Below are 571,732 nucleotides of genomic sequence, written 5' to 3' on the forward strand. Positions count from 1 at the left end.
GAGCCAGGGGCTCTCAGCCCCACCTTCACATTGCGGTCACCTGGGGAACTTTAAAAAAAAACATATTCCCCGGGCTCACTCCCAGTGAGTCTGAGTCTGATATAATGAACTTGGATTTCCTCTTAGGCATAGGAATTCCTAAAAGCTTCCAGGTGAGATTCCAAGGTATAACCAACATTGGAAAGCATTGCTTTGGGGCTTTGATGTAAGCCTCCTCCACTTATTCCCAAAGCATAAGATACACTTCGATGTAATGCCCTTAGGCAGCCTCTCAGATCATTTGATTTTTTTTTTTTTTTTTCCTATTTGGGGCCAACAAGAAGTTGTAGAGCATCAACCATATTCCCGGTACAGTGTTAGACACGGAGTACAGACAGCACCGTGCCTGCCCTTGAGTAGCTTGGTGTCTGGGTGACAGTACCATGGAGAAATGACAGGCTTGAAAGGGCTCTGGAAGCAGGGGGAAAAGGAATCTCAACCACATTGGGGACTGGGCGAGAAAGGAGGGGGATTGTTGTGTCACATCAAAACTCTAGCTTGAAAAAATGAGAAGCAGTGGCCTGGCAGAAATGTGGAAGGAAGATGAGTGGCTCACATAAGCTGGAGAAGCATGAGCAAATGCGTGGAGGTGTGAAACATCAAGGGGAGGGGGAGGAACGATACGAAGAAGGGGATTACCTACAGCCAGGTATATGTGACAGGGTAAAGGGCAGGAGCGGAAGCCAGGTAGCAAGTGCCTTAAAGCCCTGTGGAGACCCCTGACCTTCACGTTGCAGGCACTGGGGAGCCATGGCAGGCTGTAGGTTACAAGGCAACCTTTATTCTGTGCGTAAGAATTCAGGGTGCAGCTGCAGTTGAGCGCTGGGGGGTGGGGGGATGCAGCAACCAGAGAAGGAAGAGGCTTTGTTTGGCAATTTTCTCCCAAGCAACTTTATTTCATTCCCTTCCATCATGTAGAAACTCAGAAGTTATCCGGAGAACATCACTGCCATGGTAACGGTAAGAGAAACAAACAATGCACACATTGTATAAAATTGTCCATAAAGGCTGTTTATTTTTCATACCATTATTTTAATAGGTGGGGATGGCAGTGATGGGATGGAGAACAGCAGGCCGTAATGGTGCCGCTAACGTTGCCTTTTCTCCAAATGACTCAAAATGCTCGCAGACATTCAGACATTGGCACTTAGATCATGTCTCCAGCTGGGAACTCCCGCTGGTTTAGAGTCTCGCTGCTGGGAAGCATCACCTGTTCCCGGATCCGAAAGGCGGTGTGGTCAAATGGTTATAAACTTGAACCGGAGGTCAGACCGTCCTAGGTTGGAGTCTGGTTCGCCGCACTTCCTGCCTGGTGGCTGCTGGGCAAATTTCCTCACCCCTCTGAGCCTCTGTTACTCATCTGCAAAGTGGAGATTCATTCATTCATTCAATAAGACTCATTGAAAACCCCTCTATGTGCTTTGTGCTGAAAAAGATGCTTGCGTTCATGGAGTTTAGAGTCTAGTGGGAGAACATAAGATCATACATCTATAAACACATCAGTAAATAAGAAAGATCATCTTAGGTAGTGATACTTGCTAAGGAGAATTTATTTTTTTTTTTTTATTTTTTTTTTTATTTTTTTTTTTATTTTTTTTTTTATTTTTTATTTATTTTTTTTTTTTTTGCTAAGGAGAATTTAAAACTGGGGAAGTGGTCCCTGAGGAGGTGCCATTCTGGCTGGCCACAGAAGGATGAGAAAGGGCCAGCTGTGGCTAACAGGAGGAAGAGCGTCCCAGGCAGAGGGACAGCCAGGGCCAAAGCCTGAGAGACCCATCTGGATTAGGAATGTTGGCAGCTGGGGCTTCTAGAAGGAACGCGAAGTTAGAGAGGAAGAGAGGCTGGATCTGGGGGGCCCTGGAAGGCTAGGTAGGAGTTTGGGTTATAACCCAACCTCCTGGGTTGGCTGTATGCATTAAATGAGATATCAAATGATAAACTCTAAGCAGCTACTTTAAAACCTCAGCTGTGATTCTCACCAGGAGAGCTGCCGTAGAATCTAGCATCTCTCGGGTGTGGAAGCTGATAACCACCATTAAGAAAAATAAAATCACAGGCCCAAGATGGAGTCACTTAGGCCAAGTCACTGGGCTTAATACCTTACCCAACTGCAGGTGGCACCTCCCCTAGAAATGTAGTCAGGAACTTTCTGGGCAGTCCATGGAAGGAATCTGTCACTGTGGCTCTCTTATCTCACCCACAGGAAAATGAGGTCTGTAGGATAACACCCCCTGGAGATTCCCCCTCAGGGAAAGTGTCCTTGGCCAGAACAATCCTTTCTTTTCTTTCGCTAATGACTTGCTCACCACACCCTCTTTCCCATAAAAACCTATTTTATAAGACTCCTCTGAGCTCCTTTCTATTCCTCAGATGGGATGCTGCCCAATTCGAGAAATGCTTACTAAAGCCAATTAAATCTTCAAATTTATTCGATTGAAGGTTGTTGGTTTGTTTTTTTGTTTTTTAACACTGCAGAATGGACGAATTTCAAGACTGGGAAGGTGTGAGGGATCATTTTTGGTAATTATTTTCCTTTTTCATGTGGGTGAAGTAAAGATCAGAGAAGACAAGGGACATATAGACATCACACAGAAGTTTAGTGGGGCGGCCTACTGGTTCTCCAGCTCCCACCCACTGTTCCTTGGGCCCCTGAACTCAAGCCCACCCGTGATCTCCAAAGGAAATTTCTTGGCCTCTGTTCCTGCTGCAGCGGGGTGGTGCTTCTTTCTGGAGAACAGCATGGGGTAATGGAAAGGCTCAGAGGGGCTTAGACATTAGTCTCCTCTCCCACCGTCCTCTGACTTCCTGGGGACAAACACTGGGTTTGGGGTAGGTCACTGGGAAGAAGAGCAGGATGCCTGGTGGCAGGGACCTTTTCTGTACAGCCTATCGAAGGAAGGCAAAGGGCTAGAGGACATGTCTGCCGTTAAACAGAATGGTGCCACCTTGGCTCATTTTGAGTGAGGTGAGTCACATGGAAAATGGGTTAGATTGGCTGAGTCCCTGAAGGACTTAGGAGTTTTACTTCTTCTTTATCCTTAACCCCAGCTGGACTTTCTGCTGGCTCTAGACATACCTAAAGACACTTAATAAATCCTACTAGAAAGAATTGTTTGTGGCATTTGGGCTGTGTTTCTCCCTTATAGTCTGTGTGCTACAGGCTAAGTACTCCCTTTTATTGAGCATCTACTGCAGGATGGCACTCAGTTCAACACTGACCCTGCATCCTCTCTCTTATCATTACAAAAACCCTAGGAAGTCATCACGGATATCCCTCACTTCAAACAGACAAGAAAACTGAGGTTTGAAGGTGATAGCTCTTGAGGAGGAAACTCAGGCATGTCTGACACCAAATAAACCTGCTGATTCCCAAGGACCCAAATGCTCCTCAGGTCACCAAACATGAAAGTCTTAGAAGAGTCCATAGGCATGTGCCTCTTTGCAGAATTAGGCTGTTCTTCAAGGTCTGAAAAATGTATGTGTTACAGTTTATAATGCCAACAGAGTATATAAATATACACAGTATCTTTAATTGATTTTTTCCCCTCACCTTTGAGGCCCAAAAGCATAAACCCAGGGAAGTCTCCCGGCTGGGTTTGCAGGAACTTGACTGTGGGGTCTTATCAGATCCTATATGTTTGTCGCTCTCTTTTAGCCTCCTTCACGTTTCCAGAGTACACTGGTTTTCCTTCTCATCTGGCCAGACAAGCCTCTAGAGAATGCAAATCCATTTTGCAGGCTCACTTTGTATTCTGTAAACTTTCAGTTTGAAATAAAGGCATTGTCTCCCTGTCGAATCTCTGCTGTGCACAGGCATTTTTCTCAAGAGCCAGGGCAGGTGGTATAGACAGATCAAGCATTTCCAAGGAAACCCAAGAGACATAATTGCTTCTTTCTAGGTAGTGTGGACACACTGGATGAGGGTGGCTGCATCACAGCTGATCATTCCCTTGTTAGCATCTGGCCAGAGCGATGTAATGGCCGCATCGCCCCGCACAGGGCTGTGTGGGCTTGTGGGACGTTAGGAAGATGGGGTTGAGGACACCAGATGAGATGCTGGTTGGATGCTCTGCCTGCCTTTCAAAGACTCAGGATGGATTTGTCTCCTGGGCTGCACTATTGCTGTTTTGTGGTTTCAAACTCTCTCCCTCTCTTTCAAGATGTTTTTTTGGTTTAGGGTTTTTTGTTGTTGTTGTTGTTTTGTTTTGTTTTACATTTCATTTTCACTCCAAGACAGAAGTTATATATCCCCAGCAAAGACCCCCCTAACAGCCGGTGTTCCTGGAGGTGAACCGTTGTGCTGGGTTTAGGTAGAGCAGGAGTGTGGATAAAAATTGAGACCCCCAAAATTATATTTAATGGAGAGAGTCAAGACTGAGTATACACTTCCTGGCAATCTCAAAATCAAGCCCCGGTGACCCGTGATCTGTGTGGACAGAGAAATGGCATCACAAAAGCATCCTGCCAACGCCGACCATTTATTGCAGCAACCCTGTTTCGACCTCGGACACTGTGCTTTCTGTGCCCTCGGCGTAGAGCAGGTTCTTCCCCAGATTTTAATCTGGTACCTCCTCCTTACCAATTACTTCTCTGATTTAAATGCCTCTCATCTGGGAGGCCATCCCCCATTGCTCAAAAAAGAACTTGCCTGCTTCACTTTCAAATCATGCCATTCTTCTTCCTTATAGAATCTAGAGCTCTCTTACATTCTTAGTTATTAAAGGATTTACTGTCCATCTCTCACCTATACCAGGTAAGCTCTGGGTAGCTTCATCTTGTAAACTGATGCATCTTTGGTGCCTAGAACAGTGCTTGGCACATAGTAGATGTTCAAAAACATATTTTTGATAGGATGGGTGGATGAGTGGTTGGACGGATGGATAGAGAGTTTACTGTATGTTTTAGGTACTATCCTAAGAGCTTTCTAATAATTATCTCATTTAATCTAAGTCACAGGTTTTCATTGAAACAGTCTCAGAGAAGTTAAGTCAGTTGTTCAATATCACACAGCTATTAGCAGGAGAGAAACAATTCAAATTCAGATCTGTCAGCTTTCAAAGCCTGCTTTAACCACTGTGCTATACTGCCTCCCCTGGCATGGAACTTCAATCCCAGAAAGGATTTGGCACTCATGTTTCCAGAGAGCAAAGGGTGGAGACTTCTGCACCCATAGCATCTAGTAAGAGTTTGGCTAGTGTACCTAGAGTTTGGCAACTAGTACCTAGTAGCTACTCAATAAATAGTAGATGCTCAATCAGTATTTGTAGACAGATGGATGAGGGAGTGCCGTGGGTGAATGGTTGGATGGATGGATGGATGGATGGATGGATGGATGGATGGATGGATGGATAGGTGGATAGGTAGATGGGTAGATATGGAAACAGAGTCCCAGAGAGGTTGATGACTCACCTAGGATAAGTCAGCAGAGCTTGGATCAAAATCAAAGACTCCTAACCCACTACTCTCTCACAACACCAAATTTTTGAGAATGAAGCTGAGTGTTTTCCTTACAGTCTAAACTGGGCTCGATGCTTTAGTTCTTTGGCTCATGGGAACTTTTTTCTAGCCCTATGAAATAAGTGTTATTGTATCCCCTCATGTCACAGGGATATTATTATCCACTTGTGTCAATCAGCCCACACAGTAAGTGTTACTCTTATCTTTTCACTTTAGAAGAGAAAAATAAGGCTCAGAGGGTAAATAACTTGCCCTTCTTACCCAGAAGAAAGAGGTGAGGACAGGATCTAGTCCTTTGTCTCCTGACCAATTTTCACTGTGTAAGAGATGACTTATTAAAGTGGCAACATGTAAACACAGTTGTGGGTACACATCTCTGCACAGAAGCTAGGATTCTCCCCCTGGGCAGTCATGGGTAGCAGGGAGTTCACCTTGACACCAGAATTGAAGCCACAAGTGTCCTGTGGTAACAGAGCACAAGCCTGGACAAAAGGTAGACCAAGTGTACGATTTTTTAGCAAGTCACTATCCCCTTGAGCCTCAGGCTTTTCATCTGTAATGTGAGTATCAAAAATGCAACAGGGGAGAGTTTTCATTATCCAGAATGTTATTTCCATCATAGTATTTCTTCTTGGTGGGGGGGTTGGGGGCGGAGGGCAAAGAGAAAGTCTTTAAAAAAAGAAAGATTTCCTTCCATTATCATCTCAGATTGCAAGACCTATGTCTTATTCTCTCAGGACTTTGTGCAGAGCAGTGTAAATCACCTGGCAAACAGAATGAGTAATTCCTGTGTTATTCAATGGGTTAATAATTTAACGGTAGCACTTCTTCCATATAACATACCCACATGCAAGTGATGACCTTTTAGATGCCCAATGCCTTTACCAAAAAAGGTGACCTGATGATGGACTTTTTAGTCATTGTGGCCTGCTCTGGCAACCAGGGGGATGTCAAAGCACCAGGGAACATCTACCCAATCACATCATGGAGACAGCCATCAAATTCCTGAGAGAGGATGGGTTCTGGCTCTAGACTCAGACCCACTCTTGAATCTACCTTGTTCCATCGCTTCCTGGCCAAGTGACCTCAGCTAGGTTGTAACCTTCTCTAGAACTCAGGTGCTTATCTGGCAAATGGAGTCAATCGTGTCTCCTTGTGAAGGATTATTATGAAATTGAAACGAGCAACTATGCACTGTGTGGTAGAGCACCTGGCAAACAGGAGATGCTTATAAATGCCGGTTTCCTTGCCTCCAAGTATGGAGCTGGCCTCTCTTTGTTTTTCTCTCACTCACTCTCTCCCTTTCTGTTTTCCTCAGTTTCTTTGCTTGTTTATGTTTCCATTCAACAAGTATTGCTGTATGCTTCCTGCACACCAGTACTGTGCAGACCCTAAGTGTATGGTGATGGCCGAGATAGGCAAGGCCACTCCTTACAGAGCTTTCAGCCTAATACAGCACAGCAATGGGAGGCCTCCTCTTCCCCAAGGGAGAAACCAACTTTTATGCACCCCCAGTCTCAGCCTCCCTCTTTATAAAAACCACCGGTAAATGCCAAGAATGGAAACTTCTTGCAGTGAAGGATCTGGTTTTAGTGGGGACTCTCCACCAAACCTGATGCAGATCTGGATCTGGAGTGAGTACCTTGTAAAAAGCACTGAATGAGCGAGTGATTGGGAAAGCTTTGTGTGGGGATGGGGTCTTTTGATCCCCTAGGCCAGAGTCCTCCCTCTCCCTCTAGTCCTCCCCCACCCTGTGCTCACCTCCCCCACCCATTCTTTATAGGGACTCCCAGCTCCACCACTCAGCTAGAGACATATTCCTCCCGCTGCTGCCTGCAACCTTCTCTCCATCTGCTCCCTCTGCCTGCTCAGGCTGCAGTGTGGAGATAGTGTGGCTAGGTGGAGTAGGGGGAGGGCGAGGGAGGGCTTCTAAATTGGGGTGAGAGGCCTGGGAAGCTGGCAGGTCTGCAAAGGTAGCCCACACAGTCGGTCTGAGCCTCTGGGAGTGCCTACAAGCCTGTCCCCCATCTAGCCCTTGGCCAGTGCCTGTCCCCAAGCATCTGTCTGTCTCCCCCATCTACTGTCCTCCACCACTTCCATTTGTGGAGAAAGACAAGATGCTGGAAATCAGGGCTAGGCAAGAGCAGAGCATGGAGGGTGGGCCTTGAACTCCAGCTCAGGTGGGGGAAGGGCGCATATACAGCAGCGAGAAGGGGCTGAGCTCAGAGGAAGCCTTGGCCAGCTCTGGCGCCCCGTTGACAAAGGGGATGTGAAGGATGGAACTCGGCTGAGAACACAGATACATTTTAATTTCTAGGTCCTGGTTGAGCTTCACAGGGATAGGACCCCCACCCCCACCCCCGCCCCACGTATTGGACGCACAATTCCATGGCCATTTGTATTGTTCTAGGGAGACTGACAGCTCTCACCAGATCCCCCAGAGTTGGAGACTTTCTAGGTTACGGGATTCACTTTGGAAACACGGGAGGCTGGCCGCCCGGAGGGCTGGTTGGGGCCCAGAGGGGCCTGGGAGGGCTGCCATGCAGCTGAGGGAACTGGGGCCGGGATCCCTCCCGGAGGCCGAGCGATGGAAAGCTCTAGGCTGCTCGCAGGCCGAAGGCTGCGCTGGGTTTGGAGGCCTCCCTGTCGCCGTCTGGAAAATGGTCAGGGCGCTCTCCGGCCTCGCCCGGCCGCGCAGGGCTGCCGCGAGCATCCTCCGGGAGGAAACGCGCGGCCCACGGGACGCCAGGGGAATCGGCGTTAAACTTCGCGGGGCGGGCGAGGAGGCTGGCCCCGGGGTGCGGCGGCCCTCTCCCCGCCGCCCGCCCCCCTCCCTCGCCGCACTCGCGCGGCACAGGCTCGGCCCCAGCCCCCTCCCTCCTCCCGCGCGCTCCCCGCCCGCCGCCCGCTCGCCGGCTCCTCCTCACTCGCCCGCCCGCGCCCGGCGCAGCTCGGCCAGAGCGACCGCGGGGTGAGCGCGCGTCCGCCCGGGGGCTCCGGCTGCCCGGCCCCGGCCCCCGCCCCGCGCCCCCGCCGCGCCCGCGCCGCGCCCGCCGCCTCCCCCCGCCCCGGCCCCCGGCCCCCGCGGCCGCCCCCCGCAGCCACCATGCCCGCGGCCCGGCCGCCCGCCGCGGGACTCGGCGGGACCTCGCTGCTCCTCGCCCTGCTCCTGGGGAGCCCCGCGGCAGCTCTGGCGGCAGGTAAGCGCCCCGAGGGGCGGGGCGGGGGAGGGGGCAAAGTTGCGGCGAGTCCGGGCGGCGGGGGTCGCGGAGCAGCCGCGGAGGGAGAGCGGGGCAGCCGCCCCAACCCGGGGCGGGGAACCGCGTCCCCTCGGCCCGGGCTGGTGGAAGTGTGGAGGCGGGGATGCGCCTGAAGGACTCCGGTGCTTCCCTGCTTCTGCGGCGGGCTCCCTCTCGGGCTGACTCCCCTTTGCAGCCCCGGAGAATCTCCTTGGAGTGGGGTCGCCTCCAAACCTCAGATGCCCGGAGCTCTCTGCAACCGCACCCGGGGCTGGGTGCCAGATAACTGTCACCCTCTCGGGGAGAGGACGAGAAGGGGGCCAGCTGACCCGCCCGGCAACTGAGGACTAGATTCCAACTGTGCGTCTTGGGGGTGGGGGGTGGGGGCCTCAAAGTGCCGCGCCCTCCTACTCTAGGACCACTTGCCTCGTTTTGGTTTAGGCTGCCCCGAGGGACCGGGTCCCTGGACCGATCCCAACCAAGGGTCTGGATGCCGAACTTGGGTGTGGCATTCGCCTGGAGGCCGGTGGAGGGGCCTTAGGATTCTCCGAACTTGGCGGGGGAGGGAGAGGGGTCAGGTCACAGTTGGCAACCTGAGCGGACACTCTCCCCCACCACCACCAACGCCGCCGCCACCACCACCACTCTCGACAATCTAATGTCTCTAACACTATTAGGAATTGAGGAGGTGGAGGGTGCTAGTTTCACCCACCACGTGCTTGCGGAGGATGGTTGCTCCTCCTTCCCAGACCGGGAGCCGCACCCTCTTCTCCACCCCGCTGAGGTCCCCCAGGAAAAGTTGTGTGTTGGGGGGTTGGGCGCTTCACTCACCCAGAGCTAACCCCAAGAGTTTTGAAGGCTTAATCAGTTCACTCGGAGACCCCAAAGTGGAGGGAAGCGTCGGTAGACCACCCGACCTCCCCTTGTGGAAAGGTCCAACTCCCGCTCTCAGAAACGCGCTCCTCACGTGGGAAATAAGCAGGCAGTTGCAGGGTCTGCCCAGGCTGAAGACAGTCGGAGGGCGCACACCCTCCCCATCTGGAACCTCGTCTCTTGTTTGGACCGTCTTGACCGGGGTGCAGGCGCTGCCCTTTCTCCCCGGGGAGTTCTGGACACCTGGCGCGCGCACCTGCTTTCAGCACCAAAGGCCGCGGACAGCTCTCGGCTCCGTGGGCCCTAGCTCCGGGTCCCCGTCCCTGCGACTCTTCCCCACGGCCTGGAGTGCCCTCCTCAGCATAAATCAGGCATTTTATGCCCCACTCCCTTCTCCTTAAATGTGGAGCCCCGGAGTGCAGAGCGAAGGAAATAATTCATCACCTTTTGTTTAACAAAGCATATAATTAAAGAACCCCCCTTTTATGAAGCAATAATATTCACTATTTACACCAGGTCTGGACAATTTCTCTGGGAAAGATGGGGGAAGAGAATTAGTTTAAATAAATCGTTTCCACCACAGCATGCCCTTTCTTAATTAGCTGTCTTTCCAACAATGGTTTGGTGGCCTTGAACAGGGTCCACATCTCCCTCCCTCATCCCCCTTTTGAATCTGTGTTGTGACTAACACGAAAGAACCCAAAGCTACCGAGTGTCTTGCTGGCTTTTCTAAAGTGAGTCTACCTTTGAGGACCACACTCTCCAATACACCACCCTCCAGGGGAAAAAAAAATGTCTTAATGGCACATATTGAATTGTCATCTGAGACAAGGATTTCATATCCTGCTTCCTTCACTGGCCTCAAACACAAAATGTGTGTGTGTTAATTTTTAAGACATTTCATATTATTTTTCCAACTGTTCAACACAACAGCTAGCCAGCATATATTTTTAATTAACTTCAGGTCACTGCCAAATTAAAGTCAACTGATGTACTACTTCAGAAGGCTCATTAATAACCGTGTGCTTCTGACTCCAAGACTCTGAGTGGTAAGGAAGGAGTAGCCAATAGCACTGCCAATTCTGATGGTGCATTTGGAAACCATTGACCTCTCACAATAAATTCTATTTTTAACCTGGAGCCCCACTTCCACTAAAGTCAGGAGAGCTGTACATCGAATACAGGGTTGCAAGCTAGTCCTGTTTGCCTGTGCAGTGAGGGGATTTGTAAATACTTGAAAGGGACTTGTTGCTACATTCTTATGCAGGTCACGTGATTCTCTGGGCCATTTTGCTGTAAGGCATGAATAAGTATAAAGTATAACTTGTTTTTGAAGAGGCTTCTTATTGTCAAAGATATGCACATGGGGAATAATTGTAGCTACGTGCTATGACTACAGAGCCTGAGTGTCATTTCTTTTCTTTTTCTCTTGAATTAATAAAGCAAATTCAATATTGCTCAATAAGACTCAAATTTGCTGCCTCCTCTAGTCCCTAATGTGCGTTGTTGTTAAATTCACTTAACAACTATTTTCATTATGGATTGCCGTTCTTTTCCAAGGAGTTTTGGCTGCTCCTGCCAGGGGCCACCTTGTCTAAACTTGAGGAATTCTTGTGTTCACAAGAAGAATTGGTTAGTCATTAGGAAAATACTGTTACGTTCCTTCCTCCCTCTTCCAAGGCAAAGGGATATTTCCTGATCAGAGTAGCTTGTTTTGTGTTTTTTGCTCACAAATACATTCGTTCCTGCAATTCAAAAAGCTATTCAAAAGGACTCAATCTACTGGTCCCCCTGTTTGGTCCTCTGGTGTGCTGCAGACCTCCACTAGGGGCGCTCAAAGCTGTAATTGGTGACAGGGCAGAGGGGCCGAAGTCTGACCTTTGTAACCAGCAGGTGTGTGCAGAGCCAAAGGTCAGCAGAGAGGAGTTCTAAAGACGGCCTCACCTCCACCTCTACCCCCGCCCCTTTCTGCTTCCTACAACTGATTCCTATTTCTCAGAGAAGTTACTGATGACACTTGACATGCAGTGAAAAAGAGGAAGGAAAAGATGATAAGACAGGAGAATGCTCCACAGAAGGCAGCCTCAGAATACAGAGTCCAGCTGCCCTTTTTTATGCCAGTCTGTGGTTTCCCTTATGGAGCCAAACTGCAAAACACCAAAGAGGCCATGGCAAGGCTGTTCTGGGGAGTTTGAGCTGGGTGCTGGTATTAGATTTATAGGGTTCTGGAAAAGAAATATTGTGGCTTTGAAAACCTGGGTCCAGGTCCAGCTCTACTGGTTATGAGTGTGTGACCTTCAGCAGAATTCTCTTCTCTGAGCATCCATTTTACCATCTGTGTAATGGGGGTGGGGGGGGGGCAAGGCGGTCCCAGTCTGGAAGGATGCTTGCAATGATTACATAATACTTCCTTGTAAAGCACCTGGCTCAAAGTAGATGCTCAAATAATGTTCCTCCGTTTTCTTCCCTGCTTTCCAAAATGCAAGTTGCCCCTCTTATTAAGCACCAAGAGAGCGAATCCCTGAAGTTGGTGTGAAGCAGATGTTGGCATAAATATCTGGACAATTTAGGTCAAAGTAGGAGGGGTGGAGGTGAGATAGTGTGTAGTCCCAGGTACCTATATGTTACCTGTGGCAGGTGAGAATTTTTCTTTGCCTGGTGCAGGCGCCCTTCCTTCCAAAAGGAAGGAAGCAGAGTCCATGGTACCAGAGATGTAGGATGGCAGTGTAATGGTTGGAAAGGAGATATAAGGAGAGAATCTTCTGGAGAAGACATTTACTCATTCATTCATTTAACATTTACTGAGCACTTTCTATGCATGCAGCAAGGTAGGGTGCAGGCACCCACGTGGGACACAGGAGACACGGAGTCGTATGATGAGGTCCCTGCCCTAGGAGTGGCAGCCTAGCAAGGGAGATCAGAAGTAAATCACTAGCATCCATGCCCTGTGATCCTTGCTTCAGGAGGCGGCTATCAGAGTGCTGTGGGCTCTTACAGGTGGGTGTGGTTCATTCTCTCCAGAGAGTCGATGAAGCCTTCCCTGAGTGGATAGCTTAGGGACTGGCCCTGCAAGAATGTGACAGGGACCAGCAGCCTGAGGAGGGGTTTCTACAGCGGGGTAGTGAAGATTCTGAAGCAGGCTTCCTTTTCGGAGCACATCACACATGGGTGGAATTAGAGAGAGGGAAACAGGAGTGAGTGGGAGGGGCAGGCAGGTGGGCACCCAGCCTGACAGGGGAAAGAAATCATCAGACATGCCCATCCTCCCCACTCTCCCCTGCACTTCCTGGGCTCAGCAGCTGGCAGATGAAGGCTGGAACAAAGGCCTGTGAGGCGCCGTGTACGCTGTTGTCCACTAGAGGTTGTGATGACACCAAAGGAATCCTCTCTGAAGACAGCCAGTCCCAGTTGCTGAGTACCAAAGGCAGCCACAGTGCTGGGTAAAGGCTGCCTCACTGGATTTGCATATTTGCATAATTCTCTGGTTCTTTAGTAGCAGCCTTTTGGCGTTGGTGAAGAGGGGGGCGGGGGTCCCGGAGAGAACAGACCGATTCTCGATTCTCGTGGACCTGCCTGATGTAATTTACTACAACACGACTGAGACTGTGTCTCAACAATGAAAACAGCATTCATGGAGAGTTGATTTTGTTCCAAGCCCTGTGGTAAGTGGTTTGTCTGGATTCGTTCAGAGAATGCTCACAATGGCCCCAATAGATGCGGTTATCATCCCCACATTAGAGATTGGAAAAGTGGAGGCACAGAGAGGTCAAGCAGTGTGTCGAGAGTCACAAAGCCGAGATGTGGTTGCAATCAGGAATCAATTTTTTTTTTAATGCCGCACGTCACAGTTGCCTCTTCTCTGCATTCCCCAAGCTCATGTGCAGATTTTGCTGATATGTGACAGGAGCTGATAAATATTTGTCAGAGGCATGCTGGATGTGTACCCTCTGCCCACCACTGTTCCTGGCACATAGTAAGCTCTCACGGAAAACTGGTCGAATAAGTGAGTCATAAATTGAAACAGGTTACAATGTATGTGTGGGTGATTTCGTTCATAATTGTCGTATCTAACTATTACTGAATACTCGTTAGGCACTTGCATAGGTTATTTGATTTAATCTCTACAATTTCTCTCTATTTTATGGATGAGGAAACCAAGGCTTCGAGGGGCTGTTAGTTCAAAAAGCTCAAGGTCGTCAAGCAGATGACCTAAGATTTGAATCCAGATAGTCTGACGCTGAGCATGGGAGCTTGAGTGCTGGGCACAGCACCTTCCGAGGTGGGTCCTGCTGTATTTCCCAATGAAATGTGTGCACAACTTTATCATTAGTACGCGGTCAGGCTGGGTGGGTCTAAACCCTGGCTCACCAAACTCTAAAACCTGGCAGGACAGAGACTCAAATCAACAAGGATTTTTCCCCAAGCCCTTAATATCACTGAAAGAAAGAGAGAAAAAGAAAGAAAAATAGAAAACAAAACAAAACAAGAAAAAGAGAGCATAGGGATTATTCTTCCCAGCGAAGACCACAAAGAGTGAGCAGTGTGGCTGGTTTGTTGGCTGGCTTTGAAATTCTGACTGTTTCTAATTTCACTTATTCCCAGGCCACCCAACCATTAACGAAGAATGTAAAAGTGTAGAAAATTGGTCTCTGTAATCTCCTAAGGTCAGGAACCTAAGCTCAATCATCTCCTAGCTATGAGCCTCAGTTTTCTCATCTGTAAAATGGATCACAGTAACCACAGCCACATACACAAAGCTGTCCTCACAGGGCTGGGATGAGACATGGGAGTTAAGATGCTTTATGCATACCAGAAAATCAAGCTTCAGGGAGATGGGTGCCGGCATGGAAGACTCAAGACCCTAGGCACTCCCATGCATTTCTTCTTGGGCTTGTTACGAAAGAATGGCAAAATATAGCACGCTTTATGCCATTTAGTGTGGGTCGACTCTGTGCCAGAGAACTGTCCATGTATTTACCCTATGTATTCACTCATGTGATCCTTACCCAACCTTATCAGGTGATGTCACTAAGCAGATATTACAAATGAGGAAACTGAGTCTTGGAAAGGTATTGGCACTTGCTAAGGTGTTATAAGCAATGCATGATTTGGCCAGAATTCAAACCTAGGACTATTTGATTCCAAAGCCCAGGTTTGTTCTAGATGCTAGGATATGAGGTACCACATAACAATGACCAAATGAAGAGCAGACACAAGCCCAGAAATTAGGGCGGTTTGACTAGACTCTGGGATAGGAAATATTTCCTCCTCTAGTGGCAAATGTCAGGTGTCTCAAGTCAGCTCACAAAGAGGAGAAACAGTTCTTCCCAACCTTCAATACTCCCCCTGATGGCTCCTGGGTGCAACATCCTTCTTGCCACGCAGTTCCTTCAAACTGGACAGTCATTTTAGGAATTTGTATAGTTGAAGATTAAATGTCCAGGTGGCTGATTTGAGCAGCCTGACCTTGAGCTATGCACTTAGTGCTCTGGACCATTTTGGCCTGACTGACCGATCCTGTCTCCCTTGCAAGATCGTTATGAATAGTCCGAGTGGGTAGATATGTGTAGCCCATAGCAAGCACTCAATAAAAAGTTACCATTATTGCTACCAATAGTCACCTGGTGAACTTCTATTCACCCTTCAAAACCCAGTAATTAATTGTCTTTTTCTGTGAGAATTTCCTTTGGCTGTCTCCGCTCTGCGCTACTTACAAATCATACTCTGCCCCCCCCCATCACATTTTATCCCTCAATATAGGTAACTCATGTACTGTAATGCATGAGTTACCACTTCACACGCCTCCCTCTAAACTGTCAACCAAAGCTTACTCATCCATATGTCTCTTAGCTGGTATCTAACCCAGTGTAGGGCTCACCATGTTCGTAAAACTATGCTAAATTACCTTTCATCTTCATATCAGTTGTGGGGAGGCAGCATCAGTCCAAAGATCTGAATTTGATGCCTCTTTCTTTTATGTCCGTGTGCTCTTATGCTCAATTCAGCAGCACATATATGTCTGTGTGCTCTTGGGCAGCCTCTCGGAGACTTGGTTCCGTATCTGAAAGCTGGAAATAACAAGACTGTCCTACCCTCAAGGAATTGCTAGGAGGAAAATTAGTGAGCTAATAAATGTGAAATCACCAACGAATTCTACAGAACGAAAGATGAGAGAGAGGAATGAGATGAGGAGGGAGAGAGAGACACTTTGTGAAAAACAACAGCAACCTTTGTGTAAACACACAGCCGCAGGGCGGGCCACTCAGCACTTCCCTGCCGGAGCCATGTCTCTTTCCAAAGGGCATAGTGACTGTAATTATTTACCCTGTGGCTTAGCTCACTTTAAAATCGAAATTTTCTAGGCACGACACTGGGTGTTATAGAATCTGCCTTCTCTTGGATCCGCTACAGCTGCAGAAACCAGCAAAGTTACTAAAAACCCATGCTTAGAGTTGTTTTCTGTTAGCTGCATGACCCTGGACGAGCAGCTTGGTCGCTCCAAGCCATCAGTGGGCCTCATGTGGGGGTCATAGTCTATGAGCTGTCCATTTCCCAGAGGTGATGTGTTGAAGGGGGGCTTGGTATTGACATGCTCTGCAGAAAAACTTAGCAAGGTACCCTTCCTGGAGTCCGTCATATTAATCAGATCTTCGCAGTTTTGGATGGACTCTCGGCCTGCCTCAATCCGTTCCCTGATAATTTCATTTTACTGAGGAAAGAAACCCAAAGAAAGGACTTATTCACTCAAAGTCTCATTGCAAGTGAGTGGCAGAGCCAGGACTAGCACCTCTGACTCCTGTTTTCTGACTTCCTTTCTAAAGGGACTTTATCCTTCTCCTAACAGTGGAATCCTTGCTCTTCTCAGTGTATGTTCTGAGATCCATGGAAAGCCTTAAGACATCTGTCTCCATCGAACCAATGGTATCCATTACCCAAATTGGATATTTACATTGTGTGGCCATCCATGGCAGAGTGACTGCATAAAAAGAGCGTTAGCAGAAACTGAAGTCAAGCTGGAGCTCCCTCCCGTGCTGACTTGGCACCTGAATCTTTGAAACACTAGCAGACCAGCTCACACCTGGGAATGGTGCCATCCAAGCAGATGGCCTGAGTCAAGCAAGCAAGAATCAACCATGGAGGCTCAGGGAGGTGCAGGTCCCAGGCCAGGTGCCCCCTCCGTGCTTCTCTGCTCTCACCATAGATTGTAGAGAGTGGCTCATTGAGAAACCCAGTGAGGGCGTGCAGTGTAGAGAGCCAGGGAAGCGTTGCTTGAGGCATGGATGATGGAGTCAGGCTCAGCCTTGGGCCAGTAGCTGGATGCCAGGGATTATCCGAAGGCTGGAAGTCAGAGCAAGGTGGGTGGATACAGTCTGGAGCTTGGGACAAGTCCTACAGGGCAGAGGGGTGGGTATGAGCCAGTGGGTGATGGTTTCCTTGTCTGGTCTCACCCATTCTCAGTTTGAGGGTAGGCATGTGCCAAGGCTTAGTGTCATAAATTAGTGAGTTGGGATACCAAAATGGAGCATTGACTCAGGACTAAGAGCCCAGCAAGTAAAGAGCACAGACTCTGGAGTGACAGATAATGGCTCCAGCCTGTGTGATCTTAGACAAGTCACTTAACTCAGATGATTAGGATAGCAAGAGTGATACAATGATGGCAATGATTTGTTGAATCTTAGCTGATTCTCCGATTCTCAGATCAGTCTGGCTTCCAAGAGAGGAACTAGTATTTCTTTTGGCTTTATAGAGCAAAGCGCCATTCGGGATAGATCAAGAATAAGAAGGTACCCCAAATATTGGGCCAAGGATGCTCCAGGGATGGGCTTCTTCCCTCCATTTCTCTCTTCCATGGCATCTGCTTCTCCCTACATCAGTTACTTCTGGCTCTTTCAATCTCTCTCTCTCTCTCTCTCTCTCTCTCGTCTGCCTCCTTCTGCTCACTCACCAGTGAGCTCCCTCATCATCTCTACTTAAACATGGGCTGTCATGGCTTCTCTTGGCTCAAACTCTACATGTTCACCATCTAATACCATAGCCACTAGCCAGCCACATGTGGCTATTTACTTTTAAACGTGAATTAATTAAAATTAATTTAAAATGGAGTTAGAGTTCCTCAGTCCCACTAGCACATTTCAAGTACTCAGTAACCATGTGTGGCTAGTGGCTACCATGTTGGACAACACAGAGAACATTCCCATCTCAGTAGAAAGTTCTATTGGACAGTACTGCTCTAGGTCATGGCAGTCCAGACATAGCCCCTAACATTCAGCTTCTTCATGTTTCCCAGCTCAGATTCCTGAGGAATATGGCTTGTCCTGCTGGGCAAGAGGTTGGCTGTTCATGTTTAATCCAATTATCTGTGTCTGGTGTGGTCAGCTTGCCGGGGGGCATAACACAGGGCTAGTCAGGTCTCTACTTGGGGTAGAGCAATCACCACTAGTAACATTTCACATTCTTGCTTTGCTGACCTCAGTAGTTGCTTTCTCAACCCTTTCAATTGCCATGATGTGGCTCTGGAACTCTTTTGATCCATATTCATCCAGCTGTAGCCTCATTGATAAACTATCTAAGAGCTGGGGAAGATCATTGTGTCTGCTGCCTCGTCTCCCTTCCTCACTGGACAATAAGGCCCTTGGGGTCTGGAGTTGTCTCTTACCACTTCTCTATTCTCAGCCATTTGTTGGAAAGAAAGGAGGAAGGAAGGAAGGAAGGAAGGAAGGAAGGAAGGAAGGAAGGAAGGAAGGAAGGAAGGAAGGAGAAAGAAAGAAGAAAGAAAGAAAGAAAGAAAGAAAGAAAGAAAGAAAGAAAGAAAGAAAGAAAGAAAGAAAGAAAGAAAGAAAGAAAGAAAGAAAGAAAGAAAGAAGAAAGAAAGAAAGAAAGAAAGAAAGAAAGAAAGAAAGAAAGAAAGAAAGAAAGAAAGAAATTAATTCTTTGGCTATGAATGACCCCAGTTTGGGAGTCACAGGACACAAAAACATTTGCAGAAAAGTGCCTGGGTGGCTCAGTCCATTGAGCTTCTGACTCTTGATTTCAGCTTAGGTCATGATCTCAGGGTTGTAGGATTAAGCCCTGCCTCAGGTTCCATACTCAGCGGGGAGTCTGCTGGAAATTTTCTCTCTCTCCCTCTGCCCCTTCCCCCGCTGGTGCACTCTAAGTAAAAAATAAATAATCTTTAAAAAATTGCAGAAAACGCACAATCTTCCCCTCATTTGGGCCAGCTTAGGGAAAGATCATTTGAGGTGGGCGTTTGTGGGAGGGCATGTCCTCATGAACTGGTGTATTTGGGCATTTCAAGGGGTCCATTTCCTGCAAATCAATCTAGGGTGGAAAGTAAAGAGAAGCTTCAACATGGGGCCCCAGGAGCCCTTCCCTTCCTCACAGAAAGGTTCACCTGGAATGCGAGCAATGCACTTAGGAGCAATTGTGGAGGTTAGTGGGAAAACAAAATGTGCTTTTTTTTTTTTTTTCAAACGTGGTTCTCTGCATGGTTTTAGTAATGCTGCTATTATGTAATGTTGTGATTTCCTCAGAGCTTTAATATTATGGAAACAGAGGGAGAAGGTGTTTAAAAGAATGTACTCAGAGTATACATTCTGAAAGTGGTGGACTCAGCACTGGCATAGAATGGAGACAGGCCTGGATGTGGACCCCAACCCTGGAGTTTCTGTGTTGTGTGTTGCTGGAGGAAGGGGTTTGATCAACTCAGCTCCAGTTTCCATCTGCAAAAGGAGAATGTAATGCTTCCTGTGCCTCTCCCATAGAGTGAATTGTGAGATTGCAATTCCTATGTCAACTCCCTGCCCCTCTCTAGCAGTGTAGGTGAATGGTCCCCCGCCCTTGAAGGTAAGCAGTGCACAATCTATACAGCTATACCTGGCAGCCTGGGATGTGGAAGTGCACCATTAAACTGTAAAGCAATGAGCAAAAAGAAATGGACAAAGCTCCTCTGACTCCTCGTACCTGCAGACTTCTGATCAGACCTCTACCTCTGTACCACCTCGAAGGCAAGTTTACCAAGTTGTAAAGCTAATTTGGGTCCAACCACCTTGGAAATTAATGCAAAATATGTGGAATCAGTCCTAGTTTTCCAGGGCTTCAGGAAGGGAAATTTACCTAATTTATGGCATAAATAAAAAATGATGTGCTGGGGCTCATTTGCATGCATTTACTTCAGTCCGGGTTAAAAGCAACACTTTGTTGTTGTTTCTAAAGAAAGCCTCAGACCACTCTTGTTAATTCAAATGTGTAAGCTTGGGACACCTGGGTGGCTCAGAGGTTTAACGCCTGCCTTCGGCCCAGGGAATGATCCTGGAGTCCCGGGATTGAGTCCCACTTCGGGCTCCCTGCGTGGAGCCTGCTTCTCCCTCTGCCTGTGTCTCTGCCTTTCTCTCTGTGTCTCTCATTAACCAATAAATAAAATCTTAAAAAAAAAAGTGTAAGCTTAGGCAAAGTGCTGAACTTTCTGGGCCTCAGTTTCTTCAGCTGCGAAATGACAATGATCAATGGACCCACATCACAGGAAGTAGTGAGAACTCATGAGTTGACCCTGTAAAACACATAGAATAGTGGCTGGTACCTAGTAGACATTCAATACTTAGAGTAACATATATAATATTAGACAATATTGATGGTATCAATATCATCATTATCATATACGTATTCAACATATATCACATCCTATGACTGATGTCACAGAAGAATCAGAAGGACGCGGTCTCACTGTGTACCCTCCCGGAGTTATTACAAGCCCAGGACCTGGACTCGTGGTAAAGCAGAGCAGGTGTCAATCATGGGATGCATCCACAAATGGATTACCATCACTATCAGACACTTCCCCACAGATGCAAGAGTTTGAAAACCTTTCTCCCCTCTTCTAGACAATGAGGTCTTCCAAAGCAAGGGATGCATCACATTTCCCTCTCAATCAGCAGTCCATCTCCCAGAAAACAGAAGATCAATAAATGCAGAGGCTGGAATGAATGAATCCTGAAGTGTAATCCTTCTTAATTAATGTGTGGGAAGTGCTTATTATTAGTATGCATGCTAACACATGGTTGTCCTCCTCCCAGACTAAGAACACCTTGTGCCTATGTCACCAACATGTAGCTCAGAATGTGGTGCATTGAGCAGTCAGCAGGTGCTCACTGGGCATATGGCAGTAGCCAAGAGCTCAGAAGTTAGGACCACAGAAGCCTGAGTCTGGATCCCAGCTTTGTCACTTAATGAGCCATATAACCCTCAGCAAGTTGTTTGTGCTTAACGGAAACAGTATAGGAGGAAAAATAACTGTACCTTTTTCATCTAGTTGGTATAAGACAAAAATAGGGAATGTTCCATCAATAGATTAGCACTTTGCCCGACAGAAATTGGATACTCAGGGAGTACCTGCATGGCTCAGTCCATTAAGCATCTGCCTTTGGCTCAGGTTGGGCTCTTAGGGTCTTGGGACCAAGTCCTTCGTGGGGCTTCCCGCTCAGTAGAGAGTCTGCTTCTCCCTCTTCCTCTGTCTCTCCACTCGTGCCTTCTCTCTCTCTCTCAAATAAATAAATAAATAAATAAATAAATAAATAAATAAAATCTCTTTTAAAAAAAGAAATTGAAGGGGCACCTTGGTAACTCAGTGGTTGAGCATTTGCCTTTGGCTCAGATTGTGATCCCAGGGTCCTGGGATCAAGTCCCATATCAGGTTCCCCACAGGGAGCCTGCTTCTCCTTCTGCCTATGTCTCAGCCTCTCTCTGTGTGTCTCTCATGAATAAATAAATAAATAAATAAATAAATAAATAAATAAATATTTTTTTAAAAAGAAATTAGATACTCAGTATATATACTACTATGAGTAAGTGAGTGAGCAACTATTCCCCAGAGTCTTGAGAAAGAGAGACTTGGTGTGTCATTCCTAGCTGGAACAGAATTTGCAACTGAACAAACCCTAGAGATAGGATGTTCTGTAGGAATTCAGATAGGAGTGTTGCTGTTAGAGCAGCTACATCTAGCCTCTGCTTCCCAATGTAAGGTATTTTGTTATCTTGGTTAATAAAATTGAGGTTCTAAGAAGGGAAGGGTCTGGGGATCCCTGGGTGGCACAGCGGTTTGGTGCCTGCCTTTGGCCCAGGGCACGATCCTGGAGACCCGGGATCGAATCCCACGTCGGGCTCCCGGTACATGGAGCCTGCTTCTCCCTCTGCCTGTGTCTCTGCCTCTCTCTCTCTCTCTCTATGTGACTATCATAAATAAATAAAAAATTAAAAAAAAAAAAGAAGGGAAGGGTCTGGATGGGTGAACCCATTACTCACTGGCTGGTGTTTAATGACCAAGGTTCATCTCAGATCAGCCACAAAACTCCAGACAAAGAACCAGTGGGCATAGCCTGGTCCTCCCTGGCAAGTCCTCTTGCCATCAGGGGCCTCCAGAAGGCAATGTCTGGGTCTTATCTGTCTTGTCTCTCCACTATGTCTCCCTGTTTCTAAAGAAAGTAGATCCCTAGAAAGACTGAGAAGAAAACGAATTCCCATAATGCACTAGAATCCCTGCCATGGCTTCATTTATAGAATCTTGCTTAATTACTAGCAGAGTCTTCGAGGGTGACTATTATAGCCATTTGATTATAGATAAGGAAGCTGGGGCTCAGATGGCTAAGCACTGGTATATTAGGATTCCTTCATTCATTCAAGATCTATTCTCTTTTCCTTCAAGACCTTCCACTCGTTAGCAAGCACTTGGTAGGCACTAGAGATGCAGAAGTAAATAAGGCATAACCTTGCCCTCGGAGAACCTAACATGCAATCATTCTGCCAATTCAGGTATGACTCAGATCTGCAAGTTCTTTTCTCTCTCTTCTCCTCTCTCTCTCTCATGTAGGCCCGTGACTTCTAGGCAGAAAGCAGCTCTCTCTGAGGGACCAGGGCTGGGAAAGGTGCATTCCCAGGGTCACTAGTCCTGGTTGGTATCTACATATTGTGAAGTGGTTTGGTTGTACCCAATCATCTCTAGAAAAAAAACAAAAAAAATTTTAGGTGAGACTCTTTCATGGGCCAAGTAGATATATCACTTTAAGAGAACCTTCTTTAACTATCCCAGACTTCTTAGGAACAGAGGCCAGAACTCCAGGAAAACCTACTGAGAGCAATGTTACTAACTTCACTTATGGCAACAATATGTTGGCTCTTTGTTCTCTTGCACACGTGGGAAAATACATTTTGAGCAGAATTGCCAATACATAGCAGAGCGTGTGTATGTGCATAAATAATATACCCATTATTTCCTTAATGCATAAACTTGGACAATCAATTAATGAGTTTTGGCCGAAAACAAATTAATTCCTTCAGGTCCTGGGATAGCTTTATTCTGAGTAGTAATAAAAATAGTAATTTATTCTCTGCATGTGGCGGAGGATACCCGTTATGGGATTAGGTTGCTGCAAACAATTTTGAGGGGCTAGCGATATAGAAGATTAGTCCTATTTTTCAGATGAAGGAATTGAGGGTCAGAGAGACTCCATGATGGAATGATTCCTTGGCCTTCATGTTTCCTGACATTGGTGTTTTTGAAGAATACAGACCCCATTATTTTATAGAATGGCCCTAATTGGGGCACATACACTTTGAATTCTTAACAAAATGGCACCATGTAGTTCATTTTAGTCTGTAACTTGCCTTTCTCCTTCTTGGGCCTCTTTCCTGTGATTGGAACAAGACCCCAAATTCCCCCAAGTCAAGCTATCTTCACTGGCTCCCTAGTCTTAGTTTTGCTTATACCCCTGTTTCTCCCACTAGTCTGTGGGCAATTTGGGGCCTGATTCACTGATTCAGCCACAAACAGCAAATATTTAATGTGTGTACTATACAACGCCAACCCTCAATGAACTTATATTCTCTATGATCTTTCATTTATTCACCAATTCAGCATGTTTGTTCATTCATTTATTCAGTGAATATGCATTAATAGTTCATTGCTGGGCTGCATTGCCTACATGCTGATCATTCAATGTTTACATCATGGGGTAAAATGATGGTCCACCTTGCAATGAGGGAGAAGGGGTTTGGTGTGTTAATCTGTGATAGTACACAAGATGGAGAGTTTCCAGGGAACATCAGACATTCTCAGGGGCACTGTGTACTTGAAGAGGATAAAAAGACACCCAAGGACTCTGAGAGCTTCTGTGACCTCCAAGAGCATGAGCTGAGTGGCAGTCCCTCACACTACCCATGGGGCCCCAGCTAGGGCCAGGCATCCCAGTCTGACTTAATACAACCCCTTGGCCTGGACCAGCAGAAAGACCACCCAACCCAGAGTCAGAGATCTGTGATCTGGAACTGACACAGCTGCCAAAGATGTACTGTGTGACCTTGAGCCCATCTCTGTCCCTCTCTGGGCTCAGTTTCTCCATCTTTAAATTTAGTGAGGAGGGCTTTATCAGTATTTTCCAAAATGTGACTTGAAAGGCCATGGGGAGCTTTTAAAAACCAGATACTCTGGCTATCCCCTCCCTACTGCCTAGGAAGCTCCACATGTTGTCTCTTCCAGAGGTTTCTGAGGCATCAGTTACTGTGCCTGAATTATTCGACCTCTAAGCCATGACCCTTTATGATTCCTTTGTTCATAATGATTATGCTTACCATTTATAAGCCAGTCACATGCTAAGCCTCTTCCTCATATTCCCTCATATGAGCCACAGAACAGTCCAGCTCCATAAAGTCTGATGATCCCCATTTCACAGCAGGAGCCACTGAGGCTTGGAGAGATTGAGTGACTTGCTTAAGATCACACAGCTGGCAAGACCCAGAGCTGGGATTCACATCCGTGTCTGAGTGACTGGGAAAGAATATGCTGCCTCCCTGTAGTATGGATGGTGGTGGGAGTCTACTTCTAGCCCACCGTGTTCTCTCTCCCAGACAGTCCTGGTCTCCTGGTTCCTCTTGCCTTTGGAAACCTAGTTAACTCTTTTAATGAGCCAAATAAGTGCACCCTATGTGTGATCAATCACATTCAACTTCCCATGATCCAGGCCCGAACTTGCCAGGCACTGGGACAGCCTCCCTGACATGAATTATTGCTACCACCAGGCCTCTTTTCTACTTCTGCACCTGTTGGGGACAGGCTGAGTCAGGGATGCCTTAGCTAGCACTCAGGATGCAACCTTCGGGCTTCTCCTTGGATGACTAGCCAGGGTTTCAGGCATTTGAAGAACTACCAGAAAGCTATTGTGGCCAGAGTATCAAGGTCAGGGAAGGAAGTAGGGCGAAATGAAGTGAAGAGGTGGGTGGGCCAGATCCTGTAGGGCAGGGGGGCTGCTGGGAGGTGTTCAGGGAGGTTATTCTCTTGCCCTCAGAAGCTCATTGTAAGCAGGGGAGTGGCTTGTTCTGGTTTGATAAAGCTTCTACGAAGTGAAGAGGGTTAGTGAGGAGGCCTTTGCAGACAGGATTTGAAAGAATAATCCCACCCCCTCACTCCTCATCATGAGACAGGTTCGCCTGTCCCCAGCTTCCCAGCTAAAGTTCATTGAGTTCATTTCTGCCAGCCCACCGCTACTGGCACCATCTCTCTCCAACCACAGTGGAAGGGAGGCCAATGCTCTGAGCCTGCTCAGAAGTCCACAGGGCTCCCAACCCTTGACCTTTCGACTGTGTTTAAAACCTCGACTCATCCACAGACTTGCCCCCTTGAACCTGGCCTGGTGCTTTGAAAGGCTCTCACTGTCCTTCCCATGGTGGCTGGAACATAGAAAAAGCAGCAGAGAGGGGAAGAAAAGAATATAAATTCGGACAAAGATGATTAAATCCACATCTCCCCTCCTCCCAAACCCTGATCAGACTGTACAAAAGGATCTCATATATATTATCACTGGCTCTCAGTTGAATGTAGGCCTGACATTGCTGGGTAAATTAAACGCCATTTATAATATAGCTTAACTATAAAAATGTGCTCGGGGCAGAAATTAGACATACCAGGCCTTTTCTAGCAAAAGACATTTTTACAAATGCATGAGCACCTGAACCAATTTGGAGGCCCTGTCATTTTGATTTAGAGCCAGGGAAGTGGGGCTGATCCCTAAAGAGGAGAAACAATTATCCGGGTGAGAGAAGATTTTAGAATTCTTTTTCTTATCACTAACCTGCTTTGGACTCAGAAGCATCAAGTAGAGAAGAGGGTTGACTTGTGAGTGAAAGCTAGGACCCTTGTACACCTGCTTAACCCACAAATCCCATATGATTCCCACACGCTCTCTTTCCAGGGAGCCTTCCCTGCCCCTCTCTGGGATTAGGAACATCTCACTGGAGCACTCATATCCATTTTGTTTCGGTTAGCTATTGCTGCGTGACAAACCATCCCCAAAACATAGTAGCTTCAAATAACAACCTTCTGTTTATTATGTGATTCTGCAGTTCTACTGGGCTCAGCTTGGTGATTCTTCTGGTCCATGTGGTGTGGGACAGAGTCACAGTAACAGGGCAGCTTGACTGGGCTGGAAATGCCAAGAGGGTCAGCTGCACATCTAGCGGCTTGAGCTGCTTACCACCTGAGCATCTCAGTTTCCTCTCATGTGGCCTCCACGTGTGGCTGGGGCTTCTTTCAACATGGCAGTGGGATTCTAAGAGGGGAAGAAAAGAGCAAGGGCAAAAGCTGAAGATCTCTTAAGGAACATCTTTAAAAGTTGTGTGTTGCATTCTGTCGGTCAAAACAAGTCACGAGGCCAGCTCAGATTCAAAGGGAGGGGAAATAACCCCACTCTGGATGTGAGTGGTAGAGACTTGGCAGCCATCTTTAATCTACCTCTCTCATAGTTACTCCTTTTTTTAAAAAAAAAGATTTTATTTATTTATTCATAAGAGACACAAGGAGAGAGGCAGAGACATAGGCAGAGGGAGAAGCAGGCTTCCTCCAGGGAGCCCAATGTGGGACTCAATCCCAGGACCCTGGGATCGCACCCTGAGCCAAAGGCAGACGCTCAACCACAGAGCCACCCAGGTGCCCCTCATAGTTTTCCTATGGAATTCCTATATGGAATTTACTGTGCTGTTACCTTGTGCTTGGCAGTTGCTCTGCGAGGTACTTGCCACTTTATACTCGGTTGTTGGTTTTTGTCTATGTCTCCTTGTACAGCGGGATGCTTGTCTAATTCATTTCAGTTACAAAGGAGGTGCTATTGCTATTAATTCCTGTTTGATAGAAAGGCCACAGTTCTGGGTGTTCATTTTCAGTGTGGTCACTCTTCACCTAGGAGATTATTGTGAAATATTGCAGTATCCTAAGGACTAATATTATATTCCTTTATAGCAGTGGTTATAATGATGACTAATAGTAATAACTATTAACAATAGTATAATTCTTACTGCTGTAGTAGTAATAACTATAATACTGCCTTGCACTTAAGTGGCATTTAGCCATTTAAAAAGCATTTTTATTTCCATTACCTTACTACCCTGTCCAACAACCTTGTAAAATTCCCCAAGAGGACTCTTGCTATAATCCATAGTTTATAAACGAGGATACTGACCCTGAGGAGGGATGAAAAACTTATCATTCATTGATCATAATGGGTATAGCTTTGCAAGGACCTACTAAGTGCTGGGTACTTTGTACCAATAGTTTAATTTCCTTCTCAAAGAAATAGCACGAGGTAGATAGTATTATTGCCACCATTTTACAGATAAGGTAACTGAGGCTGAGAGAGGTAAAGCCCTTCATTTGTCAGTTTTAGGACTGGGGTACTCTTCTAGGTCAATCCAGCTCCTGAATTAACAGCTCTTTCCTCAATGCTACACAGACTTTTATCTAGGTTGCCATTTCTAAATTACTCTGAGCTGAGAAAACAGATAACATTTGTGTAAAACTGTGCAAGATCAGAGTGCGACTCTTCCATGAATAACTCCCACCAGCTTTAGAGCTGACTTTTGGCAGCATTTTTGACCTTGAAAGATTTCATTCTTTACCTCCTCATAGTTCTTGGTAGCTTCTGCATAGCCAGAGTGACCATGAAATAAATTTCCAGAAAAGTGAGTCACCCTATGTATAAAGTTACATGAGGTCAGAGTATCTGGGTGGCTCAGTCAGTTCTGCGTCCAACTCTTGTTTTCTGCTCAGGTCATGATGTTGAGGTCGTGGGATTGAGCCTCGTGTTAGGCTCCACACTCAGTGGGGAATCTGCTTGGGATTCTCTCCCTCAGCTCCTTTCCCTCAAATAAATAAATAATATCTTTAAAAAAAATAAAGTTACATGAGGTCACTAAATCCAGTTCTCCCAGGGATTAAGTCATGTTGAAGTTGTCAATTAAGCACTTAATGGGAGCAAATAAATATATGTTTATATTTTTTAGCATCTCTGATAAAACTCATCCACTGGTATTTCTGGAGGACACGCTATACATCAAGTACTAAAAGGTGGGACATTGCAGCATTAAGCGTGCTGACTTTAAATACGGCCACGTGGGTTCAAACCTCATCCCTGCCACATGTCAGCTATACAATCTTCGGCAAGTTATTTAACTTTTCTGTGCCTCTGTTCTCTCATCTTTAAAAGGGTTTAATAATAGTACCTATCTCACAGGATCATAGAGAGGATTAAGTGGGCTCATATATGTATTGTGTAGTCAGACTTGTACATATGCTCATCTTTGAATCAATCACTGGAGCTAGCATGATGTAGGAACTGAGTGGCTGGCTGGTTCTGGGCTCCCCTAACACATGGGTTAAGGTCAGGTATGGTGGTTTCCTGAAGGAAAATCCTAATGCTATCACCAAGAGAAAAGCCACAGGGAAGTCTAATATGTGGAAGAACAAAGGGCTTCTTTTTTTTTCTACCATGTCTCAACTGATGGTTTAATGACTCAGGAAGGGACTGAGGATGTGCTAAAGTAAGATAATGTGAGTGTGAGGACACCTGAGTGGCTCAGTTGGTTAAGCGTCTGCCTTCGGTCAGGTCATGATTCCAGGGTCCTGGGATTGAGCCCTGCATCCAGCTCCCTTCTCAGCAGGGAGTCTCCTTCTCCCTCTCCCTCTACAGCTCCCCCTGCTTGTGCTTGCTCTCTCTCTATGTCAAATAAATAAATAATATTTTTAAAAAGTTAACGTGAGTGTGAATTAAGCAGATACAGTTCTCAGCTATGGCTACAAAGTAGTTGTAGCACAGACCCAGCACTGCCATTCACTTGTCTGCCTTCTTTAGGAGATAGCAAGGGAAGTGTGCAGGAAACAAGACCGAGACCTATTAGTTTAGTGGCAAGCTGTCATCAGTTGTGAAACTCTTTCCTATAAATATGTACTGTGCCTGAGAAACAGGCATCTGCCGGGTCTCTCCACAAGGCAAACATTTAAGCAACAACCTCCTGTTTGATGAGAGCAAAGAAAATGTGCCACCAGCTAAGTTCCTTCCTTTCTCTGACCTTCAGTGTTTTCACCTATAAGATGAACAATGTTGTCCTAGAGGGTCTCTTGGGACTCTTTCAGTCCTTGTGCTCAAGGTTTTGTGACTAAATTTAAATGATTTTAATAACAGCTTGAAAGTGAGGAGTCAGGGCACATCCACTACCTCACTGAGGTAGGAACTGCTACTGAATCAGTAACTTTATCTATCTCTTTTTCCATCCATCCACCTATCCATCCATCCATCCATCCATCCATCCATCCATCCATCTCTCCATCCACTTGGTCACCTATCTATCCATCTATCCACCCTCCACCCTCCTATCCATCCCTGTCCATCAGTCCATGCATTTATCCATCCATCCATCTATCCACCTGTTCATCTATCCTTATACATATCTGTCCATCCATCCGTCCATCCATACATCTGTCTATACATATATGCACATTCTTTCATCTATCCATCAACCTGTCCATTCATCAGCTCATCCTATGTAAGGCTACTTTAAGACTTTGGTTTGCCCTAAGCAACCTTATTTTGGAGTCCCAAACTCACATCATATCATACAAATTAAATGCATTTTTTTTTTTTTTTAAAGTTTTTTTTTTTAATTTTTATTTATTTATGATAGTCACAGAGAGAGAGAGAGGCAGAGACATAGGCAGAGGGAGAAGCAGGCTCCATGCACCGGGAGCCTGACGCGGGATTCGATCCCGGGTCTCCAGGATCGCGCCCTGGGCCAAAGGCAGGCGCCAAACCGCTGCGCCACCCAGGGATCCCCTAAATGCATTTTTATTGATGCATTTTAAAGGAAATATGAAAGTCAGCTTTTGGAATTATTTTGTTACTATGGTAACGCTCTCAATTTACATTTATCTGTAATTTCTTGACAAATCATCAAGAATACTCAGAAATTCTTGTGAAATGAGATTCTAACCCATCAACTCTTTTCAAACATAATGGAACTTTTATGAACACTAAATTTCAGAAATACTGAGGTTGACATGATGGTAGGTTATGGAGCCCATTTAATTTAAGCCTTTATTAATTCTGCTTGCACAGTTTTCTTTTTCTATTTTGGAGCTAATATATTGTTTTTAGCTCTCAGACATTTTCATGGGCTCTTAAAAAGCTTGTCGGCCTCAGGCCCTAATGGGTAAAATAGTCCTATTTCCTGAGTCCTTTACCACCTTTCCTGCAGGTCTTGGCTCCTCGTCAAATAAAAGAAGGGAAATCATGTAAATGAATTTTGGTCAACCCAAGCTAATGCAATGCTTGAAGGAAACAACATGAAATAGCAGAATCACACCAGAGATTTCTTCACGTCCACCCTCAACACCTTTAGGCATTCCTGTCCTAAATAGAAACAATAATTCTGGACAGATGAGAAGAAAGATAAAGGCAATTTCAAGCACTCGTCATAAATTGTAATGAGTACCTACTCTAGTAGGGTGCATTTTGATTACTTTTTGAAATGTGAAATGGCAGATTTATCTCCTGTGATCACATCGGGAACATTTTTTCTTCCTATAAAAAGAGGTTTCAAGAAATGCTGAAAGGTTTAGGATAATGAAGGCAAATTGCTCTTACAACAGCAGGGAATTGTGAACAGTTTGTGTGTCTTTGAACATGGGGGGGAAAATGAGAGAATTCCCCAAGGGAAAAAAACCCTAATTTATCACCAAAAAATCCATGTGAGAACAGTATGGCTTGATGCCTAAAGAATACATATGAACCAGAACCCTTGGTGAATACCCTAGTCCATCTCTCTTACTTAAAGATGAAGTATGTACGATTCAGAGAAGAGAGATAACTTATCCAAGATCACAAACCCGGTTCGTGGCAAAGCTGAGAGCTTGATGATTTTCTTCTATCATATTGTGTCATGCTTTCCTGCAAGAGTGGGAAATGGGTAAAGAAAAAAGGTACTCTTCTTACAACTTTTTTTCTTTATTTGATATTATTGAACATTTGGGAGGTGTGCAGAGAAAGTTAATTATTCTCTCCCCATCCCACCGCATCCACAAAGCCTGTATTAACAGCCAATGCGAATCTTTTCTTCCCTTTGTTACAATTTTGAAAAGCAATTTTCTCTTTATGTTTTATATGCTTCTTGAGTCTCTGTGATGTTCAGACTTTCCACTGCATTCAATTTTGTTCAATTCCCTGGAGCTCTTTGGGTCAAATTCTTCCAGGAATAATTACCATGCTGGAGATCATCGTGCTATGTGCACCCATGTTGGGTGTCTCTTAAGTACCAGGGGCTGTGCTGGTTGTTGATGAAAAGGAATTATCTAGGACAGACTCCCTGCCCCCCCCCAAGAGATTCAGAGGCTGATGGGGAATCTGGATGCTTAAGACAATTTTGACAAATAGTGAGGTGTCCTGTGATAGGAATAAGCCAAAGAAATCCAGGGATGCATTTGACCTGCACCAGGACTTAAGGAAGGCTTCCTGGAGGAAGTGATTCCTGATCTGAGTCCCAAATGATGAATAAAACTTAGCAAAGTAAAGATAGGAGACAGAAGGGCATTGCAGGCTCAGAAAAAAACAAGCTGAGAGGTTGGAGGCAAGAATTTTGGGGCTAAAAGCAACCTTAGAAACAACTAGCTCATACTGCCAAAATTCCTATTTCACAGAGGCAGAAATCAAGGCCTTTTTGAGGCTATGGTGCTATTTTGCAGGCTAGCTCATTCTGTCATTCTTCTTGGCCTTTACAGAAGCCAATGGTATTGTCTAAGATGATGATCTTGCAGATCTTTGTTATATGTAATGCATCCTGAAACAAAGGAGCTATGGATCATACATGCCTATGAATCTCTACCTCCAGCCCTGGATTCAGAAAGCCTTGCCTTTGCACTCACTAATTGGCAGGATTGGACTATGCACCAACTGTCTGTGATCCATAACTACTGTTTCATCTTGGCCAAGATGATTCTAATGATACTTAGAATCTGCATGTGAAGCGACCATCAGGCAATGCAATAGATTTTCAGAAAAGTCCCAAGGCATTATAAGATAGGGTGCTCCTGGTGGAATAGGAAATAGGATACAATTGTTAAGAGGTTGTACTCAGGATCTTTACCTACTTCATTTGTATCCCAGCTCTACCATTTACAAGTTTTGCAGCCTGACCAAATGACTGCATCTCTGTCTCTTTGCCTGTAAAATGGGGATAGGAATAGTTCCCACCTGGAGTGACTTTGTGTGGGGACAAATGCATGTAAGATCTTGATCAAATGCTTGGCCCATCCTGAGTGCCCAAGAAATGGTAGCTGTTTGTGTTATTTTATTTTAATCCAAACCAAGTTCCAGAATTGTTTAGGGCCAGCTATTTCCACTGACACATTCTTTTTAATAAAGGTTTGTGCTGGGCATAAAGCAAGAGGGAGATGTTCTATGCTGCAGAGAGCCTCAGATGTCCTGCAAAGCCTCCCAGGCGCGATCAGGAATGACTCAGTGTGGGGAGTTATTTTGGTTCACCCTTTGTCTGCTCTGCTCTGGTTGTTCAGATAACTGGACTTTGCCTGACTTTGCAAGACCAGCCAGACTGAGCTCATCGAAGTGCCACCTCAAACTCTCAAGCGATCTCTGATACGCCTCTGCTATGAGAGAACTATCCCTCATTGATAAAGCAGGGAGGGATGAAAAAGTGTTATAAAAGTCCACAAGTATTTGGAATTATACAGTGATTGAAAAGCCCAGCTTTGAGAATCAGAGCAAGCCTAGTTCCAGTTTCAGCCCAGCCCCTACTTAGTGCTGTGACCTTGGTCTTACAGCATCTATCTCTGAACCTAAGCTCACTCATTTCTAAAATGGAAATAGTCATACCCACCTTAATTGGGTCATTGTGAAGATTAAACAGGATTGTGATATACCCAGTGTTTGGTTTTGCGCTTGGGATGTAGAAAACACTCAGTAAATTCTAGCAATTTTATGATATTGTATTTAACCTTTTATGTAAAAAAAAAAAAAAAAGATCTGAATATTGTCTATATATGCCATGCCCCTGAATGGATGCTGGAGATACAGTTGGGAGCAATAGATGGTATGGTCTCTGTCCTCTGTCCTCATGAAGTTCAGCCTTTCAAAGGAGAAAGACAAATTAAAAGCATATTTCATATGTATTTATACATAGGTATGTAATTATTATTTATTATATATGTTATTGTATAATATATGCATACATGTATTATGTATTATATATATGTATTTACATATGTATATATAATTACAAGTAGAGATAATAATTCTGTGAAGGCATCAACCAGGGTGCTGGGATCAGGGAATCAGATGGTCAGTGAGAGAAAACCTCTTTAACAAAGTGACCTTTCAGCTAAGATAGATGAGTAGGGGTTTGTCAGGCTAGGGGCAAAGGAAACAGCGTGTGCAAAGGCCCTGAGGCAAAAATGAGCTTGTCCTGTTTGAGTTAGAATCAAGCCACAGTGACTGAGACATGGTAAGTAAGAGTAAGCATGGTCAGAAATGAAAAGAGAGAAGTAGCCAGGATGTGAAACACACAGGGCCTTGCAGTAAGTGTTTGGAGGCAATCTGAGAACAACAGGAGGGAATCCACTGAGAGATGTTAAGCAAAGAAGAGAGTGAGTTTCTTTTTTTAAATCTCACTTTGGCTACTGGGTGGAGAATGAACCGTCAGGGAAGACCAGCTGGGAAGCTATTTTAGTCAACCAGGGACAGGTTCAAGGTCTATTTTGAAATTAAAGTCAATAGATGTGTTGATGAATAAAGGAGAGAAAACAGAATTAAGGATGTCTCCAGGATTACTGCTTGAGTAACTGGCTGAATCAGGTGGTACCATTTACTGAGATGGGGAAGATTTTGGAGACTGAATTGAGATTAGCTCTAGGGCTCTTGTCACACTAACATTGAATGGAATATATCCATCAGCAGCAACACAGTGTCCCTAGCATGTGGATGCATCTTCTATACTGATATATTTAGATGGGTGCGTAAAGATAGCTGTAGGTATAGAGACACTTCTTCCCACACATCGACTCAAGCTCTTTCTATTACATCCTCTCATTTATTCCCTTCAAAGCACTTATGACAAACAGAATTATCTTGTTTATTTCTTTCTATAGAAGTACCATCTATCTCTTCAACTAGAATGTAAGGTTGGTGAGGGTGGGACATTTGATTCTCTTGTTTGTTATTGGTTGCCAGTGCCTACTGCTGGGTCTGGCACATAGTAGGTGCTCCATACACTCCTGTTGAAACTGTAAGTATGTATGTGAACATGGCGATGTATGCATTTTTTTAAGTAAGCTCTATGCCCAATGTGAAACTCAAACTCATGAACCCAAATCAAGAGTGGCATGCTCTACCGGACTAAACCAGCCAGGCGCCCCGCCCCGGTGATGTGTACATTTAACTTCTATGGCTTGCCAAAGGGTCCCATTTCATATCACTTACATGGCCAAATGGATTCTCAATAGGTTCTCTCTATAGGTTGAAGAGAGCCTGAGGCTGGTCTTACTAGGCAAGCTGCACATGGCTGCATATGCTGTCCTCCTTCCCAGGACGACAGCACTATAGTTCTGGTGAGGAGAGAACCAGGAGGTGTCCTGATGTAGGGACAAATGAATGTCATGAGCTTTCTGTTATGGAAATGGGGTGGTTGGTGGCCTTCCAGGAAGACTTGACAATGTCAATTGACTGCAGGAAGAGTTAATAACTACTCCCAGCCCAGCCAACTGGGCTCAGTTGCTAAGCAACTGCCTCCCCAGAGTTATATAATATGTAAGAGAAACACTTTTTTTTTTTTTCAAATGGAACACAGGCTTTCCAGGGGGACAGGGGCTTTTCACTTGATGTTTCTGATCTGCAGTTGACTTGGGTGAGTGAAACATGAGCAGAAACTTGAGGTATCTTTCAAGCCACCCTGACCAAAGAGAATGGCTTCATCCAAAAAGGAATGAATTTGGAGAGAGGGATCAAAAGGTGATCTGTGCGGTTCTTTACTCACATGGAATTCCTGGGAAACTCTGGCACAGACCAGTCTGCCTCTGGATTCTCCTGAGGGTGTTGGTGGCATCAGATCTCGCTGAAGATTTGACCAAACTTAGAGGTGGATTTGGCTAAAAGGAAGAAGCTACTGGTCTACCTGGGATTTCATTAGTTCATGGAATTATCCATATCTTTGGTCTTTAAGACTACAATTATGGGTCAAATAAATGAATAAATGACATTTTCAAGAATCAAAATGCAGTTTTAGAGAAGCAGAGGGGTTCAGAGGTGAATCACAAGCTTTGAAGCCAGCAGAACTTAGTTCAAGTCTGGGCTCCAGATTACTTACTCACTCTGAGCCTCAGTTTTCTCATCTATAAAATGGAGGTGATAACGATGATAATAATAAAACCAGTCCTAAGTGCTTTGCAAGGCTGTGGCCAAGATCGAATGAGATCATATATATGAAAGTGCTCCAGGAAGCCCATGAATTATGCTAAGTCTGTAACTTAGCTTCAGAGGGTTCCACTGGAAGGTCATGGCATGGATGCTAATGGCAGGAGCGCATGTATGCAGAAATGATGGAGGGAAAAAATGAAATAAAATCAAGAAGGGATCACAAGGTGAGAGCAACTCATCATGAAGGTGTAACTGAATTTGCATGATAAGACTGTCTGATTTGCCTGATGGGCAAATCAGGAAATGGTTTCTGGAAACTTCCCACTCAATGCCTTGAATGCAATGCTTCTCAACTACTCAAGGAACTGAGGAAACTTTAAAATGAGGAGATGCCAAGACTCTACTCCAGACCAGTGGAGCCAGAATCCATGCTGGTGGATTATGAAACATTTATTTTTTAACTTTCCAGATGACTCCATAGAATATTTATGGAGTTCTTTACTACATGCCAGGCACCATACTAAGGATTTTGCATTTAGTATCTCAATTCATCTTCACAAGAATCCTGTGAGATGAATACAATCACCTCCACTTTATAAATGAAGAAAAAGGCACAGAGAAGCTAAGTAACTTGTCCAAGGCCACACAGATACTAGCAGAATGGGACCTCAGTTCTAGCTCCAAAATCCTACTCTTAACTATCCCAACAGATAGCTTCCCCAGACACATTGAAGATGTGATTTAAAGCATAATAATTCCATTTACTCACACATTTTCAGAATCTTATTATGGTGTAAAGCAAGACTTAACCTTTGCAGGCTCTGTTAGTTATTCATAATATTAGTCAATCACTGAGACAGACATATCAAAATGTAATTGTGGCTTAACCAAGGTGGAAGTCAGTTTCTCTGCCAGAGTGGATAGTCCAAAGCTAACAAGCCAGATATGGAACCACTGGGGACCCCAGGCTGCTTCTAACTCATTGCCCTGACATTCTCAATATGTGGCTTCCTTCACATCACCCAAGGTGGCTGTTCCAGCTCCAGGCATCTTACCCACCTTGCAGCCAATGAGAATGGATAAAAGAGAGTGGCAGGTGCTTCTTTCTGAGGGCATTCTTGGGGAGTCATGTCTATCATCTCCCATCGGCCAGAACACAGCCACGTGGCCACAATCGACTGCAAGAAAGGTTGAGAATTGTAGTATGTCCTAAGTCTCCAGCCAAAACATGGGGATTTTATTATGAAAGGAAAGAAAATAGAAAATCCCTTGGGGGCAATCTGCCATCTCAGCTTCCCAGGTTCTAGGGGAGTTATTTACATGAAGGTTGGGAGACAAGGGGGTGATCAGAAAGTTACTAGAATGTTTCACAAGTCTAAACTACCAAGGACGACACGTTAGAGGTTGTCAGCTCTGGATAGGCCTTAAAATAAAGCTTGTCTGACCATTGGGAAAATGAGAAGATTGGTTTTTCGAGAATAGAAAATGTTGGCCCAACTCACTGGCACATTAGCAATGGAGAAAATCAACCCATAACCAATCACCAACCAACCTTTGGCACCAATGACTGTGATACAAAAATGAAGACTCAGGGGTACCCAGGTGGCCCAGAAGGTTGGGTGTCTGATTCTTGGTTTTGGCTCAGGTAGTGATCTCAGGGTTGTGGGATCGAGCCCTACCTACATCAGGCTCTGCACTCAGCAGGGAGTCTGGTTGAGATTCTCTCTCCTCTCCCCCAGCCCCTCCCACTCATGCTCTCTCTCTGTCTCTGTCTCTCTCTCTTTCTCAAATACATAAATAAATAAATCTTTTTTAAAAACTGAAGACACAGAACCTGCTCCCAGCTCTCAAGTTCCCTGGCGCCTGGTGCTGAGTGGAGACAGTGCATAGCCCCTGACATCCAACTAGTGTTCTCCTTCTGGGCTAATCTCAAGCCAGCTCTCTCTAGAACAGACAGCCTGGGAAGGAGGGGGATGTCTGGGAAGGGATTTAACTCGTGTCTATTCATCCGAGAGGAAACCCACAGTTGGATGACGTTGGGAGCCACTTTATACAAAATGATAACTTAAGGGAAAGGCAAAAGCAATCTCTTTAATTACATTGGTTTGATTCGTCTACCTGATGCTTTTGGGGAGAGGTTAATTTAATTGATGCTTTCATATGTGCAGTCTCATTTCCTCTGGTTGTTTCCAAAACATATTTATGCGGCAAAATTTAAGCAAAGAGAGGTACATCCAAGGGCCCGAGGCAAGGATTAATTCCAAACTGTCAGTCCAGCTTTTTAGCAGTTTGGTGAATTCCCTTTTGCTAATTTGTTCTCTCAGCAAATGGATGGAGCTCTCTTTTAGCATGCCAAGTTTGGAAGCTATTGTAGCTTCAGCCCACGGGTCTTTAGACTTAACTGAACCAACAAAGAGAAGGCAGGCGAGCTAGCATCTCTAGGACATTTCTTATGGCCTGTTGAACCTGCCCCTTTCCCTATGTTCCCACTTGACATCTATGCTTAACCCCGAGCCACGTCCCAACCCAGCCCTTAATGTGGATGGACTCCTTGAAATCCCACAACAGCCCTGTGAGCTTGGGACTGGTGTTACTTTTCCCATTTTATAGATGGGGAACTGAGTCTCTGCAGTTAAGTTACTTAGCAAGATTGGTTAGCAAAAATAACCCCTAGCACCTATAGGAAGTGGTAGCCTGAGACTGGAACACGGTAGGCCCCCAAAACTTACTGACTCCCCCTCCTTCCTTCTCCCTGCCTCAAACCTCCTCCTCCTAAAGTATGTATTTCCTTTAAACTCCTTTATTCTAGTATTAAAATTTGGATATGTGTGTGTTTGTATGTGTGCGTGTGTGTGTGTGTGTTTATGTGGATCTGATCCATCCTTTCAATAATGTGTTTTGAGCTCTATGAGCCAGGCATGGTGGTTGGTGCTGGACGCACAGCCTCTACCTTTCTAGGGCTCACTGCCTAATGGGAGGGAAGGGTCCTCCCTCTTCTTCCACCCTATCATAGGTCAGTGGTCAGGGCTTGTGCTGTCCCTATCGGCCACTGCCTTCCCAGGGTCACCTTCCTTGGCCAGAATCTCACTGTGCCTGGATCACTTCCATGTTCTGTTTTAGAAGGGGTGGAGGGAGATGAGGAAGGCAGTATGGTGTCTTGGGTACAGCACAGCCTTTGGGCTCCATTCATATGACTCTGAAAGCCAGCATGGCTCTGGACTTCCGGGTGCCCTCAGCCTCCCCAGCCTCCAGCCAGTTGCTGGATTTGTCTTTCCTTTTTTTTTTTTTTTTTTTTTATTATTTTTTTTTTTTGTTTTTTTGGATTTGTCTTTCTAAAGGACCTCTCTGATCATCTCTGTCCTGTGATTAAACAGATTCTGTGCTCCTGTCAAAGCACAGCCTTCCCAGCTTCCATCCTGCTGCCTAAGGAACACATCTTAGCTCATGTTTACGACGTCTCTCTGTTTGAACCAAATTGGGCGGCTCAGCGTCTCCCAAACACACTCCCTACGTCCCAGCCTTTATTCAAGCTGCACTCGGCCCAGCTTACCTGCCCCAGTCAAGATCCCACCCAGAATCTGAGCCCAATCCAAATGCTGCCAAACCTCCTCTGGTCCCAGCAGATAGATGCAGAGCTCTCCTTGAGGCCCATGGCTCCTTGCGCCTTTTTTTATACCTTCTCTGGGTTTCACTCCCTGACAGGCCTGTCTTTTCACCCTGATGACCTGGAAGCTCTTCCAGAGATGAGAGTGTGTTTTCTTCAGCCATGAGCCCAAGCCCCTGGCAGAGTGCCTGACACACAGTAGGCACTTAATACAAGTCAGCACAATGTCTCTGGAGGTGGCAATGGAGCATAAACGCTCAGGCTTTGGCCCTGATTGCCTGTATTTAAAGCCCATTCCACCAGCATTTGTGACAGCTACCTTAATGTCTGTTTCTTCATCTCAAAAATGGGGATAAGATAACAGTATCTGTCTGCCCCACAGGATTGTTGACAACAGTTAAGTGAGATAATGCATCCAAGGCATTTCCACAGGCAAGGCCCAGAGGAGGAGCTCAACAAATGGTTCTTAGTGTTTTTTTTTCTTTTCCTTCTCCTTCTTCTGCTTCTTCTCCCTCTCCTTCTTCTTCTCCTCTCCCTCCTCCTCCTTCTTTTTCTCCTCCTCCTCCTCCTCCTCTTTCTTCCTCATAAGCTGAGAAGCCCAATCTTCTATCTTCCCTCATACCTGTGTCTATATCCACACATATCCCTTGAAACAAATGGTTAAATTTCTGATTCGTGTACAAGCAGAATCTATTGCTAGGTGATCCCATGAAGGGAATGGAAAGGTCACTCCCCCAACTTCCTTAGCCAATATGGTACAGCTGAACAGGCACAGAGGTCCTCATAGGTTTCCATAAATTCACAATGGCACATTCTTTAATAGACAGTGAAGGAGGCATGGGCTGTCTCAGGAATGTTCCTAACCTTTGAGATTGATGGATGAGAAAGCTGCCCAGCCTCCTCCCCAAAACTCCCTCGAGGCCACTGTCAGACACACAATCCTGAGCCAGAGGGACAAGGAGGTGACAGGGGTTAACTCTGATATTCTTCTGCCAGTAAACAATTCATCAATTTTATGTCTTACTTTTTTCTGATGAGGTTAGTGGTGGAGGAGAGGGAGAGTTTAATGATGGTGTGGGCGGAAGGGCAGATCTGCTCTTCAATCACAGCCACACAAAAATAGAGCAGACCTTTAGACAAATGATCAGCCCCTGGATGATTTAGAATATTCTCCAGTAACTGTGTTATGAAGCCTGCATGCAACACATCATTAATCATCATTAATTAACATTTAATAGAAATAATAAAAAAAGAACCCTGAGATACAATAATTTTCCTTAATTGTAATACTTATACGGCACTATGTAATTCTCAAGTTTGTAGCAAAGTTTCTTTTATGTACCACTTTTGTGTTTCTATCCCAAATAGCAGAGGACAGATGGATCACCACAGTTCACCCTAGCAGAGCAATTCCTAGAGGTATCCTGGTCAGAAGCAGCTTAGCATCGAAACTGCCTGCAACTTAGGGCCACTGCCCTTGTGACTGATTGGTTTATGAATAGTCAAGGTGTCAGTGTCTTGATCATCCCTCTAGGATCTACAACACTGTAAGGGTACATAAGCATTCTCCCACAGACATCTGCTGAAGGAGTAAATGAAGCTGGCCGTCACAACTTGCTCTCTCTCATCTCCCTACTGCGCATCTTTGCCTGGAATGCCCTTTTCCATCATGCATCTTCAGCTGTGTGGCCTTTCCTTCCATCTCTGAGAAGCCTTCCCAGGAAGTTTCCAGATCCAGTTAGGTGAGACCTTATGCCCTCTCAGCTTCAGATGTTTCCTTTCGTGAATAGCAGCAATGATGAATGTTGTGTTTGATGACTTTTATGTCCATCCTTCCTACCAGTCCCCAAGCTCCTTGAGGTGAGGGCTGTTTCTCATTCTTCTCTTTGCCAAGCAGTAGACATATAGAAAGTGTTGGTACGGCCTCTTGCATGGATGAGTCAAATCACTTATTTTTGTCCTCTATCACATTTCTTCCCTCTCTGGGACTAGTTACCCTAAGTAAAACAAGGATATAATAATCACAGGAACACTTACTAAACACATATTATATGCCAGGAAGCACTTTACCATTTAAACCTTACAGCAACACTAGGATATAGATACTTTATGATCCCCATGCTATGACAGGAAAATGAGTTTCAGAGAGGTATGAGAACTTGACCAGGGTCCCGCAGCTAGCCAGGATTAGAACGTAGGTATGTTTCACTCAAGAGCTCAGGACCAGGACCCTCATGGCATCCTGCTTGCCCTGCCCTCAAATGAGGGCCAGACTAAGCTATCTTGAAGTTCCCTGCATGATGTAGACTCAAGAGCTGAAGAGGAATAGGAGTGAAGAGAGAGAAAGCGTAAAATGATATTTCAACTTCTCTTTCTATTTGGCAAGAAGGGTGTTACTGCCAGGCTTTGAATGGAGAAAAAAATTCCAAGGTGCCTCCCCAAATATTCCAAATGTTAAGACATCTTAATTCTAGAACCCACTCTGCAAATCCTCATATACTCACACCCTCTGTGGCCTTGGGGACATATTTTCAGCCCTATTTCTCATTGCTTTTCCATCTGCTGCATAAAGATTTGATTAGATAAAGTTGTTCAACACATATGTATTGAGTACTTGCTATGTACATGCACTGGACTCACAGCAGGACACAATACAGACATGGTCCCTCTTGGCACCTTTAATCTGCATGTGGAGTCAACTGTGATATACATGATTACACACATTATCATTAGCTACCACTGTGACAAGAACACGGAGCCAGAAAGAACCAGACAGAGGACTCTAAAATCTTTTTTTTTATTATTTAAAGATGTTTGTTTATTTATTTACTTGAGAGAGAGAAAGCGTGTGCATGTGCACACCAGTGAGGAGAGGGGCAGAGAGAGAGAATCTCAAGTAGACTCCCCACTGACTGAGGAACCTGATGTGGAACTGGATCTCACAATCCTGAGATCATGACCTAAGCCAAAGGCAGTTGCTTAACTGACTGAGCCACCCAGGCACCCCCAGAGGACTCTAAATTCTATTCTAAGCATTTTACATGAACTAACTAAATTAACACATCATAGTAAGTTATGAAGTAGATGCTATTAATACCATCCCCATTGTACATATGGGGAAACTGAGGCTCTCAGAAGTTAAGGAATTTACCCAAGGTCACACAGCTGCTAAGTGACATAACCTAAACCCAGGCAGTCTGGCTCCAGAGACTATGTTATCAACCACTTGGGTGTATTGCTTTGAGGGCATCTAAAACAGGCATCTGATTCAGTCTGGGAGTTGGGAAAGGCTTCCTTGGGGAACTGTGTTTCTGCTGAGAGTAAAAGATGTGAAGCAATTTAGTAGATAGAGAGCGTGCAAAGAGTGTTCTGTCAGAGGGAACAGTATATGAGAAGGCTTCAGGCAGAATGAGACTCAAGTATGCCAGAGACAGGAGCAGAGATGCGCTCTAATAAGCTGTGGTTTCCAGGGCCCTACCTTCTGGATCCACTTTCTGGGCCTTCTGATGGTTTTCTCAAGAAGCTTCACAGAAATCTGTGCTGTGGTTCTGTGCACTGCCCCTGCCCAGCTCCAAACCCCCCTTTCTGATGAAAGACCCCACTTCAAATCGGTAAAACACATGACAACCACTGGACTTGCCAAGAGGAAAAACCCGTGTCCTATAACCAAGAGATAGCTGAGAATCACCAGACTTGATTCCCTTGCACCCTTGTTTCTCTCCTCATTATGCTTTTCACTGATATAATTAGCAAAGCAATCTTAATATCAGGTCTAAAGAGAGTTGTAACTCCATTTATTTGGTGGATTTCAGTGCCTCTCCTACTCAAGGGTGTTAATGGCTATCTTTCACACATGCTACCCACTTCAACACTACCTACCACTGCTTATCTGGCATTCAGGGCCCTTTTGAGTCTGGCTGCTCTTTGTCCTTAAAGATCATCTTCAATGATTTCCATTCACCAGAATGGTCTTCTTGTTGCTGGTAAATAGGCACCAGTTGTTACTTGTGGGGAATTTCTCCCCTGAGATGTATCCCTTACTCCTCTACTCCCTTTTTAAGATTGAACTCCCACTTGGCTTTCTTCCTGAAGTCCTCCCTGATTGCTTATCCCACAGAAACACTGCCTCAATTCACTCTCGCACTCTTTCTAACTACACCCTGTCTGTAATTCTTCTTTCCCAAAACCACTGTTTCTCAAAGTGTGAGTCCTGGATCATCTACATCTGAATAACCTGGGGGCACCTATTAAAAATGTGGTTTCTGGTTCCACACCCTAGTCTCTCTGCACCAGAACCTGTGGAGGCTGGGTGGGGTGGGCTGGAATTTTAACAACTCTTCTAAACCAATCACACTGATGTTTAAGAACCATTGCTCTAACCAAATAGCTTTCTTCTTGAATTAATTTTAATTCTCTGGAGAGTCCTTTCAGAAATCAATTTAGCAGAATCTTGTCCTCCTCAAGAGAATGAATCAAGCTTTCTTTATTTTCAAGCATTTGTCAGTGACTGGTTAGTATTCTCTGGAATGATTTGAGGCTCCAGCCTCTCTTCTCCACCCCCACAGACACTACCCTTTCCAGACCACTGTCTGCATTCACAGGGATTATTATCCCAGAACTTTCAAACTCCTCAGGCCTCCAGTTTATGCTTCTGTAATGCATCCTGTGCCATCCTGCTGAAGTGTCTTCCCCCCAAAAAAGCCTGTAATGTGTCACTCTTCTGTGATCTCTCCTATAGAATGAGTTCTCTAACCCTCCCTTACACAAATATGACCCCTCAGAGCTTGGGCATAGGATTAATTTCCAGCTTTATTCCCACCACCACTCCAACCAATGTTCTTCCACATAAGTCTTGGCAAATGCTCTTACTATTATCTGGAATAGCTCTGCCCACATAGAAAACTACTCTTCACCCTTCAGAACCCAACCCAAAGTGTTCCTCCTCTGAGAAAATCTCCAGAACCACTTTATTTTCCCTCAATTCTTACCCCAAGACAGAGATTGTAGCTCTTTTCTCTGGAGTCCAGCATAGCATGTAGTTTTTAAAACATTTAGTTGACTGGTCTCTGTATGCCAGATAATTTGTGCCCTTTACATGCATTATCATGCCTAACTTTCCAAAAATCCTATATAGTAGGTACCATGTTATCTCTCATTTTGAAAATGAGGAAACTAAAACTCAGGTAAAGTCACTTGTCCAAAATTACACAACCAATAAGATGTATCGAGATGCAGAGCTATAGCTATTTGACTAACAGTAAGCTGCCACCAATAACATGCAAAAACTCAAAAACCCAGAAAAGACAGGCTGACCATTGTCTATGTCAAGACATTGAGATGGTCCAGCCATCCATACTGTATATTGCATTGTCTACATGGGTAAATGAGAATAATCAGAGTATTCTAGGAAATAGAGAACAGCATCCATTTGAGGTCCTGTCACATAAACTAGAAAAATTCATTTTAAGCTAAGCTATCAAAGAAAGGTGGAAGAACCCAGAGAAACCAAGCCATCTCTTTGCAAACAGAAAATTGAAAATGGCATTGAAGCATTGGACTTAAAACTAATCTTCTATGCCTTATGAACCCACAGTAATTTATTTTGAAAGCTCCAGGGACAATTTAATCCTAGGAAGAATCTCTGGAATAATCCAGCATTTTTTGAATCCTGAAAACCCTTCTTAATGCATCTAAAATTTTGTTTACATCAAAAAGCATAAATTTCAATATTAGTTGTATGAGGAGTTGGCATTTAGGGTCAGTCTTGCTGAAGATAGATGGTGGAGCAGGTATTTTCTCTTATGGCATCCTTTTCCTATTGTTTTTACAAATTATTTGCATCTTATAATTGTTATGAATAATGGGGAAGCGGAGGCAATGCAGTGCTCTATTCCTCTTTTTATGACACCTCAAAACTTGGTAACCATCCTGGGGCAAAATGCTGTAGAATTATTTTAAACTTTGTAGTCAGACCTAAAATCTTGGTTCTACCAATTATTAACTTCATTACCATAGGCAATATGCTTAATCTTCATAACCCTTCAATTTCTTCATCACAGTGAAATTGATATTTATCTCACAAAGTTGTTATTAAGATCAGATGAAATGTGCAGGGAAGGAACATAACATGTAATAGGTCCTCAGTAAATGGTAATCATCATATTAACATTTAATATATATGTAAATATGAGTGGATTTAAATCTTCCAAGAACTAAGAAAATCTTAGTTTTCTTTGTTTGCTCTGTTTATTCTCTTGTTCCTCTTTTCTAGCATTCTTTTGAATTACCTTAATTGTTTTATAATTATATTTTATTTTTTGGTATTTTAGCAGTATGTCATTGCTTTTGTTTTTACTTTTCTAGAGGTTATGACATAGAACCTTACTTTTCATTAGAATTAACATTGTACCATATCATGTAAAATTTAGCCGGCTTTCAGCTATTGGCCATTGCACTGACCCCTTCAAACACCATCTTTGATGCTCTAGTTGTCATGTGTATTGCATCACATACACTATAATCTCACAAGACAGTTTTATAATATTTGTTTTAAATGATCATATATACCTTTTAAAATTAAGAGATAAAGTTAGTTTTTATATTTACTTAAATATTGGCTATTTCCAGTACTCTTATTTTCTTCCTGAAAAAAAGTTTCTTCCTTTTCTTTAGTTCATCTTATATCAATTCCCTTCAGCCTGAAGAACTTCCTTTAGTTCTACAGGGTAATGAATCTTCATAGTTTACTTTTATCTGAAAATACGTATATTTCACCTTTATTTTTATCTATTTATTTTTTTTGAGAAAGACTGAGAGGAGGAGTAGAGGGATGGAGAGAGAGAGAGAGAGAGAGAGAGAATCTTAAAAAGACTCCAGGCCCAGCACAGAGCCTGACACAGGGCTTGATCTCACCACCCTGAGATCATGACCTGAGCCGAAATTAAGAGCTGGACAGTTAACCAACTGAGCCACCCAGACGGCCTTATTTCACCTTTATTCTTGAAGGATATTTTAGCTGGATATAGAATTCTATTTTTAACAGTTTTTTTCTCTTTTAGCACTTTTATAATATTAGTCCATTGACTTCTGACCTCCATAATTTATGATGAGAAATCCACAAAATTCCAAATTATCATAACCCTGTAGAGAATCTGTTTATTTTCTTTGGATACTTTCAAATTATTCTCTTTCTCTTTGATTTTTAGTAGATTGATTATGATGTGTCTTAACATAATTCTCTTCATATTTATACTATTTGGAGTTTGCTGAGCTCCTTGAATCTGTCAATGTATGTGCTTCATTTGAGACATTTTTAGCCATATATTTCAATATATTTTCTACCTTTATTCTCTTTCCTCTCCACTTCTGTGACTCCAGTTACATGTATATTACACTTTCTGATATCCCATGAATCACTAAACTCTTTTTCCTTCCTCTTACTCAGATTGCATAATTTCTGTTAGTCTACAAGTTTAACTCTTTCCTCTGTCATCTCCATTTTGCTTAGCTCACTTGGTGAACTTTTTTAAAAGATTTACTTATTTGTTTTAGGGGGAACAGGTGGAGGGAAAGAATCTCAAGCAGATTCCCTGCTGGGTGTGGAGCCAATGTGGGGCTTCATCTGATATCATGACCTGGGCTGAAATCAAGAATTGGACATTCTACTGACTAAGCCACCCAGGCACCCCCAGTGAATTTTTTAAAGAAATTTTAAGTTTTATTTAAGTAAACTCTACACCCAATATGGGGATAGAACTCATGACTACAAGATCAAGAATCGCATGCTCCTCTGACTGAGGCAGCCAGGTGCCTCATTCAGTGAATTTTTAATTTTAGATATGTTTTCTATTCTAGAATTTCTATTTTTTATAGTTCCTATTTCTTTACTGCTACCTCTTTTCATTTATTGAGACTATATTTTCTTTTAGTTCATTGAACTTAGTTACAGCAGCTGCCTTAAAATCCATGTCCCTTACCTTCAACATTGAAGTCATCTTGTGTTGAGTCTAAGTTGATTGTCTTTTTTTTTTTCTGAGCTTGTGTCAAATTTTCCTGATTTTTTTTTTGTATGTCAAGGTATTTGAGGCTATATCCTGGATGCTGTTACATTGTGGAAACTTTGGATTTTGTTATCTTCCTCTGAAGAATATTGATGTTTTTGTTTTAGTTGGTAATTGATTTGGTTGGACTCAAACTAAACTATATTTTATACAAAAATTCAAATCTCAGTTCAATTCTGTCTTTTACTGAACTATTTATTGTCATATGTGTGAAGTTCCTATCATATGTGTGTAACTCAGAGATCAGACAAATATTTTGGCAGTTAATAATTTGAAACTCCTATCTCTTTCCCTTCAGGGATTTTCCCTTATTTTTTAGCTATGATAGCCCCAAACATTGTCTTCTGGTTCTTCAGGCCAGAAAGACTATGAGTTTCTCTTGGAATTTTGGCTTCCCTAAGCAGCACTGACTTCAGCCTGATCTAAAGCTAAAAACCACAAAAACAAATAGTTCATCCCACGCCATTACCTTCTTCCAAATTTTGACTGTTTTACAAAGTCTACCTATTTTTGTTCACCTTCCAGTGCCCTCAGAGTTAAGAGCTATTATCTATAGGAGAGCCAGAGCCATCCATCATCATCATATTATTACATTCTTGAAGGGTTTATAGTTTTTGATCTCTGAAGAAACATTCTTGGCATCTGAGTCTGGTTTTACAAGATTTAAAGAAGAGTACTGTGCATCAGGCATGGTAACAGGTTTTGTGTGCATGTGAGAGAGAGGGAAAGAGATATATTTATAACTCACAATCTTTGAGATTGGTACTTTTGTCTCTATTTAAAGATGAGTAAAACCACCTACGCTGGAAATTTGGGTGAACTGAATCCTAACCTGATCCAGGGAAGGACTGAGTGGGTTTCTGAAAGGATGCCTGGGCATTCTTTACTATAATCACTTTGTCAGTGAAGGCCAAATAAACATCCCACGTGTGCAGCAATGGTCCAGGTAACTGAAATGATTATCGGTCGTGCTTGTTGGGAGGATGGGAGTTGAGGTGTTCACTTCCTCAATTGACCAAATTATTGCTTCACTTTGAATTGCCTTGTCTGTGAACTATCCCAGAGGATGCTCCATATAGAGAAGTCGCATCTTAGATCCATCATTGAGACACTAAAATCAGCTCATAAGGTAAAAATCACATAGCAAAGAATCATTGTAGAGAACCACACACCTTCTATCAGTCCAGTATGGGCCAGATTTTAACCCAGTCTTGCAACAGATTGTCATTTCTTCATTTGGTAAAATAGTTAATATATTAGTTAGGACAAGTAATGCTAGCAGCTATAATAAGCCCCAAATCACAATGATCTAGAGCAGTAAAATTTCTATCTTATTCCTAAGATGTCCATCACAGACATTCCCATTCACCAGGCAACCTTCCTCGTGGCTATCAAGCATGTAAATTCCTTCTCTCTGAAGACCCTACTGAGAGCTCTGGGGCTTAGGGTTCTTTGATGGGCACTCAGCATCCATGTGGAAGATAGGTAAAGAGCAAATATGGAGGATCACATGGGGAATTTTCATGTACTGGGCCTGGAAGCAGCATAGTCATGGGCAGAACTGAGTCCATGCACCTCACCAGCAAGGCTGGGATATGTAGTCTAGCTTTGTGCCCAGGAGGAAAAGGAAATGAGTTATAGTGAAGACCAAGAAGACTCCACCACACTTGTCTTACACCATGATCTACATCCCCTCAGTGGAGGAAGATGTACCCACTTTGAGGCATATGAGAAGACCCAGACTAAGTGAAGAAGCAGTAAATACATGTGGCCTATTGCTTAGTAGATAACCATCTGGTAGAATGTTAAGCCAAATCCCCAAATTATTTAACTTTCTTTTTTCTCTTATCTGAGCTTGTGCAGTGAATGCATGTAACTTAAATGTGCATCTGATGGGACTCAGCTAGGTACCTCTTATCCATTCTGCTGCACAGGGCCTGTGGGGTAAAGGATGCTTGAGTAGATGTTTACAGAATAAAGAAGTGGATGGAAGAGGATCAGGAAGGAAGGGAGGAAGGAGGAAGGAAGGTCAGTGGTAATATACAACTTAGGAAGCTGCGGGTTACCACATGCCTGTGTTAGCAAAAGATACCATTTGTCCATGAACCAAGGTGACAAAGTGGAGGGTAACATGGTCTCACCACCTGGACAGCCACTCAGGAAATATCAACCATTAAATTTCCCCTGCCCTGCACCCCAGTGCACACCCCACATCTTCCCCTTTGGTTCTCATCTGAGATCTATCAGGCCAACTTCTGCTTGAGTAAAGATAAAGCAACAATAGAAGAAAAGAAACATTCCTGTGAACTAATCCAAAGCTTTAATCACTTCTCCCTGTTTCCTTGTGTCCCCTGGAGAAAAGGAGGGAGGGCTCCCATTCAGAGAGCTCGTTTTCCTGAGTGGGTTCCGATAAAGGACAGAACATTAGGTTTTTCTTCTTCTAAGGGAACATGGCGCTGCTTTTAGAATTCATTGGGACATTTTGGAACACAAACAACAGCGGAAGGCACTCATGTGGTGATAATTTAATGTAATTCCAATGTCAGCAATGCACCATGATGGTCTAGTCAGCTTGCCTGGAGGCGGTTGCTTTTGTGCCTCGCCTGAGAGAGTGGGTGCGCGTGCACTTCAGACATCAGCCAAGCACCCTCGTGCACAGTTCCTCTCTTTCCACCCCTGTTTTCACAGTGGTTTTCTGATTCCACTCCAAAGGACTCTTGGGGACAAAAGACATTGGAAATTTTTCTCAATTCCTAATCAGAAGGGAGAGTCTGTAAGCCCATATGCATTTTGGGGCTTGGCCTGGATTATTTTTTAAGTTAATTATTCCAAAACTTAACATGGATAATTTTTGCATGAAAGTCCCAAGTTTGGACATCTCTGGAAAAATCAGAAAAGTTGACAACGCAGGACTCACATTTCTACACCCTTAGCAGTTGGTGGGGGTGGAGTAGCAGAGCAGGTTCCCTAGTCTGACCTGGGTTCCCTGGCACACCATGGCCCCACCTGGTCCACTTCACTCATTTCCAGTTTCTGCGTATTTCTGGCATTGATCTCACCAATCCTGCCCATAAGCCTTAGTCCCCAGGTCCTGGCCTCCCCATAGACTTACCTGGGTTTCTCCATTTCTTATAGAAGAGAACCACAGAGTCCAACCAGATCTGAACTGTTGTCTTGGAAATTTCCATCCCACAAATGCAAGGACTAGTTCAAGATTTGTTTTTCATTCAAGACGTTTTGCTACCATCAACTTGCAACCCTGCTAAAACATTTAGTTGATGGAGTCTGTTGGAATGAGATTGGGCTCTAAGTGGCATTGGCCAAACTCAACCATTTCACTGAAGAACAGTGCCATCTGGAAACAAGGCTGTGGGCAAGGATGGAACCCCACCCCCTCCCGTCCTAGATCCTGGGCCCAGAGGATAAAGTCTGAAGGAATGAAGACCCGGTCTGCCTACCTGGCGATACCACGGTATGGGCCACATGAATTTCATTGTACATGGGCTGGAGCTGCAACCATACTTCTATAGAGCTTTAGGCTAAAAAATAAAAAATAAAAAATAAATAATACCATATAAGTGATTTGGTCCAGAGGTTTTTCTATCAGGATCTGATGGAAACTGGAAAAGTGGATGGTAAGCCCAGGGGGCGTTTTGAGCTTCCCATCGCATTCATCAAATATTTATCAAAAGTTATTTTGTGACAGGCAGAAAATGGTGAGCAAAAGCAGGCAGCATCCATGCACTCACAAAGGAAGTCAGCCAGAAGCAAGAGAAGGGCACGGGTTCATGCTCTTGTGTACCAGAGATCCCAGCCTGGAGGTCATGGCTGGGAAGGACTTCCCAGTGAAATGACAAAATCTGAGGGGCAAACCAAATTGACGGGGTGAAGGGGTGCAGTTGGAGCATGTCAGAGAAAAAGGATAGCAGGATCAAGAGCCCTGGGACACAAGGGCACATGAGTATCACACAGAATTAGAAGCAGGTCAGTGGGCTGAGATAAAACGGGGGAATGGGAAGGTTTCTGACCATGCAGGAACCTTTAGATCATAGCATGAGGCCTGGTCTTTATCCTAAGAAAAGTGTAAAAGTAGGGACACCTGGGTGGCTCAGTGGTTGAGTGTCCGCCTTTGGCTCAGGTCATGATCCTGGGGTCGTGGGATTGAGTCCCGCATCGGGTTCCCCGCAGGGAGCCTGCTTCTCCTTCCTCCTATGTCTCTGCCTCTTTCTCTCTCTCTCTCTCTCTCTCTTTCTCTGTGTCTCTCATGAATAGATAAATAAATCTTTAAAGAAAAGAAAAATGTAAAAGTTTTATAGCCCTGTGGAGTCAGCCCCATACTGTGCAAGGCACAGAGACAGTGCAGGGGCTATGGAATAATGGCCTCTACCCACATTTTGCTTCAGTTGTGGTTCCAGTTGTGCTCACTGCAATATTACCAACGTTGACACCGTAAGAGACAGTAATGACTGTGGGGCTCAATGACCGACTAGAGCACTGAAAGAATGCTCGATTGAATTAAGAAAGAGGCTTTGGAGGAAGCTTTATTTAAAACCAAGCTGTGCATCCTTGGGAAGTTCACTTCACCTCTCTGAGCCTGGTTTCTTCATCTGAAAAACAGAAGCAGTGATAGTGCCTGCCTCACAGAGATGTTCTGAGGATTAAACATGCTGATGGTGTGTGTGAAGCGCTTAGTACAGGGCCTGGCACATGAAAAAGAACCAATAAATGTTAGCTATTCTTAGCTATTCCCATCTAAATCTGTATTCCCAGACAGGCTGCAGAACTTTGGATTCAAGGTTATGAATTCCCTGGTGGAAAAAAAGAGGGGGATAAAAACAAAGTTCTGGAGAGCAAGAGCTGTGCAAAGCAGGAGTATCCTGTGAGGTATTCTATGTGGGAATTCGCTGGCTGGGGGTCAGGTGGAACTTCTGGAAGGAAGCCACCTCCCCCAGAGGAAAGATGTGAACAGGCAACAGTACCTTGTTTTCAGCAAGCCTCGGCAAAGACACTTGGAACCAGTCAGACCAGATTTGGAGGGAAAGGAGAGACAGGGATAGGCAGCATGCATTAGACAGTGACCCAAAAAGGAGAGAAAACGGAGAACATAGAATCAGGTTTGGAGGACAGACAGGATGTCAGGGAGGGACATTAAAAATCAAGCTTTTAACAACAATGAGCAAGATCATGTGGCTGGAGGTCATGAGCCTGGGTCCTGGATCCGGTTCTCTTCTTTTCTCTTGCTGTGTGCCCTTTGGCCAGTCATTTCTCTTTTGGAATCTCAGTTGGAGGAGGAGGTGTGTTTGTTTGGATTTTTTTTAAGGTTTTATTTATTTATTTAAGAGACAGAAAGAGCAAGCACAAGTTAGGGGGAATGACAGAGGCAGAAGGAGAAGCAGGCTCCCTGCTGAGCAAGGAGCCCAATGTCTGGCTCCATCCCAGGACCCTGAGACCATGACCCGAAGGCAGAGGTTTAACTGACTGAGCCACTCAGGTGCCCCGAGGAAGGGTTTTTTTTAAAGTAGGTCACCTACAAGTTTATTTTGTTGGGTTTTTCTGGATCTAGCCATCTAGACAGGACTAGTTCCAACAATCTAGACAGATGTGTTGACCTCGGTGTCCCAGGAATGGATACAGAGTTGGGGTATAATGCAAATAGTGGCTGAGGGCCCGTGATTATACAGTAGAAGGATGTGGGCTTGAATCTTGGCACTGTCACTTGCTGGTTTTGTGGCTTTCCTATCTGAGCCTTGGTTTCCTCAACTGTAAAACAGTTCATCAACTCTAAGATGGCATTGACTATAAGATACTTGACGTTTTATGGGCCGCAAGGCCAGAAAAAAATGCCACCAATAAGACTGCCATACCGTACATCCAGGGTTCAGAAAAGGCAGCTCGGGATCCCTGGGTGGCTCAGCGGTTTGGCACCTGCCTTTGGCCCAGGGCGCGATCCTGGAGACCAGGGATCAAATCCCACGTCGGGCTCCCGGTGCATGGAGCCTGCTTCTCCCTCTGCCTACATCTCTGCCTCTCTCTCTCTCTCTGTGACTATCATAAATAAATAAAAATTTAAAAAAAAAAAAGAAAAGGCAGCTCATTTCAGAGAGTTGAAACAAATCTAGGGGCACCCAGTGGGATCAGCTGGTAGAGTGGTGTGATTGACCCATGTTGGGTATAGAGATTACTTAAAAATAAAATCTTTAAAATGTATCTAAATGTAAATCAACCTGTGCATGAGAATCAGTGAAACTGGCATATAACTAGTGCCTAGTGTATAAGTAGTGCTTAATGTATTAATTAGGTGCTAAATAAGAGTTTATTGAACTAAAGACATGGTTATCAGGAGATACATACTTTTTAAAGGAGGAGAGTAAAGTGGTTCAAGAAAGATGTTTCTCAGAACTGAACTTCTATCAATTTTTACACAGGAGGTACTTGGCTAGGAGGGAGAACTGAATTATGTATGTGTAAATATCTGTCATACTTTTTAAAATTTATTTTTAAAACTTATAATGTTAAATGAGGTCATTGTACGGTTTGCTTTTGGCCTAAGGTACAGTTTTGCATTCTCACGGTGACACCCTGGTTTTCTTTTCCCTTGCTGGGGGATCTCTCTTCATGAACCCCACCTGCCATCTTGGAATGGCAAACCAAAATGGCATAGGCAGTTCTTAGTGTTCTCAAAAGAGTACTGGCCCTTAATAAAAGGAGATGAAAGAAAGGAAGAGAAAAAGAGACTCAATCCAAAAGAATCTTTGAGAGAAAGGCTTTGAGAGACTGGGAGGAGGAAAAAGGGGAGCCAAAAAGAAACCCCATATGAATGAGACCATATAATGTTTGTCCTTCTCCGATTGACTTATTTCACTCAGTATAATACCCTCCAGTTCCATCCACCTCGAAGCAAATGGTGGGTATTTGTCGTTTCTAATGGCTGAGTAATATTCCATTGTATACATAGACCATAAAGAAGTAAATGAATGAATAAAAAGAATCCCTCAGGCTTTTATTTCTCAGCCTGAAAGTTGTGTGCCAGCAGCTTCTATTGGGCTTTGGATCAAATTTTCAATTCCAATGCCTTGTCAGGGATCATTTCAAATGCGTTCACCTCTGGGAAGCAGGGCCATTCGGTGAGCAGGGATCTGAGGAGAGGTGGAGGGCATCTTGTCTGATTAGCTGGGCCTTATCTGTGGAGCCGAGTGAACGGTCTAATGCGATAAGCGAGCTTTGCGAGGCACTGAACCATCCCGACTTCTCCCTGACAGAGGCAAAGCCGAGGTCCCAGCTGCTCCTTATCAAGTGACAGGAACACTTGGTGAAGCCACGGAAATTGGATTTGAGTGATTCCCATCCTCCTTCCTCCCCACCCCAACCTAGAGCATTCTGATCATCCAGCCCGTTAAAGGGACAGCTCTGGTTGGGAACAATGCCCAGAGAGGAGGAGACAAAGACCTGGGGAGAGCTGGGGCCTTGCCAGGGACGCATGATCGGTGGGTCAGTGGGTTGGTGGAGACACTGGAAATGGACCCAGTTCCTTCGGCTATGTCAGTCTTTCCACCAAAGAATTTTGTCTTTAAGATTTTTCCAGGGAAATCGCTCTACCACTGAGGGTACAGCTGAGCCATCCCCAAGGTGGTGGATGTTTACTTTATGGTCCTCAGGCATGATCCAGCAGGTAGTGGCATTGTCCTTCATGCAAATAAAACCAACTTGACCATAGTATTAATAACAACTGTGACTCAGGTCATGATCCTGGGGTCCTGGGATAGAGTCCCTAATCAGGGTCCCTGCAGGGAGACCTCTTCTCCCTCTGCCTATGTCTCTGTGTCTCTCTTGAATAAATAAATAAAGTCTTTTTTTAAAAATTCATACAACACCCCATGGGGTAGTCCCCATTACAGTTGGCTTAGAGAGGGAAAGCCATTTGCTCAAGGCCACACAGCCAGCAGGTATGTGCTCATGTGTGGCCTGCACCCTACGTGTCTGGTGTCAGAGCCAGAGCTCTTTTTCCTTTTTTTTTTTTTTTTTTTTATTCAGAGCCAGAGCTCTTAACCACTGAGATTGCCTGCCTGCCTAGAGAGGTAAATGGGCAGAACAGGGATTTGAATCCAGTACTCCTGATTCTTAGTCCATTACTCTTCTAACTAATGATGATAATATGATAATAGTAACTCAATAATTATTATCCCATTTACTCTCCTCAACAGCCCAATTAACTGGTATGATGACCCACACTCACCCAGGGTCACACTGCTAGAAAGTAGCAGATCTTGGACTGGAAACCTCCTCCTCCTTCCATTCCCAGACACCACAGTGATATTTCAAAATCCAACCTGATTATGCCAGCCCACTGCTCACAACCCCCTGTCGTTAATACCAAACCCACACTCGCCCTGGGGACTTACAAGACAAGCATGGCCCAGTCCATCTGCATTGCTGACAGCCTTCGGTCACTCTTTGCTTGGGCCACACTGGCCTTCTTGCCACTCCTCCCACCACAGGACCTTTGCACCTGTTCTTCCCTCCTCCCTGAACATCCTGTTTGTGTACCCCATTTCTGCCTTTTGACCTTGCTAACTTCTACTTCTCCTGTAGATCTCAGTTTAAACGTCACTTCCACAAAGAGCTTTCCTCTCTCTTCCTCTGGGGTAACCATCCATTTGTCATCCCACATTAATTAGGTGATTATTTAACTATATAGTTAGTTATATCCCCATTCACGTAATTCTTCTCTGAGTGGCCATGGGCCAGTCTTTTTCCTGGTCTGGGCCTCACTCTCCTAATCTGTAGAATGGATGACAAGACTCCAGGGCTCATCCAAAATGGGCTTCCGGGGCCCAAAGTGGACCTAGCAAATACAAGGCAGTCTTCGTGCTTCAATGGGAATTCTCATTCCTAAGGGATTTGCACTTAGTCCTGCCATGGAAAAGCTTCTAAAATCCCCTTGCCACCTCCTGTGATGGAAAGCAATGTGCCTGGCTTAACTTGTAAGAGGTGAATTGAATCTGAATTTGGAAGGCATTCTAAAGCTGGTGCTGACAAGAAATGAACACAGTCCTTTGCTCCTTCTACAAACATTTCCTGGAGACCATTCCCTGTCCAGCCAGCCTCCTGGGTGCTGGGGAACAGAGGCAAATTAGACACGCTCCCTGCCTCTTATGAATGTACAGCTGAGTAGGGAAGCAGACACTTCAGGTAGACAGAAGGAGAAATCACGTCTCCCATTTACCGAGGGCATGTTATGTTTCAGGCCAGTGCTAGGCTTTTTATAAACGACATCTCTTCTCTTTTCTTCCTTTTCCTTTCTTTTCTTTTTTTTTTTAATTCATGAGAGACACAGAGAGAGAGGCAGAGACATAGACAGAGAGAGAAGAAGGCTCCCTCAGGGAGCCCAATGTGGGACTCAATCCCAGGACCCGGCATCACACCCTAAGCCAGACGCAGATGCTCAACCACTGAACCACCCAGGTGCCCCTATAAATGATATTTCATTATCCCTATTTAATCCCAGCCAAAGCTCCCTGAAGTGCTGGTAATCTCCCCATTTCACAGAAGCAGCATTTGAGGCAAGAGAGGTGAAGTGTCCCCACGAAGAGCAGTGGTGTTTGCTTGCAAAGACTTCCCCCTGGCCACAGCCAGAAATCTCCCCACCCTTGAGGGAGGCGGCATGCTGTAATATTGGAAAGTCCTGGGTTGAGCCCTGACTTTGACACCTATTAACACATGACATCTCTCAACCTCTATCCCCTGAGATGTCAGAGTAAGGATGGCATCACCTCCCTCACAGGGTGGTTTTCACATTTAAGTGAAACAAATCTTGTGAATATTCCCAGTTTCTTTCCATAGAAGATGCAGAAAAAAATATTATACATGTTCCTCACTCCTAGCAAACATCAGTAGGAAAGCAGGTGGGATGGGAATACTCCCGCAATGGGAACATAAACAAGATCGATGGAGCCCTATGTGCCTTTTTGACAAAATCTGTTCTATATCTGGACTGTTTGGAAGAATTAAGAAAATTAGAACTTGTCATCGAGTAAACGACTTGTTACTTTATTTTCCATATGGACTGTTGTCTCAGATGCTGAGAACCTTCCTTATGTGAATCTATCGTCTGAGCCCAGGGAACCTACGTAAGCCAGTAAATTTGCTACTTTCTAAAGACATTTTTCTTAATCTCATGCCATGAGGAAAAGCAATAAAAACAACCAAGCGGAAGCCCAGGGAGGACTCATGAAAGCTTCTGGCTATATGAGCAGGGCACACTTGGCTTCAGCAACAAAGAGGGACACACAGTACCCGGTGACAGCAATTATAACAATAAAAAGAACAGTGTCTGCCTACCAGGGCATCAGGTGGGTGAGGAGACAGCTGGGGCAGGGGGAGTGATAACCAGTGAACTTTGATAGTGGAATTAACCCTCACTGGAAGTGGAAAGCTCGTGGACACTGGAGTCTGACAGCTCTAGTTAGAACGCTGGGTGCACCACCTTCTTGCTGTGGGACCATGGGCAAGTGGCTCCACCTTTCTGGGCCACAGATGCCATATCTCCAGAAAGGAAATTGTCATACATTTAGTCATTCATCCAACAAATAGTTACTGAGTACCTGCTATGTAGCAGGCACTGTTTTAGGCTCTCAGGCTGTAGTAGTGAATGCGATTGATAAACTCTTGCCAGTGGAGCCAAAACTTGCATAGAGTAGTAAGTCGGAAACAGTAATAATGTTGAACTTGCCACTGACCCTATCCTCCTTAATCTTCCCACATCCCTTTGAGGCTGACAGAGCAGCTATTGTGTCCTCACTGTACAGATGAGGAGACTGAAGGCCTGAGAGCACACCCAGCATCAGCTCACAGGCCTCCTGGCTCTTCCCACTCTACCACCTGCCTTGGGTGAACCAGATCTTATTGCCAGGTGATATCAGGGAACAGAAATGACACAGGCTTCTTCTTCAGTCTAGAATTCAATCCTATGATGCCACCATTTTCAGCATCTGCAGGATCTGTCATAGCAGTTCCCATGTAGTGCCATAATCTTCTGCCTATCGTTAGGTTGTGAGCTTTTCCAGGGCAGAGGCCTTATATCCCAAGGGCTTAGCATGGAGTCTAGCACCAGGTAAGTGCTCAGGGAATGCATGCTGAATAAAAGAATGGATGAATTAGGAAAGGGGGAAGAGAGGGAGAGAGAGAGAAGAAGAGAGGGAGGAGGAAAGAAGAGGGTTAGGGAAAGGAAATGTCTGGCTTATACAATAAATGCAAGATGGATGGGTGAATAGAGTGGGTGGATGGATGGCTGAATGGATGGATGGATGGTAGATGGATGGATGATTGGTTAGATGGGTAGATAAATGGATGGATGGATGACTGGATGAATAGATGGGTAAGTGGGTAGATGGGTGGATGGTACATGGATGGATAAATTAATGGATGATGGGCGAATGGAGATGGATGAATGAATGGATGGATGGACAGACAGATGGACCAGTGGGTGGATGGATAGATAGATGGCTGGATGAATGGGTGGATGGTTGAACGGACAGATGAATATATGGGTGGTTGGATGCATGGATGGATAGATGAAGGAATGGATGAGTGGGTGGTGGGTGGATGGATGGATGGTTGGTTAGATAAAAGAAGAAAGGAGAGAGGAAAAATGAAAGGAGTATGTTGGAGAGGAACAGGCAAACGTCCTTTGGAAGAGTCAATAAATGTTGAACAAATAAAGAATGAAATGCAACTTAAATCCCTTTTTCACTCCCACAGCTTACCCCTGCCCTCCCCACAGCCTTCAAAGCCTGATTAAATCTTGCCTCTGCTCTCTGTTCCAACCCACAGGGACTGGTATGTCTTTCTAACCTTTCAGAGTTCCCATTGTCTACTTGCCAATTAGCATCTTGGTTACAAACTCTCACTTCCCCCGATTGAAAATGACCATCGCACTCACCAGCATGGGGCAGTGTGGTAAAATCACAACTCTGTAGAAAGACTGGCTGCAGGGATTTTGGCTCTTCCACTTCCTAAACAAGCACAAGTTACTCCAACTCCTGGAGGCTCTGCTGCCCCATGTGTGAAACAGAGACACTTCCATTGCCTCATAGAGGTGTTAGTTAGACTCCCTATGAGAAAGTGTGCAAGGAGCTTCGTGCAGGGGCCCAGTGCATAGCAAGCATTCCCACAGAGTGGTTGCTACCATTATGATTGTTGTAGTTTGACCTGAGAATGTCTGTTCCACCACCCAGCATGGTGAGGCTGTAGAGACAACCACCATTTCTCCTCCCCCAGAACACACACACGTGCATGTGTGCACACACACACACACACACGCGCGCGCGCGCATGCCTGGCATAGGACCAGGTATCCAGAATGCTTCTTGGTTAGATGCCTGCTTGGACCCCAGTCCAGAGAACCTCCTTTCTAAACCTGTATGTTCGGCAAAATTTTATTTGTTAACAACCTTACCCAGGCCAACTTTTCAGAAATCTGTTTTCAATTTTTAATTTTCTGGGTTCATTGAAGAAACCAGAAAAGGATGAAGTATCCGTGTTGGTGTCTGTTCTCAACAAGCCTGTAGGGCCACTGATCCTCTTGGGTTATCTGTACATGAGGATAGTGCTTCCCAGAGCCTAAGCCCAGGACTCCCTCCATAACCGGTAGGACTCGGTTAAAAATGAATATTCCTAGGATCCAGCTTAGACTTATTAAATCAGAAACTCTTAGGCTTAGGGCCTGGGAGTCTGCATGTTAACCACTTCCTTAGATGATTCTAGTGCACACTTAGGTAACCACTACCATGTGCAGCTTGCCTTGCAACAAACCTACCGTGTAATGCTGGCCAGGTGGGGGGCGGGGGCAGTTTGAGAGCTTCTAACCCAACTTCCTCACTTACTCCTTCCTCTGGAAGGAGTCTTTGCTGGCTCTACAAGGGGAAGAAGGAAACTGGTATTTATAGAGTCCTTGCTGTGTACCAGACACTTGGCATAGGATCAGAGAGGGTAAGTGATATATGCAAGGTCACATAGAGGGGCAGTGACAGGCCTGGGACACAAACCAAAGGCTCCAGTCTCATTGCCCTTCTGGCTTTTCTCCATTGTACCATTTGTCTCTTCTGGAAGGAGTCCTTGCTGGCTCTACAAGACAGTTAGCTTTTATGGAGCTCTTACTGTATACCAGGCACTTGACATAGGACCCCTCCCCCCAGCAATTCTAAGGGCTAGGTATCAGCATGCCCATTATTTTAGTGAAATAAGGTGGAATCATATTTGCTGAGAAACAATACCTGCTGGTATATAAAACAAATCTTATTATTAGAGGGGGAAATTGGGGGTAACTCTTTCATCATACATGTGATGAAAATAATTTTAAAATGGCTTAATGTGAGAAGTGTATCTTTTTCATTCATGTAAACAATACACTATGTGCTAGAACCCAGCAAGGAACCCTAATAACACTGGCCATGGCACGTTGTTGCTGCTAGATTTTTGTCCATAGCAATGGTTCTCAACGGAGCATGATTCTGTGCTCCCAGGTAACATCTGGCAACATCTAGAGACGTTTTGGGTTGTCACAACTAGAAGCTACCGCTGGCGTCCAGTAGGTAGAGGCCAAGGATGCTGCTAACCATCCCATAATGCACAGGGCATCCTGTCATCCCAAAGAATTGTCTGTCCTAAAATGTCAATAGTGCTGAGATTGAGAAATTTTTGATCTGTGGGAGGCGAAGCACGGACTTTTGTTGGGATGTCATCTGTAGCCATCTCCACCACTAGAAGGCAGCGTAAGTGCTGATTCTGGCAGCTTGCCCCGCCCCACACCCAGCCTTGACAGCCATGTGACTCTTCCTTTGGATGTTCCAACTGCCATCCACAAAACGGGTACATCAGGGTGGTGTGAAATGGGTAAGTAGGGAGAAAGAGAAGAGATTATACCTGAATGATGATGTCTCCTGTCAAGATCAAGCACTGCTAAAATGTGAGATTTCAACTTTAGCTTCCAAAGTTCATGATATTTCCAGTGCTGCATCCAGCCTTAGAAATGAAAGCTCCACGAACCAAGATTTTGCAACATAAGCCATTAACTTCCGTTGGCATCAAACACAATCTGTTTTTAATTATGTTGTAGAGTGAATCGGGTTTCCCAGATTTATTTTTGAGTATAACCCGTGACACAGAGTATCTGTTCCTCTGCCTCCCCTTTAGGTGGGACAAAATATCACTTAGGAATCAAAAATGCTGCTTTTATGGGCAGCCTGAGTTTGAATCTGCCCCTGCTGGTTATTAGCTATGTGACCTTGGGGAAATCCCTTCTTTTCTCGGGGACTCTTATGTGTTCACCTGTAACATGGGAATAATAATAGATCCTACTTGAAAAGATTGAATTTTAACTCAAATAATGCAAGTAAAGTGCTCAGTGTAGTGTCTGGTACGCAGACAATACTCAATACATGTTGACAGTAATAATTATTAATATTGTCATCATTGTCATCATAATCAAGGCCCCAGGATAGGGAGAAAAATGGGAAATTGAGAGTCTGGGGAATATTCAGCATTTATAAAGCAAAGCTGGTACAGTTGGGGTCTGATAATTCATAACTTACTAAATCTGACCTGCCATTTCTGCTTTTAATGAAAATATATTCAGTATTGGAATTAATTACTGTTAAAGTGGACTTCTTATTAAGCGTCGAGGGGTCAATGGCAGACTCAGTGGGCTATCATTGAGTAAAATGTCTCAAGGAAGAAAAAAAAGGATCTGAATTTAATGCATCATCCTGAATCCAACTGGAAAATCCCTAATAACACTGGCTGCCATTGACAATTAATCTAAGGAGGCTGTAAATTGTAAGAAAGCTTTGGAGGCAGAAACTAAGGAGGGAATGGAAATGAGGAAGAATTCAGTTTATCCCAGCTCTATCAGGTGTTTCTAAATCAGCGGTTCTGTAACTAGGGAGGAGTCAAGGAGGTGACCCCCCCAATGCGGGGGGGAAGGTCACTCTATAGAGCAGGAGAATTGGACTTCGAATCAGGATGGCTGGTCCTGGCCCAGCCTCTGTTCTCTGTAACCAGGTGTGGTGGCAGAGAGGGACAAAAATAGGTAAAATCAGAGAGGCAGTTAGAAACAGATCATCTAGTGCCTTTAAAGCCATGACAAAGAGGTTGGGTTACTTCTGAGCAAAATGGGAGGTCTCTGTTGAGTTTAGAGAAGGGAGGGATTTAATATGATGGCCCAACACTCACACTAGAGAACAGACCAAGGCAGTTACTGCAGTCATCTGGATAAAAGTGTATAGAGGGGATCCCTGGGTGGCGCAGTGGTTTGGCGCCTGCCTTTGGCCCAGGGCGTGATCCTGGAGACCCAGGATCGAATCCCACATCGGGCTCCCGGTGCATGGAGCCTGCTTCTCCCTCTGCCTGTGTCTCTGCCTCTCTCTCTCTCTCTCTATCTGTCATAAATAAATAAAATATTTTTAAAAAGTGTATAGAGGCTTGACGTAGGGTGATGGCAGTGTGATGGGGAGATTGTGTCGATATAAGGTATGTTTAGAAGGTCAAGTTGGCAATATGTGCCTGTGGATTGGATGTGCAGAGTAAGTGCAAATGGAGACACCCAAGGATGTCATCCCCTAGTAGATGGATGTCAATACTTGTATCAGTTAGCTCTTCCCATGATGATAATGCTGCATAACAGATCACTTTCAACCCATGGAATTAGAACCAAGAAGGCATGAGTCTGTAGTCATTTGCAAATCAGCTGGGCTCAAGTGAAGAAATCTGCTTTAGATCTGCCATTAGCTATTATTACAAAAGTTCTACAACAAACAAATTTTACTGTGGAATCTGAAAAAAAATTTAAAAACCCAAATTCCAAAAAATAATTAAGCTACTCTGAGCAAATGGACAAATCAATGGTTTGAAGAATTTGTGGCAGTATGATCCTAAAGCCACTTGAAAAGATTTGTCCCAGTCGTCCCACAACTCAGAGCATTGAGAAAGAGGAGTATGCTCCAATTTATCCCAGGCCCAAGCAATTTCAGTTTTCTGATTAGCTTTGTGCACCTAGCAGGAACTTTGTCAGGCAGATAGCTTGTCATGCCAAACACAGGACAAGCCTGTCACTGGTCAGGAAGCTGACTCAGTCAGAGAGATTGGCTTGCCTCCCCCTAATCGATGCCATCCACATAACACTAAGAATCACAACTGCCACCAAGCCATGCCTGCTCCTCCATTACTGGTTTTGAGCAGCAGGATCACTCAACCTGTCAGAAGCCATTAGACTGTGGGGCTGGCTGATTTTGAGAAGGAGAGTAGGGGGTCTATTCAAGGACAAGATGAGCACATAGGAGGGAAAATAGACAGTGGCCCTGGCCCAGCATCCAGGGCTAAAGAATTAGATGGCTCCATGAACCAACAAGACAATGTTTTGAGCTTTGTGGGGTAATGCATCATGTCTTCTATGGCAAAAGAGGGATTGGGGATATGCTTGAGGTAAATTGTTGCCATCCCAAATAGCCATTTGCCATGTAGACAGGAAATAACTAAATAGGACTCAGGTGGAAACCTTAAGCAGGATGCATTTAGGAGCAAACACAGCCGACTGTAGCTGTCTGGAAGGTGAAGGAAGGACTTTGGAAAGAAAGAATGCCTTCTAATCCACACAGTGGCAAACCCTCACTTGGCTAGCACGCCTCAGCTCCTGACTCCCACCATGCGACAGACCTGGTCCTCTCTCTCCACCGCGTCTGCTGGCTTGGTGAACCATGCTGCCATATGTGTGCTTGAGCAAGACAAACACTTGGAAATCATCCATTCTTCCTTGCTTTCCCTCACTCCCTTTATCCAATTCTCTCCAAGTCGTATTAATTTTGCCTCCTAAATATTTCTCGGAGTAGCTCACTCCTCCCCCATCCCCAGTTCCATCAGCTTAGTCTCAGCCACCATCAGCCTTCACGTGGCCAACTGCAACAGTCCCCTTGCCGGCCCCCTGGCTTCTAGCTCTGCCTCCCTGCAATCATCTTTTCAACACATGGATCTGCCAACGCCACCTCCCTGCTTGAAGACCCTTCTGCTGGCTCCCCATGGATTTCAGAATAAAGACCAAAATTATGAATATGATCCACTGTTCCCAGCATGATTGGGTCCCTGCCCACCTCTCACCACTGCACAAGCTGTTAATCTGCCCAAAAGTTTCTTCCCTGCAACTTCCACCAAAATCACCCATTCTTCCCATCCCAACTCAAGCATCAGCTCTACAAAGCAGCTGTCCTTCGCCCACAGCCTCCAAAGCACCAGAGACCAGAAACCTAAATATACCCAGAGAATCATATCCCTTTCTTTCAGACTCCTTAACCCAGCTAGTAACTGTGCCTTCAGCTCTCTGTGATGATTCGTTTAAAGCCTGTCTCCCTGGGCTGACCTGCAGGTGAGTTTCTGAACACCCAGCCCACCCCTGTCCTCCCTAGGCTTCCTCTATTGTGGTTGCATTCCTCACCTTCCTTGCAGCTTGGAATGGCCATGTGACACTGTCCGGCCAATAAGATGAAGGCAGAAGGTGCTATGGACACTTTCTGGGAAAGATGGTCAAAAGACGGCAGGGTTGACATGGATGTGCCTCTTCCCTTTGTTCCTCCCTGGAATACCAAGGCATGAAGAATAGTGTGGTAGACCTCTTTCAACCATGAAGAGATAAAATCACGCCACACAGAGATGGCAGAGCAGAAGGAGGAGGAGCTGACACCTTTATCGCCACTGTTGCACGGCCGGGTCATCCCCGGTCCACTTACCACTGACACCTTATGGCCACTGGGTTGGGGTTTCACGTTACTGGCAGCTGCTGAGTTAACTGGTACAATTCTATAGGACTTGTATCTTTTTCCATAAGATTCTCACAAGGCAAGTTTCAGAAGGACATGGACAGTGTCTATTTTTGCTCCACACACATCTTCAGCATGTTGCCTGGCACAGGGTATATGTTCAGTGAACATCCTTTGAATGAGTGGATGGAGAGACCACTGTCTTTAGAGTCCCCAGGCTCTGACTCCTATTCTGTTGATGAGCCCTGAGTGTCCACTTAACCTCTCTGAGCCCCAATTTCCTCAAATGTAAAATCAGGCCAATAACATCAACAGTAGCAGGTTATTCTGAGGGTCTAATGAGGTAAGGTATAGAGAGCGCCAGATCTTGACTGGGAGCTTAGTAAGAGGTAGCTGTTGGCATCATGATTATGAGTGATTGGCTCTGTCGCCTTCAGCTGCCACTCTGAGCGCATGTACTAAGCCCTACAAGAGGCTCTCACGGGTGAAGATCTGCCTCTGCCCTCCAGGATTTAGCAGCTCAGCTGCTGAGAAAAGATTTGCACCAATGCATGGCGAACTTGCAGAGCCTCTCAGCAAAAAATGTGCTCACAGCCACAGGAGGAGCACAGACCCCAGACTTAGCAGCAGTGGCGAACAGGGAAAAAAAGCACACGCACTGATGAAGTTGTCCATGGGAACAGTGCAGGGATAGAAAGCCTTGCTTCCTCTCCATTAGCTTAGTTACTGAGCACTTATCCATGCCCCGCCACGGAGCTCAGTGCCAGGCTAAGACAGGAGCCGTCCAACAGAGGTGCCCAAGTGATTACAGGAAGCTTCTTGCCTGCCTGAACAATGGACTAACTGAGCAAATGCATGAACAAATGAACTTCTGAAGAGAAACGAATGAGCTAGAAAATAAATAATGTAGATGTCCCCAAGGAAATAGCAGTGCTTTGAAGAATGAGTCTGGAAAGATGGAGGGCCAGGCTGCAGGCATGTGAACCCAATCAGAGCGGGGGACATGAGGTCGGGAGAGAAGGTGAAGGAAGATGGGAGTGGAGTCCGTGGGGGCACCCAGTGTCCTGTATGTGCTGGCCAGTCCACGGTGTGTCACTCCACTCATTTGTATTGAAAGTCAAGTAGATGCCAGCATGGTGCTGGGCAGTGGGCACCCAAAGGACAGGAAGACAAGACCCTCCCCCTCCCCAAATTCTCTCCTTCCCAGTCCTGCTGCCTTCCCCAGGCCCACCATGAGGGCAGTGGAGATGATTGTGGATTTGATATTTATGACCACTGCCGCTGGTGGGGGCCCAGCACGGTGCTTTCCAAACTCCTCCTTCGCCACTCAAGAATGCTGTGAGTTTGGGACCATCACAGGGAAGTAAGTGAGGTTCACAGAGGTGAAGCCACAGCCACAGCTGGTGGAAGCACCAGAACGGGGACCTGACTCTGTCTGAAGCCGAAGTCTATCCTCTTCATCACTGTGCTCACCTGCTGAGGCTTTTATTCTAAGTCAGTCCAGTTCAAGTTCAAGTTGCTTATAAGGAAGCCCTTGGGGGTGATGGAGAGGTCCACTCGCTTAGCAGCAGTGATGGCTTCATGAGTGTCTGTTTGACGAAACTTACTGAACTGCACCCTAAATATGTGGGTATTGTTTGTCAGTTATACCTCAAGAAAGCTCTTTTTCATAAAGCGATGGAAATAATTAATGTGCATAATAACAATCACCCAGGCTGTTTCTTAGAAGGTGGAGGTTGTTGGACTCCACCCACTGCCCGCAGGGGTTTTGAATTCAGTGGGTCTGTAATTTAACAAACATGCTCCCAGTGATCCTGACTCGGCTGCCCCCTTCACGTGACCAGCGTCCTTCACCCCGGCTGCACCTCTGTATCACTCGGGGGAACTTTTAGAAAACACCAAGGCCTGGGTCATCTCACTCTTGATCAGGTGAGACAGGGTCTCTGGGATGGAGAACAGGAAGGCCCACAAGTGATTCCAATGTGAAGCCAGAGCCGAGAACCACTGAGCTAGGAAGCCCTTTTGTGGATGCCAGCCTGGGGGTGTACAAAGCCAGGTGCCAGGTGATGCTAAATGCCAGGAAAGGCAAGTCAGGCCCTGCATATGTTCTGGAAGAAGACAAAAGCCAAAACACTCTTGCTGGATTAAGCCCCATCTCTCTGCCCTGGAATTGTTCTTAATGCGCACAGCATCAGGGAGCGCAGTCCCTGACAAGTCCTGCACAAAGCCTCCGATGGCCGGAAAAACTTGGGTGGTGTTAAGAGCGAGGCTGAGACATGGCCCTGGCATTGGCATCCCCAGAGCAGGAAGTCTCCAGCTCCAGCCAACAGGCTGCAGGGCCACAGATGACTGAGATATAAAGAACCCCACATTTCATAGAATCCACAGTCAGAGCTGGTGGGGCCGTGAGAAGAGTCTCATCAACCCCCTGCTTACAGTGGGGAAAAACACTGAGGGAGGAGAGGCCATTCCTTGATCTTAAAAGTATGAGAATCAGAAAGGGGTTTCTCCTCCATGCAACCTACCCTGATTGTACCAGCTCGCATGTGCCCTGGGACAGGTCGTTCATTCATTCAACAAGTATTTAATGAGCACCGACTCTGTGCCAGGACAGGGCTGAGTGCTGGGATTGTGTGGTTGAGCAAGAGAGGCAAGATATCTCTGTGTCATACAAGAAACCCCTTATGTTCTAATGGTATAAACCAGACGATAAACCCGAAACACACAGCTAGGGGGGACAGAAAATGTGGCTGGAACAAAGTCTTGGAAGAAGGTCCTTCAGGGAAATGCAGTGGAGTCTGACCACCAGTGACCGGTGACCCGAGTAGCCAGATGAGGCTTCAGTAAAGGGAGGGAGGGAGTCTGGCAAGAACTAGAGAGAATGTTCCAAGGGATGGGAGCCAAGAACCCAAAGGTCCTAAGGAGGGGACCAGTTTGAGGTATTCTAGGAAGCAAAAAAAAAAAAGGTCAATGCAGGAAGGGGAAGCAAGCAATGGAGAGCATGGTTGTCGATGAGGCCAGCCAGGGGAAGTAGAGGCCAGTGGCCCACAGGCCAGCCTGGGAGCTATTTTTATCCTCAGCACCCTGGGAGAGCCGGACAGCACTTCTGCCACAAGAGACCCCTCTGTCTGCCCAGCTGGCATTGTCCAGCGGGGGTTGGCATGAGAGGGCATGATTTCCACTCCGCGGGAGAACGGCCCTAGGAGTAAACATGATGCCCCAGTTGATTCTCTTGCTCCCTCGGTGCTGCCTTGGGGCTGATGGCTCAGGGTTGAGGCTCAGGAGCCAGGCTGTCCAACACCCGCCCTGCCTGCATCCCACTCAGCACCTAGTGGTGACAGGAACCATTCTGTGCCTGTCCCCTGGGCCTACGATGCAGAAGCCCCCACCCAGCCCCCTGGGGCTACGCAAGTGGCCACTGGTCAAAATGCATCTCAACCCAGCGTTGGGCCTTAGCTGTCACTTGAGCAGAGGCTGGGGAGTTGGAAGATGCTGGTGAGCCACTGCGGTGTCCTGTGATATGGGGGCACACACATATGTACAGAGGGGGGCCCTTGAAAAGCACTCCACGAGGCATTGGGACAGACCTGGCTTTGAATTCCAGCTTTGTCACTCTGAGCAGTGACTTAGCCTCTCTGAGCCTCCATTTCCGTAGCTATAAAATGGGCTCACAGTGCCTTTCCCCGCCTCGTGGGGTGGATGAGGAGACAAAAGTGAAGGCGTAGTACAGTGCCTGGCACCGTGTGAGTGCTCATTTGGTCAGAATGCCCGACATCCTCATAAATTCAATTGGGCAAGGCTCCAGGAAAATTCTTCCTCTGTCTGTAAAAGGAAGTGGTCATAGGAGCTGAGTTCTGAGGTCTTCCTTGCCCTAAAAGTCATTAAGTCTCAGACACACACACGTGTGTATGCCAGGAGAGCAGACTCTGGGCACAGGGAAGACATGAATTCAAATCTCAGCCTTACCTGCCTTGGCTGTGGCTCTTGTATGAGCTACTTACTGAGCCTCAGTCTCCTCCTCTGTAAAATGGGGAGGACTGCGTCTGAGAGTGGTCTGGGGCTGGGAGGAACCCTGCGGGTTAGCGCCCCACACGGGGGTTCAGGAAGGCTGTGCCAATGTCCACCGGGAGACCCTCTCCCCTCCTCCCACACGCAGCACCCCTCGTGTGCTCGGCCACACTCTGCCATGGGTTAAACTGAGATGGGAGCAGGAACACAAATTTTCCATTCAAAACCCACAGACCATTTTTGTTCAGTAATAGATTTAAACAAGCTTTTCTCTCACAGCGATCTTCCCTAATCTCCAATTGTTCCCTTTTTAGAGATGCAGTGTCCTTTTGCATCACTTGGAGAATACCAATTAGATATTGTCTGAAACCTCCCCTTGTCTCGTCAGGGGCGCTTTGCTCTTTCTTCAGCAAAGGCCTCTTCTGGGAGCTGCTTCATCCTGTCATGTGTCGGCTCATTTCTCCCCAGCACATCCTTGCCCATGGAAGGTGGATGCCAGGCCTGGTCCCCAAGTCCAGATGGAATCCTTCACATTGGAGGTGGAAAGAGTCATAATAATGATGATGATAATGATAATAATAATAATAAAGAGGACTGTCATGCACTAGTGGCACTCGGTGTGTAGGGCCCCTTGCCTCCCAGCACTACCATGCTCTGCCCATTTTACATATGGGAAATCTGAGGCTCAGAGCAGTGAAGCACTCCGACCAGTGTCACACAGCTTTCCCCCAGCCCCTGATTCTCCAAACACAGGGTGAATGTGCCACATCAGACACCTGTTCCTCATTCCACAGGTATTCACTGAGCATTTAGTAGGGACAAGTCTCTGACCTAAACACGGGGTACGGATGACAAGTAAACCCAGAGCTAAGCAAGGGGATTTCCAATTGTGTCCACTGCTGTACAAGGAGTGTAATTGTGAGTGTCGGGGCCCGGAGGTAAATGTGCTTCTTTACAGAGGTGGCTGGGGGCCCCTCTTCGAGGGCGACATTTGAGCTGACATCTGGGCAGGGTGGAGGGATATGAGAGAAGAAGTTTCCAGGAAGGAAGACCAGGCTTGGGAATGCAGACATGCACGCAGGAGGCATAAGGTGGGCAGCTGGGAGGAGCCAGTCCACACCGGGCTCTCAGGCCAGTGTAGAAGTTTGATCACATTCTCCGTGCAATGGGAAGAGGCTGTGAGTCCACCATTTGACACCTTAGGGACCCCACTGACCACTTAGGGAGACCGGAGTGCCAGGACCCAAGGGCAGGAGCAGGGAAGCCCTTCCTGGAGCATCAGGCTGGTTCCCTTCTGCAGCTTGGGAAGAAAGACAGGTTGGCCAGAGTGGGAGTGCTCCCCGGGGAGCGGGGAGGAGGAGATGGGATAGGAGCAGAGGGGCCAAGTCGCCCCCATGAGACATTGGCATTCTCAATGCCACGAGAAACTGGAAGGGGTCCATTTGGACACTGGTCTGTCCAGGCACTGGAGAGCAGAGCCCCCCAGGTGCTGGTTCGCCAGAAGTGAGAGAAGCCATGCCGTGGCATAACCTCAAGGAGGAGGGACAGCTGGGGTGGGTGGTGCTCCGCGCAAGGTTGCCTGAGGTCAGGAATAGCTGTGGGGAGACTGGAGAGTCTGTTCTCCTCGGGCCTCCCTCCTCTTCTCTCTCCCCTCCTCTGGCCCCAGCGAGGTTCAAACTCAAGACACGTTACATGGGAAGCAGGACTTACCGGAAGACAGCGCAGCGCTGGGAGCTGAGTGTAGAGCGGCCTAGCAGTGGGGGGTGGGGCTTATCAATCACCCCCTCCTAGGGGCACCTGCTGGCTCAGTCAGTAGAGCGTGTGACCCATGCTCTCAGGGTTGTGAGTTCAAGCCCCATGTTGAGGGTAGAGATTACTTTTCTAAAAAGTCTTTAGAGGATCCCTGGGTGGCTCAGTGGTTGAGCGCCTGCCTTCGGCCCAGAGCATGATCCTGGAGTCCCATCAGGCTCCCTGCATGGGGCCTGCTTCTCTCTCTGCCTGTGTCTCTGCCTCTCTCTTTGTATGTGTCTCTCGTGAATAAATAAATAAAATCTTTTTAAAAAAATCATTAAAAAAATCACCCTCTACTACACTGAGTCCCAGATCCACCACTTATTGGCTGGGTGACCTGTGCAAATGAACTAACCTCTCTGAGCCTCAGTTTACTCTTCTATAAATAGGAGTAAAACACCATTTATCTGTTTTCCCATTAGAGAGTTTTCTTTTTAAAGTTGTATTTATTTATTCATGAGAGACACACAGAGAGGCAGAGACACAGGCAGAGGGAGAAGCAGGCTCCCTGTTGGGAATCCTAATGCAGGACTCGATCCCAGGACCCTGAGATCATGACTGAGCCGAAGTCAGATGCTTAGCCGACTGAGCTGACTGAGCCACCCCGGCGCCCCTGTAGGTTTAGCTTCTGCTTTCCAAAGTGGGACTGCCATTTTACATCCTACCACATGCATCTGAGAGCTCTTGGCTCTCCCCATCCCTGCTGACACTTGCTGCTGCCTGTCATCTTAATTTTAAGAGCCATTCTAATAGGTATGTCATTGTGATTTCAAATTGCGTTTCCCTAATGACTAATGTGGTGAGCATCATGCCCTGGGCTTATTTGCCATTTATATACTTCTCGATGTTGCAATGCCTGTTCAAATATTTTGCTCACTTTGGGGGTTTGCTTATCTTACTACTACTGAGTCTGTGAGGTTTTCTTAAAGATTTATTTATTTTAAAGAATGAGAGAGAGAGAGAGAGCGTGAGGAGTGGGGGAGGGAGAGGGAAAGAACCCTAAGCAGATTCTGTGCTGAGCATGAAACCTGACTCGGGGCTCGATCTCACGACCCTGAACCGAAACCAAGAAATGGACACTTAACCGACTGAGCCACCCAGGCACCCCATGACTATTGAGTTTTGAGAATTATTTCTACGTTCAGGGTACGATTCTTTATCAGATCAGAGATTTGCAAATAGTTTCTCCCCATCTGTGGCTTGTCTTCCTTTTCTTAACACTGTCTCTCAAAGAGCAGACGTTCTTGATTTTAATGAGGTTCAATTTAAGCAAATTTTCCTTTTACGGGTATTTTTGTTCCTCATAGGGTGTTAGGATCATTCAGCGCCTGGTAAGCACTTAATAAATGGCAGATGCTGCTGTTATTACCATGCAGGGAAAATGTAGCAGTGAGTGAGGTCTGGGGGCCCAGTGCCTCAGCACCCCATGCAGCCCAGCTAAGCTGGCTTCCACTCTCTGGGCCTCAGTTTCCTTGTGTGTGGGGTGGGGGGCTTACATGGCTAAGTGATGTTGGGGTGCCCTTTATCCTGGACAGGTCAGAGCTGGGAATGCAGAGGCTCCCTTCCAAGGACCAGAACCCGTGCGTCCCTCTTGAACCAAGCATCCTGCAAGTGGTCTCCAATCCTCCGGAAGGGTGGCAGGGGGGACCCTCTCACCCCAGAGTTCCTAGTTGCTTCCCAGAACTGCTCAGAAGCTGAGATTCTTCAGGTGAAGAAAGCAGGGCTCAGAGAGACGTGGTTGAGAAGTGGCCAAGCCGGAATTTGCACCCAGGTCTGTGTGACCCCAAAGCCCAGGCTCCCTTCGCTCCAATCAGGCGGGACCCTGGACGAGGGGAATAACAGAGCAGGCAGGAGAAGGGAGCTTCGCCAAAGAAATGTTCCATCTGAAAGGCACAGTGCATTCCCTCCCAAGCAGCTGTGAGCAAAAAATAGAGTGGGTTGGAATTAGCAGACCTTTTTTTTCCCCCTTCTCTTTTAATTTATAGCTCGTTAGTTGACATGCTCATTGGGAGAACGTCTTGCTCTCTGGTTTGGCAAAGTCAATGACAAAGTACTGACAGCCCAGAACAACCCTCTTCCTCCGTGTCAGCTCGTGACTGGGGTTGGGAGCTCATCAGTGTCCCTGGGCATCTCAGCAATAGCGGCCCTCATGCAGACGTCCCCCGGGCTCCAGAACGTGGGGAAACCCCACTGTTGGCTTGATGTCTGTGACAGTCCTGTTTCTGCTGTTCATTTCCCCAAACATTTAGTAAACCACTCTCATCCTCCAAGCACTGGAGAAATAACAGCAACTAGAGCCCAGTTCTAGTTGTCCTCGGGCTGGAGAGGCGACAGTCACATACACAAAGAATTCTAGGACAGTGTGATCTCTGCAGCAGCAGAGAGTAGGGGCATTCTGAGTCTGGGTTGGGGCATCAGGGTCGGCTGTGTGGAGAAAGTGATATTTAAACTGGGTTTTAAAGGATAAGTAGGAGATCAACTGGGTAGAGGTACCACCAGTGCCTGATACTTGGGGGTGTTCAATAAATGTCCCCATCCTATTCGATTTCCCAAAGGTTTCTTAGATGTTGCCCTTATGTGCTTTGCCAGATTATAAACTCACTAGGGGCAGGGATCACGTCTTTGCTTTCTCTACTCTTGCCTAAAGCAGCAGATGCAAAACCAGACACACAGAGCAGAATTTCTCAGCCTTGGCAATGTTGGCATTTTGGGTTGGATCATTCTTTGGGGCAAGAGGGTGGGAGTGAGGGCATATCCTGTGTGTTGTAAGATATTTAATAGCATCCTTACCCCTCTACCACTAGGTGCTGAGAGCACTTCTCCTCTTCCTCCCTGCAAGTCATGACAAACAAACAAAAAGTCTCCAGACCTTGCCAAATGTTCCCTGTGATTTTGTGAGGCAAATCACACTTGGTTGAGAACCACCATCATAGACTATCCATATACTCATTCATTTATTCATTACATTTTTCATTCATGCATTCAGCAAGCTTTAAGGAATACTTACCACAGGCAGGGCAATTTGGTAGGCATTAGTAACATAAGGATGTGTGAGACACAGCCATGCCCACTGCCCTCAGAGAGTTGCCAGGCCAGAGAGGAAAAGAGGCAAACCAATGAGCTATGATTGCGGAGTACAGACACTGGGGTAGTGTGGGCGGGGCAAGGGGGTTGCAGTGAACAGGTGTATGGATTCCAGGAAGGCTTCCTGGAAGAGGTAATACCTGTACTGACTATTACAGATAAATAGAAATTAGCCGGGGTAAATGGGAGAAGGCATTCTAAACCAACAAAATGGCTTGGGCAAAGTCCTTGAGGATGAGCAAATCTGGCCCTTTGATGGGAGGACCGCAGCTCTACACAGCTGGAGCACAGATCTCCGGGATGGCCATCGGAGTGGAATAGAAAGCCTTCATCCTTAAAGGCCATGTAGGAGCCATTGGAAGATTTGAAGCAGAGAAAGAAGGGTCATGATCAGAGTAAGCAAGAGGAAAGCTCTCTGGCTGCAAGGTAACAGAGAGGTTCCCGCAAATGGCATGAGTTCTTGGCTTGGGCCATGTTCTCATAACTTCAGAGCTGCCTCCTGGCCCCAATCCCGCCGTGGTCAGTCCTCCACACCCCCTTCCCAGAGGAGACGCTGGATTTCATGCCAGCGCCTGACCACCACCACCCATGGCTTAGTCTCCATCTCATCCTGGCCATCCTCCACAAAGGCCTCCTTCCTGTCCAGTGGATTCTCGGGTTGACAGGTGGGAAAGCATTTGATCTACCTGTCACTGAGCCCCTGATTGGGTCTCATTGAGTTTGAAGATAGATGGGGTGGCGGCTTGGGGTTGTGGGGACAATGTATGGCTCATCTCCTGTGAACTGCCAACCCATTAAGTCTCCAAAGTTGAACGGAGGGACCGACCCTCTAATTGCTTGAGAACTGTGGTGTTATTGAAATTTCCTCTTGCCTGAATGATGTATGATCTCCTGGGTGAGGCTCGGGCATCTCCCACGGCTCTCCAAAACATTTTTTATTTTTTAATACGATTTATTTACATATTTGGTTGATCTGTCTGGGAAGGGAATTTATTAAATATTGGGGACAGGAACAGGGGTGGGAGGTGGTCAAACCTTTGGAGCCCGTGGGCTTGACCAATTCCAGTTGTCGCATTTATGTCAAAAGGTCCCTTGGAAAAGGTGGTTATAAACTAAACTGCCCATTCCCAGTCTGGGGTTCCCAGATCCTAATGGTCCTTGAAAGGAGGTATCAGGGAGGACCTGAGAGATAGGGTAAGGGTTTCAGAAACCTTAATGGGGATTCTATGCTTAACAAAACTGAGGCTGAATCCACTAGCTAATAGATCAGGCTTTTCCCCCTTAATATTCATCAGTACTGCCAGTAGGATGACATTCTAACTTTCACCTCAGGCTCAGCCTGGCATGGCCACTACCGACCTTCCCAGACCTCCCTTCACCACTTCCCTTCCTATTCCTCCTTCGCTCCCCTCTGACCATGCAAAAACCCGTGCACACCAATCCCCCATCACACCTGTCCCCATAGGTGCCAATCCTCCATCATGCCTGTCCCCTTACACACCAGTCCCTCATCATGCCTGTCCCCATACTCATCAATCCCCCATCACATCTATCCCCATACACACCTGTCCCCCATCACACCAGTCCCCCATCACACCAGTCCCATACATGCCAGTGTCCCCCATCACCTTTATTCCCATACAGATCAATCTTTCTCACATCCAGGCCCCAGTGAAGACCCTTCTCTTCCCCTTCTTCTTCTCCCTCACTCAGTTCCCAGCTCACCTTCTCACCCCCCTCCCAGAAGCTGCCATGGATGGCCCAGGTTATCCCTAACCTGTACTCCCAGGGACCCTCTAGGTAGCAGGGTCTTGAGTCACCAGGCCTGGGTTCAAATCTCTGCTCAGCCACTTATGGTATGACTTCCCTTCCCTGAGCCTTAGTCTCCCCATGTGTCAAGCAAGAATAAGGAAGTTCCTACCTCTTAGGATTATTGTGAGGCTACAACACAGCCATCATTGTAAAAGCTCTCAGCATTGGCCCACCTCCGAGATAGTCCAAGTAATGTTAGCCACCACTTCATCATCTCCATATCTGCTTCCCCTGATAGGCCAGGGACCGGGTCTTTTGTCCCTTACTCTCAGACTCTGGTACAATGCGTCACCAGTAGGAGTCTCCTAATAATATTTGCACAGAGTCCAAAAACATCAGAGCAGGAGCCGGAGCCACTGACCAGTTGGGTGAACCCAGGCAGGTCCTTTCGATTCTCTCTGCCTCTGTGTCCTCACTTGTAAAATGGTTATCACGTCGGTACAGTCCTTGTAGGCTAGTTCATAATAGCTGATAATAGTTAACTTGTGTTTGGCACAAAGCAAACACTACTTAAGTGTTACTCTTATTATTTGATTCATAAAACCAGGGAACTGAATGATATATTAATTCTCCACAGCAGTGTGGAAGACAAAACACATTTCAGAGTTCAGTCTCGGGGGAGGGCTATTCATGATGAATCGGCTGTGGCCAGTGAGGTAGTCCCATCTGCCCCCACCCCACCCGCTCCTGGGCCTCTAAGCTGGTGACTGCGGGAAATAACGATTTGGAATTTTTTTTTTTTAATCAGCAGAGTGCGGGCGCAATATTTCACACGCCAGCTGTTTAAGTATACACCTAGTTACAGCTGACTGCCTTGGATGATTGGTTGAGGGGGCTGAGTTCCCGTTTGTCCCCAATCAATCTGGAAACTGAAAAGCAGCCAGAATATTCATTTTCCACCCTCAGGCCTACAGCCTGGGATTATTCTTGATGGAGGAGCTGCCGAGCCCAAGTGAGTGGGAGGAGGCAGGAGAGCTGGGGTCCTTCTGTCATCCTCATGGTGGTGGATGCACAGAGGTGGGGCTTGAACAGATTCTGTCCCCTTTATCAATAGCAGTGGCCAGAGGGCCCCGGTCAGAGAGGCAGGGGGTGGCTCTGGGCCCTATGCTGTGGATGTAGAGGTTGTATCCTTGACACAGTGTAGCCCAAAGTGACCAGTAAGCACTGAGGCTGGTGTATCATAAGTGCCTACCATGAACTCCCACCTGGCAAAGCACTCAAGAGAGGAAACATAGAAGGGACTGTAAATGCTAAAAACACCCATTCCAGGGGCACCTGGGTGGCTCAGGTGGTTAAGTGTCTGCCTTTAGCTCAGGTCATGATCTTAGAGTCCTAGGACTGAGCCCTGCTTGGGGCTCTGTGCTCCATTGGGGATCTGCTTCTCCCTCTCCCTCTGCTCGTTCCTCCTCCTTCCCCCCTTTTCTCTCTCTCTCTCTCTCTCTCTCTCTCTCTCTCTCTCTCACTATGTCTCAAATAAATAAATAAATAATCTCTAAAAAAAAAAGGGAGGGGGATCCCTGGGTGGCTCAGCGGTTTAGCACCTGCCTTTGGCCCAGGGCGCGATCCTGGAGTACCGGGATTGAGTCCCACGTCGGGCTCCCGGCATGGAACCTGCTTCTCCCTCCTCCTGTGTCTCTGCCTCTCTCTCTCTATGTCTATCATAAATAAATAAATAAATCTTAAAAAAAAAAAAAACAAAAAAAAACAACAGGGGCACCTGGGTGGCTCAGCAGTTGAGCGTCTGCCTTTGGCTCCTGGGATGGAGTCCCACATCGGGCTCCCCGACAGGGAGCCTGCTTCTCCCTCTGCCTATGTCTCTGCCTTTCTCTGTATGTCTCTCATGAATGAATAAATAGAATCTTTTTTTTAAGCTTTTATTTTTATTCATGACAGACAGAGAGAGAGGCAGAAAGAGAGGGAGAGAAGCCGGCTCCATGCAGGGAGCCCGATGTCTTCAGGATCACACCCCAGGCCGAAGGCGGCACCAAACTGCTGGGCCACCAGGGCTGCCTGGATAAATAGAATCTTAAAAAAAAAAAATCTTTAAAAAAATGAAACACCAATTCCATCTGGAAGGAGCAAAAAGTTGGAGAACTGTGTTTATAAAGATGACCCCATGACAAGATGGCATTCATTCAATCACCCCTCTATTTACTTCAAACTGTGGATTAGCACCTACACCAAGCCAGGCATGGTCCTGAGAATCCGCAGAGGCCAAAGAAGAATAAAACGCAGGTCTTGCTTCCTGATGCAACAGCATGAGAGGCAAGCTCAAGACAGTGCATAAACAACAAGAATAATAATAATAGCAAATACAGTAATACCGACGGTTTGTTGGGCACTGACATTGAGCCAGGGCTTCTCACATATCATTTCATGTAATTCTCAACAGTAGCTCAGTGAGATAGGTCCTATTTTTGTCCTCGGTTTGCAGATGGCCAGCCTGAAGCTCTGAGAGGGGTTAGTTGCTTGGCTGAAGCCCATGCATTCAGGAAGGAATCAAGAGTCAAACCCAGGCAGGGTTGCTAACCACTAGGAAACCCTGTCTCTCAAAATGACTAGACACTTGCTGGGTGAGAACTACAGAAAGTGCCCCAGGATTTCTCAAGCCAGAGTCCCCAGGGCCCCCATCCCCAGCACACACTTGAGCATCTTGCACACAGTAGGTGGTCCACCGCTGTGCACTGATTGGGTGACCAGCAAGTCCATTCGGAGTCTTTCTGAGCACCGTCAGGCCAGCTTCTGCAGCCTTGTTTCTTGCACCTTGTTCACAAATCATCATTGTATCCATCAAGTCCCTGGAGAGGGACTGCCGTGATCCTCATTTTGTAGGAGGAAACAGGCTCGTGAGCAGAGGGGTTCAGACTTGAACCCAAGCCCCCAGGACTCTGAAGCTTCAGTTCCTTCTTTGGGCCTTAGAGCTGCCCCCCCCCCACCACCAGGAAACTGATTCAACAAGATACCCAGACCCCAAATCCTTTCAGCCCCACAAGCAGCCTCTTCTTCAAATCCAAAGGACAATTTTCCCTCCCCAGTGCCTTACTCACATGGAACCACCAAAATGTTCTGACTCTAAGCCACTGGGTTCCTCAAACCTCTCTTTTCACTTTCTGTGCTCCCTGGAAAAATGCATCCCAAACCCGCTGGTGTGACGTTGGGTTGTTCCATGAAGACCCAAGCAGAAAGCCATTTGTTTCGATGTCAAGGTATTTCTTTTTTTTTTTTTTTTTCCCAATCTTTGACAACTCCCCACCTAGTCTCCTGGAGCTCCATCCACTGGGAATGAGAATAGTACCTGCCTTACTTGATTGTTGGGAGAACCGAGATGGTAAAGCATTTAAAGCATCTGGCCCTCCGCTGGAGGACAGACAATGGATACTTTACTCAATGTGAAAACACTTTGCTTGGAGCAAATTAAATGATAATTTATATGCTGCCACTTACTGTGCTGCTACTGTGTCATGGCACTGGGTTAGGTATCCCATATGCATCATTCATTCGACATTCATTGAGCACTTACTATGTTCCAGGCACTGCCCTAGACACTAGACACTTGAAATTCACCCGTGAATGAAAATTCCAGACCACAAATTCTTGCCTTCATGGAAATTGGAGGTGGTCAGGGAAGGTCCCATGGAGCTGGTGATGTTTGATGCCCTTGTCACCAATTCCCTGGCATAAATGACTTTGCTAGATTCAGAGAGGGGAAAGAGATCTGGGGCAGGTGGTCACATGCCCCTGTAAGGGAGCCAGTCGTGTAGACACTTTATTTTTTTTTAAAGATCTTATGTATTTACTTGAGGGGGGGTGCAGAGAGAGAGGGAGAGAATCTCAGGCAGACTCCCCACTCAGTGGGAAGCCTAATGCAGGACTAGATCTCAGGACCCCAAGATCATGATTTGAGGCAAAAATCAATAGTTGGACACTTAACCGACTGAGCCTCCCAGGCACCCCTCATGTGGACACTTTAGAGGAAAGCATCCAGGCCTGTTCGTTCATTCATTTTATCCCCCACGGGATATGTGGGTATTATCTGCATTTGAGAGATGTTGAGGCTGACCTTCAGAGAGGCTGAGGTCACATGTGAGGATCACAGAGCCAGCGGGGAATATCCCTGGCTCATTGAACGTCCAGGCAAAATATAAGACCTTGTTATGGTCCAAAGGTTGGTGCCTCATACGATAAAGAGAAGGGGACTCTTCACCCTCCCGTTGCCACCCCAGCCTGTTTCCAGCCTCCCTCCCCCATCAGCTCTGCCTCCAGGAACCTAGCACAGACGATGTCACGGGCACCTGGCTCTGCCTTTGCCCTCCAAGGGGCCCTACACTGGCTGGAGGAGAGGAAAAGGAAAGCATCACCTTCTTGTTCTGGGCTTGACTCCTGTGTCTTGGAAAGCGCGTCTCAGAACATCTGCTCAACTGAGCCCTGGCATATTAAACAGCCGCTGAAAATGCATTGTTGCCTCCTTCAATACATAGCAATTACATGGCGTGTTTTGCTCATTAGCAAGAAATTGACACAGAGGCAATCCTGCTTTTTAAATTACCACTAATCTCACTGCACCTGTTTGGAAAGACGGCAGGAGGAGGAAAAAAAAAAGGTTAGTAATAACCATTTCATGATATTTTAAAAACAAACACTTCTAGAACTCCCTTAAAATAGCTTTTTGGGCTTTCGGGCTCCCATCTTATTTGAGGAGGAACCCCTCTGCCTCCTGCCACAGACTGGCATTACTCTCTGTCGACGTCACAGGCTCGAATGCTATGTGTCTTGACACGGGAGGCACGGAGGCTGAGCCTGGCATCCCTGAGGTTATTAAAAGCGAGATGCCGTGATTAATCGTGTGTTAAGGGATTCGGTGCACACTGATGACAACCATCATACATACCTAAGAGGCTCACGGAAAACTGACTTCTTTGTGGGGGTTGGGGGGAAATGAGGGCTGCAGATGCCTTCATAGATGTCACCAGGGCTCAGAGAGGGGGAGTCACTTGCCCCAATCAGCCAGATAGGGTATCCTGTCCTTTTAGGGGATGAGAAGAGGGATGAGAAGAAGCCACTTGGAAGGTTTTGCACAAAGGCTTGACCCTGTCATGGTGGTGGTTTAGGTTTTATAAGGCTCCCTGGCTGGTGCATGGAGAACAGATTATATGGAAACAGAGCAACTGCAAGAAGAGGGGAGGCCCCTGAAGTTCATCAAAGGACTTGGTCCGATCAACCCATCAAGCCCTGCAGAGAGGAAAAATCATCGGAATGGCCCATTACAAGTGCATGTGTGTTGAAGCTCTGAGCCTTGCCTTGTGAAGAGCCCTGATGAGGAATCATGGTGACCTTCGATGCAGATGAACTTGACTTCTGAGCACTTTGTTGGTGTTAAGTTCTGGCCACAGGGGGCTGAGGGATGCAGAAAGCCAAGTCCCAAAATTCAAGGCACTTGCAGAGGAGAGGAAAACTTGCTCTAGGCATAGGCAGATTGCCAAGTGAGCTCTAGAATACACTCTAAAGGGGACATCTGGGAAATACTGGAGGAGGTGGTGGCTGAGCTGAGCCTTCCAAGGATGGGTGGGATTTTGGCAGAACAAGTTGCACTGTGGACCTGCCAGGTCTTGGAGGAGGAATCTTGAGGAAGGAGGTTGAACTTCAATTTGCCTCTTCAGTAGCTGGAGCAGAGGGTACACTGATTGTAGAAGTTGGCACTTTCGATTCTTCCCTCTTTTGTTGGTTTTTCTTCCTGAGTGTGCCTAATGTGAGCCAGGAGCTGTGCCAGGCACCAGGAAAGCAATGATGAACAAGACAGCCCTGGCCCCTCTTGGAGCCCACGGACTGGTGGGATTCTAGTGCTCTAGAGCTCGGGTGCAGCTCTGTTATGGAGAAGAGAAAAAACTTAAATACCACCACGGTGGGGGCCTGCTCCTTCCAGCCCTGGGGAGCCATGGCCAGTCTCCAGCAATGAAATAACAGGTTGAACCAGAGGAGAGATGATCCTTTGGGCAGCATGATTGGAATGAATTTGAAGAGGCGGCTTTGCATCCCAAAGGAGACATGCAGGTTGCACCCCGACTGGTCAGCCCTGCCCCAGTGTGGCGGTGGATGGAGGATGGAGCGTCAGGGGAGGGAGAACAGGCTGCAGGTCTGGGAAGGGATGAAGGGTTTCCATGGCAACCTTTGCTAGCCCGCAGACAAGGTAGCTCTGCAAATTCCCCAGGCACCATTCCCACAGACCTTGAAGCCTAACGTTAGAAAGGCTGAGATGCTATAGGATCGGAAGAGGGGGAGTAAGAGGCTAGCTAGAGGCAAAGCTGTGTTGCTGGAACCAGGGTGCGGGTTCCCAGGCAGCCCTTGAAATACCCCGTCCTGGCTTCCTGCAGGATCCTCCTGCCTCCTCCAAGCAGGGATGCTCCCAAGGCCATCCTTCCCCTCTGGGTGGCATCCTACACCTGGGTGGGGGCTCAGGCTGACTGAGGAATGGGCTGCTGGTACCTCCTTTCAGGGTCCTCCCCATGACTGGCAATACTGTTGGCTGAGCTCCCTACACAAGGGCAGGCCCCGGGGAGGCAGGTGAATGCCAGCAGTTGCTATTTTCCATTGACATTATTAAAGAATGCTGGCCTGGTTGCCAGGACACCAGGTCCTCCTTCCAGACCAGCCACTGGCTGGCATGTGACCTTGGGAGAGTCACTTCCCTTCTTTATGGGCCACATGGGGACATGGCTCCTTTCCCACGCGCTGCTAATTCTTTACTCTGATTATTGTTATTTTGTTACTGCTAGCATTATTATTCCCATTATTGTTGTTATTAGTATTCTTATTATAACCCCAATACCATTGATCCCTGCTCCAAAGGGCAAAGATAATGAGTACTACAAATATTCCATTTAGTCGAGGACATGAAATACTTTTACCAAAGCTGACGATGAGCTACCCTTTTACCTTCCCTGCTCAAGACGTAGTTAGATGAAAATTATTCATGGAAATTACATACTGTATTACACATACATCAAGACAGGATTGCTCGAGGGTGTCGAGACTTCTTAGGGCACAGTCATCCCTTAAGTGTTCATTTCCCTAAGTCTTAATAATTTTTTTTACTGGAGTTAAATTTGCCAACATATAGCATAACACCCAGTGCTCATCCCACCAAGTGCCCCCCTCAGTGCCCATCATCCAGTCACCCCAACCCCCCGCCCACTTCTCCCTCCACTACCCCTCGTTCATTCCCCAGAGTTAGGTGTCTCTCATGTTTTGTCACCCTCACTGATCTTTTCACTCATTTTCTCTCCTTTCCCTTTATTCCCTTTCACTAATTTTTATATTCCCCAAATGAATGAGACCGTATAATGTTTGTCCTTTTCCGGTTAAGTCTTAATAATTGACCAAAGAATCTCCTATCTCGGTTGCCATACCAGGTCTGTGTTCTGCACCTGTTTCTGCCCAAAGGACCCAAAAATTCTCTTGCAAATCAGATCCTTCTAATCCAGGTGTCCTCCTCCTGTAGAAAAGCACACATGCTCACTGGAGCCAGGTTTAGCTCCCTGCTGTAACCCTAAACCTAACCCAACAACCCAACTGGGGTGTTTGGCACACAGCAAACACTCCCATTTGCAGGAAGGAAGAAAGAGGGAGGGGTGAGGGTCACGTTGCCTTCCGGGCCCAGCACCTACCTGCCAGTCATTAATCTGGACAAGTTTCAGGTAGAAGCAGAACCTTTTACATCTCTCTTGCAGAAAGACCAGTTCCCCCCACCTCACTCTGGCTCCAGTCTTTCCCTTCCCTTTTACTCACCAAAGGGAGACAAAAATATTCCAGAAAGTGAGAGCATCCAACAAAGTTTCAAATCTGGTAATGCTCTCCCTCACAACAGAGCCAATTAATCCCACAACGTTTCTCCCGGGGTTGTTGCCGTTAATTGAATTAAATGAGATAATATTTGTTGAGTACTTAGCACCGTGCCTGGAAATGTTGATTGCACGGAATTGAATCTGTAATGGGTAGTGACTGTTAGCATTATTGTTGCTGCTCTTAATTAGGATTATTAATAACCGGGATCCCTGGGTGGCACAGCAGTTTGGCGCCTGCCTTTGGCCCAGGGCGCGATCCTGGAAACCCGGGATCGAATCCCACGTCGGGCTCCCGGTGCATGGAGCCTGCTTCTCCCTCTGCCTATGTCTCTGCCTCTCTCTCTCTCTGTGTGTGTGTGTGTGACTATCATAAAAAATAAAAAAAATAATAAAATTCAGGTTATTTTTTTAAAAGGATTATTAATAACCCCCTCCATTAGCACAGCACTTTGGAACTTCCAACCCATTTTCCCATGCGTTTCTTCATGACACCATCTGGGTCTCAATTTTTCCGTCAGACAAATGGGGGTGGTAATGGGCACCACCTGTAATTGTTACAAGGCCATTCGCACAGCACCATGTGCCGTGGTGCTTCCCAGACTCCGGAGGGCTTTGTGAACATCAACAGTGTGCTGGGTTATGTGGTTAGAGTGGAAAGGCGAGGATCTCTCTGTCATATCTGCAGGAAGGGCCCAGAGGCTCATGCCACACTGTAAAATGACTTCCTGGCTGTATGCTTTTCACATAGACCCGGCGTGCACGAGACACATGTGTATGAGGGGCATTTGTGGACAAGTGCAGAATGGCCCCCACCATGTTATTAGTGGACTAGCAAAGAGCACAGAATCTGTGTTCAAGTCTGAGCTCTGCAACTTCCTCAAACAAACCACCACTTCCCTCTCCTGGGTCAATGCAATAATCTGCCTGCTTTACAAATTCATGTGTACCTGGAACCTCAGATTGTGACTTCTTCTGGAAATAGGGACTTTGGAGAGGTGATTGGTTAAGATGAGGTCATAGTGGATGAGGGTGGGCCCTAAAGACAAGTCCCCATAGGAAGGATGGGAAGATCCAGAAGACACACCCAAGGAGGAACATCCTGTGGCAACGGAGCAGAGACCAAAGCCTCACAGCTGCAAGCCAAGGAATGCCAAGGTTTGCCAGGCACTATCAGAAGCCTCAGAGGCAAGGGAGGATCTCCCCTGGAGTCTATGCTTCAGAAGGAGCATAACCCTGCTGGTGCCTTGATTTTGGATTTCTGGCCTCCAGAACTGCAGGAGAATAAATTTCTTATTCTAAACCACTCAGTGCATGGTAATCTGTTACAGCAGCCACAGGAAACCACCCTGTCTAGGCTTTGATCCCCGTAAAATGGGGACAATATAGTACAGATCTCACCGATGATTAGGAGGGCTCAGTGGGATGATTCACACAGAGCTCCCAGAACAGGGCCAGGCACACATATGGCCTCTGGAGCAGCATGCCTAGGTGCGTGACTTTGATCAAGAGGACCAGAGCTCTGTCTGCACTTCCGTCCCAGAGCACCAGCCTGGACAGAGGGTTCCCTACGCATTCATAGGATTGCAGTAAACGAACAAAGCCAAGCTACAATAGCTGTACGGAGGCTCTGGTGGTATCAGGTGATGTCACTATGCTACGTCCCTAAGCCACCATGTCGTCCTCTGTAAAATGGGGTTGGTGACATTCCCACCTCCTAGAATCAAGCTGAGGATTAGCTGAGGAAGCACAATGGCTTGTATCCACATATTTAATAAATGAGAACGACACTTAGTATTTAGGTCGCTGTCATTTTCTCTTTTTCACAGTTGAGAAAGTAAAGCACAGAGAGGTAAAACAACTCACCCAATATTACACAGCCACCAGGCACCTGATCAGGGACCTCAATGTGGGACAGGTCTGACTCTGGCTCATGCATCTCAGGTCTCTTCTAGAGAAGCAACTTGCCTCCTGATTCTACCAAGGAGATGGGATAGTGGGAGCCAGGGTTGGGATTTTCAGAGTTGAAAACCAAAGGCTCAGCTCATGTTGCAGGAAATGACAACCCCGTTTTACTCCGTTGATGAGCACATGCAGAAGAATCTGGTTTTGAGGTGGAGTGTGCTGCATGTTTGCAAAGAGCCCGGAGGCAGAAACTGGCTGTGCAGAGCTGCCCCCGCCAGGTAGCCTGCAAGCCCCCATCAGTGCCTTACCCTTCTTCCTTAGCTCTGTGTCCCCAGAGGCTATCCCAGGGCTGGGGAAGATCTTCTGGGTGGGCAGGTAGTTGTTGGCAGTCAGGACCAGTCACTGGGAGTCAGGCATCACTGATTTGTAAGTTTGGGGTGGGGGCGGGGGTGGGGAGAGGCTTGGAGTCAGTTCTGTAATCAAATCCCATCTCTGCCTCTTTTACCTGTTAGACCTTGAGCCCACACCCGTCGTCTTCCCAAGACTCCGTTTCCCCCACTGTGAAGTGAGGCTATGACAACTGCTGATTTATCTCAGGGCTCCTGGGTAGATCCTTGCTAAGGCAGCAAAGTGCCTGCAGGAAGTCGGTGCCTCCTGAAGAGGGGCTGTCATTACAGGCACTGCTCAGTGGTGGTGGTGGCATGGAAAGCCTCAACCCAGGGCCAGGGAGACGTGTAGCCCACAGCAATCATGGGCATCTGTCTCCAAATGCACATTCAGACCGTGCCCTGTTCTTGCAGCCGCTTGTGCCCATGGTGGCAATTGGGGATGTGCTGTCCATCTCCCTGTTTCTCTCCCTGGATGCCTTTAGTGTCCTGAGATCACCCATCAAAGCCCACTGGAGCAGATCACTCTGGGGATGGTCTGCAGACCAGCGACAGCAACAGCCCTTGGGAACTAGTTAGAAATGCAGGATCTTGGACCCCATCCCAGACCTACTGAATCAGAATCAGCATTTTAGCAAAATCCCCGGATGACTCATGGACACACTGGAGTTTAAGAAGCACTGGGTGGAGAATAAAAATGAGAAAAGGACCCTGGAAAGGGCTTAACTAGTATTTTAGTGAGGTATGCACCAATTTTTGGTTTTGCATCTGAAGCTTGTGCTCTTCCTTAAATGCTTGAAATATCTTGTGGCAGAGCCATTCTACACCCCAGATATCTGATGGCCTATAGACAACGTTCTCATAATTCACAGAGTGATATCAATAATAGCAGCAAATGGTCTTGGAACCCGAACTCTATGCCCCAGCACTGTACTGAGAGGATAGGGAGGATTTAATCCTCACACCTGTGCAGAGGGGTGGTTCTTTTCATCTGCCCCCATTCCCCAGATTTGGAATCCAAGCTCACATGGCTGGCCTGGATCACATGGCTGGCTGTAATTTACAGCAAGTAAATTATAAGCCAGGGTTTGAAGCAGGTCCTCCTACACCGCAGCCTCTCTTTGACCACCAAGGGGCCCAGCCTTCTCTACCAGGGGGGACATCTCCAGGGTCACACATGGTTCAGTATCTAGTCCCCGGCAAAACACATTTGCTCACAGACCTCTCATCTATCTTGCTGTTGTGACCAATGCAATTGGTGTTGTCTGTTTCCAGTTTTTGTTTGTTTGTTTTTACTGTCCCCAGATCTTTCTAGGCTGTCCCTCCCACCTTCCCCTTGCAATGCCCTCTCTCAACCAACCAACCTCTTCATGGATTTGCATAAAAATGACGCCTGAGTGGCGTGCTCGGTCAAGTATCCAACTCATGACTCTTGATTTCAGCTCAGGTCATGATATCAGGATCATGAGATCGAGCCCCATGCCAGGCTCCTCACTCAGCGAGGAGTCTGCTTGAGATTCTTTCTCTCCCTCTGCCCTGCCTCCTACTTTCTCTCTCTCAAATAAAGAAATAAAATCTTTTTTAAAAATGGCAGTGAAGGGTGCCTGGATGGCTTAGTCAGTTAAGCATCTGACTCTTTTTTTTAAAAAAGATTTTATTTATTTATTCATGAGAAACACAGAGACATAGGCAAAGAGAGAAGCAGACTCCCCACAGGGAGCCCGATGTGGGACTCGATCCCAGGACCCCAGGATCACGACCTGAGCCAAAGGCAGATGTTCAACCACTGAGCCACCCAGGGGACCCAGCATCCAACTCCTGATTACAGCTCAGGTCATGATTTCAGGGTTGTGAGATTGAGCCCCCTGTGGGGTCTATGCTGGCACTGGAGCTTGCTTAAGATTCTCTCCCTCCCCCCCTGCCTCGCCCTTCTCCCTACTCCCTCTCAAATTAACTAATTAATTAAAATATAAAATGGCAGTAGAGTCCTTGACTTCTCCATTTCTGAATCCACAGTGACTGGTTCATTGCTTGTACATGATAGGAAATATTTGTTGAATTTAAGTTATTTATTTAGCTGAATTATTATTTGGTTCATAATCATTAGTTCCTTATGACTTCGTAGAACCATGCAGTTGAATTTGGTTCATTGCATGCATTCTCAATGAAGGCAATATTGCCCCCAAGGGGACAAAAATTGGTTCTTGGATTCCTGTGTATGTGTAAAGTGCAGATCTACATATAGTACCCAGAGAGATATATATAATCTTTCTGCAGGATTAAATTTTTACAAGAAAATTATATAATAAAGAGGCTGCTAGGATACGTGATAAGGAAACTTGAAAATGTTTATTCAAAGTTATAATTTGAAAGATCTGGACCGCAAAATACAAATGGACAGAGTAGATAAATTAAAAACCCAGCAACATGAACCACTAGGTGGAAAGTTTACGGGGAATGTTCATCCTTCATGGAGGTCAAGTAAATGCACCTGAAAGTATCCTGGAGGGACCACATTACACTGACTAAATTAGCTTAAAACACTTAAACCAATAACACTGGATGCTGGCAAGGTTACTGTAACATTGGTAAGCTCGGATGTTTTGTAATTGGTAAGACCCCTTAGGAAAGCAATATGGCAATTCTGTTCAGCGAGAGTTATAAAAATCTTCATGCCCTTTGACCAGAGAATTTCATTCCAGGGAATTTGTGCTTGGGAGTGGATTTGATCATAGCAGAAGTTAATGCATAAGGATGCTCATTGGCTATAGCTAGGAATTGAAAAAAAAAAAAAAAGGAAGAGGAGAAAGAAGGAGGGAGAGAGGGAGGGAGGATGAGAAGGAAAGGATATGTCCAATAAAACCAACACATGTGATGAAGCACCTAACGGTGCTGAGCACACAATGAACACTCCAAAGACAGTGGCATCTCCATTAATCCCCCTCCCAGCTGGTAGTAGATAGGAAGAATTGAGCATCGGAACTATCTGGGGGGTTTGGGGGGAGGTGAGGGGCTTTGTGAAGAAGGGTTAGAGGTAGGGGCCATATTGCAGAAAGTCTGGAATGTGAGCCCAGCAATAAGACAGTAGGCAGCTACCAGGTCAGGAGGACATCATACAGGGCTCTTTGTCAGTGGGCAGGTGTCTCCAGCCATGTATTTGTGAGCTGTCTCCTGTCCTTAAGTCTATTACCCAGGAGTCCCAGCTCATTTCCAGTGAGAAAGCTAGCGCTTCTGGTTCCCACAGTGAACTTGCCCTTGGTCGAGAGGCTTCCTATGAAGCCAGCCTGGGGTGCACTGTGCAGATCAGTTCTAAAAAGCACTTAAGAATTTTCTTCTACTGCCTGTTTCCCCCTGACTGAGGGATGTGAAGGCATGTAAGGCGCTCTTCACCTAAGGCTCAGTCTTCTGCATTTACACACTTGCCCTTTGCTCCCCTCTGAGCCTGATTAATGCTTTGGGAAGTCTGTGTTCATCTCCTGCAGCTTTCCCACCTACAGGGGATTTAGTGGCCGGAAGAGAAATGAGAATCCCCTCTGATGAGTAAATGTCAGACCGTCTAAGATCTCAAAGTCCAAGAGGTACCCCAAACAAAGAAAATGGCGAAACACCAACCTCCCATTCCCCAGTAGAAGGAAGAGAAGGACTTCCTGTGGGTTTTGTAAGCCTGGGATGAGATGCAGCATTTGAGGTCAGCCTGAGAAATCCACGTTTGACCCTCAAGAATAACTTTTGCCAACATAGTGGGGATTAGGGCTGCTTCTGTCTTTTCTAGGTAAACACAACCCATCTGGGCTCACGGTTGCTGAGAAAAGAGTCCTGGGATTGACTGTTACTTCCCTGTTCACCAGTCACCAGCACAAAGGACCCAGCCAGAGCCAGTTAGGAGAGGGTGACCCATGGCAGGAGGACCCTTGCTGTATTCATTCACTGCAGGGGCAGGACCATGCTGGACACAGGGACCCAGAGAGAGCAAAACAGATAGGATCCCCGCTCAGTCCAGGGGGACAGACAAATAGAAACCTTGCAATTTAAAAAACATTGTAAAATTACGTCTGTGAGATCTGTGGGTTGTAAGAGCATGCAAGAGGGTTGTGAGCTCCTCTGGGAGATCCAGGAAAAGACCCAGGCAAAGCTGAGGTCTGGAGGAGGATTAGTGGGGATGAGGGGGAGCAGAGGAGCCAGAAAGAGCAAGATTTCCATGTGCAAACGCCTACCGTCTTAGTTATCCTTCTCTTGTCCTCCCAGTGCACAAAGCAAGACAGGAAGATAAATGAGCCAAGATAAAAATGGGGAGGAGGAAAAGCACCTAGGTAGAGACAAAGGGAACCATTGGAGACACTAGATGAAGAGTGGGAAGCAGATAAGCGTGTGGGGTATTGAGGGGTGGAAGGGACACATGAAAGAATGAACTAAGGCATATGGGGATGAGGACATTAGCCAACAAGTGAATAAACCCAGTGGATAAGAGGCCACCTGAGGGAGGAAGAAGCCAAAACATGAATGAAAAGTAGGTCTCTCCATTCCAGCATTTACCCCATGGCCAAAATGGTCAAAGGACTAGTTCTGAGTGAACAGAATGTAGAAAATGTGGAAGAGGTGCTCAGGGCTGGCTCTGTGCCATGAGACTGAAGGCTCAGGCTTGTCTGCACACTAGGATCCCCTGGGGACTTTAGAAACACACATGTTGGGTGCCAGCCCAGAGATGCTGATGTAGTGGGGTATGGCCTGAGCACTGCCAGGACTGGGAGCCACGGCCACAAGGCACTGGTTCTCATAGTCTGGTCCCTCGACCAGCAACAACAGCATCAGCTGGGATTTTGCTGGAAATGCGGAATCTTGGCTCCTTCCCAGATTGCTGAATCAGATACCCTGGGTGGGGCCTAGCAGTCTGTATCTTAAGAAATCCTCCCAGATGACTCTGATGCTGAGTCAAGTCTGAGACTCATTGCAGTGGAAGGAGTTTGTCACTGGCTGAGAGCCCTTCAAGGGGAAACATGCTCCTATGCCACAGGGAAGGTTCTGGTTAAATGCAAAGAAGGACAGAGTCCAGACTCCTTAGCATGATTATCCAGGCCCCAACCGTTTAGTCCAGGGGTTCCCAATGAGGATGCGGAAGGGATATATGCAAAGTCCAGAGATGTTTTTGGTTGTCACCACCTGGGTCGGGTTGTTACCAGAATCTAGCAGGTAGAGGCCTGAGACGCTGCTCAGCATCCTCCAATGCACGGGACAGCCTCCACCAGGAAGAAGTGGCAACAGTGCCCAGATTGAGAAGCCCTGACCTGAGTGAATGCACCTAGTGAGCAGCACCCAGTATGAAACTCTTTCTTCCTGGTCTCATTCCTGTAAATTCATAGACAATGGACCCAGAAGGAACTCGCCAAAATCCGTTCAGCTCTCTCACTTTCCAGGAGAGGAAGCAAGCCAGAAAACAAGTGATTTCCCAGAGTCTCACAGCACTCCTACTTCCCATCCAGTAATTCATCCCATAAATATTTATTGGGAAGCTCCTATGTGCAAGGGACTATATTGGCACAAAAGATATAAAGGTGGACTGGATACAGATGGATCCTGCCCTCACGGAGCTCACCATAAACAGGGACATCAGGAAAATGATAAAGACTTTCTTAATTAAGTTGGCTAGAGAAAGCCCTTCTGAGGAGGCAATGTTTATGCTCCACCTGAAGCCTGCAGAGGGGCATTCACCGGGCGAGGGAACAGACAGTACAGAGCATCCCCTGGCCTGCTTACTCCAGACCTCGAGGAGACTGGCTTTTCCCTGCAGTCGGCTGTCTGCAGCTCACGGATCTGGAGACAGTTGCTGGAACTGGGAAGAGAACAGGCATTTAACTCAAGGCAGCGTTCAGAGTCTTATAGAAGCCCCCGGGAGTTTATCACATCTAAGACCCTGATAGCATCTGTATTAGAAACGAGAATCCGACCAGACTGCTCGTGAAAGATTAGCTTTAGTTCTTTCAGGAGAATAAATGGCTTATACCAACTCTGGCTGCCTTTATCAGCATGCTCCTGCCAGCCAGCCGCCCTCTCCCCCCCATCACGATGGCCATGCGAGGACTCCCGGAATGAGTCTGTCATTTCCAATTCAGCCAAGCTAAAAAGTCTTTTGTGAGCATCCACTCTGCCCAAGTCTGGGTGGAGAGCTAAATAGGAGGGGGACCGGGAGAGAAGGCATCACCTTTACCTTGAAATACACACAGGCTCATAAGAGAGAAGATGCTTATATATCCATTCATATCCAGATGCTGCCCAAGGGTGTCCCCCGATGCCAGGCACTGAGGATGGGGAGAGGGAAGCCCCAGGTCCTAATTCACATGGCGTGTGTCCCACAGGACAGTGTGAAAAGTGAGCAGGAATCAGGGTGTCAAAAAAAAAAAGGAAGCAGGGAGTCATTGACTCAGCCCAAGAACCCCAAAAAGCCTTCCTGGTAGAGATGCCACCTGAACTGGGAGCTGAAGAGAAGCAGTTAGCAATTAACCAGGTGAAGAAGGGGGCAAAGCACCAGCATGAACCAGAGCAGATAGTGCAGCACGTTTCATGGAAAGAAAAGAGGCATGGGATGGGGTTAAGACCTGTGTGCAAGTTGTCTCATTTACACGACAACAGCCTTCTGAAGTAGGCACTACTGTATATCTAATTTCTTTCTTTTTTTTAAGATTTTATTCATTTATTCATGAGAGACAGAGAGAGAGACAGAGACAGAGACACAGGCAGAAGGAGAAGCTGGCTCCATGCAGGGAGCCCAATGTGAGACTCGATCCTGGGACTCCGGGATCACGCCGTGGGCCGAAGGCAGGCACTAAACCGCTGAGCCACCCAGGGATCCCCCCTTTTTTTTCTATTTTTAAATGAGGAAATTCAGGCACATAAACATTGTATACAGCTAGTAGATTGCAGAACTGAATCCAAACCCAGGCAGTCTGACTGTGGGACCCGTGTTCCTAACCGCTATGGCTATACTACAGCTATTGGGAAAATTATATGTGATTCTGTGTAATTGGGTGATTGGATTCTAAAGGTTCTGGGGTCGGAAGGAGAGTGAGGGAGCCAAGGCCATACTTGCAGGCCTGGACTGAACTGAAGGAGCTTGTCCACAACGTTTGAAGCAGTCAGCCCAGATTCTGAAGGTTGAGTCTGAAGCATTTTAAGCAGAGGAGTAGTATGGCCATATTTAAATTTTATTTTATTTTTTAAATATTTTGTTTCTTTATTTGACAGAGGCAGAGAGCACAAGCAGGGGAAGTGGCAGGCAGAGGGAGAGGGAAAAGCAGGGAACCTGATGCAATGTGGGGCTTGATCCCAGGACCCTGGGATCGTGACCTGAGCCAAAGGCAGACACTTAACTGACTGAACCACCCTGGCGCCCCAGCCATATTTGAATTTTAGAATAACCGCCATGGAAGGAGGATCATAATCATCTGGACAAGAGATGTGGGCACCTTGGGCCAGTGGGCATGAGCTGGTGGGGATGGAGAAAGCAGTGAAGTCAAGGAAGCAAACTTGTGATTGACTACACATGGAGGGGGAAGACACAGAACACTTTCCAGATTTCTGGCTTGAGATTAGGACCACGGTGGCTGAAGTGAGAAGAAAGTGGTATTTTTGCTCCAAACGCGAGAAAGAAAAGAGCTTTGGGTTAAGGTTAGGTTTAGAATATGAGGATGAAATGAGCTGGCACCAGGAGAGGCAAGATAATGATTGTTGGTGTCTCCCTCTATCCTTGACAATCTTGAACAGAATTAGGGCCAAAAATCCTATTCTACAGTAATGATGTTCAAAATAGAGTTTTACCTTGAAAGGCAATCTGAGGAGCAGGTCAAGATGAGGAGCCCATGGGGGGTCACAGCAGCAAGACGACCCTGCTCAAACTAGCTTTCCTTCTTGGCTGGCAAATCAAGAGCTATGGAGATGCCTCAGGTCTCCGCCCGCATGAAATTTTCAATGGAATGCAGAAGACATACGTGAATCAAGTGGTTAGAGACCATACACATAGAAGGCGGGTAGCATGTGCCTGCTAAGCATAGGGCATCAGGTGCTGCAGAAATACAAAGTTAACCAAAATAAGGCCTCTCCTTTCAAAGAATTATAATAGAGATGGTGGGACCCACACATAAAACAAGGATAAAATGTCCCCCCCCAAAAGTGGTTCGGACAGAACGGGCCCAGGTGTTCCAGAGAAGTCAGCTTGGACTAGGGTAATTGGGGCTGGCTTCAAGGAAAAGGTGGTATTGATTGAGGAAGAACAAGGGCTTCAATCATGTGAGCCTTCTGGGGTGGGCCAGAGCGAGCCTTAATAATCCCAGAGTCCGATGGAGATAAGACTGGAGATGGAGGGTCCTGAAAAACTAGTGAAACCCTTTGGATTTTCTCTTGTCTCCACAGGGAAAGGAGCTGGGTGGTAGGAGGAGAAAAGAGAAAGTCCAGGGATAGTAACCTGGTAGTCAGGGCTAGAAAGGAGGACAAATAAAATTTTTTTAAAAAGGGATCCACAATCCTTCTGAGGGAGAAGGGAACCCTGTGTGGTAGAGAGAACACTCAGCCATGCACACGCTCATGACAAGCTGTAGAAACACGTAGGGGAAGGAAGGAAGACATTAACCCAGATGAGGCAAAGGAGCCAGGATGCAGGATACAAATTCATTCATTCGTTTCTTCAAGTATTTATTTCGCTTGAGTACATGCCCATCTCAGAGCTGCTGGTACTAGATTCGTAAAACCAGATTATGGTTCCCACTCTCAGGCATCTTTCCTAGGGGAAAAGACAGATGTTGAACAAGTAATTAGAGCATGAGGAGCTCAGGGAGCATGTAATGGGGACTGACCTAGTCCAGAATGCTACAGAGGTGATGTTTAAGCAAAGAGCCCAAAATCTGAGTGAGAAAGGGTAGCCAGCAGAGACAAGGAAGACCACCATGTGAACAGTTTGATAGAGGGATGCTGAAAGGCCAAGATGTGAAACCCAAATTATTTACCATGAGAAAGTTCAGTCCCTAAAGAGAGGCCAGTAGGCATCACTAGGACCCCAAAGCAATCAAAAGGAAAATGGAATGGTTTGAACACCAGACCGAGAACTTTGGTTCCTCTTAAGTCCACAAAATGACTAATCTTGTACTTCAGAGCTTCCACACCCACCTACCCTTCTTCTCATGGTCTTCTTCCCCTGCTTGACTGAGTACCTTTCAGTTTCAAATCTAATACCACCTCCCCCAGGAAGCCTCCCACAGTACCCAGCCCTGGTTCCCTTTAAACTCCTATGGCAAGGAATCTTGATACCACTCAGCTGCCCCGAGGTCTACTGGTGCCAGATGCCACAGTAGCCCTCCCCTTGGTCTCATTCTCACAGCCACCCAGGAAACTTGTCATTTCCAGGATACCATAATTGCTGCAGAGCTCACCAGCTTGGATTCCAAGTCCAGCTCCATCTGCTTACTGTGTAACTGGGGCAGGTGCCTTCTCCTCCCTGCCCCATTGTTGTTATGTATAACACAAGGCTGGGAGTACTAGCGTATGAGGGTTCATGGAGACGTGCTTGTCAACCACTTAGCACGGTGCCTATTCCTCCAACGTCTCCACATCATCCGATAAGGAACCAAGACTTGGGTAAGTGAAATAAGGCATCCAAAGTCAGGTTGTGACGAAGTGGCAGGCCCTGGATTTGAAATTGTGTCTCTCTGACTCCAGAAGGCACATTCTCCCCGTCTTGCCACAGGCCTTTGTTGATGACCTTCTGCCTCCTTAATCCACATGTTTAAGGAACACAGGTACATGCTCAGCTCTGAACAAATGTTACTTCACGTATTCTTCCCAACGACCGAGATAAACCGTTTCCCCTTTCTGCAGTGACCTGCGTGATAAATCTGATCTTCCTCCCAAAACTAGTCCTTGCTCAGCATTTCCCATCTCAGGAAAGCCTGCTATCCACCTGGTTGCTGAGGCACAAGTCCAGGCATCATCCTTGCCCTTTGTTCTCTTTCAATCCCTCCCCCTTCCATTTCCAATCCAGGCCCAAGATCTCTAGACCTCAAGCAGATCTATCCAGAATCTTATCTTTCTGTCTCCACTGTTATCCAAGCCTCACCATCTCTCACCTGCATTGGTCTTTTTGCTTTCACTCCGGCCCCTCTCCAAGCTCCAGCCACAAAGGAGAGTGATCTTGGCAAATCTAGCTCTGTTATCTCCTTCCTGTTTTTAAGACCCCCCCCCCTCCACTGCTCTTGAGATACCTCTAACCCCACCACCAAGGGTCAGCTCTGATGACCTTTGGCCATTTCTCAAATCAAAGATTCCAGTCACAAAATTTACTGTTAGCAACCTAAACTCAAGGTCATTCCAATTCTGGATTCTTGGCAGACTCTGCATTTGCTAGGGCAAGCGCTGCAGGGGAGGTGTTAATATTTGGTGACTTTGAGGGCACAGAGGTGGACAACAGGGCACAGGATTTGTCAGGGCTCCTCCCAGGGGTCAGGAAGAGCAAATATCTTGGCGTTAGGCTCCTGAGTATGTGCCCTGATCTTGCCACCTTCCACCTATGGGACCTTGGGCAAGTCACTTAACCTCTCTGAACTTTAGTTCCATTTACTAAATGAATACAAATGAAGAAGATGAATGAGATAAGCCGTACAACCACTGGGATTTAACTCCAAAATGGGGCATTAGATGAAACCATGTGAAATTGTTAACGTTTTACCTTTTTTTCCCCCTTTTCACTACTAAAATGATAATATTGGGACGCCTGGGTGGCTCAGTGGTTGAGCATCTGCCTTTGGTTCAGGTCGTGATCCTGGGGTCCCGGGATTGAGTCCCACATCAGGTTTCCCGCAGGAAGCCTATTTCCCCCTCTGCCTATGTCTCTGCTGATCTCTCTGTGTCTCTCATGAATAAATAAATAAAATCTTTTTAAAAAAATAAAACTATAATTTCATATATTCATACTTCAAACCAGAGGTCAGAAAACTTTTTCTGTAAAGGGCCAAATGGTAAATATTTTAGACTTTGCTGGCCATTCAGTCTCTGAGACAAGTATTGAACACTGCCATTGCAGCATAAAAGCAGCCATAGACTGCATGTAAAGGAGAAAATGATGGTGTACCAATAAAACTTTATTTACAATAACAGATGGTGGACCGGGCCAGATTGGGCTCGTGGGCTATAGTTTGGCAACCTTTGCTTTCAACCCATGGATTTTCCTTTGTCAAGAGCTTTTGGTGTAGGATTTTAATGGAATACCTTAGCAGAGGGTCTAGTGAGTAGCAAATGCAGTTTCATTTCCTTTCTAGTGTCCTTTCCCAAGAAAGGCAATTTAGAGAGAACCAACATGTGCATTTCCTACAGGATGTGGAGCATTTGTATTACACAAATGTATTTTAGGGTTGGGGAAAATACACAGGGCCACACATCACTGAGCACTCCTTCACCTAGCCCCTGCTCTTAATGACATCATGGACAGTACTCCTATGGAAACTCCTAACAGAGGAGCTAAGGATGGTATCCTTAGGGGAGTTTTAAACCTGCACTCTGTGACCTCTCTAGTTGACCCAAGTGGCCTTGGTATAGGCTCCTTCCCCTTCCAGTCCCCTGGAAAAGTCCTCTGAACCTGACACAAATTCAGATCTGCTTTGGAACAGAACCTCATGCACGCAAGTTCTGAGCTGGGAAGGAAATGAATGCTTCCCTCAAAATTAGGCCAAGTAATACCCGTTTTCTCTAGGGGGAAATTATTTAAATAGCATCAAAATCAATTTCCGTGCCATTAAATATTCTGGTCTGTGTTTTAATTGAGACGATTACATATTCCCCAAAAAGAGAAGAGCTATTTGAAGAATCGTGTCTTTTCTCTCTCCCCTCACTGGAACTGACAAGGAAAGCACCTCTGAGAGCTGCACACCACCAGTTAGCCTGCCTTCTTTCCTATTCATCTTCTTTAGCACTAACCTGCTTTATTATTTTTCTTTAAGAAATAAAAATGGAGCTCTGAGAGGCACCCAGGGTGCTGGGAACTCTGAGTTCTTCAAATAGAATAAACCAGGTCATTCTGTCTTCCCTTCCTTAAGGGATTTGGTTTATGTTTGGTTCCAAATGGTAGACGCCCCAGTAGCTGGCAGGTATGTTTGGTCAAGGGGGAGAGGGGGATGAGGGCCATCCCCAAGCTTTACTGCTCCCAGACCCTCCCACCATTCAGTAAACATTTCAGATGTGACTTCTATGCTCCAGGCACTCACTCCAGCTCCTGAAAGAACTCCCTCTCCAGTGGAAGAGATGTGCCTAAAAACAAGTCACTGGGGCACCTGAGTGGCTCAGTTGGTTAAGTGTTTGACTCTTGATTTCGGCTTAGGTCAGGATCTCAGAGTCATGGGATCAAGCCCCACATTAGGCTCCTCCCTCAGCAGAAAGTCTGCTGGAGATTCTCTCTCCCTCTCCCTCTGCCTACCCACCCCCACTCAAATAAATACATAAATCTTAAAAAAAAAAAAAGGTAAGTCACTAAAATGCAACATACCAAGAGCAAGAAACCAGGGTCCTAGTAAGTGCTCCCATAGTTCTCCTCCTGGCTGCATGCAGCTGTGCCATTCTTTATTTCATGTCTGTCTTTCTTTCTAGACTTTCAGCTCCAAGAGGTCAGAGACCAAGTCAATCCTGCTTCCACTGTGTCCTCAATACCTTGAGTGGAAGGCACAGGATAGGGGCTCAATTAAATGGGGATGAATAAAGGAAAGAGGGCAAGGTGCTGAAGGAGAAGAGAGGAAAGGGTGCCTTTCTCTTCTGAAGAGTTGTATAGAAGGCTCTACAGAGGGCTAAGGTCAGGGCCAAGACATTTGAGAATGACTAGAGGTTGCCAGATGGCCAAGAAGAGAGCCAGTATTTCCAACAGAGGGAATTGTGTGTACAGTTATAACCATATAATTAAATCAAGAGCTAACAGGTACTGAGTGTTGACTATTCTAGGCTCTTTACATATGTCTGCTCATTGAATTCGTACAACTACCCTAGAGGTGGTGCTCTTATACCCATTTCACAGGTAAAGAGGCTAAGGTCACGGTGACTAACTCTTGAAGCTCACACTGCCAGGAAATGGCACAAATATGATTCAGTGATTCAGTGACTCCAGGCTTGGTTGTAACTACTGTGCTTTATCACCTGCCCTTCTAAAATATGGGCCTTAGAGAATGTCAAGGAGTTTGAAATGGCTATAGAGCAAATGCTGGAAGCTAGGACATGAGGCTAACCATCATGGCTTCAAGAACCTTTCCATGGAGAGCCTTGAATGCCAGGCCAAAGATTTTGTACTTCCATGTACAGCTCACTGTTTGCCAGACTGGAATTCTGTGGAAGCCTATTTCATAAGACATAAATAAATGAGATGTGGATGAACAGAATAGCAGAAAGGGAATAATGTGCAGATGATTTGGGAAACGTGGTTTCAACCCAGCTGGGTACATTGTCTCTTTGCTGTAGGACGTGTCAGAGCCTTTACTAGGAAGGTAGGCATTGTAATTGTCCAAGAGGAGGAAATATCTCCAAATTTATTTTTTGTGGCCCATCTCTCAATAGCCCCCAATATAGTGAATTTGGTGATTGCCAGCATAGATGATGGAGATCCATGGAGAGGTTTTAAGGCAAGACATGGAATGGTCAGATTAAAGGGAGTATCACCAGGACTGCAAGGAGGGTGGTCAGAAAGAGTAAGAGGTGCAGTTAGATTTGGAGGCACTGGTGAATTTGAGACACTTCCAGCCATGAAGTACGTGAAGGCCATCATGAGGGCTGGTATGCATCTGGCCCACTGGCATCAAAGAGACACTTCTACTCACAGTGGGTCCAGTGGGGAAGAAACTGAATTCACCCACATGGCATTATCCAAACAAAGCCATGTTGCTTCTGTATAGAACAATGGGTTGGCTTTTCAGGGTAATTTAATAGCTGTGGCATATCGCCCAGATCATCAATTAAATTCCAATCCAATTTCCTTCCAAAGCATTCTCTGCCTTGGGAGTTCCTTTTTAACATGGAGCAAATCTGGCTGATGAGGCGGGAAGATGGATCGGCCAAAATGCACAATGACTTTCAGAGGGCCAGCCTCTCAGATCTTGTCTCGCCTTCCAAAGGAGGTCACCCAGCATTAACAGAAAATTAGACAGAATTAGATCATAAGACAGTTTTAAAGTGATAGGAGGAATCCTGTTTAGTGGGATCCCTCCACCCCCGTCCTACCTAAGAGGAAACTGAGACTCAGCAGGGAGGGGTGGCCTGGCCAAGATCATGCCACGAATAAATTAGCTTCCTAAACGGGTCTTCCAGCATTTCCTTTGTCATCTTGACAGTTCACCTCTAGAGGGATACAGCACCTTCATCTGGTCATATAACTCCTTGTTCCAACAACTCTCTAGAAGCATCCCAGTAAATTTAGAATAAAATCCAGGTAGGATAGAGGCAGGTACATCGGTCAGGGTTTCTCCACCTCGGCGGTACTGACATTTAGGCTGGGTGGGTCTTTGTGGTGGAGGCAGTCTTATGCATTTTGGGTACTGAGTGGGATCCCTAGCCTCTACCCACTAGATACTAGTAGCACCCCTTCCCTACCCCAGGCTTGACCGCCAAAAATGTTTCCAGGCATTGCTGAATGTCCCCTGGGGGGCAAACCCCCCCCCCAGTTATGTACCCCTGGTCTAGGGAGAATCTGAAAGAGCAGGTGTGTTTGACGGAAGGCTCAGGAACCAATGCCAGCTACTGTCCTTGCTGGCAATGAGATCTTTGACATGATTGCCTCAGTATTCTCCTCTCTAAAATGGGAAGAAGAGTAGTTTTCATTTCTCTTCCATAAGTTTGTTCTAGGATCAAATAGAGCAATAGATGTGACTGTGCTGTGTACATGCAAAAGTGCTGTAAAAATATTACATGATTAACTATAATGCAGTTCAGTGCAGCTTTATTAGCATAATGACACGGTGGTGATGACATTGTGGGATGTCATCTTCTCCATGCTCAGAGCTCCCAAAAGCAGTGGTTCTCAAACATCAGTGGTCACGTAACTCACCAGGGGTACTTGGTAAAAGCACAGACTCCTTAGTCTGGGATGAAGCCCAGGAATTCATTTTAAAAATCAGTCCAGAAGATTCTGCTGTGAGTAGTCTTTTGAGAAACACTAGTCTGGGGGAAGGCAATAGCCAAGGGTTTCTAGATCAGGAACCTAAATACATGCAAAAACCTAGAGCGTGGAGAGGTCATTGCAGGGCCAGCATTGGAACCCTGGCATCCTAGCTTGGAGGTCTGAACATCCATTGCATTTCCTGTGTCCCTTTTCCCTTTGAAAAGCTGAGGTTAACCCCAACCTCCGATCCACCAGCCCCTGCCACTGACTGTATTTTTCATCCACTACTTACACGGCGTGACTGCCTCCCAAATGTATTTTGATGCTAACATCGCCCAGTCTCTGATCAAAAATTATGGTAAAACATTGTCTTGTCATAAGGCTAATAAAGCATGTTATCCTGCCTGTCACAGAAGCTGCCTTACAGATGCTGTTTGCTATCCGCCAGGGCCCTGCATTAATCTCCCTTCCACTTGCTACAAGGAATAGAGTCTGCCGTGGGAAGATCAATATTGTATTATCTCGCCCACCAGTGTCGTTTCAGCTGTGGCCAATGAGTTGTCATTGCCCTGTTAGAAGCCTAGAGCATGAAGGGAGAGGACCAGGAAAAGAGGGAAGAGAAGCCATCCGAGAAGGAAAAGAATGTTCTCAGGAGGAAGAGCCCTGGGGGAAGGTGTCAGAGGGCCAAGAACACAAGATGTGGTTAAAGACACTTGCCCCAGAGTCAGGCAGACCTCAGCATAGGCTAAACCTGCTTTCAAAAGCTTTGGAATAATCACTTCATTTTTTTGAATCTCAGTTTATTTATCCATAAAATGGACACAAACATGGCACTTGACACAGAGGGATGAAATCAGATGATGCACAGTGGAGGGCTGACCCCAATACCTGGCGCGATATGTGTGCCAGATGCACATCTGAGGGTCAGGGAGGGATGCACTAGAAGCAGTGATGGAAGACATAGCAAAGACATGGTAGCAAAGATGTAAGAGGGCCAGTTTGCAGAATGGAAGCTGTGGATGTCTCCAGTGCCCTGCAGAGTGAAAGTGTGGCATCAGACTTCATGGAGATTTAAATTCTGGACCCAATGTCATCTTGGGATCATTCCTTCAACTCTTCTTTACCCAAGTGGGGCTCAAGATGGCGCATTGGGCATGCATTGCCTGCTGCTTATAAAACTTGGGTGGCTCTCATGGGAAAGGGCCTCACTGGGGTCTCCTGAACGCTTGCAGCTCCTCCCCATGTGGACTGTCTACCCCCACCCACCTTCCTGCCCCTTTCCATGGGCAAGCGACTTTGAATTACAGCCCAGCCCCCTGGATTCATTTCATGCTTAGTTAAAGGAGACTGATCCCCATCCAAGGATGTAATGAAGTGTCCACTGATGATCCGGATACCAAAATGAGGATGAAACGTGACCGGTCGACCCTTGGAAAATGGAAATTGATATTGGAATATTGTCTGATTGCCCTCTTTGGATATTCGCTTGGTTCAGGTTTTTGTACAAACCCTTCATTTGGTGCTTAGCACGTGTCTTTATTCCCAAGTCCTTGGAGGGTAGGAACAACAGAACAGCAGTAAAAATAGTCATTATTATTAGTATTTATATAAACAACATTAGGTCTCTGCCAGTCTGCTAGCTACTGCATTGTAGGAAAGCAGCTGGACAGATTTATCATCAAAATTGGAAGATTTGTACTCAAACTCTGGCAGTGTCTACTAAAGATGAACATGCCATGCTGTGTAGCCGGCACTCTATTGGGAATATACCCAAAAGAAGTAGGTATACGTGTGCACCAAGAAATAAATAAAAATAAAAATAATCCATGTAATAAAGTGTTTGCAGTTGTACTATTCACAATAGCCCCAAACTGGAAGCAGGTCAAATGGCCATAATCAGTAGAACGGGAAAATTGTGGTATAGTCGTAACATAGAATACTTTGCAGCAATAAAAAAGGGAATGAGCCATCACTGCATGGATCAGCACAGATAAATCTCACAAATATAAAGAGCGAGAAAGAAGCCAGATGCAAAAGAGAACATGCTGCGTAATTATCCAGTGAATTCATAAGCAGCCAAAAGGAATCCTCAAACGATAGAAAGCAATATAAAGATCTCCTTGAGGGGTGTGTGACCAGAAGATGGAGAGGATGTGCTGGCAGTGTTTTGCTGACTGATCTGGTTGCTTATTATATGGCTGTGTCCAGTTTGTGAACGTTCATCAAGCTGTACACTTACGATTGAGTGGACCTTTCCATCCGTGTATTATACTCCAATAAAAGCTTATGAGATATTATTAAAAGGTGTGTTTGGGACCAAGAGGCTCTAAGTATGGTCTCCGTGACATCCCCCCACTTTGGAGGTTGCACACAAGAAGCCTGAGTTCTGTTATCACTTGGCCAGACTGCATCTGGTTCTCTTATGCCAAGTATAAATCTCAGCCTCCCCAAGCAGAGAGGTAAAGGACAAGTCTCAGGGCACCGCTTGCCCCAATCCCACAGGCTCAGACAGGCACAGGTGCCTGGGAGATAAAGGTAGGGGGTCTGGAGTTCTTCCCCCACTTCCATTGCCACCCACTCTGAGAACAGGGACTGGTGTTGCCAATGTATTTTATATCTGCTTCTACGTTGCTTAGCACAGTGCCTGGCCCCTCACGGGTTCTCAGGGAGTATTTGTTGAATGACTGTAGGACAGCATGGATGAATCAATGAATTGCTATTGAGAAAATTAAGATCACATATTGGGGCGCCTGAGTGGTACAGTTGGTTGAATGTCCAACTCTTGGTTTTGGCTCAGGTCACCATCTCAGGGTCGTGAGATTGAGCCCCGCGTCGGGCTCCGCACTCAGCGAGGAGTCTGCTTAAAGGTTCTCTCTCTCTCTCCTCTCTCTGTCCTTTCCCCACAGAAAATAACTAAATAAATAAATAAAATCTTTAAAAAAAATCACGTATTTAGAATGTGCTGAATGATATGTAGGATGCAGTAAAGCGGGATGATAAGGGCCTTGTATATCAGACAGGTGGGGGTTTGAATCCCAGTTCCACCACTGTCTTCCAGTCTGTTCCTGGGTGAATGGATTTCCTCCTCTGAGCCTCTGTTTTTCTCAACTGCAAAATGGGAAAACAGTCCCTGTATCCTGGAGTCATTCTGAGGCTTAAATGAGCCGGTGCATGGAACCACTTAGCACATCGTAGGCTTCGAAAGGGTAGCTGTTGTTGTCATTATGTAAAACTTACTAGTGACATTGTGAGTGAAGCCGAGGTTCTGGCTTGTAAGGGAGATGGCTGTCTTTCCTTCTTCATCTCTCTGCGTCTCTTTCTCTGCATCTCAAGCCCCACGTGTGCAGAGCCAACCTTGGCAGCATTGGCTGCTGATGAATCAAAGGACATCCTTCCCCCCACTCCAGTGAGATGGCCCAGTGCCAATGTGTGCAGGCAGGGTGCCTGCAAAGGGGGCCAGGTGGGCGCTGGGACACTGAGGCGCTCTGTGTAGTCTCTGCTGGGCCAGGGGACTGATAATGGCCACTCTGAGGACCGCCAAATCCGCCCCCTCCGGCACTTCCCCCAAGCCCCACACCCACCACCTGCCCACCAGGCGGGCCAGGGAGTGAAGGGATGCTCTGTGCACTTCCTCGGCCTCAGGCCCACACACACCCGAGGCATTGTTCTTGTTGGCTATACGAGCTCGTTAGGCTCTGGGCAGAGGCTGGCTGAACTCCAAGAGGCAGACATCAAGGACCAGGAGTTAAAGAATGGAGGGGCCTGAGGCTTGTCATTCAGTGGTGCCAAGCTGCTCCCCGGGATGCACTGAACTCATCTGCCTGGTGAGAATCTTGACCTGTAGAGGCTGAGGGTAGAGACGATGTGTTGTGCATCCTTGTAGTCTCCCAACACAGCACGTGCCCAATACATGATGGGATGAGATGGGATGGGGTGGGGTAGATGGGATGGGTGATATGGGATAGGATAGGATGGGATGAGTGGAATAGAATGGAACAGTTTCTCCTATTTGGCACCCAAGTCCCCCCTTGAAGCTGGCCCAGAAGGTAGCAGGTGTACACCTGGCATGGAGGAAATCACCTGAGAGAGTGGCGAAGAAGTGGGGATAAGCAGAAACCATTTCTTCCCCCAAACCCTAGAATTCTCAGCCATGGCCCCAAAAGATAAATAATCCCTTAGAATCACATGTCCATGGGACATCAGATCTGGAAGGGATATCTTGCCCATCTTGTCCTGTGATTTACACATTATGTTCCACTGCCAACTCCACCAGCCACTAGTTGTGTTACTTTGAGCAAGAGACCAAATTTTTGGGGGTCTGAGTGTTCTCATCTGTAAAATGTGGATAATAATATGACCCACTCCCAGGGCTGTTGAGAGGAGTAAATGTAAAAGCGTTTAGTACAGGAGCTGGCTTGCAGCAGGCACTTAGCCACCATCAGTCCCCAACATCACCACTACCACCATCATCATCCTCGTCAAAGGTGGCTCAGGAAAGGAGATGCCTCAGAGGGCAGCTCTCAGACCCCTTCCTCCATCCCAATTCAATCCATATGGCCCCATTTGTGGTTGATTGGGGGGTTCGGTGCTCCCTAAGACCACCACCAGGTTCAATAATTTGCTGGAAGGACTCACAGAACTCAGAAAAGCCGTCAAACCCAGAGGTCTGGTCTATTACAGTGAAAGGATCCAAACTAAAATCAGCAAAGAGAAGAAGCCTAGAGAGCAGAGTCTGGGAGAGGCCAGGCATACATCCTCAGTTGTCCTCTCCCAGTGGACATCCCTGTGTCCTCTCCCGGCGGACAGCCCGGACTTTCAGCATGAGGTACTGTGTATCATCCACAGAGTATGGTCAACCAAGAGAGCTCACCCGAGCTTTGGTGTCCAGGGTGCCCACTGGGGGTTGATCACACAGGCATGACTGACCACCCATGTGGCTAACGTTAATCTCCAGGTCCCCTAGAGGTCAAACTGATGCCAAGCCCAAGGTTGCCACCCATAAATCATGCTGTTAGCATAGAGTATCAGGAGGGGCCCAATGCCTCCACGTAAATAAAGACCCTCCTATCAGGCAGGATTATTCCAAGGGTTTTGAGGTTCCCTCCCAGGCATGGGGGCAAGCACCAAACCTTTCTTTAAAATGTGCAGGGTGTGGACAATCCCAAACTGCTGAGTGAATCCTTTACTGCACAAGTAGAGATTGTCATTCCACTGAAGCTTTTGTTTCAAGAAATTATTCTACTATGCAGCAGATAAAACTGAGGCTCAGAGATGAAAACACACTTTGACCAAAGTGCATAGAGAGAGTCACTGAAGAATCCTGACCTTCCTGATCAGACCCTTCCCCTTTGAACCTCGGGCCATACCCATCTCTAAAACAGGTATGTTAAGCCAGCTCCCTTACCTTTGGGATCTGCCTTTGATAAAGTTATTCTCTTATTTTTCTCTACAATCCAGTCCTCAGGAGGAGCATCTGGCTCTCTGTTACCCATGGGGCATGGTTGGGGGTCCTCCTTTATCTCTGGGGATCTCACAGCTGAAGCAGATCCTGTGCTAGTTTGTTCCTGGGCAGCACTCAGCATTCACTCCAGGCTAGGATTCGGGGGCCAGCCAGACTAAACATACAGCCTGTTTCCCGCCTCACTGGGACATGGGTTTGGAGGTCAGACAGCCCTAGTTCAAATCCTGGCTTTGCCACTCACCAGCACTTCCCCATCCTTACAATGAAGATAAAAATAGACACTTCTCAGGAAAAGAAAATTTTCAATGATGCAGGTGAAGCCACGAGCATGTTTTATTTGGCTCCAGCAAATAAAGCCACTGTTGTCCAGGTTCTGTCTGAAGAGAGGACCACCCTCACCTCTTAAAAGAAACCAAGTGAGCCTCAAGGTTGTAAAAGTGCTTTAAGCATCTCAGAACTTGGTCATACACACAACTCCTCCCCTCCACTCCCCAGTTTTTGTCTCTTTAAGGTTGACCAGGCAAAGATCACTGCCCTCATTTTACAAAGCCAGAAACCAAGGCTTTGAGAGATGGAATTTGCTCAAGGCCACATAGCAATTTGATGTCAACACCAGTTCCCAAGACCAGGTGTACCAGTCTTCCCACCTTCTCCACCTCCAAGCATGTCCCCATAAGCATCCCAGGATGCCAGTCTGCTCTGCTCTTTATTCTTGTCTGGGAATCTGAGCAAACAGGTGAAAAGACGTTGTAAACTTACTCATGATGTCTTTTAAACTCACTTGAGGACCATCTGGATTCATCCCCCAGTATTATATGTGTCTATGCGAGTAGATAGGTAATTGACTCTAGATAGATTTCCCACCATGGGGTTCCTATCTGAGTGGGCTCGTGCCTCTGTCTCCCAGCCCTCGTCCCAGTGACTCACTGATTTTCTGGTACGCAAAGAAATTGCAAGTAAATCACGCCACATATCTCTCCCCCTCCCGACTACCATCAGTGAGAAATCAGAAAGTCGCACCATGAGACATGAATGGAGTTTGGTGGGTGGGGGACGGAGGTGGGAAGGGAGACAAGTGTTTAAATGCTAATCAGTTGGCACTGCCGTCAGCCACAGTTAATCGGATTGTTAAAGGTACAAAGGCAGGATGGCACCCCTGTGCCAACTGCTATCCGGGCTCATTCACAGAGAAGAGGGACGTACCGCCCAGCCACTGCTCTGATGAGAGGCAACTGGACATAAAAGAATTTTCAAGGCTTTCTGAACCCAACACGAGTTACAAAGGAGGCCCATTCATGGGGAAGAAGCCAGCTCACAGAGGACAATTATAGATAATTAGTCTCGTAGCCGAGACACTGAAAGAGTGTTCTTTCCTATATAAGCTGGCCCTTTTAACACCCCTGCAAGTCCCTTGCAGTCCCCAGGTTTGGGCAGCAGACTTGGTGTGTCAGCTGTCGGTGCAGTTTGGTGGGCCCTCCTGAGTGATGCACACATTGCTCCGACATCTCCTCCATCCATACGACCGTGGCATCGTGGGCAGAGCCAGAAAAAAAAAGACAGCAACAAGTAAACTCACCATGTGGGCTTCTGTTCCCCCCCCACCCCCCGTTGTTGGAGCAAACTATGGGATTTATAGGGATGGGCTGTCCTCAGGCTCTCTGCTTGCACCGTGATGGAATCGTGTTTTGCAATTAGAACACCTAGGTGTGTACATTCACCTAGAACATCTCTCCAGACATATCATAAGCCAAGTATATTTATCGAGGATTAAGTTTAGCATAGATTCAGTTTTATGATAGCCAGTAATGTAGTCTACTAATCTACAGTCCCTCTTAAAGAGGTGGACTTCTTGGGGCACCTGGATGGTTCAGTTGGTGAAGCGTCTGCCTTCGGCTCAGGTCATGATCCTAGGGTCTTGAGATTGAGCTCTGCATCAGGATCCTTGCTCAGTGGGGAGACTGCTTCTCCCTCCCCCTCTCTCCCTGCTGCTCCCCCTGCTTGTGCTTGCTCTCTCTCTCCCTCTCAAATATATAAATAAAATCTATTTTTAAAAAAAGAGGTGAACTTCTCTAACAGAGTCTGCTCTCAACCAATACTGCAGGCATATCCATGGTTCATTAGAGAGATATTTGTGAGGGGCCTAGTGGGTATCAGATCCATGGCCATGGGATAGGTCCTAGGCAGGCAGTGATGAGCAAGGCAGAAGCGACCACTCTCCTCAAGAAACTTACTTCTAGCAGAGAAGATAAGAAAGAAGCCAGCCAAGTATGATAGTGTGATTAACACTGTGGCTGACCTCTTTCGTAGTGTTATGAATCAAGGGAAGAAGAATAAATGCAAGGAGGACCCACTGGGCCCTGGATAGGGGGTGGTTTAGAAAGATCCCCATGGGTGCTACGGATCGAATGGGCTGCAGTTGCAAACGAAAGTCCAGGAGAATACCAAGGTTTTAATAACCACAGCTTTGGGAATAAAGGTTATCTAAAAATGTCATTTTAAGATACAACTTGCCATCTTTACTTCTCTCATGGTGCTCGGACTGAGGTTCTTTGGTGCATTGTAAAAATGAAAAACTGAGCTCATCCAAGTCCCCCACTCAACCCTGGTGCCTGATTGCTGGTGGGATCTGGCCAGCCTTGGACATTTCCTGACAACACAGTGCCCCCATAAATAATCACCTTTGGTGACTTTTTTTCAGAGTGATGGATGTCTGAGCCTGATGAAGACAGTTGCTAGATCTTGGTTAGGTTGATCCCATATTGAGGGGATTCTCCTGCCTCCTTTCCCACAGAGGGGGAGCTGCCTAGGGGAGAATCCAGTAGGGTTTTGCTTTGGGGACTCAGTTTCCCTTCCTGCCACCATCTGCTGGGAGTCTCGGGCTTTTCCTATGCCCTCATAATGGAAGGGTTGAGTCACAAATGGTCAGTCAATGACGCCAGCCTCCTCCCTCTTTTCGGCCACCCATTTCTCTGCCAGTTAACTCACATCCAGATGGAAGGAGGACAGAATAGACATCTTTCCATGTTCATCTTGAGGAGAAAATTGGGTAACAAGGAAGGAGCTAAAGACAGCTGATCCATAAGAAGGCTGAGGACTGGACCATAGTAGCCTTCACCAGGATAGAGCCTGAGCACTTGGTCTTCTGATAGTAATGTCTGCACCTTGCTCCCCACCACCCATACAAGCCACCTCCAGAATTCTGGAATTTCTGGATTTGAAGGAAATTTCATTAGCTCCTAAGCACTTGCTAAATGCACCCAAGGCATCCTTTCTCTTGTCCCTCCTCTCAATATTCATTGGCTGCCAAATGGGCACTATAGGAAACCAAAGATTAAGGATGCTTTGCCAAAAAAAAAAAAAAAAGGATGCTTTACCTGTCCCAACTTTGTTACTGCTGCCTAAGTGTGGACCATTTCGTGGAGACAGACAAGGAATAAGGAAACACATCATCAGTAGTTCTGTTTGTGGTAAGCACTCTGAGGAAAGTGAGACAGAGAGTGATGAGACGGAGGTGTCTTGAAGAAGATGATCTGAGACCTGAATGACCAGAGGCAGCCAGCCAAACAAAGATAACACACAAGAAAATTTGAGGCAGTGGGAACAGCACATGCAAAGGCCCTGAGAAACAGGATGAATTTGGAAGGTTAAGGAATAGGAAAAAAAAAAAAAAAGTATGTGTGGTCATACTATAGTTTGAGGGGAAGGAATGGTAACAGGTGATTTTGGAGAAAGGGTTCCAAGGCCAGAATCCAAAAGGCTTTGTAGCTCATTGAAGGGAGTTTTAATATTATTCTCAGCATGGTGGGAAGCTATTGATGGATTTTGGAGATTTCATGATCTGATTTTTATGCCTTAAAAGTACTACCCATCCACCCCAAATGATTTTCTAACAACTTAAAACACAAAATCTGATCATTTAGGGGGTGCCTGGGTTGCTCAGTCAGTTAAGAGTCTGATTCTTGGTTTCTGCTCAGGTCATGATCTCAGGGTCCTGAGATCAAGCCCCAAGTCGGACGCCTCGCTCAGCACAGAGTCTGCTTGTGATTCTCTGCCTCCCCCTCTCCCTCTGTCACTCCCTCTGCTTGCTCACTCTCTCTCTCTCCCTCTCTCTCTCTCTGTCTCAAATAAATAAATAAACAACATGTTTTTTAAAAATCTGGTAATTTGCTCCTTTCCAAGGGCTCATCTAGTACAAATCCTGATTGAGGACTGAGTTTTGGAGATGTGACAGGAAATCTGCTGTGGCTGATGGCCTACCTATATAGGATGATTCCAATCTGTTTTATCAAAGGTGGAGAACCACCAGGGACCATCTGATCTAACTGCAAAAGCAGTACACCCTAGAGGGGCAAATGTGCTAGGTCCAGCTTACCTGTGCTTAACCTGAGTAAAATAAACAAGACAGTGAGACCCATTAGAAGGTTCTCCTGAGAGGCTCCTAGTGGCTCAGTCAGTTAAGGGTCTGACCTCAGCTCGGGTCATGATCCTGAATCGTGGGATCGAGCCCCGCATCAGGCTCCCTGCTCAGCGGAAAATCTGCTTCTCCCTCTCCCTCTGCTGCTCCCCTTACTTGTGCTCTCTCTCTCTTTCTCTGTGTCAAATAAATAAATAAAACCTTTAAAAAAGGAAAAAACAGTTCTCCTGAGACTCTGGACTTTAATTAGTCAGCAGGAGGAGGAGGGGAGGAGGCATGGTCACTCACCTCCTCAATTTTCTCCTCTGATTTTAACCAACTGGCAAATAGACACAAAGAGCCAAATGGGATCAGCTTAATTACTGGTGAATCTGGGCTGCAGACCACAGCTGGACATCTATACTCTGTCCTCCCCAAGTGACTTTGACTTGGGGTTCCCAGGCAGCAGTAGACAAGTAAAGAAGTCTGGAGAGACTCCTGTGGAAGTTCAAGAGCAGTTAGAAACCCTGAGAAAAGCCGGAGCTTATTCTCTGCCTCCTCTGAACCTGGTGTGACAAACGTCAGGGAGTTCATCATTATTATTAACTATTATTGCTAATTATTATTGCAATAAAAATAGCATACACTTTGCAAATTAATCACACTGTGTAAAATGACGTGCAATAAAATGTGATTGTCCCTGCAGTCCCAAGCCCCAGTCCTGCTCTGAAAAGGCAGTCCCATTACCTTGTTCAAATCCATCCCTCCCACTCACACGAGACCGACTGTATCCGCTATTCTCCCTAGATTTTTTTCCCACTTGATACTGAATTGTGTTGGCACACAGCTCTGCCATTCTTTTTGTTATTTTTCAGTTACATGGTTTTTGAACAGGTAATATTTTATTTGTGTAGACACACATGCATACACCTATATATGTATATGTACCTACACACATATATGCATAGGTATGGATCTGTGAAAAGATATATAATGAAAATTCTCCTTCCCACCCTTAGACCTCATCCTATTTCCAACACCCCACGTCCCCTATAACCAGCATAATTTGATTCCTGGGCCTCCTCTCAAAGTTTCTTTACGCACACAGTAGGAAAGGCAGACGCATAAAGCCTTATTTTCTCTCACCGTTTTTACACAACAGGCAGCAAACTCTACACACATTGCTTTTTAATACAACAGAAACTGGCCACCTCTCCTCTTCGGACCACAGAGAGCTTCCGCACTCTTTTCTTACCCCTGCATAGCACTCTGTCTGGATGTTCCCTGATGAATTTAACCCCTGCTGGTGGATATTTGATTTGCCTTCGAGTCTTTTTTTTTTTTAATTGGAGTTCAGTTTGCCAACATATAGCATAACACCCAGTGCTCATCCCGCCAAGTTCCCCCCTCAGTGCCCATCACCCAGTCACCCCAACCTCCCGCCCACCTCCCCTCCCATTACCCCTTGTTCATTTCCCAGAGTTAGGTGTTTCTCATGTTTTGTCACCCTCACTGATATTTCCACTCATTTTCTCCATTCCCTTTATTTCCTTTCACTAGTTTTTATATTCCCCAAATGAAAGAGACCATATAACATTTGTCTTTTTCCGATTGGCGTGGATGGACCTGGAGGGTATTATGCCGAGTAAAATAAGCCTTCGAGTCTTTTGCTACTACAAACAGCACAGCATTGCTTAACCCTGCACGACATCATTTTGAATGTGGGCAAACATCCCTCTGCGGAATAAATTCCCCAAAGCGGGCTTGTGGAGTCAAAGGAGAGATGTATTTGTAATTTTGAACATTCTCGCCAGATTATTCTCCATGTTATTCGCCAATGACTTCATCTCATTCCTTTGAACCCTGTGTGTATCCCAGTGCGGGCTTCTGCGATCATGTAACCTGCCACCAGTAGATGGACAGGTACCTCATCTCCAGACTTTTGTTACCTCCAACGCTACTTTGTATTATGAACGCTTTGTACCATTGCAGTGGGTGTCACGACCATAGGTGGCCCTCCGACCATGCAGCCCATTGACCTACAAATCTGTTGCAGTTCAGATGGATTCCCTTTTTGCTCTGAACCCTCTGCGACCACACATTCTTCCTAGCCTTCATTGGCCACCAATCACTGGCTTGATCTGTTCCCTAAACTCCGGCTGTTGTAAGGTGGACCAGTGAAGCATCCTAAAGTGGGCTTGCTGGATGCTCTTGAGTAAAGATGTGGTGAGAGGGAAAAGAAAGGTCCAGGCAGACTTTGGGCACAGCTTTAGGAGCAACTGGAGAAGGCCAGAGAGTACCTCAAACCACCGGGGCAGGGGACACTTTAGAAGGACACCGTGCCTGGGTCCAGAGGCCCCACATTCCAGCTCAGGCCTTCTAGCTGAAGGTCACCGAAATATCAGTGAGATCTTGACAAGGCTGGAGAGCAACAGCACTCTTGGGTGGAGTTGGCAGCAGGCTACATAGGTTCAGGTTCTTCTGGAAGGTAATTTTTCAGTGTCAATCAAAATTTTAAATACAGGGCGGCCCCGGGTGGCTCAGCAGTTTAGCGCTGCCTTCAGTGCAGGGCATGATCCTGGAGACCCAGGATCGAGTCCCACATCGGGCTCCCTGCATGGAGCCTGCTTCTCCCTCTGCCTGTGTCTCTGCCTCTCTCTCTCTCTCTCTCATGAATAGATAAATTAAAAAATCTTTTTAAAAATTTAAATACATATGCTAGCAAATTGAATTTAAATTTTTTAATGTAAAAAAATAAATAAATAAATTTCAATACATAAACCATCTGGATGATCAATGCAACTTCTAGGACACTCTCTTAAAGAATTAGGTGGACATGTTCACCAAAGAGATGCATTTGTTGCAGTATTATATTTATTGCAGTGTTATTTGGGAGGAGAAAGGCAACAACCTAAATATTAATTTATAGGAGCCTGGCTCAATAACATATACGTTGAGGGGCACCTGGCTGGCTCAGTCAGTGGAGCACACAACTCTTGACTCAGGGTAGGGAATTTAAGCCACATGTTGGGGCTTAAAAAATAATAATGATGGCTTCCCAGGGGAATTTTATCAAACGTTTAAAGAAGAAACCATACCTATTCTACGAAAGCTGTTTGGAAAGATAGAAAGAGATGGAGTACTTCCAAATTCGTTCTATGAGGCCAGCATCACCTTAATTCCAAAACCAGACAAAGACCCCACCAAAAAGGAGAATTACAGACCAATATCCCTGATGAACATGGATGCAAAAATTCTCAACAAGATACTGGCCAATAGGATCCAACAATACATTAAGAAAATTATTCACCATGACCAAGTAGGATTTATCCCTGGGACACAAGGCTGGTTCAACACCCGTAAAACAATCAATGTGATTCATCATATCAGCAAGAGAAAAACCAAGAACCATATGATCCTCTCATTAGATGCCGAGAAAGCATTTGACAAAATACAGCATCCATTTCTGATCAAAACTCTTCAGAGTGTAGGGATAGAGGGAACATTCCTCGACATCTTAAAAGCCATCTATGAAAAGCCCACAGCAAATATCATTCTCAATGGGGAAGCACTGGGAGCCTTTCCCCTAAGATCAGGAACAAGACAGGGATGTCCACTCTCACCACTGCTATTCAACATAGTATTGGAAGTCCTAGCCTCAGCAATCAGACAACAAAAAGACATTAAAGGCATTCAGATTGGCAAAGAAGAAGTCAAACTCTCCCTCTTCACAGATGACATGATACTCTACATAGAAAACCCAAAAGTCTCCACCCCAAGATTGCTAGAACTCATACAGCAATTCGGTAGCATGGCAGGATACAAAATCAATGCCCAGAAGTCAGTGGCATTTCTATACACTAACAATGAGACTGAAGAAAGAGAAATTAAGGAGTCAATCCCATTTACAATTGCACCCAAAAGCATAAGATACCTAGAAATAAACCTAACCAAAGATGTAAAGGATCTATACCCTCAAAACTATAGAACACTTCTGAAATAAATTGAGGAAAACACAAAGAGATGGAAAAATATTCCATGCTCATGGATTGGCAGAATTAATATTGTGAAAATGTCAATGTTACCCAGGGCAATATACACGTTTAATGCAATCCCTATCAAAATACCATGGACTTTCTTCAGAGAGTTAGAACAAATTATTTTAAGATTTGTGTGGAATCAGAAAAGACCCCGAATAGCCAGGGGAATTTTAAAAAAGAAAACCATATCTGGGGGCATCACAATGCCAGATTTCAGGTTGTACTACAAAGCTGTGGTCATCAAGACAGTGTGGTACTGGCACAAAAACAGACACATAGATCAGTGGAACAGAATAGAGAACCCAGAAGTGGACCCTGAACTTTATGGTCAACTAATATTCGATAAAGGAGGAAAGACTATCCATTGGAAGAAAGACAGTCTCTTCAATAAATGGTGCTGGGAAAATTGGACAGGCAACACCCTTTTTGAACTCGGCCACAGTAACTTCTTTGAAGATACATCCACGAAGGCAAAAGAAACAAAAGCAAAAATGAACTATTGTGACTTCATCAAGATAAGAAGCTTTTGCACAGCAGAGGATACAGTCAACAAAACTCAAAGACAACCTACAGAATGGGAGAAGATATTTGCAAATGACATATCAGATAAAGGGCTAGTTTCCAAGATCTATAAAGAACTTCTTAAACTCAACACCAAAGAAACAAACAATCCAATCATGAAATGGGCAAAAAACATGAAGAGAAATCTCACAGAGGAAGACATAGACATGGCCAACACGCACATGAGAAAATGCTCTGCATCACTTGCCATCAGGGAAATACAAATCAAAACCACAATGAGATACCACCTCACACCAGTGAGAATGGGGAAAATTAACAAGGCAGGAAACAACAAATGTTGGAGAGGATGCGGAGAAAAGGGAACCCTCTTACACTGTTGGTGGGAATGTGAACTGGTGCAGCCACTCTGGAAAACTGTGTGGAGGTTCCTCAAAGAGTTAAAAATAGACCTGCCCTAAGACCCAGCAATTGCACTGCTGGGGATTTACCCCAAAGATACAGATGCAATGAAACGCCGGGACACCTGCACCCCGATGTTTATAGCAGCAATGGCCACGATAGCCAAACTGTGGAAGGAGCCTTGGTGTCCAACGAAAGATGAATGGATAAAGAAGATGTGGCTTGGGATCCCTGGGTGGCGCAGCGGTTTGGTGCCTGCTTTTGGCCCAGGGCGCGATCCTGGAGACCTGGGATCGAATCCCACGTCGGGCTCCCAGTGTATGGAGCCTGCTTCTCCCTCTGCCTATGTCTCTGCCTCTCTCTCTCTCTCTCTCTCTCTGTGACTATCATAAATAAATAAAAAATTAAAAAAAAAGAAGATGTGGCTTATGTATACAATGGAATATTACTCAGCTATTAGAAATGACAAATACCCACCATTTGCTTCAACGTGGATGGAACTGGAGGGTATTATGCTGAGTGAAGTAAGTCAGTCGGAGAAGGACAAACATTATATGTTCTCATTCATTTGGGGAATATAAATAATAGTGAAAGGGAATATAAGGGAAGGGAGAAGAAATGTGTGGGAAATATCAGAAAGGGAGACAGAACGTAAAGACTGCTAACTCTGGGAAACGAACTAGGGGTGGTAGAAGGGGAGGAGGGCGGGGGGTGGGAGTGAATGGGTGACGGGCCCTGGGGATTATTCTGTATGTTAGTAAATTGAACACCAATAAAAAATAAATTAAAAATAATAATAATAATAATAATAATACATGTTTATATTTTAATGTAGCCATTTTTTTTAAAAAGGAAAAGACCATGTAGGTAGTGACATGAAAAGATAATCATGATGGATTTTAAGTGAAAGATTGGTGGTGGGATGCTAATGCAATGGAATATTATGCAGTGGTGAAAATAAGTCAATCAAAACTGCACTTATCAATGTGGATGCTCCTCACAAAGTGTTGAACAAGGGGCACCTGGGTGGCTCAGTGGTTGAACATCTGCCTTGGGCTCTGGTCATGATCCCCCAGAATTGAGTCCCACATCAGGCTCCCCACAGGGAACCTGCTTCTCCTTCTGCCTGTGTCTCTGCCTCTCTCTGTGTGTCTCTCATGAATAAATAAATAAAATCTTAAAAAAAAAAAAAAAACAAGGGCTGAGCAAGAAAAAAGGGGAAAAAAGAGCAGGGTGTTGAAGAATTTTTTTAAGATTTTGTTTATTTATTCATGAGAGACACAGAGAGAGAGAGCCAGAGACATAGACAGAGGGAGAAGCAGGCTCCCTGCGGGGAGCCCGATGTGAAACTCAGGACCTGAGCCGAAGGCAGACACCCAACCACTGAGCCTCCCAGGTGTCCCTGAAGGATTTATTTAAGCTTTAAAACATGCCACACAGTGTTCAGAGAAGTTGATGTGTGATAAATAGATGCACACAGCAAATAGTAGTAATGTGATAATAATAATGATCATGCTGAAGGCCACGTTCAGGACAGTAGTTACTCCCAGGGGGTGGCGAAGAAGAAGGAGCATATGGTAGGAAGGCAAACCGGGGCCTTGCCATACAGGTTGAATTCTGATTCTTAAGCTAACGATGTATACACATGGATATTTGTTGCCTTAGTCTTTAACTCTCTTTGAGTGACTGAAATATTTCAAAATGCATTTCTCAGTAAGTGACAGAGCAATATACACAATGTAATAACTCTGAGAATGTTCAGATAGAAAGTGACAGCAGAGCTCATGAGGGCTGTCAGGCTGCTCTCTGAGTCCTGTGCTTTATACCCGTGATTTCATTTTACTCTCTAACGCCACTAAGAGGTAAGACTGGTGTGATCCCACCTTGTAGACGAGAATGGTGAGGTCCAGAGAAGTGACTGCCCAGGATCTCATGGGCAGTGAGCAGCGGGCTGAGTCTGGAACACAAGCAATTCTGATTTCAGCCCCACACCCCTCTGTGCTAACACACCTTTTTTAAAGATATTTTTTAAAAAGATTTTATTTATTTATTCATGAGAGACACACAGAGAGAGAGAGAGAGAGAGAGAGGCAGAGACACAGGCAGAGGGAGAAGCAGGCTCCATGCAGGGATCGCAATGTGGGACTCGATCCCGGGTCTCCAGGATAAGGTCCTGGACTGAAAGGCGGTGCTAAACCGCTTAGCCACCCAGCCTGCCCCACACCTTTTAAGGTTAAAAAAAAAATCTTATTATTTTTACATCAGTACATTTTACTGGGAGATTAATCAAAATGCTACTAACACTGATTCCCTTTAGAAGGCGGGATTGGCAGACTGGGTGAGGGAGGGGCAGTGCTTACACTTTTGATTTCATACCTTTCAAGTATTCTGGCACTTATTTTAAAGATTTTTTTTTCTTTTAAAGATTTTGATCATTTATTTGAAAGAGAGTGAGAGAGCACAAGCAGAGGGAGCAGCAAAGGGAGAAGGAAAATCAGGCTCCCCACTAATGCAAGACTCAATCCCAGGACCTTGAGATCATGACCTGAGCCAAAGGCAGATGCGTGACTGACTGAGCCACCCAGACACCCCTATTCTTTAAATTAATTTTAAAATTAATTTAGAGGGAAAAAATATTCTAGGGTGTGGGAAAGAGGAATGAGCCCAGGAAGCAATGTCAGAAAATATCTTACTACCCCAGTTTGCTCCTCAATCTGAGACAAGTCACTTCCTCTCTCGGAACCTTGATTTTTTATTTTTAATCTATAAAATGGGAAAAAGAAAATGCCAATCTGACGGAATGGTTTACATGGGGGAATGAGATGACAACTGGCAATACGGTTTTTGGAGTGTAAATCACCATCTGAGTATCAGTATTGTGCATGCTGGCACACAGTTACAGGGCTGCCGTTAAGGCAGTAGACGAAACCCCACTACCCCCAAGCCCACCCACCACCCGCCTCTGCCCTCTCTGCCCCAGAAAATCTGCTCGAAGTCCAGGTGAGATCAGCACCATGAATCTACCAGAGCATCCTTGTTCCTGCAGGACTGAGTAACCCACGAGAGCTGGGTCCTCCCCGGCTGTAAGGAATGAGTTGTGTTCAGCGGTTCCAAATGTTTGTTCCCCAGGTGGACCTTTCAGTGACAGCGCCTGTTGCCTGGCCCAGTGTAGGCACATACGAGGTGCTCACTGAATGTATGAATGAATGATCAATGTGAGTAGGAGAAGGAAACCCAGCCCTCACTCAATTCAACTTAATTTGGAAGAGGAGAATTAGGCTAAGATCTTCTCTACCCTAAAAGTCAACAATACGAGTCAAACAAAGCCAATGAGCTCCAGGAATGAGAGGGAAGGTCCTCTCAGTTCTGTGGGCAGTGCCAGTGGTCCTTGATCAGAGGCAATTTTGTCCTCACTGGTGGGACATTTGACAATGTCTGGAATCATTTTTGATTGTCACAAGTAGGGGCGGGGGTGGCGGTTGCTACTGGTACCAAGTGAATAGAAGCCAGGGATGCTGTTTAATATCCTACCATTCACAGGGCAACCCCTTCTTCCCCCAACAAAGAAAGACACAGATGGCATAGGATAACCAACATTCTTTGGGGCAGTCCAGATGTTCCTGGTTTTGTTTTTTTTTATTGTGTTTGATGTGCTCTGGTGTGGTTTTTTTTTCAAGCCCCAATTAGCCTTGTCTTCTTACTGTTTATAACACACCAGGTGACCCTTAGCAACCTATTTCCCCTCTGTACCTCAAGTCCCCAGTCTGATCAGTTTATAACCATGAATTCTAGGAGCCTTTGAATCTTTAAGATGTGATATTTAATTATTGATTTTGTCCCTGTTGGGCAATTTCTTCTTGAGGAATGTGAAGGTGCAAGAAACCAACTGAATCAGATATTATTAATGATGATTAGACTAGTTACCAACGTTTTTATAGTACTCTTTACCAAAAATACATCAACTGATGCACCAGCCAGCCCTGCTTCCTCAAAGTCCTCACTGTAAGCAGTCCAATGAGGGAAGAATTATCATCATCCCTGCCTGGAGACCCAAAAGAGCTCCATGACTCAGTGAATGGAGTACTTCTGTGATAGCAAATGTGTGTCTGCTTCCCCTCGGCCTCTCCACCACTAGATGCTAAGGACAGCGTTAAACCCAGCTCTTTTCATAAATTTTTCTTTCACTTACAATAGTACTAAATATTTATTAGACACATTTTGGAAAATACCAAAAAGTAGAAGGAAGAAAACCCATGCCACCTAGAGAGGTAACCAGAGCCACCAATTTGTGCCATTCCTACAGTCATATTGTAACGGAGCCTGGATGGTGAAGTCTGACTCTTGATTTTGGCTCAGGTCATGATCTCAGGGTCGAGGGATCAAGTCCTACGTTGGGCCTCAAGCTGGGTGTGGAAGCTGCTGAAGGTTCTCTCTCTCCCTCTGCCTCTGCCCCTTCCCCCTGCACTCTCTCTGTTTAAAAAATATATATATTTATATATATACACACATACATATATATTGGCATGTATATATAGCATATAGTACATAGTATGTATATAGTATATATGTAAAATAAATATATATAGTAACAAATTACAGTGACTACATTTATCACACTGAGCACTGAGGAAGGCATAGAATTATTAAGATGTGATACAAAAAAAAAAAAGATGTGATACACCTGAAACAAAGAGAAGAATGTATGTCAGTTATACTTAATTTTTTTATTTAATTTAAAAAATTTTTTTAAAAAGTGAAGTCTGGTATAGTTTAAAATAAAACCAAACAAACAAACAAAAAAACCAGCCCTGCCTTACAATTTGTTTTAGTTGGTTGTTCCAGTCGTTTTCATACACACCATAGAATTTTACATCTTGCTCTTTTCACTGCATATTATAGCAGACGCATTCCCCAGCTGTGGTTTCCTGCGCTTCCCGCCCCATCACTCTGTGCCTGTGCCGCGCGCTGTGAGAGGCTGTCGCCACTCTGCTGCTGCCGGGCATCTGTGACACAAACCCTCAGCTCCAGAGCGCATTGTGCATTTTCGACTTTAATGGGGATACTTCTCATTCTAATCTCGCCGTCTCTCTCATCAAAGTTAGAGAGGGAGAAAGAGAGAGGTGCTCCCTCCCTATCTTTTTTTTCTTAAGATCTTATTTATTTATTCATGAGAGACACAGAAGGAGAAGCAGAGACACAGGCAGAGGGAGAAGCAAGCTCCCTACTGGGAGATGGATGTGGGACTCGATCCCAGGACCCTGGGATCATGACCTGAGCCAAAGGCAGACGCTCAACCACTGAGTCACCAGGCCTCCCTCCCTCCTCTTCTTTGATGGCAGAACAAATGCTCAGGGGTCTTCAGTGTGCTTCACTCCATCTGGAGATGGGGAGATCAGCCTCTTCTGTATTTGCTGAAAGCTCTGTCGCTTCTGTTCAATATCCATATTCGGTTATCAGGTGTGTCTGTCTTCCTAGAGTGCAGGGACCGAACCCTAGAGAGTTGACTCTCTCATCCTGAGTATCAACCAACAGAGAAAGTCGGCGCCCAAAGCCGTTGCCTGTTAATTGAAGGGCAGCACTGGATTGGGACATTGAATGCACACGATAGAGGAAGAATCAGCCAGATGTGACTGGGATGAGTGAAATTTGTAAGCGGTCTGAGAAAGAACAGTTAGTTTAATCTAGTGGTCACTGGGGCCCCGGGAAACACCAGCCTGGTGGAGAGAGTGAGTAAGTCTGTGGATCTCGAAGGCCCTGGGATCCAACTTTGACTAGGTCCTGCTGGGACCTGGTTTTGCGTTCCGCTCCCCTGGAACATCCTGCCTGAGAAGGAGACCTTCAGGCTGCATACATTGCAGACCACAGCCGGACACTCATCTGTGTTGAACATGGCCTTGAGTTTGGAGCCAACCATCCAGATCCCACCGTGGGAGCCCGGAGGAGGAGGCCGCCTTGGGGCGGGGAGAGAAATTTACCTAGTGGATACCAAATCCCCTTAGCAGTTAGGTTTTCGGTGAGAAGGAGCTGACTCAGCCCAGCCAGATTTATTTCCTAAAAGGCCTAATTGCTGCCATGGTTAGCATCAGTTTTACCATGGGGACCCCAGAGCTGAGGGCAGAGTCTGTGGGAGGAAGCTGATTATGGACCCTCCTTCTCCCGTGGGCTTGTTTGGACCTAGATGTGATGGGGTGGCCAGAGGAGATCACAGGCCTTGGAAAGAGTCATCACCTGTGGCCCTAACCTACACCTGGGGTCCTGCTGCCTCCAACTTATAACACTTTGAAGGCAAAACTAACAAGGAAGGTGTAGAAAGTCCGGCACAGGCGAGGTCACAGGTTCCAGACCGAGCTTTTTTTTCTTTTTTTAAATTTTATTTATTTATTCATGAGAGATGTAGAGAGAGAGGCAGAGACACAGGTAGAGGGAGAAGCAGGCTCCCTGTGAGGAGCCTGATGCAGGACTCAATCCCGGGACCCAAGAATCATGACCCAAGCCGAAGGCAGATGCTCAACCACTGAGCCACCTAGGTGCCCCCAGACTGAGCTTTTCTGATAACTCTGAGGATAAGAGTCACCAGAGGGGCTTTTGGCTCCACTTTCAAGCTCCACCCCTGGAGATCTAGATGTCTTGGGTCTGGCAGGGGAGACTTATAAATGCATATTTTAACAAGGAACTCATGGAGGGGTGAAGGGCATCGTGTGGGTGAATTTGAAGAACACAATAGCCCACCCAGCAGCAAAGCAAAAAACTGAGGGTTGAAGGGTAGTCTTTGGAGGAGGACACTGCTTCAAGCTGAGGAGGAGAGGCTCAGTGATAACAATACCCCCAGTCTTAACAGGGCTGCCAGCATGGTCTTTGGCATCAGGAAAACCGAGGTTGGAAACCCAGCTCTGCTGTGTGACCTTGGAAGGTTAACTTAGCATCTCATAGCCTCACTTTGCTCATCTGTAAAATAGGAATAATTTTTCCCTTAAAAAGCCAAGAAAAAAATAAAATGAGGTCGTGGGTAAAAAGCATTTAACACATGCCCGGCATATATGCAGCACTCAACAAAGCAATCCCAACTGAAATGTCATAAATACTGCTATTATTATGGCCAGAGGCACACTGACGTGCTTTCTTCCATTTGTCCTCACTCCTCCTCCCTTACCTCCCTCACTCGTGATCAAGGGGACATTTTTGCCAAAGAACTGGCAGAAACTAATATAGCCAGGGGACCCAACAAAACTCCCAAGCCAGCGTCAGGATCGAAGCACTCACTCTGCCCTCTCTAGCCAGATTAACAAAAGGCTCGAAGAATAATTGCCAATTACCTGATCACTCTGCAGACCAAGAGTCTGAGCTGCAAGACCTGACTAGTGTGACCCAGTGTGGCTGCCCATTTGACACAGACAGAGAAGATGGAGAGAAGATGAAACCCACACAGTTATGCTAGAGGGTAGTGGCCAAGGCAGGAGCACCATCTGGGTCCCCCAACCCCTGGTGATCCAAGCTCTGCACATCGAACCACCGCAGGCGTCGGGAGCCAGGTGTCCCCTTCTCTTTCTGCTCCTTCACTTTTTTCGCACTGCACAGTCTACAGAGATGGTCGGCATCAATCATTTAATAAAAGCGACAGTGAACACAAAAAGCACAGCTATCAAGCAGACCCACGTCTGATCTGATCCTGTGAGGTCGACGGGGTACCTCTGTTACACAGAAGAAGCTCAATGGATTTGCCCAGGCTCATGTAGCTGGAGAATGTCGAAGGCAGGATTCGAATCCGAGTCTAACTCTGAAGCCTTGATGCTTCCCACCTTGGGCCAGGAAACCTGCTTGGCCCCTGAATGACCTTGATCTGCCTTCGGGACATGTACACATGCCCCGTCCTCCCCAGGCCCCTTCCTGCCCTGGCACAACCCCGAGCCTGGAACGCACGCCGGCTGGTAATCAATGTGACACAACAGGAACATTTGTCGATGCCAGTTGCAAACTGTTGCAGTCTATATAGATTAAGCCACTGCCGCCGACTCCGTGAAAGTAAATGAGCCTTTCCAACGGCGGTGGAAATAAATTTAAATGACAGGACTGAAGAGCCCGGAGACTGTGGCTGAGTGAGTGTCTGTCTGCAGAAAATCGACAAGGACAGCTATCAGTCCCAGGGCTTCTATCCCAGGATGTAATTCCTCTCTATCTGGAGATCATCATCGGGGATGCTCGGACCGCTCCGGTTTCCCACTGAAGGGTGCGAATGCAATGACAGCCGCAAAGACAGAGACAGCAGCTGGCATGTGCTGGGCGCTCACCGTACGTGAGGCACCCGGAGGTACCCGTCTGCAGGCATACTTTACACACACCTACTGAGCAATGACGATCCTGCGCAACGGGAGCCATAGCCCCATTTGACAGCTAGGGAAACTGAGGCTCGAGGAGGTCAAAGCCACTTGCCAGCTTGAAATTGACAGAAGTCAAGTGAATGCAATTGATTTCAGACATGAGTCTGCCAAACAGCTCCTGGGGCCAGCCATTGTTTAAAATTACGAGGTGAGGGGCACCTGGGTGGCTCAGTGGTTGAGCATCTGCCTTCGGCTCAGGTCATAATCCCGGGGTCCTGGGATCAAGTCCCACATCGGGCTCCCTGAAGGGAGCCTGCTTCTCCCTCTGCCTATGTCTCTGCCTCTCTCTGTGTGTCTCTCATGAATAAATAAATAGAATCTTAAAAAATAATAATGAAATAAAATTACTAGGTGGGTTTACATTCAAGACAAAAATAAATCACAGTTAGCAGGGTATACAGTGCCCACCAAGGCTTGGCCCTGCGACCTCTCTACCGCACCAGCTTTCTCTCTAATCACCCTCCACCTGCTCCCCCTCGTATTCCTCCTTTGTGCTCCCCTCAGCCTGGCCTCCATGCTCTTCCTGAATCCCTCTGCCCTGAACCTATCTCATGATTCTGAATCTTCAAATCTTTCTATGTCACCCACAAGGTCAATTTTTAATTATTTAGTAATAAAAAAAAAAAAGTGCCCCCTGTCCCAACCCTAGGACAATATAGCCCTGAGCCAGGGCACACAGCTTGGAGAAAAGAGTGTGGGCTTGTTACAACCCCCCCCCCCCCAGCCTTTGTGGGACATGCTTGTGCAATGAACAGCCTGCCCAACTGTGCATGGTGGTCCTGCCACACAGACTGGGTTAGAGGCCTATTGTCTCTGCCCTGTTAGCATGCAAAGCTTCTCTCTTTCTAAGCATCTAATGCACTAAATATGATTATTTCTCCTTTCCTATTATGCCTTCCGGTACATATACAACTGGCACTCGAGACTCTTGTGGACTTGATTTCTGTGACCGTAATGCTTAGCTGGGGCCTTGGCAGGATCAACCATGAGGCTCCATGGTCAGCAAAAAGAAGACAGGAAGGGAGCAGGAGAGAGAGAACCAGAGGGAGAGAGGGTCAGGAGAGAGACAAGAAGGCAGCCCCCATATCTGTCCTGACCTCTTGGCAAGCTTTGGGTGCCTTCTTAGGCCCCTGAGTCAGGAAGTGGAGGACCTAACCCCCCACCCCTGGCCCCAAGCTAACAGGTGTCTTTTTCCCTCTTCCCCAGATGTGCCCCGGGAAGGAGATGCTGGCCCTTCGGGTGCTTCCCTTCTGCCCTCAGGAGCACTGGGGAGCAGCAGTCTGAGCAAAGAGAGCCTGGAAGAGAGATTGACCACGGCCCCTCCGAATCCGGCACAGTCGGGGGAAGATCCTCGAGAGCCGAGGCTGGACGGGACAGCCCCCTCGGCTGCCCTGTCCACGCTGCTGCCCGAGGAGGCCACCACCAAGCGTGCCCTCCCCTCCGGGAAGAAGCTGCCCTCACTCAAGCAGGTGAACTCAGCCAGGAAACAGCTGCGGCCCAAAGCCACGGCCACAGCAGCCGTCCAGAGGGCGGTGTCCCTGCCTGCGTCCTCAGGCCTGGGGCTCCTCTCCTCTGCCACCGAGAAGCCTCGCCCCCCGGGGGACCCCGAGCCCGCCTCCTCCGAGGAGCCCCTCTGGCTGGACCGGAAGGCAGGTGCAGTCCCCACAACGCCCGCACCCCTGCAGATCTCCCCCTTCACCTCGCAGCCCTATGTGGCCCACACGCTCCCCCAGAGACCGGACCCCGGGGAGCCTGCCATGCCTGATGATGCCACCGACGCTTCCCCCGAGGATGCCAGTCCCATGACCTTGATGGACAAAGGCGAGAATGAACTGACCGGCTCGGCCTCAGAGGAGAGCCAGGAGACCACGACATCCACCATCATCACCACCACGGTCATCACGACTGAGCAGGCCCCAGGTATGCAGCCCCCAGACCCCCCAGTCCTCCTGCTGCAACCATGGGGCACCCATTATGTGCAAGGAATGGCAGGAGGGGGGCCAGGCAGGTCCAGGCCCCACCATCACTTACCACCTATTAAGCACTGACTGTGAGCTTGACCTGTGGCTCGGAATTAATATCCCCATTTTAAAGATGAAACAACTGAGACTCAGAGAAATCAAGCAATTTGCCCAAGGCTGCACATCTAACGAGTGGGATTCAAACCCTTTTCAACTTGGAATAGAATCCTTTAACCTGCCCAAAAGCCCTAGCTTTTTCAAAGTGCTGTTTTTAAAGGTTTATTTGTTTTTCAAGAGGGAGAAAGAGAGAGTGCACACATGTGAGGAGGGGCAGAGGGAATGGGAGAGAGGAAATCTTTTTTTTTTTTTAAGAGTTTACTTATTTATTCATGAGAGACATACAGAGAGAGACAGAGATATAGGAAGAGGGAGAAGCAGGCTCCCCATGGGGAGCCCGAGGCAGGACTTGATCCCAGGATCCCGGGATCATGACCTGAGCAGAAGACAGACCCTCAACCACTGAGCCACCCAGGCGTCTGGGGAGAGAGAATGTCAAGCAGGCTCCCCACTGAGCAGGGAGCCTGTGGCTGGGCTGATCTTAAGACCCCAGACCACCACCCCTAAACCAAAACCAAGAGTCTGACGCCCAACCACGGCGCCAGCAGGCACCCCTCAAAGTGCTTTTACTTTGACCATTACATGGACTCCTTCAGACTTGATAAAATGCACTTCTGTGTTCTAGTCTTAATTCTGTCTTCTTTCCTGCCTTCAGAGAAGACAGACACCAGCTGTTGATCATAGGTGTATTCTGGACCAAAGCATCGTGGTCTCTCTCTAAAAAGTGTAAGCTCTGGGTTTGAATCCTGCTCCCTCTGTGTGAGCTTCGCCCAGACACTGGCTCCCTCCGAGTTTTGGTTTAAGTATCTCTAAAATGGGGGTGAAATTTCCGGCCCCCCAAGGATGATGGGGGTCGGCCCCATGCATGGGTTAGAATGGTGCCTAGCGGTAGGCAGTAAGTAATCATTCTGGGTCAGCTATTGCAGTTTTGACTATCAGGTTGGTTCTGGAACTGAAAAACCATTGTTACCAGCAATGGGAGGGCCGGGGACATGAGAATACAGGGGTCCCAGGGGCCTGGTGCCACCCTGCAGCCCATCTGAGACATGACATCAGAGCTGTCCTCTGTGTCCTAATTAAAGCGCTTCCTCCAGCTCCCTGCAGCGTGAGCTTCTCCGATCCTGAAGGGTACATCGACTCCAGCGACTACCCACCACTGCCCCTCAACAGCTTCCTGGAGTGTACGTACAACGTGACGGTCTACACTGGCTACGGTGTGGAGCTCCAGGTAACTGCAGAAGGGTGCTCTACAGTGCCTACCTCTTCCAGCAGGAAGTCTCTGAAGGGTTGTATGACTCAGGCTTACTGCTATCATCCTAACCAAATTGGTGCCTTCTTTGACCTAAGCAGGGCAACTGGAGCTGGGCTTTGTTGAATGCATAGGAGTTCCCAACTCAGGGCACAGCTGAAATAGCTTGGCGTACATGGAAGAAGAGGATCTGCTAATAAAGCATGGGGCATTATACTCAGAAGGAAAGCCCTCTTATTTTTTTTAATTTTTAATTTTTATTTATTTATGATAGTCACAGAGAGAGGGAGAGAGAGAGGCAGAGACACAGGCAGAGGGAGAAGCAGGCTCCATGCACCAGGAGCCTGACGTGGGATTCGATCCCGGGCCTCCAGGTCGCGCCCCGAGCCAGAGGCAGGCGCTAAACCGCTGCACCACCCAGGGATCCCGGAAAGCCCTCTTATACCGAGCACCACACACACACACACACACACACGTACACACACACACGTACACACACACACACATGCACATACTCACGTGCGCAAGCCCCACCAGCTCATATAATTCATAGACCTTTGCCTGTAAACTACGAATGGAAAAACAAGAGTGGCATAGAGCTCAGACATCCGGGTTTAAGTCCCAGCTCTACCAGTGAAATCTGTGTGCCTCTGAAGAAAGGATTTTACCTCCCTGAGCCTCAGTCTCCCCATCAGTAAAATAGAGATGATAATGCTACGACTTTACACATTTTCAGGGTGGTATAAATATGACAGTGCACAGAGAACAGCCAGCCAGAGCCTAGCTCAGTTATGTTACCAATTACCCTCAACCTAGTTCCTTCCTCAACTGACTCCCCCACCCCCATTTTTAAAAAATAGAACAAGGAGGGTGGGTGCCTGGGAGTGGGGAGCAGTCCAGTTTACTGCCCCCCAGGAGAGGCGGGGGAGTATAGTTGGAAAAGAAAGGTGGCACCACGTGGTGGCAGGTCCTTCCAGGCCAGGGTTAGAGGTCTGGATATGTACCTTTTTCTAATGGACAATAAAGAGCCATCAAAAGTTTTTGAGCTGGGTTGGTTGTGACCTAACCAGAACTTTAGGGAAGTTTTTTCCCATAAAAGGTAAGCCCCTTGGCAGCAGAACCTGTGGTCTTTGCAGCCCCCAGAGCTCAGCACAGTGTGGGGCACATAGTAGGTATTTCGTTAGCATTCGTGGAATGAAAATAAACTGGAGGAAAGTTGTAGTTCATCTGAAGCCAGCACTCGCTGCACCGTTTCCTTCCACCCTGTGTCTAACACCATATGAAGCTCTTTACCGGGCATGGAACTCCTTCACTGAGCACCTGCTGGTACCAGTCACGGCTGTTTACACTGGAGGATATGGTGGTGTGCAAAGTGATGCAGTACCTCCCCTTATGATTGAGACAGACACACTTGGAAGACATTAGGATGCCATGTGAAAAGGTCTCTAGTGGGTGTTTATAGGGGATGTTGTAGCATCACGTTGGAGAGATGGGCAAGCTCCTTGGTAGTCAGGGAAGGTCTCATGGAGAAGAGCAATTTCTTTGGGGCTTTGGTGAATGAGTAGGAGTTCATCAAAGAGTATATGATCCCAAAGAGGAAGTGCTCATGGGTGAGGCCACTAGAAGAGGCATGAAAACCCAAACAGGCCACTGGGAACTGACAAAGGGCCCCACTCAGCCCTATTCCATTTGCATATCTTTATGCACAACTAAAGTGGTCCCCCTCTTTCTCCTCCAAACCTAGAAAATGGGCTTGGAAAATCAAGTACACAGTTCCTTGTGGAAGTTCTGCAATTAGAGCTACTGTTTTATAGCATGAGAGTGGCCCTGAGAATGCCCTGGAAATGAGTCCCCCACTTCCCCTTGCCAGTTCTTACAGAAAGAGGAAGAATGATTTCAACCTACATAAATATTTATTGAGCACCTGCTATGTGCCAAACACTATTCTGGGCACTGGGGACACAGGACGAATGGAGGAAAAATGCCTACCTTCATGGAGCTTACATTCTGGTGGGATGCCTCGTTCTGTCCTCTTGGAGTTTGGGCCTCAGGCACAAACTGATCAAGCCCTTCCTCCCCTCCCCCATCTCTAGGAGAGTGTACCTCAGCTGTCAGGGTACAGGAGGCTCTCTCACAGGACTCCTCCATGGACACTTACAGATTTTTGCAGTACCTACGTCTGTCTTGCAGCTTGGGTTCGCTCTGGTCCCTCAGCCTTTGGGGAGATGAGGGGAGCCTAGATGTTTCCAGGGCTGCAGAGGTTTCCAAGGGAGCCCATCTGTCCCCTTGACCAGGGGCTGGCTGAGGACTGCTGTGCTGGCAATACCGGGGTCCGCTAGGGGTGCTGCCCTGGGAGCCGCACGGCCTGGAAGGGCCCGGTCTCAAACACAACTCAGAGTTTCTCTCTGTCTGCCCACCCCCATCCCCAGGTGAAGAGCGTGAACCTGTCTGACGGCGAGCTGCTCTCCATCCGCGGGGTGGACGGTCCCACCCTGACTGTTCTGGCCAACCAGACTCTCCTAGTAGAGGGACAGGTTATCCGAAGTCCCACCAACACCATCTCTGTCTACTTCCGGACCTTCCAGGACGATGCCCTCGGGACCTTCCAGCTGCACTACCAGGGTAAGCTCGCACAAAGGCTAATGAGGTCTAATAAGCTGTCTGCCTCAGTTTCCCCCTGGAGCCAAGCATTCTCAAACTTTGTGTCAGGGAGCCCTCCGACAGTTTGGTAAAACCTCTGGATCCCTTCTCAGAATAATGTGTTTAAAAGCACAAAACAAAACCTAGACAATTAAAAAGGAAACCAGGCAGATTGAATTACAGTTGTCAAAATATTGTTTTAATCTGTGATACCATAACCTGTGTGCTCTTTTTATTAGTGCATTAAATAATAATCTCCCCCCCAGCAGTTCTGATAATTGCTGTAATTTAAAAGTACTGAAGAACATAAGAAATATGTCAAGATATCTACTATGATATGAAAATATCTGTGATTCCTCTTGGTGACGATGTCACGTTCTGTTGCCTACATATGTGATTGAAGGAAATAGCACAGTTCCGTTAAAGGTAAATGGAAACCAGCAAGCCACGTTTTCCCATTCGGGTCCATGGCTCCTGAATTCCATAAATGAATCCCGGGGGAGTCCATGGACTTCTGGTAAAGAGCCTCAGCCCCCCCACCCAGGGGTCCTGCTCTCTCCCATTTCTTCTGCAATGTTTCTTGCTTTCCTTTTTGTCTGTTTCTGAGACTCCTCTCTTGCTTTATTGCTCTTTGCTCTCACTTCCTTCCTCCTCCTTCTCTGTCCCTCCCTCTTTTCTTGTCTCTTTGACTTCTTCTTTTCCCTCTCTTCTTTCCCTCCCTCCCTACTCCCTTCCTTCTGGCTGGCTTTCTCTCTCTCCCCCTCACATCCAACCTCCCCACCCCCCTAGTCCTTCCCAGGACCTCAGCTTACTTCCCTGAGCCAGGAGCACCCCCTGTGCACCTGCCAGATATCTGCATAGAAAGTGGAGTCCACCCTCACACATCTGGATATTTGGCACCATGCACGTTGGCATCCAACTGGCCGAACATCTGGGAAACCAGTTCACTTGCAACTTTCCCCCTTGGATGTCTCTGAAACAGGCGGATGAGTGTCTGAGAGGACCTGTTTCATTACCACCTTCCAATACCAAGACCACTCGCTACTGTCTTTGTCCCTTACAGAATGGGGGTTAAAAAAACAGCTTGTCGGGCCCTTGGGTTGGATGTAATCCTCCCATGCATTCTGGGATAACTGATACCTTATGCAGTGGGGGTGGTCAGACCATGCAGTCCAAAGGTCCAGCTAGTATGGATTTCCCATCTTCTTGGGAAAATTGAGGAGCTCAGCATGGCCACCTAGAGCATTCTGCCGCTCCCAACTAGATATTGGGCTAAGGAGGCTCTTCCTTGGCATTTCCTATTTAATCCTTACTGCCATCGGTGAGGTAGAGACAATTGTCGACTCCACTGGAAAGATGAGGAGAGCCAAGTTCAGGGCACTGTGTCCCTTTCTCGAGGTCACATAGTTTCGAAGTGATAGAGGAAGAACATAAACCCACATTGGTCTCCTCCAAAGGCCAAGCCTGTATGCACCAGGACATTATTTTCAAGCTGTCCTATCCTTTGGCATTTCCTGAAGAGCTGCTTGTCCTAGCTCCAGTCCAAGAGTGTGCATTTTTAACAAACTGGAGATGTTCAAACTGGTAGGATTAAATCTACCTGGGTCATCCTGCCCCTCCTGTGCCCAAGGAGAAGGCCATTCTGTGTCCACGTGGAGAGAGGCTCACATGAGGTATGGGGAACTCGTTTTTTTCACCCCAAACCTGTGGTCTCTGGTTAGGCAGGATGGGGACCTTGGAGCCCAGAAAAAGTGCCAATCTGACAGTCTCAGCATCATATGATCAACGAGAGTCACAAAAATACCACCTCCAGCACTCTGGAGTCCCCAGGGGCCTCATCTTTTCTCCTCAGCACAAATTGGCTCCCGGGATGTGGGTCACGTTCTTCCTCTCCCCGCTCCTGAGGGATGACTGTCCGCCTTTACGTTTCTTCCAGCCTTCATGCTGAGCTGCAATTTTCCCCGCCGGCCCGACTATGGGGATGTCACAGTGATGGACCTGCACTCGGGTGGGGTGGCCCACTTCCACTGCCACCTGGGTTATGAGCTCCAGGGTGCCAAGACGCTGACTTGCATTAATGCCTCCAAGCCCCACTGGAGCAGCCAGGAGCCCATCTGTTCAGGTACACTCCAACCTCACCGGATCAGACACGGATAGTCCACTCACAGGAGAGAGACCAACCCCAGGTCATTAGACTGACCTTAGGGATAGGCACTCAGCCCAGGGGAGAAGATCGCCCCCAAGACGGATGACAACTGTCATTGAAATCTTTAGTCTGTGAAAAAATACACATAACCTAAAATTAACATTAGTGACATTTAGCACATCTGCAGTGTCATGCAACCATCACCACTCTGTAGTTTCAGAACATCTTCATCACCCCCAAAAGGAAACCTTGCACCCACTTGCACTCACTCCCCATTTTCCCCTCCCCCACAACCCTTGGCAGCCACCAACATGCTTCCTGTATAGACAGATTTGCCTATTCTGGACATTTCGTGTAAATGGGATCAAACGATACATGGTCTTTTGTAACTGGCTTCTTTCACTCAGGATCATGTGTATCCAAAATTCATTCATGTCATAGCATTGGGTCAGTATTTTGTTCCTTTTTATGACTGAGCAATATGCCATTGTGCAGCTGTGCCCCCATTTTATCCGTTTATTCATTGGTGGACGCTAGAGTTTTTCCCCCTTTTTGGCAATTAAGAATAATGCTGCTGTGAACACTTTTGTACCAGTTTTTGTGGGGACGTATGTTTTCATTTCTCCTGGGTCCATACTCAGGAGTGGAATCACTGGGTCATAGGGTAATTCTCTGTTTAGCTTTTTAAGGAACCGTCAAACTGTTTTCCCTAGAGGCTGCACCATTTGGCTTTCCTACCTGCCATGTAGGACAGTTCCAATTTCTCCACATCCTCACCAGCACTTATTATTTTGCACATTTTCTTTCTATGATTCTAGCCGTGGTGGTGGGTGAGACGCTTTCTCGTTGTGGTTTTGATTTGCATTTCCCTGATGGCTAATGGCGCTGAGCAGCTTTCCTGTGCTTCTTGGCCATTTGTAGATCTTCTAAGAGAAGCATCTATTCAAGTGCTTTGCCTGCTTTTTTTTTCTTTAATTTGTTATTTGTCTTTTTATTGTTGACTTGTAAGAGTTCTTTATATATTCTGGATATTAGATCCTTATCAGAGATATGATTTGCAAATATCTTACCCCAATCAGTGGGTTGTTTTTACACTTAATTTTTTTAAATTAATTAATTTATTTTAGAGAGAGAGCACGCATGTGCATGAGCAGGGGGAGAGGCAGAGGGAGAGAATGTCTCAAGCAGGCTCCACAGTGAGCACAGAACCTGACTCAGGGCTCCATCCCAGGACCCTGAGACCCTGAGATCATGACCTAAACCCAAAACCAAGAGTCGAGCGCTCAACCAACTGAGCCACCCAGGCAACCCATGTTTCTTTACTTCTTGATAGTGTCCTCCAATGCAGAAAAGCTTTTCATTTTGACAAAGTGTAATTTATCTATTTTTCTTTTTTGTGAAGAGTGCTTCACACTCTTCTGTGCTTTTGGTGAGCCTGCTGCCACATTTTGAACCCAGTTAACAAATCCTGGGACACTGCCAGGGCTGCCATAGGTGTTCACAGCAATCATTTTTTTTTTTTTTTTTTTTTTTTTTTTTTTTTTTACTCATGAGAGACACAGAGACAGGGGCAGAGACACAAGCAGAGAGAGAAGCAGACTCCATGCAGGGACCTCAATGCAGGACTCGATCCCAGGATTCTGGGATCACAATCTGAGCCAAAGGCAGACACTCACCGCAGAGCCACCCAGGGCCCCCCTTCACAGCAATCCTACTTGATGAGAACCATTACCTCCATTTTACAGATAAGGAACAAAGGCTTATCGAGTTGAAGCCACTTGCCCAAAGTCACCCAACAAATTGAAACAAGTCCAGAGCTCTTCTCTCCTGAGCCGTTTTTCTCAAAGCATGGTCTACAGACCAGTGAGATTATTCAGATGCATAATCCTGGGCCCCCTACATGACCAAGTGAATCAGAATCTACATTTTAATATGCCCCTGTGTGATTTATGTACATGTTATAGATTGAGAAGCTCTAGGTTATACCCCACGGTCCCTGTACTGCTAGGCATAACCTTAACCATACTTAGCTATCAAGAGAGCAAAACCCTATTAGATTCTCAGAAGTTCTGATGGTGGTCAGGACAGCATAGAGTGCTTGTAATAACTGAGCACCTACTATGTGCCAGGGCACAAGCCACATACAAGGAGAATACTGGGAATAATAATAAATTATTCCTTCCTCCAGGCATTCAGTCAATGGAATCCAAAAGCAAATGAGGCCTGATGACACATTCTGAGATTTGATTGTTGCAGTATTGTTCCCCTAAGGCCCTTCAGAATTTTTCTTCTTTGCTTTTAACAAAAGGGAAAAATCCAAACCATAGGGCAGTTGGTCTCTGTGCCTCTTTCACGTTAATTTTTATCTATGTGTGAAATCAGAGAGGAATTAAGCCTCAATTTGTGCTAAGAAAGATGGATGGGGAGCCACGGCTGGCAAATTGAAGCCAAACAGAGCCATCACTTGGCTTAATAAGGCGAGGAAGGGGAGCAGAGAGGCAGCAGATGAGCAGCAGCTTGGAGAGGACAGGTGGCCAGTGCCCCCCACCAGGGACGGTGTCCTCGGTCTCCTCAGCTCTGGAGCCATAGGACAACAATGCTGGCTATGTTTTGAGCACTTGTACTGTGCCAAGGAGGGTGCCAAGTTCCCTATATGCGTCATTTCATTGATTTCTCACCACAGCCCTGTAAGCTGCGTGGAATCATTATCACCCTTTTATAGTGAACTCGAGGTTCACAGAGTTTCTGTGACTTGTTCTAGTCAGTAGCAGGTGAGTGGTACAGGCGGATTTAAACCTCCTCTTTAGGACAAGAAGGGGGTTGGGAGAGAGATAGAGAAAGGCACACAGACACACACACACACACACACACACACACAGACCTCTGTTCATGGTTCTGAAAGAAGTATGGGTGTTGGGGGATGGGGAGGGGGCTTCTTGGCAACATCTTTGCTGTAAATCAGCAGAATCCGGAGCACAGCAGAGAGCTAGCTATCTTTTTCACCCCTAGCAAGTCTTTATTAGTTATGTAGTCATTCAACAAACATTTAATGAGATCCAAGTATCTCCTAAAAATAATTCCTCACATTTGTCTATCTCCTTTCAGTTCACAAATCATTTTCTTAATATCTCTTTATTAGATTTTTTATGATAGAAGTAATAAATGCTCTGGTAAAAAAATTTTTTCAAGAAATTCAAAAGTGTGCTTCTCCCTCTGCCTGTGTCTCTGCCTCTCTCTCTCTCTCTCTATGTGACTATCATAAATAAATTTTAAAAAAAAATTAAAAAAAAAAAAAAAAGGGATCCCTGGGTGGCGCAGCGGTTTGGCGCCTGCCTTTGGCCCAGGGCGCGATCCTGGAAACCCCGGATCGAATCCCACGTCAGGCTCCCGGTGCATGGAGCCTGCTTCTCCCTCTGCCTGTGTCTCTGCCTCTCTCTCTCTCTCTCTCTCTCTATGTGACTATCATAAATAAATAAATAAATAAATTAAAAAAAAAAGAAATTCAAAAGTGTAAAGATAGAAGCAAATCACTTTTATATTTATGGTCTCAATAGATTTTTTGCAAATAACTCATTGAAATAGGTATGGCAGGACCATTTTGTGACTTGGTTTATTTTCCCCACTTAAAATATAGGGAGCACTTTTCTATAGTGGCAAGTAATCTTCAAGAACGTGATTTTTAATAGCAGATGAACGAAGTGCATTTATTTCACCGAACAGCTGTGAGTGGACAAACATGTTGCTTCTCTTTTTTTTGCTCTTAGAAGCACGTCCGTGGTGAACACCCTCATTCATAAATCTTGGTGAAAATCTCCAAATCTTCTTTTTAGTGTAAATTCCCAGAACTTTAATGACTAGGTCAGAGTTTGGGAACATATTTTCTAGATATTTCTCCAAATTGCTCTCCTGAAAGGTCATAGCAATTTGCATTCTAACCAGTTATGACTGAGAGCACCCATTTCCCACCACCTTCCCCATCTGGCAAGTTATGGCTGCTTTTTGCCTTGACTGGTCAGGTGGATGAAAATAGAATACAATCTAGATTCGCTTTTCATTTATTATTAGTGAGTCTGCATTTTTAGTGCTTACTAAATACTAAAAGTGTATTTCTACTTTTGAGGACTATTTATGTCTTTGATTACCATCTTATAGTGAAGAATCAGGGCACAGCCAGCACGATGAAAGAATCCTTAAATCATGGTTGTTCTCTATCATGGAACACACAGGTGGGTGGTTCCAGCCAGGGAATGAGGTTTCCGATAAAATAGAATGAACCTCGTCCAAGACAAGAGGCCTTTATCATGTCTCCCTCTTCCCATCCTATTGCCCCCCACCAAGGGGTTGGGGTGGGAATCTCTTTCTCTGTGTCTCCTCTCATGATAACCCCCCCATTTCCACCCCCAGCCCCTTGTGGAGGGGCTGTGCACAACGCCACCATCGGCCGGGTCCTCTCCCCAAGTTACCCAGGAAACGCCAATGGGAGCCAGTTCTGTGTGTGGACAATCGAAGCTCCGGAGAGCCAGAAGCTGCACTTACATTTTGAGAGGCTGTCACTGCATGACAAGGACAGGTAAGCCCCTGAGGACTTACCCCAGCAGCCTCCTTCCTTCCCAGAGTGTGTGGCTGGGGACCTGGAGTCTGGAAATGGCTCATTGAGGTCAAGAAAGGAAGGGCTGAGGAAGTTGGCAAGGTATTAGACACCATCAGCTCCAATCTCCTCCTTTTACAGGTAAGGAAACTCAGACATAGAGAGGGAAAGGGACTCACCCCAGGTCACACGGTAGGATAGGGGAATCCAGATCCCCGTGTTGCACCACCTCATTGTTTCTCCTGCATGCCCCTTTTTGCAGTTAACAAGGAGGGAGTATTTGCTGAGCACCTGCTCTGTGCCCAGTCATGTACTAAGCTCCATGGAGAACCAGAGAGAAGTAGCAAGACTTGATTTCCTGTTCAATAGGAAATTGAAGTGGAAACACTAGACTTGTACCCATGAAGGAACTAGGGAGACGTTGCAAGGCAATACCTAAGCAAGAGCATGTCTGTAGACTCTAAGTAATACACATAGAATCCCTTAAAGTTTTCATATTCTATGGCTTTATGCTAGAATATTCTCGAATGTTCTAGAAAACTAGACCTGCTGCCTTAGGGTGTATTCTCTTAAAAACAGACATGGGGACAAGGATGTTAGGGAAAGTCACTCATTTGGGAGCAAATCCTAGGAAGCACAGGTAGAGGCATGGGACATTGGGTTGGAAAGGGAAAGGAATCAACACGGTGTGCGTTAGTGAGCAGGTGACTGTGGGGAGCAGCTGGGGTTCTGTCCACCGGAGGCCTCTGGGAAACTGTATTGAGTATGACTCAGAGCGGTCCTTTTGGAGGGGGTGGGATCTGGGGTACTTATCCACCACCACCACCCATCTATCATTGGATGGGATGCTCCTGGACACACTAACTCCCCAGCACTGTCTGCCACACTTTGAGCTGGTTGAACTAACTGATTCTCAGAGACTTTGTGTGGGAAGGCAGCCCTGTCCTCATCCTAGCCACAGTGGACACATGGAAAAATGAACAAACCATGGCTTCAACATTTATATATTTTGGTAATATTAGAAATTCATCTGGGCAGCATAAGATAAACCCTTTTTATGAGTCCCAGTAAAAAAAAAAAAAAAAACCCTCAGAGGATTAAAAATGCCTGTTTATGACTCCATAAAAGAAATGTATCTAATCTATATACCGCTTCTTTCCCCGTTTTTGCATACTTTCTTTAAAAATACCAAGACTAGCAAGGAGTCAGGTATCAAATGGTTTTAATAACAGTAAAAATGAATACCTAAAATGTAAAATGATGTAAAATGTAAACAGTAAAAATGATGATCCCTCCTTTCATAGCTGTAGAAACTGAGGCCCAAGGTGTGCTGAGACTTGGGAAGAGAATTGGGAAGAGAAAATCAGGACTCCTGACTCCACACACTGTGCTCTTACAATATCAGACTGAAAGACAGAGCCTTTTAGGGGCCAAATGCTTAATAAATTTGACTCGTATACCTCCTCCATCCTTTGCATGTTATGCACATGGCCTCTATCTAGTTCTCACACTCTGATGTAGGTGGGTATAATTTCATCCTTTTTATAGATGAAGAAACAGAGGCACAGTGGTGTGAAGTGTCCTTGCCCAAAGTCACACAGCTCAGAAGGTTACAGAGTTGGGACTCAGGTTGTCTGACTACTACTCTTTCAGCCCATTAATCTCGTCTTCCCAGTTACTAATAATAATTAGTATCCATTAATTAGTCTGGTTCATTACATCACACACATCATTTTTCCTACGACTTCAGAACCCATCCGTGAGTCTAGGACAAGCATTCTACAAGAAAAGGAAACAAGTTGCATAAGGCTTGTCTGGGCAAGTCACGGGCAAAGTCGGGATCTGCATCTGGGAGTAAGGCTCCAGAGGCGGTGTTCATGGCACACGCCTCCTGCTGTTGCTGTGTGTCAGTGATCCTCCTATCCTTCCCCCCACCCTTACCCACCAGGATGATGGTCTACAGTGGCCTGATCAATAAGTCTGCTCTTCTCTATGACTCCCTCCAAACCGAGAGTGTCCCCTTTGAGGGTCTGCTGAGCGAGGGCAACAGCATCCGCATTGAGTTCACTTCCGACCAGGCGCGAGCAGCCTCAGCCTTCAACATCCGGTTCGAGGGTGAGGATCCCCAGGGGCCTCCCCCATCCTGGGTGATGGTGTGGGCACAGAGAAAGCATGACGGAGCTGAGCTGGGTCCTGGGGGCTAGAAATTTGACCTCCTAAGGGTGAGGGAGATCCAGAGGCCAGACTGACCCTTTGACTTCCAAAGGCAGACTCTGCAGGGTTGGGAGGGCAGAGGTTTGTATTCCCATTCTCGAGATGAAAATAATGAGTTCCCAAAAAGCGATGTGAATGGTCCAAATGCCCTCAGCATGTCAGCTGGAATTGGAACCTGGGGTCTGGGGCCCATTTTCCTTGGGGCTTCCCTAAATAGCAAGAGGGAACCTATCCTCTGACATTGAGGACTGTCAGGAGCCCCTGCCTCATCTGAGCTGCTGTCCCTATTTTGTATCCCCAACCTAGCCTTTGAGAAAGGCCACTGTTATGAGCCCTACATTCAGAATGGGAATTTCACCACATCCGACCCAACCTATAACATCGGAACCATAGTGGAGTTTACCTGTGATCCCGGCCACTCTCTGGAGCAGGGTCCGGCCATTATCGAGTGCATCAATGTGCGGGACCCATATTGGAATGACACAGAGCCCCTGTGCAGAGGTGAGTGGCCCCATTGCCCTTCTCGCATGGCACCTCAGGGACCTCCACCCCCTCAGATGAAAAGGCCAAGGGCCCGGTTTAGAGTATGTCACAAATTTACACACCAATTTTAGCATTAGAACCCTTTCCAGGGCTCACTATCCTTTGGGTCAGATTTGCTGCATGTCCAAATTACAAAATTGATAAATTTTTAAAGATGCCCCTTCCTCCAAGCACAGACCCCTTAGTACATAACTTAGTGAAAAGATCTCTGCATGGATTTCAGCTCCTCTGTACCCCCTTGCTATGTACTTTTGTGCATCGTGCAACCCAGCCAACCGCACATGGCAGTCCTAAGTTTAATTAATAATAGTGATGATGTCAATAATAGTTGCCAAGGGCTGCATGTGCCTTATCTTATTTAATCCTCACTATGACCCTGCGAAGTATGTAGTACTGACCCCATGTACAGGTGAGGGACCTGAAGCTGTGAAGTGATCCTAAGAACAGACTGAGGGTAACTGGCAGAGGTGGAAATGGAACTCGGGTCTCTGTTCTCAGAGACCTGTGGTCTGAGCCCCTCGGGACAGCATTGGCTGGGTGGAGCCCTCATCTCCATGAGCTCCCCGGGGCCCTGCCCTGCCTTGCCTCTTTCCGCATACTCAGTGCCACATCGAGCCTGGATGCGTGTGGAGCATGTGGTGTGATGGAGAGATCCCTGGCTCCTGGCAGCCGCCACCTGGATGGCGGTTGGCGTGAAATCACAGCTTCGTCCTGGTGAGGGATTGATCCCTGTATTAAATGTGCTGGTTTAACAGAGCGGAATTCATTGGTGCTTTGGCCTCTGCCACACTGAGAACTTTCCAAAACGGTAAACAGGGTGGAATTTAAAGAGCCAGGCACCAGGCACAGCCACATCCCTACTTCCAGGTCAGAGCTGGGCTCCTTGGCAGTAATGTTCACCTTACCTTGTGCCAGGTGCTAGGCTACATTTGACACCCATGAGCTCAATTAAGCTCCAGAAAACCCCAATGGAGTCAATGGCACTGTTACTGCAGCTTCACAGAGGGAGGAAACTGAGACTCCCAAGATTGCATGCCTTGCCGCCGCCGAGTCTGTTAGGGCAGAGGCAAGACTCGAACTCAGGTCCACCTCAATGCAGCGTAGCATCTATTAGCCACTACTCCACCCTGCCCCAGCATGGGGCTGCTGCAGAATCACCCAGAACATTGAGCTCTGTCCTTGATCCTGAGAGAACTGTAGCGCCCTTAGCCCCCCCCCCCCCCTTGGCCAGCCCTCAGCTAAAGGAGGCAGGCGGCCAGCCCTAATGTGATCATCCCACACACATAGGCACGGACCGCCTGAGGGGCAGGCACCTGTTCCCAGTACACAGCGAGCCGTGCCTGTCCTACGTCATAGCCCACGCTCTTACCCGCCACGCTGCACTGGCTTCCTCATGAATAACCCGTGCCCGCCTCTGTCTGTCTCTGTCTTCTACAGCCATGTGTGGTGGGGAGCTCTCTGCCGTGGCTGGGGTGGTGCTGTCCCCAAACTGGCCAGAGCCGTACGTGGAAGGTGAAGACTGTATCTGGAAGATTCACGTAGGGGAGGAGAAACGGATCTTCTTAGATATCCAGTTGTGAGTGTTCATGACGGGTGGACCTCCAGTCCAGCCCCATTGGGGAAGCGATTGCTCCTGCTTTGTTCTTTCAGCCAGGGTAAATGAAGCATCCACTATGTGTCAGGGGCTGTGCAAAGAGCTGGAGTCCCAGCAGTGGGAGAAACATCATGCACATAAAGACACAGTCCCCTTGCCTCCAGGCAATTTGGTCTGCGGAGGAAGCAGGCATTAAAGGTAGAAATGCATCCACAGTGACATACTGTAACCTTGGTGAACAGTGTAAGGATAAGTGAATGGTGCTATGAGATCCTATAATGGGGGTTTGATACAAAGGGGAAGGTCAGAAAAGCCTTCCCTGAGGATCCGATGCTGAAGTTCAGAACTAACGAATGAGTTGGAGTGGATATATCTGAAAGGAACAGAATGTGTAAAGGCCCTGTGGCAAGAGCAAGCACGGTGTTTGCGAAGGACCGAACAGCCGATGTGGCCAGGAGGAGGGGGAAGGTATCACACGTACTGTCTGTACTGCAGCTGTTTGTTTTCTTATCTGTCTCTCTCAACCAGACCCAGAAGTCCTTGTAGTCAGGGCTTGCTCTGATGCACCTCTGTCCCCAGATCTAACACAGAGCCTGACACATAGTAGGCACTCAGGAAACCAGTGCTACATGAAGAACGGACGGAGTTGCCTGGCCCTGTGGCCGTCTGCTGTACTCAGTGGGGGTGCCTAGGAGATGCTCCATCCAGAACTTTCCCCCTGCTGAACTCTCCAGGGAGGGGGAGAAGCAGACAGAGACAGATGGTAGTGTCTAGAGAAGCAGAAGAAAGGGCTTCCGGGCAGACCCAGACACCGTGTCTTGGACAGTGGAGGGCAGGGAGGGAATGCCAAGTTCTGAAGAGCTTCTCTGGAGGCAGCCAGGGCCCCCGGTGGGGCGGCAGCGCTCCCCTCAAGCCTGAAGCAGAAACCCAGTCGGCTGGGGAGCGAGGCCCGGCTGCCTTGCTCTGCAGAGGAGCTTTGCAAAAGGGAAGATTTATCTGCAAAATTACAATAAAATTTTGAAGCTGTCCCTCAGAGGCCAGAGACGTGTCCTCAGAGGCTGCTCCAGGACCTTCCGCTCCAGGAGAATCAAAGATGTACAGACCTTGCACAATTGCCCCTTGTGGACCTGGGGCTGGGCCAACCTGAGTCAGAACTCTGTCTCTACCTCTCCCCAGCTCTTTGCCTCTGGGCTTCTCTCTGGCTGTGGTGCTTCTCACTGGCTACCGGGGTCTTGGAACCTCAGTGTTTCGTGGCTACTGGAACAGCCTGGAAGCATCCCTTGCCCATTCCCTCCCTTGCTCACTCCTCAGCGGGAGTTCCCCCCTTTCTCCTATTCTCACCTCCCTGACTTCTAGAGTCTGGTATGAAGGATGATAGTTTCTGAGCTGTCTACTGTGAGCCAAGCCTGGTTGTAGGCGCTGGAAAGGCTTAGAGAGTTGCCCCTTGGGCAGTGAAGTTTATGTTGATACAGAGCAGGTTGGATGGTCCCGATTAGCTCTGTGAGGGGAGGAAGTGGGGGCACATATGCACCTACTGTGTGCAAGTGCTAAGCAAGGTGCTGAAGGTACAGTTGTGAGAAAACAGAACAGCCTCTGCCCTCACTGTCTAGGGGATGAGGCAGACGTGAAACGATATGCGATGTGGTGAGAGCGGGGATAGGGTGGACAGGCCGCTGAGAAGCCCGAGTGAAATCAAGGAGGGCTTCCAGGAGGAAGTGACTTCTGAGCTGGCATGAAAGAGAACCTAGGCAACCATGAGGGGGAAAGGAGGAGTGTCTCAGACGGTGAGAACAGAATGTGCAAAGCCTGGAAATGAGAGAGAAGGTGGCCCACTTAGTGACTTGAAAGAAGTTTGTCGTGGCTGGAGCGTGAGGATTAGGTAGGAGTTATGGAGGGAAAGGGTTCCAGGGAGACATGGTGTCTTCTTAGCTGAAGCCTCAAATAGGAAAGTCCCTTCTAAAGCTGTTTGCCGTGAGAAACCTTCTGTGGCTCCCTACTGCCGTCAGGGTAAATATGAATGCGCGGTCCTGGTTTATGAGCATCCCTGCACCAGCAGTTAGTAGCAAGCCACCTCAATCTTCAGCCAGAAGGAGAACCAACTCCTGGTATCCTGGCTTGTCTTGTCCATGCCACCCCCTTCTGCTGGGCTCAGCAGGCTTCTCCCAACACCCGCCCCCTGGATGGGTGGTTCTGCTCCCCCAAGACCGGCCCACATCTCACCGTGGTGTCACAGGCCTGGATAGGGACACAGGAAGCTGGGAGCCCTTGTTCTCACTCTCTCTAGGCTTCAAATACTCAGTGAACCTTCCGCTTGATGGTGGATAGAGTTTCATGTCCACTGTGAAGCGTGCAATGGGACAGCTGATCCAGGAACCTGAGCAGTTAGGTTCCTCAAAGCTGGGCCACCCCTGGCACCCGTGGCAGGAAGGGACGCCTCCCAAGGGGACAGACTTTCTCCCTTCTGACCATCCTGGCAACCCCAGATCTGAGTGTTGGCCAGGAGAGAGGAGCCCCGGCTCCCCTCCTCCGTGCCCTGCCAGGGACTCCTGAGCAGCCCGGGACCCGGCAGCAAGCCTCCCTGGGCTTCATGGTCCCCTTTCTGCAAAGTGATGGGCTGCCTTGAGCCAAGAGAATGCAGACTCAAACTCACGGAGGGCCAGGTAAGTAACAGAATGGATTTGGGGCCCAAATATTTGAAGTGATAGAGAGGGGAGAGGCCCTCTCTCCCTTCCAGAAATCATTTAAAGGTGTTTTTTGGTGGGTTTTTTTTTTTTTTTTTTTTAGAATAATGCCTCTCCCCGTCCCAAAAAATAGATCTGCTGGCTGGATCCAGACTTGAGGAGCCTCCAGTTTGTAAGCCTTGGTCTAGATAGTGATTAAAGTTCTTTCTCATCGCCGTGATGAAGAGAACAATTTTCATCATTGAGTGCTTCCTATTTGTGGGGTGCTTTACAGACGTGAATTATCTCCTCCCCAGAGTTGTCCTGTGGGGGTGCTACAACTACTCTATTCAACTCCTATTCCCTGCCTTCTGAATTCTTCAGTTGCGTGCCTAAAAGGGCCTCCCAAATGAAGGGTATCCAAAGTTAAACTCCTGATTCCTTCTCCAAACCCGTTTCATCCCATCTGCCCATCTTGGTAAGGAGCCGTCCTACCGGCTGCTCAGGCCAAAAGGACTTGGAATTGTTCTAGGGCAGGAGGACATGGGTGCACGTCCAACAATTGGCTTTCTTGGCAGTGGGGTAGGGAGAAACATCCTGATTTATGGCATTCGCCAATTTCCGTGGTGTAAATACTCCCACCATGGCCCTTTCCGAGCTACTAACACAATGCCAGAGGGCTTGCCGGATGCCCGGATGTTTAACAATTGACTCACATGAGCCAGTGCAAGCTGCCAGCTCCAGCACACTCACTGCTATTTGGATTTCTCACACACCCTGTACTCGAGTCCTCAGTACATCCTGTTGATTCTAGAATTCAAGAATCAGAATACGCCCAGAGTCCAAGCATGTGTGACACCCCCACTACTGCCACTGTGGTCCATGTCTCACCCCAGAATTATCCCACAGGCATCCTGACTGGTCTCCCCGCTCCTGCTTTTGTCCCCTTTGGGGCTATTTGTAACCTACCACCCTAAGGGATCCTGTTAAAACCTAAGTAAGGCAGGTCACATCATGCTCTGCTTCAAAGTCTACAGTCGCTCTACATTTTATCTAGAGTAAAAGCTGGAGTTCTTGCAAAAGGCCCCATGTGATCTAGCCCTGGTTATATCTCCTGTTTCATTTCTTTCCACTCCTTATTCCCTCCATTTGGCCACACTAGCTTCCTTGTTGTTCCCCAGACATACCCCAGGGCCTTTGCACTAGCTGTCTCTTCTCCCCTCCCCCAACCCCAGGATGCTGTGCCCTGAATATCCTGCCCCACTCACTCCCTAGCTTCTTGTAGGCCTCTGCTCACAAATCACCCCTTATGAGATGTCACTAGACACCCTGATCTAAATCAGCATCTCTGTCATTCTTTCTTTTTTTTTTTAAGATTTTATTTTTAAGCAATCTTGACACCCAAATTCACAACCCCAAGATCAGGAGTCACATGTCCCATGGACTGAGCCAGCCAGGCACCCCAACATCTCTGCCATACCTGATACCCTTACCTTGCTTCACGTTTCCCTGTAGCACTTAGCACCACTCAACATACCACACATTACCATATTTGTTGAAGCATGTCACCCCCTCCACCTACAACGTCACATCCATGAGAATGGAAGGATTTGTTTCCTGTTTGATGCCCTGCTATAACCACAGTATGTAAATCAATGCCTGGCCCATAGTAGGTGCTCAGTAAGTAAGAGTGAATAAAATTAAGACAACTTCTCATGGTCATACAGCCATGAGGTTTCAAAGCCAGAACGTGAACCCAAATTCATGTCCAACTGCTCTTATGCACAAGGAAGGGAAAAAAGTTCAGAAAAATATGGAAAGACCATTAAGATGTGGCCTTCTTTTATCAATAAGTCTACATTTATTACATGAGCGGCAATGTTAAGAAAAAAAGTTTAGTCAAAAGCTATCAAGTAAAATAATAGTGGTGAGAAGATCCCCCAAGAGAAGGTGTCATAAATTATAGTATCAAAGGATTTGCCATCATAGACTTAGAAGCAGAATCTAGAGTGGGTCTTAGGAGGACCCCAACCCAGTGATGACCAGCCAAATCCACTGGTAGACTTTGGGGGCCAAGTAAGGGGTGAGGTGCAGGGAGGCCGTACTGTCTTCTGGATCATCAGATGCAGGCGGAGGTGAAGGTGACAGTGGGGCCCGAGATGAGGTCCTGGTAGGGGGGGAGGGTAGGGTACTGTCCTCCACAGAGCAGCTTCTGCTCCCTCCGTGAGGCATCCAGGCAGCATCATCCCAGGACCGTAGTCCTTGAAGTGACATCAAAATCAAGTCGGTCATTGTTGAGGCACTGTCATTTTTCTCATTGAGCAAATTCTGTGTGATTTTACATGCATTTATGGAGCGCCCGCTGTGAATGAGGCGCCCGCTGGGCCCTGGCAGTAAGCAAGAACAGTGTGGCCCTGTGCTGAGGGACATGGTGCAGGCAGGAGCACAAACAGGGGCCCTGGAGGCCCGGAGCAAGAAGGGTGAGCCTGGTAGACGATGCAAAGGAAAGCTTTCCAGGGAAAGCAAGGTCTCTCTCAGCAAACAGCCGTGTCTGGAGGGCGGTTCTGGCTGTAGAGTTGGTGCAGGAGGGGGCGTGGAGAGGGAGCCACTGGCATCCAGTGGAAGGAGGCCAAGGGTGCTGCTCCGCACCCCGATGTGCATGGTTCAGCCCCCACCACAACCAAGTAGCTGACCCAAGATGTCAGTAGAGCTGAAGCAGAAAAACCCTGGTCCATACTGAAACCTGAAGGACAGACACAAGGTGGGAAGGGATGGGGAGGGGCAGGTACAGTGCTCGAGCCAAAAAGAACGGCGTGTGCTAAGGTCCAGAAGCAGTAGAGCACGACTCTCTTCTTGTTGGTCCATAATATCGAATAGATGCCGAACACTTAGTGCACCCAGGCGTTCACAGGTGCCTTGAAAGTGAGCATGCGTGCTGAGTTCTACTAGCAGCTCCATTTTACAGATGAGCAAGATGAGGACGTGGAGGCCAAGAGTGGCTGCGGTCACTGGGCCGGGAACTGGCAGAGCGGATGCAGACCCGGCTTGCCATGCCTCCAGGGTCTGGGATCCCCACCAGCATTTGAAAGGAGCAGAGGAAGGGATGCAGGAGAGGCGGCATCTAGGAGGAGGAGGGACAAGCAGGCAGCAGGGGAACCAGGCTGGTGCCTCAAGGCCAAGTTAGAAGTCTGCACTCACCCAAACTGGGCCACAGAGGAAAGGTTTTAAGCTCTTAATAGGGATTAAAGCTTTGCAGAGGGGAGCCGAGTCCTTGGGTCAGCAGCCTCGGGCTCTCCCCGGCAAACTCTGGCACACGCCTGGCAGAGTGGCAGCTGGACCTGGCACCCCCTTTCCTCCCACAGAGGGAGTGAAAATAGCATCTCACCAGCCAGGGTTACGTGAGGCCCGAGAGCTGCTGGGTTTAATTTATCTTGCTTGGTTTCCGCTGACAGTTTTAGTAAACCAATTTGGGTTTGATAGTAAAAATAATTCTGTCCTCAGGGCCCCTCACACCGCCTAAGCGCTTGTGATTGTTACTTATCGCCTTGGTGAGGGGGAAGGAGTCTGCACTGTTGACTGAGCCGGGTGGGTGGCCCGTAGTAGGTGCTGCGCACTGTCTGCTGCGTCACGAGGACGTAAACCACGGGTGGCAGGCGAGAGGGGACTTTTCTCCCCCTCATCAGCCGGGCAGGTCTGTTGAAGCCGTGGGCACCCGCCTCTTGACTCTGCTGGGTTAGCATCAATGAAGGACCTACTGTGTGCCGGAACCCGAGCTGTGTGCTTCATGTCCATGGAGACATGATGCACACTGTGACACATTATTATTCAGAGATCACAACTGCATAAATTAGAGCTACAGGGGTAGAGATCATTATGGAGGGGGAGTTACCTACATTAGAGAGAATGTATGCAAAGCGCGTGGTGTGGGGTCCAGCACATCACTGGCACTTCATCAACAGAGACTATGAATCCTTATAAGATATTGTGGCCACTGCACCCTGGATTTGCAGATGACAGAGAGCTTGTTAAGTGGCTTTCTCAGGTCGCACAGCTAACAAAGGACTGAGCCAGCCTTTGCACACACACCATAGCCTCTGCTTTTGTGGACTTGTACAGTCTTTTGGGGGATCAGCCATATGTCTCCGTGATGCACCAGGGAGGCTCCCGGACCTCCAGAAACTCAAAGTTCAGGAAGGGAAGTAGTGCCATAAATAGACAACCCGACAAAATGCAGGCTAAGTGCTGTGGCTAGAGGGGTGAGCGTAGGGGAGGTAGCGGGACGCTGCATTAGCTCTGCAGGTCATGGAACTGTCACAGAGAGGGTGACATCCAAGCAGAAGCTTGAAGAGTGTCCATTGGCCAAGCTGGAATGGGGGAAGGGCTTCCAGGAGGGGCCTCTGGGAGCAGGGCACTCGAGCTATGAAAGCAGGGACTGTTAGACACCAAATGGATGCCCTGAATTGAAGCACTAATTAGAACTGTCTGCCTTGCATTATTGGCGGTAGAGGTGGGAAGGGAGGGCGCATGATCTTAAATTGAGTCGGGACCCCTCAGGCTAAACCTCCTTCAGACCCCAAATGCCTATTCCCTGAATCATCAAGTACCTCCTAGCTCCATCAGCTTACCTAAAACACAACTGAGCATGAGCCTTTTAAAACCTTAACAGTTTCTGAAATTTCTCTCTCTCTTCCCCCGTTCTCTGTCTCTCTCTCTGTGTGTCTCTGTCTCTCTCTCTCTCTCAAGTTAAAGCATAGAAAGGAAAATAAAAGAATCAAGGGATAATTGGTGAGGACATCATAGAATGGAAAAGCTGGGAGGGGCCCAGAGAGGGGAAGTCACTTGCCTAGCATCACACAGTAAGTCAGAGCAGGGACCAGGAAAACAACCCAAGCATGGCTGCAGACGCCCAGCACGGGGGTTGGTCACAATGCCACATGACAGAGAGTCATAAAAGCTTCTAAAGTAAAAAGAGCTACATATAAATCCTGGCTCTGCTACCCCCACTAGCTCTGTGGCCTCTGTAGGTGATTGCAGGTGGCCATTCCCACCTCACAACGGGAAGCTTTGTTCACTTCATCCCCAGTGACTGGCACACAGCAGGTGCTCAATAAATATCTGTTGAATGAGAGAGTGAAAGAGAGAGGGGTGGTGAGGGAGTTAGTTAAATAACACGTGAAGTTCTTAGTAAAGTTTCTGACATAAAATAAGCAAATAACCACGGTGGACACTACTTTCACCCTCTACTATGTACCACATTTTATGCTAAATACTTGGCACGCACTATTTCATTGATGATGACACCATCCTAAAAAAGTCTTACACGCATCGAGCACTTGCTATTTGCTAGTCTCTGAGTGCTTTACCCATAGCAAATCATTTCACTCTTACCAAGACGCCTATGTGATGTCACAGTGGCTATCTTTTTTTTTTTAAGATTTTATTTATTTATTTGAGAGAGAGAGAGCATGCGCACAAGCTGGGGGAGGGACAGAAGGAGAAGCAGACTCCCCGCTGAGCAGGGAGCTAGATGCGGGGCTCAATTCCAGGACCCTGGGCTCATGAGCTGAGCCAAAGGCAAATGATACTTAACCAACTAGAGCCGCCACCCAGGTGCCCCTTGACTATCACCTTTTACAGATAAGGAAACTGAGAGAGACACTCTTGCTTGAGGACACAGCTGGGAAGGGGCTGAGTTAGGACTCAAACTCAGGTCTCCTGGGTCAAAGCCAGTGCTACAACCACACAATAATAGGAGTGAGGTGCTGCGCAGGGGAGAAACCCTAGCTACACCTTACAGAAGAAACCAAGGCGCAGAGAGGTGCACCCCTTCTGCCCCCAGTTTCCTGGGACCTATTGTAAACATACGTATATCTCTGGAAGAAAAAAGTTTCATCCGGGCTCCAGCTTGCCTTCTCTGACTCTGCCCCAAACCTCTCCCTGTTTATGGGCTCCAACACAGTTCTCTAACCAGGAAATAAAAGGACCTAATAACAAAGCCCAGTAACCACATGATTGATAGCCATGGAATATTTCTCTTCAGCTACTGCCAACCTGTGCCGTGCTAAGTTAATTCCAAGCCCTAAAAATTAAGTGCCTTGTCCAGAGGCACTACAGTTCTTGAAACAGGGATGTTTGCTGCTTTGGGCTGCAAGAATTCAGCTTGACTGAGATCCAGGCAAGAGAGACGGTCAACAATAGAGGGCTGCGTTGACCCCAGGAGCACAGATGTCCATCAGAAATCATGGAAGAAATGGCCCCAGAAGAAATAAAAACCTTCCAATCTATTAGTGGAGGGAGATGGGATTTCCCAAGAGCCAAAAGTTGTAAGAAATCCACGGACAACAAAGTTCCTAGAGCCCAAATCCCATCCTGTTGCAGAGAAGGAAACTGAGGCCTGGAGATGGGAAGAGATTGCCCCAAGGTTGCTGTATCAGTCAGCTATTGCTGCATAACAAATGACCCCAAATTCAGCATCATAAAACAGCAAGCTTGTCACATTTCTTACGAGTCTGCGGGTCATCCAGGCAGTTCTTCTGGTTTCAGCTGGGTCATGCATGCATCTCTGGGCAGCAATGGGTTGGGTGGGTGGCTCTGCAGATTGTGGCCTTTCTAATGTGTTTGGGGTGGGTTGCCCATCAGAGGGTCCTGGCCGGCCTAGCCCAGGTTGGCTCATCTGCCCCAAAAGCTAGCTCAGGCTTCTTCCCATGGTGACTAGCCAGGGTTCCAAGACGATGAGAAGCAGCATTCAAGGCCTCTTGAGTCGAGACGAGAAATTGGCACAGCAGCCAACACCCACTGTCTCCCATGGCAAGTCACAGACCAAGGGCCAGCCCACATTCAAAGGGTGGTGAAACAGACTCCACCTCTTCTGGCAGGAGCTTTAAAGCCATCACAGAGATGGACAGAGCTTTGAAATCATGTTTGCACTCAAGGCGCCCAGGTGCCCCTTGACTATTTCCTTTTACAGATAAGGGAACTGAGAGAGACACTCTTGCCAGGGAAGAGTGGGGGTTAGAACTCAGGTTTCCTGGTTCCTGTCCAAAGCTCCTAATGACATCACTATGGACGATGGCTCTAAGAGGTGGCCCTCACCGTCCCCATTTTACCAAAGGAATCCGAGGCTCAGAGACCTGAAGAACTTGCCTATGATCTCACTTCTAGGAAGTGACAGAGATGAGATTTGTACTTAGCGCCTGGGACCTGGAACTTAGAAGCCTCGAGAAATGTTTTGCTCTCTACATGATGCCTCCAACATGCAGGAGAGGAAAAAAGGCCTTTGCTCATGGCAGGAAGTCTTGGGTTCGGGTCCCACTCTTCCACTTTATTGGCTGTGTGACCTTAGATACGTCACTCCACTTCTCTGAATCTCAGTTTCCTATCTTTAAAATGAGGATGCCAATGGTACCTACTTCTTAGAGTCCAAGGGGACCAAAGACTTGGTACATTACACACATTGTAATTTAATTGGCAGCTATGTTGATGATGATGAATTCTTTCCTGTGGTGTGTACACACACTGAGCTCCTTTGTGCAACTACACACACACACACACACACACACACACGCATGCACTCACAAGGGTTGATTGCCTGTGAGCTTGGCATTTGGTGTGACAATGAGAAATCAAGAGGGTTCATCGGAAACCCTCTTGACTGGCGTCCACCTGACTGATTACACCCCCTCCTGCGGCGTGCAAGGGACTGTCGTGGTCGGTGGTAACAGGAAACCACAGGCTCCAGGGGAGGTCCTCCCCCATCACATGCCCGTTTCCTGCCCCCCTCAGCCCCTGCACACTCTTCCCAGCCCCAGCGATGGCAAGAGCAGCCGTGGGAGGGACCCCCAGCCCCCCAACCCGCCGTCTTGAGCTGGGACGGTGGCCTTGCCGGAGCACACCTATGAGCTCAGGGCATTCGGATGCAATTAGATCCAACCTCCTGCGGAGACGCGGCTGCTCGTTTTATGAGTCTCTGACATGTGGTGGCCTCACGCACTTACTATTCAGCGGTGTTTATCGAGGGTCCACCGTGTGGCTGCTATCAAGTTAGATTACTCCAGGCCCGGAGATAACTCCCACAGATCTGGCCCTTCCCGCGAGCCAGACTCTCCACGTGCACAGTCTACGCAGCTAATTCCCAGAGCAACCAAGGAGTCCACACGATGTGGCCCCCATGTCACAGACAAAGCACAGATGCTCTGAGGGGCCCTCGACGGAGTGGGGGGGCGGGGTCAGGGTTGGGGCCTGGCTGTCTGAGGCTGAGCCCGTGGCCGGCACCAGCTCTCAGCCTGCCTCTCGGGGTGGAAGGACGTTATCCTGACGCAGCCAGCCTCCTTTGAGAGTTCTGGGGGGCAGCGGCCCGGTCAGTGCTGTGCTTTAGGCAGTGCGCCCTGGCCGCAGGCCCTGTCCCTGGTCCTGAAGGCCGTGGAGGGCGGCGGGGAGACCGGCGCCCCGACACCTGCCAGGCGCCTCCCTGGAGAGCTGGGGTGAGCCCTCGAGGTTCCCAACTGGTGGCTCTTTCTTGGAGGATGCTTCCTGTGCACAGCCCACGCGCCCCAGCCGGCGCCGGGTGTGCGGGGAGGGTGGAGGCAGATCCGCCGAGGAGTACCAGGCTTTACAAGGGCTGCCTTCAATGTGTGTGTCAGGATGCGGCTGCGGAGTGACAGGGACATGGCCAGCAGCTGTCAGCTCCTGCGGGGACAGCTCTGTAACATCTTCCTCCAGCAATGCAGAGCCCCGGGCCCACCACCTCCTGCATGTGTGTGTGTGTGTGTGTGTGTGCGTACGCCACCCCCACAGGCACACACCACACATCACACACGTGTCGTAACGTACACACTGCACAAACACCATGCCATACACACACCACCATCATACACAGACCACACCATACACACACTGCATACACACACTATGCCATACACACATCACATACACACACTACACCATACACATACCACAGACACACACTACACTATACACACACCGCAGACACACACTGCCATCATACACACATTGCCTGCACACACCACACATCATACGCACACTGTATACACACACCATATACACACCACACCATACACACACCGCATGCACACACCACCATCATACACACACCGCACACACACACCACACACCATACGCACGCCGCAGACACACACCCACCATCATACACACAATAAACAAATGTTTATTGTTCCTGGCCCTAATTACTTCCTTTAACAACTCTCCAAAAAAAAAAAAAAAACTCTCCATAATATTATCCCCATTTTCCAGGTGAAGACACTGAGGCTCAGAGAGGTTAAACCACTTTCTCAGAGTCACCCAGCTAGAAATCGTCAGCTTGAGGATTGGAACCAGAGCCCATTCTCTTAGCACAGCCCCTCAAGATGGAGCAAAATCACTGGGATGGTTGAGGACTGAGTTTTTCCTAGGCAAACCAGCTAGGAGCTGCTGGGTGTTCTCCTGGTCCATGATGCTGGGTGGGAAATGTCTTGTCATTGACTTTGACAAACCTTTGCGTGCCATGTTCAGAGACTGCCCTGTCCAGCAATGTGGAAATGAGAAGCAGCTCCACCCGTGGGTGGTCCCAGAGGAAAGGCATGTCCAGCACGGGAGTCTCACCCTTCTGTTTCTCTCCAGGGATGAGAGGGAGATTGGCGGAGATGGGGGGAGGTGAAGAAACCAGAGAAAGGAGGGAAAGCGGTGGTGGAGCACAGTGCCTGAGCCTCCTCCACACTGAAATCACAGCACGGCAGTGCCTTTGGGTCCTGGCCGCTGGTGCAGCTTCTTGGGGGGTTTTGAGGGATGCTAACCCCCGTGGCCCATCTTGGGGGGACCCAAGATGCTGAGGGTCTGGTTGGTCTGGGATGCAGCCTCAGCATCATGGGGAGGTTGAAATCTCTGCAGAGAGACTCACATGCAGCCAGGACTGAGTCCACCAGCAGAGGCTGAGTCCTGAGGCTGACCTCAACAAGGTGCCTGGTGAATGTCTCGGGGAGAGGGGAGGAGGGAAGAGAAGAAGGGAAGCACAAAAAAAAGCAGTAAGAAAACTGTTCATTTTTTATGCATTCAGGTGTCCTTTTAGGGAGCCAGAAAGATCGGTCTTCTATGTCCTCCCTGGAGCTGACATGGTTTCTTGTCCTGTCTGCCATTTTATCAAATTTAATTGAAACCAAATGAGCACGGGGCCGCAGGGATCCTCAGCAATTCCACGGCACCAAGGGGTGTCTGGTGCTGATTGTGGCATTGTGATGGAGCACAGAGGCCTCGGGATCTGGGCCTCTCTGGACTCTGTTTACTCCTCTGTAAAGTGGGATTCACAACATCACTATGTGGTTGAGGGGATCCAATGAGAAATGGACACAAAGGAACTCTGCAAGATCTTTTTAGAAAAGTTTTAATGCACCTAACACTGCATTTATGGACTTCAGTTCTCTTCCCCCTCCCCTCTCCTTATTTAAGTCTATGGTTTATTTAACCACCGTCTCTACTGTCCCATGGAGGTCCAGCCTTAATTGCATCACAGGGCTTTCTTAGTCATTTAAACTCTCTGAGCCTTAGTGTGCCCAGTCTGGAAAATGGAAAAAGTTCACCATAATTCAACTGTGTAAATGACATTTCTCTTGCCTGTGCCGAGCCCTGTGCTGGGCTCCAGGGATTTGGGGGAGAACAGCGTGTGGTTTCAGGGAGTATGGGCAATTGGTGTGGGAGCCGACAGAGGTTCTTCTTTTTATTTTTAAAATTGTATTTATCTATTCATGAGAGACACAGAGAGAGAGGCAGAGGCAGAGGGAGAGGGAGAAGCAGGCTCCCTGCGGAGAGCACAGTGTGGGACTTGATCCTCGGTCTCCAGAATCATGCCCTGGGCCAGAAGCAGACACTCAACCGCTGAGCCACCCACACGCCCCACTGACTGAGCCTCTGCCTTCCCACCATGTAGTTTGGATTCTGACTATCCTCCAGGACCAGCTGATTGAGCGCCAGGATGCTCCTTCACCCACCACTGGGTGCCTTGGTTTGTTTCTCTGGGACATGGGTGAGGATAGTAGTGCTTACAGGGTTCGTCCCAGGGTAGAAATGGTGTGTGAAGGCATGCAAGGAGCCTTATGGAAAACATGGCTAATTATCATATGGCTGTAAATGCGGATGAGGTAATATTTTTCAAACATCCCCCCCTCCAACAGAGGAACCCTGAGGGATCTTAAAATGTTTTCAAGCAGAGAGATGAGCTCTGTCTTTATTCCAGATGAAGGGACCAGCACAGGATAAGGCAGGTCTAGAAGCTTCAAAGGATCTGGTTTGCAAAGACGTTTGAGACAGTAGACGTGGGCTGGAAGCCCGACAGTGTACCCCCCACCACACACACACACACACCTGGAAGTCCAGGAAGGCTGAGAAACTGGACTTTATTCTGTGGGCTTAATTTTGCTTTTTCCACAGCCCCATTCTATTACCAGCCACTTCTGATTTTTCCCCCTTAAACTGCATATAAATTGGCTTGTTTTTTCACTTGGCTTACTCTAAGCAAAATAATGTCCATGAAATTAGAAGTTTGATGTGCAGACCATATATATTTATATATTTTTTTCTAATTCACATTTAAATAAAAACATACCATTAGACATTTTCAAATACCTTGGTCTAGCTAAAATTATCTCGTGAACGCCCCTGGAAAGCCTTTTAAAGGCAAGATTTCTAAGCAAGGGTCAGCCATTTGTTTAAAAAGGAATAAAGAAAAGCAAGGTGGCTTGCTCATCATTTCTTTCTACAACCTCTGTGGAATATTAACTGCAGCTCAACACTTACAAAGCTCACCTACCACGTTCCCCCCACATCCCAGCCCCTGATTGGCCGAGGTAAGGGGGCACCTGCTGCCCAGGACCCACAGTCTACACCATGCTTAGGCATACACTGCCCTCTGCCGACCAAGAGAATTACTTCACCAGAGAAGGATTTGCTAATCTGAGTCTGAATCAAATTTGTATTCTATCCTCACCTCTTTGGCTCTCTAGACCCTAGTGAAAGCAATAATGGGGATCCCTCAAGCTGTTTTATCCTTTTTGAAGAGGTAATACACACATGATTCAAAACCCAAAAGTACAGAAGAATCTACCATGAAAATTGTTTCCCCTCCTTTCCGCGGCAAACAGCCCCCCTCCTGTTCCCCGCCCCAGAGGCAACCACGGAAACTAGAGTGTCTTATGCATCCTTCTCAGACACTTTTCTTTTTTTCTCAAGATTTTGCTTTTAAGTAATGCTTTTAAGCATGGGGCTTGAACTCACAAACCCAAGATCAAGAGTCACAAACTCCATCAACTGAGCCAGCCAGGTACCCAGACTCTTTTTAAGTATGTCCAAAAACATAACAGAAACTTTCAGGGCACCTGGGTGGCTCAGTCAGTAAAGCGTCCACCTTGGGCTCAAGTTATAATCCCAGGGACCTGGGACCAAGCCCCATGTTGGGCTCTCTGCTCAGTGGAGAGCCTGCTTCTCCCTCTCCCTCTGCCTCCCGCTACCCCGGCTCATGCTCTCTCCCTCCTCCCTCCCTGTCAAACAAATAAATAAAATCTTTAAAAGAAAAACAAAGAAACTTTCTATCTAACAAAATAAAGCCCCCGAGACTAAGTCACCAGTTTAATGCTGGTTTTATTACATACTCGATTATACACCATCAATAATGACAACAAAATGAAGCAGATTTAATTGCTATCAGGAAGTGTAAAATGTTTAGGAGACAATCCTTTAACACAGGGAGTCTGTAGAGAGAAGAAATATTATCTTGATAGGAAAACAAAAGTTGAAATGATGGGTGTAATCAAATGGACTTTAGTGATGCTGTCATAAGAACATAAGGCGTTGCAACATGCCAGGGGCAGTGAGATGGGGCTTCCTCATCCTGCAGATTTTTTTTGTAATGTTTTTCACACTTTCTGATACCAGACTGAAGCTAGTCACACTTTTTTCAAGAATTTTTTTTAATTTAGAAGGGAGGGACAGAGGGAGAAGGAGACAGAGAATCTCAGGCAGACTCCCCACTGAGCATGGAGCCAGACATGGGGCTCAATCTCATGACCCTGAGATCATGACCTGAGCCGAAATGAAGAGTCTCACACTCCACCAACCGAGCCACCAGGCACCCTTAGGCACACTTCTTGGAGACAGGTACACATGGCTTTCATGGGACATCGTGTAAAATAGTGGTTCACATCTCAGACTTTGGCATCCAACAGACCTTGGGTCTGATTCTTTTGTGATGTTGGGCAAGTGGTTTCTCCCAGTTGGGTCTCAGTTTCCCAGTCTATAAACTTGGGGATGATCCTAAGTCTTAGTGTGTGAAGTTGTTGTTTGAGTGCTTAAGCCTCACTGGGCAGCGTTGTTGTCATTCAAAAGCTCCCTGGGGGTCTTGGGAGATTTTTTCTCAGATATCTGGCCCTGGAAGGAGCAGGAGGATATGCCTGGAGCAGAATCATGGTGGAGATCGAGAGGGAGCTGCAACCCAGCCGGCCAAGGCCATGGGCTGACACCGGAGTGGCTTATCAGGCAATGTAGGGGTGTCATGGTGCCAAGCTTGATTCTTGATTTTTTTAAAGATTTTTATTTATTTGTTTGACAGAGAGAGAGACAGCATATCGAAGAAAAATGGAGGATGTAGGCAATCAGGGGCAAGGAAGTGGGTGGGGCAGAAATCATTTGGGGCAGCTCCAGTCATTTAAGTTTTCCAACTGATCTGTGGGAGCAAGTGCTGAAAGCAGCCAGGACGAGAGGACTTCCCCTCCCAAGGTTGATGCAAGTAAGTCTATTTAGGGCCAAGGCTCCAGGCAGAGATGAGGTCAGAGCTACAGCCCACAAGGGCTACAAGCCTTACAAGGGCTTCCATTAGTCCTCGGAGAGATTCATGAGTAACTGATTGTGGTTGGCGTGTAAAACACTGGGTTTGAAAGAGACAGTAAGAGATGAAGCTGTGAGGAGGTAAGGGGGTGCAGAAACTAGGTCCAGGGAGCCTTGGAAGCTAGGATCCAAGTTTGCCTTCTACCCTGAGAGGAGGTGCCCCGTATTAGTCATTGAAGTAAAATTTGCATAACGTGACCTTAACCATTTTAACTTCTACAGTTCAGTGGCATTTAGTACATTCACACTGTTGTGGGATCAACACCTCCATCTGGTTTTAAAGCACTTTCATCCTCCCCAAAACAAACCCCACACCTGTTAAGCCAGAGGACTCCGTTCCTCCCAGACCCTTCCTCCCAGCCCTTGGCAACCACCGAGCTGCTCTCTGCCTCTCTGGCTTTACCTACTCTGGGTATTTCCTCGCAGTGGAGTCATGCACCGGGTGGCCTTTTGCGACAGGATTCTTCCATTTGGCAGGAAGTGCAAGGTGCATCCACGGTGTAGTGAGCGTCATTGCTGCATTCCACTTGCTGAATGACAGTCCATTGTCAGGGATACACCCCATTTTGCTTCTCCATCCATCTGTTCTGTGAAGGGGGCAGATTTCTGTTTGGGAAGGACTCATCTGGTTGCCGAGGGGAGAGACTGGGGCCAGGCAAGGGGGTGCTGGCTGTCCCACAGCCCAGCTGAAAGGAGATGGAGAAGAACTCCAGGCAGTGGCCAAGGGGACGGGGGAAGAGACCCAGAAGCGGAGATCTCCCGGCAGGAGCTCCAGGAAAGCCTTGCTGGCAGCAGAGAGGGTCTGGCCCTGGGGCGTCCTCCCGGAGTGGGACCTGTGATACCCACTTCCAGTCCCATCCAACCCATCCGGCTGCCGGCACCTCTCCACCTCCCGATCCTTCCGGAGTCACACTGACATCCTGATTTCTCTGCGCCTCCCTGGAGGGTCTCTGGACCACATCTCACCTGGGACCTTAGTGGGAAGCCCTTGCTCTTCCCTGGGGCCAGTCTCTCAGCCGCTAAGTCTGCGTTTTCTTTCTTTTTTCTTTTTTTAATAGGTTTTTTTTAACGTATATTCTTTTATTGGAGTTCGATTTGCCAACATACAATATAACACCCAGTGCTCATCCCGTCAAGGGCCTCCCTCAGTGCCCATCACCCAGTCACCCCATCCCCCCGCCCACCTCCCCTTCTACTACCCCTTGTTCATTTTTGAACATTAGGAGTTAGGAGTTAGGAGTTTCTCATGTTTTGTCACCTTCTCTGATATTTCCCACCCATTTTCTCTCCTTTCCTTTTTAATCACTTTCACGATTTGTCATATTCCCCAAATGAATGAGACCATATAATGTTTGTCCTTCTCTGATTGACTTATTTCACTCAGCATAACACTCTCCCACTTTGCTTTTGTCCATCAAAGCAAATGGTGGGTATTTGTCATTTCTAATGGCTGAGTAATATTCCATTATATACATAGACCACATCTTCTTTATCCATTCATCTTTCGATGGACACCGAGGCTCCTTTCAGTTTGGCTATTGTGGACATTGCTGCTGTAAACATTGGGGTGCAGGTGTCCCGGTGTTTCACTGCATCTGTATCTTTGGGGTAAATCCCCAGCAGTGCAATTGCTGGGTCGTAGGGCAGGTCTATTTTTAACTCTTGGAGAAACCTCCACACAGTTTTCTAGAATGGCTGCACCAGTTCACATTCCCACCTACAGTGCAAGAGGGTTCCCCTTTGTCCGCATCTTCTCCAACCTTTGTTGTTTCCTGTCTTGTTAATTTTCCCCATTCTCACTGGTGTGAGGTGGTATCTCATTGTGGTTTGGATTGGTAGTTCCCTGATGGCCAGCAATGCGGGGCGTGTTCTCATGTGCTTGTTGGCCGTGTCTCTGTCTTCTTCTGTGAGATTTCTGTTCATGTCTTTTGCCCATTTCATGATTGGATTGTTTGTTTCTTTGCTCTTGAGTTTAATAACTTCTTTATAGATCTTGGAAACTAGTCCTTTATCTGAGAGGTCATTTGCAAATATCCTCTCCATTCTGTAGGTTGTCTTTTAGTTTTGTGGACTGTTTCTTTTTTTATCTTGATGAAGTCCCAATAGTTCATTTTTGCTTTTGTTTCCCTTGCCTTTAGGGATGTATCTTGCAAGAAGTTGCTGTGGCCAAGTTCAAAAAGGGTGTTGCCTGTGTTCTCCTCTAGAATTTTAATGGAATCTTGTCTCACATTTAGATCTTTCATCCATTTTGAGTTTATCTTTGTGTATGGTGCAAGAGAATGGTCTAGTTTCATTCTTCTGCATGTGGATGTCCAATTTTCCCAGCACCATTTATTGAAGAGACTGTCTTTTTTCCAGGGATAGTCTTTCCTGCTTTGTCGAATATTAGTTGACCATAGAGTTGAGGGTCCACTTCTGGATTCTCTATTCTGTTGCATTGATCCATGGGTCTGTTTTTGTGCCAGTACCACACTGTCTTGATGACCACAGCTTTGTAGTACAACTTGAAATCCGGCATTGTGATACCCTGGCTCTGGTTTTCTTTTTCAATATTCCCCTATTCAGGGTCTTTTCTGATTCTACACAAATCTTAAGATTCTTTGTTCCAACTCTCTGAAGAAAGTCCATGGTATTTTGTTAGGGGTTACATTAAATGTGTAAATTGTCCTGGGTAGCATGGAAATTTTCACAATATCAATTCTTCCAACCCACGAGCACGGAATATTTTTCCATCTCTTTGTGCCTTCCTCAATTTCTTTCAGGAGTGTTCTGTAGTGTTTAGGGTATAGATCTTTTCCCTCTTTGGTTAGGTTTATTCCTAGGTATCTTATGCCTTTGGGTGCAATTGTAAATGGGACTGACTCCTTAATTTCTCTTTCTTCGGTCTCATTGTTAGTGTATAGAAATGCCACTGACTTCTGGGCATTGATTTTGTATCCCGCCATACTGCCGAATTGCTGTATGAGTTCTAGCAATCTTGGGGTGGAGGCTTTTGGGTTTTCTATGTACGGTATCGTGTCATCTGCGAAGAGGGAGAGTTTAACTTCTTCTTTGCCAATTTGAATGCCTTTACTGTCTTTTTGTTGTCTGATTGCTGAGGCTAGGACTTCTAGTACTATGTTGAATAGCAGTGGTGAGAGTGGACATCCCTGTCGTGTTCCTGGTCTTAGGGGAAAGGCTCCCAGTGTTTTCCCATTGAGAATGATATTTGCTGTGGGCTTTTCGTAGATGGCTTTTAAGATGCTGAGGAATGTTCCCTCTATCCCTACACTCTGAAGAGTTTTGATCAGGAATGCATGCTGTATTTTGTCAAATACTTTCTCTGCATCTATTGAGAGGATCGTGTGGTTCTTGTTTTTTCTCTTGTTGATATGATCTATCACATTGATTGTTATACGAGTGTTGAAACAACCTTGCATCCTGGAGGATAGAAAGGGACAGAATACTTCCAAACTCGTTTTATGAGGCCAGCATCACCTTAATTCCAAAACCAGACAAAGACCCCACCAAAAAGGAGAATTTAGACCAATATCCCTGATGAACACAGATGCAAAAATTCTCAACAAGATACTAGTCAATAGGATCCAAGAGTACATTAAGATTACTCACCATGACCAAGTGGGATTTATTCCCGGGATGCAAGTTTGGTTCAACACTAAGTCTGCATTTGCACCTTGGTTGCTGAGGATGGTCCGGAGGCAGGGCCCCTGGATGGCCTCAGTGTATCAAATGCAGAAGGACAGGTGAGCAAAATGCCAGCTTGTTCTCCGAGGTGGGTAGGGGATAAATTACCAGTATTTGCATATATTGGTGAAAACCCGACTATCAAAAAGGTGGATCCAGGGACGTCTGGGTGGCTCAGTGGTTGAGCACCTGCCTTTGGCTTGGGGCTTGATCCCAGGGTCCTGAGATCGAGTCCCGTATCAGCCTCCCTGCAGGGAGTCTGCTTCTCCCTCTGCCTATGTCTCTGCCTCTCTCTGTGTGTCTCTCATGAATAGATAAATTTTTTTAAAAAGTGGATCCAGGAGGATATGGCAGAGAATAACCTTATTCTTCCACTGCTCATTCATTCATGGTCTACTTTTGTGTTTGTTTCGGGGAGGGGGTGGTTGGCACTTCCTGGGGTGAAAGCTTCATTCTTATAGGCCTTCTGGTCTTCTTATCATGGAGTCCTGAATCTCGCTCTTTTCCAAATTTCCTGTGCCCTCCGTGGGGCTCCTCAGGCTGGGAGAATTCTGGGGTTAGGGAGAGCCCAGTGGGCTGCTTCCTTCTCACGAGAAAGCCTGGCCAGACAGTACTGTCCTGTTATGGAAGATGCAGAGTGCCAGGGGTTTTCTATTATGGAGAATTTGATGAGGACAGAGCCCCCTAAGTCTGGCTGCTCTCGGCTTTCCCTTCTGCTGGATCCCATCATCCTCTCAGGATGGGGAATGCTGAGACCCGCTGTGGCTCCTATCTTCAGTGTCCACCTCTGGCCCCAGGAAACGTGAGTCTCCTGCTCACTCTCATCAATGATGGGCAGCTCACACTCCCAATGCCTCTCCTCTCTTGGCTCTGCCTCAAGGCAGGCAGGCACCTCCCATCTGACTTTTGTTATCACTCTTCTCTTGGTGAGCATCAAATGCAGTCACTGTTCCTCAAACCCCAAAGACACCTGCCAAGCCACCAAGAGTGTCCGTGAAGCCCTCTCTCAATTGGCTGAAGGGGAGGTGATACATTTTCTTCCCTCCCCCTTCTTCTTCTTAAGTGATGCTCTCTCGGAGGTGGCTCTTCCCGTAAGCCTCTGCAGTGGCCCCAAGAAATCCTTTCCCCTCTATAAGCTAGAGGTAGGAGAGATGGGGCTCAGATCGGAAGAGATCATAGATGGTGGTGGCAGGAGCCACTGGTGCCCTCTCTGAGCCCTGCTGCACCTGCCACTGGATGCTCACCATGGCTTCCTACTGCAAGTCTCTTTTAAGAAGGTCAGAAGTGCTGGGGTTTGACACCCCTAAAAGCAGCCCTCAGCCAATGAGGGATGAGGATGGAGGATAAAATCCCAGTTCCTTCTCCCTCATGGTATGTTCTACACCATTGTTCACAGTTCCCGAAGGACTAAGCCCAATGCCCACAGTGGGACTCTCCCCTCTATGACTATGCATCGGCTCTTTTCTTTCCTCCTATCTAGCTTCCATACCAGAGCTGCCTGGGGTGGCCTCCCAGATCAACCAGACCACGAGAGACACTCAACTTTGCTCAGCTCTGCTTCCAGAGGACCCAATTTCAGTCAAAAGCCCTTTTAAAAAGTAGGCATGCTCAGAACCTATTTGCTTATTCCTAGCTTGAGGGACCTCTGCTGAAATCCCAGGACAATAGAAGTTGCAATGAATAGTCTGTTGCACACTGTTTACAAAAGACATTCACATAAGTCAGTGTTTCTCAACCTTAGCACAATTGACATTTTCGACAAGATAATTCTTTATTGTAGGAGGGTACTTGTACGGTGTAGGATGTTTCACAGTATCCTTGTCATCCACTCCCCAGTGGCACCCCAGTTGGGACAACCATGTCTCTAGACATTGCTAACTGTCTCCTAAGGACAAAATCACCCCTAGTTGAGAACCGCTGATGGAAGTCATCTGATGTCATTGTGTCAACAGCAGCCTGAAGAGAGCATGATCATGGCAAACATGATGATGGTGAGGATGGTGACGATGGTGAGGATGATGGTGGTGGTAGTGATGTTCATGATGACACAGCAACATGATATAATGTTCAGACGACTTAACCATACTTGCTGAGGTGCTGTGAGTGAATCTGGCATTTGATCCTAGATTTTCAGCATGCCTTACCTCACTCGGAAAGCCCATGACATAGACTGGAAATTCACAGACAAGGAACTTCAGAAAAACCGGAGCCCTCCATGCCAGCATCAGAGCCAAGAATCAAACCAAAGCTTGCTGATTTCCAAGGCAGTGTGCTCTTTCCGGTGCACTGCTGCTTTCTACTTTACAAAGGACAAAGAGTGATGCTAGGGTTTTCAAATGAAAGCTACTTGCCCCCTTGAAAATGCTTCTGCTGCATTTAGATCATTGAAATGAGTGATAGTGTAAAGCCAAGTTGTAGACTCTCTGGAACTCACCGTTAACCAGCAGATCAGCTGTGAAGTCAGCTTAAGGAATAAATATTGGCGATCTACCATGTTTCACACCAGTCTAATCCAGCCCTTTCGTGAACGATTGATGTTTTCATGGTTCTTAGAGTTAAGAGGCTCTTCCCTATCACGGGTCAAGAGCCGACATCAACTGCACCATTTCTGCTGTCAAATAGACTCTCTGGCAGGCTCTTTCATACCCTAGCATTTATCTAGCACCTATGGTGTGCAAGAGAAGGTGGCAACTCCAGGATTTCAATACAGTAGGGTTTAGAAGCCGTAGCCTTAGCTGGAAATGGGCAGAGGGTATATCTCTAGGGGCTCTGTCCTGAAGCCACACATGCAAAGCCAGGGGACGCCTTTTATTAGGAGAAAGTGTTTTGGAGGTGGTGCAAAGGAAGCTGGTGGAGGTTATGGGGGGCAGTTAGAATCTCCCTAAGTCAGCTCTCAGGACAACTTTACATGAGCAATGTGAGAGGTGCTGGAGAGGACATCACTTGGAATAAAATACATCGCCTGGCCTCTGGAAGCCACCCTTACACAATGTTCCTTGTGTTTCAGTTGCTTTGTTCTTACTACTAGAAGCAGCAGTTTAGGTTGTTTCTACCCCCTTCTCCCTGTCCTCCCACACCGGGGAAGGAGAACACCGCCCTGGGGCACTGGGTGAAGCTGTGGGGTGGGGGACAAGGTAGGGGGCTATCCTCACTCTGCATCAGTTCTAGAAACTTTGATTAGGGCCATTTCCTGGAATGCCTCTCCTCAGGCAGTGTCTTGTCTGCTCCCACTCCAAGCAAGATGACATCCAAACACATAAACTTGGCTCCTACAAGCTCTCTAGACTTCCATGCCTGTACCCACAGCAGGAAAACACTGACCACCAGGCAAGTTCCTCCAGGACCCATGATCTCATTCCCTATCTCCTTCACTTGTGCTTTGCCTTCTCACCAGCCCTGCTTATCAACCTTAGAGCCCTCTAATCTTTCTTGAGGAAGCAAGCACCATCTCCTCCAAGGAGGCCTCCAGGATGCCCCCAGTCACCTCTCTCTGCACTCACCTTGATCGTTAACTGCTACCACAATTCCTGGTTTCTTAGTCTAAATCTACCACTGCTTTGTGGTTCTTGTATCCCCTGACACAAGCTTGGCATATCTGAGGTGTTCAAAAATATTAGGAAGAGGGACACAAGAGAAGGAGAAAGACATAAGAAGGAAGTGGAGAAGGAGAATGGAGGGAAAGAGGCATGAGTTCATATGTGCCTGCACCCAACACTGAATTAGCTGGCACTCTTTCAATGAGAAATCCGTTTTTATCCAGCACGCCTCCCATAACACATGTTTCTGTGGCACACTGAAGTGCTTTCTGGATTATTAACTGTCCATTGCAGTCCTGATATTTAGTGTCAGGGTGTTTGCTTGCATTTGTCTTTGGAAATGTGTCATCCTTTCACGTTATGAATATTGATAGCAGGTTTGAGTGTATTTCGGGAGTAAGATGCCTCCATCCCGCCCTCCGCCCCATCGCCTAAACGTAATAGATACCGGGTTTGATTCTGAAGACTTTGCCACATAATGAGGGGAAGGCTCATTTCACCTGACATGAAGATGCAGGTTCTACTTAGGATGCAGTCAGCTTGTTCCACAGCAGAGAAGAATGGAAGACCCATGCTACACCCCCAGCATGTAGCCCAGTGCCCGGCACTCTGCTCCACTGGCAGTGAAGGCAGTTCTACTTACAATTCAGCATTCAATCATGCAAGAAGCTCCTTGCAGGGAAGACCATCTCCTGCATGAGTCTTCAAAACCCCAGTCCCTCCCCAAACCCAGGGGCTGTGCGTGTTTGCAGGCAGGATCAGCGTGTCCTGGTCACATCTATGGTCTCCGCCTACCTCACCCCTAGTTCCTAGCCTGGTGCCTGCCATCTAGTGTGCCTCACAAATGTGTGTTGTCTGAAAAAAAAAAAAAAAAGAATCAAAGGCTTGTTTAATGCCCATAACTGAGTTTCACAAGACTCCTCCTTTTCTCTCTGCCCTGCCCCCAGCCTCAACCTGAGCAACAGTGACATCCTGACTATCTATGATGGTGACGAGGTCATGCCTCACATCTTGGGGCAATACCTGGGGAACAGTGGCCCCCAGAAGCTGTACTCATCCACGCCGGACCTGACCATCCAGTTCCACTCAGACCCTGCTGGCCTCATCTTTGGGAAGGGCCAAGGATTTATCATGAACTACATAGGTAAGTGTCTCCACCCATCCATTTGTAGATGTGTCTATTTAGATGGCTTCTTCTAGATACATCTCTTTGAGGGTTCTGTGCTACATGGTCTTTTAATGGCACAGTAAATATGTGTAGCTATTAAGCATTTGGGCTGTCTGGTCAGAAGACCAGGGTTTGAGTTTTAGTACTTCAGTACTGCCATCAATGGCTCTATGATCTTGGCCAAGTCACTTAACCTCTCTGAGCACCCTTTTGGTCATCTGTAAAATGGAAAAACTGATAGCTACTCCAGAGGGTCAATATCAGGATTTAGTAGATGCTACCTCGTGACTTCCTGATTCCTGCTGTTCCCCTTGTAGTCAGCTGGGATTTTATATCATCAGCACACTCTCCTGTGCTTGCAACTTCTCAAAACACTGTCTCTGCCATCTTGCGTGAACTGAAGCTGGACTCTCCCTAAGGGCTCTTCTTCCCCTGCAGCCCCATCCAATGGAGACCATGCTTTCTCTCCCACCTCCTGTACTGTAGGACCTAGAAAGGCAAGAGGCATCTTCCTCACTTTTTGACGTAGCTTCCAAACCATTTCTCTCACCCTCACATTAAAACAGAAACAAAACCAAAAAAATCTGCTGTGAAGCTCCAAGCTCGGTTCACACTTGGCCATCCAACACCTCTGTGGAAGCACCCACAGTCTTCCCTCTTCCTTCCCCACCTGTGACTCCCCCTTCTTCGTTGCTGGCTCTGTCACCCTGCTCTGAACAGTGGCAGGTCCCAAGCTCTACCCTGAGTCCTGTCCCGTGTCTGTCTAACTCACTCCCAGGCACTGTCATCCAGTCCTTTGGCTGTAAGCAATGCCTCTCTGTGTTTCATCGGCCCCCAGTATGTACCTCCAACTTTGACCTCTCCCATGAGCTGTCTACTCAAGTCTGTGCGAACTCTCCTCTTGCATGTCTAACTGGCATCTCAGATTTAATATGGCCCGAACAGAACTCCCTCTGTCCCTACTCCCAATCCGCCACCACCCAACTGCTTCTGCTGCTGCTTCTGTCCCTCTGCCCATCCCAGGAGATGAAACTAGAGCTCTCCCAGTTTCTGACTGCTTCCTCTTTGCCTGCCCCATAACCAACCCATTCTTTCAACTCTACTTCTACAATACTCTCAAATCCAAGCACTTCTGCTCATCCTTTCATGGCCAGCACCCAAGCTGCCAGCAGTCAGGAGACTGGAACACCATGAAATCCCACTAATCCCAGCCCAGAAAGAGTTTGAATGGACAGAGTGTCTGCTTAAACCCTGTCACATCATAGCAGAAGAAGCCCTGGACCACCAAGGATAAAGGACTTGCTCCTTGGGGGCAGATCTGAGGCTCACACCCAGGCTTCCTGGCTCCTGGACCTTAGCATTTCTCCACACCTGATATTCTTGGCAACAGCCAAGAACTTGGAAGACACACAGGGGTACTTAAGACCTCACCTCTTTTGGCATCCAAGATTGTGGGTGGCTGCATCCTGAGGATTTCAATGGGCAAGATTTGTCCAGCAATCAGAGAACTTGTTTGGGTCACCCAAGAATGGAGTGGACAGCTCATGAAAAGGGGGGAAAAAGGAGGTTTCATTCTGCCAAGTGTCCCCCCACCACGCCTACCATCAAAGACCCTCTGGCTTAATCCAGATTTTGTGTCTGTGGTTCCTTCTTCTTCCTGGCTTGAATATTTGCCCATCCATCTCTAATATAAAGTGTTCTCTGTGTCTCATCTCTTGCCTCTAAAATACAAACCCTTTCCCTGACCATGCATGTGAAAATAAGTCCCTTGCCTTTTTATTTGTTTGTTTCCAGCTGGTAGATGTTTCTCATCCCTGCCCGCTCTGTGTACATTTCTCAGAGAGGCAGACACAAGCGTTGATCTTTTTTATGTTTCTCAGGGGCCCTTTCTCCCTCAATTTTGCTGCTAAGTGTTTTCAGAGTATTATTGTTGTTACTTTCCATGGGTTCCCCACTCTTTACTGGGTGGGGCCCTGGGCACAGGGGGACAGCTTGTGCTGGCTGCCCAGGCAAGATGCCATCCAGAGTCAGATGCCTTTGGAGGGAGAGTTTCTGGTGACTTGGCTTCAGTCTCTCTCCTTAGACTTCTCTCCTCCAGGCCCCACCCCCCACCTCCCAGTTGGAAGATGAGGTCATAGGTTTACTCATTTGTCTCCTCTGGTGCCTGAGTCAGTCTTCCAAAACCACATTCAGCTTGGTAGCAGAAATCTCACCCTATCCAGGGCTACTCACGATTAACCTGGAAGTCTGGCCAATGTTCAATGTGGCACCATCTTGAAGAGGAAGTGCTCATATTTCTTGAAGCTGAAACTTTAGATTTTGTGTGTCCATTTGAAATTGGCAGGTATTTTTCCATATATTATTTTCTTTCATCTTCAAATGCATCAGCTCCACTTTCCAGACAGTTTGGTCACATGTGCAAGGTCCTGCACTAGGCATCAGGACCCAGGGATGAATAGATCGCTCTCCCTGCCTCTGTTTCTCTGGTTGGTGAAAGTGAGGGAGGTGGTACCATTAATGGTATCAGAATCACATGCTGCTGCTGCTGCTGTGGGAGAGGCGAGTATGGGGTTTAGGGGATACACAGTCTGGCTAATGTGGGTGACACACAAAGAGAATAGTCCTGTTCTTATTTCTGTCAAAGAAACACACACTCAATATCACAGGGAAGGCAGGTGGGCTTCTGTATTTAATTCTGATACCAGTCAATTGCTTGTGACTATCCATGTTGAAGAGCATGTTAAAAAGAATTCTGAGGAGTCCACATGTGAAGTCAGTGGGGGAAGAGTTACATGACTGACTAGTGATGTCTCCTACGGCTTGGGAGAGGTAGTTGCTATGCCAGGTCTAGATTTAACTAGACATAGATGCAATTCTTATTCAGCAGAGAGATCACATGGAAGGGTCAGGGGGTTTTGTGATTATCTAGAGATTTATGAAGCTCTGAGATTGATCTCAAGGCTGGCACTCAGCTCTCAGTGTGGCCACGGCTAATCTGCTAGGACTGCTGGTAGAACCTTCCATAAGAACACTCTGGGCTTACATGGTTCTGACCTCCCATAATTCTGCTTTGCCTAGGTAGAAGCAAAGAACCATTCTCTTACTGCTTCCTGTGCTTTGCCAGTGTCTGTGGCCAAGTGCATGGAGGCAAGGGATTAAAAAAGCAGAGATGAGGATGTGGTGTTTCTCAAAGAGATATTGATCACTTGTGTGCTTATTCTTCCAATCCTTGGATAATAAATAAGTTCCATACTGTAGGTTAACTCTGGTCAAATGGCAGTGGTTCCTGGGAGTCTGTGTTGAGAAGGATTGGGAGATTTCAGTTTGGTTCAAAGAAAGAGATTGCTATGATTGATTAGTGATGTCTATCATGAGCATAAGACTGGTAAATGTGGCATGTACTCAGTGCATTTGAGTATTTCTTTTGCCCAAAAGTTAGACCGGATGCTGATCTTGAACATTAACTGCCAAATGGTGGCATGTACTTAGTGCATTCAGGTATCTCTTTTGCCTAAAAGTTGGACCACGTTGCTCATCTAGACCATGAGACTGAGACCATGACTTCAGATCCCTGTGTTCCTAGTACCTGGCATATAATAAGTGCTCGAACAAATCAGTGAATCTATATAAAACTCATCTAAGTGTCATGTTGTGCACATCAATTAGTTTTCACATTGCCCTAAGTTATAAGTTATAGACAGGGTCATGATTCTTGTCTCAACTGTATGATTGAGGACAATGAGGCTCAGAGATGTTTATCAACATGACTGGAGTCACACAGCTTCTCAAACAAAGACCAGAAGGGAAGTCCTCCAACTCCTAGGCCAGTTTTCTCATTCTTTACAAAGTTAAAGGCCCATAAGGGTGGAAGATGCCAGAATCTCCAACTGGGATGCTGGTTAAACCTGCAGATTTCTGAATCAGTGTCTCTGGGGATGGAGTCTAGGAGCTAAAGAACAGGAAAACTAAGTGACTTAGGCAAGTCCATTGAATTAGTAACTGTGTGGCCAAGATTTGAGTCACAGTATCCCCTACTTGATAATCCCAAATGTGATGAATTCCACAAAGGAAATGAGAGGTCCCATGGGAGTGTGTTCCCATGCTGGCTCAGATTGAAGTCAGACAAGCAAACCTTTCTCAGTCTTTTGAAGCATTTGGCACAAGGCAGACCACATACCCAGTATCTACCCCTATTTCTCCCCTTTCAACCACAGTTTGAGCATTTGCAGCTGTGTCCTAAATCCAGGGCTTGGCTGATTTTTCAAAGGCCTAAAAATAGAGGCTCCTGTTCCCCACGAAGCAATTCCAGAAGACATTTCTCTCTCCCCTTCTTCTTGCAGACACCCCTGAGATCTCCATTCCCCAAATAAAATCATGATGAAATTCCAGGAAAAGCCATTGCTTGTTTCTCAGAATGACTTTCCTGCAGACAGTGAAGGTGCTTTGCGTTCCCCAGAAGCACATAAGAACTGCAGATTAATTATACGACATAATTATCTCTTTTCTCAAAATCTGTGCAGTGGACACTTGGAAGCAAGCACAGTAATAGTGGGCTTTGCATTGCTACCTCAGTAATGAGGATTTGTAGAAGGAAGGCAGGCTTATTCCAGGGGAAGACTCCATAATAATGAGCTGCATATAGAGCTTATTTTGGAGTATGGTTAATGCTCGCTGAAGATATGCAGCATGATTTCAACAATGCACCAATAATTATTTTTATTTCAATAGTTGAGTGTTTATCTTAATCTGTATTACAAAAACATATATTACAAATCCATCAAACCCATAAATCTACAGACAGTCTTAGGATGAGGCTGAGTGTGTTAGCTACCATTGCTGTGTAACAAATATGACCTTCAAATTAGCAATGCATATTTTTTATCTTTTTAAATTTTATTTAAATTCAATTTGCCAACATATAGTATAACACCCAACACTCATCTCATCACGAGCAATGACATTTTTTTAAAGATTTTACTTTTTTGAGAGAGAAAGAGAACATGATCTCAGGACTTGGAGATCATGACCTGAGCCAAAGGCAGACACTTAACCAACTAAACCACCCAGGTGCCCTGCAGTTTTCATTTATGATCTTACACTTTCTGTGGATCTGGAAATCAGGAGTTTAAGCCAGATGGTTCTGACTTGGGATTTCCCATGATGAGTCTGTAGTGATGATGTCAGCCAAGGTTGTATTCATTTGAGGGCTTGACTGGGGCTGGAGGCTCAATTTCCAAAATGGCTCACTAGTGGACTAACAAGTCAATGCCTGTCATTGGCAAGAGGCCTTAGATTCTCTCCACATGGATCTCTCCAGAGGACTACCTGAGCATCCTCACAGTGTGGCAGTTGCTCTCTCCAGAGAGCAAGGGGAGAGCCCCTCAACATCTAGTTTCAGGAGCCACACATCATCACCTCTTCAGTAGCCTGTTGGTTGTACACATGAGCCCTATTGGGTGTTGCAAGGAGTACTGGAGAATATAAACTCCAGGAGGTGAGAATAACAGGGTGGAGTGGGCAGAGAGAAACAGAAGGGGTTGTCCCCCAAATCATATTGCTGGTAAGTGGCAGGGCTAGGCTTCTGTCTCACTCTAAATCGTAAAGATTTTATTTATTCATTCATTTATTCATGAGAGACACACACAGAGAGGCAGAGACACAGGCAAAGGGAGAAGCGGGCTCCATGCAGGAAGCCCGATGCGGGACTCCATCCCAGAACTCTGGGATCACACCCTGAGCCAAAGGCAGACGCTCAACTGCTGAGCTACACAGGCATCCTGTCTCACTCTAAATCCTAAACTGACTCTGTTAAACCAAAAGAATGCTTGGTAAGTCCAGTGGGCCACAGGAAGATCTCATCATAAAATCTCTCTGTAGCAGAGTTCTCAGTGATAAAGGGATTTTAAAGTGTGTTACCTATTTCTGGAGGCTTTTTCTTCTGTTTTCTCTTTCTTCTGACATTTGTAAAAGGAACCACACATAAAGGTCCACCTTCTCATCTAAAGACTATGTTTTTGTTTTAAAGAGGTGTCAAGGAATGACTCCTGCTCAGACTTGCCAGAGATCCAGAATGGCTGGAAAACCACTTCTCATACGGAGCTCGTGAGAGGAGCCAGAATCACCTACCAGTGTGACCCCGGCTATGATATAGTGGGGAGTGACACCCTCACCTGCCAGTGGGACCTCAGCTGGAGCAGCGACCCCCCATTTTGTGAGAAAAGTAAGAGTCATCTTGTTTTCTTTCTCTAAGTCAGTGGGTGGTAAATCTCTCCCATGGAGTGTTTTCCACGTAGATGGAGTGATATCACTTCATGTAGGATCTGGCCTCCCTCCTACTCCATCAGCTCACCGGTGCTGCCCACAAAAGTCCTCTTGGAGTTCTAGGGCAGGGAAGTCAGACTCAGGGGCCTTCAGAACCCTGGTGGATGATGTAAATGAGTGAAATAGGCTGAGGGAGAGACAGTAGGGAGTGGTATAGACTGCGGCAAACAGGGATTGTGTAACCTGCGTAAAAAACATCATTCAGACTCATCGTTAAAATACCTGTAGTAGCCACGCAAGACCAATCTAAGTTGGACCTTGGAGTCCCAGTTCAAAACCCCTACAGGTAGCTGACTTCATTCGAACAGCACCATCCAGCCTTGTGGCTCCTTCTGCGTGCTGCCCTCAGGAGTGCAGGCCATGCAAGGCTGGTGATAGCTGACCTGGTGTCTTGAAAAGCAGGAGAAAAAGGAGGTGATTCTGGTTTCTACACTAAATTTTAGTGGGAATGGGGGAGGAGCTAAATTTGAGGCTGGCTTCTTCCCACTAACCATTTGCTTCCTACCTCCTCTTACATGAGCCTCCGTTCAGCAGTTGTCTTGCTGGGAGTACTCTTGGGAGTACTTGGGTAGACTTGCTCAGCCTGCCTTGAGTGACCAGTTGCATAAGAAATATTAAGTGTCAGCAGAGAAAGAGGGTATTGGGAGGGCATGGGGGGTTGCACACAATCCCTGTCATAAATATTCCAATGGCAAGGAAAATTAATTATAACTGGGGGAAACATGAAGGAACTTGCTAAAAATCCACTAAATGGGCTACATAGACATCTGTTTGTTCTACAACAGTATGTGAGAGGTGTGTGTGTGTGTGTGTGTGTGTGTGTGTGTGTGTGTGTGATCATGATGGGAAAATAAAAGCCAACAGTGAGAAGCACCATGGGTGGTAAGACCCATCACAGACAAATTAACATGACCTACATCATCATTACTTTTTTTTTCAAAGATTGTATTTATTTATTTGAGAGAGAGAGCAGGAGGAGGAAACAGGAAAAGGGACAAGCAGACTGAACACAGACTCAGCACCCTGAGAACAGAACTGGACTCGGGCTTGATTTCACAACCCCAAGATCAAGACCCAAGTTGAAACCAAGATTTGGAAACTTAGCTGATTGAGCCACCCAGCCACCCCATCATTACTTTTAAAAATGTTTTAAATACACATCTTAGTATGATTCTTAAACTTTTGAATAATAATGATTCTTTAAATTATTTGAATAATGTTTTTAAATTCTTGAATAATGATTTTTAAATATTTGAATAATAACAATTTTTAGAATATTTTGAATAATGATTTTTGAGAATTGATGAATAATAATGATTTTTAAATATTTTTAAGTCATGATTTTTTAATAGTAATTATTTTTTTTAATTCTTAATAATAATAATGACTTTTTTAGGGGTGCCTGGGTAACTCAGTTGGTTAAGTGTCCATCTCTTGATCTCAGCTCAGGTCTTGATCTCAGGGTCATATGGTCAAGCCCCATGATGGGTCCCATGGAGCCTACTTAAAAATATATGTATAAATAATAATGATGTTGATGATGTACATTGTGTTAGTGAGTTCTGAAGGCTTGGAGAGGACATAAACTAGCTCTCTCTGGGAAACTCCCAACTGCCTCAAATTTTGCCAAGAAAAGGCCCAAATTAGAGCAAATGAATTTGCATTGGGCCCCTTCTAGGTATCAGCATTTATGTTCCCAGGCTGGTTGCCTGTCGCTCTGCATGTAAGACAGAGACCCACCATCCTGCCTCGGTGGCTTCTCTTCTAGTGAGATAAGAACAGCAGAATGTCCTGAGAACAGTGGGGTCTCCCCCCTAGAAGTCCCTAGGTGCAGTCAATGCCTTTCATTCATTCATTCGTTGGTTCAACTACACTCACAACATCAAAAGATGTATGTAACCGTAACTTCACATTATGCAAATCACAGGTGCTTACTTCCAGAACTCAAGCAGGAGGAAGCTTAGGAAGTACAAAGTGAAAATACCTCATGATCTTCCTCTCTAGAAATGATGCCTCTCACTTAACGGGATGCACTGGGTGTTATGCTATATGTTGGCAAATCAAACTCCAATAAAAAAAAAAAGATACAAAAAACAAGAAAAGAAATGATGCCTCTCCTAAAAGTTTATTCTGTGTTGTTCCAACTGCATTGTGTGTTACACATATGCACAGAGATGTGTGTGCATGCATGGTAGGCATATATAGACTCAGGGATATTCATGCAGAAACCCCTATAGATGCAGATATTTTACCACTGCTGTTTTCTCAACTCAGACATCCAGATAGCTTTTCATATCATACACGTGGTGTGCTTCATTCTTTTTTTAAGTGACTTCCTATTTTCCTTTTCTGTATATTGATTTTTTTTAATTGAAAAGTAATGTAAAACAAGGATGCTGGGGATCCCTGGGTGGCTCAGTGGTTTAGCGCCTGCCTTTGGCCCAGGGTGCGATCCTGGAGTCCCGGGATCGAGTCCCGCATCGGGCTCCCGGCATGGAGCCTGCTTCTCCCTTCTCCTGTGTCTCTGCCTCTCTCTCTCTCTATGTCTATCATAAATAAATAAATAAATCTTTAAAAAATTAAAAAGAAAACAAGGATGCTTGTTTTATATATACAGGCACCATAAAAGCAGTGAAGGTCACCTCACTTTGCTCTCTTTAATGGTTGCTCAGGATTTCATGCAACAGCTGTTCTGCATTGAACTCTTCCCCTGTTAAACAATCTGCATTGTTTCTTTTTTCCTTGTCTTTTTTTTTTTACCATTGCAAATAATGGTGCAATGTACAACCTCGTACATAGGTCTTGGAGTCCTGATGCAAACATTTCTTTGGGCTACTTCCTATACGTGGAGTTAAACTCAGCTCTCTTTCATCCTGGCCCTTTTGAAGAGCTCAGATGCAGTTCTTTTCCAAACAGGAAAAGAACAAAGTTAGGAAACTTGGCCAGATCATTCTATAGTTCTCAGCAAACCTGTGATCATCAAGAGCCCTAACACCCTCTCAATCTGATTTTGTCCGCAGTTATGTACTGCACCGACCCTGGAGAAGTGGACCACTCGACCCGCTTAATTTCGGATCCCGTGCTGCTGGTGGGCACCACCATCCAATACACATGCAACCCTGGCTTTGTGCTGGAAGGCAGCTCTCTTCTGACCTGCTACAGCCGCGAGACTGGCACACCCATCTGGACGTCACGCCTGCCCCACTGTGTTTGTGAGTCCTATCTGTTGACTTGATGCCATCTGTTGAGTTGATGCCAACAGAGGCTCACTTCTTCTTCATGGTGGAGGGCTGGGCTGCTGGGTGGAGACATTCCACTCTTTAAGAGCACTTACTGCTATTACTACCCCCAGGACCATGGGTGGCAGATTGAAGGCATGCATACTAGAACATTTATTGGGAATTTACAGTAAATTTATTGGGCACTGTGCTAAGTCCTTTACCGAACGTCCCTCCCGCCTGCCTCGAGTGGCCTTGTGAGCAAGGCACTGCTGTCTCAATTGCAAGAAGAAGATACTAAGGTTCAGATAGTGAAATCATTGGTGTTAATAGTGGACCTGTCTGACTCTGCAGAAAATCAAGCCATCCACTGGACATGAAATCGGTGTATTTAAACCGATTTAAACTTTAGTTTTATCTATGTGAAGCCCCTAAAGCAAATATTTGATTAAGAAAAGATTTTAGGGATTTCTTAATCATAAAGAATCAAAGAAAGGCTTCCAAAGTCATTCTGACAAGGGAGGAATTACTCTTCTTGCCAAGGAGAGAGGGCAGAGAGCCGTAGTCCAGGGGGCTCAGCCTGACTGATTGCTCATGAAATCACCAGGGAAGTTTTAAGACTCCAGAGATTCTGGTGCTCCTGGTCTGGGGCGGAGCACGAGCAGTGAGGTTTGTCAAAGCCCCCACCCAGGGGTTCCAATGTGCAGCGAGGGATCAGAACCATTGCTTAGAGAAAACAGGAGGTAACACAGAAGGAGCAAAGCCTCACGCAGTATGTGGATTCGAGAAACTGTCAGCTGCGCTAATATTTTGTCTGAGTGTGTTTTGAGCAGCTCCATGAAGGCTATAGCCAGCTCGAGCTGCCAGTAGGGCTACATCAAAACTAAAATTAAAGTCTTCTGCATGGAAAAGGGGGACATTTTTATTCCGCATTCACATGGAACAAGGAATCTTGGACCTCACACTGGGTCCCCATCCAACTCTTTAGCAGGATCCTAGAATTTCAGAGCTAAGGGCATCTCGGAGGTAAAATACTATACAGTTGATGGGTAATTCAGACATAAGACACATCTGCTCCCTTTTACAGCTAATAGTGATTATTAGTTAATGATTGTGTAAGACATCATAGTAAGCACATTATATGCTTTCGTGAATGTATTGTGCATGTGTGGGTGGCGTGTATGTATCTATGTGTGTGCGTGCAAATGTACTAAGAAAACCAAAGCTCAGGGATCCCTGGGTGGCGCAGCGGTTTGGCGCCTGCCTTTGGCCCAGGGCACGATCCTGGAGACTTGGGATCGAATCCCACATCAGGCTCCCGGTGCATGGAGCCTGCTTCTCCCTCTGCCTGTGTCTCTGCCTCTCTCTCTCTCTCTCTCTCTCTCTCTGTGACTATCATGAATAAATAAATAAAATCTTAAAAAAAAAAAAAGAAAACCAAAGCTCAGAGGGGAAAATAGATAACAGTAGTTATTGATTATTGAATGTCTAAAACACACTGCTAAACACATTATATGTGTGTGTGAATGTATAGGTGTGAATATGTGTGTGTGCATGTATAGGAGTGTGTATAAAAGCAGCTGAGACTCACAGGGACATGTGATTAAGGTCACAACACTTTTCCATGAGCAGAGCTGGGATTCCAGTCTTGGAGTCCAGGGCCACCAGCCTTGCCCAGACATATTTCACTGTAGGTGGCAGGGGACAAGCCCCTATAGGGTTGTCCCAATGAAATTGCAGCCTATGGCCCTAACCCCTCACCACAAGCATATCCCCTCCCAGTCCCCAGACCTTTGGTCTGAGTTCACAGTGGATTATGGGGAGGATTGTGTCTCCCAAAAGATATTGAAGTCCCAAACTCAGTACTACAACTGGGACCTTTTCTGGAACTAGGGGCTTTGCAGTAATCAAATTAAGGTAAGGTCCTACAGGGTTAGGATGGGCACCAACGCAGTGACCAGTGTCGTCATAAGAGGGAAATTTGAACACAGAGACCCGGGGGCATGCCTGGGTCTGTGCTTGCAAGTCCAGGAACACCAAGAATTGCCAGCTACCACCATTGGAAGCTAGAAGGAAGGAAACAAGGACAGATCCTTCCTTCCCAGAATTCGGAGGGAGTGTGGCCCTTGAAAGCCACCCTGACCTGGGACTTCTAGGCTCCAGAGCTGTGAGACAGTGCATTTCTGTTGTTCAAAGCCTCCCGGTCAGGTACACTCTGCTAAGTCAGCCCAGAACACCAGTGTGGTTCCCATTCCCTGCTGGTGACGGTAAGGGCGATCAGAAGCTGCCTAAGCCAGTCAAGCTGCAGAGACCCAGAGATGAGAAGCTAAAAATAAAAGCTTATTGAAAAGTACTGAAAGGTGGAGATATCATTTAAAAGAAAGAAAAAAAAGAAAGAAAAGTCACTTCGCTAATGAGGCACAGCCTCCAAAGACCCTCTGGGCTGTGCTGGTTGCTGGGTTTCAGAGACACAAGCCTCCCTCCCTCCGGGGCTGCCGTACCCTGGAATCTCAGTTGTGACGGCTTCCCTGACACCCGCGCTAATGAGTCACGAGCCAGGCTGGGTGTCAGGAGACATGCGATCCTCCCAGAAGCCCAAAGAGGAACCTGGCATGTGCTTCCAGCCTCATTACAGGCAAGCGAGACTGGCAGGAGATGGGAGGCAAGAGGATGGTCAGTTCTGACAGGAGTGGGGTGGGGGGGGTGTCAGAGAAAGAGGCAGGTTGTATTCGGGTTCTGAGGGTGTTTTTAAGGATGAGTTTGTTAGGCATCCACAGCTTTCCAGTGTTTCCTCTGCTGAACAAGGGTTACAGCCCCACTGTCAGCATCCCAAGTCCTTCCCCAGCATTAGTGCATTTAACACTCTTGAAATTGTATGGGTGGCACCTGTGTCCACATAAAAGCAGGCAAAGGAAGCCCAGAGAGAGTGAGCAGCTTTCCTGAGGCTGCACAGCAGGGAAGGGGAGAACCCAGGATTCCGACGGAAGCCAGACTAAGCCCAACAGCAGTGTTTTCCTACCTCACCCTCTGCAGTCCCAGCTTCTGAGCAAAGCTCCAGTGCTTTACTCCTGACAAAGATCTTCCACCCACAAGCTCATGAAGCAGACAGAGCCAGCTGTAAAAGCTCTGGATGTCTCCAACTTCTGTTCCCAGTGTCTTCCTCAAGGCCAGAGTTTGGTCCAGCTGGGACTCACAACCATGTCTTTTCACTCCTTCAAGAACTGACAGGTCAAGCATAGATAGAAGGAAGTGTCTGGAATTCACAGCCAGACATACACCCCCAGCTCTGCGGGGTGACCTTGGGTGAGTAGCTTGCCCTCTCTGGGCTTCAAAGCCCTCAGCTGTGAAAAAGAAATGATACTTCCTACCAAGCAGGGCATTTGGAAGTAACTCATTCAATTATTCAAAAAATGCTTCCAAATGCAGACACAGGCATGCCCAAACTTTCTCAACTCACAGTACCCTTGGCATCTCAGGAATTTATTTGGTAAATATCCTAGGCCAAAATACGTAACAGTCCCATTCGTTAAGTAGTTATATCCAAACAACTTAACAAGGAACTATATCCTGACGACTTAGTAGCCATCTGAAAAAGTAGTGCACATACTACAAGATTTTATTTTTTATTGCATGTTTTAAAGATTGTATTTATTTTAGAGAAAGAGAGAGGAGAGAGAGCAGGGGGAGGAGCAAAGGGAGAGAATCTCAAGCAGACTTTACACTGAGCGGGGACCCCGATGTGGGGCTCGATCCCACAACCCTGAGACCATGACCTGAGCTGAAATCAAGAGTTGGATGACTCAACCAACTGAGCTCCCCAGACACCCCATGATTTTCATTGCATTCTTAAGTAACTAGAATCGCAGCTACAGGGGTGTGGGTGCCTCTTGGCCTCTCTGCCAAATTTCTCAGATTTCAGCATCAGACTGGACTCTGCCACCTTCATTCTGTTCCAATTGATTTTATCAGAGCTCTTTCTTTTTAGCAGAAAACCCAGCTTTGCAAAGCTGGGGCATCATCAAAAGGAATGTAGTTCTGTCTAATGTGAGAACCATTCACATGGGTCTGAGAGATGTTCCTTTGTCTCCTCAAATTTTTGAAAAATCTCACCGGGCTGCTGTTTATGGTGGCACCCCGGGGTGCCTCGGTACATGGTTTGGAAACTGTGGTGCAAAGCCCTAAAAATACAGCAGTGTATTAGCAGACATAATCCACATTCTCATGGAGCCTGGGGTCTGTTGGAGATGGGAGGAGGAAAGGCAGGTCTGTGAAGCAAATAACAATGAATCCCCAGCGTCACCTCCTCTAGGAAGGCCTCCCTGACTGTCTAGGCTAGGTCATGTTTCTCTTCCTGTAAGCTCCCACGGCTCCTATAGTTGCATCGATCACAACACTTGTGGCAGCTTATTGAAGTGATCCCTATCTGTTCATAGAACTGAATACATAACTCCCTTGCCAGGATTGTATCCAATGGGTTTTTGCAGCCCTCAGGCCCAGCAGGCTCAAGAAACCACAGTACTTGCTACTATTACTGTCATTGATATTGTTGGCAGTACTAATGGGGTATTTGTTGCAACTTCTCTTCTTTGATGGTGACAAAAGTAGTACCTGACTCCTGAGGCTCCCATCCAGGAGACATAAACTGCACCACCAAAAGTGATGAAAAGCCTACAAATTCAGGAAGGGTTTAAGGGTGACTCCCCAGGGAGGTCCTTAGGGATTCCCCAGGAGGCCCTGGTTCATCGCAGCCCTGCCCTCAGAACACCACTAATAGGAGATTTCCTGACAGGGGCAGAGCCCACATGGCCAGACTGTGGCTTGATGTGTCGTCCCCAGCGGCCTCACCTTGGCTCCCATGGTGCCCCATCCTCATTTAGAAATTCCTGTCTCTGAGAAAGCAATAGCTCAGAGGAATTCATCACAGCCCAGGGGATTTGGCCCCCCGCCCCCGCCTCCACTACCACAGACATTAACTGCACCGGACTTCAAACCCAGGGGGTCCGTATTTGCATCTCAGCTCTGCCACTTGCCAGCTGGGTGACTTGGGACAAACCAGCGTCCTCATCAAAAAAGATGACCGTGGCGACCATAAATACAGAAGCTCATAACCATGTGTGTGGCATACAGTAAGTGCTCAAATAACACTGGTTGCTAATGACCACACAGTTTCAGGCTTCACTACTTATGGGGCATCTTACAAACCGTTCACAGCAATAAACTGGGGAACCTGATGTTGACACTTTGTTCAAATGTGCTCCAAAAATATTTTCCCCCTATAGTTAAGGAGAGGGGAGACCTGGGGAGGAAAATGGAAATGAGGGGCAGCCCCGGTGGCCTAGAGGTTTGGTGCTGCCTTCGGCCCGGGGCGTGATCCTGGAGACCTGGGATCGAGTCCCACGTCAGGCTCCCTGCATGGAGCCTGCTTCTCCCTCTGCCTGTGTCTCTGCCTCTCTCTCTGCATCTCTCTGTGTCTCTCATAGATAAATAAATAAAATATTTAAAAAAAAAAGAAAATGGAAATGAGGGTAGATTTGCGATTGTTACTAAGACCTCCAGTCCAACTCAGTTGTATTCCCGAGGAAGAACAGGATGACTTCACAAGGATTACAACCAGAATTGTTTAAAAGCTGAGATCCGTGGTTCTCAGCCAGGGGTGACTCTGCTCCCCAGGAGACACTTGCCAATGGCAATTCCTGGAGGCATGTTCGGTTGTCCCACAAGAGCTGACAGGTGCCACTGGCATCGAGTGGATAGAGGCCAGGGATGTGGTTCAACATCTTACAAGGCACCGGATGACTCCACCACAAGGAATTACCCGGCCCAAAAAGCCAGGAGCGTCTAGGTTGAGAGAACCTGCCTTAGATGATCTTATTTCAAAGTCTGGGTACCTCCTTGGAGTGGGAATGTCATCACCCAGCCACATTTCAGCTAAGGATGGGGTCTTGGTCCAATCCAGTTATGTAACAGGCGGGAAAGATGGGGTCCAGAGCCTGGAATAGGCTAAACCGGAAATGGGCTCAACTCTCCAGTATGTCTTAAGCTGCCAGATGTCTTTTATGATGCTCCTACTGTATAATTTAGGATCGTGTATGATAGTCCTACTGCAGAGCAGACCCTGGGCTTCAAGCACACCCTAACAGATTCATCTCCCATGAGGAAAACAGATATTAAATAACTCAATACAATACAGCGTGGTTAGTGCTGGGGTGAAGGAAGAACTAGGAAGATGAGTGACTCTATGAGGGATGGAGGGCACCTGGGAAAACTCCTTGGAGGTGGAGGAATAAGGACTGAGTATTGAAAGACCAGACTTGTCCAGGCCAGGTGGGCAGGTAAGGTGTAAGTTGAGGAGCAAGAGGAACATTTCATAATTTAACAACACTGCCATGACCTGCCAAGAACATGCTAAACACTTTATACTCAGGATCTAATTTCATCTTCCAAAGCCCCAGGACAAAGATACTACTATTATTCCCATTTTAGTGATGAGGAAAATCAAGGCTCAGAGAGGTTGTGGCCCTTGCTGGAGGTCACACAGCGAGTATGTAGTATAACCTAGATTTGAACCCAGATTCCATAGCCCAGGACATTCAACTGTACCCATGTGTAATGTGCACCCATAAGTGGGAGACAGGGAGGTGAGTCTGAGGAATGGGAAACCGCTGGAGGTGAGGGGAACACAGATGGTACTGGCGAGGCTGGCCAAAGCCAGATCAGACAGGCTGGGAGTGGGAGTCCCCCAAGATTTGCATGATCTCATCAGAGCTGTTCTGGGCTTGCATTTCAGCGGAGGAGTCCCTGGCATGCGACAACCCCGGCTTACCTGAAAACGGGTACCAGATCCTGTACAAGCGGCTCTACCTGCCAGGAGAGTCCCTCACCTTCATGTGCTACGAAGGCTTTGAGCTCATGGGCGAAGTGACCATCCGATGCATCCTGGGACAGCCATCCCACTGGAACGGGCCACTGCCCGTTTGTAAAGGTAAAGAAACCTGTCCGTGACCCTGGGGGTGGAGGGACCAAGAGATGGATGTCAGGCCTGGCTTCTTGTTACTATTCTCATTAAATCTAAGATACTGCCATTATTTTCTGCACCGCTAAGAAAGACAAAAAAAAAAAAAAAACTGCTGCCAATTAAGCAATGGCACCATGCCTTCTCCTGGCTTAGTATTTTTATTTTTACTTACTAAAAGCTGTGTTTCAAGCTTAGAGTTTTGTCATGGAGAGCCATTCTGCTTTTGACTCCTGGTACAGCTACATGGCTTAAACATCCCGCCCCTCCTGCACCCCGTTTTCACAACTACCTGGTTCCCAAGGGTTACGACTGCTCCCCTGTTGCCTCTGGGGTGGCCTCTCCAGCTGCTCACAGCCTCTCCAGACACTGAAGATGGGGCGCTGGAGGATGGCTCGCACACAGGCAGTGTGAGCGCCACCTGCTGACAGCGGGTTAACACGCCATCGGTTGCAAGACCTCTTCCCCCTCCCATCTGGGAGATGGTAAAGAGGGAAAATGTATTTTAGAATCAGTGAGACACTCATCATTGAAATTAAGTTTTGACATACCCAGTGAGATTTGGATCCATTTATCTGGGTCTTTGAAGTGTGCGATTAATAACAATATCCTAAATGCAGTTGATGCTTTAGGCATCGAACCTTTTATGGCATTAATCCCCTTTGAGAAAGAGTCAGAAAGCTCTGAATTCTCTCCCCAGCAGGGACAGAGGCATCATGGAGTTTTACATTTCTACCTGGGAACCCATAACTTCAATGGATTCCCCAAATGCTTTATCATGAACATCAGCATTAAGCCTTACAAATGCTCTCCGACCAGCACTTCTACTCCTAGGTAGATGCGCAAAATAATTGCAAACAAGTATTCACACCAGCACTTGTGCATGAATATTCATAGCAGCGTTGCTCACAAAAGGTGGGAACTATCCAAATGTCCAACAACTGGGGGATGGATAAATAAAATGTAGCGTAACCACACGGGAATATTATTCAGCTCTGAAAAGGAACAGAGTGTGGACACCTGCCACAGCCTGAATGGACCTTGAAAACATAACGCTGGGACGCCTGGGTGGCTCAGCGGTCAAGTGCCTGCCTTCGGCCCAGAGCATGATCTGTCCCGGGATCGAGTCCCGCGTAGGGGTCCCTGCATGAAGCCTGCTTCTCCCTCTGCCTATGTCTCTGCCTCTCTCTCTCTCTCTCTCTCTCTCTCTCTGTGTGTGTCTCATTAACAAATTTTTTACATCTTAAAAAAAAAAAAACATAACGCTATGGGAAAGAAGCCAGATCACATATCCTATGATTCCATTTATATGAGATATCCCAAACCAGTAAACCCATAGAGACAAGAAGCAGATTGGTGGCTATCATAGGGCCAGGGGAAAAACAAGTAACTACTTTGTTGGTACAAGGTTTCCTCTTAGGGGTGATGAAAATGTTCTGGAACTAGATAGAAGTGATGGCTAAATGCCACCACATCGTGAACGTACTAAATGCCACCAAATGGTTAATTTTATATTATGTGAAATTTACCTCCGTTTTTTAAATGTATTTTTTCCAACATCGTGAATGTACTAAATGCCACCAAATGGTTAATTTTATATTATGTGAAATTTACCTCCGTTTTTTAAATGTATTTTTTCCCTGAATTGTCTCACTTAAACTTCAGGACCACACTTTAAGATAGATAAGGCATCTTACCCATTTTACAGTTACAAAAGGAGAGGCTCAGAGAAGTTAAGTGACTTTCCCAGAGCCACACAGCTGTTACACGACAAATCTAGGATTTGAACCCACATCTCCTGATTGTAAATTCCCTGCCTCTTCCCCAGCGGGCTGCCTGCAGGGTAGACTGCAGAGCTGTTTAGGCTGGTAGCCTCCAACCTGCCAGTCACTTCAGAATTAGAATCACCCAGACTGTTTATTTGAAACACATTCTTGAATCTACTACCCCAGATCTATAAAATTAGGAGCACTGATTCAGGAGTAGAACCCTGAAATCAGCAGTTTAACAAGCCCTGGGTTGCTCAAATGCACTTTAAATTTGAGAACCACTTACGGCAGTGGTTTCCAAATGTAGGGTATAAATACAAACAGGTGTCTGGGCCCCTGGAGGGCAGATGCTGTTCACGAGGTCTAGGGCAGGTGCCAGGGGACCGATGTCACTGGCACCAGCAGTGAGTCTTAGCATCAGGCAAGTGCGGGAAACACTGGCATAGAAGTGCTGTGTATTCTCACCTCCAATCAAGCAGTGACCCGTCCTGTGAGGTCAAAGACCATATAGAAGTAGTTCTTAATAAGAGGACAAGGGATCCTGTTGAAATGCAGAGAAAAATAAGAAATTGCCAACTGAGATTTAAGACAACTGCCATCTTCCTCTTCGTTGCCATAGTTTTTGACAAAGTCCAGCCCTGTGTTTGAATTTTTTTTTTTTGATAGCACAGGAAATCTGCTTTGTAGGGTTCAAACATTGGGATGTTTTCCCCGGGGAAAGATTCCCTGTAAGCATTCTAACTGCTACATGGATGTTAATAGAAGTTGATCTGATGTTGTGGGTAAGTGTTCTGCATGGAGGGAAATTGGTAGGGTTTGTTTTTAAGAAATCTAAGTAAGGGGACACCTGGGTGGCTCAGTGGTTGAGTATCTGCCTTTGACCCAGGGCATGATCCTGGAGTCCTGGGATCGAGTCCCACATTGGGCTCCCTGCAGGGAGCCTGCTGCTCCCTCTGCCTGTGTCTCTGCCTCTCTCTGTGTCTCTCATGGATAAATAAAATTTAAAAAAAAGAAATCTAAGTAAGGATACCATGGAAGGGCCATTTTTTACTTCTATGCACGATCTGCTCCCTGATTGTTTCTATTCCTTTTTGGATTAGCTGCGAAAGGTGTCTCATGCAAAAGTAGAGGGACCCAGAGTTGCCAAGGAGGCACTGGGGGCTTTTTCCTTCCTTTCTCCATCATTTCCATTCCTCCCGGGAAGCCGGTACTGATCACCGTGAGTGGACTGCCACGAGTAGACAAGGCTGCAAAGAGGGGGTGGGATGTGTTTGTTTGCTGCCAAGTACAAACGCCTCATACCAGACATATTCTGTGTTTCGCTTTTCCCCATTTATCACAACCCATCTGTCAAGTTGGAAAGAAGAAAAAAATGGAGCTCAGCCTTATCTTATTAATTGCCGCCCGGCATTCCACAGCCTCATGCATCCGGTCCTTCCTCTGTGGATGGATCTACTGGCTCTTTTCCGATTTCTTGCTTGTTTTGTCTCAGTTCCTCCCAGAAATCTCCTTGCCCGTGAATCTTTGGGTGCTGACGTTTCTCATCAGATAGGACTGATTCCTCCAAGTGGGATTGATGGTGTGGACAAAGATCTGTGGATGCTGAGTTCGTGTGGACTTCGCCAGATTCTTTTCCACAACTGTAGGGATTCATGCTCCAACTGCCCCAATAATGTGTGATAATGTCCTTTAACCCCCACATCCTTGCCAGTGCTAGATGTTATCAATTTTTTTTGATGTTGCCAATCCGATGCCATCCGAACTGCCATCCGAAAATACACATGAGACAAGGATCAAAGATGCTCAGTATCGCATCCCTGAAACTTCTATGTTCTAAGATAGGAGAGCCCTTGAAGCTCCAGCAAGTGAGTGGCTCTCTGCCCCTCACTTTCTTCCTCAGGCATGATAGAGTTTCTGGCAGGAAGGGATCTTGGGGGATGCTTTCATCTTCCTCTTCCTTCCACTGCTAGTCCTGAGACCCCATCACTTTGTAAGGAAATGACAAATCACTTACTCTTCCAAAAAAAAAAAAAATAGGGTGCATGGCTTTGTGGTCTGGAGTTGGCAAAGTGACCAAGCTCCAATGTAAGGACACCTGACTGGGACTCAGCGACCCCAGGCTTCAGCCTGCCGGGCTGTGGACCACCTGCATGACCGTGGACGAGCTACCTTCCCTCCCTGATCTTGGTTTCTCTTTGTGTGAAATAAAAGACAGGGCCCGGGAGGCTGCATTTTAGCATGTGCACCAGGGTGCTACTGACCACACTCCAAGGGACACAAGTTTCAAGGCTCTCTTCTGGCTCCGAGATTTAGCAGGAGTTCACACACTCCCAGACACGCAACCAAAGTCCCACTCATATCTAGGTGGGAAGTATCTGTCTCAATCTCTCCATTTTCCTGATGCCCTAGCTCCAGAGATAATCTGTGGTTTAGTTAGTTAGAAACCTAGCTTTTCAACTCATTCTTTTGGCATCACATGTTGATGACCAATGTCAAAGAATGACGTTGACCAAGGCACAAATTAGGAAGTCTTAGTATTAGGACATGAATACAGCTGGGCCTTTGGTGGCTGTCCCCTGCCACCCCCTTATAATGCAGTCTGTCTAAGCATCTGAGGTTTTGCATCTTTGAAACCCATCCGTGTGGGTATATTTTTGTGCTCAGCTACCATGTTGTCTTTGGTGCCAAAGCCTGGAAATGCCAGTCCCATCATCTTGAACTTCCAGAGACGTTTTATAGGGAATATGAGGAAGTGAATGACTTCCAGAGAGTTCTAGTCTGTGGCAGGAATGGAAATTGTTATACAGGGAATACAAATAATAGTCAAATTAAATACAGAATAGAAGTGAAACCAGAAAGGTTCATATAAACACATGTTTCAAAGCAGGAAAACAGTTTCAGCTCTGGCTGGATTTTGAATTTGGGGCTTTATCGTGAGCCTCACTGTTCATCAACTTTTGTCCTACATAGAGAACAATGAAAACGAGCAGAACTACGTAATTAAGAGCAGAGTCTGGAGAAAGTCGAGCAGTCTGGGTTTAGAGCTGCCTTCGTCCCTCAGAAGTTGTGTGAGGTCAGAGAAGTTGCTTCACTTCTCTGAACCCCTGTTTGTTTGTCTGTAAAATGGGGATGATGATAGTATCTACCTAGTGAGATTGTTGTGGGAGTAAATGAGCAAATACATACATAAAGCTCTTGGCACAGTATCTGACATATGGTGAGTGTTCAGTAATTAATCACAGTGACTATTGCTGTCCTTGTTTCTTTCCTATCTATGTCATGATCTCTCAGGAACCTAGGAAAGGAATATGTCCAGGCACTCCCACTAATTCCAGGAACCCAAGATAAATCAAAGCCGAGCACTAACTTCAGCAAAACGTAGCACAGGCTTTTGCTCCTAATTTTTTGGCTCCATTTCATGCAGAGTGGATTCACTCGACATTAACCAATGCTTCCAATTTCCCTTTCAGTTAATCAAGACAGCTTTGAACACGCATTAGAAGGTGAGTTCCGTAATGAAAAAAAAATCCAATAAATCAAGCTAATAGCAGAAAACAAGGGCAGGTCCTTGCATGTCCTTCTCCAGGTGCTAAAAAAATAAGCAGAAATTCCGTCTTCTCACTACCGAAGATAATTTCAAAATAAAACATTTTAAAAGGAACAAACCACTGAATTTGTAACCTAGGGTCCTAACTATGACCTGAAAGAGATTTTCCAGCCGTTCTGTTCTTGGGGTAAAAAAAAAAAAAATCTGAGGGTGCACATGCCTGAGAAAGGCACAACCCCACTACACCAATTTTCACCCACGTGGTGTTGTTTGGAGAAAGTAAGTCTAGCGATGCCTCACCTTCCATGCCGAGCACCCCCCTGGCTTCACGGGGGAGAGTTCTGCTGGGGGGGATGCTCTGTGGTCCATTTCTTCCTTGGTCTTTCTCTTTCCCCAAATACCTGTCCCTGTATCCTCCTTGCTTTCTGTTCTCCTCCTATTAGGAACTCCCAGGTGATAATTATTTATGGGGAACAGACAGTAAAAGCTGGCCAGGATTTTGTTTCGGTTTTTATTTTGTGTTTCCTTTTCCTTGCCACCCCTTCCCTACATAAAACACTCCGCATTCTGTATAACCTCCATTCACTTTGGTACCAAACCACTCGCCCAGGCTGTGGTGTCATGAAATATTTATGTATTTTTGTTTCATTTTTATTTTTAAAAAGTTATAACCAATGAAGCAGTTTTTATTATTATTTTTGGAGTCACTTAGCTTTCTGACAATAAATCATTCACTCTGAATGTGGGGCTATGCGAATTACGTGTCATTAGCTGCTCTCCTTTGCAACCGATGACATTTTAATACCAACAGGCAGAGCCAGGGCTCAAGTGTAAGCGCAGAGGAGGAGCGTGTATTAGCGACTCTGCAGGGAAAAGAGGGGGCATTTCGTGGCATTAGCGTCTATTCAGGCCATCCCTTTGCTGCCTTTTGGAGACCAATGAACCATGAGAATGTCTCAAAGGCCTAGGTTGCTCAGAGATTATGAGTGCCAGCGTAATGTTTTGTGCTCATGCATTTGCCATGGGTTAGCATCGATTTTTTCAGACTCCATAGAGTGGCAGTTAATGGATTATAGATTGGCGTACAGCCGAGCTCTGCTGGCCGTGGCCATGGAGAAATGGCAGAGAAAACCTGAGTAGGAATGTCTGGAGGAGATGCAGGGTCTCCCTTCAAGCTGCGCCGGGAAGATGCCTCCAGAACCCCCCAACAGCTATTATAGTTCTTACAATTTCCACAAACCAATGGGAGGCAGTGGGAGGATCTGGGCGAAGCCAAGATGGTGCGACCATAGCCTCTGAGAATCAAAACTGGGTCTTCAGAGTTGGGGTGTCATTGGGGGGTGCAGCATCCTCTCCTGGAGGGTCTGATAGAGCTGCTCTGGGAGGCACCTGCCAGTCTGGGTGCAACAAGCTCCCTCTTACCCATGGAATATCGAACAAATGTGCCTTCTCCAGTTAGTACATATGACATTTTCTCCAAGTCTCTCCTTGAATTGGATTTTAACCAGATTTCAACTGCAGCCACACCCCTCTCAAATGGGCATGGTATCACCAGGAGTTCAAAGAGTAATTCTTGGTAGCCCATGACCACCCCACCCAAGGATGGATCTGGGCTTCGCTGCAAAGAACCGTCCCATTTGCTCTACTCTCTGCCTCTTCTCCCCTCTGGGGATGGTTGCCCAACAGCTAAGGCTTTTGATGCCAACCAGCTCTTTGATGAGTGCAGAACTGGAAAGGCAGGTGCTCACCTGGGAGCCAGGTACCTAGGCGGCCTGAGGGCATGAGACTCTGAGGGCTTCACTGGCTTCTGTGTTCAGTAGCAGAAGCGGCAGCAGAGACATCGCTGGAAGGAGGAAATATGGCACTGGCTATCTTCATCCCAGTCCTCATCATCTCCTTACTGCTGGGAGGAGCCTACATTTATATCACCAGGTAGGGGGCTTCCGGGCAGGGGTGGGGGGCTGCCATCCACTCAATGGCCAGTGCACTGGGAGACAGGCTCTCCATCTGTAGCTTGGGGCTGGTGGCATTGGTGTGCCTGTAGATGATGTGATTCAACTCAGCTCTGGGAGAAATACTCCTACTGAGCACCGCCCACCCCTCCGAGGCAGGAGGGCTGAGGATGCAGCAGCAGATAAGCAGGCCCTACCCCTGAGCTCAAGGAGCTGTGGTTTAGTGGGACAGACAGCATTTTGCATTGCCAGGCACACACTGACATTGATTCCATTCACTCATTCATTCATTCATTCACTTACTCCACAAAAGTGTGGACCATCTAACACATACCGGACATTGTCCTGCCTGTTGAGGATCCTGGAACTTGCCAGCAGTAAGGAAGGAAAATAGTAAGCCATGGCTAGGATATTCACTAATTCATTCAAATTCACAATTATTGAACACCTACTATGTGCTGGGAAGGTTTTTTGGCGGGGGACGTTTCTAGGAACATCACTGTGAACAAAGCAGAAGGAGATCATTGGTATGTGGGGCCCAGGTTCTAATGGGAAGAAGATAGACAAGTAAAGTACATTCAAAAAGTAACAGTTGATCCCTGAACAACACAAGAGTTAGGGGCACAGACACCAAGTGAGTTGAAAATCTGCATATTTAACTTTTGACTCCCTGAAAACTTCACTACCAAGAGCCTACCATTGACAAAAGGCTTACCGATAACATCAACAGTCAGTTAACATATATTTTTTGTGTTACATGTATTATATACCATATTTTTTTTGAGAGCAAGAGAGAGTGTGAGCATGGGGGGATGGGGGCAGAGGGAGAGAGAGAGAATTCCCAGCAGGCCCCATGCCCAGCACGGACTCCCCACACCCTGAGATCATGACCTGAGCCGAAATTAAGAGTCAGACACTCAACTGATTGAGCCACCTAGGCACCCCAATACCATATTCTTACAATGAAGTAAGCTAAAGAAAAGTGATTGTTATTAAGAAAATCATAAGGGGGGGAGCGCCTGGGTAGCTCAGTTGGTTAATTGTCTGCCTTCAGCTCAAGTCATGATCCTGGGGTCCTGGGATTGAGTCCCACATCAGGCTCCCTGCTCAGTGGGAAGTCTGCTTCTCCCTCTCTCTCTGCCTCTCCCTCCTCGACTTGTGCTCTCTCTCTCTCTCTAATATAGAAATAAAATCTTTTTTTAAAAAGAAAAAGGAAATCAAGAGGAAGAGAAAATACACCTGCAGGAGTGTAGTATATATCCACATATAAGTGAACCTGCACCTGAATATAAGTAGACCCGTGCTGTTCAAGGATTAACTGTGTACATTAGGAGGTGGTAAATGCAGGGGGAAAAGAAAGCTGTGAAGAGAGCAAAAGGGAACTGGGGTAGAGGTAGTGATCAACTTTCAAAGAGGACTCCTCACTGGAAATGACAGCTGAGGAAGGACTTAAAACCAATAACAAGTAACTTATGCAAATACCTGGAAGAGGAGGATTCTAGGCAGATAAACGGTATGTGCAAAGGTCCTGAGGCAGGCATCTGCCCAATATCATTTTTTCCATTTTTTGTGGAGCCCACAAGATTGTAGGGGGACAGGAGAAATACACATTTTTTTAAAGATCTTATTTATTTATTCATGAGAGACACACAGAGAGAGGCAGAGACACAGACAGAGGGAGAAGCAGGCTCTCTGCGGGGAGCCTGATACAGGACTCAATCCCAAGACCACAGGATCATGACCTGAGCCAAAGACAGATGCCCAACCACTGAGGCACCTGGGAGCCCCAGAAATATACAAATTATATATAACACACTGAAGAGCATAACGAAGGAGAGAGATAGGGTATGGTAATAGAAGAACCACTTTTTAAATAGGTTGTCAGAGAAGGTTTCTCTGAGGCAACACAGTACATAGTAGGTGCTCAGTAAATGCTCATTATTGCCGTTGTCACCCTACATGAAAGAGGGGCTCGAATCACCTTCCAGGTGAAAACCAGCTGGGCTCCACTCCTCCCCAGTAAGGGAGGTACTGAGGCCTTAGTTGTCAGTGACTGGGTTAGAAGTTGAGGGCAGGGACGCCTGGGTGGCTCAGTGGTTGAGCATCTGCCTGCAGCCCAGGGAGATCCTGGGGTCACGGGATCGAGTCCCACATCGGGCTCCCCTCAGGGAGCCTGCTTCTCCCTCTGCCTGCATCTCTGCCTCTCTCTGTGTGTCTCTCATGGATAAATAAATAAAAAGTTTTTTAAAAGTTGAGGGCAGTCATGATTTCAGAGCTTATCAATGTGGATCCTCACCATGAGAGGCTGTTCCCACACCGCTCCTTGGCATTTGTGTAAGGGGCCCCGACCAGCTGTTCCTCTTAGGTGTTGCATGATGTCTCCCGCTCTGGGACTAGTGACTCCTCTCTCCTTTGCTCTCCCTTCTCCAGATGTCGCTATTACTCCAGCCTCCGCCTGCCTCTGATGTACTCACACCCCTACAGCCAGATCACCGTGGAAACCGAGTTTGACAACCCCATTTATGAGACAGGGGTGAGTTGGTCTCTTTTCTCCATGCCCCCCACCCGCCCATCCAGTGCCTCCCTCTCTGTCTGCTCTGAATGCACTGACATCAAAACTGAAAGTTTCCTTTCCTCTTGCTCACAATGCCCCTGGCAGAAAGGCATGGCCAGTGGTCCTGTCCCATCCCCACCGTGACCGCTGGGGGGGTAACCGCTGGAGGAACCCAGGTCTCTCTGCTTGCCCATGACAAGCCTGGATGACCAATCACTCTGGGCAGAACGATCACAGAAAGAAGGGGCTGCACCAAAGAAAGACCCAAGGAGAGACAGCCGATATGGGCCAGAACCCACACCCCCCCCCAAGAGGCTGGTGGCAGTGGGTGGCATCCCCCAGATGACTGAACTCCACTCTGTATTGAACGGCAGCACGTAACATTCCAACACACTCAGGTGCAGACTTCGTGTTGAGCTACCCAGAGACGCAGTCGTGAACCAGACAGACTGGTCCAGCCATTAATGAGCTTATAGTCTTCCAAAGGAGACAGAGCTGAGTAATGATAACAAGAAAATGTACCACGAGCTGGGCATCTTAAACCCAGAAGTTCCCTGAATCCCTGCAACTCCGTCATACGTTCTGCAGTTACTGCTGATTGACTGATGACGATACTGAGGGTCAGAGAGACGAAAAAAATGATTCAGCCAAGGCTGTGCAGCCTAAAGCACAGCCTGGAGCCAGGATACAAATTCAAACTGATGCCGTTAGTCATTCTATTACCCGCCTCCCTTGAACCTCAAACAAATATGCCAGTGGGATGGTTATAACAAATCATCAGTTTAAGGACCATGAAAAATTTGGTCAGGGCACTAAGACACATGGCCAAGACATCCTAGCACATTTGGGATCCTCCCCACACTTTTGGAAAGGGGATCATGCAAGAAGGTAATCACCAGGAGGTGAGAGCGGGCGGGGGAGGGGGGCGCTACCTTCGAGTCTTCCCTCCACATTCCCATCCACCATTGATACGCTTACTTACTTGTGCTGACCCAGCAGCAACAGTAGACCTCCACTAAAGCATGTGACAATGACCTCTTCTGGGGCCAAGCCTCTGCCTTCTTATATCTCCCTGTTCCTCTAACTTGGAGGCCTGGAGAATATTATTCACCCTTGATGAATATTGGAGAAAATGAAGTGGTTGCCACCCACATGTCGTGGTCATTTTAGATATGGCACCGCTAAGAAGACATCGTATGTTATTTTATATTCTGTATACTGTGTTTCCAAATCTGAAAAGAAGGTGAAGCTGATTAAAAAAAAAAAAAAGAGCACTTCAGAAACTACATCTCTTTTTTAACTTCTTTTATTTAAATTCAATTAGTTAACATACAGTGTATCATTAGTTTCAGATGTAGAGTTCAGTAATTCATCAGTTGCATATAGTACCCAGTGCTCAGTACATCAAGTGCTCTCCTTAATACCCATCACCCAGTTACCCATCCCCCCTTAACTCCCCTCCAGCACCCCTGTTTGTTTCCTAAGAGTCTCTTATGATTCGTCTCTCTCTCTCTGATTTTGTCTTATTTTCTTTTTCCCTCCCTTCCCCTATGACCCCCTGTTTTAAGAAACTAGATCTTATTACTACTTATTAGTATAATGTGTCAGTTACCCAGCACTATGATAAAGCTGAGTAACAAATAATTCTGAAACTCAGTCACTCATAGCAACAAGGGGCAATTTGCTCAAAAGTCTGTGGGGTGGTGTTTTCAGCCAGCTGCAGCTGGGGGATGGCCCTGGCTCGGCCGTTCTCATTCACACATCTGGGATTGGCACGTTGTTGGCCAGGTGACTCTGCTCTGCTCTCCACATTCTTCACCTCCTCACAGGGACTACCGGCTATCAAGCCACGCTCTGCCTGTGGCTCCACCACCCAAGGGCTGACTCCATCTGTGCTTCTGTCTCTTGCAGGAAACCAGGGAGTATGAAGTTTCCATTTAAAGAGAGCTACGCTTGAGAGGGGAACTCACAGATAGGAACTCAACTACAACCTCCTCGAGAAATTCATCCAGAGACCACATGGCATTTGATTGAAACCCCAGAATGTTGTCCGTCTTTTCTTTCGACTCTTTATTGAAGATTCGCTGTTTTCTTCGCTGTATTTATTATATTTAAAATCAAAAATAGGTGTGGTTGGAGGTGTTGCAGCTGTGGCCAAATCCGTGTGACCGTCTCATTTCTGAGGGCAGGTGGAAGACCTGCAAAATGACCAACATGGCAGCAAAGGGAAAAAAAAAACAAGAGCAACTGGGTTTCTCCATCAGCCGTGCCATGCTATGGCTGCACCAAATTGCACGCATTTGGGATCCATGCCCATGGTGCTTTTAGGACAAATCCAAGTCCCAAGATTAGGTTGGAAAGGGTATTTCTTGATGGAGTGACTTGGGTCGGACTTCAGTTTGAACAGGTCTGCTCCAAAACCAATCCCGGGTTTGCTCTTCCAATGCTCTCAGCTTGTGGCAGGTCTTGCCCCATACCCTCCCTCCCTCCAGGAGCTTGCTCATCTGCCACCCTGGCCTCGCTGGATGCTGGCAGACTCACAAAATGTTTCAGTGTAGATGAGAGGTTGGAGAACTCAGATGAAGTGCAGGGTGAGGGAAAACACCGAGTCAGGGGATCAAGTTAATAAAATGTTCTTTCCTTTGACACGCCATCAACAATGAAAGGGAAGGTAATTGATGCTACAAGGGCCAGAATTGATCGCTCTGTTCAGCAAGGCCACCCTCAAGCTGTGACAGTAGATCCTCACGGGGAGCTTCACCTGCGTAGTTACAAGGGTTGGTGTTGGGCGGGGGGGGAGGTGCCATGCCCTGAAATCCAGAGATGAGCTCGGTTTGTCTTCCTGGAGCACTGAAACACCTGAGCCCTCAAAATAAGGGAGACTCACGTGCACCATTTCACTAAAAGGTGTCAGAATATTTTTGCGATCAAGCATTTCAGAAGGGAGGGTCCTATGAGAAGAAACTGCTTTTCTGTCCTCTGAAGTTCTGTCCAGATGTTGCACATTGGCGTGCATGCTGACCATGGAAGGGCAGAGGAGTGGGGAACAGGTAGGTTTAAAGCCACTACACAGTCCTCGTCATACAATTCGAACCCCAGGGAGAACAGAAGGAGGAGTTTCAGGGCAGAAGGGAAGTCATAAACCTCCTTAATCCCATGTGCATCCTCAGATTTTATCAGGGTCCTTTCACTCCAGCCCAGAGGGACTGGTGAGTGTGTGGCTCTCAGGAACATTCTTCTCTAAATACAGGTAGAAAGAAAAGGCAGGAGTTGAGGATACATGGAAGGAATAGCACACATAAAGTAAATTTGCCTCCCTGGGTCCGTCACCTCCCTAGTGATGGCCGGTGACTCAGAGAAGGCAGGGTTAGTGCTTCTGCATCCCACTTTGGCACTCTCCCAGGCTCTCTAGAATTATTTGACATTGGCTGATTTTCAAACAAGAAAAGACCTCTCTGGCAGCCATGCCATGGAGAGAATGTCTGGGAGTCCATATTTTGGTAGCTTGTCTAGGCAGCTCTGGAGCAGGGTAGGGCAGTTGGCTTTGACACACATAGAGCCTCCCCCTGGCCAGAAGTTCAGACTTCAGTCTTGAGGGATCTGAGCCCCAATACTTTCCTTCTGCCAGAAAAGAATCCTGTTTATATGATCCTTATGGCACGCATTCCTGATGCACAGCAAGAGATAATTGAAGGCTGCTTTCCAGCCACCCAAAACCCACCCCATTTTATGCAAAACAAAACAAAACCAAAAAGAACCCAGAAGAGAATCGTTCCAGACCATTAGTAAGCAAAGTCATGTTTAGAGAAGGTCCAACAATGCAAATAATATAACTTTTTTTTTCAAAGCAGAATCCAGTCTTTGCTTTTATTTCTATTTGATGCTTATTCTAACCCTAACCCCGAGTCATGTGGAATGAAGAACTCTAATTAATGATGTTTAATTTTAGAACATGCTATGGTTACGTGCAGACTAAACATTTGCCTTTCGTCAAAACTGACAAAATATGAAATCTTTATTCTAACCCTATTCCCTAAAAGTGGCCAGGCCACAGCCCAAGAATCCTTATTGGCTGTTCGAGGGATAGAAAAGGCATTTTGTTTTGGGGTTTGTTTGGTTTTGTTTTTTTTCTTTTTTGTTTTTTGTTTTTTGTTTTGATTTTTTTTAAGATTCCAATGTCTTTGTTTTGTCTTAGTAGTACAGCACCTATAACATGTTTTAAAAGTTTATTTTCGCCTAAAGATGGATCGTGTGAGCTTGGCAATGTACAGTGTGATTGAAAAGACAGATTGGTGTCTGTTTTTCTTTTTAGGATATCTGAATGTGTATTTGTAATATGTAAAGGTAAAAACATGATAATAGTGCCAAAAAACATACCGGGCATCTCATTTCAGCTCATACGTGTCTGTTTTTATAAGATCAATGTTAAAACCCATTGGGATTAAATATTTTTGAACAGGATACAATCTTGAGCAACTCGAGAACCCAACTGAACCTTCCTACAAGCCACTCTTTGTTTTTAAAACAGTGGGGAAATACGTTTACAGAGATTTCGAGCTTCAAAGAATGCATGTGATGGTGTGTATTACATGCTAATTCATATAAGCTGTATCTGTCAGCTACCGCTCTGTGCTTTAAAAATGCACACTCTCGATCCTCTTCAGCTTGGAGCTCATCTTTTTGCTTTTTTGGAGGGGGTAGGGAGGAGTAGAATTATTTAGCCAACATAAGTATTCTGGTCGCAACTTGAGGACCATCCTTACTTAGTTCCATAGACATGCTTTAAATATGATCTTTTGAAGCCAGCTCCCTGGAAAGCCTACGGAACCTCAGGCCGATAGCTTTGGAAACTGTGAAACTGCCTGGCAGGAAGCAAAGTGGCTACAAGATTAGGACGGTTGTATAAGTAGAAGTGACTTGGCAAATACAGGGGTAGATTTAGGCTGAGCATGAGCCTTGGGCTAAAAATGACCTTTCTTTGGGGTAAATCCAAAGGGTATGACTTTCCTATGCCCTTGCGAAGTCATGGAGGGGAGCGTCATTCCAGGTCAGATATTATGGAGTTGTCTAGCATCCGCAAAGGTAGGCTTTCTTCTGGGACATTTTCATTTTCATTTTATCCCCAAACAGAATAAAAAGCAAAACAAACTTTCTAAGCTAGAATAATGGAGTTAAGTCATTTTCCACTTTGTATATATTGATGCTAATAAAACAAATGAAAAAGAGGCAAATCTATGGGGTTTTTGTTGCAAAGATATTCCTGGGATGGCATCAAGGGGAGAGGGGTGTTTCTGGTGTCTGGGGACTAGGTTGGGGTGCACCTGCTGACACTTTGATTGACAAGACAGGCTGCCAACTTCGGAGTGGTTCCGGGAACATCAGAGCAATGTTTGGAACAAGACAGGACAGCTGCCATCATCAGACACACTGTATCATGGGCTGCCACGACAAAGTGCCATAGATGTGAGGTTTAAACAACAGAAGGTTATTTCTCATAGTGTGGGAGGTTGGAAGTCCAAGACCAGGGTGCTGGTCATTTAGCTCCTGGCGAGAGCTCTCCTCCTAGCCTGTGGAGAGCCTTCTCCCTCTGCCCCTCCTCTCTCTCTCTCTCTCTCTCTCTCTCTCTCTCTTTCTCAAATAAATAAATAAAATTTGAAAAAAGAATAAATATCATGGAAATCAGGTATGGGTCACCCCAATGCAAATTCCCCTCTAGCTGTGAAGCTATGGGACTAAATAAAGTATGTCCTTCCATACAATGATGGGACAAGCACAAGATGGATGTCCCCATTCCAAAAAGGGATAATTCAGCCTTGCGCCTGGACCAGCGGTGGGAGTGATCGCCGTGATGACCTCTGAATCAGCTCCAGGGTCCTTCTTCCTTCTCCTTGAAGAATAGCACTTCCATGGCTGAGTAGCTGTGTGGGCGGATCCTGTAGGATCCAAGAACTGCCACAGCCCTTCCTTCACTCTATCCCATTTTCCCTGTCCCGTTTGGTCTCATCCCATCTGTATTCCTGGCTTCTGCAGAGATGGCTGGATAATTCATGAGTCTTCCCTGTGAAGTCTTCATCAGCCTGGTTGTTCAGCCCTTCACTGTTCTCTTCAGATCAAGCTTTCTCATTCTTTGCAACATGGATAGACAGAGAATTTGCCAAATCTTCAAAATCCCACTCCCGTTTGCATAGCAATCCTTCTTCTATCCTTCCTTCTCCTTCTGCATTTTGACTGTAAGACATCAGGAGGAATCAAGCCACTCCTCCAACAGGAGCAGGGCTTGACATCTCCACAGCTAACCATCAATCTCATTGCTCCCAACTTCTACCTTCCTATAAAATACTAGAACATAGCTCAGCCAAGTTCTATGCCACTTTAACAGAAAGATCACCTTTATTTCCGTTTCCAAGAACATGCTCCTCATTTCCGCCTGAGAGCTCATGAGAATGACATCGACCATACGTATTTTTACTCACATTTTATTGGAGGCAATGTAGGCTTTCTCTAGCATGGAACTCGAAACCCCTCCAACTTCTACCCACTACTCACTTCCAAAGCTGCTTCCACATTTCTTTTTTCCAAAGTAGAAAGATTCTGGTGGCGAATAGACTAACAGAGCCAAAAGAAGGCAATCTGACCAAAATGTGGCTGAAAATTGCTGTCTCCAAATTCTTCCAGTTCAACTTGCTCTCCAGTGACTGGGCAGAGGATCAAGAGGTGAGGAGTAAGGGAAAGAATATGGTTCTATCCATCAACTGTCTCTCCTCTGACCCAAGATGTCACAAAATACTTAGTACCCAAAAAAGAGTAGAAAAGTCAACTATGTTTTGTAACTATTGGTTGTGAGAGATCACTGAAAACATATTGTAATCTCCCTCTAGAGCCTGGTGTTGATAAACTTCCGCAAGTGGGTCAGAATCCCACTTAGTCTTTCAAAAATCAGCTATTGGAATGTTTATCTTCCAGTTACAATGTAAAGGTGCATGAGGCACCTGGGTGGCTCAGTCGGTTGAAGGTCAGACTCTTGACTCCAGCTCAGGTCCTGGTCTCAGGGTTTTGAGATGGAGCCCAGCATTGGGCTTCCCCCTGGGCGTGGAGCCTGCTTGGGATTCTCTGTCTCCCTCCGCTCCTCCCTCCCCCATCCTTTCTAAAATAAATTTTAAAATAAATAAAAATAAATAAATAAATAAATAAATAAATAAATAAATAAATAAATAAAATGGAAGTTAAAAATAAAAAACAAAAGTGAAAAGGTGCAAAGGAACATTGCTTCCACCCTAACAGTGAGAACAAGTTTGACTAGTTTTTTAGTTTTTAGTTTTTTAGTTTAGTTTTTAGTTTGACTAAGCTAAAATAAGTATAGCTTATTTTAAACACATCAGAAATATGGGATACAAAAATACTCAAATTAATGAAATTCCAGAAGGAGGTAAGCCCTTCTTGGGACAGAAGAGAGTGTCATGCCTGAGTTTTAATCTCTGAGAGCACAAGAGAAACATGAGGAAAGCCACCATAGCAGGAAAGAGGAGACAAACAGCCAATTTTAAAAAAAGGAATTTTTTCCTATGACTGCATGTGGCATGGGTGACACATGAGAATCCCAAGTTCCAGCCACAAAGCCATTTGGCACCCACTCCCCAGCTCCATCCCATAGGACATTCATGGAACTCACAAGTCAGGCCAAAGCCAGGGAGCAGGGCAGGAGAGTTGGGGGCAATCCCTCTGTACCCAAGAACATAGTCACTGTAGGATGAATTGAAATGCGTGCAATCCCACGTGGCCTTCAAAAGAACCTCCTTCTAAAGATCCAAACCAGCTAGAGATGTTCCTGTCATTCTTCTCAAGTCACCATATCAACAGTTCAGTTTTAATTGCTGAGGCCTCCCTGGCAGTGAGTTTATTCAAATTGAAGCTCAAGAGAATCATAATTTATAGGATAGTATTTAACAAGTAGAGAAAACTCATACACTGGAATCTGATGAATAATTTGCTCCTATTTCATTGTATTTTTACAGTACAAGTGTCACATTTTGATTTGATTAACCAGTCAACCATTTTGCATGAGCTGTAGACTACCTGAAACTTGGCAGGCCTTTCCTGTTTGCGGGAAAAACCGTATTAACAATTATAGGATCATTGAGAGAATAGCTAGAAATTCACTATATATATATATATATATATATACACATATATATGCCATAAATGATGAGAGGGAGAAAAAGCGTGCATACCATGAGAGGCAGTGTGGTGTGATGCCAATTCTGGAGTCAAAGAGTCTGGGTTCATAGCTCATCTCTGATGCTGGTTAACTGTGTAACCTTGAACAAAGGACTTAACCCCCTACTGCTTCTGCTCCCCCATCCATGAAATGAGGACAACAGGGCTGCTGTTGGAGAATCCAATGAGTTAATATACATGAAGGACTCAGAGCAGCACCCTGCAAGTGTTTGCTAGTAGGGGTATGCTTGCGATTGTAGATGAGCTCCTGTTTCATGTTTGCTGTGGCCAGTCCTGGGCCAGGGGAGACGATGACGTGGTCCTTGCCTGCTTGGATCTTCTAATCTATTGGGAAGACAGACCCAAATCAACAAACTGCACAAATATATGAACATAAGCGGTGATACATGATACACGCCAAGAATAGTGCAGGGATATGCCAGGTGGAGTCATTATTGGGGTGAGCAGGCAAGGGGATAATTTTAAACTGGGATCTAAAGGATTAAATAGAGGAGCACCTGGGTGGCTCTGTCGGTTGAGCAATCGACAACCAATCGACTCTTGGTTTTGGCTCAGATCATGATCTCGGGATCATGGGATTGAGGCCTGCAGTGGGCTCCCTGCTCATCAAAGAATCTGCTTGGGATCCTTTCCCTCTTCCTCTCTCTCCCCTCCTGCCCCACACCACCATAAATAAATAAATAAATACATACATACATACATAAATAAAACATTTTTAAAAAATAAAGGATGACAAGAGGGGTAAAGGAATGTTGGAGATTGAATTTATTTTTTTTTTTTTTGGAGATTGAATTTAAATAAAATATTATAAATAAATAAAAATAAATTAAGGAATAAAAATAAAAGAGCTCTAGATAAAAGCCAAAAAAAAAGAAATGTTGGGAAAAGTTTTGGGTCGGGAGCACGTGGACAGAGGATGATGGGAGCTTGGCACCTTTGATGGATGGCGGTGTGGCTGGAGAGCCAGGTTGGGGCAGATCTCCAAGGCAAGAAGGAGGGAGACACATCTGGACTTCTGTGTTTAGTGCTCCCTCTGGTGGCCACCTGGGGAATCCAATCCAAAATTCTGGTTAATTCTCAAAATTGGGGCCATTTCTCCGGGGGACAACTCACAGCAAATGGAGAAGGTGAGGCCTGGGGAAGCATCCTGGTGGTTGCCAGAGTCTCCTTCCCTAAGCTGTCTGATAATTTCTTTTTTTTTTTTAAGATTTTATTTATTTATTCATGAGAGACACAGAGAGAGAGAGAGAGGCAGAGACATAGGCAGAGGGAAAAGCAGGGTCCATGCAAGGAGCCGATATGGGACTCGATCCTGGGTCTCCAGGATTATGCGGCGCTAAACCGCTGAGCCATCAGGGCTGCCCTGTCCAGTCATTTCTATTATAAAACAGAGGGGTGGGCTTCTGAACGGTCCCCCTGGGGAGAAGCTTCTGTAGTGGGTGTGGGGTGGCTGGAAGGACTAGGGTGGGGCTGTCACTCATGGGCTTGTCACCCAATCCATTCTGGAATGGAGATCCCAAGGAAGGACAGATGGGGCAGAGAAGGAAGACAAGAGGGAAAGGTCAGAGAGCATCTAGGGTGACTTCAGAACCAAGATTCTGTTTCGGGACCTCGCTGCCCTACAAATAGAGGACAATAGTGGAGACACAGAACACCCCTGAGACCAGAGGCCACCCTCACTGACAGAAATGCTTCAGACCAACAGCAGGAGGGACAACCCTGGGCCAGGAGCCAGCGCCAGAAAGAACTGACCAAACCCCTGCCTGGATAATATGGAAATAATAGTAATCATAGTAGCTGGCGTTCACTGGCCACTTGCTAGGGGGTTTTTTGCTTTGTTTTCTACATGTTAAATATACTTTCATTTGAGATTAGTTTAAGAATTTTCCAGTTACCTGATGTGCTGTAGTATTTCATTCATGGCTGCAAGTAAGGATACTATTACTGTTCTGCTTTCACAGATGTGGCATCTGAGAGGCCATCCCTTGCCCAAGTCCACACAGCTGGTACCCAAGGAAATGGGGTGCAGGAGGTGTGGCTCCTGCTGGAGGTCCAGGGTAGGAAGGACGGAAGGCCAGCCCCATAACACTGCCTCCTCCCAGGGCACCCAGAACCAATGCAGGCCCTTTGCTCAGGGCATCCACGGGACTCTGGTTTGTTTGGCTTTTATGCCAGCAGATGTTTGTCTGGGTTCAGTGGTGGTTAAGAGCTGAGCCTCTGCGTGTGAATTTTGGCTCAATCTGTAATGAGGCCTCTACATCTCTACATAAAAGAAGGAGCAGACGTTACTGTCTTTCCTACATGTGATAGGATGTTGGGGCAGACACTGACAAGTACCCATCCAACACCTGCTTCCCTGCTATTTGCTAACAGAACCCCAATATTGCTCAGAGCAACAATGAATCCGTCCTCAAACAATGGGTCATGGCCAGTTTCAATTAGGGCCATTCTGTTACCCATCTTCCCATCCTCCCTTGCTTTCTAGGGTTGATCTTCTAGCCCCATTTGATCAATAAGCCTTGGCAGAAGTTGCTTGGGGTGTGTGTGTGTGTGTGTGTGTGTGTGTGTGTGTGGTAGGAAATGCTCTAAGGAGCTGCTTTCCTTTTTTTTTTTTTTTAAGATTCTATTTATTTATTTGAGAGAGAGAGAGAGCATGAGCAGGGGGAGCTGCAGAGGGAGAGGGAGATGCAGACTCCCCGCTGAGCAGGGAGCACCACGTGGGGCTTGATCCCAGGACCCCAGGACTATGACCTGAGCTAAGGCAGACGCTTAACCGACTGAGCCACTCAGGCCCCCCAGGAACTGCTTTCCTGATAAAAGGGGACAGAGCCAGCTGCTACAGCACCAGCCCCCCTTCCCCACACCTCGAACCCAGTTCTGATGCCTCACGACTCTCATGGCCATTTTGCAATGGAAGTGTCCAGCGTGAGAACAAAAGCAACACAGTAAGAATGAGGGGTGGGGACAGGAACCCCTGGTCCTCCGATGCATGCTGCCAACATCATCCCACCCAACACAAGCATAAAACATAATTCATGAAACCAGCTCCGTAAATTGTGAAATGTAAGTGATGGCTCTCGGTGTTCTGCAACAGAACAGACAGAGTAAACAGTTCATCAAAGTGGAACCTAAAAATAAAGATAAGGCATGAATGCCACTCTCTGGGAAGTCCTACCAACTTTTCAGATTTTGCGCCTTTATCTACCTCCCATTCCAAGTTTCTCGCCCTTCCTCCTCCTCCTCCTCTCTCTCAATCTCTCTCTCCCCACCCCCCTCCTCTCTCTCCAGGTTATGATTCCACCCAAGATTTACTAATTATTTGCACTAAAAGACAGCAGAGGGTAGAGAAACTGGTTTCAACATGAATTTCATGGCTTACATGTTTCAAAGATCTATTTTGTTTCCTTGCACTGCCAGTAGTAGAAGTTGGTATTTGCACCAAAATGAAAAGTGACCATTCTGAAAGCATGCCATTCCTCCTGCTGGCGGCACTGTTGCTGGCACATAGTGGGCAGGCACTCAAGCATCTGTTGAAGGAATGACCATCAACCAACAGGGAAGGCCCGGTGTGGTCAGGGTGCCTGGAGCGCTGGGTCCCCGTACGCCACCAGATGGCAGCCTCGGCATGGCGCATCTGCAGGCTTCTGGCATCCTAAAGGTAACACGCTTCCCTCGCTCACTGGGTTTATGGTCTTTGGACAAAATCATCTGATGAAATGGATTGTTTCTGATACCACAGAATTCGATTTTGAAAACGAGTGGGCTGCCCTTCCTCCAGGCCAGAAAAAGAGACCCAACATCATTGTTTTTTCATCATTGGCTACGACAAAAGCCCAGGCCAAGTGTATTGCTGGCAGAAAAGTGGGGTTGCCTTGAACCTGAGCATCTCCCTCAACTGGAGGGGGCATCATGCCATGTCCACAGAAGATTTTTTTAAGATTTTATTTATTTATTCATGAGAGAGAGGGGGGCAGGCTCCATGTAGGGAGCCCAATGCAGGACTCGATCCCAGGACTCCAGAATCACACCCTGAGCCAAAGGCAAACGCTCAACCACTGAGCCACCCTATCCACAGAAGACTTTAAAAGCATCTAATTTGTACTAATGTTGTCTCACGGGGACTGAGTGGGAGGTATGTTACCAAGCACGGCACCTAGGGAAACTTCTTTAAAATCCTCTGTACTCATCACTGTCCCAGAGGTCTCACATTCCTTATGCTAAAATGTGTTCCTCCTTTATGCAAAATTCAAATTTAACGGCGTTTTATCTACTGACAATACCTCCTTCTATAAAAAGCAATGTGTACCTTTTCATTTCCCTGTCTTCCAACCTTCCTTGGTCCTCACCCTTTTTAGAAGACAGGGGTAACGGGAAGCGTAGAGTGGAGACTTCTAGGTTGTTCTCAGATGCAGCATATTTATTTCCCTTGTAACGTTTTTGCTTCTTTTAAAGATTTTATTTGTTAGAGAGAGAGAAAGAGAGAGCATGAGCAGGGGGAGGAGCAGACCTTCGGGCACTGGATCCCAGGACCCCAGGATCATGACCTGAGCCGAAGGCAGACCCTCAACCCACCAAGCCCCCAGGTGCCCCCTTTTTTTGCTTTATTGCATGTGAAATAGATGGGTGTATAAAACGTTCCATGCAGGTGGTAACAATTCAAACACCAATTCAACTAGTAAGCTAGTCCCTAACTTCGCCCAAGCCCTCTGAGGTCCACACTTTTGAAACATTACTGTTCACTGTTTGGTGGGTAGCCTTCCACACCATCCCCTCCACTCATAAAAACACACAGGAGAGATCCTGTTTTCCTCAAAAGAAATCATTATGCACCTTGCCTCCCCCTCCCCTACTTGATATATCTATCTGCATTTCCACCTCCATCCCTGTATTTATATCTCTATCTCTGTATCTATGTATATCTATCTCCATATAGCTCTATCTCTATTTATACCTGTATCTCTATCTAGAGAGAGAAGGAGAGAGGACATATCTATTCCAGACATCTCGCCGGGTCATTACACAAAGCTCCCACTCATTTTTTTTTCTAAAGCTGAATAGCCCATCAAAATTTATTCCATTTATCCCAGAGAAATACAAGACACCGGGGTAAGGACCTTAGTACAAGGTTGTTTACCGCAGCAGTCTGTTGTGACAAGAAGCTAAAAGGAATATAGGACAATCAGTAGGGAGCTGTTGTGCTGCTTTATTTCGAAAGGCTTTACCGCTGGCTCTAGAATTCCTCTTTTCTTCCTCTTTTCTAGCAGCCAAGTGCTAACCAGGGGTACTCCAGGACCCCACCCGGAGGGAGACTTCTTCTACCTGCACATCTTTACAATGGATATTTAAAGCTTCAGTCTGCCTCCCCAGTTCCACCCCTCTCCCTCCTACGGTCCCTCCTTCCTGACTTTCAACTACTTTCTACTGGAGAAGTCTCTGAGAGGTTTATATAATTAAGATGATTTCACCAGGGGCGCCCAGCTGGCTCAGCCCATGGGGCATGCAACGCTTGACCTCAGGGTTGTGAGTTCGAGCCCCACGTTGGGCGTGGAGTCTACTTAAATAACTAAAAATAAAAGTTTTTCACCAAACAATGATGAAAGAGCTGGACTTTTATTCGGATATCATAGCCAAACAATTGTCTGTCTCTTTAGGAAGATTCTGGTACCTTTTGGCCTAGACCCCATCATTTTCCAAAAGGAGGGACCCTTTTTAATGTCAGGCACACTCCTCATGCTGGTTGGAATAAAAATCCAGGCTCCCTTCTCTTGGTAATGGCTCCCCTATTTTCTTTTGGGAAACCAGCAAGAGATTTCTCTCACTCTGTGTGCCTTGATGGAAGACACTACTTTCAGGTGCTGGGAGCCGTTGACCACAGTCTGGCCAAACAGATTCCGTAATTAGCTAGAGATGGTCACATGAACCAAGCTGGGCCAGCAGGAAACTGGCCCGCTCCACAGGAGTTGCCAGGCTGCTAGGAGGTGTGCCTGGACCTGCACCATCCACCTCGCTGCCACCTGGGACAAATCTGTAAGGGGTGCCTGCGTGGTTCAGCCCATAGAGCATGTAACTCTTGATCTTGGGGGTTGCAAGTTGCAGCACCATGTTAAGTGTAAAGATTCCTTAAAAAAAAGTCTTGAGGGACGCCTGGGTGGCTCAGCATTTTAGGGCCTGCCTTCGGCCCAGGGTGTGATCCTGGAGTCCCGGGATCAAGTCCCACATCGGTCTCCCTGGGAGGAGCCTGCTTCTCCCTCTGCCGATGTCTCTGCCCCTCTCTGTCTATCATAAATAAATAAATACATACATACATACATACATACATACATACATTGTGTGTCTGTGACCACGTGTCCCACCACACACACACACAAAAACACACACACACACAGAGCTATTAAGAATTCAGTCACAAAACATCTACATACATCTGAAAAGTGCAATATTTATGTAACGTACAGACAATTCTATATCTAGCAGTAACTCTGCCACCCTTAAGGGTTCAAGAACCACAGGTAAGAATTCAATACTCTATGTCAGAGAGGTACAGCATGTCTGGAAGTGTCATCGAGATATTCCTGAAAGCAGCCTTCAGCCAATGAGGGAGTTGGGGATCAAAGCTGCAAAATTTCTTTTTTTTTAAAGATTTTATTTATTTATTTGTTTGTTTGTTTGTTTGTTTGTTCATGAGAGACACAGAGAGAGAGAGGCAGAGACACAGGCAGAGGGAGAAGCAGGCTCCATGCAGGAAGCCCAATGCGGGACTCGATCCCAGGCCCCCTGGGATCACGACCTGAGCCAAAGGTTGATGCTCAATCAATGAGCCATCCAGGTGCCCCACAGGTGCAGAATTTCTCCCAACTCTCACTTCCCTTGGGAAGGACAACTCTGAGGTATGTTCCAGTCTATCGCCAGAGTTCCCACTGGGCTGGACCCTCAGATGTCCACAGTCCCATCAACAACACATTTCGTATGGGCTTCCTTCCCTTCTGAATCTGCCTTCCCCGTTCTCCTGGTGCTTCCAGGTACAACCTCCCACTTTGAGTGGGTCTTGACTGAAGATCTGCTTCTAATGACCCAATGTGGTGTGTTAGCCACCTACTTCCAAAAAAACAACCCAAATTTACAAGACCCTGTAACTCCTTGCACCTGATGCTCTAATTGCTGATCAGCTGCTAAATGTTTGCCCGTGTCCCTACGGCAGAGGCAGGCTTGCTTTGGGGAGCATGATTTCTTGTTTCCTGCTCATTCTTCTCATCCCCTCACTGTGCAAAAACTCCAGTGTTTATGGGCAGTGGCCTTCTTACTGTTTCAATTCAACTGATCTTCCTGTTCACTAGAAGGAGTCATAGAGCAAATGTTCCTTCCCAACCTACAGAGCCTCACTTTCTGTCTCCTGTCCCATTTTTTTAAATTTTTATTTATTTATGATAGTCACAGAGAGAGAGAGAGAGGCAGAGACATAGGCAGAGGGAGAAGCAGGCTCCATGCACTGGGAACCCGACGTGGGATTCAATCCCAGGTCTCCAGGATCGCGCCCTGGGCCAAAGGCAGGCGCTAAACCGCTGCGCCACCCGGGGTTCCCTCTCCTGTCCCATTTAAAGAGAGATAGCTATAGGAGTGGCCTGATGGTAAAGAGCAAGGGTTCTAGGCAAGCAGACCTGGTTCTACCACTTTAATAGCCCTGGGACTGTGGCCAGTAGCCTCAGCTTCTTCATCCATAAAATGGGGCTGATAATAACTACTCTGGTTGAATGAATGAATGAATGAATGAAATCAACAGAGAAGCCCAGTATAAGGCCACTGCCTCTCACCGTCTCAGACGACCCAGGGTCCTGCCTGTCTGGCTCACTGTACAGCCTCTAATTTGGGGCGGGGCGGAGGTGGGGGAGTAGGTGACTGGTGCTTGGAAAAGTCTCATATTTGGTTTAATACTCTCCTGTCACCATCCTGACATTTTAAGTAGTTTTTAACAAAAGCTCCTATATTTTCATTTTGTCCTGCAAATTATGTACCCAGTTCTGGCTGTAGGTATCTCCCACGGTCTTTCCGAAGTCATGTCCTATGAAACAGTGTGGAGGGCCTGGGAGAGGGGTCTACTTTGGAGCAGAACCTGGTGGGAAGAAAGCTGCCCAGAACCAGATCCATAAACCTCTAACTCAGCCTGGACACTACACTAGGGCCCTGGGCTTGCAGAGCCATGGAATTATGGCTGACTTGGCCTTCGGCCTGCCACAGGGTGATGCAGGAGAGGCCTCGCTGGCTGAATCAGACCCCTCCTTCCTCCTCCCTGCCTCTTTTCTCTCTTCCTTTTGCCTTTTTCTCCCTGCTGTCTGCCTCTTCTCAAGTTCTACCCCCCCCCTTTCCTTCCATGTTCTCAGTTCTTTTTTTTTTTTCTTTAAACAAATATTTTAATCCCTACTCTGTGCTTGGCATCCAGATAGGCACAGTCCTCTGGGTGCCTCTCTTCTCATCACCTTTCATTTCTTTACATTCATTACTGTTCTGTTTTGTTTTTGTTTTTTTATAAAGATTTTATTTATTCATTCACGAGAGATACAGAGAGAGGCAGAGACACAGGTAGAGGGTGAAGCAGGCTCCCTGCGGGACTTGATCCCAGGACCCCAGGATCACAACCTAAGCCAAAGGCAGAAACTCAACCACTGAGCCACCTAGGCACCCCACTGTTCTGTTTTTTATTCTTTCTTTGTCTTCCTTTTCTCTGTCTCCTCTCTCCTGATTCTGTCTCTCTTTGTCTTTGTATTTCTCTCCCCACCTTTTCCTGTGTTTCTCAGTCTCCTTTCTTACTGCCTCTCCTCCCTGTTTCCATGCCTGTTCCCCTCTGTCTCTGTCTATGTCTCTGTGTCTCTCTCAGTCTCTGCATCCCGCCCCCGCCAGAGCACCCCCGCACCAGCTCCCTCTCCCAGGCACCCAGTTGTCAGGCAGCTCACGTTGTGGGCTGCCTTGAAACCCGCCCCACACATTCCTGTGGCTGGATTTTTCTGCGTCCACCTCTGTCTAAAAAAAAAGAAAAAAAATCTTTTGACCTTTGAGATCCCAACAAAAAGAGCAGAAGTACAATCTCAGGGAAAAGCAGCACCTGCAACCAAAGCTTCATTCCTAAGCTTCGTGTTTTTAAAAAGACAGGCAGCCCTGGGGGTGTGGGCAGGCCTTGGAGGTCCTCCCACTGCTTCCCCCTCTCCCATCCCCACTGCAACCACCTGAGCAGAGCAGGGCTGGTGACAATTTTGTTTGATGGAGTCTGTCAACATATGCAGCAGATGTGCCCAGCAGTGGTTTCCTAATCCTGCTGAGCCATTTGCCACAAATCCCTCTTTTGTCACGATTTAGCTGTGAGTGTCAGAGAGTGACAAGAGTGAGGGAGAAGGGAAGCGGGACAAGGTTGTGAAAAGATCCTGGAGAGGTGTTAAGAACACAGCAGGGGAGCCAGACATCCCCCGTTCAAGGTTGGCCAGGGAAGTTAGGGCTGAATAATCAAGAAGCTAACAAGCCTAGAGCACTCGCACTGTGCCTGGGGTTCTGGTGACCTCTGCCGGGATGATCTCGCTGAATCCTCCCAGCAACCCTGGAAAGGAACAAACCAGCATAGATTAGGAAGCTGAAGCCCAGAGAGGCTGGGTAAATGGTGCAGTGTCACACAGCTACGTGGTCACCCTTCAGATAGATTCCTGAACCTGGAGGTCTTTGAGGGGATGGTGGTTCCCGGGACCTCCCTCCCAGGACCCTGACCACCACCTTAGTCCCCAAGGAAATGTATCACCCATCACAGACTGGCCTCCGGGAACTGCGTAGGTGCTTCTCCTGCTGTCCTCTTTCTGCGAGATGGAGGCTATGCAATCCCTGCAAAGTCAGGGAACCACGAGACCCTGGTTGTCAGGAAAGATGGGTATGTGAGCGTAGAGCACCTTTCAGCAAGACGTGGGGGAGGCGGGTCTGTTTCAGAAGCCTCCAGATCTCCAGCCAGCGGCCTCCCAGCGAGTGTTTCTGGGCCACGAGAGAAGACGCCACCGCGTACGGAGTCAGCAGCTCTCCTCCGGAACCTGGCCAGCTCCTCAGCCAGGCTCTTCTCCAGGGAGGGCAAGATGGCCAGCAATCTAAGGCATTTTTTCTTTTCCCATTTGAGCAGCTCGGAAGGCACGGTGTAACTCACCGACCGTGCCCTTTGGCAATGCCTTGGCGACACTTCGCTTAGCGTCCTTAACAGCCCAGGGGGTCCTGCCATCAGGGACGCAGCCCGCCCCTCCCTAACTACCGCGGCGCAGGGGCTGGCTCGCATTGGCCCAACCTGGGTCACGAGCCTCGCCCTGGCCAATCACTGCAACCCTGGTCAGGTGCATCTGCAGGTGTGAGTGGCGGCGGGCAGCATCGTCTAAGCAGGTGGTCGGTCCATCGGAGGGCCGGGTGGTTTCTGAGAGCAAAATCAAAATGTTGCCACCAGAAGAGAGGGCTGTGGATTCCGGGCGGGCAGAAACAATTGCTGCCTCCTCCACGCAGGATCATTCTGAGATTGGGTGAGAAGACGTGCGTGAAGCCACGGGCCCCTGGTGAGCGCCCACACCCTACTCTGCTGTTATTATTAGAGACGCTAATTTGACACGTTTAACCACACCCTAGTCAGGCCTCTAGATAGAGCTTCCAGTTTACAGAAAATATTCCCGAGACAGAGGAACAAGTTCAACGACACCACCAGGAGCTACTCAGACGAATCAAAGATGCTGAATCTAAACGGAGGGCATGCAGGTGTCCTCTGTTCTTTTTCCCTTTCTTACATTTTTTTTTCTGGTGTATTTGAAATTTTTCAAGATTAAAACAAAACTGGTGGGAATAAGCACACGAAAAAGTTACTTAATGAGCTACTACTTTACTCCCATGAGGATAAACATAATTTTAAAAACCCAGAAAATAGGGATGCTTCGGTGGCTCAGCAGTTGAGCGCCTGCCGTTGGCCCAGGGTGTGATCCTGGAGATCCAGGATAGAGGCCCACATCAGGCTCCCTACATGGAGCCTGCTTCTCCCTCTGCCTGTGTCTCTTCCTCTCTCTATGTGTCTCTCATGAATAAATAAATAAAATATTTTTTAAAAATAAAATTAATTAAGTAAAAAAACAAAATAGTAAGTGTTGGCAAGGATGTGGAGAAATTGGAACCTTCCTTCATATAACCCATGCAGAAACAATCAGGTGATTCTTCAAAAAGTTAAATAGTGAATCATCATAGGGTGTTGCAATTCCACTTCTAGGTATATACCCAAATGAATTGAAAATGGGAGCTTAAACAGATACTTGTATGCGCATGTTCATAGTAGCGCTATTTACAATAGCCAAAAGGTGGAAACAACCCAAATGTCTATCAATAGATAAATGGATAAATAAATTGTGTTATAGCCACATAGTGGAATATTACTCAGCCATGAAAGGGAATGAAGTCCTAACACATGCTAAAACATGAATAAACCTAGAAAACATTATCCTGAGTGAAAGAAGCCAGACACAAAAGGTACCATATTATGTTATTCTCTTTATGGAAATATCCACAATAGGCAAATCCATGGAGACAGGAAGCAGACTGGTGGTTTCCAGGAGCTAAGGGACAGGGAGGAAGAGTAACTGCTTAATGAATGTGGACTTTTCTTTAGGGCTGATGAGAATGATTTGGATTTAGATAGAGACAGGGTTACACAACATGGTGAAGGTATTAAATGCCACTGAATTGCTCACCTCAAAATAGTTTTAGGGGTGCTTGGGGGGCTCAGTCAGTTAAGCATTGGACTCATTCTCAGCTCAGGTCTTGATTCTCAAGGTTGTGAGTTCAAGCCCCATGTTGGGCTCCACTCCGGGCATGGAACCTACTTAGAAAAACAATTGAAAAAATAAAGTAAAATGGTTAATTTTATGTTAATATGTGAATTTCACCCCAATAAAAATGGTGGGAAAATAAGATGAAAAATAAACATATAAAAAGCCCACGCAGGAAATATCCACAGGGAAATGAGGCAGGGAAAAAGAGGCAGTCGATAAAAGGTGCAGTAAGCAAGGGCATAACTTGCTTAATGGCATTCTTTTCCACCTGGGAACCCTGAGAGCCAGTGTAGACGCACATCTTAGTCTCTGCGTTCCGAGCAGGGAGAGAGCAGAGATATAATTGCTCCTCACCTCCCATCAGTCATCGGGTTAGGGCTGCTCTCAGAGGGTGTTAATTCCCTGACACTGCTGAACTGTCACCTGTGCCAACAGATGGGGCTGTCCTGAGAAATCCCTCAGGGCAAGGAATACAGGTGCGGAGAAATGGTAAGAGCCACAGGACATGTGGCATCTCCTGCAGATTCTAAGGCAAGAGTTTGTGACAAGACAAAGGTCTTTCTTCTGTGGCCAAATGGCTGGTAAAATCCAGACCAAATAAATACAAGTCTCCATTTACATCTGTGGGAATAGCAATGTTGTTGGGTGAATCTTCTATGGAGAATTTCTTTTTTTAACCTGTGCCACACCAACTCATTAGGAAGCTGCAGAGGAAGATCTACATCACTTTTCTCTGGCAATGCCCCATCCCCAGTCCACCTGTAATCAGACTTTGGCAGGTGGGTCACACACCTGCTGAGAACATCTCCCCCAAATCTAGCTGAATCTCAGGGTTTGTGAGGAATGTATGCCCAGCTCTCGCCCCCACACACTAAGATGTGAACCTCCTGAATTCTTAAAAAACTAACCCAACCTGAAATTCCCTAGCAAGATGAGCCAGGGCTCCGGGGAATGAATTCCACAAGGAAGGAAACACCAGCCAATGGGCACGTAACCTCCCCTTGCCAGAGCCAGCTCGTCCTAGCGCTGTGATCACACGTTCACACACAGCAGCCACCGCATCTGCTCTGCTGGTGGCTTGACAGAGAGCCAAAGAAAAACTTGGTGATGTAGACAGGAAGACGATGCAGGCCCGGAATGCTGGGGAAAAAAATGGCTTCATCTTCCTCATTCTGCTTCTCTTTCTCTGGAGGGTCAAGGCGAGCAGGTCAGAAAGAGCCTCAGAAGGTGGGGTAAATTTTGCACTTGACTTCCACCGGTAGACTGACATGGGCTCCCCATGGTAGCTGGTGTGTACCGAACCTGTCACCGCCTCTGCAAAACACTGCTGGTTTCCACGGAAACGAAGAAACAGTTACAGAAAGCCGCTGGATATTTCAAGTCAAGATGTCCAAAGCTATCCCTACAGTATCTTTCTCTAAGACCTGATGTGAAAGAGAAACAATAGCACAACTTTGCAAGGAAGACAAAGGGAGATGCATGATTATAAGAACAGCTTGACACCATTTGCAGATCCCAACACCCTGTCTAGAATCTGTCCTTTTAAAAATAAGCTCAAGGGAGATATTGGGGGAAGCGTATCCCCTGCTCCACAGGCTCCTGACTTCAGGCACGATTTTGTTATGGCCACAAGCCTACTTCCTGCTCACAGAGTTTAAATCTTGACAGGACAATACAGCAAAAGGACTCTTAATACACTTGCTAAGTGAACCCAGAATCTCTTGCATGCCAATCTACCTCCTACTCTCAGGGCTAAAAAAGAGCTCCTCAACTCGCATGATTATATATCTATTTTTTCAATCCGCTCTGTGAGGCAGTAATGCGAAACGAAAGATAATGTCTTCCTTTAACAGCTGTGAGATTGGCATTCCATAAGATGAAATTTTCTTTTAAACTCCCGGAGAAGACACTCAACATATTAAAAAAGAAGTTCAAAAAATAATGGACAAACTGGAATTTAAAAATTTCTCTATTATGATATAAAAAACTTGGCAGCCACATCTTCCTATTCTGACTGTTAGAATAGGAAGGCCCGTTAGAAGGGGTATGGAGTTATCCTCTTGGTGTTTTGTCTTGTTTTGTTTTGTTTAAGATTTTATTTCTTAAGTAATCTCTGCACCCAACATGAGGCTCAAACTCACAACCCTGAAAGCAGGAGTTACACGCTCTCGGGACTGAGCCAGCCAGGTGGCCCCCTATCCTCTCAGGTTTTACTCCTGATTCAAATCATTAGTGGGATAACTTCTGACTTCTCCACTTTACATGTTGGAATCACCACTTTTCCTTCCCACTCAAGGTAGAAACCCAGAAGCAACCTTGACTCTTCTTTCTTTCTCAATCCCCCTGGATATGGCAGCTGAAACTCCCAGAACCAAATACCACAGATGGGTGGCTTAAACAGCAGGAATGAGTTTTTAATTGGTTCTGGAGTCTCGAACTCTGAGATCAGGGTGTCAGCATGGCTGGGTCTTAGTGAGAGCCCTCTTCCTGACTTGCAGATGGATGCTTTCTTGTTCTGTTCTCACATGGCAGAGAGAAAGAGAGACAGCAAGCTTTCTGGTGTCTCTTTATAGAACAGCACTCGTCCCCTAGCGAGAGTCCTGCCCTGTGACCTCCTGTAACTCTAACTGCCTCCCGAAGGATCCACCTCCAAACACCATCATATAAGGGATTAAGGCTTCTACATGCATTTTGGGGGAACATAATTCAGTGAATAGCATCCCCAGATTCATCAATCATCAAAATCTTGGTATGTCTGGGTGGCTCAGTGGCTGAGCATCTGCCTTCAGTTCAGGGCGTGGTCCCAGAGTCTGGGAATCGAGTCCAGCATCAGGCTTCCTGCGAGAAGCCTGCTTCTCCCTCTGCTTATGTCTCTACGTCTCTCTGTGTGTCTCTCATGACTAAATGACATCTTTTTAAAAAAAAAATCACCAAAATCTTGTTCAGTTCATCTTCCAAATACTTATTGAGGTTTTTTCTCCTCTCCATTGCTACTACCACTGTTCTAGTTGAGATGTTTATCATCTCTTGCTAAGACTACTGCAGTAGCCCACTAGCTAACCTCTCTGCTCCTGAATTTGTCCTCTTCAAATCCACCCTACAAATATTAGCCTTGTTTTTCAAAAATTGAGGTCAGATAGCATTGTATGGAAGCCAGACATCATAAGAAGGCATAAGCATAGCTAAAAAGTTCAAGGGGGTGGGTTGTATCAGTTACAATTGATGCTCTACCTCTTGGAAATCCCAGTCACCACTACCACAGCCAAAGCCTCCACCACCCCAGCGCTGGCTTCCTTGACTCTTTTGGAGTGAGATTGGGGTCAGGCACAATCTGTATCCAACTTGCAGGATCTATGGTAGCTCTACCACTCAGGTCCATGGCTGCACCAGACTCCTGGGGACTCTGCTCCTCCCATCACATCTAGACTTGGACAAAGATCCGTGTCACAGCGCCTGGGATCTGGCCTCTCCGGCAGCTTCCCAAAAGGGCCAGGTGAGTGTGCAGATTTGCCCCATAGGGTAAACTTGGGTCAATGATCATCAAGAACCTCTCTCTTCCTCTCTTCGGTGAACTGGCCTAAGGCACAATATTCCTCTGCAGCCCATCCAGAGATATCCCATGTGATGGAGCAACTGGCTGTGCCTCTCCATGGTCCCCTGACATTCTCAACTTCTTTAAGCTCCCCACCATCCCTGCCCCACAAACGGCCAGATCCCCCTTCTCTGTCCTTATACAGAAATCTGCATTGTTGAAGCCTGTCAGTTTGCTGAAACCCCCATGACTCTCCTCTACTAGATGGTGGACTCATTTCTGTAATTCTCCATACCTAACACTATGCCTGGAGCACTCAGTAAGGATTTGCTAAACCAAAGTCCTCATTTATGGTTACTTTATGAGAACTAAAATAGTAAACAAGATTTCTACGGACATAAGACACCAAAGGAAGGCCTTCCTGGACACGGATACAGCCCAACGGAATATCTAGAGGCAGGAAAATGCCAATGTATAGAGGAAACATTTAGCCAGGTAGGTTGAGGCTCTCTTTTGGAAGGTCTTGACAACCAAGCTGATGAGTCTACATCTCTTTTCTGTGAGTAACTTGGGAACCTTTGAAACCAGGGAGTAGCTTTAGAAGTTTAAACTGTGGATGGTGTGTAGCATGAATGGGTGTGGGGAGATGCAGACTAGGGGAATGGCATGGCTCGGAACCCCTATGGCAGCAAAAATAGCAGAAAAGAGATGTTGTGGGACAGGCAGGGAGGGTAGGGTCTACTGGATGGTGTAAATACTTAGGAGTGGAAAGGAATCAAAGTTGGCTTCTAGTAATCAGAACAGGGGCTCTGGGAGAATGAAGGAAACTGCAACAGAAACTGGAAAGGCAGGAAGAGTTTTTGGTTTGGGGCTGGAAGGAAGAACTGAAGGGGTGTCAAAAGCCTTTTCATGAAGATAAGATTTTTTCCTGCAACACACACACACACACACACACACACACACACACACACGCATCACCACCAGCAACACCCAACAGCCAGGTGTAGTGGTTCTAATTTCCATTTTTCACCCCTGTTCTCTCATCAAGGATGAGCGTAGGAGTAAAATAACATTTCCACAAATTCAGAGGACAAGAGCTATCTGTCTGGCCAATTGATGCTTTAAATGTAAAGTGAGTCAGCAGAGGCGTGTCAGCCCCCTGCCCTTTTGCTTTCCCTGAAAAGTCCACCTCAACATTTATACTGAAGGCATATACTTCTTGAGACTCAATGAATATATTTGTGGGGCAGGAAAACCAGCCAAAGAAGAGGGAAGAGAAAGGGGAAGTTACGTAACAATAGGAAAATTCTTCTTTCCTTACATCAACCCACCAGGCTTTTAGAAAGGAGGAAACTTGGGGGCTGTATATCCAACAAGCTGTTATTATTATTGCAATCATCACCATGGTCACATTTCAAACATGGATTCAGTGCCCCTCTGTGGCTGTGAATTGGTCAGTAAGTTAAGAGCATTCATGGAGCATCTCTTGGACAGCTGGCATTAAGAGAAGATGGAAAGTCCAAGTTGCAAAGCCCATCTCTCAAGGTTACTCTCTAAAGTGAGCACTCTGAGCACACAGGATCATTTAGAATGAAGAGACTAGAGATTATAAAGCCTACAGGTAAAAATTCAGCATTTGCATAGTGTGCAAACCAGCAAAAAGTATTCAGGGAGCCCAGGAACGCCATCTTGGAATGGAGCAGTTTGGGGAGATAGTTCTCTCCTATCATCAAGTTATTCTCAGAGGGCTTCACCAAGGTGGTATGTAAAGATGGGAAGAGATGATAAATCGGATGCTTGGATATTACAAAGTGATTCTGACATAAGTGAAGAGAAGACATCCATTCCAGCAGAGAGAATGATTGAGGGATCCATCAGTTTCTATAAGGCAAGGCCAGTTTCTCAAATGTGGAGCTCAAAGCTTCTGCACCAGGACCACTCAAGCTCCTGATAAAGGCAGACCACGCCCCCTACCAGATTCCACCCCGAACCTCTGATTCTGGTCAGGACCAGGGCCAGAGACTCCGCAATTTGACATACTCCCTGGTGATACTGAGTTGTCCTAAAGTTGAGAACCACTGCAGGTCTTTCTCCTGAGCCCTTCCATCCCCAACAATCCCTGCCATCACTCTCTTGTACTCAATTATGTATTCAAATATACCTACTGAGGCTTGCTGCATGCCAAGCTCTGTTCTAGGCACCGGAGTCGTAGAGGATGACAAAGGAGACAAAGCCCCTGCCCTTCTGGAGTTTATATCCTAGTGGAGGAGACCAACAATAAACAGATAAATATACAACAAATGTGCAATCTAGTGACAAGCACCACAGGGAAGGTAGGCTCTCAAGAGGACCGATGGAGTGCCGTTGCACGTCCATGGTCAACGGGGACCTCTCTGATAAGTGACATCTGAACAGAAACCCAATCCTTCCAAGTTCCCTGAGACTCCCCACTGCTCTGCCCATCTCCCAGACCTCCTCCCTCCTCCTCCAAATTCATTCCTTCACTGACACTTACCTAGGGCCTCCCGTGTGCCAGGCAGACCTCTCTAACACTCCATGCCCAGCCTCATTAGGGTTGCTTCTCAGCCATTCTCAGCAGTTTTTCACAAATTTTCACACCCTTTCCTGGCCCCCCAAGACTCCCCACACCCTCGTATTCTGTGACCCTCCACCGACCCACATGCCGCACTTCCTTCCAGTTTTTGGCTCTGGATTTTCGACTTCCTAAATCAAGATGGCACTTCCAACATCCCACTTGCATGATACAACCTGCAAAGGCTCCCTGATGGCTGGAGGAAGGGAGCTACAGGAATGATGAACTCTGTGAACAGCACTGAACTTCACCATCATGCTAACTCCTCTTGTGGTTAAGCAAGATCCTCATATTGGCGGCTTGGATGAAAAGGTTAAAATGTATACTCTTTGATGCAGAGGAGGCTGGGGACGGGAGGAGATGAATATTTGCAATCACCTCTAAACCAGACATCATTTTAGTGATTTGCCTATGAGATCCCATTTAATCCTACCCTTGTGAGGTAGGTAGTAAGCCCATTTGAACAGATGGCCAACAGAGGCTCAGAGGGTAACCCATGCTTAGGACCACCGAGTCAGTGATGGATGGAGCTGGGATTCAAAGCTAGATCTGAGTCTAAAGTTCCTTGTTTTCTTCCAAGTGAAATGAGTTTGTAAAGAAAAAAAAATTCTGACCAGTACATCTCAGGTTTAACAAAAATCATGATGACTCTGCCAGCTATAGACTCAGAGGAATTTTGAGTACACAGCCTTTCAATTCTAGGTAGGGTGTATGTGTCAACCAGCAAGTTGAGTTTATAACAACCACATCGTGACCTGGCCACCCTCCCACGCCACTGCCAGATCAGCTAGATAGAATCTGGCAGGGCTGGTAAATTACCACCTTAGACAGGTATTACCAGGGGGAAAATGCAGACAAAAATACAGTAAAAATGAAGCTTGCAAAAAGAAAAAGGAAAAACAAAACTACACTAACCCCTAATGCATCTGATTCAGGCTGTTGCAATTTCCCAGATGCAGGAGAACCAAACTAATTAATGAGAAATGCCAAAAAGACTTAGCACCGTGGAGCTGTCCTAAATTCATTTATTATGCCAGAGCTTATAACAGTGATCCACGTGACTTCAGGTGCTGCTCCGTGGCACTCACCTTCTCCCTCTAGGAATGTGACCGATCATGAGGAGGCTTAGGCTGTCTGGTCTCTTCCAGGCATACTTCTTTCTCCCTGGAATCCAGGAAATTCTGGCTACTTGCAGTGTGCAGAGGCAGCTGGCCCAGCAAGGACCCAGGGCCCCTCCCTGGAGGGAGCAAATGCCTCTCGGGTTGCAGCTGCAGAAAGAGGGAGGAGATTCAAGGGACAGGGTGGTGAGCTATGGAGGCAGTGGTTTGGACATCAACTTGGTGAGTCATGCCCCCGGCAGCTTTTTACAGGAGTTGCAAATTCCAGTAATAGCAGATCAGGGACATCTCTCGAGGGACTCCCGACCAATCGAAGGTGCCTCTTGCTCCATCTTGGCAGTTCTGATCCACATCTGAATGGCTTATCTTCAAAACCAGATCCTGAAGTTGTTTCCTTGCTTTGATCTCTGGGCTTCCTGAAACCAGGAGGTTATCCTGCCCTGAAGGCAGAAGAGTAGGATGATATTGTCACTAGACACTACACTTCAGTGTAGTCACTAGTCCAAGTAGGGGTGCAATTTTCTCTTTCCGTGTCTTCCGAGTTATCTTCCTTTTGCCTCTTGACATCCACTCTCTGGCTTTCTCCTCCCTGTGCCTGCCTTTAGGGAAGCTGACCTGTGTGGTCCCCATCAATGGGCCCCCTCTCCTTTGGCATCCAGTTAGGTAGGGTCCAGGGGAAGCCCCAGCAGGAGATAGAAGAGCAGGAGGAGAGTGAGGTTCCCAGCTTCTTTGTGGGGTCCCTTAGGCCGACTGCTTCCCTTATGGGAAGAGAACAGACCTCTCTAAACAATACCTCTACCTCCAGATTCTGGTAGCCCCTCTCTCCCCTGTCCCTTCAGGCCTAGGCAGGTAATAGCTCCTCCTGTTACTAGCCTTGGACACTGCACACCTCTTAAACTTGGCCCAACCCTTTTATTAAAACCTTCTCAAATGACCCACTCGCTGCCTCTGGGCACCTGAGTGATACTAATCATTCAGGTAAAAGCCAGCTATGCCTGCCTGTCTTCTCCCCTGCTGGTGCTGGCTACCACCCCCTCCTACCCCAGCCAGCACGATCATCAACAGCAGAGCCTTGTTTACGGGCCTCTGCCCATGTCCAGCACTTAGCACAAAACTCCTCCCCGTGGCTGAAGAGGCCTGAACCTGCTCTCCAAACTCATCCCCCACCCCCACGCTCCCTCTCCTCTGCCCCAGCCACATGGGCTTCTTACTATTTTTCCCAACTGTGCCAAGCTTGTTCACCTGCTTTGCACTTGCTGTTCCTTCCTTCTTTCCACTTGCTACCAGGTCTCGGGGTGGGGGAGGAGGGGCAGCGGAGGATTCTTATAGTTGTCAAGTTTAATCTCACTCCTGTAAGTTCCCTGAGGCAGACACATCTTTATTTTTTATCATTATTATTTTTTTTTTTGGCATCACTGGGTTCTGGGAGTGCCTATGGAACATGGAACATGTCAGGTAACATAAACAAGGCAAGTGGCCAAGGCTAATAAAAATCATTCAGCCCTCTTGGTCTGGCTTTTGTTTTCCCACTTTTGACAGAGACACAGAAGCAGAGAAATGTTTCCTTAGTTTCTTAGACATGCACACAGTGCAGAGGCAATGATGGTTGCAAGTGACGATTGTCCCTGGGGTTGGGGAACAATAGGGAGTGGGTGGGGACTACAGCAAACCACCTGCCAGCCAATTTGCTGTTTTGCAGAAATCTAGCCTGTGGTGATCAGACATTGCCATTTTTCAAGAGAAGCTGGGAAACCAGAATTTTACATGGTGTCTTCTATTTTTTTAAAAAAGATTATTTATTTGAGAGAGAGCATGGAGTGCAGGAGCAGGAGGAGGGGCAGAGGGAGAGGGAGAAGCAAACTCCCCGCTGAGCAGAGAGCCCAAAGAGGGGCTCCATCCCAGGACCCTGGGATCACGACCTGAGCCAAAGGCAGAGCCTAACTGACTGAGCCACCCTGGAGCCCTGGTGTCTTCTAATTTTTTTTTTTCTTCTTCTAATTTTTAAATGTTGGCAATTTAAAAAGCCCTGAGAAGGCTACATTGAACACATCTTTGTGCTGGATTTAATGCATAAGCTGGCAGTACTCACTCACTACCATAGACTCAATGTGCATAGCACATAGTAAATGTTCAACAATTATGTGTTCAATAAATAGTCTTCCCAGTTGACTTCTCAGAGTTTAGAAGTAGTTAGTCGCAAGCAGTGCAACTTCTGTCTATTGGGAATGCAGAAAATGGGTTTGGAGGAGGTTTCTCCATTCTACCTCGGAGCTTCAAGATATGTCTGCTCTAGGCTAAAATATAGCCTCCATGAAATTTCATGAAGATTAAATTTCTATACCACTTGGTCTGATGTGGATCAGTATTCATTGATATGGACATACCTATTTGGTAGTCCACATCCATTCTTGGGGTTTTGTTGTTGTTGTTGTTTTGTTTTTTTAGAGGGGGGGCACAGGGAGAGGGACAAGCAGTCTCCACATTGAGCATGGAGCCTGACATAGAGCTGAGTCCCAGGACCTTGAAATCATGACCTGAGCTGAAACCGAGAGCTGGATGCTTAACCGACTGAGTCACCCAGGCACCCCTAGTCCACCTCCATTCTAATGATTGTTGCCATGGTGTACTGGTTGATCAATAATTTTAATAACCCCAACTGGTGGAAAAATTAGAAATCTATATGATCATAGTCTTTTACCACCAGGGAAGGCTCTTGGAGGCAGGACATGAAGCATGTTGTCAATGACATGATCTAATTCCTTTAGTGGTTGAATTCTTTGTTTTTTTTTTTTTAAGATTTTATTTATTTATTCTTGAGACACACACAGAGGGAGAGAGAGAGAGAGAGAGAGAGAGGAGAGACAGGCAGAGGGAGAAGCAGGTTCCATGCAGGGAGCCCAACATGGGACTCGATCCCAGGTCTCCAGGATCACGCCCTGGGCTGAAGGCGGTGCTAAACCACTGAGCCACTCAGGCTGCCCAAGTGGTTGAACTCTATTCCAGGATTTGTAGAGGGCTGATTCTCATAGATTTTATGAACCTGGACATGCTTCTCATATCTGTTTTCTCATCACAGAGAATTCTCAGTTCTCACACCTACCTTCCATGCCTAGCCAAAGCTATTTCAAAGCTTCCAGAGAGCATAGAATGACTAGAGGACTCCAGAGAAAGATAATGAGCCCGATCAAGTCCAAGGTGACCCAGTGGAAGGCAGGGGCAGAAACAAGGTGACGTTTGGTGAAGAAGTTTTAATTAATTCACTTACTCCACTATATGAAGCAAGCTCTCCCCAGGCCTCACAAGCAGCAGGCTCACGTCTGAATCTACCTATTTGCACGATAAGCAGGAAGTTCACCGTCTGTTCCAAGGCTAAATAGATGTTAACAGCCCTTTATTGGATCAGCTCAAGGTGATTTAGACTTGTTCTAAGAATATATTCAGCATGTAACAAAATGCAGTGTGGCTCTGCTTTCTGGACAGATAGAATTGGTCATTGTATATGCTAGCCAACAAAAGTGCATCATTCAATGTGATAAACCTATTTAAATCTATAAACTTTTCCTTAGAATTTTCTGACTCAGGCTTATCCTGATATTTCTCAGAGCAAAGACTCCCAGCTTTTATCTGGGGCAGCCTAAGGCAGGGGCTTACAAACTTGTTTTAGTCTTAGGACTTCTCATTGCACCAATACAGAAGGTCAATATATAAAACTAATAAAGAGCAAGCTGCTTAGAAGGCAACAAAGAGAACTGCTGAGCATGTGCTGATAACCCCACTCTCTTCTGCCCCCCTTTCTTCTGTTGCCCCTACAGAGGCTACTGGGAGCCTCAGAGTTGGAGCACAGTTGAAACAGCTGTTCTTGAATGTCTTCACAAAGCTCAAGTCATGTTGGAAACCCACAACCCAAACTTTCAAAACCAAAGTTCATCTTACCTCCTCAACTTTGCCTTTTGGGGTACCTAAATGGCTCAGTCAGTCAAGCACCCAACTCTTGATTTCGGCTTAGGTCACGATCTCAGGGTCGTGAAATCAAGCCCCATGTTGGGCTCTGCACTCAGAGTGGATTGTGCTTCTACCCTCTCCCTCTGCTCCTCCCCTTGCTCTCTCTTTCTCTCTCTCTTTAATAAATAAATAAATCTTTTTAAAAATTGCCTCTTTATGATTTATAATTGTGTCACATAGCAAACATTCATAGAGAATAAGAGGACACACATTTATGTACCCACTACTCATCTTTACCAAATCTTAATATTTTGTTTTATGCCTTTGGTTTTTATAAAGGAATAAACACTATAATGTGCTCCTTCCTAATTCCACTCCCGTCTCCTCACCTCTCCCTCCCCCCAAATAATTGCTATCCTGAATTTGTATTAATGATCATCACACAAGATTTTAATATTAATACATTTATTAATACACATTAATTTATGTATTTCCCCAAATGTATATATTTACTTATGCATGAATATAGGATATAGTTCTACATTATATGTATATATAATATATGATCTATTGTTTGCATGAGTTCACACTTTATATCAATATTATGCTTCACGTGCCAATCTGCAGTTTGTTTTTCCAGCTCAATATTATATTTTGGAGATTTATGCGTGTTAATACATTGCACTCTGGCTCATGCTCTAAGTGCTGTCTCATATTGCTTTTCTTGAATTTTTGTGTGCATTTTCCTCTTGAATGTTTGTTGATTCCAATTTCTCACATGTTGCAAGGTATATTCTTGTCCCACTCTGAAAACTTCTCTAGGACAAAAGCTTTCTAACTTACCTGACTACCACCAACATCAGAAATGCATTTTACAGGATCCCTGGGTGGTGCAGCGGTTTGGCGCCTGCCTTTGGCCCAGGGCGCGATCCTGGAGACCCGGGATCGAATCCCACATCAGGCTCCCGGTGCATGGAGCCTGCTTCTCCCTCTGCCTATGTCTCTGCCCCTCTCTCTCTCTCTCTCTCTGTGACTATCATAAATAAATAAAAATTAAAAAAAAAAGATTTAAAAAAAAAAAGAAATGCATTTTACAGTGGGGCCTGGAGCAAAACACACATGCAAACATGAAGTGTAAGATACTGTCAGAAATATTCTCATAGGGGCACCTAGCTGGCTTAGTTGATGGAGTATGGGACTTTTGATATCAGGGATGTGAGTTCAAGCCCCACATTGGGCATAGAGTTCACTGGGGGGAAAAACATAGTAATAAACTTTAAAAAAATACTCTTGTAATTTCTATTGTAATTTATTCTGTTTCATTGTCTTAAATTGTAGTCATGATTTCATCTCTTTTAGAACCATCAGTGAGACCCCTAGTTTGAAAACCAGTGCCCTAGAGCAAATACCAGGAAGTGGAATGGCAGGATTGGGTGTATGTGCATACCTTCCGCTTTATTAAAGATGGCCAGAGTTGTGAAGACTTACACTTTACCAGCAGTGCGCAAGAGCACCTAGTACCGCACAGGCTCACCAACATTTGGCATCAATTGGCTTTTTATTGATGAATTGCATTTGCATCTGCCAGAACGATGAATGCAGAATGGTGTCTCTATGGTTTTACTTTGTATTCCCCTCATGATCAGTGTGGGATAGGGCACACATTTCCCTGTATGTTGGCTGTTATGTTTCCTCTTGTGTGCATTACCTGCTTATACCTTTTACTCGGTTTTTATTAGGTAGTTTCATTTTGTCTTCAGCTTTCTTGGCCTTTTGCCTTTCTATATAAATTTTATGGCCAATTTATCTTGTTTCACTAAACATACTGATATTTTCATAAAAACCTGTTTAAATTTTATAGATTATTAGGGGAATCTGACATCTTTACGATGTTGTCTCTTCCTATCCATGGATTTTGCATACATTGTCATCATTTACAATTTATTCTCTGCCTCTCAATATTTCTATTTCACTTTTGTTCATTTTTCCTGTTAAATTCATTCCTGAGTTCTTTACAGCTCTGTTGATACTATGAAGAATTTTTTTCTAATACTCTTTCAAATGCCTCCTATTTCTTTTTCTTGCCTTATTGCATTGGTAGAAAATCCAATACGATGTTGGATAGGAGTGGCAAGAGAGAACATCCTTGCCTCGGTTCCAATCATTGAGGGAAAGCATTCAATCTCTAATCAGAAAGTATAATATTGGTTGTAAATTTTTCATAAATACTCTTTATCAGATTGACAGAGTTCCCTTCACTTCCTACTTTGTTCGGAGTCTTTAATGATGAATGGATGTTGAATTTTGTCAAATGGCCTTTCTGCATCTATTGGGATGTTTTGTAGTGCTTTTACTTTAATTTGTTAATATGATGAATTCTATCAAAAGATTTTTCTCATATTGAGCAATTCTTCATTCTTGAAAAGTACTTTTTAATGTAATTTTTTTTTTTTTTTTTTTTTTTTTTTTTCTTTTTAATGTAATTTTGAAATTTATTCTGAAAATCCATTTTTTAAAGATTTTATTTATTTATTTGTCAGAGAGAGAGAGAGCACAAGCAGGGGGTGTAGCAGACAGAGTGAGAGGGAGAAGCAGGCTCCCCACTGAGCAAGGAGCCTGATGTGGGACTCGTGGGGCTCAATCCAGGAGCCTGAGATCATGACCTGAGCCAAAGGCAGATGCTTAACCAACTGAGCCACCCAGGTGGCCCTTAAAAATTCATTTTTAATATCACTAATAATATACTCATATTTCCTTTTCAAAAGTTAAAGTATTTCTGTATAGTGTTTGCAAATGCACAACATTTTCCTGGAAGGATGCCTGAGAAATTGGTTAAATTGATTGTCTCAAGGAAAGGGAACTGGGTGGTTGAGGGATAAGGGAGAGAGGTACTCCTAGTAACTGATTTATCCTTTTTGCATTTTGTTCCAGGAGCGTTTAAATCCTTTTGAAAATACTGAATCAAGGGATCCCTGGGTGGCGCAGCGGTTTGGCGCCTGCCTTTGGCCCAGGGCGCGATCCTGGAGACCCGGGATCGAATCCCATATCAGGCTCCCGGTGCATGGAGCCTGCTTCTCCCTCTGCCTGTGTCTCTGCCTCTCTCTCTCTCTCTCTGTGACTATCATAAATAAATAAAAATTAAAAAAAAAAAAAAAAAAAAAAAAAAAAAAAAAAAAAAAAAGAAAATACTGAATCAAATTACAACATTCCAGAAAATGCCAGTTTCTTTTGTCCGCTGTGCCTAATTTCTTTTTCCTTCTTAATGGCATCTGAAGTTACAACTCATGAATTTTGTGTGCTTCCTCTGAGGGATATTCTTTGCATTTGCCAACATTGTAATGCTTTAAATTTTAAAAAGGAGAACATACTAGTGTATTCTTCTAATGCTTTTCTCCTGCTTTTATATACATATATGTATATATCCACAGAAACTATAGAGTAACATTTTGTGTTGTGTGTATGTATTATGTAGATAAAATGATAGTACAAGCATGATTCTGATTTTTTGCTCTATTATTTGTTTAGGATATATATATATATATTTAATTTTTAAAAAGATTTTTAGTTATTTATTTGCTTGTTTATTTGACAGTGAGAGACAGAGAGCACAAGCAGGGGGAGCAGGAGATGGAGAAGGAGGCCCCCCACGGAGCAGGAAGCCTGATGCAGGGCTCCATCCTAGCACCCTGGGATCATTACCCGAGCAGAAGGCAGACGCTTAACTGACTGAGCCATCCAGGCACCCTAAGATTTAATTTTTTTAAGTAATATCTACATTTAATGTGGGGCTCAAACTCACAACCCTGAGACCAAGAGTCACATGTGCTTCAGACTGAGCCAGCCAGGGGCCCCTAGGAGCTTTATATTGTTGCATACACATCTGGCTCCTCCTTTTAAATAGTTGTACAGGATTATATAAAAACATCACTATTCCTTTACCCATTCTAGAATTTCTCCAGAGTAGTTAAATTGATTTTTCTTAGGGTATACACATTTGTTGTTGTTTTAACAAATACTACTCAATTTCTTTCTACAGAGACTATGCTAGTTTCTTTAACACGCCAAGCAAGCATTTTCTTGAAGGTCTACACATTCCCTTACTGACTTGCTGTGACCTTGATTGAGCAAGGCATGTTTTCTCTCTGGACCCCCAGTGACTCCATCTGCAGCGGGAGGGAGTTGGGTGGGCTCCATGGTGTATGAGATGCATAATGATAGGTTGTACAGCCTCAGAGTGGGTCGGGAAGGACTGCCCTGAGGAGACAGTCGGGAGAGGAGGAGGGCGCGGGTGGCAGCCAAGCAGGAGGCAGGCAATTTAGACTCACTTGGCCCTTGTCTTGTCTCCTCCATTAGCGCAATGACAATTTATCTGGAGCTCTCGTCCGAAAGCCCCCTCTGGAAGAAGGCCTGATACCCTTTTTCTGGGAGACCTCACCTCCCATCCCAGTTGTCTCCCACGGGCAGAAATGGCCAGCAGGGTCAGCAAAATGTGTAAACGCTCATACTGCCATTGGGAACAAATAAATACTCTTAACAAATACAGAGCAGTATAATTGTGCCGGTCAAAGATAATTACAGGATTTATGGACAATATTAATTCATAATGCACTACAGATGGTGTGATCCAGGAATGGAACACACATTTACAACTATATGAAGAATGTTTTCCTTTTCAACTCCATCAGGGTGATGCTCTGACTGAATGTATAAGCACCCTTGGAGAAGTCTGAGTTTGAGCAACTTCCTGAATGTGAGATGGACCAAATGCCCTCCTACCTTCTCCGCCCTCCCTGGGTTCAACCACTGCGAGGCTGGCAGTGAAAAGAGACATCTTGTTTAATGTTTCTAAATCGGATGACTGTGTTGATTACCCACACTTTGAACAAATCTGGACGCATTTTATGGCTTCCCAATGTATGCATTTCATTTATTTTAGTAGAATAAGAGAGGGGGAAAACAGTTCTTCCTCCTTTGGAGTAAGGACAAGGGAGAGGATGACAGGGATGAAGTGGATTCTAAAACATGGTGGGGTGGGTTCAGGACCACAGCAGATGTGGATTCTGAGCCACAGCAGAGGTGGGTTCTGGTGCAAGGACAAGGAGGATTCTGGAACGTGCGTGGTAGGGTGAGTTGTTAGGTCAGGGGCCAGCTGGGTTCTGGGACAAGGATGAGGTGGATCCTGGGACATGGTGGAGGGGAGTCCTTAGATCAGAGACCAGGTGGGTTCTAGGACAGGTGTGGGAGGTAGACCCTGAGACATGGTTGACGTGGGTGCTGGGACAGGACAAAGTAGATGCCGGGACAGAACAGATGAGACGGACGGTGGGTCAGCCATCCTGCTCCTGAGTTCCCAGAACCCACCCATGCACTGAACCCCGGAGCCCTCACCACGTCCCGCGGCCACTGCTAGCTTCTCTGGGCTTCAGCATCACTTCTTCAGCGAGGCCTCCCTGGGGGCCTCCACCCGCCCCCCGCCCTCTTGCGCCCCGCCCGCCCCCCGCCCTCTTGCGCCCCGCCCAGCACCTTCTCGTCTACTACTCGGCGCGCCGGGTGCTGGTGCGAGTGCCCTGCGGTGACCCGGGCTGCGGCTCCCCGGGCGGGGGCCTCGTGGGCACGGGAGGCCGCCCACGCTCGCTGGTCTTGAAGGGGGGTCTCCGTGACGCTAGGGATGCTGTGCGATTTACGGTTTGGTTCCCAGTGCCCGAACGGCCTCCTGAGCCGGCGGCGGCTCAATAAATAAAGGGAAGAAGGGTGTCGGGGCCAGAGGAAGCGAGGGGGGAAAGGAGAGGGCGGGAGGGAGGGTGGAGGAGCAGGGAAGGAGGAAGTGGGGGGGCGCGGCGCGGACGCGGCCGGGGCAGCGGGGCAGGGGGCTCCGGGCGGGCCGCCGAGCGAATGAATGAGCGCCCGCCCCTGCGCCCCCGCCCGCGCCCCCGCCCGCGCCCTCCGCGCAGGGTCCAGGCCCCGCCCCCGCCCGCCCGGCCCCGCCCCCGCGCCGCCCCCGGCCCCGCCCCCGGCCCCGCCTCGCCCGTCGCCCGCGCCCCCTCCCCGCGCCGGCCCGGCCGCGCGCGGCATTGTGGGAGTTGTGGTCCGCGCGGCCCCGCGGAGCGCAGCGCGGCGTCGGCACCGGCGGGGGCACCGGCTCGGCTCGGCTCCGCTCGGCTCCGGCTCCGGCTCCGGCTCCCGCGGCGTGGGCCCGGCGGTGGCCCCGCGGCGCGGGCGGGGGGCGTCTGCGCGTCCGCGCCCTCGGGCGGCGGCGGCGTCCCGGCCCCGCGGTCCGCCCCCGCCGCCCGCGCGCAGGTAAGCGGCGTCCCCGGGGGCTGCGGGGCGCGGTGGGGGACTGCGCGGCCGGCGCCCCCCGCACCCCGGGAGAGGGAGGGAGGAGGCGGGGGCCGGACGGCCGCAGGCCCGCGGGCCCCACGCCCCACGCCCCGCGCCCCGCGCCCCGCGGCCGCTGGGATGCTCGGGATGCTCGGGATGCTCGGGGATGCTCGGGGATGCTCGGGGATGCTCGGGGATCCGCATCCCGGCCCGGCGAGGGGCGCCGCGGCGGGGCGCTCGCTCCGAGCTGGCGGCGGGCCGGGAGCACCCTCCTCGCAGCCCCGGCCCATCGCGGCGCCCCTGCCCCTCCCCGCCGCCTGTCCTCGCCTGCTGCCCCCTCCCCCGGGCCTCAGTGTCCCCCACTTCCCGCGTTTGCCGCGGCGGCCCTCGTCCCCTGTCCCGTGAGCCGTCACTATAAGCCACCTTCCCCGAGATCTTTAGCCTCCTGCCCACTTTTCCTGCCAACACTCACCCTCCGTGGCCCCCTCCCCCTCCTCCCCTGACCTCCTGGTGGTCACCATCTGTGTTAACCCATCCGCCGCCCCCCACTTCCCCCACTCTCCAGAGTGGGTGGATGCTGAAAAAGCTGGCCCAGAAAGTGAGGAGGAGAGGTCTCCAGTTGCCCACAGGGGAGGCATGACCCCAGGGCAGTTCGGTGGGTCCTGGGTGGAGAAGGTGACCTGCATCACACACCTTGCCCTGCTCTGTCTGCCCTGCTCCTGGTGGGGGGGGGGGGCTTCTAGGGCGCCCTGGCCACACCCTGAAAGTGACCGGAAGCTCCTTAGCACTGGGCAGCCTCCTGGATTGTAAGGTGAACAGCATTAGCCAGGTTAGAGCAGAGTCTGTCCCCCAGATGTTCCATCGCATCAGAAGTTATATTTCATTGGACTTGCTCAACCCATTGGACATGAATTTGGACCCTATTCCCCAGAGCTGACCGACCTTTACCATAGGAGTTATTAAAGAGCAGAACTGCAGTGACAGGTCCCTGTCCCTAACGAGGACACACATGAAACATGCAAATGATCAGATGTGTGAAGGAAACTGGACGGTACTGTAGTCCCTGAGGCAGGAACTGGGGAGAGGGAGAATCCATGCCCTTCCCACTGGAGCGTTGGTGGCTGTCACTGGGTGCTGGGAGGGTCAAATGTTTGAAACAGTACTTAATAAGCTGTCGATCACCCTGTAAATGTAAGGGTTTTTTGTTTTTGTTTTGTTTCGTTTTTTAGCATCACATTTCAGCCATGAACCTTTAAATCCACCTCTGGGCTCAGGGGCCTCCCAGTGTCTTTTGGCTAAAAGTAACTGGCAGGTAAGAAAAGCCCTAACTTCAGCTCTCAGTGCTGTTGATGAGAACAGGGTCTGAAGCTGGGTTCAGGGCATCAGGATCTCTTGCTGCTCAGCCTAGAGAGCGCTCTTGGCTAGCATTGTCCAGAATGAGGCTTCCTCCCCCGGGACGAGGGTGAGCCGCAGGGGTGTCCAGTGGAGAGATCCCCTCGTCATCCACCCCGCCTTCCGGGTTTTCACTGTGCTCTAGTTGAGCGATTAGCAGGGCTGATGGGAACTGACACTTAACAGGTGTTTGTTCAATTATCACCATCTCGATGCTCATTTAAGAAAAACCTCTCCTCCTGAGAGGCTGAGTTTAAAAGTTCCAATTAGAGGTTGAGCTCAGGGAGGGGGAAACTCTTTTAGTAAAAGTGCTTGTTTATCACACAGATGACAGCTTCACGCTGAATTTCAGGAATCCCGGGGTTCTGTTCTATTCGGGAGACAGGCTGGCAAACAAAACATGGGAAAAAATCATCCCAGATTTTCTTTCCTTTTCCCTGTAGAGGGATCAGGTGCCTGTTATGGTATGGCTAGGAGAGAACCAGGGGCGCCCTGGGGTCTGTTTCCAGCCAGGGGGGCCCAGATCTGTGAAGAAATTGAGAACGTGCGAGAAAAGAATTGAGCTGCGAGCCTCCCCACTCTTGCATTTTTCCTAGAAACATAAAAACGGCCGGGAATATTTAGCGTATGTGTATTTGACTTGCTAAACATTAGAGGCAAGCGATGCTTAATTCAACCTAAGCTGGGAAGATGCAAGCAGGCAGTTAATGAGCACCTAAGGTTTCTCTTTCATTTTCAGCTCTGCAAGTCTGGGGACAAACAAAAATCACTTCAGGTGCGTGGCAATGAGAGTGTCCAGAATTTGTCCGTAGGGTCCCTGGTCCTGAGATGGCTTTCCCCGGTGCCCCGCCTTTACTTCGCAGGCTGATCCACATGGGGTGCCACACGTCTGAGCACTCATCAGCACATCTTAAAGGCTCACTGTGACATCCTAGATGTTTTACATTGGTCGTCATTGGCCCTGCATCCAGGGAGATGGGCAGGACCCCTTCTTAGAGACGAGGAGACTGAGAGGGAGGGGAAGTGACTCATCCAGGGTTCAACCCACCTCCAGTTTGGGTTCTTGGCCTCTCTGCCACCTCACAAGAATTTTCCAGCCAAATTTAGTCCCCAGAGAAAGGAGAAGGGACAGGCTTCCCTTGTTTCAGTTGATTTCTATTCCCAAGAGGGAAGGTAGCACACAAAACCATTTTTTTTCTGAACTCTGCGGCCCCTCACGCTGAGGGAATGTATTAGGCTTGTAGGAGATCGTAGACCTGGCTGTGCTCAGATTAGAACACACAGGCTGGACGAAGGGTCTCAGCTGGGAAACACGGCTGGGGCTTTATAGACACGGGCAACATGACTTCTGGGCTCTGATCAGGCTTTTAGGGTAACGAGGGTGCCAGACACTGGCTCTTACCATTGGCAGGGGTACCTGGCAAAGTGCTCCTGTCTGTTTCAGTGACTGGACCTATGAGGGCTTCTATTTCCATTCTCCCCCATCACTTCCTCTCGTAACCTGTGGGCGAGACCAGTGAGTAGTCTCCCAGGCAGGTAGACAGAAACACCCGGTGTCTGCCATGGAGATGTGACCCCCAAGAGACCACTTCCCCTTCCAGCTTGAGCTAAACCCTTGTGTCAGAAGGGCAAGAGAGATTAAGAATGAGGAAGCACCATGAAAAGAGAAAGTAAAATGGGGAACGTGCAGTTTTAAGGCTCCTTTGCTATTTTTAGGAATTACTAATTCATTTTAAGTAATCTCTGTGCACAACATGGGGCTCGAACTCGTGACCCCCAGACCAAGAGTTGCATGCTCTCCCGACTAAGCCAGCCACATGCCCCTCCTTTGCCATTTTTAAGATGCTTTGGAATCCAGATCTCTCTGTAAAGATCCAGAGAGTTAAGGAGAACAGGTATTATGAAACGCCTCCTATGAATAGACATCACCCTGCAGTCAGCAGGGGTGTGTGTCCCTGCCCTGGCTGTGTGAACTTGGGCTGAAGTATATGACCTCTTGGGGTCTCGGTTTCCCCACCCGTAAAGTGGGGCTGTTAACATCCCCTAAGGATGACACAGAACAGGTGGGGCTTGTGTAATTGTCAGTACTGGATGCAGAGTGCACATCACTGGCCCTTTGGGAAATGGGGGCTGTGCTAAAATGAGTAGAGAACACACAAGCTTGAGATGTGTGTCCCCTGCCTTAACGAGGACCTTCAACAATGATCTGGGGTTTTACATTTCAGTTGAGGACTTTTTTCCAGGTAGAAAAATTTATGCTAGTTTCCTTTTCTGTTTTCATCTCAGGTTTGAAAATCATTTCACGGTGACCGACCCCCCCCCCTTGCTGGCGTGACAGAGGCTCCTCCCACCCTACCTGCGGTGACTTCTGCTGGGAGCAGAGTGGTGGGCCAGACGTTGGTCAATGCCACCCTCAGCGGGATCCGAGGAACAGCGGCAGCCATGCCTCCCCCTGCCCCAGCCTCCCCTTCCCCCCCACGTTGAGCTACATGGTGTGGGTGCTCTTGGGACCCCCAAGGAGTGACTGTCTGCCCTTGCTTCGCACCCCCAACAGCAACTCCCTCAAGATGTCGCTTGAGTGGCTGGTGGCCTGGAGCTGGTCGCTGGACGGCCTGAGGGACTGCATCGCCACGGGCATCCAGTCGGTGCGGGACTGTGACACCACCGCTGTGGTCACCGTGGCCTGCCTGCTGGTCCTGTTCGTGTGGTACTGCTACCACGTGGGCCGGGAGCAGCCCCGGCCCTACGCGTCCGTCAACGCCCTGATGCAGGGTGCAGACGCCAACGGGCTGCAGAACGGGTTCGTATACTGCCAGTCCCCCGAGTGCGTGCGCTGTGCCCACAACGAGGGCCTCAACCAGAAGCTCTACCACAACCTGCAGGAGTACGCCAAGCGGTACTCCTGGTCCGGCATGGGCCGCATCCACAAGGGCATCCGCGAGCAGGGCCGCTACCTCAACAGCCGGCCCTCCATCCAGAAGCCCGAGGTCTTCTTCCTGCCTGACCTCCCCACCACGCCCTACTTCTCCCGAGATGCCCAGAAGCATGACGTGGAACTGCTGGAACGGAACTTCCAGACCATCCTGTGCGAGTTTGAGACCCTCTACAAAGCGTTCTCAAACTGCAGCCTCCCGCAAGGATGGAAAATGAACAGCACCCCCAGTGGGGAGTGGGTCACCTTTTACTTGGTCAATCAGGGGGTTTGCGTTCCCAGGAACTGCAGGAAGTGCCCACGGACGTACCGCTTGCTTGGAAGCCTTCGGACCTGTATTGGGAACAATGTTTTTGGGAACGCATGCATCTCCGTGCTGAGCCCTGGGACTGTGATAACGGAGCACTACGGGCCCACCAACATCCGCATCCGATGCCATTTAGGTATGTGGCGGGGTTGGGGTCTCGTGGCACACGCCTTTCCGTGCGCGGCCCCCCAGGTGGCATAAGAGCACAGTAGCCAGAGTCGTGCCGGTTCACATTCTCCACTGTGCTCCCGTCAAAGATTGACGAATTGCGTGTAAACGATGGTGACAGCAGAAATCGAGTCAAAAAAGGAACTTGTGATCAGTATTATCTGACAGGTGGTCTGTCCAGAGGAACTTTCTGCGGTGACGGAAGTGGTCTCCATCCGTCCTGTCCAAGTATAGTAGCCGCTAGCAGCACGTGGCCACTGAGTGCCCGAAACGTGGCTGGTGCCGGGGAGGAACAGAATTCCTAACTTAATCTAAATTTAAAAAGGGACCCGTGGCTAGCGGCTACTGTATTGGACAGCGTAGCTCCAGAGCCAAGGCTATAATAACGATCACTGACGTTCATAATGACATCCGGGCAGCTGTGAAAGACGCTAGTGCCTTCTGAATCAAGGGTGAAGTCGTGCTTGATGTTAATGCTGATCTTACTCAGATTCTAGGGAGATCGTTAACGTGTGCAGCAGTTGTTTTGAGAACCGGGTTGGGGTCCACTCGGGCGTGTTTGCATCCTGGCCCCTCCACCTGCTAGCTGTGTTACTTTGGACAGATCACTTTCACTTCCCTGGACCTCCATGCCCTCACTTACAAAGGAGAGGTAAAAAGCTAATTCCCTGGAGTGTTACTTTGAGGGTCTAATTAGAGAATGTGTATCGTGAGGCGTTTATTCACAGGGAGCATGACGTGGAGTACTCACCCTTTAGGTAGGCTTAACCGCAACTCAGTACATAGGGCTGGTAGTTCCCCAGAATTCCCTGTTCCTGGTGAGTCATGATAATGGGTTGGTTACTGGGGCAGTGGCACCACCAGTTAGCATCCCCGACTAGGGCGGTGTGCCCAGAGCCCGGGCAAGGTCCAGCTTCAGGAAGTTTGCAGTGCTGGCTGCCTTGGCTTTGGAACAGAGGAAGAAAAAGCACACACAGAGGAGCCCCGCTCTAAGCTGGAGCCAGGAGTTCCTAAGTGTTCTGTAAAGGAGCATCAGGGCAGCCTGGGGGGGACCTGAGCCAGACACCTCAGACGCTCCAGCCCTGCTTCCCCAGAAACCTTCTGCTTCCCCCACCCCATGTGGGGATTCTGAGCAAAACGTGACTTGGACAGAGGGCTTCGCCAGTTTGAAAAACAACTAGATTCGAGCACTTAACACAATGAGTATTTCAAGAGCAGAGACAGGAGAGGACAGAGGCGCCAGAGGAGGTGGCCTGGCTTCATGGTCAGCCCTGGGACTCTGGGCAAGTAACTGAGTCGCTCTGTGCCTCAGTTTCCTCATCTGTAAAATGGGGAGGTAGCACTTACCTCAGAATCGCTGACAGGGTTAAATAAAGTGGGATCTCCTGTGACTACTTGGCATGGACAGCGGTGGTAGCTAGTGGTTTGTGTTATGAAACCCGTGCGGACAGTCTAGGAAAGGATCCCTAAGACGTGGGTCCTCAGGACACAGTGGGAAACGACTGGGCTTCGGAAGCAAGAGCACCTGGACTCAGCTCGATGGGCCCCATCTGCCGAGTGCTCTTGGCTGGGACCTCGAAACCCTGAGCCCCTAGAACAGAGGTAATGGTACGTGCCTCGGGGCTCTCTGGAGGATTAAAAGTAGCCCATGGGAAGTGTGGGCAGGTAGAAGGCAGTCAGGTAAAGGGCACTCTGATTAATCGAGAAGCTGAGGTGGCTATCTGAGCGATCTCAGTGAAGTCCCTGCACAGGGGGGCTCAGATCCGAGCATGGGGGGCTGCCAGGGGGGCTGCTGGGGCTGCCAGGGCTGCCAGGGTGGAGCAAAGGAGCCTTCCCCAACCCAAGCCAAGCGGCAGACATGGCTGGCTGTGGCATCCAGGGTCAGGGCTGAGGTCAGACAGGTTGGGCGAGCTGCAGTGGGGCAGGGGGGCCCCATGCCAGGCTTGAGGGATTGAGGCTGTGGGCAATAAGGAGCAGTGCTGTGCCTTTTTCAAAGGTTTTCTTTGTATGTTTTTAAAAAGCTTCAGAGTAACTCACAGGGAAGAGCGTTTGCAGACTGATGTAGAATTCCAGGAATAGGAGATGAGTAGCAAGGGCGGGTGGCCAGAACACCTAGGATTTGCCCTGCGTGTGAAGGCCTGTGGTGCTGCTGTTTGGCGCACGTGTGAGTGTAAACCATGCCCACACGGGCCCTCAGGATGACCTGTCATTCGCTTCTCAGCCCAGCTAGTTGCTGCCACCAGAAAAACTGGGCCGTGTCATGTTCTCTTGGAAGGAGTCCCACTGGACTGTGGCTGCTTCCCCACGGCCGGGGCAAGCTCCCTGGGTTGGTTTGCTCAGCGTTCCCTTCTTTCTGCTGGCATGCGCATGTTCATACCCACCTGGGAATGAAACAAAGGTGTGTTTGACCTTGAGTGTTGCCAGAGAGGGAGGGAGTCTGGTCCGGTGGCCACGCCCCCTGCCAGCTCACCTGGCTGGAGTGGAGGAGGCCCCTGCAGTTCCGGAACCAGGCCATCCATAGGTGTTGTGACTAGTCGGGCTGACCCTGCAGACACCTGAAACCCCAGTGACCGCTGGGCATTCACCCAGTCCCGGCACGCGCCAAGGACTGTGCTGAGCTGCCTCTTGGGGCGGGGAGGGGGGGTCACTGGGTCTGGACCCCGCATAGAGCCATGGGACAGCTCCGAGCTCCAGCTGTGCTGGGATGTCCAAACCGCTCTGCCCCAGACCTCCAGCAAGCAACCTCCAAGGCTCATGAGGCAGATTTCCTGGGGAGGCGGATGTCCTTCCACAGGGCCAACCCCCAGGAAAGGGTAGATGAAAATGCGCGAGCACATTCAGCAGATTCTTGCTAAAGAAGCACAATTAGACTCTCATTGCCTTTCACGTGTCTGTTGTTGGGTTTCTCGGCCGTCTGGCAGGGTGGGCCTGGCGGAGCAGCTTGGATGTGCCGTGACCACCTGAGTGCCAGCCTCCGGCATCTGGAAGTGGGGGCCGCTGGCACACAGAGCCCTTTCTGCGCCCTTGACCTGCCTCGCTGAGTGGTTGGTGGGGGCAAACAGCAAGCCCTCAGCCAGAGGACGTGGGGCCGATCTCTGAACGCTCTGGGAGAGAATTGATCATTTCTGCCAACTGAGGGGGTTTGCGGGCAGTAAGCAGGAATGATGGGCCGCTGGAAGCCACGGTGAAAGGGGAAGGCAGAGGAAAGGGGACAGGGGGCTGTCAAGCCAGCAAACCAGACCATTTTTCTATTGTACCGTCGTGCACAGTGGTGAATCATTTAGCGGCCCAGAGAAAGGAGAGCTTCTTCTGAAGCCCTGGGGTGGAGTGTCCTTGCAGAGAGCCACCGAGACCTAACAGCCTTGTCCTCCTGAACCAGTCAGTGAGGGCTCTCTGGGTCCATCGCAGCCCTAACCCCCACCCCACCCTCAGCAGTTGTTATGGTAGCAGGAGATGAGAGATGATGGTTCTGGAGTCCGAGAGGCCCTTCTCGCCTGATGCAATGAGGTGTCCTACTGATAGTGGAAACATTAACTGTAAGAATGGACAGTCGCTTTCATACCATTGCTACTGACATACTGTCCAGTGGTTTAAGAAGAGCCTGTTCCTCAGAACCAGACGGATTTGGATTCAGATCTCATGTCCCCACCAGGACTGAGGAGCAAACTTCAGGCAGGTCACTTCTCTGAATCGCAGTTGCTCCCATCTGGAGAATGGGTGATGTGATGTCTGAAAAGTGCTAATTCAGCCCAAACCTGCGCTCAAGGCAGTCTGTACGGTCTTGGTGGCAAGGACAGTGGTCACATAGAGCCCCGAAGGCAAGTGTGCTAATGTTCCCCCTTTATAGACGTCGAAACTGTGGCTCAGAGAGGTTAAGTGATTTGCCCAAGGTCCTGGGGCACTTAAGGATAAGAGTCAGTCATCTGACCCCAAGTCCTCATCCTCGCCACTCCTCCAGTGGCCTCAGTGTGAATTCCTACCCCACACATACTTCCAGGAGCTGTCCGTTTCTGGTTCAAGAGATGCATTAAAATGCTCTGTTAGAACCCTGTTTCATGTTTGTCCTTAGTAGTCATTTGGAAGGGGCAGCGCCAACTAGTCCCATGTCATGGTTGTGCCATTAGTCACCGGAGACAGACAAGAACACCATGATCCCACCCCCCTCTGCCAGGGCCCTGCTTCCTCCCAATCCATCCTTCCTGAGAGTCGCGGGGCCCACCCAGCCCCTCGTGTATCTGTTTCATGTCTGTGGTGGTGCCTTTGTTTATAGACGTCCAGGCGGTGACAGGGACCCAGTGTTTCCCCAGATCATCAGGTGGGAGACAGGGACGTGAAACTGTATGTACAGCAGCATTTCAGCCAGGTCCTCTTTTGGGGGTTAGGCACCCCGACTTGGCAGCCGCTGCCTACAGTTGTGAGCATATGGCTCCTTGTGAAGGTGTGGGCCCACTTCCTGGAGCTCCGGCACTGCCTCAGGGGTGACCTCCCAGCTTCCCAGAGGGAGGCCGGAGGAGCTTAGACTAACCACATGCCCATCCTCAGACCCCAAGATGGATCTAAAGCCTGGAACCCAAAGATGAGGGCACTGTTTCATCTCAACCAAAACAGCCCTAGAGATCGGGCTGTAATGAACACAGTTATTGGGCCACGTGAGTTATGGACCTTCCTCAGTTAAGGGGGGGAACTTACAGATGAGCTTCAGGAGTCTTGAAAAGTTCAGTGCCAGCCTCACTGCGCAGCCCATGACCCAGAGCAGATTAAACCAAGGGAGGAATGTATTTTTCCAGGGAGCTCAGTATGGTCGGGGTGCCATGTAGCCTGTGTTTGCCCTGTCAGAGTACCCCGCCTCCACCCCAAACAGGGCTCCAAGGGGTGAGGTGGAAGGTCGGCTGCTTCGGAAGTAGAGACCTCCCACCAGCACAGGCCATCCCCCACGCCACCTGCCTTCATTCTCTTTTCTCCGCTTTCCCCCCAAAGGTCTCAAAACTCCAGGTGGCTGCGAGCTGGTGGTAGGGGGAGAGCCCCAGTGTTGGGCAGAAGGACGCTGCCTCCTCTTTGATGACTCTTTCCTGCACACTGCATTCCATGAAGGTGAGTGCTGCTTTTTGTTTGTTTGTTACAGACTGTATGTGTTTAGCATGGTTTTAAGTTTCCAGAAAAATCGAGCAGAAAGTATATACTCCCCCGTTCCCCCGCCCCTCCACACACACAATTTCCCCTTTTGTTTACCATCTTGCTTTAGTGTGCTACATTTGTTACAACCGATGAGCCAGTATGGACACATTATTATTATTGCTTAAGCTCTGTAGTCTCCATTAGGGTTCACTCTTGCTGCTGTATGTCCTGTAGGTGTGACAAAGGTATAATGACATGGATCCACCCTGACAGGATCATACAGAATAGCTTCATTGCCCTAAAAACTCCTCCGTGCTCCACCTACCACTCACTCCTCCCGCCCTCCCTGCCTCCCCCTCCAGCCTCCCAGTGCCTCCTTTCATTTGCCCCACCCAGAATCTTATGAAGCCAGGATAACATTCTTGTTCAGAGAGGAGGAGACTTTCCCATCCCTGCCAGGGGTCAGGATGGGTCCCTACCCAGAAGCTAACTGTGTGGGGTACAGTGCTACGTGGGTCCTGGTTCTGGGAAGGTTCAAACCTCATCCCTCTTGTGCCTCCCCCACCCCCAGGTTCCGCAGAGGATGGCCCACGGGTGGTTTTCATGGTGGATTTGTGGCATCCCAATGTGGCAGCAGCCGAACGCCAGGCCCTGGATTTCATCTTTGCTCCGGGACGATGAGAACGTTTCCCGTGCTGGAGTCGGCGACCTTGGCCACGGGTCAGCCTGGACAACCTGGGGTACAGTCCAGCCCCCACCCGTGCCGTGATTCCATGCTCAGAAACCTGCCTCAACAGAAAGTTCTTATCTGGGGTTTTGAGATCACGTTGGGTCCCTCCTTCCTTTGGTTGTTGTAAATGGGAAATTTTCAGCTTGTATCTCCTTAGATTTTTGTTGTTGTTGTTCCTTCCAGTCATTTGCTTCTGCGATTCCTTTCTGCCTAATAGCGCATTCCTTTGCTCTGTGACCAGAGGCTTGGTCCCTGTCGTCTGCTCCGTCTTGCTACCTGGTTTTTTCAGTGCTCTGAAATAGAGTAACCAAATGGTTGTCTGAATGTAATCATGTAAAACTCCTTGTGGTCATCATAAAGAACAACAAATGAAACAAAACAAAAAACTGCAAACCAGAGAGCTAGAGCCCTTGGCCTCTGTTGCTGTCATGGTCACACAGGGGACCCGCCAGCCCACCCACCTCCCCCATGGCAGGGGGAGAGTCTGCAATCCCCACACCCAGCCGGCGTCAGGGGCAGTGCACACGGCTGGGCCTGAGCAGACTTGTCACCATCGCTCACCTCACTCCGAACCCCATCAGGTCCCTGATGGTGGGGAGCATTTGGCTGGTGGGACTGGAGCCTCCTCTGTAAACACTGCTCTCCTTCCAAGCTGAGTCTGGTGTCCTCGAGAGCCAAGTCAGGGCTCCCACGGATCAGCTGCAGAACGTGTGATCCACTTACCTCACTGCCTACAGAAGCCCTACTGCCAAACCGGGCCCGGAAAATTCTCCGTGCAGCTGTTTTGAGTCCACGGTGATGAACGTTGAGACCAGCAGGTTGGCTGCTAGGAACTGTGGTGTGGTGAGACCGCGCTCATCCGGTGACATTCCAGAAACACCTTCCTCTGGCAAAACTGGAATCGTAGATCTGACCAAAAAAGTGTCTGTTTTGCTTTGGAGTTCTGTTGCCTATGATTTTCCATTTATCTGTCTGTACATAAATGTTCGAGTGCTGGACTCAGAGATAGTGGAGGTGTCCGCCCCGTGTGTCTTTGTCATTGCATAGGGTTGCATGCCGGGTGACAGTGACCTAAGCCAGTGGGTGTGAGAGAGGCCTTTGTGAAGACCTACAAACCCAAAAGACCTGCGTGGCAGTGCTGGCCTTTTGGTCCCCTGTGAAGGACACGGCCAGTTAGAGGCACTGATTCTAGAAACACTCGCCTGTGAGCTGAGGTGTGCAAGAATAGCCTTCCAGCTGTCTTAAAGTTGCCTTTTTTTGAATAATGTGTCACAGGCAGTGTCCAGTTTATAAAGCCATGGAGTGGTGTGGGATATACAGCTTGTCACATACACAGGTCTCATATTTGTCCGAATGGAAACCAGAAGCTTCTGGGAGGAACAGCTATCGGAAGTGACCATGATCCACAATGCACTAGGCAGTTACTGGCAAGTGAGCAAAGAAAAACCTGTCTCCATTTGAGTAAAATTTCTACACAGATGTTTTTTTCCGTGATCAGAATGCAGGACAGGGCAGCAATTTCAAACACACCTGAAATCTTTTTACTCATTAAGTATCTTGTTCCAGAATCACCGAGGTGCATGATTTCTATACATACTGACTGCTCTCCGTTTACAAAGCCCGCAGCCCACACAGGTACGCGGCTACCTGAGCTCATGTGCCGTGCTTGGGGAACAGGAGATAAATAAAGGACCTTGCTGAAAACCAGAGTGACCTGCTAAAGTGGTGTGTTGGGGAAAAGAGGGAACTTGGCAGGAGATGCTAGGAGTCGGAGGCTCTTGGCTTTTAGATTGTGTCGCAGAGACAAGTGGGGCCCCATAGGCTCTGGTGTATATGGTAAGTGAAGCAAAACGCAGTTCTCCAGTAACGCGTGTGGGCTGACGGGAGCAGAGCCCTGGAACGTGAGGGACTCTAAGTGATACGCTGGGCAGAGAACAGGAATCGTGGCTTTAGGGAAAGGGGGGACTCGGGACTCTGTGCCAGGAGCTTGCTCCCACCCAATCTTGAGCAAGTCACGGAGCCTCCGGGAGCCTCAGTTTGCTCCACTGCAGAGGTGGTGCCTGGCGCACACAGCAGCTGTGACAGCCCCCTTTCTGCCATGGTGTTTGTGAGCAGGTGAGGAGCAGGGCAGGTAAGGAAGAGGCAGATAGACACTTTTGATCAGTGGTGGAGGTTGCCAGGGGAGCCAGGGGCTCCTTTCCACTGCCTAACTACGGGGGAAGAAGCAGATCTCTCAGAAGCTACATTTTGAATTTTTTCCTTTTATTTTTTTTAATATTTATTTATTCATGAGAGACAGAGAGAGAGAGAGAGAGAGGCAGAGACACAGGCAGAGGGAGAAGCAGAGGGAGAAGCAGGCTCCATGCAGGGAGCCGGATGTAGGACTCGATCCCAGGTCTCCAAGATCAGGCCCTGGGCTGAAGGCAGCACTAAACCGCTGAGCCACCCGGGCTGCCCAATTTTTTCCTTTTAAAGAGAGGTAGGTGACGCTGGTGGCCTGGGGCCCCAGGAGCAACCCAGCTGCTTGGTGTTTTCCCAGCAAGGGTACTTCCAGCCGCAGCCCTGGCTGGGCTCCCTCAGCAAGTGGAAGGAGCACCACTTGCCCCGGGCTGAGATGTTTCTCGCTCTCCTCAAGTGTGCATTGCCAACTAGGCAATTGCTAAAATAATTTACACGCTACAGCTAAGGATGCTCAAGGTGAGAAAGGGGAGCCAGCATGCCCGCCCAGCTTCAGATGAGAAGCCCTGCTTCCACCCAGACAGCCTGCACCGCCTTCAAGCCCAGACTGCACAGGTCACATACCAGGGCTCCCAGGCACCTGCTCATTATCGCCCCACGCTCACCCAGATGGTCTGGGCTCTGTGTACAGTGACCACACGTGGCACACTGAATGGCCTACAGCAGATAGCGGGGGAGCGGAAAGGTGATCCTAATCTGCCAGTTCTTGACTTTGCACAATACAATCACCTGGGGAGTTTGAGAAATTTTGATGCCTGCACCCCAATCCCCCACAAAGCGTCCCATTTCTTTGTTCCAGGGTGGGGCCCGGGTCTCAGTACTTGTTTTAACATATTTCCTGCCCTGATTCTAATGTGTAGCTGGGGCCAAGGGTCACTGCCCACGCAAGAATGACAAAGCCTTTGAAACCAGCCAGCTCCAGGTTAAGTCTAGGCTGTGCCCCTGTGTGACACTGGGCAGGCGACCTAACCCGGCTTTCTAGAGGATGGCTGCTATTTGTAACACTCCTCTAATGGTACCCTGTTGAGCCTCCTGCAAGATGTAGCATTCTTAGTTTTGGGGTTTCTAGGATCTGACCAGCCCCAGCTGCAAGACTGGGCTCACCATCCAGACCTGACCAATCAGAGCCTATTCCATACTCCTGGCCCTCCACGATTGGGTCAGGGCTGGGGACATGATCTGATTCTTTCCCTAAGATCATTGAGAAAGAAAGGCCACTTTTCATGGAGTAGAGCTCAGGATCTAGTGTAAAGAAAATCTGAGAGTGAAACCCACAGAGAAAAGCAGGTTCCACCGTGTGGAGATCACCTGAGTCCTGAATGTAGCTTTGCCTGGAGCCAGCCCTACCACCGGACTTACCATACCCGTGAGCCAATACACTCCCTTTTTATTCTGAAACCGAACTGGAGTTGTGGTTGCTATCCCTTGCCACCGGAAAGTCCCGACCCACTCTGGGGTTCATCTGTAAAATGGGCTTCATGCCACTTTCATAGGCTTAAAGTGAGGTTTGAATAAGATCATAGGATGTCAAGTTCTGGGTGAATAGGAAGTGCTCCATACATCGTTTTAATTTTTTTTATTTTAGATTTTTATATTTTATTTATTTATTCATGAGAGAGACAGAGAGAGAGAGGCAGAGGGAGAAGGCTCCATGCAGGGAGTCTGACGTGGGACTCGATCCTGGGACTCCAGGATCACACCCTGGGCCAAAGGCAGGTGCTAAACCACTGAGCCACCCAGGCGTCCCCCATACAGTTTTTAAATGTAAACAAGAGAAGCAAAGGCTCAGTACAAAATGCTGTTTGTGAGGACCATGGGGCCCTGCTGCCAGCAACCTCCCCCTAAGATTTACCTCCCAGCTAAATCTTGCTTAACCAGATGTAAACACAGGGAACAGGACAGAATAAGGCCATATATTTTCGGGCTGCTGACAGATGGCAGTGGAAACACTCAAGCAGATTGTAGCATTAGGTGGCAGGAGGCAACACACACAGAGATTGATTTACTTTCTGCCTCCTTCCCAGGCACACCCATCGGTCCTAACTTCAGATCACCTACCCTTCCCCTCATTTCTCCACATCTGATGCGTCAGCCACCCTGGATCCAAGGTGAGAGAGCTTTCTTCCTTGGGGGCAGAGAGCACGTGCACTCTAGAAGATTCCTTTGCATGTATTATTGCCCCACGGGTACTTGGGGCCCACTGGGGTAAGCAGAGACAGTTGCATGCATTGACCCAGAAAGCGGCGGCTGAGGGCGGCAGTGGCCATGACCAAGGTCGTGTGGCCAGCTGGAGGATGAGCTGGAACTAGAAGCCAGGCACCAAACGCGTGGTCTGGCAGCCTGTGGAACCCCAGGCATACTTTCAGGCCTCATCTCCATGGCTCGCACAGGGCCATCTGTTCTCTCAGGACATTCAACCCCACTTTCTGGGGGCTCCCCATGATATGCCACACCATTTACAGAATTACCTTTTCCCCTCCACTTCAAAGACAACACTGAGGTTCCAAGAAATAAAGTCACGAGGCCCCATTTCCACAGCAGTGAGTCAGAGGTGTGATCTGAGCCCCCCGGGGCCCTGACACCAAAGCCCTTGTGCTTCCATCGGCACAGGAGCCCCTTTGGACCGCCTGGAGGAAAGACATCCAGGGGGCCTTTCCACCAGCGCATGGCAGGTGGGGGGTGCTTGTCCCCACCCCCTGCCCCGCCCAGGGGGCCTCCTGGGGTGTAGCAGGCCCGGCTCCCAGCCCTGCCCCTGGAGCGTGGGAGAAGTGTGCACACGGGCAGTCAGGGGAGCGGCCTCTGGGCTCCCGCACGATTCACAAGCACTGTGGATTTCCCCCAGGAGAAATACAGCTGATTTCAGATTCAGACATGGAAAATAAACGGAGAGGAAATGTCCTTTTTTAAAAATCTCAAAGCCCTGAGAACCTTTACCTTAAGCTTCCCAAATTCAACAGACGCATTGAGAAAAGATCCAGAGTATCTTTTTTCTCCTCGGCCTAGCTGACAAGTGTTGAGCGGGCACCCTCCCGCCCCAGTCTCCTCACGAGGGCCCAGGACTGCGCTGGGCGGCTGGGGTGGGGAGGGTGGGGGGACAGGGACCTCCCCCTCCTGTTGCCCTGCTTCTCATCCATTCAGGAGCCAGTGCCCTTTCTCCTGAGAGTCCCATCGAGTCACACCCCTGCTTCAGAGCTCAGCTCCCCCTCTGCCCCAGGATAAATTCCCAGCACCTCTGCAACCAGGCAGGGCTTCTTGGTGGCGGCACTGCACCGTCCAAAGCTGGAGAGCTGGAAATTGCCAGGACAAACACGTCTCAAAACAACACAACTGTATTCTCTCACACTTCGGAGGCCCGCGTCCAAGATCACTTTCACTGGACCTGTTATCAGTGCGTCAACGGAGTGGCACTGCCTCCGAGGCTCTTGGGCTGAATCCATCCCTCGCCTCTTGAGGCATCTGGTGGCCCTGGCTTGTGGCCCTGTCACTCCAGCCTCCGCCTCCATGCCCCCTCCTTTCAATGAGAATCGGCTTCCTTTGCCTCTCTGATCAGCACTCCTGTGATGGCACTGGGATAATCCAGAGTATTCTCTGCATCTCCAGATTCTTTTTTTTTTTTTTTTAAGATTTTATTTATTTATTCACGAGAGACAGAGAGGCAGAGAGAGAAGCAGGCTCCGCGCAGGGAGCCCAATGCGGGACTCGATCCTGGGTCCCAAGGATCATGCCATGGGCCAAAGGCAGGTGCCAAACTGCTGAGCCACCCAGGCTGCCCCATCTCCAGATTCTTAATCACACCAACGGAACCTTTACCTTTAACACAGGTTCAGAGGATGAGGAGGCGGTACCTTTGGGGGGCCACCATTCACGCAGTGTAAAGCGTGTGGCCCCTGCTCACGCCGGTGGGGTGGAGTGTTAGGAAAGCAGTATCGGTGGGGGTGTGAAGGGCACGAGAGCAGCTCTGGAAAGGACCACTGTGGGGTTGACACTCGAGAGAGACACTGGAGTGGGTGACGGCAGCCAGGTCCCATGTGCTACTGCTGTCAAGGTGACAAGAGCCAGCGAGCCTGAATGCTTCCCTCCAGCGGGGAGGCAGTTTGATTAGGCTTAGTGGCCCCTCGAGGGACCAGAGGTCCTTTCCCGGCAGGAATCTGATTGTCAATATCAATCACACCATGGGAACTTGATCCTTAATGTTCACAAAATAGTAGACGCTGGGCAGCCAGCACGGACTGGCCCGGAACAGACCCTTTCACTTCCTCATCATCCTGTGTTCCCTGCTCACATAAAGAAGGCTGCTGTCCAGCACCATGGGGGCACTCTGGTGTCACCTGTAAACCGAGTCAGGGTAGGTTCTGTCTGCAAATGCCACCTCCCTGGGGGAGCACCACTATGGGGGCACAGGGCCCACTCTAGCAGAGGGGCCCTCACTCTCGGGAACCTCGAGTCTAGAAGCTAATTTTGAGGGCATGGGCCCGGGACTGTCATGATGTGATGTCCTCATAACCACCAGAACTGCAGTACTGAGCAGGAAGACAAGGGTTTGAGCACTGCCCCTCCAGCAGCCTCTGGGCACTGTCACAGTCAAGGCTGCCACTGAGGTCACCATGCTGAGCTCCACTGCAGAAAGTCAATGGGCCCAGAAGAGCAAAGGGAAGGGGTATGTCTGCACCTGTTTGCAGACTCCAGCAACTCGGGAGGGAGGGCGGGGACGGGGGGGGGGAATCCTTTTCCATACACAAGGAATAGGACTTGCAAAGTCCCCGTCCCCGTCTTGGTGGATAGCAGAAGACTCACAGCACAAATGACTCTACGAAGCTGTCTTCTCGGGATCCCTGGGTGGCGCAGCGGTTTGGCGCCTGCCTTTGGCCCAGGGCGCGATCCTGGAGACCCGGGATCGAATCCCACGTCGGGCTCCCGGTGCATGGAGCCTGCTTCTCCCTCTGCCTGTGTCTCTGCCTCTCTCTCTCTCTCTCTCTCTCTCTCTCTTGTGACTATCATAAATAAATAAAAATTAAAAAAACAAAAAAAAAAAACAAAAAAAAAAACGAAGCTGTCTTCTCTGGTCTGGTGCTGGGGGGACACTGGCTGAGGGCAAGGTGGAGCCGGAGGGCAATGTGCCGAAGCAGCCACAGCTGAGAGCCCAGGGTGCTGGGCAGGGGTGACAGTGAGGTGAGCTGTTCGAGGCTTCAGGAACACTGTAAATGCACACCATGGAGGCCACTCTCCAGGCTGCTCCCCAGCCCTGGGACAGTAGAAAGGTGAGGGGGCTGACCCTTCCCCCTTTCCTCCTGCGTCCTCCCCCTCCTATTTCTAAGACCTGCATCCTAGGACTGAGGAATGATCGATCATCTTGAAGGACCCTCCCAGTTTCCCCCATGGTGCTGCCCATCCTTCGGCTCCCTAATGAGTTTCCTCAACCTGTAGGAGAAAGCTTCATGGGTGCCCACGCACCTCCACCACGAGCCTCCCAGAGAAGTGGGCCAAGGTTGGGCCAGGAAGGCTGGGAGCTTGGGGCCATGTGGGTGGATGCCCACTTTCAGAGAAGGGTGGCCAGCATGGAGGTCCCTGGGAGGCTGGACTGAGGAGGGGGCAGGGTCCCTGGGAGGCTGGACTGAGGAAGTGGGGACCCAGCTGACCATTAATGTGTCAAGCTCTGGAAGCTGTAGGAGGAAAGCTGAGGGAGTGCTCTTAGCATCTTCCTGTCATCCAGCCCAACTCTCCCACATGGGGAAAGGGGTAGCAGAGACCTGAGCCCGCAGCTGTGTCTAGCACTTGGCCCCCTGTGCCAAAGCTGTAAGGAACCTAGTTTGGTGGGCTATTGGCATACAAGGGTCTGAGTTAGCTATCACTGTGTAACAGATGACCCCCAGACAGTGGCTTAGAGCCACATACATTTATTGTGTCACACACTTTGGAAGACTGGGAATTCAGAAGCAACTTAGCTTGATGGTTCTCATTCAATTTCTCATTAGGCTGCACTCATCTGAAGGCTTGATTGGGGCTGGAGCAAGAAAGCTCTCTCACCACAAGGGCTTCTCCACGGGCTGCCTTAATGTCAGCTTCCCCCAAATGAGGCGAACCAAGAGAGAGATGGAAGCCACCATGTGTTGTATAACCTGCTCCCAGAAGTCATACTGTTGTTTTGACCATGTTCTATTTGTTAGAAACAAATCACTAAGTATATAGCCCATGCTCAAGGGAGGAGATAGGTCTCTCACTTGCAGCAAAGAATTTGTGGACATATTTTGAAATGACCACTGTGTATGGGTCTTCACATCCTGGCGGGTTGATCTCATGCTTTCTGATAACAGTTAAGACTTAACTTTGGGGTAAGGTCTAAAGGGGAAGCATGTGGCTGCCTAGAGCACAAGTTCTCAGAAACAAAGGCATTTTGTGTTGAGTGTTTTTAGGCTCAAGGGCAGCTCTGAGAAAGTAGATGGGGAGAGAGGTTTCTGAAAGCAGACCCAGTAACATTAAGGTTTGCAGATGGCATGACATCTGGGAAAGGGCCCAGTGACAGGCAAGTGATTGATTTTCTCATGAAACAGATCTGATTGGGAAGAGTTCTTAGTTTAAGCTATGAGTAGGCAGATGAAAATGGGTTCTGGGCTCCAAATTCTGTCGCCGTTTCATCATGTGACAGACAGGTGTCAATGTCACTGAGCTCAAATCTGAGGACTTCAGAATTCTGGAGGCCCAGTGAGCAAAAGGAAAAGTTTGGCTGCTGGAAAATCACCCCATACGAGAAGAGGACCATGTTCTGTGATGGTCAGTCGTGGGAACACTCCTTGACAGGTTAGCACGGAGACTTGTAGACTTTTTCCTTGAAGAATTTAGCAGAGCAGGAGACAGTACACATCTACCCTAGCTTGAAGTATGATCCTCCTCCATCTGGGAAGATGGCCCTCTCAGGCCAGCCAGTAAGCAGGAGGGACCCCAGGGAGGAAGGGTAACTGGGCCTGGTGCGCTGGGCCAGCCACACTGAAGCTGGATCGGTGGCTGCAACCCATCATCCTTGCAGACAGGCCGTTCTGAAGTGCGCCTCTCCTCACCTGCCCGCACCAGCTCAGGCCACGGCAAAGAGAAATGTATCCATGCCAAGCGCACGCGCATGCACGCGCGCGTGCACACACACACACACACACACACTTATAAAATATCTTAACCCTTCCCCTAACCTTGTCACTGGAGAGGTCAGCATTACTCATGACTCAATAGCATTTTCGACTGTTTTATTTTTAGCCTTTGACAACTCATTTCAAGAAAAAGTCACCAACATTAGATACTTGTTCACCGATATGAAATTATTAACATTGCAGTTTTCAAATGGGATCTCGGGTACCTCCAGTAAACAGTTAAGGCTCTGGTGAATATTTCATGCTGTGATCTGCATCACATTATCATAAACCATCTGCCTATAACATGGGCAGGAACACAGATGACAGCCGGACCCCTTCACAAAGCCACCCCTGGGCAGCAGCTTTTGTCCCAGACATTCTGGAAACTCCTCGTTGAGGACACTCACTCATGAGGGGCCAGCACCTGGCCCACCTTGCAGCAAAGGAGCACAGGCTGGTGTGCCATCACCTATTTCCCTGGTCTTGAGAGTTACCTCAAAACCCTAGGCTCCCTTCCACATTATCAAGATCTGCCCCCACTGTGGGGGTTCCAAAGAACAGGCTCCTGGGTTTAAATATAATTCCAGAAGAATGCAAATAAGGTGTTTTCGACATCACTGCCTGCCTCCCTGCATCCAGAGTCCAGACCTCCTGGGAAGACCACTCTGAGGAACACCCACCTGAGGTGTGGAAGTCCCAGACTGCTTGCTGACAACTTCCAACCCTCCTGCACAGCCCTGCCCCATACTGTCCGCTGGACTCCGTACAACAGGGTTCTGGAGAAAACACTCACCAGAATGTTCATGGTACTAGTTAAGGCCTCGATGGAATAGCAGTGAGAAATACCAGGTGCCTCGGACACAGTGTGACAGGCACACGACCTGGCCCTGCCCCATCTTTGGTACAAGGATCCACAAAGCCAAAGCCAATGTGGCCAATGTAACAAAACTCTTCATCTCGTGCTCTAGGTCTGCTGACCTGAAGAACTCCCCACTCAAAACTCAGTCTACAAAAGGAGGTAACAGACACATATCATCACAGTTCCTAAAAACGGGAATATACCAAGAAAAGGAAAACAGAGGGACTCTTTTCTGTTTAAAAAGGCAGAGCTTCCTTTGCTGGTACTTGATCTGCTAGTGCTCACCCGGGGTCATGAGGTTCCCACTGCGGCCCAGGTCACAGCAAATTGACCCCGTGCTTCAGCAGCTTCTGCTTGGCTCTGCCCGGGAGGCTGAAGGCGCCGTCCTGAGGACTGGGGAAGCCGGAGCTGCGTGCGGCTGCTGCCAGCTGCTGGAAGTAGGTCTCCTGGGCAGGATTGGAACAGGCGTACACCGCTGTGGAGGCGTTCCTGGCAGGGGGGGCGGGGGGGGGAATGACTGTTCCGTCCCATGCTGCCTGTGCAGGCCTCTGACCACAGAGACCTCAACAGGTGCATGGCAGTAGCCCAGCAACACTAACAGCCGTAGGGTGCGGCTGCCATGGCTTGGGGTTCAATGTCTGCACTTGAGTTCCAGGCCTTAGTGCCTATAACCATTTCTCTTTCCTTTCGACTCACTGGAGCTGCGACTGTCTAATGGGTGCACATTTTGCTGGTGGAACCCCAACTATGCAAACACTCTCAAGCAGCCTGGCTTATTCACCAGCCTTATGCAGCAGAGGTGCGACCCTATCTGATAGACGAGGCCCTGGCGGCACAGGGCTGGGTGATGCTTCCAGGCTGATGAGCACGGACCGTCTGTGGAGGGCAGCTGGATGAGTGGAAGGAGTGAGGGCAGGGAGCAGGTTTCTAATAGGAAACCTGTCACAGAAGCAGAGGGAGGGATGAGGGTCCACTAGGGAAGAAGTGACTCTGGGGCCAGGCAACCATCTGGTTTCTTGATCCTGCCTGCCTCAGTCTATTTCCCCAAATTTAGAGTTAGGGACCACTAGGGCCCCCTCATTGGGATCTCTGCTTCCAGGTGAGGAGGGAGGAGAATGCCATCCTCCTCTAGCTTCTCCTTCCAGGAGCTCAAGGGGCCAGAAGAGCCCTTCTGGCCTAGGTGTTTTGTGCCACTCACCGGACCAGCAGGATGAGTCATAAGCAAGTCATCACAGCCACGGAGAGAGAGCATCACGGCCTGGTGCTGATCCCTACCCTGTGGCTTCCTAGCTGCGTGCCCCTGGCTAAATTACTCATCCTTTCTCAGTCTCAGCTATAAATTCCACATCTGTAAAATGGATAGGATAATAGTGAATCCCATCCCTGAGATTTTTTAAGAGTCCAAATGAGCAAAATACATATAAATTGTTTAGCACATGGTGAGGGGTTAAGAAATGGTGGCCGTCATTTCTATAACTTTTAAAATAAGCCATGTATCCCAACTCTAAAACCCTCTCCGCCCCAAGGAAAGTGAAATAACAAAGGGAGGGATGCCTGGGAGGCTTAGTCGGGTGAGGATCTGTCTTTAGCTCAGGTCATCATCTCAGGGTCCTGGAATTGAGCACACAAAAGCTCCTTGCTCAGCAGGGAGTCACCTTCTCCCTCTCCCTCTCCTCTCTGCAGCTCCCACTACTTGTGCTCTCTTTTTCAAATAAATAAAATCTTAAAAAAAAAAAAAAAAAACAATACTGCAGGGCCATTAGTTGGTTGATGGATCACAGGCTGACATTTCACTTATTTCTATCCCTCTCAGGACAGATCCCCACACACCCAACACAAGTGGTTCCCAAACCAGTAACTACGTATTCATCTAGGTCGTTGGCCTGGAGCAGCTCTGACTTAAAGCCAGAGAAGGCACATTTTTTATGGAAAGATATACTGGAATACTAGCTGGAGATGGTCCTGGGCGGCAGAGATGCCTGAAACTCCAGTGTGCAGGGCATTGGCCAAACCCACACCCCTCCCTCTCAACCACTCTGACCACTGCCCCTGAGATGGAAATGTGCAGAAAAGAATGTGCACTTCAGAGTCAGAGAGAGTCGGGTTCAAATCCTCACTCTGCCACTTACTCAGAATGTGATGCTGGGACGAGTTGCTTATCCTGTTTGTGCCTCAATATCCTTGTTTGTACAATGAGGACAAAGAAATGCACTTGTCCAAATCATTCCAAGGACTAAGCAGCACAGCACACCCTCCCCTCCTGACCCTCTAACTTGCCTTATTTTCTCCTACTGGTTTCGAAAGAGAAGCATGTAGGGAGAAAAAGTAGAATTCAGTTGGTTAAATACTACAAAGTACAATACTAATTTATAGATCTGTGCCTACTGATGTAGAGATGCTTAGGATATACAGTAAAGTGAAAAAAGGAACTTGTAAAACAATATATTAGTGTGATCCTGTTTTCTAGAAGAAAAATGATTAAAGTGACTAAAATACTAGCAATCTCTATTTTCTAACCAAAAAAGAAAACCCCACAACAACAACAAAACCTGGAGTTAGAGACACCAGACTATTACTGTGGGAATCTTTTGGGTGTGTGATGGGCGAGGGGAGGCACATATTTTACCTCATGGTTTCATGCCAATCTGTTTCTGTGATCACATGACCCAAGTGAGTGGACAACAGCAGCACTCGGGCATCACCTCTGGCCAGGGTCAGAGGCCCTTTGTCCCATGGGAGGAGGTGGTGGTGGGCAGGCAGGGGAGTGGATAAAAGGAGGCCCTAAGGACAATCACTGGAGTATGAATACGGCTGTGGCCCGGGCCCCTGGGACAGGACTTCAGGAGTAACCCTGGGGAACACTCACCTGACTGTCATCTCATACAGAGCAGGCAGCCGGGCAAAGTCTGTGTGCATGAGGCTGACGGCCTGGAGGAAGCGGCGGTCCTGGGGGGTGGCCACCTGTGGCAGGTTTGCTTCCAGAAGAGGACACAGAAGTTGTGGGTGGTGGACTCCTCCCCCGCTCCCTCACCCCCACCCCAGCACTATAAACTGGGAGCTGTGTGGCTCGGGGCCATGAATGTGGGCGCCCATGGTGCTGGGCCCCTCCAGCTGCCACGAGGCAACAGACCACACTGTCCCTGAGAATTAGCAACACCAGGTTTCTGCCCATGGATAGCAAAATTTCGAGGCAGACCTGATCACAGATATTTGAACATGTGTGTGCTTCTCTCAAAATGTTGGAGAAACAACCAAAAAAAGACAAATGAGTAAGGAAGTGTTTGCCAGACGAATTCTAAACTCAGTGGGAGCTGGCTCCCAGCATGAAAGCAGCATCCTAACTGCAGTCCACAACTCTGGGCACAGCACCAACCCTGGGGGCGCTGGCCCTGAGTCCTCCCCACAACGCATGTTTAGGAGGCGCCTAGGCCCCACGCTCCTCTCCTTACCGGTCAGCACATTCTGGATGCGGTCATAATGCGTGAAGTTGTACGTCCTGCTGGGAATGGCAGCTGCATCCTTGGGCAGCGTCTCCTTCAGGTGGACCTCCAGCCCATTCAGGGATGCCAGGCTACTGTGGTACTGCAAAGGGAGGGTCGGGGGGCAGAGTTAACCTCAGCAGACAGGACACTTAGGTAATAATGACCCTAAGGATATCCATGTGTTCACTTGATGAAGCAAAAAGGATTCTGACTGGTGTTTTTACCTGTTTTTAGAGAAGTACTAACTCCTGCTCTTATGCTTTTTTTTTTTTTTAAAGATTTACTTGTTTGAGAGAAAGCATGAACATGGGGTTGGGGGCTTGGGGGACAGAGGGAGAGAGAATCTCAAGCAGGCTCTATACCTAGTGCAGAGCCCAACATGGGGCTCAAGCTCACCACTCTGACATCATGACCTGCGCTGAAATTGGACGCTTAACCAACTGAGCCACCCAGACACCCCTCTTGCCTTTAGGTTCCAATGCTTTCCTAAAATGTAGAAAGATCAGAAGATAGAGGCGAACAGAAAAGTTGAGAAGGAAGAAAGTGACGAAAAGTGGCCCATAATCTCACCATGCAGGCACAGCCACTGCTGGCACCCTGGTACATCCTCTGACCATGACTCTCCCACCCAGGCTGCACATTTTCACAGCACTGGCAGGGCCTCTCACCTGGGCCTGTGCTCAGAAGTCCCCCACTGTCTGGAATGAGTTCATCTCTCTGGTGCATCTAGAATGGTACTGGCCTTGCACCATTCTTGGAGGGACTGAGAAGCATGGGTCAGATGGATTTCTGTGCTCTGTGGTTCAGCAGAGGAATCCAGTTGAGCAAAGCTGTCTGGGAGGGGAGGCCCAAGCACCTGTATATTCAGACCACCCCCCCCAGGACGAGTCATGTGCAGGCACAGCTGAGGACACTGGACTATACCTTTTTTGTATGATGCTTTGTTTTAGAGAATAAAAATGGGACCTGGGGGAAAACCTTTCTATCAAGAGTCAAGAAAATGAAAATTATCATCAAATAAGAGGAAGTTTTTAATAAGCACTCAGGACTTGTCTGTGGATTATTATCCAACAAACCTGTAAAAAAAATAAGTGCACATGAAAAGAACAGAGATGCAAACAGCGGGCTTCTGAGGTCTGTGTCCTGAAGCTGAAGTGTTATTTCTGGTAGCGAACTGAGCTGACCTTAGTTCTGTCTAGGTGTCTCAGAAGCAAGAGATCTGCACACATGCTTTCACTACACGTGTTCATCTTTACATCCCCAGTGCCAAGTGGGTGCCAGGCCCTTAGTAGGTGCTCATAAAACATCTACACAACGAACAGATGAAGGAGCATATCCAATGCCAAGCACATTCCCCTATGGGTTACTTGGTTTAAATTGAGGTATACACAAAGAGTCAATGGACCTATGCCTGGAGAAGACAAGCACAGTATCTCCAGGTCAGACCACCAGTATGACGGAACCAACACGAAACTTCACTGATGCTAATGAGCCTCCTATCTGAACAGATGCCCGGGTGCACATGCCCGTACAATCCTTCACCAAGAAATCAAACCACAACCTCACTGAAAGTTTTCTGGGCCTTAGGAACTCGTTAACAGGCATCCCTCCCATCTTGAGCTGGTGCCCAAAGGAAGGGATGATGGGGACAGAGAGTGAGGCAGGCAAAAACCCAAGTTTCCCCTATAGGCACCAAACTCTGCTTCTGGAATCTTCTGCCTAACTTCTACTCAAGATAAAGTCACTTAAGCATAAATACACACAACCACAAGACATTATGCCAGATAATACGGAGACAAGTTTTTACTGGTAACTAATGATTTCAACTATATGAGGGGTTACTGAACCAATGGCCTGTAGGCCAAATCCAGCGAGTTGCCTGTTTTCATATAGCCTGAGAGCTAAGAACGGTTTTCATAGTTTTATATGGTTGGGGAAAAAAAAAATCAAAAGAATCATATGGTAACATATGGAAATTATACGAAGTTCCAATTTCTGCATCCATAAGTAAAGCATCACTGGAACACAGCCACTACGTTTATTTACGTATTATCTACGGTTGTTATTGTACTACCACAGCAGAGCTGAGTAATTGTACAAAGCTGAAAATAGGTGCTAGATGTTCCTTTCCCTTAAAAGTTTGCCAACCCCTGACATAACACTAGCACCCACATGATCCTCACAACAGCCCTAGGAGACATGATTTCTAATCATGGGCCTAATTCCTGGATCCTCCAGTTTCTAGTCAGTAGTAAAGCAAGTGGCTTGAATGTCAGTGTGGGCCATGAGGTGCAGAAGAAATGATGCAGTAACACACCTTCACCCAAAGCACTAGTTTCATGGGTGAGGGGTGCACGTTCATGAAGTGCTTTACACTAATTCCCTGGCACTAACCTCAGGCCTCGTATACTGTACACTGACAGCTCAAAGTCCTACTGTGCCAATCAATCATTGATCTGATCCCGGTCTTTGAAGGTCAGTTGAGATTATCTTGGGTTTTGAGCAGCAAATTATCACTGGCTCTATGCTGCCCCCTGGTGTGAGCATATGTTTTCTCTGAACCCCTGGCAACCTCTCCTGGCTGCTCCCCACCCCTCCACCCCCTGACCCCCACAACCATCCCCCCAGCGCCCCACCCCAACCCTCAACAAGCATGAAGAGGTGGCAGTTCACCCACTGAAAGACAAGATGGCAAATGACATGGGGGTCCCTTGGTGGTGTGTAATATGATCAAGGAGCACTTTCAAAGGGGTGTGCTCACGGTTATATCTGAACTGTGGTTTACTATTCTGCAGGGGACTTGCTTTTCTTGACAGCAGCAGAGGGTCTGGAGGGAAATCTGATCAAGTATTTTGTATGCAGGTCCAGGACAAAAAGGCGATAAAAGATCTCTCCCTAGGAACACCTGGGTGGCTCAGTGGTTGAGCATCTGCCTTTGGCTCAGGGCGTGATCATGGAGTCCAGGGATGGAGTCCCACATGGAGCCTGCTTCTCCCTCACCTATGCCTCTGCCTCTCTTTCTCTCTCTCTGTCTCTCATGATTAAATAAATAAAATCCTTAAAAAAAAAAAAAAAAGATCTCTCCCCATTAGAAAACAGACAGACTTCGGGCTTGACAGATAAAGCCCACTCTCAAATCAGCAAACTGATCAAAGTCAGTTACTTCTCACTCTTTTTAGAGGTTTCGTGGCACTGCTCTTTCTCCTGGGGCCCACCTCACACCAAACCCTCCTTTGCATGACAGCCCACGGAGGCCAGAGGCCGCTGTCCCGATAGGGTTGAGCCCGGGGTGTGAGAAACCGAGTCTGATCACTCCCAGGTCAGCTCAGTGGGGGAGCAAACAAACGGGGGTGGGGTAGGGTTGGGGTGGGGTGGGGGTAGGAACGGGGAGATGAAATGGCAGAAATAGCAGACAGCAAGGCTTTAGCAGCCACTGAATGCAGAATACATTTTATTTCCTTCCTCAGGAGCAGCCTATGCTATTTTTTCATTTTCTTTTTTGGGGGCAGGGTGGGGGGTAGCTAAAGATCTATCCACTTCATTGCTTCCAAATCCTGGGTCTTCAAAATAACCTGTCTGCTGCTTGGCACAAAGCAGAGGAGGCCACGAATACCAAGGCATCGTCAGGGAGAGACGACACACATAGCACCGTACCCCCATGTTGTGTTGGTAGCGGAAGGGGGTGGGTAAGTCCCTTGCAGCAGCGGTGAAGGAGGGTGCAGGAAGCAACTGAACCACCATGGGGTGCCGCGCGGTCTGTGGAAAAGGGAGATAAGCCAGGCAAGCCAGCAGAGGAGCAGCCTCTGGCCTCAAGGCTCCATGCTGGGAAAGCTGCCTGCCCTCCTCTTCAGTGCCCCAAGGTGACTGGCTCGCTTCCCAAGGGTCAGGAGCCCTGCAAGCTAATAAGATCGCCTTAGAATAATACAGATTTAAGAACAGAAACAAAGCAAGCCCCAGGACACCATTTGCCCAGCAGCTATTTCAACCTGCTGTTCTTCCTACTACCACTTCCCTGCCAACCAGGCGAGGCTGTTACTATAGCAACTGGAGCTCCAGCGTGGGCCTAGGCTCTGAGAAGGTCAGCTCACTGCTCTATGTGCTTGAAGAGGAACTTTCTGGAGCCCGTTAGCATTTCAAATGTCCTAGGCCCACTAGGAAGGAGCTCATATCACCAAGGTTCACGGGAGGAAAACTGTGGCCTTTCAGAATACTCCCCACCTGGGTTGTGATAGAGGCAGAGTACTGACTCCAACCGACACAGCCTACAGCTGCCCAGGCTAGGAAGTGAGGCCATCGGTGGTGGTAGTGGTGGCAGCGGCAGCACAACCCTTGCTGTGTTGCCTGTCTTCACCTGTGTGATGCTGCTCTGCACCTTAAGGCTGGGCCTGTGAGCAACCTGACACTGCTGAAGGGAAAACCGAAGTATCCCAGACTTCACTTTGGGAAGATGGAAGAAGCAGGGGAAGAACCACAGAACTGGACTCAGAAGTCTCTGCCTGCAGCACCGTGCTCTGCACTGGATTCACCAACCCCCACCAAACCCAGGGCGTAGGTGCTATTCCGTCATCCCTACTGTGTAAAGCAGGTGGGGATGACCCATGAGGTCAGGCAGCCCTGCACACTGCTGCAAGGGGAACCCCCTCCCTGCCTGTCCCCGCTCCCAGGAGGCAGGTGTGCATACACTCACCACCTCCTCAATGGCTGCATCGTCGCCCAGCAGCAGCTCCTCGGCCAGCAGGGACAGCACCAGACCATTAACACTGTGGGTGTAGAGGTTCATTGGCACAAGGCCCACACGGGATGCTGGCGTTGACCCAGGGTCACTTCTGTCTGCAGAAGTACCATCGTCCTGAGACCCTGCCAGGTCTGAGCCTCCGGGTGCTGAGGAGCTGTCATGAACCCCAATACACTGCTCCACGCCCTGTTTCCCCACGGAAAGCATGGTGCCTCTCTGCCTCCAGTCTAAGCAAGGCCATGACCGAGGCCTGTTTGTCCTTCTGGGGAGGTGGTCTTTCCTGGGAGAGGCATCTTGGCTGCTATCTCCTGGAAGGTTGTCATGCTGTTCCACAGCTCCATTCTGGATGAGCATCTCAGGAGTAGACAGAGAGAGGAGGCTGCTGGTGGCTATGCCCACAGGCAGCGGGTCAGGTGGCTCAGGTTCCCGGTCACCAGAGTCCCTGACAGATTCCTCAAAGCCAGGACTATCACCATCTGGGGTGCCCATACTCAAGAGGGCAAAATCACCTGAGGATGTTTCTGTTTCCTGAGCTTCTGGAATGTGGATTGCAGACAGGTCTGGTTCCTCTTCCTCCCAGGGCAGACGAGGTTCCTTTGCTAGGGAGCTGCCAAGACCAGGACCCTCGTCCCTGGAAGGATGGTGCGGTTTTGCAGGCATAATGTTCTCCAGATCACAACCAGACAAGTGCCCGTTCTCCCCCTTGCCATCTGGCCATGCTACGTCAGGACACGCAAACTCAGGAGTGGTTGCCAACATCCAAGCCATGGGCTCCATGTGTCCAATGGCATTTTCTGTTGGGGCAGCTGTGCTCCAAGTGTGTGGAGGCTGCTGGGCTGAGCACTCCTGGAGTCTGGTGGGTGGTGCAGCAGGGCTGACAAACAAGGCAGATGTGAGGAAGGGGTGCCGGGCCAAGTGCAGGGCAAGTGCCCGTCCCTGGAGGACACTAAAGAACTGCTTCCCTAAAAAGCAGGGCCACTGGTGACAAATGGGTGCCCGAGGCCACAGAGCCTAAGAGTCCTTAGTGGTCTAACCACAGGAGTAAAAGTAAGGCAACGTCTGGCCCTCAAGTGCTACCAGGTCCCCTGCTGAAGATGGCAGGGCCTGCATGAGAGCCACCCCCACCTGCAAGTCTGCTCGGAGTTAAGCCCTCTACTAGATGCTAATACATACACTATTTCCAATTTTGACACGGAGCCCACGAAGTAAGTTATCATTGGGTCCCTTTTACAGATGAAAACCCTAAGGCTCAGGCAGGGAATGGACTTGCCCAAGGTCACACAGCCGATAAGCAACAGGCGGGGGACTTGAAGCCTATACCCATCTCACCATGCCAGCCACCTGTTATCTACATGCTCAAGTCCCAGATGCCCCTTCCACCACAATGTGTGCAGACAATGGAATATGGGAGGCTGGGATGTCCAGGGGCTTGTCTGGATAGACCACATGAGGGAGTCCCTTCAGCATCGTGTAAGAAGACACTCCTGTGGCTCCTTACCTAGCTGCCTGCTCCCTTGGGAATTCATGGAGGCTGATGGCCTCTTCTTCGGTCAGGAACACAGGCATGATCCGGACATTTGGGGGTAGTGCCGCTCCTAGAATCACAAAGCAACATGGACAGGGCTCTGCCCTGGGCCAAGGAAGACAGAGGGGAACTGTTCTCAGGGTGATGCATCTGAATCACACGCTGGCTCAGACAGCTGCGCTCTGACACGCTCCTCAGTCCAGAACAAAAGACACAAAACCGCAGCTACAGTTTCTGTGCCCAGCAAGGAAGGAGCCCTCATGAGCAACTTTACTCCTCCCTGCAGAGAAAGGTGACTTTTGGGGGAAGAAAATCGAGCAGCACTTAAAAAAAAAAAAAAAAAAAAAAAAAAAAAGATAAAAGCTGGAAAAAGAAAAGAAAAGAAACCACTTCCAACTGACAACAGGGATCTGCCCTAACTTAGGCTTCAAAATAAAACAAAATAACCCAGGACGCCTGGGTGGCTCAGCGGTTTGGTGCCTGCCTTCAGCTCAGGGCATGATCCTGAACACCCGGGATCAAGTCCCACATCAGGCTCCCTATATGGAGCCTGCTTCTCCCTCTGCCTGTGTCTCTGCCTCTCTCTCTTTCTGTGTCTCTCATGAATAAATAAAATCTTAAAAAAAAAAAAAAAAAAACACACACACACACAAAATAACCCTCTTAGAGATGCCTCCACATCTTGCAGAAGGTCTTTCTGGCCGCTGTCATTTATCTCAGCCCCTCCTAACCAGAATCCCCTGGACCTAGTTTGAGCAGTCTGGTAACAATGAGTTAGGAAGCATCTGAAAACAAGGCTTTAAAAGGTACGTCTAAAACCATGAGCCTATGATCAGGATTCTGGTGGGTAACTTCATTCTGAAAGCTCTAGTCTATTCTCTTAATCTACAAGCAGATGAAAGAACTCGTGGGACTGCTTGGCCTTCCTCTGACTTGTGTAGGGGACAGGCAGCATAAAAAAGACTGCATTCTCAAGATATAGTGATGCACCTTGCCACTTACCATTTTCCTGCAGGGCACCCCCTCCTGCAGGTCTTCTCTGCGAATAAATACACACAGAAGTTGGTGTCGGGTTTCTCCTCCTGACCAAATCATCAGGACTGTGCTGTGCCATCTGTTCATAAAACTTAGCCAGGCCCAGAATTCTGGCCCTGACCACATGCCAGCAACAAAGCAGATGGAACAGAAACTCCCCCAAGCTGCTTGCTCACCACCGTGGCCAGGGTCAGGCGAGAACCTGCGCCCTACACAGGCAGCAGCTCTCCCCAAACACACATTAGGCTTCACGCTCTGATTTGTTTCCCTCGTCTGGGAATGAAAATGAGGATTCCTGTTACCTTTTACGCCTTTGGAGAACTCATCTGTCACAATATACCAGCACCTGCCACAGCCCTGGCACACACATTCCAGCACAACAAATATGTGAACGTCCAGTGACCCTCATGATAAAGCATCTGACCTAAACCAAAGGCTACACTAGATCTCTCTGGTTTATTCTGACTCACAATCGAAGTGACAAACCTAATTTTCTCTAAAATTAGGAATTTTCTCGAAAGAGCTTTCCAGACATTTCCACCAAAGGTTCCAAAATAATGCACCAAAACAAAACAAAACAAAATACAAAAACTCTTCTAGCCAGCATGGCTTTCACTCCTATGAAATGATGTGGTCAGGGATGCCTGGGTGGCTCCGTGGGTTAAGTGTCTGCCTTTGGTTCAGGTCATCATCACCTAAGGGTTCTGGGGTAAGCCCTGCATCAGGCTCCCTGCTCAGGGGGGAGTCCGCTTCTCCCTCTTCCTCTAATCCCTCTCTCTACTTATGCATGTGCGCGCACTATCTCAAATAAATAAATAAAATCTAAAAAAAGGAAAAAAGAAATGATGTGGCATTCTTCTTTTAGTGGCTTTGTAAAAAACTCATGTTTTAAGTTATATAATTTTATTCGAGACAAAAACTTCCCCCTCCCCACAAAAATCCATAAAATTTCCTCACCACAAGCTAATAGTGTTAATCTTACACATATTTTCCTTTAAGTTTATGCATTTTTTTAAATAATAGTTTGAGATCACATTACATAGCTTTTGTTGTTGTTGTTTGGTTTTGGTTTTTTTTTGCTTAAAAATTCTTTATTTTTTCTGCTCTGGACAAAGCACCCCAGTCAGGTGGGTGGGCTTTACAATACCTGGTCCCGAGGTACAGCTGGATGAATTAGGACCTTGGCCGTGAGGGAGGGTGGGAGCTGGGTGCTAACAATCCTAGGTCACAGGAATAAGAACACCGTGAGACAAAATACATCACAGGACTCTGAAATGGAAAGATTGCTAACACCCTAACTGGCAAGGATCCTGGGGACATAGATGGCGGGAGTTTCAACTGGCAAAACCCTTTATGGAGGGCACTCTGGCCATTCCTACCGAACTTCAAAATGTCCCAACATTCTGACCGGCCTTGTACCAAGATGCACGCTAGAGAGTACTGATTATAGACAAAAAAGGCAAAATCAGGGATCCCTGGGTGGCGCAGCGGTTTGGCGCCTGCCTTTGGCCCAGGCGCGATCCTGGAGACCCGGGATCGAATCCCACATCGGGCTCCCGGTGCATGGAGCCTGCTTCTCCCTCTGCCTGTGTCTCTGCCTCTCTCTCTCTCTCTCTCTCTGTGACTATCATAAAAAAAAAAAAAAAAAAAAAAAAAAAAGGCAAAATCATTATAGCAATGGGTAAACCACCCAAATGTCCATCGAACAGAGAGTAGTTAAGTCAATTGTGGCACGATTGTGAATAAAAAAGAAAGGCACCAAAAAAAAAAAAAAAAAAAGAAAGAAAGAAAGGCACCAGGGTCCGTTCTGTGCTGATAGCCACTGGGAAGTAGGGCCTGTGCTAGGTCCTTCTACGTTTGCCCTTTCATTTGGTTCTTTTCCAGTAGAGAAAACTCAGCAAGGACCTGCCCAAGGTCACAGGGCCAGGAAGGTGAGACCAGGACTGGAAACCCAGCCCATCAGGCCCACAGAGCTTCTCTGCTCACATATTCATCCAGTATTCAAAAAGCTCTGAAAAAAAAAAAAAAAAAAAACAAAAAGCTCTGGATACAAGCAGCAGCCCTCCATGACGAGGAGAGCCTCAGACCACAAATGATCCCTTGGGCTCCCTCCAATGCCATCCAACTACATAAAGAGGTATGCTGAGATCTCAGAGACCAGCCAAAGGACAGATGCAGTCAGGAGGCAGGCAGGAGCTGGAACAGAAGCAGGTAAGGCTGCTTTGCAGCTATGCAGGGCTGGCCGTAGCAAGAGCCCTGGGGCCCCAGGCAGCAGGAGGGCCACAGCAAGCTTCCACACCCCTCTACCTCCAGTGCTGGCTGCTGACAACCTGGGGCATTCTGCATTAGGATTTTGTAGACTGCTAGCTATAAGGCATGCCCCATGCTGAGACTTACGTGGATTTCTCTAAAACTGCCTTATATTCCAAGCTCTTTTCTGGACACAATTTCCAATTTCCCAGCTTCACTGTAAGACATGGATGTACCCTAAGTCAAATCTAAACTATCTGATATTTGCCAAAACAGCTCTCTTGGAACTGGCCAGAGATAGAGCTCTCCACTCACGAACCGGAGGTGGCTGGGATGGTCAGTTCTGTGGCAGGGGGATTGGGTGCAGGAAAGGGTCTGGTATTACTCACAGTCCCTTATAGAGGATGCAGCCAGCTAGAATGTGAGGCGAGCGCTGGCAGGTCTGCAGAATGAGGGCTGCCTTCAGCAACAATAGTGGCTCCACCTGGGCAGGGCAAGAAGCACACCCACAGATGAGCGGGCAAAGGTGGGAAGAGGAGGGGGCTTTATAGAACAGATGAACAGGTCATAGGCCAAAACCAGGGAAAAGGAGAAGGTGCCACATGGTAACATCTATGTCACGTCTGGGGTCTACATTCTACCTCTATACTCAGAACTGCGGATGATGCAAAATGCAATTCTTGGAACAGGGCAGCTTCTGCAGAAGTGGAAAGGTACAGCCAATATGGCATGTGGCCACTCACAGGGGCAAGGCAGGTCTCCCCTCAGGAGACCCTGACTCAATGCTGAGACCAGGAGGCAGCAGAGAGGAGAAAGGTAAAGCCACATACCCCAATCCTCTCCCTTCCCTCTGGAGCACAAGCCCCACTGCCAAAGAGCTGGCTTTGTGTCCTGCCAGACCCCATAATTCTGCCCTGTAACATAAAATGAAAGCATCCTGGTCTCTTGCTCAGGGAAATAATCCTCAGCCCACAGTCCTTGTAAGGAGTCAGTTGCCTGGAAGTCCCTAAAAATACCAGAAAAGGATCTGCACCTGGTCAAGAGTCACCAGCAGTAACTAAAAGCCTCTTCCTTTTTCCTGCTGGCAGCTAGAACCTGCAAGCGCCACACCAACAGAGCAAGCTTTGGAGATGATGCTGCTCTTTCACATCCTCGAGACAATGCCCAGTCCCAGCCAACCAGCCATTCTGAAAGGGGCCAAATTTAAAAATTTCTTCCAACAGGAGCCAGAAAAACCTGTCCCCATTTCTAGCCGGAGTCATGCTCTGTGAAGGCAGAGTCACAACACCACATCCATTTTGAAAGGACCCTCTTAACTACTACGGTGAGACGTGACCCAGACATCTCTTCAGGTGCTTGGGGTGCAGGTGGTCAGCTCTTTAGGGGGCAAGGCCTCACGTCTCCCTTTGGCCCTTCACAACGCAACTGTGATGTTCACCAAGGTCAAGGCCACGGAGTAACAGGCAGTTCAGGTGGTCAGGCTAGCCCTATAAGCAGCCTGTACATCCCTGAACGCCAGTGGCCAATGGAATGGGCTCTGGGACAAAATGCTCCCAAGTTCTCCCTCCCAGAGAGAGAAACTTTGTTTTTAAAATGTTACCACTGGGCATTTTTGGTGTTGAGAATACAAGTCAATCGTGTAACATCCATATCAAGAGAGACGGGGACCTTCAGATGCCAGAATTCCACACTTCTGGGGCACTAGCAAAATAACACCACCCTTTACTGAGTATTTACTCTGTGCCATTTTAGGCACTGTCTTCTTGTGTTGTCAAAACGGTTCTGGGAGCAGCGGGCACTGGGACAGCAGTCTGTGGGTAAGGGAAGGGTTCTCTGAGGAGACTTGGTCTGTCCATGCTCATACAGCTGGCCAATGGCAGCATGGAAACAGAGGGCAGGTCTTCATAACTATCCTGACTGGGGAATGACACTCTAGTTCCTTCTCCAGATGTACAGGCCATTTAAGGAGAAAAAGAGAAACGTCCAGGAGCTCTATCCCTTTACATGAAATGGGTAAGGGGATGAAGGGATTACTTTAGTTCGGTCCAGGTTCCAGAGGGAACTGAATATCTTGTGCAGATCACTGGTGTTCCTCAGAATCTGGTCAATGAAGGCGTCCCACTCGGCACGCAGGTCTTCCTGAGAACGGTTCTAAAACGGGAACCATCTGAGGTTAGCGAGACATACCCTTTGGGAAGGCTCCCTACTACTACAAAAATCATTCCTCACACAGGAAACTGGCCAGAGGCAGGGCCTGCCGTAAACCTCCTATGCACATGAGACCCCACCTCCTGCCCCAAGGACTCACCTACCACAGACCCAGCACCCGTGGGTGGCACCCTGCTCTTTCCAACCATCTGTCCAGGGTGGAGGACATGGGGACAGACATGCACGGTGGACATGACCTCCCCCACTGAGGCACAAAGGCATCTGAGAGGAGTTCCCAGGCCCCTTGACCTTGTTAGTGGACATGATGTATTTACACGAAGACTAACAGCCCCAAAGTAATGCTATGTTCTGGCGATACTGGGTTTGCTGAAGGGGGTCGCAGAAGACCGCTTACCACAATCTTCATACCTTATAAGCCAGAGCAACGGGCCCATTGTAAAAATTAAAGACTCCAACAAGCTGATCCAGAAACTGCTCGCAGCTATGGTCAGGGAGCCCCACATCACACCCTAGTACCTGGGAAGATGGAAACCAGAAGACAGGCATTTTTCTTTGCTTTGAGTCCAAGCCTGGAGGTCTGGCACCCAGGGCTCTATAGAGCTAGAATCCATAGCCCATCCAAACTGATAGGTCAGCCCCTGGCCTTCACCATCTACTCCAGTGCAGCTGGTCCCCAACAGAACAAGTACTTTTTTTCTATCTATTTATGCTGTCCCACCTGGCATGGCCTCCTTTCCCCTGTCCATTTGTTCAGGGCTTGTCCATCCTCTCGGAGCCTGCTGCAGATTCTAGCACCTTCCTGGTGCCTATTCTGATCACCTTAATCAGTACTGACCTCTTTTCTGACCCCTTACATCTTCAGGACTGTTATCTGGGCACTGGATATTTTATGTGGGGTTCATTACAAACGCTGGACAGGACTCCGACTCCAACTTCATCTCCCCAGCTGGATCAAGTGTTTCGGGAAGGGAACTGACTGAATCATCACCCTGTTCTAAAGCTCCAGAGTGCTGTTGTGGGGCTTAGCTCCACAGAAGAGAAACCTGTGCTTGGCCAAAAAGTAATCTGGCTATATGTTTAAAGAGCCTTGGGATCCCTGGGTGGCGCAGCGGTTTGGCGCCTGCCTTTGGCCCAGGGCGTGATCCTGGAGACCCGGGATCGAATCCCACGTCGGGCTCCCGGTGCATGGAGCCTGCTTCTCCCTCTGCCTGTGTCTCTGCCTCTCTCTCTCTCTCTGACTATCATACATAAATAAAAAAATTAAAAAAAAAAAAAAAGAGCCTGGAAAAATTTTGTATTCTTTGATTCAGTGATTCAACCTCTAGGAAACTTTCCTAAGGAAATCACCAGAAACTTAAAGAAATAAACCAACCCTGATGGAAAACAAATAAATTCCCTCTGAATGTAAGCTCCACCAAGGCCAGGATCCTTGTTTTGTTCACTGATGTCATCCAAGGGTTAACCATACGGTGAGTGCTTACTTCTTCCCTGATTGATCTATAGATTGAATGCAACTCTAATCATAAACCTGCCAGCTTTTCTTCAGAAACTGACACGCTAAAAAAAAAAAAAAAAAAAAAAAAAAAAAAGAAACTGACATGCTGATTCCATGAGAGAAACACAAAGGACCTAAATTAGCCAAAGCTGTCTTGGAAAAGCATAAAGATTTTTGTCCTCCAGCTTAGACTATCTGATTTCAAGACAGTGCAGTACTTCTATGAGATTCTCCAATAGATCAATGCAAAAGAATAGAGCCCGGAAACAAACCCCCCACTACAGCAGTCACCTGATCATCAAGAGAAGAGCCAAAGGAATCCAAGCAGAAGATTTTTTTCAACCATGGCACCGGAGCCACTGGATATCCATAGGGGAAAAGGTGACCTTTGACCTCTATGTCACATCATGCACAAATATTAATCCAAGGTGGGTTACAGACCTAAGTTTATTTTTATTATTTTTTTAAGATTTATTTATTCATTCATGAGACACACAGAGAAAGAGGCAGAGCTATAGTCAGAGGGAGAAGCAGACTCCTTGCAGGGATCCCGACGTGGGACTCGATCCCGGATCCTGGGATCACGCCCTGAGCCGAAGGCAGATGCTCAACTACTGAGCCACCCAGGCATCCCCAGACTTAAGTTTTTTTTTTTTAAGATTGATTGATTGATTTATTTATTCATGATAGACAGAGAGACACACAGAGAGAGGCAGAGACACAGGCAGAGGGAGAAGCAGACTCCATGCCGGGAACCCAAGGCGGGACTCGATCCCTGGTCTCCAGGATCGCACCCTGGGCCAAAGGCAGGTGCTAAACCGCTGAGCCACCCAGGGATCCCCCCTAGACTTAAGTTTAAAAGTGGAAACTATAAAGCTGACCAAAAAAATTGGAGAATGTCTTCTCCAACAGGGTAGGGAATGGTTTCAGACAGGATACAGAAGGCAATAACCACAAAGGATAAAATTGCTAAGTTAGACTTCATTAAAATTAAAACATTCTGGGGGTGCCTGTGACTCCTGATCTCCAGGTTGTGAGTTTGAGCCCCACGATGGGTGTAGAGATTACTTAAATGAATAAACTTAAAAAAATTAAAATGTTCTTCTCTTCAAAAGACATCATTAAGAAAACTGACGGGCACACCACAAACTGGGAGAAAATGCCTTTAAAGTATGTATCTAACAAACAGCTGATATATATAAAGAACTCAGACTCCGTAAAGAAAGAAAACCCAATTTAAAAAATAGGCAAAAAAGCTTTGGACAGACACTTCTCAAAGGGAGATATATCAGTGCCCATAGTATCATTAGTCACTAAGGAAATGTAAATGCAAACCACAATAAGATATTACTACACACCCAGCAGAATGGCTCAAATTGAACAGACTGACAGCATGCATTGACAAGGACACGGAATAACCAATTCTCACACACACATGGTTAGTATGAGTGTAAAATGGTGCAACTGCTTTGGGAAAAAGTCTGGCAGTTTCTTAGAAATTCAACATACATCTACCCTGTGACCTAGATATTTACCCACGAGAAATGAAGTCATAACCACAAGAAGACTCAGATAGGAATGTTCCTAGGGGCCTTATTCTTAATTGCCCTTCACTAGACATGGCTCACAGTTCTAGAAAAAGGAAAGTTAAGTAGACCTATCCAGACAATGGACATTCAGACAAAGCTGTTGAACAGTAAAAAGGAATGAACTGCTGATCCATGCCCAACAGGCTCACAGTATACAAAAGCAGCCCACAGAGAGGAATATGATACATACTATTTCACTCCTGTGACTTCTAGAACAGGCGAAACTTACCTGTGGAGGGAAAAAATGAGAAAACAACGGTTGCTTGGGGCTTGGGGTGAGAATTAACTGGACGTCAGGGAGCTGCCCGGAGTGATGCTAACATTCTGCGTCTTGATGGGATTTGTGTCAGAGAGTCATTTGTCCAAACTTGTTCAGGGTGCACTCAAGATTTTTATGTGTTTCAGTGTATGTAACTTTACCCCCTCCCATGCCTCTGCAAAAATCACAAAGCACTACTGAACTCTACTTAATGTTATGCACAATGAGGTACTGGGGTGGCAGGAGGAGTATATTAGTGTGTGCAATTTTGGCAAGTGTTCAAATAAAACCTGGATTGCCAAAAGATGAGGGGATAGATGGACAGATGTGCTAAGACTACTGTGGTAAATAATGTATATGATAAAATGGTACCTGTAGAATCTGGAAGTGTTGTGAAGAAGATGAGTGTTCACTGTAAAATTCCTTCAACGGTTTGCCATGTGAGAAAAGTGTCATAATACGATGCTGGCAGGCATACATGCAAAGCTGAATATACCACCTCATACTCAAACATCCTTTCACCTCGGAAATCAGTTTTAAGTGAGTGTAGGCATAGGACAATAAGACCCTAGTGTGGGGCAGCTACAGTGGCTTAGTGGTTTAGTGCTGCCCTCAGCCCAGGGTGTGATCCTGGAGACCCAGGATCGAGTCCCATGTTGGGCTCCCTGTGTGGAGCCTGCTTCTCCCTCTGCCTGTGTCTCTACCTCTCTCTCTCTCTCTGTCGCTCATGAATAAATAAATAAAATCTTTAAAAAAAAATACCCTAGTGTGTATGGTACCATCAGCTGTAAAGAAATGGTTTTATCATTTTTTAATGGTTCTTTGAAATCCAACATCTATATATCAATGTTTCCGAATTTCTGGGCCAACTGCCCTGTAAACGTGGGGAGTACAGAGGAGAAAAGACGGAGAATGAAAACCTGATCTACATCACAGAGCAAGGAGAGTTTCTGCAGGCTGGCTGAAGTTCCTCAAAGGCAATGAGAAAGCAGCCACATGCAATGCAGGACAGGTTAGAAATGTTCTTGAGGGTACCTGGATGGCTCAGTTGATTAAGCGCTTGCCTTCGGCTCAGGTCATGATCCCAGCCAGGGTCCTGGGATCGAGCCCCGCATCGGGCTCCCTGCTCATGCTCTCTCTCTGTCACACACACTCTCTCTCTCAAATAAATAAATAAAATCTTTAAAAAAAGAAAGGAAGAAAGAAAGAAAGGTTTTGGAGAACATTCAGTTACAGTGGCACCTACAGACAGGCAGTGTGATGATAATGCACGTAGCCCCTATGGGTGTGGAGGGGATCCTAGACTCCAAAGCTCCTTGGCGACACAGCACTCGTCAGCAAGACAGATGGCTCATGGTGGAGGCAACCCTAGGTTCTCCCTAGTAAACTCACCCAAAGGTACTCTCCATCAACCTTGATGGCGAACTTCAGTTTCCGCAGACGAATGAGGGCAGGGGCAGAGGCAGAGAGGTCAGAGATACAGCGCACAACGCCAGCAATCTGTCCACAGAGCAAGTCCTGCTGGTCCAAAAGGGTCTGTGGGGAAGCAGTAAAGACCAGAGGGGAAGCTGAAACTGTTGAACTCGAATGGCATTCCTTAGAGCAGGGCTGAAGCTGTAGTAGACTACGGCTGGCAGGCCAGATCTGGGCTGTTACCTGCTTTCAGATGGCCTGGGAGCTAAGCATGATTTTCCTATTTAAGGGTGGTAATACCAATGACAAAGGAGAATGTGTGATGTAGACCTTCCATGGCTTACAAGGCATCAGTATTCACTCCTAGGCCCTTGTCAGGCCTAGTGTGTGGTCCCCTACCTGGGAGGACAGAACTGCCACAAAACATTCACAGCTGAGTGCACATGATGCCTGGGCAGAACTATGTTTTTGTTCCTAGGACTAGAGGCCTGATGTGGGCTGCACCAGGAGCCCTTGGTCCCTGTTCAGATTCCCTGAAGAGTGGCCAGAGCAGCTCAGATAAATCCCAACTACCCAAGTGGGAGTGTGATCATATGAGTGAATACACAGACCTCCTAATTGGTCTCAGCATTGACTCAACTGTGGGGCAGCCAGACATTGTGTCATGCAACAGAAAATCTACACACCCATCAGGAAGAAGTCTTGCTTAAAAGAACCAAACTTAAACCTAATCAGAGCTCCAGATCTTACTACTCTTGTAAAGGAGTACAGGGGAAGGAAGACTTGAAATGACACTGCCACGAGGAAGTGATCCAGCCAATCCAGAGTGTGGGACCTTCTGACATTCTACTGTGCAAATAGTAGAATAGGCTTCTTTAGTAATTCAGTGGCATAGCCAGGGTGAGGGGGCAAGGGGGAGGTTAGGTGGTAATGAGTTGGTGGGTGAGGAGTGTTACACAACAAAAGAGACTTAAAACACAAAAGAATCAAATGGAATATGTGGACCTTGTTTGGATCTTGACTAGGAAGGTGGGTGGTGGGGAAGGAAGGGGGGGGGATGGAAGGAAGGAGCAAGGTCTGATTAAGTAGCCTCTAAGACAGAAAGGCAAATTTTGAATACAGATAGTATCACATGACACTAAGGAATTATTGTCACTAGTTAACTGGTTCGTGAGGGTTCATGATACTCTCCTCTCTGCTTTTGTATAGTTTGAATAAAAGTGTTTTAGGGGCACCTGGGTGGCTAAGTCAGTTGAGCATCTGACTCTTGGTTTTGGCTCAGGTCATCATCTCAGGATTGCGGACAGAGCCTCAAGTAGGATTCTAAACTCAGTGGAGAGTCTGTTTGAGATTCTCTCTTTGCCCCTCCCCGAAATTATCCATGCACATACTTTCTCTCTCTAAAATAAATCTTTTTTTTTTAAAGATTTTATTTATTTATTCATGAGAGACACAGAGAGAGAGAGAGAGAGAAAGAGAGAGAGAGAGAAACAGAGACATAGGCAGAAGGAGAAGCAGACTCCATGCAGGGAGCCTGATGTGGGACTTGATCCCGGGTCTCCAGGATCATGTCCTGGGCTGAAGGCAGGCGCCAAACCACTGAGCCACCCAAGAATCCCCAATAAATCTTTTTTTTTTTAATTTATTTTTTATTGGTGTTCAATTTGCCAACATATAGAATAACATCCAGTGCTCATCCCATCAAGTGCCCCCCTCAGTGCCCGTCACCCAGTCACCTCCACCCCCCGCCCACCTCCCTTTCTACCACCCCTACTTTGTTTCCCAGAGTTGGGAGTCTCTCATGTTCTGTCTCCCTTTCTGATATTTCCCACTCATTTTTTCTCCTTTCCCCTTTATTCCCCTTCGTTACCTTTTATATTCCCCAAATGAATGAGACCATATAATGTCTGTCCTTCTCCGATTGACTTATTTCACTCAGCATAATACCCTCCAGCTCCATCCACGTTGAAGCAAATGGTGGGTATTTGTCATTTCTAATGGCTGAATAATATTCCCCCAATAAATCTTTTTTTAAAGAAAAGTGTTTTAAATGAGCCGATCAAAACTTGGGAGCAAGGGGAAGCAGACAAAAAATTAGGATGTTCACAGAGAGCTAGAGAGGATGGAGTGTAGAGCTGTCTGGCAATTTCAAGACCAGAACAACAAAAATAATACAACTAAGAATAAGAGAGCAGAAATGTCAAATGCCTGGGTTATGCAAAGATAACTGTCCCAATGTCAATGCTATACTTTTGAAAAGCCACCACTCTGAGGCAGTAGGATCCCCACCGAACAGTAACACGCTGTGGGGCTTACCTGAGGAGGATAGAAATAACAAATGCCAGCTCTCGTTGGATCCCCTTCTTCCTTTACCTTTGAACTATCATAAAGGAAAAAGTAATTCCACCTGGCAAGAGAACAGAATAGAGCCATGTTTCCTTTCATCCAGTGATCAAGGCATTTTAAAACACAGCTTCCTCAGGACGCCTGGGTGGCTCAGCAGTTGAGTGTCTGCCTTCGGCTCAGGGCGTGATCCTGGAGTCCTGGGATGGAGTCCCACATCGGGCTGCCTGCATGGAGCCTGCTTCTGTCTCTGCCTCTCTCTGTGTCTCTCATGAATAAATAAATATCTTTAAAAAACAAACAAACAAACAAACAAACAAAAAACCACAGCTTCCTCTTTTCCAGAGTGAGAAGGTCTCCTTACTTAGTATTTGAGAAGTCTTCTGGTGGCCTCAGAGGAGAAAGAACCCAGTAGCTACAAATAGATAATAAAAACCATTTCATGAGTGCTGTCCAGTCAAACTAAAAATATGCCTCTATCCAGCTGTCAGACTGGCCAGAAAGACCAACGAGTAGCCAGAGGAGAGACAGAGCACCCAGTGGCATCTCTTGTTTGAGACACGGACCCTTAACTATACAACCATATATACTGTCTTTTCAGGCTTGGATAATAAAATTAGTTAGGGATGTCTTAGCTGCGCACCTCACAACTGGGGGACACAATGATCTCTGGAAATATTCCTTGGACATTCCCTCTGGAAATATTCCTTGGACATTCCCAATTCCCTTGGACCATAAATTCATGCATTTGTTCAATGAACAGTAAATGAGGCCCGACAGTGTGCTCTCCCTCTACCGGCCTTGGGGCCAAGGCGATAGCAGGGAGACAATAAACATACAGTTTTAATGCAGGATAGAGTCTATAATGGGAAAATGGGGCTCAAGAGAGTTCACAGCAGAGCCCTGAACCCCTCTCTGCCTGGCAAAACCCTAACAGTATGTAAGTACAACTCTGATATAACCCCTCATTAAATTTCTGATTTCCTCCTCCGAGATAAATCTCTCTTCTCAATTTCCATAATCCTCCATTCTTTGCTAAGGACTCTCACAGTCGACTCTGCCATGTAACCACAATTAACCTGTTTAAAACTACAAAGCAGGGGGATCCCTGGGTGGCGCAGCAGTTTGGCGTCTGCCTTTGGCCCAGGGCGCCATCCTGGAGACCCGGGATCGAATCCCACGTTGGGCTCCCTGAGTGCAGCCTGCTTCTCCCTCTGCCTGTGTCTCTGCCTCTTTCTCTCTCTCCCTGGAGCTGGACCCGGGTTTTACCTCTCTGAAAGCACGCTCATCAGGCTAGAGTATAAGGAGGAGGAGCTGTGACCGCTCTGTCACGTGTGCTTCTTCCTGGATCTACACCCTCCCCCTGCCACTCTCTCTGGCTCCCACCTTCTCTTCCTGATGACAAGTGGGAACTCTGTTTCTAGTGCAGTCTGCTTTTCTGAGTTCCAGGACCACGTGTGCAGCTGGCTGCAGGGCAAGTCAAGATCAAAAGCCCTCAAAAATGTGTCAAACTCCAATCAGAAACCTCACTGCCAGGCCCCACTTACCCTCTCCTATGTTCTCTGAGTGAAAGCACCCTCACTCAGGCACACAATAGAAAACCAGGGGACACTTTGGTGGCTCAGCTGTTGAGCATCTGCCTTTGGCCCAGGGCGTAATCCTGGAGTCCCAGGATCGAGTCCCGCATTGGGCTCCCTGCATGGAGCCTGCTTCTCCCTCTGCCTGTGTCTCTGCCTCTTTCTCTGTGTTTCTCATGAATAAGTAAGTAAAATCTTTAAAAACAAAACAAAACAAAACAAAAAAACAAGCCTTTTGCTTTCATTTCCCAAGGAATGTTTGCTGAAGCAAATGAGAAGAGAGGCTTAACCCATTTGGAGTTGAGAAGGGAATGGAGTTTCAGGCAGACGTTGTGTAATACCCTTCAAGAGGTGGACTGGCCAAACCTCTTCTAGTGGTGGAGCTCCACACTGCAGCCATTTCTCATCTCTTACCAACAAAGGCTACAAAGGCTACTGTCATCAAAGCCGGCTGTGTGACCCGGCCATGGCCATTTTTTCTGCGGTCTACCAGCAATGCTCAAGTTACTCAAACACTGCACGGTGACAATCTGGCAGCTCATGAGAGAAATGGCTCACATGCTTGATTTGCCTGCTCCGAGAACAAAAGTGCCTTTTTCCCCCGCCCCTCCCCTTAATGAAATCAAGACAGCCTGGCTGGGGATTTGCAGTTAATCCAAAACATGGGTCCAGAAGCCTGGCAGGAAGTAAGCCACACAGGCCTTGCTACTCACCAGGAGGCTGACGTCGGCTCTGTTGAAGTAGTGGTGGCCATTTACTTGCCTGTCGCCCTCATTCTATTTATTTGGAGTTTTGTGTCTGGTAGCAGTCCTTGCGCCCCAGCGGCCACCGTTCCTCTGTGTCCCCGATCCAGGAAATCCAGACGTGAAAGGTTGAAATGTTTTCCACGAAACTGCCACCTGCTTGGTGATCATTCAGCATGAAAGTGCTACTTGCTTCCCCACAGGCTCGTCAGTGCCATGAATGCTTCCACACCTCTTAGAAGTCTGGCAGAGAGTATATAATAAAGCAAGAGAATTCTCCCATAAAAGTAAAATCCACTAAGCTGGTTTCAGGAGGATCAGCATTCTGGCTCCCTGCAGAACGACCTCTCCAAAAACCTCCCAGCCAGGAAAGCCCAACAGGGGAGAAGCATGCCGGAGGCGGTGTTCTGAAGAGATTTCTAGTTTGTCTGGTTCAAAGCTGCTCTGAAGATTCTTGTAAACGTTGTGAAGCTTCCCGTTCAAACACCAGTGCCTTGGTCCTAAAATAAACACAAGGAATAGATTATTTCAGAAACCCATGAGAGAGCATGTGACCCATCAGGGTCAGGCAAGTGGTATCCTTCAAAGAGAACCAAAAAAAAAAAAAGGCTGCAGCAGGACTTGAGAGTAAGTTCCTCAGTTTCTCTCAACAGCTATGCCTCACAGAACATAAAATTAAATAGCCGGTGTGAAAAAACTCTGGGTGCCAACCACAACTATACAAATAAGGCCGTTGCTGCAGTAATAATGGAACTCAAAATAAGGAACTGTCACCTTGACAGCTCCAAAGTGGGCTGAACATGCATTCCAGAGCTGGGCAAGTTTTCAAAACAAGCTTATCGAGTGGCTTTCAAACTGCAAAAGAACAGAAGACTGAGTATCATGGAATTTCACAGTCAGAAGGGGCGCTGGTTTATTACTTCTCTCTTGCACTGTTCAAAAATGACTGGTTTCAGGGCAGCCCGGGTGGCTCAGCGGTTCAGCACCTGCCTTCAGCCCAGGGCGTGCTCCTGGAGACCCGGGATCGAGTCCTGCGTGGGGCTCCCTGCGTGGAGCCTGCTTCTCCCTCTGCCTGTGTCTCTGCCTCTCTCTCTGTGTGTCTCATGAATACATAAGTAAAAAATCTTTAAAAAAAGAATTACTGGTTTCTGGCTTGCTCCCTGCAGGGACGCAGGCAGCTCACAAGGTACAACCTGCCTCCCCAGGAAGGCGGCCCGCTGGCCTGGGTGACACTGCACGAGGACTAAACAGGGCTGAGCTCTTCCACAAGAGCAGCCCTTGTCCCTTGGGAACTGCCGTGGCTCTGTGCAAGCTTGAGGTCCCAGACCCAGGGTTTCAAATGCTCGAGGCCCACCTGTCACCCTCCAGGGGCGACAACAGCTCTTTAAGGCTCTTTGCCTGGAGAGAAGTACCTAGGGCGGACTCCCCCGACTCTCTGGGGCTTGTAAAATGTCCACGTTTCCAAGGCTTGAGGCCCCCAGCGGAGGGTCTCCCTGCGGACGGGCCGGGGGCCGGCGGAATCGAGGGCAGCAGCCTGCGACCCCCTCGCCCTCCTTCCCAGACGACTGGGCCCTACGCTGCCAGGCTCCCCGCTCTTGCCTCTGAACGGCCCCGAGGAGCCTGGTGATGCCGGGGCGGGCGGGCAGGCGCCGGAACGCGGCCAGAGAAGGCTCCGGCGGCCCGGGAAGGCGCAGCAACAGCCGGCCGCGGCCGCAGGGCCTGCGGCAGGAAGGTGGTGGGTGCAGGGAGCGGCCTCGGCGAGCAGCCGGCCAGGGAGAGCGGCGCTAACGGCGGCCCCGGGAGCTGGCCCAGGGCACGGGCTCCGGGGCCGGGGGCCTGCGAGCAGAGGTGCGGGCGGCGGGGCCGGCGGGGCCCAGCGGCGCGGTCGGCCGGGTCCCGCCCCTCGGCGTCCGCGCCCCGCCCCCGCCGGGCCCGCCCGACAGCCCGCGGCTCGGGCCCCGCAGGGTGGGCGCCAGCGGCCCCGCCCGGTACCTACGCGCGCGCCGGAGTCGCCCCGGAGTCGCCCCGGAGTCGCCCCGGGATCCCGCGCCGCCCGCGCCTGCCGCCCCCTGAAATCCCCGGGCGCGGGCGCGCGGCGATGACGTCGGGCGTCGCGCCGGTGACGTCAGGAGGCCATGGCGGCGGCGGCGGCGGCGGCGGAGGCGCCGGGGTCCTGGCGGGCGGCAGCCCCGCGGAAGAGAAGGCGCTCGGCCGCGCGGCGTCCGCGGGGGAGGGAGGCGGCGGCGCTGGGCCGGGAGACCCAGACCGAGGCGGACCGCGCAGTCGTGCTTCGTCGCCTCCAGGAGGCCGCGTGAGTGCGGGGAGGGGGGGGGGGGCCTGGGGACCGAGCCTCAGTCTCGCCGTCTGTAAAGTGGGCATAACGGCAAGCCCTTAGGGTTGTCGCTCGGGTTTAACCGGAGTATGGAGCTCCTTTCAGGCCGAATCGTAGTAAAGGTGGTCAGTCCTCTTCTTGCGCAGCCAGCGGCGTGACCCCGGGCACGGTCGGGAATCCCCGTGCCTCGGGTTTCTCATCCGAGATCCGCAAATAGCCCCTATAGAGGCCTGTTTTACGGATTCAGTGCAATAGTAGATGTAGCCCACCTCCGAGAGTGCATGTGAACCACGGTGCCTGGCGCGGCGTAAGCGCAGGACCGGCGCTTGGTATTGATCCTGTCGCAGTATTGGTTATCGGTAATGCTGGCGCCAGGGCAGCCACACCAACGTGATCGCCAGCGCCGCGATCATCACCGCCAGTCACTTGAGGAGCTCCTGTGTGCCCGCCACGTGCCTTCAGTTTGAGTGTCCCAGACAGCTAGGAACCTGATAGGGCTCAGGCTTGGGGCCAGATTTCCAGGCCTTGTCCTCGGGGCTTCAAAGCTCTCCGTTGTTGGGGCTTACCCCAGACCCTCACACCTCCATGCTTTGCTCTGCACCCTAGGGCTTAGAGCACTGCCTAGCACAGAGAAATAAATGTCACCTGTTTTTGTTACTACTGTTGTCTTGATTCACTTGCAGTTAACAGCTTTTTCTTTTAAAGATTTTATTTATTCATTCATGAGAGACACAGGCAGAGGGAGAAGCAGGCTCCCTGGGAGCCGACGTGGGACTCGATCCCGGGTCCCCAGGATCAGGCCCTGGGCGGAAGGCGGGTGATTAACCGCTGAGCCACCCGGGCTGCCCAACATTAACAGCTTTTGTTAGTGATTCTGATCAACAGCTGAAGGACCATCCCACCTGAGAGAAATCAGGCCAATTTTGTGTGCTCCTCTCCCCTAGACTTAGGGTCAAGAGACATAGATGACTAGGAGGTTACCACCGAATAAAAGAAGTTGGCTGCCTAGCTGACTGGGAGCCTGAGTAACCAGCAGCAGCAACTTTTTGGAGGATCTCAGAAGACACTTAAGAGATGAGATGGAGCAGGCCCAGGGATTTGGAAACCTCATCAGGCACTTTCCATACACCCTGCACTGTTATTCCCCCTCAACTTCCTCAGGATCTGCTGGACCTCCCTGCTTCTTCCTGAACCACTGTGATTCAGTGCCTGCTGTTCTGTGCAGGCACTCACCAGTTTTCTTTTTTTAAGATTTTTTTATTTATTTGTTCATGAGACAGAGAGAGAGAGAGAGAGTCAGAGACACAGAGGGAGAAGCAGGCTCCCTGCAGGGAGCCAGACGTGGGACTGGATCCCGGGTCCCCAGGATCAGGCCATGGGCCGAAGGCGGCGCTAAACTGCTGAGCCACCCGGGCTGCCCCACTCACCAGTTTTCAAAGCACTCCTAGTACATCAGAGCGCTCCTTTGTCCTCTGTGAAGCACGTGAGGGCCACTTCCTGTGCAGATTTTTGAAGTTCTGTGTACTTTCTGAGTACCCTGAACAATAGTGTGTTGCTTCTCTATTTAAATCCCGTTTTCTTTTGTTTTCCAAAAAAAAAAACTTTTTGTTATGGTGGGAACTTTTGAGATGGGAAGTCTCTTAGCAACTTCTAAGTTTGCAGTAGTGTTACTAACTGTAGTCACCGTGCTGTAAGTTACATCCCCATGACTTACATTTGTAAGTTGGTAGCCTTTGACCCTTGTCACCCATTTCACACTCCTCCCCCCACGCTCATCAGCTACCAATCTGTTCGCTGTATCTTTGAGCTCAGTTTTTCTGGTGTTTTAGACACACCTTTAAGCATCTGCCTTCAGCTCAAGTCATGGTCTCAGAATCCTGGGATTGAGCCCCGTGTGGAGCTCCCTGATCTGCAGGGATTCTGTTTCTCTTTCTCCCTCTGTCCCTCCCCACTGCTCTTTCTCTCTCTCTCTTTTTTTAAAAGATTTTGTTTATTTATTCATGAAAGACAGAGAGAGAGAGGCAAAGACACAGGCAGAGGGAGACGCAGGCTCCATGCAGGGAGCCCGACGCGGGACTCGATCCCGGGACTCCAGGATCATGCCCTGGGCCGAAGGCAGACATTCAACTGCTGAGCCACCCAGGGATCCCCCCTCTCTCTCTTTGAAATAATCTTTAACATTTTTTTTAAGTGATATCATGCCATATTTGTCTTTGACTTATTTCATTTAGCCTCATGCCCTCAGAATCCATCCACATTTTTGCAAATGAAAAGATTTCATTCTTTATTAGGGCTGAATAGTATTTCATTTTATATAGATACACCACATCTTCTGATTCATCCCTCCATGGACACCTAGGTTGTCTTCATATTTTAGCTATTGTAAATAATGCTGCAGTGGACATGAGGGTTCATATATCTTTTCAAATAGGTGCCTTTGTTTTCTTTGGATGAATAGCCAGAAGAGAAATTGCTGGATTGTATGATAGTTCTATTAACTTTTTGAGGAACCCACAGTATTGCACCTACTTACATTCTCACCAACAGTGCACCAGGGTTCCCTTGTTTCCACATCCTTGCAAATGTTTATTATTTCTCATCTTCTTCATACTAGCCCTTCTAACAAGTGTGAAGTGATATCTCGTTGTTTTGATTGGCATTTCCCTGATGATTAATGATTTTAAGCATCTTTTAATGTTCCTATTGGCTCTCTGTATGTCTTCTCTGGATAAATGCCATTTGGTTAATCTTTTCACTTTCTAATCACATTGTTTGGGTTTTGTTTTGTTTTTTTTTTTTAATTGAGTTGTATGAGTTCTTTATATATATTGGATATTGACCTTTTATCATAGGATTTTTAAATCTTATCTCCCAGGCAGTAGGTTGCCTATTTATTTTCTTGGTGATTTTCTTTGCTGGATAGAAGCTTTTTAGTTTGATGTAGTTTCACTTATTTTTTTTAATATTTTATTTATTTATTCATGATAGAGAGAGAGAGAGAGAGAGAGGCAGAGACACAGGCGGAGGGAGAAGCAGGCTCCATACAGGGAGCCCGATGTGGGACTCGATCCCGGGTCTCCAGGATCATGCCCTGGGCCAAAGGCAGGTGCTAAACCGCTGAGCCACCCAGGGATCCCCTAGTTTCACTTATTTATTTTTGCTTTTGTTGCCTTTGCTTTTGGAGTCTGATCCAAAAAAATCACTGGCAGGATCTATGTCAAGCAGCTTTTCCCCTATGTCTTCTGTGAAGAGTTTTATGGTTTCAAGTCTTACATTCAAGTCTTTAATCCATTTTCAGTTAATTTTTGTGTAAGGTATAAGATAGTGGTGCAGTTTCATTCTTTGCATATAACTGTCTGGTTTTCCCAACACCATTTATTAAGGAGACTGTTCCTTCCCCCTTGTATATTCTTGGCTCCTTTGCCATAAGGTACTGGACTGTATATGTGTGGGTTTACTTCTGGGCTGTCTCTTCTGCTATGTTGATCTGTGTGTCTTTTTTTTTTTTTTTTTTAAGATTTTATTTATTCATGAGAGACAGAGAGAGAGAGGCACACAGGCAGAGGGAGAAGCAGGTTCCATGCAGGGAGCCCAATGTGGGACTCGATCCTGGGTCTCCAGGGTCATGCCCTGGGCTGAAGGCAGCGCTAAACCGCTGAGCCACCCAGGCTGCCCTCCATCAGGATTTTCTTAGTATTTTTGTTTATGAATACAGTATGTAGTATATAACATACAAAATATGTGTTGATCAATTATTTATGTTATTGATAGGACTTCCAGTCAACTAAGCTATTAATAGTTAAGTTTTGGGGGAGTCAGAAGTTATACTCAGATTTTCAACTGCACAGAGATTTGGCACTACCTCTCCCTGTGCCATTCAAGGGCCAACTGTATGTTGCAGAAAATGACAAGAGTGGGCATCCTTGCCTTGTTCCTCATCTTAGAGGAAAAACTCAACTTTCATCATTGAATATGACATGGCTTGTTATATATGGCTTTTATTATCTGGAGTTACATTCTGTGTATACCTGCTTTGTTGTGAGCTATTATCAAAATGGGTGTGTTTTTTTTTTTTAAGATTTTGTTTATTAGAGAAAGAGAACATGAATGTATGAGCACAAGCAGGGGAAGCAGCAGAAAGAGAGAGAGAAGCAGGCTCCCTGCTCAGCAGAGCTCGATCCCAGGATCCTGGGATCATGACCTTAGCTGAAGGCAGATGCTTAACTGACAGCCACCCAGGCGCCCCGCAAAATGGGTACTGAATTTTGTCAAATGCTTTTTTGCATCTGTTGAGATGATCATACTATTTTTATCCTTCATTTGCTAAGGTGGTATATTACTTTGGTTGATTTTTGAATGTTGAACCACCCTTGTATCCTTGAAATAAACCTTACTTGATCATAGCGTATGATTCTCTTACTGTATTGTTGAATTTGGTTTGCTGACATTTTGTTGAGGATTTTTGTATATGTGTTCATCACAGATATTGGTCTGTAATTTTCTTTTCTTATGGATCTTGGCTGGCTTTGATAAGGGCAGTGCTGTCCCCATAAAATGAGTTGGGAAGCATTCCTTCCTCCAGTTAGTTAGTTAGTTAGTTAGTTATGGGAAATTTTGAGAAGAATTGGTATTCATTATTCTTTGAATATTTGGTAGAATTCACCAGTGAAGCCATCTGGTCCTGGATTCTGCTGGTTGAGAGGTTTTTGATTATTCATTTAATGTCCTTACTGGTAATTAAGAAGAAGAATTGTTCAGAATTGGTTTCTTCATGATTCAGTCTTGGAGGGTTGCATGTTTCTGAGAATTTATCCTTCTAGATTGTCCAACTTGTTGGGGTGTTGTTCATAGTAGTCTCTTACGATCCTTTGTATGTCTATAATATCAGTGGGAACATCTCTTTCATTTCTGAGTCCTCGTTCTTTTTTTTTAACCTTGAGTCTAGCTGAGCATTTGTCAGCTTTGTTCTTTTCAAAGACCCAGTTATCCCTTTTGTTGATCCTTCTATTGACATTTTAGTCTGTATTTCCTTTATTTCTATTCTGATCTGTTACTTACTTCTTCCTACTAACTTCGGGCTTCATTTGTTCTTTTTCTCTTTCCTTGAGGTGTAAAGTTGGCTTTCTTATTTGAGACTTTTCTTGTTTCTTGAGGTCGGCCTGCGTCACAATAAACTTCCCTCTTAGAACGACTTTTTTTTCTTTTTTTCTTTTTTAAAAGTAAACCCTCTGCCCAGCATGGGGCTCCAGCTCAAAACTATGAGATCAACAAGAGTTGCATGCCCCACCAACTGAGGCAGCCAGGTGCCCCAATTTTAGAACTACTTTTGCTGCATTCCATAAATTTTGCTATTACATTTTCATTTGTCTCAAAGTATTTTTTTGGTTTCTCGTTTCACTGGTTGTTCAGTAGCATGTTGTTTAATCTCTATGTGTGTGAATTTCCCATATTCTTCTAGTAATTGATTTCTAGTTCCATACCACTGTGGTCAGAAAAGCTGCTTGATAGGATTTCAGTCATCACTTTAGAAAATTCTAGTCTTCTTAAATTTATTTACTTGTCTTGTAGCCTAACATCTGATATCTCCTGGAGAATGTTCCATGTGCACTTGAGAGGAATGTGTTCCGTGTCTCCTTTTGGGTGGAGGATTCTTTATATATCTGTTAAGTCCATGTGGTCTAACTTGTTTCCTAAAGCTGATGTTTTCTTACTGATCGTCTGTATGGATGGTTTATCCGTTGATGTAAGTAAGGTATTAAAATCCCTTACTATTATTGTGTTGCTGCCGATTTTTCCTTTTAGGTATATTCCTATTTACTGGGCATATTTAGTTGCTCCTATATTGGGTGGGTAAATATTTACAAATATTGTATCCTCTTATTGCATTGATTCCTTTATCATTCTGTGATGTCCTCTTTTTGCTTTTGTTAATAGTGTTTGGATTTTTTTTTTCTCCTCCATTGGGCTGAGAATCAGAAGATTGTTTGTTAGCTGTGCAACCTTGAACAAAGCACACCCTTTCTCTAAGTTTGTTTTTTTCTCTATAAAATAGAAACAATAAATTATTCTCCCAGGACCATATTATGTCTCAAATAAGAGAGTGTATATAAAAGTGCTTTGTAAACTATGGAATACTGCCCAAATATGAAAAGTTATAATGCTCATGATTATGCAGCAGCCAAATGTTCAGAATTAGATTTTTTAATTTATTTATTTTTATTTTATTTATTTTATTTTATTTTATTTTTTAGGATAAGATTTTTTAAAAGACATAATTATTTATTTTAGAGAGAGCGTGCTCACACACTTGCTAGAGAGGAGAGAGGCAGAGGCAGAGAGAAAGTCCTCAAGCAGGGATCCCTGGGTGGCGCAGCGGTTTGGCGCCTGCCTTTGGCCCAGGGCGCGATCCTAGAGACCTGGGATCGAATCCCACGTCGGGCTCCCGGTGCATGGAGCCTGCTTCTCCCTCTGCCTATGTCTCTGCCTCTCTCTCTCTCTGTGTGACTATCATAAATAAATAAAATTTAAAAAAAAAAAAAGAAAGTCCTCAAGCAGACTCCCCACTAAGTGTGGAGCTGGACTCTGGGCTCTATTCCAGGATCTTAAGATCATGACCTGAGCTGAAATCAAGAGTCTGCTGCTTAACTGACTGAGCCAACTAGGCACCCCCAAAATAAGATTTTTTTAAATAGTATTTATTGAGGGCTTACTGTTACAGATACTATTTTAAGTAACCTCCATCTCATTTAATTCTAAAAACTATTTTAAAAAATTTAAAAAGCTATTCTGAGAGTAAATATTCATATTATCCTCAGAGTTGGGGAAGCACAGGCACAAAAGAGGTTAAGTAACTTGTTCAATGTCATAGTAAATGTCAGAACTAGATACAGACTTGAGTGTATGACTCTGAAGTCTGTGTTCTTTCTTTTTTTAAAGCTTACCAAATATATACATAGCTCTTAAAATATCATAGATTAAATTACTTTAGCCTTTCGTGAAACACTGAGCATCAGAAGATGCTTTAATTTGGGGCACCCAGCTGGCTTAGTCACTGGACCATGAGACTCTTGATCTTAGGATTGTGAGTTCGAGCCACACTGGGGAGTACAGTTTACTTAATTTTTTTTTAAAAAGATGCTATAATTGGACTTGTTTTCTTTTTCCTTTTGACCCCTTCATCCATTTCTCCCACCTCCAACTCCCTACCTCTGGCAACCACCCATCTGTTCTCTGTATCTATGAGCTCAGTGTTTTGTTTTAAGATTCCACATATAAGTGATTTATAATATTTGTCTTTCTCTTTCTGGCCTACTTAGCATAATGCCTTCAAGGTCCATCGATGTTGCAAATGGAAAGATTTCATTCTTTATTGTGGCTGAGTAGTATTCCATTGTGCGTATATACCACAATTTCTGTATCCATTTATCCACTGATGGGCACTTAGGTTGTTTCTGTATTTTCATTATTGTAAATAATCCTGCAGTGAACATATGCATGCATATACTTTTTTGAGTTAGTGTTTTCATTTTCTTCAGATAAATACTCAGAAGGGGAATTGCTAAATCGTATGGTAGTTCTATTTTTATTTTATTTTTTTGAGGAACTTCCATAATTTTTTCCATAGTGTCTCTACCAGTTTACATTCCCACTAACTACACAAGGATTTTCCTTTTCTCTACATCTTCACCAACACTTGTTATTTCTTGTCTTTTTGATAATGGCCATTCTAACTGTGAGGTGATGTCTCATTGCGGTTTTTGTTTTTAAATATTTTTTTATTACTTAATTATTTATGAGAGACACACAGAGAGAGGCAGAGACAGAGGCAGAGACAGAAGCAGGCTCCCCACAGGGAGCCCAATGTGGGACTTGATCCCCAGATGCAGGATGACACCCTGAGTCAAAGGCAGACGCCCAACTGCGGAGCCACCCAGGCGTCCCTTACATTGTGGTTTTGAATTGTATTTCCCTGATGATTAATGATGTTGAGCACTTTTTTCTGTACCTGTTGACCATCTATATGTCTTCTTTAGAAAAATATCTACTCAGAGCTGCCCATTTTTTAATTAGATTGCTCGTGGGGTTATTTTGTTTTGTTTTGTTTTTGCTATTGCTTTTCATGAGTGCTTTATATTTTAGATATTAACCCCTTATCAGATACATAATCTACAAATTTTTCCCCTACAGTAGGTTGCCTTTGTATTTTGTTGATAGTTTCCTTTGCTAGGCAGAAGCTTTTTAGTTTGATGCAGTCCCACACATTTTGCTTTGGTTTTTTTCTTTACTTTTGGTATCAGGTTAAAGAAAAAAATCATTACCATGACCTGTATCAAGTAGCTTTCCCCTATGTTTTCTATTTATGAGAGACACAGAGAGAGGCGGAGACATAGGCAGAGGGAGAAACAGGCTCCCTTCAGGGAGCCCAGTGCAGGACTCAATCCCAGGACCCAAGGATCACAACCTGAGCCGAAGACAGATGCTCAACCACTGAGCCACCCAGGCGTCTCACCCTATGTTTTCTGTTAAGAGTTTTATAGTTTCCGGTCTTACATTCAAGTCTTTAATCCATTTTGAGTTAATTTTTGTGTACAGTGTAAGATAGTGGTGCACTTTCATTCTTTTGCATGTGACTGTCTGGTTTTCCCAATGCTATTTATTAAAGAGACTGTTCTTCCCACCTTTATTTTTTTTAAGATTTTATTTATTTATTCACGAGAGACCAGGGGCGGGGTGGGGAGGCAGAGGACTAAGCAGGCTCCATGCAGGGAGCCCTATGTGGGACTCAATCCCGAGTCCCTAGAATCACGCCTTGGGCTGAAGGTGGCGCTAAACTGCTGAGCCACCGGGCTGCCCTCTTTCCATCTTTATATTCTTGGCTCCTTTGCCATAAGGTATTGGACCATATATGTGTGGATTTATTTCTGGGCTGTCTCTTCTGCTCTATTGATCTGTGTGTCTGTTTTAATGCCACTATTATATTGTTTTGATTACTATATATAGCTTTGTAATAGATTCTGAAATCAGGCAGTGTGTTGCCTTTAGCTTTGTTCTTCTTTCTCAAGATTGCTCTGACTATTCAGTCTTTTGTGGCTGCAGACAAATTTTTGGATTCTTCGTTCTATTTCTGTGAAAAATGCAATTAGAATTTTGATAGGAATTGGATTTAATCTGTAGGTGGTTTAGGAAAGTATAGACATTTTAACACTTTTAATTCTTCTAATCCATGAATATGGAATGTCTTTCCATTTACTTGTGTTGTCTTCAATTTCTTTCCTTAATGTCTTGTAGTTTTCAGTATATAGGCTTTTACCTCCTTGGTGAAGTTTATTCCTAGGTATTTTATTCTTTTTGATGCAATTTCAAATGGGATCATCTTCCTAACTTTTTTTCCCTGATAGTTCATTATTAGTGTATAGAAACACAAAAAAAATTTTGTGTATTGGTGTTGTATCCCTCACCTTTACTGAATTCATTTATTAGTTTGAACAGTTTTTCAGTGGAGTCTTTAAGGTTTTCCTGATGTACTATGTCACCTGCAAATAAGGACAGTTTTACTTCTTTTTTTCTAATTCAGATGCTTTTTATTTATTTTTCTTTCATAATTGCTCTGGCTAGGATTTCCAATAGTATGTTGAATAAAAGTGCCAAGGAAAGATCAGGCAAGTTCCTGGTCTTAGAAGATCTTAAAGGAGATAATAATAGTTGAAACTCTTCACCATTGGATGTGATGTTATCTGTGGGCTTGTCATATGTGGTCTTTATTTTTAATATGTTGAGGGGTGTTCCTGCTATACCCACTTTGTTGAGAATTTTTATCATAAATGGATATTAAGTTTTGTCAGATGCTTTCTGCATCTTTTGAGATGATCACTTTAAAAAAAAAGATTTTATTTATTTACTCGTGAAAGAGAGAGAGAGAGAGAGGCAGAGACACAAGCAGAGGGAGAAGCAATCTCCATGCAGGGAGCCGGACGCTGGACTCGATCCCGGGTCTCCAGGATCAGGCCCTGGGCTGAAGGCGGTGCTAAACCGCTGGGCCACCTGGGCTGCCCTGATCACATTTTTATTCTTCATTTTGTTAATATGTATCACTTTGATTGATGTGCACATGTGAACTATCCTTACATCCCTGAAATAAATCCCACTTGATCATAGGGTATGATCCTTTCAGCATATCGGTGAATTTGGTTTGCTAGTATTTTGTTGAGCATTTTTGCATCTCTGTTCATTAGGGATATTGGCCTATAATTTTCTTTTCTCGGGGTGTCCTTGTTTGGTTTTGGCATCAGGGTAATGCTAGTGTCAGCAAATGAGTTTGGAAGCTTTCTCTTCTGTTTTTGGAAAGATGGTATGAATTCTTCCCTGAATGGTAGAATTCACCATTAAAGCTGTCTGGTCCTGGAACTTGTCTTTTTGGGGGGTTTTAAATTGCTGATATGATGAGCACTGGGTTCTTTATTAAGTATTGAATCACTAATTTCCACTCCTGAGGCTAATATTACACTGTGTGTGTGTGTGTGTGTGTGTGTGTGTGTTTTAAGATTTTATTTATTTGAGAGAGAGAGATGGTGACAGCAGGCGCAGGAGCAGAGGGAGAAGAGTACTCTCCGCTGAGCAGGGAGCCCGATGCGGGGCTCGATCCCAGGACCCTGGGATCATGACCTGAGCCAAAGGCAGACGCTCAACCGCTAAACCACCCAGGTGCCCCTTAATTGTGTACGTTAACTGACTAGAATTTAAATAAAAACTTGAAACAAAAATAAATAAATTGCTGATTCTTTGAGGCTGTCCAAATTGTTGCTGTGTACTGTTCACAGTAGTCCCTTTGAGCCTTTGTTTTTTTTGTGGTGTCGTTGTAATATCCTCTGTTATTTCTGATTTAAGTCCCCTCTTTTTTTTTCTTGGTGTGTGTAGTTAGAGGTTTGTCAATTTTGTTATTCTTTTATTTTAGATTTATTTATTTATTTGAGAGAGAGTACACACACAGGCGGAGGGGCAGAGGGAGAGAGAATCTCCAGCAGACTCCCTGCTGAGCGCAGAGCCCGACGATGCACAGCTCGATCTCCAGACCCTGAGATCATGCCCCAAGCCAAAATCAAGAGTAGGATGCTTAACGAACTGCGCTACCCAGGCCACCCTGATCTTTTCTCTTTTTTTTAGTCCCTCTTTCATTTATTTCTGTTCTGATCTTTGATATTTCCCTCCTACTACTGACTTTGGGTTTTGTTTGTTCTTTTTCCTAGGTCATAGGTGTAACGTTAGGGTGTGTGTTTGGGATTTCTCTTGCTTCTTGAGGCAGGCCTGCGTTGCTGTAAACTTCCCTCTTAGAACCACTTTTGCTGTGTCCCATAAATGTTGGTATGTGTTCCCATTAAATTCTGTTTTGTCTAAGCATAGCTCTCGCAGCTCTCTTTGGCTTCCATTTGTGCAGAACACAAATCCCATCTTTTCTATCCCTCACTTTGGTCTATGCTGTCCTTACTTCAGAAGTGAGACTTTTGTGGGTGGCACATGGATGGGTATGTATTTTCACCTATTGTATGTCTTTTGATTGGACAATTCACTGAGTTTGTGGTTTTTAGTTTGTTTTTTTTGTTGTTGTTTTCTGGGAGTTTGTTTTATTTATTTTTTAATAGTTTTAAAGTTCGACCTTTCTTTTTTTTTTTTTTAAAGACTTTTATTTATGCATGAGAGACATAGAGAGAGAGAAAGAGAAAGGCAGAGACACAGGCAGAGAGAGAAGCAGGCTCCATGCAGGGAGTCCGATGTGGGACTCGATCCTGGGTCTCCAGGATCAGGCCCTGGGCTGAAGGCGGCGCTAAATTGCTGAGCCACCAGGGCTGCCCTGGGAGTTTGTTTTAAACCACTGTTGACTGTGTTCTGCTCTGGGTTTGCATAAGCCAGTTGACTTGAATTAGGAAAGCCCAGACGCTGGTGTCCCTATCTCCTTTTACTTGCACCTTGGAATTATTTGTAATAACAAAGACTGCTTATTGAGTACCCACTCTGTGTGAAGCCCAGTGCTGCGTGTTGACCCATTTGATCCCTTCTGTAACCCTGCATGATAACTATGATTCTTTCCCCATTCTGGAGGTGAGGAAACTAAAGCTCAGAGAGGCTAAATCTGTGCATCTAGCAACTATTTATGGAGCTCGGCCTCTGTGCCAGGTCATGGTGTGGACCAGGATACAGAACAGACCCAGAGGTCCCTGGGAATCAGGATGTCCTCCAGCAACCCTCCTCCCCTCCTCCTGCACTCCAGGGTGGGTGCTGTGTGTGAGGGTGCTCTGTCCCCCTCCTTGCATCCAGCTCATGGTCAGGAGGAAGGTCACTGGGCAGGAGGGCAACCCAGAAAAGTTTGGGAAATGACCATGCCTTTTTCTCTTAACAGGGAGGACCTGCTTCTGTCTGATTTCTGGAGTCTGGCACTAGGTGGGTACCAGATGGCCAAGACTGAGGGTGGAGAGTGTGGGAGGAGGGCCTGAATGTGGGCAAAGAAAGGAGTCCAGTCCATATTTGGTGATTCTTTTCTTCACAGAACTGGGTTCTAATTCTGACTTCCTGGGTTGACTCAGCAGTTGAGTGCCTGCCTTTGGCTCAGGACGTGATCCTGGGGTCCCGGGATCGAGTCCCACTTTGGGCTCCCCACAAGGAGCCTGCTTCTCCCTCTGCCTGTTGTCTCTGCTTCTCTCTCTGTGTGTGTCTCTCATGAATAAATAAATAAAATCTTAAAAAAATGATAATTCTGACTTCCTTCTCAGAACCATGTCTTGCATTTAACTAGCCCTGACCTTTAGTTTCTGTGTCTGTGAAAGAATGGTGACAATGTGCATATTGTGGTATAGTTTTGAAGATTAAATGAGGCTGTTTGGTTAAGTGCTTAGGACAGTGCTTGCCTGGGCACAGGAGGCAGTCGATGTCCATCGCCACCATAGCTGTTGAAATTTATTCTTCATACATTTTTTTCCCTCAATATTACCACATAGGCTTGTTTCTCCTCATGCGCTTGTAACCTCTTCCTAAACAGAGTCTATGGCAACAGAAATGTTAATACGGGTAGTGGATGTACAGCAGTTAAAATTTTTATTGAGGGACATTTAGTTTGTTTACTTTGGTTTTTTAGTTCTTACACTTAACTGTTCAATGAGCACCTGTATCTGTAAAGCTTTTACCAAATTTAGGATGATCCTCTCAGGACATATTCCCAGAAATGGAATTATTTAGTGACAGGCAGTGACCAACTTGATATCTGCTGTCAAGTTTTTTCCAAAAAGCTTTCAAGCCAATACTTTCACCAGCAAGGACTGAAAGAGCCAGTTCTTCATCCAGCCTTTCCGAGCTGGGGTCTTATTTAAACATCTTTGCTAGTAAGTTGAAAATCAGCATCTTACTATGGGACCATGGCCTTTTGTTTTTTGTACTGTATACAGATCTGTTCAAATAAATTCAGTGCCAGTGTAAGAAAAGGAGAGACAAGAGAACTCACTACCGTGTGAAAAGATTTAAACAGTATTTTTCATTAGACTCCAAAAGCTGCAGCCTACCTTTGTTTTTCTTTGAACTTGTAACAGTAAATATTCCTATTCCCAGTCTTTTATAGTGTGATTTTGAGAACTTCTGTTCTTCCATTCTTTGTTATAATCAAAAAAGTAGGTACTTCAGAGCATAGCCCACGTTTACCAGGTACCTCCTACTAAATTAGAGTTTCAGTTGGAAACTGTACACATAAATAAAGCCAATTTTTTTTGCTGGAACAATCTCTGAGGTTGCAGGCCAGGGTGCGTGGAAGGGACCCGACAGCCAGTGGTGCTCGTCGTGGCCGCATGTCCCAGGCATGTTTGGGACTGAGGCCTGCAGCCCTCTCCCGGAAGAGCTGAGTTTTCCTGACTTACTCCTTTTCTCCCTGGGTCTGTGGACATCTGTGGGGGATTTGGTTCATGGGGTCAAGCACAGCCTCTGATTGTGTTTGGGGACCTGCTCTTTCAGAAACCATCGACAGCTGTCTTACAAAACATCTGGAACAACTGAAAGCCCCTGATGGGACTCTTTTGGAAGCCCTTGGAAACCTGCATCTTAACTCCTCTCCAGATGAGTCAGCTGTGACCCCTGGTGCCATCCCAGGAGAGACCCTGGTCCCAGGAACCTGCCGTTGGAAGTGTGTATGTTATGGCATTGGGAACTTTGCCACCTGTGTCATAGCTAGATACCAGCTAACATTTTTGCTCCTCTTCCTGGAAAAGTGCCGGGTAAATTTTCGGATTCTTTTCAGTCACTCCCTCCCTTGGTCTTGCACACGGTATGCACGAGATCTTTGGGTTGATAGAACTCATTCTTCCCTTCTGCAGATTCCCAGAAGGCACTGCTGGGTGTACGATCCTCTGTTCAGCCAACTAGAAATTGGGGTTCTGAATAGCCTTGGTTTGACAGTTCTCAATGAGAATGAGGTGAGTGGCTCAGAGAAGGGGAACATGGGGGCAGTGACACTGCTGACCCAGTGGGACCCCAGGCTGTGCCCCATGGATGCACTTACTCTGCAGTCGCTGTCGCTCCCTCCCACTGCTCACTTGCCTTCCCGGAGCCTGTCATATGGGACCCCTCAGTGATACACATCCTCTCCTACATTGTGCCCATCACAAAAAAAGTAAATGGCACAAATGGCATGGACTGAAACCTGTTATATTTGCAAAATCCTAGTGAGAATTCCATGTCCAGGAGCCTCTGGTAATTTCCTAAGTTGCTACTTATGTGGGTGTTAATAAATAAAGGAGTACACAGTCTCGGTGCCTCAAATGAGGGCTTTCTGGTTGGGATTTACCCTGTCCTAGGGGAAGTCCTAGAAGGGACACAACATCTCTCTTTGTGGTGTAGCCCAATCACACCCATAGCCTCTGGCAGTGAGCCATGGGTAGATCCTCCACCCAGAGGTACCATTAGTGAGACCTGGAGGAGGGACATCATCTCACAAGCAGGGTCTGAAGCCAGTGTAGGCACACACCTCAGCAAGCAGCTTTGCATTGCTTGAGGGATTACAGAATAATCACTTGATCCCTCTGTCCAAAACTACCATCTCATTGCTTATTATGAAACCCTGGGGCGCCTGGGTGGCTCAGTCAGTTAAGCATCTGCCTTCAGTTCAGGTCATGATCCCAGGATTCTGGGATGGAGCCCCCATGTCAGGCTCCCTGCTCAGCAGGGAGGCTACTTCCTCCTCTCCCTCTACCTGCTGCTCCCCCCACGTATGTGCTCACTCTTTCTGTCAAATAAATAAATAAAATCTTAAAAAAAAAAAAAAAAAGACTGAAAATCAGGCCCTGCTGAGAGAAGAGAATCCTTCAGTGTTGCCGGGGCCCTGAAGCCCTGCCACTGCGTTCTCATCATTTTTTCCTGAGTGCCTATTCTGTGCTCGCAGGGACTTTGGGAGAGGCCAAGATAGATGCAGTCCCTGTCTCCAGGGAGCCCATGGTCCCTTCAAGGCGTATGGCCTGTAAACAAGCCAGTGGTGAGCAGAGCAGAAGGGGAAAGCACCCCATGCCATTTGAGGGGCTGGAGGAAGGTTTCCTGGGTCGGTGCTGGGATTGCAGGTACCCCCAGGAGTTGGCTGGATGGACCCAGGTGGGGTTGCAGGCAAGCCTGTGCAGAGTGGCCGTGGGGGAGCCACTGTCTGTCTGTGATGGACAGAAGGGAGGAGGGTGTGGAGCGGAGAGGCCCAGGGAAGGCAGGACTAGGCAGCCAAGGGAGGGCCTGCTTCCCTGCGACAGGTCTGGCTGTGGAGCCATGGCCCTGGGGAGGGCGAGCACTTGTGTCCCCCGGAAGACATTTGGTCTGGCAGGCATCTGCAGAAGGGGACACAGGAGGCCTAGAGGCTTGCCAGGCACAGTTCACAAGGGCAGTAATCATTGCCACCCATCCTGCCCTTGCTGTCACGGACCCAAGAAGCCACTCTGCTGATCCAGGGCTTTCTGTGTTCATGGGACACACATCTGTTCAGTAAACGCAGGTTCCTTCTGGACCTCGTGATTTCCAGATGACGTGGGCCTACAAGCCGGGAAATGTCAGCTATGCCCCATTATGACGTGCTGATATAATGCATGTACAATTTTGTGTACGTCTGTGGTGCGTCTGTTGTGACATGCTCACAGTCAGGGTGACCAGCACCTGCCTCCTCACCTTGGTACACTGTTCCTTATTCGGTGGTGAGAGCGCTGGGCTTCTTCAGATCTGCCCTCCCCTCCCTCACCTCCTGGGAAGAGCGAAGCGTTTACACCATGTGTGTGGTGCCCGCAGGAAGGAAAACGGAGTGTGGACGGCGAACCCACCATCTTCTACATGCCCCACTGCGGGACGGCCCTGTACAACAACCTGCTCTGGAGCAACTGGTCGCTGGATGCCCTTTCTCAGATGCTCCTCATCGGGAACAGCTTCCGAGGACTTGAGGAAAGGTGAGCCTGAGAACGTAGAGGCCCTCAGGCCTGCAGGGGAGCCCTTCCTGACAGACCCCGACACAGGAGATGCTTGTCCCCAGGAAAGTAGACAGGGTTAGACCAGGGACATTGACCCCCAGATCAGGCTGCAGAGTGAGTTAAGGAGGTCTTTCTGGCCAAGAACTCCTCCCTTCCCTTAAGATGGACAAGTGTTTTTTAGAAGTGGGGGAAAAGGGGATCCCTGGATGGTGCAGCGGTTTAGTGCCTGCCTTTGGCCCAGGGCGCGGTCCTGGAGACCCGGAATCGAGTCCCATGTCGGGCTCCCTACGTGGAGCCTGATTCTCCCTCTGCCTGTGTCTCTGCCTCTCTCTCTATGTCTATCATGAACAATTTTTCTTTTTTAAATCTTAAAAAAAAAAAAGTGGGGGAAACCTTTTGCACTTTCTGCTGTGCATGCCTAGGTGTCTGCCCATGTGCCTCCCTTCTCCCTTGGCGAAACAGGTGCTTAGGGGGCATTCACATTTTCTAAGCATTATCGAACCTACTCCACGTTCCCCCTCTTTAAACCGTTTACTATCTTTAAACCACTTTGCCTTTATGTATTGAGTTGGATAAAACCACTCCCATACCTCCTAATCACGCTGGATTTTTAATTTTTTTAATTTCTAGATTGCTGGGAAGGATTTTGCAGAAAAATTATACCTACATCGCAAAGGTATCTAAATGAAGGGGCTGGGATGGAAAAGTGGGTAAAACCAGACCATTTCTGTTAATGTGAAGAATCTGCCTTTACACAGGTGGGAGGAAGCTCACCAGGGGCTTGTTGAGGGCAGAGTGAAGTTATTGTACTCAGAGAGTTTAGACAGCTCTGTTCCAGAAAGCGAAAACCTGTTTTTCATTCTCAGTATCAGTCCCACATACTCACTGCCCTTGGAGCTTCCAGTTCATCACACAGAAGCACTTACATCAAAATATCTGAGTCCTTATGTTTTTGGTTTTTTTTTTTTTTTTTTTTAAAGTACTATAGGGATGACAAACTGCACCCAGAAGTGTGGAGTTTGCTGTGACTGTCAGGGTTATTACATTTGAATTTTTCTGCTCAGATTTTAAAGGGACTGGAGGAGCTTGAGCTGCCTGAGACTTCCCAGTACACCGATGTATTTAATGATACCTCCATCCACTGGTTCCCTGTACAGAAGCTACAACAACTCCCCACAGACACTTGGGCATTTCAGGAAGAACCAGACTATCAGGACTGTGAAGACCTTGAAATCATCAGGAGGAACAAGACGAGGGATCATTGAGCTGCTGACTTGAACCTCCTGTGACGTGTTTGGTGCTGGGCACCTCAGCTCTGCTGAGGCAGAGCTGCTGCCATCAGAAATGACGGGAAAGTGCCATGGAGGACACGCACAGAGCACAGGAAATACTCAGTTTGGTTCCCTCCTCAGGAGGCCGTGCTATGAAAGGGCTTAGTATAAAGACCAATGTGGCTCTAGGGCATTCTCTTGGCAACCTGACAGGGAATATCTCCTGGATGGAGAGTTAACTACTCTTACAGAGGCGGTTTAAAATACCATTTATTTACAACTACATCCCCTCTGCAGTCCAAGTGTCCAGCCTGCTGCAGCCTGCCCTCTCTACTTGGCCATGTCAATCAGGCTTTGCAGGGAGGTGGGCACCCAGGTCTTCTCGCCCTGGACAAACACGACTCCCCGGTCGATGTAGATGACGATGCGGCCAAAGGTGTAAAGCTGCTTCCCTTCATGTCGCTTCCCGATGACCGGCATGAAAACGATGTTGTGCTCCTCGGCCTTGGTCTCAATGAGATCCTTAAAGTTCATGGGCACAGAGCTGGCGGCCACACCAATGCCCCTCTGGGCCATGTTCTCAGCCTCCCGTCGCTCCTGCATGGCCTCATACTGGAAGTCTTTCCTCCTCTCTGTGTGGGTGAGGTAGGCTATGTTCTCCCGTGCTCCGGGCTGCATGTAGGCACCTGGAAGACGGAGGAGGGGAGTGAAGAGAGGGGATCCAACTGCACAGAAATGGAGACTCATTTGTGACTCAGCGAAGGGCTGCTGGGCCTGACACAAAATGCTACGACAGATGGCAAGCACCCTCAAGAAGTTTACTCAACTGCCTGCTATCCTATAAAAATGTTTCTGGCTAATCTGTAGTAATCAGATTACTAACAGGAATCACTGCAAGAAATTTAGCCTTCCGGGGTGGAAACGTTGACAACGTACGGCCTATCTTAGCTCTATGTACAGGGCCAAGACCTGGGAGAATTTAGAATGGATTTAGGGAGCTCAGACAGACGGTGAGGGGCACAGATGGGAACAGCTCTAGGAGGTTGCCTGGGGCCAGGGTGGTTGAGGGAGTTTCTAGAGAGTATGAAGCTGGGGGTGGCCCACGGTGGGGCCTGGATGAGAACAGAGCATAGAAATGTATCTGGCTCATTCAACAGAGTATATAATCTCTGAACTCACTCTCTCCATGTAACAGGCTCAAAGGATTATAGAAATTACAATCCCAGCTGCCATTCTATTTGAACAAGCTCTTGGCCTTGTGGAGCTTCTCTGAAGCAGGGCAGGCCTCTGTGTTGAGATGTGAATACTCAGACCTAGGCAGTGACTTTCCCAGTCAGGGGCTGGGTATTAAGAGGACCGTCACCTGCCTACTTAATGTGCACAGACTGTGGCTCACTTAACTCCACCACCCTAGTTTTTTAAGAAAACCTAAAGTAGGCATTATGACTGTTTCACAAGTAACACAATAGGCCAGGCAAGGTCAGGCAACTGCTAGGTGTCAGGCTGTGTCCCGACTCCATGTGGCAAGCTGTTCCATTATCACACTGAGGTATTCACAGCCGTGCCAGCAAACCTGGAAAGTGGCCCTAGAGGCAGGCTCCCCCACAGTGAATCCAGCTGCAGTCAGACTCGGGTCAGGGCCCCATGCCCCTCCCAGTGCTGGGAGAGCGGGGCAGGGGGTGCTAATTACATAACCAGGTCTGGTGGGCAAGAGTCTGTGTTGGAGCAGACAGCCCACAGGCACCTGAAAACTGCTGCTGTGTCAGTTACATGTTCAGAAATGTGGCACTCAGGGCCAGGACATCCAAAGTGGAATCCCCACTCACCAACATTGGAGGACACTGCCCTGTTCATGATATCAAGTGCTTCGTTAAATTTGTCCTTGACAGATGGGTGTGCCAGCACTTGGTCTGAGAACATGGACTTCCAACCCAGGTACCACTTGGTGATCTCCTCATAATTTGGGCTGTTACTAAGCCAAGAGCAAAGTACCTGCCAAAAAGAAAGAAATCAGAAACTTGCACCCACAATGGTGGCAAATGGGAGCAAAACTTCCAAGGGGCCATTGGTTTTGACCTGGGTCCTTCAAGCTGGTGACACCAGCAGTCTCTAGGAGCTGAACAGTCTGGCACTTAGTAGAGTGTGGGATCTGAAGTCATCTTAACAGCTACGCATCCATGAATGTAAACTCCCTGAACCTCTCAAGGCTATGCCAGCCCCTACCCACAAAGATTTGGTGTCAGAAGCGGAGGGAACGCACATCAAGTGCTTAGCATCTGGCATGTGGCATCTATTCAATAAATGGTGGTTGCTGTGACTACTGCTTATTTTTGTTCTGTGTGATAGCACTGTCACCTGATAGCTGTCCAAGGATCAAGCTCCTACAGGCAGACCTTGGCAGAAAAGCAAGCGAATCCTCCCTGCCTCCATCCCACCAACCCCCTCCAAAAACACAGCAGGGTATACCTGAAGCCACTTGGGGAAGAAGTGTTTCTCAAGCAGCCCCACAAGGCTGGACACGGAGATCATTCCTTCCCAGTCGATGACCCAGTAAAAAGCATCCATGTGCTGCTGGTGGGGATTAATGACTAACTCCCCAAGACACATCCCTGCAAAAGAAGCCTGGTTTCTAAAGCAAAGGCACAGAAGCACATAGCAAAATCCTCATCAGATGACGCAGGACTAAACCTTATATCTGTTAATTTTAAACTCTTGACATGGCAATTCTTAAAAACCACTTTCTATAATCCAGAAATAACTAATACATATTTAAAAACAAATAGCACAGAAATTTCAGAACATTAATGCCTAGCATGTTACCAGAAACCCAAACCAGACCAGGAACCAAGAAGCTGGCGGAGTCTGAGGCTGTTGATGCCATAGGGACCCTGGGTATGTTTATATTCCACCTCTAAGCAATATGGCACTTCTTGGATTGAGAAATATTCTGTGTTCAGCTTTTTCATGGAGCCCCAGGGCCATGTTTTAAGAAGCATGGATCCTCACCGATGGCCACAGAAACCAGGGCAATACCCTCTTCTCTATTCCCTTACCTAGTTTGGGCACTATGTTCTTGACCATGAATGCTTCCCAGGAGCCAGGGGTGAAGACATCTTTCCAAGGCTGGAGGATGAGCTTGGCAGAGGAGTCGCTGGGGTGCCACTTCTGCAGGGCACTGGAAAGCTTGCTGCGGATGGGGGAATAGAGTGGTTCCAGGCGTGCTTGCATAAGGGGCAGCCACGGGTGGACCCAGGAGTGGATGGGCACGGTGTCTGTCAGTGGGTTCCAGTTTTCCACCTGCAGGAGGCGTGGGACAAACCAGTTCCAGATGCACTGTGCAGTCGACAGCATGGATGCCTAGCACTCTCCTGGCCAAGGCCCACGGGCCTCTGCACAACCAAACTAGTATCCCCACAGCAGCTGCATGGAATCTCCGAAACGAAGAAACCAAGAAAATAACTTCCCCATTTAAGTAGGGAAACTGGGGGAAATGCCAACAAAAGGGCTGGAATTACCCACAGGACGGTAACCATGTCAGCCGATTCTCATTCCACGCCTTCTGACAGCACTGGGGGAGCAGAGAAATGCCCCTCGTTACTGCTGCCAGCTGTTCCCATGACCTGGGGGCCCTACCTCTTTCTGCAGTTTAGGGAAGATGAGCTGGTCCAGAATGTTATCTAAGATCCACACAGGAATAATGTGCACCCAACTATCCAAAAAGTCCACCATCGGGTCACAGTTCCTTGGCTGCCACTGGGTGACGATATTTCGAACAAAAGGCATCCAGACTTCCCATATCAGCCTGTGGGAGAAAGGCAGAGGGCAGGCTAACTGCACAGACAGGTTTCAAAGCAGACAGTACACTGCCACCCACTCTCCAGAACGAGAAAGAAAAAGGCACGGAAATGCAAGCACAGCAAACCACCAGGCCAGTCCCCAGTGCCCAGAGCTGCACCTAACTCGTCCCTGCTTGCCCAGCCACCTGCTTGACCTCAGGGCGTGGGTCTCACTGCCTGGCAGGGTTGCTGTGGGCTCCCGTCCCCAGGGATGCCTTGCTTTCCTTTGGGAGCTCTCTGCACAGCTTGACAGCTCACCTCGTGGGTCACCTCCTTTCATAGACCTCTGCTTCATACTACTCCCACCACCCAAACAGGTGTGCATCCCCTCTCTCCTCCATCCCTGGCCTCGTCCGTCCGCTTCCTTACCCTCCACCTGCCTCTTCCACTCTCTGAAGCCCGACACTGTCAGCCTTACTCCCAGGGCAAGCCTGGCATGTGCACAACACTGGCCGACACATGACAGGCGCAGGGTGGGAAGGCCAGCCCCTGCCTTCCCCGGCATCTCTCTCCTGAGCCCCAGGCTGAGTACCTGTGAAAGGCGTCTGCCGAGAGGTCCTGCCCGCCGTGGGATAAGAGCTGGTCGTTCTCTAGGAGGGTCTTCCACCTGGAGATGACCTGGGTGCCATAAGCGCAGTCCTGGGGAGAGACCTGGCCGTGATGCGGCACCGTGGGCCAGCACCCACCACCCTGTCCCACCTGCAGGGCAGGAGCACAGCGGCTCCTCTCACTAGCCACTCACCTTCAGCGGGTCCCACTCCTTGAAGTACTCCTTCATGAGTGGGTAGACAATGGCCACAGCCAGGTCCACGCGGTCAGACATCCTGTACTCCTCATAGTACTTGTCTTGCAAGGTCTCAAAGATGCGGGCACACTCGTCCAGGGTGAGGGGGTTGCTGCAGGAGGGCTGCAGGCGCCGCTCACATTCCTCCACCATCTCCAGGACCTTGCTGAGGTTGGCAATGACCCGCTCCTCATGCTCCAGGACCTCTGACATCTTCTCCAGCTCGTGCGACAGGTTGACCACCATGTCCCGTTCATACTGCAGCTGCCGGTCACTCTGGATGATCTCCTGCTCTGTGAGGTCAATGAGCAGCTGCAGGTTGTGCTCCAGCTCAGGCAGGGCGAAGCCCGGCGCCTTGGCCTCTTTGCCAGGCTGCGGCGGCTGCTGGGACGGCAGTGGCAGCCCATCATCAGGGACATTGTGCTTGTGGCTGATCTGGCTGTAGCTGTAGTAGACCTTCTGCTCCCGGCCAGTCATGTCGATGACCTGGGAGAAAGTGGCGGGGGAGCCCGAGTCAGTGTGTGCCATCGCTGCCCTGTGACAGCACGCCTTGGACCGAAGGAGGACAGAGTGCCGGCGCACACAAGTGACGCTGTGTCAGAGCCAGGGGGTGGGGGGTTACTGCAGGGGGGCCCCACTGCACTGACAGGAGGGTGGACAGTCAGCAGTTCCAGACTGCTCCCTGGAGATAGAGATGGACAAAGCTTTCTAGGAAAACCTGTGAAACTGGAGTACAGACTACTAAACTGAGGAGAAAATCATTCTGTGGCAGAGTAGAGGCTGCACTGGTGGAAGCCAGTAATAAAGCAGTGTATGTCTTCAAACCATCACATTTTGGTATTAAAAAAGGCATACTTAGACAAAGGAGATCTAGAAGGACGTGCATTTAGGTGTCAAAGCTGGTAACCTATGGAAAGGGACGAAAAGCATATTTTTGCCTCTGTTTCCTGACTTCCCAAACAGGACCACACACTGCTCTATAATAATGAACAGTTGTTTTTCCATTTAGAAATGAAATGAACCATGAGAAAACAGTTATTAGACCTAGGAAAGGAGCATTTCTAGAAGGCGGAGGAAAATGGAATATAAAGTATACTGAATATGCTGAGACACTACTCTCTATCAGCCCTGGAAGTGTCACCCAAGAAACACGTACGTTAGAATCAGCTAGAGAAAAATCAACACAGACTTCCCAGGCCCTGTCTGGATCAATGGATTCCCAACCTCTGGCTATGGCCTGCACAGCTGGATGTCTAACCCCTCCTCCCTGCTGGGCACGAGATGCACAACATCCTGACTGCTGAAAACCCTGCAGTGACACACACAGTCTGTCCTGTGCCAAACTCCAACAGACAACTGTCACCCTTGTCCTCTGGCTACTCAGGGGGAGTAATGGAAAACTGAGGACTAAATGCACCTAACAGCGGTGGAAAAATTAATCAATTTTTAAAACTGAAAACACGGGCAGCCCTGGTGGCTCGGCGGTTTAGCACCGCCTTCAGCCCAGGATGTGATCCTGGAGACCCGGGATCAAGTCCCACGTCGGGCTCCCTGCACGGAGCCTGCTTCTCCCTCTGCCTGTGTCTCTGCCTCTTTCTCTGTGTCTCTCATGAATAAATAAATACTTTAAAAAAAATTTATTTGAAAAAAATAAAAATAAAAATGAATAAAACTGAAAACACTCCATGGTGGTATGCCCCAAATGAATAAAAGTGAAAACACTCCCCTGCACTCCTAGTCACCAAGTGAGTGCACCCTTTCCAGGACTCAAGAGCCTTAAAAAGCCTATTTTTAACCTGGTGATTCTACTTCCAAGAATCTATCCTTAGAAAATATCTGACACAAAGACAAAGCTTCATGTACAAACTACTAGAAACAAACCAAACCAGAAACAGTTGAGGTCTAGCAACACAAGTAGGACCAAATAACCTGATACTTCATTCTCTAGAATTACACACTCACTAAAAGCCATGTTCATACTGAGTTTTTAATCACAGAAATGTTATAAAGTTCACTGCCTGCGCTTCAGGAAGGGGCCACTATCTCGTGTACCACCGGGGTGCCATGGAGAGTGCCCAGCCCTAGGAATGCGAGAGCTCTCCCTGGACATGTGACTGCAGTGAACAGGGGGATGCTACTGCCCAGTGAGAAAAGAGCCTAGACGGAAGATCCAACAGAATGTTCAGTAACTGACCTGACTTGCGTGTGGCATTACATGTTTCTCAGGGCCCGTCCCGGATCAGGACCATACCTTGACCTGAGAAAGCTCCTTCTGGGGGGCAGCAAGCTTCTTGCTGATCCTGCCCTTGGCCTTCAATTCTTCCACTGTCTTGTAAGAGTATTTGGGCTTCTTCTTGCTTCCACTGGGGTCTTTCCTCCACTGGCTCAGCTCCTTCTGAAACTCCTAAAGCAGAAGGAAGTAATTGGTCAAACAAGAAAGTCCACTTTTTACAGCAGGTGGGGCCACAGAGACCATGCACATTCGCGAGGTGTGGTCTTAGATTCACACGAGGTTCTGTGAGAGCAGTGTGCCTGCGTGATGCTAAAACCGTCTCTAGAGACTCTCTGACACCTAGCCCCTCTTAGACATGAGGAGGTTCGGGAAGAAGGTACTCCAGACTGGAAGGACACACTTACTGAGTAGCTACTATGGGCTAGCACAATGCTAGTTTTAAATTCACCTCATGGGGTAGCCCGGGTGGCTCAGTGGTTTAGGGCCACCTTTCGCCCAGGGCCTGATCCTGGAGACCTGGGATCGAGTCCCACGTTGGGCTCCCTGCATGGAGCCTGCTTCTCCCTCTGCCTGTGTCTCTGCCTCTCATGAATAAATAAATAATAAATTCACCTCATGTAAAACTTAGAAAATGATAAAAGATTTTAAGTACACAAAACCTTGGTACTACTTTAAAATGAAGGCAGATAAGCAGACCCAAGTCTTAAGGCAAAGATACCTTTTGTAATCAGGGTTTGTAAAATGTTTCCGTAGGAAGATCTACAGTAGAGAAGGAAACTCAGGCTGAGAGTGGTAGGCTATGGCCCACAGAAGTGGGTTGTGCACTTGTCCTTCTGCTTTCCTCACACTGGTTTAAGACTTGGTTTCCTTTTTTTTCCCCCCTCTAAAAAAAATCTGGACTTCTACTTCAGGAAAATCCAAAGATCTAGCACCACTAAGCCCACATTTATAGCAACAATCACCTGGAGCTGAAGAGAAACCACCTGTTGGCCTCAGGCCCCACCACTCCTCGCTGCCTCCCACCTGGCTCACCTACTCACTTCTGTGTGCCTGGTACCTGCGGTCCCAGAGCTGGACTCACAGCAGTCACCCCCACACTATCAGAGTTCTGCTGCCATCAGCAAAAGGATAGTCTTGGTGACAAGAACAGTGACAATATGTGTCTCTGCAGCCTCCTGCTTTCCCTCATAAATGCAAACGAGAAAAAAGTATGGTGGTCAGGAGGGCGCGGCCCCTTCTGCCACTGAGCAGAGCAACACTCAGCTCACTGTTGGCTCCTGCCACACAGAGATGGAAGCCGTCCCGCCACAGAATCCTCTACAGCTTCTCTGGGCTCGAAGCTTCATACTTAGCATCCTCTGGCCTCAAGACTGCCCCATGCCTCCTGCCTTCTGCCATAAATCCCCCGATGGTTCTCGGCCCGAGAGGCCTTCCCTGGCCATTCTATTGATTTATGTACCTCACTACCACTGCCCCCTTACTTCCTTCGCTGGCACGTCTCAGCGCTCCCTGCGCTCACTACCACCCTGCAGCTGCTTGTCAACTGCCTGGCTTGGGGCCCGGGCTCCCAACCCTTTCTCACAGGGCAGCCCCGCTCCAGCATAGTGGCTGACACAGAGGTGTACAATGAACACCTGAAGGCTGGCAGACGGACAAACAGATACACGAACTAAGCAGCCACGGTCTGAAGTGGCTCAGGCCCCAGCCACCCTGACTCCTGATTCCCAGTTACCTCTTCTGCTTCTTCTTCTGAGTCGACCACGGGGAAGTCTTGTAGGGACTGAGTGGTGCGTTCTGAGCCATAAGCTCCCACGGCACCTTTCCCCTTTCTCTGCTTCGCTTCGATCGGGTTAATGATACCTGATAAAGTTCAGCAGAAGAGAAAACAACTTCAGGTCACAGCGATTCCTGCATTTGGACAAGCCACACAGTGGAACTGCCCTTCCTTAGTCCTGACAGAGTGACAACCCAGGAAGGCAAGCTCTCCTCTGCCCCTGCAACACTTCAGCTTCCATGTGATGTGAAAGTTCTGAGCATTTATGGGCCACACGACAGGTTGCTGACATTAGGTTATTTATAGTCTAAGTACAGGTTTTCATTTACACTTGGATTCTTCTTGGAGTCCCACATTGGGCTCCCTGCATGGAGCCTGCTTCTCCCTCTGCCTGTGTGTCTCTGCCTCTCCTTCTCCCTGTGTCTCTCATGAATAAATAAAATCTTTAAAAAAACAAAAAACAAAAAAAGACAAGTGATTTACAGACTCTCACAGAATAAAGGGAGGTAAAGTGGCAATTCAGTATGAGACCTCGTATCAATCACTTGGTAGCTCCTGTCTCCCAGACTTCACTTGCTTCGTAGTGAGTATAAACCTTGGAAATAACTTTTGTTTCAAGAGTTTAGAGACAAGACATTAGCATTTCAACAAAGACTGCCTACCCACCCCTACAGCTAGTACTTTGGCAATCTTGAATTAGGACGGTCCACTCGTGCTCATTCCAGGTCACCACCTCCAGACTCCACAGAGGTTCTTGGACTTTCCCTACAACTGATATGTTCAACACATACCCCAGGTGTAACCTGAGCAAATACTCAGGGAGTGGAATCTGGATTATTGACACTACTACTGTTTACATCCACTTGGTGACTGCTCACAGGAAACAGATCAAGGAGAGAGAAAGCAAGGTCCTGCAGGAAGAACCCAAGTGCATGGTCTGTGTAGCTTTGGTATCAAGGAAACAGGGATTTGTGAGTAGAGCTGTGTGGACAGTGCCTGGGACAGGAGGCTGGGCCGCTGAGCACCGACAGAGGCCCCAGTGCGGGATCTGCTCAGCCAGGTTTACAGTCTCTACTGCTGAACAGGCTACACACAGCATTTCATTGTTACTCCTGAAGGACAAATAACTGTGAGCAGGGAAGGTTAGACTCCTCTGCCTCCAGGGCCCAGGAAAACTGCCGTAAAGTGAAGCGTGCCAGGACAAAAGCCAACAGGGAATGCTGGAAGCTGCTTTCCAGAGGCCATGACCACCGTCCTCGGCAGCTAAAACCAACTGCTGCCAGGCAAATCAAAAACTTTATGTTAAAAAAACAAAAAAAACAAAAAAAACAAAACTTTATGTAAAATTATTTAAAATACTGGCAACAAGTTCATTTCTTTCTTTCCTTTTTTTTTTTTTTTGTTTTTAAGATATTATTTACTCATGAGAGACAGAGAAAGAGGCAGAGACAAAGGCAGAGGGAGAAGCAGGCTCCATGCAGGAAGCCGGACGTGGGACTCGATCCCGGGACTCCAGGATCACGCCCTGGGCCAAAGGCAGGCGCTAAACCACTGAGCCACCCAAGGGATCCCCAACAAGCTCATTTCTTAACACTGGACAGGCCAAAGAAAGCAGCCTGTTTGTTTGTAGCCTGTTTGAGCCTTTTCCTAAAAAAGCCTAAGCCTTTTTTTTCTGCAGAGGAAGTGTTTTGAGTGTGACAAAGCAGGTAGCTGAGAAAAACCGTCTGGTGCTGGCAAACCAGGCTGCAGAGTTCACATCCTCCAAAAAAGAGAAAAAGCAAACCACTCCCCAGACCGTTCCTCCTTCCTCTGCCTTGCCAACCTCCTGCTCGGCTGCAGGGTGCTGGTGCCCTACCTTGTGCGTTCTTCCCCAGGCCCCTTCCAGGGACGTAGCCCATCTTCTGAAGAAGCTTCTGTCCAATGCCTTTTGTGTGTCTTTCCCAGCTGCCAAAATCCATGAAAGACTTGGTTCCTCCTGCAAAGCCTTTCTGGCTGGGTTTAAAATTGCCACCCTGAGCAGAAAAAAACCCAAAGCTTAGTTGATGGAAAAAGAAAAACCTAAGAAAGCAAACTTGGATGATGGGAAAAAGACCTGGCAGAGCATCATGAAAAGGGTCATACGAACCAAAAGCAGAGCTGCACCACGTGTCAGCAAAGAGGTTGCACGGCCCCCCAGAAGGGACCCACTACCACGAGGAGAAACCCACATAACCAGCTTCTACCAAGCGCCCCCCGCTCTTCCTGTAGGAGATGCCTGAATTGCCACGACCTCCCACAGACATTTCAAAGGTCACAAGCCTGAGCCAAAGATGCTACCGTCTTTAACTTCTTGGGTCCGAAGTCCTTAGGAAAGTCATCCTGTTTAACAGGCTTCTCTTCATCTTCCGAATCTTCCAGCTCAGCCTCCTCTGCTGCCCCTTTCTTGAGACCGGCGCTGATGAAGTTGACTGGTGCAGAGTAGTCGCGGGCCCTGTGGGCAAACACACAGCCCCCAGGGGGCCTTAAGGAAGCCTTCTGCAGCGATCCCTTGTGGACACTCTGCCGGCTTGAGATCCCCCGAGAGGGGAACTCCAGGGATCCATTTTACAAGAGTAACCTATTCACTTAGACCAAAAGCGCCTCAGATCTGACTTCCTGTGATCACGGTAACATTGTTACCTGTCAGTGCATGGTTGATTAAAACAGCAATATATGATCTTACACACTGTATTGATTTTGTCTCAACAAAAGTGAAAGGACACCATGCAAACTATGATGTGATAACGCAACTCTTTTACATGTTTTAAAATTAACTTTAAAATCATTTGTTTTGGACCCCGTATTTCAAGTACAGAAATCAAGCAAGAAAGAACTTCGGATAGATAAACATCATCAAACACGATAAAAGAAACTGTATGAATGCAAAGTATATTAACAATTTTATTGGTCAAACTCTTAGAAAAGTTTCACCTTCATTACCTTTATTTGCGTATGAAAACTAAAGTAAAATACCTAAGAAATTAACTCTGAGATAGAGAGTATCAATGTTGACAACTGTCACAAGAACAGTCCTTACAATGTCCTATTTCCTGGTTACCTTTATAAAATGACCAACTTGTCACTAACCATCCCCATGGCAGTAGCATTTTTTCCTAAACAATGCAATGTAACTTAGGCCGTAGAGACCCAGACTCAGGAGTCAGGCCCAGTTTCTTACAGCCTGGTTATGTGCTTTTGGCCTCAGTTTTTTAATCTGAAAAAAGGAATGATAATGATGCTACTTTTCTCACAAGGTGAAGGATACCAAGCACGTAGAGTGCAGAACAAGGTACTATCTTATGGTTATAGAGAATGTTAATTCCTGACCTCTGATCTATTTATCACCCACTTTTAGGTTTCCTTGCCAGATGAGGACTTGATCTGACCTCCATACTCTTTCTCCCCAGCCTCCTTTGTGAAAAACGCACAGTGTCAATGGGCTAGAGCCTACAAACCACAGACGAAACACAGAGACAAAGCCAAACTCGCTACACGCTCTGGTCAAGTGAGCTGGGGCCACTGCACACATGACCTCTCACACTGGGGAGGACGACTACTGGCCTGAATCCTCCTCTCCTGCCTCATGGAGTTTCCTCTTCCCCTGCAGCTCCCTGTCAACTCTGCACACTGACAGGTCTTCTCCAAAGGTAAGTGCAGCCCACATCATCCGCTCTACCACAGACCTCTTCTCAAACTATGCCCCCTCTCCCTCCCTCACCGCAGCCTGCAAAGCTTTCTGTACCCCTGTGGACACCCACCGCCTCCCCTCAGGAGCCTCTACATACTCGTGCCTCTCCTACCACCCTCATTACCTTCTGCTGTAATAGAAACTCAAAAGTCACTTCTCTAGAGAAATCTTCCCTCACCTCCCAGAATAGGCCAAACTCTCTCTCTCTCAGGTCCTAAATCAGTTATAAACTTCCATCGTATGAGCTGTCAATTAATGTGTCTCCATGCTCTAGCGTCTGGGCTCCCAGAAGGAAAGGAATGGGGCTGCAGTATACGACATGGTACATATAACTGCTCATTAAACATGAAGTGATGGTTAAATCAGCAAAAGAGCAGCACTCCGGCCAAAGAGGAAGCTGGGCCTCCCTAGCTTATATCGTAGCTACAGGACTCGGTAAGGCCAGGAGAGAGGTATATTTAGTGGGCTATCTTCCCACCACCCCCCATCTTCCCTAAAGCGAGGAGGAAGCAGTCTCATGCTGGCCAGTACCGTTTGCCTCCAAAGCTGGGCCTCTCTTCATCTGAATCTCTCTCTGCCCACACTCCATAGGTGGCCTCTTCCTTGGTCTGCCAGTGGCGCTGCCGGTTGGGGTTAAATTCATTCTGGAGATCCCAGTCGGTGATCTCAAAGTTCTCCCGCTCATCGTCATCATCATCCATGTGGCCTTCCCCATCCCGGTACAAGTGGGACAGTGACATGGCAGGTCACTAAAGAAAGGGATAAAAAAGGCACGTGGTTTGTGGTAAGTCCTGAGGGGAGAGCAGCAGTAGGCTTCCGTCCCTGCTCCTCACTTCCTTCAAACTTCCTCACACTCAAAGTCCCAATGATTAAAAATCATTGTTAACAGTTCAATAAGGCAGACATTAAAAACATATTTCAGAAAACAAACACTATTTTAACAGGTGGGACAAAAGACTGGTCCCAACAATATGCGATTCCCTGTCCTGGTCAAGGTCATAAAACTTTACACACACTCACACCTAAATAACCCACAAAAAAATAACTTGGTATGTTATTCTACTTATTACTGCCTCAGAAACGGGGTGGGCATCTTCCTGGAACCCCCCCCCTTTTTTTTTAATACCATGATGACACTTTGTTTTCTTTCATACTGAACTGGCATGATATAGTTTAGAATAGAGAGCTGGTCTGCAGTATCTTCCAGAACCGCAGAGATCCTCAGCACATCTAGAATGGAGAGTGGCTCTACGATGTCTGGGAGGACTTCTTTTTCCGGTTCTTCAGCTGTTTCTTTTTCTTCTTCTACAGCACTGGGTGGCTCGCCTGTCACGGACACTGTCACCTCAGAACGCCAGATGTTTGCTGGAAGATTTGAGGCTTCTAACTGGCCTTCTCCCATTCTTCTTAAATTAGTTGTAACTTCAATGGTACTTTTACAATCTCACAAAAAAATGTAGTTACTCTGGAGTCAAAACGAAGGATCAACAACAACTAAATATGAGGAAAGAGTTACTATATCTGGACCCTTGGCGGTTCACCACCGGGAGTGATGGTTTTTAGAACACGCTTCCTGAAGTATATTACTTGGTGAGACCCTAAGACTTAAAAGTTTTCCTCCCAAAACATGAACTTCTTCTGAAGGCATAAACCCTACCTTAACAGAGATTTCAGCTCCTGGTAGCTGAGTGATGAGATTCAGCTGACTCTACCCCCACCCTCTGGGAATGCCTGTGAGCCAGATTAAACGAGGTGGTGCCTAAAAGACGCTTAGCTCAGGGGTGCTTGGGTGGGCCAGCTGGATAAGCATCTGCCTTAAGCTCAGGTCAAGACCTCGGGGTCCTTGCTCGGCGGGGACTCTGCTTCTTCCGCTCCAGCTCGGCCCCTCCCCACCCCGCTTCACGTTCTCTCTCAAATAAGTATTTCTTAAAAAATTTAAACTACTAAGCTCAGAGTAAAAACGCTCCGGGAGCAAGGGCTGTTACGGTAGCCCCAGATCAGGTTCCTCACCGCCACTATCAGTAGGTTGGGGAGGGGACCTCGGGGAGGACTGCTGAAACCCCAGCTCCGGCGGGTCGGCGGCGGCGTCGCGGCGTCACCACAGCCGCGGGCGGCAAGCAGCCTTCGCGGGGGCCGGCGCGTCCGGGCGCTAGTCCCCAGGCTCCCCGGCTCACTGCACCCCCGCCACGCTGGCGGGGCGCACAGAAGGGAAGCGCCCCCGAGCACTCGGGGCTCCGCAGCGCCTCGGCCTCCCCGGGCCCCCGAAGAGCCCGCGCGGGGCGGACGAGCCAGGGGCAGCACCGGGCCTCGGTTCCGCGCCGACGGCGCTCGAAAGCAGGCTTGGAGCAGGCTGCGCGGAGGGGCTGCGTCCCCCGCACTCACGCCCGCCGGCGGGGACGCCCCACCGCTGCCCGCACCCCCGCCCCGCTCACCTCCGCAGGTCCCGGGTCCAAGCGCAGCTACCGGCCGGAGGCCAGGAGCCCGGATGTGCCCGCGGCGGCGCGCCGGAAATGACGTGCGAGGGGGCGGGGGCGGGCGCGGGGCGCTCTTCGTCACGGCCGCGACGGGCGAGCGCGTCCCGGGCTCCAACGGGGCGGGGCCGAGTGCGAGGGAGGAGGCGGGGCTTCCAGGGCCTCGGATGGCGGCGGGCGCGCTGCCGGACCTCCCCGACCTCCCCGACCTCCTCCCCGACCTCCCCGACCTCCTCCCCGACCTCCCCGACCTCCGTGCCGCGCCCGGCCCGCGGGGACCCCGCCGCCAGTCTGAGACTCGACTGCGTAAAAGGGGCTAGAGGACTGGCGCACGGGGCAGCGGTGAGGGCCAGCGGGCGGCCGCGGGGCGCGGGGCGGGGGGCGCGGGGCGCGGGGCCAGGCTGCCGGCGGGAGCAAGGTCTCGGGTGCCGTCGGGGCCCCTGGCCGAGCACCGCGGTGGGCGCGGAGCTTGAGAGCGCAGGGACGGGCGGACCAGGGCCCCACGCGCTCCCTCCGGGAACCGCCCCCCAGCCCGTGGTCGAGACCTTCATTCCTTCACCGATTAATAGGACCGTGCGGAGCCCCGCGGGCTGAGGCTCAAGGGCTTCGGGCCGCCCGGGGAGTGGCGGCTGCCTCTGCACCCCGCAAGCACCCGGGCCCGGGGCCCCCCTAGTCCCTGCGCCTCTGGAAGCCTCGCTTTCCTCTTCTGCAAAATGGTTGAGGATCCGGGGAGATGAAATGTGCAAGCACAGGGCTGCCTAGGCGTGTCAGCCCCTAGTCTTCGCTCACGTTCTCTTTCTCTCTCCTTCCTATGATGAAAAGGTGCAAGCGGCAGTTGTTAAGAATACACGGAGCGCACCCGGCTCTTAGTCAAAGATCTGGATCCAACTTCCCGCCGTTGTGAATGAAACCAGAACCCACAGGAAGGCAAGCGACTGCCAGCTTCTCGAAACACGCGCTGTGACTCCCGTGGTCTCTGCGTCCCCACTGACGTGTGTCACCGAGGCCGACACACAGTGTGTAGTCAGGAAAGATGTTAGAAAGTGAGGTTTCATAGAAGAGAGGGCAGGAGGGGAAGAGAGTCTAACAGAGGAGAAGCTCCACCAGGGAGCAGAGGGAGGAAAAACAAGGAGACCAGATAGACCGTGTTGAGTCTGGGCCTGGAAATGTATAGGCATCTGGTGATAGGCCAGAGCCAAAGATAGAAGCTCGCTTGGCTTCTCTGTAGCTCTCTCTCCAGCTCTACAGCTGACTTCATGGAGCAGCAGTTACTCAGATCACGAGGGGCTGATGCTAGTGGATCTGCTTCACCAGATGGACCCTCCACGTGGCTTCTGGAGAAGGGGCCTCTGGGGACGGTGGGGTCACTAGGGGTCACTAGGAGTACAGGCTCTGAGCGCACAATCAGACTGTGCATCCCCAACAACGGGGCAAGTGGACCTCACGTACTGTGCGATAGGATGTCCTGAGAAGGTCGTAGCACCACCCCCGTGATATTCCTGTCAAAGATGCATACCTGGGACAGAATCACAAGGATACTGGAGACAAGCCCAAATAAAGACATGTTCTGCCAAACAGCTGGCCTGTGATCTTCAAGAGTGCCCAAGGCATGTAAGTCAAAGACAGACCCTGGAAGTGCTCCAGACTGAAGAAGGCGAAGGAGACATGACCGGTAAACGCAACACCTGATTCTGAATTGGACCTTTTTGCTGTAAACGAAGTTATGGGGATAACTGGCAAAATTTAAATGCGGTCTGAAGTTCCATGGTAGTGATGTGTCCGTGTTCATTTTCTGATTCTGATGGCCGTCCTGTGGTTACGCTGGAAAATGTCTTTGCTGGAAATATTAAAGTATTTAGGGGAGTGATAGGGCATCAAGTAGGCAACTTAGTCTCAAGTTATTAAGGGGGGAAAAAAGGTTCTCTTTGTACCTAGATATTTTTGTTTTAAGATTTATTTATTTATTTGAATGAGTGAGCATGAATGCAGGGGGAAGGGGAGAGGGCAAAGGGAGAAGAAGCAGACTCTCCCCTGAGCATAAAGCCTGACACATGGCTCAATCCCAGGACCCTGAGATCATGACCTGAGCCTACATTAGATGCTTAACTGACTGAGCCACCCTGGAGCCCCTAGAATTTTTTTTTTTTTTTTTTAATGAAGTTACTAGAGTAAGACCTCAGAGATCCGAATCACTTTGCTCCTTCCTTGATGTGGGATGGGGGAAGGTAGCTTCACCTCACTGCACCTCAGTTTCCCCAACTGCAAAATGGGGATAATGACACTAGTGCTCTAAAAGGAGTGTTTTCAGGCCACAAGACAAGACAGGCAGCTAATACATATATTAAAGCTGCTGGTCATAGCAAGACCAGTAAGACCTTGGTAAATGCTTAAGGCTGTTTTCATTTGAAAGACCCAACCTCACACCCCTACACGGATGGGCCCGACTGCGTAAAAGGGGCTCAAAGTTCACTGGTTTCTCAGGATTTCTGGGTTCAAATGCCCAGTCTCCAGAAAAGCAAGGGGAGAGGCAACCAGAGGTTTAGATTCCTGATTTCATACCCGCACATCATGATCTCCTACCACTGCCCAGAGAAGCGCTGGCTTTGGGCCTTGGGGACACCAGGCCCGTGTCTAGATTCCTAATGTGGTGCTCAGACATGGAGATAACCAAGAAGGGGTTGCCAGGCAACAGGGCTCCTCAGCAGGAGCCCGACAGGGCCCCGACACTCGCCAGATGAAGCAGTGGAGAAGACTGAACCACGAGGGGCGTTCACAGGCTACACAGCGAGTTTAAGGACAGAGCCAGGCCTGAATGCAGGACCTTAGACTTCCAGGCGGGTGCCTTCTCTGCTGCACCATGCCGGGGGCACCCCCACCGTTTCTGCCAACTTACCTGAGCTAAGATGTACATTGTGATGCCTGTCTGTTTGGGGTCCCGAAGCCAAACCTTCTGCATACACCAGCTCTTGGATTCCATAAACCTCCCCATAGTTTCTGCTACCTGAGTCCACGGTCCTATCACCCCCTCACACGGCCTATGCCATCCGTACGGCACTGTTTCCATATCACCTTTGAAAGATTTGGGGGGGACAAAATCCTTTCCTTAGTTACAACTTTAAATAGGTTGGTACCATAGAAACAATCTGCAAGTGGCATTTCAAGGCTGATATATTTAAAGTCTAGCACAAGTACCTTTTCTAGGACGGTGACATTACACAGTTGCACAAGGCTTATTCTTAGTTCAAATTTTGTCACAAAAATATAGAGCGTGTCCTGAACTGGGAAGAGTTGGAAATCCAGATGAGCTGAGATTCGCAAATCTGGTTTCCCTTGAAATGTTCCATACAGATGGTCGATACCTTACTTATCTTTCATGAGTTTGTGAAGACTATTCTGATAGCGAAGCTGGCAGGATCCGCAGACCTGGGTGTCATCTGCGGGGCGAGCACCCTCACAAGCAGGCAGGGAAGGGGAGGAACCACAGCCTTCCTCACTCATTCATTCACTGGCTCATTCACTCATTCACAAATATCTCAGGAGCTCCTAGGTATTACCTATTGCACAGTAACAAGGACCTTCAAACTTCGAAGCCTGGGGCAACAGTGAGAATTATCTCACACAATTTCCATGGGCAGGAATTCAAGAGTAGCTTGGCTGCCGACTCAGGTGCTGGTATCGACTCGGGATCTCTCCTGGGGTTGCAGTCAAGATGTCAACTGGAACTGCACATACCTGCAGGCTTGACCCAGGCTGGCTGATCTGATTCCAAAGTGATTCACTCACATGGCTGGTGGGCTGGTGTCGGCTGTTTGTTGGTAGGAGGCATCGGGAACCTGCCATGTGAACCTCTACCTACGGCTACTGAGTGTCCTCATGACATATGACTGGATTCCCCCACAATGAGTGACTAAGAGACAAGGCAGGGGAGCCGGGGTGGCTCAGTTGGTTAAGCATCTGACTCTTGGTTTCAGCTCAGGTCATGGTCTCAGGGTCCTGAGATGGAGGCCCATGTCGAGCTCCTTTCCCAGCAGGAAGTCTGTTTAAGATTCTCCTCTCTCTCTCTCTCTCTCTCTCTCCCCTCGCTTTGCCCCTACCCCGCTCACACCCTCTCTCTCTCTAAAAAAAAAAAAAAAAAAAAAAAAAGAGCAAGAGAGAAACAGGGTTGAGGCCACATCACTGGAAGTCACACACTGCCATTTCCCTAATAGCCTATCAGTGACTATGTTCATGTTCAGCCCTATTGAGGGTTGCCAGGTTTAGCAAGCAAAAAATACAGGATTCCCGGTTACAATGTGAATTTCACATAACAAGTTTTTATTTTTTAAGATTTTACTTATTTATTCATGAAAGACACCCACAAAGAGAGGCAGAGACACAGGCAGAGGGAGAAGCAGGATCCATGCAGGGAGCTTGATGTGGCTTCCTGAGCCAAAGCCAGACAGACATTCAACTGCTAAGCCACTCAGGTGTCGCTCACGTAACAAGTTTTTAGTGGATGTCCCATGAAATATAAAAAACTTAAAAATTATTGTTTCACCTGAAACTCAAATTTAACCATGAGTCCTATATTAATCCGAAACCCTATCCCCATTCAGTGGAAAGGCACAGCATCACCCGGGCAGCTTGGCAGTTGGCTTTCCCCGCCCACGATGGGCTATGCCTGGCTGGGGTGGGGGGCAGGGGTGGGGACAAAGGAAGAGTAACTGTTCTCGACTCAGTGTACAGTCCAGTAAGACCAACCTGAAACCCAGCACCAGGCAAATCAATGCAAAACCTTGACCATGATAAGTGCTTCAAAGGGAAGTACCGGAGCTTGGGATGGGGACGGCATTCTCATCAGAAGCACCATTTCTAGGTTTCTTAGATTAAGCTTTTGCATGTGATTGTGTGTGCATGTGCGTGTGGGGGGAGCACATGGAAGGGTCTGCCACTGAAGGGGACAGAATTCTGAACACACACACACACACACCCCTATGCACAAAACGGTGAACATGGAACAGGGCCTGTGGTCTGTAGGCTAGTTAACAGTAGCGTGTCCCTGTCAATTTCCTGTTTTGATGTTACACTGCAGTTGGTACATGTCCGTGTTGGGGGAAGCTGCATGAAGGATCCGCAAGACCCTGTGTAGTACCTTTGCAACTTCATAGGAGTCTATCATTATTTCAAAATAAAAAGGCATCGGCCCCTTGAAAACACCAGCTGTTTCCATGGAAACGAGGTCAGATCAGAATCATCCACACTTGCGGACGGACGGACGGACGTGGGTGCTTGGTCAGGAGCCAGCCCTGGTGGGTGGAGTGAGGGCTTTCACCCAAGGGAATGGGATTCTTTGTTAATTGTCCTGAGAAGCGTTCCTTTAGAAGAGAACGAGGACAGGGGTAAGAGATGTCTTCCTGGGTCTTGGCCCAGATTTGGGGCTTGAGAGGGCCTAGGGTAGTTCCATCAGTGGGAAGAACCCTCCCTGCTCCCAAGGCAGAGGCTGGGGAAACCAAAAAGCCTGGATTTCTTGATGACACAGCCCTCTGCGTGTCTGGAATCACTGTGATTTAAACAGTAAAGATATGTCTTCAGTCTGCAGCCTATTGAAGGGAACATCACAATTTCCCAGAAAGAATCTCATAATCTGATAAGTTCATACATTATTTGAAGACCCTGCAGGGGAGGCTGATAAGCTGGTTTTGATGAGGACCGTGGCCAGCTGTGTTTTCCAAAGATGGCCACAACTGCATCTGTCACCCACATGCACTTCCGCGATGTGACCCTGCCACTCCGCCATCAAGAAGAGGAATTTCTCTATTCCTTTGAATGCGGGGGGGGGGGGGGGCAGGGGGGCTAGGACCATGACAAACTGAGTGGAAGTGATACTGGGCCACGCATATCCCTTAACTGACTGGCTGTTCTGCTCCTTCTGGCCTCTGGTAACACTTGCTCTGGGAGAAGCTGGTCACCATATAAGACGTCCGGCCGCCCTAAGACCGCCATGTTGTCAGGAAGCCCAGGCTAGCCACGTGGACAGGCCATGTGATACAGAAGCCCATAGAAGCTTCTGGACGCTCCAACCACCTGGGCCCAGGCACCAGACATGGGAATAAAGAAGAGTCCGGGCGACAGGAGTCCCAACCACCATCTGACTGTGAGAACCAACCAGCTCACTCTAGCTGACTTCCCCAACGGAGATATTTAATAGTACACTGCTGTAAGTCACCAAGTGTGGGGCCAGCTGGTTTTAGAGCAACAGATGAATGGAACACTGGATAAGGCTGGATGTGTTTTGCTCCCCGGTAAGTGGTGATCATGAGCCTCCAGTGTCTGGGGCTCCATGAACTCCCCATTTCACTTCAGTCCAAGATCAGGAGAGACAAGAGCTGCCTCACACTGTGGGCTCATCACACACCAGGCCCCACTGCCTCTATCAACCATTGGCCCCTCCCAATACACCCATGAAGTTTTAACTTCCCCATCTTACAAATGAAGAAATGAAGGCCCAAGCCACACAGGCAGTAAGTTGGCCTGACTCCAAAAAATCTATGCTCCAAACCACTGGGAGTCACTGCGTTCCCAAAGCCCGTGAGCCAAGGAGTGTGTATAAAACACCTTAACCCTTAAAGATGTGAAACTGCTCTGGGCCCAGCTGGTCCCTCTGCATCTGGGGGCCTGTGCAGCAAACTTAGCAGGCCAGGAGTGCTCACATCCTGTATGTGCCAAAGAAAACACTGGCCTTCAACCAGCTCTTAGGAGATGATCTCTAAGCCCTTGGGATACCCTGTCTAGTAAGTGTCTTTGCATACCAGGGGCCCTGGGCCACACCAGGCCTATTGTCTATGCTAACAATGTGACTTACGAGGGAGGGGGGCCCTGGAATCGTGTTGTATCCCTTGACCTCTGCAGAAACCAGAGACTCCGTAATTAAGGTTAGTCATACGGGTGCCCCGTGCCTATGACTGTTGCCCAATAAAAAGGCTGCACACCAAGGCTCAGGCGAGCTTTCCCAGTGGCAATACTTGATATGCCTTGTCAGAATTAAATGTGCCCGTAGCCTCCACCAGGTGAGAATGCCTGGAAACTCACTCCTGATTTCCCTGCCCCTGCCCTCTGCACCTTTTTTCTTTGCAGATTTTAATCTGTATCTTTTCGCTGTGATCAACCATGACCAACCATGCGACCGTGAGCCCAGCAGGTTATCTGGGAGTCCCTCTAGCAAACCACCAATCCCAAGGGTAGCCTCAGGGGACGCGACACAGCTCAGAGTACCCTGCTGAGCACCCAAGATGGGAACCTTGCTTGCTTGTCGTCAAACCACCTGACAAAATCCAGGATGGAGGGGAAAAAAAAATCTGCTCATTCTGTAAAGCAAGGCACAGACAAATAAGTCCCTGTTCACTTTATTCAAATAATTTTTTTCCCTCTGAATCTGAGTAGAACCGAGGAAGAATCAAAGAAAATCTCATATATTAAATTCTTAAATAGATCCTTTGAATTTAAAAGGGTCAATAGGAGAGGCACAGGTGTGGGTCTTGTCCCCGCAAACAAAGCCACCAAGGCAGTCCTGCAAATTAAGAAAAATGGCAAATCCATTTCTTTAAAAAAAAGTTCTTGAGGGGAAAGATTAAAAAATACCTAAATTTCAAAAGCTGGACTACTGCCACACTCTTGGTTCTCCACCCCTAGGAGTGCCCAAAGGTAGGGAGGGAGTCTCCAGGTAAGCTGTCAGTGATTCAGCTTTTGCAAACAGATGCAAATACATTCCTCATTAGCAGTCCTGTTTTGGCGGTGAATAGCAAGCAATATGCTTGGATTAGAGGTCCGATTTCCACTCGAATGCAAAGTGTCTTCTCTCAGCAACAATCTGCAGAGATCTGAACAGGGAGACAAGCGCATTAGGGCCAGAGGCAGACCGACCTTTCATATTCGTCTGTGTGATCCAGGAGCCTATGGTCCTCATGCTGATTCACAGAAGCAGGAGAGGTGTCAGCGCACCCCAGATGGCCAGAGAGTTTAAATTTAGAAGCGTTCCTGGGGTTCTCGCCCGAATTCCAACCTGCATCCGCCTGACCTCAAAGATAGATTCTTTTTACTTAGGAAGACAAAGTGGTGGTGATTACGTCATAAATGCCAATGGATTTTTGGAGGCCAGGGGAGGATGAGCACTTGCTTTAAGGCCAACTGTTTACCAGGGATGAGCAAAAGCACCCTGTATACGGTATCTCATTTAAACAGTACAGAAAGAACTGTATCTGGCTTTTGTCAGCAGGAAGCTTTGAAATTCTACTAAAGAATCTGCAGAAGGAGAATAAGGGGAAGGTGTCAGGGAGAAACATTGGAGCCAGGAGCCTTTCCATAGGAGGCTTCTCTCCTCTGGAATGCACCAGAACTCTGGGATCTCGGCACTACCTGGGATGGGATCCCTGATAAGGACAGGGCCTGAGTGCCTCCGGCCTTAGAAGCTGGGACAAAGTAGATAATAAAAAGAAAAGAAAGAAATAGAAAATACGCTGATTATTTAAAAATAAGATCAGGAGACTAAAACTATAAATACAGTCCAGGCGGGAGGCTTCTTCACAGGCTGGAGCAAGAGGGAGAACACCCAGGCAGGCTGACTGTGGCCTCTCTGTGGGTTACCGGAGTGACAGGAAATGAACTTCCTGGAGCCTTCACTCCAGGGCCCACAGGCACAGCGAGGGCACGAGGCTTCCTGGATTCCCACGCACCCACCTGGGCCAGCTCACTTCATCCCCCAGTGGCCTTTGCAGGCCGACACAGGCGAATCCCCATTCTCCAGACATCACAAGTGGAGGCTGGGAGAGGACCAGTCTGAAGTGGGTTCCTAAATCTTTTGACGTTCAAGGTCAAAATGTGTCCCCATTCCCCCTTTGCAAAGTGAAGAGACAGGCAGGCACTTCAAATCGTGAGTGAACTCTGGAAGAAGATGGCCTTGGGAGGAGGAATTTGGCCATCTGGTGGCTGTGTGGTCTTGGGCAAATCACAGCACTCTCTGGGTTCTAGTTTTCTGCCCGTGTCCGTGGCCTTGCCAGGGATCCCAGGGTTACACCAGTAACCCTGGAGAAGCACTGGGTCCAAAGCCCTGGGGGTTACTCTTAGAGAGACCTGCTTGGAGCTTTTCTTAGAACATTAATTGCTTTGAGCCAACTCGATGCTGTTTATAGAAGCAGGATAAACAGACAGCATTCTGTGCAAACATGCTCTAGAATCCCACCCCTCCCCCCATCACATTGGTCCTCAAAGTCAGACAAACCTTTTTCTGTTTGGTTCTGCAAAGATCCCTGCCCCCACCTGATCCAGAGCTAGGAGACTAAGTGGTGATTCTATAAATAGCTCCCCCAGCTTGTCGCCATGGAAACCCCTTGGGGCTGGGTCAGCCCACCTTGGTGGACACTCCTCCCCAAGGAGGCTCTGGGAGGGCAAGCTTGCTCAGGGGAGTGGCTCCTGGGCTCAGAAGCAGTGAGCGGGAGGCAGCAGTGGGGAGAGAGAATCGGAGAGTGCAGGCGTACCTGGAAATCATGAGCTTCCTAAGTGGGAGGAGGTGCTGTTCTGGTTCACCTGGAGGAAGACAACACAGAGAGGAAGGGGTCACGGCTAGGCTGGGGTGCCAGGATCTCACTGCCCTGAGGCTGAGCCTCAGCATCCTGGGAGCAGGCACATACTCGCTCCTGGGGTATTTACTGCACACCTGCTACACGCCAGGTGCTGAGGATGCTGTGAACACGCACCTGCCTGGTCCTATTCTGCGGCATCTATGCCAGCGAGGAAAACCTTTACAAACACATATGCGAGATAACATCCCGTCCCACCTCCGGGCAATACAGTGGGCTGTCAGGAGGGACTCTGGAGCTACTTTGGAGAAGGTGGTCAGGAAAGGAGGCCACTGTAAGGGGATGACATTTAAGCTGTAGTGTAATAAAAAACAAACATAGGCGCTTTGTCCTGGGTTCCTGCACACGGCTCCTAAAACTCTAGAATCTCAGGAGCACTAATAAGCATCTCTAGTATGCTAATGAGATGACAGCTGTCTGGCTTCAGGATGGGCGCTGGTGGCTAGAAAGACCAAGGCATGACTGGAGAGGGGAGAGGAGCTGGAGAGTAAGTGAATAACCGATAATGTCATTCAGTCGTATCTACTTCATGACTGCTTCACGGAAACCCCCAAAAGATGGCTTCAAGAAGCTTCTAGATTGGTGGGCACATGGAAGTGTAGGAGGGTGGCATGCCCGAAGAGGGCCTGAAAGCTCCACACCCCTTACTCCATACCTTGCCCCGTGTACCTCTTCCATGGCTACTCCTGGGTCATATCCTTTATAATAAACCACTCATCTAGGGGCACCTGGGTGGCTCAGTAGCTGAGCGTCTGCCTTTGGCTCAGGACATGATCCTGGAGTCCTGGGATGGAGTTCCACATTGGGCTTCCTACAGGGAGCCTGCTTCTCCCTCTGCCAATGTCTCTGCCTCTCTGTGTGTGTCTCTCATGAATAAATAAATAAAATCTTTAACAACAACAAAAAAACACCACCACTCAGACAGGAATATCCTGAGTCCTGTGAGTTGATCTAGAACATCATGAGGAAGGGGGTCATGGGAACCCCCAAATGTTAGTTAGCTGGGCAGAAATGTGGGTAGCCTGGGAACCCCGCTGGTACTGGCATCTGACGTGGGGGGTGGGGGGCAGGGAGTTGTCCTAGGACCTGGGCCCTTAACCTGCAGGGTCTGACACTAATTCTGGCGTCACTGTGCGAGCTGAAACACAGTTGGTGTCTGGAGATTCAGAAACTGGTTGTTGGTGTTGGAAAGCACCCCATAAGCCAAGCTCTAAAAGATGTAAATAAGGCAAGGCACACAAAGGTCTGGCTGGAAAAGCATTCCTGGTAGAGGGAATAGCAAAGACCTGGAACAAGGCAGATGGGGTAGGTAGGAGGTTTGATGCCTAGCAAACGAGTATTCTTTTTTTTTTTTTGCATTTGCTGCAATTCAAATGTGTGAGCTGCTGTGTTCTGCTCGCTTAATATTTTTCCATCTTTTACGTTTCAGGATGATCACTCTAGATGGCTACAGAGCGCCCTGTGGAATGCACTTGCCATCATGCACGTAACTGTGGCCACAGAACCACTTTCCAATTTTTGCAATACTCTGGATGAAGTCATGCGCCCCGTGGAGGACAGGGAGGGAGATGAGGGCAGAAAGCAGGAATCGGAGGCAGTTTGCAGGGCACCTCTCCTGAGCGTGGCAGTGTTTGCAATGACAGTACATACGCCATTCCTTAGCATTTTTGCCCCTAACAGAACAAGAAATAGTCCCAGGCCAGCCAAACCACTCGAATATGTCCTACACTGCAAGAGAGTATAAACTGGGTCCAACTCTTCGGTAAATAAAGTTAGCCTTCTGGGGTCAAGACTCTTAAAAAGAACTGGACCCTTCCGCCACTGTAACAATGCATTCTAAGGGAATGGTTAGTAGAGCCTCCTGCCCCCACCCCACAGAAGAGAGGCAAAAACAGGATGACGTGTACATGCCATCATTCGGGATACTGCAAAAACTGGACACGATCTTAGGGCAACAGTTCATTGGTGGCACATAATGCATTCCAGAGGATACTATGTCACCATCCCAAATGGCAAGAGTGAAACCCAAAAGATGGGAAAACATTAAGAATGTAAAACCAAGCAGCTCATATGATAGAATTGCAAGGAATGCAAAGTGCATATTTAGGCGGGCAAAAAAAAGGATAACTGTTCAAAAATGAAAGGCATTCCGGATAGTAACTATTTCCCCTCACCTCCACTTCTGTTTCTTGCTCCTGTTACATCATCTTTTTGGTTAAAGCAGGCAATAATTAGTGCTGACTAATCCTGAGGACATTTTTTTCACAGCAGCAAGAGGATGGGATGGGTCTCTGACTCCCAGAAAAAGAGCGTGGAGCCCTCGCCAAAGAACTAAGTTGTGTGCAAAAGCCATGGACCCCGGACAATGAGCACTCATCAATCTGATCATTATGCTGGAGACTGGCATAGGGTGATCCACCCTTTCTCTCCCAAATTAAAGAAAACACACATACACAAACTAAGGACACCTCATTTAAAGGGGAGCAGTCATGTCAGTGGAAGGGGGCAGTCCTTGACATGATCCCTGCACCCTGTGGATATACCCAGGATGTGGGGTGGGGGGCACAGCCAGGGAGGTGGGTGTGGGGTGGCAGGGGTGTTTGTAGGTCTACACCCTTGGGGATATCCATACCACATGACCCTTATGGTTCTTATTTTTTGGCTGACTAAAAATTCTGGGCTGGGTCGTGTTTGGGGACTGCCACTTTAAATAAAACTGGATTTAAGGCTAAAGGCAGATAGTAAAGGCAGATAGCTTGACAAAAAGTCCCCCCCCAATCCCTCCAACTGCTCTCAAGCCGAGAGACAATGATTAGGAAGAGGCTTGGGCAGAAGGGCTGCTGTTTGGTCCCTGGTCTGACACCCCCCTCCTCTCAATTTTCAGACCAGGAAATGACCAGCCAGATTAGAGAAGTGAAGTGTCCAAGGGCATCTGCAAGGTAATGGGGCAGCCCAATAAACAGATTTCAGAATTCCCCTTGGGGTTTCTAACCTGAAAATATCCTTTCAGATTGGCTGGTGTTTTATAGTCGCCTTTCAAGACCTAGGAAAGAGGAACGAAGTATCACTCTCATGGAAATGATCAAAAAATAAAATTCATCCTGTCACCTCCACCTTCCCATCCACCCATTTACCACTCACCTATTTATCCACCTACCCATTCACCCATCTATACATTCACCCTCCCTCCCATCCACCCACCTGCCCACCCATCTACCTATCCACCCACTCATCCATCCACCCATCCACCTACCCACCTCTTCATCCATCCACTCCACATCCATCCACCCACCCATTCATCTACTCATCCATCCACCCAACCACCTACCCATCTACCCACCCATCCACTATCCTATCCATCCACCCATCTACCCATCTACCCACCCATCCATCCATCCATACACACATCCACCTATTCATCCATCCATCCTCCCATCCATCCACCGATCCCTCCATCCAACACACTTTTATCAAGCTCATCTTATTTTAGGCATTATCTAAGCTCTGGAGGCACAATATTAATCAGACTATTAAAATTCCTTTTCACCTGGAGCGTCCTTTCTAGAGGGGGAGCCAGAGGATCCACAAGTAATAAACACAAATAAACAAGAATATATCAAACCATGGCAAGTACTATATAGAAAGTGAAACAAAGGGAAGTGATCAGGAGTGACTAAGGGGCTTCTTTTGAGCAGGGGGGTCACAAAGGACCTCTCAGCGACCCTTCAATGCCAAGGAAAACCAGCTAAGCTGAGCTCTAAAGGAAAAGCATGCCAGGCAGAGGACACAGCTGGGGCAAAGAAAATCCCAGGCTTTTCCACTATCTCTTCACATAGAAGCCACCATATAGACCAGCACCGTCCAATAGAATATAATGTGAACCAACTATGTAATTTTCAATTGTCTAACAGTCACATTTTTGAAAAAGGATAAAGTACATCAAGTGAAATAATTCCAGTTATATCTTTTATTTAATCTGATATATCTAATATATTCATACTTCAACCTATAATTAATATGAAAATGAGTAATGAGAAACTTGACATACTGTTTTTGATACCAGAACTTCAAAATCCGGTGCATATTTTACACTTAACAATGCCTCTCAAGTTGGACCAGTCAGATTTCACTAGTCACATCCAGTGGCCACGGGAGGTTGGTGGCTAGTAGCTGTAATGGACAGCACAGGTACAGACAAGTTCATTAGCTCTGGGGTCCTTTCAGTGCCTGTGTGTCCTGCACCCCAGGATCTGTTACAGGAACATACAGAGTCTACAGAGAAACACACACACACACACACACACACACACACACACACACACGGCTTTCAATGAGAGAACATATCACTGTGGTAACAGCAAAACTACCATAAAAGCTAAACAAAACTACAATAAAGTCTGGCACCCCCTGGGAAAAAAACAGGGACATCTTCCATTTTAAACAAATGAAGGGATCCCTGGTTTGGCGCCTGCCTTTGGCCCAGGGCGCGATCCTGGAGACCCAGGATCGAGTCCCACGTCGGGCTCCCGGTGCATGGAGCCTGCTCCTCCCTCTGCCTATGTCTCTGCCTCTCTCTCTCTCTCTGTGTAACTATCATAAATAAATAAAAATTTAAAAAATAAATAAATAAACAAATGAAAACCAGAAGTTTAGAGCAGTGATCTCGCTCACCAAAATTTTTTAATTTGTATGCAATATACAAGGTCAGATCTTACTCTGGGAGCTTCTGACCTGCATCCTGGGATAAGCCAGGGGCCTCTGCCTTTTATTTATTTATTTGTATTTATTATTTTTTTTTTACTACTTATTTATTTATTTTTTTTAGAGAGAGAGTGTGTGTGAGAGCCAGTGGGAAGAGCTAAGGGAGAGAGAGACAGAGAGAGACAGACAGAGAGAGAGAGAATCATCAAACAGGCTCCCCGCTGAGCACGGAACCTGACATGGGGCTTAATCTCACCACTCTGAGATCATGATCTGAGCTGAAATCAGGAGTCGGACATTGAACTGACTGAGCCATGCAGGTGCCTTGGGCCTCAGCCTTTTAAAGAGACTTCAGAGTAATTGCCGCTGGGCCCTTGGCTAAGAACACAGGGTAAAGAGAGCCCGTTGTCACTGCGGTCCTCACCCTGGCCCAGCCACTGTCTGTGAGAAGTTCCTGGAGGCCGGAGTCAAGATCACTCCCAGCTGCTGTTTCTTCTTCTTAATCCAGTTAATTGATTTTTTATTATATGAAGATATATTTAATATATATAAAAATGTTATATGAAAGAGTATATGTAGAGAAAAGTATATGAAACACATAAGTACAGCCTAAAGAATACTCTATTAAAAAAGAAACATAATAGGGGCACCTGGGTGGCTCAGCGGTTGAGCATCTGCCTTTGGCTCAGGGAGTGATCTCGGGATCCTGGGATTGAGTTCTGCATTGGGCTCCCTGCATGGAGCCTGCTTCTCCCTCTGCCTGTGTCTCACCCTCTCTTTCTGTGTCTCTCATGAATAAATAAATAAAATCTTTAAAAAAAATAAGCATAATAAATAATAAAGACTTAAAACAACTGAATAATGAAAAAATAGACCACATCGAGGTTGCGAACATTCACACTGTCAACTCTATGCATCTACAGTGGATCTGAGGATTTCCACAAATAGTGTTTGCAAAATCCACAGATGTCAAGGGGCAGGAGGAGCTCCGAGACCCTCTTCAATCACAAGGGCAGAGCCCTCAGAGCTCAGGGTTAAGGAAGCCTGCCCGTGTGTGAGATGCTTATTAAAGCCTTGTGAGCACCAAATTGGGTCTTTCTCCTTGAGTCATTGAAGAATTAAAGGGGAAGTGACAGAAGTTATGACTTCCTTCCTTGGCTCTTCAACACAAACACTGTTTACTTTCTGGAGCGCCTGGGAGGCTCAGTTGGGTCAGTGTCTGTCCTCAGCTCGGGTCACAATCTCAAAGTCCTGGGATCAAGGCCCATGTCAGGCCCCGTGTTCATGCTGTCTGTCTATCTCTCTTTCTCTCTCTCTTTCAAGTAAATACAATCTTAAAAGAAAAAAAAAAAGAAGGGTTTACTTTCTAAAATCAGCATGTGTTTGGAAATGCTGAGAGTAGCTGGAAACAAGACTTTGGGTCTTTTTCTTTTTTTTTAAAGATTTTATTTATTTATGCATGAGAGACAAAGAGAGAGAGAGAGAGAGGCAGAGACACAGGCAGAGGGAGAAACAGGCTCCATGCAGGGAGCCCGACGTGGGACTCAATCCCGGGACTCCGAGATCACGCCCTGGGCCGAAGGCAGGCGCTAAACCGCTGAGCCACCCAGGGATCCCAAGACTTTGGGTCTTAATGGTATAAGGGCTGGCGGGGCTCGTCTCAGGCCAGGGCCCCAAGCTCTCACACTTTTGTTCACTTAGTGCCTCTAAGGAAGTCAGAACACCACACCCAAAGGAGACTAGATGCTGTGACAGCAACATGTAAATAAGCCCATGAACCTGCTTACTGTTCCTTTACACAGGAGTAGCTGACTTTTAACGCTTCAAAAACACCAAAAAAAACCCCCAAAAAACCAAAAAAAACCCATCTCATCAAAGTCATTTTCCTCGACTGCTTGAACTAAGGAGAGCTAAGAAGTTATTTAAACTGCCCCAAGCTTACATTGGTCTGAGAAATCAACATTAAAATTTATGGGGGTGGGGCAGCTGGGTGGCTCAGTGGTTGAGCGTCTGCCCTTGGCTCAGGTCGTGATCCCAGGGTCCTGGGATCGAGTCCTGCATAGGGCTCAGCCTGCTTCTCCCTCTGCCTATGTCTCTGCTCCCTTTCTGTGTCTCTCATGAATAAATAAAATCTTAAAAAAAAAAAAAAAAAACAGAGAAATAGGATGCAATCAGTACACAAATGGAGCTGCTGTTAGATGCTCTAGTATGAGAGACAGACTACCAGGTAGATTTGAGCTTCCCTGTGGCCCAAGTGAAAATGAAAATATAGGCGATGCTACAATTCCCCATGTCCTAACACAGGCCAAACAACCCCGCTGCAGGCTGAGCACACATCTCTGCGAATGCACATGCACTCACCCGATGCGTGTTGTTGATGACGATGGGGTCAGGGTTGCCGTAGTTGGGCGGGTTTGCATAGGGGTCATAGCCGAGCCGAGCCAGCATGGGGGCGATCTGGGCCATGTCCCGTACCACGTCCCCAGGAATGTGGCCGGTCCACTTGGAGAGTGCTTCCAGGTTCACAGGCTTGATGACCTGGTCAGTGGATCGCTCGATCCTGGGGAGAAAGAACAGGCTGTGCAGGGCACAGAGAGACCCAGATAGCACCCGGGCAGCTGGACAGGCTGGGGGTACCTGTCCCTGGGGCAGCTGTGACCCCCCCCACCCCGACTGTGAGGCTGTAGGCAAGTCACCTGGCCTCCTCATACGTCTTCCATACAATGGAGGAGGGGGGTCTTAAGAGTGGGTGCCAAAAAACTGGAAGACAGTATTAGGCAGTGCACGGTTAAAATTCTGCTTCCATGACGTCATGACTTTTTTAAAATAACATTTTATTTTTGTGGCTAAGATGGGTATTTTGTTCTTGAGAAAAAATATGAAACACTAATGGTAAGGCTAAAAGCAGCCACCACTCCCGGTCCATCAGCTCCCTATGGGGACCTTGTCTTAGTATCTGGGGGCCCACCCTCTCTCTCAATCTCTTTCTGTGCTTCATACAGGAGAGTGGCTAAGGGCAGACTCAGGAGTCAGAGCTCTTGGCTTCAAACGCCAGCTGGACTGACACCAGCTGTGTGGCCTTGGGAAAGTTCCTTCACCTCTATGAGCCTCCCCTATCATTCCTTATCTACAAATGGGAATAATGATAGAGCCCACCTCACAGGGTTGTTCTGGGGAGTAAATGAGTTCATCCAAGAAGAGTATATAGTTTACTGTGAGGTTTCAGTAAGTGTTAGCTTTCTCTCTCTCTCCTCTCTCTCTCTCATGCACACAAAAAACCTATGCTTTCGTTTGCAGTTTTTAAAACAGAAATCATACGCTGCATGTTTTGGTTTATGACTTTGTTTTGCACCCGATTCCTCATTCTGTTCTCCAGCTGCACAGCGGTCCTCCACGGCTTATCATTCCTATCCCCCTAAAGATGGCCATTTTGGTTGCTTTTGCCCTCGGCTGCAACAATAAAACCACCATTGTGTTGGATATGCTCCTCCACTCTCCTCTTCTCCTCTGTGGCAGGCTCACCCAGCCATCTGAATCCCGAGGACCCTACTGATCACAGGTCAAGGGCCTTGTCCAATGGAGGGCAGGGAACTCCCGGGATCCAGGGCCTATTTCTAGCCACTTCCAGCCCAACTAAGAGATAAACTGGGTAGAAGAACAGAAACAAGAAAGACATAGCAAAAAGAGGACAGGACCAGGAGGGTGGGAATGGGAATGAAGAAGGTGGGATGGTTTGGAGTCTGCAGACCAATTCGGTCCACTGTGTCAAAGATCTCAAATACGCGCATGGCCTTTACCACGCTATCGGATCTCCAGGACACCGCAAGGCAGTAATGACACAGAGGTTCCCCAGGACATGAACGGGAGGAATGCCTGATGGAAGTAAATAAAGGTGGAAATACTAACAGGGTATGTCAAATAGAATGCTGTGCCCTATGAAGGGGAATATTACACAGCTGTCCAAAATGACATCGCGGTGGCAGGCAGGGGGCCGCGGGCGAGTGGTCCCAGACACAAAGTGCACAAAGGCTACAGGGAAACATGTTCATGTTCAGTAGGACTCTGGCTTTCTCAACAGCCCCTGACAAAGGACCAGCAGGTCCGATGCCAAAGTCTAAACAGTGGGATTGTAGCAGGTTTTTCCTTTCACAGGGACATCATCCCCACTTCCTGATTTTTTTTTTTTGTCACGTTAATTCACAAAATCCCAGCTCCAGCACTAGCTGCCTGGGGTACCTGGCACATGGGTACCTCGTTGCCCAGAGGGAGCATAGAGGTACCCCTATGTCTCCTGCTCTGTTAGGGGTTTGAAAGGGCCTGCCAGGGCACAGCCAAGAAGGCAAGGAGGAGGAGGTGTGGTCCCAGAAAGGCCTGCTAGGGCCTGCTCAGGAATGAGGCAGAGAGGCAGCACACCCCGATCCTGACCACATACCCTGGATCTCAGGAGAGGTTCGGCCTCCCCAGAGGAGGAAGGTGGAGAGTAAGAGAGTGAAGGAGGGGAAGAGAGGGGGTTCCAGATGTGGAGAGCTTGAGAGCACATGCTCCGGAGTCCCCAGTGGACCTCAGTTCAAATTCAGGCACCACACGTGGCCAGCTTTGTGGCCTCAGGCAACTTTTCTCTGAGATTCAGTTTCTTCATCTGTAAAATGGGGTAAGAGCAGTTCTTTTGGCCCTGAGACTGCTGTGGGGATTAAAGGACTAATGTGTGTTGGGGGCTTGAGCACTTACCACACCTCAGGGACTCCCTACATGGTAATGAGGGTGAGGATAATGTGTGTGCCAATAAAATCAATGTTAATGCTAACACGATAATAAGAATAGCACCGAACACGTACTAACCTATTTGATGCTCACAGGTAGCTAGAAGCCTGATAGACTATACCCCTGTGTTACAGGTAAGGAAATGGGGCACACAGAGGTTGAGTCACTTGCTCAAGGTCACACAGCCTGGAAGGGCGGAGCTGGGATGGGAACCCAGGTGACCTGGTTTCAGATCAGCATCCTTAAGCTAACCCTTACCCACTACGGCTTACGACAAAGCACCTTCAAAGTCTGCTGATTCTCTCAGAAAATGGAAGAGTCGATGGCTCCACTTTTGTGGATAATGACGCTGAGGCTCAAAGAAGTACAGTGACGTGGTCAGTGCCACAGAACTACGAGGAGGGAGGCACAGTTCAAGGCTCTGCTCTTTACCACTGTCTTCCCTGAACTCCTCCGTGACCACAAAGGAGGCTGAGGCTCAGAGAGGCCACACAGCTCGGAGAGACAGCGGTACTCTCCCACCTACAGCTCGGAGTGGGGCCAGGGGGCCGGGCGCAGGGAGGGGGCTCCACTCACTTAGACAGGGACACGCCCCCGGGCTTGCCGATGAGGTCCTCGTGATGCAGGACGGCGTCACTCCAGGAGATGCCCAGGAAGTCCAGGATGAGCTTGAGGGAGCGCCTGGGGTGCAGCACCAGCTGCTCATAGTACACGGGCAGGCACTTGTCCTTGCCCACCTCCATGCACTGGGCGTACATCACCTCGATGGCCTTGTTCCACTTGGTGAGGCAGTCGCGGTAGCTGCTGAGGTCAAAGCCGGCGATGGTGACCTTGCGCGTGATCATGGAGTGCACGGACGCCCGGCCGTCCCGCACCATCAGCAGGAACTTGGAGTTGGGGAACAGGCGCGACAGGTAGACGGAGGACTTGAGCGTGAAGGGGTCCTTGTTGCACAGCACGCGCGCCGGCTCGCCGTGCTTGGCGATCACCTCCAGGATGAAGGCCTGCATGGCGGCGTCCAGCACCTCGTCCGTCACGCCCGCCTCGTCCAGCCGCAGCTTCTCGCGGCCGGACTTGGACCAGGCCTGGCGCATGGCCAGCACGCGGGGGATGATCCGCGTCTCCTCGCCGCAGCGCACCTCGGGGTGGGCGTCCAGCATGGCGCGCATGAGCGTGGTGCCACTGCGGGGCACACCGCCCACGAAGATGAGCGGCATGGCCTTGCCGTAGCGGTACTCCACGCGGTCGGCGCCCACCACCACCAGGTCCTCCTGCTCCGGCCGCATGGCCCGCCGGGGGCTGCGCGGGCCCCCCAGCGCCGCGCGGCACTCCAGCACCTGCTGGCCCACCTGGACGGCCAGCAGCAGGGCCAGGGTGCAGCCGGCGGCCAGCAGCGCCCTCCGCGCCGACAGGCGCATGCTGGGCCCGGGGGCGCGGGCCTGCCTCAGCGACCGGTCAGCGGGGGCCCGGCGGGGCTCGCATCTGGGGAGAGAGGGGCCGGGGTCAGGCAGGCGGGCAGCTGGGGCCCTCCCCCCGCAGGCTTCCTCTGCCATGGACCATCACAACGTTTCCACGGTCAACAACGCGCACGGCAGCGGCCGAATCCCGCAGCACCTGCCGCCCGGGGGCACGGTTTTTGCGTGTTCCCTTATGGCTGTCCCTCCAGAGCCTGGCACAGACCCTGGCACCTAGCAGGGGCACCGTAAGTATCTGGGGGGCGTGCCTTGGTTGACGGGGCAGGGAGGGCAGTAGCAAGGGGAGCAAAGGGCTGCCCAGCGGGGGAGCAGCTGAGCCGGAGTCTGAGATTCCCGCCCAGGCCAGCCAGCCCTGGCGCCTGCTCTGAAGGACCACACTGTCACACGGGAGACAGCGGGGAGCGTCCCGTCCTGTCCTGGGCTGCTTCCGGAATCACTACCCACTCACTCAGTCTTCATTCGGTAAATGGGCATTAAGTGTAACAAGGTACCGGGCACCGTGCTCAGTGCTGGGGGCAGGAGAGCGGATTAGACAGCAGGGCCTTTGAACTCAAGAAGCGGAGGGCTTAGTGGGGGAAGCGACAGTACACAAGCTCTAGCCACAGCGTAGAAACCGCTTACACTGGGCGAGGCATCAGGTAGGGGAAGGAGGAGGGAGGTCCCGGAGGGCCTCTCAGGGGAGGTGGCATCCAAGCCAGAGTCCCCGATGATGAGAAGGAGCTGGCGGTGTGAAGCTGTGTGGGAGGGGTGTGCCAGGCAGAGGAAACAGAGAATGCCAAGCTCCCCAGATGGGAGAGGGTGTGGGGTGTTTGAGAACCTCAGGAGGCAGTGGAGCAGAAGGGAAGGAAAGGGAAAGACTGGGGGGCCTCAGGGGCCAGGGGAGAGAGCTGGACCTGCTCTCAGGGCAGCTGCTGGGGAGAGAGGGCCCACAGCGGGGAGAATGGAGGCAGGGAGGTCAAGGAGGAGGCTCTGGCTGGTATCCCGGTCCTCGGGAAACTCAGGGACGCCGGGACTGTGAGGGTGACGTGGGAATGGGGACACGGGGTGACCGAGCACAGAAACCGTGAGCCTGAGCCTATGCTCCTCACGCCTCCCAGGGACAATGATCAGACCTCAGTGGCAATTCTTCAAGCAGGGGCTTGTTTCAGAAAGCAGGGCCCTCCCAGCCCAGCGGCCCCCTTCTCCAGCCACCTCGAGTGACAGGCCTGCCCTCCTCCCTGGCTTATCCTCAAGGCCTCTCCATTTTGCAACAAGAAGCCAATACAGGAAGTGCAGACTCAGATGCCAGACGGACACACAAGCCAACCCCTACTGCCCACCGCAGCCCTTCCCTGCCTCCCCGCCACTGCACTTCTGAGCCCCCTTTGCCTTTCCACATCTTTCCAGAATCAGAGTGAGGTCTTGAGGTCTGTGGCATTTGAGCAGTCACGCAGGCCTGGGTTCAAATCCTGGTTCTGCCCCTTCCTTTGTGGCTGTGCGAGCTTGGCCAACACACTTTACCTCTCTGAGCCCCATCTGTAAAACAGGTCTAAGAGTAGCAGCCTCAAAGGGCTGGCATGAGCATTCCACGACTCCCCTGAGAACTCAGGATCCCATCGGGCATGCAGGGAGCATTTGCAAGGATATTATCAGTGGCCTCTACCATGACCATGGGTTATTCATTGATTTCCACATTCAGTGGGTGCCTCCTGCATGCTGGGAGTTGGGCTATGGAGCCCAGAGACAGAGCCTCCACCCCCAAGTCTACTCACACTGTGGACCCACACCTGGGAGGGGGTGACAGGTGAGGGAAGGCTTCCTGCAGGAGGCGGCCTCCTGCTGAGTCTGAATAGTGGGGGGTGGGGGACAGGTGGTTTTCAAACAGCCAGGTGGGGAAAAGAGAGGGGTGTTCCTGGCAAAGGGAACAGCCAGTGAGAAGGCACAGCCAGGGAAGAAGGCAACATGGCTGGGAAGCTGCAGGCGGCACGGTGCGTGGGGCAGGGTTTGCAGGAAGGAAGCAGGAACCGAGTGTTTCTCTACGGGCGTGAGGTTCAGCTGAAAGCACCAAAGGACCAGGTTTGCAGCTGGACCAATCCACCCACACGGGCCCGGGCTGCCCGGGGCCCCTCGGGCTGTAGCAAGTGGCAAATCGACAGGAGAGCCAAGGCAAAGCACAATCTCAGCCCTGTCATCCAAACGGCTGAGAGGCCCCAGCATTTCCTGGCCGTGTGGCTCTGGGACAGTCACTTCCGCCATGTAAACCACAGCTTCCTGGCTGCAAAGAGGGGTGGGGTACACGGACCTCAAACACTGCTCTGAGGGTTCTAGAAGCAGCTGACACAGCAAAGATCAATCTCAGCCTGGGGTCCCTAGTCTCTGTGAGCACTGGAAAATAGCTGGGGACCCTCTCCCCAGAAAACCCCATCTATCCTATGCTGCTGACCATGGTGGGGGCTCACTGGTGCCCTGAATTCAGGCTCTGGGATGGGTAAATCTAAATCCAGGGCATCCAGGGCAGCTCCAAGGGCCAAGGCAGACTGGATGGGACATAAAGCCACCCAGAAATCCCTCCAGGGGCCTGTCAACTTGTTCAAGTGCTCACTGAAATCCTCCTCTCAGACTCTGGACTAGAATTCTGTTTATTATTTCAGTGTTGGTGCTCCTGGGGGACAATCACTACTGTTTGAATTAGAGCAACTACCCTTTCCTCCTGACACTTGGCAGGGAGTGAGAGGATGGAGCTTTGGGGGAAGAGAAGACAATGGTGGGGTGCAGAAACGGAAGAAAAGGGGTAATTTGGGAAAGGAGTTTCAGAAAGCACAGTAATAGTGAGCCCGCCACTGTGTGTGCGCGTGCATGTGTGTGTGCCCTCTAGCTTATGTTTAGGGTTGGAAGTGACTTGGATGCTAAATCTCAGGGGGGAAAGCCCCCAAGAATGGATAGGCAGAATAAGGAAAATGTTATCCACATACCAACTGTGCTTAATACTGACATTTCATTTGGCTGCAACACTTTATTATTATTATTGTTGTTGTTGTTATTATTATTATTTTAAGTAAGCTCCAACTATTATTACTATTACTATTACTATTACTATTACTATTATTATTATTATTAAAGTAGGCTCCAACGCGCTACTGGGACTGCCCTCCAACACAGAGCTTGAACTCACGATCCTGAGATCAAGACCTGAGCTGAGATCAAGTCATACCCTGAACTGACTGAGCCACCCAGGCACCCGTGGCTATAATACATTTTAAAACAAAGCACCCGATTTTTGTGTTTTTACATTCATGAAGCACTTGCTTGGCTTAAACTTTTACCATGCATCATATAATGGGACCATCTCTACCACCCGTGGGGTAGAGAAGCATCACTCCCAGCAGCTCAGAGAGAAGAAGCCACTGGCTCAGGGTCACACAGCCCGAGCGACAGGCCTGGATATGACCAGGCTGAGGCCGAATTGTTCACTGTCTTCAGACAGGACATGCGGCAAAAGGCCCATCTGTTTCTGCCACCAGAAGAAAACAGCTCAAAGCAGACAGGTCAGCCCGGAGCAAAAGACAGCAAAGACAGCAAAGACCTGGGGAACACTTTGAGAAGAAAAAGTAGGGTAACCTAGCAAAGAGAAATAGCTGGGGGCCCACAAAGCCAAAGGCAGCATCCTGGCCATCCACAGCCAGGGACCCCACTCTGAAGGGGCGAGAGTGCCCAGCCTGGGGACTCGAGCCAGGCTTCTATCCCCACTACCCTGCTGGACTCTGTCAAGGGAGCTGTCCCAGTGTCCTGGCAGTAAGGATGGTGGGTGAGAGTCTCAGACTCGGCATCTTACAGCCCTGGGTTCAAATCTTGCCTCCACTGGCAGCCGGGGACTCGGACAAGGGACTTCACCCCCACAAGCCTCTCTTTTCCCCTCAAAAAAGGGGAGGGAGCATAATAATAACTCTTTCTCAGGGAGCTATTATGTGGTTCAGGGAAATTTTGTGGGACGTGCTGAGCAAGCACACCGAAACCCTAGCAGACGGGGCACAGAGGGTCTGGATTCTGGCCACACCTTGAATCCGCTCAGTGAAGCTGGGCACCAGCCTGCTGCGGGATTCGGTCTTCTACCACCAGGATAATCATCTCTCTAAGAGACAGACAGCAGCAGAGGCCTGCCCCTGCACTGCTGGGATCCAGCTTTGCCCAGATGCATTTCTAACAGCCAGGGGGGTCCGGCTGCCCAGTAACAGAGGCCGAGGGAGCACAGCGGCTCTTTCTAGGGCAGCCTGTGGAGGAGCCCAGACTCTGGGGGGCCTTCTGGACGCACTTACCTCCCCTGGGCACTCTCATCTCTGGGTTCCAGCCCTTGTGGCTGCTCGCCAAGACTGTGCGCTGGGTGACCCCTGCAGAGGCAAAGGAGATGCTGCGTGAGAGGTGGGGGCTATGGGAGGGCCGAGCTGCCTCAGAGGAGCAGAGGAGGCTGTCAAGCTCCGCAGGGGCATTTGGCAATGATTTGGGAGGGAAGTATTCTGGGGGACGAGTTGGAGTGCAACAGGAGGGCCTCTGGGCCCAAGATGCAATGGCTGGGGGCTGAGCTCACCTGGCCCTACAGGGAATGAACTGGCTCACTGCTCAGGAAGAGAGGTGTGAGCTGAGAATCTGAGCTAAGGCACTGCCGCCTTAGGGAGCCCCTGGGTCTCTACCAACCGGGGTTCTCCCTTCTCGGCCCAAGGACCTTAGACTTCAAGAAAAGTCTTGAAAGATAAGTAACCACCACCACCACCACCACTATATCACTAATCACTATCTGGAACTGCTGGATACGGTTGAACAGGCTGCGCACTGCCCAACTTCAAAAGCATACCATGTACCTAGGATAAATACGGCACCTGCAGAGTGGGACAATGTCCTGCAGCTGCCACCTAATACTGACCAAATGCCCACTCTGTGAGGGTTTGGTATCATCTAGTCCCCCTATGAGAGTGTAATGATCTCAATTTTAGAGAAGAGAAAAAGACCTCAAGAGGAAGAGCAATCGACCCAGGGAACTATAAGAACCAGGATCCGCATCCAGATCTGTGAGACTCAGATGCCCAGCTCTTTCTTCTTCTTCTTCTTTTTTTTTTTTTTTTTTTAAGATTTTATTATTTTATTTATCTCAGACAGAGAGCATGAGCACGGGGAGGGATAGAGGGAGAAGCTCCTCACTGAGCAGGGAACCTGACACAGGGCTCCATCCCAGGACCCCAGAATCATGACCTGAGCCAAAGGCAGACACTCAGCCGACTGAGCCACCCAGGCGCCCCAGATACCCAGCTCTTAACCTTTGCACTAAAGGAACAGGGCCATGAGTACAATGGGGTCCGGCAGGAAGCCAGGACTAATGTGGAACCAAGGGGGCTCCTGGTGTACATCCCACTGCTGTGTCTTTACTGTTCAGGGTGGAGAAGAGTTCTAGTCTGGTTCTCACCTTCCCCCATGTTACAGATGGGATGACTGAGGCTCATGAGGGAAATCAGGTCACACACTCACGTGCTGAGTCTGGGGCTCTCAGTCCCTTCCCAGAGGTGGGGGTGGTTAAGAACTCATCCCTGCAGTTGGACTCCCTGAGTCCAACAATAAATCATTGTTCCTCTGGGCCTTAGTTTTCCTCTTCTATAAAATGGGTTGTTGTTTGTTTGTTGAAAGCTTACAATGGCCCGTTTACAGCAAGCATTTCAGAAATCTCCAGTTATTTTATTTGTGCTATGTTGGAGATGAAATGGGTGTAGGCCTTCACTGCATTTTTGTTCTCTCTGCCTTCCTCTTCACTCACTCCTCACCTCTATAGTTTGTGCCTATCCTTGAAAAAGTGGGGAAGCAGTCTTCTGAGTTCTCTTACACACAGATGGCGGGGGGAGGGGGGGTGTCCCAGGTGTAACCATAGCAACAAGCAGCACCCCCCCCCCACTGTCCGCCGCCTCCAGGCCTCTGAGTATGAAGGCCTGGCACTCCTAGGGCCTGAACAGCCAATGCCAGAGGTCTGCCTCTTGGAACAAATACACTTAGGGACACTCGAAGCTCTTCCAGAGGTGAGATGGCTGGGGGCCCAGCTGCCCTGGGGTGGCCCTTGAAATGCCATGGTGTTCAGAGAGGCCTGCCAGCGACAGGCCCACGGGGTGGGGGCCGGCACACAGCTTCTCACCGTCTAGAGCTGCACAGCCAGTGCCCAGGGCGGGCACTAACCACTTGTCAAGCATTTACATTTAAAATAAGTAACGTGAAAGAACATTTTAAATTCAGCTCCTTGTGGGCACAGGCCATAGTTCAAGTGTCTGGTCGCCAGATGGCGGCCAGCGGCTACTGTGCTGGACAGCGCAGCATGGACCCTGGGATGGGGGTCAGCGAACTGCACCCCTCTGGCCAAATCCAGCCTTCGGTCCTTGAGCTTTTACCTTTTTTTAAGGGAAAGAGAAGAGTGAGAGGAGGCGCAGAAGAAGGCGCCAGGAGAAAGGTGAGAAGCAGCAACAAAAACCTGCCATCCTACCAAACCTGAAATAGTTACTATTTGGACCTTTCTAGAACAAGCCCTGCTCTAGAACGTTCCCCGTCACTGGCCGGAAGTTCTACTGGACAGCGCTGACTTGGAAGACAAATGAGATGCATGGGTGTGGGGGTCACTGAGCCCACCGCTTCTTCTGTAGGAGGAATGGCAGCACTGATTAATCATCACTGTGTACCAGAGCAGGGCATTCCATGCTCCAACTTATTTCATCCTCACAAGAGCCCCGAGGCAGGGTGGGGTGAGGAGGGCCCTCCTCACCTCTACTTTCTCCAGTTTATGGATCTCAGAGGCCCTTGTGGGAGCAGGGTATGCATAATTAGGCCCCAAAGCAAAACGGCCACACCAGCCAAGCCAAACAGCAAACACAAACCACAAAAAGAAAAAAAGACAAGAAGGAAATATGTTGACTCGAAAGGCCAGCAGGAGTGGTGTTTAGTGTGACATTTTTTCCCCTCAAGACACTTTCAGAGGGTTGTTATCTTGTCTTTCTCTATAATAAAATAACAGAGAGACTAGCATTCTTTCAATTCTCTTCCACGCAGAGTGGCGCGGGGTGGGGGTGGGGGGGGAACAAGACGCTGGGCCTCTGATCCGGCTCCACCAGCTTCTGGCTGTGTGACCTCAGGCAAATCCCTTAGACTCTCTGAACCCCAGTTCCTGCATCTGTAAAATAAGGATGCCAGCAGTACCTGATAGGGCCCTTGTCATGTGGTCAGGGCCAACAAGGAACTCGCCTACTAAGGGTGCTGGGAGGTGTTGGTAAGTTAGAAAATGCTGGACCAGCACCTGTCAAACGGCAATTTCCTTTTCTCATTTCATGCTGGGCAGAACTTCTTAAGGTGGGGCCTTTTATCCCCATTGATGGGCAAGGAGATTGAAACAGGGAGAGTTGAGGTGGTTTGCAGAAGCCACCCATCTAGGCAAAAAGAAAAGTCAGTTTCCAAAGCTGGCTGTGTCCCCAAGATGCCGTCCTGGGCATCATGTCATGTGGTTCATAAAATGGGGGTGGCAAGGGAGGCCAGGAGAGGCTCTGCTCTCTCTGTGCACTGACCCATGGGTTTCCCTGCATGACCACTGGAAGGGAGGGCCAGGGAAGGGGGGGAGGGCTGTTCAGTACTCAAGATCCCTTTAGACCCACATTCATTCACGCATGTTTACACCTACTGTGTGCCAGGCACTGATCAGGACGCTGGGACACATCAAGGGCCGCAGACAGACAGCCCTACCCTCACGGAGCTGGCACCCTGGCGGGAAGCAAGGAAAACAGTGTGTGGGATAATGATGCCTGGGATAAATGCCTGGAAGGAAATGCCCACAGTGGGACGGGGAGACATGCCATAAGGTGTCACAGAAGGAGGTGACATTTAGAGAGACCACACCGATTTGGGTTCAAACTCATGTGAGCTTTTTAACTCAGCATGATTTCTCTAAGCTCAGGGGTTCCCTGGGCTGGGGAGTATGGGCTTGAGCACATGATACCAGCTAAGGAGGCAAGTGGCTGCACTTACAGAGTGGCCTTGGAGGGGTGCCTGGTGCCCCTGTGCCCAGGCTCAGCATCAGCCCTGCAAACTCTCCCCCTGGGAGCCAGCTCCCAAACATTCCATCGTCATGGGTACCACCCACCCCAACCTCTAACCCTCCCACGCAGAGCTGGGGAGACAGGAGACAGGTGCTCGGGAGGGCCGGGCTCTTGAGGAGCAGAGACCTCCTACCCACTCTGGAGGGAACCCAAGGCAAGAGGAAGAGGTAAAAGAGTAATTCTTGAGCATAAAAGCATTCTTGGTGCTTAAAAGGGGAAGAAGAGAAGGTGGGCTGGCACACTGCTTTAAAAGTATTAGCTCTTACTTATTTTTTTAAGATTTTATTTACTTGAGACAGAGAGAGAGCACGCGGGAGCATGAGCAGTGGGAAGGGGCAGAGGGAGAGGAAGCTGCAGATGCTCCGCTGAGCAGGGAGCCCAGTGCGGGGCTCAATCCCAGGACCCTGGGACCATGACCTGAGCTGAAGGTAGATACGTCATGGACTGAGCCACCCAGGTGCCCCGAGCTCTTACTTATTGAGCACTTAGTGTATACCAGGTATAAAGCTAAGGGTTTTACACAGATCACTAAATTCTGTCCTCGTGACCACCCCCCACCCCCCTCTTTCACTATTTACTGGGGCTCAGAAAGGTGGGATCACCTGCCCAAGGCCACACAGCTGAGAAGCACGGGAACCAGGAAGAAGACCCAAATCTTCGTATTTTGCACCAAAAAATGACCAAAGCAGAGTCTTTGAACTCTGGGCCAAGAGGCCCAGTTCAGCCCCCTGTTGGGCACGTCAGGTTTAGGGAGTAATGAGGCCCGTGGTCACATCCCAGGTCCCCCGCTAAGAGGCTGAGCGTCCTGGGTCACTCTGGTGTGGCTCCCTGAGCCTCAGTGTTCCCACCTGACAAATGGGAATAACACCCAGAGTCCTGAGGAGCTATGTAACTTCTACCAAAGCCTGGCACAAAGTCAACATGAAAAAATGTTAGCATTTAATCTTGTGAGCACTGTCCTCACAGCATGTGTATACACAAAGAAACAAGTGGCCTAGAAAAGTGGGATCACCAAATCTCCTGTCTAGGGCCAGAAAGCCAGCAATCTTGGCCAATGTGGGTCACACAGTCTCTGACACGGCAGCTCCATGAAAGCCGCTCTACACAACACACCAAGGAAGCTGCGTGGCTGGGTTTCATTCTATAAAATCAGGTGGTGAGCTAGGTTTGTCCCACAGGCTATGGTTTGCCAACCCCCTGGTCCCTGTGCTGAAAACACAGTATGGGCAGCACATGCCCCCAGCGGGACTTGCACAAGCCCAGGAAATGCAAATGCACTTAGACCCAGTGGGAGCTGGTGTCTGTTTTGGTTCTGGGCTCCATCCCAGAAGGGCCAGTGGGAGGCCTCAGGTGGCCAGCCTTTGGTGGGTGAGAGAAAAATGTTCAACTCAGGAAAACAAATAGCTCATTAAAAAAAAAAGGCAGCAGGAGCACAAGCACACGCACAGAATCATCTAGCATCTGGTCTGTCGCCAAGTAAAGACTTAGAGAGAGAAATTCGCGTGTGCCTGGTCTTTTACGGACATCATGCCTCTGACAACCACCCTGGGGGTAGACGCTATTATTAGCCTCATTGTACGGAGCAGGTAGAGGAGGCTCAGAGAGACAAGGTGCCTGGCTCAAGGTCATACAGATGGTAACTGAGCCTGAACTGGAACCCAGGTCCGTCGGACATCAGAACCCAAGCTCTGAATCACTTCCCCGAAACCCTACCCCACCCAGTACACAGATGGGGAAGCTATCTGTCATGTGGCCACTCAAGGCAGCAACCAACAGGGACGCCTGACCCCTGGCTCCCGGCCTCGCCCCCCCTCGCAGCCCCTGTCCCCTGCCCCCAGCTCCTGGCATGGCCCCTGCTCCAGGCTTCCTGCTTGGGAACACACGAGGCCCCTGCCTGGAAAACAATGCAAACAGGAGAGGGCCAGGGTGACCTTGCGGGGCTGGGGCTTCCTGCACACACACGTACACATGCATGCAGGCCCACAGGGGACCCTGTCTCCATTCCTCTGCCAAGAAGCCGCTAGAGGTGGGGAAATGAGCACTGGAGTACGAGTCCTAGTTCTGCGATTATTAGCAATGCAGTCCCTGTAGGGGCTGGAGGGGTGGCAAGACATAGTTCCTAACTTCTCTATGCCTCGGTTTTCTCATCTGTGAAATGGGGATGCTGCTATGGAGATTAAACAAATGACCCGACAGCATTCGGAGCAGGCTCTATGCCTCTACCACTGTGATTTCTCCCCTTTAACTTGTTTTGCAAAACCCCGAGCAGCAGGCCCCAGGGCACCCCACCCAAACATTCTGATTCCAAAGTTATGTGATTGTGGAGACCCAGGGATCTGCTTTTACCAGATGCTACTGCCACTGCCCCTGCCCCACCACTCGAGGAAATGCTGCTTAGGGCACTGGATCCAGCATTTGAGGCGCCCACACAGTGGTGCAGGGTGACCTCAGGACACAGACCCACATCTAGTGGGTCCTATGACCCTTCTGTTTCACAGACCCCTTCTGAGAAGTGTTTTTGTTTTGTCTTATTGAGAGAAAGAGAGAATGCACAAGCAGCTAGAGGGAGTAGGGGAAGGGCAGAGGGAGAGAGAGAATCTTAAGCAGGCTCCATGCCCAGCACGGATCCCGACGTGGGGCTCGATCTCACAACCCTGGGATCATGACCTGGACCGAAATCAAGAGCTGGACACTTAACCAACTGAGCCCCCCAGGCACCCCAAGGGTTATTTTTAAATAGAATAAAATACAGAGGATCAAAAGGACACCAATTATAGTGAAATCTGGCTAAGGGCAGAATTACCAAAAAATGCTCTGATAAAGTAAACTATGTGCTCGTTTATTAAAACAATAAATAAAAAAAAAAAAACAATAAATAAGATCTAGAGGCAGGCCCTATAACAAATATAATGTGCATGCAGTAATGAGAAGAGGTATCTGTAGCTACTGGCAAGCAATATAAAAATATATGTGGTTTCTATTGGTGACCAAGGCCCTCCTGCCTGGATCTATCACCTACATAGTCACCTGGAAGAAATGTTAAATTACAGTCAACCAAGATGTTAAATTAGAGGCACTAGGTGGATCAGTCGGTGAAACGTCTGCCTTTGGCTCAGGTCATGATCCCAGGGTCCTGGAATCGAGCCCCCACATAGGGCTCCCTGTCTGGCAGGGAGCCTGCCTCTCCCTCTCCCCTCCCCCTGCTTGTACTCTTTCTCTGTCAAATAAATAAAAATCTGGGGATCCCTGGCTGGCTCAGCAGTTTAGTGCCTGCCTTTGGCCCAGGGCCTGATCCCGGAGTCCTGGGATCGAGTCCCACGTGGGGCTCCCGGCATGGAGCCTGCTTCTCCCTCCTCCTGTGTCTGCCTCTCTCTCTCTCTCTCTCTATCATGAATAAATAAATAAATCTTCAAAAAAATTTTTAAAAATCTTAAAAAAAAAAAAAAAGATGCTACATTAGAGTTAAATTCTCATCAGAACTCCCTGGCCCCTTGGAGGCCATCCAAAGACTGTGCCTTCAGGAGCCAGAGGGCGACACTCCTACTGGGGAGGGGCCTGGGTCCATTCCTCCCTGTTTCCTCTTGCCACCTCCACCATCAGACAGTAAGAGCAACAGGGTTCTTTATGAGGAAAAGCCTGAGGGCATGGTCCAGGGTGTGGCCTAGGTGTTTTGATTTTACATAAAAAATAAAAGTAGGAGGCCACAGGACTCTCAGTAAGAAAAGCGACCTCTACCCATGCTGGCCACACACGCCAGCACTTGACCTTGGATATGAACTCAAGTTTGAAGAGAGTGGAGGACAGTGAGACCGGAGTCGTTGTGACCTTGTTCCCCAGAACCAAACATGTGGCCCTGTGGGGAAGCAGAACAAGTTGTGTGGATCAGTCACCAACGATGCAGAGCTCCAGGGGTCAGGCAGCTAGCCTGGGTGTGCACCTGCCTCTGCGCCTCAGCTTCCTAATCTGTAAAATGGGTCCAACAATTCTTATGAGCAAGGTTGCCATGAGGATTCATGGAGGTAGAGGCTTTGCTGTGAGAAAGTGAGGAGCAGAGGACTAGGGGAGGTGGCCGGGTAAGAGCCACTGGGGAATCCTTGGAGCTGCCCCAAGGGAGAGGAGACAGGACAGGGCACAGAGGATAGAAGGTGGCCAAGGAGCCCAAATGCACTGGGCCACAGCAGAAAGTGACATGGACAGACACCCCCACTCCTCAGGTTGAACAAACAACTCCCAGCCTTTCTTAGGGTGGGCCTTGCTGGCATTATCTGTCAAATGGGCGGATGCTGCTAGAAGAGAGCAAGAGGTTTACCTGGTAGGGCTGGGATCAGGCAGGGGGCGGATGAGGGGCAAGTGAGGCACTACCCTTGAGTATAAACCTCAAGCGGGTGCCCCTCCCCAGAACTCAAGATCAGCAAGTTCAACGCAATGTTTTAAGATGAATGCTGAGCATTCACTTTGACACAATGCTGCGCAAACTAGGACACACAAAAAAATGTTTTAATAGCCTGGGCAAATAGTGGTGCTGTGTCAAGCCATACTGCAGCCTGGGGCAGAAGGGAAATGTCAGTAACACTGATCTTGTCTTTATTTAGTTCTGACACACTGTTCAGCATGGAAAGTTTTGCTTTGATTTAGATTTGGGAGGGTAACTGCCTTCTTGAGATTTAATTCATCTATTCTTTTTAAAAGATTTTATTTATTTATTTGAGAGAGAGAAAGAGAGCATGCATGTAAGCATGCACGAGGGCAGGGAGGAGCAGAGGCAGAGGGAGAAGCAGACTCCCCACTGAGCCGGGAGCCTGATGCAGGGCTCGATCCCAGGACCCCAAGATCATGACCTGAGCCGAAACCAGACGCTTAACTGACTGAGCCACCCAGGCATCCCTATAACTCATCTACTTTCAAGTGTACAATACAATGGTTTTTAGTAAATGCCCGGAGTTATGCAACCATCACCACAATCAATCTGAGAATGTTTTCATCACCCTGAAGAGAAACCCCAACCTTTAGCTGTCACCCTGATCCCTTATCTCCCCTTCCCTGGCAACCACTAATCTACTTTCTGACTCTATGGATTGACCTCTTCTGTACATTTCATATACAGTCAACCATTGACGGGGGTTAGGGATGCCGGCCTACCATGCAGTTGAAAATCTGCGGGCAACCTTTGACTCCTTCAAAACTTAACTGAAAGCCTACTGTTGACCACAAGCCTTACTGATAACATCAACAGCACAGGGGCACTTATATGCTGTATTCTTACAAAAAAAAAAAAAAAAAAAAAAAACCTAGATTAAAGAAAATGCCATTAAGAAAATCATAAAGAAGAAAAAATACATTTGCAGTACCGTCCTGTATTTACATTATATTAAAAAAAAATCTATGTATAAAGTGGACCTATGCAGTTCAAACCTGTGTTATTCAAGGTCAACTGTAAAGAGACTAGCACAACATGTGGTCTTTAGTGGCTAGCTTCTTTCATTTGCCATGTTTTCAAGGCTTACCCATTAGTTTTGATTTGTTTTCAATTTACATCACAGCATTATCTTTTAAGGATTTTATTTATTTGCAAGAGAGAGACAGAGCAGGGAGCCTGATGCCGAACTTGATCCCAGGATCACGACCTGAGCTGAAATCAAGATTCAGACACTCAACTGACTGAGCCATCCAGGCGGCCCCTGGGTTTGTTTCTATGAACCATAAATCAATGCATGGCTCTGTTCACACCTGTACCCAAGAGCCAGGGAGCATGGGGCCCTCAGAAATTGGCCCAGATGGCAGGGGCTGCTGGGAGAGTCTCCAAGAAATCTATGCAGAGCACTAGGAAGAGGTTCCCCACAAAGCCCTGCTCCTTCTGGTACCACTCTGCTTGACTTGCCTTGAGATATTCTATTGCCTTGAGATTTATTGAGCTCCAGGTGACCATGTGTCACCTCCCGACACACTGAGCTCAGTTTTACTTAGTCCTGGCACACCCGTCAAGGCAGACAGCATGCCCAGGGGACAGACAGGGGACAGGAGTTGGGGTCATTTCTGCTGTTCTCTGGCTGTGAAGCTCTGGGCAAGACATCCACCATCTCTGAACCTCAGCGTCCTTATCTGTTGAATGGGGTGTGGAAGACTTCCTCACAGGGCTGCAGAGAGGAGACAAGTCCTTGGTGAACTGTCACTTGATGAAAGCAGCAAATGCAGGCTCACTCAGCTGGCATCGACCTGAGGGCCTTGTGAGCATGGAACTATTTGATGCTCCCACTCAACCTGCGAGGCAGTACAACATCCCATTTTACAGACAAGGAATCAAAGTCTCAGGGGAGTTAAGTACCTTGTCCACCACCACGAGGCTGGCAGGTGTTGGCCAGGATTTACATTAAGGTCTGACTCCCAAACACTGGGTCTTAGAAATAGAGCTGGCTTCATCTGCCTTTTTATATGCCAGGCTCCTTCATTCAAAGACCCCACTCTGGGTCACTCTGGGTTTAAGGGAGGAAGACACAAAAGAGCAACACAAAAGAGCAGCTCCCTGTGGTACAAAAGCTCACCTCAGAAACCCCCAGCCTGCCCCCTGGCTGTCCTGAGAGATGGTGGGCACACCCCAGGCTGACTTTATCCAAACCCCATGGCCACATGTAAAGTTTAGACACCAAGTCTGTGGCCTTCAGGGTCTGCCAGCCTGGAAGGCAGAGCAAAGAGCGACATTCCCTGACCCCAGGACAGGAAGGAGCTTCCAGTCCTACACACTCTGCCAAAGCGCCATGCAACCAGGACATGCCTCTTCCCTCTCCCGGACTCAGTTTCCCCACCAATGACCTCCAGAGAGAGAAGGTGGTGGCTGACCTCCGAGTCTCCCTTCCTTGATCCAATTTCAATGGCTAGAACCTTCTTTGTTCAACATTTCAGGTGGTGCTCCCTGTAAGATTTCACTTGAAAAAGGAGTTCAGGTTTAGCATTTTAAAAAGGACACCTTTGGCTCAGGTCATGATCTCAGAGTCCTGGGAGACTGAGCGCTGGGCTGGGCTCCCTGCTTGGCGGCGAAGAGTCTGCTTCTCCCTCTGCTTCTGCTCCCCCTCCCCACTGCTCCTGCTCCAGTGCTCTCTCTCTAAAATAAATAAAATCTTAAAAAAAAAACAAAAAAAAACAAAAAAAACAAGAGGTCAGTCTTTCTTATCTACAGAATGAGAACAGGCAGCACCTGCATCCTGGGGCTGCAGAGAGGGAATAAGATAATACATCCAAAGTGTTTTACAAATCCCCGGACTCGCGCGGGGCCCTGAGTGCACGCAGTCCTGGATGCCCCCATGCTCCCGGCTCTCGAGGACCAGAGCTGTGAAGGCAGCCTTGGGCGAGGCTCTTAACCTCCCTGAACCTTGAGATGGAAACAGCTTTCCAGGTTCCTGCAAGGGCCCCACTGCTCAGGATGGCCACGCCAGGCAGCCAGGCACTGGGCATCCCAGACACTCTTTAAGGACTGGAAGCCACGGACCCCAGGGAGAGGCTCAGGCCACCCACACTCTCAAGTCCTGGGAAATCTATCTGGCTGAGCTGGTCTGGGTTTCACCCCATATGGCTCTGGCAAATTTCCACAGGCAAGTGCCAGTCTGGCCCAGGAGGAGGGCTGTGCTGAGCAGGAACACTCACCCTTTCTCTGGCCAGGGCTGCAGATCGGGCCACTGCAGACCACCGTGGCTTCTCCTAATTGGTCTTCCTTCCTTCCTTGGCCAGCACCCAGCTAACTTGTCTGCCTCAAAGAGAACACGGGAGATGAGGTGAGGGGCAGGGTGGCCCAACAGTGGTTAGGGGCATGAGTAGACAGCCCGAAAAGGACCGAGTCCACGTTTGGCTCTGCCAAGGATGGGCCGTGAGACGTGGGGGCCAGTTAACGTCAACAGCCTCAGTGTCTTCATCTGTAAAATGGGCTGAGCTGCCTGCCTTGGAGAGTTGCCGGGATGACTACTGAGGCAAATGCTTAGGGCAGGACCCAGCAGGAGGAGGATTCCAGTAAATGCCGGCAATTAAATTACCATCTCTAGTTAGATATTCTCATTAAACATTCCACAGTACAACCACAACAGACCTGGATGTGACCTTATAAAAATTCATTACCCTGGAGGCGCCTACAGGGACTCAGTCAGTTGATTTCAGCTGGGGTCATGATCTCAGTCAGGGTCATGGGATCAAACCCTGCATCGGGCTCTGCGCTCAGAGTCTGCTTGTCCCTCTTCCTCTGCTCTTCCCCCCCTTCTCTCTCTCTCTCAAATAAATTAAATCTTACTCTGCAAGACATCCGAGATAAGTTAGGTGACAGAGGCTAGCTGATCCCATGCTGGTAAATATTTATGCTGGGAAAATACTCCAGAAAGGTACACCCTAAAATGCTAACTGGAACTTCATTTATTTCCCCTTTTCCTCCCCCTGAATTTTCTAACTCTCCAACAGTGGATATGTATCAACGGCGTGATAGAAAAGAAAAGGGAAAAATGAAATCGGGGTGATTTCTAGGCTTGCTGCATAACTTTGAGACCTTCAGGCCTGGAATACAGAGCCAGCCTTTGAGAAAGACCAGGGCAAGCCCAGAGAAGAGACTCTGATCAAGGTCATGGAGCAGGCCAGGCCTGGGCCCAGCTTTCCATGCACCCAGATCTGGACTCCTCTCTACTGGCATTGTGCTGGCTCATTCTCCTAACAAGATTAGGTAGGCTGGCCTCCTGATTAAAAGTCTGGCTCTGGGGATGCCTGGGTGGTGCAGGGGTTTGGCGCCTGCCTTTGGCCCAGGGCGCGATCCTGGAGACCCGGGATCGAATCCCACGTCGGGCTCCCGGTGCATGGAGCCTGCTTCTCCCTCTGCCTGTGTCTCTGCCTCTCTCTCTCTCTCTCTCTCTCTCTCTCTGTGACTATCATAAATAAATAAAAATTAAAAGAAAATAAAAAATAAAAGTCTGGCTCTGAAGTCAGGCTGAAGATCCCAGCAGGGCCAGGAGTTACATGACCTTGGGCAACATACTCAATTACTGTGGGCATCAGTTTCCTCATATGTAAAATGAGAATCAGACTTGCAGCAGTGCCAGATGGTTTCTGTATGGATTAAATACAAGGCACGGAAAGCACTTTGTACTGTTCCTGGAAACCACTGGTACTCTGGGTCCCATTATTATAGTTATCATTATTATTAGTATCTGGGATCTAGTTATGTCATGGAGAATCCTTCGAAGGGTGTGCAATGCTAACCCAGCAGGCACGGGAAGGAAATTCAGACTTGGGTAGTAGGGAGCCATGGCAAGTATTTGAGCAAGAGAGGTGCCTATGACTCTGAAGCTGTATGGGGCTGGCAGCCAGTACTCATCTACAGGAGCCTTCTCTGTCAAGGTCCTCTGTCACAGGCTCCGCGTCCTAGGCGATCCTCCTAAGGCTACTGGGCAAAAACAGCACAACCCCCACCAGCCACACCCCTGCCAGCTCTGCTTGCTTCCTGGGCTCCAGCTGGGCTGGTGACCGTCAGGTGATCAACAAGCTGGGGGACTTGAAGCAGCCCCGGTGGCCTCAGTCCACAGGTGCGATGACCAGGAGGTCCAAACACCTGGCAGGGGCCCCAGGGCAACAGAGGAGAAACAGCCCCTACTTCAGAACCATGAAGACTTGTTCCCTTCTACTTTCCTATGTGACCTTGAGAAAGTCCCTCCCGGTCCCTGAGATAATCTGCCCATATGCAGACAGGGTCTTACAGTTTCCATATGCTTGGGAAGGGGATGCATGCAACGACATAAAGCAATGGTGGTATCCTTCCATGTGTGCCACACACTGTGCTGGGCTTCAGGTGCAAACATTCATTAAACCCTCACCACTCCAGAAGAAGTCCCTGTATCTTTCCTAGTTCTAAAATTTACTTAAGCAGTCAAGTCACAGGTATAATCTCCATATTTGAAAAACAAAAACAAAACAAAACAAAACAAAACAAAACAAAAAACAGAGAAAGCTTAAGTCTCTTTGGAGCAAAATCTCCAATGCTCTCCTTGTCCCCTTTTTTCTAAGAGGTAACCACTGCTGATCAGTCCGGGGATGGGCCACCTGCCCTTCTTTCTATGAAATCCCAGTGGAACGCGTATCTAAATGGACATCACACTGGGCCTCTCTCCGCACCTCGTGAACACCCATCCTCCCATCCACATGCTATCATATCCCACCAGGGACCAATTCTGTCCCCGAGGGGAGCAATCTCTGGAGGCAGTTTTCGTTGTCAAGAGTAGGGGTCGTCTCACGAGGAGGGGGGGGGAGGGTGTTGCCAAGGATCCTAGAGTCCAGGAGGTCAGCCCTCACTGCAAACAATCACCTGGCCCCAAGTGTCAGTGATGCTGAGCCTAAGAAGCCCTGGATCCCAGGTATCCTTCTGAAACTTGGGTGGTCCACCCCACACCAAGTCAGGGAGGTATGTTCATGCCAGCACATTTATTCTGCCACCCAGTAAACATTGCCTGAGCACCTGCTGTGTGGCCTGTAGCCCAGCCAGAGGCAGTCTAGCACGGGTCACATCAGCTAATGACTCAGGCAAAGACACCCCTCCCTTTGCCCCCTGCACTCAGAGCATGCTCATCCTCACAGAAGACAGGACCCCTGTATGGATGGGATGTACATGGGATGGTCCTGTCCTCCCTCCTCTGAATTGCACCAGAGCATGCCCCCCTGCACGGTTCAGGGCCAAAGCCTCCCTGAGCGACATTTAGGCTGTTTTCATCTTTGCCACAGCGCGGGGTTCCCTGGAAGCTGCTGGTCCCTCCTGGAGGTTCCCCATCCAATCTGCATTTTAACAGACCCCAGGGATCCCCATGCACATTAAAACTTGAGAAGCACAGATCTAGGGAGCTGTGTAAAAGGGGTGGGCTGGCTGGGGAGACCGGCATCTTTAGCTCTCAGCAGAAACTGCCAAAGCACCCCCAGAACATCCCCCCAGCTGATGGTCTACAAGTTCCTCTCTGTACCAACTTTGTATGTCAGGCGCCGCTGACATAAGGGGTGATAGCTGCTCCCCTTTTCCAGATATGAGGCTGAACAAGGTGTCCAGACAACCAGAACCCAGGGTCAATGGCCTGGCTTTTAGAATTTGGCCATGCCCAGAGCATGTTCTAGGCCAGCTTCCTGCCCACCCACTCTGGCCATCAGAACGTGGCTCAAGGCAGGAAGGCAGACAGCTCACCTAGCAAAGGAAGGAAAGCTCCCAAGGGAGGGAGCAGGCTCCGTGGGCTGGGCACCTGTGAGCGCCACCAGGAAGGCTGCCCTGTGCCCATTCATGTCCAGTCATCCGGGACAGAGGACCAGGCTGGGGGACAGGGCACCCTCATCAAGCACGAGAGGCAATGCCAGGGTAGTGCGGTGACCTGGAGGATGGGGGAGGGACAGGGCCCCGGAGCCATGGTGCTGGCTGGGGCCCCGGCTTTGGCCCCAGGTTTCTTCCCCGAAAGTGGGCTCACCCCACTCGCTGCAGAGTTGCTGCAACAAGCGGAACATTCGCATCAGCCAACAAACAGTGGCGCTATCTGGAGGCCTGTCTCCCCTCTGGAGCTGGCACCATGCTACTTCACTCAATGACCACCAGCCATGGTCAGCACTGCTCTCCACCCCACCACGCAGATGAGGAAACGGAGCTCAGCGCCCTGCCCCTTGATGGCACACTGAGACACGGTCAGGGGAGCAGAGGCCTTGCACTGATAAGGTCTGCATTCCCCATCTGGATTCTGCCTCTGTTGAGTTGTGTGCCCTTAGGCAAGCCCCATCATCTCTCTGAGCCTCAGTTTCTAAAGCCGTGCAGTGGAGACATAATCCAGAGATGGGAAATGGGAAGCCACCCAGCCAACGGGCAAGGGCCATGCCCACCCTCCCCTAGGGATCCACATTGTTCTCCCCCAAAAGACCCAGCCCAGGAAGACCTATCATCCGTGGGCATCACAGATCTCTCCTATGCCCTAGGTGCGACATGGGTGAGGCCATGCAAAGCTGGCAGCCTCCAGAGAAGGAGAGCCACTACTCAAGGTCACACAGCTGCTGAGCAGTGGAGAGCAGGGCAGGGAAGCAGGAGGTAGGATGTCAAACCTGAGTGGGATGCAGGGTACAGTCAAGGTGGCAGGTTGGTTTAGCAGGTGCCTGGAGTAGAGACCAGCAGAAGCAGGCCCACGTGAGGCGGCCAACATCACACCTGCAGTCTCTGACCTGGGAGGCCTCTTTGAAGGACCTGTCAGTCCAGGGATGTGCCCGCCCCCTTCCCAAAGGCTCCTCCTCCCTCTGGGCCCAGTCTGATCACCTGCACATCGACTACCTGTCTACCAGGGCTTCTCTCTGTGGCTGCAGCTCAAGTCGCCCTGTGGCCAGATGCATCCCATCCTCTGGAATCTTCTCTCAGCACTGCGGCCAGAGGGTGTATCTACCATGGAAACCTTACCATGTCGCTCCCCTCCCTAAGCCTTCTAGGAGTCCTCAGCCTCAGCCTAACATTCTAGCTCTTCCCCAGGCTTCATAACAGTGACATCCAGATGATGTCCAGGGGGAGCCACAAGTGGAATTCAATTTTCCAGAAGCCACAGCTAAATAAAAAAAACAAAACAAAACAAAAGCCACATGAAAAAAGAAAAAGGTGAAATTAAATCTCTTTCTAGATTTCAATTAGCCCCACCTATCCAAAATATTACTGTTAATCAATAAAAAAATTCAAGTAAAGTCAACATAAAATATAAGTAACATTCAAAATCAATACAAAAATTAAGATTAATGAGACACTGCCCCCTCCTTTCCACCTTAGGGCTAGGTCTCTGAAATCTGGGGAGTATATCTGACTTCTCGGTAGGCGCATCAGATCTGTATTTAGAGTTCATAAAATTTACTGTTGAAAAAATACATTCGCATCCCGAAATAGTTCCACACATGCATAAAAGTCTCCCAAGAACGGAATCAAGTGTCTGTTTTGAGATCTACGTTTAAATTACATTGAAATAAAAAATTCAGCTCCTCGGCTGTGCTAGCCATGTAGCAAGGGCTCAACAGCCACATGTGGCTTTCAGTTCCTTGGGGGGAGGGTGGCTGCCCATGACACACAGTGACTGGTCCTCACGGCCCTCTTCCATCTCATTTCCAGGCCTGCCCTTGGGGGTGAAACCCCCAAGCACGTTGAGTTCCTATCTCCATCTCCACAATTCACCAGTGCCCTCCCTTAGCACCCCCTGCTTCCTGCCAGTTTTTACTCAGCCCTTCAAAAGTCAGCTCCAGGTTCTTCCCTCCTATGACAGCTTCTCTGACATCCTCTGGGTGGGGTGACATTCCCAGTCCCTCTGCTCATCCCTCCTACTGTGACATCAAACGGTATTACAACTGTCCATCTCAAGGCTTCACCACCTCAGTGCTACTGACATTTGGGCAGCATCCATGGCCTCTACTTACTAGCTGACAGTAGCATCCCCTCACCTAGCAAGCTGCCACAACCAAAAATACCTCCAGGCATCCCCAGTGTTCCCTGGGGGCACAATCCCCTCTGGTTGAGAACCAGGGCCTGGCACACAGAAGGCACCCAAGCATGTGCCTAAACACAGGAGGTGCACTCAACTGTGCTCAACCCCATGAGGCTTGCCTCCTCCAGGAAGCCTTCCATGATGCTCTAGCGCAGTCAGTTCTTCCCCTGGGCTCCCAAAGTCCCCTGCACTCGCCCCCCCCCCCCCCCCCCCCGCACCGAGCAATCCTCTAAGAGTAGGAACTGGGTCTTGTTCATTGCTGTACTTTCAATGCCTAACCTGGCGGATGATATGTAGTGGTTGCTTAATAGATATTTGCGGAACTGACCTGAGAAACAGGGATGACTTAGGTTGAGAAACCCCCACAGGGTGAGTTTTGCCTATTTTAGTTCAGAGTTCTTTCATCCCAGCAAAGGTGTTAAAAAAGGTACAGCTCCATTTACGCAGCAAGCACTGGGCTAAATGTAAAAACTCTGCAGGGTTTAGAGAGGGGAAACTGAGGCTTACACAGGTAAAGGGCTTGCCCTGGCTTCAAATCAATGACTTTGAGGCTCGAAATGCCTGGTTCTTCCTCTTACTGATCAAAAGAATTTACAAATGGAAGAAGACATTTGCAATACGTAAATTACATAAGGTATGTGTAAACAATATATAAAGAGCTCTCTTAAATTAGTAAGAATAGGACAGGCAACCCAATAACAAAATGGGCAAATCTGAAGAGATACACTTCATAGGAGAGATCATCTAAATGGTCAATAAGCATATGAAAGAACACTCACTACCATCCACCAGGGAAAAAAATGCAAATTAAAAGTCTAATATAAGACCACTATACATGTGAATAGCTTTAAAAAAAAAAAAAAAGAAAAGATAATACCAGGTGTTAGCAAGGATGTGATACAACCAGAACTTTCACATTCAGGTGACAGGGGAACCTGGCAACTCCCTTTGAGAAATTGGCGTAATAGAGACAAAAGCTGAACACGCACCTTTTCTGTAACTGAGCAATTCTACTCTAAGTAGACATCCAGCAGAAATGCATCTAACTGGGGCACCTGGGTGGCTCCACAGGTAAGCGTCCGACTTTTGATTTCAGTTCAGATCATGATCTCAGGCCATGCATTGGGCTCAGCACTCATTCCTGCTTGGGGTTCTCTCTCTCCCTCTCCTGCTGCCCCTCCCTCATGCTTTCTCCCTCAAATAAATAAATCTCAAAAAAAAAAAAAAAAAAAAAAAGAAAGAAAGAAAAGAAAGGGGAAAGAAATAAAGAAATGTAGCTAACTCTTCACCAAAGTTCACATGCCAAATGAAATGTTCCCAGCAGCACTATTTGCAACCCCCGCCTCATTAGAAACTACTCAAAGGCCCATTAATGAATATGTAAATACAGGTAAATAAATACATACACACCTAACAGCCAGGCAAAAGAACAAGCCAGAACTTCACACAACAATCTGGATGAATCTTACAGATTTATGCTGAGCAAAAAAGAAAGAAAAAAAAAGCCAATCCGAAAGAGAGCATCTGCGTTTTTACGTACATAAAGTACTTTATCCAACTATAAAGCACAAAGACGGGCAAAATTAATCTCTATTAGGAGATTTAAGGATGGTGGTTGGGAAGGCCTGAATGCAAGGAGTACCAGGCACCTTGTTGGAGGGGGTGCAGGCATGTGCTTTTTTTTTTCTTGAGCTGGTGCCATCACACCTTTGGAAAATTCACCAAGTGGTCCGATGCTGAGTAGTGGTGCTGGGGGGGGGGGGGGGGGGGGGGGCACGGCCCTCCCACCCACGCACCTTCCTGTCAGCTTTGGAGAACACACAGGACTCCATTCATTCCCCTCATCAACACCCGCTGGCAGGCACTCTCCCAGGGCCAGGCCTGGGCGTCAGGAACAGAAAGGTCAACAGAGCTGAGGCCTCCGGTCGTGCCACCCACAGCCCAGATCCTGGCACAACTACCCCCAAACCCACACTCAATAAGGGAGCAGCCAGGCTAGGGTAGCTTTTGATGAGGGGCCAAGGAGGTGATGTCTGCTTGTCTTCCTCTCTCTCCATCCCTCCCCAGAGCACGCTTCAGGCTTTTTCCTTCCCGACACTGGGCCACACTTGAACATTCTGGCACAGGTGACTCCTCTGCTCCTCGTCTCTGCCACCATGCCTCCTCTGTTCCCCCTGGATGAACACCTCCAGCCCCAAATTCCCTCAACACCAGACTGGGGCAAGAGCTGTCTCCTCACCACCTCCACTTGGGCGTTAAGCTGGTACCTCAAAATTAACGCAACCAAAGCTGATCTCCTGGTTTTCCCCCTCAAATACCTCCCACCCTTACTTGGTGGCAGCGCACTACGCTCAGGCGGAAAGGCTTGAAGGCAGCCAAAAGCAAGACTCCCCTCTCTCTCCCCCACCCCAATCCAATCCAGCAGCAGATCCTGCCAACTTCACCTTTAAGGTACAGCCACGCAACCATTTCTTGGCACAGGTAACAAAAGAAATAGACAGGGGGATCCCTGGGTGGCTCAGTGGTTTGGCGCCTGCCTTCAGCCCAGGGCGTGATCCTGGAGACCCAGGATCGAGTCCCATGTCGGGCTCCCTGCATGGAGCCTGCTTCTCCCTCTGCCTGTGTCCCTGCCTCTCTCTCTCTCTCTCTCTCTCATGAATAAATGAATAAAATCTTTAAAAAAAAATAGACAAATTAACGTCGGGATAATTAAAAATATTTTGTGCATCAAAAGACACTATCCACACAGTAAAAAAGACAACCCACAGAACAGGAGAAAATATTTACAAATCCCCTATCTCACAAAGGATTACTAACCAGAATGTGTTAAGGACTTTCTAAAACTTAATGACAAACCACCAAACCACCTGATTCAAAAATGGGCAAAGAACTCTGACATGTCTGCAAAGATCTACAGATGGCCCACAAGCACATGGAAAGACGTTCAACATTGCTGACCATCAGGGAAACACAAATCAAAACTGCAATGAGAAAGCACTTGGCACCCCTCAAGGACAATGTGAATACCTCCCCTCCCATCTGCTCCTCCTGCCTCAACCCTGCAGCTTTCCAACAGTGGGCATGTCAAGGCTCCCCACTATTCTTAAGATGCAATTTTCTTTAAGCAGGGGGATGGGCAGAGGGAGAAGGAGAGAGAGAGAGAGAATCTTAGGCAGGCTCTACACCCATCATGGAGCCAGACGCAGGGCTCAATCTCACGACCTGAGTCAAAATTAGAGTTCAAGTCTTGGGACGCCTGGGTGGCTCAGCAGTTGAGTGTCTCCCTTTAGCCCTGGGCATAATCCCAGGATCTGGGATCGAGTCCCACATCGGGCTCCTTGCAGGGAGCCTGCTTCTCCCTCTGCCTGTGTCTCTGCCTCTGTGTCTCTCATGAATAAATAAATGAAATCTTAAAAAAAAAAAAGAGTTGAAGTCTTAACCAACTAAGCCACCCAGGTGCCCCAGGATGCAACTCTTCACATGGCTTGTGGGGACCTCATGATCAGCCCCCCATGCTCCAGACCAATGGAATATCTATCAACCTGACAGATGCCACATACTCCTGATTTTCCTAACCACTTTCCCAGTCTACCTCAGACCCTAGGTGTGGACACGTGCCCCAGGCCCAAACAATTACAGTGTTCATTCGAGGAAGGATACATAACTCCATCTAGATTATTGAAAATTAGCTAGAGACTTTAGCAGCACTTCTAGGGAAACTATGGAAAAGGGTATGTGGTTGGAGGTACAGGGACATCTCTGGTCACCACCAGTGGAGCCTGCCTGAGAAGCCAACCCAAGAAGATGGAGCTAAGGGAGACATGGGAACCCAACCAACCTGAGAAGATGGGAGACATGACTCCCTGATATTAGTTGGGCTCCTGGATCCAGCCATGCCTGAAGCCATTCCTACCCCTCAACTTTTTAGTGACATGAGCCAATAAATGTACTTTTTTGCTTAATTTCACGGGAGCTGGATTTCTGTGTTTGTGAATCAAGAGTCCTATCTAGTAGGTACCTATATGCCCTTTCCCCAATTTTATCTTGGCTTGTTTGTTATCACCTCAGCTCAAGCAGCTCCTTTTCCAGGAAACCTCCCATGAGCACCCAGATTAGATTAAATACCCCTATGTCTCAGAGAACCATATGCCTACTTTTCACCATCCTCTATAGTAATTGCTATTTGCCCTTTCACCTCCCAAACCTACCTGACTGTGGAGACCTCATGGGCTGAGGGGCCCTGCAGTCTTTTAAATTTTTTTCCCTTTTGTATTCCCACCCTTAATACAGAGACTGGGATGCCCACAGGCATTCGTATTTTATTTTTAGAGCTCACTCTGTTGACAGCTAAGTGTCCTCAGGTATCAGGGAGCAGTGAAAAAACAGGTTTTGCAGGAAGATGGACCTTAGTCTGAATTTTCCCCTATTAGCTTTGTGACCTTAGGTAAGTCACTTAGCCTCTCTGAGCCTCATTTTCTTACTTGTAAAAGGTGAACAGCAACTAAGTACACATAAAGGCCTCAATATCATACCAGAGCAGAGTAAATGCTCAATGAATGGCAGTGCCTGTCTCCACTTCTTTCTCCAAGACAGAAATCCTGCTGCTCCCTTTTATTTCTGCTCCACCACTGGTGTGGATATCTGTCAAACTGCCTGCCAAGCACGCATTCTCTGATCTTCTGGGATCAGTCCTTGTGAGCAGTGTAGGGCTGATCCCATGCCAGGATCAGCAATGGAGGGCTGGCCAGTAAAAGGGTACAGACGTTCACAGATAGGCAGGAGACCCTGGGTGGGCGAAGAGGAGTCAATCCCAGCATTTGCAAGAACCACTAGAGAAATGGCTCTCTTGTAGCCGAGACTGCTAACGTTAAGGGAAAGTGCTATTGGGGAGAGCGTACCTGAGAATGAGGCTACCACAGAAGAAAGCCCATCTAAGAGACATGTCCAGATACACCGGGGTACCTGGATCCAGCTGTACCAGAAGGCGATACACCTCCAGATTTTCCATTTACCTGACCCCAAAATATAGACACACAATAGGCTCTTTTGACCTCTGCATGCTTACCACTCAGCGGTCTTCTCCCAGGCCCTAGAATGATTTTTCTTCTTTTAATGTGCAGACAGGACTCAGGGTGATGGCTGGAGCCAGCTAACCACTCACACTTCTGCCCCACGGGTGTAGAAATGAGTTTTCCACGTGGGAAGCCAGCTCTTATAAAAGTCAGGTTGTTCCCATGTATTTTGCTTACAAAACAGTCAGGTTGTTCCCATATATTTCACTTAGAATGCCTTTGGCTAACTTCCCCCTTGCCCTGCCCCCAGTTGCAGTTTATGGCTTTTTTATTGCATTACCTTCCACTTCTTTGTTGTGGTGGTTTTGCAATGGCCGATGGCCAAACAGTGGAAATGCCTGCCCAAGAACAAAGCAAGCAAGCAATAAATATTTGCCGGAGGTAATGTCCCCAGATAAGAAGGCCTACACCTTTTTTTATGGTTCATCCCTACGGCACTTGGCTTTCATCCCCCAGTGATACTGTGGGCATGTGGGTCTGGACAGATGTAGGATTATGGGCAGGGGGTTAAGAGCACAATTCGCAGGCTTGATTCCAGGGCCGCACCTACCTGGGCATCTTGTTAACAGAGGCACCTGCCACCCTTCTACCCCCCACCCCCCACCCCGTCGTCTCCATCTCAGACAAACAAAGCCTGGGACTCGGACAGTTTCCTCCCTCACCTGTTCATGAAGCAGGCATAAGAGCAAGGGTTTCAAAGTCCTCAAGAGCTGTTCAGAACACTTCGAATATCAAAAGCCCTGAGAAAGAAGGGGCATCTCCTCACGGCTCACTGACGTCTGGGGGCGCTGCTCCAGAGTGAGTGAATGAGCAGCCTCTTCCTACAGAACAATGGTTTGGACCCCTAGGAAGCCAGGGACCTTGCTAGAAAGTATTTCCATCTGCAGACTTGCCTAGACATCACAAGGAACAGGGCCAGGTGTGGGGAGAGTCCCTGAACTTCTCTGAGCCTGTTTCCTTTTCCTCATCTGTGAAATGGGTGAACAACATAATCCTTCCTGCTATGAATTACTGAGACCTTCTATGCATCAGGCACCAGAAAACCTTCTCTGCCATCTTCCTGGCAACCCGAGATGGTCACTACTATGATGTCCACTTTACAGATGAGGAACTTGAAGCCCAGAGAGGGGAGGTGGCTGGCTTGAGGTTCCACAGCTCCAGCACCAGCCAGCTGGCATTCTAATTCCCATGTGTCCGACTCAAATGACCCCATCTTTCCACCATATCAGGGCTCCTCTCAAAGGTGCCTCGCATCACTCTGAGGTTCCAGTGATACCACACACAAAAGATACATATTTGTGCACCTGTTTGCTCAGGAACTGGCAAGTTCTAGATACTTAGGGATCTGGGAACCAAATGGCTGGAGGGAGACGCAGCGCCCTGGAATCCTCACTACTCCATTCACCTGGGCCCTCAGTCCCCTGTCCCAAGTGGAGAAGGACCCCAAAGAGCAGAGCTGGACAAAGAGACAATAAAGTCAGTAATCACCTTTCAACGAAGGAGCACATGCCTGGGCGTCCTCGTCCTCCGGAAGGTGGGCTCCCGACCACGCATCTGGCTGTGCCCATCACTCCCTGCCATGACCCCAGCTCCACTAGGAACCTGCCACCCACCGGCAGCCCCAAGAAGTCAGGTCCGAAGGAGCTCGTGCACCAGCACAAGAAACTGATGCTGGAGCAACTGGATAATGAGCAGAATGAAAGGAGAGCCCGATCAGGGGAATAAATAAGTCACGTGACCAAGGAGGTCCGAGGAAAGGCTGTGGGTTCTGGCTAGCACGGGGCAGGGGGTGGGGAGGGTCAGACGGGAATCCGAGAAGGATGCGCAGCACGGGAGCAGGTGCAGAGGGCGCAGGTGCAGAGGGCGGTGAGGTGTCGGGGGAGGGAGGAGCTTGTGAGCAGAGAGGCCCGAGGTGGACAAGCAGGCTGAGAATCACGAAGAGCAAAAGGATTCACTGTAACCACAACAGTGTCAGGGTCACGGTGCGGCTCAAGGTTAATGGTCATAAAAATAACAATAGCAGGAATAGTAATAATAGCAAACATGCACGTGCTGCTTACTTTGTGCCCAGATGCTTTCCTGGGCATCTACATGTACTAGTTCAATTGATCCTCACAACTCATCTATGACAACGGTGCTATTATTATCCCATTTTATAGACAAGGAAACTGAGGCACAGAGCAGTTCAAGTTCTTGCCCGAGAGCTCACAGAAGTCACGTGGCAGGGCAGGGTGTCGCTCCGACATGGTCTGGTCTTTAGAGCACGCTTAACCCCCACTACAGGAGTTCCCAAAATGGGTTCCCAGACTACCAGCGGGGGCAGTGCCTGGGAACCCATTAGAAATGCAAATTCTCAGGCTCCTTTTCCAGGGGATGCTGCTTGCCTAAAGGTGCTGCCCTGCTACATACCTGCTTAAGAGTAGAGGGAGGAAGGGGGGGGCAGACCTTGGGGCCTTGAGTGCCATAAGAAGGGGCTCCCCCCACTCCTTTATAGGCAATAGGGAGCTAGTGAATGCTTTTGAGAAGGGGAGCCACATCTTCTCCTTTTGGGTTTTCCCAGCTAAGTTGCAGAAGACCTTGTGAAAGAAGGAGATCCTCATGATCCAAGCAACATCTAACCAGAGGCCCGAGGCGCCCAAGGCCAAGGCAGCCATAGCCCCTGCCTGAGAGGAAGCACAGTGAGGTCAGTGACCTCTGACCCCGTTGACCCCCTTCTGCTATTCTCAGGGCCTTGTGTTTCATCACTGGGAGGGTAAGGAGAGACCCGCCCCCTGCCAAGGATGGGGGGAGGAACTTACCAGGACTCCCCCAGCAGGTGGGGGGAGGGTAAGCCAGCCTTAAACCCCAGTGCCCTACCTCCCAGGAGGGGGTTCTCGCCTGACACCCACAGAGGGCCACCAGAGAACCTACCAGCTAAAGGCTCTCCCTGCACTGCATCCACCCTGGGGAACCCAGATCTGTGCTGTACTCCAAGCCTGTTTTCATGACCTGAGCAAATCACCTATGGGGCCTCAGTGTCACCCTCTGTGAGAGGAAAAGGCTGGTCTCATTTTCTAATATCACTATTCTCCCCCCAAATTTGCCAGCAAATGTGCACGGCTGGCCTACTGTGTGTACTGCGGAGCTGTGAACAGGCTGGGGCCTCCCCAGGGAGCTCAGCGCCACTGAAAGAGAAGGAGAGGCGAACGACCCCACAGGGTCCCGCACCTGCCCTGTGCGGATTCAGGGGGATCCCCAGAGGCAGGGTAACCAGCACCTCCGCCCAGGTGAGCTTCCAAACCAAGTTAGACCCAAAGCTGCACTCCACTCCCTCGCTGCCAACCCAGGCTTCCTGTTCCTCTGCCTCCCCCGCCCCTGGGGCCTGCCCTCCTGGCCCCCACCCCCCAGCCCCGCCCACCACTGCACCGGGGGCCCCGGGGCGGGGCTGCCCTAGGGGGTGGACTCCGAACCCCTGCAGTGCTGTGTTGCCTCCGCTGGGCTCCCAACCTCCCTGGGCCAGGCCAGAAGGCGCCCGCCACCATCTCCCAGGCCTTCAGGAGGGTGGTCGTGCAGTCCCTGGGCTCTGTGAAGGTTCGGTTCTGAAGGTTCTGGGGGGCAGGATGTCACTCACAGTCAAAGGAAGTGGGACAGAGCGTTTCTAATGAGATAAAGGAAGGGCTGGGGGGGGGGGTTGTGGAGGGGAAGTAGTGCCCGTGGGGGGAGGGGGCAGACAGAGGAACAAATGGAGAGAGCCAGCTGGCCTGAGATAGAGAGGTATAGAGATGGGGGAAGACAGAGTCAGAGTCAGGGGGAGACCTGAACAGAGGGAGATAGAGACAGGAAGGAGACAGGGAGAGACAAAAATAGACCCTGCCAGATGTGGGGAGCAGGAGCGAGATGGGGGAGCAGAAGAGCCTGGAACTGGGACCTCGGCTCCTGTGACCTGCCTCCTACCCTGTAACTAAAGGAGTCCTTTCCCACCCCTTGTTCAGGGAGCTGACCTTAAGGGCAAGGTCACCTGCTAGCCTGGCCCCCTCTGAGCCCCCCACCCCGTCATGGGGCTGCCCAAATTCCCGCCTACTGAGGACCACCTTCCTGATTACTCTCACCTGTTTCATATATTTGTTCAATGAACATTGCTAGAACATTTTCAAAGGAAACTAGAACCCACCGGCTGAGATGAAAAACACGCCCTCATCAAAAAGAAACTACAAAAATAAATGCAAAGGCAGGGATCTTTCCGCCTCCTGGCTGGGGGTGGGGGTGGACCAGGGAGCCCGGGGTGGGGTGGGGTGGGGAGGAGGAGCCAGCAGGAGTGTGCTCTGTGTTAAACAACAGGAGCCCAGAGAGAAGTGCTCAGTTAGCACCAAGCAGTGACTCTCCTGGGAGTCAGCAAAGGGTAGACGGGGATTTGAAGAGGAAGCCTCTCATTCTGCAGGGGGAAATCCAGTCCCTCCAGGATGGCACTGGACACTGTGCTGTGACTCAACTTCTGCTGACCTCTAATCTTAACACCTCACTCCACCCCTGCACGTACCAATATCTGGAAGTCTGGGCCATGAACACTAGCAGACCTACCAGGCCTAGTCACACACCTCCAAACTTTTGCATCTGTGGCTCCCTCCCCCTTGGACACCCTTCCTGTCCTCTTCTACCCAGCTAATTCCTACTGGCACAGTTTGTACCAGTCTCCACCCCCTCCAGGCAGCCTTCCCTGACTGCCTCCCATCCATGTATCAGCATCCCCCAAAACACTCAACACCCTGTGTGGCCTCTCTGGTTTGCTGTCTCCTCCACTGGAATGCAGAGTTGGATCTTTCCCCATATCTTCACAGGACCTAGCAAGGCCCCCTATTTGGTTTTTGTGGGGTTTTTTTTAAGATTTTATTTATTTATTCATGAGAGACACAAAGAATAAATGCAGGGAGCCCGACATAGGACTCGATCCCGGGTCTCCAGGATCACGTCCTGGGCTGAAGGCAGGTGCACAACCTCTGAGCCACCCAGGCTACCCATGGCCCCCTGTTTGTGAAGTGAATGCAGAAACAGACAATCAAGAAGTGAAGGCAGCCTAATGCTCACGGACAGTGGAAATCAAAACCTTCTCTGAGCTGTGTGGGAAAGTTTCTGGCAAAAGACCCTGTAAGAAGGCGACGCCCTCGCTCCAATGGGCCTCACCTACGCCCTGACCCACAGACTCTAAGAGCCTCCACGTTCTCACCTATAACAGGAAGACAAAAGAGTGTCACTTATGATAACAGTTGAGCTCAGAAAAACACACGTAAAGAGCTAAGTATCCAGCAGGCACTCAAATCTGAACGGCAATCATTATTTTACTATCACCTTACCAAAGATTATAACTTAAAGGGACCCAAGAGATGATTAGATCAGGGGTTGCCAGATTTTCTGTAAAGGGCCTGGCGGTAAATACTTTCAATTTTGTGGACCACACGGTCTCTGTCTCTGAACTCTGCCCTCCTGGTTCAGAAGCAGCCACCGACAAAATGGAAATAAATGTGTGGCTGTATTCCAAAAAAACTTTATTTATAAAAACAAGCAGCGGGCTGGAAAGGGCCCTGGGGGCTGTCGTTTGCCAACATTCTAGGTAGACATCTTGGGTCAGAGACGTGGTTGACTTTTTTCTTGTCTGATTCCTCCACCAGAGGGTAAACACTCCAGGAAAAATGGGGACCTGGTGGCTTCTTAAATCCCGCACCCCAGCATCTAGCTGAAAACTGCCACATGCCTCTATCCCAAAAGCCTTTACCGAGTGCCTCCGCTGACCTAGGTGCGGGGCCAGGTGCCATGGACACAGTGGCACCTATAGAGGCTAGCGGAGGGCGTCACTCAGCGGATATCTGTGCCGTGATGGGATGGAGGGATGACCCCACAGGCAGCCTCTGGAGTTGGGCAGATCTGGGTTCAAATTCCAATGCTGTCACATCAGACCTGTGTGACTTCAGGGAAAGTGACTCGACAGTCTCTGAGCCTCAGTTTCCAGGAAATGGAGTGGTCAATAACCAATGCCTCCCCTGATCCCTTGTGAGGACAGAGAAAGCGTCCCCAGAGCCATGCAGGTGATGTAGATGTGCTGGGACAGACATACTCGTCAGTACTCACAGCAGAGGGGTCTCAGCTCGCCCTGAATATCTCACTGTGGGTTGTGTGGGGACCGGAACCAAATAAGGTGGGACCCTGGGGTCCAGAGACAGAGCCTTCCATGCAGGGAGTGTGAAATGGGGGCAAGCTCCTGATGTGTTAAAAGCCTTGAGGCTCCTAGTGGCAGAAGAGGTATCAGGAGGCCTCAGACAACCTCCAATGTCCTAGAAAAGCAGAACTGGAAGGACTCTTGAAGAACATGGAAACCAGTGGTTAAAACATTTTATTTTTAAAGCAATGGAACTACTTGTTCAAGTACACCCAGGCAGGCCCGTGGTGGCCTCAGAGCAGTGAAGACCTGTACCGGGCCAGCAAGCCCTTGGGGCAGACAGGTCACTCATGCGATGGTGGGGAATGGTGAAGACTATGATGACCAGGAGAGCCCAGGGCATTTGAGGGGGAGCTTCAGGCCACTCCAGTTTGGCCCAAGCTCCTGAGTTCCCAAAAGAAGTGGGAAATTGGATTATTCTCTAAAAAACAATTGAACGTCGGTTCCATTTAAAATAAAACCCAGGGGGATCCCTGGGTGGCGCAGCGGTTTAGCGCCTGCCTTTGGCCCAGGGCGCGATCCTGGAGACCCGGGATCGAATCCCACGTCAGGCTCCCGGTGCATGGAGCCTGCTTCTCCCTCTGCCTGTGTCTCTGCCTCTCTCTCTCTCTGTGTGACTATCATAAATAAATAAAAATTTAAAAAAATAAAAATTAAAAAAAAAATAAAAATAAAAATAAAAAATAAAAAATAAAACCCAGGGACTCCTGGGTGGCTCAGTGGTTAAAGCATCTGCCTTCAGTTCAGGGCAGGATCCCAGGTCCTGGGATCGAGTCCCACATCAGGCTCCCTGCGAGGAGCCTGCTTCTCCCTCTGCCTATGTCTCTGCCTCTCTCTCTGTGTGTGTCTCTCATGAATAAATAAATAAAATCTTAAAAAAATAAAGTAAAACCCAATGGAAACTGAACAAAAACCATCATCTGGGTCAAAGGCATCAATTGGCAGCTTGTTACAAGTCCAACCTGTCCATTTCACAGGTGAGGAAACTGAGTCTCAGAGAGGGAAAGCACCTTGCCCAGTGTCACACCATGATTCAGAAGCCCAAATAGGACTCAGCTGCCTCCAAGCTCCTACCCAGCCCCATCTGCTCGGGAGTGTGGGGGAATGGGAGGGAGTAGAGGGATCAGGGTTGTGGGGTAAGAAGCCAAGAGCCCTGCTTGTTCTGTCATCCAGGATGGAGTGTGGACAAATGGACAGGGAATGGGATAAACATGCATTAATAATACATGATAATTTGTAATAATATATGACACTGTAATATAGTAATAATAACTGACACCTTCTGAGTGTTTCTTATGTGCTGGGCATTAAGATAAGGTATCAAGAGACACCTGAGTGGCTCAGTGGGTTAAGTGTCTGCCTTTGGCTCAGGTCATGATCCCAGGGTCCTGGGATCGAGTCCCACCTTGGGCTCCCTGCTGGCCTGGGAGTCTGCTTCTCCCTCTCCCCCCTGCATGTGCTCTCTTCTCACTCAAAAAATAAATAAAATCAAAAAAAGGAAAAAAAAAAAGGTAGGGTATGAAGAAGGGATAAGATGGTAATTAAGAGTGTAGACTCTGGATTCAAATCCTGCCTCTCCTACTTCCTGGCGGGGTGACCTTGTGCTAAATTACTTCACCTCTCTGTGCCTTGGCTTGTCCAATTCATATGGCCACTGAGCAGATCAAATGAGTCAAGGTAAATAAAGCGCCTAGAACACTGCCCCATGCCTGGTGAGCTCTGTTGATATCAGTTGTAATCATGGCCTTTTGACAGATGGGGACGCCGAGGCTCCCAAAGGGACATGCTCAAGATCCCAACAGCCTGTCTGACCCTGAGCTGTCACATTTTGCCTTGTATCAAGGTGAGCACTTTACCCCATCCCCACCCCCGTCCCCATCCCCTCTGGTCCAATCCAGGAGGTAGGTCCTATCTGTACCTCTATTCTGCAGACTAGAAAACGGATGCATTGGGAAAGCAGCCAAAGAATACAACCACACAGCCACTGAGGGGAACAACTAGATTCTAAGGCAGGCCTAAGCCCTGGAGTATGCATGCTACCACCAGGCCCACTTTCTGGCCACCAGCTGGCTTTCTGGCCACAGCAGACTGGTCAAAAGTCTGGTTGGTGCAAGAATGCACTTGGCAGACAATCTGGCTGGCCTGCGTTTGCCTCCACCATCTGAGCACGCAGGATAACACAAAGTTCCTCCCCCCGTGGCAGGCACAGAGGCTCCCCAGGGCATGTGGGCACTGTCCTCAGCAGCCCTGCCCTGCAATTTCTGGGGTCTGGCCCACCTCATGAGCTGGTCTCAATGAATCATTCCCATGAATCCACCTCGTGCCACAGCCCAGAGTGGAGGAGACCAGAGAAGGGCCATGGGAAGGGCAAGCATCTTGGAACCTTCTCTCGAGTAGCTCCAGACAGGGTGAATGTGTGGCTGCCGAGAGCAGAGAAGGGGGACTGCAGATGGCAGGAACAGGTGGCAGGTGGGGAGGCCGGGAGCGGCTGTTACAGACAAGTTTCTGCAGTGCCACAAGGCAAATCAGAGCCAGCCAAGCAGGTATATACCTGGACTTTCAAATCACTAACACCAACCACTTCTGCTCTGCCTCTCTTACTACGGAACAATTCACAAAGTCATGCCGATAACACATTTTTGACAGCTCTCCCAATCCCAAGGTGGCACCGCATCCAAGTTCTGACTCAGTCCACGCCCACTCCCCAGCAGGACACACGGAGGCCCAGAGACCCTGGCTGAGCCTCTTGAACCCTGTTGCCATTTCCCCAGGCTACACAGGAATGCTTGATTTTAAAAGGACCAGGAAAGGAAAGTAGTTACAGATGAACAAAAGCGGGAGGGGCTGGCTACAGATGCCAGAGGCCTGTCTCAATGGCCCTTTGGAATAGCAGCCGCCCAGGTAGGACGAGGCTGCTCAATGCAAACCCAGAACGCACAGAGGAATGCTGCCTTCCGTTCCAGAACTAGCAGATGACAGGGTTAAGAACATCAGGAAGAACTGGTGACTTTTAAGAAACTTGGTTCTTTCATGAAAATGCCATGCTCTGACCTGGGTGCTTTCTGGGCGGCTCCACCTCACAGAGGCAAAGAGGTGAGGGGTCCCAGACTTGGGGGCGATGCCAAGAGGAGGGAGGGGATGTCTGTGTGTCATCCTGAGGGGCACCACTGAGGCACCTATAACTCCAGACTGCAGGTCTCTAGTCTGGGGGCAGAGATGAGGAGGGGGTGGCACTTGTTGAAAGAAGCAGTGACTCACTGAGGTTGCGCAGGTGGCCCACCTGTGAAACCCAATTTCACAGTCATGGAAACTGAGGCCAGATAAGGAGGAATGACTGGCACAGACTACATCACTACTAAACCAGAGTGAGTCACCCGGAGATTTGGCCACCGGGGGAGGAGGTCACCTTCAGAGTGAGCATGGGTGGCCCGGGGGGTGGGGGTGGGGGGATGGTGGGCAGGACCAGACTCCCTTTCGAAGCTGAGAGACTGGCTTCCGCAGGTCCTCACTGTGAAGGGCCACCCAGCTGGTGTGGGGTGGGAAGGTCTGGGCGGTTCTCACTCTTCCTATCCCCTCTGCACAGGTTCCTAATCAGCACCACCAGGTCCTGAGGTGGGCACTGCAAGCCCCTGGGCTTCTCACTGCCCCCTGTCCTGCACAGGGTCTGGTTGAAGGCCCTCAGCAAGGATGTCCCTGTTACAGAAACGACGGAAGCGCACACACACCTGGGCGAAGCGCTCCATGGGCTTGATTTCTGATTTCTTGATGGTCCCAGAGATGTTCCTGGGTGACCTGAAGGACACTCCTTATTCTGCTAATGAGGCATTTAATCCAATGCATATTGGAAAAATACTTTTTAACAAGCACATCGAAGCCAGTTATTTCAAAGATTATGACTGCTCCGGAGACTATATTTACTTAAAATGATCGGTACCCTTATCCATGGCTGGTGGGATTGTAAAACGGGGCAGCTGCTTGGGAAAACTGGCACTTCTTCAAAAGGTTAAACATAGAATTACCATCCGATCCAGCAACTCCACTCCCAGGGATATACCCGGGAGAACTGAAAACATATGCACACACGCAGACTTGTACACGAATGTTCACAGCAGTGTTACAACAGCCAAAAAAAGTAGAAATAATGTCCACCAGCTGAGAACTGGATGAATAGAGTTATATCCCTGCAAGGGAATATTATTCAACCATTAAAAGGTAATGAAATACAACTAATAAAACTAATATGACATTGTATGTTAACTATACTGGAATTAACCTAAAAAAAACTTAAAAAAAAAAAAGTAACGAAATACTGTGGCACCTGGGTGCTTCAGTGGGTTAAGCGTCTGACTCTTGGTTTCGGCTCAGGTACTGATCTCAGGGTCATGAGATCCAGCCCTGAGGCTCAGGCTCTATACTCAGCAGGGAGTCTGCTTCCCCACTCCTCCTCCCTCTGTCCCCCCTCCTCATGCTCTCACTCTCTCTCTTTCTCCAATAAATAAATAAATCTTAAGAAAAAAACTGTTAAAGAAAAGTAATGAAATACTTAAAAAAAAAAGGTTTAATGAAGAACTGCTATAAACCACCACATGGATCGGCCTCCGAATTGTTCTAAGTGAACAGCACCAGTCGCAAAAGGCCACATTGTGCTGACTCCATTTACAGGAAACGTCCAGCACAGGCAAATCCATAGAGATGGAAAGTAGATTAGTGGTTGCCAGGGGTTGGAGATGGAGGGATTGAGGAGTGATTGCTGATGGGCCCAGGGTTTCTTTTTGGGTGATGAAATGTTTTAGAATTAGGTTAGTGATGGTGGTTGCAACATCTCTGCATATCCTAAAAAAATCTAAAAAAAAAAAAAACAACACTGAATTGAATGCTTTTTTTTTTTAAGGGTCAATTGTAGGATATATGAATTCTATCTCAGTGAGGCTGCTATAAAGAGATTACATGAAGTTCTAAAAAATGAGGTGATAAAAACACATCCATTGGGTAGATAATAGAATACTACAACAGGGATTCAGTAGGGTAAACTGGTTCACGAATGACTCAACACACCCAATTTCACAATCATGGAAACTGAGGCAGGATAAGGAGGAACGACTGGCACAGACTACATCACTACTGAACCAGAGCGAGTCACCCGGAGATTTGCCCAACTCCAGAGGCCTGGCCTTGTCATCAGGCCACCCAGCTGAATAAAGGATAGGCGATGGGGTACAAGGAGAAGGGTCCACAGCCCAGGACGGGAGACAGACCTGCAAGGAGGCTGGTAAGCGAGGGAACGCGCCAGCTGCCCCTGTGGGTTTCAGAACAGGAAGCGCCCAACAATGCCTGCAGAGGACCAGAGGAGGCTTCCAGGCCGGGCGCTGCCTGAGGCTTCTGAAGGATGAGTAGGAGTTTGCCAACTCGCCTCACCAACACCCGTACACGCAGTCAGGAGGCCTGGGAGGGAGGGTTTCAGCTCAGCCACATCCCACCTGTGGGGCCTACCAGGCCCGTGGGCGCATGACCTTTCTTAGCCTCAGTTTCCCCATCTGCAAAAGGGGAAGTGAGCAAGTGATGGGCACAGTGCCTTGTAACAACCGCAGTCCCCTGGACGGTGCCCACCCTTCCCTCCCAGGGCGTGACGGGCGGTTGGGTGCGAGAGCCTGACCTGCGCTCTGCCCTCTGCCCCCCAGGTCCGGCCACGCCGCCCCGGCGACCCAGGCCCCCTTCCCCGGCTGCCGCTCCCGGTCCCGGCTGCGCCCACCCAGCGGCGGGGGCAGCGGGGCGGCGGGTCCGCGGGACGAGCACCCCTCGTCGCCGGTGACCCCAGGCCCCGGCGGTGCGCGCCCCCCGACGCCTCCGCTCCGGGCGCGCCTCGCCAGTGCACGGCTCGGCAAGTTAAGTTGCGCGCGACCCCGCGCGTCCCGGCGCCCGCCCGGGGGTCCCCGCAGGCCGGGAGGGGGGCGGGGACCCCGGCAAGCGGCCGCCCCGCCCCCCACGGACGCTGAGCGCCGCCGCGCGGGCCCCCGGCGGGGAGCGCGGTCGGGGCGCCGGGGCTCTGCCGCACCCCGCACCCCGCGGACCGGCCGCGCGCGCCGCCTTCCCGCCGCCTCCAGCCGCCGCGGGCCCGGGCTGGGGGCTCCTCGGCGCCCGCCGGCCCTCCACGGCCGCCCCGCCGGCGCCGCGCCCCGCGCCCCGCGCCCCGCGCGCCCCCCACGGCCACCTACCGTGCGCGCCCAGCGACTCCGGGCTGGCCAGCCGCCCCGGCCGGGGAGGGGGAGGGCCCGCGCGCGGACACGCCCCCTGACGTCACGGCGCCGCGGCCCCGCCCCCGCCGCGCCCCGCCCCGGAAGTCCTGGTCGGCGGGGCCGTCTGTGCGGGAGCCGCTCCGCCCGCCTGTGAGCAGCGAAGTGCCGCGGCCGCCGGGACGCGGCGTGGAGACGAGACGCTGGGCCGAGGGCCTCGGGCTGCCGCGTGTGCCCCGCGGGGTCGGGGGAGGGCCGCGCGCGCAGACAGCGGGGCTTCTCCAGAAAGGGGCGCTTCGGCCCCGCCCGGCCCCGCCCGGCCCCGCCCGGCCCCGGCCCCAGCACATTCTGCAGCACCTGGAGACACATCTGGGGCACGAGGCTGTCCGACTGTGTCTCCAGGGAACGGGCCACAGAGGCTCCTGAACGTCGTGCCATGACGCAGCCCCCGCCCCGCCTCAAGGTCGGTTGTGCTGAGGTTGAGAAACCTCCACATACAAGAGTGACAAAGCTCCAGGCTGACAGGCCTCAAGGTGTTTAACCTCTCTGTGCCTCCGTTTCTCTGTCTGTGAAATGGGTGTGTAATACAGCCATTATGTGCATATGCACTGAAGGAAGGGGATGAAAGGGATGCGGGCTTACTTTTCATTGGGAACCTTTGTTCTTTGTTTTTATTTTTTTTAAAGATTTTATTTATTTATTCATGAGAGACCGAGAGAGAGGCAGAGACACAGGCAGAGGGAGAAGCAGGCTCCCTGCAGGGAGCCCGACGCGGGACTCGATCTCAGGACCCGGGGATCACGACCTCAGCCAAAGGCAGAGGCTCAACCACTGAGCCACCCAGGCTTCTATGTTTGTTTGTATGTTTTTATACATTTCCGTAATAATTGCAACCATAACAGCAGACACACGCGCACACACACACTAAGTAGGAAACGTTTATCTAAACATTTCTATATTTACGTATTTAAACTACTAAAAGCCTGTGTGATAGGTCTATTGTCATCCCCACCTCACAGATAAGAAAACCAAGGTGTACAAGATATTTAGTAATTTGCCCATGGCTAGCCATGCGTTCATTCATAGCTCTTCACTAATTCATTCATGGATCCAGTAAAGAATGCCTCCCCATGTAGAACGTGTTGGGACTGACACTGTGAAATCCCCCGTCTCCATGAAGCCGGCTATTACTGAAAAACACATATTAGAGGTTTTGTATGACTAACTGCATAGTAACTCTGCTGGGTGCCTTATAAGGCCCCTTTGTGGGTGGAGAGATGGAGATCAAGAGAAGAGATCTGAATGGGGATCATTTGTTTTGTCGCATTCTAGCTAGCAACAGCATCTCCTGAACGCCTTGTGCCAGGCACCGGGATTCAGCAGGTGACAGGAGGACAAGACCCCTGCATCCAACCAGACCCTTAACAAGCATGCACGATAAAGCAGGCACCTCTTATGGGGAAGAGAAAACAGGGGATTAACTGGGACCAGGGAGGGAGGGCCAGGAGTGTTTACACTAAGGCCTGAAGCATGGAAGCCTGTGTGAATCACAGGGATCAGCAGGTGAGAGGTCCAGCAGGAGGCACTTTTCAGATGCAGACTGGTGTGCAGTGCAGTGGATGGGATGCGGGGCAAGGGAGAGATAGGAGGTCAGAGGGGTCTGCAGGGTCTGGATGCTACAGGGCTTCAACAACTGTGCAAAGGAGTCAGGACTTCATCTTACAGCATGGAGAGACACGGAAGGTGTTCCGCTGGGGAAGGACGTGGTTAGCTTTGCTTTCTGCAAAGACCCACTGGCTACTCTGTGGAGCAGGACAGGCAGGAAAGATGATTTGGAGGCTGTTGAAGTCCTCTGGAGGAGGCAGCCAACCCCAGGCAGGGCCAGTGGCATGGAGGGAGTGTTCACGTTCCAGAGATGTCTGGAAGACAGAATTAGCAGATCTCAGTTGCAGGGCTAAAGGGGGCCAGAAGATCTGGTTTCTAGGTTGGACCTTCCCCTATCAGCCCTCTAACTCAGCAAACCCCTCCAGGTCTCGAGCTGGCTGTCTCCTCCTTGAGGAAGCCTACCTGCCCCCAGGAGATCCTGATGAGATGGACACCAGACCACACCACCCAGGAATTTGATGTGACTTTTGCAAGCAAATGAAAGATCCCGGCCTGTCTGCCCCACCAGTTTCTGAACAACCGGGTAGGGGCCTCTTCTGTCTTCTCCCCCAACCTGTTTCCCCAGCACTCAGGAGGCCCTCAGCCAATACTTGTCAGAAGCAGGAAGAATAAATGTGGCACAAAACACGTCGATTCTAAAACTCTTTCCAGCTCTGACGTTGGAGATGATGATGCTCATGATGATTCAGGGACTGACTGCGCTTTAGGCTCCTTATATTTGTGACAAATTGATCCTTTACTCCTCCCAACAACCTCATCACTCCCATTTTACAGATGAGGAAACAGAGGCTCCATCGGGTAATTTGTCTTGACCACAGGCAACAGCTTGTAAATGTCAGAGCTGAGATGTAGACTCAGCATGGTGGTAGAAGGAGTGGACAGGAAGGAAGCCTCTGCAGTGGGCAGGGAGGAACCTAAGATAGAGGACAGGTACTTTTCTTCCACTGGAAGGATGTATACCACTCCTGCCCTGGTACCCAAGCTTCACAAAGCACTCTGATATTAGGTATCTGATCCAGGTGCCTGGCTGTCATGGTAACGAGGCTCTAAAGAGATGCTCACTTCTCCAGAAGCTCCTCAGGACACCCTGCCTGACACAATGTCCCTTTGCCAAAAATTGGTTGCTATGTGTCTGTCAGCATCTGGTGCTGACTACAAGGGATCACACCTCTGGGTAGTCCTTCTACTCACTCCCCACCCTCCCCCACGCCGCACACATTGCTGACTTTTTTTTTTTTTTAAGATTTTATGTATTTATTCACGACAGACACAGAGAGAGAGGGAGGCAGAGACACAGGCAGAGGGAGAACCAGGCTCCATGCAGGGAGCCCGATGCGGGACTCGATCTCAGGACTCCAGGATCACGCCCTGGGCCGAAGGCAGGCACCAAACCGCTGAGCCACCCAGGCGTCCCGAAATTCAGATTTCAATGTTCACAAATAGTTTTCTTTTCTTTTTAATTTATTTATTTTATTCAGAGAGAGAGACTGAGAGGCAGAGACAGGCAGAGGGAGAAGCAGGCTCCATGCAGGGAGCCTGACGTGGGACTCAATCCCAGGTCTCCAGGATCACACCCTGGGCTGAAGGTGGCGCTAACCTCTGGGCCACTGGGACTGCCCACATTGCTGACTTTGTATCCATGCCCTGTTGCTCAAAAGATGGTAGTTTACCTCCTGTTGCCCTGGATGGGAGAGAACACTCCATAACCAAGGTGCTTTGTCTTCCCAAAGGCCTCTGACTCAGAGATTCATGAGCTGGGATCTAATGTTGAAACATGATGACATCCCAGCTGGCACTGCGTTTGGAAGCCAGCATTTAGGGCAAAGCTCCTGCAGAGTCAAAACAAGCCCTGAGAAACTCCAAGAAAGCTGTGGACATGATACCCACATGGCCAAGTCCGGCTCCACTGGTCGCCTCCAGCACTGTGCCCATCAACATTTCTGCTGTTGAGCAACCTGAGAAAGTAAAACTCTAAGTTTCAGTCTCAAGGCAGAAAATAGGGCTTATCTTTAAGCTCTGAAATTCTGTTCCTGGTGGTGAGAAGCTCACATCTTGTTGGAAGTAGGACCCACAGCAGAGGAAACAGGTCCCTAACTCTTATGTCACACTCCCTCCCAGTCTTTTTACATGTACCGGTCTTTGACTTGCTTGTACTTTGTATTTGCTCTGATTTTTAATACATGTTGTGTTTATTCATAAATTTGTTAACAAAAGCTAAATAGGGCGCCTGGGTGGTTCAGTCGGTTAAGTGCCTGCCTTAGGCTCAGGTCATGATCCCAGGGTACTGGGATTGAGCCCCTCCCCCATCGGGCTCCCCACACAGCGAGGAATCTGCTTCTTCCTCTCCCTCAGCCCCTATCTTCCTCTTTACCGCCTTTGTTCATGCTTGCTCTCTTTCTCAAATAAATAAATAAAATCTTTTTTTTAAAAAAGGTAAATGAATGTAAGGAGATAATGATAAATCAAATATAAAATAATCACTTTGTTATTTCCTTCCTAGTCTTTATTGGTTGGTTTTGCCAAATGTCTATCTCATGTTTTTGCACTAACATTCACATTGTTTTCAAGAAAGAAAAAAAAAAAAAAAACATGAGAAAATGAGGGCAATGACACCTTTCTTTGAGTTAAAGCAATTTGGAAAATCTAGATCATGAATGCACGCAAGTTTTACCACAAATTGAACCAATGGATTTCTGTTAATTGTGCCTTTTATAGGACTCATAAGATGGATACACTGAAAACAAAACAAAACACCTGCTATGACCAAAATAGTTCTTTCAAGAAGTACGAAATACAAATTCTCGGTGATCAGAGAGCAGTTGTGCTATATCTGAATAGAGAATGTTTCTCTTTTCCTTTCTCTTTCTCATCAAATCATGTGTCTTTTGGTCACTGAAGCCTCAGAGTTGACTTTGTATGGCCCATGTGACTGGAAAGCTTGACTCCACTGTAGTAGAATTTTAGAGCTGCACCCACCAACCTTGGGAATTGAGGATGGGAGTCTATGTAGCTTGACTTGGGAGTCAAAGAATCATGGAAGCTCAGAGATGACTTGCAGAATCTTGGAGCATCTTGGAAGTAGGGAACCATGGAATCCCAAGGTCAGATAGAATCTTGGGGCTAGTTGGACTTTCGAGCTGCCCCTGTGGAGACAGGAGGAAGAAGTCCCAGGGAACTGAAGCAATTTGCCCAACACTTCGCAGCTTCTAACAGTAAGGCAGGACAAACACCCACAACCACAGATTCCTGCCTGGGAATCCTGTCTTCTAGTCCAAGACAGGACAACCTGTCTTCAAACGCAAGACACTGGTTGTTTTGAAGGGTGGAGGTGTGGAGAACGAGAGGGAGAGGGAGACTGCATGTCCCAGAGTGCAAGACCCTCTGAGTCAGGTGGTGCCTCAACTTTTACGGTCAGCAAAACCACAGAGTGGGGTGTCATGAGGCCCCACATTTCTTTCCAGCTTCATCTCCTGCCACGTTCTGCAACTTCTTCCCATCCCCTGCTTCTGCCCACACAACCACCAAGCTAATGCTCTCATGTCAATGAGCTTTGCTTGTCTCCACCACGGTTCTCTCAACCTCTGTGCCTTTCCCGTGGTGCTCCAGGCCTGCCAGGTACAGCTGTGAAAGTTGGGCATAGCACAAGGGTATCGCATTCAAACTGCAGCCATCACAGATTTATACCAATAAATTCTGGCAAATGGTAGTCAAATGTCTTGAGGACGAAGCATCTTTTGATCCTCTGTACAAAGGTGCCATGTGGGGTAGTAACGTCCCTGCTGTTTCTTCTGTCTAGAATGTTAACTTTCCTATTTTCCCCACCAAGCAAACTCCTATCCCATCCCTCAACGCCTCCCTTCCTCCATGACAATACCTCTCCGAGGCTTCCTACGCAGATTAAAGGTTAATAACATCAATCAATAATAACTGTAGATATGGGAGTCGATATCACCCGGTGCAGGTTTCCGAAGAGCAGAGCATGTACCACTTGTAGTAGGAGACATGATTCTTAGTGGAACCTGGACCCAGGATTAAATAACACTGCATCAGATACAAGAGAATAATGCTCTTTTCAATCTTCTTTGATTATATCAGAGAGAAAAATATGTTTGGAGCAAGCATGTCTTTCATATCTCTCTCCAACACTTGCTAATCACCCATTTTATCAAAGAGCACACAGGTTATAGCCTTAGAGTCTTCGGCAGGTGGTGGTGTCTATTCGATACTTGGCCTTCCTAAAATTGTATTTACACAATTGGTTTCTATCTATGGCATATGACGCTGGTTTTCCACTTCCCGTAGTGTTATGAAGCTTTACTGACAAACGAATGCCTCCGAGCACAAAATAGAAGGCCTATTTAAAATATATATATTAAGTAAATAACAAAACAGGTGTTAAGCCAAGAAGGTAAAAAATCATGAGCGAGCACAAAGGAGTAGAGTTTGAAAACAAAGATTTGTTTAAGAGCGCATGCAGGCTCAGCAGCCAGCCTGCATGCCTGGGTTCAAATTTTGATGGGCTGTGTGACCTTGGGCAAGTCACTTCTCCCCTCTCCGAGTCTCCATTTCCTCACCTGTTAAATGGGAATGATTATAATGTCAGCTTCCTAAAGTAGTCCAAAAGATACACTAAGTGATTGTGTGTAAAGAACTTTGCCGTGCTTGCTGTTTTTGTTACCAGTATACATAATTATTAAGACTAAGGATGAGGTGCCTGGGAGGCTCAGTGGGTGGAGTTTCTGATTCTTGATTTAAGCTCAGGTCATGATCCCAGGGTCCTGGGGTTGAGTGCTGTGTCTGGCTCCACACTCAGTGGGGAGTCTGCTTGGGATTCCCACCTTCTCCTTCTACCCTTCCCCCTTGGTCACATGTTTTTGTGGACACGCACGCTCACACACTCTCTCTCTCTCTCAAATAAATAAATGAATCTTAAGAAAAAAAAAAAAAGACAAGACTGAGGAAGTCACATGGTGGCAATGATGGGGGACCCCAAAGCTCACATCTATACACAGATCCAGGAGACATTTTGGCTTTAGGAACTTTTATTTGCACAGGAAAGACAGGGAAACTGAGTCTGAGGGAGGGGTGTAATGAGTGAGAAGAAGAGCAAGGTATGGATTCACTTGGGAGGCTCAGCAGCCAGGACCGGGAAGCAGCCCTCACGGTGCCACTGCCTGTCACGCAGGCGACGTACTGCCTGCATCTGCGGCTGGAAGGCCCCCCACTCGTTCCAATGCCGGAAGTCACCTGGCTCCAGGAGATATTGGTACCCACGGTAGCCGGGATATTGATAGCCGACCCAGCTGGGAAGGAAGCAAGAAGGTCAGGGTGGAGACAGCCAGCCTCACTGCCTGGCACCCGGACCCCAGGCCGGACCAGCCAGTTCTCCACCCATCCCTGCCATCTGCTCTTTATCCCTCATGGGCTTGGATCACAGGAAGCAGGTGCAGCTCCTCTGCCCTGGCTTTGTCCCTTCCTGGGGCTTCCTACCGGCTTTAGCCAGTGACTCCGTCTCTCTAGAAAACCTTGGTTTCTCCTTCTAGAAAGTGCGAGTGGTCACTACGACTGGTTTGGTCCAGGCCAAATGGGAAAATGTTCCAGAAGTGCTTACTGAGTATATGATGTATGTGCCTGGTAGTGAAACCGAAGCACATCCCACTGACGGTGGTGGCTTGGGGCTCACGGAACAAGATCAAAGGGATGAAGACAAGCTGTGGGGACTGGTCAGCAATGAGGCAGAGAAGAAGGAGGAGCCTCTTTTCAAATAATGGTTTCCTTTGTATGTAAGTGAATTTACGTGTAGTGATTGGGAACGCACATTCTGGTGCCAGCAACACCTGGGTTCAGATCGTAGCTCTGCCGCTTACTGGCTATGAGAATCCAAGTTGATGACTTACCAGGACTTCAGCTTGTTGTCTTGGCAATGATGCTAATGCACCTACCTCATAGGTTTGTTACAAAGATCCCGTAAGCTATTCACTGAGAATGAATTAGCACAGTGCTTGGTACATGGTTATCATCAATGAATCATTTCTGACTTCTGCCATTTTCCCTGTGCTGGGAGGGTCTGTCCAGGCCTCTCCCACACCTCCTGCCCATCTTGCAGAGTCTGCTTTAAGTTCTAGACTCCTCAGATTAAACCTCTGACCTGCCTTCCACTCCCGCATGCACAGCCAGGTCCCAGAAACCTCCCTTCCTCCTCTGACCTGTGATGTTGGACATCATCTCATGGATATACATGGGCCTTGCTGCTGGGCTGAGTGAGCCCCCCTGAAGGCAAGAACTGAGCCTTATTCATCCCTGCCTCCTTAAAAAAAAAAAAAAAAAGACAAGACTAAGGAAGTCGCATGCTGGCAATGATAGGGGGACCCCAGGGTTCTAGCACAGTGCCCGGCTCACAGGCGATGCTTAGAAATTTCAGGTGGCTTGCAGGGATGCAGGTTTCAGGGAAGAGGAAGAGCCAAGCAAAAATCCAGAACCCTGATGCTGTTGTAGGAAGTCAGAAAGAGTCCAGTTGAGAGACAGAAGCTCTATATTTGCCTAGAGGAGACCAGGAGTGTCGGGCACGGTAGTTCAGAGGCAGTGGGATGGATACATGGATACAGTGATCTCCTCAGGGCATCCAGTCCTCTATGGTCTCACAGAAATGAGGTCCCAGGGCTCTGTTTCAAAAGCTTCAAATCTGAAGAGTTTGGATAAGGGGCCCTTTTAGATCAAGGAACCTGGAGTGCCCATTGTGTAGATGGGAATGCTAAGATGTGCAGATGGGCTCGGGGCTCACCCGGCTTTCACAGCACCTCAGTGACAGGTCAAGGCCCCTGCACTACCCAGGCTCGCCTCTCTGAAGTCATTCTGCTCATTTCCCCTGGAGGCTCTGGATGTCCCCGAACATGCTCTTTTCTTAGACGCATCTAGATTCATCTACCTGCATCAGCTCTGCCTCTCTCACTTATTTCTCCAATCCCAAACTAGGTCTAGAAGGGTTTACTCTCTCCATCTTCCATCTTTTTAGAACCAATTGCCAGGTTTGTTTACATCAACATGTATATTCATCAAAGTACGAATCCCCTCTCCAGAGGAAGAAAGCTCTGTGGGTGGAGTCCCAGGGACCAGCCCTAGGAGAATTCAGGAGGGACTCTGCAGCCTTTCCCCCTGCACCCGATGCTATATCCTATAGGGAGGACAGCCTTTGAGTCTGTCTGTGCTTGAAGAAGAAACAGAAGCCCAGGGCCGGGCTGGAGGGGTGACTTACGTTCCGCTGGAGACCCTCACGCTGCCAACACGGTCACAGAAGCCGTAGACCCAAAGACTGGGCACATCGTCCTCCTGGATCTCCATGGTCTTGCCCTTGAAGTTGGCACCCTCAAACAGGCAGATCTTGTGCTCCTGGGAGTCCTGGGGAGGGAGAGACTGGCTCAGGCATGTGAAGTATGAACGGGCAAAGAGAAGTAACTGAGAGGGGGGGCCCTGGCTGCGGAGAGAGAGAGAGAGCTGGGGGTGCTCAGGCCACCGTGGGAATTGCCCGGGATTGCCACCGTCCAGCCTGTGAAAGGGGGATAACAGCCTTGATTTTAAGATGTTGTCCATACAGCATTCTTAGCACAACACCTGGCATGTGACAAGTGCCACCAAAACATTAATTTTTGACTGTTATTGTTATGGCCCAAGATGCAGAGGCTCAGAGGGCTCAAGATGGTTGAGCAACATATATTGTCTTATCCTCACAAGGTACCTTTCTACAACATGCCTCTTCTCAGCTCCCACACACGCTTGAACCTGCCTGTTTGATGTTTGGGATGAGCACTGGGATTTGCGAAACCTCTCAGGAGGGTCTAACCTGCAGTCAGGAATTAGAAATGATCCACAAACAGAAGCAAGGAAGACACCGAAGTGTCTAGCTCTGACAACTGGGATAATGAGTCTCTAAAGCAGCAGGGGAGGCAGAAACCAGGCTTCACGTCTCTCATCTGTCCAGGGCTCCTAGCAGGGGCTGGGTCCCAGGGACATCTCACGAATCAATGAGCACCAGCGCCCAGTGCCCTTGGTCGTCACGCCTCCCTGCCTGCCATTCCTCCTCCTTGCTTGCCCCCCGCCCGCATTCCCTTGCCTGCCATCACACCTGACACTTGCTCCTGCCCTCCCCATCAGTCCCCCAGCACCAGCTCAGGAGCCACTCACCATCTTGATAGGCCGGAAGGACATGAGCCTGTCACTGCGGTAGCTGCTCGACCACGTGTCCCAGCGCGGGTACTCGCCTTTCTCCAGGACGAACATCTCCCCTCGGAAGTTGGACTGCTCAAAGGCGACCCAGCTGGATGTGACAGCGATGGGTAGAATGACAAGGCAGGACCGGGAGAAGCAAAGGCCAGAAGGAGAGAAACCGTTAGCAGAAGCCCCCCAACACACACCCTTGCAAGGTAGCCCTGAGGCCAGTGAGTTTGATCCTAGGCTATGTTAACTTACTGGCTGTGTGACCAGGGGCAAGTGGCTTTACCTCTCTGAGGTTTGGTTTCTTCATCTAAAAATGCCTGTTTTCTGGCAGGTGGTGGAGGATTGTATGAGACAGTGTGTATCATTATGTGAGCGAAATGTTTCCCCAGTTGTGGGATGCACATGGTCTAAGTACTGAAAGAACCTGCAGTAAAATAGACATAAGAAGACATTTTATTTTAGCCCTGAGGACAGCTAGGACAATGTCTCCGTTGGATGCTAACGGACCTTTAACACTCACTAGTCTCTCTTTTCTGTAACAAGGCAACAACAGCTGCCCGCCCAGAGCCTGGAGCAGGCAACGGTGGGATAGCGCTATTTTGTGTTCGTTGTGTTCATTTTTTTTATGGATACCATTTTGTGTGTGTGTGTGTGTGTGTTCAAAGTTTATTTCAAGTCACAGAAAATATACAAACTAAGACAATAGAATGAACTGATTTTGTTCTGAGAGGTGATGTGAATCCTCCACTTGGCACCAATTTGGGTCATTCAAGGGTTAGGATGCAGAAGTCATCTTTTTGCAATGTTTCAACAAAGTTATGGAATTAGTGTCCCGATTTGTTGCCAGGTATTTTTGAAAACCTTTCAAGGGGGATCCCTGGGTGGCGCAGCGGTTTGGCGCCTGCCTTTGGCCCAGGGCGCGATCCTGGAGACCCGGGATCGAATCCCACGTCGGGCTCCCAGTGCATGGAGCCTGCTTCTCCCTCTGCCTGTGTCTCTGCCTCTCTCTCTCTCTCTCTCTCTCTCTGTATGACTATCATAGATAAAGAAAAAAAAAAAAAAGAAAGAAAACCTTTCAAGGTGTTCCAGTGGATTTCTGTATTTGTTCCTTTAAGATTAGGATATTCTGCCTCTGCTCAGGAGGCAGCATGGCAATCTTACTTATTACTTATAGCAAGTGATGTTGCCTTCTCTTTGTGCCAGTGATGTAAAGGTTCTTGAAAATATATCTGGGTTCGAAAGGGTCATTTAAAATGAAATATGTTAAATAAATAATAGTCCTGGATGTACTAAGGGGACAGTTGATACAGGTGCTTGAATCAGGTTTGATAAGGACTGGCCTGGAATATGGAACTCACTCGGTAATTGCTATGGAGGCAGTGGGAGGGGACTGGTAGTAACACCTACCTCTCAGATACCTCTGAGAATGAAATGTGACTGCATTTGAAGCCGTTCAGTCCTCCAGGAGAACTGATTGCAAGTTTGAAGTCCAATGGGGCTTTTCCTGGCTTTCCCAGGGCAGCCTGGTTAAGGATGGGAAGTGAACTTGTGTTAAAGAGACCCCTGCTTCTGGGGGAGATTGATGAGAAGTTTAAGAGTAAGGGACCCCTTAGCCTTTGCTCTATATGGGTTCAGGAGTTCTCAGGAAACAAGAGGGACATTGACGTTAGTATTGTCTCTCTGGGATCTTTCTCAACCTAGAAGGAGATGGGGGTGGTGGTGTGTGTGGCAGGTGGAGGATGAGCTACCACCATGGATGGAGGCACAATGAGTCCTAGGAGCCTCAAGTCTTTGTCTGAGGAATGAGCCAACCCACTCTGGAGTGATAGTTGTGCTCCTAGAATAGAGGGGAATCTGCTTCAGCCCTGATTGATCTGGAGTAGATAAGGATGGATGGATGGATGGATGGATGGATGGATGGATGGATGGATAGTTGGATGAGTGGATAGGGAGATGAATGGATGGATAGGTGGGTGGATAGGTAGGTAGATGGGTAAAAGGGCAGATGACTTGGTGGATGGATGGATGGGTGGATGGATGGATGGATGGATGGATGGATGGATGGATGGATGGATGGATGGGAAGGGAGCCTTGGAAGATGGTTCTTGTAGGAGTTAAGAGCATTGACTCTGTAAATAGACCTAAATTCTAATCTCAGTTCATCATTTATTTGCTGCTTGACTTCAGACAAGCCACTCAAGCTCGTTAAGCCTCAGGAGAAGAGAGGAAAGATTGCATCTACCTTGTCAGGAGATTATGAGGGTCTAAAAAGGAATGTGCAGAGCAAATCCAGCGCAGAGAAAATGCAATGAATACTATCTTTTATGGTTGGAAAGGGAGGAAAGCTGCTGGGGGTCTGAGCTTATGGAAGGATAGATATTGAAGTGGTTTGGCCACCCTGTCTATCTTCCCCCAAACTTCCCCTGTCATAGCTCTGGGAATTATAACACCCAGTGAGGATCTATTATAAGACTGAGGAACTGTAAGTATTTATTTCAATATCTTTTCTCATCTCCTCACTGGAGCCTTATGTGCAAGTAGAGAAAGAGGGCAGGGATATTAAGTTACAGATATGGAAACTGAGGCTCAGAGGGCTTAAGTCACCAGCTATGGTCCCGGGATGGTGTCAGGTATCAGGTTTCAGGGTGAAGGTTCCTAAGTTTCAGGTAGGCATGCCCTGCCTCTCTCCCCACCCCTGTACCAAGGGCACCCTGCTCCTCTCTTTCCCCTGCCCACTTCATCCTCTCCATCCTTTTTCCACCACAGTCTCTCCTATAGCCCTATGGGGCCTGACACAGACCCAGGGCCCTGGACCACAGCCCCTTTCTTTCCCCATTGGGCGCAGCCCCAGAGCACACACCACACACCAAAGACCAGCTGCATCTTTGTTGGAGGAGAAATACTCTGGGTTTGAGTCACTGTCACCAAAAAAAGCCTGAAAACCCAAATTGGCCACATCCGCAGCTTCTGTTCCCAGCTGGGCTTTGGGGCTGAGGGTGGGGCTGAGGCTGTGTTGACCACACCAGGGGTGGGGGTGGGAGCAGGAGGTAGAAGTGCACTCCTCCCCACCACCTACCCAGGATCAGGGTGACTTGGCTGAACTCATGGGGCAGTGGAGAGGGTAAGCAATGGTCACTGTCACCTGCTATGTTGGGGCACTCACACAGTGCCAGGCCCACGCCGCATCATCTCCTTCAGGCCTCAGCATAGTCCAGTGAAGGGGAGTGGGGACCATGACTCTCCCCATTTCAGAGTTGGGAAAGTGAGTCTCATGATGCTGGGCATACAAGCTGACCATACGCCTTGGGGGATTTGGGGCTGGTGAGACAAAAGGCAAAGGGGCCTTGTGGGTCTTGTCCTGCGCCCTGACCTCAGCCCACAGGGGTTGGAGCTGGTATGGCCACTATGAATGTCTTATAGGGTTGCTTGATACCCAGGAGAGCGAGTAGCTAGTGGACACTCGGCCCTCTGGTCAAGAGAAAAAGCATTTCTCCCCCCAGAATTATGACTTTCTGTGAGTGTGACCTTATGCTGATCAAATCACCTCTCTGAACCTCAGTTTCTTTATCTGCAAAATGGGAAGGGGAATAATACCTTCCTCCCAAGTTTGAAATAAGGACTAGAAATATGTGTGTCCGATAGCCAAACTGTGGAAGGAGCCTCGGTGTCCAACGAAAGATGAATGGATAAAGAAGATGTGGTTTATGTATACAATGGAATATTACTCAGCTATTAGAAATGACAAATACCCACCATTTGCTTCAACGTGGATGGACCTGGAGGGTATTATGCTGAGTGAAGTAAGTCAGTCGGAGAAGGACAAACATTATATGTTCTCATTCATTTGGGGAATATAAATAATAGTGAAAGGGAATATAAGGGAAGGGAGAAGAAATGTGTGGGAAATATCAGAAAGGGAGACAGAATGTAAAGACTGCTAACTCTGGGAAACGAACTAGGGGTGGTGGAAGGGGAGGAGGGCGGGGGGTGGGAGTGAATGGGTGACGGGCACTGGGGGTTATTCTGTATGTTAGTAAATTGAACACGAATAAAAAATAAATTAAAAAAAAAAAAAGAAATATGTGTGTCTCTGCTAGCATGGTGGCAGGCATAGAGCAGGTGCCCCGTAAATGCAGCTATTATGTTTCCTTATTATTATTTTATCACAGTGCTAGGAATGTCCTCCCTCGTCCCACACTCACGGTCCCGAGGTGACAATGAGGCTGCGCACTCGGTCAAAGCCACGGTCTCCCAGGTTCAAGCACTCCCCAGAGAATTCCACACGACGGCCCTGGAAGTTCTCCTGCTCGAAGACCACCAGCTGCAGGAGAGAACCCCCATCCCAGGGGGAAAGGGGTGCAGAATGAGGGGGGCAGTATACCTCCCATCTGGAGATGCTCCAGGCCAAAACCTCATTAAATACCTATATAAATAAAAGCAGGCCTGCACAGATCATATGAGAGTGGGCCATGAGCCAAATTCTGTGGAACAATCCTGTCCCCCCTTCCTTCTACTTCTGAATTTAGTATCTGCACAATCATTAGGCTCCTATGGATTTCTTTCTTTCCTCTGTGCTGTTCCTTCTGCCTGGAATGCTTTCCCCACCATACAACCTCATCCTGGAGTTCATGTTCCCTGTCCTGCTCTAGGCTCAGATGTCACCTCCTCCAGGAAGTCTTCCCTGATGTTCTGCCCCATGTGGGCTTGGTCGAGTGCTCCTGCACTGTTCTCAGCCCATTATTGGCACAAGCAATACAGTCACTGCTGCTTTGCTTTCAAGTGCCCCCTTCTCTCCCTTGATTCAGCCTCCAAGGACCAAGGGTTTCCCCAGGGCAGGGTGTGGGGTTGATCTAATTCTGTACCTCAGCCTCAGTACCTGCCACAGAGCTGATGCTCAGAAAATGCTTGCCCATCCACCTGCCTCCACGTAGGAGCCTCTGCATTGGACTTGGGCTAATCCCTCACCTCACTGAGCCTCCAGCAGTTTGGTTTTTCATTTGCAAATGTCTTCCTTCTCCAGGCCTGTTTCCCCAGCTATACCAGGAGGAGGTTCCCATACTCTTGACCCAGCCCTTTCACTCCTATGCTTGTCCTCCCAAGAGAAACTCTGGTATGTGGACCCCAAGAGATGAAGAGAAGGCCCATCCTGGCCACAGTGTGCACCAGAGCAAAGCTAGCAGCTGCCCTGATGGTCCTCAGGAGTGACGGTCCCCACTCTGAAATATCAGACAGCTGCCAAAATGAGGGACCCACAGCAACACACAGCAGTGCTGATGACTCTTAGGGATCTCAGAGTGGGTGACAAGAAAAGATATAAACCCAGAATAATTGCCCAGAGCGTTTTCCAATGAGTTAAAAACACATAAAACATAAAGAAAGGAATTTCTTTTAAAGGAATAAGGGGTAAAAATGCATGCAGGCCGATGGTGGGCAGGGGTGACATTGTCAGGTGCCTTGAGTAGGGGAGAAGGTTGATGGGCTCATGAGGGATACTTTAGAGGGAGAGGATTTTACTGGGTTCTGGTTCTTAATTGAGGTGGGGCAGAGTTTGCAGGCATTGCTGCATTATTAAAAGTTAAATAAAAAGGAACGATTAATGAAGCAACTGCATGACAAAAGCCGACCAAGCGAGGAGGAGCGTGTGAGCGCATGCCGTGAACCTGGCAATGTGAAATGACCCCAGTTCCGCGTACCGGTTTGAGACCAAACCAACCCCAAGCCAAGGGGGCTGGAGAAGCTCTTTCAGTCCTCACTGCTTTGAAGAATTTTCAAAAAGGTCTGAGGCCACCTGCTGCTCCTAGAGTACCTCCTGGGGGCTGGTGATTTCTGGTAAAGGGAGGAGGAGGAGGAAGGGAAGGGCAAGGGAGGAGAGAGGGGAGGAGCTGAGAGGATGTGCAGGGGTGGAGCCCAGCCCCCGCACCTCAGGGTGCTTACCTTGTAGCTGCCGGGAGGCAGGTCCCCGGCTTTGGTCGTTGGCACCGTGGCTGGGGCCAGGGCAGGGCCGGGGCCGGGGGCAGGTCCTGCGGCCGGGGTGCCCTTTCCCTTCCCATCAGGCCCCGGGTTCACTGCAGCCGTAGCTGAGGCCTTCACAGCCTGAGACATGGTCCCCACCTGCAAACCTCTGGAAAGAAACCTTTGGCCTAGGTCACTCAGGGATGGCACCCGCAAGCTGTCCCCCAGTCTCACATCTCGCCAGCCTTCCTTGAACTCATTGCTCTCTCGCTCTCTCTTTCTCTCTGGAAATTCTGGAGATCATGCATCTCTGATGTCCTTCCACCTGTCATGCCCTCCCTTCCACCCCCTATTCCCCTGCTGTGTCCTTCCTCTGCAACGAGAAGCTCTGCACACCGCTCTCCGCTCTCTGGGCTTCTCCGCCAGTGTGATAGCAATTGGCCCCGCCGCATTAACAGCACCCTGTCCCATTTGGGACTCAGGGTACCCCAGGCCTGTTACGCCCATGAATGAACGCTGATCCCATATGCAGTGCGTGCCATCGTATCCCCTCGGAGCTCAGAGAGGGGAGGTGACCGGCCCAGGAGCACACCGCCACTGGCCACTGCTAAGAGTTAGGACTCAGTTTCAACTTAGGCAGAGGATCCAGCCACAGGGTTATCATCGCTCTGCTGACTCGTGGTCCCCAGCGCTTGGCCCAGCAGCGTCTCCCATAGGAGATTCTCCACTGACACCTGTTCAGCCAATGTTTGAATTCTGGTTCCTGACTCCTTCCTCAGTTGAGCTGCGGCCTGGGGCGTTGTCTGGGAACAGGCGTGTGGGTGCAGACACAGGCCTGGGACTGGGGCATGAAGGGGAGCCGAGAGGATGGATTCCGTGAGTGTGGGGGGCTCTGAAATAGGGACTGCACGGGCACTGGCCGGATCGGGCTCCGGTCAATGCCTCCGGTTCCTCATTGCTTCGGGGGCACAGGTGCCTTTGAGTGTTTGGGGAACGCCCTGTCCCGGGCTCCCTTTCATTTTGGAGGCAATTTCCGGGGATTTGAGGACCACCTGACAGTACAGATTAAAACCCTCTGGTCCAGCTGATTCCTGAACACTTTCTGTAAAAAAGGAGCCAGTCAGGGCAAGCAGCTCCCTCCCCCCGCCCCCCAAGGACTGCCCTCTCTGGGCAGGCCAGACATCTGGGCCACATCTGGGGCTTGCAGGCTCTTGCTTACCAACCCCCCCCCCCAACCCCCATGTCACTCTGTGAAGCAACATTCTCCTGAGCTGGCAGTTGGGCTTCTTCCTTCCTGGGGATGTTGCTCTTCTCTCTCTGTCTCTCTGTCTGTCTGTTTCTCCTCCCTCTCTGTTTATTTTTATCTCCTCTTTCTCCCTCTGCCTTTCTCTCTCTTTGGTTATGGGTCTCTCTGGCTCCCCCCTCTCTGCCTTCCCTGGGGCTCTCAGCAGCTGCGGAGTCCCCTCTTACCTGGGGACCTGCTACTTCCTGCTGAAGGACAGGCAGGCGGTCAGGCGGGCGGGTGGGCCGGTGCAGTGGGTGACTGGGGGCCGACCCCCCATTTTATAGTCTGGCAGACACCAGGGCCCATGGTCTGTGGCACAAAGCGGGAGCTGGCTCAGCAGGCTCTGGGCAGGGGGCGGCCCCCGGGGCCCTGATCTTGCCCCGGTTACTGTGGAGGACAGCACTTTCCATTGTGAGCCCAGCTCGCGCAGCAGAAAGCCTGGCCAGTTGCCACTTCACCTCATCCCAGGCCTGGCCCCTAGCCGGAGGCCTTTCTCTAGAACCCCAGCTGTGCCAGGCCCACGGGGTCCCTGCTGGCCACAGGTCCTGGGACAGAGGAAAGGAGAACCCCGGGGGGGGGGGGGGGGGATACTTGGGTGATAAGGAGCACAGCAGATGGGGAAAGCCTTTGTAAAGGCCGATGTGGGTATGATGTCAACAGCCCTACCTGCGGAGTGTTTGCTGTGTACCTACCACAGCGCTAGATGCACTCCCCACGCCGTCTTGGTCAAGCCCCAGGACAATCCACCTTATTTGGTACTATTTTCTTTTTTTTTTAAAGATTTTATCTATTTATTCATGAGACACACAGAGAGAGGCAGAGACACAGGCAGAGGGAGAAGCAGGCTCCCTCTGGGGAGCCGATGTGGGGCTCAATGCCAGGACTCCGGGATCATGACCTGAGCCAAAGGCACACACTCAACTGCTGAGCCACCCAGGTGCCCCTATTTCATACTTTGAGTACCCATTTCACAGATGAGCCAAGCAAGCTCTCTGACAGAGAGGTCAGAGCCAGGAACCGCCCCCCAACAGGCTGGCTGGGGGGCCTGTATGCTTCATTCTCAGGCTCTCTGACTTTGGCTCTGGCCTGACTTTCTGCCTCCATAATAGAAATCAGGATAGTAAGTGGGAGTGAGGGGAGGGCACTGTGCTCAGGTGAGTCGAATGTTCCAAGCCTGAGTCTTCTTCCTCTACCCACACTGGACCCAGATTCATCTCCTCCCCTTCCCTGACCTGCCTGTAGAACCTCTTCTCCATAATCTGACCCTGGGGACAGAGCTGGTGGCCAGGAACATGACTTCCTTGGGGGAAGCCCAGAGCCCTACCACTTCTTGTGCTCTGCTTTTTATTTATTTTTTATTTATTTTTTATTATTTATTTATTTTGTGTGTGCCTGTGTGTGTGTGTGTGTGTGTGTGTGTGCTCTGTTTGACCCCAACACAGGGTCTGGCACAGAGTGAACCTTCATTCAGTTTGAGGGGGACTAAATGGTTATGCCAGTGGCTCACAATGGAACCTGGGGTGCAGGGGGTGGTAGGGGAAGCAGGATGGGGGAAGAGAAGTAGGGTGACTGGCTGGGAAAAGTGGAGAATCACAGAGAAAGAGAGGAAGACAGAAATGCAGAGGAGCCATGGGGGAGACGGGCAGTGAAGAGGAAAAGACAGAGATAGAAGCCAAATAGAGCAATCAAAACTCAGAGCAGTGGAACACACACCAGGAGGCTTACCATCCAATTCCCTTCTTTCACAAGTGGGAGAAACTGAGGCCCGGTGGGAATAAGTGACTCCTACACGGTCACACAGTGTGAGCTCACAGTGAGCTGGGGGGGCCTGCAGGGCCAGGTCTGCAGTCTGGCTCCCCGGCCCCCAAGTGGTGGTGGCAGCACCGGTTCCTGCCTCTTCTGCGGGGGGTCCAGGGACCCGGCCCCCCACAGAGCCCAGCTCCCACCTTGAGATCACCATGGCCTGGGGCCAGCTCTGCTGTCTGTCTGCTTCTCCACCCCTAGCCAGCCTCCCCTCACTTCCCAGCCTCCCCCTCAGCCTTTCATCCTGGGCCAAGGCCCGGGAAGGGGGGCGGGAACCACAGGATGGGGCAGCCACTGGAAACTGGGCCAAGATGCCTGTGGCTAGGTGGGGGGGCACCCACAGGTCTGGGCTTCAAGGCCAGGCTGTCTGGGGCAGTTCCATGTCCCCCATGGCTATTGGCCACTTACCAAGGGGTGGGGGCAGAGGTGGGGGCTGGCCCCCCATGCTGGGTGGCTACACCCTGAGCATTTTACTGACTTGGGTCCTGTAATCCTCACTATGAGGGGGTATCTCTGGGATGAGTTCCACTTGCAGATGAGGAAACCAAGACTAGTCCCTTTCTCTGCTCTCAGCCTTGTGCCTCATCCCCAAAATGGAATCGGGAGTCACATCTTTTTAACTCCTGAACCCAAGCTCTTGAAAACAACGCACTCCTGCTTTCATATGAAGAATTATTTAATAGTATTTTTTTCAGCTTTATGAGCACATACCGTTGTGTAAGTATAAGGTATACAAGGCATTGATTTGATACAATAATAAATTGCAAAACAATTACTACCATCCTATTAGCTTCCACCTCCATTGGGTCACACAATTGCTGTTTCTTTTTTGTGGTTGAGAACACTGAAGATCTACTGTCTTAGCAACATTCAAATATATGATGTAGTGTTATTAGGTATAATGGCCATGCTGTGTGCTAGATCCCCAAACTTCCTAATCTGATAACTGGGAGTTTATCCCCTGTGAGCAACATCTCCCCATTTCCCCCACCCCCCAGCCCCTGGAACCTCATTTTACTCTCTGTTTCTGAGTTCGTCTTTCATAGATCTCATATATCAGCCATATAGGGTACTTGTCCTTCTCTGTATGACATGGTTAACTTAGCATAATTGCTCCCGAGGTCCACCTGTGTTACTGCAAATGGCGGAATTTTCTTTTTTCTCATGGCTAATATATATATATATATGCCTCCATTCATTATGGACACGAGGTTTGCCCCATATTTTGGCTATTGTGAATAACACTGCAAGAACCATGGAGTCACAGATATCCTAAGGGTAATCATTTTTATTATTAGCAATGATGATGACAATGAAGAGGCACATAATGCTTTCTGCGTTTCAGGAGCTGTTCGGAACAGAAAGTGCTTTTCGTGTGTAATTCACGTTTACCCTCACAATACCCTAATCTCTTTGGCTAAGCCCTATTTATTTATTTATTTTTATATCCATTTTATACACGAGGAAACTGAGGCTCAGAGAGATTAAGTAATACGCTCGAGGTTCCCAGCCAGCAAAGTGGGATGCAGACCCAGGCCGCCTGGCCCCAGAGGTTGCACTCCCAGCCTTTTATCTTCATCGTAGCCCTTCATCACAGTCGTGCGTGTAACCAGCCCAGGAGGGAGCCCATGTTGTGATGTTACAGGCCAGGAGCTGAGATCAGACATCTTCCAGGTCACCCAGATGTCAAGAGGCAAGGCTGGCTTCCACCCAGCGTGGTCTTGTTTCCAGCCAGACTCTTTGCTATGTCGTGAGAGGCCCCTCTTGGGTCAACCCGGGGGGGAGGAGCATAGGGAGAGGCTACTCAAAGTGAGTTGTACAAACCCTGGATATCTGACAGATGTGCGACTGTTTGCACAGCTTGTTCACACCCACCAGCTCCTTTATTCTGCCGACAGAGCCATCTGGACTCCTTTTTGAACTCTGTGGGTCCTGGAGACCCTGGCTCAGCCCACCTTTCTTGCCTGGCTCCCTCTTTCAGGGTCCCCAAACTCCAGCCCCATTGGCCTACCAGCTGTTTCTCATACATATGCCCCAAAAGTTCCCACCTCTGCAATTTTGCTTAGGAAAAGCATCCCTGTATCTCACTCTGTACAACTCCTCCTTGCCCTTTGGAGGCTGGTTTAAATGGCACCTCCAATATGAAGCCTACCTTGATTGTCCCTGCTAGAAGAGGAAGGCCTGTGGAAGGAGGAAATGTATAGGCATTTGTGGAATGTTTTCTCTGTGCCAGGCATGTTACATAACCTCACAACAACTCCGTGATGTAGTTTATTCTTGTCCTGTTTTATAGGCAAAAATTGGGGAGAAAAGACCTGCTCCAGGTCACACAGCTAGGAAGGGTGAAGTTTTTGGATTCCTTGTCCAGTGCTCATTCTCCTGCTCCAATTGGAAGTACCCCAGAGCTGATTAAGGTAGAAATTCCCCTTCTTTTCTTCTTCATGGCTGATCCCTGAGTGAGGCCACCTGACCCTTTCCCTTCCCGCTGAAGCCAACGCTGCTGACACCTCTCCATTGGGACTTCAGCCAGGACTGGCTTTTGTTTCAGCTGCTTGTATGCTGAGTCGGAGCTTTGTCTCCCGGGGGCCCTCTCCCCTCCCTGCCTATAAGAGCCTGACCTCGGCTGGTCCCAGCATGTTCTGGCATATTCTCTGGGTCCGTCTTGGTAAGTCCCAGGCTTGGAGAAGGGGTGGGTTCCACGCTCTGAGCGAGCATCGTGGGAGGTGGGGAGACCAGGTCTCCAGTCCTGAGGATGTCACTGTGCCATCCTGAATGTCATCCTCACCCTTACCAAGGTCAGGTCCCCAACGTCAAGACCAATACCTGTCACCCCCATTTAAGAACAAGATTATTCCTATAGTCCTGTTGCCTCAAATGCCACCATTAGAGTCACTTCGTTGTGTCTGGTGCTGTCTTGGGGAGGCTCTCTTAAACTTAGCACCCTGGCACCTGCTAGGGTGATCCAGCCCACTGGCAGTCACAGAACTTTTCCCATAGTGAGCAGATAAATTAAGACAGAGTGGGGCTCAGAGGCAATGGGACCCAGAATGGGTAAGTTTTGAGATGGTGTATAGGCTGAGAGTAAGGGAGACGACATTAGTCACTGGGCGAAGGTCACAGATGGAGAAGAAGAAGAATGGACCAAAGCTACACTTTCTCCTAGCCTGGTCCTATCTGGATCCCATCTGGATCCCGATATTGTCCAAACTAGACTTTATCATCCAGAAGGAGAGCAGAGGATCAGGGTGGAAGGCTATCACGTTCTTCTCTCATGTAGGGAGCTGGCAACATGACCCTGCAGTGCACCAAGTCCGCAGGACACTGGAAGGTAGGAAGAGGCATGGGGTGGTGTCTGAGGAGTGAGGGGGCGGGTGTAGAGGTCCAACCCACTTCCAGGGGACCCCCTCAATCCTCCTCCATTGAAGCCCCACCTCACTCTGGGGGGCATGTGATGAGGGCCCGTTTTGCCGAGGATGCATTCGAGGCTCAGAAAGAGGAAGGGACTTGCCCAAGGTATTGATTTGAACTTGGGTCTCCTGGTCCCCAGATTTAACCATCTACACTCTGGCAGAGATGGCAAACTGCTGATTGCACACAGTGTATGGGTGTGGTTTCTTTGGCCCCCTCTGTGTTAAAAATAATTTGTTTCCCTGAATTTATCATCAGCTTTTAAAAACCTGGAGGGTCCACAGAAACGTCCATATATAGCAATTGTCTTGAGAAATCGGAAAATCTGGCTGGCATTCCCAGGTGGCAAAAATAGGTGGCGCTGAGCAGAAATCACCCATTTGTGGAATCTGTGCTTTGCATTTCCAGCCCTCCCCCATCCTTACCTACCTGGCCCCTGGGGGCATCCGAGTTTGCAGTCCTTACTGTACCTGCCCTGCCCCACCCTTAGTCCTGGGGTGAGGTCCTAATCCCTCATCCCCCACAGGACTCTAATGCTGGTCTCCACCTTTTGTTTCTGTCACAGATTGTGGTTTGGGATGAGGAGGGTTTCCAGGGCCGGAGGCATGAGTTTACTGCAGAGTGCCCCAGTGTGCTGGAGCTTGGCTTTGAGACTGTGCGATCTTTGAAAGTGCTGAGTGGAGCGTGAGTCTGGGGGGCGCGGTGGTGGGGGGGGGGGCGAGAATTTGAGTTGGGGTGGGGCTGGGGGACAGGGAGGGATCTAGAAAGAGGTGTTCTAGGCCCTAACTTTTCAGGCTCTAACTGTACCAGTGTGACCTTCCTTGGGTCTGAAGTGCTACGGAGTGTGCGAGACAGTAGTGTAAGGTTAAGCAGGTTGTGCACTGCCCAAATGTAGAAAGCATCATTCACACAGATCCTGCCTGCTGGATGAGGCGGGCTTGTAGGGGGCAGACCTTTAAAATCTATTGTTGGGTCTGAAAGGCCCCTCTTTGAAAGCAAAAATAGAAGATAAAAAAATAGATATAGTAAAAAATAATGCTATTTATCTTCAGTTGAATGTTGTTGCTGGAGGCTCTGGGATGAGATAAGCTGTGTTAAAAGAAAAAAAGAAAGAGAGAGAGATTAACGAAATGTGAAACTGTAATGACACACTAACATCACACCGAGACTTCTAGATCAGCACCTCTCTGTAGAACTTTCTGCAATGGTGAAAATGTTGTTCCTCTGCACTATCTGATTTGGATCCCTGGTCACATGTGGCCTTTGAGGACTAGAAATGTAGCCGGTGCATCTAAAGAACTGAATTTTTACTTTAGTTTTATTTTATGTGAGTTTAAATTTAATTAGCTACAGGTGGCCAGTGGCTACTGCATGGGATAGAAATTTTTAGAAGTTTGGGAAGTAGCTTGAAAGAAGAACAATGTTCTTTCCACGTGATCTGGAGTCACTTTATACTGTGCCTGTGAGTGCCACTAAGGTCATCTTGGGTGGTACTTATGCACCTCACACCCCGGGGGAGAATCTGTTTTAGCTTCAGCTTTGTGTGGGCGGGGAACTGGGGATCAGAGGGGAGCAGTGACCTGTCCAGGGATATGTCCAGCAAATTGACAGATCCTTCCTGGAAGGAGAAAATATGCTCAGCTTTATTACTCATATAGGACAGTCGGCTACGTAGCAAAGGCAAGGCCATCATGGTGGTAGTGTCGCTTGTCCCACAGAGTCGCTTGTCCCACAGGAGGACACCAAGAGGTGCCAGCTGACAGCAGGAGTGGTGAGCCCCCTGCTGTTGAGGAGCTCTCCGTGCTTCAGCTGTGGCTCCTGCTGGACGCCCTCCCCCAGGGTGTGGGGTGGGGGAGGTCCCATATCTCCAGGGAATCAGGGAGGGGATGAGTTACTGTCTCATGGCAGCCTCCCTCAAGGAAGGGAGGTAGGTGAGAGGGTCCTGTGGCTGCTCCTCACCAGACTGCCTGTCCTCCCACATTCCTGGAGGATCACGAGGAATCCCGCTGAGGCTTAGGTCAGCCTGCCATCAAGCCTTGTCTGTGTGACCTAGAGGACCTCGTGCAAGATGGCCAGGCACCTGCCCGGAGCAGTTCCCCTACCCACGGGGCCTACAGCAAGGCGGTGAACTACACACGGTCTGGGCTGGGTTTCTCCAGCTCGGCATGGTGGGTTTGATGCTGGATGATTCTGTGATGGGGGCCTGTCCTGCGCTTTCAGGATGTTCAGCAGCATCTGTAGCCTCTACTTGCTAAGTGCCAGTTGCAAACAGCCTCTCCTCCCTCCTCCCAGTGTGACAACTAAAAATGCCCCTAGACATTGGTTAAATGTCTCCTCAGTGGTAACTCCTAAGTGATAACCATTGATCTGGGACTCGGAACGTGGGTCTCTTACCCCTTGCACTCTCTACCCCCTGTCCGCAGGTGGGTAGGCTTTGAGCATGCTGGCTTCCAAGGGCAGCAGTACGTGCTGGAGCGGGGCGAGTACCCGTCCTGGGACGCCTGGAGTGGAAACACAGCCTACCCCGCCGACAGGCTCACCTCCTTCCGACCGGTGGCTTGTGCTGTGAGTCCTTGCCACCACCTTGTCCCAGGAAGGCCTGAGCCGCTCCAGTGGGATTTGGGAACCGATCGTCCCAGAGTTCAAATCCTCATGTCACTTCTTCAAGCCATGTGACGTCCCCTCTCTGAGCCTTGGTCTCTTCATCTTGAAATGGGGCCATGTCATGGGGAAGGCTCTGGACGAGATCACCGCACACATTGTGACCTTCATGGCTTCGGTTATGATATGAGCCCCTGTGTGTTTCACGTCCTTCTTTTCATGACATGGGGATCCTGGAGAAGCTGGGTGCCAGGGGTGGCAAGACAAGGTGGGGAGGAAGGTTCTATTTCTTCTCCCTGATTCATTATCAGTGTTCCTGATTTTATACTCCAGCTACTGTCTATGGAGTATGGGTGGAGGTGGGCATTATTATCTCCATCTAACAGATAGAAGAGCTGAGGCTTGAAAAGATGTGAGTTTTTTTTCTTCAAAAGCAACTTTCATTATTTTATTTTTTATTTTTTTATTTTTTAGACATTTTATTTATTCATTCATAGAGACACACAGAGAGAGAGGCAGAGACACAGGCAGAGGGAGAAGCAGGCTCCATGCAGGGAGCCCGATGTGGGACTCAATCCGGGATCAGGCCCTGGACTGAAGGCGGCACTAAACCGCTGAGCCACCTGGGCTGCTCACAACTTTCATTACTTTACAAATCACACAAGGCACATATATTTATCATCCAAAGTTCAGAAAGAAACCTGATATGTTAGAGGAAGAAGTCATACTCACATGTCTGAGACAGAAGCCCAGTCTTAACAGTGCCGGAGACTTCCTTTGGTCTTGTTTGTTATCAACAGATTCAATCTATACCAATTGTTTTTTTTTTTTTTTAAGATTTTATTTATTTATCATGAGAGAGAGAGAGAGAGAGAGAGAGGCAGGGATACAGGCAGAGGGAGAAGCAGGCTCCCTGCAGGGAGCCCGATGCGGGACTCTGGGACCCGCCCTGAGCCAGAGACAAACGCTCCATGGCTGAGCCACCCAGGGGTCCCCATGGTTATTTTCTTTGTATACATTTCTGGATGGGCAAATGGTATATACCTTTTGTAAGGTTTCTGTAACCTCATTACCCTTCCAAAAGATTTTGTAAGGAAGGCTGATTTGTGGGGACAGGGGCAGGGGTGTCAGCAGAGGCTCCTGGGTTCTCGGCTGGGCTTCTGGTGGTCCGACCGTTTCTTCTTCCTACAGAACCACCGTGACTCGAGGCTGACCATCTTCGAGCAAGAGAACTTTCTGGGCAAGAAAGGCGAGCTGAGTGACGACTACCCCTCCCTCCAGGCCATGGGCTGGGATGGCAATGAAGTGGGCTCCTTCCACGTCCACTCGGGGGCGTAAGTGAATCTGAGGCTCTGCCTGGAAGAGAAGGAGAGGCTGTTGGGGGTGAGGTGTGTGTGGGGGGGATATGTTCCGTGAAAACTGTGTGCTGGGGACTTTGGGGCGCTGGTGCCCACATTCCAGAGGAGGACACTGAGGCACAGAAAGGTATAAGGTAAGAATATGTGGGATCTCAAGTGGCAGACTTCCATACCAAACTGATATTATGCCCAAAGGATACTGATTGACCCTTGTCATTAGCTTCAGGCACAGCTGGATCCAGGTGCTACGGCAGGGTTCTGTCTTGCCTCATTGTGGCTAAATTCTCAGGCAAGCTCTTCCCAAGCAAAGGCCACACGGCAGCTTCATTCTTACCCCAGCCAGCCCCAGGGAAAGAGAGCGTCTTTTTCTCACTGATTCCACCAAAGGTTCCAGGAAAGGCTCTCATTGGCCCAACTTGGGTCATGTACTCAACTCTGAACCAATCGTCATGAGCAAGAAGGGGGTGGTCTGATTGGCTAGGGTTGGTCACATGCTCATTGCCAGGACTTGGAGGGGTGGCAGGGGGTCTCTCCCCAGAAGTGGGGAGAATGGATGTCCAGCCCTTAAGAAATAGGTGTGGCTCAAACATCCTGCTCCAAGTCTACCAGCTGCTAGGTGACTGAATCCAGCTTCAAACCCTGGAATGACTGACCCTTCTCACTCTTTCCCCAGGGGCTGGCAGGTGAAGGCCAAGATGTGAGGTCTTCATTTAGGGAGGACATTACAACCACCTTCTTGGAGTACCCTTAGGCTCCTGGTAGGGGTGAAGGTGAAGGTGGCAGGGTTTTTTTTGTTTGTTTAACAGTTTTCCTTTTTTTAACCATCAGAAAATCTAGTTGTTCCAAAGTAGGATGGGCCTCTTGTGATTCCTGAATCCACTTCCCCCTTATAGAAGGGGTAATGGAAGCTCAGAAAGTGAGACACCAATTCTTGTCCAATCCTGAGCAATGTAGGGGGTCAATGAGTGGAAAGAACAATAGCCTTTGCCTTGGAAGGGCTTCTGGCTAAGGGAAGAGGGGAAGGAATAAAATTCCACACTCCCTCCTTCCATCCTTCCTCCCTCCCATCCTTCTTTCCCTCGTCCCTTCCTTCTTTAACTATTATTAGCCCCTCTTCTGTGCCGGGCATTGCACTATGCACAAGAGATCCCAATGAACCAGACACACACAGCCCTACACCAGGAGCTTACCTGCTGGTGGAGGAGACGGACATTTTACAAGTAATCTGATACTTGTCTAATTATATGAGAACTACAGAGGACCAGAAAGGGACAGTGGCCTGAATTGGAGAACCAGCCCTCAAAACAAGCTGAAACCTGACTGATAATTATAACTTGGCTAGGCGCCAGGCTAAGAATGGCTGGAATGGTGTTCTTGGCAGAGGGAACAGCATGATCAAAGGCCCAGTGGTGGGGAGAGCAGAGCACATTCCAGGCAGTGAAGGAAGCCTGGGATGGCTGGAATGTGTATGCAGCATGGGAGCCTTTGCCCCCCACCCCCCAATTTGGTCCCCTCGCTGATGCCTCTTTAGGGTAACGGTCTGCCTCTTCTGTTCCCCAGCTGGGTTTGCTCCCAGTTCCCTGGCTACCGAGGCTTTCAGTACGTGCTGGAGTGTGATCACCACTCAGGCGACTACAAGCATTTCCGAGAGTGGGGCTCTCACGCCCAGACCTTCCAGGTGCAGAGCGTCCGCAGGATCCAGCAGTGAGCAGGGGGCCCAGCGGTGGCGGCGGCAACGAGGAGCAGATGTGTGCTTGTCTGGACAGAGGACCTGTGGCGGTTCTTCTGTGCACCCTCCTCTGCCTCCCCCTGTGGCCCCTGTGAGCCCAGCACCCATGTGAGCCAGTTCATGCACAGTCAGCACGAAACAAAAAAAAAGTAATAAAAAAAAGAAGATCTAGCGCTAGTTTGTGTTTTTTCAATTTTATTCATCCGCTCAAGCAACCTCGGTTTTTCCACTTTATTGATTTGCTCGCTCATTTGTCTGTGTCCAGTTCACTCCATTGTACTCCTACCATCACCATTTCCTTGCTTCTGTGTACTCTGGGTTTCCTTTATTCTTAATTTTTCTAGTTTGGGAGGGTAGACCCTTGGGTCATTCATTTTAGACGCTGCACTTCTAAATGACCGGAGAGTCATTGTAGAGCTATTAATTTCCCTGTGAGCACAGCTTTAGCTGCTTCCCCCACATTTGAATTGTTCAGTCTGATATTTCCCAGTTTTCCCCTGTGAATTCTTCTTTGGCCCATGGGTTCTTTAATGGTATGTTATCTTTTGGGATTTTTGAGATATTTTATTGTCATTGATTTGTTCTTAGTCCGTTGTGGACAGAGAACACATTCTGTCGGATTTCAATACTCACGCTCGCTTTCGGCAGCACCTATACTAAAATTGGAACAATGTAAGATTTCAATACTCTGGAGTCCAGACTTAATTTATAGCTCAGCAGATGGGCTATTTTTGATAGACTTGGTTGCCCACTTGAAAACTGTTTATTTATTTATTAAAGATTTTATTTATTTATTCATAGACACAGAGAGAGAGGCAGAGACACAGGCAGAGGGAGAAGCAGGCTCCATGCAGGGAGCCCGATGTGGGACTCGATCCCGGGTCTCCAGGATCACACCCCAGGCTGCAGGTGGCGCCAAACCGCTGCACCACTGGGGCTGCCCTGAAAACTGTTTAAATTTTGAAGTTGTCGGTTGTGGTGTTCTGTCAATGTCACTTAGGCCAAGTTGAGGTTGGCTAGTGTTTTTGGCAAGTGTGGGTTAGATTTTTCTACATTTTTGCTGACTTTTTAAAAAATATTTTATTTATTTATTCATGAGAAACACATAGAGAGAGGCAGAGACATAGGTAGAGGGAGAAGCAGGCTCCCCGTGGGGAGCCCCATGCAGGACTCAATCCCAGACCCAAGGATCATGACCTGAGCCGAAGGTAGACACTCAACCACTGAGCCACCCAGGTGCTCTCTGCTGATTTTTTTTGAGCCTCAATTTTTAAAAAAGATTTTATTATTTATTTAAGAGAGACACACACACAGAGATAGTGAGGGATAGCAGGAAGGAGAGGGAGGAGCGGAACTTGATCCCAGGACCCCTGGATCATGACCTGAGCCGAAGGCAGATGCTTAACCGACTGAGCCCCCCAGGTGCTCCTAAACTTAAATTTTTAACCAATCACTGAGAGAGGGTTCTTAGTATCTTCTACTATATAACCTGGGTTTATCCGTTTCTCCTTTTAGTTTTAAGCATTTTTGCTTCTTGATTTTTTTTTCTTTCTTCCAGAATGTTGATACTCTATTATTAGGTGCACTTACACCCAACATGGGCTTGAACTCATGACCCTGAGATCAAGAGTCACATGCTCTACCTCTACCGACTGAGCTAGCCAGGCACTCCTAGGTGCACTTCTATTGCCGATTGCTGTCTTCCTGCAAAATTGTTCCTAATTTGTGTTTTTAAAAGCCATGTGCAAAAGGAAGCAGTTCTCTCCCCTAGCAAAATTTCTCACATTCCTTTTGTCTTTACCCGCTTGGTTCTCACACACTACCGTGGAGTCTCATTTAACATCTTCTACCCTCTAAAGGAGGTCTTTAAAACAAATAAATGAATTCCCAATCCACTTGCAGCCGGAATGGGGAGATCCGGCCTAGCTCACGCGCTCTCCCCACCCCCAGGGTTCTTTATTATGTAGATTGCCTTAACTTCATAAGGCTTCTGGCCCTTTTTCCAGACTGTCTTCCTCTGCTGTAAGTAAGTGGGACAGAGACCGGACAGGGTGGGGTCTGAGCAGGCTGCTGGAAAAGATAACATTATCTGGCTCAGGAAGGGGAGGGATGTATCTGGAACATTTGCTCTTGAGTAATTCTTAACCTCTCATTGGTTAGCATCCCATGCATTCAGACGATCGTTTTCCTGGGACCTTCTGTGCACCGGCCCGCCCTGGGAAGTAGTAAACAAGACACTTTAAGTACTTTCTCTCACCAGACTGGATGGGGAAGTAGGGCAAGTCTACGGTGGGTCCCAATATCCTGTGATACTGGGGGAAACATCCAGGACTGTGTGGCTGGGGTGGGGGCAGATGAGAAGAGAGGGATGGGGGAGGCAGACGGTCCTTGGTGCTTATCTCTATGACCACGTCTTCTCTGAACTTGATCCCTGAGTGTCCAACTGTCTCCCTTACACCTCCCTGTGGGTGTCTGTCTAATGCACATCTCAAACAGAACCCATCAACACGGAAGCTACACTTTTCCAGCTGTTCAGGCCAAACCTGAGGAATAATCCATAACATTTCTCTTTCTCTCTCACTCTGTAATCCCATCCACCGGCAAATCCTACAGGCTGAACTTTCAGGAGGTACCAGAATCCAATCGCTAATTACCACCCCCACTGGTCCAAGCCACTCTGTCCTCTCCTCCTTGTGGTGCCACTGCTCCCACCTTTGCCCACAAGCTACCTGTTCTCTGCCCTGGCAGCCAGGTGGTTAGTCCTGTTGAAAAGGGAAGGCAGGGATCTCTGGCGCAGCGGTTTGGCGCCTGCCTTTGGCCCAGGGCGCGATCCCAGAGACCCAGGATCGAATCCCACGTCGGGCTCCCGGTGCATGGAGCCTGCTTCTCCCTCTGCCTGTGTCTCTGCCTCTCTCTCTCTCTCTCTCTCTCTCTCTCTGTGACTATCATAAATAAATAAAAATTAAAAAAAAAAAAAAGAAAATGGAAGGCAGATCTTGTCACCCCCTTGCTCAAACCCTCTCACACTTCCCACCCCACTCCTAAGAACAAAACAAAACAGATCGGAACACAGCAACACTTTAGTAGTTCTCTCTGAGAGACTGGCCATCACCTGCCTCTCCCGTGGCCTCCCTGACCTCATGTCCCTCTGGGGAGTCTTCACCGAACATGGCGAGTGCATTGGCTTGCTCTTTGCCAAAACAAAACACCACACAGACTAGGGGAGCTTAAGCGACAGATACAGATTTCTTACAGTCCCGGGGACTAAAGTCCAAGTTCCAGGTGCCATCAGACTTCATTTCTGGTGAGGCTTCTCTCCTTGGCTTGCAGGTGGCTTCCACCTCTCTGTCTCCATGCGACCCACTCCTCTGTGTGTGCACCCCTGGGGGCCCTTCCTTTGCTTGTAAGCACCCAGTCCTACTGGGTTAGGGCTACACCCCAATGGCCTAATTTAAGGACCTCTGTGAAGACCTTTTCTCCCAATTTGGTTACTTCTGAGGGGTTGGAACTTCAACATATGAATTTTGGGGGGAAGCATGTCAGTCCACAATACCAGGTTTATTCCCCCGCAAAGCTAAGGGTTTTGTTTTGTTTTTGGTTCTTGCTGTTCTTTTGGATATTTTCCACCAAACCCTCCTCACCTGCCTCTCTCTGGTCGCTCATGAATAAATAAATAAAATCTTTTTTTTAAGATTTTATTTATTTATTCATAGAGACACACAGAGAGAGAGAGAGGCAGAGACACAGGCAGAGGGAGAAGCAGGCTCCATGCAGGGAGCCCGACCTGGGACTCCATCCCGCGTCTCCAGAGCCAAAGGCAGCGCTAAACCACTGAGTCACTGGGGCTGCCCGAATCTGTGCTTTATACATAAAAAGAATTAAGTTTTTTTTTTTTCCCCTCCCCAAGAACCAATTTTTACCTCCTGGGGGCACTTTTGCTTCCAGGGGGAATGTATAATGGATGGGTTTTAAAGAACAATAATGATGTCAAGAAATTACTATGAAGTTTAAATTATATGACATGAAGAAGGAACCAACATCACATGCACCATTAATATTATCATTATCATCATTATCATGAGGAAGGCATACTACCCCAGGTAAGGGAGCTGGGGGCAGAGATGGGGGGTACCAAAGCACAAGGACAGAGGCATAGAATAATGCCAACAATTTCCACCAACCATTCCTGAGAGCTGGTTCCTGGTACTAACAAAACCTCAGAATCCACCGAGATTGATTTCATTGTCCTCTCCGTAAAATTTCCTCACTTCTATATCTTCTTAATGCCTGTTCCCTAGGACTGACCATGAGACCACTTCCTGGACAGGCTCCTACACCCACAGCAGCACCCACTTCTTCCATAGTCAGTTTCCTAAAGCCCCGTTGAACGGCAGGACACAAACATGCAAACTAATTCATACTAGGTTGTAATTGGCTATCGTGGCTAACTTAACATTTTCCTCTTGTGTTCTCAGGTCACTCCTTCCTTATGCAAGATGGGTCTGCCATGGGCAGCCCAGGTGGCTCAGTGGTTTAGCGCCACCTTTGGCCCAGGGTGGGATCCTGGAGACCGGAGATCGAGTCCCATGTCGGGCTTCCTGCATGGAGCCTGCTTCTCCCTCTGCCTGTGTCTCTGCCTCTCTCTCTGTCTCTCATGAATAAATAAATAAAATCTTAAATTTATTTAATCTCTAAATAAATAAATAAATAAATAAATAAAATAAAACCCATCAGAATCTTGAGGGCCCTAGGCTCAGGGAGGTTAAGCAACTTGCCTGAAGCCATCCAGACTGTAAGAGGATTGAGCTCACTGTGGATGGTGTAAGGTTTAGAGGGAGAATGAAAGAGATCCTGGGCACAAAAAGCATTTATAAATGGCAAGTTGCTAGGTTCCTGTTCTCTCTTACTACTTCAGAAGTAGTCCCTCACACTTTAGTGTGAATAACCGGGGAGCCTCTGGTCTATCAGAGAAGAGTCTTGAATTCCTGGGGGACAAAGCAGGCAATATTTGCTGAGTGAATGAATGGGGGAGGCTCATTAAAATTTGATGGCGGTCCTGTTAAGAACCAGCCGGAGTCAAAGCCAAGAGTGAGACTGGTAACCATAAAAACTAGTACCCCAGATGTGAGATGGCAGCTGGAGTGACAGGCAATAAATGAGACAATTTGTCAGGGGTGATCTTGGGAGGGGAGGAAAGAGCATGAAATTATTTTCTATGTCTTGCCAGGAGACCAATTCTCCTAGGTAATAAAGGCGAGGGAACTTGAATTATTGATGCGATTTGGCCAGCAGCGATGGTAGGCACAGAACGCTCATCATCAAGAACACTGCACCCAGGCAGCAGGACTGACCACAGTGTCCAGAACTGTGGATCCCAAACCCACGTCCTCTGGGCCCAGAGAGTGGAGGGCACTGGTCCAAGACCACACAGCAAGCACTTTCCACGTTACCACTCCTGGAGCTGGCATGGCACAGCGGGGGACAACACATTTGGAGTCATGCACGCCTGCGTCTGAGTCTTGGATCCCAAGTTTATCAGCCAAGGTGACCTTCAGGGTGGTTGGGAGAGGGCTCTTGGCAGGTGAGGCTCTTTGATCCTTCACTCAGTGCCCTCTCTGTCCAGTTCCTTCACTTGTCCACACTCCCCTTTCTCTACCGTCTTACCGAGCCACTCCCCTGGGAGTGATGGGGTGACAACACATCGCTGGAAACTGTCAACCAGAAAGGAAAGAAGCCACCTAGAATGGAAGAAGGTGAGAAGTGGAAGATCTCACTCCTGTTGGGTGTGTTTGAGGGAGGAGGCCTTGAAGGAGGGAAGCAGGAAGGGGAGGGGTCAGAGGGACATGCTTTCCCCTGCACACCTATTCATCCCCAACAAGGACGAAAGCAGTGCCATGACAGTGACCCAGCCCCTGCCATGGCCTTTGTGGAGAGGAGAAAGAAAAGCATCTACCGAGCTTGCTGGGCACAGAGCCAGGCCCTCACACATCCATCCGGGCAGAGCTCCATGCGCTGGGGTGGCCCTGACTGCCCTGACTGCCAGCCCCGCCTCCCCCACCTGGCCCAGGGAGGAGCCTTGCACCGCCTGCCTGTTCCTACTTCCTGGGGCCTCTGTTTACTGTGCCTTCATTACAGGATTAGTGGAGGGGAAATATCAACCAGGTGAGGGGCCCTTCTTTTCCCTATTGCAAGCTCCTGAATCTTCTGACGGCAAAGCTAGGGGTGGCAGGCCCTTGGGTCCCCACAGTGGCCTCCCAGAGGCTGCAGTCTGCTCTTTCTACCCTCCGGGGACCTTCAACAGTTTCTGGGAGGAGCTTCTAGTTTAGAAAAATCATTCCCTGGGCGCCTGGGTGGCTTAGTGGTTAAGCGTCTGCCTTCAGCTCAGGTTGTGGTCCTGGGGTCCTGGGATCAAGTCCTGCATCGGGCTCCCCTTAGGGAGACTGCTTCTCCCTCTGCCTATGTCTCTGCCTCTCTCTGTATCTCTCATGAATAAATAAATAAAATCTCTAAAAAAGAGAGAGAAAAATCATTCCCCCTCCTTTCTGCACTGAATGGGGCTCGGATCCCAGAGGCCAGAACATGACCCTCGCCTGGTCAAAAATGGTCACCGTGATGGGCCAAGGATGGGCACATGACCCAATTTGAGCCAGGAGAGTCAGCTCTAGAACTTTGGTTGGAACCGTCTGGAAGAAGTTCCCTTGGTGCTGGGCTTGCTAAGATCTGAGATGCGAAGTTGGAACTTGCCACCAAAGCCAGTCTAAGAACAGAAGCAATGGAGGGGAAAGCAGGTGTCAGAAATGGCCAGAGTGAGTCTCACGGGCCTATGACACAGACGTCCCCTGTGCCTTTTATCACAGGGACTAAATAACACTCTCTGCCTGCCTTTTCTTTTTCTTTTTGGCCCAAGTTATTCTAGGATGGGTTTCTGTCATTTACACTTGAAAAGGCCCCAAACTCCTTTACTTCTCCAAACCCAGGGGCCGAAAGGAAGAGGACCTCACCACATCCCCTGCTTGGTGCAAGCTAGGGACTTGGGTTTTCTTTCCGGGAAGGTGGTTCCTTTTTTTCCCCCCTCCCCTGTAGCTCAGAAGCTCGTGGCCCCTCACCCACCGGCTATTATAAGGCTTCAGTGACCAGGCGAGGATCATGTTCTGGCCTCTGGGATCCGATCAAATGTCTTGATCCCTGTCTCATGCTCCACTCCCCCCACAGCAGGCATGATTCACCCCTTTGCTCAGATGAGAAGACTGAGGCCTGGAGAGGCACGTTGACATGCACAAGTTTGAGCAGGGAACTGCAAGCAGGGCTGGAATTCCAACCCGGGACGCCTGACTCAATGTCCAGGGTCCTTCCTTCTGTCCCCCTGTGGAGAAGCCTGACACTGACTTCTTCGCTGAGATTCAACCAAAAATCTCGGCCCCATGGGGCTGGGGTCTCAGGCCCTTCCGCCCCCAGGCTGCTGGGGAGCACACCTGGGACTCCCATCCCGGGACCCTCCTCCTGAGACCTGCGCCGCACTGCCACCTGGTGGTGGCTGGTGAGAAGCACACCCTCCCAGTCGCTGTCCGAAGGGGGCTGCTCTGCGGGGGGCAGTGGGTTACACACTGGGGCGCGCGGGGCACTTTCTGCAAAATGGAGCCCATATTAGATTAGGGGTCCTGATATTCCTTCTCTGCTTTCAGTATCAGCCACGGCCATGTCTCTCTGCCACGTTATTTTTCTCCTTGTAGACCTTGGACACCCACAAAACGAATCACATTCTCTTTTTGCCTAGGCGGCCAGGGTGCTCAGAACCAATGTACAGTCCTCCGGATTATTAGCAACTAGATAAGACCGTGTGACAGGCATTTGGAAGAGGAACTCAATTCCTGGTTCCATGTTCCTTTCTCCGAGACTCACTTTTCTATCTTATTTCATATTCAGTTTTCTGGTCATGCTGAGCTTTATTATAAACCACTTTAACTCCCTCTTTTTTGGGGGAGAAGGGGACAAAGCAAAGTTATACATTCAGAAAGAACTTGCTTACTTTTTGCAAGCTTCAGTTCCCTCCCCTGTAAAGTGCGCACAAGTATCCCTGCCTTGAAGGGTTTTGCTTGGGTTTGAGGAGACGCGCACTCAGTTACTATAGGTGCCTACCCTATTTCCACCCCTCCACCCCCCAGGGCCCTCTGCTCTTGCCTACAGCAAGCCAGGATGCATAAGGGATCCCAAGTAGAGATCACTTTGTCCCCAGTCCCACTCTGTGATCAGCAGGCCAATTGGGTGCCCCAGCTGGAGCCTGGTGTCTGGGGTTCAGCCCCTGGCTGCCTGCTGGAGGACGTTTGGCCTCCAGAATCTCCCACCTCCTGCCTGCAGGCGCCGTGGCATTCCCAGCTGATTTGCAGAGAACCCAGATGCATCTCATAAATAAAGAATGTACTGTTCTGCAGACTGGCTGCGGCATGGCCACGTGGGGGTGGGAAAGTCTGGAATAGACAGGAGCCATGGGAGGCAGGGAGGATCATATGGGGGCTGCTGGTCAGGGCAGGGCGACCATGAGAACCCGGGGAGCTGTACTGGGAGCAGGGTGGGGAGGCGGCTTTACGTGAGGCCAGGATCTGATGTGGATTGTTGGGACTGCATCTTGGTTCAGACACCCTCTAGCTGTGTTTCTTCAGCCTCAGTCTTCCTTGTCTGTAAAATGGCAATGACATCAATCCGTGGCACCATCGGGCTATTATCACTATTGCTTTTATTTTATTTTTAATTTTTTTTTTAGAGTTTCTACCTATGTATTTATATAAGAGAGAGTAGGGGGAGGAGCAAGGGGAGAGGAGAAGAGGGAGAATCTCAAGCAGACTCCCCACTGAGTGAGGAGCCAGACGCAGGGCTCCATCTCATGACCTGAGCCGAAACCAGTGGACACTTAACCGACTGAGCCACCCAGGCTCCCCATAACTATTGCTTTTATAGCGTTAGGCCAGAACCAAGAACATGGCAAATGCTCTGTGTTATTTGCTCCGAGCTTCCTTAGTGTCTTCCCCAAGACTTTTGTGTGGCTTCTGCTACGGGCAATGAGTGGGGTGGGATGAGGACCACAGGGATGCGAAGGAAACAGGGGGAGGTGCTCAGGGCAACAGGTGCAGGTGTTTGGAGCAAGAAGGCACAGACACAATCATCGCTCACAGGAGGTTACCAAGTGCCTGAAAGGGGGGTGCATTTCTGCGAGCATGTCAGCTTGAAGTGTCTGATTGGCTTATGAAGGAGAAGGTAAACTTTGGAAGACAGAAGGAGCTGGGGACCATGGGGACACCATGACAGGTGTGGGCTGACAGGACTGAGGGCGCCATGATTACACCATCAGCTTGGCTACCCTGGAATAGAGCCCTTGGGTAAGTCACTTTTCTTGCCCCGTCTCTGTTTTCCTATCTACGAGATGGTTATCCAGAACTGCAGTGTTTTAAGCTGCGGTTTAGTTATTCTTTGGACAAACATACACAGCGGGCCTCCTATGTGTTGGACCCTCTGCCAAGCCCCGGTGATGCCACGGTGGCAAAACAGAGCGGTTTTCTCCCACGGGGCATCTCATAGATTGGCTGTGGAATGTGCATGGGTCCCACCGACAAGCAAACAGATCTGTGCAATCCCAAACTGAAATCAGCCCTAAAGGAGAGGGACATGGGTGAGCCAGGGAGTGTGTGTAACTAATGGGCTCGACTTCCACCCAGCGGTCAGAGGAGGCTTCCCAGAGATGATGAGGCCGCCAGGCAGGGCTGGGCTGGGAGGTGTGAGGCCGGAGCAGGAGCCTGGTGAGGGACAAATGCAGAGAGTAGACAGGGGCCAGGCCAAGGTGGGGATCTTGCTTTGCTTCCTGAGACCTGTGGGGCATCACCGGCTGTGTGGGGGAGCCTTGAAGTCAGCTTTGCAGTTCCAGAGTCTCCTGGCTGGGGTGAGGGGGTCAGATTGGGGGGGTGGGCTGCAACGGAAGCTGGACATCCCAGGAGGGGATGGTGGAGGCAGAGATCGCAGTGACATGGGGTGCAGTGAGGATGACTTGGTGGATTATTCATGAGGATATGCTGACAGGACTGAGGGCGCCTTGGATCTGGGGGTGAGGGGGCATGGCTCCCCTCAAGTGTCGGGGGTCCTTGTAAAGTCTTCCGCGGGGCTTGTCTGGCTGCCAGCATCTGCCCATAAAGGGGAAGAGAGGAGGTGGGAGGGCGGGGAGGGCGGGGAGGATAGGGAGGCTGCGGTGCTGGCGGCTGGATGAGGTCTGTGCCTTTTTCTGGCAGCAGCAGTGAGTGGCTGGCTGGCTGCAGCACCTGCTGGGGCGGCTGGGAGGGCTGGGAAGCAGGTGCGGGGCGTCTGGAGGGGGTCTGTTTGCAGATGGATAACGAGATGGGATGGATGACAGCAACACACACTCTGCCCCCCTTCTCTGTTGTCTGGACACAAAAGCCAAGACAAAGGAGCATTGGGGACGCAGGACACAGTGCACACAGGCAGGCCCATAGAGCAGACACATGCTGGAGACAAAGGAGAGGCCCCTGGGCAGAGGCAGAGGCAGGCCCACGCAGAACAAGGGGTGCAGAAGCAGGGAAGTCTCCCTTGACCTTGGGCAAGGCCTCCTTGTTTCTGGGCCTTGCTCTGGGTCCTGTGTATGAGGAGGCTGGGGGAGACCAGGGGACCCCAACTTTGCCAGTCCCATCAGACTCTTTCTTAAAGGAAAACAGGTCATGGACTCTACAAATTCAAGGGTACACTTTCAGGTTGTGAGGATGATAAAGGAAGCAACCATGAACGTGGGGCGGGGTCGACACTGGCCTGTGTTTAGTCAATTCAACAGCATCTTCGTACATGGGGAAGAGAGTAGTGGGGTTTGTGGACTTCCTAGGGCCCCCTTCCAATGACTTCCCCTAAGGCCCCCTTCCAATGACTTCCCCAGAGTACGAAGCTCCAGGCCTTTGTGAATCTCTAGTGGCCCGTCCAACAGAGAGAGATAGAGAGAGCCAGAATTTACTGAAGCCATGAGTGGGCTATGTGTTTTCCCCACTCTGGTCACTGAAGTCTCCTAAAAGCCTTCCAAAGAGGTTATTCCATTTTACAGAATGTACTGAGGCCCAGAGGGGCAAAGTCCCTTGCCCAGAGTCACGTGGGGAGTAAGAGGCGGGAGTGAGATTCAAACTCAGGTCTGCCCGTTGGATGTCCTTGTCTTTGCTGACAGGAAGGCAGAGAAAGGCAGCAAGACAAAGAGTGAGTTGGCGCGGGGTCTGACAGTCCCTAGTGGGCTCTTTCATACTTCTGCAGACAGCTGGGGAAACAGGGATGCTTGCTGGTGTTGTTCGGACACCTAGATACAGCTGTGCCTGAAACCAGTGTAGCTCTGGACTCGTTTCTGCTCGAACGAGTTGAAACTGAAAAGATCCTGAAAAGAATACAGATGATAGAGTTATTCTTGTGATGTTCCTATTCTTGTGATTTTTCAGCTCTCAATACCAGGTACAGCATCTGGCATTTGCTCAGCCTTTTCTTGATCTCCAAGGCTAGTTGGGTCACTCATATTTACTCCCATTAGCTGCTCAGTCTTCCTCCCTTACAGCATTGGTCATAGTGACTTCTACTTGCAAAGTAGCTTGTCTCTGTCCCAGGCTAGGCCCGGTTGGCACGTAGTGGGTGGAACCTTCTCAAACCAGGGAGGTTTGTTAGGCCTGGCATGGGCTCTGCTGGGTGAGATTGTGCAGTGAGTGGGTGATGGGGCAATGAATGATCCACTGTCCCCTGTGACAGATGTCCCCTTGACTGACACCTGGTGGCCCCTGAGACTCCCTGCTGATGGCAGCCTGGAGGTGGTGAGGGGTTGAAGCACAAGGAGCATCCTTTAATCACAACAGGTAAGAAGAGCTGGTGATTAACTACCCTGGCGTCCTTGACCTCACATGGGATGACTCAGGTGTGTCCCACTTGGACACAGGCTCCCAGAGGACCTCGGTAAGATGGGGTCCTAGTTGCCCACAACACCCAGCTCCTTATTATGGACTGAATTGTGGCCCCCCACCCCAAATTCATATGTTGAAGCTCTAATCCCCAAGGTGACTCTATTTGGAGATGGAGCGTTTATAGGGGTCATTAAGATTAAATGTGGTCATAAGAGTGGGGTCTTAATCCAACAGGACTGAGGTCCTTATAAGAAGAAGAGATGGGATTCCCATGTATAGAGGAAAGACCATATGAGGATGTAGCAGGAAGACAACCATGGAAAGAGGCCTCAGGAGAAAGCAATCCCGAAGGCACCTTGACCGTGGACTTTCAGCCTTCAAAATGGCGAGATCACGAAATCTAGTTTGTAAACCACCTAGTCTGTGGTATTTTGTTATGGCAGCCACAACAGACTAAGACATGCCTTAACGCACCTCTTCTGGCTTTCTTCTCTTCACTATCTCTAACTAATGCTTCCTCGGATCATCTCCCAAATTAACCACTTGCGCTTGAACCCCTGTGTCAGGGTCTGGGAAAGTCCAGGCTAATACACCTGTCCACGCCTTATCCAGTGGGGACACGTGAAGGGAGCCACTGGAGGCAGGACAGAGGTAAGATCCTGAGGAACACTGAACTCTAGTCTTCTGTGGAACTGATCCTGAACCAGCGACGTCCCTCTGCAACTAAGGCAGGGATTAACTGCTGCTGTGCATGCCAGGGCAGGTGAACGGACCCCCCAGAGCGACCTCCGCAAGGTGACTGGGGCGGGGGGGGGGGGGGGGGGGCGGGGGGGGCGGGTGTCATTGTTCTTCAGCTGACTGTGGGGAAGGCACGTCCTTCCCAGGGAGAAGATGGGATGAGCATAAATGCAGATGGGTTTTTCAAGATTCTGAGTGAGGGTTCTAGAATCAGACAGTGACTGGGTGTGAATCTTAGCTCTGCCACTTTCTAGCTGGCTGACCTTGGGTAAATCACTTCCTCTCTCTGAGCCTCACTTTCCTTATCAGATGATATCCACACTCCCTCAGAGGGTGTTAGGCTGGAATGTAGATAAAGCACTTGGAACAGTGTCAAGAAAGTGGACAAGGGGTCAAGTTCATTGCATTTAAAGGTGATTCCAGGGGCCAGGAGAATGCCATGGCTGTGGGGGATTGTTGAAAGGCACATTCTTTCTAGGACATGTCAAACGCAGCTCTCCTCTGCGATAAGGTGCTTCCCCCTGCATTCAGGGAGCCCCACCCTCACCCTGGATGAGGATGGCTGCTTTGAGGACTCAGAACAAAATTTTTTATCTGGGTGGGACAGAGAGCTGCTTGCTCAGGGAACAGCTGTCAGAGAAGAGCTCCCCTGAGGCTGTGATGGATGCACACAGTCTTGGTCAATAACAGAGGTTGAGGGCAGACTAAATCTTTTCCCTGCAGCCCTTCCTCAGGGGGCGCGGCAGGTGTGGCCAAGCAGAAAAGTGGTGATAGTGCTGCTGCTGCTGGGGTCTGTGTGATTAGTTTGGGTAACAAGGTAAAGAAACTCACATTGTCACTAACTCTAGAACCCCCTGACTGCATGCATTGGGACAGTATAAAAAGGAATGAGGCACAGAGAGTCATATTTCCCAAAAAACTGGAAAGAGAGACTCTAACAAATCCTTGTTCACTCATGTTCATGGTGGCATGACTCACAACCATCAAAAGATGGAAACCACGCAAATCCGGACAAATGGGTAAGCAAAGTGTGCTATATTCATATGCTGGAATGGTATTCAGGGGTAGAAAGGAATGGAATACTGAGTGGCACCTACTACAGCGTGGAAAAACCACAAAAGCATTCTACTGAGTGGAAAGAAGCTGGAACCCAAATGACAAATGTTGTATGATCCCATTTATAGAAAGTAAGCAAAAGAGGTAAATCCAGAGCAGCCCCGGTGGCCCAGCGGGTTAGCGCCACCTTCAGCCTAGGGTGTGATCTTGGGGACCCTAGATCGAGTTCCATGTCGGGCTCCCTGCATGGAGCCTGCTTCTCCCTCTGCCTGTGTCTCTGCCTCTCTCTTTCTCTCTGTCATGAATAAATAAATAAAAAATTTTTAAAAAGAGGTAAATCCATAAAAAGAAGGCAGATTAGTGGTTGCCAGCAGCTGTGGGGAGGGGACGATGGGGAGTAACTGGTCAATGGGTGTGGGGTATATTAGGGTGACGATTGTGTCTGGGAACTAGACAGAGGTGGTGGGCACACACTGTGAATATTCTTCTCAGCTTCTGTGCCTTGATTAACACAACTAAAAGGCAGCTTGATGAATGGGAGAAGATACTTACACATGACATGTCCAATAACAGATTAGTCTTCAAAATGCATGAAGAACTGATGCAGCTCAATACCCAAAAAACAGGTAATCCAATTAAAATGGGCAAAAGGCATGAACAGACATTTCTCCAAAGAAGACACCCAGGTGGCCGACAGAAACATGAAGTGGTGCTCAACACCATTCCCTCATCACCAGGGAAGTGCAAATCAAAACCATAATGAGGTATCACCTCACACCTGTCAGAATGGCTAAAACCAGAAACACAGGACACAGCAGATGTTGGCGAGGATGTGGAGGAAAGGAGGATCCTCGTGCACTGTTGGTGGGGATGCAAACTGGTGCAGCCACTGTGGAAAACAACATGGAGACTCCTCAAAAAGTTAAAAATAGGACTAGCTACCCTGTGATCCAGGAATTGCATTCCTGGGTATTTACCCCCCAAACAGAAAAACTCAAATTCAAAGGGATACCTGCACTCCTGTGTTAATACCGGCATTATTTACAATAGCGCAACTATGGAAACAGCCCTTGTCCACTGACTGACGAACAGATAAAGAAGATGTGGTACATAAACAGGAATATTACTCGGCCATCAAAAGAATGAGATCCTGCCATTTGCAACAACAGGGAGAGAGCTAGAGTGTATTAGGCTGAGTGAAATAAGTCAGAGAAAGACAAATATCATATGATCTCACTGATATGTGGAATTTAAGAAACAAAACAAGCAAAGGAAAAAGAGAGAGAGAGAGAGAAGCCAAGAAACAGACTCTTAACTACGGAAGACAAACTGTTGGTTACCAGAGAGGGGTGGTGAGGGGATGGGGGAAATAGGGGATGGGATTAAAGCATACACTTATCACGATGAAAAAAAAATTGGGATCCCTGGGTAGCTCAGCGGTTTAGCGCCTGCCTTTGGCCCAGGGTATGACCCTGGAGACCCGGAATCTAGTCCCACATCGGGCTCCCTGCAGGGAGCCTGTTTCTCACTCTGTGTCTCTGCCTCTCTCTCTCTGTGTCTCTCATGAATAAATAAAATCTTAAAAAAAAAAGAAGCTACTCCTTTAAAAAAAATATTTACAAGACAAGAAAACAAAGTGGTTAGTTTTATACTATGTGAACTTCAACTAAAAAGTCCCCAACAGGTATGGTGGGGGACATGAGTGCTCAGCGGTACCCAGTGTACCGATGGGACTCGCAGCTGGGACCCTGGCCTCTGGGGCACCTGGTTTCTCCAGGAGCTGCTTTAGGGATAAAGAGAACCCTGTCTCTACCCCCGCTTCTGGACATGTTACCATTATCAGAATTCCCTGGAATGCTTGGGCTGAGTGGCACTGCCATGAGCCAAAGAATCTTGCTTGTGCATCCTTGTGGGAATGGGTGAGCAACCTGGTCCAGTTTAAAGGAGCAAAGTTGATTCCCAAGTGGATCCTCTGAGATGTATGATGGCGCCTCCTCCCATTGCCATGGCAACCAACACTCCATCATACGAGGCTCAGGCCATTTTCAAGAGAGGCAGAAGAGAGAACATTGACACTTCTCTTTGGGGTTCCATCTGGTGTTCTTATCGGCTTGTGGGTTCTTGGGGCCCGAGTTAGCTCTGTAAATGTCACCTGGAAGACTGGAGTTCCTGGCAAGACGGGGTGAGGATGACATTTACCATCTTGGGGTGTGCTCGGCAAGGTCCCGGGCCTCCCCACAGGATAAGGTGAGAGGCAGAGTTACATTGATGGGGAGGCAAGAAGGGTGCCAGCTCTAGCTATCAAACTGGATGTGAATCCCAAAGGAGGTGGTACCAGTGCCCTGAGACTGCAGGATGAAGAAGGCTCTGTGGGTTTCCAACCCACCCCAGGAAAAGGGAGGATTTTTGCTCACCACAAAGGCACTCAACAGGTAGACAGAAAGAGGGCATAGGATCAGCGGAGCCCCCAGGACAGCTAGTTTGGGCTCCCCATGATAAGGAAATGTGCTGTGTTATAGGACTGGGGCAGAGGACAGCCAGGCGGGTTCAGGCTGTCTTTTGTGTCTGCTGGACATGGGTTCTGACCCCTCCTTGTGTTATTCAGTTCATGGCTCACCCTGAGTCCACCTGAGTTAGATGGTCCCCTCACAGTGAGCCCCCAGTAGCTTCTCATGATCATTTCTTTTGCCTGCCACCCTCCCTACCCGCACCCCTTCTCTCAATGCTCTCCTTGAAAAGATATCCCTAGAATGAAACATACTTGGAAATAGGACCACAGGCTCATTGTTGTTCATCTTTTTTTTTTTTAAAGATTTTATTTATTTATGAGAGACATAGGCAGAGGGAGAAGCAGGCTCCAATGCAGGGAGCCCGATGTGGGACTTGATCCTGGGACTCCAGGATCATGCCCTGAGCTGAAGGCAGAGGCTCAACTGCTGAGCCACCCAGGCATCCCTCATTATTGTTCATCTTTAAGAAGCCCCAGGGAAAAAGAGAAGTGTTGAAGATCTGGAAACAGACAAGTGACTTGATTTTTTTTTTTTAATCCAAATGGATATTGGAAATGATAGGCTGATACTCAGGAGAATTTGAGAACAGATTACAAAACGAGTGACTTGGGAATACTTTAAAAAAATCTTCCTGAAAAAAAAAAAAAGTCTTCCTTTTGTTTGTGGTCTGGGGATCCAGGGGAAAGTAGTAGACCTGATAACTGCAATATTTTGGCTGCGTCCTCTGGGCAATGCTGTGACCACACCCCATCTTGCCTTTTCTCTAGCTGTTCCACATGAGTCTTACTTCTCTGCAAGGATTGCTAGCTCTGTCAGTGCCGGGGCAGTATCTGGGACCTCCTCTGGGATCTTCAGGGTTCCCACAATGTCCTTGGGCTGGGTACATTGGCAAAATGCTATAGGTTTGTCGAGCGGGATTTGGATTTCCTGGAGACCAAAGCAGGGGTGGAGGGTAGCATCCGAGGAGGAGATGGACAATGTGGAAGACAGCCTGCAAATGTGGAACCTCAAGTGGTCAGTTCAAATCCTGCCTGGGTCCCCTACTGTGGCTGTGGGCAGCTCTCACAGCCTCTCTGAGTCTTAATGTCCTTATCTGAGCAATGAAAATGATAAATGACAAACAGAGAAGTGTAAAAATTAAATGGATGTCATAGCATTATAATAATAAAAATTATGTTTTGAGCCTTTAAGTGCCAGGCACTGTGCTAAGCTGCCCTCTGCCCGCATTTCCACATTTAACCCACATAACCCTATGAGGCGGATTCCATCATTATCTTTACTTTATGGACTAGGAAACCGAGTCTCAGTAATGGTGTGTCCAAGGTCATCCGCTAAGGGGCGTGGACAAAGCTGAAATTAAAACCCAGGACAGGCTGGTTATAGAGGCCCCCGGAACCGTCTAGCATTGGTGCCCAAGCTTGAATGTGCATCAGAATCCCCTGGAGCGCTTGTTAATAAAATGCAGATCTCTGGGCCCCACCCCAGAGTTTTCCACCCCGTAGTGCTGGCGTTGAGACCTGAAATTGGCATTTCTAGCAAGTTCCCAAGTGATGTTGATGCTCCTGGTCTAGGACCACTTTCTGGCATTACTGCTCTACCGAAGGGTGGGTACTAAGCAGAGGGCTGTTCAAAAAACAAAGGACCAAACCTATAAAAGTGGTCAGGCCGAGGGGTGTCGTGGCACGCACGCGGGCGTGAAGGCGCGGGCAGGGGTTCGAATCTTCCCTCCACCGTAAGCGCGTGTCCACCTGGCAGGATTCACCGAGAAGCACACCGAGGGCCCCCGCGGGTGAGGCGCCTGGTGCTCCGGGGCCCGCGTCCCGGGTCCGCTGATTGCGCGGGGCTCCGGGCTAGGGCTCCGGGCTTGGGCTCCGGGCTCCTAGGGCTCCGGGCTCCTAGGGCTCCGGGCTTGGGCTCCGGGCCGAGTCCAGCCCGGCCAGCGTTGCCATGGCAGCGCCGCGGGCGGGGATGCTGGAGGCCGGCTCGCCCCTTTGTGCCGCGGGGGCGGCGGCGCGCTCCCCCCACCCTCCCTGCCCCCCGCGGCGGGCGGCCCGGACCCCGTGGGAGGGGGGGGGAGGCGGGGGCGGGGGCGAGGGGCGCCGAGGCGCGGCCGGGGGTGGGGCGCCTCCGCCCGCCAGCCGCTCCCGCATTAAAATTTCATGGGCGCTGCAGCAGCTTACAAAGACGACGCCGGCTGCGCTCGGGGGGCCGGAGGGAGGGAGGCTGCGGACGAGTGCGGGGAGGAGTTTGCGGTGGGAGGCGCTTGCAGGGGCTCCCCCAGTTCTGCGCCGTGAGCCCGGGCACAAAGAGCCCTCTGCACTGGCGCCGCAGGACCGCGGACCCGAGGTGAGCCGCCGAGGGCGCTCGCGCCCCCCCCTCCCCGAGCGCCCGGCGCCCGCGCGCGGCCGACAGCCTCGCTCCCCGAGGTCGGGTCGAGGGTGGGTCCCGGGGTCCCCGGCAGCGTTCAGGGGATGGCAAGGGCTGCCCGGAGTGGCCCTCCTTTGCAGGACGGAGAGCTCCTGCCACCGGCACTCGTCCAGCGCGGCCAAGACTCGGGCCTGGGTGGGGCTTGGGGCCGCGGGGGAGGCTGCGCTGGGAGGGAGAGGGGAGGGGGGTGCGGGGTGCGGGGTGCGGGGGGCGAGTTGTCCTCAGTCGGGATCCGAGGGCGAACAAAGACCCTCCCCACGCCCCGCTGCCGGACCGGAGGAGGGGACCCTGGACCTCGCCGGCCCATCAGGTCGGCCGCTAAGTGGCCCAGCCCGGGACGGAGCCCGGGTGGCCTGGGAACCGGGGTGGGGGTGGGTGCTTGAGCCCCGCTTCTCTCCTACCGAGCCCATCGCCCAGGGCCTGCTCGGGCTCCGTCGGTGGGACCCAGATTCTAGACGTGCGGCGCGCTGGGTGGGTCCCGCGGATGGGGAGGGCAGGAAAACCACCTTCCTTGAGAAGAATGATGGCAATGATGATGATAAAAATAACCCATCAGTTTGCAGAGAGCTTACTTTACGCCAGCAACGTGTTTAGTGCTTTGCACGCATTACCACCACAGTCCCACGAGGAGCTAAGAACCCCGTTTTAGAGATGAGGACGCTGAGATCCGGAGACGGTTAGGTACGTGTCCAAGGTCACAATGCCAGTGATTCTGTATCCAGATATGTACAATTCTAAATCCCGGTGTATATCCCCAAACAGGTCTGGGGAGCCCTCAGAACCCTTGCCCCCTCTCCTCCTCCCCAGGACGCTCTCTAGAGAGGCTGGAAATGAAGAGGGGGTTATCAGATCTCCTGTGCCCCCAGCGGAGGGTCCCGGGCCAGAGAAATTGCTTCTGGGACTCTGCAGGGGGAGGCCTGGGGGACCCGGAATCCCTCCTGTCCACCCCAGGCTCCAGACCAGCGCGCGCGGGGATTGCTGGCGCGCACACCCCACTGCAGTGCCGCCGCGGGAGATCCGCCCCCACCTGCTGCTGGGGGAAGGGGGGAGGGGGAGGGGAGGGAGACTGGTGCGGGGAGAGGGGTCGGGAGAGAAAGGCGACGGAACGTGCGGGAAAAGGCTTTGTTTTTGCCGGTGCCAACCCCAGACCGAGCGCCCTCCCCGAGCAGAACGCTGGTTCTGGGCGCAGTGCTTTACTTTCCCGAAGCGCATCCCCCTCTGGGAGCACCTGGGGGCTAAGCGATCGCCTGGGTTTGTTGGGGGCTGTGGGGGGCGGGGGGAGGCGGGGATGAGTAATTCCACTTGACAGGGAGACCTGAGGACAGTGGTTCTCAGACTTTAGGGGCGTTGCTTCAAATATGCAGATGTCCGTGCCACGTGGCCAGGGGATGAGTCAGCAGGACTGGGTGGGGCTGGGCATCTGGGTGTTTACTCAGCCCCCTCCTCCCGGTCATCAAGCAGGTGGTCAGACCTTCCGCTGGTCGAGGGAAGGGTACCCCAGCCTCTCCCCCGCCCCAGCGCAGAACCGTGTCGCAGTCCGCGCAAAATGGTATCCCCTGGGACCCTTTGGCCAGTGCCTGGCTTTGGGTGGCACTGAATCCCTCCCACACTGGCTCTGATTAAATTCACGTTGAAAGAATTTATGGGTAGCAGCGCCGGCGCCCCTCCGCGCCTGCATTTGATTATTTGGTGACCCTCGCCATTTGAGAAGGGCTCTAGATCTACCCTGCATCTCTCTTACTGCTTTTTCTGTCTCTCCAACTCTTCACGGAGGAGAGAGCTGGTCTTCAGAGCCCCCCCCCCCCCCCCCCCCCCCCAAGGAATCAAACCCCTTGTGCCAGCTTTAGGAGACCCATTCTCTACGCTTGCATTAAAAATGAGAATTTTATCATTTGGGGTGATTTTTAAGAATGAACGTATCAGTTTAATACAATGGAGGATAATTGTAAAAGGTTGGAGAGGACAGATGTACTCTATACTCATATGCCCTTTGGTTGGACCTGCCAGTTGTTTTCATTTTTCTTTCTTTCTTTCTTTCTTTCTTTCTTTCTTTCTTTCTTTCTTTCTTTCTTTCTTTCTTTCTTTCTTTCTTTCTTTCTTCTTCTTTCTTTCTTTCTTTCTTTCTTTCTTTCTTTCTCTCTTTCTTTTTTTTTTTTTAATATTTTCATTTCTAACTCCCTTCTCTGGATCTGATCCGTGTTTCCACCCAGGTCACCTCTTAAGCTCAGCTTCAGTAAGGAGGTAATTTCCCTCCTCTGAGCCTCAGTCGCCTCATCTGTAGAATGGGAATCATACTCCCTGCCTTAGAAGGCTGTCATGAGGCTAAGAAGCAGTACGCATGTATGAAGTGCCTGCAGCTAGTAGGTGCCTGATAAAGATATTACTGCTGAGTGTGCCCACTGTGTACTGGCTGAGTTCACTTACATGGCCCCTAAGTCTTTTATTGATCTCGAGTTATTTGCTTTTATTTGCATTGGGGCTGTCGGTTCCTCTTCTGGGTGACCCTTGGGCTGTTTGAGCAGGGGGGTGTTTCTGGGGCACTGGGTCCATTGTGCAAGTTCAGTGGGCTGGTGAATAACTTATAGGCTATCCTTTGTTCCAAGGGGGTCCTTCCCTCTAGTCTCTGAGGCTTGGCTCATCTGTCAGCTGGAGCTCTTTGTGGAACAATAGCCAGAGATACACTGGGGCAGAGGCAAAGGCTGGTTGAGAGTGACATCTGTCTCTGTGTCCCTCACCAGGCTGATCGGATCAGATGAGGCGGGGGTCCCCTCCCCGCCTTGTGGTCTAGGTGGGCCCCTGTGGAAGCTGGATGAGCCATGGAAGGGAGGGAGAGACTGGGATATAATCCCAATCCAATTGTGTACTCAAGGGTATGGAGTAAAACACAACGCCTCTACAGCTTAGTGACCGTTTGCCAGGCTTCTTGCTGGGTGCTGCCTCGTGGAGACCCCGTGAAGAGGCTGGGAATTGGGCATTACAACTGAGACAGGCTCAGAGAGGTGGAGTGCTTAGCTCAGGATCACACAGCCAGTTGGAAGGAGAGTCAGGACTTCACCCTGGGTCTCGTCTGGCCCTGAGACGTGTGTTTGTGACTACAGCACCACACCACCTCCTCTCCTAAATGTCAATTTGATCCGTTGCCTCGAGAATGTGGAAGCAACTGGAATCAAATGACCCGATATGGTTTAGCAATCATGGGCCAGTTTCCCCAATGGTGGTGGTACTAAGGCTCCTGGCCACTCTGTTTTCAGTGTACACATCCCTTCCTGGAGGCTTCTCCCATTTAACTTCAACCCCAATTTGAACACAAGTCTTCCACAGCTTTGGGGTTCAATAAGCCTTAGAATCCAGCTGCACCACTTTCTCGATGGGTGATGTTGGAGTGAGACACTTTGAACCTGTTTGTTCATCTGTAAAATGGGGACAAGAAAACCCAGTTTATTCTTTTGTCAAGTAGTTGAAAGTGCCCCCAGGTAGTATCTGTCCTCAATACATGTTGGTTTCCCTTCATTCTCCTTTTAGTCTCTTCCCTCCCCCTGCAGCTCAGGGACTCCCTTCCCTTGTTTGAGGGCGACTTGCATTTCGAAGCTCCTCTTTTGTGCCTGCCGTGTTTGAATTTGTCCGGAAACAGGGTTTTCCGCAGCTCTGCAGATGGGTCTGTTTCCCTCAGCTGGGCTCCTGCGCCTCTTATTCCCGGGAGGCTCCCCTTATTTCTCAGCACTCACTCATCCAAAGCAATTTAGGCCAACATCTCCCGTATGCCAGCTCTCTGAGTAGCTATTTTATTCCAGAGTCAGGGAAAAAAACCCAAGAACCCAGAGGGACCCTAAAATGCAACTGAATGCATATTTCCCTGGCAGCTGTTCCTCCGTTACCAGGAACGGCACAGAGTTTGGGGGGGGGGGGGGATGAATATCCCACAATGGTGTTAATGAGCCGTGGGTGTGATGGTAGTATTAACAGTGTAAGAAAATAATAGAATATGAGCTAATAGGTAGTATTTATTATCCCATGTGATCCTCAGAGCAGCTTTGGGACGTGGGTGTCATTATAATCCCATTTCCTGGATAAGGGGACAGGCTCAGAGCAGTAGTGGGATCATTCAGCATGGCCCAGTAGGATGGACCCCGTGCTGTTAGGCCCGTCCGTGTCCTGTCCAATGCTGGGGGATGTTTTGGCTGGCACCAGCCCCAGCAAGATCTCTTTCCTGGTTTCCTTCTTCTTTTGTATCTTTTTTAATTTTTATTTTTAAAAAAAATTTATTTATTTATTTATTCATGAGAGACACAGAGAGAGAGGCAGAGACACCGGCAGAGGGAGAAGCAGACTCCATGCAGGGAGCCTGATGCGGGACTCGATCCTGGGACCCAGAGATCACACCCTGAGCCGACGGCAGGCGCTCAACCACTGAGCCACCCAGGTGTCCCTTCTTTTGTATTTTTAAAATATTTTATTTATAGGAACACCTGGCTGGATCCCAGGACCCTGAGATAGTGACCTGAGCCAGTTGCCCCTCCTGTTTTTTTCTTCTGATCTGCATCTGAAGGAATCAGTTTTGGCCTGACCCTGGCATCTACTCTCTAGTGTACTAGTGGGTACATATTTATTCCCCTCCTCTTCTTTATTTCTATTTCTCTCCGTAGCAGCTGGATGCATCTCCCAGCCCACCCATGGGATTCCAGACATGTCTACGTGACCATCACAACCCTACCAGCGTCGAAGGAGTAACCAAGGTGACCCTTCTGTGCACCCTTGGGATAACAGAGACCAGCCCCATGCTATGAAATCCATTGGTGTGGAAACCTCCTGACTCTCAGAGGTAGGAGGGATCTCTAGAATCTTCTGGGCTCTAATCCCTCAAGCAGAGCCTCCCTGCTGGGGCCTCTGACCTTGGCTTGCGGGTGGGGGGGGTGGGGGGGGTCTGTGTGGGGTGGTGGGGGCTGAGATGCCAGGGCCCTGGGGCCACAGGGAAGTTTCTGTCTGGCCTTTGATCCAGCTCTTCTCCATTCTTATCCTCTACGTCTAAAGGAGTTTTGAAAAATAACAAGTTATAATTTACCTATAATAAAGTGCACCCATTCAAAGCATACATTTCAATCACATGTTTTGTGTTTTGCTAAATGTGGACACCTGCATAACCATCACCACAATCCACATCTAGAACATTTTCAGCTCCCTAAAATATCCCCCTGTGTTCCTTCACTGCCAGTCCCCCCGCCGCCCCCCCCCGCCCCGCCCCCCGCCGGCCCCAGCTCCAGCCCCAGGGAACCACTGATCTGCTTCCTCTGCCTAGAAACTAGACTTGTGTTTTCTAAAGTTCTATTAATATGGAATCTTTTGTGTTGGGCTTCTTTTGCTCAGGATAATGTCTTGAGGTTCATACTTGTTATGGCATGGATCAGTGGTTCTGTCCTTTTTTGGGTCTAACTTTATGGAAGGCATGGTGTAAATGTTATAACATCCATTTCAAGTGCACAGTTTGATGACTTTTAGGAAATGTACCAAGGTACAGCACCCGTTGCCATAAATCCATTTTAGGATATTTCCACTGCCTCGGTAAATGCGCCCCCATACCTACTCACTGCTAATCTCCACCATCCCACCCTTGATTCCAGATGACCACTAGTCTACTTTCCGTCTCTGCAGGTTTGTCTTTTCTGGACATTTCACATATATGGAGTCAAACAGCACGCAGTCTCATGTGCCTGGCTTCTTTCATCTTCGAGGTTTGTCCAAGTCGTAGCATGGAACGGTCACTTGTCCTTTTTTTTTTTTTTTGAAGATTTTATTTATTTATTCATGAGACACACACACACACACACACACACACAGAAAGGCAGAGACACAGGCAGAGGGAGGATCAGGCTCCCCGCAGGGAGCCCGATGCAGGACTTGACCCTGAAACCCCGGGGATCACACTCTGAGCCAAAGGCAGACCCTCAACCACAGAGCCACCCAGCCGCCCCTACCATTCCTTTTTACTGAGGAGTAGCTTTCATTATATAAACGTACGACCGTTTGTGTATCCATCCATGTGCATGGGGTTTTAATTTGATCTGTGTTACTGGGGGTAAATACACCTCCCACTCCAGGAGGCATATCCTACTTCTGGGACATCACCAAGTATGGCACAAAGATTTTCGCAGCTGGTGAAAACAATTTTGGGAATGCTCACCGTGTGCCAGGCACTAGGTAACCCTTGAAGAATAATGAACATTGAGTTGCACGTTGGATATGTGGTCTCAAGGAGGCAATACTCTCATCTGTTCACCTGCCCTTAACGCCCATGCCTTCCTTGCTACCCTCCTAGACAGGGGTACACTGCTTCACCCAGGGGTTGGCGTTTCCCTCGAAACCTTCATTGCCTTATTGATATTGGGGTCCGCAGGGTTGGGGGAAGGGCCTTTGTGTCAAGCAAGGCTCCTCTGAGCAGCCCAGGATCTATTTACAGAGTAGAGCAAGGTCCTGGGACAGAGGAGAGAGGAGGGGATTTCCGAATCTTCCTGAACATTCGTGACCGCCCTGGGGAAGCAGCCTTGCAGATAAGTATTCCAACTTACCTGCCCGCAGCCTATCTGCCTGCCCTCTTTCGGTCTGTGCAGGAAAGTGTAGAACCTCAGAATCCCACGTGGGGGTGGAGGTGGAGGTGGGGGAGTGGGGATCAGCTTTTCTACCCCTCTGTGTCACAAACAAAGACCTTGTCCCTGTTTCATGGGGCCCCAGAGAGGGTCATCTTCCCACCCCTGCTTTTGGCATGGAGGCTAGAATTTTGTAAGCTCCCACCATCGGGAACTTCTGTGGACGTGAGTCAAGTGACCTCACCTCAAGAACCCGTAGATGTGGTGTCAGAAGGAGGCAGGAGGGGACTGGCGACTCCTGGCAGCGCTTCTCAGTTCTGGCCCTCTGTCGTCATATTCGTGAAACTTGGCCAGGGCTCCTCTTTACCTGGCGGTTGAGTGGGGACACTGGCACTGTGACTCTAGGGCCACATTCTTTCCTCCAGGTCCGGACCCGTGCCTTGAGGCTCAGGTGCCCATTGCAAACTCTGAACACCCACCGAGGGGCCCCCTGACTCTCCTGGCACAGGTCTGCCGGTTGATGAAGATAGCTTAGCTGTCACCACAGGCAAAATCGAGAGATGATTCTGGGTCGGGATTAGCAGGTGTGTAATGGGGGCAGAAGAGTATCTGAGGCTGAGCCGAAGGGCCCCCCTATTTCCTCCTCTCCGCTGCCTCGAACTGTGGGTTAGTACTGTGCACTCTGGGTGAATGCAGGGTGGGAAGGATCCCAGGGCGCAGAGAGAGAAAGAGAGAGAGGGACAGACTTCCCAGGGCCACACAGGATGATGGCTGAGCTGGATCAGAACTCTGAATTCCTGACTCCGTTCACTGCTTCCACTCAGCTATTGCCAAGCTGAATTTGTTTTACTTTGTCCTGGGCCCCCTTCTGCTGTTATTGGGGAACAGAGAGGTTGGTGAGGGCACCCCCCTCAACCCAAGGACATTCGGGGGTGGGAGGAAGGGAGGTGGTGGGCGGTGTGCCTGGGCCCAGCCTCTCTGGCTCCAGGGGGGCCTTCTTCTTGTTATCAGAGACTTCTGGCCATGCCCCCCACCTGGGGAGGGGGCCTGGGTGCAGTTTTCTCCTGCGGCGTGGTTGGCTCTTTTGTCTTCTAGGATGGGATCTACCTGGGAAAGTGGCTGGGAGCTGGGCCGGGGCTGCCCACCTGTTGGCTAGGAGCTGCCAGGTAAGCCTGGGGAAGCGTGGGGAAGGAAGTTGCACTGGGCTTAGTTTTATGGGGGCATGATCGTTCCCCCACCAGGAAGGCCCAGCCAGGTGGCTGGAAGGCTTGCTCTGTGCAGTCTTATGGGGGGTGTGTGGGGACTGAATCAAGACCACTGTGGGTGGGTTATGGCAGACCTTTCAGTACGTTCCTTCCCTCAGCACGAACGTGGACCAAGCACCTTCTCTGAGCTAGATCCTGGGCATCCAGAGGTGAACACCAGAGACACTGTTCCACCCTTGCAGATCTTCACACGAGAACATGATTTATCACCGTCTCAGCAAGGGAGTGAGCTCCCCGTCCTGGGAGGTGTGCATGTGTGTGTGTGTATATGTGTGTACTGGGGGAAGGTGGTGCCGAAGTGCCCTTGGTAGGGATGTTGTAAAGGGAATCCAAGCCTCCTGGGGCCACTGGAGCCTCTTTTTGCCCACCTGAACCCTTGCCCCTTGTCTGCCCATGCACCAGGCTCCTATTATTGCTCTTGTAGTCCTGCCAGGGTGGGAAACTCTGTTCCTGAGTTTCTTTTAAAAATCATTAGTGTCTAAAGCCCTTACCCACACCTTGTCTAGAGAGCCTGAGGGTCTCTGAAGGTGTCCCCCGCCTCAGGGGTGGGGTTAGGTTGGGGGATGGAGGCCGTGTCCTCGTCCTAACTCGCTGCACTCCCCCCCAGGAGGCTCAGCCTGGCCTGGTCATCTCTTTGGAGCCCGGGTGACTCGGGACTCTGGCCACGGTGACATAGGGAGCAGCCTTTGGTGGTTTCCTGGAACTCTGGGAAGACCTCATCTTTCCCAACTGCTAAGACGGAGCCTCCCGTGGATAAAGGACCCTCCCGGTTGGCGCTCGGCTGAGGACATGCCCTGGCTCTGGAGGAGAGCTTGGGGGTGGGTGTGAGGGAGGCTGGGAGCCCCCTGCCCCTCCGTGTCCACCTGGACCCCGCCTGTTGGACCTTACCGTCTGCACCTGGAGGCCATTTCTTGACTTGGTGCCGACTTGGTCCCCTTTGCAGCCCTGCTTGTGGCCAGTCCGTGTTCACCTGGGCCACGGCCCCGCCAGCCCCACCCTTATGAAGGTGGGGTCCCTAAGGACCCTACAGGACGGGGCAGGAACTCAGGGATGGGAGTCAGGGGGGAGCTACCAGTGGGAAGGAGGGAGACACAGCTTCGTGGCCTCCGTCGGCTCAGAGTCTGCCTTGCGTCGTCTGCTCTTGAGTGATTCTCATTTTTGTGGGTGCTTTTTGCATGAGGCTTTCCTGTGCCTCTGTGCCTCCTGTGCCTGAAGGTCAGAGGGAAGAGGCAGTTGGGGTCCGGGAGGACCCTTCCCCAAGTGTGGCCGAGTTCTGGGGCCCACCTGGAGGGGCAGAAGGTACGCTATCCTGAAAGGGCAGGGTTTGCCAGAGACCAGGTGGCCCAGGCTGGGGGAGCTCACAAGAGGGAGACAGATCCAGCCTTGTCCTCCCCAGGCTCAAGGGGTCGGTCACCCCAGTCAGATCACAGACCCCAGCTCCGTGTTGCACTGATCCTGGATTCTGTCCTTGGGGGGCAAGGCAGGCAGGGTGGGCCCCAGGCATAGGCAGCCTCCTCCTTACACGGCTGCAGGTTCACTTCCCTGCGCACGGCTCCATTCTCTACCCAGTCCAGCCGCTCCGGGGCGCGGGGTGGGGGTGGTCCAGCGCTTGTCCAAGAGCAGCCCATGGTCTAACATAGGCAAGTTTAAAAACTGGGCATTCCTTTCCTGGGGGGGGAAAGAGAGCCTGCATTGGTTCGAGCTGCCCTAACATTTACTACAGCCCCGGGTGGGTGGTGGTGGTGGTGTGCTTAAACAGCAGAAATGTGTTTTCTCATAGTTCTGGTGGCTGGGAGTCCAAGATCAAGGTGTGAGCGGGGGTTGGTTTCTCCCGAGGCCTCTCTCCACAGCTTGCAGATGGCCACCTTCTTGGCTGTGTCCTCAGACAGCTTTTTCTCTGTGCTCATGTGTGGGGCTTGGGGGGGGGGGGGGGGTGGTTGGTGAGGAGGAGGGGCAGATCTGGTGTCTCTTCCTCTTTTTCTAAGGATGCCAGTCCTGTTGGATTAGGGTCCCACTCTTATGGCCTCTTTGAACCTTAATTTCCTCCGTAAATGTCCCATCCCCAAATATGGTCTTGTTGGGGGTGATGGTGGCAACTTATGAATCTGTGTGTGTGTGTGTGGGGCACACAACCCAGTCCATACAGATGGTCACCACAAGCATGGAAAGCTGGAGCCATCTTCCCCCTCGGCAGCCCCACAGCCATGGGGAGGGCAGAGCAGAGGTGTGGGAAGTAGGGTTGAGTGTGGGAGGCACTGTGCTAGGATGGTCCGGTCCTGGAGCCTCAGGGATGGATTCAGGGAGCTGGCTGGACCAGGGCAGTGAGGAGGAGCCCCAGGAGAAGGATGTCCTGGGAAGAGCCTGGGCCTTGGAGCCCGGGGGTGTGTCCCCCGCTGTGCAGCCTTGGGCAGGTCACATCTTCTCTGTGAGTCTGATGTCAACTCTGGAACAGGAGCCATGTGCTCCCTTCCGGGGTGGGGCACGGGGAGGAGTCAGTGAGGGCACATGCCTGCACAGTGCTGGGCCCCTAGCAGGTTGCTCACTTAACACTCCCATCCCACTGGAAGGTTAGATTTAGGGCTTATCTATTTTCTGTGCTCTGGAACTGCCAACTCGGCATCTTCTGATCCAGAGGCTAGTCCTTCCCCTGCCTGTTTTCTTAATATCCATCTCGCATCAGCTTGGGGAGGTGGCCGTACTTTATTGCCCCCTGAGTAGCTCCAAAGGCCTCCTGGGCCACCCTCTCATCAGGAGTGAGCACCTACTGTGGCTCTTTCCTGTGCCGGTCGCTTGCAGTAGGGCTATAGGTGAAGCTCTGGCTGTGATTGAAACCTTCAGGATTGCACGGCTGAGCAATTGGAACTGGAGAATTGGAGAATGTGGCAGAGAACAGTCCACCGAGGCACAGGTTCTGAGTGCTTAGTGGGGTGGGAGTTAGATTCCAGAATGACCTGGGTAGGCTTTCCAGCAAGCCTGAACCAGCCAGGGCCTTGAAGGACGAGAAGGATGTGGCTTAGCTGATAGCCTCCAGGGCCCTGGAAGATTTGCCCAAAGTAAGTCCTAGGAGATGTCATTGCTCTTAAACAAAAAGGGGAGGTGGTATTGGTGGAGTTCAAATTCAACCAGTTCCTGAAATGCAGGACTTATCAGAGCCTTTAAAGTGCCAAGGGGAATTGTGAGTACTCAAGGACAGCCAGGATTCAGCGTTCTCCCCTTTTATGGCAACAGAGCCCTTTTCTTATGGAGCATCATTTAGAACTGAGGGGGCAATCGGGTGGGGCTTCTGTGGGGAAACTGCACAGCATGGATAGGAGATGACCCAGCCGGGCACTCTCAGGGGCTTTGTAGCACCGACTGGAAAGGCAGCAGACCAGGAGGGGCTGGGTGTTGGAACTTGGTTCTAGGAGTCAGGTGAGCTCTATGCAGTTTTTTTGGGGGGGGGGAGGGTAGGAGAGCAGGCCTGCGGTTGGAGTAGCCAGAAGCCTGGCACCTGGTGGAGGAGATGTCCGCTGGACATGGTACCTCTGGACTTGATGCCCTTGGGGCATCACACCTTTTTTGGGAAGACGCTGCTGTGTGTGTGTGTTGTGTGTGCGTGCACACGCCAGTGTGCCTGAGTGTGACAGGATCCAGCCTTCTGGGAGGGGGCTGACCAGAACCAGGCAGGGGTTTCCGGCCAGGACCAGCAGGATCTATTTTCAGGTTAACCAAACTGTTTCGGCGGGAGGGCCCCTCAGGCCCAGAGCCGAGAAATTGGGAAACAAAATGGCCTGGGGCGAGGTCCTCGGGACTCAGGCTCGATTGGGGGGGTGGTTGAGAAGCGTGGAGGCGGAGCCCCTGCCCTGGTCAGGCCCGGCTCCCTGGCTGGCGGGGCGGGAGGCCTCTGGGGCTGAGCTGAGGGGCCCGGGGCAGTGTTGCATGGTGTGATTAACCTACTAACCCAGGGCTCGGCCGGGACGCTGTGGCGTGTGACGAGGTGCCTGGCCTTCTGCCAACCAACTAACCCACTAACCAGGCCCGAGCATGCCCTACTAACCCCCTGCAGCCAGACCCTACTAACCTTGCAGCTCATGGGCCTTTCAAGGGGCTGGGACGTGGGGGCAGACGACAACGCTCCAGAAGGCCCTGCCCGTGGCCTGGGATCTCTGTGCAGACCCACGTTCCAGGACAGGGCACGCAACTAGGACTGTCGCCAGCCCTGCCGCCTCCTGCTGAGCGATTCTGAGCAGGTCACCCAACCTCTCTGAACCCGTTTCCTGAGCCGCAGAACGCGACTGTGACCTTCACCTCACAGGCTGCAGCGAGGCTTCCCCTGAATGTACAGTTCTTGACACAGGACAGATCCTTAAAAAGAACCTGTAGATATCTGGGTGGGAGCGGGGGTGGGGAGCCCAGAAAACGCGATTGGTCGTGTCCCCTGCCTGGGCCCTGGTCCCTCGGGGTGTTCTGCACACAGACCCTTCTGCCTGGGGCCAGACACTCGCTTTGAACCCTGTGTCTCCCCCACATTCTTCCTCGTCCCCAGCTTTCTTTTCCGTAGGCAGCTCTTTTGTTCGATTACTAACCTGTCTAACCCGGGGCTGCCTCAACCGCACCCCGACCCTCCCTTAACCAACTAACGGACCTGCGTGTGTTCTTCCTTTTCTCCTAGTGACTTCTGTGTGTGTCCGCTGAGGTGCCCCCGTCCGCTGGTGCTGTGCTCTCACTTACTAACCCCGCCCCTACTAACCTCGTTTTCTCTTCCCACTAACCCCAGCCCTGCCGAGCTCTGGGCATCCCTCCTGGCAAGCAGAGTTCCTGGGGCTGGTCCTGCACACAGGGGCCCTCCCCCTCCCCCCCACTTTGCTGCCCCGATTGGCTGTGGGTTCAGAGCCCAGGGCTGGGTCTGAGGCGGGGGACGGCCCTACTGACCACACCAGGGGCCCAGAGGAGGCGGCGGCGGTGCGGGGGGAGGAGGCCGGCCCCCCCCAGAGCACGAGCATCTCCTCTGGCGCAAGTCTGGTGGCCCCTGGTTAGGGTGGGGGGTGGGGGGTGAGGGTGGAGGCCGGCGGGGCTAGGGCGGGGAGCACTGGGCTCCCAGCCACGGGGCAGAGAGAGAAGGCGCCTGGGTGCCCTAATTTGGAGGGAGACGAGGGTGCAATTCACCGCACCTGAAAGCGGCAGGTGCAGCAGGCACCGCCCCGCACAGGACACGCCCCGGAAGCCAGCCAAGGAGGCGTGGCCCCCGCCGGAAGTCGGTGGGCGGGGACTCCCTGCGTGGGAAGGGGGCCTCCCGCCCGGGGATTCGCCGAGTGGGGCGCGCAGCACCGGAAGTCGGCCTGAGGGGCGTGTCTTGCCCCGGAAGTCAGGGAGCGGGCGGGAGGGACGGGCCGCAGGTGAGCGCGCAGGGCGCCCCGGTCCCCTGGAGCCGCGCTCCCCCGCCGCGGCGGACGCGGGCCGCTCCTCGCGCCCCAGGTCCGCACCCGGCAGCCGGGCGGGGCAGGGACGGAGGCCGGCCCCAGCTTGCCTTCCCCAGAGCCCGCCAGTCGCTGAGCCAGCCGGGGCCACACCTGGGGGTGACGTCACGCCTCACCTCCAGGAGGCCCCCGGGTCTGTGTGTGGGCTCCCTGCGGCTCCTCTGCACTAACTTGCTCTCCCGCGGCTGCCTCGGGGGCTGCCCGCCTGGGGCCCCAGGCTCCAGGCTCCCGCCCGGCTCCGTGCAGCTTCGCCTCGACTAACCCCTGCCCTCCCGGTCTGTTCCTCGCAGCGGACACTAACGGCTTGTGGATTTCTCCCTGACTAACAGCAGGTCTAACGCTCCTCGTTACCGCCCCTTTAGCAGCTTGGATGCCGGCATGGCTGGGATGGGGCTAACCCAGCGGAGGCGCCGGGCGCAGGGCGCCGCGGTGCTGCTGCCCGGGCGTCGGCTCCGGTAGAGCTGTCTAGGCAGGCAGGATGCAGGGGCTCCCGAGGCGGGGCCGGGGCTGGGCTGTGGCCGCGCGCCCGGCAGAGACGTTCCCGCGGCAGGTGGGGTCGGAAGCGGAGACCCCGGGCCCGGGCTTTGGCCTCTGGCCTCAGCCCGTCAGCCTCCAGCAGCCTGCATTTGGGCTTTGGTTCTCTTAACCTCCTAGCTCCGACCTAGACCCAGCGAACGGGTGGATGCACCCCTTGTGGACTGGGTGTTTACAGGGGATGATTCATGCATGGCGTCCTTGGTCACCAGCCCAGGGCCTAGAGTCCTTGATTTGGGGAAGGCCCAGGACGGAGAGCTTTGGATCTGAATGTTCACAAGGGTTCAGATGCCATCCCCCGTTTACATCGTAGTGCAAATTAGCTCAGCTTCCTCGTCTTTCTTTCATGCAGTGCAGCTGCACCGTGGCCGGAAGGGAGTTTGGATTGCTTCAGGCCTAGGTGGGGTGGGGGGCTCCTCTGGGAGCAGACAAGGGGAGCCCTGGGGCCAGGGGATCCTGGGTGGGCATAAAAGGTACCGTCAGGTCGAGATGGGGATGGCAAGAGGGACCGTTTTGCTGGCCCAGTCTGGTAGTCCTGTGGGAGAGAGTGGTTGGTGGCAGGGCTTGGAGGATTGGATCCGCTCCGGGACAGGGTCAGAGGCTGGCCTGGAGACTTGCAGGCAGGTTGCTTGGGTGGGTCGGTGAGCGCTGGTCTGGGGCCAAGAGCTCTGGCAGCCACGGGCGTGGAGCAAATCTAGTGGGGCTGGTAGGGGAGCCGCCTGGGTGTGACCCAGTGGTACCAGTGGATGGAGCTCAGCTGAGGGGTGAGGGAGCTCTCTGCCGCTCTCCAGTGGCCGCCTCACCCATTTCACTCGAAGCGGGAAGCTCAGGCACTTGGCATTCCTGGAAATTCTCTTTATTCAACTACAAAGATCTGGTGTTGCTGAGGACCTGCTCTGGGTGCTGGGACCCACCTACGGGCCCTTCCATCAGGTGCTCGTTTAGCTCAGTGGGGGAGGTAGAGAAGTTAACGTGTAATGCAGTGAGATGGATGCTGTGCCAGGGCTGGGGAAGCACCCAGGAGGTGGGCAAGGATGCTACGCACCTAGTCCACGCAAGGCGCGGTGCTCCCCTGCCAGGGGAGTACTCTTCAGGGTATTTCAGGCTGGTGTATCAGGTGGGTGCGGGGTAGAGTGGAGTGTGGGCAGTCAGGGCAGGCTTTCTAAAGAGGGAGACACCTATGCTGAGCCCTGGTCGGGTGTGGCAGGGATGAGTTCTGGGTAGTAGGAACGGCAGACACCAGGTTCTGGGCATCAGAGGGTTGAAGAGGTTCTGGAAGGTTCACGGGGAATGTAGCAGGAGACAGATGGGAAATGGACAAGCACCAGGCCACATTGCCAGGGACTTTGAGGTTTGTCTGAGGGTAGTGGGGAGCTACAGATGTAACCTGAGGAGGGGGGCGTTGGATTTGAGTTTCAGACTGACAGTTTGGCTATTTCAGCCCAGATGGAATTTGAAGCTTATAATGAGTTCTGGTCAATTTTAGATAATAAGAACTTATAGCTCGGGGACCCTTAGATCCACTGTGAGATAAACAGGGTCCCTTAACCTTTGGACCAGCTGGAGCTAGTGCTGCAGTGACTGGGAAGTCCGGCAGGGGCTAAGCTGGGGTGACAGGGATGCCTCCGAGAAGGAGCAACCCTAAACATGTGTCACCCCAGCCCCTGGTGGTATGTAGCTCCTGGAGAGGTTCTGAGGGGATGTGCTCATGGGCTGAAAGTCTACAGGAGAATTCCACTTGTCCTGTGTGGTTGCAAGGGGGACATGTGTGTGTGAAGTAACCTTCTGAGAGGCTGATCCTGGGGTCATGGTGGGTGACAACCTTTCTGGAGGCAGAAGGATAGGGACTAGCCCCCTTTAGAGAGATGGTGCTGGTGAGAGTCCAGGATTCTGCATGCGAATGTGCACGTGAGTGCTTGTGTGCACACATGTGTGTCCTTGACTTCATACCAAAGGAAGCCAATCCCAAGTAGGTGCAGTCTGTTTACCCCCCGCCACCACCCTCCCCCCCCCCCCCCCCCCGGACCCAGGCTTTTGACGTTCACTCTGGTGTTAGGTCTACTGAACATGAAGCCCATTAGAAGGACCTCATGAGCTGGGGAATTGGTGGCATACTGAGCTCAGGGGATGCCTGGGGTAGGGGACTTGTCCCATCCCAACAAAGGATTCCAAAGGCCCTTCTTGGGAGTGTGTCCAGGGACCCATAGTTTTACTTTAACTGGAGAAGACGCTTCCTGCGTGGGGATGCTGAATGTGGGGATAGATACTTGGCTACAGGTTAAAGACCAGATTTTTACATGGATCCGGCCATGGAGCGTGAACTTGGCTCTTTCACTTTTACTGATGAATGTAGCTTCCCTGTAAATACCATTTTGATATTAAAAACTGACTTACACCTGAAGGATGGCTGTTGCTTAAGAGGCAGGAGGGATGTCCATATAGTTCTGGGGAGGAGGGGGAGCCAATTGCATTCCTCAGGGGCTAAAGTGGGTTCTTAAACTTTCCTCAAGACTCTGACCTTACAAGTTGATACGTGGGGGCATTTCTCTTTGTTTTCCATTGTAGGAAAATACACCATAAAATTTTCATTGTAACCATTTTTGAGTGTTATAGTTTAGTGACATTAAATACATTCACATTGTTGTGCTACCATCACCACTGACCATTTTTTAAAGAATAGCCTTAATTTTTCCCAGGACAGTGCTTCCTAGAAAATCTGGGTTCTTATTGCTGAGGTGCTTATATTTCACTGGGAAGGCAAAGAGTTCCTTGGAGACAGAAAAAGGAAGGAGTTTAGCGTATGGGTAAAGGGCTGGCAAATATGTGGCACACATATTGTTCTCCACTGCAGCTACCGTGGCAGACATTGGTAGTTGATCACCTATCTCTCTTTGGGAATCTGGCCACACCTTCAGGATCTGTATCAAAACAGTCTTCTAGGCAGCTGGGTCCAGTCCATCGGGGTATCTTTAATCCTAGGAGTTGGTCCTAGGATTGAGATTCACGACAAACCTCCTTCTGAATCCCAGCGTTGTGTGTACCTGCTGTGAGACCTTGGAGGTGACTCACCGTCTCTGAGCCTCCACCTGCGCTTTAGAATAGTGGACAGCACTCTCCCGATAGGACGCCCCAAGGGAGTGTTCTCACAGACCTGAGACAGAGCCCAGTGCCTCATAAGTGTTCCCCTGACATCTAAGTTAGCACCAGGTGCTGGGACAGACACCAGGGGAACTGTCACAGAAGAGGTCAGGGGAGGTGAGATAAGGATGGGCAGTATGGGGAGGCTTCCTGGAAAAGGTGACACATGAGGGAAGCCCTGAAGGATGGGGAAAATCAATCAGTTGGGATAAAATAGCCATGGCAGTGCAGAGTATTTCAGAATGGCTCCTCCGAGATTGATCAGACCAGTTCTAGTGGAGACGGGGATATGGATGGTGGGCAGGGTGGAGTGGGCGGCCCAGAAGAGGTTACAGCCTGAGCCACGAGGTAAAGGCTGGCCTGCACGGTAATGCTCAGGGTGTGTTAAGAAGAATCCGGGACTCCCAGGGTTGGCAGAACCGGAGACCCAGGAGAGGCAAGCCGTTCTTGTTCTGTGAGGGATGGAGGAGGGGTAGAGCTCAGTTGTCTTGCAGAGGCTCTGGACACGGGGCTGGGGGTGGGGGGAGCCTGAAATGAGGGGGAGGCCGAAGGGGTTCAGTTGCTGAACTTGCACACACACACCCCCGCCAACCCCACACCCCCTACACAGAGTTCTCAACACCTCCTGCCCCTCGTATGACCCAAAAGGACATGGTCCCTGTGCCTCTAGTCCTGGCTTCCAGTTTTAATTCCACGGCTGTCCTGTCTGGGTGATCTTGAGGAGTTGCTTTCTCTCTCTGGGCTTCAGTGTCTTCTATAAAGAAACAAATCCACTGAGGGGACCTATCAGGCCCTGCTGTCCTCGAAGGATTAGAAGATGTCTAACCAGAAGACAACTCCTCCTACCCCTTTTGGAAGCTTCCAGCCACTCACTGGTGTCTTCCCAGCTCTTTCTCTTTTCTTCTTCCTCCTCTCTTCCCTCCAGGAACCATCCACTGGGTCCTCCCTACATACTGGGCACTGTCCTAGACTCTGCGAAGCCAGGCCACCAGCCTATCTGTCCCTCTAACAACCTACTGTGTTCTCCCGAGGACACTCTGCATTGACTGTTCCCTTCACCTGGCACATATGTCTGTCTGCTTTTCATACGGTCGACTTCTCTGTGGCCCTCGGGTCTCAGCAGAATGTCACCCCCCACCCCCTCCTGAGGAATCTCCCCCTGACTACTCCGTCCGTACTCACACTACCACTTCAGTTCTCAAACATTCTGCTCTCGGGGACCCTTTTATACTCTTACCATACAGTAAATGGTTGCTCCTGAGTCAGGGTGGGCACTGCCTACTCGAAAGGCTCAACTGGCTCCCTGTTTCATTCATTCCAGAATATGTTCTTGATGCCATGACTCAGTGCCAAGCACGATCCCGGGTGCCCAGGGTACAGCCATGAGGCAGGCAGGCATCATCCCCACCCTTGTGGAGCTCACAGGAGGCCAGGGGAGGCAGCACATGAGCACATAGATATGAAATCACAAACTGTGCCCAGCTCTCGCAGCGAGGAGTAACAGAAAGAAGAATCAATGTAAAAAAGTCTACCATGTTAGAAACGGAAACTGAGGTGTTTTAAAAAGAATTGTTTAGGGGTGCCTGGCAGGCTCCGTCAGTAGAGCATGCGACTCGACCTCAGGGTTATGAATTTGAGTCCCATATTGGATGTAGAGATGACTTTAAAATCTTTTAGAGGCGCCTGGGTGGCTCAGTCAGTTAAGCGTCTGCCTTTGGCTCGGGTCATGATCTCAGGGTCCTGGGATGGAGCCCTGCTTTGGACTCCCTGCTCAGCGGGGAGCCTGCTTCTCCCTCTCCCTCAGCCTCTTCCCCAGCTTGTTGTGTTCTCTCTCTTTCTTTCTCAAATAAATAAATAAAAATTGAAAAAGTGTTTTTAAAAAAACTTGTTTGTTTATCCATTCATTGAAAAAATAACAGTAAGCTCACTGCATGCTAATGTAAATAACCCATCCTTCTTCTAAGTAGGCTCTGTGCCCAATGTGGAGCCTGATGCGGGGCTTGAACTTAAAACCCTGAAATCAAGACCTGAGCTAAGATCAAGAGCCAGTCTCAACCCACTGAGCCACCCAGGTGCCCCTAACACATTCTTTATAAAAATAACTATTTTCGGGAGACCTGGGTGGCTCAGTGGTTGAGCATCTACCTTTGGCTCAGGTCATGATCCCAGGAACCTAGAATATAGTCCATCATTGGGCTCCCCGCAGGGAGCCTGCTTCTCCCTCTGCCTGTGTCTCTGCCTCTCTCTGTGTGTTTCTCATGAATAAATAAAATCTTTTTTTAAAAAAAACCCTTTATTTTCAAAACAAAATAAATTTCACTTTTTTTTTTTTTGTAAATCTCTTTTGGATTCTAGTATCTGCTTCTGCATTCAATCTGTTGTGACATCACATGTCATATCGCCTCTGGAAAACTCTATCATACCCTTGTGAGGGAAGGAGATGAAAAAGAAATTAATGTGTCACTGGGTCCCCAGATCTGATCATACTTGAGAACCACTGCTCTATCACAAGACCTCTTTATTTCTTGATTTTCTTTCTTAAAATGCATGCCCATCTGAAATGACCTTGCTTACTTGTCTGATGCCTTGTTTACTGCCTGTCTCGGGTCTGGATTTTCTGCACGTACCCAGAAGGCAGGGTCTCAGATGGAGCCCAGTAGAAGTGCCCAAAGTGGCCCAGCCAGAGCTGCAGTTCTGAGGTATGGGCAGCAGATGGTGGTGTTGCACCAAGACCGCCTCCTACTCTCTGTTCTTGAAACCTGGTTACTCTGGTGCGTTTGGGGATGCTCTTGGGGGGTGGGTGCAGGATGTTACCCTTTGGATCCCAGAACTTCATGTAGGGGATAGGGCCTGGCATGGGAAGAGGTAGGGGCAGGGAAGAGGCTGGAGAGAATGCAGCTGAAGACGGCAGCATGGAAAGAGCTCTGCTGATTTCAAACCAAATGACTTCCCCTCTTGAAACCTGTTTTCTGAAAAATGGGCAAACTGTGACTTTGGCTTCATTTCACCCTGCTTCTCCACTTTATCCTGATCACTCGGATAGTGCAGCATCCCCTGACGCTGTCCCCCTGAGGTCTAGAATGTTCCAAGAGCCAGTGGTGGGCTCTGCCTGCAGGAAGAGCATTGCTCCACACTCTACCTCCCAAACCTTTGCCTCAGCCCACCCAGGTGGACGAGATGGCAGCAGCTGTTTTCTGTAGGCCAGGTTCTAAATGCTAATGGTTCATCCGTGTTGATTCATGAAATGCTCACAGCATTTGAGAGGTTGGTTTCACTATCCCCAGAAGGGACACAGGTCCAGAGAGGTGAAGAGACGTGCCCAGAGTCCCGCGGTTGGAGGAGGGGGGAGCTGCTGCAAGTATAACCGAAATGCTGACTCCATCCTCTCCGGCCCACTCACTCCCTTTGCACCAGCTTCTCTCCTTGTGAGGCCTCCGTCCTCGGACAGCTGAGCACAGCTTGTGATTTCACATCAATGTGCTCATGTGCGGCCTCGCCTGGTCTGTGAGCTCCACAGGAGTGGAGATGATGCCTGCCTGCCCCGTGGCTGTGCCCTGGGCACCCGGCACTGAGCCTGGCACCGAGTCGGGGGGTCAAGGCTCAACCATGAGGCAGTTGAGGCTTGCAGGTGGGCGGTACCCAGGCTGACTCAGGAGGAGCCAGATCCATCCTTCACTGGCCATGTGACTTGGGGCTTCCTCTCTGGGCCTCAGTTTCTTCATCTAAAATGGGGACAACACTGTCTCCCTCTCAGAGAGGTTGTAGTGATTCAATAAGAGGGTGGATGCAAAATGTCAGCATGCAATGGGCCCCAGCGCCTCCCCTGTGGTTTGTCCTGTCCCGGGCAGGTGCGCCTTGCCAACAGATCCAGGAGGAAGGTAGAGCAGCCTGCGGATCAGGTGCAGGAGCACCAGGTCACTGAGCAAGCTGGCAGGCAGCCTCGCAGGGTCTTGGGCTTCCCTGTCTCCCCAGCTCCCGAGCTTGCCTGAATGTGGGCACCCAGGAGCTCAGGCACGGCGGGCAGCTCCCTGTACGCCTTTCTCACTGGGCCCACAGCAGATCAACAGAGTCTCCTGCACAAAGTGCCCACAACAAGGCCAAAGCCCCAGAGGCCCCTCTGGGGAGCCGGTGCTGTTCAGCTGAAATGCAGCTGGCTTCCCAATCCCAGCACAAGGGGCCTCTCCTGTGGGAAGGAGGCCTCCTCCCAGAGAAAAGCCATGGAATGTGAGGAATGCACTGGAGCCTCCAGCCGGGACCAGGATGGGGAAGGCCTTGGAAACCTAGGGCAGTGGGGGTATTTTCCCAGCCATCTCAGGGCCACCGGGGAACTCATACCAGACATCACCTTTTGGCATTGGGGTCAGGCCTCAGCCTCCTCGAAGCTTTCCCAGGTTCTCAGGCTGGGAGTGCTGGAGCCCCTGCTGGGCTTGCATGGCCTTTGACGTCAGTCTGTCACCAGCACCAGCACCCCAGGGTTCCAGCTTCTCCTCATGTGGGGCATGAGGTGTAGAGAAAAATCAGGCTGAGCTCTGCTCTGAGCCATCTGGAGGTGGGAAAGATCTAGACTCAAATCTCGACCCAGATACTGTGTCACCTTGGACAAGTCACTTGGTCTATCCGAGCTTCTTTGTCCCCATGTGGAAAAGAATGGGGCCTCCTTCTTGGGATATTCATGAGGTGGCTCCAGGTGTGCAACGTTCCTGGTGCAGAGTGAGTGCTCAGGAGCCATGCGTTATTATTGTCACTCCCGGAGGAGGTGGTTTTACAGAAACAGTGCCTGCCACGTTATCTCCTACCCCACATGCTTTTCTGATAATGTGCTCACTGTTGGGAGCCAGCCCCCATGCTGCCCCGGAGCCCGGGGATGAACCGGGGCCATCTGCAGCCCCGACAGCTGGGCCCCAGTGAGCCACCACTTGACAGTGGGTCCTTCAGCTACAGTTGGGCTGCCCTGCCGAGCCCCGCCGAAATTGGAGGTTTGGGAGCAAAAGAATGATTCGTTTTAAGCTACTTGGTCTTGGGGCACCTGGGTGGCTCAGTGGTTGAGCATCTGCCTTCGGCTCAGGTCGTGATCCCCGGGTCCTGGGATCAGGTCTCGTGTCAGGCTTTCCACAGGAAGACTTCTTCTCCCTCTGTGCGTGACTCTGCCCCCTGCCCGCCCCCCCTCCGTGTGTCTCTCATGAATAAATAAAAATCTTAAAAAAAAAAAAAGCCACTAGGGCTTGGAGAGTTTCCTTAGGCAGCAACAGGCAACTGATACAGTTCCTTTTAAGAAACATCTCTGCTTCTCTTCTCAACTGAACTCAGGATGTCTGCCCCCCATCCCCCGTCCCTCTGTCCCTCATCCCCCGCCCCAAGCCCAGTCCCCAGCCAGGCCAGCGTCTCCCCTCTCAGTGATGCTGACTGGTTGTCCAAAGGAGAAATCTGGAGGCATCCTTCCTTCCCTTACTTTCTTGCTACCACCCTTGTCCGACTCCTGTCATGTTCCCTCCTAAATATCTGTTGATTTTGCCCACTTTCCTCCCTGCCCCTGCCAAGGCACCAGCACTTCTGTCTTGGACAGCTATGGCAGCTGCCTCTCTGGCCTCCCAGTTTCTTCTGCAGAATGGGGCTCTAGATACATAAATGATGCACAAAGCAGGTGAACCATAGGCATGAGGTTATGTACCTTGAGGGCTGGGTCTCAGCTGGTGACCTTCACTGGTCTCTTCCTTGCCCATCCTCTTTGCTCTTCAAAGCCCAGGGTAAGCACAACCCCCATCACATCCCGTCTGTGCCTAACACCCCCCTAGGAGGGGTCATGGGTGGGGACAGACGTTAAACAGGGAAGTGAGCATGCTAGCTGTTTCCTGTGCACTGCTAGGAAGGAAGGAGAGGACGGCAGAGGGACAGTATGGTCTGGGGGCAGCAAGATCCAGAGGTGGTAGTCGAGCTTCTGGGAAAGACTCAGCCACGTGACATTAGGAGGAAGGGAGTGTCCGGCAGGGGGAGCGGCAAAGGCAAAAGCCTTGAGGTGGGAGAGGCTGGTGTGTTGGAGGGGGGAAGCAGAGAGGAGGCAGGGACCCAGGAGGCTGAGGGGACATCAGGATGGTTGGGGGCAAGATGGGGAGCCCGGCAGGAGGCCAGGAGGGGGTCCAGGAGACAATCTGCATGGGCACAGCTGGGTGGAGACCCCTCCTTCCTCTCCTCCGGCTCAGCTGCCCTGTGCCCCTGATGTTCAGTGGCCTCTGACCGGTTTCCTCGAAAAGGCACTCCCTCCCCACCTCCCAGGCAAGGGTCTCTCTTAATAGACTCACTTTCTTCTGGAAACCCAGCTTAGCTGCCTGAGTGAGGTCTTCCCAGCACTGTCTTAAAAGCTCTGATTGAGCCATTTGTCACTGTCACACCCTTTGATCCTAGCCTGTCCCTGCCTCTGCCCCACCCCGTCGTCCTCTTGGGAGGGGCAGCTTCCCTGACAAAGGTGGCCGCAGCGCCACAGTCCCTGTACATGGGACTTGTATCCTCTGGAAGGACCGGCCGCGGGACCTCTGGCAGGTCACTTCACCCCCCACCGAGCCTCAGTTTTCCATCCAGGCCAGCATCAGAGAGTCGCCAGGTTGGTTCAACAAGAAGACGGTCAGTAGAGGGTTTGTGCATTGTGCAATGCCATTTAGAATTGGGGAAGCAATTCAAGTGATTTATGCATTGGTTTTCCCAACCAGGTTGTTTGTCTCTTGAAGGGCAAAGACAATGCCCATTGTCGCCGTGGCGGGGAGCGCTGTGTACACCATTGGTGCCCATTTAAAGAGACCCTTTATGGAGACAAAGTGTTCTTCAGGCTCACCTGGGGGATCCCTACTCCATGCCAGCACCGCTTGCTCTGGGATGACTTCCAGAGGACCTTGCCTTTCCTGGGTCCCGCTGGACTCGGGACCAGCTCGCAGCCAAGCACTCAGGGCTCTGACTTTTGTTTCCTTGCGTGGATCTTTCTTTCTTTCTTTCTTTCTTTCTTTCTTTCTTTCTTTCTTTCTTTCTTTCTTTCTTTCTTTCTTTCTTCTTTCTTCTTTCTTTCTTTCTTTCTTTCTTTCTTTCTTCTTTCTTTCTTAGATTTATTTATTTATTTATTTATTTATTTATTTATTATTATTTATTTATTTATGATAGAGAGAGAGAGAGGCAGAGACACAGGCAGAGGGAGAAGCAGGCTCCATGCAGGGAGCCTGACATGGGACTTGATCCCGGGTCTCCAGGATCACATCCTGGGCCCAAGGCAGGTGCTAAACCGCTGAGCCACCCAGGGATCCTCTGGATCTTTCTATTTAATCAGGCCGGTGTGTCTCCAAAGGAGGTCCCCCAACTGCATCAGAATTCCTGGGGTGTGTGGGGGGGTGCTCATTACCAGTGCAGACCCCTCCACATCAGAATCTCAGAGGGCTGGACCCAAAGTCTGTCTTTTTAACAAGCCTCCTGCAAAGTGACTGTTCTGTTTACAGATGTTCTAGAACAACCGCATCGCAGGGTGAGCTGCTATGCAGAGGGGCTGTGTCTAGAGTCTGGGGCCCTTGTTCTCTGCACAAAACTCATGCCCAGGAACTGTGTGTCGATTGAGGGAATGAGGTTTTAGCAAGAATGGATTTGTGTGTGTGTGTGTGTGTGTGTGTGTGTGTGTATGGGGGGTAACTTTATGTCTCCTAGGACCTTCCCTTCCCTCAATAATTCCCAAGATGGGGATGAGATCTCCCCACATTTTCTGCCACGGGTAAACTTCACCACCAAGAATTCCCCCAACCCCGGCTGTATAATCTGCTCATTAATACACAGTATTGTAAAAGTGATCTATAATTAGATGCTAACCGAGTTTGCCGTAAAATTGGGTGGGCGAGGTCAGCAAGGTAAACCGGGAGCCAGCTGATTGTTATGATCAATCAATAACCTATTTATTCCCCAACATTTCTATTAACCTCTGCCAGCCAATCACAGTTTCAATTTGAAATGCTGGGGTCCGCTTTGCTGACTGGACAAGTCTGATTGAAAGCAGGCCCCTGACACGACCCCAAGGGCGAAATCCAATTAAAATCATTTTCACTTGTAGATTAATATTTTTAGCATGTTCTACATCCTGGGATTCATCATTCCTGGCAATAACTAATGTCTTGTGACACGAGCAGGTGGATTGGCACTGCCATAAATAATAATTGTGATTAATTAGCTCGTCACATCCTAGAATGGCTTTGGGGTGGCGGTCAGTGCAGCTTCTGGGAATTCTCCCACCCAACGCTGGTTGTGTGGACCTCTCTGAGTCCTACTACTGGACTGGCCTTTTCTAGGTAGGAATGGAATGTAGCGGTCTCTGGGTCTGTCTCCCTCTTGACAATGGGAACCCCTTGAGGCCAGGTAGTTAGTATGTGTCATCCATCCCAGCAAGGCACTTACTACCTGGCATCCCTGGCTTCCCTTCTTTGGAGACTAGGTCTGTCTCTCCACATTTTTATAGCAGGAATGAATATAGCCATGTTTCTGCAATATGGCCCTACTTTTGGATGCTGTTGATTTGATTAAGGGTTGGGATCAGCCTACCAAGCTGAACCAAGGGAAACCTCATGGTGCTGCCCTTGGATGCTGTTCATGGACCAGGAGTCAGGCCCAACCCAAGCTGAGCCAATGGAAACCTCATGGTCCTGCCCCTGGATGCTGTTGATTGGACCAAAGGTCAGGTCCAACCCAAGCTGAGCCGATGGAAACCTCATGACCCTGCCCTGGAATACTGTTGATTGGACCAGAGGTCAGGCCCCACCCAAGCAGGTCAAGGAATCCCTTTTTTTGTTTTTTGGAGTTACATTTAAGGAAAGAGATCCTACTAGCCCAGCTTGGGTATTCCGGGTGTCTGTTGACTACTATTTTCTGTCCTGGGAAGTAGTTGCAAACAAAAGCAATGCTGAGAGAGAGAAGGGATGAGGGCAGAAGCAGGGATATGTTAGGTTTCCCAGTACACCTCAGTCCCTCTTGCCAGCTCTTTCCTGAGACCTGGCTGCATTCCACATTGGATTCTCTTGAATCTCCATTTGCATAATAACAATTCTTTCTCCCAACCTTCCTTGCTTGAGTTAACTTGAGTGAGTCTGTTAGCCTTGACTGCAAGTGTCCCAATACATTCAGGGCCCAAGAAGTGCCCACTGGTACCCTGAGGCTGGCGGTAGAACTGTCTTCTTCCTCCTTCCTCCTGACTCCTTAGTGAGGGAAGAAGGGAGCAAGGAGGAAGAAACAACTCACATTTATTGAAGATCTACTAAGTGCTAGGTTCTTTGGAAACCCATGTGCTTAATCTTTCCCATCCTGGGAGCTAGATTTCATTCTATTCGTTTGCAGAGGAGGAGCCTGGGGTTCAGAAATGTTGAAGAACTTGTGATAATAGTGATTTAGCCAATGTGGGCCCCGGCAGGAAATCAACCAACAGACTGGAGGTCAGCCCCTTGAAATCCTGCAGAGTCTGAGATCCAGGTGCTAGTGTGGTGGGATTCTGATGAATTCTGGGATGCAGGGTGCCAGCTTCTCTTCATATGTCCACATGGTGGAAAGAGCTAGTCAACTCTCTAGCGTCTTCTTATATAGGCACCAATTCCCTTCACAAAAGCTCCATTCTTGTGACCTAATTATACCCCAAAGCCCCGGTCTCCAAATATGGTCACAGTGGGATTAGATTTCGACATATGAATTTTGGACAGGGGGGACAAATGTTCAGTCTGTGATGGTCCCAAATTTCAGTGTCCAAGTCTTTTTAGCTAAGCCCCAAAAATCAACCTGGAGGCTTTTTGTCATTGCAGTTTCCCGAGTCTCACTTTTAGGGATTCTGATTCCATAAGTCATTAGTCTGTGGTGCATTTTCCTTTTGAGATGTTTCCCAGAGCCTTTGGACAATCAGCCAGATTTAGAGATTCACAAGTGCATTGTCACATTAAAAGCACTAAAAAAGTCCTGCAAACAAGACACTCATGCAGTTGTATTAAACCCAGCTTGCCAAAGTAAACTGAACACAGATACTTCTCTCTCTCTCTCTCTCTTTTTTAACCACACCACCTATTTTTATAAGGTCCAATGCTCAGAGACAGTCTACCAACATTTTTCCCTTAATAATTCCATACTCTTAAATCCAATGATGCTTTCATGCCTGTCCTACCATTTTACTGAATCCACTGCGTCTTTTTCTCTCTGAGAGCAGGGATAGTGTCTGTCTTAATTGCGATATCATCCAAACAGAGCCTGATTAATTGAATGTGTCTCAAAATTATTTCTGAACAGGGGACATACCACCTATCCAATGATGGCAAAGTTGATATTGGGGGAGGAAAGATTTAAAACTTAGAGATGTTGATTGTCCCTTAGTCTTTCCAGATTTGAATCTCCTGATATTCATCTTATATCTGGTCATAGCTGGGAAGCCCAAGAACCACCTTTGGTTGACAGTTGTGGATGTTGGATGCTAGCAGTCCCCTTCCTTCGCTGAGCTGCTCTTCTGCTGCTCTGCGATTTGCTGTTAACAAACTTGGTTCCCAGGTATGAGCCCTCCTGAGAGATGAGAAGGTTCTCATCTCTCCACTTCCTCTGCTTTCAGCCACCAGGGGATCGAAGAGAGCAGTGCTAAGGCTATTTAAATGGACTTCTCTGCTTCTCTGCGGAGAGAGCCCTTGTGTTGGAAATTGGGTTAAATTCAGCATGCATAAACCATTCACAATGGTTCTTTACACCCCAGGAGCACTAAGATCCCACTAATCTTCAGTCAAAACAATTAGAGCATGAAGGGTGGCATATTCATCCCAAAGGCACTTGGGCATCTGGAAGTTAGGAAGAGACTGGACCACCCGCATTCACTGGGAGCTTTGACTTTTGAGTGGTGCAGTGACAGAGCAGGAGTCCCGAGACCTGGAAGATTCTGCTGGGTATGGTGGAAAGAAGGCTTGGGTCAAGTTGGATCAGGTGTCTCCCTCCACGGAGTGAACACTTAGCATGTGCAAGGCCCTTGAAATGCACCACCTCACTGCATCCTTGCAAGACCTTTGTTACCATTATCTGCTATGACAGCAGAAGAAACTGAAGCACAAGAAGTTAAATACTGTACCTTTCAGGGCCCCACAGGAAAGGGATGGCATTCAAATTAGTCTACTTTGAGAGGAGCCTAATCAAGGCAACATTTGCAGAGGAGAGTCAGTGTATCCATTTTCTATTGCTGGGTAACAAATGGCCCCGGCCCAGGGACTTTATACAGCTCCCATCTGGAGCTTACAGTTCTGTAAGTCAGTAGTCCAGGTACTGTGTTGTTGGGTTTTCTGCTCAAGATCTCAGAAAGGTCAAAATTAACATCTTGCTGAGGCTGTGATCTCACCTGGGGCTCAGACTTCTTCTTCAATTTCATTCAGGTTGTTGGCAGAACTCAGTTCCTTGTGGCTGTGGGACTAAAGGCCCTGTTCTTATGCTGACTGCTCTCCAAGGAGTGCCCTCAGCAGCTAGCAACCACCCTCAGGTCCTTGACACGTATTCCCCTCCATAGGCAGCTCACCACATGGATGTTTGCTCCTTCGAGGCCAGTGGGAGATGTTCTCTCACACTTCAAAATCTCTCTTAACGTCTCTTAAGGATTGCCTGATTAGGTTAGGCCCACCCACGGTACTCTTCCTTTTGATGAACTCAAAGTCAGCTGATGAGTAACTGAATCACAGAGTGGCATCTCATCCTTGTCACAAGTTCAGCCCCATGCTCAAGGGGAGGGGATTTTACAGGGTGTATTTACTAGGAAATGGGGATCTTGAAGGCCCTCTTAGTGTTTCTGTCCCCCAAACACAGGAAGTCAGGGACTGCCAGGCATAATGCAGCTCTCTGGACTAGAATCACTGTTGACTTGATCACCATTGCTGATCGTGAGTCAAATGAGGAAAGGGGATGGTCACTGGAGCTGTGAGGCAGTGAAGGCTGTGTGGAGAGGACATCTCACTTAAACTGGGACCTTTGGTTGAAGGACACAGCTAGTTTATGGCAAATGTAGCAAGGAGGAAACTAGGGACCAGATACCTCGTACCCTGTTGTAGCTCTCCATTGGCTGATCTCAACAAGAAGCTGGAGACCAAGGGAGTCAACTCTTCATGTAATTAATAGATGTCAACTTCTCAGGGCAAAGCATAGGATAGAGGAAGACGAAGAGGGGATTGAGAGGGACACACAGAAGGTATCACCACAAGTGACATTTTGGGGTCACATATCTAGTGATGTCAGAATTGAGATTCAAGATATTGGCTGGGCTGTAGTCTCATCTGAGGCTCAGCTGGGGAAGGATCTACTTCTAAGCTCACATGTTATAGGCAGAATTCAATGTGGGCTGTAGGTCTAGGGGCCTCAGGGTTTTTTTACTTGTTTTGTTTTGATTTTTTGCCAGCTGTTGTTTAGAAGCTGCCCTTGGTGCCTTAGCTGGTTGTTAACTGAGGGCCACCTTCATTTTTTTTTTTGCCATATGGGCCTCTCCAACATGGCAGATGGTTTCATCAAAGCCAGCAAAGAGGGTCCCCTAGCAAGATGAGCATTGCAGTGTCACAACAATGTTACTGTCACCCTCACTATTGTCTTGGTTAGAAGCAGGTCATGTGTCCTGACCATAGGCAAGGAGAGTTCCTTACACAAGGGGGTGAGTACTGGGATGTGGGGCTAATAGGGGGACACCTTAGTGTCTGTCTGCCACTGATTGTGTGAGGTAGATGGAGCCAGCCAAGTGGAGATCTGACTTGCCAGGTAGAGGGACACAGCAAGAGCAAAGGCCCTGAGGCGGGAGCCTGCTTGGTGTGTCTTACAGAACAGCAAGGAACCAAGAGTAGGGGATGAGAGCAGGAGCTGAGGGAGTAGTGGGGAGGGGAAAAGTCTTGTGGACTTTGTGGGTCAGAACAGATCTTTTGGATTTTATTCTGAGAGTCACAAGGAACCCCTGGAAGGATTTGAGCAACGGTATGCCACGGTCCAATTTACTTACTTGTTTATTTCCCCAGGTTAAAAAATGATAGAAATACACATTACATACAATTTTCATTATAACCAGTTTATTTTTATTTTTTAAAAAGATTTTATTTATTTATTCAAGAGAGACTTAGAGAGAAGCAGAGACACAGGCAGGGGGAGAAGCAGGCTCCCTGCAGGGAGCCAGATGCAGGACTTGATCCTGGACCCCAGGATCACGCCCTGAACCAAAGGCAGATGCTCAACTGCTGAGCCACCCAGACGTCCCTGTTGCAACCAATTTACAGGATACCATTCTGTGGTGTTTAGCTCATACTCGCAGTGTTGTGAGCAAATATGAACTACCACCACCGCCTAGTTTCAGGACATTTTCATTAGCCCAAAAGGAAGCCTGGTACGCATTGGCAGTCACTCCATATTCCCTCCTCCCCACAGCCCCTAGGCAGCTCGCTAATCAGCTGTCTTCATAAATTTGTCTAATCTGGGTATTTCACATCAATGAAATCATGTAGTGTGTCCTGGCTTCTTTCATCCAGCGGAATGTTCTGGAGTTCATCCACATTGGAGCACACATCCATACTCCATTCTTTTTCATGGCCGAGTAATACTCCATTATATGGACATACCACATTTAACTTATCCATGAATGGGTGTTTGGATTATTTCCATCTTTCAGCCATTGCAAATAATGCTGCTATGAACATTGGTTGCAAATAACTGTTTGAACACCTGTTTGTCATTCTTCTGGGTGTATATGTCCACACACAAGACGAATTGCTCGGGCACATGGGAACTCTAGGTTGACGCCATCGAGGAGTGCCAGGATGCTGTGCAGTCCACAGCATGGGACTACAGTGAAACACAAATAAGCATGGTCCCTGCTCTCAGGAAGCTCTACAAGGGGAGACAATTGCTTGTCCAATAAGGAAAGCAAGGAAGGAGTTGGTGCTACAAAGGAGAAATCCACAAATTTCTGTGCAGTTCCACAGTGACTGCACCATTTCACGTCCTTCCAGCCGTGTGCGACGACTCCCATTTCTCACATCTTTGCCAACACTTGTTATTGTCCATATTTTTAAAAATATTTATTTATTTATTTATGATAGACATAGAGAGAGAGAGGGGCAGAGACACAGGAGGAGGGAGAAGCAGGCTCCATGCAGGGAGCCCAAAACGGGACTCGATCCCAGGACTCCAGGATCGCGCCCTGGGCCAAAGGCAGGCGCTAAACCGCTGAGCCACCCAGGGATCCCTATTGTCTATGTTTTTGATCCTGGCTACCGTATGGGTGTGAAGTGGTATCTCACTGGGGTTTTGAGTTGCATTTTCCTGATGACTGATGATGCCGATCATCTTTTCACGTGCTCATTGGTCATTTGCATAACTTTTTGGAGAAATCTCTGTTCAGGTCCTTTGCCTATTAAAAAAAATTGGGTCATTTGTCTTTTAGTTGTCGAGTTGTAAGACTTCTTCATATTGATTTATTTTTATTGATCTATTATTGCCGCTCCCTGTAGGGCTCTGCCTGCATCCTCAGGCATCAGGAGCATCCTCTGCTTAGTTGGAGAGGGGCTGGGAACGTCCCTTCTCTTGAGCAGCCTCCTCACTGACTTGTCTCCACCAGCTTCGCTCCAAAGAGCAGAGCCAATAATCCTTTCTCTCACTGGTGCCAGCCTCCTTAACAATCACTCTGAAGGCTTCCTGGGGGACTTTTCCCTAAATGCCTTGCTGGCTTTGTGGGAGGTTCCCCAGCTGGAAGAAGGAGCTTCTCTGGGGGAAGAATGTAGGTGCCCAGCTCCTGTCTAACCTTCTTCCCCAGGCTGGTTAGAGACTCAGAGACCCTGGGGTTGGCCTGGCATTCTTGTCTGCATTGAGCCTCTTTTCCCTCATGCCTCTCGGTGGAGCTTAGGGGAAAATTACAAAGTTGATCCAAGCAGGGAACGCTGTATGAGGAGTCAGAGAGCCCTCCTCCACATGGCTTTTGGTGTTTGGTCTGCCATTATGAGGCTGTGTGGCTTTGCCAAAGTCACCCGGAGTCAATTGGCCTCATCTCTGAAGACTGCATCCCTCTTGGATGGAGCTGGTTTGAACCTTTCAGATCTAGGACTCTGTGATGGGTTTAAAAAAAAAATGTTCCATTCAGGACATCGCCTCCTCCAGGAAGCACCTCAAATCCTCAGTTTGCATTAGGCAAATGCCCAAATACCTGAGTGTACCTTGCCACTGGTGCCTGTGGTTCTGACTGCCTGTTTGTATGTCTCTCATGGTCACTGGATTGGTGGCGCCTTCAGGATACAAACAGATCATGTCAATTCCTGTTTGCGACTCTTTGAATACTTCCTATTGCTTTGGGTTAAAGACCAAACCTTGACTCTGGCCTCAACTCCCTGGATGGATGGGTTTGTATTGTCACTCTTCAGTGTCCTCTCACATGGTATGACTCCTTGCTCTCTGTGTTCCAGACACAGGACCTTTGGATCCTTTGGGCTTCCTACCTCGGGGCCTTTGCAACCCTGTTCTAGCTGTCTGGGTGACTTTTTCTTTCCCTTCTCATCTTAATCACTCCTACTCATCCTTCAGATTTCAGCAGATAAGCTTTTCTTCTTCAGGGAAGCCTACTTGGATCCCCCCAGATTAGGTCAGATTCCAATAATCAGCTTTGTGGATTTCTCCTTTGTAGCACCTACTCCTTCCTTGCTTTCCTTATTGGACAAGCAATTGTCTCCCCTTGTAGAGCTTCCTGAGAGCAGGGACCATTCTTATTTGTGCTCCACTGTAGCCCCAAGGCCTAGCATAGTTCTTGGAGTAGGGTAGGTGTTAAATAAATCAATGTCAAATAGCATATGACTCTTTGTGTTCTTGGAGTCAGGTCTGGCATGTAGCAGGTGCAAAATAACTCATTCCATTTTTGCCAAATAAATGAATGGGCTTCTGTGATGTGTTGGGTCCCATCTTGCTTCTGTGTGGTGTCAGCAGCATGGGCTTCGGGGTGGATGGACCTGTGTTTGAATGCAGGCTCCTCTGCTATTCAGCTGTGGGCTTGGTGAATCTTTTCCTTTTGAAGCCCATTTCTTGGTCTGTCAACTGGGGGTCTTCACTGGGGGCTGCCACAAGGAATCTCCCAGCCAATGGTTTTGAAGCCGTCTGCTGACCAAAGCCCTTTGCAGATGCGTGTGAAGAAATACTGCATTCTTCCACGGAAATCAGTGTTCAGACCTTGGTGGGGGAGCCCAGTTCTGGGTCAGTACCAGAGGCCAGGGCCTCGGTCTCCTGTCCCATTCCTTCTCTGACCCTCCTCTGTCTGAGGGTCTTGATAAACAGTGACATTGGGCTGAATTTCCCCTTACTCTGAGTGAGTGGGGAGCGCAGCCACAAATTTGGACATCCCAGATGTAATTTCTGAGTCTGGGCACCTGTGTCTCACAGGCGGGAGAAAGGTGGACAGATTTAGCTGCGAAACGTGCAGCGTGGCTGCTTGGACTCTGTCTCCTTGCTTTATGGGTGTAGGGTCTGAGGCATACTCATGCTGTGAACAGCTCCTTTCTCCCCCAACATGGCTCAAGTGGAGTTTCCTCCTCCCCACCTCGACTAATTTGTTTTTATTGTTTCTTAGCTCTTAATTATAACGTAATACATGCCTGTTGTAAAGAATCTTTGAACAATACAGAACTGTATACAATAGAAACCGATGGTTGTTCCTGCCTAAATTGAATCCCATGTTAAAGGGTAATCATTGTAGAGTGTGGGGTGAACACCACGAGCCCCCTGTCTCTGTGATGCCTTTAAAACATATGTGTGTACGGGCAGCCTGGGTGGCTCAGCGGTTTAGTGCCACCTTCAGCCCAGGGCCTGATCCTGGAGACCCGGGTTCGAGTTCCATGTTGGGATCCCTGGATGGAGCCTGCTTCTCCCTCTGCCTGTGTCTGTGCCTCTCTCTCTCTCTGTGTCTCTCATGAATAAATAAATAAAATCTTAAAAAAAACATGTGTGTGATAGCTATAATTATTAATTACAAAGTGTTTACTGTGGGACAGGCACGATGCTCTAAATTGCTAGAATCAAATGAGCTACTTCAGGCTGATAGAATAGTTGCACCCATTTTATGGGTGAGAAGACCGAGGCCTGATGATTTTTAAGGAGCTTGCCCAGTGTTACACAGCTAATAAGTGAGAGTCAGGATTTGAATTCTCCACACGTGTGTTTGCATAATACAACATGTATGCATGTGGGCCCTTAAGGACACAGATTTTTTTTCCCACTCAAATTGGATTACACTGTATTTTGGTTCTGGAACTTTTCTTCACGTAACAATATGTTGTGGGCACCTCTTTAGGTCAGTGTAAAGAAATGCACATGTAGGTTTTCAAGTATTTTAACATCTGAAGAATGGGTGGGCTGAAATCTATACAGACCAGCCCCAAAGGAGGATGCTTACGTTATTTCTAATTTTGTGCTTAGAAAATCTTGCTTTGGTGACCACCCTTTCATGGATGCCTTCAAAACATTTTTAAAATGTTTTATGCACATGCTAAACGTTCAAATGATTTCCCAGATGGATGATCACTGTGTGTCAGTCTTCTAGTCCCCTCACAGGGGAAGCTAATGTCAGCAGTTTCTTCTGGAATCTTCCAGAGAGATAGTGTGTACTTTCACACACACATAATACATACATATATATATACACACACATATACACACATACATATATATACACAAACACGCACAGATATAACTACACACATACATACATATACAAGTTTTACTGTGCATGCTGTTCTACAAACTTGCCTCTTTTTTATGTAACAATATATATGGAAAACTGTTATATGTCAGCGCATATAGATCACCTGTGTTCATATTAATTTACTTAATTTTGGGGATCCCTGGGTGGCGCAGCGGTTTAGCGTCTGCCTTTGGCCCAGGGCGCGATCCTGGAGACCCGGGATCGAATCCCACATCGGGCTCCCGGTGCATGGAGCCTGCTTCTCCCTCTGCCTGTGTCTCTGCCTCTCTCTCTCTCTCTCTGTATGACTATCATAAATAAATAAAAATTTAAAAAAAAGTGTATTTAATTTTGAAGACAATGCATTCATTGTTAAAATATATATAACAAAATATATTCAATAAATTTATGTATAATGTATCTGACTATATTTGCAAGGGTATGGTGAAAAATTTCCCTCCTACTCCTTTTTTTTTATTTTTAAAGATTTTATTTATTTATTTATTCATAGAGACAGAGAGAGAGGCAGAGGGAGAAGCAGGCTCCATGCAGGGAGACCGATGTGGGACTCGATCCCAGGTCCCCAGGATCATACCCCAGGCTGCAGGCGGCGCCAAACCGCTACGCCACCGGGGCTGCCCTCCCTCCTACTCCTAAGCCACCTCTCTCCCCAACAAGTAACTATGAATCTTAGTTTTTTTTTTTTATCCTTTCAGGTTAAAAAAAAATACATATATATATACACGCAACTATATCTGTATTCTTATTCTACCTCCCTTTTTTCAAAATTTAAATTTTACTTAGTTAATATACAGTACAATATTGGTTTCTGGAGTAGAATTCAGTGATTCGTCACTTACATAGCATGCTCAGAGCTCGTCACAGGTGCCCTCCTTAATCCCCATCACTCATGTAGCCCATCCCTCACGCCCTCCCTCCATCAACCCACAGTTCTCTGTTGTCAAGAATCTCTTATGGTTTGTTTCTCTCTCTCTCTTCTTTCTTTTCCCCATATGTTCATCTGTTTTCTTTCTTAAATTCCACATAGGAGTGAAATCATATGGTATTTGTCTTTCTCTGACTGACTTATTTCGATTAGCACAATCTCCTCTAGCTCTATCCATGTTGTTACAAATGGTAAGATTTCATTCTTTTTGATGGCTGAGTAATATTCCGTTGCATAAATCCACCACTTCTTTTTTATCCACTCATCAGTCAATGGACATTTGCGCTCTTTCCATGGTTTGGCTATTGTCAATAATGCTGCTACACACACTGCAGTGCATGTGCCCCTTTGAATCTGTATTTTTGTCTCCTTTGGGTAAATACCCAGTAGTGCAATTGCTGGATCAGAGGGTTCTATTTTTAACTTCTTGAGGAACCTCCGCACTGTTTTCCAGAGTGGCTGTACCAGTTTGCATTCCCACCAACAGTACAAGAAGATTCCCCTTTCTCCACATCCTCACCAACATTAGTCGTTTCCTGAGTTGTTAATTTTAGCCATTCTGACAGGTGTGAGGCGGTGTCTCATCATGGTTTTGATTTGTATTTCCCTGATGCTGAGTGATGTTGAATATCTTTTCATGTGTCTATTAGCCATCTGGATGTCTTCTTTGGAAAAGTGTCTGTTCATGTCTTCTGCCCATTTCTTAACTGGATTATTTGGATTTTTTGGGTGTTGAGTTTGATAAGTTCTTTATAGATTTTGGATACTAACCCTTTATCCAATATGTCATTTGCAAATATCTTCTCCTATTCCATAGGCTGCCTTTTAATTTTGTGGATTGTTTCCTTTGTTGTGCAGAAGCTTACCTTGATGAAGTCCCAATAGTTTCTACCTCTTTTTTTTACTAACCCCCCCCCACTATATATACATTTTTACATCTTGCCTTTTTTCACTTTTAACACTATATCTTGGAGTTATTTCCGTATTAGTACACAGATAACTTCCTCCTTTCTTTCTTTCTTTCTTTCTTTCTTTCTTTCTTTCTTTCTTTCTTTCTTTCTTCTTCTCTTCCTTCTCTCTCTCTCAATAAATGCATATAGTGTAGAATTCCACTGTATAGGTAATGTGTATACATAGTTATTTCCACTAAATGGGAAAAGTGTTTTATTCCTTTACAAATTATCATTTTAATTCATTAAGTAAATAATGCAAATATAGGTTTTGCATACCCTCTGCAAAACTCAGAAGGTGCAGAGGAGTAACCAGTGAAAAGTGAGTTTCTCCTACTTCTGAGTCCAGAGTACTCACTTCCTCCATGTGAAAGCAACCACTGCTGTTAGTGGCATACTACCCTTCTTGAGACGGGCTGCCTATTATATGTGTGTACACACACTTGCATACACATGCACTTAAACTTTTCCTATTTTTAATATCAAGCAACGAGGCAGTGATTTCCCTGCACGAACACCTCTGTGTTCAGGTATGGATGCATCTGGACACATCGTCACTGAGTTCAGTGGCATGTGCATTTCCAATTTTGATGGATATTGCCATGTTTCCTTCACAGGAGGTTGCCACATACATCTGTATGTGGATCCTTCAATGCCCAGGGTCTGGGCTGGCTCAGAAGAGCTGGGAAGCTAGCTGAGAGGAAGTCTGCCTCCAAGTCTTCACTCAACCTTCCCCTTTATGTCCTTCTTTCCAGAGTTTCTCCTCAGCCCAGGCTTCAAGACCAGCCTCCTCTGGGAGTGTGCTCCTCCTGCATCCTCATCAAATTGAAGCTCCATTCACAGGCATATATATAACTAAGTCCATTTTTCTCAAAGAGTCTTCTCTGTAGGTAAATAGGTAAAAGGTAACAATAGCTTCTCTGTAGTCACATACATCTGAGAAATGCTGGGTTAAACTCTTTTAAAGATTTCTTTATTTGAGAGAGAGAGATGGGGAGAGAGTGGGAGAGAGAAAGAGAGAGAGAGAGAGAGAGAGAGAACAGAGGGTAGGAGGAGCAGAGGGAGAGGGAGAGGGATACCCAGGCAGACTCCACCCTGAGTGCCCTGACAAGGAGCTCTACCCCATGACCCATGAGATCAAGACCCAAGCCGAAACCAAGAGTCCCAAGCTTAACCTATTGAACCACTCAGGTGCCCCTTCAGAGCCTTTAATATGCTAATATATATTAAGATCTTTTAGAGGTCTTAAGGTATATAGGTTCATTAGACTGCTTTGATTATACAATTTCAGAGAAGCTGATATGGTTTCATGGCTTCACTGAATTGGGAGTCTGAAGCCCAGAAAGGGAATGGGACTTGCCCAAGGTCACACAGCAGTGATGGAGATCTGGATTTCCAGCCTTACTATGGTGGTGCTAGCAACAAAGTGCTCAATACACCTTCTCTGCATTAGCAATTCTGAATGTGGAGCATTAGGGTGTCCCGATGCCCTTCAGGGACACCAAGACATATGAGTTCGTTAAACTTAATGTAATCACATAGTAGCCTTCAGAAATGTCAAGATTGTGCAAAGAGGAGATGGCAGATAGTCACAGACTGGGGACCAAGGAAACATGCTATCCTGGGTTGGGTCTACATTATTGAAACAACTGAAATCCAAATAAAATCTGTAGCTTAGTTCATAGTTGATAGAACAGTATCATTGTCAGGTTCTTAGTTTTGATCAACAGACTGTGGTCATCTAAGATATTACCATTGGAGGGCAGTGGATGAAGGATATACCAGAACCCTGTTACCTTTGCAACTTTTCTGTAAATTTAAAATCAATTCAAAATAAAAAATGAAGGGGCACCTGGGTGGCTCAATTGGTTGAATGTCCAACTCTTGATCGTGGCTCAGGTCATGATCTCAGGGTCGTGAGTTCAAGCCCCATGTTGGGCTCCACACTCAGCATGGAGCCCACTTAAAAAAATTTTTTTTTAAAGTTGAAAAAATAACTGCATATATTATTGATGCCAAATCAAACAGCATCATGTGCTGCATTCAGCCACAGGAAAACAGGATAAGCCAAAGGTTGTTAGAATACTGTATGACATATCTTTGGGAAAATATGCAAACATGCATCAACATCAAAACTTGGTTAGTTCTGAGGAGGGCTGCCAGGTGGCTGGAGTCAAAGGAGGGATGCTTTTCATAGTTTATCTTTCATTACTTTTTGGATTTTAAACTAGGTAAATGTTTTCTTTCAACAACTAAAATTTAAAACTAACTAGTATTGAATTAAAATGAAAAATAATTAAATAAAAACAAATAAAAATAATTAAAGTGAAATTAAGATTAAAAATAATTGAAGAGAGAAAAATCCTGATGGGAAAATTTTAATTTTGACTTTTTTCTTGAAAACTTTTAATTTTGACTTCTTTTCTTTTTTTAAAAAAATTTTTGCAAATAGAAGGGAGTACTAACAATAGTACTTGTCATTAGTGTCTGCTGGAATTCCAGTTACGGGCCAGGCACTGTAGTAAGTTCAGAACAGGGATTATCTCATTGAATCCCCTTTACAATGCATGACCCCAGTTTTACAGAAGGACCATTTGCCCAAGCTGTTATGTAGAAAGTGCCAGAGCTGGAATTTGAGCTGCCTTGTTCCCTAAGCTGATCTTTTAACTGCTTTTTCTACTACTATGTGGTAAAGAAATGTGCAGGAGGCCGGAGGAGCAAATGCTGTGGGGACCCTGCCCCTATTTCCTCAGCCCACGTGGTTTCAATGTACGCCAGCCTTACTTGCAAACTTCTGCATTTCTTTCCCTAGTGGGGGTGCTCTCTGGCCACTGGATCCTCGCTGCCCTTCCTCTGGTCAGCAGGAAGGACTGGTGAATTATGTCCCAACAAATGACTAACAGGAACTGGAGTATAAATACCCAGTATTTATATACCCAGCTTCCTCCCTTAGAATGCCAGTGACACCCAGTTGTCCTTTGGCCTGCAGGACTGAGCCCTGTTGCCCACCATGGTAACTGCTTGATGGCATATCCTTTACTGGCTGCCTTCTGCTCCTAGTCTCACTTTTTCTTTCTTACAATAAGCCGCTTGCATGTAAATATTCATCTCTGGGTCCCTTTCTAGGTCTGCTTTCATGGGAAAATAAGCTGCTAATCTAATCTGGAGGAGGTAGAGAAGGATGCTTGGGGTAATTTCATTTATTTATTTACAAGTTTTACTTATTTTTGCATTTTAAAAGAAGAAGATATACTTTATATTCATTGAAATGCTCAGACTTGGTGCAGATGGGTGGCTCATGTGTTAAGTGTCTGCCTTTGGCTGAGGTCTGACCCCTGGGTCCTGGGCTCCCTGCTCAGTGGGGAGTCTGCTTCCTCTGCACTTCCCCTGGTGTGCTCTCTCTCTCTCTCTCCCTCAAATAAATAAATAAAATCTTAAAAAAAGGGAAATGCTCAGTCTTCAAGTATACATTTACGTCAATCTGTTAAAGGTATGTAGTTATGTAACCTACACCCCTATAGACAAGAGAACATGTCCACCACCCCAGCAAATTCCCTTATGCCCCCTTCCCAGGCAATGTTCCTATCCCCAGAAGCAACCACTGATCTGATTTCTATCACTGTAGGTTAGTTTTCTCTATTCTAGAGCTCGTAAATGAAATCATACAGTAAGTACCCTTTTGCGTCTGGCTTCTCTCACTCAGCAGAATGCTTTTGAGATTTAGCCATGCTGTAGCATGTGTCAATAGCTCATTCTTTTTTATTGCTGTACCATATGACTATACCATAGTTTGTTTATCCATTCTCCTGTTGGTGGACAGTCTGAGGTATTTCTGGGTTTTGCCCATCACGAATAAAGCTGCCATGGGCATTCTCACACAATGGTTTTTGAGGATCTGTGTTTTCATTTCTTTTAGGTAAAGTCCTTGGAGCAGGATGAACAGGTCATATGGCAAGCACGTGCTTAACTTTCTTTAGAGAAATGGCTAAAACAGCTTCCACAGTGGCTCTACTACTTTGTACTCCCACCCATGACATGTGAACACTCCAGTTGCTCCACATCCCTGCTGACATTTGGCTTTGTTGGCCTTTTTCAAATACCTCATTCAGCGCAGTGTAAGGGCAAGCTGAATTTTGAAGAATGGGGGAATACAGGCTCCCAGAGTTGCAGGCATTACCAGAGCCATGTTATAGTTGCCAAATATGGGAGGTTCTTTAACAGTTTCAATGAACTGCGACACCCCCTCCTGTGGAGAGTCAGCTCTAAACGTCTTTCTCCTGCTTTCCACTCTGCACTGGTAGCACACAGCATGACTGTTGGGTTCAGACCAAGAAGAAATCTACCTCTGAACTCTTTCAGGTGTGAGCAGGTAAAATTTTTTTTTTGGGGGGGGGCTTTAAAAATTCTTTTATCTCTTCTTCTGTTGGACCAGGGATATCAGGCAATTTGCAGAGTGCAGGTGAGGAGTTTAAAAGCAAATTGGAAAAAAAAAAAAAAAAAAAAAAAGCAAATTGGTCTGTGCCGAGCTTCAATATACTGCTGGGGTCAAAGCCTTGCAGTTTTGCATCCAGTGAACTGGAGGACAAGAAGTCAGTGCCAATAGTGACTGATCTTGCATCGAAATCTTTCAGCCACGGGATTCCTGGGTGGCGCAGCGGTTTGGCGCCTGCCTTTGGCCCAGGGCGCGATCCTGGAGACCCGGGATCGAATCCCACATTGGGCTCCCGGTGCATGGAGCCTGCTTCTCCCTCTGCCTGTGTCTCTGCCTCTCTCTCTCTCTCTCTCTGTGACTATCATAAATAAGTAAAAATTAAAAAAAAGAAAGAGATCTTTCAGCCACATAGGTCTATCTCTGCCTGCTTTTTGAAAGCTCACCCCATTTGAAGCTATTCATTGGCTTCCATCATCAGAAGACTAAAATACAAACCTCCAAAACTCTTGGGTGCAGGATCTCTCTATCTACTTGCTCTGTATGTTCCAGTTCCACTGATTTTGTTGGGTTTTTCAAATACACTAAATGCATTCCTGCCTCAGGACTTTTGCACCTGCTGTCCCCTCTGTCTGGATCACTCTTCTTCCCTCTCTTAAGGCTGCACTTCTTAGCATCGGGTCTCAAGATATTCAGTGCAACCTTTTTGCCACCTCTTCTAATCTTCTCTAATTCTTCTCTAATCATAAAGTCAAAATAATTTCTTTATAAAACTAGACTCCTAGTCTTTTTGTTAGAAATAATGAATCTATCAGAGTCATAGGCCTTTCTCTCCATTGATCTTGGGGGAGAAACATGCCAACAACCCACCCCTAGTTTGATGGTGCAGTCGTACACTTGTTCTGTTTGGAACACAGAGCTGACCTCTGCAACATCATTCCAAGGGCCACTCATTATGAGATAAGATAATCAATCAGAATACCGCCACCCTTTAGGATGTTTTTTTCACATGGTGTGGGAAGCATGTCTAAAGCCGTAGGAATTTTTCTAAGACCCTTTTGTTCAAAGTGTACTTCCAGAACAAATTGTTAACAGTTACAAATCTTTATGTGAGCCTCCATATTGCACTTGAAAACCAGCCTGCGTGCTCGTAAGAATGTTCTCGATTTCACATCTTCTCAATTCTGGTTCTTTGAACGGTGTTTTCTAATACAGGGAGATACCTGTGTCTTGGTCACTGCAGAGGAGAGCTTTCCCCATCGTCTCCTTCTAGGACTTTCTCTGTTAATTGTGAAGACTGGCCTTGTCAATGCTGGGCTCTGAATCTCATTATTTGGCATTCTAACAAAAAAGCTGGCTTCCTAGAGCTAAATTTTACTGGCAAAAATGGGGAAGGGGATGAAAAAGGGTTTTTATTTAGTAATAGGGAAATACAGATCATATAACACAATTTTTTTTTAAAGAACTGGTTATGGTCTGTAATTATTTTACCTATTTATCTGGTTGCTTATTAGCTTTTCTGTTTTTTTTTTTTCCATTAAATGGTGCTCCTTCAGGGAGAGGCTATATGTGACTGCAGCCCCAGCAGCCAGCCCAGTGCCCAGCACATAGTAGGTGCTGAGGAAACAGTTGTTGGATGGGTGGTCCCATGAAAATGCTCCCTGCCATCAGATGTTCATTGAGTCCTGTGTGGGTGGGGAAGGTTCACCAATTCTCAGCAAACCCCAGTGTTTGGCAAAGAAGGTAACTTCACACACATGTAACACTTCCCAGACTCCCATCTTCAGCTGCCCCATGGCCAAGCCAGCACAGACCAGCGAAAAGGATCCCTCACCACCAAGAACAATGTTGACACTTTTGTGCTCCTGTTTCTGGGATGACAACCTTTCCGTCCCCTATCCCCAAGAGATGTTGCAATCACAGAAGTGGAAGTGTTTTTGAAAAGGATCAAGTGACCTGACAAGGAATAGGCAAGCTATCACAGCCAAGGGTACTGTTTGTCCCATTCTCATTCTGTTTCAGGGTGGCTAAGCCATCTAGGGGTGCAGACACCATCCACATCCCTGTCTCTCCATTTATTTATTTATTTAAAGATTTTATTTACTTATTCATGAAAGACTCAGAGAAAGAGAGGCAGAGACATAGGCAGAGGGAGAAGCAGGCTCCCTGTGGGGAACCTGATGTGGACTTGATCTCAGGACCCTGGGATCATGACCCGAGCCAAAGGCAGACGCTCAACCACTGAGCCACCCAGGTGCCCCCTGTCTTCCCCTTTAGAGAAGTCTTAGCAGCGGCTGAGTTCTACAGTCCCGGTGCATCTAAGGGACAGCCACAGGCAAAGCGGTTTGCAAAGGATGTTTTCTACGTAGGATGGTCAGACTTAGCAAATAAAAACACAGGATGCCTAGTTAAATTTGATTTTCAAATAAACACATAATTTTTTTTAGCATGGGTATGTTCTAAATATTGCTATTTGGGGAAAAGGTGTTGGCCAAAGTTTGATTTTTTTTTTTTTAGACCGAGGAATAAAACTGGGGAGAATGGGAGACATCTCCTTCCTCATAACATCCCCCTGACTTTGTCTTTGCTTAGCTCTTTCTGTTTCTTATATCTTCTTGTATTGAAGGTAGATGGAGTCCTGCCTCAGTCTCTGTTCCCCCAAAGCAGAGCGAGAGACCAGGCTTGGGTGCTGAGCTTGAGAGGGGGGGAGGTGCTGGAAGCAGGAGGGAGGGGGCAGGGAGACGGGGAAGGAGGCAGAGCCAACAAAAAGGGTATTTGGAGTTGGTGGGCTGTTGCTCTTGGGCAACAGTCTCCATCCTGTAAGATACCCTCCGAGGAGCTGTGAGTGAGATTTGACTGGGTGATGGGCACTGAGGGAGGCACTTGGCGGGATGAGCACTGGGTGTTATACTATATGTTGGCAAATCGAACTCCAATAAAAAAAATGTATTAAAAAAAATTTGCCCCTCTGAGGGATGGGGGTGGTGACATTCATTTCCCAATTCCTGTTCTCTCCAGTGAGGGTTACCTGGGTGTGTGAACTCCACCCACTTCCCCAGCTGCACCTTCTGGAGCCCTGAGCTGTTTCTGCAGCTTCGGAGCAGACCCCGAGGCAGAACAGGAGGCAAGTCCCTGGCTTGTTCTTGAGACAGGACACAGCGGCGTGCCTGGAACTGTCTGCCTCAGGGACACAGGAATCCCAGGTGGGCTGGGCAATGTGATGCAGGCGCATGCTCTCCCTGCGGGTCTAAATTTGAAGGGGCAACAGAGGCAGTCTAGAATCGTAGTCCAGAAAGTGGGCTCTGAGTTCAAGTCCCAGTGTCATTCCACAGCAATGGGCAGTTCTTTGGTCCTTCTGAACCTCCCTTCCCTCATCTGTAGGACGGGGCGACCCCAGTGCCTTGGTCCTAGCATGAACATTGTTGGTTGCAACAGGACAGGACACAGGCTGCTCTTTGCGCAGACGTCGGCACAGAGGGAGCTCCCCGTGGGCACTCACCGCTGCCCGGGCATGTGGGCTTTGAATTCTGTCCTGACGGCGGGTGGAAGGTGGACATGCAAACTCCTCAGAGCCCTCCGTGCTGCCCCGGGGAGGAAAGGGCAGAAGGTGGGAAGCAGTTGGGGCCCCTACCAGAGGGACCAGGAGAGATCAGGCCATGGGGGCACTGCCCCTGCTCATGTCCCCCCAACCCTTCCTCAAAGCATCAGTGGTTGGCCAGGAGCCCAGACCCTCTCCCTCTGGTCCCTCCTCCCCTTCCTCCCCAGTGCTCCCCGGCCTGGTCTTCCAGCACCCCAGCCGGTTCCCCTTGTTCACCGTAGACACAAATCCTGTTATCTCCTCTCTCTCGCAGTGCTTGCCCCTTGATTTAAGCCGCCTTTCCTTCCCCTTTCATCAGTCCGGGGCCCCTCCTGTCGTATATCTTCGCGTTTATCTACTTCCCAGGTCGGCAGCCTCCCTGCGATCGATACTTGGGGGCACATGGCAGGCCGCCCGCTCCTGAGCCCACACTTCTTCCCGGGAGCCCGGGCCAGTATTTCTTGTTAAGCTTCTGTCTGGCCATGTTCGGTTTCTCATTAGGTTTCTGCCTGGGCGTGGTAGTATTTCTTGTTCTCCCACTGCACCCCTAGTAATTCTTAAATGGGAGACAGGGAGGTGCGTCTTTAGAACACTCTGGAATCCAACAGGCTGTGGCTTGAAGTGACGCATGGGGGCTCTGCGGGTGGAGGGATGCTGGCGCTGGCTCCCATGGGGTTGGGGAGGTGGTCCTGGGTGGTGGTGGAGGCGGGGGTTCCCTCGGTCACACTGTCGGTTGGCTCCGGTGCCTGATGTGGCCACCACCACCTGGTGTCTGTCATTCAGCAGTTGAGACATTGCAACAGGCTCACAACAGGTTCCCTGGTGCCAGCCTCATCCCATATTATCCTTGGAAAGAGCTGAGCTCCGCCAATAACTCAGGTGTGATGTGGATGAGTCACACCATATCAGTTGAGACTATTTTATAGAAATAAAATAGTCTCTGACTCAGTTTCCTCCCCTCTGACTCAATTTCCTCACTCACCAACTGAGATGGTTTCTCTTTCTTTCTTTTTGTCCCCTTCTTCATTTATTTATGTAACAAACACAAAACACACTGGGTGTTATTCTGTATGTTGGCAAATTGAACACCAATAAAAAATAAATTTATTATTAAAAAAAAACCCACAAAACATTTCAAGACGCTCATTACGTGCCAGGTAGCCCTCTAAATCTGTTACGGATATGAACACATTCAAATTCTCCTAGCCACTCGGTGACAAAGGTACAAGTATGGTCTCTGTTTCACAGATAAGAAAGTGGGGCACAGAGAGGCTAAGCAATTTACCCAAGGCCACACAGCTAGTAAGTGGCAGAGCTAGGACTCAAGCCCAGACACTGGCTCTAGTGCACCTGCCCTTAAGAGGTAGTTTCTCTAGATGAGCTGTGGCCTCTATGCAGTTCCAAAATACTGGTATAGTTGACTCTTCGGTATTCCTGACAGTCATGTTCTATAAAATAGTCTTTTTTTTTTTTTTAAAGATTTTTAAAAATTTTTATTTATTTATGATAGTCACAGAGAGAGAGAGGCAGAGACACAGGCAGAGGGAGAAGCAGGCTCCATGCACCTGGAGCCCGATGTGGGACTCGATCCAGGGTCTCCAGGATCGCGCCCTGGGCCAAAGGCAGGCACTAAACCGCTGCGCCACCCAGGGATCCCTATAAAATAGTCTTAAAACCGAATTAGCGAATATCGAACCGTTGCTCCTAGGGGGACTACAAGGCAAGGTTCCTGAGAGCCTCTGGTCACAACGTTTTTGTCACCCGATCAATACACAACCTCGTTTTATGTGTGCTTCTGTTTAAAGGTACCTGAGTTAATATATATTGTTGATTCATTAACACCAAACTCACGGCCAACAGCACTGTAACTCATGCCTGAATGAAGCTTATTTTAGCACACATATTTTCTCCATAACGTACATCACAGCCGTCGTGCACTTAGGAACGCTAGACAGCACTTCAGTACTACACTTGCAGGCCATTTTAAACAGCAAAGTCAATCAAGCAAGCAAAAAACAAAACCAGCCAAACCACCAGTGAAAAGCATAAAAATGCAAAAAAAAAAAAAAAAAAAAAAAAAGATGCTGTATGGACCACAAAAATGATGCTGGTTTACAGCATGAGGGCTGAAACAGGAGGCAGAGCATCACCTGCTTGGCCTCAGCTGGGAACACTCGCGACGGGTGGCTCAAAATTTTTTTTTTCTACTCTGCACATGTCCTCCGACAGCTACGCATATTCATTCTGGGGTTCTAAATGAATTTTAGTGAGTAGGGGAATTCGCAAATACAAAAATCCGTGAATAACGAGGCTTGCCCGTATCTTGTATTACTCTCCTGCCCAAACACCTTCTAAGGCTCCCCACTGCCTACTATATCACATAGAAACCCCACCTGCCCACTTTTCAAGGGTTTTAATAATCTGGCCCCACTCTACTAATGCTATTAAAATGTATTTCCCTTAGCTTCCCCAGGCCATTTCCTTTCTCCCTGGGCCTGGCTCCTCTTCCTGGATCCCATCATGTTTCCAACTTGGTCCTATTTCCCCACCTTTGCTCCTGCCGTTCCCCCTCTGGGCCTGCCCTCCCCCCTTTCACCCATCTACCCAATCCTACCTATGGTTTGAAGGTCAGATCAAATGTCTTTTTCCTTTGTTCAGTTTCTCTGACTGATTTATCCCTTTTTCGATTTCGTAGATTCATACTGTAGTGGAGGTTGATTAAAAAAAAAGTCTTTCTGTGATTCTTTCACAAAGCGCCTGTCATCAAACCACTGCTTGACGACACTTTGAACAAAGAGGACATCCAACTTACACTGTGTTTGGGTTTGGATAGTGAGGATCTTTTGGTTAAAAGTGTAGCACGAGCGTTAACATTGTACTTGCCAGCAAGACCCGGGTGGAGGAATGTTTTAATTCCTCAGAAATACCAACCGGTCCCCTTACATAACATAGAGCAGTGAGCCAAGAATAATTAGGCCATCAAAGGGGTCTTAGGGAGAGCTGATAAGTTCAGAGAGATAAGCCTCTGTTTCTAACAGCCTCAGGCAAGCTGGCCAGGGATCTCGTGGACACCACATGAGGCCCCTGAGCCTTTTCTCTGGGACCCAGCTTAGCCCTGATGAAGGGCTGAAACAAGTCACAGGGAGTGGAGCTCAGGAGCAGCTGGTCTACATCATAGTCTGAGAGGGGTCATCCATTTCTTGCCTCTTCCCCTACGTCTTCATCCTGAGGGGAAAGACTCACCATCCTGGTGTCCTGTTGTGGGACACAGGGGAGATGGGCAGTGGGAGCCTCTTCCTTCTGCACCCATTACATATGCCTTCTTTTTTCCTCTCAAAGTGTCCTTGTTAACAAGATTCAGTTAGGTCAAGCTGAATGGCCTAGGTGGGGCTGGAGAAACCAATTGTGAGTTTCACCAGCCAATCGGCAGCAAGCAGAATTTCAGAGCTAGAAGGAATCCAAGGGTGTGTGTGTGTGTGTGTGTGTGTGTGTGTTGGGGCAGCTCCTTCTTTGTGTACTTGAGAAGAAACTGAGGTCCAGCTCAAGTAAGGTCACACAACATGGAGAGTCAGACTCAGGGATATCAGGGTGGCCCCTTCCCCACTAAGATTGGGACTATCCCTCAAATGTCTCCACTTTCTGTTTCTACATCTTTGGATTTCCCCCCTTAGCCTTAAAGTAGGATTCCCCAAGCTTAGGTGATAGCAGATGTGATGGAGCAGAGACAGGTTAAATATTTGGGCAGAGATGTAACCTGGCTGTGGGACACATCAGCTGTGTGGCCTTGAGCAAGTCACTTACCCTCTCTGAGCCTTGGTTCCTAGTCAACATGAGACTAGTGATGCCCACCTCATCGCCCTGTTGGGAGAAAAAGTGATATGATCTATGATATTGAGTCCTCTTTTTTTTTTTTTTTAAAGATTTTATCTATTCATGAGAGACAGAGAGAGAGAGAGAGAGAGGCAGAGACACAGGCAGAAGGAGAACCAGGCTCCATGCAGGGAGCCAGATGTGGGACTTGATCCCAGGACCCCAGGATCATGATCTGAGCCATAAGGCAGACGCTCAACCACTGAGCCACCCAGGCACCCTACTGAGTCCTCTCTTAATAGGAAGCACAAGGTAGATACTTTAAAAATGTGAATTTTCTTCCTTTCCTTTAATGTGTCACTGTAACCAGGTAATTTATACGCATTCTCTGTGCTCCTTTGAAGAGTGCGTGTCATGCTTGGTAAAAATTCGATGGCATGGTGGAATTTCGGGCACCATGGTAGGGTGTTGAGACCTTGAAAGAGATGTTTTAAGCTGGGGTGAGTTGGGAGCTTTTAGAGACTCTCGCATTAATCCTTAACCCTCTGCAAGAACGGGACTGATCCTGGATCCTGCATTGTTTTCCTTTCAGCCAAGAAGGTTCTGCAATGGGGCCAAAACGCAGAGGATCCAGGAGACCCCTGCCCCTCATCCACCCCTCTCCCTGCTCTGATTTGGCCACAAAGGATTGTCCTTATGGTCACAAGATGATGAGAAACCACGCACTCAGACGCTTCTCTGAAGGGTGATATTCTTCACAGTCCCTCTCCCTTCCCCGAAGCAGGGGGAGACTGGGAGAGGCGCCGGGGATTCGGTGCTACACTTCTCGGGTGGGGTCCCAGCGCTGGCTCTTGTGTGCGGTGTCACTTTGGACAAGACACTTCGTCTCTCCAAGCCTTATTTATAAACTAAGGATAATAACCGTTCCCATCTCAGACAGCTGTTAGGGGAATAAATGATGGGATGTATGTGGCCGAGGGCCCAGCGCACAGTAATGACTCCTTAAATACTAGCTCTTGCTGGAAGGAAGAAGGCAGGATTCTGATCGTAGAATCGACTTCCAGAGGTTGGCTCTTATATAGTGGGCAAGTCCCTCTTCCTCCCTGGCCTCAGTTTTCCCATCTGAAAAATGGATGTGGGACGTCGAGAACTGGATGGCAAAGTAAAGAGCTGTGGTCATTAAGGTCCCAGGAAATCAGCGTTGGGGGGCCAAGGACCTCAGGCCGCTGCCCCACCTCTGCCACTTGCAGGACTGTACACTCCATCAGGCAAGCACCACATTTCTCTCCCTCCCCTGTGGCTCTTCAGCCCCCAGAGCACGACATCTGGGAGAGAGAATGGACTCTGGACAAATACATTTTGAATGGATGTGGGAGCTGTGCTTTGATCTGTTTTATCTACCTGGCTTTTGCATATGATTTTGGTTGAACAAAGGATCACATGGGTCATTAGTCACGGCCCCCGCAGGAAATACATGGCACATATAAATTGGGATAATTCAAGGAAAGTTTAATAAGGGAAGTATTTGTGGCGGTGTGGGCAGGGTGTGGGGAAACCACAGGCGATGGAGCAGTGCCTGGGGTCGAGTAACAGAGGGTACCATCCTCACCCGTAGACCAGAAGATTTGAGAGTGTGTTAAGGGTCACACAGGCTCTGGCCAGGAGCTCAGACCCACAGTGATGGGAAGCAGCCAGTTATCAGAGGCTCTGGCAGGTGAGAACAGGGGAAATAAGAATCCCGACCTCCTTCTCCCCCTCCCCATCCCCCATTTCCTTCCAGACCTCCCATGGACAGCATCCACTCAGAAGGCCGAGGTCGAGGCCCATTGCAGTCTATGCATCAGCCTCTGGGGCACAGAGTGGGGGCGCAGGGGAGAGGTGGGGAGGGGGTCTGGGCTGGCGCGAAAGAGCCCAGCACACAGGCTTACCCTGCAAGGCACTCACACCCCAGGATTAGCTAGCGGACCTCGGCTCCCTAAGGGTCCTTCCCCGTCTGTTGTGTACAGATTGTTCCGCTTTAAACCCCCGCTACACTACATGGAGGCTCAGGTCCTGTTGTAGCAGCTCCGAGCTGGGTGCAGTCGGTCTGGTACTCACGGCATTTTGTCGCATCTAGGTCAGATCATGCCTCGATTTGGTTGTTGTATTTTTGGGTCACGGGCTTGCTCTCTCACTCCCGCCCTCCCCCTTCTTCCTCCTCCCACCCCCCCCTTCCTCCCTCCTTTCTTTCTCATTCTCTCTCTCCCTCTGTATTTTCTAAACATGCAGAGATATCCCTCCTGCCCCTCTGGGATGCTGACAGTGGGAGCAGATATACGGCATTTTTGCCATGATATAAGAGCCGCCGCAGTGCCTGATTGTCTCCCAAGAAGGCACGACGGGGGTATAAAACTTTGCCCTTCATTCTCAGTTCCAGTCTTCATGGATGTCTGTTGACTTTTCCAAAAATTCTTGCAGAGCAGTGGTTCTCAAATGAGGGAGATTTTTTGCGCCCCCCCCCACGCCCCCCATCTCTCAGGGGATATGTGGCAATGTCTGGAGATATTTTTGGCTGCCATGACTAGGGGTTTGCTACTGTCAACATCCTGCAATGCACAGGACAGCCCCAACCACAAAGAGTGAGCTGGTGCAGAATGTCAGTAGTGCTGAGGTCTGGGGTGGAGAAGCCCAATTGCAGAGGGACCTATTCGTGGGGCATGGGTCTTGGAGTCCCCCTGCTGCCCCTACCTTTCCTGAATTCTTGCTGTTTGGTTACCAAACTCTTACATACCTCCAGCAATGGGGAGATCATTACCTGTTTTGAAATCAGGCAGGCCTGGGCTTGGTGAAGGTTCTTTTACACACAGATGTGTGATTCTGGGCTTTCTCCACAAGTGAGAGTGGCTCCACTACTCTGGGCCTCAGTTTCCCCCAGTGCTGTGGGATTAGCAGCAGCCCTGCCTCCCAGGTTGTGTGAGGTTTGGGTGAGATGATGCTTCTAAGTCAGCTAGCTCAGCACATGGCACATGGTGAGTGCTAAATAAATGCTCACTGCTGGGAACTCCTGGCCCTCTTGGTTTCTTGGTTGGGGGGAGAGGAGGATGGGTCGTGGGCAGGGGGTCTCTTCTGCTTGGGAAATTTCAGAAAGCTAAACAGGTTGGGCACTGAGTGACAAAGACCTTTAGGCTTTTGAGGGGACCTTTCCTTCTGGGGTTATTTCCACCTGGGGGAGAGGCGGTCTCCCCATGTTCCTGATCACTTGAGAAGGAGGATCAGAGTCCCTAACGAAGGAAGTGGCGAGGGTCAATTAAATTGGGAAAAGGATGGCTCAGAGGGACGCCAGTCTCTCCATTTCCCTGAGGGTTGGCTCTGCTGTGCTTGGAGCTTCATAGCGTACCCCATAAGTGGACTCCAGTAGCACCTGGCTGGAGAGATGAGCAGGTGGTGGTTTGGGGAGGGAGGATGGGAATGAATGGATGGCCCAGATAAGCTCAAACATCTGGGTCCAGAGACATTTGCATGGCTAGAGAATTGCTTAGCACTGTCCCTCTGCTCTTCCAAATGTGGGACTTCTGAGGGATATATAAGGCTTGGGGAAGGAGTGTGAGGGGGGCTCAGGTTTGGGTGGTGGACTCTGAGAGGACCCCCGCCCCCACCTCCATTCTAATACTTGCTAAGAGGTGTGAAGCTCTCCAGTGCAGGCTCCACGCTAATTCTCTCACCTGCCCTCACAACGATCCTCTGAACAAGGTGCTGGTATTATCCCATTGAGCAGACCGCAGGTTGAGGCTCAGAGAAGTGATGCTGTTTGCTCAAGGCCACACAGATGCGGGGGCACAGACGGAACCCATTCTGGGTGGCCGGGCCCCAGAGCCCACACTCACCTCTCCTGAAGAGCCCAGCTGGCTCCATCCATCTCCCAGGGCCCTTCCAATCTATGCGAGAAACCAACTGTTGAGAACGGTTAATCTCCCTTGGAGTCTGATGGTGGTAATTTGCAGCCTTGCCAAGGCAGGGAGAATTATTATCCAAAGCAAATCTAAAGTAAGGAAGTGCAGTGTAGAGGGCAGTGTGAACAAGGGTGCGGAGCCTGCAGAGCCAGAGGCTACAGCTGTGGAAGGCAGACAGCCCTGCCCGCCAGCCCACAGCTCCCCTGAACGGGGAGTCGGGGGCAAGACGGGAGACGGTGTTAACTGGGGATGTGTAGGGTGATAGGGAAGACTACTGCTCCAAGGAGACTAGAGAAAAATAAGAAAGGAGAAAGAAGCCAGAAAGAGAAGGGAGAAAGAAGAGAGGATGAGGAGGAAGGGTGAGTGGGTGGAGAAAGGAACAGAGAAGAGGGAGAACAGGCTGCTCAGGTTGTGCACTGAGCTCCGGTTATGTGACAGGCACCAAGCTAAATAAACACTCACATGCACAGCTTCTGGTGCTCGGGACACCTCATTCATTCCCATGCTACAGACCAGGAAAGAGAGGCTCAGATTCAGATGAGTTTCCCTAAGTCGGAGAACTAGCCCAAGCCCCCATTCAAACCCCAAACTGATTTCCCAGAGGGGAGAGTTCTGCATTTCCCTAGGACAGGTCTCCATTCCCATTCCAGCCAGAAGAGCCAATACCTGGGAGTTGGCTCCCTGCCCCTTGCCCTTGTATGCTGTGACCTTCAGTCTGTCACATCACCTGTCTGAGCCTTAAGTTCCTCACCTGATGGAAATAATAGCACACACCTTCCCCCCAGGGCAGTTGTGAGGATCAAGTGAGCAAATCTTCTGGAAAGTAGCCAAATGTTCATTGTCATTATTCCCGGTTCTAGCAGCTGCATTTTCACCAGCCCCTCCCACTCTCAACCCCCAGCTCTGAGATCCTCAGGTGCCCCAAGCAGATGTGTTCAGGCTCCCAGTAACCCCACTATATCTGCAGCCCATTCTGATACGCACTAGCCAGGGCTCATCACAGCAGTCGTGTGTGTCTTTCCATTGCTGGGTCGCTGCCCCTGTACCCAATTGCCAGAGACTGGCTTTGTGCCCTTCTGGGACTGTAAGCCTGTGTGGCTCACCTACGTTGCCTCTTCCACTTGGTGTGATTTTTATACTTTATGGCTCCCAATATAGTTCATTCTGGGAGACCCCGGTGTCCCATGTCCCTGACATGACATGTTTTCTAAACAGGTGACCACGGTGAAGAGCTGAGATGGTCTATTTGCTTGGGCACCATTAACTGATTCATTTATTAATTCTTTTGGTTAGTTACATGGCAATCCACCGAATAATTGATCCACTTGTTCTAGTAACATTCAAGACTTGTACTTATCACATGCTGTGTATCCTTGCTGAGAATATGGAGACAATAATGGCCATTTTTTGGGTAATGATAAAACATGTATAACAAACTTGACCATTTGAACCATTTTTTAAGCACATAATTTAGTGGCTTCAATTATATTCACAATGTGCAACCGCCACAACTATCTATTTCTGGAATTTTTTCATGACCCTAGACAGAAATTCTGTACCCATGAAGTGATAATTTCCTATCCCTCCCTCCCTCCTGGTGCCTGATAAGACAAAGCACAGACTCCATGAATTTGCCTGTTTGAAATATTTCCTAGGGGTGCAACTGTGTAGCATCTGTCCTTTTGTGTCTGGCTCATTTCACTGAATCCAATGTCTCCAAGGTTCATCTACATTGCAGTATGTGTCCAAACTGAATGATATTCCATTGTATGGATATACCACATTTTGTTTATCCATTTCTCTGCTGCTGGACACTTGAGTTGTTTCCATTTTGGCTCTTGTGTAAGGCTGCTAAGAATATTTGTGTATGAGTATGTCTGAGTCCCTGTTTTCAGTTCTTTTGGGAATATAACATGGAGCGAAATTGCTGGGGCATGTGGTATATTTATGTTTAATGTTTTGAGGACCCAATTGCTGCTATTTTTGAGCAATTATCATGAGCCAGGAATTGAGTTGTATACTTTATCCATATTATGTCATCTAATCCCATGAGAGCCACTCAAGACAGCTATCATCCCTCAGATGAAGACACGAAGTCTAAGAAAGTATATTAGTCAACTATCAGTGAGTAACAAACTGCCTAAGTCCAGTAGCTCACAGCAGCCATCATCTGTCATTGCTCACATGTTTTCAAGTTGGCTTGGGGCTGGTTTATTGAGACTGAGTTCTTCTGGGGCAGCTCTGCTGGGGTGGCTCAGTACCTTCTGGGACCAGAGACCAGTTGGGGGTGTTCTTCTCAAGACAGAAGTGCAGGAGAACAGACTGGAGCATGCAGGGCATCTTTTGGAACCAACATACTGCTACTTTCTCTTCTTTCGAAAAGTCAACTAGAGCAATTCATATGGCTGAACTGAAAGTCAAGGGTAAGGGAAATATACTCTGCCCCTTGAAGGGATGAACTGCAAAGTCACATAGTGAAGGGCATGAATAGAGGGGACAGTGAAGAGTTGGGTTAACAATGTGATCTAACACAGAGATAGCAAATGACTCTCTGAAGATCATAATTTGTGTGTAATAGGGTCAGAATTCAGCCCAAAGTTTTGTGGCTCCAATTACTAAGGGTTTCTGATTTAATCTCTCTGCCTCTCAGACTGAGCACCCAAGTCTCTGCTCTGAAGATGTTCATGGTCTAGAATGGAGAGATCAAAGGTAAATAAGCATGTGCAACTCAGTGTCCCAGATGCCACAGAATATGAGGTGTGTGTGCGTGATGAACAGCTGGGTCGAAGAGGAGAGAAGGGTCAGTCTTACCTGTGGATGAAGTTGGTGGCCTTCAAGAAAGTTTGTTTGGAGGAGCTGACCTTTGCATGGAATCCTGAAATTTGGGAGAAAGGAGAAAAATCTCTATTGGGAGTGAGGTCTGAAGGTTGGCAAATGATAGTGAGCACAGGGAGTTACTAATGAGCCTGGAACACAGTTGCCAGGGTGCAGTGAAGGGGCAGAAGCGAGGGAATCATCAGAAGTTTTAAAGAGCCTTGAATAGATACTCAGAAAAGGGGCATCTAGAAAATAACCTTATATATTTTTACAGATGAGAAAAGGAAGATTGACCCCCCAAAATCTCAAGGGGGAGCTGAAGTATGCAGACTCGAGCCTCTTCTCTTTGCAGACAAAGCCCTTCTGAGAGCCTACAAATGATATAATGAAAAGTGTATGTTTTATACCAAGGAAGAAGCACCCAAGACAGGGGCCTATAGCGTTCAGGATCAGGGAACATGGGATGGGGGATTTGGAGGCAGGGAGTGGGCACTGGGGAGTGCAACAGCAGCATAACAGGACATCACCAACTGAGGGCCAAGCTGATGCCCTTGGCTTATTAATGAAGGATTTGAATCCAGCCATTGACAGGCAGATGACAGTCTATACCTTCATGGAACTTATAGTCTGAAGGGCTCCTTGGTGGAGGCAAACCCAGTGATTGCTTCCAGTCCCTGATTGTGTCTGTTTATTTACTCTGACCATTGGCTCATGTCATCCTGGGTTACATCCAGCACACAATGGAAGGAGAGGGTTCCCAGACCACTTGGCCTTCCATTGTCATCTCAGCCCTAGAACGCCAGAGCCTGAAGTGACCTTTGAGCTTATAGAGTGCATGCATGTCTTTGCATCTGGAGAAATTGAAGCTCAGAGAAGCCCAGGAGCTTGCTCAAGGGCACACAGCACTACGATAGGGCAGGGACCAGAGCTCTTTCCAATCTCAGCTCTTTTTTCTTTTCAGCTCTTTTTAAATATATTTTTGTTTGTTTCTATTAATAATTATTGAGTACCTACCATGTGTCTTAGGTCCCGGAAACACAGACTTGAACAAGTTGCATGGGGTCCCTGACTTCCTGAAGCCTTACTGACTAGTCCAGTGTTCCCCACCAGAACTTTCTGGAATGATGGGATTGTTCACTGTGGTAGCCAGAGGCTGAATGCAACTGTTGTATCCAGAATGTGGTTGCTGCCACTGGTGAACTGAACTTCTATTTCATTTAAATTACCTTAACCCCAAGTTTCCACATGTGGCCAGTGGCTAGTGTGTTTGGTTGGCTGGTGAATATGTGGTATGTGGTCACATGACCACACACACCAATACAGAATCATGAACTGTGATGAGTTGTGTCCACAGTCTCTAAGACCACCCTCAAGTTCAACGAGAGGATTGCATACAGTCCCTGCAAGCCTTCTACTAGAAGGACCCACAGAACTCAGAAGAGTTTGTAGACTCATGGTTATAGTTTATTACAGCAGAAGGGTGCAGATTAAAATCAGCAAGGGGAAAAGGCACAGTCCAGGAGAGACAAGGAGTAAACTTCTAGTTTTCCTCTCCCATTGGAGTTGCATGGACTGCGCTTCATCACCCAGCAATGATGTATATTGACGTGTACAGAGTATTGCCAACCAGGGACAGTCACCTGAGCCTTGATGTCCAGCACTTTTATTGGGGGTCAATCATACAGGCATGGGGCACCCAGGCACTGATCTTACTTACTCTGTCTTCAGCTTCTCCAGAGGTCAAGCGATACAGTGTGGTCCAAGGGCCCCACCATAAATCACATTGTTAATGTAGACTATCTGGCCTGGCGTGGCCCAGGGTCCCTGGTACACAAAGTCACTGCCATTAGTGAGGACATCCCAGGGATTTAGAGGTCACTTCCTAAGAGCCAATCAAGTTCTTCCTTTGGAATACTCAGGCTTGAACACCCTGAACCTTCTGCATTAACCCTTTAATGTACAACAGGATTCGATGGGTGAGAAGAATAAGGCTTTCAAGCTTAGAGATTTGGAGGTGGTGTCAAGTGACTGTTCTCTGAACAGGTGATTCCCATACAGCACCATGTTCCTCCCATTAGACTTGTAGTAATTTAAAATTATTTGATTTATGGTTTAGTTGCCTCTGCCTGCCTTGTTGGCTAAACCAGGGGCTCTGTGAAGGTGATGTGCGGGTCTGTCTGCTTTCTGCCATTTTCCTCAGAACTTAACATACTTTGCACACTGCTCTGCAGGGCTGGGACTAGGGAGGGGCAGGTGAGGCACTCTCTGGGGTGCAAAATTCAGGAGGATGCACAAAACCCCAGTAATCGAGATAAATAATATTTAATTCAATATTTGAAAACTTCAAATTAATACATAGAATTCAAGAGAAAGTATCAAAATTTTAAGTAAAGATAGGATTAGTGTTGTTGGCTGTTTTTTTTTTTTTTTTCATTTCCAGCCCCAATATGACTTAGCACTGTTTATGGATCCAATCTTTACATATAATTTTAATAGCTTGTTCATTATGGATTTTTTGCATTAATTTTGATTTTTAAAAATATTACATCAAAATGTTATTTATCTTGAGTATTTTGATGCCCCCTGAAATTTTGCATTCAAAGTAAATGCCTTACTGGCCTCACCTTCATCCCGGCTCTTCTGTGCCCTCAACAAATATTTACTGAAAGGACAAAGCACCCACTTATGGGGTGGGTATTCCATATTTCTGTTTCAAAAATAAAGTAGCAGAGGCTCAGGGAATTGAAGCAACTTGCCCAAGACACAGGCAGCTGCTGGGATTCATTCTTCGTTTGTCTTTCTCCAAAGCCTGGGCATTAATCCACTGCATCCAGCTGCTGCCCCTCCTCCCTGCCTCTGAGTATCTTGTCCCAGAGTGGGACCATCCTGGAGGTCCCCTGGAGGGCAAAGTCTCAGGGGAAAGGAGGCCAGTGGTGAGGAGAGAAGAGAGAAAGGTTGGGAATTGGAGAGGGTGTAACACATGTTCAAGGCGTCCGGATGGAGAAACATGATCAGCACATTCCAAGCGAGACAAACCCCCTGCCTTTGTCACTCACTGTAAATTGTCCCCCAATCACTGGGCTGACAGAGATGGATTCCCAGGGCTCACAGCACAATTCAGCTTTCTCAGGCGCCTCATGGGGGAAGGAGGCAGTTGGTTTACTTGCGAATGCTTGGGGGTGATTTTCTAATGTCCCTTCTGCCATTACGGAGGCTTTCCTCCAATCTCTTATCATATGTAATTCCTAATGATTTCTCTGTTATGTCCTGTTTTATTAAAGCGTCATTGAACTATACCCTATTGATTTAGATTTCACAGACAATTGAAATTTAAATTGACTCCAAATTGAATGTCTCCATGTAATCTCTGTTCTGCAATAAAGATAGATAAAATGCTTCTATTTTTGATAACAAGTTATACTGGAGGCACATTTTAATTTTGGGAGGGAAGAAAAAAAATGTGACAGAGTCTTGACTTTCTTTGAAAAGTGGCTGATGGTTCAGGGCCTGGGAGGTTTTGTTTTCCTCTGGGGCATGATGCCCGAGCTGTAGAGTTCTGGAATGTCTGGACTGGCTCACAGACAGGAGTGGAAGGTAATCTATCTGACCTATGAATCGATTAATTAGGTGATCCATCCACACACAAATCCATCCATTTGTCCTGTGAGGACAGCACGTTTGGAGTGCTAGGGGTAGGGGTGGGCAGGAAAGAGTGAGAATAACTCATCTCTTGGTGGCGTGCATGACTCAAAGCTCCTGTCATTGGAGGGTTGGGTCTAGATGGCCATTTCGGAAAAAGATAGGAGATACAGCACTGCAACCAGCTACAGGGTTCTGTCATTCAACACTTGTCCCCACCCGAGCCAGAGCGTTCATGTAGCTTCTTTCCTTTTCTGCTAATGATTGGAGGACAGCAGCTGGGGTGTGAGAAGGATGAGTGAAAGTGGAAAGAAGGTGTCGTCCGATAAATTCTTTATTCTTTATGTGATAGATAATCTAGGTAAGGGAGAATCAATAAATGAATGAAATTGAACCAGTCAGATCCTTGAGATTGTTTCAGAACAGTTCTAAGTGTGAATCCCCTCTAGAGGGTTCTGGAACCACTGTGAAACTTACCCCACCTTAATCCCAGTATTCAGGAGATCTAGGCTGAATGGTAGGAGGCTGTATTAGCTTCCCATTGCTGCTGCAACAGATGACCACAAACCTATTGGCTTAGAGCAACATAAATTTTATTATCTTTTCATTCTGGGGCCCAGAAGTCCAAAATGGGTCTTTACGAGGCTATGATCAACTTGTTAGAGGGGCTGCATTCCTTCTGGAGCCTGAGAAGTGAATGGGTTTCTTGCCTTTTCCAAGCTTCTAGAGGTAGTTTGCATTCCATAGCCCATGGCACTTTCCTCCACTTTCAAAGCCAACAGCGTAGCATCTTCCACTCTCTTTCCTCTTCGATCTTTGCTTCCATCCTTCCATTTCTCTTTGGAAGGACTTTGACTTTTCTTTCCCACTTCCCTATTGCTTTAACATTGGGGCCACTCTGCTAAACCAGGATAAGCTTCCCATCCCTAAATGGAAAGGGAATGATCAAGGTATCATCCCTTGGTTGAATCATACCTGCAAGGTCCCTCTCACCATATAATGTATTCACAGGTTCTGGGGGTTAGGATGTGGGCACCTTTGAGGGACCATTTCTATCTACTGCAGAGGACCTGGATATGACCCCATTGTGATGACCTCATTTGAGCCATAGGCCTATCAACTGGGTGCCTGTCATGGCCAAACCCACTGGAGTTTCCCAAGATGGTAGCCTATGGTGGAGATGAGAGCAGAAGACGGAACTCAGGACTCCTGTACCCCTCCTGGCTTTCTCTCATCCAGTGGTCTCTGGGCTTCCAATGTCCATAAGGGAAGTGGATCAGAGGGACCTTGGAGCTCCGCAGATATGATTGAAAAGCTGATTTGAGTTTCTCCAATTTTCATTGTTCTGACCAAGGAGGAATGGCAGCACAATGGAGGGCTGGAGGACCCCAGCTTCTTTTAAGCAGGATGAACTGAACAAATGATAAGTATTTGACTCATTAATTCAATAAAAACCTAGTGAAATCCCCAGCCTAATGCAGCAGCTAGAAATGCAAAAGGCAATCACTATGCAGTGTGGTAAATGCTGTCTTGAGGCTCAATATGGGGTGTATGGGAGAATAGGAGGGGAGTACCTGGCCCACACTGAGAGCATTAGGGCTGGCCTTCTGCTGGCAGTGACCTGTAAGTTGTCACCTGTAGCCAAAAAGGGGCAAATAAGGCGGAGAGAGACTTCCAGGGAATGGGAACAGCATGTGTAAAGGTCCTGAGGTAAGAGACAGTGAGCTCATTTAGGAAACCAAAGGTAGTCCAGCGTGGCTGGGGCGTTGAGTTTGATGTGGAGACTAGTCAGGATGAGCCTCAGAGATGTCCTATTTTCTATCTCCAGGACTTTACACAGTCATAATTATAAGGTCATCTCTGGCATCACTAGTGCCCTATTTTTCCTACTGTATTGTGAGCTTGTAAGGGCAGAAGTTGTATATGTTTCGCTCATAGTTGAATTCCTGGGAGCTTGCATGGTGCTTAGCATCTATACCTAGTGTTGAATGAGTGGATGAATAAATGAATGAAGGGCTGTTTTGGGACTCTTAAGTTCGGAACTTAAATAACCAAGAGGGCCTGGCTCCTGCATGCCTTGGCATTTACAGATTATTGTTCTTTATTAGCCAAAATGTCTGTTGTGTGCCTGGTCCTGAGGCCCACCAGGTGTCTCTTTCAGCTTTCAGGGTGTGGTTGGGGGCATAGCCTGCATGTCAACTTGAGCTGTTCATCCACTTGGCCTTAGGCCAGCAGAGGTGCTGGCCCTCTGTCCATTCCAAGGGACCTCAAATTCACTGCCTGGGATGACTGGGCACTTGGAGCCAACACACTCATCACCCTGTATTATACTTGTGTATAAAAACTTCTGGGATAGAGTGGTCTGGCTCCCTGACTAGGCTGTGAGTACCTAGCACAGACCCTGCCAGAGACTGGGCACTCAGCAAATATTTTTTGAATTATGACTATATGATTGTTGTAAAAACTTTGTTTCAGAGCTGGTGAAGCCTTAGATATAATTTAGTCCCAACGTATAATTTACATACGAGTAAGTTGAGCTCAGAGAAAGAAAGAGACTTGTTCAAGGTTCCATGTGAGTGGCCACAGGTCTGGACCTCCTAACTCCCTACCCTCTGCCTATTGGTCCTGTATAAGTACCTGGTCATCTCCCTCTAGTCTGTTCTGTCCAGTCCTTTTCATTCTATCCCATTTATCCTATTTCATCCAGGACTGTCCAGTTCTACTCTATGCCATTCCATTGTATCCCATTCCATTTTATTCCACTTAACTTTTTCCATTCTACCCCATTCCAATCTCTCCCCTCTGTCCCATCCCATCCCATCCCATCCCATCTCTTATTTTATTCTATTCCATTTAACTCTACTTTAGTCCATTCCATTCCAATCTACCCCACCTACCCTACCCCATCTCATCCTGCTCCATCTTATCCTAACCTATCCAATCCACCCCACCTCATTCCATCCCATTCCATCCCATCCCATCCCAATCCATCCCATCCACTCTAATCCATCCCATCCACCCCATCCCAACCAATCCCACCTGATCCTATCCCATCTTAACCTATCCCATCCACCCTAAAGCATTCCATCCGCCAATCCTATTGTATCCCATCCCATCCCATCCCTTCTCCCATCTCATTCCATCTCCCACCCCATTCCATTGTATCCTAACCCATTCCATCCACTCTATCCCATCCCATCCACCCTAACTCATCCCATCCCATCCAATTTCATTTCATTCCACTTTAGTCTATTTCATTCTGGTTCTTTCCATTCTTTTTTTTTTTAAAAAAGGTATTATTTATTTATTCATGAGAGACACAGAGAGGGAGGCAGAGACATAGGCAGAGGGAGAAACAGGCTCCCTACAGGGAGCCTGATATGGGACTTGATCCCAGGACCCCAGGATCATGACCTGAGCCAAAGGCGGACGCTCAACCACTGAGCCACCCAGGTGCTCAGGTTTTCCCATTCTATTCAATTCTTTCCATCCCATCCCATCATATTACACCCTATCCCATTTTGTAATATACCATTCCACTCCACTCCACTGCATTCCATTTTATTAGTTCACATGATTCTTTCCACTCTACTCCTTTCTTTCCATTCTCTTCCACTTGATGACATCCTTATCCATCCCATTACCATTCCTCATGCCTAGAAATATTTACAACATGCCTCTAGGATGCCAAGTTCTGTATATTTCCAGATGAATAAGCTACAGGCCCCGATTTTGGGGAGAGAGACCACATTGGTTAATAGGGTGCCTGGTGCCACCTCCCTGCCACATCCTTTGGTTTTTCACTGAGGCCAGGGATAGGAGGGCCAGGTGATTGTGCAGTTATTGATAAGCAGAACTTTGATGCCCATTTGGATATTGTTTGGAGGTATATATTACAGGGACTTCCTGCAGAAGAAGAGAAGTGGGTGATGGACCATCCCAACCTTCTCAACCCTGATGGCCTTCCCAACCCTGACTACCACCCTGGAGGAATGAATGCTCATGCCAATCTCCCTGATTTGCATACCAATGTGGGGAGAGTACCCCCCCTCCCCCAGAAACCTAGAATCACAGGAAGGATGCTGATAGGCTGTAACTGAGTGTGTGGCTCCATTCTTTTGTGCACCTTGCTTCTGGTTCTGTTTTTTTTTTTTTTTTTTCTAACAGACAGCCCCTTTCTTTCCATCCCACCCAACATGCAGCATATCGTCTGCCCAGAACCTTGGCATTCATGCTCTGATGGGATCCCCACACATGCACATGATCCGGACTTGAGTTTGCCTGGACTCATCAAATGCTGAGTATTTATTTGATCTGGTACTGAAATCCCCCTGGTGCTTGGAACCCAGGTTCACCCTGAACTCCCGAAGATGCAACTGCTCTGCCTTTTCTCGGCTATCCCCATATCCCCAGCCTTCTCTAGTCCATATCTTGCTTGCCCTTGAGTCTCACGGGCTTGGCGAGTGGGAAGCACCTGGTAACATAATTGCAGCTTAATAAATGAATCAATCCTCATTAGGACTTGATTGGCCATTAGCCTCATTATCTTGTGAGCAGAGGGCCAAGGAAGTTTTAGAATGCTAAAGGGGGGTGAGATCACTGGGGGTGTGGACTCCAGACCCTATTTGTGGATCCAGAAGGAAGGCAATCTTGACCGGGAGCCTTCAACTCTGGCTGCATGTTAGGTCCACTGGGGAGGCTTTAAAAATACTGATGGCCAGGTGCCCCTCAGAGGTAGGGATGCAGAACCTCTAACGAAGAGACCCAGCTACTGGTGCTTTTAAAAGGCTCCCCGAATGAGTTTAATGTGCCACTGAGATGGTCTGAAATGTCATGTTTAAATCTCCCGAGTGAAGAAGAGTCCAAAGTTTGGCCATCAGAGCCTTGCCACATGTGGATACTTAATAAATACAAGTTCCCTGAGATCTTGAGCTTTTTGGTGCTCATCAGCTTAGGCTTTATAACAGTCTCTTGTCACCACCATCCTGTGTCACATTGATCTATGCAGTGTCTCCTGTGGCTTCTCTCAAACACCCAGTGATTGTGGGATTCAAGCTGCCTGTATGCTTCTGTGCTTAATATCTTTCTTCAAATTGAATTTTAACACACCTCTCTTATTCCTTCCTTGCTCTGTTCTAAACTGATCTCAGGAGAGTGTGGGCTTGATATTCTACTAGCATTTTTTCCTAACACACAAAAACAGAAACATACAACGATGAAAAGTTAAAGGTAGGTTCATGTCTCTACTACCTGAAGTCATTTTGCCAACGACTAGCAGTGCTTATCCTACTCTTTGGGAAATACAATCTTACTGTTTCAAAAATTTTTTTTCGCAAATAAAATGATGAATGTGAGTGGTTTTAAAAACTATGCATCTCTATCCATGAATGAGTTACTATTATTCTTCATTACATCCTTCTGACAGCCTTTGAGATATTAAAAATAGCACTGTTTCTAATTAATTAGAATAGAGCCCCATTGGGGCTCTAATTTTGTGTGCCTCTCTTTTTTTGGTATCTGCTTTAGGTCACGGATCAGTTTCATGCCTAAAACTTCATTTAAGTAGAGACCAGATTTCTCATTAAGAACCTTAAAAATATGAATACCTTTTGACTCATTCATTGCATTCTAGGGAATTTATAAGAAGAAAATACTTCTGAAGAGAGATCATAGTTTATGTGCAAAAATATCCAAAGTAGCTCTGTACAAATATGAAAAACATTAATCCACCCAAATCTTCAATAACAGAATTGCTAATTTGATTAGGATGTATACTGGATTTAATGAAAGATTTATAAGTATTATATAAGTATGTATATTCAGGTTAATGAAAGGTTTATACGATCAAGAATCCTAGATGATTCTAATGTTTCATGGATTCTGATATTTATACCTCTGCCATTTAGCACAGCGGTTGGCATGGGTTACATTCTCAAAAACATTTGCTGGAGGTTGAATGGTCTATGAACATGATAGTCACAGGGCATCTGGGTGGCTCAGTCGGTTAAGCATCTGCCTTTGGCTTAGGTCATGATCCTGGGGTCCTGGGATAGAACCCCATGTCTGCCTCCCTGCTCAGAGGGGGGGGCCTGCTTCTCTCTCTGCCCCTCCCCCTGCTTATGCTCTCTCTCTCTTGTGTGTGCTTTCTCAAATAAATAAATAAAATATTAAAAAATAACAGTCACAGAGATTATGATAACACAGAAATCCACTTACCATTAAGTGAAAAAAACCCAGAGTACAATATTAAAGATAAAATATTGTCATCTCTCTATTAAAATATGCACTGGCCTTGTATGTGCAAAAAAAGAGAGGAGGTGCAAAAAAATGTATCACTAATACATTTCAATTAGTGAAATGTATGCATCCTGTATAGAATATTCAGCAGCCAGTAAAATGATGCTTGCAAATAGCATTCGTCATATGAGTAACTGTCTATGATATCATGTTAAGTTAAAAGGAAAGCAGGATGTACAAATCCACATGCAGTTAGTTCCAATTTGTGTGTGTCTGTATATAATGGTGACATTACATTATGTGTTATTAATTATATTATTTTTATAATATAAATACTGTAAAAAGGTAAATATTATATAAATTTAATGTTAAATATGTATATATTTTCTTACATATTTTATATAAAGGAATATGTGTTATAAGTTTTATTTTATATCTATGTGTGTATATACGTGTATATATAAATTTATATACACACACATACACACATAGACACACTCACAAGGCTGGAAATAACCCCATCTATTAACAATTTCTTTTTAGGTAGTGAGACTGGCATAGGTTTTTTTTCTACCTTCCATGGTTCATCTTTTCCAATTTCCCAAACATCGTCCTAAAGGAGCATGCATCACTTTTGTCATCAAGACAAAAGAATAACCCCCAGGAAGGTTTTTGACACAAAGAGGCTGGGAGAGCCAGCGAGGCCCACAGCCTTGAGGAATGCTCTAGGAGGAAGGTCTGTGGTCACATCGAATCAGTTGCTGCGGCCTGATTCTGCCTAAGTCCTACTCCACGGGCCTGTCTGGGCAGGAACTCGTGGCATTGGCCGGGCGCCGCGACAGTTTCCTTGTGGGGCTGGCTTCGTGGAACAGCCGCCCAGGGGCCCAGCTGAACTCTTCTGGAGGAATGCCTTCCCCTAATTTGCTGGGGCCCTCCAGTTGCTAAGAATGATCGACAGTAATTAAAACTAAGCTAATAACCTCCTCACTCTTGACATTTCTATGGGGTTTTGTTCACCATTATCTACATATAGATTAAAAATTGTAATTGGACTGGCGATCGGGTTAGGAAAATCAACCACCTTCCAACTTGTCGTTTGCTGGGGACCTGACACTTTGAAATTTTATTTAATCTGAGAAAATTGAGTTGAACTCCAGCACCCTTGGAGGTGGCGATAACACACACACACACACACACACACACACATACACACACACACACACACACACAACAGCATTTATCCTTAAGGACTGGTGCTAGCTAAGAAAATACTCATGTTTCCTGCAGGAAGGAGTGGGGTCTGGGGCTGGAAGGTGCTGGAGTGCAGCTCACTGGGGTATAGGGTGGGGGTCCTCTAGGGAGCAGTCCTGGGAGGCAGACAAGATGCCCCTCTAGGCCCTGTATGAGGGAGGTTTAGGGAGACCATGGCTACCTCCCCAAGAGGATTTGGGTCACTTCATAAGGGCTGGGGTTGCCTGACCCCACCGAGTCCTCCTGTGCTGGCCAGGGGTGATGTTCTTGCTTTCTAATTCTGTGATTCCAAGCCTCTGTGATGCTGTGATGCTAGAGTTCTTCTGGTCTCTACAAAACTGAGGTGCTGTGCCCACCTTTTCCTGGGCCTATGAGGCAGGGTTTCCCCATTTCTAGGAGTCTGTGCTTCTTGGAGCCTCGGGTATAAGAATTCTAAAAGCCAGAGATTGTAATATGACTTCAAAAGGTGGGAAATTGTCAGACTTGCCCAGCCGCCCTTCCCATAGAGCCATTAATCTGTCTAAATTGAAACCTTTAAATTGATATTAATTCTTAGCTTGTGTCCCCAAGGTGATGGGCTAGCGGAAAATTTCTTTCGAATACACAATGTGACCATGTCATGCCCCTGCTTTATATACTTCAGGCAGGTCTTGTGGCCCTATTTGGCTCAAATACTGTCTCCTTATAATGGCTTAAAAACCATTCTGGGTTTGCCTCTCTGGAGTCGACCTCCTGGATCCTCACACATATTCCCCCATAATATTCAGGCTGATGTTCTCTGTCTGTCTGCCTGTCTCTGACTACACATCACTTCTCTCCACTTAGCTTGCAAGTCTTTGCATTACTGTTCCCTCTGCCTGGAATTACCTCATATCCCCATCTCAGTACCAACGTCCTAGAGTTGCCTATTGTCACCCATCTAATTTCTATTTAGCTTTCACTTCTTTTTTTTTTTAAGATTTTATTTATTTATTCATGAGAGACACACAGAGAGAGGCAGAGACACAGGCAGAGGGAGAAGCAGGCTTCCTACAGGGAGCCCAATGCAAGACTTCATCCCAGGACCCTGGGATCATGCCTTGAGCCGAAGGCAGACACTCAACTGCTGAGCCACCCAGGTGTCCCTTAGCTCTCACTTCTGATCTTGGGCTTCTCCTTCTGCAGAGAGTGTTTGCTTTCTTCCCAAATTGGTCCTCTGCTCTCTTGCCCCCCACTCCCCCATGTTCTCTCTGTGCCAACTCTGTGACTCTCCACTATCTTCTCCCATCAAACCAGGATCTTCTTGAAGGCATGGATACTTTCTTATTTATTGTTATATATCCGGACCCACAGTGTGATTTTGCCAGAAGGAGAAAACGAACGAATCTGTGTGTAAAGACAGGAAGTTGTGATTTCTTTACTCTTGAAATAATAACCCCTAATTTATTTGTTCATTTTAGAAGTATTTGTTGACTATCTACTTTGTGCCTTGTGTGGCGCTCAGCTGTGGGGATGTAGCGTGAGCAAGACAGGTATGTGCCTATTGTCTACGGTGCTCATGGGGGAAGTAGATTAGAAAGATTTGTTGGGGCTAAAGAGTTAGGGGAAGAATATTCTGGGCAGAGGAAACGTGTGTGAAAGCTCTTGAGAAAGGAAAGGGAGAGACGGTGTGACACAGAGCAGCCCAGTGGGGGTGGTGGCACCGTGAGATGAGAGGATCCAGAATGAGCCCAGAGATGTGAGCAGGACCCAGACCACGATGTCTTGCAGGGTTTCCAGCCCGGAGCTATGGGATCAATTCTGCACTGTGAAAAGAGCGTTTGTTAAATGTTCAGTCCGTGTGTAAGATACAGACAGCCTCCTCCTCCATTCTGAGGCTGATCATTCTCAATCCTTCACGCTTGTTGCTGTTATCTTTCCAGCCCACATTCACGTCCTAGAGTGTGTTGCTGAACTTCCAACTGCTCTCTGGAAACAGATTCTGCTTGCGTTGGCCACAGAAGTGGTCCCATGATGCAGGTGAGACCACACGCAGCATCCAGTCTCTCTGGTGACAGTGACTGGTGCAGGAGGCGAGCACATGACTCAAGCAGGGCCAGTCAGAACTCTCCCCTTGGATTGCTAGATGGGCTTGGTAGGAGGGAGCGGCTTCTCCCCTGAGGTTTGCAGGGCAGGTATCAGTTACACATGAAAGGTGCTTCTGGAGAAAGAGTATAGCCACCATCGTGAAAGGAAGAGAAAGGGAGAAATGAGATTTTCCTTTGAATCTGGGATACCCCCAGTATCCCAATGAATGTTGAGAAACAATGACTCTCCCCTTTTCCCATTAAGGTAGTTTACATTTATGTTGAGCATCTGCTACTTACATCCAAATGAATCCCATCTCATTCGTGCTGTCTCTGATTCCTGTACCTCTCTGGGATGTAGTCAAAGAAGGCATCTTGTCCCCATTTTATAGACGAGAAATCTGGGGCTCAGAAAATTGCCTGAGCTTAAGCAGGAAGTGAGCAGCAGAGCTGGAATCATTTATTCCACCTTTTATCAATCAGTTGGTTGGTGTCATGCTATTGGGATTTACTGGACTAGCTCTGATTTCAGATGCTCTGTTCAGGTGTCTTCACAGGCCACCTGAAAGGCTCACTAATTAGACCTGATAAGCCACCTTTCCTTAAGTGCTTTTTCCAGGTTCAAAAACAGTAAAGAAAAAAAATGTATTATAACCACAGTTCTTGATTTTTAATTTGGAAGTCACTGCGATGACTCAGTTCTGCGCTGGTATATGTTTAACATTTACCATGTGTAGTTCTGACATGAATCTTGGTGGATGTTTTTGTTTACATTGACAAGGGAGGCAAAACAAAACAACATAAGCATATGTTGGAACTTCACTTGTTCACCAGTGAAGCGAGCAACTTCTTCCAGTTTTCAAATATTGGAAGAATGCTTCCTCAATTGTGCGATTCACGAAAGAATGGCGATGGGCACACCAGACCTTTAAGTTTAACTTTATTAATATTTTGTACATCACTCTCTTAAATCTGGACAATCAACAAAACAGTAATAAATCAAGCCCTGGTTTAGAGCATTTGCCAATATCTGTGGTTAATATTTCCGTTGCGGCTGACTCCAAGTCATCGACATGACGTCTTTGTTGGTGGAGTTGGGAAGACGCACAGATACCATTGCATGTGTTGCTACCATAGGGGCGCAATGGATGTAAATAACTCTGAGAGCATAGGATAATAATGAAATGTGATCAATTAATTAGGAAGTGGTGAGTTTTGAATGATTTTTAATTTATTTGATTGCAAGTTTATATATAATTTGGCTTTTAACAATGGCTGCATTTCACAACTAGCTCACGAGATTCCTGAAAATGTAACCATTGGCTCTTATGAGCTGGTATGAGCTGTACCCAGCACCCTGCCACAAATCACAGTATCCACGTACTCCCTGCTCACAGAAATCCCCTGCCATTGTTCGGATGATCTTTGTTCATCTTTTACATGGAATGAGCATATCCTGGAGGTTCCTTCTAAGAGCATCCTCGTGGTTCAGGTAAAGCAGGACCTTCCCCATCTTCTCTTTCCAAGCCTCCCCTTCCTCTCTTATCACAGTTTATAACGATGTGTGTACTTAACTATGTGTTGATTCATATTTGTTCTCGACCAGACTGTGGGATCCGTGAGGGCAGGGCAGGGTCTATCTTTCTCCCTGTGGTATATCCTGGGCCTGACTCCATGTGTGGTCCAGGAGAGTGATGGTGAGAGTGCTTTGCGGTGAGCCCTAAGGAATTATTGCAATCAGACTCTCGTTTGGGAGAGGAGGGGGCTGTTATAATAACATCTCAAAAATCTCTAGGCTACATCCATGTTCAGGGTGGCATTATTCATAATAGCCAAAAAGTGGAAGACACCCAAGTGTCCACCCGCAGATGAATGGATAAACAAAAGGTGATCGATCCATACAGTAGAGTGTCATTCATCCTTAAGAAGAAGGTCATTCTGGCACCTGCTACAAAATGGATGAGCCTTGAGGGTGTTATGCTAAAAGGAATGAGCCAGTCACATGGGGACAAATACTATACAATTCTACTCATAGGAGTTGCCTAAAGCGAAAGCCCAACCCACACAGAATTGAAAGGTAGTTTCCAGGGACTGGTAGGAGGAGGAAATGGGGAGGTAGTATCCAATGGGTATAAAGCTGTAAAAGTTCTGCACTCTGTGGAGGGTGGTGGTGGTAACACAACAATGTGGATGAGTGCAGTGCCGTTGAACTGTACACCTAAAAAGGATTAAAACGGTTAATTTCATGTTGTGTATATTTTACCGCAACAAATAGGTTTCATCAAAAGAAAACTCTCCAGGCTTCCCAGACCCTTTCAAAGGAGTGGAGTGAATGGTTGTTTCTGTATTTGGACAGAACAGAGATTGCATAGGAACAGAGTCATGGTTACGATGGTGGTGACAATGGTGCTAGGTATAATAGATCGCGCTCTTATGAGGATGTAGGTTTGATTCAAAGGGTTTCCCAAGCACCGTTGCTTCACGGTCCACCTATGAGCAGGATGTTCCTACTTCCATCCTTTGAATGTGGAAACAGGCTCAGAGAGGTTAAGTGACTAGCCCATAACCACACAGCTTCAATTAAAGGCAGATGGACTCCGAAGCGCATGCTCCCATCACCTCTTTCTCAAGCTCTCATCTTGTTTAGGAGGACAACCTGAGTGGGAGGCTGGCGTGGGGTCCCCTGTAGTTGACAATCCCTTGCTCATTTCCTTCCCAGGGTAGTCTTCCAGCTGCAAAGGCGTACAAACTCGCTCCCTTTGCCGCCTTGCACATTCGCCAAGCTTGGCCAACCCGGCGCTAAGACTGAGTTGTCAACGGGGAGATAGAAAGAAAGAAAAAGCAATTTCTTCCATTTCTTGGCTCAATCCTATGCAGTCAATACTGTTAACAGTAAATCAAATATCAGGACTGCATTGACCCAGGAAAAGGCCAAGGAGAAAAAAATTCCAGAGCAGAATCCAAAAAGTAGAAAATAAAGTTCAGCCCGAGGCATAAATCACACCTGGGGAGTTACAACCTGCGGTGGCAAGCAGCAGCATGAGCCTGAGCTGCCCCATCGAGCTGGCTCCCCAGGCCTCCTGTTCTTGGTTTCTGAGTTTCTAAAATCCCTGTTCCTGGTACATGGAGAGAACAAGAGGCCACTGGAGGCAGCGTTGAGGATTTCTGACTTGAGGTCCTTTGGATTTGGGGTCTCAACCCCCTAACCCTTGGCTGAGTCAGAATGGCAGAAAATGGCTTTGGGGGAAGGCCCCCTGTAGCCCTCTACCCCTCCTTGCACACTCATCCTTTTAGACTTCACAGCTGAGCCCTACCTCCAAAAAAAAAAAAAAAAGGCTCCAATGTTCTAAAAAAATTCAGGCATATCTGAGCCATGTTACCTTCTCTCATTAATGTCCCCAGCTGACAAATTTTTTATTAAGCACCCACCGTATGCCAGGCAATGTTCGAAGGCCCTGGGGATTCGGCTGAGGACAAAACAGACATACCTTCCCGACTGCACTGAAGCTGCCTTCTAGTAAGTGAGTGGGTGAAGACAAGACAAGATTTTTGGGTGCTTGGCTGGCTCAGTCGGTGAGCATGTGATTCCTGATCTTAGGGTTGTGAGTTTGAGCCCCATATTGGATGTAGAGATTACTTGAAAATAAAAAATATCTTAAAAAAAGATTTTTATAGTATGTATAGTACCTACTATACATAGTATAGTATGTCTTTATCCTCATAGCTAGATGCTATGAGGATAAAGAAAGGGGATGTGGAGTGGTTTGGGTGAGAGGAGTCAAGTTTAATTAAAGGGACATTTGAGGAAAGACCTAAAGCAGGTGAGCCCTTTGGATATCTGGGAGAGATATTCCAGGCAGTGGTTGCAAAGGTCCTGAGGCAGTGTGTCTGGGGGTGTTTAAGAAATAATGAGGTATGGCTGGAAGGGAGCAACGGGGATGATGCCAGGATGGCAAGGCTGAGGTTGGAGAGATAACCAAGGGCCAGATTAGGTAGGCCCTCTGGACAATTGGGACTTTGGCTTTCCTCTGGGTGAGGTGGGGGTCACTGGGAAATTTGGAGTGGGGTGAGGCCTAATCTAACTTGGGTTTTTAACGTCTTGTCAGTCTCCCATCCCTATACCCTGACTAATTAAGATGATTAAAAAAAAAAAACAAAAAAAACAAAACCTAGATCAATTGCGTTTTATACACCCTGAGAACCCATCTTTCTGAAAAATCATCTGTAATGTCCTTTCACAATCTGGGCACATGATAAACACGCAAACATATTCCCTGAGTGTAGAAAGACATCCAGATGGATGTTAACCAAGAGTTAATGGTACATCCTTCGTAGATGATCTGGAAAGGGTGTGACAAGAAGATGAGAATTTCTTCTTTTATTTCTTACCTGTTTGTATTGCCTGATTATTTCTTATAGTTTTTTAAAAAAATTTATTTATTTTTTAAAAATGTGTCGAATGGATGGATAAAGACTGGGAGCTCTGTTTTGAATTGCATGACCTTGGCTGGACAGGCCATGTGTCCCCCAGCGTCCATTTGCTTGTTTTAATCACGGGGTAGCACTCTAATACCTGCTCGTGAGGCTTGTCTGGATGCAGTGATGTCTGTGGAGCACCTGGTACAGTGCCCGGTCCCCAGGAGGTACGTGGAAAATGTCGATTTTAATTGGTCGGGAGCCACATAAGGAGAGACAGGGTGAGCAAACAGGGGCTTTAGGAAGAGCGGTGCATGGCATTGTCCAAACTAGCCTGATAGCGCTGCTGGAAGCAGGCCCGGCCCCTCCGTCCTCCTGTACCACCCCTGCTTCCCTATCTCGGCTTAGCACCCCATGCCCTCCCTGGGGAAAGCTGGCCACTGCCGCAGCAACCAAAGGACTTCCTGAGACCTGGGAAGAAGCATCTCATCCAGCAGACCTCAGTAGCATCTTCTAGGCAAATTTCTGGACTTCGCCTCCAAAGGAGCCTGGGGACTTGTCCCACGTTCAGTGTCAGAACCTCCTGTCGGATTCTACCACAAGACCCCTGAAGTGGACACCTGTTGGTTTTGCCTCTTTAGCATCTGTTCCCTTTTCTGGTCCTGTTTTTCTCAGGGTGTCCTCTGCCCAGTCCACCAGGCTGAAGGGGGCCCACTGCCCCTTCCTCACAGAGGGGGGCCTGCATGACCGGCCCCAGCCAATCGGGCACTCCTGCCCTCTGCCTTCAGTGGTTGGTGCACCGATGACCTAATCTAGCCAATGAGAGTCAGACCCAGGATTTTGGTTCAAGCTACTGGTGTAACAGTCAGAATGGGTTGGGATTTGCTGTAATAACACACTACCCTTACATCTTAGTTAGGGTGGATCAAATCAGAATGACAGATCAGAATGACAAAGGTGGATTTCTTGTTCAGGCTCCAGATGCACCTTGGCTGATGGGAGCTCTGCTCCTGTCTCCCTCATCAAGAGAAGTACCACCTGGAAGGTCATCACGCACCATAGCAGGGGAAAGGGAGCAAGGGAATTAGATGGGCCTGGTTTTATCTATTTATCATTTTACTTATTTTATTTTTTTAAAGGATTTTATTTATTTATTCATGAGAGACACACAGAGAGAGGCAGAGACACAGGCATAGGGAGAAGCAGGCTCCTTGCAGGGAGCCCAATATGGGACTCCATCCCCCCACTGGGATCATGCCCTGAGCTGAAGGCAGACGCCCAACCACTGAGCCACCCAGGCGTCCCAGGTGGGTCTGGTTTTAAATCTTGTTTTTTTCTGCTTGAAGCACAGGACCTGCCCAACCTGCCTGGTACTTGGCAATTGTTCAGAGAGTAATATCAATTTCTCGCTGTCCAATGTCTCCATTTGTGGTGTGTCCATATTGGATGTTCAGAGCTTGGCTAAAAAGCCTGCCTCTCCACGAGGACTTCTCAGCCTACCTCATTGCTCACCGCCTCTCCATCATCTTTGCCCAGAGGGAAGCACATAGCAGGAGCTGTCGCCTGTGCCTGGTCTGTGTCTAGCAAAGGACTAAGCACTCAGTGGGTGCTAATTCACAGTCATCCCAGTGCTACTTGCGGTACTTTGCGGTGTCAAGCGCACAGTAGGGATTAATATTTGTATCATCCACCTTGCACACTCAGTGTCGAGCACCTAGTGTGTTTTTGCCTAGTGTCCCCTCCTGCAGTGTTGCCAACAGCGTGTTTTCCCAACATGGTCTCCCCAATATCTCTCCTCCACTCCCAGCCTCTGGTACCTTGAAACCTCGAGTTGGTGACCATGAGTTGCCATTAAGCTATAATTTGTTGAAATGGGGGTGGGGTGGGGAGAGGAGGCCTTGAAGGGATGATCCAGGGCTGCCCTGCCCTGTGGAGGTTGTTAGGGGTCAGTGAGCAGAGACTTGGCTTATGAATTTCCTCCCTGGGCCCCAGACAAAGAGGGAAGTCGTTGGCAGTGCGGTTACCTTGGCAACTCTTTGTGCTGGAGAGTGGGAGGGGAGAGGGGGAAGAGGGGAGACTGGGGGAGGGGGCAGCTGCTGGGGGCAGGTGGGAGCTGGAGGGGGAGCTCCCCCTTCCAAGGGAGAATGACTGGCTTCTGCCTTCTGGGTAGAGTGAAGGGGGGAGTCTTGCCACTGCAGGATGGAGGCTGGTCTGGGTGGGACATCCTGCATCTCCTCCTCTTCTCTCTAGAAAGTCTTCCCGCTGGTCTCAAAACATCCAGGGGACCGAGTTGGAGCTCTTGCCCTTTTTCTAACTTGCGGTTGACCTTGTGCAAGCTTCTCTCTCTCTCTGAGCCTCAGTGTTCTCTCCTAGAAAATGGGGATTATAATCCCTGCAGAACAGTGCTGGAACCCCACTAAATGTTAACGACCTGGGGGCTGTTTTCATCTGGTTGCTTCTCACTGGCTAGCCAAGTGACTACCCTAAAATAAAGGTGGGTCTTTCTTTCTTTCCTTCTTTCTTTCTTTCCTTCTTTCTTTTTCAAAAAAGATTTTATTTATTTATTCATGAGAGACACACAGAGAGAGAGAGAGGCAGAGACACAGGCAGAGGGAGAAGCAGGCTCCATGCAGGGATCCCAGTGAGGGACATGATTCCGGGACCCCGGGATCGTGACCTGAGCTGAAGGCAGATGCTCAACCACTGAGCCACCCAAACATCCCAAGGTGGGCATTTCTATGTCACATGTCTGGAGCCAAGTGGGTGCGCCTGGTAACCATGGTTACCATGGCCCTGCCAGATTCTTGCCATCGGGAGCGGGGCAGGTGAGAGATTCATTACTGCTGAGTTATGGGGTCATCACTGGCTGGGGAAACTGAGGCTCGGAGTGGGCGAGAGCCTGAAGTGCCCTGGAGGGAAAGGCGGGGTAGAGGTGGCTCTGCGGTCTGTGTTCCTGGCCCCAGCCCCAGCTCAAGGTGTACCCCTGCCCCCATGCACCCGCACTGCACCTGCCAAAGCCATGGCTTCAAGGTCACGCATGGTCTGGCCCTGCTCACCTCAGCAGCTGCATCACTGCCTGTGCTGGCACATGCTCACTTCATCCCCCACAGACGTGCAGTCTCCCTCTGGTACCTTAGTCTCATGATTCCTTCTCTCTGGAGCATTCCGCTTCTCTCCCCTGTATGGCTCATCCCACACACTCTTTCCATCTCAGCTTAATTGTCACCTCCTCCAGGAGGCCTTCCTCGATCCCCCAGGTAGGCCAGGTGCCTCCTCTGAGTGCTCCCAGCCCCCTCGGCTTTCCCCATCGCCCTGCTCTGCTTTGCTAATCTGTCGCCTCTTCCCTGCCTCAGACTGTGAGCTCCACAAGGGGAAGAGCCTTCATTTGTTCACATCTGTTTGCTCATCATTTTTTCTCAGTGCCAAGAATGGCCGGTGCCAGCACAGAGCAGACACCCACTAGAAATTTATTTAATAAGTGAATGAGGCTGGAAAGAGGTGAAACTTTTGGTGGGAAGAGCAAATTGGCAGAACTTGGCTGGTGGCAGGGCGGGCTGGGGCAGAGAGAATCCTGATTCATACAAGACGTCATCCTCCTATGCCTCAGAGCCCCCACAGCAACCCCTCATTCCACCTCACCGCCTCGACCTGGGCCCGGGACCCAATGGTCAGTTGGGAAGAAGGCTTGGTTGGGGTGCAGAAGAATTCCCCTGCTTACACCTGTCTCCTGTCCTCCAGCCTTCACCGGTGGACTGGGGCTCCAGGCACTTTAGAGTCACTTCCCTGCCCTATAGTCTGCCAGGGGCACCAATTTCTGGAGAAAAAAAAATTTTTTTTAAGAGAGCAAGAGCACTTCAGTAGGGGGAGGGGGAGAGGCAGAGGGAGAGAGAGAGAATCTGCAGCTGACCCCCCTGTGAGCGCAGAGCTGGACACAGGGCTCGATCTCACAACCCTGAGATCATGACCTGAGTCAAAATTGAGAGTTGGATGCTCAACCGACTGAGTCACCAGATGTCCCGATTGCTGGAGACAATCTCAATAGAAATCTCTCTAACGATTTCGGTCTCCAGGAGGAATGAGCAGCTTCAAAATGCTCTTTTGCCCCAGAAGCTGGGCACCCAGGCAACGCTCAGAGCCTGCTCTCTGCTGCCTTCCCCGGGGCTCTGCTGACCACCAGGGAGACCACCAGTAATTGAGCTTGAGTGCATCGATCGCCTTCCGAGTGCATTTCCCACGGACGGCTTCTCTTCTGTACCACCCCCCTGTGTGGTTGATAATTTCACTTGCTCCACCTTAGAAATGGAGGGAACTGGAATTCAGAGCGAAGAAGGCTGCTGTGGTTGCTCACTGGAGAAGTCCGTCGGAGCTGGTTGATGTCTATCCCATGTGGAAGGCCCTGAGTGGAGCCACGGTGGAGGGTGGGCACTGGAGCCAGCGGCCCTTCTTTAGGTGAGGTTGTTCTGCATACAGGTGTGTCATCTTGGGCAAGGCGGGCTACTCTGCTTCTCTCTGCCTCAGCTTTCTCATCTGTAGAATGGGCACAATAATAGCATCTCCTTCCCTGGCTTGTGAGGAGCAAGCGGCTGAGAAAAATAGTTGAGAAAAGTGTTTGGTGCAGGGCTACACACACAGTGCTCAATAATGTTAGCAATTCGGTTTAATTCGACAAACCTTGTTAGGTGCCTACTGGATGCTGGGGATACAGCAAGGGAGCAGACCTCATCCCACCCTCAAGCACTTACATTTTGGTTCTTGCCATGTCACAAGGTGTCAGATAGTAATCTCCGAGCCTTGAGCTACTGTGTGTGTGGTCACCCATTCAACAAATATGCTTTGAGAACCTACTATGTGCTAGGAATAAGATGCTGCTTCTCCCCTTAGGTGGAGGACAGGCTAGAGGCAGGAGGCTGAGAGGGAGTGGACAATGAGAGCTCCAGGGAAGCTGGTCAGGGGGATTATGAATGGGGGAGGAGGGAGCCGCGGAGAGCTTTCTGCAGGCTCAGCCCCAGAGGACAGACAGGAGTTAGCCAGGGAAGGTCGGGTGCTCTAGGCGGGGGGCACAGTGCATGCAAAGGCACGGGGGAGCAGTCGCCTCGCTGACTGGCATCCAGCCTAGAGGCTGTTGAGCTCCTCTATTACATTTGACCGTTTCTTCTCTCAACTCTGCAGATAGAGTATGAACATGAGGACTTTAAGTCCCATTGGCTGTGACCTTGATTCTCTTTAAATTCTTTTACACCTATCATCTCATTTAATCTGCACAAGGATCCTGCTGCTCTTGTTATACAGGTGTAGGGATAGACCGTTGCTTTGCATATTTTCAGCACAGAGAGATGAAGCGCTGTTTTCAAAGTCACCCAGTTCGATGGTTTACAAAATCCCAAAACAAAACATGTGCATTTCAGATAAGCAATGAATGATTGTTTTAAAAAAAAAGTGTATCTCATGAGCTATTCTCCATATACTCATCTTTAAAAAAAAAAAAGTTGCCGTTTCTCTGAAATCCAGATTTGACGGAAGAGCCCGCATTTAATTTGGCGACCTTGCCCGGTGAGTGTTTGAACTTGGTTGTGCTCACTGTCCCCCCAGGCTAAGGGTCGGGCAATCACATCTGGATTTCCCGAGGGCCTAGCGAGTGCCAGGCTCCGGGAGCTCGAGCTCGGGGCCCGCAGTTCCGCGCCTGGCCACGCGGTGTCGCCGTCGGCCCGCGGTACCCGGGCGGCGGCGGGGGCGGCCCATTCATCACGGCGCGGCCGCGGCGCGCAGACAATGCGGGGAGCGGCCCTTCCCGCGCCCGCGCCGCCGCCGTACAAAGGAAGCGCTGTTAACACGTGTACCGTAATGGGCTCCCCCACGGCCTCTTCCCGGGCCGCCCGCCCCCAGCCTGACGGATGGCCCGCGCCATCCATCTAAATTATGTCACGGGCGATGAGCATCCTCCCCTGTCCAGGCCGGCCTGGGCCTGGTGGGCCCGCACCTGCCCCCGGCGACCCGGGGGGCCCGAGCTGCCAGCTGCGCGGACGAGCCTGGTGCGGGGAGGCGCACCCGCTGCGGGAGCGGCTGGAGCCGGTGCGGTGCGGTGTATTAGCCCATTTTGCAGGAGACCAATCTGAGACCAGGAGAGGGAAAGTCCTTGTTCCAAGGTCCCAGGCTCTGGGGTTTGCCAGAGATGGTTTTTCCTTCCCTACAGCTTTATGGAGATGTAATGCCATCACATCCACGTGCATTTGAAATGCACATTTCAGTGTTTTTTAGTATAGTCACAACCTTGTGTAGCCATCACCAGAGTCCGATTTTAGAACATTCCAATCACCCTGAAGATACCCCTGTCAGCAGGCACCCTCAGTTCCTCTCCCCCCCACCCCCCCAAGCCCGTGGGAATCATGCATCTACTTTCTACAGATTTGCCGATGCCCGGCATTTCCCGTGAATGGACCCATGCAGCTGTGACCTCTGGGACCTGCTTATTTCATTGAGCACATGTCTTCAAGGTTTGTCTCTACCGCAGCACGGATCAGTACTTCATTCCTTTTTGTGGCTGAGTAGCGTTCCCTCGTATGGATGTACCACATTTTGTTCATCTGCTCACCTGCTGATGGCCATTCGGGTGGTTTCCACGGTTTGACTGCTGCGAATAACGCCGCTGTGAACAGTGGTGGAGTTTGTGCGTGGCAGCGTGTTCTCAAGTCCCTTGGGTACCCACCTAGGAGTGAAATTGCTGAGACATACGGTAGCATAATGTCCAGTCCTCTAGGAACTGCTAAATCCTTTGCAAAGCAGCTGCACCTTTGTACAATCCCTGTCAGCAGGGATGAGAATTTTGATTTTCCCCGTTCTAGCCAACACTTGCTACTACCTCACTTTTTGATTTGAGTCAAGTGGTATCTCACTGTGGTTTGATTTGCATTTCCCTGAAGGCTAATGATGTCAAGCATCTTTCCATGTGCTTCTTGGCCCTTTGTATATTCTCTGGCAGCGGGGGCTGTGTGTGGGGGGGGGAGCGTGTCTATTCAGATCCTTTGCCCATTTATCAAAACACTGGTTGTCTATTACTGAGTTCTTATAAATTCTGGCTACAAATGCCTTTTCTGATATATGATTTGCAGGTATTTTCTCACATATTGTGAGTGATCTTTTCACTTCTTTTGTGGTGCTGTTTGCTGCACAAAAGTTTTAAATTTCGGTGGCGGTACAATGTCATTTTTCCTTTTGTTGCTTGTGTTTTCAGAGTTAAAACTCATAACTCAGGGGCGGCACCTGGGTGGCTCATTTGGTTAAGTGACCAACTGTTGATTTCGGCTCTGGTCGTGATCTCAGGGTTGTGAGATTGAGCCCCGCATCGGGGTCAGTGCTCAGCAAGGAGTCTGCTTCAGATTCTTTCTCCTTCTTCCTCTGTGCCTCCCTGCTCTTGTGCACGTGTGCTCGCTCTCTCTCCCTACAATGAATAAATAAAATCTTAAAAAAAGGAAGACTCAAACCCCGCTCCATGTGAGTCTGAAGTTGGAGCTCCGTGGGCTGCACTGATGGGAGGAGCACTGGACCTCCTCTGGGAATTGTGGGAGAAGCAAGGCGGCGTTTGGTGGTCATCTCCTCAGGGGGAGGTATGGAGCTGTGGCAGGAGAACAACAATCCTGGAATCAAAATAATTTGGGTTCCTGGCCAGGCTCTTGCTTTCTTTCCTTAGTGACTTGGGTGGGTCATTCAATGCCTCTGAGGGTCAAGTTACTCATCGGATCAAGGGAGATGATCACAGGGCAGCTGGGGTGGCTTGGCGGTTTAGCGCCCCCTTCAGCCCTGGGCGTGATCCTGGAGACCCGAGATCGAGTCCCACATTGGGCCCCCTGCGTGGAGCCTTCTCCTCCCTCTGCCTGTGTCTCTGCCTCTCTCTCTCTCTGTGTCTCTCATGAATAAATAAATACAATCTTTACAAAAAAAAAAAAAGGGGAGATGATCACACCTGCCCACGAAGTTGCTGTGATATAAAATGAAGGAAAATGTTTGATAAGCATAGCTGTGATGACAGTGGCCTGTGGCTTCTCCAAGAAGACTCTCCAGCTTCCCATGCCCCCAGCATAACACAGGGCTGTTGCCACCCAGACACACAGCACCTGGATGCCAAGGATCAGGACACATGCCTGGGAGTCCCTGAGCCTTGGTTTAAATGAACTTTTTTTCTGGAGTCTGAACATAAAGCATGGTTTCCCTTTGTCCTGCTGAAAACAATGAAGGTAGCAGATCAGAAGCCATTAGATGGTCAGGCGGAGGAAGGTGGTGGCTCTGATTTGACATTGTGCCCTCTGGGCCTGCCCTGGATCCCTCGGCCATTCTGTCTGCCATGGGTTAGGTGAGGGAGTTCAGAGGGGAGGGAAGACCCCAGGTGGGGAGAGGCATCTGAAAGAGAGGTGTCATCACCCCCATATTACCAATGAGGCAGCTGAGGCTCAGAGAAGTGAAGCCACTTTTTGGAGGCCTCCCAGCTCTGTCTGGAAAAGCAATGTGAAGAGGGGCTCCTAGTCTCTGGGCCTGAGAATTTTCAGGCATCACCCTGGAATATGCACCTGACAGTGGCCTTTCTCTTCATGGGATGAGGATCTCTGGAGGGCCCCTGCCCACAGGCCACTGCCCCTGTTCCCCATTAGAATGAGAGGTTTGGGAGCCACAGAGACCTGCCACCTGCGGCCTCTGGGCTGGATCCAGAGATTACCTGGATCCAGCCCAGACTGAACCTCAGTCTCTTTATCTGTGCAATGGGGATACTTCTTCCTGCCTGGATGGTTGCTTGAGGATAAAAAGAGAGCTCAGGTGAGATGAGAGCCAACCATGGAGGTGCCTGTATGGACACGGCCCTCAGGGAGGGCTTGGTAATTGAGATGATCACTGTGATTAGCAAGAATTCAGATGAGAACTTTGCAACAGAAACAGGCTGGAGTTTCACACTGGGAGGACGGGGGGGGGGGGGGGGGGGGGGGGGGGGTGAGGGGGGGGGGTGGGGGGGGGGTTGGTCTGGCCGGGTCCCTGCCTCCTTGACCCTCCTGTGTATGGGCCGGAGTTGGTGTTTCCAAGGCTGTGGGAAGCCCTGGGTGCTGTCCGTGGCAGGCGGATGGATGGGGAGAGAATGGATTCCAGCCCAGAGGCCGCAGGTGGCAGGGCAATTATAGAAAGCAGAGCCGCCGGAGATGAGAAGACCCGGGGTCACGGCTCTGCTGGCCCCACACAGTGGCCGGAACAATCTCTCTGGCTGGTTGGCCTGCTGGGCCTCGTCCCAAAGCCGGGCTGCGGGGCTTGGGTCCTGGGGGAGCTGGGCCACGTCCACCCCTCCAGACGGACAGACAGGCAGACCCGGGTACAGCCCACTGCCAGAGCATCATCCATTTCTCCTTGGTACCCCTGCTTCCTTCTGGAAATTTCCTTTTCAGGCTCTTGCTTTTCCCTGTGATCTCCAGGGCTGGGCTCCCAGCAGGCACGCAGTGAGCACCTGCTGGCAGGATGAGTCAGTGCTGTCTACTCAGAGATGAGAGGGGAATTGTTAAGCTCGGCCCACCGGCCACCTCCCTAGGCTGTAGCTGCCCCGGGTGTGAGGACACCAGCGCTCAGGACTGTGTTGCATGTTGTGGCACCTGTGGCTTCCTGCGGAGATGCTGGCCACGGGGCCACGGTGGGGCCAGCGTGTCGGGCTGAGGTCAGATGGGACTCCACACCTTCCTTGCCAGGTGGACGGCCTTGGCCCCGTGGAGCCTCAGTTCCCCTCTCTGTCAAATGAGGTAATAAATTCCTGCTTTGTGGTGTTTTCACAAGGTTCACATGGTTCACACAACAAGGGGAGCAGTGCCTTGCCCCTGGTAAGAGCCTGGGGATGCCGAGGCTCTGCCGTTCTGGCCGAAGGTGTGCGGATGTCTGTGAGACCCAGCCCTCTCGGGGAGCAGCCCAGGGGTTAAGGGCTGCCCGTGCCCAGCGGTGTGGCTGCAGGTGGGCCACCTCCCAGAGCCGCAGCCTCTTCCTCTGTAAAGGGGGCCTGTCCCGGTATCTCCCTGGTGGGGCTGTGGTGGGGAGTCGGGGGTGGGAATGTCCAGGATGAGCAGGTGCCAGGCCCAGAGGTCAGTAAACCACTGCTCTTGAGGGAGAGGAAGAGGAGGTGAAGAGGAAGTGGAGGGGGCACAGGAAGTGGGGAGGGAGAGGGGGTGGAGGGGAGAGGAAGTGGAGGGGGAGAGGGGGTGGAGGGGGCACAGGAAGTGGGGAGGGAGAGGGGGTGGAGGGGGCACAGGAAGTGGGGAGGGAGAGGAGGTGGAGGGGGCACAGGAAGTGGAGGGGGAGAGGAGGTGGAGGGGGCACAGGAAGTGGAGGGGGAGAGGAGGGGGAGGGGGCACAGGAAGTGGGGAGGGAGAGGAGGTGGAGGGGGGCACAGGAAGTGGAGGGGGAGAGGAGGTGGAGGGGGCACAGGAAGTGGAGGGGGAGAGGAGGTGGAGGGGGCACAGGAAGTGGAGGGGGAGAGGAGGGGGAGGGGGCACAGGAAGTGGGGAGGGAGAGGGGGTGGAGGGGGCACAGGAAGTGGAGGGGGAGAGGAGGTGGAGGGGGCACAGGAAGTGGAGGGGGAGAGGAGGGGGAGGGGGCACAGGAAGTGGGGAGGGAGAGGGGGTGGAGGGGGCACAGGAAGTGGGGAGGGAGAGGAGGTGGAGGGGGCACAGGAAGTGGAGGGGGAGAGGAGGTGGAGGGGGCACAGGAAGTGGAGGGGGAGAGGAGGGGGAGGGGGCACAGGAAGTGGGGAGGGAGAGGGGGTGGAGGGGGCACAGGAAGTGGGGAGGGAGAGGAGGTGGAGGGGGCACAGGAAGTGGAGGGGGAGAGGAGGGGGAGGGGGCACAGGAAGTGGGGAGGGAGAGAGGGGTGGAGGGGGCACAGGAAGTGAGGAGGGGAGGGGGGGTGGAGGGGGCATAGGAAGTGGAGGGGGAGAGGAGTGGAGGGGGCACAGGAAGTGGGGAGGGAGAGGGGGGTAGAGGGGAGAGGAAGTGGAGGGGGAGAGGAGTGGAGGGTGCACAGGAAGTGGAGGGGGAGGAGGGGGTGGAGGGGAGAGGAAGTGGAAGGGGAGAGGAATTGGAGGGGGCACAGGAAGTGGAGGGGGAGGGGGAGAGGAGGGGGAGGGGGGCACAGGAAGTGAGGAGGGAGAGGAAGTGGAGGGGGCACAGGAAGTGGGGAGGGAGGGGGGTGGAGGGGGCACAGGAAGTGGAGGGGGAGAGGAGGGGGAGGGGGCACAGGAAGTGGAGGGGGAGAGGAGGTGGAGGGGGCACAGGAAGTGGGGGAGGGAGAGGGGGTGGAGGGGGCACAGGAAGTGGGGAGGGAGAGGAGGTGGAGGGGGCACAGGAAGTGGAGGGGGAGAGGAGGGGGAGGGGGCACAGGAAGTGGGGAGGGAGAGGAGGTGGAGGGGGCACAGGAAGTGGAGGGGGAGAGGAGGGGGAGGGGGCACAGGAAGTGGAGGGGGAGAGGAGGTGGAGGGGGCACAGGAAGTGGGGAGGGAGAGGGGGTGAGGGGGCACAGGAAGTGAGGAGGGAGGGGGGTGGAGGGGGCATAGGAAGTGGAGGGGGAGAGGAGTGGAGGGGGCACAGAAGTGGGGAGGGAGAGGGGGTAGAGGGGAGAGGAAGTGGAGGGGGGAGAGGAGTGGAGGGTGCACAGGAAGTGGAGGGGGAGAGGGGGTGGAGGGGAGAGGAAGTGGAAGGGGAGAGGAATTGGAGGGGGCACAGGAAGTGGAGGGGGAGAGGAGGGGGAGGGGGCACAGGAAGTGAGGAGGGAGAGGAAGTGGAGGGGGCACAGGAAGTGGGGAGGGAGGGGGGTGGAGGGGGCACAGGAAGAGTGGAGGGGGAGAGGAGGGGGAGGGGGCACAGGAAGTGGAGGGGGAGAGGAGGTGGAGGGGGCACAGGAAGTGGGGAGGGAGAGGGGGTGGGAGGGGCACAGGAAGTGGGGAGGGAGAGGAGGTGGAGGGGCAACAGGAAGTGGAGGGGGGAGAGGAGGGGGGAGGGGGCACAGGAAGTGGGGGAGGGAGAGGAGGTGGAGGGGGCACAGGAAGTGGAGGGGGAGAGGAGGGGGAGGGGGCACAGGAAGTGAGGGAGGGGGAGAGGAGGTGGAGGGGGCACAGGAAGTGGGGAGGGAGAGGAGAGGGGGTGGAGGGGCAACAGGAAGTTGAGGAGGGAGGAGGGGTGTGGAGGGGGCATAGGAAGTGGAGGGGGAGAGGAAGTGGAGGGGGCACAGGAGTGGGGAGGGAGAGTGGTGGTAGAGGGGAGAGGAAGTTGGAGGGGGGAGAGGAGTGAGGTGCACAGGAAGTGGAGGGGGAGAGGGGGTGGGAGGGAGAGGAAGTGGAAGGGGAGAGGAATTGGAGGGGGCACAGGAAGTGGAGGGGGAGAGGAGGGGGAGGGGGCACGGAAGTGAGGAGGAGAGGAAGTGGAGGGGCACAGGAAGTGGGGAGGGAGGGGGGTGGAGGGGGCACAGGAAGTGGAGGGGGAGAGGAGGGGGAGGGGGGCACAGGAAGTGGAGGGGGAGAGGAGGTGGAGGGGGCAACAGGAAGTGGGGAGGGAGAGGGGGTGGAGGGGGCACAGGAAGTGGGGAGGGAGAGGAGGTGGAGGGGCACAGGAAGTGGAGGGGAAGGGGGCGAGGAGGGGGAGGGGCACAGGAAGTGGGGAGGGAGAGGGGGTGGAGGGGGCACAGAAGTGGGGAGGGAGAGGAGGTGGAGGGGGCACAGGAAGTGGAGGGGGAGAGGAGGGGGAGGGGGCACAGGAAGTGGAGGGGGAGAGGAGGTGGAGGGGGGCACAGGAAGTGGGGAGGGAGAGGGGGGTGGAGGGGGGCACAGAAGTGAGGAGGGAGGGGGTGGAGGGGGCATAGGAAGTGGAGGGGAGAGGAGGAGGTGGAGGGGGCACAGGAAGTGGGGAGGGAGAGGGGGTGGAGGGGAGAGGAAGTGGAGGGGGAGAGGAGTGGAGGGGGCACAGGAAGTGGGGAGGGAGAGGGGGTGGAGGGGAGAGGAAGTGGAGAGGGGGAGGAGGCAGGGGAAGAGGGAAGGTTGGGGGGAGGTGGAGAGGGGAGAGAAAGGAGGGGGAGAGGAATGGAGCAGTCCGGGGCAGGGGGGGGTGGGGGAGGGGGGGAGGAGTCACAGAATCCTGCTCCATTTCTGCTCCCAACTCAATAAGCTTGGGCAAGTTGTTCTGTCCTCCTGCCTCAGTTTCCATATCGGTCAATGAAGGAGCGGCACAAAAGTTGGCAAGGGGACAGGAGGCAGCCCAGCAGTCGCTCGCCCATGGCCGGGGGCCTTGGTCTGTTTCCTTGGGCATGGAGGCCCCGGCAGGCTGGGCAGCCTTACCACCACCTCCTGTGTGCTGGGCCCCGATCCGAGGACCCACTCGTGTGTTAACCCCGTGTGATGCTCACCGACTCCATGAAGGAGGAGGAGCGGTGAACCCATTCTCCAGCTAAGGAAACTGAGGCCATACTACCAGGAAATGGCCTACATTCTACTTGGCCTCGGACTTCCGACCCTAGAACCGTCACTACGCACCGGGGTGCCTCCCTTTGGTTAGTCACAGAGCCAGCCTCTCCCAGGGACGTGAGCTCGCCCCTGCCACCCCTCCGGCAAGGCAGGATGCCCCTCTGCGAGTGCCCCCCACAGGGACGTCATCTGTCTTGGCGGGCGGGCATCCTCCCCCCGGCCCGGGCGCAGTGCCTGGTACAAAGTGGGTCCGGGGGGCCACTGAGGAGCAGACGAGTGCTTGTCTTCCTTTCTCCTCTGCAGTCCCACCCAGGGTCTTGTGTGCAGCACAGCTGCTCCGTCCAGAGCCAGCAGGGAGGGCTGCCTTCCAGAGCGCACCGGCCCATCTTGCAGAGGCCGACGGTCTTAGCCAGTCAGCTGACCCCGCACACGTTTGTTTCTCATGGTCCCGGGGTCTGGGAAGTCCGAGATCAAGCTGCCTGTGGATATGGTTACGTGAGGGCTCCCTCCGTGGCGTACGGTCGGCCGTCTTCTTGCTGTGTTCTCACATGGTGGAGAGAAGGCACGTCTCTCTAATGACCTCTTCTTGGAAGGATGCCCATCCCATTCGTGGGGGCTCCCCCCTCCTGACCTCATCACCTCCCAGAGGCCCCATCTCCAGATACCATCACGTTGGGGATTAGGGCTTCAGCATGTATGTTCTTGGAGGACATAAACATGCAAACGTTGGATCCATAGCAGGGACACTGAAGCTCAGAGGGCGGGGGACTTATCTAAGGACATACAGCTGGTTCGTGCAGAGCCAGGCCCAGGCCTGATCCAGTGCTCCTTCGTCCCCTCTGTGATGGCCGGGTGGGTTGGTGTCCTCTGCACAGTGAGGCCGGACCCATTGCTCTCTCTGGCCTTCTGGCGGCCTTGGGTGTTCCTTGGCTTGTAGATGGCTTCCCCGTCGATAAGGACACGGTCATACTGCATTAGGGCCACCCTAGTGACCTCATTTTAACTTGATCATCCACACAGGCCCTGTTTTCAAATAGGATCCCATTTATAGGTACCAAGGGTTGGGATTTCCACATATTTCTTGAGGGGGGAGGCACACAGTTCAGTCTGTAACTGGCCAGTAATGAAATATAAAATATACATTGTGCAGTGGTTTTTGAGCACCAACGGTATACGTGGCATGAGGTGCCCAGCCAGTGAGGGAGAGAGGGGTAGGTGGGGATGGAAAGAGAAATAATATCTAGAAGGATGGAGCCTGGGAGGAGGTGAGATATGTCTCTGGGCCTGCCGGGAAACACGGGGGCTGAGCCTAGTGTTTGGGGCTGATGGTAATAGTGCGGAGTGTCAGGTGCCAGGGTTGTGAATTGAGCCACTAAGACATTCTCAGGAGCAAACGGGAGTCTCTGATGGGCGAACCCCAGCGCTGTAGAAACGATGCTTGTTTGTTTTGTCTGGAGCGGGAAAGTCTGGGTTCTGGAGCTCAGCTCACCTCTGTGTGCACAGGGAAAGGATCTGAGTCCAGAACAGGGTAGTGACTGCCAGGGTCACACAGGAGTGGCACTGGGAGGCAGATCTCCTCCTCCTCCTCTGTCTTCTAAAAGATTTTGTTTGAGAGAGAGAGAGAGAGAGAGAGAGAGAGAGAGAATGAGTAATGGGGAGGAGAGAGAAAGAGAGAAGCAGACTCCCTGCTGAGCCAGCAGCCCGATGTGGGACTTGATCCCAGGACCCCGAGATTATGACCTGATCCGAAAGCAAATGCTTCATCGAATGAACCACCCAGGCGCCCTGGAAGGTAGATCTTCTTGCTTCCAAGTCTGTGGAGCACACGGCCTGGTGTGCAGTTATGAAAATGCTTATTCAAAATACAACAGCCGTTACCGATGACAATAGAAGCCATTTGCCTGGTTTCGCTCATCTACATCTCTAGGGGTTAGTAAATTTGCAGCCAATTTTCTGGGGTTTCAAATTGAATTTCTAGGTAGGTTCCATTGAGACACAGAAAAGCGATGCTTCGTTCCCACGCTTATCCTATAAAGGGCTGAGCTGAATATTTATTCATCTAGAGAGTGTTTACTGACCACCTACTATGTGCCAGCCCCCTCCTCTCCCCAGAACCAGGTGGGAACTCAGAGATTGAAAAAAAGAAAAGTTATTTCAGAATCCAAATACACTCCTGTTGCCTCAGGCTCACGGGACTCAGTGTGTTTTTTTTTTAAATTAATTAATTAATTATTTTAACGGGACTCAGTGTTAACGGGTGGCCAGTCTCATGCATGGATAATCAGAATTGTGGTAGCATGACTGGAACAAGTCTAGGGGGGAGTGGGGGCTTAGCGGGGAGTGTCTGACCTGCCTGAGGGGGGCAGGGAGGGTTTCCTGAAGGAGGTGATATGGGAGCTGAGTCTTGAGGAAGAAGTTGGAATTTACCAAATAGGAGAGAGGAGCAAGTGGGTAGTCTAGGCGGGAGGAGGGGCCTGTGCCAAGGCTCAGAAGTAAAAGGGTTTTTATAGAAAGCCCTTCAATGCATGGCCATGGGGCTGGGGAAGTATGGGGAGCAGACAGGGAGAGGTTAGCAAAAAGCCTTGGAAGTCATGGGAAGGAGCTTGGGTTTTATGGAGGAGGCCATAGGGATCTATGGAAGGGTTTAGAGCAGATGTGTAACCTGGCAGTCCTGGCCTTTCTGGAGAGATCCTTCTGGTTGTCATGAGGGAAATAGGTGGGAAAGTAAGCACGGAGGCCAATAAAGAGATGCCGCAGCGTGCAAGTGTGGGCTATTTAATATGGATAGTAATCATGACAATATATGGCATATTGTGTACCAGGCGCTATTCTAAGCGTCTCCGTGTTTTAACTCAGCCAGTCCTCAAGCAGCCCTGTGAGCTGAAGGGCGTATCAAGAAAGCTCTTAACCTCAGGGCCGGGCCCATCATTAAGTATCAACAGATTATTTACACGTATCCGCGATCTGTGTGTACTCATGCCCCATTTTGCCGTTGAGCACTGAGGTTCCGACTGCTTACATAACTTGCCCTATGGGATGCCGTGATGCACGGCCCAGATCCGCTTTCACAAAGGGAGGATTTATTTCTTTACTACCAGGGGTGCTGCCTTCTTTGGGGGTTGCCACAACCAAGGTCACCCCCTTCTGGGAACATCAGGCATCCGATGCTTGATAGATGCAGGAGGATAAGGACGTTGTCCCGACTTGGGACGGCTCTGAAGGGCCACCCGAGCTCCAGAGCCCCCTGTGGGGTCTGCTGAGAACTTGGTTGACGCTTCATCACGGCTCCGCCTCTACCTGTTTCCATTGCTGTTTTTTTCTCTCTTGCATGGGTTTTGGTCCCAAGAGCCCTTCCTACTGAACATCCTGCACATTCAATTCTGTCTCGGAGTCGCTTGCTGAGGATGGACCTGTGATCCTTGCCCAAGGGAGCACTGCCAGTAATCAGCAGGGCCAGCGTATTAGTGAGCAGCTCTCTGGGCATCCCTTCGCCTGGTCGTGCTGGCACGTGAAATTGCCCATCACAGCCAGGATGCAAACCCTGGCTCATTTGGCTTCAAAGCTTCTGTTCTGCCCTCACACCAGGCTGCCTCGATCGGGCTCATGGGCGATCTGAACTTTGGTCTCCTCATTTGTAAAGACAGGGTCTTCTGATTAGTGTCTTAGACCGAGGGGTTTAAATAACAGACTCGGGGATCCCTGGGTGGCGCAGCGGTTTGGCGCCTGCCTTTGGCCCAGGGCGCGATCCTGGAGACCCGGGATCGAATCCCACGTCGGGCTCCCGGTGCATGGAGCCTGCTTCTCCCTCTGCCTGTGTCTCTGCCTCTCTCTCTCTCACTGTGTGCCTATCATAAATAAATAAAAAAATTAAAAAAAAATAAATAACAGACTCTGGGAGCCCCAGATCAAGGTGCCAACGTGGTGTGTCCCCAGGCTCTCCCCTTAGGTCTTGGGTGGCTGCCCGCTGGCCATGTGCTCACACACCTGGGTGTTTCTTGATTTCAGCACTCAAAGTCCACATCCCGGGAAATCCCTCAGTCCCAGATAAATTGAGGTCGTTCACTTGGGACTCTCCCCATTTTAAAACCAGAACACCCTCAAGCTTTGGGGAACCAGGACATTTGGTCACCCTTTAAGAAAAGAAAAGTTAGGGGTGCCTGGGTGGCTCAGTGGCTTAAATGTCATAATCTCGGGGTCCTGGCATCCAGCCCTGTGTAAGGCTCTCCACTCAGCGGAGAGCCTGCTTCTCCCTTTGCCCCTCCCCCCATTCATTCTCTCTCTCAAATAAATAAATAAAATCTTAAAAAAAAGAGAAAGGTTAGTTTTTCACTCATGTTATGTGTCTGTCATTTACATTATCATCATGTGCATCGCTTCCCACATTGGCTGTGGCTTCTGCTTCAAATGGTTTTTGCCTGTGACTCAGGTCACTGGAGCCACCTCTCTGCTGCACATGGCAGGTCTGGGGACAGAGGGAAAAAAAAGGTTCAGAGAAGTGCCAAGTGGCAGGATCACTTCTGCTCTCATGTCATTGGCCAGAACAAGTCTTGTGACCAAGGCCAATGGGCATGGAACTGAAAGATGGAATCCCTCCTCTGGGAGAGAGATCTGGGATATCTGGATGCTGCTCGGAGGAGGCAGTCTGGGACATCTTGGGTGGCAGCTCAATGCTCCTTTCCAGAGCTGGGGCCCCCTTCCACATGGGTAAGGCTCCACCACACTAATGATTGGAAACAGTGGCTAATTTGACAAACCAATTGGAGTCCTCATGATTGCATTTGACTTTCTGACTAATGACAAGAGATGAACTCCCTTTTCTTACTGCAGCTTACAGTTGGATAGCCTTGGGCCATCGCCCGATCCCAGCGTTCAAAATGTTGCCTTGTAAATTGTCTAATAAAGTAATAAAGAAAGGGACTTGATACATGATTTGTCTTTTAACCATTGTAATGGGATTTGGGGGGGGGTGTGTAACATTGTTTTATGTTGGAATGCCAAAATTATCACGCGTAATTAGAATCATTTCATTTCAAGTCTCTGCCAGGCCCCTGACATATTCCACAACTTGCACCCATGTCGAGCACGTCGGCTTGTAAAACCTCATCAAATAAAATTTTAAAATGCAGTCGGATCTGGAGTGGTGCTGCGGAGACTGGAAGAGAAGGCTGTCCGAGTCAGCTTTGCCTGCGAAAGGGGAGAAAGAAGGGAGAAAGAAGGCGGAAAGAAACAAAAAGGGTGGCATAAGAGAAAAGATGATCAAGTCTGGGCAGTGTCATTAGGGCTGCTTTCTGCAGGGGCAGCCCGGGGCCCCACTGGCCATGGGTCAACCTTAATGCTCTTAATTACTGGTCCTTCAGCCCCACTCAGATTCGACATTTGTACTCTGGGTTTCATTTCATCCAGGCCGACCAGATCCTTGCCTTGCATCTTCTTAATATTTAATCCTAATCATGCAGACACATGTATGGATCTATTTATCCACAAAAGCTGCCGTATAAATGTTTAACCAGAAGAGCACACGGCAACTCAGATCATCCGATAGATGAGCTTTTCCAGGGGCGCAGGACAGACGCACTGTCTTGCTCTGGGGAGAAGATATTTATCAAGAAAAATGTCCCTGGTTCCCCAAATGTCCAGGTCAAGTCTCGGGGGTGGGGGTTAGCAAAATGTTGCTTTGTTCAATTGGCTTCAGTGAGGAGCTGCTCGACTGACTGGAGCTCCAGGTGGAGAGTGAAGATGCTGGGAGGCAGTGCGGGTTCTTTAATTGTCTGATGGTGTCCCTGTGCACTGACGACAGCTCACCTGGGGCCCAGAGTCTAGGTCTAGGGAGGAGGAGCGCCTCTCTGGGCTGTGATGTGTGGGCAGCATCCCCAAATCATAGTGAAACAAGTGCCATGTGATAGAATTTTCTCACTGTAGAGGGGAAGTTATGCCATCAGGGAATGGACACAGAGCTCATGAATATTCTGGGCACTTGTACCCACAGCCAGCACCGGGCCTGGCTCCTGATTCATCAATATTACAAATCGGCACTGTGGCAAGCAAGCTTTCAGCAATTTTAATATTTGCTTCTAGCCCAAGGAATTACAGGGCAGGTGTCTCCCAGCGACACCCAGTAAGAACACAGGGCAGTACCTTCAGTGGTCAGAGAGCCTGGGCCCAGGCCGTGTAAGCTCTGGCGTCAACCCTGAGGTGCCTCACTAAGTTTTATGTACCCTTGGGCAAGATCTGAGGGGTCCTGCTTCCCATGCCGCCCCAGGGAGATAAGAAGAAATTATGTGAGCATCTACTATGTGCCGGCAACCACACTGTGGCAGTTCGGCAGAAGAGAGATGATTGAGCCCCATTTTACAGATGAGGACAACTGAGGCTCAGAGTGGAGAGCCAGTTGTCTACTAAGGGGTGACGATGCTGAATCTGGAGCCCCGTTTGAATTTCCAGCATGTAGGAGATGATGGCTACCTTTGAAGGGGTATTAGGAGGGTAGGGGGAGAACCGAGCTTGGGGGTCCTTAGGAATTAGTGTGACTCCTCAGAAGAAAAGCATCCAGAATCCTGGGAGGGGCTTTGCTCACAACTGCATGGTCTGCTGTAGGCTGCAGACACCTCTCGCCTCCCCCGTGCCTACTTTGTGTCCTCAAGGGGGAAGGCGCATGATGTCCATCTAACAGGTGAAAAGACAGAGGCCCAGTGAAGTGAACTGCCTTGTCCACAGCTCCATAGCTTGAAAGTGGCAAGGTCATGGTTGAAGGTCACAGTCAAGGGTCTTTAGCAGAGTAAGGAGGGCAGTTGCTATGCACCCATTTTAAAGATTGGAAATGGGAGGCCATGGGCTGAAAGGTTTGCCTCTCTGCGGAAAGTGGGAGTTTTTTTAAAAGGGGGAAGGAAAGATGACCCCATTCTCATAGTCTCTCTCTCTTCATGTCTATCTAGTATTTTATTAAAAATTAAGTGGGGGATAATTCTTCCTTCTTCCCTCCCCCTCTCCTCCTCCCCTCCCCCTTCTTCCCTCCCTCCCTCCTTCCTGCCTCCCACCCCTCCATCTCCTTCCTTCTTCCTTCCCTTCCTCTCTCCTTCCCTCTCCCGCTCTGTTTTAGCGAATCAGGAAATCAGAAGCCCTTCTAGGTATTTCAAGCAGAAAGAGTTTTAATACAGGGTACTTGATTCTTAGGAGCTGGTTAGGAGGTCAGGGAGCTGCTGCGGTGTTTGGCAAAGCAGAGTGTACGGCCATCACAGGGCATTACTGATGGTCTCAGCTGCCTGCAGCACCAAAGTGGGTGATTTTTCAGAGGATGCCCAGAAGATGCTGGAAAAAATACCGCATGTATCCCTTCTGCCAAAGTCCATGCATTTGCTCACTGTTGGTGGAGCAAGCATACTTTCTCCTCTCCTGCTTCCCAATCTCATGTGAACACTTCTCATGGGGGGTGGGGGGGATCCTGAACTGGAACTCTGTTGGCAAGGAAGCCAGTCTCCAGGCTTCCAGTCCCTGTGACTCAGGGGAGCACATGGAAGGGAGCAATGTGGGAGCTGGGACGCCAGCTCCTGGCTCACTGTCCAGTGGTCATTCCAGCTCCCCAATGTTTTCCCAGCTATGCTGGGACTCCAAGGAATGTGAGGTCTACCAAGGATGGAGCTCAATATGAGGTGTACAGAAGGACTTCAAGCTCACTTCCCACTTTCAAGCTGAGCCACTCTGCCCATTTTACTTTTTGGGTTTTATTTGAGAAAACCTGTTGCATGTACAAAGTTTGACTCACTGTATCACAGTGGATCATAGCTAAAGAAAAAAAATTCTGACACTTGTTAAAACCATAAGGAAGACTTTATTCAGGACTATGAGGATAGGGGAGAGAGGCGACCTCTGAATACAACAGGAATACAACATTGGGATTTCTCAGCCAAGGAGCAGGTAAGGGTTCGTGATGGGAGGAGAACAATTATTAAAAAGAAGACAAAAAGAGTAGGGGGGGGGATTCTTGCTATTGACCTAACAGGATTCCTTTTATTTATTTTTTGAGAGAGAGAGAGAGAGAGAGAGAGAGAGAATGAGAGCAAGCAGGGGGGATGGGAGGGACCAAGAGAGGAGAGAAAGAATCTCAAGCAGACTCCATGCTTAGTATGGAGCCTGACATGGGCTCGATCTCACAACCCCAAGATCATGACCTGAGCCAAAATCAAAAGTCGGATGCCTAACTGACTGATCCAACCAGGTGCCTCGACTAACAGGATTCTTGCTGGAGGCAGGCTAGGGTGATCTGATATCAAGGATGGAGGAGCCTCTCTAAACTGACTTAGCAGGATTCTAACTGGGCCTAGTAAGAATGAGGATGAAAGTCAAAGTCTAGTTGAGAAGTGGGCTCAGAGAAGCCCAACTAGAGCTTTGTTAAGTAGAGACTCTTTGTCAAACAGTAAATGTGTCTTCATGAAGAGGACTGCAGAGACCCTCTGCTGGGGTGATAGGAACCAGAAGAGGCAGACCTTGCCTGTCTTCCATCTTTCTGGATCCCAAGCACAGACCTTGCTCCTCCTCCAGGCCATACCACTCATGCAAATCGCTGCCTGAGGGTAGAGCAGACCCAACATACCAAATTTCTGCTTAGGCTCTGCTGGGATCTATAGTTCTGTAGTGGGTTTTTTTTCTTTTTTTTTAATTCAATGGTTTTAATATTCTTTGATTCTTTAGCACTCATCTTCAACTTCTATAGTGATTTGACTTTGCATTTCTTAGGTTTTAGACATGATGATCCTGGGATGTGGACTTTCTGGCTCAATTATTCCAAGAATGGAGCTTTTTGAGTCAGTGTCCAAACCCCTCTTGTGAGACGCTGGTCCATCCTGAGGTGGGGCATTCAGGGCAGGTGTATGATATGGGAGATGCTGACCAAGATGCTGTCTCATGTCCCAGGTCAAAATCCAGGCATCCACACCTGCCATCAGGTCTGAGGGACCAGTGTGTGGCCAGGGAAGTGAGATGATGTCAGGTGATTAAGAGCTGGGTGCATGAAGGATGGAAAGGGAGGGAGGCAATGATGGAAATGAAACAACCATCAACCTGTTTGATAGGAGAGGAAAAGGATGCTCTGACACCACTGGGTTTGGACAGATGCTGTGGTTCTCTGTGATAAACCATTTCTGTCCTCTTTCCCATCTAAATCAACCTGCTGCAGCATCCCCTGATCCCTACCTGGGATTTAGACAAAGCAATCCACATATTCCATGTGGGTCATTTAGTCGGTTAACAACTTTATTTAAATTTGGATGGGGGCCTTCCAGACAGAACACAATAATAATGACTGATGAGTTAGTCAGGAGAAGCTGGTCTGATGTAATGAAAAACCCAGACCTAATAAAGTTTATTGTTCACCCCTGTAAAGTTTATTGTGGGTCTGGGCAACTGTGTTCCATGTGGTGACTCAAAGATCCAGGCTCCTTACATCTCTGCTTCTGCATTTCAATGTGAGGTCCCTTCCTGAACTGTCTCAGCTCTGGAGGGATGGTCATCACCTCCATGCGCAGAACCAGTCACATGATCCCACCTACATGGAAGGGGGGCTGGGAAGGGTAGTTTCCTTTGTGTCCTAGAAGGATGAATATGGAACAGCTTGGGTGAACGCATAGTATCATTTCTGCAACAACTACCTTGGTGTTTTTTGTTTTGCTTTGTTTTTAGTTAACAACCATAAGGCCATTACCCTACATTAATTTTTAAAAAGATTTTATTTATTTATTTATTTATTTATTTATTTATTTATTTATTTATTCATGAGAGACACAGAGAGAGGGAGAGAGAAGCAGAAACACAGGCAGAGGGAGAAGCAGACCCCATGCAGGGAGCCCGACGTGGGACTCGATCCTGGGACTCCAGGATCATGCCCTGGGCTGAAGGCAGGCGCTAAACCTCTGAGCCACCCAGGGATCCCCTACCCTACATTAATTTATTGAAATAATTAGAGATTCTTATAGATAAGGAAACTGAGGCCCACAGAGGTTGAATAATTTGCCTAAAATCACACAAATAATAGCAAATTCAGGATTTAAACCTAGGTTTGCATTTATCTGACATCTGTACTCTTTATTGTTCATGTGGCAGACCTTCAGACTCTAAGGGGAATTGGTGAGGTGACTACCTTTACCCTCAAGTGACAGCATATACACCACGGCCTGGTCTGTCCATGACAGCCACACCTGGATCCATGAAGAAGAAACACCCTTTGCTGACTCGGAAACCCCACACCGTAGATGTGACACCTTGCAAAAGACATTCAATGGCTCCTGACAATTTTTTCATTTAGGCATGAAATATGGAAAGCATATTTTGATCTTTGATTTTCTTCCATTTCCCATCTGTTCTTCATTAGGAGTTCAAACTTAATAACCTTCTAGAGTTGGTATCCAATTCAGAAGCTGACACTCCTTGGAGAGGTTCTTTGTTGCAAGAGGATGGATTGGATCACTTGGATTTTTTTTCTCCTGCTGCTCTGTCTGTAAGTTCATCTGCTTTTCTCACCCTCCTGATTTGATCCTCTTCATCCAAAAGGTCAAACTCACTTGTGGGTGAAGCATAAGACCACCTGGTGTATAGTTTCAGAAGGAGCATTTGATTGGTCCAGCGACCCTTCAGTTCTCTCACTTGTGCCTAAGATCCCATCATTCAAAGACCTGCATTTTAGCTTAAGAGGACCCTTTTCTCTTATCAAGATGCCTGGGAAAGGAAACTGTGCCCTAGTACGAAATGTTTTCAGTGGCTGGGGAAAAATCTTGAATTAAGCAGATTTCAGAGGAGAAAGAAGGAACACAGGGACACAGAGGACACAGGGAACAGAGGGTATGGGAAAGTGGTGCGGCTGTCTCAAGAATGTTGATTTGGGGAGTCTCACATATGCCACCAGACCTTAGATACGGGTCAGCAAGGCATCCAACCTCTCTGACCCTTTGTTTCTTCATCTACAAAATGGGGAAGTATCAGATATTTCTTCCAGGGTCATCAGTGAGAATTGACAGAGATGCCACAGACAACTTCCATTAACACCATGCTTTACAGCATGGCAGGAAAATATTTTGAAATATTAACTGAAGTTTCTCTCTCAATCTCTTTCTCTCTCTCTCTTCTTTTTAAAATTCTGTGCATTTATTTATGTACTGTGGCCAGTCTTGTCATTCGGGCAGCAGCCAGGCCATGCAACATTCATTGCCTCTGGGAAAGGATGACACAGCAGAACACAGATAAGGAAGGAGCTGAATTCTTGGCTTTTGAATTTTAAAAGCCAGCCAAGGACTGGGCATATGACAAAGGATTTGGAAGGATGTAAAAGGGAAGCCATCCTGTATCTAAAACTGGGAATGACTCTCTGGGCTATAGAACAGAGTTAGGTGAGCAGTAAAGGGAACATACACATATCCTGAGAAAGGACAGAGAGGGCTTGAGATCAGGAGTGAACTACGGTGTTGTAAGATACTACGGGGCCACACATGAGCAAAGACATCTCTGCAGAAGCTGGTGCAGTAACTAAATGCCAATAACCAGATGATCCCCATTCCTGACACCCCAGAGGTGACCGATCTCCAAGGTGGTCCCCAGTGAGTATGACCTCATGCAGTCTCCTTCCTCATTAAGTTAGGACTGTCTGTGTGATCAATATTGTGCAGGAGAGGTGACTTCTCAGGTGAGGTCATGAAGGACTTTGTAGCTTCCGCCCCATTCTCTTGGATCTCTGGCTTTGAGGAAAGCCATATTGGGAGGAACCTGAGCAGTGCTGTGGAGCAGCCCATATAGAAAGATGGGAGGCCCCCTCTTAAAAGCCAGTGCTAACACGTAAGCCACATGAGCAAGGCTTCTTGGAAATGGAGGTTCCAGCCCAGTCAAGCCTTCAGATGAGCCTGCAGCCTCAACTTATATCTGACTGTACCCTCATGAGAGCCTGACCACCTAGCTCACAAGTCGCCAACAACCTACAGAAGCCACATACCATAATAAATGTCTATTATCATTTTAAGCCACTGCATTTGGGGAGATAATCTGTTATGCTGCAGTTCATAACTGATGCATTCAAGTTGGCATACCAAAATTTCTCTGGAATTTAGACACAATTGCAGAGAAAGGAGGCAGAGGACCCTAAATGGACTATGCTTGTATTTTTTTCTTTTTAAGATTTTATTTATTTGTTAATGAGAGACAGACAGAGAGAGAGAGAGAGAGAGAGAGAGGCAGAGACACAGGCAGAGGGAGAAGCAGGCTCCATACAGGAAGCTCAATGTGGGACTCGATCCCAGGACTCCAGGATCACCCCCTGAGCTGAAGGCAGACGTTCAACCACTGAGCCACCCAGGTGTCCCTGTGCTTGCATTCCTGCCACCTGGCGCAACACAGGCTTGAATAAAAAATTATACTCAATTGCACAAAAGTACACTTCTATTTCTAGACTACCTGAGTTTCCAAATTTACCTGTATTCCAGCAACCCATTCTAAAGGACTTCCATGGGTCTTTCAGGACTCTGGGAGTCTGGGGAAACCAGGACAAATGACACTTAATTTTTGGGACAGGGATGCCTTTTTCCCTAAATAGGCAGATAAGGTGATGAAGAGATAGAATTTCTCCACTTCTGAGACTTGGAGACCACTCAGCCTGTGTGTGTGTGTGTGTGCCTCCTCGGGGGCCCCCTTTTGCTCCTCACTGCCTCCCTTCCTGTGAGCATGCGTGAGTTCTGCTTGACACCCAAGCCCTTCAATTTGTCTCGTTAGAAAACCCTTGTGTTAAAGAGGCCATTAAAAAAAGAGGGAAAGATAAATTGCCTGAAGCCTCAAGGCCCAGGAGGAAAGGGGAGAGCAGGTGATGGAAAACAGGCCTGTGATTGCAGGGCAGGGGGTGGCCCAGGAGCCAGGGCAGGCAAAAACTTCCACTGGAGATGTCAAAATATTTGAAAATCCTCTTTCTTTGGTGAATTGAGTTACCAAAATGTATTTCTTCCCCTTTTTGCACACAGAGCAGAATCTGGAAGAGAGGTTAAGAGCACAGTTTCCAGAGTCAAGTAGAGGACAGCTCTGTCCCTTTATAGCTGCTGTCTGACCTTGGGCAAGTCTCAGAACCTCTCTGACCCTCAGTTTCCTCATCTAGAAAGAGGGATAATGATAAGCCTATAAATGGCCTGCAATATTCCCCTGAGTTTTTATTTGTGTCCTTTGCAGTGTGATGTCACATCTCCACCCATCTCAAGGTAGAGTTTTCCCCACAACTCTTCATTCTGGGCTGTCCATTTGGCTCAGTCTGGTCAACAGAATGTGTGTGGGGAGTGATGGTACGCCAGTCCTAAGCCTAGGTCTCAAGAGGCTTTGTTCACTCTGTTCTCTGATCCCCACAAGGAGAAGGGCGGGGAGGCCCCAATGGGACCTGAGAGCCTGCATTTTCAACATGGGCTCAGTGGATGCTGATGATGCTGGTCCAGGCGCCGGTTGGTGAATGAGATGCCACATGGAGCAGATGTGGGCTGTCCCCACGGAGGCCATTCTACAACACCTGGTACCCAGGTAACCAGAGATGCCTAAGGGAGCCAGCCCCTATCTGCCAGGACAGACCTGGAAAAGCAGAAGAGCCAGTGGACTCATAAACTTGTGGGCAATAACGGACTCACTCATATTGGTTTAAGCCACTAGGGTTTGGGATGGTTTGTTAGGCAGCTACGGCTTGCAGATACACCCCTATCTTAAGAAGTTGCTATAGGGAAGAAAGACAATCACTAAAATAGCAACCACTGCCTGAGTGCTGACTGCCTGGGACCATGTTCAGGATTGACATGCATTATCTCCAAGACTTGTGGACAGAAGAGCAACAGGGCATCATATCACCTCAAACACAGCCTGGCACACAGTACCTGCTCAACACGTGCTAACTGTTGGATGCTGCTGAGGTTGGGACGGCTAAGGCCTCTGGTTCAGTGGTGGCATGTCGGCATTAGCCTCTGTATGACTGTGTCTGGAGGCCTCGGTGAGTACTGAACCATGGGAAGAGTAGGAGGCAGTGTCTCTGGGTACGGGGGTGCTACAGGGAATGAAATTGGGTCAAGGAAGGGGTGAGGCACCCCCTGGGGTGCTCCATACTCTCCCCTCACCAGTGTGGTGCCTGGACCAGCATCACTGGCATCCACTGAGCCCTTGCTGAAAATGCAGACTCTCAGGTCCCATCCGGGCCTCCAGATTCAGCATCCACATTTTAACAAGATCTCCAGGGGATTTAAAGTTTGAGGTGACGTTAGCATTCATTTGGAACATTGCTTTCCAACCTACATGCACTGAACGACTGATATGTTTTTCTTAAATCCCATTTCATTGCAGAATGACATTTTGCAAAAAACATTTAAAAATGAATTTTTGAAAAATTAAATAAGAAATTAAAATTCAAGATAATCTGGGTAGCTCAGTGGTTGAGCGTCTGCCTTTGGCTTGTCATGATCCCAGGGTCCTGGGATCGAGTCCCATATCAGGCTGCCCTCGGGGAGCCTGCTTCTCCCTCTGCCCATGTCTCTGCCTCTCTCTCTGTGTCTCTCATGAATAAACAAATAAAATCTTAAAAAAAAAGAGAAACTAAGCTGCGTACAAAATCCAAGCCCCTGTGTTTTTATCATTACATTCAACAGATATAAAATTGCTATCTGTCAACTACTACAAAGGTTTCTAAATACTCTCTCTATGTGTACCTGACTGTGCACAGGTGACCAGCAGTTTACTACCTGGTGTGGGCTGCGGACCACTCTCTGAGTAGTGCGATTCTGGAGTCAACAATCATAAAGATACGGATACAATATGATCACACAATTGTGGGCTGGACGTTGGCTGGGGTTAAGGACTTACAAGCCTATGCACCTTGGAGTCCTCTTGGCAACCTGTGGGGCGGGTGCATGGTTTTATCTTTGCTTCCCACACGAGGCAGTTGAGGCTCAGAGAGGCTACCTGACTTGCTCAAGGTCACACAGCACGTAAGTGGGGTAAGCAGAGCCCACCTGTTTAGCCACTACAAGGCAGGAGGAGGGAGAGGAAGGCACCACCAGTGAGAGGCACAAGGACTTTGTCCCCCGTGCCCTGTGTGAGTGACAGCTGTCAAAGAGCCAGGCAGCGGGCACTTGCTGCTTCAGAGCCCGATGAGCTGCCTGCCAGCCCGGGGCCAGGAGAATCTCCCTCGCACCGCGTTTTTGGGTGCAGCCCGCGGGGAGCCTGCCCAGCCCCTGGCACCGCCCTGGCCTGCCGGGCGGCAAGGGGTGGGGGCCACGTGGCTTGCAGACAGCTTCTCTCTCTTGCTGTCTCTTTCCCCTGGAGCCATGGGGGCCGGCGAGGGGCCAGGCCGAGGAGGGGTCTGGCAGGCTGGGTGATAGCTAGTTATCGACAGGTTGATGACTGCCACAGAAGACTGCCCGAGGACATGGAGGCGGGAGCCGCTTCTGAGGCCCGCTGCTCCCGCAGAGCTGGCTGCCAGCGTCTCTGCCCAGGGCTCGGCGCTTCCCCTCACCATCTCATTAATCCTGATTTACAGAAAAAGGCAGCAGGCAGGGGCCCTCTTAACAGGCCGAGCGGGCGACTGATTTGCCTTCACTGAAGACAATAGTGCCCAGGAGACCCGGCATTGCTGAATTATTCAAATCAGCCGTGGCAGGGAAATCTGAGGACAACGGAGTGGTGGGGGTCCCTGGCCCCCAGACAGCCCCCCGTGCCTGCCCCCGGGGTGGGCCGTGTCCCCCAGCGTGGGGTGGCTGACACCGGTCCCCTTGCCCGAGACACAAGCATCAGCCCCAGGCCGCCCCCCTTGCTGGACGGGAGTCGCAATTGGTGTTGATGGTCTCTAAGCACCTTAAAGCTCTAGTAATAGTTCCAAAATGACATTTCCCACCTGCTGGTCCCGGGGGGGATATTCTAACAAGGACTTCGGGATGAACATGGGATGGGGGCGGGAGGATGAAGGTGGCAGGAGAGGACTATTCTGCTGAGGGGTGGTGTGTGTGTGTGTGTGTGTGTGTGTGTGTGTGTGTATTTCAAAGAAGTGGAGGACATAGGGTGAACCCCAATGTGACAAACCCTAGTTTCTGCTCCTGGGGCAAAAAAAGACATAATGAATGAGCAGGTAAGCTATTCAGAGAATTTGCAGAGATTCTGGAGCAAAGGTGCTCAGACTCGGTGTTGACACGGGCTGAAGAGGGCGCATGCCACGGCACGGCGGGCTCCCAGCAGGGAAGGAGACTTTGCAGAACAGGAGGGGTAAACTGAGGCCCAGAGGGGGCAGGGACTTGCCCAGGGTCATTGGTTAGTCAAGAAGAAAAGTCCTGGAATCCAACTTGCAGTCAGGGGCTCTTTGTTGATGATAGCAGCGATGACCCTTTATGGAGTGAGGACAGCATTCTGGGCTGGATGTAAGGGCTTTGTCGTGTATTATCTCTGTTAACCTTGTGACAATCTCACGAGGCTGGTGTGACTAGTACCCCCGTCCTCCTGAGATTCAACCACCAGGCAGGCTAGGAAGTGACACATCTGGGACTGGGAAGGTGGTCTGTGTGAGGCTGGGTCGGTTCTTTTTTTTTTTTTTTAAATTTTTTATTTATTTATGATAGTCACAGAGAGAGAGGGAGAGAGAGGCAGAGACACAGGCAGAGGGAGAAGCAGGCTCCATGCACCGGGAGCCCGACGTGGGATTCGATCCCGGGTCTCCAGGATCGCGCCCTGGGCCAAAGGCAGGCGCCAAACTGCTGCGCCACCCAGGGATCCCGGCTGGGTCGGTTCTTAACTGCTACACTTTGGTGCGGGGTAAGGGGTACCAGGATTCCAGCCCGCCCCAAAACGTGCCTCCTCACCAAGGCTGTGTGTGGTACCCTTCCCATCTCCTAGTGATGGCTTCTGTAGGTCAGGCATTGCCACCTGCCTGATGTCCCCCATGGGGAAGGGCAGAGAGAGGGTTTAACCCTTCTCAAAACGACCTACTTGACAGCACCTGAAAGGGTCTGCCCTGAGCCCAGACAAACCTTGTGAGGAGGGGAGGAAATCTATTAATAAAGGGGTTCAGGATCTCTACGCACCAAATCTAGGTCTTTGGGAAGCCAATGGTTTCTTCTGTGCACACCTGACTGTCAGCAGGACACTTTTCTCTAGAGGATGCAGAAGCTGGGGACTGGTGGGCTACACCACCCATGTGTGTTGGTGGGAGACGGTCCACTGTGGTGGGTGCATGAGTAACAGCCTCTGCTTTTCTGCCTCAGCCAGGTAACAACAGTGACAATAACAATACTACCACCATTAGGGGTAGGTAGGAGGAGTGATCTTTTCTTTTTTTAATTTTTTTATCTTTAAAGATTTTATTTATTTATTCATGAGAGACACAGAATGAGAGAGAGAGAGACAGAGACAGAGACACAGGGAGAGGGAGAAGCAGGCTCCATGCCGGGAGCCCGACGTGGGACTCGATCCTGGGACTCCAGGATCACACCCTGGGCCAAAGGCGGGCGCTAAAGTGCTGAGCCACCAGGGATCCCCAGGAGGAGTGATCTTTATGAGAGTTTGCCACGTGTCAAGTCCTTTAAATGCAGAGGTTCATTTAATCCTCAAGGCCATTTTATGAGGTCAGCATCCAGGAGACCAGTATCATGTCCATTAGGCAAAGAAAGAAACCCAGGCTTGGAAATGAAGCAGCTGCCTGGTTGGAAAGGAGCTAGGGTTTGAACTCAGGGCTTGTGCACAAACATGTGGCCTCTAGGGTACGCTGTGCATGTACCCCTCCTCTCTCCAGCTTGAGGCCCCTCTCCCCAGAGCTGACCTCCTTTTACCCTGCCCACGGTCCTCCCATGAGTGGCCTGCTCGTGGGGCTGCTCGGGTGTCCTGGAGTCCCAAGACAGAGGTCTGAGGCTTTGAAGCCACTCAAATGCACCTTTGCAGTCCTGCTTTTACTGACCCTCTTTTCTCAGAGAAACCTGCTTTTCCCAGGGAATGTCAGCTCGCTCCCGCCCTCAGATCAGCTTCCATTTGGAATAATCAGCATCTGCATCAGCGAGGTCTCCAGCATCTGTGAGATGCTGCGCTGCTGCACGGGCCTCCCAGGAGCCCCCACCCCCACCCCTGCGGAAAAACCAAAACGAAGAGAGATTTATCTCCTGGGTCAGATAAAGGTGACTAAATGCAAACTGGCCTATTCCTTTCTGCAAACAGTTCCCTGGGGAGGGCTCCTACAAGGAAGAGAAGAGCCAATCGATCAGGGAAATGCTTCGGGGTGACTTACAGGGGAGGCTTAAAGGAAAGAGCCCTCGTGTTTTTACAGCCTCCCGCGACTCATTCAGCCAGTAAAACTCTGGAGACTGCCAACCCCAACCTGCACCTGCGGGGCAGTCAGGCAAAGGCGGGCACTCTGCAGAGCTCCACCTCTGAGACCTCCAGGGTGTTCTTTATTCAACTACAGTGCATCTGTTGAGTACCTACTATGTGCCTGCTAAGCACCTCTCCACAGCACTCCCCTCTCTGTTCCTGGGCTCACAGGCATCTTCCTTACAGTCTGGGGAAACAGTGTATCTGGGAGACGGGTTCACCCTTGGAATCACCAATAGCCTTTTTTCCCATTGTCACCTCTCCCTCCTTTCATTAGGGGTACAAGTTTTGTGCTGGGGTGGGTCTTGGTCTGGCAGTGGTCTGCAGACTTTTCCTGCAAAGAGGCAGATGATAGACATTTCAGGTTTGGTGGTCTATGTGATCTTTTTTTTTTTTTTTTAAAGATTTTATTTATTAATGAGAGACAGAGAGACAGAGAGAGACAGAGAGACAGAGAGACAGAGAGAGAGAGCACGGCAGAGACACAGGCAGAGGGAGAAGCAGGCTCCATGCAGGGAGCCCGATGCAGGACTTGATCCTGGGACTCCAGGGTCACACCCTGAGACAAAGGCAGACCTCAACCACTGAGCCACCCGGGCTGTGGGCTATGGGATCTTAACTACTGACTCAGCTGTTGCAATATAAAGATGATATGTAAATGAATAGGCATTGGCTGTGTTCCAATAAAACTTTATTTACAAACACAAGTCATGGGCCGGATCCAGCCCATGCATGGCCAATCGTTTTGCTGATCCCTGCAGCAGAGAGTAAAAGATCTGGTTTTGGAGTCACACAGACCCGAGGTCTCAAGGCCACTTCTACTGTCTTGCTGTGTGACCTGCGGTAGGCTGCTGCCACTCTCTGAGCTCTGTTTCCCTTCTGTAAACTAGGATAATGATAGTACCTGCCTCCTGGGCCTTTACTGGAATGAAATGAGTAATGGTAAATGCAGCGGGCGGCTCATAGCTAGTGCGCAAACTGGTAGCTGTTACTGTATAATTAATGACTTTAAACCTTCTGAGAAAAGCCCCCCCCCCCCTTCTCATTCTGGGGTAGGGGGAAGCTCGTGTGCTGCTGTTCTGATATTTGGTGGCTCATTATGCTGATAAGATTTCCATTCTTTTCAAGTTAGCACACTTGCATTTTAATGATTCGAAAAGGATGCAGAATGTGTCTCCTTAGGGACAGAACTGGCTGGCTGGCTGGCTTTTCTCAGGGTGATGGTCAGTAAAACTCCCAATACCCCCCCCTCGAGCCCTTTAGAGACTAGCCTCTGGTTCCCTTCGTGGCCCCAGGACTGGCTGGGTGGGTCCTGCAGCCGGGTGATCCTCTAGTTGAGGGCTGATCACAAGTGGCCAATTAATCTATTACTTGCAGATACATTTTCCATTAGCCATGGTGGAATCACTGACTTTGAAGCAATTAGTCAGCGTAATGAACTTGAATCTGGGCAAACAGGAGGGAGGGGTTAACCCCTTGGTTCCCAGAGTTAGGCTGTGGTGGGGGGATGCAGAGATACTATTTGGGCAAAAGGGAGGTGCTGGGAGGGAGAAGGGTCTGTGAAGCACACTCAGGTCCCCAGGTGGTAGGGATGGAGCCCGAGGACTCAAACTTGGAGCCAGGGAAGGTGGCTTTCCTAGTCACATGGACATCAGTGAATCTTTTTAACCTGACTTTTCTCATCAGCACAATGGGGTCATCCTAGTACATACTTCATAGGATCATTGTGAGGACCCACTGAGACAAATCATACATAGCCTTGTGTCACGCCCGTGGCAATTTCCCAGGGGATGCTGGTCTCCCTACCACTCTCCCCTAGCTTGCCCGGGGGGCATGAGCAGACAAACAAGGGACTTTCTTGACTTAGGGCTGAAAAGAAGAAGAACTTCTTGCTAAAATTGCCTTAGCTGAGGTCCACGATCAAATGTATCACAAAAGTGAGGATTCCAACAGGTGACTTTGCTGCAGGCAAAAGGAATTGGTCCAAGTTTCCCAGACCTATGAGAATGAGACCATTTTCTCTGCCCATCTCGGAGCACCTCCCAGGACTGGCGGTTTTGTTGTAAAAATGATGGGGAAACCATGCGCTGGCCAGGTTTTTCCTGGGGTGAGTCTGTTTACACCCCCTAGGCCCTCCCAGTCTATGCAGTCTGCAGAGTGGAGGTGACTAGAAGGGTGACCAGATCCTGGGAGTGTCTCAAAGGTGGAACCAACAGGAGCTGCTGAAGGTGTCAGGTGAATGACAGGAAACTACAGACGACTCCTTGCTTGATTGGAAAAGCTGGGGCCCAGGCCCACCCAGCACTTCTGAGCAGGCAGGGATAGAAATCCCCTCTCTTGGTAGCTCCACTGGAAGTCATTCTGCAAGCTGCCCCGGGGGGAACCTGCCCCCTGTTATGGCCTGAATTTGCTCCATCCCATGAAGTCTGAGTTCTCTCTTATCCCCTAGACACGGGCAGACAGCTGGCCCCAGGAGGATTGGATGCTCTGTCTGCCTCAGCAGCGGGGACGGGCAGTTCATCAGCATCCCGGTGCCTGGAAAGCCATTCTACACCTTCTTGCGGCCGCCACCCCCTGCCGGGGAGTGTGCGTGGTGTGTATATTAGCAGGTAAACTGCCCCCCATAATGGAGATGGATGGAACCCAATTTTGTAATAGAGAACCTTTCATTAAGGAAACCACTGCCTTTGGATGATCTAAAGGCGCTAATGGACCAGCCCCAGCTTGGGACTTAATTATATGACTGCTAACGAGCTTGTATAGCTCTGAGCTTGCTGGCGCATCTCTCCACCACCAACTGCTTGGCAACTGGGCTCTTTTCTCCCACTGCGGGTCTCAGGTGACACTGCTGGAGATTGTAGGGGATGGATGTGGTGCTCTGGGAGGGTCAGCGTGAGGGCCATTTCCTAAGAAGAGTCTCTGTCTCCCGAAAGGCCCGATAGAGGTGCATGCAGCAGGAGAGAGGAAGGTTAGACACGTAGAAGCACTTTCTGATGGGGGAGGCTCTGAAAATGCTTATGTAAGGCCCCTGAAGTCGTAGCAATGTCGGTATCCATTGCCAGGACCCTGCACCCTCCTGGAGCGGGGCTGGGATCAGAAAGGTCCGGGTAGGCAGGAGAGGGGGAGTCAAGGCTACAAGTAGATTACACACAGCCGTGTCTATTACATATAAGGACTTGTGGTCCTCCCAGCCCGTTGCTTGGCGGATGCCTGCAGGCCTCAGGGGACCTGCTAACTCCGCAGGGAGCCCAGTCTAGACCGAGCTCTCTAAAGTAAGAAGCTTCCCCCCGCCTGTCTCCCCAGCACATCGCCCGGTTGATATCCTTCCTAGCTCATCATCATCTATAATTATCTTGTTTTATTAATGCATTGGCTTATTTACTGTCTGGTTCCTGCATTCCTGTCACCTCTGGGCCAGCAGGGGTCTTTGTCTTTTTTGCCTCCATATCCCCAGTGCTTGGAACTCTGTCTCGTATGTGGTTCGAAGGGATGAGCGGATGAGCTCCTCAGTATTTAAAAGATACACACGTGGCTCCGAGTGGCACGGTGCACTTCTTCCCAAGATTTCCTTATTGTGGTGAAATACGCCTGCCACAGCAATTGCCATCTTCACCATTTCTAAGTGTCCAGTCGGGTGGCAATTAAGTACGTTCAACCGTGTTGTGCAACCGTCACCGCCATCCGTCTCCAGAACTTTGTCCTCTTCCTCCCAGACAGAAACTCTGTCCCCATCACACGCTAACTCCCCACACTGCCCCTGGTACCTTCTGTTCTACTTTCCATCTGTAGGAATTTGCCTACACTAGGCACCCCCTCCAAGCAGAGCCTATGCTGTTTGTCCTTCTGAGCTTGGCTTATGTCACTCGGCATCAAGTCCTCAAGGTTCTTCCCCATTGTGATATGTGTCAGTACCTCCTCCCCTTTTTTAAAAAAAGATTTTATTTATTTATTCATGAGAGAGAGAGAGAGAGAGAGAGAGAGAGAGGCAGAGACACAGGGAGAGGGAGAAGCAGGCTCCATGCAAGGAGCCCGACGTGGGACTCGATCCCGGGACTCCAGGATCACACCTGGGCTGCAGGTGGCGCTAAACTGCTGAGCCACCCGGGCTGCCCTACCTCCTCCCTTTTTGATGGCTGAGTGGCAACCCGTAGGATGCCAGATCGCATTGATTTATCCATTCACCTGTTGCTCGTTGCACGTTTGAGGGAAGGTGTGTTAGGTGGTGCCGGGTGGGAAATCAGACATTTCTGCTTCTCTGCAAACTGCAAAATAAGAGAGGTTTCCCATCCCGCCTCCTCTGCTGTCTAGTGGTTTGTGCTCCAGTGATGCCAAATTGCTTCATGCGCCCGTACCTTTGCCTGTGCTGTTGCCTCTGCTCCAAGTGCCCTTTCTGTTGCCCTTTCTGTTGGCCTGGACAAGACTCATTTCATTGATTTTAGGGTCAGTGAAAGCAGAGACCTCATCTCTTCTATTTGCCTCTTTCCAGCCTGTTAGACTCACGGCGTGTGTGCACGTGACTCATTCATTCAAAACCACGCGCCTCCCAAAACCACGCGTCCACCTTGATTACGTCTCCTGTTCTGCAGCTACTTTTGGCTACTTTTTAGTTGTCATAGTCATGGAAAGACGTGTGTCTGTCCTACTAGGCTGTGTACTCCTTGAGGGCGGAGCCCGTGTCTTCCTTTTCTTTGTACCCCTCCCTGGGCATCTGACACCAGCCCCAGCGTCAGTGTCTCCTGAATAATGATGAATGCTGTCCACAGACCTCAGCTGATTCCCTGCGCCCTGTCCCACCCCAGCTCCCTGGCTTCAGGAAGGCTTGACTTCATCTCAGCAGGGGCTGGAGGACCACAGGACACTGGCCCAAGCTTATGCTCTGTCGATGACCGGCTGTGCAGTGATACCGTGCGACAGTCTCCCGTTAAAACCGTCATACTATCTCTTCCACGTGTGTGCAGCCCGGACATTCATTAGCTTACCTGAGCCCCCAACTACCCACCGATGGTTAACCAAAGAGATTCATATGTTCATTTTACAGGACGGGAAACTGAGGCCCTGGTGGGTGTGGCTTTGCTAAATGGCACAGAGCTAGTTAGTAGCAGGCTGTACCAGCACTTCGATTTCCTGCCTCTCGAGTCCTGATTATTCCTCTTTTCTTCCATTCTGGGTGAGTGGCTTTTATTAAATGCTTAAAATTTGTCATTAGAAGCTTAAAACTGATTTTATTAAATGCCTTAAATTTGTCACTACCAACAAAAACAACCCAAGTGACTGCTAGGTTTTGCTGAGCACTGGTTCTCGTCTGGCACAGTGCTTGGAATTTTGACCATTATGGAACAGGCTCTTGGCATGAGGTGGTTTCCCAAACACCTGCTTTTGATGAAACCGAAACCAACAGGGATTTGACTTGTGCCTCTTTCGGATCAGAGCGACATATGGAACTTGGGGACATACAGAAGTTGGGGAAAGAAGAGACCATGCTTATTCCCTGGCCCTTACTGAAGTCATGGCATCCATCCCTCTGGGACTCTATTATCCCCATCTGTGAAATGGGTGGTTGGATGAAATTTATACCCCAAGCCTTCTCAGAGCTGACACGCTGCCCCCAGCTCGAGCATGACTTTCTCCTCATGCAGAATGATCCTGGGGTCAGTGATAGGGACTCTGCCTCCCCACCTTAGAAACCTTGGACCGTCAGCTGAGCGAGGAAACGCTAGCAACACAAGAAAGCCACACGCGCCACATTCTTCAATGGCAGCAATTTTCCGTGTAATTAAGTTTATTCATCATGTATATTAAGGGGAAAATGGAGACGCATGATCATCACAGCCCATTTGCCAACGACATCCATCTCTCAAGCGTCGCTTCTGTGTTCCCCAAGATCAACTGCCATGATAGATGCAGGGCCCAGGAGAGCCATCTGGTGTGAGGTGTGCTGAGAGCTCAGGTCCCCGCAGGGCTCGGGGCTCAGCTACTCAGGCAAGACACTTCAGTAGAAATGGCCCTGCCCTCAAGGGGCTCACAGCCCAGGAGTCCAGGGGTGACGCTGACTATTGCTTTCAGTTTGTCTTCTTCCAGCAGAGCGCTGGCCATGTTATCACCAGGCTAGGATGTGGAAAAACAGTGTTGATTTGATGCCACATTTTACCAATCTAAATGTTGGGGGCACCTGGGTGGCCCAGTTAGTTAAGCATCTGCCTTCGGTTCAGGTCATGATCCTGGAGTCCCGGGGTCGAGCCCCACATCAGGCTCCCTGCTCAGGGAGGAATCTGCTTCTTCCTCTCCCTCTGCCCCTCCACCATCTCATGCTCTCTCTCTTTCTCAAATAAAAGAGTAAACTAAAATAAAACGCCGTAGCATCCACTGGCTTTCTTTCTTCAGATGCACATGTAAGCCTCAGCCTGATTCCTTGCCCATAGAGGGGCTTAACTCACTTAGCAAATTCACTCAACAAATATTTGAGTGTTTATCCCAGTGGTAGACACCATCCCTGGCTTTTGGGGCCAAGCAGTGAACAAAATAAAGATTGTTGGCTTCCTGAAGCTTACTTGGTGAATGTTTTGGAATAAAAGAAAGGCTGAATGAGTAGGCACACAGGAATCACTTCATTCATTCAGTGAACACTGAATGCCAGCTATGGACAGCGCCGTGCTAAGCACCCATCATTAAAATGGGTCTGAACAGTGTATCCTTTGCCTTCATGGGGCTTGTATTCTAGTAGAGGAATCACATCAATGAGTGACTCATTACAAACGAGGATAAAATGCTTTGAGGGAAAGAGAGGTGTTTTTTGAAAGGGCGTGAGGGGGTCTTGCCCTAGGAAGGATGGGGAGAGTGAAGGATGCTTAAGCTGAAGCCTGAAATAGCGGGGTTTACTTCAGGTAGGAGGAGAGAGTGGAGTGGGATGGGGTAGAAATGTGAGGCTCCGTCTGTGAGGCTGCCCTAGGCAGCCAGCATCTGAGGACCCCAAAGCAAAATGATTTTAAAAATGGGGCAATGTGTCATCTTGTGTAACAAGAAGCCCAAAGGCAGGTTAATTCATGGGCTCAGTGACATCACCAAAGACCCAAATTCTTTCCATATGTTCCATGTTTTCTTTTTAAAAATTAAAAAAAAAAAGATTTTATTTATTTATTCCTGAGAGACAGAGAGAGAGAGAGAGAGAGAGAGAGAGAGAGAGAGAGAGAGAGGCAGAGACACAGGCAGAGGGAGAAGCAGGCTCCATGCAGGGAGCCCGACGTGGGACTCGATCCCGGGAATCCAGGATCACACCCTGGGCTGAAGGTGGTGCCAAACCGCTGAGCCACCCAGGGATCCCTGTTCCATGTTTCCATACGTTCACTCTGCTTTCCTGAGTGCGGGCTTCTGTTGTACTTCCTCATGGTCACAAAATGGCTGCTGTGGTTCTTCCTCATGCAACAGCGTCCTAAACCAGCAGAGAAACTTCCACTCCTGAGACCCCTTTAAAAGAGAGACAGACCCTTCTTCCCCTTACCTCCCAGGAGATTTCTCGTTGGTCAGAATTGGGTTGATTTGTTGGGATTGAGGGGATGCTGTGAGGTGAACAAGAACAGCCTGGCTAGGAGGCCAGGGGAACCTGAGTTGGAGTCCCCCGTGCTGAAGTCGATTTGCTGTGTGACCTTGGATAAGTCTCTTTCCTTCTCCAGGTCCGAAGCTCTCAATCTGAAACACTAGATGATCCCAAGGGTCGTTCCCTCTGTAAGGTTTTAGGATTCTAAGTGGGGTCCTTGTTATTACACATTGTCTTACATTTTTGTCTTCCTGGTTCCCTTGTGGGTGGCAGGAGCCATGTGATGATGAGTTCTGGCCCGAGAGTCGAGAGCACGTTCCTTTCTGGGCTGGGGCAGTTAATGGCTGGTTGGAGACTCTCAGGATTTCTCTTTCTCTCTAGTACGGCCACAGGTAACATTTAAGATGAAGACTGGGCCCCATCCACCCGAGTCCCTGAGTGACTCATGAGAGCCACCCTCCTCGTGTCGGCGTGAGACACAGGTGGCACCTGTGTGAGATGCACCTGTGAAGATTTGGGGGTTACTTGTTATGTAGCATAACCTGCCCCATCTTGACTGATCTGATGATGATGTGGGCGACACAAAAGGCGAATTGACTGTGGGCCAGGCACCGTGTTAAGCCCTTTGCTTCCCTCTTACTACTCACCCCTCACGGCCGCCCGTGATGGGATGGGCACGACTAGCAACCCTGTTTTCTTTCTTTCTTTTTTTTTTTTTAATGATAGTCACAGAGAGAGAGAGAGGCAGAGACACAGGCAGAAGGAGAAGCAGGCTCCATGCACCGGGAGCCCGACGTGGGACTCGATCCCGGGTCTCCAGGATCACGCCCTGGGCCAAAGGCAGGCGCCAAACCACTGTGCCACCCAGGGATCCCAGCAACCCTGTTTTCAAGATGAGCCACCAGACCCTCAGACAGAGAAAGTCAGTAGCTCAAGGTCGCGCAACGGGGAAGGGGCAGAGCCAGGATGGAACGCAGGTGTGCCTGACTCCAAGGAATTAATCCCAGCACTATCCGGATTGATGAAGCTTGGTGGCGCTTTTGCTCAGGGCTAAGGAATGAGCTTGAAGAGCAAAGCATGTACCTGCATGTGTGTGAGGCTCGCTCTGACCCTGGCTCTGCTGTAGAGAGGCCCTGGCAGGGGATAGGATGGGGTGTCCCAAAGGCAGGGGAGACCCCCAGCCGGGCCCAGGTCTCTGTCTGCAGCCGTGTCCTCCCCTCCTTTACAGCTTCCTCTGCCCCAAGCTCCCCGCGGGCTGTGAGCCGACACTGCCTTTTAAGAGACCTAATTAAGCCCTGGTGAGGAGGTGGGGCGCAAGGCTCCTGGCCTGCAGCTCCTTGGAGTGGGGAGGGGTGGCAGGGCAGCTGTGGGTCCCGAGCAAGGTGGCAGAGAGTCAACAGCGCTACTAGCAGCGGCCACCACGGCTCCTGGCTAGCCCTTGTCAGCTGTAAACCCACGCTGCCATTAGCATTGCTATTATGAGAATGATCGTTAGTCGCGCTCAGGGCTGTGATTAGCATTTATGGAGCACTTTTGGGTCACCATTAAGATGTCCCCGAGAGATGAGATCCTCTCCTCCCTGCCCCGTCCACACCTAGCTGCCTTATCAGGAGCTTTGAGGGAGGGGGTCCATCTAGAAGAGCCTGAGCCTGGGCCTTCAGGTGGACTTTTTGCCCCATTTTACAGATAGGGAGCCTGAGCCTTGGACAGGCCGTGTGCAAGGCCACAGAGAGCCCGGATGACAGGGGGCTGGTGTAGGCTGTTGGGCCCCAGTCACTCTCAGGGCCCTTCAGGACTGTGGAGGCAGTGACGATGGGGAGACGGAGCCTGCAGGGAGGCAGGGCTCCCCAGGGGTCACTCTGGGGCTCTGCCAGCCCGGAGCTGCCGGAGGGCACCGGGTCACGGTGGGCCACCGTCCTGCTGACGAAGCAGCCTTGGTGAGGGGCCTCGGAGCCCGGCCCCAAGGCTCCGACTCCCCGCCCTGCTCCCGGCAGCCACTGCCTCAGGGAAAGCAGCCTTATTAGTGCAGCCGCCTGCAGGCCCTGGGTGCAGCCGGGGGCGGAAAAGGCCTCATTTACCCCAGTGCCGGCCCCGGTGCGCAGTGGCCACACGCACTCTGTGTGGGGCTCGCAGAGGCACATGTTTGCAGCCACACGCATACCTCAGGCCCCAGGTAGACACGGTCATGGGTACAGAGTGTGCACAGCCAGGCCGAGGTATACACGGGGACGCAAAAACACAGGGCCACACTCACATGCACAGACGCACACATGCAGGTGGGCAGACACCACACACGTGCACACGCACACACACACACGCACATCCAGACCTGTTTCCACTTCTCTGCACACACAGGCACACGACAGGTGCCCACGCATACAGGAACGCAGCTGTACAGAGGCGCTAACATAGACGTGCGCTCCTGTCTGTTCACCCAGACACAGCCAGGCTGGGAAGCATGTGAGTAAAGAAACACACACACACACACACACACACACACACACACACACACACATGGGATGGGTAGTTCTTCCAATGCAGATGCTCCTGGGTCGAGGAATGCACACAGGCTGAACACACACGTGTGCCCCTATGTGCGCACAGCTATTTGCAGCCATGCCCACCCTGGTGTCCGAGGGACACACACATGTCTCCGTACACTGGTGCACACGTGCAGTCTATGTATTTGTCTGTCTGTCTCCAATACTCCTAGTCGGGTGCTAAGTTCCACCATCTGAAGGCATTTTGTCCTGGAGCAAAACCTCATGTGTCGCAGGTTCTTCTCATGTGCCAGGCTTCATCTAGCTTGAGGAAACTGAGGTTCAGATGGCACCAGGGACTCGCCCGAGGTCAGCTGGCTGGAAAGTGACTGAGCAGGCGGGCAGTCATGCCCAGACATCCTGAGCACATCTTGACACGGGAAGGGCGTGCAGGCCTGCTTGTGAATCCCTGCTTGCCGGCTGTGTGATCTTGGGTGGGTCTCCTCGCCTCTTGGAGCCTTGGTCCTGGCTCGTCACGGTGGGGAAAGGGCAGCAGGTGCTTCAGGATGCTGCGTGGAGGCGCCCGGGAGAAGGGATGCGGGGGGCGGGGCAGGCAACAGGTGTGGAGTGGGGAACCTGTGGGCGGTTAGCGCATGTCACCTCTCTGTGATCATCCTACCTTTACACGCACGGAGGGGAGGGGATGTGATGACACAGAGGGAAGGCAGCCAACTACAAGCCAGGGAAGGAGGCCTGGGACAGATCCTTCACACACAGCCCTTGGAAGGAACCAACCTCCCGACCCCTCGGCCCTGGACTTGTGTCCTCCAGAATTTCTCGGGTGATACATTTCTATGGGTTAAGCTGCCCAGTGGTGGGACGTGGCTAGGACAGCCCTGGGACAATAATGCAGGTTTCTTGGTGGGGGGGGGCACTGCCTGGCATCGCCCCCATGCCCTGGTGGGTCTCAGGTGAGGGGCACGGGGCATCTCCAGGGGAACAGGACCGGCACCTGCCCGTGGGGAACGGGGAAGCCAGGATCCCCGAGCCCGGTGTTGCCGCAGCCGACAGCCAGGCCTGTTGTAACAGTGACTTAGAGCGGATATAACAGCCCTCGTATTCTTTTAGTGAGGCCTCAAAGCGCTATTAAATGGGATATTGAGATAAGGCGGTGGGAGCAGGAAAGGTTAGACACTATTTATTCAGGTTTTCATGGGGCACTAAAATATCCTCCCTGCTGCTGCTCGTCCCCCTCCCGCCTCCCTCCTCCCTCCCCATCTCCTCCTTCTTCCTGCCTTCCTCTCCCTCCTCCTCCCCTATCCTCCCCTCATCCCCTCCCTCCTCCTTTTTCTCCATCTTCCCCCTCCCCTCTCTCCTCATCCCACATCCTCTCCTCATCCCCTCCCTCCTCCTCCATCCTCATCCTTCTCCCTCCTTCCCCATTCCTCCCCCCTATCCTTCCTACCTCTTCCTCCCTTCCCTCCTCCCCATTTTTTCCTCTATCTCTCCCTCCTCCCTCCTCTGAAGTCCATGGCTGGCTTTCCCAGCACTCAGGGAGCACTCGGTTCCTGTGCTGTCTCCCTGGGAGGTGGCCTAGGCCTGGGTTCTGGGCCCTGGACTGAATCCCACCCCAGCCTGCAGACCCGCAGGTGAACAGAGCTTGTGTGCTTGCGGGGAGCAAGGTCGGATGCTGCACGGTGTCTCCTGAGCACCCAGCTGGGGCAGGAGGGCAGAGGGACTGCTCACAGCATCCTGTCCCCTCTGCACACTACCTCTGACTAGAGGGGACCCCATAGCCATCCAGCCCCTTGTCTCCCAATGTTGGAATCCTGGTGGGACAGCAGGGACCATACGTGTCTGTGACAGGAAGTGGATCACCTCCTGCCTGTTTCCCTTGAGGTGAAAGTTGACCCTTTGACCAGCTTTCCCTAAGGAGGGCCCCAGTTTCTGGATTTTAAACTCTTAGGGGAAATCTTCCTCTTCCACCTCCCTTGTGCTCGCTGGGGGAGAGAAATGTCTGGGAAAAGGTGATGGGGTGTCAGTTCCAGGAAAGCAAGGCCTGTCCAGTTCTACCCATTGCTGTATCCCCAGAGCTTAACAGGGGGCCCAGTGCCTAGTAGGGCCACCTGGAGTGTGTGTGGTGGAGAGGAGCAGGAAAGAAAATCCAGGCTCTGCATCACCCTGTGCTGAGTATCAACATTCACCATACAACCACCCTGTGAGGTTGGAACTGTCATCACACCCATTTTACAGATGCATACACTGAGGTCCAGCTAGAATGGGAGGAGCAGGGGTTCAGAGCCCACGATTATTTTTAAAGATTGTATTTATTCATTAGAGACACACAGAGAGAGGCAGAGACACAGGCAGAGGGAGAAGCAGGCTCCCTGTGAGGAGCCCCATGCGGGACTTGATCCTGGGACCCCAGGATCATGCCCTGAGCCAAAGGCAGATGCTTAACCGCTGAGCTACCCAGGTGCCCCCAGAGGGCACGATTTTAAATCCATACTGAGTTTCAGGAGGTGAACAAGCCGGTGGGCATGGTGATAACGTAAACCAGAGCACATACTCAAGGGTTAGAGGCCAGCCAGCGTCATTTCACGGGGACCACGGTGAGGGAGGGACTGTGGCCCCCAGCCCCACCCACATATGTGGAGGACGGGCCCGGAGAGCCGTGGCTTCTCCACTGGGTGAGTGGGTGCTCTTGATAAGGAGACCACAGGCTCAGTTGAAACATCTGTTTCATGGCCCATCCTACTCGGGAAAGACACTGGAGGCTTCGCACAGAGGCTGGCTGTGGAGTCGGGTGTTGAAGGATGGGAAAGATTCACTCCCCACTCCCTGTGGCCCTCCTCCCTCTGCTCCTCCGTCCCTCCTCCCATTTTCCCTTCCTCACATATGTACTTGAGCGAGCATCTCCTATGTGCCAGGAATGCAGTGACGGATATGAGCATGCTCCCCGCCCTCCTGGAGCTCCCCTTATCCCCATTTAACAGACAGGGCAACTGAGGCTTCATTCCATGACTCAGGCCAAGCTGCGCAGCTGGTCCGAGGTGGATGAAGGATTGAGATCCAGCTGTCTGACCTCCGAGGTCAGCTCTCTGTCTCAGAGGGCTGCCTGCAGGACCTGATGTGGGGGCCCCAGGAGGGGTGAGGCCCCCTAGCAAGAGCATGCAGAGTGGATGCCCATGAGGCATATGACAGTCCCGGGGGAGCTGCTGGGGGGCCGGGCCGGAAGGAGGACGATGGATGGCAGGGTCATCTCTGTATTTGGAGGGGCCTCAGACATGGGGTCAGCCAACCTTGCACCTGCTTGTGAGGCCCCGCAGCAGGCTCCTTTCCAGAAGGTGGATTATCCTGATCCGTCTCCACACCCTCCCCCCATGGAGGGAATTTGCCAGGAGGTTGTAATGGCCAACAGGGCAGGTGGATCTGAGTTCAAACCCTGGTTCTGCCTCTTTCTAGCTGTGTGATTCTGGGCAAGTGACCTCACATCTCAGATTTCACATCAATAAAGTGGGCACCATTGTTTTACCTTTCTAGCATTGTCGGAGATCTGGGGACTAAAGAGTAGGCGTGCTTTGTAAACTGTGAAGTGCCTTTGAGGTGAGGTGGGGTTGGCCATGATCTGCTTCTGTGTCTGCCCTCACCAAAGACTCAGCACCCTGACAGCAGGATCCTTTTTTCTGACTCAAGACCCTGTAAACAGTTGGTGCTCAATCAAAGGCACGATCTGTTAGGTGGATTATCGTTTTCTGTTTGTTTTGTTCTGGTGTATTCCTTCTGCAGATGGGTGGTGAACTGTGAGCTCCTCTGGGGCCCCAGGGATGCTTCAACAGTGACAATGATTATGATTATTCCTAGTGACAATGACAGCAGCTCATTTTATCGAGCACTTTCTGTGTGCCTGGCACATCTGATCTTCCCTGCAGCCCTATGGGTCATGTACTGGTATCGTCCCTACTTTACAGACCAGGAAAGGCAGCCTCAGAGATGTTGTGTTTCTTGTCTGAGGTCACACAGCACAGAAGTAGAGGAGTTAGAACCGGAGCCCAGGTCTGGGCTCTTCTGACTCCAAAGCCAGGCCACCCCAGTGACTGGAGGGACCCCATCTCCAGAGGTTTCCGTCCTGGAGTCTGGGCAGAAGACAGAACAGTGTGGAGTCTGTCACCAGTTGGGCACTCACATCCACTAATAATACAGTCAATTGCTCCTTTCAAATTACAGTAAATGTTTCCCCCCCTTGAACAAATCATTTACCGCAGCTGCAGAAAGAGTGTCCTGTTTACACGCAGAGCCAAAGGAATTCCAATCTGAGTCTAATTATTGATGCTGCAGTTTCTATGGCCTTGGGAGAGGCCTGCCTTAATTGCACCAATTAATACCTGCCACTCGTGTGGGCTCTGTTGGGTCTGAGGTTTGGTTTCCTGCCTCCGCGGGTACAAGGACGAGCTGGGTCTGTGCAGCCGCCATGGGTGCACACCTCCAGGCCGCAGGCTGGGTGCAGCAGGCTCGTGGCTTTCAGGACACTGTCACCTTTCGGTGGGGCAGCTTGAATGGGGGACACCCAGGTGCCCTGTCAGACTGCACCCTGGCAGGGGCTGCCTCCCCCCACCTCTCTCCTTCCAGCTTCCAATCCTTGTCCAGCTCTGAGATCTCAGACCGGGCAGGTCTCCAGCCCAAGCCTCAGTTTCCCCATGCAGAAGGTGGACTTTACCCTTGTCTTAGTGTTACAGCGAGGACTCAGGGGATCAAATTAATAAGCTCAATGGCTGTGTGGGTTCGTAAGGCATTAGGCCAAAGGAGTTTCTGCTGAAATTACGAGACCTGGGTTCTAGTTGTGGGTCTGCCTCTTGCTGTGCCGCGGGCTGTAGGACAGTGCCTTCACCTCCCTGGGCCTCAGCTTCCCGGGCTGCAAAATGGGACTGAGTCCATCTTCCCTGTTGGCTGCCTATGTGCCAACAGTACCCTGGCCTGGGGATACGGAGCCCATGACTGTCCCGTGGGGCCAATGGGACGGGTGATGAGTTGGATGTGGGGAGAGAGAACTGTACTGGGGATTGGCTGGGTGTGGGTGTGGGTGGGGTGCTGGGGTGGGGAGAAAGGCAGGGGCAGTGTCACAGGTGGCAAATGAAACCGACCTGGCTTCGAGTTCACTTCCAGCCCTCCTGAGTTGTGTGGTTTTCTGTAAATTTAATCACAACAGCAATGATTGCTCCGTGCTTGCGACCTGTCCATTTCTGTGTGATGCACTCCTCGTGCCTGATCCCGTTAAACCCTCCAAGGGGCAGGTAATTTTTTTTTAAGACCTATTTTAGGGACGCCTAGGTGGCTCGGTGGTTGAGTGTTGGCCTTCAGCTCAGGGCGTGATCCCGGGGTCCTGGGATTGAGTCCCATATCGGGTTCCCCAGGGGGAACCTGCTTCTCCCTCTGCTTGTGTCTCTGCCTCTCTCTGTGTCTCTCATGAACAAATAAATAAAATTAAAAAAAAAAGACCCATTTTACAGATGAGGAATCTGAGGTGCAGAGAGATCAAGTAAGTTTCCTGAGGTCACACAGCCAGGTGTTGTCAGAGCCAGGATTTAGATCTGTTCTCTGTGACTTCAAAGCTGACGCCTGCAGCTGCTACACCTTCCTGCCTCAGTTTCCCAATCTGCATAAGGGGCCACTGTTAACGTCTTCCAGCAAAAATGCTGCCAGGATTGGACAAGATCAGTTCTGGGAGAGGTGAAGCCCATGGAAAGGCACCTGGAGAGCCACACGGCCCACAGAAGCCAGGATGCTTCATGAATGTCTGTGGGTTGGAAGACTCTTGGCCATTGTCATATCCCCCCACTCGCCCTGACTTCATGAGGCTTGGTGGGAACTTTGGCTGCCCAAGAGAGGGGGATGAGCGAGCTTAGTACCCTCTTGTCCTCCCAGCCCTCTTTGCGGGAGATTCCCTATCTTTGGTTTTTTCAGAACCCCTGGGGCTTGTGGTCCCACCTGAGTGCACGTGGAGCAGTGTTTTCTGATGTGACACATTGTCACCGTGCATTACGTGTCATCAGCCCTGCAACGCCGTGACACCAGTGCCTGATGCCACACGATCCACAAAAACGATGTGGGTCCCCCGGGGGTCTCGGGTCTTGACAGGAGCCCTGCGGTGCCCCCCCCGCCCCCCCGTGGAGCCCCCAGGGGGTGGGGCTCCACCAGCGGGGCCTCTGCTCATGCGGGGATGAGCCTGATGTCTGGGTGCCTGACACATGCCTTGTATGAGGTCCCCAAATTAAAAGAAACAAAGCTTCCTAGTCAAAGGCAGCCCGGGCCTGGTGGGGAGATGTGGCAGGGCTCCGGAGTGCGGTGATGGACTGATTTCCCCTAATTACCGCCAGTTTAATATTTATAGGGTTGGTGCCAGAGGGCTGCAAGGGAGGTGTTCAGCTGGAACGGCTGCTGTTGGGGGGAGGTTCTGGTAGGGGGCACGGAGCCGGCAAGCGTCTGCCTGCATTCAGGGTCCTGGCTGGCCAGACCCCGCTGGGCTGTCTGCCCCTTGTGCCTTCCTGAAGCACAGAGACCAGCCCTTTATGTCTTACAAGTGCTGGGCACTGGGCTTGAACCCTGACAGCCTGGAGGTCCCCACGGCCCAGCAGTTCAAGGGGACGGCTCCAGAGTTGCTGGGCCTGGGTTTCTTATTCAAAGTTGACGTTTTTCCTGGCTGTGTGCTCTTGGGCCAGTGACTACCCCTCTCTGAGCTTCAGTTCTTCCATCTGTAAAATGGTGGTAATAATAAGCCTCCCTCCTTTGCTTGTTGCAGAGATCCACTAAGGAAAACATGCCAGGCGCATAATACAGTGCCTGGCACACAGTTGTGCTCAAAAAATAGTAGCCATATCTGTGAATTTATAGGCATGACTTGGAGGGGTTGACGTCTACTGTATTAGTTAGCTATGGACACAGTGATGCAACGTAACAAACCGGCCCCAAACCTGGTGGCTTGAAGCAACAGTCATTTACTCCCACAGCTCCCTGGGGATGGCTGTTATGGGGTCTCTGTCTGCACAGCTCTCACCTCCCCTGGGCACCAGCACTGGCCCATGCATGTCATTCTCCTGGCAGTGGCAGAGGCATGCGAGATCAAGGTGCACGCTTTTGCCTCACCTTCCTGTGAAATGGGAACTATTATTTCCCTTTCCCTGATGGGGAAACTGAGATTCAGAGACAGGAAGTCACTAATGGTGGAGCTAACCTTGAAATGTTTCAAAGACCGTGTTCTCAAGCACCCGATGCTCCAAGCCACCTTCAATCACACTAGCAGGTACCATGTATTAAACACCTGCTATGTGCCGAGTGCTTTGCACCAGTTCACTCTAATCCAAGACGATCTTTGGTTGTCAGCATTCACATCCCCACTTACAGATGAGGAAGCCGAGACTCAGAGTATAGGTAAGTTGTCCAGCCTCTCAAAACTAACAAGCGCTCAATGAATGGCGAACTCAGGATTGGGCTTTTTACCTCCATGTCAACATGCCTTGGACCTGACCTTTCCTCTGCTTTGTCTGCTTCCTTTCTCTCTCTTCCTCTCTTGGTCTTTCTGGAACCAGACTCTATGTCTGCCACAATCATAGGTGTTCAGTAAATTGTAATGAATAATAGATGCTATGAACTAAGGTGGCGCCATCCCCATTTTAAGGAGGGGGATGCAGGGGGTGGGTGGAGAAGTGATGTCTCTAGCCTGGGTCACCGAGCCAGAAGAGGTTTTGCAGAACCAAGAACCGGTATTTGAACTCTGGGCTGCCTGCCACCCAAACTGCAGTTCTTATGTTTTTGCAATGCCGAGGTGCTGAGAAGTATTGTTGCTGTGTGTTGTGTAAGGATTGACAACCTCTGGCCTCTCTCTCTTCTTGTCCTCCTCCCGGCACCCCCAACTCCTCATCTGGTGAACAGATGCCTTTCTGCACTGGGGTGTCTGCAGCCAGCTGCCTGCCCTGGCTCACACCTTTCCCTCTTCAATTATGACATTGCTTCTAGACGTGCTGGGGACAGGAGCTCATGTCATGAGCTAGCAGGGGACACCTTGCACGGAGGCTGGGCTCTCTCATGGCCTCTACTCCTGACCCCTCTGGGCTAACCTAGGTGGACACTCCCTCTGACTCTCTGAGCCTCAGTTTGCTGATCTGCGAAATGGGGGAGTCACATTTGCTCTGAGGGATGCTATGTGTATCAAATGCACTTATATCCGGTCTCAGTGCTGTATCTGGCAAAGAATAAGCGCTCAATAAATGTAAGCTATTGTTACTGTCAGTTGGGCCTTGCAATATTTTTTTCACTCTGAGGGAAAAAAAAAGCTGAAAATTATGGAAGCCAGCCGACTTAGGATCCTGAGCCATCATTCTGCAGACGGAGAAATTATGTAAACTCTATCACAGACTCCAGGAGAGAAGGAGAGGAAGGGGGAGAGATTCTGCAGGGTTCCAGCTGTTGCCAAGGAGGGGTGAGGAGGGAGCGGGCATGCGGGGGTGACAGTGTTCTGTTTAATGCCCTAATTTTATAGTCCGGAGGCTTGGAAGGGCCCCAGGGTGCTGCTATGTCCCCATGGACGGCTGAGAAGGGGCCGAGGCTTCTCAGCTCCTTCTCTGCACCCCGAGACTCAGGCCTCTCTGGGCTGCAGTTGGGGCTCTGTGGGGTGTCACAGGGAATAGCAGCCGCGCTCTCCCTGCGTGGGGAGAGAGCGAGAGAAGGCTGCCAAAGCAATTCTCAGCGAAATCCCTGGGGGTTTGTGTCAAGGACAAAATAGTGTGTCCCATGGGTAAATATAGTTAACACAGCTGCAAAACAGAATTTATTTCTTGTTTGAGATATCATTTTTAAAGTATGGCATAGGGAAAGCTTTAAAAATGAAATTATAGCAGGCAATAAAAAACCTCATAGGCACTGTATTCAAATTATGCTACAGTAATAGGCCAAGTTCATAAATAAACATCTCTGGTTAACCCTTTCCTGAACCGTGTGGGCAGACCCAGCCGGGAGAGGAGAGTTCATTTTTTATTTATTCATGTTTTTATTTATTTAGGGGAGAGAGAGAGCATGAGCAGAGGGAGAAGCAGACTCCCCACTGAGCAGAGAGTCGGTTGCAGGACTCGATCTCAGGACCCCGGGGTCATGATCTGAGCGTAAGGCAGACACTTAACGGATTGAGCCACCCAAGTGCCCTGGGAGAGGAGATTTTAAACTCCAGTGGGAGGAAAGAGGGTGACCTTCCACGTGCTCCTCAGCTTCCCCCACCGCCCTGCCTCCCAGACCTCAGCTGGTCTCTCCATCTAGGTGTTAAGTATCCACAGATGAGTCTGTGAAAGGGAGGGGCTTGGATGTATCTACTGGGCTTGCAGAAATGTGCCACTCAGGCTCCTGAGATGGTGGTATTTTAGGGTTTGGATTCGGTAGGTCCATCTTAAAGCCCTACCACCCCTTAAGAATATATATTGTATTATTATATTGCATTATATTATAATATATTATATTATATTACTGTTCTTTTTCTCATTACCCTTTAGCACGGTGGCTCTAACCCCTGCTGGGGGCAGTGAACATGTGGCAATGTCTGGAGGCATTTTTGGTTGATGAAATCGGGAGGTGCTACGGGCATCTGGTGGACGAGACCCGGGGTGCCCCTCACCTACGAGGGCACAGGATGGCCCCCACCACAAAGAATGGCCTGGCCCCAGATGTCCATAGCAGTGAGATTGAGAAACCCAACTGTGTGTAATTCCTTGTTCAGTTTAGGGATTTGCTGAGACGCTGAATGCGTGAATGGAACCTCTCCCTGTCCCTTCTTTCCCTGACAGACTCTGGCCTATCCTTTCGTTCTTAGCTCAGAGAGGTTTCTCTGCTTTCTCAGGGAGGTCTCCCCGGGGACCCCCTAGTCCAAGGTGACTGACCCGCCCCCTCTGCCTTAGACATTCCCGTGATGCTCCTTGTTCCTCATCCTTGGATTTACTTATTCATTGTTCTCATCTTCAGTCAAATGTCACCGCCTCAAAGCGGCCATCACCAATGCCTTCGCTAAAGTGACCTCCCTCTTGTCACTGTCTCATCTACCTGCTTCATTCCCATCAGCATTTATCAGTAGCTGAGATCATCAAGCTTATTACCGGCTGGGACTCAGCCACCACTGGGTCCTCAGTGCCCCGTGTAGCTCCCAGACCAGAGGGACTGCAGAGTGGACACCCTCTGAATGCATCAGCGGAGGTCAGAGGATGGGAAAGCCCCTTCTGCCGGAGACATCCCCTCTCTGTCTGTGGAATCCTCTCGAATTCCTTCCTTGGGAAGGGACACCGTGCTGGGACTGAGAAGCCTCTGATCCCCACCTGTGCTGTTCCATAACTTGCTGGGAGAACCTGGCAAGTCACTGCTGTAAAATGAAGGTGCTATGGTAATCCGTGCTTTGTAACTGGAGGGGTGTGTGTGTGTGTGTGTGTGTGTGTGTGTGTGAATCACCTCCTGGAGCTTTGCTAAGAGATAGAGTCCTACTCCATGCCTGCAGAGCCCTATCCTCTGTGAGAGCTGTGCCATGTTCTGTGCTTTTGGGAAGACTCCCTGGGTCATCTGGATTCAGGGACAGTTAAGAGCCAGGAACAGGGGGAGGGGGGGAGGCTCTGGAGCCCCTTCCAGCCCCGGCATCTGACATCTCTATGATTTTAAGATGCCCAGCCTGGGCCATTTATCTGAGCGACTCACTTCCCAGGCTCCCCTGGCACTTTTGCTAATTTAATAGCATTTAATTTAATTTTGAAATGATTTTTTAAAAAAGGCTGTTGCTGCAGAAGCCCCAACCACCTCACCCCTCTTTCTTACTAAGGCTGAAAACACATTTTGTGGCTGAAGCCAGGCTTCTGGCCACAGATGTCCCTTGGCGGGCCCACAGCCGTTTTGCGAAAAATGCTGAGTTTGCTCTCCACCCATTGGGCATAATTACCTTTCTCCTCTCTAGAGCCCCCTGCGTGCTCTAACCTGAGGAGGAAAGAGAAGGCTGGAAAACCAGACCTAGTCAGAGACTGACTCATGAGCTCTTGTCTCAGACAAAGAGATTGGCATAGCCCGACACACCTGCACGTGCACACACACGCACGCACACGGATACTTTTTCATATTCTTTAGGGCTGAGTGGCCACAGCTGGGGGCTACGTTTAGCTCTGGGCTCTCTTAAACTTTCCAGATTTTCTTTTTTTGCCTGGATTTTTCTTGGACTCTGTCCCAAGGCTATGCCACATCCATTTCTTTGCTCCTTTTAATTATTTTCTTAAGCCCAACTTTACATGCACTCGATCATTATCACTCATCTTAGATTCATCTATTCCTGCATTAATTAATTTTTATCAAGCATCTCCCACGTGGCCAATGTGAAGACAGACACAGTAGTGAGCCACAGACTTGACCCTGTCCTCAAGAAGGAGAGAGCCTGCCTAGGAGGAGAGACAGATGAAGGGGGGGAAGTCTTAGGGGTAAAGATGGGGAGGGAATGTGGGGGAAAGGGGATGGGCGATAATCCTGGAGGTTTTGTAGGAAGTGCCTCCAAGAGAATACTTATGCATTTTATCAGAATAGCTCATCTTACGTGAAAAGACAGAATAGGGAACGCCTGGGTGGCTCAGCAGTTGAGCGTCTGCCTTTGGCTCAGGGCCTGATCCTGGGGTCCGGGACGAGTCCCACATTGGGCTCCTATGGAGAGCCTGCTTCTCCCTCTGCCTATGTTTCTGCCAATCTTTCTCTCTCATGAATAAACAAATAAAATCTTAAAAAAAGAAAAAACAGAACGGGGAAGGTGAATGCATCTTGGTATATCCTGACAAGTCAAGATTCTTCTCCCCTGTGGTGGACATTGCTGGCTCATCCCCAAATCTGTTTGCACTTTTCTTTCCAGCCACCCAGCTCCCAGGCTCCCTTGCAGTTGGCGTGACCATGAGACCAAGTTCCAGTCAAATGTGAGTGAAGTGATGTACTTCACACCCAGACCCAATCCCCCAACCTTTCCAGGTTTGACCCTTCATGCTCTTTCCCTTCTGCTGATGGATCTCAGACCACGTGAGCAGAGGTTCCTCATTGAGGGTGCAGGGAGCCATGATATGGCAAGAACATGGGTCTTTACTATGTCTCAGAAGGAAGTCACCTTGGAGAGTTGCCTGATTGCAAATATCTTCACTGAACTTTGCAAGAGCTAGAAATAGACGCCCACCATGGCACATGTTTGGGCTTGTTTGTTACATCAGCTGACGTTGTCTTAACCCATGAGCACAAACCTTCCTATTGCCTGTGTCTACAAGGTAAGTTTTGTTGGAACACTGTCTCTGGCTGCTCTCACACTATAGCAGCAGAGCTGAGTAGTTGGAACAGAGACTGTATGGCTTACAAAATCTAAAATAATTACTCTCTGGCCCTTTATGGAAAGTGTGTGTTGATCCTGGCCTTAATGAATACCCTAAGCATCTGGCTAGAGCCAGAAGCAGTCTAGAGTCTTCTCTTGCTTTCCAGTATGGGTTTCTTTGAAGAGACCTTCCCTGGATGCCCTGTCTTTCTGCTCTGACTTGGTTCTGGTTTCCTCCACCATTCTGACCCCATTCCTTGGGAGCAACTAGGTTTTGTGAATTGGACCCAGAGACAGAAAGAATGGGGAAGAGTGACCATTCTTCAATCTTCTGAGCTGTTAACTCTGACCTTCTGAATCAACCAACTCCCTGAATATTCAGAGAGGGGAGAGTAGACTTTCCCAGGGTCACCCAGCCAGCAAGTGGCTGAGAGGTCTTGCAGTCAGAGCTGCAGGGCAAATGAACAGCTTCTCAGATAAAAACAGCTAGTGTTTACTGAGCACTGTTATAGGCTAGGTGCATACTCATTCCTTCCAGCAAACCTCAAGGTATATATTACTACTCTTACCATCACCATGTCCATTTTACAGATGGAAAAACTGAGGCACTGAGGAAAAACTAAGCCTCAGGTTAAACTGAGGCTTAACTTGCCCAAGGTCTACTCTGTTAATGAAGCTAAGATTTGAACACAGCAGTGTGAGTTCAGAGTTCATGTTCTTGCCCATGGCGCCATATACCTCTGTCATCCTCATCTTGAAACTTTCCCCGGATCCGCATTGATGGGAAGAATAGACTGGGGTGTACAGGGTGGTTCTTTCCTAGCCCTTTCCCTCTTGTCCCACCTCCTTCTGATCCTCAAAGCTCAGAACGGTTCATCAATTTTGTTTGCATATCCAACTTGAGACACTGTCATTTCATTAACTCAAGTGAGGGGCTCTTCATACAAGACTGAGCTTCAATAATTCTCTTTAAAGTTATGGAGAAATGTATGCTTAATTATATTTGCATATGAAAAATAGGGTCTAATTAGTTTGATTGATTATTATTTTAACCCTAATGGCATTTTGAGTATCTGTCCCAACTAATAGCAAGTGTATCGCTAATAAATCATTGAATTTTTACGGCATGGTCTATTGAGCTGGCTTATGAAATATATTTTATTAATATCCCGGAATGTATTGAAACTGATACAAGTCAAACAACTGCTCATTTATTAAACTGTTTAAATGTCAGTTTTATACAAGAGTAATAATACAGGAAATATGTTCGTTCAGGAGACATCAGTAGGCCATGGGTACTCAAAATATTAGTTATCTTGGAAAAATATATTATGGAAATAAAAGTCCAATTATGTCATTTACTGCATTAAATAAATCTATATTGACTAACATAAATGTTGCACATTAGCAGATGCACTTTCTTTCAAACTTTTTAATTCTCCAGGATTGTGCTCAAGGGCATAGGGGTGTCTGGATCTCTGGGAAAAGGAGTCACTTGAAGGCTGGGGTCAGTTCTCATCCTGGATGAGGCTGTCCTGTGCACCCAAGGTCCCCAGGATGTCCTTCCTTCAGGGTTTCGCTTCTAGGACATCCCCAAGGACTGGAGTTTGGATCAGTGCATTTCCAGGAGCATGATGTCATCTTTCCTTCATTTGTTCATGCAATGAGTCCTTCTGGGGTGCACGCTGTGTGTCCTGCACTGCACCATGGGGATGCTGGGATGCCCCAGAAATATAGGGACCCTGCTTCCATGGAGGCGACATTCTGGTGGGGGTAAAATGAAAAAAACATAATAAAACAAAACAATCCTCTTTCTCTGCCGTACTGCACATACTGATAAAAGGAAAAAACAGTGTTTTTGTTTCTTTCCTATCACTCAAAACACCTCTGATACCGCATGTCTGGGTTTTTCCCCACACCAACCAGTTCTTTTTCTGGACAACAACCAGGAGTCCTATCATTCAGCTCTGACACAAACTACGGAGAGTTAATACAGACCCCACTGGTGAAGGGCCCAGTCCTACAAGACTCTGCCCCATGTCAGACACCCATCACAAGCCAACTGCTCTTCTGACGGACAGGCTATTAATCAGGATTCCTGTGAACCGCCCCCCCACCCCATGTTTGATAGTTTGATAGAACAACTCACAGAACTCAGGAAAGCACTTTACTTACTATTATCTGTTGGTTAATAAAGGCCACATCAGGAACAGCCACGTGGAGGAGTACAGAACTTCCATGCTTTGTCTGGGTGAGCCACCCTCCTAGCACCTAGCTGGCGGTGTGTTCAGCAACTTGGAAGCTCTCCCAACCCCACTGTTGAGGGTTTTCATGGAAGGCTTCATGACACCAACTTGATTGATTAAATCATTGACCATTGGTGATTGAACTCAGTCTCCAGCCCCTCTCCCCTCCCCAGAGGTTGGGGGGTGGGATTGAAAGTTCCAGCCCTCTAATACCTGATTGGTTCCCCTGGCAACCAGCCCCTCTACTCTGGGGCTTTCCAAAACTCACGTCATTAATATAAACTCAGGTAGGGTTGAAAGGGACTTATGAATAACAAAAGACGCTCCCATCACCTGGTCACTCATGAAATTCCAAAGGTTTTAGGAGCAATGTGCCAGGAGCTGGGAACAAAGACCAAATATATATTTCTTGTTATATCACATCACAGGAGGAGACAGCGGACGAAAGAAAAATGAGATAATTTCCAGGTGCTGATCCAGGCTACGGAAGGGAATAATGCAGGCTGTCCGGGGTGGGGGAGTGCCCAGGGCAGGGCTCCTTTAGATTGGAAAGTCGGGGACCCGGACAGGAAGGAGCTAAGCAGGTTAAATAGCTGGGGGCACCGACTTCCTGGCAGAAGGAAACAGCAGGTGCCAAGGCTGGAGGTTAGAGTGAACTTGGCTTGTTCTAAGGGCAGAGTGCAGGTTGGTGAGGCAGGAGCTGGGCGCGCTAGGAGGCAGGTGGCGGAGAGGTGGGGAGCCCCAGCTCACAAAGAGCCTCACAGTCCAAGAAGAGGAGTGTGGGGTCCAATTCTAGGAGTGAGGAATACCCTGGGTTGGTTAGACTCGGATGGCCAGATTTGTATTTTGCCCAGGTCGCTGGGGTGCTGGGAGTGGTGGCTGCGGCAAATGGACTGGAGGGGGCCCGGCTGGCCCTGGGGACTCTGGCTGGAGGCGGGCGCAGTCCTTAGGGTCATGAGAGCAGGGAGGAGAGAAGTCGAAGCTTTAGGATGTCTGTGGAGGTCGAGCTGACAGGATACCCTGATGGATTAGATACCGAGACAGGGAGAGGAACCAAGGACACTTCCAGTGTCTGATCTGAGCGCCGGGTAGTGCGAGGGAGGAACATGGGAAGGAATAGTTTGAACAGCAACGTCAAGAGTGTATTTTTCGTCACCTCAGGGGTTGGGGGGTGGGCAATGTGAATCATCGAGTCCTGTGGTTTCCCCAAAGAAGGCTGGATCTTCACCACCAAGGGTGTTGGTCACCGTCAAGTGTCCTGGAGCCTGGACCGGGAGATTCAGATTCTTCAGGTCTGGATGGGACACAGCCTTGAGGGTTTTATTTCGCTAACCCTTGGTGATTCCAATGTGCAGCTATGTTGGAGGACCACTTTTCCTGTCCCCTCATGTTGTAGATGGGGAAACTGAGGCTGAGCGAGGAGACAGGATTTGCAACGCAGAATTAGGTTGCAAACATGGGGATCCTGGTTCTTGGCACTGGGCTCTTCTGATGAGGTTGCTTTTGTCACTGTGAAGGAAGCCGCAAGGTGTATTCAAGTGCCCTGGGTAGCAAAGTCCAGACATTCCAGCTCAACTGGGCTCAATATTCAGGAGAGAGGTGAGGCGTAAGAAGTTTTGGTGTTAGGAAGAGGCAGGAGGGAATGATTTTTTATTTTTTTAAAGATGTATTTATTCATGAGAGACATAGAGAGAGAGAGAGGCAGAGACACAGGCAGAGGGAGAAGCAGGCTCCATGCAGGGAGCCCGACATGGGACTTGATCCCGGGTCTCCAGGATCATGCCCTGGACCGAAGGCGGCGGCACTAAACCGCTGAGCCACCCGGGCTGCCCGGGAATGGTTTTTTAGTTCTTGCTGCGCAACTTTGGGTAGTTCACACGGACTCTTCCTTGGCTTCTCTGCAGAGACTTGGACGTAAGAGTGATGCTACCTCACAGGATGTCAGGAGAACCAAATGGGATTCTCACACGAAGGGCTCAGCAGAGCACCCGGCACCTAGTAAGCCCTAAAAACACATTAGCTATAATCAAAATACAAATTCTGTGAATCCCCAGTGGTGACCTGGAGAGGCAGCCAGAGCAGCGATAGGCAAGTGCACAGGCTCAGGAGACAGACAAACCTGGGTTCGAGTCCCAGTTCTTTGCTCTGGGAACCTGGACAGGCACGGACAGGCTTTCTACCTCTCCGAGTCTGTTTCCTCTGCTATAAAACGGGAGGTCAGGAGTTCTAATACCCACGTGTAGGGTTGGTTTGTGGATTTGAGAACAAGGTACGCGGAATTTCTGACTCAGAGCCTATTGCACAAGGACTGGGAGTTATGGGAATTATTATGCCAATTTCACTTCACTGACCCAAATCCCAGGCAATCGCAGCTCCTGCAGAAACTGCCACCTGCCGCCTGGGGCCTCCTGGTGGGTGGCCACGGAGGAGAGGCTGGGGTCTCCTCCGGTGCTGTGTGACCTTGAGTGAGCCCCTCACCCTCTCTGGCCCCTGTTGCCTCATGTGTGAAATGAGCAGGCTGGTCTAGTTAATCTCCAAGGTCTTTTTCACAGCCTTTAAAAAAATCGATGATTGTAAAGGTCTGTGATTAGTGAGAAACCATCTGCCCCAGGCAAAGACCAGACCCTCCCCAACCTTTCGGGGAGAATAAAACAATAAGCAGCCGGCTTAGCAAATTGCCACCTCACAGGCCTTAAAAACGAATATCTGCTTTTGTATCAGCCTTGATTGAAATTCTTATGCTATGGCGGCCGTCCCCGCCATCAATGCCTTAATTAGAAATTAGGACAGTCACATTGGCATAAATTAAATCAGACTAAAGATGATTAACAAAGTAATGCAAGAAATCATTAAATTAAACCATTGTGCCAAGTCCTCTGCTGATCTATCACAAATTTGGGCTGCTAATGAGGTCTTAATTAGTAAGTTAGGTCGAAATAATTCATGTCATTCACTTCAAAGACAGCCCTCTTTCTTTTTCTTTTTCTTTTTTTTTTCCTTCTCTTTTTGAATCCAGCCCCCAATGCAAATTTAACACCGGCTGAGGAAGGGGGTAGGTGGACATCATCAAGAAATCACAGGATTCCTCGGATTATCAAAACCACCTTGGCACCCAATGCGTGTGCTGAGAAGCCCGTTCTGATGTCAGAGCAGCGGGAAGCTGGGAGGAGGGTAAAGCGCTGAGCATCCTAAGCTGGAGCATGACAGGAGGGGAAGAAACAGTCCGGATGTTCATCCCCTCACGATAGAGATGGGGAGATTGAGGGTCCCATGAGGGAAGAGGGGTCAGAGAGTGGGTTTGGGGCAGAGCGGGAGGCCCTGGTGTCCTGGGGAAGGATTGGCTCTTCTTTTTGCTTAGTGATGTCTCTCCTCTTGGTTGGGAAGGTGAAGGAAGCAGGTCCTGAAATGGTTAGCGCTATGGAATTCAGATGGTAGGAGATCCTGCCCCTGCTGGGTGGAGCCTGGCATCTTCTCGGTCCACCCAGGGACCCCTTCAGTGCCGGCTCTCAAGAATTGTTGTAGGAATGCCCGGGTTGCTCAGTGGTTGGGCATCTGCCTTTGGCTTAGGTCGTGATCCTGGGGTCCTGGGATCGAGTTCCACATCGGGCTCCCTGCATGGAGCCTGCTTATCCCTCTGTGTTTCTGCGTCTCTCTCTCTGTGTCTTTCATGAATAAATAAATAAAATCTGAAAAAAAAAAAAAGAATTATTGTAGCTAGCATTTACCGGGCAAGTACTGTATGCTAGTCTCTGTGCTGAGTGCTTTCCTTGACTCTCCTCGTTTCACTGGCAAATAGCGGTAGACACTATTGGGTTCTCCAAGTTACTGACAAGGACGCTGAGGCTCAGAGAGGTGAGTTGATTTGTTCCAGGTCACACATCGAGGAAGAAGCAGAGCTGGAATTTGACTCTGATGTACCCGTGTATGAATGCTTGCCTGCTTTGCTTTCCTGCCTCCGTAAATAACCACCGAAAAGCGGGGTGGCTGGTAGTGGTTGTTGGAAGGGTGAGTGGGGAAGAACAAGCCAACCGTACCGATGAACGTGTTGACTTGGCATCATTGGCAGGGGTGGGCTGTTGGAAGACTGATGGCTTTGGGCTCAGGCAGGCCTGAGGCTGACACCTGATTGCCCAAACTTTGAGCCAAGAGGTCTCAAGCCAATTGCTTCCCCTGTCTGAGCTTCAGTTTCCTCGTCTGTAAGGTAGGTACGATGAATGCCTAACTCGAAGAATTCGTGAGATCCCATGAGAAATGTGCCCTCACACAATACATGTTCAATAAATGTTCTCTCCTCTCACTTTCTCAGTGGTTGAATGGTGGTTCAGAGAGATTTTTGCTGTGTAACAAACTGTATGAAACTCAGTGGCTTACACCAAGAATGGCTTATTTAACTCAGGATCCTGTGAGTTGGCAATTTGAACTGGATGCAACTGGGAGGTTCTTCCACTGGTCCTGGCTGGGCTCACGCAAGAGTTGGCTGTTGGCTGTGGGGCAGCAGGGAGGCTCCACCATTATGGGTTGTCTGGCTGCTGGCTGGGGTGACAGGGGTGTTGGAACCCCGAGTCTATCATTTTCCAGAGGCTGGTGAGAGCTTGCATGTTTGGTGGTGGAAGGGCTTCAAGCACAGTTGCCCTATGGCACAAGCTCTTCACCAGCTTCTCCCAAAGTCACATTTGGTAACGTCTCATTGGTGGTTGTAGATTGAATTACTCCCCCATTCCCTCCTCAGATGCCCAGGTCCTAATTCCTGGATTTTATGAACATGTTGCCTTCTATGGCAAAAGGGACTTTGCAGATGTGATTAAGTTAAAGATCTTGAGATGCAGAGATCATCCTACATCCCAGGGTGGGCGTGACATCATCACAAGGGTCTTTATAAGAAGGAAGCAGAGGAGTACTACAGAAAAAAAGGTTGTCTGATATTGGAAGCAAGGATAGAATAATAATAGCCTTTGAAGATGGAAGGAGAGGCCACATGCCAAGAAATCCAGGCAGCCACTGGAATCCGAAAAAGGCCAAGACATGGTTTCTCTCTTTTAGGACCTCCAGTGGGAACTAGCCTTGCCAACTCCTTGATGTCTGCCCTTAAGACTTCCCTCGGACTTTTGACCTCTAAGAAATGTAAGGGAATAAAATGTGGTTTTCCAAAAATTTTTAAAAGATTTTATTTATTTACTTGAGAGAGAGAGAGAGGGAGAGAGAGAAAGAGAGTGCATGAGTGGGGGTAGGAGCAAAGGGAGAGGGACAAGCAGACTCCCCGCTGAGCAGGGAGCTTGATGTGGGGCTTCATCCCAGGACCCTAGGATCATGACCTGAGCTGAAGGCAGATGCTAAACTGACTGAGCCACCCAGGCACCCCTAAAATGTGTGGTTTTAAGCCTCTAAGTGTGTAGTAATTTAGAAGCTTGGAGCAGCCATGGGAAGGTAATGCTTGGGCCAAAGCAAGTTACATGGCTAAGCCCAGAGTCAAGGGAGGGGAAGCAGACCCCATCTCTTGAGGAAGCTGCCAAGTCCCTTTGGAAAGGTGTGCATATGTATAGGGATGGAAAGAATTATTGGTCATATTTTGTAGTCTATGTGAATATATCACTTCACCCCAGTGACTTAATAATAGTAATATGAATATAATATACAATTAATAATATAATAAATATAATAGTAGTCACAATGAAAATGCTTATGTAGTGAGCACTTTTTGGAAGCCAGGGAATGTCAAGCGCACAGCATACCTTATTTTTCTTCTTCTTTTTAAAAAGATTTTATTTATTTATTTATTTATTTATTTATTTTGAGGGGGTGCGGGGGGTGGGAGGGACAAGGACAAGCAGTCTTGGTGTGGAGCATGGAGCTGCACACAGGGCTTGATCCCATGACCCTGAGATCATGACCTGAGCCGAAATCAAGAGTTGGAAGCTTAACCTAGTAAGCCACCCAGGCGCCCCTTTCTTCTTCTTCTTTTTTTTTTTAAACTGTGCTAAAATAGATGTTGCATAAAATATGCCATTTCAAGCACATGCAGGTGTGCAGCACAGGACATGAAGTACATTCATCGTGTTGCACAACAGTCACCACTTTCTATTTCCCAAACTTCTCCGTCATTCGAGACAGACTCTGTAATCACCAAGGAGTATCTCCCCATTCCCTCCTCCCCAGTTCCTGGAATCTCTAGACTACTTCCTATGTGCGTGAATTTGCGCATTGCAGGTGCTTCATATAAATGGAATCAAACGCTATTTCTTCTCTGGTGTGTCTGGCTTATGTCACTCAGCACGACTCTTGTAAGGTCCCTCCAGGTCATGTGTGAGAACTGAATCTTCGCAGCAACCCTGAGAGGCCGTGGAAGCTCAGGGAGGTGTGGTGACTTGTCCAAGGTCACACGGCTGCTTCGTGGGGGTGTCCGTGCACGAGCCTGGATCTCCTGGGCTCTGGAGTGGGCATGTTAAATACCTTTCACTTCTCTGTCTTATCTCTCTGGGCAGAAGGGCAGGTGCTGAGCCTCCAGGGTAATCACCACTCAGTGAAGTACCCTCCCCACCTCCCCATCCAATGCCCAGAGTCATCCATTCATTTCCTCTAGTCCGGATGGCTCCCCATCCAGCCAGGGCCAAAACAATCACTTCGCCATTGATTCTGCATTAATTAATTAAAAAATCCATCCAACCACTCCACAGTTTGATGGACTTTGAGGATTCAGAAGGAAATAAATAAATGGGTCCCAGGGTGGGGGTGGAAGTGAGGCGATGGGAAAGAGGGCAGGTGGGGATGCTCAGATCCAATGGTTCAGCCCTGAGGCACACAATTGCAGGAGACCCTCCATAGGGGGCAGGGGCCCAGACCTGGTGGTTAAATTATTAGTCCTCTTCTTAATAATAGTTAGATTTTATTGATGCGCACTTCACATATGATCCACACACATTATCCCATTAATAACCTCTCGCAGTGGCTCTGTGCGCCAGATGAGGCTCAGAGAGGTCGAGCCACTTGTCTGAGGAGACACAGCTAGAATAGCAGGGCATGGCCTTGTTTCTAGGTCCTTTTGTGCTGCTCTTTTGGTGAGCATTTTGACTTGCCCTGGGCGGGGCTATGAGGGAAAAAGGTGTGGGGCAGGGCTCTGCACCTGGGGAATTGTCTCCGAGGTCGGGGGGGACTCCCACACAGAATCCCTGGGATGTTATTTCAAGCCGGAGGGGACTTTACTAGATCATCTGCTTCGATGGCTTGCAAACTATTTTTAGCCTTGCAGAACCCGGTGTTGAAAGTGAAGCCTTATGTAGATTTATTAAAGGAAAACCCACAAACAAAGCTGCTTGGTTGAATAGTAAAAATAATCCTAAGAACAATAAGAGATGGCCCCGCGGAGCTGAAGCCGGCACACACCGGTTCACTAGCGCTGATTGTTAAATATTCAGGAGTTTTGTAAGCCAGTTGTTAAACCACTGGCTTGAAATCAGTCACGATGGAAACATTTGCACCATGGAAATTGGCCAGCGCGATAAATCAGCGCCCCTCCTCCCTGCCACCCCCAGAGCTGGTTTACCAGCACACCACTGATAATAACCATTTCATGAATATTTGCTGAGCGCCAGACACTGTGCTAAGCACTTTATAAAAAAATACACTGTTTAAATTTCAACCACATTGTTAAGGCAGATAATATTAACATCCCCGTCTCTCAAATCGGGACACCGAATCTTGGAGAGGGATAGGCGGCCACTTGCAGAAAGTTATGCCCGAAAGTGTTAGTGCCTGCCTCGTTCAAAATCCTGCATGCTGCCTGACGTGGAGTGGAGTGGTTTTTAAGATCACACAGGGCACCCATCGAGGAGGGCGGAGGGCGGGCTAGGCCCAGAACCTAGTGTCCGGGCTCCCAGCCCGCAGCTCGGTGTGAATGAGCGGGCAGCAGGTGGGGCTGTTTTAGGTGAGAACCTGAGATAAAGAGCGACCAGGTGTCCGTCCCAGCTTCCCCACTCCGTGGCAGGTATATCCTTGGGGTATCACGACCCTTGTGCTTCTTAATCAAGGAAGCAAATTTCCACCTTGCCTGAGAAGGCTCAGCCGCCTCCCCTCCCTGGCAGGGTGGACAGCAGGTGTCCTCAGCTCTCAGGGATACAAAGCAAGCAGATGCCTTCCCATTCTGCCTGGAGTCCACACCTGGCTGCTCTCTGGCCCCTCCAGCCTGGACCAGGGCAGGGAAGGGGCCGTTATCCCAGCAGGGCTTGCCAACCTGCAGCTCACAGCCAGGGAGGGCCGGGCCAGGTCTTGCCTCCCTTGTCTGCCTCTTTATTTCCCCTGCTTTGTGAACAAGGGGTGGATGCCGGACAAGGGACCAGGGGATCCTTGGATACTGTGGGTCCAGGTGAGGTGTGTGTACAGCGGTGGAAAGAATCTTTGGTCCTATTTTGCCATTGACCACATTGGGAAAGTCTTAACCCACTCGAGGAGCCAGCCAGTGAGGTGGTCACCATTTTTGGGGATGGGTCTGAGATCTTGCCTGAGATAGAGATCTGATCCTTTGAGGCTTGGTCAAGGAAATCCTTCACCTGCTCCCTGCAGGGGCAAGCACCATCCCTGGGATCTGCCAGCAAGCCCGGTCACGAGAAGAGAAAGGAGGCTCATATGTCTTAAGTACGCAAGGGACGCTGCAAATATAATGACTTGGCGCTCACCAGATCTCCTCAAAGGATGGGCCTCATTTTCCAGACGGGAACACTGAGGCTCAGAGATGGCCAGCAGCTTGCCCACGTTCACACAGCCAGGACGGAGCTTTATCTCAGAATTGAGTTTCAAAAGGTAGACAGTTTGTTGTTGTTATCCAGAGCCGTGCTGCCCAGTAGAGACGAAATGTGAGCTGCAAGTATGAGCCACGGACGTGATTTTAGATTTCCTCGCAGCCTCACTAAAGAAAGTAAAAAGGAACGGGTGAATGAATTTTATTTATTTATTTAGATTTTATTTCTTTGTTTGAGAGAGAGAGAGAGAGAGAGCACAAGCAGTGGGGAGAGGGAAAAGCCAGCTCCCGGCTGAGCAGGGAGCCCGATGCCAGGACCCTGGGATCGTGACCTGAGCAGAAGGCAGACGCTTAACTGACTGAGCCACCCAGGCCCCCCTTGAAGTTATTTTTAATAACGTATTTTATTTAACCTATCAAAATTATCACTGCAATAGGTAATCAATATGAATGATTTCTACTAGATTTTTAACCTTTGTTTTTATTCTGAGGGCATTTTACACTCACACTTAACAGCGCAGCTTAATTCAGACAAATCATGTTTCCAGTGCTTACGGGCCACATGTAACTCGTGGCTACTGTCTGGGATGGCACAGCCACAGGGAGAGGGACAGAGGGTTGGACATTGGAGCAGATGAGCAATTTTCATATTCTCTGTCACTCACTTCCCCTTCCTCCCCACCCCCATAGCGTACATTAAACCTGTGCCTTTAGCTAAGATGGAATATTAGAATAGCACTATTGCTTCTTATGGGCCAGGCCCTGGGCTGCTTGCCTCCCTTGTGCAGATAGGAAACCGAGCTCAGTGAGGGGAGGTCATTGCCCTAAGTCACACAGCTTGTACAAGTCACAGCTAGATATAAACCCAGGGCCTGACTCCATGCCTGGAATCTTGACCACAGAGCCTGGGCAGGGACTCGCTTCCTCTCCTGACCCTGGTTAGCCTTTATGCTCTCCCTCCCGGGCAGCTCCAGGTCATAGAAGAGCGGCCGGGTTTCCCAGCTGGGCCTGTCAGAAGCCTGTGGGCCTGCACTGGCTCCTTGCACCGGCTTCTCTGGGGTCCCCCAGGGCCAGTGGCCTTGTAAAGGCAGAGTCAAGAGTCCACTCAGTGTTCTGGAAGCACTTTAGAAATCCATGTGTCCTGAAGTCACATGACCGGGCACATACACCTGCTTTTGCCCTTCTTGGCTATATGGCGTTGAGCAAGTTACTTCCCCTCTGCGGGCCTCGCTCAGTCTCCTGGAGTCTGCCCTGTTCTTGTCAAGGGACCAAACCAGACATGGGGCAGAGAGTGCAGGAAGGCTGCCGGGGAGCAGCGGGTTTCTCCTCCTTCCCATTTTGTGGATGAGAAAGTGGAGGCCCACACAGGCCAAGAAGCTCAGCTGTAGTCCCCAGGGAAGGAACGACAGTGTGAGGGCAGAACTGAGGCCTCCCAAGTCCACGCACCTTATTTCTACAGGACTCCCCAGACCTGGACATTTGGGAGGAAAGACATGCATTCTGGGGCTTGATTTCCAGGCTGCCGTTTTACTACCTTGCCATCTTTCTCTCCCCAGTGTCAGCTCAGGCTTGGGATCTGGAAAGCCCTGATTCCGGTTCTCAGGGAGGATATTAGGTGAGATAGGGCCCCTGGCAGAAAAAGATTTATCTGGGTCTCGGAGTGAGGAAGAGGCAGAGCCAGGCACTCAAAGAAGCCACGAGTCTTTTTTCTTCCAGTGAAGCTGCGGAGGGGTCTGACCATGTGCCAGGCCTCATTTTTGTTGTCTGTTTGTTTTAATCTCCAAATAATCAGTTGTACATGAGAAGAGTGATGTCCTGTGCACCCATCAAATGTGCTGAGCACGGACTACATGTAAGGTCCTGGGCCAGACTTCTTTAGTGTGTGTGTGTGTGTGTGTGTGTGTGTGTGTGTGTGTGAGAGAGAGAGAGAGAGGCGGAGAGAGAGAGAGGCGGAGAGAGAGAGAGAGAGAGAGACGGGGGCTTGACTTCACCCAACAGGCATCTCCTGAAGGCCTATGTTCGTCCACTCCTTCACTTACAGCATCTGGATTTACTGACCACTGGAGGAAAGGCCAGGCCTCATGCTAAAGCTGTGGGGTTCAGGGAAATCTGCAAACTCACTGTCTGTATGGGGGACCGACGTCACACCATGGGCCGCTTAGTACTGTGCTGGTTCTTACAAGAGACATGTACAAAGAGCTGCAGCAGTGAAAGGGTAAAGCAAAAGCTTCCCAGACAAGTGGGCATTTGACTTGGGCTCTGAGGGGTGAGTAGGGCATTGTAAGAAGTGGGAATACCATGAGAGACGTAGAGGAGGAAGTAGGTATCCAGAGGTGAAGTGTTTGACTGGCACATGGGGTATCTTTGGAGGTATCTCTCTGTGCTTAGGGGGTGGTTGTGGTGCTGGTGGGAATGAGGTGGGCTGCTGAAAAGGCAATTTGGGGCAAATTATCAAGAACCATGCTCAGGGGGTGCCTGAGTGGCTCAGTCAGTAAAGCGTCTGACTCTTGATTTTGGCTCAGGTCATGAACTCAGGGTCGTGGGATCAAGTCCCACATCAGGCTCCACATCGAGCTCTGCACTCAGTGGGGAATCTGCTTGAGATTCTCTCTCTCTCTCTCTTTTTCCCTCTGCCCCTCTCCTCTGCTCTCTCTCTCTAAAAAAAATAAATACATCTTAAAAAAAAAAAAGGACCATGCTCACATGACTCAATTTTGCATACTTAGCATGGGATGGGGGCAGCAGAGATTTTTATGTAAGGGAGGAGATATCAGACCCACGTATTTCAAAAAAAAAAAATTGATGCTGGCTGAATTAGAGATCGTGCCCCTTTCTTATAGAGAACTGAGTGTATGAGGTAGGAAACATCACTACTGTGCGCCTGGTAAGCACAGATAGCTGGGATGCCAGCAGCTCCGAGACTTAGTTTAAATCCTGCCTCTTCCACGCAGGCTTCCCTGATTACTTCTTCTCCAGTTGGTATGGTTGGCTGGTAAGAGCAGTAGGGTGTCAGCCACATCTCAGTTTAAATTTTAGTTCCTTATTTGACCAGCTCTGGCTCTTGAGAAACCACTTCAGCCTCAGAAGTCTCACTTTCTTCCTCTGAGAAAGGGGCATGATAACTTGGTAAGGACTCTTCTGAAAATCAAGTGAGATCATGGATGGGGAGGTGCCTGCTGCTGGGTCTCCTCCCTGACAAGAGGGCTCAGAGAATGCGTTTGCTGAGCCTTTCTCAGATTGCTCGAATCAAACACTCTGGAAGTTTCTGGCCCGGTACTCCCTCCCTCCCAGAGACGTCCGCTCTGACACTGTTAGTTTTATTTCTAGAATGGAGGATCAGGGACAAAGCGAACCCTCTTAGTGCCAGGAGTGCTCATAAATTACGGGGAGATGAGAATATTTTAATACAAACCAAAGAATCTCAAGTACAAAGAACTGTTCTGAGAAGTGTTTTTTTTTTTTTTTTCCTTTCTCTCCCTTTCTGTTCCCCTGATATTTGGAGCTGAGAAGCCTCCTCAGGGAATTTATAACGAGTGGAATATTTAAGGGTAGGGAGCCAGAGGTCTTTTTGGCATTCTCGTTTCAAGGGAAGTCACCTCGGAGTGTCTGGTACGTGCCTGAGTGACATGAAAGGAAAGCCGTGTGCGGAGAAGGGGAGAATATGCCAAGAATTGTCAATTATGCAAAAAAAAAATTGCTTGTCCAAAAGAGTGATGTGTCTGCCTTTATTCCCCAGACGGAGTTCAGCATTCTGGCCAAGGCCTTTGCCAGACTCAGATTTTTCTGGAAGTGCCTTGGGGCTTGGCTCTTCCATTCCACCTGTGACGACAGGTCACACGGTCAGCTGGCGGTCACTTTCCACCTGCTCCATTGGAGACAGCTGTAGGATTTGCCCTTTGACCCATCTTGAAGAGCCCCTGATATCCTGAATCCTGTGGTTGGGAGCCAATTTCCAGAGGAAATTGGTGGTTTTGCTGCCCTCCTGCCAGGATGGGAGGAAAATCTGTTATCTACTGCCACATTTATGCTGTGTGATAAACAGCAACATAGTCTCAGAAGCATATACCAATTAAGTTTTTTAGTGTTTGTCTTTTTTCTCACAGGTTACCTGGATAGGTCTGTTGATCTGGGCTTGGCTGATCCCCGCCAGGCTCGCTCCTGCAAACTGGTGAGTTGGTTGGAGGCTTGTTGCTAGAAGATGACCTCACACTCGTGTTCTGAGGTCGATTGGCAGCTGCCTGGGGTGGTGGAGGCCACCGGGCCACATGTCTAGTGCCTTCCATCAGGCTCACCTTGACTTGCTTGCCTGCTGGCTGGCAGGGTCCTAAGGAGAAAGTGCAGCTACAGGGCTTCTTGGGACCCAAGCTCAGAACTGGCATAATGTCACTTCTGCCATATTCTATTGGCCAAAGCAAATCACATGGCTGGTCCAGGTGCTAGAGGTGAGGAGAGGCCTCCATCCTTGGATGAGAAGAACTTCCAAGTCACATCGCAAGGGCTATGGATTCAGGGAGAGCAGAGAATTGGGGCCTTTTTGCAGTCTGCCAGGATAGATGAACAGAAATAGTTTTACTTACAATTATTTCTGGTGCCTCTATGTTGGGTCCGCCGCTGGGTGCTGCGGTAAGAAGCGAATAGGAGACGTTCCCCTTGTTCCATTCTGAGGGCAAGAAATGGACATAGAAACAGCCGGTTATGACTCGTGTAAGTGCTGCAATGAGGAGGCACTGAACACTCCCTGGAGATCAGGGAAGGCTTCCTGGAGGAGGTCACTCTTGTATCTGAGTTTTGACATTTGAGTGGTAGCTCACGGCGGGAAGGAGGTGCTGAACAGGTCGCCAGCATGATGAGAAGTCACTCTGGGAGGAGGAAACAATGTGTGCAAAGGCATGAATGCCAGGGATGACCTGCAGGGGTGGCCTCCGTCATGGTGGCTGGTGGCAGGTGAGGGCAGAAGTGATGCAAGGCAAGGCTGGTGAAGGGTTGTGACCCCATAGGCCAGACCTCCCACCTGGCTCTCAGAGGGCTGTGGCACGGGTGCAATTTCTACAGAGGGACCAGGCCACAGGGAACCAGGACACAGGCCTGGGATCTACGTGACCTGGTTAGGGCATCACGTCCTCCAGCCTGGGCTTCACATTAACTGGAATGAGTAGGTTATTGACTCGAGATAATCAGCAAGCCCCGATGGGGCTCCAGGGAAGCTCTGATAAAGAAGCGCAGGGCATGATGAGAACATTATTAGTGATGACGACAACCCTCCACTCATCTATCTTGAAACATTGAGCATCACCTGTGAGCCAGGGCTCACGCTGGCCGCTGGGCTCTCAAGTCAGGTGTAATTCCTGTTCCTCAAGACCTCACTGGTTCTGAGATAGGCTTCAACTCCCTTGCTTTCCTCTGAGGACGGCAGCCTCACCCCAGAGCCCACCTCTGCCAGCCTTGCTGACCCCATTGCTCTGCTTCATCTCCTTCTCAGGGATGGAGCATCACTGAGGTTGTCCTGCTTGTCTCTTTAGCCATTTGGGTGCTCTCTGCCTCCTCCACTCAGACATGGTGAGCTTTGGCAGAGTGGCCGTCCCCTGCTTTTTGTCTCCACCCATGTCCCTAGCACCTGGCTCAGTGCCTGGACGTAGAGGGGCACGCATTGTGGTGGCCGAGTCATTGACCGGCCAGCTCGCTGTGAGATGCTGAGCAAGCCAGTTGTCTGCTCCGGGAGCCTCAGTTTTTACATCTGTAGATTGGGGAAGTTGGATGACAGCCAGCCTTCCGCGGTTTCTCTGGAGCTGGGTAGACAGGGATGATTCTGACCTGTGGATTTGCTTGCCAGACAAACAGACAACATCTGGACACTCCACCTCGCAGGGTGGATTCGGGGATGGATTAGGGAAAGGACACAAAGCAGTTGCAAGAACCTCTACAAATGGGAGGCATTTTCATCCCTTTTCCCATTCCCCATAAGCTGGGCTTTTAAAAGCTTTTTTTCACCCCAAGGAGGATACCCAAGGTCACCCCCACTCACGAGGAAGGTGGTGTGAAAAAAATCAGCACTTGGAATTATTTTCCAAACAGCATGATTGACGCGGCCTCTTCTTCCCCATCCTTATCTTCACTTGGGTGCTTTTTAAAAGGATGCCAGACACCCACCTTCTCCCTGGAGCTTTGCTCGTGCATCCCTTTTATTTGAGTCCAGGGGAACTGGCTGAACACAAAGCCATCAAAACCAAAGTGGCTCAAGATGTCCAACTGGCCCAAATTGGCCAGAAAATGAGTATTTCATGGCTGTCAAAAGGGGCTCCGTCTGACCCTGGGTCCTGAAACCTCCGTCTCCCCCTCTCCCCAGGAGCAGCTGGCTTGGGTCACTCTCCCAAATTCCTAGCCCGGCAGTGGTTAAAATGTGATCCCTTTTATTCGAGTAATAGAGACGAAGTTCCCGGGCCTTCGAGGAGCATCAATCCCGAGATTTATTAACCAATTTAAAATACTATTGTCTTTCACTTCAGAGCAAGATTGAGGGGTGTTGTTGCAGGAATGTAAAGGCACAGTGACTGAGCCTCAGAGCCAGGAGGTGTCTGTACCTGGGACTCAATAGATATTCATGAACATTCCCGTATTTAGTGAAGGAAATAACTTAATACCGACAGTGGGACGGAGTAATAGCTATTTCCTGGCTGACTTGCAGGCCTCAGAAAATGAGGTTGTGGCGGCTTCATTTTTCTTGTCTTTTCCTGCGCGCTCCCTGCCAGAGAAGGCGGCCCTGCTGGGATTCTCTCTGCATTTCCAATGAGCTCGAGCCTGTCTCCCCTCTCCCAGCCCCCCTGCCTCCCTTCCTGGCCCCTCTGCCTGGCCGTGACCTTGGCCGGAGCTTCCTGGAGAGGTCACCTGGGCCCTAGTTAGTCGTTCAGATGGTAGTGAAGATGGTTCAACCTTTATTCTGGCAGCGAGGCAGGCAGACTTGTCTATTTTGGATGGTTTTGACTTCAGTTGGTGGGTTAATTAATTAATTAATTCATCCATCCATTCATTCATTCATTCATCCCGTATTTGCCGAGGGTATACCATGCCCGGGATGCTGAAGACACGGGTATGAACGCTCTCAGGCCCTTCTCTCTTGGAGCTCACAATGCCTCAAAGGAGATGAACAGTGAAGCAGTCCAGGGGCTCCTAGAGCTGTCCCCACAAGGCTCTGTGAGCCCCAAAGAAATGTCGGGTCCCGGTGGTGAGAAGAACAGGTGGTCAGGAATGGCACTGAACCATTTGCCTCTTAAAAATTGCCTATGGCATGATTCGAGTGAGCCCGTTTACAAGCAGTATTTTGCGTGGACCTCATTGCCACTTCACGATGTAGACTTTCTTCATTCTTCCCATTTTACAGGTGGAACAATGAGACTCAGCTGGATGAACTGGCTTTCCCCAGGTCCTGCCAGCTAGGAAGTGGCAGACGCAGAACCAGACTCCAGGTTTCTAGGCTTTGCACTGTCCCCTCGTCCTGTGGCTTTTGCCCAGGTTGTGGGTGTGGAGAGGGCATTCCAGGTGGCAGGAACAGCCCTGGCAAAGGCAGAGATGTGAAGTGGCCTGATGCTTTTGGGGAACCTGAGAAGCGGCTTAGGGCTTGAGGGTAAGAAGGGGTGAGTACTGGAGCAGAGCTTGGGTACAGGTGTAGGGAGAGAGTGGCTGGGGCATCCTGGGAGTTTGGACCTTCACTTGTGGGCAAAGGGGAGCCAGAGGCTGGTATCAGCCTAGAGGTGGAGGGGGAAAGGTCTATGCAAGAATATATCTCGTTTGAACCTCTGTATGGGTCTTCATCCTTCACCATCCTGCCCTGACCTGCACAGACGTGTCAGCAGGTTCCTCTGCCCTGTGTGCTTGGCTGGGTTCAGCCAGTGAAGATCCTGGTGGGAGGTCGGAGGGGAAGAGGAGAGGGAGGTTTGAAGGTCCATCACCTGGCTTCGCTGACCTGGCCATGGCCTTCAATGGAAGCTCATGGGGGCAGGGGATGCTTGAATACCACCTTCTCTTCTCCCACGTCGTAGCAACCTCTCTCTCCTCCCATTCAGTCCCAGGACTAGCAGAAGCCCTGGGACTTCCCACTCCCCTTTTGAGTGAGTCCCTTTATACCTAAACTCTCCTCGAATGAACTCACCTGGATGGTACCACCTCTTCCAAGCTGGGACCCTGACTGACCCACCTTCTTTGGGCCATTTCACATGCAAATCAAAAGTCCTAAAATCCAGGGGTCAGCAGGGTTGCATTCTTTCCAGTGGCTCCAGGGAACAACGAGTTTCCTTGGTTTTTTTCAGCTTCCAGAGGCCACCTGTATCCCTGGGATCATGATCCCTTCCTCATTTTCAAAGCCAATAACATAACATAATTCAGTCTTTATCTCTCTATCTCTCTCTTTCTGTCTCCCTGACCACATATCCTCCCTCCTATCTGGCCCTCCACTTGGCCCTTCTGCATCCCTGTTACAAGGACCCTTATGATTATATTGGTTCCACTTGGATAATCCAAGATAATCTTCCCAATGCAAAAGCTCCAATTTATTTATTTATTTTTTTAGAGATTTTATTAATTTATTTATGAGAGACATGCAGAGAGAGGCAGAGACATAGGCAGAGGGAGAAGCCGGCTCCCGGTGAGGATCCTGATGCAGGACTCGATCCCAGGACCCTGGGATCAGGCCTTGAGCCAAAGGCAGATGCTCAACCCACTGAGCCACCCAGGCACCCCAAGATCTCCAATTTAATCACATCCACAGAGTCCCTTTTGCCACCAAAGATGATATATTCATAGGTTCTGGGGATCAGGATATGAGCTTCTTGGCGGGGTAGTATTTAGCCCACTACAGCGGGGAGGTTTGGACTCAGCAATCAAGCTGTGCCAATATCATAAGTAGATGTGCCCTCCCATTCAGCTCTGGAAATGAGCATATGTGGCTATGGTCACAAGGGACTTGTCCTGGTTCTAGAATCCCTGAGTGACCTTGTGCAAATCACTCAACCTCTCTGAGTCTCAGTTTTCCCACCAATAAAATAAGAGACTTGCCCTGGTAAATCTGAGCTCAACTTCTTAAGCAAATTCCATAGGAGTATAATCTATGGTCTCAGAGAATCATTATCCACAGCAATCCATTTGGATAGAAAAAGATAGACGCCACCCCCACCCCCTGAAGCTACATCCCTGGCTTGGAGACCAGAGCAAGTCTTAATGCACTGGAGCCCATCTCCCTGTGCCCGCTGGCTACTGAGGGGCAGACAGTAAGCAAGGAGACCATAGTGTTATGTAGTGATGAGAGTTATGAAGAAAAACAAAGTAAGAAGTGGGCTAGAGAAAGACAGAGGTTCTCTGTAATTGGGGAAGTCAAGGAAGACCTCTCTGAGGAGGTGACATTTCATTAGGGACCCAATGAGTGACAAGAATATTCCAGGCAGAAGGAACCAGTGCAAAGGCAATGTGGCAGCAGGGTCACAGGGAGTCCAAGAGCAGGACAGAAGGGAGGTTGGGAGGAAGAGAGCTTGGCAGATCCCAGATCATGCACGACTTTGAAGCCATGGCCAGGAATTGGTCTATGTCTCAGAAGTGGTGGGAAGCACGATAGAGTCTCAAGCATGATGTGACATGAGGGTGGTTTTGACAAGATCCCCCCTGGTGGGCAAAGGGAATGGGAAGGAGAGAGAACGTGGGCATTCCCTTTGGAGAGGATGGCTGGCAGGAGTGGCTTGGATGGGCTGCTGGGGGTTGGAAGGCCAGAGGGCAGTGGGCAGCCAGTGGCAGATGGGGAGGGAGAGGAGGCCTTTCCAGCTGGTTCCAGCTTCTCCCATGGAGCCAAAAGAGGTTGCCTTAGGCTTGAATCACAGATGGTCCCAATTGCATGGCCAGTTCTGGAGTATCTAGAGAATACTATTGGCTTTTGGAGATGGCCTGGGGGAGGATGCTTCCACCTATAAGAAAACAGAAATTTCCTGGTTGGTAGATTGGCAGCAGGTTTTCAAGGGGAAATTCCCAACACTGGGGTGAGGGTGGGGGGACTACTTTTGGGTGGATAATACCCAACGGTGGAAAATAACCTTTGTTTCTTCCTCCCCGATGTCTGTTTGGAGGGAAAGATCATCATCCTCATTCTCAGAACCAGGCCAGTCCGAGAGGCTGGTGACTTCACTGAGCCCACACAGCGCGCTGGAGCCGGTGTGGGAGCCGGGATACAAGTCCTCCCTATCCTGGATGTTTTCCACGGTCTCTGGGGCTCAGGGGCCTCATCTGTAAAACGGGGGGCATTCCCACACCTGCCTCCAGGAGGCGCCCCGAGTTTTAAGTGCCATAGGCCATAGGATGACTTGGCCTCTGTGCAGGCTAGGGCAGGGCCGGGTCTCTGGCCAGCTCCACCGCGCCGGGGTCCCTGGAGCCCCCTCCCGAGGCCTTAGGATGAGCTGCCTCCTTCCCTCCCAGGGCTCCTGCAGGTCTCTGCTAAAACGGCACCTCCTTAGGCGGAGTCTTCCTGGGCTGCTCCGACTGAGACGACTCTCCCAGTTCTTGCCCAGCTCGCCTCTTTTCATTCCCTTCACGACACTAATGACCACCAAGGCCAGTGCATTCATTAACGCGCTTGTTAATGAATTGTGTATCGCGGGCTCTCTCGGGGCAGGGATCGTGTCTGTGGCGCTGACTCGGGTGAACACGATGGAGTCCTTATTATGTGCTGTGCCGTCTTATAAAAACTTTATCTGGATTAATTGTCTGAACTGGGATGACCCCGTGTCTCCCATTTTATCGATGGCATGCAGAGGTAGGGTAACGTTCCCAAGTTCTCGGAACTGGCAGGTGCCCACGCTGGTATTTGAACCCAGACCGTCCCGGGTTCAGAATAGGCATTCGGAGACTCATGGCAAGAATAAACCAATGGGTTCTATGAGAAGAGGGCTCGGTTGTAGACTGACTGTGTGCCTCCCAAGGCTTGAGATGCAGCAGACGATCAGAGCTGCAGGCCAAGCCGACGAGAGCGGCCCTCCAGGTTCCAGCCCATTTCGGGGCCTTGCCCTGGGCTCCCCAACAGAAAGGAACAAGCAGGGCTGTATTACGACATTCCCGGGCCCGGGGCACTTATTCCTCTGTGGGCACCTTCCTCCTTTAAAAAATAATTTAAAAATGGTATTTGATAAAAAAAATAAAAATAAAAAAAATGGTATTTGACAACTGTGTTGGTATAAAGAGGAATATAATTCAGCCTGGATTATATTTAAACTTTGCTTTTAATTTCGGAAGAAATGAAAACATTTACAAGAGCCCCTGAAAGGATCGCGGTCCCTGGACACTCTGCCTGGAGTGTGGAAGGGAGAAGTCAGCCCTGAATGGTTGAGCTCTTCCCAGACGCTGTCCTGGGCACAACACGTCTGTTATTTCGTTTAAATCCCGCGGCGAACATTCGTAGAGGGAATAGTTATGCCCATTACAGAGATGGGGAAAACTGAGGCTCAGAGAGGCTGGCCTGCTTCCCCAAGGGCACGGAGCGAGTCGATGGCAGGGCGCAGGTCTGTCTGACGCATCTTCACAGAAAGTCCCCAAAGGGCGCTCTTCGGCTGTGCTGAGGATGAGTTCCACGTGGCAGTGAGTTTGTCACAGTGTCAAGATATATGTGGGAGTGGAGCAGTGATGGCTGATGGGACAGAGAGATTTGAGTGACTGAGATGGATTCTTGCTTGACTTACGGCTCCAAAGCAGTGGCGAGGAGTGGGGGCAGAGGAAGGGCCAGCTTCTTGCCCTTGCACTTGAACTTCTGGGCAAAGCTGGCGGCTGATTCTGTGACTGCCTTTGGGGCGGATACTGGGGCTCTTTGTGGCCTGGGAACGATCACCCCCAGCCCCGAGTGCAGGTGGCAGGTGATGAGGTGGCTGCTCAGTAATGAGCTCAGTGGGAAGTTAATAAACACCATTATCGTCAGAGAGTAATTGCAGACTTGACCGTGGAATAAGAGGAATAGCCAAGGGGCGGCTGGACCCCTGAGCTGAGGAGCAGCTGCAAGCACCCCCACACCTGCCCCATGTCAAAAGAAGCTGTGCAGTCTGACATCCCCACTGTTTGCACTGGCTTGGCTGGTCCCTGGTGTGTGACCTTGAACGAGACACTTCACTATTTTTCTCAGCCTCTGTGGCCTCCTCTGTAAAATGGGGCTAACAAGAATTCAAATAATGGCTGCAGAGAGGGGTGCTCAGGTGGCTCAGCGGTTGAGCATCTGCCTTTGCCTCAGGGTGTGATCCTGGGGTCCTGGGATCGAGTCCTGCATTGGGCTCCCTGCAGGGGGCTTGCTTCTTCCTCTGTTGTGTTTCTGCCTCTCTCTCTCTCTCTCTCTCTCTGTGTCTTTCATGGATAAATAAATAAAATCTTAAAAAAAAAAAACAACAGCTGCAGAGAGACATCATGAGCACGCTAGGGTGCTTAAGCCTGGTGCCCTGCCCAGGGCTGAGAAACGGGGCAGCCGTCAAAGCCAGGAGCTCTTCCACTGTGAGTGAAGCACTGCAGGCTTATTGATTCAGTCTGTGGATGTTTGCGGAGTTCCTACAACTCAGGAGATCTGGGCTTGGTGCTGGGTAGGTGCACTGCATCGGACGGGTTATGAAGGGACACAGAGAATAACAAATGAAGATTATACAATATGTGGATGGCAGCGGTGGAGAAGGGGAAGGGGGTCCAGGAGAGGTGGGGAGCTGCTATGTAGTCGAGGGGGGTCAAGGGAGGATGCTCTGATTTGAGGACATTTGAACAGAGTCCTCAAAGGTGAGGGAACAAATTATGGAAACGGCCAGGGGAATCGCACTCTGGGTTGGAGGCACCAGCAAGAGCAAAGGCCCTGAGGTAGGAATGTGCAGAGGTCTGGGTGGCCAGCCTGGGGGAGGAGAACAGAGCTCAGAGAGGTGATGAGGGGCAGGTTGGGTGGGGACTTTGTGAGTACTTTCCTCAGGGGATGGTCTTGTGGCCACAGTGACTGAAGATGCTGTCATTGGCTGCGGCTCCCAGCGGTCATCCCTGTCTTGGATGGCTCAGCTGCAGAGAGCCGCCCTGCCCATCCTCACTGTCCACGTCCATTGACTGATGATGGCAGGGGTCTGGCCATTTCCACCTGATGTGGCCAACTCCCGGGGCCCCTGGCGGCCTGGGTCTCTGCCTGGCTTCTCACTCTGCCCAAGACATCTCCCCTCCCTCCCCTCCCCTCTCTCCCCTCTCCTTTGAATGGGATGGGAAGCTGTCTCTGAAGGGCTGCTGGCCAGAGGAGAGATGTGGTCTCGTCTGCCTTCTCAAGGATGGCTCTGGCTGCCGTGCAGGGAGGGAGGACCAGGGCAGACTCTGGGAGGCCAGGAGGAGGTTTTCGCAGAGGTTCAGGAGCAAGGTGACAGGTCTCATGTCCAGAGACGCCCAGCTAGAAATACAATCCCTGTGCTGGATGCTGCGATGATCACTACTGATGATACATGTAGTTGGGGGACAGAAGTTCTGGAAAAGTGGGGAGCAGAGGCACCCTGCTGTTCGGTGCTCAGAGGGGCCTTGTGAGGCCTAATCTCCTCCAAACTTTTGGGATTCCCAATACTGCTCCAGTTATGTTGGGGTTCATTCTTTATCTGTACGTCCTGTGTTGCCAGGCCTGGTTCAGGGCAGCAGGGATGCAGCCGTGACCCAACGCAGTCCTGTCCTTTGGGAACTAACTGATGGTCCAGTGGAGGCAACAGACAAGTCCACATGAGACGGCAAATTGGTAAAAAGTGCTGTGATGCGGGCTGGGGGGGCCTGGGCCTGCAATGGGGGGGTCATGATCTAATTTGGGGGGGGTGGAGTAAGGGGAGGGGATGGCCTAGCAGGAACAGAAGCATGAGCAGGGGTTAGCAAGGGAATGTGGGTGGGAAGAGGGGTGTAGAGCATGAGAGAGGAGGCTGGAGGCAGGGAGCCTGGCAGGAGTTGCGTCAGGAGAGGTTCGGTCCATTTAAGACTCAACTCTTACTCCAGGCTGCCCTCCTTCAGTGCCATGGCTGCTCACATAGACGATTTGAGGCCCCAGCTCTGGCTGTGTGGCTAAAAAAGAGGGGCCTCCCTGTCCCCTGAGGATGGCCTTTGTCACACAATCCGCCCCACTGAGATGGAAGTACCATGGAAGGGCCAGCAATTTTGTTTGGCAAATGGAGAAACTGAGACCCAGACTGGAAATGGCTCACCTAAGGACTCACTGCAACGCTGGGCAGCTGGACTCGGGTAGGACTCGGGTTCTTTCCCACCGCACACATCAGGGGCTTGTCTCTAGAGCTTTACCCTGTGCTTTGCCCAAGCAGTTAGAGTTTGGCGAGAGCCGCCCCCCACCCCCTGCGTGGAGCTGGCACGCAGTAGGTGCACAGTTAATACCAGCTGTCTTTCTGTTTCCTCTCACTGGTCCTCGCCCTGCCACTAGTCCCTGTTGCAAGACCTTGCCCTCTCTGCGCCTCCTCTGCTTGCTGGGAAAGGGGGACGAGAAGCCACCTGGGGCATTTTCTAGGACTGGCATTCTGAGAACAGAAAGGGACAGATGATTATTCTGCTGCTAGGAGAGTCAGGCTGGGATTTCTGCCTCCTGGAGGAGCCTGGGACAGTTTGCTTTGTCTACAGGCCCGGGGTGCAAATTGGAAATGGGGGCAGGGGGCCAAAGGAGAGAATCCGCGAAAGGGTGAGGTGGCCCCACTGTGTGTGTTTGCTTTTGGGTTTCATCCCTGCAGGAGAGTCATTTCCGGGCCGGCAGCTGCCCGTCCCCTTTGAAGAGCCTTCGCGACAGCCGCCATCCATCACCGGCTTGGCATGACTGTTAAGTACCAGTGCTCAGTGCTGAGGGCTGCGAGAGAGGACTCTGAGAGGGGTCAGCCCAGGGCCAGGGAATTAGAAAGAGGCAATCAAAATAGAGGGACTGGAGCAAACTGGTTAACACAGAGACTGTGAGCGAGGCGGCGCTGGGTCAAATCCCCGTGTAGCGGGCGATTGCAGCTTGGCTGCTTCATTCTGCTCTGTGGGTTTTGATAACAGATTCTTGTTCTTCCTATGCGGGAATGCTCCTCTCCTATACCCCGAGCCCCTCCCAGCCTCAGGGGTGGGCTTGCCACCCTGGCCTGGACAATAGCACATTCCAATCCTTCTGTCCCCAGAGAGCAGGTTGGAAGGTCACACATTTCCGAGTTGGTCCAATGATACTTGGGTTTCTGCTGTGGTTGCTGAGGAGGTTGGGGTACATCCGGAGCTGTTTCGGGTCATCTTACTTTCCTGAGGGAGAATCTGCCTGAAGGTAAAACTATCACAAAAAAGGTGTACCGATAGATGGAAAAGAACAGACCACTGAGTGTCTGGATCCAGCCATGCCTGATGCTGCTCCCTTAGACTTTTTTGTTACTTGAGCCTATAAACTCTTCTCATTGGCTTAAAATATTTTCTCTCCCCCTTGAATTGGTTTCATGTCAAAGGAGTGATGAGTCACCACTATGACACACATTAGACAGGTGGTTTCACCTCTCTGGACCTTGGTTTTCTTACCTGTGGAATGGGAATGACAATAGTATCTTGTTGGACTATTATTTATGTTTGAAATAATGTATGTAAAGCACTCTTCACAGTGTTTGGCTCTACTAGATACTCAATTCCGCTATGATTCAGCCATGCTCATCCTGTGAAGGTACCCACAGCCCTTCCTTGGCCACATGTTCTCATGTGCAGGGCTCCTGTGAGGCTTAAGCCAGGAATCAGGAACATGAAACACCTACCGTGGAGTCTGGTGCCTTCAAGTGTGGATGCTCAGTGGTTTTCTGCTTAGGAAATTATGGAAGCTCGGGTAATGGAGGGACAAAAGAATGCAGGGCACAGTGGATGGGAGAATGGAAGGCCAGGAGGGGTTCTGGGGAGGACACACCATCTACTTTGGGGAGCCGTGGGAAGGCCATCCTGACGGGCGGCACTGCTGCCCTCTGCTCAGCCCCGAGCACGGCGCCTGAGGCACACTCCTAAGTGGGTGTGAGGACATGAAAGAACCAACGAGTGTTTTGGCCTCAGACGTGACTTTGCCTCAGTCTCATGGATGAGGAGAGTCGTATGAGCTCTTGAGCAGGACCTACAGGAAAACATCGTTGACAGCGGATTTCTCTGCATCACCAAGGTGCTGGCGGGAGGCAGGGGACTGGTGGGTGGAGGGTAGCCAGGGTTGTCAGGGGTCAGGATTAGGATCGAGCCCCTAGGAATGTGGACAAATCAAGTGGCGGATGGAGAGAGCTCTGATTTAACTGAATGCAGGGCTGTGTGTGTGTGAACGTGTGAGTATACATGTGAGTACACGCGAGCGTGAATATATGTATGAGTGTGTGAGTATATGAGTGTGAGTGTATGCATGTAAGCAGGTCAGAGTATGTGTGTGTTCTTGAGCTTATGTGTACTGAGTGTGTAAGTGCATATGTATGTGTGTTGTTGGAGAGTTTATGTGTATTTTGATTGTGTGTGTAACTGTATGTGTGTGTTTGTCATTGATGAACTTTCGTGTTTTTGAGTGTTGAGTGTGTGTCCATGAGCCTATGTTTGTTGAGTGTGTGTGTTGTGGTGGTGAGCATATGTGTGGTGACTGTGTGTGTGTGTTGGTGGTGAGCTCATGTATGTTGAGTGTGTTGTTGAATGAACACGGCCATGTGAGTTGAGTATGTGTGCAAGCAGGCTGGCAAGGGTGGTGATGTGTGAGCTGAGAGGAAGACTATGTGAGTGTGCGTGGACATGTTGATTCCCCGGGTGGGGAGAAGAGGTAAGTGCAGTGGGTGAGTGTGTGTGAGTGGGGTGTGAGCTGAGGGGAAGCACACCTGAGTGTGTGTACACGTGTGCTATGCATGTCTGCTGGAAGTGCTGGGCGGACTGCTCCTCCTCCTGGTGCTGAGCTCGGGCCATGCTGTCACTAGCGTCACCTGTGTATCTGCCCGTGTCCCCACCAGACCGAGCCCTTGGAGGTAAAGGCAGGTCTGCTGGAGCTCAGCAGCCTCGGTCCCCGTGGGTCGCCCTCTTGTGAAGTGTGGAATAAGGGGGTGACGCCGGGCACTGAGGAGCTGTGGCCAGTTTGGCAGGAGCACCTGCTTTCCTAAGCAAGTGGTGTCCGCTGCCGTGTGGCTCGAAAAGAGGCTCAGCACGATTTTCAGGCATAATCCTTGCAGCAAGGCTAATTAGATCTATATCTCTATACCACTATCTGTATTAATAACATTCCTAGTATTTAAAGAACTATATTCTGATTACAAATGCAATGCATGCTCATTGCAGTAAATTGGGAAATTAAAAAAAAAAAAGAAAACCCATCCATAATCCCATCCTTTGGAGATAATTACTATTCTCATTTTTATGTATATCTTTCCAGACTCTTTCAAAACAGATTCATATGTATATTATTATTATTTTTTTTACATCATTAGGACCCATGTGGCAATATCAATTGTAACTCACCCAATCCTCCTGAACAAGCTCCATGTTATA

General features: G+C 49.0%; 8 protein-coding genes, 5 long non-coding RNA genes and 1 pseudogene across 62 annotated transcripts; 6 read left to right on the top strand and 8 right to left on the bottom strand.

Moving 5' to 3' along the window:
• The first annotated feature begins 8,570 nt into the window (after positions 1-8,570).
• SEZ6L (seizure related 6 homolog like) lies at positions 8,571-197,495 on the top strand. 8 transcript variants are annotated; one of them, XM_049101498.1, is made up of 17 exons: positions 8,571-8,696; positions 125,120-125,833; positions 127,074-127,219; positions 129,670-129,862; positions 131,817-132,002; positions 136,431-136,596; positions 138,563-138,729; positions 139,135-139,329; positions 140,809-140,947; positions 165,677-165,873; positions 171,923-172,117; positions 175,239-175,430; positions 182,224-182,418; positions 187,688-187,720; positions 189,582-189,696; positions 192,147-192,249; positions 194,182-197,495. In XM_049101498.1, exons 1-17 carry the CDS (start codon positions 8,603-8,605, stop codon positions 194,209-194,211), a joined length of 3,060 nt encoding a protein of 1,019 aa, XP_048957455.1. In that variant the 5' UTR covers positions 8,571-8,602; the 3' UTR covers positions 194,212-197,495. The 8 variants fall into 8 exon arrangements, with proteins under 8 accessions (XP_048957455.1, XP_048957456.1, XP_048957457.1 ...); XM_049101499.1 differs by having other exon boundaries at positions 189,585-189,696; XM_049101500.1 differs by having other exon boundaries at positions 189,588-189,696.
• On the bottom strand, positions 49,524-55,321 carry LOC112676750 (uncharacterized). The gene is made up of 4 exons (XR_003146702.2): positions 55,233-55,321; positions 50,458-50,538; positions 50,112-50,258; positions 49,524-49,715 (listed from the first exon to the last, which is right to left on the bottom strand). It is a non-coding gene; the product is annotated as an uncharacterized LOC112676750 (long non-coding RNA).
• LOC125753689 (uncharacterized) lies at positions 69,056-76,005 on the bottom strand. Its single transcript, XR_007406072.1, has 3 exons — positions 75,604-76,005; positions 72,095-72,513; positions 69,056-69,333 (listed from the first exon to the last, which is right to left on the bottom strand). It is a non-coding gene; the product is annotated as an uncharacterized LOC125753689 (long non-coding RNA).
• LOC112676749 (uncharacterized) lies at positions 107,296-109,055 on the bottom strand. Its single transcript, XR_003146701.3, has 2 exons — positions 108,863-109,055; positions 107,296-107,689 (listed from the first exon to the last, which is right to left on the bottom strand). It is a non-coding gene; the product is annotated as an uncharacterized LOC112676749 (long non-coding RNA).
• Positions 197,496-228,644: 31,149 nt separating the features above from the next.
• ASPHD2 (aspartate beta-hydroxylase domain containing 2) lies at positions 228,645-242,174 on the top strand. Of its 5 annotated transcripts, none has more exons than XM_025474370.3 (5): positions 228,670-228,722; positions 231,051-231,133; positions 233,500-234,588; positions 239,598-239,711; positions 240,307-242,174. In XM_025474370.3, exons 3-5 carry the CDS (start codon positions 233,703-233,705, stop codon positions 240,414-240,416), a joined length of 1,110 nt encoding a protein of 369 aa, XP_025330155.1. In that variant the 5' UTR covers positions 228,670-228,722; positions 231,051-231,133; positions 233,500-233,702; the 3' UTR covers positions 240,417-242,174. The 5 variants fall into 5 exon arrangements, with proteins under 5 accessions (XP_025330158.1, XP_025330155.1, XP_025330154.1 ...); XM_025474369.3 differs by lacking the exon at positions 228,670-228,722 and adding an exon at positions 229,747-229,800; XM_035706761.2 differs by lacking the exon at positions 228,670-228,722 and adding an exon at positions 231,953-231,988.
• On the bottom strand, positions 241,197-277,405 carry HPS4 (HPS4 biogenesis of lysosomal organelles complex 3 subunit 2). Of its 22 annotated transcripts, none has more exons than XM_049102004.1 (16): positions 277,292-277,405; positions 275,266-275,795; positions 272,949-273,039; positions 270,612-270,755; positions 269,151-269,189; positions 266,285-266,392; positions 265,742-265,858; positions 264,097-264,191; positions 262,605-262,677; positions 261,425-261,461; positions 260,396-260,492; positions 258,850-259,771; positions 257,817-257,918; positions 254,130-254,262; positions 253,547-253,655; positions 241,197-241,374 (listed from the first exon to the last, which is right to left on the bottom strand). In XM_049102004.1, exons 2-16 carry the CDS (start codon positions 275,304-275,306, stop codon positions 241,197-241,199), a joined length of 2,286 nt encoding a protein of 761 aa, XP_048957961.1. In that variant the 5' UTR covers positions 275,307-275,795; positions 277,292-277,405. The 22 variants fall into 22 exon arrangements, with proteins under 22 accessions (XP_048957961.1, XP_048957968.1, XP_048957962.1 ...); XM_049102011.1 differs by having other exon boundaries at positions 258,850-259,528; positions 277,292-277,396; XM_049102005.1 differs by lacking the exon at positions 277,292-277,405 and adding an exon at positions 276,708-277,138.
• Positions 277,406-277,415: 10 nt separating this feature from the next.
• Positions 277,416-309,364, top strand: SRRD (SRR1 domain containing). 4 transcript variants are annotated; one of them, XR_007406259.1, is made up of 8 exons: positions 277,416-277,606; positions 290,019-290,059; positions 291,614-291,873; positions 291,973-292,071; positions 293,912-294,066; positions 294,718-294,763; positions 307,359-307,650; positions 309,003-309,364. XR_007406259.1 is itself a non-coding variant. In XM_049102017.1 (7 exons), exons 1-7 carry the CDS (start codon positions 277,431-277,433, stop codon positions 303,138-303,140), a joined length of 795 nt encoding a protein of 264 aa, XP_048957974.1. In that variant the 5' UTR covers positions 277,416-277,430; the 3' UTR covers positions 303,141-304,397. The 4 variants fall into 4 exon arrangements, 2 of the variants coding, with proteins under 2 accessions (XP_048957974.1, XP_025330173.1); XR_007406260.1 differs by having other exon boundaries at positions 307,411-307,650; XM_049102017.1 differs by lacking the exons at positions 307,359-307,650; positions 309,003-309,364 and adding an exon at positions 303,123-304,397.
• TFIP11 (tuftelin interacting protein 11) lies at positions 295,611-310,203 on the bottom strand. Its single transcript, XM_025474387.3, has 13 exons — positions 310,124-310,203; positions 308,223-308,440; positions 306,302-306,455; positions 305,841-305,997; positions 303,944-304,071; positions 302,230-302,382; positions 299,937-300,464; positions 299,727-299,833; positions 298,992-299,160; positions 298,412-298,655; positions 297,825-297,967; positions 297,185-297,350; positions 295,611-296,044 (listed from the first exon to the last, which is right to left on the bottom strand). The coding sequence occupies exons 2-13, from the start codon at positions 308,429-308,431 to the stop codon at positions 295,689-295,691; spliced, it is 2,514 nt and encodes an 837-aa protein (XP_025330172.1). The 5' UTR covers positions 308,432-308,440; positions 310,124-310,203; the 3' UTR covers positions 295,611-295,688.
• Positions 310,204-310,377: 174 nt separating this feature from the next.
• LOC112676755 (uncharacterized) lies at positions 310,378-311,932 on the top strand. The gene is made up of 2 exons (XR_003146703.3): positions 310,378-310,504; positions 310,985-311,932. It is a non-coding gene; the product is annotated as an uncharacterized LOC112676755 (long non-coding RNA).
• Positions 311,933-317,528: 5,596 nt separating this feature from the next.
• Positions 317,529-369,826, bottom strand: TPST2 (tyrosylprotein sulfotransferase 2). Of its 8 annotated transcripts, none has more exons than XR_007406083.1 (8): positions 357,174-357,197; positions 335,003-335,074; positions 329,812-330,717; positions 326,836-327,052; positions 323,822-323,943; positions 322,766-322,816; positions 319,672-319,720; positions 317,529-318,018 (listed from the first exon to the last, which is right to left on the bottom strand). XR_007406083.1 is itself a non-coding variant. In XM_025474394.3 (8 exons), the coding sequence occupies exons 4-7, from the start codon at positions 330,651-330,653 to the stop codon at positions 319,679-319,681; spliced, it is 1,152 nt and encodes a 383-aa protein (XP_025330179.1). In that variant the 5' UTR covers positions 330,654-330,717; positions 335,003-335,074; positions 346,430-346,529; positions 369,747-369,814; the 3' UTR covers positions 317,529-318,018; positions 319,672-319,678. The 8 variants fall into 8 exon arrangements, 7 of the variants coding, with proteins under 7 accessions (XP_025330179.1, XP_025330180.1, XP_035562112.1 ...); XM_025474394.3 differs by lacking the exons at positions 323,822-323,943; positions 357,174-357,197 and adding exons at positions 346,430-346,529; positions 369,747-369,814; XM_025474395.3 differs by lacking the exons at positions 323,822-323,943; positions 357,174-357,197 and adding an exon at positions 369,747-369,826.
• A 45-nt stretch (positions 369,827-369,871) lies between these two features.
• Positions 369,872-397,953, top strand: CRYBA4 (crystallin beta A4). Of its 2 annotated transcripts, XM_025474401.3 has the most exons (8): positions 369,872-370,227; positions 390,974-391,094; positions 391,229-391,345; positions 391,958-392,008; positions 392,654-392,772; positions 394,512-394,653; positions 395,881-396,023; positions 397,608-397,953. In XM_025474401.3, exons 4-8 carry the CDS (start codon positions 391,970-391,972, stop codon positions 397,753-397,755), a joined length of 591 nt encoding a protein of 196 aa, XP_025330186.1. In that variant the 5' UTR covers positions 369,872-370,227; positions 390,974-391,094; positions 391,229-391,345; positions 391,958-391,969; the 3' UTR covers positions 397,756-397,953. The 2 variants fall into 2 exon arrangements, with proteins under 2 accessions (XP_025330186.1, XP_025330187.1); XM_025474402.3 differs by lacking the exon at positions 391,229-391,345.
• CRYBB1 (crystallin beta B1) lies at positions 376,454-387,263 on the bottom strand. Its single transcript, XM_025474399.3, has 6 exons — positions 387,063-387,263; positions 385,575-385,761; positions 383,843-383,961; positions 379,608-379,740; positions 378,682-378,824; positions 376,454-376,732 (listed from the first exon to the last, which is right to left on the bottom strand). The coding sequence occupies exons 2-6, from the start codon at positions 385,740-385,742 to the stop codon at positions 376,549-376,551; spliced, it is 747 nt and encodes a 248-aa protein (XP_025330184.1). The 5' UTR covers positions 385,743-385,761; positions 387,063-387,263; the 3' UTR covers positions 376,454-376,548.
• An 18,229-nt stretch (positions 397,954-416,182) lies between the features above and the next one.
• On the top strand, positions 416,183-432,910 carry LOC112676759 (uncharacterized). Of its 7 annotated transcripts, none has more exons than XR_007406143.1 (7): positions 416,183-416,341; positions 421,066-421,241; positions 422,069-422,148; positions 422,874-423,666; positions 424,012-424,166; positions 424,364-424,511; positions 424,873-432,910. It is a non-coding gene; the product is annotated as an uncharacterized LOC112676759 (long non-coding RNA). The 7 variants fall into 7 exon arrangements; XR_007406145.1 differs by having other exon boundaries at positions 422,874-423,584; XR_003146704.3 differs by adding an exon at positions 416,979-417,103 and having other exon boundaries at positions 416,184-416,341; positions 422,874-424,166.
• Positions 432,911-499,930: 67,020 nt separating this feature from the next.
• Positions 499,931-500,560, bottom strand: LOC125753711 (uncharacterized; annotated as a pseudogene).
• Positions 500,561-571,732: the final 71,172 nt, after the last annotated feature.

This window comes from Canis lupus, chromosome 26 (genome assembly GCF_003254725.2).
Source record: "Canis lupus dingo isolate Sandy chromosome 26, ASM325472v2, whole genome shotgun sequence".
In the NCBI taxonomy this organism is placed as follows: Eukaryota; Metazoa; Chordata; class Mammalia; order Carnivora; family Canidae; genus Canis; species Canis lupus.

Coding starts and splice junctions, on each gene's coding strand:
- SEZ6L (XM_049101498.1), top strand. CDS start 8,603: ATGCCCGCGGCCCGGCCGCCCGCCGCGGGACTCGGCGGGACCTCGCTG. Junction 125,834..127,073: donor CACGACTGAGCAGGCCCCAG/GTATGCAGCCCC, acceptor TCCTAATTAAAG/CGCTTCCTCCAGCTCCCTGC. Junction 165,874..171,922: donor ATTTATCATGAACTACATAG/GTAAGTGTCTCC, acceptor TTTGTTTTAAAG/AGGTGTCAAGGAATGACTCC.
- ASPHD2 (XM_025474373.3), top strand. CDS start 233,703: ATGGTGTGGGTGCTCTTGGGACCCCCAAGGAGTGACTGTCTGCCCTTG. Junction 234,589..239,597: donor CCGCATCCGATGCCATTTAG/GTATGTGGCGGG, acceptor TTCCCCCCAAAG/GTCTCAAAACTCCAGGTGGC. Junction 239,712..240,306: donor GCACACTGCATTCCATGAAG/GTGAGTGCTGCT, acceptor CCCCACCCCCAG/GTTCCGCAGAGGATGGCCCA.
- HPS4 (XM_049102004.1), bottom strand. CDS start 275,306: ATGGCCACCACTACTTCAACAGAGCCGACGTCAGCCTCCTG. Junction 260,493..261,424: donor GGGTGCCCTGCAGGAAAATG/GTAAGTGGCAAG, acceptor TTGTGATTCTAG/GAGCGGCACTACCCCCAAAT. Junction 241,375..253,546: donor CTGTATGAGATGACAGTCAG/GTGAGTGTTCCC, acceptor TTTTTTGGTCAG/ATCTACGATTCCAGTTTTGC.
- SRRD (XM_025474388.3), top strand. CDS start 277,431: ATGGCGGCGGCGGCGGCGGCGGCGGAGGCGCCGGGGTCCTGGCGGGCG. Junction 290,060..291,613: donor TTTCTGGAGTCTGGCACTAG/GTGGGTACCAGA, acceptor CTGCTCTTTCAG/AAACCATCGACAGCTGTCTT. Junction 294,067..294,717: donor TTCCGAGGACTTGAGGAAAG/GTGAGCCTGAGA, acceptor TTTAATTTCTAG/ATTGCTGGGAAGGATTTTGC.
- TFIP11 (XM_025474387.3), bottom strand. CDS start 308,431: ATGTCACTGTCCCACTTGTACCGGGATGGGGAAGGCCACATGGATGAT. Junction 306,456..308,222: donor CCCAGCTTTGGAGGCAAACG/GTACTGGCCAGC, acceptor GTTTGCCCACAG/GGCCCGCGACTACTCTGCAC. Junction 296,045..297,184: donor GGCAGTGTCCTCCAATGTTG/GTGAGTGGGGAT, acceptor TCCGTCTTCCAG/GTGCCTACATGCAGCCCGGA.
- TPST2 (XM_025474395.3), bottom strand. CDS start 330,653: ATGCGCCTGTCGGCGCGGAGGGCGCTGCTGGCCGCCGGCTGCACCCTG. Junction 327,053..329,811: donor GGGGGCGTGTCCCTGTCTAA/GTGAGTGGAGCC, acceptor TGCCCTGCACAG/CCTGTTCTTTCTCCCCAGGA. Junction 319,721..322,765: donor ATCTGAAAGGATATTTTCAG/GTTAGAAACCCC, acceptor GTCTTCCTCCAG/GTGAACCAGAACAGCACCTC.
- CRYBB1 (XM_025474399.3), bottom strand. CDS start 385,742: ATGTCTCAGGCTGTGAAGGCCTCAGCTACGGCTGCAGTGAACCCGGGG. Junction 383,962..385,574: donor TGCCTCCCGGCAGCTACAAG/GTAAGCACCCTG, acceptor TCTCTCCTGCAG/CTGGTGGTCTTCGAGCAGGA. Junction 378,825..379,607: donor CCTTCCGGCCTATCAAGATG/GTGAGTGGCTCC, acceptor CTCCCTCCCCAG/GACTCCCAGGAGCACAAGAT.
- CRYBA4 (XM_025474401.3), top strand. CDS start 391,970: ATGACCCTGCAGTGCACCAAGTCCGCAGGACACTGGAAG. Junction 392,009..392,653: donor AGTCCGCAGGACACTGGAAG/GTAGGAAGAGGC, acceptor TTTCTGTCACAG/ATTGTGGTTTGGGATGAGGA. Junction 392,773..394,511: donor TTGAAAGTGCTGAGTGGAGC/GTGAGTCTGGGG, acceptor CCCTGTCCGCAG/GTGGGTAGGCTTTGAGCATG.